The sequence below is a fragment of the Monomorium pharaonis genome, chromosome 4 (assembly GCF_013373865.1).
Source record: "Monomorium pharaonis isolate MP-MQ-018 chromosome 4, ASM1337386v2, whole genome shotgun sequence".
In the NCBI taxonomy this organism is placed as follows: Eukaryota; Metazoa; Arthropoda; class Insecta; order Hymenoptera; family Formicidae; genus Monomorium; species Monomorium pharaonis.
The window spans coordinates 28,545,441-29,041,084 of record NC_050470.1 but is presented as its reverse complement, the minus strand read 5'-3'; the positions used below and the strand labels follow the sequence as shown (position 1 = coordinate 29,041,084).

Sequence of the window (495,644 nt, the reverse complement as noted above, 5' to 3'; positions counted from 1 at the left end):
TGTCAGTCTTGAATTACAATCCGCTCAGTCCTACTGTCCACGTAGTGGACAAGTAAGCTCTCGAAACGTGACACCGCTGCTGCATTGCCAGCAAAAAGCAGCCGAGAAAAAAATACGACAGCGGAGTTAATCTCCGATCTACAATCTGTCGTCTTCATTATCAAGATAATGGCATATGTATGTATTATTAAATATATATATATACGCAAAAAGTTATTTTAAATTACTTCGTGCCATTTCAAATTTCAGTTATGTGACTTGAATACACGATTCAGGATGATTTTCAGTGACACAGTTTTCGAGTTACATTAAGAATCTCAGTCCATCTAATTATATCATATCCATATAATTATATCGTAAGAGTGATTATAATAAAACTGTAATATTTTTTGTTTATAATAAAGTTGTGTGAATTATTCAAATATGAATCGAATCGAATCAAGTAAAATTCGATTTAACTCGATTTGAATTACTAATTTGAAACCAAAATATTCGAAAATTTTAAATCTAAGAATTCCAAATATAAATCACATGTATTGATAATCTTATAAAATCACATTTTTTTTGTATTATACATATAATTAATATTAATTTTTTTACACAGAAATCTTTATTTATTATCTATATATTTAAAATTTATTCGTAATTCAACAGTAATTATGTTCTTAATTAAAAGTTATTTCAATAATTCAATTCAATTTAATTTGTTTCGATTCGATTCGATTTGCTCCGGTGTCAAAAAATCTTAATTAACACATCTCTCATCTTTATATAATAAATTAGAATTTTATGAAAAAGAGAAAACACAGTTAAAATTAACAAAATGTTAACTTAAGAAACTGTTTTAAATATGATTCTTTAATATTTACAAAGTAGTAAAAGATAAGCGTGGATGTTTATCATTAAATGGAACACAAGGAATATACCGACATTAAATTATTAATTTGAGAGGCTTCTCAATATTAAACAGGGACTGGCATCGATCATTTGAATTGACGTCGACAAGATAGCGACAAGCGTCACATGCGATTTTTAAGAATACCAAGTGCGATCGGGTGTCCATGAAGTAACGGTATCGGAGATAGAGCAGAGACGGCACGCAGCCCCAACCCAGGCCCCCAACCCACCTAACGCATCGTTCTCCATTCCAGTCAGCCTAGTTCCTCGTCAACTTGTACGAGTGCGTAGGCATCCGAGTGGCCAAGGGGGGTCATTGGAGAACAAGGTCAATCGGTCTGGAGATGAAAACCAGACGGATTGGACTCCCGATGCTGAGAAAAGAGTGGGCCAAAATGAACAATTGCTCGCGTGTAAGCGACTTTCGCACTTGGTCTCACTATTGATGAAAGATTTCATTAATCGAACATTTATTGCTTTAATTATCATGAGCGCCGTAACACACATAAGTTGCTAGTTTTTTTTTCTGAAAGACAAATCAAGTAACGACAAATGCAAAATCATTTGAGAAAAGGATTACTCATCAGTTGTTTCTCTTGCAAAACAATATTACGAAAAAAATTGATTACTATAGATTATCTTTATGTACACATGAATATTCATTAAGTGTTGATAAAGAAACGAAGTTCAACAAACTTGGGAAACCTTGACTGTTGACCAATTCACGACACGTTAACGCATTTTATGCACTGAGCTGTCCGACGGAGTTTCGAATGCGGGACTGTACTCAGCTTTACATAATTTATCGTCGGTGGAAAAGCATGTTAATTCAACAATCAACGGTAACAAACATGACCGCAAAAATAATTCAATAATTCAGGATCAACTTGCAAACCACAAATTGTCTCAAGGCATCTTGTATTCGGTCGTTTATATGCAACGCTACAAAAACTTGATATTTTATTCTTATTCAAAATACATTTTTGAAATTTTCCTCAATAACTTTCAACTGTCAATATATAAAATGACATACAAAAAATAAAATTGTCACATATATAATTATGCGTTAAATTAAGAAAAAAACTTACAACACTTTTGCTAAAATCACGAGAATTTATTTAAATGAACACAATTACGTGACAAAATTTATGTTTTAATAAGGATTTCTATGTAAAATACATTTTTTATAAAATGGCAAATAAATTGGCAGTGTCAGCGAATATTTAGAAATCGGAATAATGTCTCAAACAACACAAATTAAAATTGTACCATATTATTTAGAACTTTGCGTTCTATGGAAGAACATTTGTATTGAGGAGTATCAATGATCAGTTAAACACACTAACGCGAGTTCAAGGTTGCTTTGCTTGCCTTTCCGCGACAATTCCGCTAGCCTTTCTATGGCCTTTACATCTGTACTGCGAGAAAATTAATCGGAATAATTAATCGAAGGATGAGAATGAGCATCAACGCTCGATGCGCGACTTTCACCGAAGTTATTGTGTGCGGCTGATTCATTGGCACCGTTTCTACAGCAGGAAGAGCCTGCTCCGGCGCGCGAAAGAACAAAGAATTAATCCTGTTTTATTTTGCCTTGTAAATAAAAAAAAGTTTTCTATATATATACATATTGTAATGTGTTTTGCCATGAGAGTCGATTAAATTAATCAGAATTGCGCTTTCTCACCATGGGCGATACGCCAGGCTCAAATGTCAGCGGCGAGTATATGGGAGCGATTATGTTTATCCCGCGATTGTTCCACCGTTCCATTCTGCAGCATCATTCCTGGATAATAGAAGAGGCGGGCACCATTATCCGCGAAATGATTATTGCAAAGCCACGAGACGGAAATACGACGTTGCGTCGGGCAACAAAGCCAACATTACGCCATTTCACGTTCTCCGCTCGCACAAGACTTCTTCTAATAAACCAAGTTTAAGTGTGCAACCTCGACGAACGGTAATGTGCGATATGCGTTTGTTGTTCGAGGCTAAACGTGCATGAACATCGAAAATGCGCACGTTTGAAACGCGCGCGGGCTTCAGGATTTATCATGAATTATCTACCCGGGGGGCCCCGTTAGGACGTCGAAAGATCGATCCGAAGAAACTGGAAGGTATCCCGAACGTTCAACGCTCGCCGTTACTCATATATCTTCTCCGTGTTAGACAATGCATTCCTTAGCGCACGATTCATAAACGCCTCGCGTCTCCGCTCGATTCCTCTCGCACGACGTCGCGACGTTTTTCGCACGAGGGCCGCGGGCTCCCTAATTAATAATGTGACGGGATAATGAAGAAAGCACGGCGAATTGCGAAGGGAAAGTGCGCTACATATTCGTGTCTCACCTTCGAGTCCCACGAGCTCTTCCGCTTGTGCTCCATCGCGACGGTCATTTTTTTTCCTCCTGTCCTGCGATCCAGGCTTTTCGCGCCTGTCAGCGCTCTCCAGAACTTGGCGCTCGAGGAGTCACGAGGATCATCGCGGATTTCTTTTTTTGTCACAAACGTGTATCAATAGATGATACGCGATCACGCAAAGACTATTTCATTGTCGGTTTCGTTTTTTTTTTTTTTTTTAAGAAGCCTGGATATCGGTAAATGCATCTCCTGCACGCCTTCCGCTTTCCGCTTCGAAGATATTGAACGTCCCGTTCGCTGTAAGAAGGAATACTTCGTCAGTAAAGAGATTCGTATAAATTATTCTCTAGGAAGTCGGGGTTTACGGCTTGAGTTTTTTTATTTTTTAATAATGCAAAACCGATCATTGTATTGTCTGGCGAGAGCGCGTAAATAACACGATCGATCGTTTACCGCTGTTGAAACTTCCGTTCAGCATGGAGTGCTGTTTCTTGGCATTTCTTAGGAAAGTCTATATTTATCGTTGTATATTATCCTCTTTTATTGAAACTAATATTCATTATTTAAAAATCGTAATTAAAATTTAATAGCAGTTTAAAATTTTATTGAAAAAGTGTAATGTAAAACAGATTTTATACACAAAAAAGTAGAACACCGAAAGAAAAGTATTTGCCTATAATTGCATGGTAAATAATTATAGTTAGGAATTCTATTTTTACTGGTATACTGCTATAATACTAGTAACAATAATGTTGAAGTTCTACCAACTATGAACAAAATTTTATTACAAATTATAATAATTTTAAGTATGTAAAATATTAAAATGTGGATAAAAATAAAAATTAATATTTTTAAGTAATAAATGCAATTACAATTATAGAGAGCACAAAATATTTAAAAAATGTTCATTAACTGTTTATATAATAATAACTAGTATTTAATTGGTATAATTAAACAACGATAAATATATATAGTTGACATCAAACAATAATTATAAATTATGTGTCACAGAAAAATTAAATTGTGATAATTGCAATTATTTCTTCCTTTTAGTAATTCTTCTTTCAAATTATTGTATATTATATTATAAAAGAAAATAAATTTTCTTTATAAAATTTTGCTCTCCTTCGTTGATAATAATAATAAAAAAATACAAGTAATTAGATAATTCTCTGTATTGTCATAATATTTTGACTTTTTAAAATGGGAGCTCTTTCTTGTAGAATAAAATTCGCCACTTAATATGTAATCTAAGTAATCTTACAATCAAATAATTAATAAAAAAAGAAGCTAAATGTATAAGTTAAACACACAAAAATTGATACACCTTCATGTATTAAAACATTCTTATTAAAATTATCTAATGCAATATTTGTATAACGGTTTAGAAACATGTTTAACATATACTAGATTTATCTTATAAGATCTGTGAACGCGTTGAGAGAAGCACGAATCGTTTAATCTTATCTGCTTCTTGCTAACATTAGTCTCAGTTTTAATTATCCTTTCATAATTAAAGAAACGCCTTTACACGTAATTCACATGTATCGTATCATTCTTAGATCCAAACATAGAACACATCAGATAAGCGATATGCGGCAAATATGCAATTTTTATAGTTTATCAATATATCAACAATTAATTTTCATATCATATAACTATGTATCAATAATTAGATTTTAAATTGATCGTGTCACACATAAAATACATTTATAATACAAAAATTTGGATATTTGTACCTAATTCCTCGAACGTACGGATGAAAATTTCCAATTAATGGCGTTTGTCACAAGTAAAAAAAAAATAGATTTCGTCGAAATCACCTCACTGAAAACTGCCAATGCACCACCTTCGAATCACGCGTGTCACAGAAAAGAAAAACAAACTCTCGGAGATCGGCGGCTGCGGCGAAAAGCGCACTCGAGGAAAGGAGGCGACTGAGCGAACGCGCGGTGAACGAGACGTTCACCACCTCGGTCAGGCGAGTACTTCGATCGTCGAGAGGCAGACAATTTCTCCAAGCCCCGGCCCGGCCAAGGGATTGTCCTGGACGAGGAGAGACTGCCTGGAGAACGGCGGCGGCGGCGGCAGCGGCCTGCCTGCCTGCAGCCTGCCTTCTCGCTCCTCGTGGATGCACTTTCACGTCATTACCGGTTCTCCACGGGCGCCTGTGCGCACGAGGACACAGTTACGGACTACTCCGGAGCAAGGACGTTTATTCCGCATCCTCCCTGTCCCTTCTTGCCCTTCCGTCTTTACTTGCAGCTGCTTTTAACTTCCGACTTTGCTCGCCTCTTCTTCGTTTTCCTTTTCTTCTCTATTCCTTCCTCTGTTGCATATGAGTTTTATTTTGATCGTAATTTTTAATTCCGTTTCTTTTTTCTCTTCCCAATTATAGGGTCTAATTATCTTTCAATCTTTACACAAAAAGAGCAGTTTGATAAAATATGTAAAAATGTAGTTTACAGATGCATCATGAAAGACATTTTAGCATGATGAGGAACATACTATAAAAAGTTTCTAGCAACTAGTTTTGAGCATCCTATAATTATTTCAATAGTCTAACAAATGTTATTTTTAAATCTGCATTTAGCTATAAATTTTTAAGCACTTCAGCAGAACCGTTCTTTCCATGTAGGATTACGTTTGTGCCTTTCTTCGAACCTCCGCTATTTGTTTCTTTTGTTGAGATACTTATGTTGAGATCTGTTATATCTTCTTTGTTATCTTTTCTTTTCTCTTCGTTGTCGTCTTTCCCGCTATCTTTTGCATGACTTTACACACCGCTGCTAATTATGCTGTGGCTATTACTAGCGACAATACATACTGTTCGATGTGTCGGAAGCACGTAACGGCAAATCTCGTGCAGGTGCCTGAGACATTTAAAAGAGACAGCCACGCGCGGTGTCGCAAGTAAAATGAACCTTTTGATCGGACGTGAAGTTTACGGTAATTTACTCCCACGATATCTCAAGTTGGGCACGTTGTGGAATTGTTCTGGAGTGGCGTAGTGGATGCACTTTCACATCATTATCGTCGGTGTCTCTGTCGGCGTATATGTGCAGATATGAGTATTTAAGCAAGATACCATTTCAGATCTCTTAATGGGACTACAAATGAAATTAATTCCGTCAATATTATCGCGTGTGTAAAACCCCTCATCGCTGAATTATATTCCTCTTTGCTTTCTGAATACTGATATCAGTTTATTAAATAAAAAGTTTCCTATAAAAATTTAATATAAGAAATATAGAAGAAATAATTTGCTCTGCTTGAAAAGAGAACAAGTTTTATTAAATAGAGATATTTTTCGAGACATTGCATACATCGAATACTTTATTAGCACAAGTCACTTTATTCAAGGGTAACGAGACAGGTTTTGGAATCAGTGCGATAAAATTAATATGCTAAATTAATGTTTTTCGTCATAAATTCTATGTCGATAGAACATTAAATTATGTGTAACAAAAAGGAATAAGATATTTTTCACTTTCTTATAAAGAATATAATCGAATCGATTACTTTTACACGATTGCATTATTTGATAAATTATGATTTTAATGAACTATTATCAAATGGTAAAACTCACTATACATAATCTGCAATTGTAATAAAAAATTTTAAGAAAACTGCTTGTAATTTTATACGTGCATTTTTAATCTTATAAAAATAATTAAAAAATCATGTATATATAATTTTTGAAGAATTGTATATACATGCATACATATTAAAACACACATATATATGTCAAGATATATAGCACATATAAGAATAATAACACAATAATAAAAATATGAAAAAAATACAATATTAAAAAATAATTTATTCAAACTATATCTTACCTAAAGGTATAATCATAAGAAATTTTGTAAATATAAATATTAAAATTACTCATGCGCATATTTATATGTATGGCTTTTATGATATGTAATATTTATAATGCTGATAATATTTTAAAAATTATGTGTAGACAGGACTGATATATCTGACGTTTCTATATCGTTTCGATTTCATGTTCAAACATATCTGCCGATTGCTCTGACTCTATTACGAAAGCAACGGTAATCCGTGCGTTTCTAATGAAACGCAAATATGAGTATACTCGTAAATAGAAATCACGACAAACCCCTTACTTAGATAAGAATTCAACCGTAAAGATTACATTTTACTGTTATAAAACTTTATTCTCTTCGAGCAGTATTTGCTCCAAAAAATCTACAGGTAATCGATTATTCTCATCAACGAATTAGAGTAAAATTGACGTATAGAACAATAGATAGATATATTAGATACACAGGATATAGAATTTTTTTCAATAAATTTTTTGTCATTTTTATTGTAATATTATTTTACTGTAATTCTCTTAATGTGTTAAATTACTACAATTATAGAAGCTACTAATATTGTACATTCTGACTATAAATAATTAACAATACATTAATCAATCACATATTATTGCCATACTAAATTTATAATTATAATTTATTAATTATAGAATTAGTATTTCTAATTATATAATCAATAATATACAACATACTATAAACTCTTATTTAAAAAATTTTATCGTTAGTAAGAGATATTTGTCACAAAACTGACAGTCTTCACACTATCTATAGTTGTCAGAAAATTTTTGTCGCGTTTTAAAAAGTATCAAAGCAAGTTTTAAGCAAGGCCCTACCATGGTTATTTTAAGTTACGAAAATATATCGAGACAACAAAGAATGTGGAAAGACGAGTTGAAAGAAGCTAAAGAAACATAAAAGACATCACGATAACAGACTTACCTGTACGCGAAACGGAGACTTAATTCCCAAATCCAGCAGAATCCTCACGTTTCACTCACCAAATCGCGATTTTTATTCTTCAGAAATAAAATTTTCTTTTTACAGAATTCGGTCATTCTGTTCGGGAAAATTCATGTCGATCGGTCTCTCCACATGCGAAACGCTGCCTTCGCTCGGGCAAAAGGACTACCCTCGACTGACAGCTGCCCGGAAGTGGCCGCTCTGACAAGCAGACCGATTCTTAACGCGCCTTCCGTACTCGAAGAAACACGGCTCCCCGAGGGACAAGCCTCCTTTCCTCGTGTTGCGTTAAGAAACAACCGTTAACGCGGGATACGCGGGTCTTCGAGGCTGCGGTGTACAATCCGTGCGAGAGTCGACCAGCGATTGATGACCCGACGGCGCCGTACGTGGCACCCTTCTCCGACCAGAAGAGAAGTGAAGAGAAGAAAACGAAGACGATCTCGCGACAAATTGTGCGTGTCGACGTCGTGTAACGTCTTACCACAGCGTACGCTCTCGCCAAGACTGGCAAGTGAAAGTCTCGCTGAAATTATTCTCCTATAGCATATTAATATCAAAGTGGACGATCTTTAATGTCCACATACGGTTGATGACCGTATCTTATAATTTGCGAAACATTCATTTATAAGTAGTTTCAATACTTCCTTAAAGTGTGAATACTTCTTGTGTTTAAAAAATATAAAATTTAAAATTCATTTAGATTACTTGACAAACTATAAGAAATTTTGTAACACAAAGTTATATAATTATTGCATAATTATACGTAACTTTACATTATATAAAATTGTCATGCATTTCATATAATTATACTGTAACCAACATCTACCGAAGATGATAGCGATCTCTATTGTTAACTGGTGCAATTGGTGGTAAACCTACTATAAAAATATTGGTCGCTTAATTGTTCGGTTTATTTGTATAGACAATTAAAAGATACATATACATGTGTGTACGAATTACATGTGTCTTCCTTAATTCTAATACATCGATATAATGTTTATATGCTCGAGTGAATGATCATATTAGGCGATTACATACAGGCGATACATTTTCTTGGGTCGATATGGATTAGCGAATGTTGCACTTTCCGTTTGATAAAACGAACGTGAACTATAGGAAGATGTTAACTATAGCGTGATTAACCGATCTTTTATATTCGAAGGCGACTTCTCGCGGACCGAAAGAAGGTCGGGACACGATAATCACTAATCAGTATTATTTTCGTAAACATAGAAAAAAATAAATCGAGCGTAATACGGGATTTGAAGATCACGTAACACGTAAAAGGTGATGGAAGACAGTTGCCGCAAAAAAGAGGAGAGACAATTACGTAAATAAGAGATACGGCAATTGTTTTCCATTTTTTTTTCTATCCGACCTTTACTAATGAAAGATTGGATACGCTCGCTCCACTTTTATCATGTCTGATTACTTGATTTCAAAGATGAGATGATCTTGTAAATGCAATAAAACTTCGATTTCGCGAGTGTCATTCATTTAATTATTAAGATACGTTCGTATATCTTCTCTTTTTTTTAACATCTTAATGTACTAATGTAACTTAATCATCTAGTGTATCTTAAGGTACACTATTCAAATACAGTCGAACGTCCGGGACACCAAGCACTAGATAGTTACTTGGCACGTCATCCACCCAACAACAATCAACGTTCGGCATTAATGCCATTTTTTGTCATAATCAATTTAAAAAATTTAAATTACTAAAAAGTCAGAAAGAAAGAGAAAGATGAAGAGAGAGATAGCAGGAACATTTTTATTTTGTGTGTATTTATACACGTCATCATATATAAAATAAAGTAAAAATTAATATAAAAATGAAAAATAAGAAAAGGAAGTTGAAGATAAATGGGATAAATGGTTTGGTCCGGACGAGTCTAGAATGCGGACATTCAACTGTAGCGCTCGGATCAAAACTCTACTATGAAAGTATGTTTAATACTTTAAAATAATGCTCCTGCTTTTTAAGTTCTTTTGCTGTCTCGAGATCGATAATGGCACGGATTCAGAGATCAGTGTCATACCAGGCCGCGACCTGGTTGTTATCTTGTGGCGGTGCAGGAAGCTCTTCCAAGTGATCAAAACTCAAATCACCATCGTGAGCCACATCCATAGTGTCCATTGCGCCATACGTCGATCCACCACCTATCTCTAACCCTTGCATCGAATCTACTGGTATCTGGTCATAACCTGTTGCAAGGAAAAACAATCTTATACGAAGTCCATCGCTCACGTGTGTGTAATTACATCGATAAACGTTACACACTGCACACAAAGTGCAGAAATTTCATTAATTAATGAAGCATAACTTGCGAAGTTAACTTTGGCAGTCTTTTAATTTTATGAAATAAGGAGTTCGCTATGTGCTTCAAAGTGATTACATCTCTTTTATTATTTGATCAATGTATAGGAGAAACTTGGGTCTAATTAACTATAGAGAAAAGTAGACAAGAATTTATATTAAAAAGAAAATAATAGAGATAAGTACAACACTACCGCTCTGTTGCCCAACATATTTCGACACACAGGTGCACATTCTTCGAGAACTATGATCATCGAAAAATCATATAAGCACAGTAAATTTTTTTGTCTTACATTTTTTGATTTTAAATTACTATGAAGTTATCTGAGTATTTAATATTTATTTAGATAATAAGTATAGAACTTATTCAATATATTCTCGCAATTCATTTTCGTTTATCTGTCTTATTTCTCTATTATTCTCTATTATTTTGCATATCACAATTTGTTTAAAAAATAAATTAGTAAAGTATTAAATAAACCTATCTTGTTATTAAATATGATTAGTTAACCCAATGTATCTAGCAACAGATATAACTCTTGGCTTTTTCGAGAAAATGATAAAATCTGAAAGTGATAAAATCTGTTTTATCTGCAAAAATTTTAAATTAAAAAGTTGATCAATTAGTCCCAACCTTTCCTATAATTATTTTATAATTACAATTGTATTTTAAAATTTTATTTAACACATTTATTTATTAATTTATAATACATTATTTATCAGAAATCTTTGTCAAGTTGCAAGATAAAAAATATATAAACTAAGAAAAATTAAACTTTTTTAATTTTAATTCTTATGGACGAAATAAGCGATAACCATAATAACCATATAATATTGAAGCTTGGTGTCACATGCCACTCTGTGATAAGACACAGAAAAAAAGTGTTAAACATTACTAACATTTACAATTACGTTTTAAAAAAATTGATAATGAATATATATATATATATATATATATATATATATATATATATATATATATATACACAATACTCCCCTTTGGAGAATAAAACTGTAAGAAATTTTTTATTTAGTTACTTACAAACATCATCCTCCTATACGACTCCTTCATCATAAAGCGCGTATCATATATAGCAAAAATAAATAATAGTAGTATTTGCATAGTAAAAGTATTTGCATACAAAACAATGCTAACATGCATAGGTAAAATAGCTTGAAATTACAGTATTTTTTACGTATACATTAAGTGATGTGTTTGTAATTACAAAATGAGATAATTTGAGATGTAATATTAATGAAATTAAATAGTTCGTAAATGCCTTTGAAGTTTGTTAATATCTTTTGAATTTCACTAAAAGTTACAAAATATTTCCTATTTATATAATTAAAATGTTTTTTACTAATTGTGTCATATTATTTACAGAACTGATAAGTGCAATTAGAAAATACGAAAATATGTTTGCCAAGAAAAAAATATTAAGAAATAGTTGCGTTTTTCTCAGTTTATGCACGTTTTTAGAAATTCTCATATTTATTATTGTGAAAATAAAATTATTAGATTATTTTGTGTAACAAGCTTGTGCAACAGTAACAAACGTGTTGATAAATCTTAAAATTTCTATATATAACATGGAACATGCAAAAAAACTGACAATCAATTAGATCAAATACATCAAACAATCAGATAATGAAAACCAGAAAAATACATAAAGACCAAATGTCACCTATGTTACTGCGAGAAACTGTCGATAGCCTGTATTTTAATTTAAGTCCATGGGTTAAGCTGCTGTTAAAATAATATACGATTAAATGCATTATTTCATATTAGAGGTAATGTCAAAGAGAGTGGTAAATTCATTAAATTTCCTCGTATTTACAATGCAAGACAGAATTGACTTGTGAGGTTGCATTATCGCGTATACAATCATCCCATCATAGTCATTATACGCCATATGCAATTTGTCATGACGATTATATACAAAAAACACATTTTATACAGAATGAGATTCGTATTCTATGACCATTTATAGCTCCGTCTACCCTCGATTGAGTAGTCGATTGTTCAGAAGCAGCATTCAATGAATAAAATGGCTAAAATATAAGTTACCTTGTGGTTGATAACCCCGACCGCCATGGCTGCTGTGTACACTAGGAGGTCCTTGGCCATACATACCATCATAACCTTGCTCAGGGCCAAGCATGTCCTGAAGATTAGGTAGCTGAGGTCAACACAAAGCATATCTTCTAAGGGCGGGCGTGTCATGACACCTCAAAATATGGCAAGATTCGCGCTATACTTGATAAGTTTTGTATGATAAAAACGACCAATGAGGGATTGCATGAGTATATAATAACATGAATAATAAAATAATAAAAATAAAGAGACACAATTTTCGAAGTAAACATCAGAAGGGGCAAAACGCATTCCCATGCATATTGTAATCTTGCAAACTATTAATTAGGCAATTAAACTAATAAGGAAAGATTTAGATATGTACCTCACAAATTTTGGAAAATTCAATATTAAGATATATTTCATATTGTAAAAATAATATGTGACATTCAAATGCCAATATCCAAGATTGAAGTTACAAAAATTTTTTCTTCTTTATTGTTCAAGACTAATAATATATCTTTTTTTCTTCAATATTTTTTAATCTGGTGTTTTTAATTTGTTTTATAACTCTACAAAACACAAATTTTTAAAAATTTATACCTATAATTTATTTTTAAAAAATTAAATTAAATTAATATGAAAAGATGAAACACACTAAATTATTTCTTAAATATACATATAATAGTATTTAATAAAATTTGCGAATTTTTAAGAGAATTAACATTTAGGTTACTGCTAAATTGATTCTGTAAAATTTTGATCATTCACTGTGATATGTGTTATGCATGCAGTTATTTCAAACTTAAAAATCTTGTAACTTTAATTCTTTGATCCGTTGACACCTGAATACCGTTGAACCTAACCTAACCTGAATGTAACATATTACTTTTACGATATCGAACTTTTCAAAATCTCTCCGTGAAAGAACATATCTGGATCTCTCCTTGTAAAATCGTAACTAACTCGTAACTTCGCGATTTATTGCTCCTTTAGGTGTACGACCGTCTTTTTTAATCTCTCAATGTTTTTAAGTATTGATGTAAATATGTCACGGAAATTGAACTTCAAACATTAAATTGTATGTTATAAAGCTTAAGCACATAAAATTTAAAATTTAGTTTACAAATGAATTATAAATATATTAAAATTTTGCGTGAGAGAAGCAAACATTTCAAAACTGCTCGCTTATAACTTGTTAAGCAATGTAATATTGTATGAAATTAGTTTTTACATTATATACCCGCCATTTCCGCAAAAATAATAATAATAAAAGTCTAAAGCGTAAAAACTGTGTGTGATGAATGATAAAAACTAAACGTTATATAGCACGCAAATGAGTATTGTGGTTGACTTAGTAGTGCAATAATTGGAATAAGAGATAAACGTTGTACATAGCTTATAAACAGCTGTCTAAAATTAATTTTACATAGGGAAACGTATTTGTAACGTATAAATACCTGGTCTTTTATAATTAGAGAGGGGGAGTGTCTCTATAATCAATAAGAGCTATTATCATAACGTGGCATAATTTACCGAACACAATGTAACCCTAGGAATGTTTTAAAAAAACTTCTAACCTACAATTTCCATTTATGTCACATTACATTACAAACCTGACTCCTGGCAAATACTTGGAAAAAGTCAATTATAATAAAGCAAAGCTACGACATAAAACTGAAACTTGCTATGTTACATAGTGTTTGCTAGTAAATCTATTTCGCCACGGCACGACATAAAATGACGTGCACGCAAGGTGTTTATTCTCTACAATACCTGAAGATCTGGGGCCATGCTGAAATCGGCGTTGTTCCATAAGTTTGTATCCTCACGGAATAAGGAATTTGTTAGTTCCATGGACAGTCTTTTTTTGTACTCTTGGGGCTTATCCTCGCTCATGCGGAATAACACCGCTGCTGCATATGTGGCAACACCTTCATTTCGAGAGTGTAGCAGTTCCGTTAAAGGAGCGGTAGCGCCCTCCTGTTCTATTATTTCAGCTCCTTCTTTGTCAGCTGCTAGTTCACAAAGCACACCAGCTGCCACACGCTGAATGTTTTCAATTTCGTTAAATAGTAGCTGCAAATGGAAAAAAACAAAATCATTATTAATTAATCATTAAATAAAATAAATATAAACATACAATATAAAATTTGACTATTTTCTTAAATTGATTTAATATAAGATAATTTAAGAAATTTAGAAAAAAGTTTATAAACACTTTCGTAAAAATTATAATACATACTTGTACAAAAATTGGAATAACATTCTGTGATCGAATTATTGCCCTATTATGGGACTCTCTTGCGAGGATGTGAAGAGCACCTACTGAGCCTTCTACTATTTCTTCCATGCGTACACCATCTGCATATGCACCTGATGTTTGTTGACTTCCAGTACTTGCGACAGATGATCGTTGCTACAAATAAAAAATATCATCCAATGTATGCAAAAATTATAATAATCATCAATCATATTTATTTTATATTTTTGGTTATCCTTAAACCTATATACTAGGCATTGAAAATTGAGAATTGCGAAATAAAAATTAGAATTTCATTGATTTATAATCCAATAATTTCAATTTTTGTTTTGATTGATTAATTCTAATCTTCAATCTACAATGTATAGTCTGATATAGGAAACAGGAGGCTTTAAATAGCATATAAACGAGGTTGGGAACTAACGAGTTACTTGTAACAAAGTTACAGTTACAGTTACTTTTTTTGGTAACTAATAACTTAACTTCGTTACTTTTCTCCATCTGTAATTGTAACTCAACGCAGTTACATTTTTTTGGTAACTAATAACTATTTTGATAGTTACTTTAATAGTTACTTTTTTTAGAATATGCGCTAAAATTTTTAATCAACAAACGGAAGTCGACTTTACACAAGAGGAATTGTATCAATTCTTAAAATCAAATAATTCCAGTATTAATATGCTAAATAATTACACTGCAATTAAGAAACTTTTTATTAAATATAACACAGGCATTAAAACAAAATTACAATTGTTAATAAATTATTAAATACTTTGACATTATATATGTACCTTTCCATATAAAATGAGATCAACATCTTTTGCAAAAATCAATACAGAAAACTAATTTTCGAAAATCTTTTGTTCGAGTAAGATACTTCACAATGTACAAAAAAAAGTTACAATTGTTAATAAATTATTAAATACTTTGACATTACATGTATCTTTCTATATAAAATAAGATCAACATTTTTTGGAACTTTATATACATTAATTAATTAACTATTATTGCTAGTTATAAAATAATATTGTGACATATGCATGCACACGTACGCGTGCACATATAGAAATTAATAAATTTAAAAAATAACCAAATAAAAAATAATCAATAGAGAAAACTAACTTTCGAAAATCTTTCGTTTGAGTAAAATACTCCACAGTGTACACACGCACGGATGCACGCACTTCTCCTCCCCCCCTCTCTCTCTCCCGGTCCCTCCCAATCTCTCCCGTCTCTCCCGATCCCTCCCCGTCTCTCCCGGTCCCTCCCCGTCTCTCCCGATCTCTCCCCGTCACTCCCGGTCTCTCCCCGTCTCTCTCGGTCTCTCCCCGTCTCTCCTGGTCTCTCCCCGTCTCTACTCGTCTCTCCCGGTCTCTCCCGGTTTCTCCTCGTCTCTCCCCGTCTCTCTCTATCTCTACCCGTCTCTCCCGGTCTTTTCCCATCTCTCCCTATCTCTCCCGGTCCCTCCCCGTCTCTCCCGATCTCTCCCGATCCCTTCCCGTCTCTCCCGGTTTTTCCCCGTCTCACCCCGTCTCTTCCGGTCTCTCCCCGTCTCTTCCGGTATAGATAACCATTTATACAAATTTGACAGCTGTCAAAATTCAATCGCAATTATTACTCTCGCAACACGAAGTAAGCGCAATGAGAGTACCAATCGGCATCGCGGAAAAGCGACAACAATACTTCGAGAGATGCAAGTATCGATGCCATGCCCTTTTTTAGAAAGTTTATACAAATTTGACAGCTGTCAAAATTCAATCGCAATTATTACTCTCGCAACACGAAGTAAGCGCAATGAGAGTACCAATCGGCATCGCGGAAAAGCGACAACAATACTTCGAGAGATGCAAGTATCGATGCCATGCCCTTTTTTAGAAAGGAAAAGGATAATGGCTCATACTTACTCGTTGAGTATCCTGGAAAGCACGCATCAACAATCTTACGAGATGATGTATCGCGCCATGATCTCGCAATGGGATGTGATTAGAAGGACAGAGAGCTAAGTTGCGGATTAATCCAATAACCGCCTTCACCAATGGCCAGCGCGACGGTGGGTGTAGTAATTTAACTATTACTTGAATACCGTAATTTAATCGAACCGAATTCTGTGCCATTTCTGCTTCGCCATGACGCGAAGTCAAGTGACGTAAAGCGCACACCGCCGGTTCGGTTATTTCCTCTCGATCACCAGCATTGATGATCGTACGAACGAGAGCTTCGACACCACCAAAATTACATACTGCAACCTGAATAAAATTGAAAGATTAAAGCCTAAACCACATACACATGTGAATACAAATGTATCACAAACAAATGTTTTATCTCAATATACCTTGTTGCGTTGATTATTACAGGTTAAATTCGACAAAATCCCAGCGGCACATGTAACCACATTTACATCTGCTGATCCGAGTACCAATACGAGACTCTGCAGCAAATTATCGAGTCCGTCGACTTTTGTGCCAGCATCTGATAAATTACGTAACGTCCACAAACAGTTCTGCACTAATCGTTGACTCGGATTTGCAAGATGCATGGCGAGTGCCTGCATTCCACCAGCCTCAACAATTGCGGGTTTATTACTTGGACAAACAGATAATACTGCAAGCAACACAAATGGTCAATTAATAAACACAAACTTTTATTATATAATTGTAAAGAATTATGTTAAGATAAATTAGGGACTGTAGCGATCGTGACACAGTGAGTTGTGTATCTACTTTCTGTGTCAGTGACCCGGGTTCAAACTCCAATCAGAATCATCTAATTTTTATTCGATTGCTACTTGTCGAAAGGCAATAGTAAATCACCAAGAGTATCTTGCCTAAGAAAATCCCTCTATTATAAACCGTTCAGAACCGGCATTAAATTGTAAGTTCCGTATGTCTGTGTAAACTATAGAAAACGCACATCACAGAAATACGCTAAGAAATCGCTTACGATCGTTACAATCATGGCATTAGAAAAAGAAATTAGGAACTAATTACCCTTCAATACTCTCGAAGTGGTCCATAATAGTTTTTCGTACTCGTAAGAGCGCATAATGCGCACGAGCTCAATAGGGCCTTGAGAAGCAAGTATAATTAACTTGCTCTCCTGATTGCCGTATGCTAGAATCTGTAAGCAATCAGTGACAATGGCCAGAAACTTGACGTTATTTCGTTGAAGCAGGGCAACCATCTTTTGCAAACCTCCAGCAAGCCGCACGGCCATTTTAGAGCCGTCCTGGTGAAGCAATAAGTTATGCAACGTTGTTATTGCATAAAAAAGAACTGATTCCACCGGAGAACTCAGCAATTTAACGAGTGCCGGGATGCCGCCGCTCTTGAAAATCGCTAGCAAACCTTGCCGGTGATGCGATAAATTGTGCAAGGTACCAACGGCAGCCTTTGTCGATTCTAGATCGTCGCTATTTGAGATCGCGCGCACCAAGGCAGCTACCATTTGTGAGCTGTTCATAATGGCATGGCGAGAGGCTTCCTTTTTGGATAATTGATGCACCATCATGGCTGCCTGAGATACGACGACCTGATCCTCGTCGTTCAATAATTTGATTAATTCTGGAATCGCGCGCGTAGCGAGATCAGCATCGTCTTGATAATTGATCAAGTTAACGACGGCATGTTTCAGCATCTGGCTCGGCTCGGCCAATCTCTGTACGGCGGTGGGCTGTGCGGGATCAAATTGTGTAGAAGGTATCTCCACACCTTCCTCCAATGTTTCAGGAAACATGGCAGCACGCACACGCTGTGATCGGGTGTGACTCAGTTGCTGACTCATCTCTGAAAGATGTCATTCCCAATCATAATATATAATATCTAATTTTTGCAACAATAACGTTACATCCTACGACAGTAATCTCACCATCTACTTGATCCTGTGTAAAACCCTGTGCAAATCCTTGGTCCAGATCAAACATGAGTTGATCCCCTTCCATCTCCTCATCTTCCTTGCCGGACAGAGATGGTGCTTGAGTGACAGCACCAGAATGGATGCCTGAGTCATTCATGTAGGAGTTCTGCTGCCACATCAGGGTCTGTTCCTTGGCGGACCCCATAGGCAAGTCGCCCGGGCCCTGATAGTTACCCTGGGACACTATAATCCAAATAAATATAAGTTACCTATCGCTGTAAGTACTTTCTGACTCACATATAATGCATCATTTATCCTTGATGTTAAAATATTTAACAATTGTAAACAATAGAGATTAAGATAAGAGATCCTGAATCGTACAAACGTGACTTACTTGGCCTGGATTGATTCGTCGACATTGGGTAACTCATGATTCCGGTGGTAGAAATTTATCCCCGCACCTGAAATAAGCAAAAGCCGGCCATCAATCTCTGTAGATGCACCTGTTTCGCGAAGAGTCACTTTCAACGTCGTCTCCGAGACGTTTCTTTTTTTTTCAATTGCGCGAAAGGAAAGCAAAGCGACGGTAAACGATATTCGACTATTCTCCGAGAGACCGAGTAAACATTACATTCATCATGTTTACGCAGCTCAGCGACCGCGTACGTCCCAGATTCCTTGAACGAGCTACGAGAGGGAGAAAGAGAATCGGAGTAAAGCGAGACAAATCGCTCTGGAGCTCGTTAAAATGTTCACTTGCGCGACGCTATCTACAACGACGATACAGCGGCAGGTCAGTGCATCCCGCTGCGACGGGGAAAGATGCTCCCGCACGGAATGTGGGCGCGATCGAAGGATCCCTTTCTCCCTCCCTCCACTTCTCTCTCTCTCTTTCTCTCCCTTCGTTCTACTCTCCCCTCCTTTTTCTCTCTCTCTGTCTCGCTCTCTCGCGCGTCGCACAGCTTCAGCAGGCTTGTGGGAGTTCGCGATCGAATATGCGTCGTGTCGTCGTGCCGTTGCACCCGCGCGTCGTCGGGTGTAGTCGCGGGGGACGAGGGTGCCGCGACGGCGGAATCCAGGGTAGGACGTAGGAGGAGGCCGCGCATATCGGCCGCGTGACATAACGAGGAGAGGATTCCTCGCGAATGCGATGTGTCACCGTTTCCTAACAATCAGCGGCGAGAAAGGCCACGCAAGGAGGAAGGGAGAAGTGGAAAGAAAGACGCGAGGGAGGAAGAGGCGAAGGGAAAGGCAACTCTGGCATGCGTGTATGCGTGTATGCACACGCGCGCGCATACACGTACGTGCACGACGGAGAGAGAGAAATCATTGTGTCGAGATAAAAGGGATTTCTTTTCTTTCGTTTCGCCCAAACCGGAAAGGACCCACGTCGCCGAAATGTCGGACGTGCTCGACGCGCATGTTCGCAAGTAGCGATCGACTCGGGAGCCTGCGGACGACGGATTCCCTTTGACGCGCCGCTCCGTCGATACGAGATGTCAAGAGTCACGGATCGAAAATAGAGCGAATAGATTCGTCGGGGCGAAGGAATTAAACGGCACTGGCGATCTTTCGGTCCTTCGTGCTCGCCGCCGAGAGGCAGCGACGTTCGCAACGTGCGTGCAGCCTCTCCGTTTTTCTTTCTCGGGCGAGGAGGGAAGGGGGAAGTAACTGGAGTAGCGGCGAATTCCGAGACGCTCTCCGGCCGGAAGCACCATCGCGGATCGTATCTGTACGCGCGCGTATGTGTGCGTGCGAGAGTAACAGGCACCTCTCGACACACCCAATGTAAACACACATATATATACACACATACTCGCAAACGCTGCTCGTTGCCAGCGGAACGGAGACGACGGGCGCGATGACGCGCCGCGGAGCGGACGGCCGACGACCGGGCACTTTACTTACGTGCTACGCGACTATCCGCGTCCTCCGACTTTCCGCGAATTCCAGCACGTTCAGCACGCGACTACGACGATCCCGGACGGCCCGCGATTCTCGCGACAGGCGAGCGGCAGCCACCTCCTCGATGTCGTCCTCGTCCTCGTTGTCGTGTCGTCGTTGCTGTTGTTACCGTTCGACACCACTGTTCGCGCACTAGCGTGTTTCCGTTACCACGAACTGGCACACCTCACTCGCACGATGCCTCAACAACGATTTCACCATCCAAAGATGGCGGAAAGCGACGCGCATCGAGTAACACGAACGCCACCTGCCGCCCGCGCCAGCCTGCTGAATTGTTACAGGCCGATATGGATAGGGCTGGGATAGAACGAATGGAGCGAGAGATGGATTTCCTTCTTTCTCTCTCTCGCGCTCGCTCGCCCTTCTTTTCCTTTTTCTCCCTCTCGCCTTTCCTTTCATCTTGGCCGGATGGGGCATCGAACCGCCACCTCTTTGTAGCGTTCCGCTTTGGTTTACTCCGAGCGAAGGCGGCGTCGTTCCCGGAAGGACTGATGACGATTTCTGACGATGAAAAAGATCCGGACGAAGAAACGAGCGGAAGGAAACTCGTTTGACTAATTCTAACACCAAATGTGCAAGAAATCAAATGCAGAAATCAATTATTTTTAGTGTTAAATTATTAAATTTAATTATAATTGCATTGATTGAATTTAATATTAAAATGTTGCTTTTAATGCAAAAAGATTTGAATTAATTGATTGATATCTCTGAAACAAAAATTAAGTTGATTGAAAGAAAATCTATTTTTCTTTTTCTTTCACTGCAAGGTACTATATTTTTTAATATTTTTTAACATAAAATTGACAAAACTCGAGACATTTTTATTAATCTCATGACTCAATATTTATTAAATACATTTTTTTACATCGAAATATATATTTTATTGAGCGTGAAATGGTTAAACATGTGCAGCTTAGCGCTGCCCCTGAAACTTGCAACCCGACAAACAGCGGTGTATTGAGGAAAATAGATTAGGCGCAAAGACGGAACGTTGATAAAAGAATAAGTAACTTCTGTTTTCTTCGAAAATTAAAATTTTAAACGCTTTTTATAACAAAATATAATAACTGTTATAATCCACGTTGTGTATTATTTGTCTTTGTTTAAGATTCGATAAACGTCAAAGATGAAATAATGCTTAAAAAGTACTGTAAGCAAACGTAGACGAAAAATGAGAAAACAGTTTTAATTTATACAAATTTATTACTAACCTACATTTATCGTCAAGTTTTATATTGTAATTTGTCAAAACAAAACATGGATTAAAATGTCTCAATTTGAAAATTTAAACAGTACAGGAGTAATTAAAAATAAAATTATTTACCAATTTATTATATGTTTAGTATCGTTAGGTATTTGAACCTTCTTTATTTCAATCTATCATTTTTTTACACTGTACACATATAATACATGTATAAAACTATACAAATATATTAATTTTATATATGCGTATTAGAGTAAAATAATATATACGCACGTTATAATATTTTATATTTAAAATAATTTAAAATTATTTAAAATAATTATTGTCCGTTTAATCAAATTCAAACTTACAAATTATTTTTATAATGAAGCAGATTAAGTGACTTTAACGCTAAAAGGAAAATACGTTTTTGTGATTGTGCATATAAACTGTACAAAATTCGTCGTTTTTCAACTTTATCTAATAAAAATTTAATTATTATTTAAACATTAATTACATTAGCAGATAGATCGATAATAGATAATAACGCGAGACCTTCGATCGGGAGGGAAACCGAGATCGAAACGTGCGCGCAGTTCGGCAGCAATTTTTTAATGGTTCCGTGGGTATTTGTCCGGAATCGCGCGCGCGCGCGACTCGAAAATTCCTGATCGAGACCGGCGAGTAAATCGTGCCAGATCGGACAGCCAGAATGCGCACAAAATAACAGACACTGGAGTGCAAAGTAAAATATACTGGCCGTTTGGCGGGAACACCATTCGTTATCGGCTGCGCCCACGCCGATTAATTTTCGGATGCGTGATGGCGGTAGCGTTCCTTCCGTTTCGAGCGGTGATGATACATTTTATGTCTGCGCTGATATTGAGCTGGATAACTGAAAAAAAGTGGAAAAATTTTCTTCGACGGCCGCGAAATACCGATGAAATACAATCGCGAGGCGCGCGATAAATCCGCGCGGATCCGTCGCCGCAATTAATGATAAATATCGATTAAGTTTCTTTCATTTTATTTTATTCATAAAAAAAAAAAGAGCGAATTCGCCGATCGGGAGATGCGCCGGATCAAGCGTCGCGTTTTTAATTATTCCGGGAATGAAGGGAAAGGGGAAGGAGAGGGGGAGGAGAGGGTCGACAATCGATCCCCCCCTCGCATCACCGTTTTATATACGATCCTGTTTTTGTCGCTCTGTCGACGGAATATGTATCGTCGCTTCCGAAGCTCATAAAATACTGTGAAAGCGACGTTTTATTCCAACGCTTTATCACAATCCGAATGCAGATGGAAGATAATAAACTTAAACTTTATTTCGGATCGGTAATACGCATTCGGCGTGCATCGACATCGGGCCCGAATGCCGCGCGCCGCCGCGTTGGCTCGCCCCGTATAAAATATACACGGCTCGTAATTACGTGAGGTAACGGTAATCCGCCGCGTGAGCGTTAGGCAAATATTTATCATGAAGATGCGCCATTGATCGGCGATAAACCGGCCGGTTTACGGGCCGCCTGTTTATCGCGCGCGAAGGATCGACCTCTTTCCCTCCGCCTTTCTCTCCCTTCATCCCCCTCCACTCGCCGCGCGCGTATATTTTCGCGCGCGGGCGGAAAAGTGTTTGATCGGGGACGGGGATTCGGCGCGCGGCGGACGTAATTATATACCTGTTAACGAATGAAATATCACCGAGTCGAGGAAAAGACACTTTCTGATTTATGAGCGGGGTCTTATTTGAGAGGGTGGAACTTTGCGCGGCGCCCCGATAAGTGTCGCCGATAATATGCTAATAATGATTTGTGGTGATGGAGACTTCCGCGTTAATCTACGTAAACGCCAACGAAGTCGATCCGCACTGGGAATTTAGAGTGTTCCAACGTCGACGGCGGGAAAGGGGAGGAGAAGGAGGGGAGGGGGAGGGGATGAAAAATATCGCGGCGTTCCTCGCGCCGAATTGAAGTGGATCGTTAATCATCGACGTACGATGCCGTACGTCCGTGTGTCTCGCACGACGATCTTTGAATCCTCGAAGAGACCAAATTCCGCGTTTACGTTACATTATTCCTACATTTTCTCACGTTTCAATCTTTATCCGCGCATACCTTCCTATTTCTTCATATATCTCTTTGCCGTTGCTCGCCATTTTTCGATTTTAAATGTGTTTGTGCATTGTGTCGGATTACTTGAAGAGATTCCCACAAGAAAGCTACTAAACCAGTCCCTCTTCTTTCTAATGGTTCCTCAAAAATATTAATTAAACTTTGCGATCTTGTCCTCCTACATATTATACGTACAGAGGAAAATTACCTTTATACAATGAACATATGAAGATAAACAATTAATTCAACATTAGGTATTTCTTCAACAATAATTAATAAAAAACATATCGCATATACATAGAAATAAATATCTAGAAAGGCATCCTTTCCTTCATTATAAATAAGTCGAGTTTCGATAGATCGATACGAGAGAAAATTTTCTGCTCGGCATTATGCAAATAAATTATTGGAACATTCGTTCGACCGGATTGAATTCTCCCGGTAAAAATTTGCCGTACGAGAAGAGGGGGAGGCGGGGGAAACAGGGGAGGGGGAGGGAGGAATTATGCAGCGTGTCAGACAAAAGGAAACCACGCTTTCGTCTGAAGGAGATGCTCCGCGGTAAGTACAATATATTGAACAGGCGAGCACTTTTACGATGATTCACGTCGGGAGTGGGAATGCACGCACGTTCTTTTTTTTTTTAATACGAACCGCCTATTTATGCACGCGCCATTCCGCCGCGCCGTATCTTCTCTCGTAGATTTCATTTATTTACGAGCCTAAGGGTGAGAAGGGGGAGATGAGGACGATCTAGCCCACGCCTCGCCCATATCGAGCGCGCTGCTCTCTTTATTCAGATTGGTTCAAAGTCGCGCATTGCCTACTTTAAATTCGGTACGGTGACACGGGGCAAAATCATCGCGGTCGTTTATTACCGCGAGCTTTGCCAGCTGCGTGTTCGCGCGCACCTTTCGCGTCGGAGGACATCCCGATAATAATATCGTCGAAAAGACGTGACAATGAAAATGCATATCGTTTGCGCTTCGCGCTTGCACGGCCCGTGCACCGCGATGCCGCGCTACGTTTCGTTTCGAAGAATTTAGAAATTAAGAAGGTATTCTAGTCTGGCGCACCGAGAAATACTTCGTTTTTCTAAAATCCGTTTTTTTTACAGAAGAGCTAAGCAGCTAAGGCGATGTCATCTACGTGTCTAAAATATGTAAGACGTAGGAATGAAAGTTATGCTTTTCAATGCATCTCGTTTCCAGGTCCTGCATAACAATGTCTGCTATTGTAGAAAACAATGATGACCCTATATGGGTCCCAAAAGTTTGTCTCTGCATTGGAAAGTTAACTTTCACTTCTACGTTTTATTTTAAGTACCTTCTAAATTTCTTAGAATGGAAATACTGCTACTACAATTTTCCGAGTAATTCCACTCCAATAAGAGTTAAAATTTACTCTAATAGAGTAAATTTTTTATTCCAATAAGAGTTATTTTTCGAGTGATTTTTCACTCCAATTAAGAGTAAAAATTCACTCTATTAGAGTTCTAAATTTTAGATTGGAGACGCGGATCAATCACGTGAAATTCTCCAAAACTCTTTATTTTTTTTTCGCAAATGAGATATCTGCTCGGGGCCAACATTTCTCGAATGCCGAACAATCCTGCGTGACAAAGACCCGCGTCGGGTAGAACGGCCAGGTCGGCATCGCTGTGTGATAGATGCCTGCTCAACAGTGCGTCTCCCTCCATTTTACGCAGGGCGCATTGTTGACACGATCGTTTATGTCCGCATAAATTCTCATTTGAGACTCGATAATAAAGTAGACACGCGAGGTGGACGAACACGCGTTGCTCGATTCGGACGAACGCGAGCTAATCCATAGATCACTGCAGAGCGCGGAATGAGAAATCAAGATCGGAAAGATCTCTGGGATCTGAGATCTTTCTAAGATCTTTTTCGTATAATGAAACCTTTGTGTGTCCATTATTAAATTCATATTCTTACAATATTAATGAGAACACATTTAACAGAAGAAAAGATATGAGGAGAATGTAATTATGTTTATTACCCTTATCGTACATACCTCATGAAAATTTCGTAATGCACATCCCAACAACAAATAAGATCTGATTGAATTCGGATTTAAATCTGTAATAATAAAAGGAAAAATTGAGTCACATATGTTGATAATTAAAAAAAAAGTTACACTTAAAGTGAAATTTATATCTCATATAATCAATCCTAAATAATTTCTTTACATATATAACCTTTTCGTTGTCTATGTCTTAAAATTCAATGGTAATTGTATGTTGTTAATTAAAAGTTATGTTTTAACGATTTTATTCGGATAAAATTTTATTGATTTAATTCGATTTAGCGTCTTGTTTTGCACATTTTTACAATTCACAATAAGTTTTATAATTTTCGCAAGTTCGAGTTTCGATCGTGCAAAAAATGCAACTGAATTATAACCAGTCGTTTCATCCGCACGAACAAAAACAGAAGTGGCTGTCACATATTTATCGAATTGAAATTTAAATTTGTGAAACTTTATCGCTTTCAATACTATGAGCTTCACCTCGGTAGGATGCTGCTCGTTTGTTTCAGCACTCGGTTAATTATCTTTACGGGCTTTGAGAGAAAAGCCCTTCGCGCAACTTGCTGGACCGGGAGCGTAGCGAGAGAGAGACGCTCATTTTTGTGGCAAGTCCAGGATGCGGATAGGTGAAAATGACCACTGGCCTCCCGTGGGACGAGGAGGACGAAGGGGCCGGGAGGGATCGAGCGACCAACAGTAGTCGTATCGTCTGGCGCGCTTGATGGAGTAGTCTCGCGGCTAATGTCGAGCGAGGGTGAGTACAGGCCACGACGTGGACGACGAACGACGCCTGATTCATCACCTCGCCCGGTAGACGCCGGGCGCGCTCACGCTACTCCCAAGACGCAGACAAATCAACGTACATTCGGAAATCGGAAGAGGAAGCGTGCGCGCGGCAGGACCGACTGCCGTCAGGATCGATTGTAACTGGCGCTCCCGCGGGAAAGAATCTGACTGCTCGCTGTATCCTTGAAGAGGATCGCTGACCTCAAGTCCGTCGACGACGGATTTGTAACACTACTTTTCGAACTAGCATGCTTTCCTCGAACTTTAAGATGTACGTTTGTCAAACATGGTCGTACCTTCTTTTTTTTCTTGAGCTTATAAACGAGTAATTTGTCTCTTTAAAAGGAAAAGTAATTTTCGCAGTACTTAATTTGCTTACTTCTCTTCTGGGCAATTCACATTTAAAATCTTGTGTACGTGCATTACCTTCATTGTCTTTATAATAAAACGTAGAAGCATTAAAGTAATATAAATAATTAATTAATTAATTTTTTCGTAATTCTTAAAAGAACGAGTTTTAAAAATTGTTTTGTGACTCAGTTTAAGTGTTTGGGAAACCTTATATTTTATAAATAAAAATATAATTTCTCTCTCAAAAGAAATAAACGAGAGAAAATGCATGGATTTTGGATTTTGAACACTGCTGACTGATAATAAATTTAGAGAGTAGAGATTAGAATGTTATAACTTGAGTTGCTAGAACAGAGAGAAACCGAGATAGAATATTTAGCGGACAGAATTTGTATGTATTCAGCGTTAGGTAGAGTGAGGTTTAACCATAAGTATAGTCTAGTCTTGTGGCTAGTCCGGTCTAGTCTAGCGATTTGCGTGCGTTTTTAACTGTATTGGAGAGAATTATGTATTATGATGTATTATATTATGGTGTGTAATGGAATTGAATTGTTGTACATACATTATAACTTCTATAGGAAACAATAAAGATTATTATTATCATTTCTCTCTCTCTCTCTCTCTCTCTCTCTCTCTCTCTCTCTCTCTCTCGATTTGATTATAGTTGCTTTTACAGATATATAAATATTACGCGAGATAGTGTCAAAACAGTTATAAATTAACTGGCATCGGGTAAATAAATACGGATGCTTGTACAATATAAAATGAGACTTTTGTCCGATTATACGATTTCTCAAATAATTTTAATGTCTGCTCTCTGTTTCTACAAACGAGAGCCAGATAGAAGCGCATTTCGCTGCGCCACGATAAACCACGGTATCATACGCGCGATCAGATGTAGACACGTTTACATGAGGGAATCGGGAGCTACCTCGGAATCAGATTGAAGTAGCCGGCGCACCGCGCAGTTGCGATCAGAGCACAGAGATCGCCGTGCGGCCAATTAAACGCGAATGATTACGGCAGCGATCGTGTTCCCGCCTCGATGACAATCAGACCGGTTGTATCTGTGCTAAGTATTGGAGTGTGTATTATGGTCCATTATCCGCAATCACAGGAAGTACGGCATCTTCCTTGGATCGTACCGGATACATTCTTTCGGGTACCATTTGTAGATCTTGCGCCTCTTGCAGCAGCAAGACGTCGCCATGATCATCGCCGAATAGATGAGAAAAAATTTTCAACGAAGGTCACCGAGATCACTTCACTCGGCATGTCGATCAGACAATTTTGTGCGACACACCTGCGCTTATCCGCCATGCTTTCTGCAAGACCATGCGAAATCCTCGCGGTGTGTGGGTGCGAGCTGACAGCTCCTATCGCGTTTGTGGCATGGGTAGATTATTGAAGATCCTGAAATGGTATCGAACAAGACTTTACCTTACATACGGAGTGAAATGATAAGAAAGAACGGTTTCTTTAAGTCTTCGCAAAAGTTGCACGCAAGCACCACCAATGGCGCGAAAGCTGTACGTTACATTGGCAAAAAATATTTAGTATTTGTGACTATTATTATAATTGTATGCTATATACATTTTTTAATAATATTTGACGATTTTAATAGTATTTTGTATATTATTAATAAATTAAGAATAATTTATTTACATATTTCACAAATTTCTTTTCCTTTCTTTTTCCTTTCCTTTAAAATTTCTGTAGACGCTTCCAACTTTTACTTAAAAAAACTTTAATGTTCTTTTCTATAATATCTATTTAATATAATGTTTAATCAAATATCAATTTAGTTAATAACTTTTTGTGTGGATTTTAAATAAATTTATTAAACAAAATTAAATTGTGTTATTTAAATTATGTACCTATTTTATAAATTATAATTTAAAGTTCAGATTTGATTCTGTTAACGATATAAAACAGTAAACAATAATACAGTTACACAAAATTATATCAAGGTTTACAATAATGTTATGTTTATCCATCTTCCTATTTCGACATGAACATATCAACAGTCTACATTCAAGCACATAAGAGGCTACATCATCGATCAATAAGAATATAAAGTATAAGAATCTTCTTCTCATAAATTACGAATATACAAGGTAATACGTATGCAATAATGTAAAATAGTATCTTTAATTACAATGAATTAAATATCTCAAGTTTACGCAAGATGAATGATAGCTATATCATTAAGCATTATTTAATATATTATTTTTACAAATTATATAAAGTTTACTATCGTGTAGCGCTTGAGTCTCAAAAAGAAATATTCAACAAATATTTTATCAAAACTTTTACTACTAGTAAATATGTTCTATCGAAATAACGATAATGTAATAAATAAAAAAAAAACAAAACCCGAAAACTGATTTAGATTTAGAGAAATATATATGCAAACTTTTAGTAAACATTATATAATTTGTATATTGTATTATATATAAAGTTCTTATTTTTGCTGAATGTTGAATTATATTGCATTAAACATTGCAGACACTTCACTACCTTAGATCCAAACCATCATAGTCAATAGTGTGTCTAAGAAAAAAGACTTGGAACACAAAACGCAAACGATGAGAAATTCATATTATCTGGAGAAATATAATCCGCTTTCTAGAAACTTTAGTAACATTATGATATATTTAAATCTAGTATATGTGAATCTATCAAATAATATGCTCACCAGTCTGCCAAAAGCATTTGGAAGCTTACCTCATCTTCGGCAACTCGATCTGTCAAACAATAGTCTCGGAATTTACAAACAAACCAAATGGCCATGGGTCGAGCAAATTGCCATTCAAAAGACTTTACTTATCTTAGAAATAGCCTGTAATTCAGTAAGTAACGTTCAGTTATTAAGATATAAAAACAATTAATTTTATAATATAATAAAATATGTATTTAACGTAACTATATTATTAATAATTCATAATTTTTTAATACATATAGTTGAACGCATTGCCTCGGAGTATCGGTGAATTAAGTGCTTTAAGGGTATTGAATGTTTCCCATAACATGTTGAGATATTTGCCACACAGCATTGGAAATATACAAAATCTTGAAATTTTGGATCTATCATGTAACATATTATTCTGTTTACCAATAACTTTCCAATTCTTAGGCAATTTGGTATATCTAGACGTTTCAATGAATCCATTTCATTCAATCCAAGTCAAGAAAAATGATACCCAGATTAAGAAATCGATGAGAAGTCTTGTTGATTTATCAGCTAACAGTGTGCTGCAATACGGGTTTGTTGTTTCTTGATTTGTCATATAAAGTGTTCCTTCTCGTACATTATTTTTCATGATATTTTTTTGTTTAAATGAAAAACGAGTTTATCCTAATAAAAATATTACAACTATTTATTTTAAACAAATGCAGAAAAATGTTTCGGAAAACATTAAAAATAATACAAATGCATATAACACAAATACAAAACTACATTTGCTTTTTCGTATATTGTGTAATGTGGTTATTGCCATATAAGTGCATTCATTTACACAGGTCAATCCGCACATGTTGTACACGATATTTTTTGTTACCTGTGCGTCGAAGTGTGGTCCTTGTAGTCAAAGTGTGAATTAACAGGATTACTTTGGACGCACATATAATAAAAAATAATTTGTATTTTACAAAAAATTTAATTTATAAGAATGTATTGTGTTTTATATTAAGCTTAAACTTATAAAAATTTTAAAAATTAAAAAGTTACTGTAACGATAACTTTTTTCAATCTTTATACAAATAAAAATTAAATCTTAATTAATCTCAAAAACTATAGTGGAAGAAAAAAAATGCACGATAAATGGAACAAATTACATTATTTGTAACTCAATAATAAATTGTAATAAATTAAAACAATATTTTTTATAATATAAATTAAAACAATATTTTTTTAGAATTCTATACGATAAAATATTACCTCATACATTGATCGAATACTTGAAAGAAGCAAAAAGTTGTTTTTTTTGTCATCTTAAAAATATGAATTATTTACCTAGATATTGGTTTGGATCCATTGATGTATTAAATGATAATGTAGAGTATTCTCCGGAAGAAATGTTGCCATTTGAATTTTATGTATGTTCGTATGATTTATCCAGATTTTCAGCAAGAGAATAATATTCAAGTTCCTAATATACAACATAATACATTAACTATATAATTTGGCAATATATATATTGTATATAAAATTATGTTGGCACATATACACATTGTATATAAATATATAATTTTTTAATTAATAAATAATTACATTTAAATTTAAACATAAAACTGAATTTATATTGACAATGAACAATCTGTTTTTCTTGTATATAAGCAAATTAACATTTACAAAAAATGTGATACACTAATATCCGACACATAATTAGAAATGTAAGTATCTGACTGATGTAAGTATTCTTTATGACATTTCATATTTATCTTTTAACATAATTATTTTGTAAATAAAACAAAATTGATTTGTAATTTTTTATTTGTGAATGGTCATTTTAATATTCAACGCACACATAGCATTAAAAATTTAATTTTAATTAACCATTAAAAAGAAAGTATTGTATTATTATATTCATATCATATACTTGTATTATATACATATTATATGTATATGTATAGTGTTTTACAGTTGTATGTAATATTGTATACTATATCATAATGGAGCCGTATAAATCATTAAATTTAGTCTTATTACGTAGAATCAGATTGTGCGATTAATAGAAACCCATGTAAATTTTAGTTTCTTTTACATAATACGAGCTTGCTACAAAAAAGTGGCAACATCAACTAACTGGCGTTAATTGTCAGAAAAATTGATGTAAACGTAGTCTACATTATTACAACAATAAAATTATAGTAATTATTGACTCTTTATTTTTTAATATCTATTTTCGAATTGCTTAAAGAATATATTAGAAAATTTTTATGAGAAATCTCAGGTACATAAATTAAGGAAATACAAACTTAAAGGTTTACGAAAATCGGCATTTTCTATGCGTCAATATTCAATACTCCATATATAATTTAATTTTTCTCACAAAAATTATATTATATATGGATACAATTATGTATAGTTAAATCTATACCAAAAAAACTAAAAGTATTATCAATTAAATAGAATTTTTACATGTTCTTGCATTCTCTCATTTATAATATTTTATAAATGTTTATCCCTCTAAAATCCACATATTTAAAAAAAACTGTGATAAAAGTCACATAATCATTTATATATATTTAACAAATGACTAATTTTGCTAATAACAATAAAAATAAGTCTTATTATCAACGTTTATTTTGAATAAAGTTTATAGTTTAAAGTGTTGATCTTCATGTTTGAAACTTGACTTTATACACGACCTAATACTCAGCAATACATGATAATAAAAGTATACGGCAGTAGCTCTGAGGCTTGTGACAAAACATCATCTTCATCAATTTCTTTGGAGACTATTACAACGTTGGAAAGATAAAATATTTACAGGAAGTATATTTTCTTTCTGCCACTACTGTATACATTTCTAAATATTACAAGTTTAAAATAATTTTATCATATGTAAATTTATAAATATAAATTTTTTAAATATAGATGAAAAATAGATTTAAAAGGTTTAGTCTAGAAGAAATTAGTAACAAAGAAGATCATTTTAGAAAAAAACGTCGAATTTTGGAAGGCAAAATTGAAATAACGGAAGAATCTCGTCATAAAAAAGAAATAAAAGCAATGGAAGAATTATTTTATTGTCTTACAAAGGCAACTTACAATTTATTCGTTAGAAAATTCAATAACATTACAAGATGGCTATATCTAACAAATTTAAACTTATCAAATAACGGTATTAAAGATTTGCCAATAGAACTGGGCACTTTACCTTTTATAAAAATTCTTAATTTGTCACACAACCGTATTGGAATTTCCTATCGATATAGATGGCTATGGATAAACCAAACTGAGATTAGGAATAGTTTGCATATTCTTAATATAAGTAATAATTTAGTAAGTTATAGTGTAATTTAATTATTAAAATATTATTAAGCACTAATTAAAACAAAATTGCATTGTATATCTAAACTATATATGTATTGTAATTTATACGTAAAAATGATTAACAATTAAAAACATTTTGTTATTATTAATAATTTATTCATTATTTATAGATAACCAAATTACCATATTATATCGTAAAATTAAAGGCTTTGATATTATTGAAAGCTACCCATAATATGTTAAAATGCCTACCAGAAAGCATTGCAAATATGAAAAGTCTTATAATTTTGGATGTATCATATAACTCGTTATTGTGTTTGCCATCGACGATGTTACATCTAAACTTGCAACTTTTAGATATTTCAATGAATCCATGTTTAACCGCAGATTATAGAATGTTTAAATATCAGCCTCTAAGCCTTGCTGAATTGTCAGTTTCAATATTGCATCGATTTAGGTTTGTCACTTCTAATATTTCATCTATGTATACATATATGTATTTGTATGACAGATTTACAAATGCATTTATATATATACGTTTATATATATATGTACACACACACACACACACGTTTGTCTGTAATGTCTGTATGGCGCGCATGTGTGTGTATGTGTGCTATTTCTTATTACGTACAAAACTTTTTAATCAAATCATAATTTCTTTTTCAAATAAATAGCTTTAACATCAATAATTTTAAAGTTATAAATAAAAGCTGAAAACCTTTCCTTAAACTAAATTTCAAGAAGTAATAGAATTGCAAATCAAATGTAAAATAGCTAATGATAGATATTTAAAGAGATACTTGAAATTTTCAATGTAATGTATAAAAAAAATCTTTTTTATACATTAAATATTAAAATATTTCTGAAAATTTTCTTTGATCACAAAAAACAATATTAAAAAATTTGTTTAAAAGTTCTAGGAAAAAGTTAACGACAAATGGAACTCATTATACTATAACTTTATAACTTTATAAAATACCTCAACTGTTGTTGCTCAATTACGTGTAATAAACAAAATTAATATTTTTGTAGCATTGCATATTTAAGTATCCTGCCAAATACACTGATTGAATATATAGATATTATAAGACGTTGCAGTATTCCTTCCAGAGTTTGCTATATAAGCTACGTTGTTCCCATAGCTAATCTAAGAAAATTTAAACTAGCTGGCCATGTGTCTAAGAATACGTTAGAAGGAGTACGTTCATATGTGCAATTGGAATATATCAGACGCTTCCCTCCCTAATTTCTGGTAAGAAATAATTTCATAATAAATCGGATATATGTTGTAATTTCAAGAAACCTGATGTTAGATATTAATGTAACAGAAAAACATACCATATTATCAGGATTGCAAGTCAATAATGTATAACATCAATAAATGTAATAACATAATTCTACAAAATCTCTGTCAATATTATTAGTACATAATAATTCTTTTACTAATAACCATGTTATGTTTAAATTTAAACATAGTGTTTAGCATTACGCAATTTACAAGAATACTGACAATAAATAAATTTGTTTTATCTTGTGTATTAAGAAAATTAACATTCACAAAAAATTTAATACGTAAAATAATATTTGACAATAGTAGAATTGCAAATATATCCGATTTTTTTCTATAACATGTAATTAAATATAATATAATCAAATAATATATTATAATAAGTATAACATATGACAATATTTTTTACAGAAACGATAATGAATAATATAATACAATACAAGGGTCTGTAGAACTTTGCTTTTTTCACATCAAGTTCATGAGAAAAATTTAATTAAAACGTCCCAAAAACGCATCTTTTGAAAATTTGTAGCTGATAAACCTGGATATGATAAAGATTTCAAAAATGGTTCAAATTCTTGTACTTTATTGTGAAAATGTCGAATTTTTTAGAACCAGCATTATCAAACTTCTGTCACGTTTTTGTTTTTAGGAGTAAATATAATAATATGTATATATAATCTTTTAAGTAAATTTTTTATAAAGTTTGTTGTATATAATATGCGATAAAAGTATATACATATACATTACATGTAATAAGTATATGACAAGTATATGACAATATTGTAAGATTGCAATTTTTACGGTTATAAAACAAGTAATTTTTTGTAATTTTTGTCCCTTGCATCTAAATCTGGAAGTACGATTGTTGTCTATTATGTCCGGTCTACAAGTAAAATTGTAAAATTTTTAAACTAGTTTTTTAAATATGTACACGTAAGGTTATACAATACAAGAAAATTAATGTAAGTAACTTTGTCAATATTCTGTAATTCTAAATAATAAATATTTTTCGCTTACGTTATTGTAACAAATGCAAAAATATTAAATTTTAAGTATTAATCTCATGTTATCTCTTTTCTAATGGACAAAAATAGGTTTAATTTTTCTTTTCTGTCACTTTTATTATAAAATATATTATTATACATGAATATGACGATAGATCATCGTATTGTACGCTTTGATATGACTAAGTAAAGTGAAATAATATTATATTAGAAAAAATAAAAAATACTATTTATTTAAATATAATCTTTACACAAGCTTATCTGATCTTAATAATGACTGAATTAATCAAAATTTAACTAGGCTCAAGACAGTTAAGATTAAGTTGTATATTACAAATGGTTTTTATTTTTCTTTTAATAGTTATACTAAGATATAATATAAAAATAATATAAAATATATAAATATCAATACGTAATTAAATATAATATAGCCAAACGTTGTAATAAATTGTACGTATTATAACAGATTATATTTGTTTTTGGAAAATAAGAATATACAGTTGTAAATTTATTACAAAAATTTAGGCTTTGAAATCATAATTCAAGATTAAACATTTGCAATAATATATTTTTTAATAATAAAAAATGCAGACCGACATGTAAAAATACAATTAATTAAAGGTTTTATTCAATTATTGCTGGATCTTGTGTTAATATTCTTGTGAAAGAAAGTATTATTAAATATAGTTATAATTATGAAGCAATTATATGATATAAAAATTCAATTATTAAACTACTTCACATCTCAAGACTTGCTTCGACTAAGTTTCTTAACATAAGTACGACCATTCTGACAACTATCGCATCAATTTCGCATTCCCTACCACATTATTCTTTTTGATATTCCTCGTCACGTTTCAGACTTTAGCTCACAATTTCCTCAGCGGTGCATGAAACCTAACTGTCGCTTGAATGCTTGGCACGCGGTAAAGAAATCGTCATTGCCATCGGGACTTCGCACGTCTCCCGACGTGTCGATTATCGCGCGTAGAGAAATCGGCGAGTCATCGCCGTCCTCGCGCGCCGTCATCCTGCCGTACGAGTCCGAGAGATCGGCCGGTCGACACGTTCAAGGTGTGTGTCGAGGGGAAAGATACTGCGGGACACGGTCATCACTGATGAGCCAACCCACACCGAGCGCGCGACAGCGACAAACAGGACGGCACCGGGACGGTACGGGACGGGACGGGACGGGACAAGACAGGACCGTCTCTCGCTCGGTATCAGGACTGTAAATCCAGGATTTTATTCGCCCGGTATCGAGGTTTATAGTGTCCTCAGTCGGCCGCGGCCGTGTGCGCCGTACCCCTTTGCGTACGTGTGCCTGAGTTATGTCCAACCATCGTGCGGCAAGACGTTTGCATATCTCCGCTCCTCGACACTCGATGTTGGCCGGAGAGGGTGAGGGGCGCGCAGGAAAGCCTCCCCCTGCTTCCTCTTCCCCTGTCCTCTCTTTCCCGCCCCCGTTCGCTGCCACCTCTTGTCCGTTGAATCGTCGTCGATTTCTCGGCTCGGTCCATCATCCTCCGCCTCTCTGTCCGCGAAACGAGATCTTCGTGAAAAACGCGCGGTTTATTCTGACCTCCCCCCGCGGACATCACCCTCCTCTCCTCCTTACCATACCTCTCGGGTCTCCTTCGTCCTGTCGAGTATTAACCGGCTGTCCGGTGAATTGAATTTATCGGACGGTCCCGCTTTATCGAACGCCCCCACTTAACGTCTCGCTTAATTAGACACCGGTCGCACCGGTGTGCTTAATGACGTAGAGGACTCCCGGTGACGCCGGGTCGACCGTGGTCTCATCGACGAAGACTCGAGAGATCAGCGATCGCAGTTTTCACCATTCGAAATGCAAAAAATGCAACGGTCGTCCTCGTTAATTCCCGTTAATTTAACGATCTCGGGTTCGAGCGATCTCTCGTCTCTTTCTAGAACTAGAGATAAAAGTAAACATGAAAATGACATGGAGAAAATGTAGGGTGAGACGCCAAATCGAAGGAAAAGCGAGCGAATTGTCTCCAAGTACATGAAAAATATCGAATAAAGCACATTTTTTTTCATATTACATTAGGATTTTACTTGTTTCATCACGTCGCTTTTATTCACTCTCGTACGTGGCTTACGCGCGCAAAATCGCGCGGGAAGCTCATTACGTGTTAGATGAACATTTAACGTGTCCGCATTTATTGACTGCCTTCGAAACTAGTTTGACCATTTGACGTAGACGTTTTCCTGCCGTATAATCTCCGTGGGAACGGCGTCCCGCGGCAGAAAGAATGAGACGCCAACTCGCCAACAGCTGTACGTTCTCGCGGAGTGTTTTACGATACGCCGCGGCGAGGTGTCAGAAAAATAATACGGATTGCCCGTAAATATCGCCGAACGGCGCGGCGCGGCGGGACTGGCGGTATCAAGGAATGAATTCCAGGCTGCGGAGGCGGAAATCGTTACCGCGGCTCGCGACGCAAGTGACTCGACGATCCTCCATCCTTCGATCTCCCGCTCATCTCTCGGTGATAAGGCGAGCCGTGCCGCGGCGGAAATACCCGGCGCAACTTCTTACAACTTCTCGTTAGAGTCATCTGGTCGCGCTACCGACATAAACACATTAAACTCACCGCTACGTTTTACGATATAATTCCAGAGCTGCAGCGGATTCGAGCGATTCCAGCTCGTCGCATAGGCGTCAGCCTCTATGACGCGATCTCGTTGATTTCTCAACTAATTCGCGAAACGTCACACACAGGTCGGATTTAAATAATTAACACAGATTCAGGTTAGTTTAAAATCAAGAAACATGTATCTCTCTAACTTGTATTTAATGCAAGAACACTTAATTGCGTTAACTTATGTACAATGCTTTTGCAGTATTAATTCACGGTCTTTTTAGATTAGATATTTTGTTGTAATTATTAAAAAAAAATTCCATTCCCTCAATTTTATATTTTAAAGATCTTTTAACAAAAATTTTTGTAACAAAATAATAATATACTAAGAAAAAAGAAATGCTATCGCGCCGCGCTCTCATGACTTTCGTGATTCGGCAGAGAGAGTTCGATTCACATTTAATTTTCTCTTAGTTCCTGTTCTCTTTTTGTTAAAGTGCGGTTTACCTCGGCGTGAATGACGTACCGAAAGACCTTTAAAGATCCTCGTTGTCTATTTCCACGCCCATGACTGAACACTCGAGGGCAACTGTACAATCGACTGAGGATCCGATCAGCGACGTGTGTGTGCTCAAGGGGGCGGAAGGGAGAATCCAGGGCGAGCGCGCTCGTAAATATCGGATTGCTCGGCCGCGATTGAAAGTGGATCCGCGCGATTTCCCGGCCCTTTGCCGAGCGGATCGGCCGGAGGATAAACTCCTCGAATTGCGCCCTCAACTTCGACGATACGACGTGGTTTCACGTGGTCGACGATGGAATAATCGGTAGCGCGTCCACGGTTTTTTTTTTTTTAATGAAATGGACCGATAACGCTTGGACGCGCCTCGTCGTCGGCGAAATCGTCGGGACGCATCACGCGGCAATCGGGGAACGATAATTTTCGCGTTACGCCACGGCGATCGGCCGGTGGCGCCGGCGATTCCCAGGGAATTCTCTTCGTTCACGAGAAACAGCGAGTCCTGCCGATAATCAGGGGCGATCGCAATGGTATTAAAATTATGAACACGCGCACATGTGCGCCACGCTGATTCTTTTAATCGTCCTTGCAGTTTGATGCTCCATTACGACTCTGAGAAGTACCGCGATAGCCGGCAATAAAAAAAAATGCGCGAACATGTTTCCGAAGAGAGTGCAGATTAACGAGTGGTGCGCGGTTCCGCCAGAAATGCAGCTGTATATTAAAATAATAGTTTAACAAGACCCCCTATAGAAGAGATTTTTAATTTTTATTAGCGAATCACTCGCGTAAGCTCATTTCTCACTCTTTCAGGACGGGATTTAAAATTCGTAAACGAATTTCAATGTCTGATTGAGAACATAATTAACTATAAATTTACATACACAGATTGTTATTCAAACATTTAAATGCTGTAGTTTGAATTCTTGTAAAAATTAAATACAGATTAATAAATAATCAAATGTTTATAAAACTACTAATTTTCAGCCGTTGTAAACACACACAAAATGTATACCTAGGAAACATTAATAAATTAATAAATAACAACTGTACATTGCAGTTATACGACTGCTTATAAATCTGAAGAAGTAATAAATTAATCGCTAACAATAAAACATAGATATTTCAACGAGAAAAAAAAACGTACCTTTCAGAGAAAATTCCATTTATCGGTTGTCTCGCGTACTACAGTTTACTTATTTAGATTGTCACTTTGTCATACCGCGGAATTGATATCTCAACGAGTTTGATATTGATGTTTAATAATTCGCGAAAGCCCGTCTCGGTTCTTTAATCTTCAGCCCTTCATCGCTATTCGTATTTTTCTCAGGCTCCGCCGGCGGGTATATTGAGAATTCGTGAATCGATAATAGTCTGGCAGGGCCTATATGCATCGCACAACTCGGCTGACCAATAACGACAGCGATAACGACGCGGATAAAGAGAGTCGAGGCTCGGGCTTATGTGAGAATCACGCGCGTTGCGTGTCTAGAATTGCTCACCGTACCTCAAGGAAGGAAGGGTCGATGATCAACTGCCTCGTTGCCAATTAATACATCGAAATGGCCCGTGATAAATCGCAGTCACGTGTATACGCGGTGCGTGTAAAGTATGGGTACCTAGAAAGAAATTAATCCCATATAGCTGTGGCCGGTGAGAAAGAGTTTCCTAACATTATGAAGGCAAACGACGACGACGACGACGCCGAGTCACAGACGACTCGGGGCGCAGGAAAAAGACGGAGGGTTTATCACGCGGAAGGATAACGAACATCGCGCTCGCCGATAATTATTACGCTAACTTCGACTGGTAACAATAAATTATCGCGACGGGCTCGGCGATTGATTGCGCGCCGTTAATTACTCGAACGCCAGTAAATATCGGTTGCACGACGATAAATTATCGGAGATTAGTAGCGAGTGCTTCACCGTTCTTCCTGTTCTCTCTCTCTCTTTCTCTCCCGCCACGATACGGCTTCGCGCTCGCAAATCGCATCTCTATCGCATCTAGGATCCTTCTTCGCCCCGTCTGGTCGCGTTTTCGTTCCGAGAGTCTTTTCCGAAAGCCGCGCAAAAAATCGACGACGTTTCTGGCCGCGGCACGCGACGCCGCGCGTCGCGACGGAGGCTGAATGATCGGCGTATCGGCGAGTGCGTCCCGGCCGAAGGAAACGAGACTTATAGAAATAAATTCAATTGCAAGAATAATTATCGTCGCTTATCCGCGTATAAAGTAGGATATCCTACGGCAGGCCTCGTGACAGGTACCAATTACCTTCATAAATGAGAAGCATTCAATTCAATTTTCATAAATAAGGGCTATTCAAATGAGCGGGGCGAGGCGGGGAGAGCGGCGGTGGAAAGAGGAAGAAGACGCAGAAGAAGAAGAAGAAGAAGAGGCAGCTGCAAAAGAAGAAGAAGAAGAAGAAATGAAGGTGGAGAACGATGACGCGCGCGGGGGAAGGGAGAATCGGTCCCGAAGACGAAGGTGAAGAAGGGCGGGGGAGAGAGGAGGCCGGGAGGCTGGGCAGGGAGTTTTGGTGGCGGGGAAGTGATCTAAGCGATGCGACAGCGGGGAGTAAGCTGGATATATTGCCGCCTGAGAGCGCGCTGTTTTCAACCAATTATTTCTACTTGTGGTTGCATGACGGGTACGGGCATGGCCGCGGCGGGGTAGGTCGGGGGCGGCCAGCGTACGAGAAAGAGGCGAGTTAATGCCATAAATACATCAGCGTTATGGATGCCAGCAATTATATGAGCCCCGGCGAGGTGGAGCGCCTCTCTTTCTCTCTCTCTCTCTCTCTCTTTTGGTGCGTACGCACATAGATACACATGCGCGTATATATACAGCGATGTATCTATATAGAAATATATGTATGTACATATGTCGGTATACATATAGAATATATAGATGTATAAATGTACGAGACAACATGTGTGTGCATGACATGATCCTTCGGCCCTGGATCCCTCGGTCTCACCTTGGTCGCGCGGACTGGTCCGGTTCTCACGTTTAGATCGAATCCATTGCCGATCGCGTACAATTGTGCGTATACGCGCGACAGCGAAAACGCCGGCGACACGACGTGACTTATGTTGACCGTCGCGCATCGAGAGATATTGTCCCCGACGTTGCTAAACGATTCATTTACATGAAAGGTGACGTACAAATGCGAAAAACGACGCGATCGCGCTGAAGGCGTTTCGCGCATTTTCTCCGAACTCGGATTTATTATTTATTATTGCAGCCGATGAATTCGGCTCTTTCTTCGAAGTGAAATTAATGTCCCCCGCGCGGAGCTCCGCGTTAAATTATATTTATCCGTGAGGATCGCCAGCGTAATGTTGCATTCGCAGCAAGAGTCCATTCATTTCTCTGCAGCTGAAATTTATCACTCCGGGAGAACAAATTTTTGCGCATTCTTTCAAATTAATATAAATACGAATTTTTAATTATGCGCCAATATTTAATGTCGCACAAATTTCGACGGGGAATAATCTTAATCGCTCGCGTAAATCTGTCCTTCGCTGTATTTTTCGCTGGCAATACATATTCTTTCTTATTTCATTTTTATATACTCGTATATTGTACGTTTTATATGAGTGTCCTGGAAACTGTTTGACGTTGGAAACGGGAAAGATACCGGAATCGAATGCGAGGTCGCGACGAATTCGAGAAATCATGGGGATTGCTTGATAGCCTCGGATTACCTCGCGGATTCATGATTACAATATCGAGGGTGCTTCGGCGACGTGTTCGGCCCGGACCGACGGGGGCGAATTTAAGGCCGTCCGTAGGCGGGCAAATTATTTCGACGACGATGTTGCGAGCGCGAGTCTCGCACCTTGGGGACGTCAGATCTCGAAACGTTCTCGGTCCAGCGGTGCGCGCAGATAAGGCGGTTGGCGTCGCGACCGCGGACGAATATGAATCGTCGACTTTATTCGCGGCACAAATCAGAAGATTATTTTCTCTCTCCTTTCCTCCTCCTCTTCCTCCCTACGGAACGGAGTCGGGGTCTTCGTGCCTGCTGCTCCGCGGTCTTGTGAAATTGAATCGTTGCCCCGTAGCCTTAAATTATACGTCGTCGCCGACACCCACGCGCGTTACCCTAGTCCGGTATATTCACGCGCCGGCCTCAAGTCGCGCGAGATCGTCTGCAAAGAGGAGGAAGAAGGGAAGCGATGGAGGAGGAGAAGAACTCCGCACCCCGCGCTTTCCAGATTAAAACGTTTGTTTCGACGGGATTGCCCCTAGCTGCGATCCCTTTTATTACTTTATCCCGGTGACTTTGCGCTTACGTCTCGCTCCTGTTCGCGCGTCTTTGACACGAGCGTACGTGCCCTCCTTCGTTCTCAGGACACCTCCAGGAGTGGCTCGATGTGTCCTTCAGTTCCACCATACTTCACGTTCTACGTCAATGTAAGAACGTCGATTTATTTCAGCTGTGCCTCATTTTGAAATATATTATCTCACATCATATTTTTTTAATTTTTAGTACAAAAGAAATTACAGCAATTAATAAATTACTATCTGGAATTCTTTGTACCTGAAAGTCAGTAATGTTCCTCTTTACATCACAGTCACTTGTATTTACCACTTTCTTTTATGTAATATAAATGTGTAAATGCATTACACATTATTTACGTAAGTAACAGTGATGCTTTGATACAGAATATTTAATCATTAGAACTAGACATTATACAAAGAGGTAGTCATAAATATATCATTATCATTTCTTTTAAAAAGGAGTAAAATATTACTACAACATTGTAATAACTTTCATGTTACATAAGATACTGAAAAACCTATAGTTATTATAGAGTGAACACATAACTGTGTCGACTAGGACAGTAATTCTCTCTTGTTAAAAGAATTATCTTCACTTTTTCTTACCCTTTGTCTTTTCCACAGTTAATTACTCAGCAAACATGGTCGATTTATCGTGAGTTTCTTGTCATTAATTACACCATTTATCAAAATGTTATTGAAATGTAAAAATAACGTCAAAGTGTCACGTACCGATGATGTTTAAATTCGTTTGAAAAAACGTTATTTTTTAAAATAAATATATGAGTTACAAATAAATAAATTTATACGACAAAATTATGAACAAAAAAGTACTTGGACAAAAATTTTACTACATTCCTAAATAATTATCCTTTCTAAAAACTGACATTTCCTGATAATTCATGAACATTTAATGTTAATAGGTATATATGATAATTGATCAGCTTGAATAACTGATCTTATTAAGAAAAAAGATATTTTTTTATAAATATAAACTTAAATGTCCAATTTTTACAGATCATTACATATATGGGAAAAGCTTTTCAGTTAATCATTTGAATACATAACATTAAATATATGTTGATAAAATATGACTAGAATCTTCTATCTCTTACATAATTATACAAGCCATGTAGTGATATAATTTATGCAATTTATGTTACTACATTTCGCACTTGAGACGATATATATATATATATATATATATATATATAAACGTAAATAATAAACGTAATAATTAAGATTATGTTGAAAGCACGTGAAAAAGACGAACATTGTGGATTATTTGACGTCAGTTGCCACAAAAACGTGTACTTCTGACGTCGTTAATAATACGTCATCACGTTTGCCGGATACATGTGCATTATAATTTTCAGGTAATCAGAAATAATTAATGACATCGCCCGGGATAATATCACGGTCTGGATTTAAATCGTGTAAACCGATTTAGGTAAACCAACAACCCCCTCGCGTGCGCGAGTGATTGCGAAAATGACGGCGTGCGACGGTAACGGGGGTTCTCCCGCGAAAACGTCCTTCGTCCTTCGTGTACGCGGCGGCGATAACTCAGCCATTATCTCGCGGGATCTTCCTCCATCGCGGTGCCGTCGCCGCCGCGGCGCGCCATCGTGGCTCGCCGCGCTCTCTTGCCGGGGCGTCTCATCAGTCAATCCCCGGCAGAAGTATCGCGGCCCGACGGGCATAAATTCGCGTCTCTCTCTTGCGCGCGTGAAACCCGGCGAGAGGGCCGTTGTGCGCGCGCGAGATTCACGTGCGAGGAGCCCATATTTCTGGACCCCGTCCATCGGCGCTGTGCCTCCATCCGCGGAGGCGATTGGCCGTAGCCGCGGGTGTTCTGCTCCCCCTTTGTTCCCTTTCCCGTTCTTCTTTACCCGGGCCCGTTTCTCTCCTTCTTCGCCCCCGCCCCTCCGTCCTTTGCCGTTCAGGATGGGCCCCCCTACGCCATGCCGCCGCCGCCGCCGCCGCCTTCCGAGATCTCTCTTTTAATTCTCGGCTGCTCAATTAAATCAGGCCCGGGCTCTTTCGTTCTACTTCTCTTCTCCGCTCTGACTTCTTTCTCTTCTCGCTCTCTCTCTCTCTCTTTTTTCTCTCTTGTTCTCGCGAGCTTGATTTCTCGAACCTTCGTTTTTATCGGCATTATCTCCAAGACGTTCTTGCGACTCTTCATGCATCCCGCTGCACGGTAGTCTCTCTTTTTCTCTCTCTTTCTCTGTGGCCTGTGTTGAGGGGCTACTATAAACCGCCCTCTTGCTAGATCCACGATTCCGTGGAAACGATTCCGTGGCCTCGTCGATAAGTGCTCTCCAATTAGTGCGAAAACATTTCTTCGCATTACCTCGCTCGCCGCGGCTGCACGGGGGCCACGACGACGGGGTAACGACGGGCGGAGGATCGCGATAACGATCTCGGGAACGAGGATTTCGTGACCCTGGCTGACTCCCGCGAAGCGCACTCCTTGTTTCTGGTCATGGTAGCCGAATAGGTAGCCATCGGTGTACTTGTGTCTCGAAGTATGTTTTCGTTCTGTGGCGTTCTGCCTGTTTGCGCGTTTATCAGAATTCTCCAATTCATTACCTTTGCTTCGAAATCAGTGAATATTAAAAAAATTGTCGAACGTTTACGTTCATCGTGAACTACGAGGTCTTGATAAATCGGGGGTGGGAGGCACATCGCACCGGCGCGAGGCGTGACGATCGCAAACACGCCTGCAAATCGTTCACCCCCTCGGAACAATTTCCGTTGCGGGATTCACAAGCGCGAAACGGCATTTACGATCAACATTCAGGACGTACGGTTGACGGTGCATGTACCCGTAAATCGCGCGAGAGAATGTCCATCGAGCTAGCACGGGAGGACGGCACCGGCTATTAGGGCCATCGCCGGCATGCTAAATGACATCGGTGGAGAGCGCTTAGTCGGGCTAAGGACGACATAAAGTTGCGTGTACGAAAATGAATGTTTGCTGGAATTTATTATTGCCGGGCCCGGCTCGTAACTCAAAGGTAGGCTGGCGTTATCTTCATCAGGGGCTGCACCGGCCCCGGCCCCGGCCGGAGCGCCGCGTGAGCCCTCGCGAGAGACGCTCGCAGCATCATTCGTATTAGGAACATTCGCGCACACTCTCGCGCGCACTCCCGCGCGAATATCCCCGCGCCCGGGTATTAGTCTGCGTAAGCGTTCGCATATATCTGTGGCTGATGCGTGTCCGTCCAACATCGTAGCTCCCGCCTGTAATAATGTTCCTCGAAGACGAAGACGTTGCCGCGCACCCTGCCCGAATCCTGAGAGACTATGCGAGACCGATAGCGACAGACACGCCGAATCACTTTGAATCACTATCTCGACCCTCTCTTCTGAATACTACTTATTCGAAATAAAAAAATCTGAAGATCTTGAATGCATTAAAAATATCGATAATCTTGGTACTTCGAAAATATATTCTTGTTTTTCTGTGTCAATATTTTAGATAAATATATTTTAATTTTAAGAATTTTGAAGGTTCTTTGCTTTTGCCTAATGTTTCAAATACTTTTAACGCGTGAAAGATCTGAAAGCATATTTTCTGGAGTTTCAAGGTACTCAAAACTTTTAAATTTTGTACATCTAGTTTTAAATAGTATTGAAATCTTTATATAACTTAATGTTTAAAATACTTAAAGTATTAAAAAAAAATTATATAATATTAAACAAGAATATACGTTGTTTTCTTCAAATGTTTGTTTAGTATTTATTTTTCTCATTCCTTTCTGTGTTGAGATTTGATGTACACGTTTAAAATATGAATAATTTATAAAATAGTGTTAGAAGATAGTTTCTTTTAATGAAAACAGCAACGAAGGCGCGGGACGGAAATCGGTGCGCGAAAATATGCGCCGTTAAATTATGGAAGCGTCTTGCCTATCCGACTCCTGATGTGTCGAGAAATACTTTTCCACAGGTATTCGGGATCTGTCGATAAGCGGAAAAGATGCAAGTGGATGTGGCAGCCGCTTCGCAGAAGTGTTCTCAATATTTACGTCGCCGTTCGATCGGCCGTCAGGAGCAGGTAAGGCCAGTTGAAAATAAGAGCAGCGGAAGGCAAACTGACATGGGAGTTATCCGCGGTGGAAGCGGAACAGACGCATCAGAGGAACAGGCCACAAGTTGGTCGACTTTCATTGAGATGGCGCCAACGGTGCAACGGGGGTTTGATCCGGGTGAATTTTCCCTTTTCGAGCTATAGCACCCTATTTCCCATCGCATCTCCTCTTCCATGAGTGTCTCATTTGAATCTCCGATGAATTTTAGATTTTCCGCAATATCGTCTATCCAGAGAAACATTTTTTTCGGTGAAAGACGTGTAAACTATAAAACCACACTAAATATCATAGAAAATTGAAGAGAAAAGGGAGGGATCAAGAATTTGAAGGGTGCGATTTATATTCAAAAGAGATAGAACAAATACTGAGAAGATCTTCACTTGAGGAGAAGGACAATACATATCTGTGAATTAATAAAAAATTTTCGAACATTATGGACGTTGAATAAATCGTTTAGTCACAATCTAGACATAAAGACAGGAAAAAGACATAACATAAAAATGATATATTGTTTGGGAGCACAGTAGAATTCCTGATCATCGACGTAAGGTCCTACTTTTTTCATGAAAATTGTGATTTATGTCTTTATTTACGATCTACGCCGAGATTACAATGGCCAGATTGAAGGACAGCGAAAATCCCAGACATCGAGGAATCTTGACGAAATAGATATCCACTATATCTTTTGGTGAATAAGCGCAGTAACAAGTAGACGCAGGCAGAAGGTCGCCTCTTCGAACAATGGGGACGAGCTTCCATATGGAAGTGGCGCGATACCAGAACGAGCGAAGAGATAGGACCCAGAGGAGGAAGATGCGTCGAATAAGAAGAAGAAGAAAAAGAAGAAGAAGTAGAATAGAAGGAGGAGGAGGAGAGAAGACGATGGAAGAATAGGCAGTAACAGACGAGAGGCAGACGAGCTTGAGGAAGGCGAGAGCGAGGCACGGCAGCAAGGGACAGCAGGTGCTTTGTCACCGCGCGAGTAAATCCGGCCAGTTCTGGTGCCCCTCTACGTAGCACTTTGCGAGTCGCGCGGCAATCCTCGCCAGCCCTCCACACGCGCGCGCGCTTTTGTACCGATGACGTCATTGAAATATGGTTGGTCCTTTCTCGACGGTGGGAGCGGGAGGCGCGAGTACAGGTTGGGAAAGGGCGAAGGGAAGGATGCGAAGACGCCACGGGAGGAAGGATCCCGCGTGCGGGGCCCGCGCGCCGAGCCGTACAGGTCTGCTTATGCGCGGGCCTACGGCCGGGGGAGAGTGCAGGAAGAGGAGAAGCGTTTTTGTTTCCTGGTGACATTTATTTGGGCGCTGGGGAACGTCGGGGTCCGCGCTTTGCATAAGTCAGGTGTAGCTGTGTGTGAGTGCGGGCACCGTGATATAAATCCTGGCGCGAGGAGACTGCCCAGTGGCTACCTCTTCCACCACCTCCGCGTCTCTTCTTCGTTGCTCCGGTGTACTTTCCTAATCTTTTTCTCTCTTTCTCTCTCCCATCTCGTATCTTCTCGCGCGCTCTCGTTCTCCTCTTTCTTTCTCTCTGTGCCTTCTCCTTTCGTTCTCCCCGTGTCTTCTCGTCTCATGTCCTTACCGCGGGATTCTCGAGCACAGTATGGTGCACCCTGTTCTGCATATAATGTACCAGACCACTGTTTTTCGCCCGATGCCCCCTTTATCCCTGTCCCCCCCGACTGACTGGACTGGCACATGCACTGGCCGGCGCAACGTTGATGATCCACGAAAGGATCATTACCGCGCCAACGAACCTCGAGCTTCCGAAGGTGCATGATTAGCTGCCAGATGAAGAGGACACGTTCAATTGATGATACAGAAAATGAAACAAAATTCAACAAACTGATCAAATCCCGGCAGAATAATTGACCAAGACTCATTAATATAAATAACATCACCATTAATATAAATAAACGTGAAATTGATTATTTATTTGTTTATAATATTTTTGCACATTATTTCAATCATATGCAAGATCTCAGGTTTTAGTTCGCCGGCAATTAACCGCGGATATTCGCTGAATTACCATAATACTATAATTCATGTTAAAAAATTAAAAACATTAAAATAAATTAATGTCTAAAACACACAAATTAGTTTTTTGAGCAGACGTTAATTACATCACTGGATTGTCCCGGTCAAGGAGCGTCGCCGGGATGCATCGAGGTCGTAAAGATTTTTCAACGAGATCGACTGCAAAGACCGAATCGCGGTAATCTTAAATCGATATCTCGGGGTGTTCGATAGATTTACCGAGAAACTTGGAGCGCACATATAATCCAATCGTAACCAGCCGTTGGTTGATGCCGTGCCTCATCGTAACGAACGGTCGCCGCGCTACCGTTGCACTCTACGTAATACGTTTCAGATAAGCTGAGAATGCAGTAACTCTCGCGTGGTAATAATTTTAACAGACGGAAAGGAAAAAGCCATGCCGTATTCGAGTTTTTCAAGCGCCGCCGCCGCCGCCGCCGCCGCCGCCGTTAAGCGATCGACGATGGTTGTCGAGGGTGCGGTGTTGAGGCGTTCGCGAATAACGAATAAAACGAATAAACGTAGGTAATTAAACCTGTTACTTGAATGCCACAGAGCGCACATTAAATCACTATTTGTTCACGCGTGAATACATGTTTGTAGAGAGCCAGGTGTATTCAGTGAATTAAAAAAAAAAAAAAAAAGGATCGAAGTTAGATAAATACTGACGGTGTATCAGCGTGAACAAATATATCTTAGAGTCCAACAAACATCCTTAAGCAAAAGGATAATTTATAAAGTTGCGGGGCAAAGACTTGCCAGCAAGAATGCGAACGCGTTTATCTCTTCCAATCTTCCGAGAAACATTTATATGCAATTTTTCAGGCCCATGCGGATACGTTCGATTATACGTTCACGGTGAGCACTAAATCGACTTCATCGATGTGCAATGAGCTTACCCTGGTCAGTTCGTACATTTCTTTAATGAGGTCAAATTGACACAGAAACGCGCGTGTCTTGCATGTTATTCGATGGAATATCGATTGCAGAGGGGTGATAAAAAAATAGAGAGAGAGAGAGAGAGAGAGAGAGAAGGAAAGAAAAATGAAGAGGGGCGCGATAGAGAGGCGCCTGGCTCTCGGAAAGAAAAAAAAAGAGGAACGCGACGACGGCACTTTCGGTCGCGAATAATTCAGACGGGGGAGTCGTTTAAACGTCCGGGCACGTCGCTCGACAGGTGTAGGCATCGATTAGCATAAGGTAACGACGCCAGCGAACACGTAAACACGTCCCGGCCAGAGCGATCGATGGATCACGATCGCGCCGATGTTTCCGGCGATCGTGATTAAAGCGAGTCTTTAGAGTGTGCTCGACGTAACGGATCGTCCGTTCGTCGGACGAAAGGAGCGAGCTCCTTGAGGGATAAACGAATCTCTCCCGTCCTGAATACTCCCGGTATCCCTCCGCAGCGCATTTCTTTCACCTGTGCGAGGAGCACGGATGACCTTCGGCTGTGATTAATCCGAGGCGAGCAGAAACACGTGGCTCGCATATACGTCGACCTACCGAGCAGGTTCAAGGCTCTCCTTTCGGAGGCCGATCGACGGATTTTGGGGGAAATTGCGATTCGACTCGCCGAAATTCGCGAAGCGATCGTTCAATCGCGATTATTAATCCACGTTGCCGCATCCTTTCGCTCTTTACGTCACGTCCCCGCAGTTCGCAACGGGAATAACGTTCGAGGAGGAGGCGAATGAAATTTCAGCTTCGACATGGTTGACCGCACGCTGGTAAAACTCCACACGGGACGCACACTTGTCGAAATTGGTTCTCGTGTGACAGATTCAACCCTCGCGGTGCCGTCCCTTAAACCGCAACCAACCTCGGGCGATCATATTGGATTTATGCGCTGCTCGGTATAATGGCCCATTACCGGCGTGCATTGTAATGATCGGATCGCCCGATGCTAATGGGGACAGCTGGATTTTTCTTTCTCATTCTTTCCGTTTTCTACGATCGTGTAGCATCGCGTGAAACTGTGCGACCTCGCTACCGAGTATGCCGCGCGTGTAAGCTCCACGGCAGGGCGATCCTTATAAGGGCTGTCACCGCGGTTGCCCGGGATAGGATAATAAGGTACTACCTCTTTGCTCCTTGGGCTCCCGGACAACGGGCGGTGGCTGTCCCGATCGTGACCGTCCTGTCACGAGGCAACGCACGAGCCCTAGAGAGAGCCTCTTCCTTTTTCCCCTTTCGGGGCTTTTCAACACAGAGCGCTCGCGTGCGTATCCTTGATGCTCCCGACGCCCTCGACGGCTAACCAAGAAAGATGGACGCCTCTCGGAACTTATGCCGCGCTCTCGTCCTTGACAAATCGAAGATATGAGGGAAGAAAACCGGGCACGTGTTCGCATACACCCTGTTGGTTTGTAAACGCGCGCATCCATGTAGCCCGATCGTAGGATGCATTCAAGGGATTATATCGCTTTGTAAAAGCGCCGGAGATACACTTGATATCGCTATATTAATTTCAAAATAATTTGTTCTTTCAAGACGTGCTAGTTTTATCGTGTCTCCCGAGTTAAGCGCGATACAAATTGCATCGTTATGATTATTAATCAGGAACTAGGTACTCGCTTCTTACGAAAGCGTTTCTACGAAACTGATAAAGTGATTATGTGCAGCACAAAGTTCCCAGATATTTAATTGATGCCTTAGTTCGCTCGCACGTGATCGACTACGGTAGTAAAAAAGATATGAAAAACTGGTTTCGAGGAAAATTAATATATACAAGTCGACCTTCTTTTAAATAAAATATAGGCGGCGATATATCCTCCTTCGTGCTGTGGAGAAAGAAACGTTTTTTTTTTTCATAAAAATCAATTTTTAGAGGCAAGTCACCGCCTGATGTTAATATATACCGCCAGGAAAGACAGAGTTGTCTCGTCATGGAAATGCCAGTAATTATCACAACGTATATTAAATTAAAATTATTATAAATAAATTATAAACCTTATTTCAAGGTAAAGTACGATAATGTCTTGAAATAAATTAGTTGTATTGTCCTATGAATAAGATATTAAAATTTCTATAAAAAATTTCAAAAACTCAAATTTTTTTTTTTAGAAATAAGACATAAAATTTCTACAAAGAATTCCAAGAACTGGACAATTTTATCTGTTCGTATATATTTTGTATTTTAATATGTTTTAATATAATTTTGTAGTAATAATTTTGTATCTTTGCTGTTATTCTAAAAAACGTTTAATTCAAGAATCTTTAGTGTATGATAAGTGCCTGGTCCAAGGTATGACAAAGCACCGATAGTCCCGAGAGCGGCCTAATCCCGCACGTTTACACACGTATAGGCGAGCAAGCATCGAAGTTCACGAGGATTGAACGTATCGGGGCCCCGCAGATTGTATCGGGCGAGCGAGTTTACGTAGAAATCCGCGTTCTATCGGAGAAGAGCGACTGGCCGAGCCGCTCTGGACCTACCTAACTTTACCGTTCTCCAGGAGTCGGACCTCTTGAGTCTGCTAGTATCGCGCTACGAATCGTCTCTCCCTGGATCTTTTGCCGCATACATTATCGCTTGGCCCGCGGCAAAAGCCCTCGCCAGAGGATCGAGGAAATAATTTTGGTTACAATTCTAAGTGGAGACACTTCGATCCGGAAAAAAATCAATTTGACTACCAAATTGTCCTCGTGTAATGTATGTCGAAAAATGTAAATTATTCATCAAAAATTAAATATTTAGAGAACATTTTCTGAATTGAGAAATATTGCTACCAAATTGATACAAAATGTGAATGCACGAGTTGCAATTAATTAAGTCGATTCCCTTTCATAAAAAATGTACTAATTTATAAGTTTTATATTACTTTTAATGCAGGAGAAAGAAATAATATTTTTAAACATGCTTAGAGCGCTGAGTTGGAATTTGCCGTTAGGAAAATTCCATCAGATCAAATTTTTTTAAGAAATAATCTTTTTTATATCTCAAAACCAAACCTGATAAAAATATATATTTTGATTCAAGCAGATTGGTGCTCTCCGTGTCAAAAATTACTCTAAAAAAAATTTGTTTTTGCACAAAACCTTTGTAAACTAATGATATTAAGAGCTTGTCATTATTAAATGTTTTATTATTTATTATATAATATTGGCTTGTAAAAATTTTTATTTTTTATGCATATATGTACGTTACATCGACTGTCATGAATCTTCCGGAGGTAGAACATTTGTGTTATAATTCTTTTTTAAATATAAATTCTACCATTTTATTAAAGGGAGAGGAGACAGGTACATTCGTTCTCGAATGACGATAATACGATCTTTACTACCATCGACGCGGTGACTCCAACAGCCGCATGCGTCACGCGCAAACCGCACTCGCGCGCGCTCGGGATTGTGGAGCTTATCCGAAACGATGACATTTATGGGCCCGCACGGCGTTTGCATTGGAACGAGCTGATCGGTTCATAAAGCATCCCGGCCGCGATTCCCTGATAGCCACAAATCAACTCAACTGGACCGTTTGGGCCCAGTGTTTCAACGATCAGCGATGCAGGGAGGATGTGCCCGTCGGAATGTACCTATGGGTCCGTGCTACCGCACCAAGACGGACACAAGTGGACCAAGACGAAACCGAGAGAGAAAGAGAGAGAGAGAGGGGAAAAGGGAGAGGGGAAGCAAACTCACACATATTCACGTCGGTTAGGAGCCGCAATCGGTGAAGGAGCAACACCGTACCTTCGTCTTCTTCGTGGTCTCTCTCGCAATGGACACGGTGTGATACACGTAACGCGACGCCCTTAAATCACTGCGGGGCCCAAACCTTCTCCCTGCCTCCGCATCCCTCCCCGCGCCCTCGCCCCGACTTTCGGGGAAGGTTGGCCCGGAGTAAAAAAAGATGGATTTATAAGGGGCCGCGAACCGGCCTGGCGTTTCGGGGATTCTTCTCGTTTGCGATTCGGGGACGTATCGCCCTCGAACTGCGCCTTATGCCTCTCCCTGGGAGCGTCCTATCGATCCGAGGATTATGCGTGATCTCGGGTAAGAGTCTGAGAGCCAAATGCCGCGAAGTGTCAGACCGGTCGTTTTTAAGAAGACGCATGGATCGCAGATGCATCAGTCCTTTCCCCTTTAAATTTATCAACACGCGCGCATCCAAGGAACTTATCCCTTGTACAAGCTATAAGCTCTGGAATATTTCCTCTCTTTTGTTATAAATCAAATACAAGAATTTCGAAATACAAGAAAGCCATTCTTTACTTGTCAAAATCAATTTATTTTATTCTTCCTTCTGTTTATATGTGTATATCATAAAATGTGTATTTCTAACAATATATATACACGTTAAAAAAATTTTTTAACGTATATTTAAAGAAGATTAGTACATTGATCTTGCAGTGAGAAATTGACTGCGAATAATTTAGACGGTCTGCGTTTAATAATCATTCGCACCGGGATGCGTGACGCAATTAATGCATTCCGCATGTTGTAAGACATACCTGCACGTGGTTACCCCGCAATCCTGCGAACTCCTGTATGCGCGCGCGCGCGCGCTCCGGAGAGGGAGACTATATTGCGCGGTCTTGATATTTACGATTGAAACAAATCGAATGTTATCAAGCATTCCGGGCCGACGATAAAGAATACAGAACAGACGCGGAGGCATTCGAAACTCCTGGGGGAGACATCATCGGGGAATATTCGCCTTGCTGGCGTCTCGCGCGTTAACCCCAAGTCATATTCGCGTCACGCCGTCATACATCGCGCCGTTGACGATTATTGGGTGACAACAAACATGTTATTACACACCCTCTAAAAATTTACGAGAATTATCGTCCGTCCCACGTCGGCGCACGCGAGGTACACGTGTACATTTCGAGACGGGGCGTTTTCGTGACGCAGGTCATTTCGTACAAAAATAAAGCGACGTGTTGTAACAGAGCAAAACGACGAAATAAATTATTGTGCTCAAAATTTAATGCAAATTGTTACAAGTTCTATTTGTTGCTTGCCATTCTCCGCCGTGTATTGGTTTAAAACCTTAACATTTTTATTCTCTCATCTCTTGAGTTCTCTTTTTCTTTTATCTTCTTTTCTCTCTCGTTCTGCTTCCTTTGCTCTCTTAATTTATAATTTGTTTATAATTATTTTATTAAATTTTTAAGAAAAATTCTGTTCGCTGATATAATAGGAGCGAAATTTAAAAAAATTTGATATATAAACAGAGAAAGGGATAAAATAAATTAATTTTGACAAGTAAAAATGGCATGCTTTTTTGTATGTCGAAACTATCAAATCTGATTTTGATCTTTAAAATTTTTATTTTTTATTGGGCAATTGATTTAAAATTAGCATATAAAACTATTACAAAAACGTATGTTAATGAAAATGTGAAACCATAGTAGAATAAATAGTATTAACTAAAAATTGAATGCAAACGACATAAATTAATAAGTGAAACAGGTTTTATTTAATCAAAGTAGATCTCGTGCTTAAGAATTCTCCTTGCGCGAATCTAATAATTTCAATAGTAAAATATTATAACAAAATATAAAATATTTTGCAAGCAGCTGGGAATTAAAATCGGTCTATCTATTTTATTCGTCACCTTTTGTAGATATTTGCATATAAACTGAAAGTACAATTTTTGTGTCACCATGAAAACATTCACAGAAGAAATAAAAAAATATAACAAATTAAATCGTTTTATTTGTATCAATCGAATTAACTCGATGTAAGCACTAATTAGAATCGCATCTCGAAGAAAGTATAGCACACAATATTTTGGGTGCTTACTGCCATGTAATCGAGATCGACAGGCGGTTCATACGAAATCGATCGACGGTGATTTTCCGCGATCTTTCCGCTCAAGATTCGACACGCGACGTTCGCCGCGACGAGAACGTTCAACCGGCACTCGATAACTCACGATTAGCGTAACACGCTCGGAACAAGATATCGTCGCCGCACGGGAGCGCGAAGCAAAAAATCCGGCTATTTCGGATGCGTGGACGCGCTCCTAAATCCTCGCGCGAGCGGTTAAACGAGCAGCAGAGGCCCGAGGAAGAGGTGAAAGAGAAAGAGAGGGACGGACGGTGGTGTGCACGGATCGCGGTTTTTCAATCGGGTTTCGGCGCGTCCTTTAATTCGTCGTGGATAACCCCTCATCCCTCCGTCTCACGCATGGGCACACGCACACGCGCGGCGCGTTGCTGCATTTGCATTCTCGGCGTAAGAGGCAAACTCACGCACGACAAGTAGACAGCAGGCATCGAATGTTTAATTCAAGATACGCGGGAGAAGGCTCGTTGCGTGAGAATGAGAGAGGAGTCACGAGTGCGTGAGTATGCGAGCGCGCGGGAGAGATAGAGAGAAAGAGAAAGGGAGAGAGAGACAAGTCGAGCGAGCGTAGGGTAGCAATTGATGGGACAGGGTGGCGCGTTTGTTGAGCTAATTACTGTAAGGCGAGGCGCTTACTCGCGCCGCTACATACAAACGGCATTAAAGGTGGTGGTCATCAATCCTCGGTAGGGCCCCTTCGCCCGCCTGGCGAGAGTCGACCCCCCTCCCCCTCCTCCTTCCCCTCGTGCCGCTCTGCTGCGGAGGCACTCCGCTCCTCTCGCGACCGCTTTAGCCGCGACATTAAGGATCGACGACCGAATCGATGAGCATTCGCGGAGTCCCGATATGATCCGATCGCTAAATCGCTCTGGCGAATGACCGCTTCGAGATCCGTAACTACGAGATTATTAAAAGCTGGCATATATAGCAGCCCAGTACCCCAATTTTTGTGGAACGTAATATTATACGGCCGTAAAGATAAGCGCGATACTTAAGGAGCGACTCTCGTTCAACGATACGCCGATCCATCCTCCTCCGGTATCCGAATCTGATCGGAATCGAGGAAAAAAGAAAATATTAAAAAGTCCATCATAATTAATTTGCCGCACGATACGAGCGATACCGAGACGGTAATCATTACGTTTGCGCGGATCTGAATATCTCTCGCGTTATATTTGATTCGATAAATGACTCTCGCAGGACGTGTATGGCGTCCTTTTAATTAACCGGATTCTACGATGCCTTCGTGCAATCCCTTCCGAGGGAAGTAGGCATCGATATTTTTGACGCCGCGCGGTAATTAATATCGTCGCTTAATTGTATAAACCGCAATAGGGAAGGATGCGCATTTACTTTGCATTTGTTTAGCGTCAAGATGGATTATTATTGGCGTTACGATCCGATGGGTATGCATCGCCTGTACGGGATTACAAATGATGTAATATTAATTGGTCGAGATCCGCATTGGTCGAGTCTGTCGATTTCTATCCGCGCTACATGCGCTAGATTGAACGAATTAATAATATCCCTCCGTCTCTAATTAACCGGTTTTCTTTCTCCGGCTTGATTCGAAATCAAATTTAATTATCGCCTTACACCCGTGTGTCCTAAAGTAAAAGAACGTAAACATATCAACAAGTATGTAACACAATGCCACGCATCGTTGGCGAAACTCAGTAACAGAATCACTGCAACTGAGAATTCATTTATCCTTCTAAACCCAAAACGCGAAAAATCGACTGTCTGACCGCTCGACAAACAACTCATCGAGTTTCGCCGAGATCGAGGGGAGATCGCGAGCGCTCCTTGCGTGCCTCCCGCCTCGGACAAACGTATCATCAGCGGCGATTCATTGCGTCTCCGCCTCCCGAGCTCCAAAATGTCGGGCGATAATTTTCTAGGTCCGTCTCGGAAGGACTTTATTAACCGCTGCCGTTACCGTCGTCGGCGCTCCCCGTCGGGGGGAAACACGAAAACTGATGCGTACGTCATCGGCTGGTTGGTGCGGGGAAGACCCGATTCTCCGCAACGCGAGAGGGTGTCATCGGTCGCGGTATAAACAACAGGTGCGACCGATAATTAAGACACGGCATTTCGACACCCGCTGTCGTGACACGCGAGGTCGCGTGGAAGCGCAAGAGAGAGAATATCGTCCTGGACCACGACGGAATTCCAAGTCTCACGGGGGAAGGGAAGTGATGGTGCGAGGACCGGAGAAAATAATGAAAAAAAAAAGGGAGAGACGCGCGGAAGAATCGCGCCATGTGCGAGGGCTCCGCGACGGCGGCGGGTAGAAGGTATTGCGTGGATTCATCTGGATAAAACCGCGGCGCGATCAATCACCCCGGTGATTAACTGCGCTACCCACGGAATCGAACCCGCCCGTAATTTATGGCGGTTTTTCTAGATAAGATATAAGGGACGTGTCGAGGTGTGTGACACAGGTGTTCATGTAGGAAGTGCGCTCGTTATTGAAATAACGCGCTCGTTGTATCCCCATGATATAAGTGACTTCTACGCGCGTATATATATATCTCTATGTGTATCTCGAACGCTTGACGAGATCGTAATGGAAGCGAGTCGTTTAATTTCTCCTCGTGGTGCAGATAAACATCAAGTCGGGTCCGTCCTTTGCGTCAAGCGAGTCATTTCCCCGGTAAAAACATATTTATTACCATCTTTTAACATGCAAATATTAACGTTAATGATTTTCAGATTAAAGCCACTAAGATTTCATCTTGCATAATAATTACATTACTTTATATTCAATTTCATGGGATAAAATTTTCGATTCCGTAATCGCAACTCGCTGTCTCGACTCTGCACCTATAGCTCGTTCTTTTAGTTCTTGAATTAGATGTTTTATCAATATTTATGATGTTTCGAATTAAATGTAATATCGTCTGGCTACATATATCCTCTCAAAAAAATCAAATTCGCGTAAGAAAAAAAAAGGATTAATTTTTACGATCGGTAGCGACAAGGACGGGCTTAACTATCGCGCGCGCACGAGTGCTCGGATGAGCGCTATTGTGAATGCGCGGCTCCTATGCCATCGATATAACTTTCCAAGTGTAATTGAGAGAATAAAGTCCGCGAAATTTCGCGAGCCGCGACGCTGGCTCGTGGATCGTAAAGAGGATGAGCATGTCCCGGCGTAACCTGAGGCTGCGAAGGGGCTGCAGTAACGCGACGAGGACACGTCGGGAAATGAAAACGAGGGGCGTCCCGGTGCCGGCACGACGTTCTACCAACCCCACGGGGAGCCGGCACGTTATATCTTCATTAAGCAGTATACCTAACCGTCCTGTCGCGCGACTTCTTAGCACTTCGCAGCCCGCGCTAATTTTACGTTAACTTCTTCTTTCTACATATCGGTTTCTCCGTTCCCCGTGACGTAGTCACATAAAGACGCTGGAAGGACGAGCAGGCGGTGAATTGTCCTTAACTCCGACAACACGGCGCGTATCTCTGTTTGACATTTTTTCCCTTATTTCGTAATAATAATAAATAAGAATAGTTCTTAGAATATCTCTCTCACATTTCTCGAAGAGATATATTTTGGAGGAATTATAGAATTTAAGAAGAATTTTATGTTATAAGCAATTTTTTAATAATTTTTAAAAATAAATTCCTAAATAAAATGTTAATATTTATATTTCATTATTAGCCAGTATTTAACATATCTGTATATCGTCATTTTTGTTTCCTTAAAAGTTGATTCAGTTTGTAAAAATCTGTAAATTTAATTGATAACTTTTTAAATTATACCGTAAATGCATGGAAAGAACAATTTTGCTAAAGTATTTAAAAATTTAACTGTAGATACACAGTTATGAAAATAATTTTATTAGTTTATCAAAATAAGTATCTAAAATGTTTAAGCTGATAACTGGAATTTTTTGGAGCGTTCATTCATGCTTGAGTGCCCCATATAATTATTCTGATAATCCAACAACATTATTTTGTGTCTAGTTAAAGTTTCAGATACTTCAGCAAAACCGCTCTTTCCGTGGTTATCAGAAAATTTCCGGTATAAAAACCAGATTTTAGTTTCCCTTTCAGACATAAATCTTTTTCGAGATAGGACCTCTCTAGTGCGACCGAGCGAAGTGTCACTCAGCCTCCGGTTTTCATTAAACCGGACAGCCCTAACGACCTCCTTTCGGTAGCGAGGGAACCGACAGCGCATGCAAGAGCAGCCTCCTTAGGATTTAATCGCAACCCTTTGTCCACCGAGTAACGCCCGCGAGTCTCAGGATTGTGTCGATATACCATTCGGGGTCCTCTACGGCGGTAGAGCGTTGCGGAGGAAATTCCAGGTCCCCGAATCGCCGTAAGATCGGGACGCATCGTTATGGGTCCGCGCGCTTCTGTGCCCCTCTTTCTTCCTCTCGCTCGCTCGCTCGCGGGGCGGTATCAGGCCGGTCCAGAAGGAGGACGCGGTCGTAAATATTCGGGCGCCAAATAATGCCGGTTCCGAGCGAGAGCAAGCGACCACGACTGCCGGCCGACCCGTAATGAAGGACATCCTCGTTAATTAGTCAATAAATTATCCTTCGCGCTCACGACGCACCCGTGGTCCGGTCTACCCGCTCCTCGCTCGCTCGCCACCGCGTCTCCTCTCGTCTCCTCTTTTCGGAGATCGCTCGAGAGGGCCGCATACTTTACGACACCTATCTCGCGCGACAGCGCGATGCATTTCTCACAATCAGCGGCCCCCGAAAGACGGAAAACGCACGTCTCGTAGGACTATCGACGAGGTGGTCCACGTGTCGCTCGGATCGCCGGAATGCATCCTCCCTGATAGCGAGATGACGGTCGATCACGAAAATAGATCCTCGGGGACGAGTTTGCGCGAACCCGTTCCGACGAAAGCGTCGAAGTAACAGTGAGACGTTATAAGAGAAACAGTCCGTGTGATCAATCGCGATTATATGTCAGGTTCAACAACCGAATTGACTTCACGTTGTTTCCTTAGATTTACGAAGGGAATCGGTAGGACGGGTAAGCCGGATCGTGCAATTATCATCGAATTCTCGTGCTGATTGTAGCGAATGCGTGTTCGCATCTCTCGGTAGAAGCACACGCGTGCTGCACCATGCACGCAGGTTGACGGGCCAGCGAAATCCTCTCGTAATGTCCCGCACGGTATAATGTCGTGCACCAAGCATAAAGATCCGATCCTATACGTGTCCGAGTTACATACCATGCCACGTGACCGTACATCACTTTAACTACTTCCTGGCTCGGTACAATTCTGCCGGCTCACGCGGCCGCGAAGAACGGTGCTCATCTCTTCCGAGAAAACCTGGCGTGAAGACTCGGCCCGAGCTGCACGCTGGGCCGACGACGGCTTAGGAGAAACTCGGATAGAATAACGTATCTCGAGTTATCTCGATAATTATTAATGTCGAGCAGTAGATATATTATTTTCATGATATCACATAATAAATTTTAGGGAATTTTTACGTGACGCAGAATGATCTCTTCCTTTTACTACACGGAGAAAACCAAATAAGTCTAGATCTAGATTTAAAATTGTTTTCTTTTAAACAGGTCCTTAGAATATTAATTAAAGGTTACAACTTTGTTCTCATAACTATTTATATGTCCAGAGGAAAATTATCATTCTTATACAATAATCTATTTAAAGATAACAAGTTCCTGAAATTCCTGAAATTAATTTTTTTTAACTTGTTTGGCTTTTATAACAAAACCTTAAATTATGTTGATGGTTTAACAAAATGGTTTGACAAAATTTTCCAACTAAATTAAAATTTTGTCAGTTCAAGAATTTATGCATTTAAGTTAAATATACAAATTTCAATTCAAGAATTTATATAATTAATGGAAATATATAAATACTTGAATAGACAAAATTTAATTTAGTTGGAAACTTTAGTTAAATTAACAACATTGTTTTCTCAGTGCATGTAAATGCTACGTACAAATCACATTGATTTTATAAAAGCGCAAAAATTGAACAAGTGTCTTTCTCATACCTTTCTGATTAATTGGGTCTGAAAATGTTATTCGTGTAGTTGTTCGCGTCATTTGGCGTCGGAAAGTCTTCGGCGTGGGCTTCCAGCAGGTGAGCACGAAGTTCCTTGGCGAAGTTCGTGCAGAACGGATCCGCCTCCTTTCCTTTACTCTTCTCGCAGAATTCGCACTCGTAGATCGTCTCACCCGGGTGCAAGTTCGTCGATAGGATGTGCTTCCGGAGATTCTCCTGCAAACACAAGAATTATCCATGACCATAAACAATTAACTCGACCAGCGTCTCGTAACGGAGGGGCTGCTGATAATCGATAAAAGTTCCGGCGCTTCTAGCGGCCGCGTAATTAATAGCCAATCAATGTAATCGATATCCCCATATTCTAACGGCTTTTATTAAACGAATCGAGCGCGTTTTACGAGCACGCTGCTCGATCGTTTTACGCGGTGTCTCTGCGATCCCCATCGAGTTTTATCGAACGAGTCTACCTGCCTTTCGGTCGTCGCAATTAAAATTTCATATGAACCCGTCGAATTTATGCACGCGCGCGTTTATACACATATATACACAAAGGGATCTTTCAGCGCCGATTTCGAGCGGCGATCGGCGGCCCTCACGCCGAGTCGAGGCACGAATCGAGTTCGCATTTGTTGGATACATCTGGACGAGACTTCAGCGATGTGCGGCGGAATCGGTTCGCTGCAGAACCGGACGCGCACGTTCGTCGGCTACGTTGGCGCGTTTAAAAGGCGCTCTACCCTCTCCGGGCTAAGTAGCCGGCCGTAGTCGTAAACATCTTCCTACCAGGCGGGCTTATACGAGCCGCTGATGGCAACGCGCGGCAACATCAAATTTAATTTCCCATAAGTAAATCTTCCCGCGGGCACCGCGCAGATTAAGGCTCTTTCACACCGCCGTGGGCGGTCGCGCGCTGCTGTCTGTCGCACAAATCTGACGTGAAACCGAGATTTCGTCTTAGGCCCCGTCGATCGATTCCGGATTACTGCGAGTTTAATTTCCCCGTGTGTCGGGGAACCGCGGCGCTACCGTGGGCGCACGGAAGGATGTACAACGCGCATTTACGACCGTCGGGAGTGGACGGTGACTTTACGAGGCTAATAATTTTCGGGTACCCGCAGAAGCAGCAAGAAGACGTTAGAGAAAGATGTTAGGGGCGGGAGAAGATATTAGAAGAAATGTATTCCGCTTTAATGTATTGGCGGAAGACCTGGCGGAGAATATCTGATAGCTGAATATCTGACGTTCCGAACGTTTTTACCATTGCGTGTTAAAGTCAGAATTTATCGAGCGTTGAACGATATAAGTGGATTTCTATTTCAAACGTAAATTGCGTAACGAAAAATATAATTCTATGTCTTTCTGAAACATTTTGCAGCCTGATAAATTCGCATTTGATGTAAACTACATCCAAGCGCCGCGTATGCTTTAACTACTCTCTCGCAGCTCTTTTAAGTTACCGCCGATATTAATTCTCTTCCAGGAGGGAAGGAAACGTGGTTAACTGCAATACTGTAACATAAATCATTATTTGATTTGATGAACAAGAATCGTCGAGAGCAGTGTCAAGGGCGAGCCAATTGCATCCTGGACTGTACAGAGGTCGTAAAAATTATGGAAAAAGAAAGAAAGAGAAAGAAAAAAAGAGAGGAAAAAATAAGATCTTGACACACAAATCAATGTATCATTGAACGTCCACTTCGATTCGTTCACCTTCTTCTTTCCTCTCCCGCAGAATATTTTATGATTATTAAATAAAAACGCGAGCCAATAATAAAACGGTAATGTCGGCCTGTAATTGCTTATCAGCCCGAGTCGCGGAATGTTACATGACGGAAGGCACAAAAATGTATCTACATCTTGCAGACGAGCAGGGAATGCGCGAGTGACGTAAAACGTCGAATCGTAAAAGCTCTAGTCGTTTCACTTAAATGTGGTAAATTATAATTAAACAGGTTCGAAGAAATTAAATTAATTAAACTGAAAGAAAAAACGTTACTTTACTTAAACGACCAAAACAAAAATAACTATTCCGCAAAATAAAAATTATCATAAACGTTGCATGAATAAGTGCAATCATTCTCATCACATCTGCAGCATGAAATACATTCAAATATCTTTTTCCTACATTCGTTCACTAATCAACGTTAATCATCACATCACAAATTTATAATATTATTTTAATAATTTTTTATCGCGAGATTTGACATGTTACATCATCTGAATATTCGTTTACCGCGGGTCACAGTCTATCGATGAAGTGGGAAGCGACTTTTCGACAACTCTCGGCGACCAATGTGAGAAAGAAGACGCAAGTTCCGGATTCGGTGTTAACCGGTGTCGGCTTCAGAAGAGTTTACCACCCTCGACGAAAGTTGTCCAAGTGCCGGCGGCGAGCCGATGGCGGGGGCGAGGAAACCGACTTCGCGAGGCGAGGGCGGAAGCGCCGGTCGGCAAAAAGCGGCGTCTAACCGTCCGAGGTAAATCATAGCGCGAGGGGAAGCGAGAAGGAAGAGAAAGGAAACCGACGCGCGTAATCTCGTCGACGTAGAGCCTCGTGCTCCTCTAACGTGGAAGTGTTTCCTCGTTAAATCGTTTCGCGCGCCTCTCGCACGTTCCTTCCTTATTTAAGTGTCATGCAAATAGCTATCACCGGGTCCGATACTATTCGCAGTCAGAACGCATCCCTCCCGACAGATTACTTTTTCCCGTCGTGGATCACGCGAATGTCGTCGGTGATTTGTCGATGCTTTAAAATAGATAGCCAAAACGACACCGATTTCACGTCAGAATATATCAGAATGTATATATATTTACTATGTATTACTAGTATTATATTTAGATACTTGGGCTGAATAAGCTTACTTAATTTTATTTTTTACAAACTTTATTTAATAGACTTATAATCTTAATTTTATTTTTTTACTATTTAAAATAAATGAATTCAATTTCCGAAACCTTATATCACAATATTTTTAAATAATATTACAGTATATTTTATTTTCGAAAAATCTTTGAAATTTTTTGCAGCTTATACATATATTGGATTACATTTGAAACAACTAGTTTTTTTACAAACCGAATCGATATCTTTTCTCTTTGTGAGAGATTAAATTTCTTAATTGATATTATAGAATATAATAATACACACGGTGGTAAAAAGATATAATTAGCACTGCAGAAAAAAAGCAATAACGAATAGATTTAATATAACTTTTCACTTTTTAGATTTTCGTGCTTAATAACATTTTCATATCAATTATTAAATACAAATACATTTTTCAAAAGTTTCATAAACTTCTTATATCTTTCTATTGTTATTCACATATCGGTCTACTCTACTGCCCTACTTATTATTAATGTGATTCTTTGAAAAGAAGATTGCTGCTAACATTAGAGTACAAATAAAAATACCTTAATATAATTACATTTTAAAGATAAAAAATACTATAATCAAATTTGTATGAAAATTAAATCTAAACAAACACCAATTAACTTGCAAATTTTTAATTCGAAATCTTATTATCGTAACATTTTTTTAAATATTCAATTTTATTTTGCTGATTGTTCAGCAATGGGGGCAGTGACAAGTACAATTCTATCTACAGGTGAAATTTCTTTGTCATTTCGCACGAACTGCCGATCGATGCATTCGCGAATGGGAATGAGAATCACTGGAATGAGTTTATGTCGCTATATCAAAAAGACACGGAGACCTCGTATGCGAGTCGCATCCCGACTCAAGCATCAAAGGGCATTAGCATACCGGCCGCGCGGTATGACTGGGCCGTGCGTGCGTGTGGGCATCCAGTGGGCACAATTAACTCGTTATCTTATCGCGCCTCGGCGGCGGCAGAGGCGGCGGCGCGGTCCAAACGTTAAGGTTGTACTCTGCTTAATTTACGCCACGGAGCCCCGGCACCGGCGGGACAAAAATTGGACCGCGTCGGGATCGCGGGGCGCGAGTCAACCACCGAGAAAGAGAGGGAGAGAGAGAGAGAGAGAGAAAGAGAGAAGAGGATGGGAGAGAAAGAGAGAGAGAAAGAGTCGCTACCGCGACGTTAAGGCGAGCGAAGACTTTGAACCCCGATGACGACCGTGTCGTGCGAGGACGCGTGTGCGTGTGCGTGCGGTAGGTCTCCCGGGAACCCATGCAAACGCACGTCACATAACGTACGAGCAAACGCACTCCGCTACTGGTTTTAGTCGTACAGCGAATACCGCGAATGTGTTTCGTGACCTTCATCTCTCTGTGGAGTATCTACGGCTAGATTGAAAAATCTGATCTCGAATTAGAACGCAGAGTCTAACAATGAGATAAAGCTCGTACTTCTCTGCTCTCTTTCTCTCGCGCGCGTGCGATGATTTAAAAAATTGTCTAAACTTACATATCGATGACGTAAGAAAGTATTTGACAGACTCACCAAGGTGTTACTGGCGTAGGGGCAGTGTCGACACTTGTACGGCTTGGCGCCGGTGTGCAGTCGCACGTGTCTCCGCAGGTTCGAGCCGAGTTTCGTCTTAAAGTTGCAGCCCTTGTAAGTGCAGAAGTGAATCTGGACCCTTTCGTTGTTCGCGGAGTCCTCGTGCCTTATCCTGTGCCTAGAGGGGAATTGAAACGGAGAGCCAATGTCAGTGGTAATCGGCGATCGTAAAGTCTTCCGGCGTACACGCGCGATTTTCACGGAGGCGATGATCGTTACGCGTTCCTTTCCGCTAATTAGATCCACTCGATGCTGAACCACTGGCGTACGCGTAATTAAAGCATAATGATACATATTTACGTATCCGATATGCACGATTATTGCCGTTAAATGAAAATTTCCCATTGGAATTAAACGGACGCGAAATTTATTGGGGCCGATCGAAGCGTTTTATGAAAGTCTGATTAACGCCCGTGCGCTAATACCGGTCAACGCGGCTATTAACGCCAGATAAACATTCTACGGTCGAGGTGAGGTCGATACCGGATATCTAATCACGGAAATATATCTGCTGAGGCATCATACCGGTGTCGCGCGTAAAGTAGCCGTTACCGCGATAGCCGCCGAGAGGAGGAGATACGAGTTCGTCATCGCAAGAGGAGAGCCAGGTGAGCGAGAAAGAGGCAGAAGCAATACCTTCTCCCGGAATGTATTTCAGTGGATAAATATTATCGATATCAGCCGATTTGCAATAAATCTGCCGGCCATACCTTAAAATCAACGTTTGTAACTAACGATTAATTGAGCTCGTAAGAGTGATCAATGGTCCATATATATGTATATTATATATATACATCCTGTGTTGAGCAAGACGTCGATTCAAGAATGTAGGAATTTAGTGGCGTGGTAAAAGAGAGTATAACGGAATGTCGCGGAACCAGAAATTGAAGTTCACGCATGATACATTCGGATTTCAATTCAAGCATGGACGAGGATCGCAAAAAGCGGAGGTGAAATAATTCATTTACGTGCGCTGCTAAAAAAGAGAACAAAAGGACGTAGTTAATTTATTTATTAAGTCCTTGCGAATCCCGTGCGTTCTGCAACACCTGAACCGAAGGTATCTTTATACAACCAGGACACGACAGCATGCTGAAATATGTATATTTTTTTTTCACTGCGAAATAGGGACACGAGATCGCATCAGAAGTGTGTCCTCCACACCATTCCAACCCCTTTCTCCTCCTCCCCCGTGCTTCACGGAGTAGTTCATCGTCGCAGTCGCGGCCCGATGATTATGAACGATGCGATATGCGTGCGCGATATTACGAGGGAGCCGTTGGCCGCGGGTACGTATACATCAGGTTCGAAATGCGTGACACGTTTAATTAAAATCCCGCGTGATTTACTCCGCCAGGCTCATGCGGCAGGGAGGAACGGGGCGAGAAAGGGAGAAAAAAGAGAGAGAGAGAGAGAGAGAGAGAGAGGAGGGCGAAAGAGGAAACGAGAAGAGAACGAACGAGAGGAGAGCCGATTCCGAGTGGACGTACGCGGAAGAGGAGCGTCGGCGGAGGAGAGTCCGCGCGACACACTCTGCGGCTGCGTTGAGTTCGACTCACGTAGTAAGTACTCAATTCACGATGAAATATCGCGGCCATGCGCGGACGATCATAACGGGTTGCCCGCACTTAACCGGCTGCCGCACGCAACTTCCGCTTTCGCGGTCCTCTCCACCTCGATCTTTCTCTCGCCGCCGTGTTATTCCTCCTCTCTCGTTCGTTCTCTCCCGACCTCTCCTCTCCCTATCCCTACGCGACATTCGTATTTCTTCGAGAGCCGTCTCGCGGAGCGGGGAAAAAAAGCGCGATGTCAAACGAAGAGAAATTTATTAGGGGCGCTTCCCACGCCACAATAGCCTCAATAAGGCTTAATTTAAATACGATAGCTATTCCTTTCTCTCTTTCTCTCTCTCTCTTTCTTTCTCTCTTAATTTTATGATCCGTTATTAGAGAAGTAATAATCGGTTACATGATTATTATATTATATAATCGAGAAAAAGAGGTCCCAATTAAAATACAATTTGAAAAAAATAGATCAAATGATTCAATAAGGCTACAGTTTGTTTCGCTCCAACAAAGAAATTACGTCTGAAAGCAATTTGCTGTGCTATTGAAACAAATATGATTAGTTTTAATTGCTAATTTACACCTAAACTTTATTTTTAACATAAAAAATTAGCTGTTTATGTACCATGGCTATAGATCTGCTGAATCAATAAAGTTCTTAATTTTAATAATTTTTTTCATATTAATGAATACGTAATAAGTCTATTATATCACTCATCTTCAACTTTAATTGGCGAATTGATTTGAGAATCTTGTTTTTCTTTTAATTGGATGAAACACGTAATGTTACATTAGCATTTTTATTTCTAATAAAGAGATAACTTCAGAACAGCACAAAAAAACGTAATAACAGAAGAATGAATTCATCGGTCACCTTTTTATATAAGGAAAAGCCGTTTTATAAAAGTATCTAAAAATTTAGCTAGATAGGAAAGTAATTTTGTTATATAGATATTTTAATGATCTATTAAAATAATAAATTATGAGGGACATTCAAACATAATAAACAATGTTGCAAAAAGTTTTGATATTCCATCAGCTTGAGCATCTTACATAATTGTTTTAAAGACCTAATCAAATTATTTTCAGATGTATGTAGCTAAATTTTTAAATATCAAAATTATTTTTTTTACATATTAACGAATCGTCTGCATCAATTTGATTTAACAAGATTAAAACGACAAAAGGTAAATATAGAAACGTTATAATTATAAGACATTTATATTCATTTTAATTACTCCGTTCGGTTAATATTCTGCACACTTCATCTCTTAAAAAATTTCTCCGTGTATATATGGCATGGTAAAGCTGAATAAGGATGAAAATATTTGGCGTCCGAATGAATCATTGAGCCGCGAATTAATTCAGATACAGATACCCGTCGCCTGGGCCCTAAAATAACCGGAGAATAAATCTAGGAGGTAGAGAGATAAAAAGCAGTACGAAAATTGCCGTCGTATCGAGGCCATGCGCCGCGCTCACGGAGATGTAATCGGATTTTCGATAAATTACTCTTCGAATTATATCCTCCCCATTGTCTCTATCAATAATCCGCGAAGATTGATTCTTTCCACTGTCCGCGTCCTCTCGCAATTACGTATGCGAGGCGGCGCGCGACGCGAGTACTTGCGTCCTCGCAATTAATTCTCCGCTTCCTCGAAGGCATCGATCATACATACGCGAGCCGTGAGCCGCGCGCGATTAATGGCGCAAGAATGCGTCGTTCTCTCGACGGGGACCTCGATTAAAATTAATGTCAATAATATCGGCAGTCCGAGAAGTCGTGCCGCCAGCCCTCCCTGCGAGAGACGGGGCCGTGTGGATCGCACGCGAGCTGAATTGTTAAAAAGACCCCGCGCATCTCCCGATATGCTCCCACCTTCCCTCAGTTGTGAGAACTAACGAGTTCAAGTATATCGAGCGAATCCGTAACATTTCGACGTAACAGTCGTTACACCGCTGACGTTGCATTCGACAATTCGTGGCGATGAGAATGCTACGGGCGCATTCGACATTTCTGCCGCGGGGTTAATAGCTGTGTGACTTATCCTTCGTGATCTTGGCGATTTATTATTTACGAAAACGTGTCTCCCGGTTTTTACAGTACTGAAATCTGTGACTTTCAATGCGTGTCTAAAACATTTTTAACCTTTAAATAGATAGGCTTGGATACTTTGTGGGCATAATTTTCTTAATATTGTATAATTTTTAGGTGCGCGCAACAAACGTTTATTGATTTTTATTACATTTCCATTATTGAACTCTTAAAGTTCATTATTTTTTAATTTCGTATAAATTTAAGTATATAAATATAATATATTAATAGATCATCTACTTAAAGATTAAAACTATGAAATGTAATCCATCTGATATAGTTTATTAATTGCAATGGAAGCAATAAATTTGTAATCCGGCACATCTCGCTTACCTGCGCAGCTGCGTCTTCGTTTTAGCGGCGTAGGAGCAATCGGGACATGAGTACTGCTTCTCGATGTTGTCGTGTACCAGCCTTCGATGGGTCTTCAGCTCGGTTGCGGTACGAAGAATCGTTGGACAACCCGGAAGGCCGCACTTGTACTTCTTACCGGCGTGTCGCAGCATGTGCTGTCGAAGGGCATGCCTGCGATACATAACATGCATTACTGCAGAAGATATTGTTTTTGATAAGGTATTATATACTGATTTTCCAAGATACGTTGTAGCAATAAAAAATAAATAAAAATGGGCATCACATATTCGCTGTATATGATAATAAAATTAATAAAATTTTTGTTTTGCTCTTATGTCATGTTTCCATTAATGTGATTTGAAATGTGTATCGTTAATAAGTCGACCAAGTACGCACGACTCGTGTCGCCGTACGAGATTCGCGCGATTTTTTTAAATACCTATCGACCGGCGTGGCGTGTCGCGAATAATGATTTCGCAGTGGCGGAGAGAACGCCCCTTCGTGTTTTCGTTAAATTCAACCCATAATAAGACAGCACAATGGTCGCGCGTGTGCTCGGCACGGTGACCATCGGCCGGGTTCGCACGATCCGATCGCAGCTGTTGCGTCTTATATCAGCCCGCTGCTGGAGCGGCGAAACGGAGCGGAGAGCAGCAGAGCGGCACGCATCGCACTTTAAATAGTTTCTGCCAGGAGGTGACGATCTATACGGTTAGTGAACTTGCCGTGTTGCGCTAAGTGAGTCAACAAGACGTATTGAGGCCGGATCTCTAGGTTCTGTACGCGTTTGCCGCGTGCCTCGTCCGCCGCGCGGAATTCCCCATCCTTTAACCGCAAGAGTGAGATACGAGTGCAATACAGCCGCTTTATAATTAGATGGAAACGAACATTCCGCTTCCCCCGCGTCGTTCCTGAGCAACTTGAATTAGCGGAAGCCGGGCGAGCTCGTGAATGCGATAAACACGTGGCGGCACTTTTAATTAACGGCCAACCCGGCGATCGCCGCAGCGTACGTATGCGTCAATCCGCTTGTGACGCACTTTTAAATCTAACGCATGTCATTAAAACAAATTATCGCTATGTCCCACATCGCACAAATAAACCCGCGCGGAGTAAAAGAAGATTTCATGTATACATACTTTCCCGACAAGACCGGCAACACAATAATTTTCTTATTTCAAAAGCAATAAATTTGTTGCTAGAATGTTAAAAAATTTCGCTGAATACAGATTTAAAACTAATTTTGGTAAACTATTAAAATAATTAGGACGCTTAATTGATTGCTAGAAAGTCAAAATTTTATGCAGTATTTATTTCGATGATACTATACCTAAATTTTTAAAACAAGAAACAAGATCAAGTACCATTTCTCGACCGAAATGATTCTTGATGTCAAATAATATTTTTATATCAATTATTAAATATATTTTTCAGTTTTACTTTTTAAATACTTTAAGAAAACCGTTCTTTCCGTATTTTTTTGTTCGTATAATATGCTTCAGAGTTATTTAAAAATGTATTATCTTGAATGGACCGCACCGTAACATTATGTGCATTCCATCAAGGAAAGACATCGAATAAAAAGTAGTGTGTATCGTCGTAAAAATCGACAGCAAATATTCGAACGTGGCGCTCATTAGTTGCAATCTATCTCAGAACATGAATTATTACATAGCAGACGCGGATTTTTTGGGGTGGCAGTTCGACGATATCATAGCAAGGCTCGAAGTTGGAGAACGAAAAAGACTGAGAGAAAGGAAAGGAAATGAGAAAAAGAGAGGATAAAGTGAGAACGAGGCGGCCGGAGAAGAGAGAAGAAAACGAAGCTGTCGAAGAAACTGGGCCGTCCTAGAGAAAGCCGGTCTATCCAATCGGCTACGCAAGTGTAACGCCGACTTTTACAATGTCAGGAATATACACGCCCTCGCACGAGCCCGCGGACGCGTCCGCAGGTGTGCACCTGCGAGCCAGGTAGTCGCGCCTGCCTGTCTTGGACCCGGGGATACCCGTGGTGCCTGTTGCGCGGGAACGAACAGGTATCCGCCGCCGTGTTTTCGCATGCGCTTACGCGTTTCGCTTGCGTGCGGACCAGAGGCGACAGCCAGATAAAGATAAGGGTTACGGAGGCGTATGATCTTACTTTGTCATATCGGATTTCGGGCCTCTCTAACGAAGACGACACGCGCGCGTCTTCCGATCGTCGTGGCGTGTTACTGTAAAATGCGTGATACCCAACAAAATTATTTAAAAAAAAAAAAATTTACAAAAGACGCCGAGTATATGCGTTCCTCTAAAAAAAACTTATAACAAATTCAAGTAATATCTGTAATTTTTTAAGTAATATATATTTCATCGATACAAAAAGTAACAAAAGAATTACCAGAGTCGGTGCGGTACTTTTTGCGCTAATTAGTACAAAAATATAACGTTTAAAGACAAGCCGAAACGTCTGTTAATTTTATTATGCAATTATAATTTCACGCAACATGTTTTTGTATCAATCAGCGCAAAAAGTACTGCGCCCTTTAATTATGCGCTTCTTTCCGCCTTCTTGTTTCGCTCAACGGTTTTTTTTTTTGTAAAACCGTCACGTCGAGAAGAAGTTGAATGTCGAGCCAAATGTCTAATCGCGTCGCGATGTTACTTACGACGGGATTTTGAAATGAAAAGATGATGAAAACGCGAAACACATAACCATAATGTAGGAGCAAGGAGATTTACGCAACTTTTTTCTCTCGTTTTGTTAAATCCATTTCACAGGGGAGAAGTAAATCAAGCCCGAAGACGTAACAACGGGAATTGTTTATGGAGTCATCGGCGATATTCTGTACAACGATAAAAAATTCAATAACAGAAGGATTAAAGATTGACCATGCATATATAATGTAGATGCAGGTAAACAAATTCACGGTAAAGATGAGTGGATAGACTCTCACATTTCCTTGCTCGTGTGACGTTTCCTTAAAATATATTCTGCGGAAATGTTAAATCCTTTCCAACGCTAAGCTGTTTGGCATCATAATGTATAGGAGTTTATGTTCCGATGGATTAAGCATTTTCGGCTCCTTTGACTATAAGGATATTTTGATCCTCCATTACATCTTTTATCATGTACGATCCCGCAGCTCCCCTCCTCTCTCTCTTAGTCTTCGTTTTTTATTCGCTGGCTGGTATTTATTATTACGATATTTCAATTGGCGATGTAAATAAAATGTAAAGCAGAATCCCCTTTTAACAATTTATTAAGCACATAAGATGTACCACTGCACCGGAGATAGTGTGCAGCGATTTCTGTGTAAAAAGTTCTGATTAAAAACTGTAAGGTAATGTAAAGTGGCGAATGGGAAATCAGTGATTTCTCTTACACTTCAGATATATGCCTAATTAAATGCAAGCTTAAAATTGAATTTAATTGCAAGTTCAAAAACCGCCAATTAGTATATTCGTTCATAGCACTTGAACTATCAGGTGGAAAATGCTGATGTACATGTTTCATTTCGTGCGGTGCTCGTGAGGCAGATACATAATTTAGTTAGCCATGGAAGCGGACGTTCCTTGTTCACAGCGCATCATGCACCACGGAAATAATAAAATCCTCGTTACAATAAAATCAAAGAGATTACTCGGCACTCGCGGGCCGTTTCCTTGATAGAAATTAATGACAGGCGTGACTGTATCAGAGTTACCTACGTACGGTGAATCGGTTCAAGGCCCGCTTCATGAACGTCGTAATTGCCGTGAATTATGACAGCCGTGCATATCCGAAGACAAGACTTTTCCGCCGGATTGAAGCCGGCGATAAAAGTGACAGCAGCGCGTAAAGCAGTATTTTCTCACATCGCGCCGTGGCGCCTTGAGAAATATTCCTCTCGCAGTAAGGAGAAACGCGAACAACGCAGAATCCAACTTGGCGTACGAGGCGCGCGAGAAGAAACTCATTCATTAATTGACGCGCTGTCGATTCCGTTGAACGAACTTCTAAGTGATGTAAGAAAAATTTTTTATTCCCGGTACTTAAACGTTTGAGATAAGCTATTCCCCCTTAAAGAAACAGGCTTATAATTTTTATTAAGATAGCTGCACTTGTATTATTAACAGACATATTAAAAATTCATATATAGTAATGTAATTGTTCGGTGACATAATTCTTAACAAATATTGTCATTTATAGAAAAAAATCACGGAAAAAATAGATTGAATACACGCGAGTGTATTTCATATTTATAAGGAGATTGATAATTCAGTAAAGAAATTACGTTTAAAAGTAATTATCAGTATGATCATTGAACAATTCTTTGCTATGATAAAAAATGTTAATGTATAAATTTTCTTCATTATAGCAGCAAAAATAAGCGGCATCTTAGATAAGATGTTTCATTAACAATTTTAATCTATATCATATTATAATATAATCCGATTGAGTTTCGCGCATAAAGTTGTTTTACTATATGAATAAATTTACGGTGCTGTTACAGCAAATATGATTAGTTATAATCGTTTTTATTTAGCTATAAAACTTTACAACTTTAATACAGAAAAACTGGTTGTCCATACATTATAGATCTACACTGGAGTTTCTAGTGTTGTGTCATAACAAATTTTTCTTAAACAATTTTATTGCTACTGCAATATCTAAAAATGTAGCTAGCTATTAAAAATAATTATGCAGGACACTCAAGCAAAATGATTGCGCTGCGAATAATATTTACATTCTAGCAATCAGCTTAAATGTCCAATACAATTATTTTAGTGTAGTGTAAAGAGTCAATCTCATATGAGAATCCATTCAAGGTCTATCCAAAAGTTCGCGATCGCCATTCACAAGGACTGATCCTGCTCGGCGTTTGAATTATGAGAGATCGTCGAGAAATTCTACGCGCGCGAAGCCTGGCGACCCCATGGCTGGAATTCTGATAGAACAATATTAATATCGGCGAAAGAGAGAGAGAGTGAAGAGGAGGAGGCGAGAGGGGGAAGAGGTGGAGGATGCCGGGGCCTAACTCGGCGTTTTTCGGCCGGGAATGTCGCAGGCGTGACAAGAGGTCGTTAAGAGGAGCTCCTCGGTCGCTCCTCGATTGGCCAAGCGGATGCGGTCACCGGCGGATGATTTAGCGCGACGTCCGCCGTCATCTCCCGTGAAATACGTACCGAGGCGTCGCCGGCGGCGGCCTAGGGCCGACCGCCATCTGAAAGTCTAATTCGCGTCGCCGATGACGCGCGGGAACGTTTCCCCGGCTCGGGGAACTCGGGGGAGAAACTCGTCCTGCGGGAGGCAGCCGCGATTTCCGGACGGCCTCGCGAACCACCGGCGGCGTCGCCGTCGCCGCCTCCTCCTTCAGGGTCACGCGATCCCTTCGGAGGAGTTCGAGCGCTACGGCCGTTAACGGCCTGACGACTTTATAGCGCTCCGCGCGAGCGTTTTTAACGCTTTTTATTCCGCCCAGGTCCCGCGGCAGTAAAAGTGACGACGGGCGAAGCTAAGGTTTCACTTTACCTCGCGCGCTCGTTGATCGGCATTTTGTAGCCGCGCGTAACAAGCCGCACACAACGTTGTTACGAGATCGCCGTGTCCTTCTCCGAAGTGCGGGCTAATAGCCTCGGCCGATTTATGAGGTGGACGCACCGTCAAATATCCAGATAAACAATACCCGTGACACGACTTAATCTTCTTTGTAAAGTAAAAACGTTACTTTTATCGCCCGGTACGTCCGGTATATCAAATAAAAATTTAGATTTTCGTACGCGGAAAGGAATATGCCGAAGTGCCAATTGATTTCGTTTAAACTGCAGCATTCATTACAAGTATCGCATATAATCAATTAGCATAAGTGACTAAACGTTAATTAACAATATACCTAATTAAATTCTTCGATCAGATTGGCATATTCATCTTATTTGTCAAAATCTGATTTTCCGCAATACCGAAACATATATCGCGCGCGCGTCATTCGCGAGGAATCCAACGAGCCGACGAGCTTCCCTTCCTAATTACAAGAGTCGTGTAACCGGTTTATCATCTCATATCAGAAATTAGCTCGAACAAATCTAATATATATACGCTCGCGTTGCAACCACTCGCCGAGGGCACGTAAGTAACTATGATGCCCCGTGCAAAAAACCAAGTAACATTTACGGTTTCGAATAAACGGCAATAATTTTACAATCTTCGCTCCGTCTACGTCGGTAATTCAGCTTTATGATCGCGGAACCTCATAAGGCGATTAAGATCTTCGCTCGTCGGCATCCGCACGGTACCCTACACAAGGTCTACGCAGGGACGAACGATGTCTATCCGGACCCTGAAGACAACTAATTTTTCAGAATATTATTTATGCTTCAGATATAGGATGCAAATGCCTGCAGAAATTTCTTTATAAGATTGTCGATAAGAAAATGGATAAGATTTATTATCTTTTAATTTAAGCAACACATTAAGCTTAAAAAAAATTGATAAATTAATCTGAAAGATTTAGTTAAAACGATTAAATTGAAGACTATTTTTTTATATGAATTAATATAGATTGTAGATTATACTCACAATTCGCTTGTTTATTGGATTTTTTCACATACACGTTTTATTATAAAAGTAAATGCTAAACTCTAGAATATGTATGTGTTAGATATATGTAGAATATATATTAACTAAACATTTAATTGAAATTATTTCATTAAAAAATAATTATCATCTAGGCTTTATTACTATTATCAAATTCTTTTCCTTCCAATACACTCTCGCGTTATATTTATTTCTTGTTTTTCTATATCATAGATATAATCTACGTCCAGTCTCATGTAAGGAAAATAATCTTTAGCGTAATTTTTAGTTTAATACTTCAGCTTATTTTGCTATGCAGATTTGCTCCCGCGTCTACGCAACTGCTAGCGATTTTCTTTTTTAATTTCCAAAGCTGGACACAACCGCGTCGTGCAACTCGCAAATAAACTCCGACTTCTTGCTCAAAGTAACGGCGATATTAGCATCACCCCCTCGATTCCTCCCGGAAAATTATGAGTAACACACGAGACCGCGCCGCACCAGTCGGCGAGTCACCGATCTGGAAACGTGTAATTAAACAGGAAAGTGTTGATCCTCGTGAGAGTGTGAGAGCGTTTAACGGTCACATCCTTAAGCCAGCGGATCGAAGAGTATAAAAATCGTGACGTTCCTTTATTCAGGTAAACCGCGAAGCTGCGCGGTGTTACTTCCGTCTCTAGTAATAAATATAAATCGATGGAAGGATTGATCGATGCAGTACAAAAAAATATACGAAATAAAGAGAGGAGAGGAGAAAAAAAAGAGAACAAATCAAAGGAGAAAGAGAACCACGCGGCTCGTAATGCCGAGGTGAAAATTCGTGTAATTAAAATCAAGTAGCCAAGTATAGCAGCCTCGGTATATTGGCTCGCCTTCGGTCGGAGCTGATCGGCCGGGGCTGTGCAGTAAACGCGGGCATATACGCCGCGCGAGGAAAGATACAGTCAGACGGGATATAGTGACGTATAAGTTAATATAGCTCTCGCCGATCGCTCTGGGATGGGAATGGCAGAGAGCCGCGGCTCCGAAGCGATCGTGTACTACGCGCGCGCGCGGAGGAGGGAAGCGGATGGGAGCGAGCGAGCACGGGCATTAATTAAAAAGGTTGCGCATTAAAATGATTTGTTTTAATTGGCTGAACGCGCTGAGGTATTTATGGCCTCGCGGTCCTTCGCTCGGTCTGTCGGTCTGCGGCCTCTACACAACGACCGCGTCGACTTCTCTTCTTCTCCTGCCTCGGCCCCCCTTTTTCCTCCACCCGCCCCTTTGCGGCCCTTCCTATGTACCTTTCTGTGCTCCCCCCCCCTCTCTCTCTCTCTCTCTCTTTCTCCGCGCCCTAGTCCCCTCCGCCCCTGACCTCTTCGATTATCTCGAAATCGGACGATCGTTCATCCGGACCGACGCGAGAGCTAAAAGGTGATTCTCTTCTTGGCGCGCGGAGAACCGAGGGCGATTCATAAATATCCGGCCACGACAAGTGGATCTTTATTACCGCGGATGATTTATGCATGACTTCGCCGTATTGTTCGACTTCGATTCGTGTGTCACTGACGTATCTTCGCGCTTAGAACGAGCGCCGTCGCGCGTTTTTTCGCCTTCGGCCTCGTCCGCAATTCCGCCGCGCCGCCGCGCCAGTCGAGCCGGGGAATGCCCGGACGAAACTCGAATGACGAGGTGTATAAATCGAAATTCTTAAGAACGGACGAGGTTGATTAGTGTCCTCGGAGTGGTACACACGCGTCTCCTCGAGAGAACACATTTTTGTGATATATGTATTATCGGGATATTAATTTTTTTGATCCCTCGACTTTCTAAAGAATATCGGTTGATCGCAGATTCAGAAGACAGATGATGCAATTACGAACCAGCTCTTTCATCGTAATATTTCACCCTTTTTTAGGCTTTTAAACTTTATGCAAATCTTTAAGTTTCATTGTTCTCCCGTTGACAGTTAAATTACAAAAAGTATAAGGTTTATTTTTGCACTGTATAAGTTGAATCAAATTATCCTGCAATATTATTTAGATCCTGAAATTGATAAATTTCCTAAAATATAGATAAATAAAATAGGGGACAAGAAACAGAAACATAGTATGAGCGAATGTGGGTTATTATTGCCAGGAATTTTACTTGATTACGTACAATAAGAGAACAAAGATAAAAATATAAATAATGATAATAAAAACGAAACAGGGAAAGAGAGAAAGAAGCCACGTGTACGCTCGCAGTCGTAATTCGCGCGCAACGTATTATAATCCCCCTCCGTAACGAGAAAGCCGGGGGAAAAAAAGAGCATCGATGGAATCTAATGAGCAAGGAGGCAGAATCCCGATGGCTCCACGTCGAGCTCGTACTTCGCCATGATCAAGATCAGCCCTCGACGAGAAGATACGTGAGATACGACAGAGAGAAGCGTGGAGACGAGAGGGGGGGGGGAAGAAGGGAAAGATGACGGCGGAGAAGAGAGACAAATGCAGGTGCAACCTGCACCGGTGCAGGACGGACGTATGGACGTACGAGCGGACGAAGGTGGGATTGAGTTATGACAGCGTTTGCTCCAGGGGGCCGGCTCTGGACCCGGCGAAGCGGATATTCTTCTTATTCTTTATTTCTTCGTCTGCGCGGCCCCGCCGTAGGAACCGTCGGCCATGCATCACCTTCGGTTCACTCCGGTCCGGCCTCCTCTTCGGCATCGTTGCACGACCACACCGCCATCACGGCCCATCACGATCCCACCTCAGCCATCGTCCTGGCTGGAATCGTCGATTCCACCCACCTTAGCAGGTCGAGAGAGTGCTCGGCCAGCTCCAAGTATTTACGTTTCGTGTATCGTCCGTCTCGCCTTCTCCCTCTCCTCCCCCTCTTCCTCCTTGGCCTCCGCCTTCTCACTCGTATCTTTTTCTTCCTCTTGATTTTCTTCTTTTTCTTCTCTTCGCCGTTGTCGTCCTTTATAGTCGAATCAAACGACCCGGACGACTCTCTTCGTTAATTGCATCTCAAGTGACGCTCCACGAGGTCCTGAACTTCGGCATCTCTTTCTTTCGAAAACCTCGGCGACAGCACCGCGACAATGTTTCTTTCCGATATCTTAAGACTTGGGAGATAAGAAAAAGCTCCAAGTGTCAAATATAAAATCTCAAGGAAAGATTACTTTCTTTCATAAAATACGTTTACTTGAACAAAGTGTAGATGTTATATAAATATATACGTTATATGTTGTTTTTTGTAGATCATAAATGTCAGCTAACGTATGTATCATCTGCAATAAATGTCTTTCGAAATATGGCACTCAGAATCTGTCTTTTATGTTAAATCTTTATTTCTTCTTTGCCTCAAGCTCATCTTTAAACTTGACCGTGAAATTTGAGATATTTTTATAGTAGTTACATCGCTACGAGCCTGCTTGGCTTTTTAAAAATTCGCCGATATCGAAATCTTGACTTGAATATATTTTCTACCGAGAGTTTATCCAGCACGTTGTTTTCGTCACCGTCGCTGCCATCGCAGAACCGGTTTAATCAATGATTCACGAGTATTACTGAAATTGTTTTTATGCATTGTATATATATATATATATATATATATATATATATTTCACATGGTAAAATCAAACTGGAAACAGTTCAGCTTACTATCACGCGATCAATTATCACGGTTTTGGAATTTAGATATAAATAAGTTATTAGAAAATTTATATAAAAAGATGCGGATAAAAAATTATACATTCAAGAAAATATATATTCAATAATAAATTGGACATTACACCGTATGAATAATACAAGACATAAGAGAAAATGCCAAACCAATTTCTCGGTCTCGAAATGCATTTCGGTGTTGATAATATTTTCATATCCATTATTAAATATATATTTCAGTTCTATAAATTGCGTACCGATGTGATTGTAGGACTTAATAAAACGTTAAAAAATGCAAAATGTTATATTTGTTTTTAAGAATCGATAAAAATTTCACATTTGAATATTTTTCAGAAGCAAATGAGCATGATTGGCTCTAACTGAATCTCTATCGTCTCGTAAGAATGAACGCTGGTCGTACAGTTGTAATCGCAAAAACTATCTGCAAAAATGCCCCGGGAAACTCCACGTCGCGGAGAATACGGGTAACGATCCTCTAATCGGGCACAATCACAAATCACAATAAACCCGTGTCGTCCGCGGCGCGCATGCTATTCCCCACGTGAAAGTAGGTTTCATTAGCGCACACGTGACCGCGCGTCGGAATAACTCGGAATTAACGCGGGTCTCCCAATCAAAGACGGCACCGGCCGGAAGCAAACAAAACGGAACTTCGTTTCCCGGCGATACCCCGGGGGAGCGGTTGGTTAGCTGCCCAGGCATTGGCGCGCTGATGCTGAAAGTCGAGGCGAGAGAGTGTCTCTCCCTTTCTCCCTCCCTCCCCCGCGTTCCCTCTCTTTCTCGCTTCTCGGTCTCGCCGCGTCAGGAAGATTAGGGGGTTGCGCGGGTGGCATAGCCTGGTGTAGAGACGCAGGCGGAACGTAAGGGGGGTGAAACGTAGGGGTGGTTAACGCTTCGCAGTCGGGGCTCAGAATAAACAACAATATTATAACGCGAGCTTAATTGCGCCAGAGGGCTCGGTAACGGGCGCATAAATCGGAGCAGCAAGCGCGCGCTCGCGCGCGCGACCACCCTCCGAACTACCCTTATCCTGTCCTTCTCTCTCTCTCTCTCTCTCTCTCTTTCTCTCGTTGTCCCTTGACAACCGTCTCTTTCTCTTTCTCTTCTTGTCCGTTGCCGTGTCCCCGGGACACGTAGCAGTCCTCCACGAACCGCCTCAGCGAAGTAGAGGATTCATTTACAATAAACATGTCCCCCGCTAATTTCGTCGGCGGAAAAGGAGGAATCTCTGGAACAGAGGAGCACCTTAAGTACGATATACGCTGACGTTTCCCGCTGCCCCGCTCCGAAAGGAGGATCGTCTTCGTGAAAGCTGAATCCCGATCCAGCCCTCGCGATTCTCGTCCCCGAGGCTATCGATGACGGCTACCGATTTAATATATGTTCGCGGTTAATCCCTGTCTGCATTTTTGTTTTTGACGCTTTCAAGATTCACGGTTCGCGTGTTATTTTATTTTTCCATTGTGACATGTTGATAGCCCATTTCTTTAAAGTCCCCTGTGACGACAAGAAAGAGAAATAAGCAGCAAAAATTTAAATAATATTTTTTCTATAATCGTACACACATACGCAAGAAAATATGAATTATTTCTTTTACAAAACTTTCTCACTTTTGTTAAAAAAATACACGTTTAAAAACAAAAGTCTTACATCACAAATACTAAATTATCAGGAAATGGGAATTTTATCTTGTATCTACATATTTGTGTAATAAACTCCCTGCATTTTATATATTTACATAATTTATTGTACATTAGCCCTTGCAACGTATATTCTTACGAAAAGTTTTCGACGGTAAGCCGCGTTTCGTAACCATCCTCGTGCACCACCCACAAGTGCGGATTCCGCGACGAAGTGTCGCAGCGGTGGCCGAAAAATTTGGACGCGCGAGGAAAGCCGGCGTTACGATGCTTGTGGCTTGGCGGCGTTTCAGCCGACCGTGAATAAATGTACGAACACGTACGAGAGGAGGAGGCTGAAAAGGAAAGGTTAAAAAAAACGAGGAGACCTAGCGGCGAGCTAAAATGATACGAAGTGCAAGAAGGTTCACACACACATTACTGTTTTCGGAGAGTTTCGATTATGCGCGTAATCTCAACATTTATAACTTCACTTTAATCGTGTTTGCAATGTAATCTAATACAATATATGTAAGACATAAATAAAATAAATAAAAGTCTACGAGAAAACGTTTTCACATAAACGTACACGGGAAAAATGTTACTTGGCTGAGGTATCTAAAAAAATTAATTAGATATAGGGAAATAATTATGTTGGAACTATCAACTCTCTCAAATCTGTATATTATTAAATTTTTAGGACGATATAAATGAGATAAGAACCGACATGAAAATGTCAAACATAAATAGAAGAAAAGCCAATATCGATCTTGTAGCAGTCGGCAACTAAATTTTTAATAAAATTTTTTTAGTAAAAACGTTTCTGCGTATTTCCGAAAAAATATTCCGCCAATGGCAAAAGCGAGAGTTTCCGAAGATACAGAAATAAAGTTCAGCTAAAAAAAAAAAAAAAACGGGTAACGATGTAGAATTAATTTGATAAATCTATTCGGTCACCGTGATGAGAAAAAGTGTGACGATAAATGTAATGAAACTAATAATATAAATTAATCGTAGTTAAAGATTTCAGCGTTAAAAACGATATTCCTAACGATACGCGATCGTTCTGTGCACTAATTATTTTTCTACATTACGCAAAAGCGAGCTCCTCACTTACGCCGCCAGTACGTCGACCGATAAAAAACGGCATTCTGAATTTACGTGCCAGCGCTATTTTATCCCAGCATCCCGAAATATTTTCGATTGCGCGCTCTTTTTACGATTCCCCAGGAGCCTCCGTACCCATTGTGCCCAATGGATAATCCAGCGACGGAAAGAAAGATAAAGAGCTGGGTACAGCGATGCAGTTAGAGGCCCGGGGAAGAAGGGAGGCGAATGAACGGAGAAGAGAAAGAGATAAAGGAAAAGGGGGAGGGGAAAGAGAGAGAGAGAGCAAAAGAGCAAAGGGAGGGGGATGTCGCACCAGTCGAGCAGAGAGAAGGGCCACGCTAGAAGGAAGAGAACGCGACGGAGAAAGGGTAGAGAGGGCGAAAAGAGAACAGAAAGAGGAGGCGGAAGAGGCGAGGGGGAGGGGAGGAAGGAGATAGAGGGTGAGGGCTAGGACGGTTAGCGGCCGGCGCGGCTATATGTACGCGTCCTCGACCGCAGGCCTGTTTTATTTTATGAATCGCAATATTTCACGCGACAACTGGACTCGCGGGGCGCGGCCACCACTAAACTGTCTGCATACGGCCGTGTGCTTACCGCGTGCGCCCCACACACACGTACACACACCTCTAAACGACGCACGCACCACCACCATGACGTTGCACCGCGTCGCGTCGCGTCGCGTCGCGTCGCATCGCGGCCGTCGCCGCCGCGTCGCCACCGCATCGGCGGGGATGGCACACGCGCGCGACGTCGACTGCTCGAACAATGTAAAAGTCTGAAAAGACGTCGGAAGAGAGTCGGGACGTCACTTCAGGCCTGGACCTAATTCATATAAAACTCACCTTTGTCGTAGAAGATAATAGTTGGATAGGGTAACTCCACATATTAAAGCAAATAAACTGTATAGAAATACAAGTTTTTTATTGTGTACTACTATATATGAAAAATTTAGAATGCAAAATATATATGTATCTCACGAAATAATCATTAAGTTTTTATACTTCCTACAGAAAAAGAATAATCATTTTTCTTTTGCAACAAATAAAAATTGTCTTTTCGAGTCATTATTAGCATTAGAGCGAGAGAATCGATGAGAATTTCGGTTACGTCTGACATCGACAAAATACATGCGCAAACAAGTATGCGTCGCGACGCACAATGCGTGGGCGCGCTTGCGAGAGACGGTCGATGCATTTGAATGCGACGAATGCGGCGCAACAGCATCTCATTGTTTCGGCGCGGGAAGAGAGAAGCTCACAAAGATCTCCTCTTCCCGTCTTTCTCTCCCTTTCCACGCGAATTCTCGAGTAAGCCTCCCTTCACCGGAACGGTCGCGCACGAGCGGTCCTGTGGGATGCGTCGACGTGTCTACTGGGTGATCCGTAAAGACGACACCGCGCTTCGTTAATTTTCTTGGCGAAAGCTGACGCTTTTTTTTTCTCTACTGCCCTCCTCTCTCAAAACGTATATTGAAAAATTTAAATTACATAATTATTAATGTAAAATTTACGAACAAAATATTAGATAACCAAGAACAAACAGAATGTAATTAATTGTTGCAAAATGATTGAGCGTAGCGAAATTACCGTGCGGTCAAATTACCAAACGCGAATCAAGCATCATAATTATAAAAGCACAAAGATTAAACTTGAAATGTTAATTAAAAATTACAAAAACTGCAATGATCTCTTTATACAAAAAAAAATCTCAATCGAAAAAGAATTGTTTTCCATTTATCGAAGGGATCTGCGAAAGGAGATGCAACACGTTAAACGCACGTTTAAAGGCTTCGCGCCCGTAAAGAATTCGCGACCACGTCGAAGGAGAGAGAACGCGCTCCGCCGCGTCGTATTTCTTTTTCGACGCCGGTATCGGGACCGTCGTCGAACGGGACGTCAACGAACGGCGGAGGTAACGCCAATCTCACCTAGTATGCCTATCTACGAGCCGATGTTTACTTGGACCAGGTAGGTACGGAGAGGAGGTGGACGCACACGCCATTACTGCTACGGGAGATAAAAGATACGCGCGCACCACGCCGCGGTCCATATATGTAAATACCTCTGGGGATCTCGCGTACTACACGTCGTGAGGGCCGTGAGTAAGAGAGGGTTGCCGGAGAGGTTGCGCGGGACCGGGAGGAACGGGGGAGGATCCTGCGGGCCCTGTCTCGGACCGAGGGTCGGGGTGGCGGGACACCGGGGGTGGACGAAGGAGCGAAACGTACGGTGAGTAGCTCTCTCGCGTATGTAACATACTATCTTGAATATGCGCATACATCGCGGGCCGACCGCGTATTCCGAGAATCGGTTATGCGATCGGTTAGGTTACGCGGGAGCTGCCTGTCTCTCTGCGCGTAATTACCTTCTTTCTTTCTTTCTAGATTCTCTTCCCCCTCCCCCCTCTTCTTTCCCTACGATTCGCCACCCGTAGGGCACCCGATTATGGTGTTCCTTTTCTACCGTCACCCTCCCCTGCTTCCCTGCCGCGTGAGGACCGCGCGGACTCCGCCATCGTCACGTTCGCCCCGGCTCCTTTAATACCCCCCCCCCCCTCCTACCCGTTCTGCCTCCCGCGCTGCGCTCGTCCTCGCATGCAGCAGCAGCTACGCGAGCACGCGTCTTGTTCTACAGGTAACGAACCTGGCCTCCCCCGAGAAGGCAGGGAATATCGCGTTATCGTCGAACCAGAAACGCCGAAACGATCGATCGCCAAGCACCGGACGTTCCATCGCGAATTAATTAGATTATTCGGAGCGGTCACGTCGGTTCGCGACACGAAGATGTGAATGAATAACAATTAAGTCGTCCGTGTTCAGATTGTTGAGCGGCGAAATGGAAATTTTGATCGAGAAGAAAAGCTGTTTTACTTGAAGAAAGCTGAAGGAAAAATTCAGGACCTAATTGTGACGTTTAAAAAATACGATCGTAAATCATTGCAAAGTACACACGCATAAGAAAATCTTGCACGGGTTTGCTATTTTGTATTTTCGAACGGCATCATTAATTTTCCATGCCAGGCAACTTGTCGGACAAGTTGCCGAACCAAACACTTTATCGATAACCCCGACACATATTCCCGCTCAGTAGGATTGCCATTTTGTCTGTTTCTGCCGCGCGAGATGGGATAAGTTTGATCGGCAGTGCATTAATAACTCTGCGAGAGAGGTGCGAAACGGCGGACTTCGTCTTTCAATTCCAAAATCGGATAAATCCCGCGTTTAATCGCCGCGGTAAAATCGAAGGCACGATCGGTTTTTGCATTCCGTTTAGATTGCCTTTAATTAAATTTTTTTAAATTACTGTTTATCACCAGTTAATTTGACATTTCTCTTCTGATAAACAGAATATTTCGTCGTTACAATCGACGTTTCTCTTGCTACCGCCGTTTATTATTTTAATAAAAACCCGAGCAGCACTTATATGTGAAACTGTCTTAAGAGTATATTCCTTTCAAATCTTTTCTTGCTGCTTCTTTTCCACTTCTTGCTCCGAGAGGAAATAAATCGTGCGGTTAGTAGCTCTCGCACGTATGACATACTATCTTGAATATGCGCATCCGTAAGATGCATGCGTATATTCTAGGAATCGCTTAATGCGCGATCTGTCGCTGTGCAAGCTCGTCTCCTCGTAATTGGTTTCTTCCTTTATTTTCTTCCCCTCTAAACCTCCGCTCGATTCATTACAATTCTTTTTTGCCCGCCGCATACCGCAGCGCTGACCTGACCGATATGACTCGCGGGCTTCCGACTTTACGTGCGTATTTTTGCGCATCACGAAAAACCTCGTTTGCCACGCGATAAAATCTCGCCACTTTCTTTGAAATTCAAAAAGGCTTACGGAAAGCGCATCACAAAGATATCGTAATTTTTTTTCATATATTAAATGTAAAATTTTTTCGATCGCAAAGAAAATCTGTACACTAGAGAACTTTTGTATTTTTGTTAAAACCTTGTTAAAATTTTTGTGTAAAATTTATAACACATGGAAATGTTACGTGAATTTAGCATAACTTAATGTGATTATGGACAATGAAACAAATAAACAAGAAAAATGTATATTTCGAGACGACATAAAAATAAAATAGTTTTGACATGTAAATTCCAGAAGACGAATGAATAAAATGCCTGCGTCTCTCTATATAATACTTTAATTTCAATATTTTAATTTTACTAAAAAAAATATGTTTCTACAATTTATTTACAAATTGATGTGGTACATTTTGAAACAATCGGCCCTTTATGTATTAAATTTTCATATAATATTAATGTAGCGGTTATTTTGAAGTGTTAAATAAACTTTTAAAATAACCATGAGAAATTTATTTAACTAATCATATTTTTAATAAACAAATAATGCGACATAACATTGTAAAACAAATATTCTACTCAGCTGTAGCAAGATGGAAATAAAAATGCAAAAAAAATTAATCACTGAAGTTCCTGATGAAATTTTCGCGTAGACGAGGAATTAGGACATGTCTTAACGGTAAAGATTAAGCCGCAAAGGAGACTTCTTAGTTGTCACCTGTACAAGGTTTTTCTCTCGCGCCATCACAACGCATTTCCACGTAGTCTCCCCCTTTACTAACGCGGCGCGTTATTCTTCCACGAACACGCCTCATCTTGCAGCTAACGAACGAGCTTGCCAACTAGCCCTCGCAGGAGATGACACATATACTCCTTCCTGGCCGGCCCTTTTCTATTACAAGACGAAGTGGAAGCGACAAGAAGAGGCGGGGAGAGTTCTAATCAAGGTGGCTTGCTGGAACTTCTAACTCCTTTCGCTCGGAACGAGATGTCGGGTTCCAGGTACGTCGATCTCGCGTACCGCGCTACAGTAAGCTAAGCTCCGAGGAAGATTATAGGGTGTCTGCATAGAGATGGTCTGAGTTTGTCGCGGAGGTGATGAGAGCCTCTCAGCAGAGTGATTTTCAGAGATAAGCCCGAGAGAGAGAGAGAGAGAGAGAGAGAGAGAGAGAAAGCAGAATCGTAAAATTTGTCGATTAAATAATTTGAAGACTCGTCGAAACTTTACTAGTTCCGACTTTCTTAAGGTATACCACGATGTTAATCGCAGTCTCCGCAGTGATACACTCACGATTATGATATTTTACGTTAAAATTAGCATTTCAGTTTCATAGTACTTTATGTTATAGAATTTCGAAGTAGGGCAATTTAACAATCCAGAATTCGCCAATTTTCCTAAGTGCGATAAACGCGGGGTGGAGGGGAGGGGGCGACGAGGAAAACTTTGCCGGAGGACGAATCAGCGTCAGTCAGATGAGGAGGAAACAGGAAAAAGGTAGCAGCACGGAACGACGACGGAGCGTGCACTAAAGGGTGTCCCGAACGACGCCGGTCAAACGTAATCCCTCGGAATGGCCGGAATCGTGGCATTAAGCGAAACCCTCGTGGTTCGTGGCTGCATGTCTCTGCGAGACTTCTGGCCGTTCGGCTTCGGGGACGACTTCGGGGGTGTGAGAATAGGACGGTGGCTGGATGTTGAATAGGCGCCGTTACAGAAGGTAATGCGTGTACGGTAGAGAGAACTCTGAGGAGGCGGCGAGGAAAGGAGGGAGGAACAGGAGAACTGAGGCGGCAGCGAAGCCAAGGTGTTAACATTTGCTTTATAGCGGCCGCTCTACAGCCGGGCGATGGTTTAATACTTGTGTGTCGTACGGCACACACAAACACCACCGCGGAGCGACCGCCGCGGAGGCGCGCTCACCTGGCGTGCGTATTAAAGGGACACGGAGTATACGTCCGTCGTAACGCGAGACCGTTAAATATCGAAATGATCCGCGCTCAGGCGGCCGCGCACGTGCGTTATTCTTCGCTTATTGGTAGTTGCAATAGAGATTGCGCACCGTTGAATGAATAAAAGAGATAATGCGTTATTTTTTGCTTAATATAACATAGAAATGCAAGAACAGTTCTACAAGTTTACATAGTCTTTCAGTATTCATTAAAAACAATAAGCCATTAATAATTTATTAATTTACTGTGGAGGAACCAATTTTTTTTATAGTAGAATTTTCTAACCACAATTTTATTTATATGGAAATATAGAAAAGAATATTTTTATTATTTTATATTTTATTATTTATATTATATGCACATTTCTCAATGTGTCAGAAATGGTGTAATAAAATATTAAAGCTTATCGACTCGCTGATATCTGTGTATTTTAATTTTATGACATCTCGTGTTAACGCGCGCGAACGCGTATAGACACCGGCGCTCCCATATGTCGGCATTGCAGAAATATACGATGTGTACCACAGCGCTATATAATGGAGGCCCGTTAAATAGCGAAATGACCGGCGGGTTCATATACATTGCTATGAGATGTTAATACGACACCCGTTGTCGGGCCAACGAGCGCGTTCCTTCTAACCCGCGTGTTTGTTTCTCTCGCAACGCCTCGCGACTCTCGTCTCGCTTCTTTTCTCTCGTAGCGTTTTCGATCCGCTCTGCCTGGTCTCCTCCGCATTGGGCCATGCTCCTTCATTTTATAGTTATGCAGCGAGGACACTTTTACTACGACCGCGCGAACATTTCGCGGTTCCGGCTCGCGGCGGGCGCTTTTATTGCCCGAGGGCGTTTTTACTCCCGAATACGCTATTCCTTATTTATTATGGAACGGTCACGCTGCGGGAAAAATAGCGTATGACGCGTCGAATGGTGAGCAAGTCGAAAAGTCGAAGGTAGCAACATTTTAAAGACTAAATTTATTTCAATCGTCAATTCAAAACGACTTAAATCATTTTGCTATAAACCTCGGTGAAAAAATCATTTTCAGCGCTGTCATGCAGTCATCGGATCAAAAAAGTAATATAGTTCTTTGATAAAAAAAACTTACAAAAAGCAGCCTTTCAGGAGCCTTTTTATTTTTATCTTTCCAAGTCCATTGGAAATAGCTAATATATATTAAATACTCTACATAGTATTTCAATGTAAAGTTGATAAAAAAATTCGATATCAAATTAAATCATCGCGCGCTGTCTATTTGTTGATTTTTCATCTACTAAAAATTTATGCTTTAACCATTTGTCCTTTTAAAAATAGACAAATATCTAGATTTCCAATGTCTGAATGAAATTAATGTCTATAGTATATATATTTATGAAAGAAAGTTTTTGGAACAGAAAAACGCAAGTGTGTTATTCATAAAATAAATAGTTATAATAATTAACAATTGCTACTTACTTTGTGTAGAAGCCTTTATCGCAATGCAAACAGATAAAGTTCCGTCGACGGCCAGTTTCGTCCAGAGATTTCGACGAATTGTTGCACATCTTCTGATGAATAATGAGATGCGATCTTCTCACGAACGAGACTGAACATTTTACGCAAGAAAAGGGCTTCTCTCCTGTATGCTGCCTAATGTGATTCCGTAGCGACGTCTTCTGGAAAGCCTTCCCACAAATCGGGCATCTATATTTCGGCAACATCTTGCTTGCTCCCGCTTCCGTTTCTTGAACGGCACCGACGTGCAAGGCTTCGTGAAAAATCAGTTCGGCTTTGGAATCCGTTGAGAAGATGCAATCCCTGCATTTCCACTTTTTGTCCTGACTTTCTGCTTCACTCGCGCTCGATTTATCGTTATTTTTGAGACAATTACCCTCTCGCGTGTGTCTGGTGACGTCTTGTGACAGGGCAAAAAGCATGCCGCATCGAGGACATCTAATCGAAAACAAATAAATCATTGCAACTACGTGAGAAATCTCCAATATTATAAATTATGCAAAAAATTTGTAAGTTAACAAACTTTTCAATGTTCAAACAGAAACTTGGAATATTTTAAAATTATATTTTAAAATTATGTCAAAAGATATAACCAGAAAAACGATTATTTTTATTCTGTAAATGGAAGAAGATAATATATTACATGCGACTGTTATGTATTAAATTATTATGCACAAAAAAGTTATAAATTTTTTACTTAATTTTTCAGAGGCTCTTTTATTATAGTTATTGTTTCGATTCGTAAATTTCGAGGCATCCTGTAACATCAATAATTTATTGTCGCAGAAAATTACAAATCACCTGTGGCAAATTTCCGGATGACAAAGAAGGAGATGGCTCTTGTGCGCCGCGAGATTCGGGTGCTTCTGGTCGCAATGAGGGCACTCCCGCACTGTCTCCAGCAGGCCTTCCTCGCTCTTGCGTGCCTTCACGGCTTCCTTGTGACTAGGAGTCCTCCGATGCAGAACCGCTTCTTGGGCGGTGATAAAGTTCAACGAGCAGAAGGAGCAGAAGTACGGCGCCGGTTGCGCGGCCGTCACGACCTCGCCACCCTTCTCTTTGTCCTTGGCGATGTGATTGGTCAGCTGATGACGCTGAAGCGCGACCAGGGACCGGAGGACTTGGGGGCACCGATCGCACTTGATACGCTGCTGATACACGTCCGAAGCGGTATGACTCGCGGCGTGACCGGTCTCTTTGGCGTGCAATCGCAGCTGGAAGTTGTATCGGAATTGCCGATCGCAACTGCCGCAGGATAACGTACGTTGACGACTAATTACCACCGGCACGGAGCCCTTCATCATCGATACTACGTCACGATGACTCGTACTCAGGAGGTGAGACTCCATTGTCGCGTTGTCCGCGCAACAGAAGTTGCACGGAGTGCATCGGCAACTGCCACCGATCTGAGAGGCAAGAAAGAGAGAGAGAGAGAGAAATAAAAAGAGAGATGAATCGCTCTGTGCAACCGAATGTCCGGGTATACGAGTCAATTAAGTCATCGATTTTATTCTCATCAATTTGATGTTCGTTGAATAGTGACTCGTCGACAGGTGCAAGAATCGTACGTTACGCATGATTACGCATAATACGTGCAATACATAAAAAAACCCGGATACACCGATTTTAATCTCGACCTGAAAAATCCTTGGCCACTCACCTGTTCTACGGTCTTGGAGTGAAGCTCGGAACGCCAATGAAGCAGGAACGTCTCCTCGGTGTTGCAGTAAAAACGACAAGAGGCGCATTGGAAGGGACTCTGCCGTACCACGTTCGCTATGTGCTCCAGAAGGAAACGGCGTACGCTTGGATTGCGAGGATTCACGAGGACACCTGACACACGGCAATGGTAATGGGAGAGCAAATGTTTACCCATTTGAGGCCTCCTCACGCGCGTGCGGCACATCTCGCAGAGAAGAATCTCCTTCTCCCTCCGACGCACGCCTTTCTTAACTTTCTTCTGCTCGGGCTCTTCTTTCGTCCTCTGATAACAACAGCGTGACTTAACCGGACAGTTTGCATTAGAGATTTAAAGAGATTCCCTTCGTTGCGCCACGTGCGGAGAGTTGCTATTTATATTTATTTAAAATATGTTTTCACTTCTGTGTGATTTCTAAAGAGTTAATGTCACGCCATATTCTTGGGACACAGGTTCTCATAGAAGATTAGATAGAATTTTCTCCAGTTTCTCTGAGTTTCAAGTATATAAAAAGGTACACAGAGTTGCAACTGGTCTTTCTCTTCCAACCGCAATTTCATCAAAAATTTTTTTTTCATTGTATTAGTTAAAAAAAATTTTTTTTAATAAAAATATAATTAGATCGTCTAATGTTAATCTTCATTTGTGGAAGATTAGAATAATTATATTTTTACCTATATTTTATAAATAAGCTAGCACAAAATAAAAATGTTGACTTTAATCATGCGTTAACAGGTTACTGAAGAGACTATTACCGTTTCGAGCGAAGTTTGCCTACGAGTGGACACTCTTCTGGACACTCTCGTCGCGTGCGAATTTATTCCACGGCGTAGGTGGAGGCCGCCGTCGAGCTCCCTAATGCTCCTTCTGGCGTGCAAATCAGAGAGCAGATGCCTGTTGTAGACCAATCGTGAGGCGAGCTTCCTACCGCAAGGATTGCACCAATATCCCGACTCGATATCCGTTCGTGCACCCGGTACCCATTTCCCTCGCGTGTGTCCCGGTGGCGGCTGTCCGGATGTGTTCTTGCTTTCGTACTCCTCGACCTTCTGTAACGGTCGATGTCTCTTTGTCTAACAAATTGTCATCGCTCGCGCGAGGTCGTGTAGACGCCCGCAGAATCACATTGCATATCAAACTCAGGACAACCCGAATTAATGTTTAAAAAAAAATTTGCGCGTTGACTTTCGTTATTCATTTCACTATCATTTCATATGCGTTTTTTTTTCTGTAATTTTATTTAAATTATTATTTCAAGACACGCACACAAAACTGTCATTAAGGTGTCAAAGCCAAAATGCTTGTTTCCGATCTACTTTATAATATAATAAATTATAATAAGAAATATCTCGTATCTTTGAAATAAATATTTCTTCTTACTCTCTCTTGCGATGTCTCCGCGGGGCGCCATTTGCCGCCGGTATACGTCGGCGGAGGATGTTGCTGATGATCATCGTCGGGCTCGGCGTCCTCCTCATGCATATGCGGCATGTCCTGCGGCAAATCGTCGAGGCCGGGCTTCCACTTTCCACCGGTGTGATCTCGCGGCGGACCCTCTCGATTTTCGCCGTCATCCGAATCCGAATAGGAATCCTCCCCCAATTCCTCCTCCAGCATGTCGTCCTCGGAGTCATCGTACTCAAAGTCGTATCTCGCCAGCTCCTTGTTCGCGCTATTCCCTAAAGAAAGGTCGGCGAGGATGGGGTCGTCCAGCCAGCTCTGCTGATTCTCATGTCTCTTCCGTTCGAGAGTGGTCTGCTTCAGGGACTGGATGCACAGATCGGGCGGCTCGTCCAGATCGCTGACGGCGGGTAACATACTGTGAAGTTTATCCTTCGCGCCGGGCTCGTCACCGTCCACCTGACCTTTCTGGTCCTTCTTTCTCTTGTCATCCTTCTTGAATTTTCGACTGTTATCCAATAAAGTCGGCGCGCGTCGAGCGTTGCTCTGTAATTCCAGCGAGCTGAAGAACGCGTCCGCGTTTAGAATCTCGGGATAGGACACTGTCGTTGGCGTCGAGGGTGGCTCGTGGGCGATCTCGATTTTGACGTCGGACGGTCGGCAGCCCGAACGACGATGCCGCACATAATTGTCGAGACCGTGGATTGTCAAATTACACTTGATGCAGAAGTGCGTGTCGTCGTCCTCTTCGAAACCCTCCATTGGTCAAGCTTAAACGAAACTGCTCGACAAAAAAACAGAAATACACTCTCTCGTGGTTTATAATTTCAAGACAACTATCCTTTTCTTGCACATTATTATTGAGATCGACTTTGTGACGCGGCAAAACGTGAACTGGGACTTTAAAACGCTATTGTTGTAAACATCAGTCAACGCAGAAACACGTCGCTATCTCTAACAAAGTCTAATAAATAAAACTGTAAACAGTTTTAAATTAATTTTTCTTTCGTATTTCTTCACTATATGTTATACATAAATAGAATTATATATTTTTAAGAATATCGACTATGTAAATATAAATTAATATTTGTTATAAATACAAATATATTTATATAATATATTTGTACAATGGATTAGAAATGCATAATGAAAAAAAATATCTAAAAATAGTATTTAAAAAATTAATTAAAAAATATATATTAAATGTGAGTTTTGTGATACTTTTACAAATTTTTTTTAAAGAAATACAATTTGCTACAAGTATTCAAATCTATTTTATATTTTGCTGGTCAACAGTTGCCGTTAAGAATACACGTACATCACGTGTTTTAAATTAATTTTGTTACATATACAAGTTTTTATTCTACGATATAGAAGAGGGCATAATACAAGCAGGAAAAATACACGTAAAGCGGTGCTTCTCATCACTTCATCTCGTTTTTCCTAATTCGACAGCAGGAATTCATTTGCTCGCGGTTTCGAGCGCGTGCACCGCCGCGAGGTGAATGCGAGATCCGTTTATCCGTCATACCCCGATCACACGTCACGCAGCAACCGCGTCATGGACAGTTCGCTGAAGACAATCGCGTTAGCGAACCGCAGTGGGCAAATTGAAGGTCCGATATTCGCGCAGCAGAAGGGAAACAAGTTGACGCTTCGTACGGGCCGGGGGCAGGAAGATCGGTCGATGCCGCTTGGCCGTTATTCGGACGACGACACTTCGCCTCCCAGTCCTGGCCGCCCCTCTGCATCCCCCGCCGGTCCCCCTTTCCGCCGCGTTCCCCCTTTACCGCCGTGCAGCCCGTGCGCGTCCTCCGCATCACCCCCGCCCTTGTTGCGCCCTTTCTGTTTCCCCTTTCCAAAGTCTGCAAACCGGCAGCGACCTCGTGGCTCCGTCTCTCGTCTTATTAAGCGGAGAAAACTAGCGAATGAAATTTCCATCCGGCTCCGAAACACGCTCGTCGGTGTCGTCCCGTTTCCTCCACCCTATTTCCCTCTCTCCCTCCCCTCGCTCGCCCTTCCTTCTTTCTTTCTTTCTTTCTTTCTTTCTCTCTGTCGGTCAACTAATATCCCGGATCCCAGTTTCGTTGTCGTTCGTAGTTTACTTTTGACGTGACCGAAATTCGATTTGCATATAATCGAGAAGTTGCAAAAATGTTTCCGTTACGATGTAACCAACTTAGCGCCCGGGTTAACCGCTCTCGATCGGATGTCAGGTATCACGCGTGGCCGCATAGCAAAAGGGATCCGAACGCGCGCCCTTCGTGGATTATTCCCATGTTGCCGATATACCTTTAAAGAGTGAACTTCGGATCAAATTCCACGGAGAATTTTTTGCAATTCGTTCCTCCGATATCAGACTCTTTGTAACGGAAGTTGTTGAAGCAAGACAAGGTATTGTAATTTTATTATTTGCAGTATAGCCGTATAATATTCAATAATTTTTCTGTAGATATTCCAAGATACTTGTTGGTATTCTACATAACTTTAATACACCATGCATAGCGTTCCATAACCATATTTTAAAAAATACATATGTATAATATTATTTTCATCAATATACAGCCTACGTATATCGTTTCTCTCTCGTACGATTTGCTAATAAAATAAAAAATTGTTTCAAAACTTGAATTAATTTCTCAAACACAATTAATTTTCATTAGAAATCTTTAATTAAAATATGCAATGACAATAGATCCCAGTTCGTTAAAGATAGCCTGCCCTATCCTTTAGTAATAATAATAACGACAGACGTCCCGTATATATTTGCGGTAATCACATAACTAATGGATCGAGCGGTTCTGGGGCCGACTATAAGCAAAACTAACTCGATAAATCAAAATAAACAGGTCTTAATAAGAGACGCGAATAGCAGGACGGATTAGAGATCCCTCGAAACCTAGACAATTCCGCGCAAATCCGTCGTGTCACGTATGTAACACGTGTACGACATTAATAAGGAGGACAATTGCTATGAATATCGCGGATAAACCGGACGAACGAACGAACGGATTCGCGCCGAGATTTACGAGTATTTGCCGAAAAAACAAGGACGGCCGTTAATTGGACGATGCCCACGCGAACGTTACCGAAGCATCGATACGTCAATGTAATATCCATGGTCGAGGCACCTCCGCTGCTGCTCGTTGTCGCCGTTGATCGAGGATCATCGATGATTAATTTCTAATTACCGATCGCGGCGCGGAAAAAGGATGCGCACCTGCTGCCAATGAGATAACGTGTAAACGCGAGATTGCCCCTCGAAACGATCTCACGTGATCTGATCACGTGAGAAGAAAGATGGAAAAACGCGAGAAATAAATAATACTTGTTGATGGAATTTAATTTGTCGCCGCGTGATTCTACATCAATTTATCGTAATAGCGTTTATTACAGATGTTACTTTCTGTCTCTCTTTCTCTCCTTTTTTTGTGCCAAAAAAACTTGCATATATAACATGCAAGTTTTTTGCAGCTGCGTTTACTTTAATCCATAACCTTTATCTCCTAAAACTTTTATTTCTATATGTAGGGGTAGATATAGAAGAAATAATAAATATATGTAAATAATTTTGCACATCCGACATTATGGATATAAATAAACGTAATAAAAAATTTGATATAATACGTAAAATTAAAAGTGCCATTGTAAAAAACTAATTATTTCATAAAATAATGTATGATATATTTTTGTGTAGTATTTAACAATGATTCGCTAAAGTAAAAAAACAGATAATCTCCGTGGGGAACGGCATCTACCGTGCCTTCGATCATCACTAATCTGGCCGGAGTGATCGAGGGTCCCGCACCCTCTCTCGCTCTTAATGTCCGCTATAATTAACAATAATCAGATCCCTCGGACACGAATGCGCCGGCCCCGCACAACCCCGTCACCGAAATCGAAGTCCGAATGGAGCGAGCGGAGGACAACGACGGCAACGGCGAAGACGACGGAGAGAAGGATCCTTGCGGGACTCGTCGAACGAAATTAGACGATCCCGATCCGAAGCCGTAAGCGACCACGGTCTCCATTCCCGTAGACTCTCTTAACCTCCTTTTCATCGCTCTCCTCCTCTCATCCCGGCTCAAGAACGATGAGATCCGCCGAGTGATCGTACGAAATCGACCGAATCTCCCTAACGTAATTCTACTCGACTTGTTTGTATCTGCAAGAGGAACGGAGGCGATCGGTGCTCTCTACCTCCAATTACAATTTCCGGCGAGCCATTTATTGTCCCGTTTCGATCTTTCGCCGTTAGGACCGGAGCTCGATCGGAATAACATGCGAGGATGGATTCTTTTCAATTTCTGACTTCGTCGCATAACATCTCCTCTCCCCTCTCCTCCAATTTACATTCAATCATCGCGTGTATCTCTGTATAAAGAAATTAAATTCCACGTTCTTTTTACGTAACGAACAGTCAAAAGTCATTGATGTCAACACAGTTGTGCCGATTTAATTTTATATAAAGTGATAACACAATTTTTCATTAATAATCTTTGTAAAACTTGGGCATATGTCTCACGTAAGCGATAACAGTATAAGATAAAGAGTATAAATGTAAATTTCTGAGTTTGTTTCCAGCCGCGGTGCTGAAAAAGAAGCGATCTTGGACAAAGGCCCACAAAAGCGAACTTGTTATCGGGCGAACGGGTAGAGCTGTCCGAGAGCTGGTTACGCCGCAAGTACCATTCAATGTTTCGTACGTTCGCTAAGAAGTGGCGAGTACACCCTTTCGACTTCGGCCGTCCGAGGCATACCAACTAGGTGACCCTACGTAGGGTCAACAGAGGACCCGGAAACCGTAGCAAGGTGAGCTCGCCGTATGCGAGCGTCCGGTAGACAGGGGGGGGTGAGGGAGGGGGAGAGGGAGGAAGGGGCCTGCTTGCCCGAGAAGGGAGATGGACCGGAGGTAGACGCAGGGGGATGCAAGGTCCGGGGAATATTGAGCCGCTCCGTTAATGTTTATAACGACGTTAGACGTTGGTGTCCCCGACGCGCGTGTGTAGGTGCCACGGGATAGGTAGAGAGGTGGCTTCGGCCACCCTTCGCCGTAGCCGCTGTCTCTTTTTCTCTCCAGGTCCACCGCTCTCGCTCTCCGATGCCGTGTCTCTCTTTCTCTCTCCCTGTCTCTTTCTCTTTCTCCTCCTCGCAACGGTGGCGGCGGTGGCGGCAGCAGCAGTGGCAGCGCCGGCAGCAGGACAGGAACTGACATAAGCGCGCGAGTGTGTATGTAGAGCACGTACTCGGGGGCTCTCCAGTTCGACGGAGTAGGTAGAGGGTAGGTGGTCGTGGGGACCCCTGCGTCGGTGAAGGCGGACGGGGGGTGGTTGAAGGTGGCGGAGGAAGAGAAGAGAGTGGGCTGCATTCTAGCAATGGGATGAGGGAGCCTCTGTCTAATCGATGCCGCGGCGGTGCGCGCTCGCCCCGCTGGCTATTACGCACCTTAATGTCCTTTTCCCTCGACCCCCTCCCCCGCCCTTCCTCCTTCACCGCCCGCCGTTCCCGTCCGGCCAGCCACCCCCTCGACGGCCCTCGCGTCGTCCTCCTCCTTCGACGCCGCGCCGCGCGCCACCCGCCGCTATGCCGCCGCCGTCGACGCTCCTTCTCGCTTCCTCACCCTTATTCCGCAGCTTCTCACGGCCACCGCCGTCCTTTTCCCGCCCGCTGCTTTCCTTTCGTTCTCTCCGGCACCGAGAGAGAGGCGGCCATGACACGTGTCAATCTACCGCAGACGCCCGATCGATACCGACGGACCTCGGCTTCTCTTTCACTCACTCACTCACTCTTTCTCTCTCTCTCTCTCTCACTCTTTCTCTCGTCACTCCTCCGTCTCTTCCTTCGGCGTACTGCCGACAACTACCACCCCCTTCCCCCTTTATCACCTCCCGGTAGCCGCCGCGCACCCTGCAACGAACCTTCTACGAATGCTGGCGCTGTATGCTAGGCTAGCACTCAACGTCTGACCTGCTGTCTCCATCGGGATCCTCTCTATTCGGATACCGAAGAAGCTTCGAATTCAGTCCAAATGTTTTCGAGTTTGACCAATCGGGACGAGATCTCGGTCGTCTAGATCTACGTCGCTTGGGATCTAAATGGGAGGATGTGTTTTGTAGCTCGAGGGTGAAAAGAGGTCTTCTCTTACGTGGAGACATTTGCCCCTTTAAGGACATTATTTAAAGACGTTCGATTCGGCAGCGCGTAGCAAGGAATGCGACTTCCGCTGACAGATTTAATGTGATTACCCGAAGGACACCAGATTCTAAGTTAAAAGGATGTTAGGCGGTCAGTAACTTTGCGGAACAAACTTCTTGCGTGGCAAGAACTTTCTCGTAAAGTGTACGATTATTCATAACGGCTGAAAGAAAAGAGCCGTACGAAACAAGCATTTTCTGAAATGCGTGTGTTTTCGAGAGATCCATAGTTTCGATGGAAAAAGTTGTCTATTTTATTTCGTACATGCGATTAAACAAAAAAGAGAGAGACGTAAGACAATCAATAATAAGATTAACATTTTATATATACATGTATACATATAAGCATTATATGATAAATTCGAAAGATAAATTTATTATAATCGAAACATTTAAATAAGCAGTAATAGAAATTTTTTACAGCTAAAAGAAGTAAATTTTCATACATATAATTTATTTTTTCTTGCTAGATATTCCAAATATTATAGATATGTGTGTATAAATGACGTTTTAATTTATTTTCAAAAAGTGAGATATATTCATAAAAAATATATTAAATTATATTTATTTCGATATTCAATTGTATATAAATATATAATATGTTTTCGTAGTTATTATCTCAAAGCAATAACACTATGTCAAGTTTCGTATGTGCGCGTTGGTTAAAAATAGCTACAGTTATAATGGACAATCTAGTGACTGTAATCAATGTCACAAAGTAATAGTGACTAGATTGCCCGTCCGCAACCCCCGTGAAAAAAATGGAGCGCGCGATCTGGACCACCCTCGCAATTCAGAAACGACCTCTCGATCGAGTCGTAAAACTTTTATTTCCATCTAACAAACGCGTAACGTTTATTTATAATGGCACAGAAAGAAAAAGACTATTTCAACTATTCGAAAAAGAAAGAGAGAGAGAAAGAGAAAAAAATCAGTATGTATCCAATTAAGAAATATATACTACTAGTGTCTACACGTACAATAAATATAATATCTCTCATTATATTTCTCATTACAGATTTAAGAAATTATTTTTAAAAACAGAGAAGAGAGTTTATTTAAATCCCAAGAATTAAATAGATAAAATTTAGTTTTACATGTAAAGTGTATTGTAAGAAGTTGTTAGAACTAAAAAAATAGAAAAATTAATAACACGCAGTAATTAAATATACGCATCAGTGTTACTTTTACTGCGTAAATTAATTCTTATAGCTCACTTAAATTGCCACCTCACTATCATAATTAAGTGGTGTGAAATTAATTTTTCTTTGATATCGAAGTGTTCCCCTTGCACAAGTAGCAGGATTAATTGCGTTAAGAGAATGTCGACGTGCATGAACGAATTACAGTGCGATAACGTTCCTTACAAAAGTGGGGAGATAAATTAACGTCTTCCATCCACACCAACAGTCCGCTTGCGTTTCTGGTACTTTACACTCGCCAAGTTCACAATATTATCGCTCGCACCACTATGAAAAATTGTACCATGTCGCGTGTACGAGTGCGGATAGAGTCCGCGCTGCAACCGTAACTTTTTAATACGGACAAAAATGTCATTGCGCAGACTGAAACGTAATGAAACATAAGAATAAAATATGCGAAATGATAAGTAATTATAAAAATCCGAGACTAATGCTCTTGATACTCTTTGGATTCCTTTAGATTCACTAAGGGACTACAGATAGAAATTTTGTTTACACATCATGAGAAATTGAGCGAAATTGCATTCTTTAAATAGAAAAATTCCTTATTAATCAAAATTTTTGTTTTTCAAAGATAATATCCCTAGAAAGTTTATGAAGATAAAGTGTAATATCTTTGATTAAACAGCAGTAATTAATTTTACTTCCCACAAAATTGTAATAGTACTTGAAGCAAATGTAATACGTAATCGTGCTAATTATTTATTTCGAAAAGTAGTTATATATAATCTTTTGACACTGTACTAATCGTACACGCTCTTCTTTATGTAATCATTTCTAGCTATTCAATTTTGAATAATCAATGCGGCCAGTACATTGAAATATCTATCTCAATTTTTCATTAGATCGAGACAGTGAGTGTCTTGTAGTAAACTTTATAGTTCATCTTTTCTCCTGTGTTTGATATCAATGCCCCTCGGGACGTATATTAATATCTAATTGCCTTTCTGACGCACATGACTGAATGTAATTCATATGGAGGTCTCGTAGTTATCGTTAAAAGTTACGCGATAGACGAGCTCTATCAGCGATCTAAAAAAAGGAAAAAAAAAAAACGACGAGTCGTAACGAACGCGGACCGTGGGGGGTTCATCTGCGACTTCTCCACGTCGAAACATCGTGGCAATTATTTTCAAACAGGCCGCCTCCGGTCAGTCAATCTTCTCATCCAGTACCCGAAGGTATTCTAATCGCCGGCTCGATCGCTCCGGCTATTTTTGAGACTACGCGAAGGTTACTTTGTTGGAAATGCGACCTCCCATCCCGTCCCATCTCTCGCTGCTGCCTGCCCCCCCTCTTCCCCTTCCCTTTCGCTCGAACCCGACGAACCTTTCTATTCTACCTCGCCCTTCTCGCTTACCGACTTTCCTTTCGACGCTCGAGAAACGAGTGCGGGATAATTCATGGAGGTCTCGGGGAAAAGGAGGAATTTGGTGGAATAGAGAAGAAGATGGAGCGAAAGGAAAGAGAGAGGAATCATGACGCTTTCTTCGCACGACACGTCGCCGCACAGAAGAAGAAGAAGAAGTCGTCCTCTCGTCCTTTACCCCCTTTGCCAAATTTGCGCGCTGGTCCGAAAATTGCATCTTCGGTGAGTAACGCGATTCTAACGAATTTCTCTATCATCTCTCAAAATATACGCGTCTTCTCTTCTGATAAAAAATCGAAAAGAAATACGACAATGAGAAGAAGCGAGAGGAGAGAGGAGGAAACTGGAGGCGCGATAAAGAAAAAAATTAAATGTAAACGCCTGTAACTCTCGCGCGGGAGAGTTGCAATTCGATTCGGCAACAAAAACGCGGAGTATTTAGCCGGACGGCAATCGACGTCTGTAAACTATTTCGTATACGCGATTTTTTCAGCCGAATTTATGGCCGCGAGAAGCGAAATGTCGATAGTAGATCTATTTTCAAGCGTGCCGTGCGCGCACGTATACGTCGTGCGGCGTTATCCGCGATCACGCGTATAACAGACACAATCGCGCACGCATACAAGCGGGGGATCCCCGTCGCCCACGCAAACGTCAGTTCGCTGTTCGCCGGGCGATTCTTATTGCGCCGCCGCGTTAGGATTTTTCAAACAAATCAGAGGAATTTGTCGGACGTGCCGAATATAAAAAAAAAAGTTCCGTAGCGTCGACATAAATATCGCAATAAGCGATGCAGATGCCGTTTGCGCGCGTGCAATCTTGTTCCCCTGACTTTCTCTCACATTCCCGCTGCTACTAAAAATTTCTTACTCTCTTTAAGTTTAATTTATATATATATATATATATATTATATGTATAATTATTTATATATAAAAGGAAATATAAATTGGAAATTAAATATTAACAAATATCATTTTCGTAATTATTGCATCGATGTCTTGCCTTTCTATTACTTCTCTACGTCTCTGAAAATGTTTCCGGTATAATTTGAATGAAATAATCCAGTGCACAGATAGAAAAGTATGATATTTGCGACTATAATTGTGTAGTAAAATAATTACAGTCAGGAATGTCATTTTTATAATAATTATTACTATAATATTAGTAATAATAACCAGTATGTGTACAATTTTTTCATAATCGGCATCACTTTAAGTATACGGTTATTAATACTGATATTATAGCAATAATTACTAAAAAAAAAACGTTATTTCTAACTATAATTATTTTACTATGCAATTACAGTTACAAATACAACTACATTTTTCTATCAGTATGTGAAAATAGTAAAAGCACCCGACGATTCGCACAAATCTCGAGCAAAGGATTACAAAAGAGCAAGATTGACTAGATAGAATATATAAAAGTTTCCGTCAGTAAATAATGAAACCGAACGCCAGGTATCGCACCGGCGGCGTTACATCGGGATTATTGATATCTTCCCATCGCTATCTGACAGACTGACAGCTCGGACTGACGGCAAACACACGCGCGCGCGCGCGCCCACGCGGATTGCGACGCGCGCGGGGACCGACGACGAAGATTCAGGAGGATTGTCGCGACACTGTAAGATCGGCGCTACCGTCGCGTGTACAGCGGACAGCTCTGGGTGGGGACTTTATTTTACGAGGTGCACTTATTTCGGCCCCGCGGGGGTCTCGCTGTAGACCGGCAAGTAGACACGCGCGCGTACACACATACGTACGGGCGGCGCAAACGTGAATCTACGCGCGCGACGGACTTATGTGCTGACCCATATTGTCATTGCATAACGGGCTCGCCTTTCGAAATATTCGCAAGTTTAGTGCCTCCGGGTGCGTCTACCGACATCGGCAGCGGTCGTAAAAGGAACCCCCGCAGTCAACGGCGGGAGACGCAGACGCGTCTATTGCGTCGGGCATATACACACACAAGATGATGCGCGCGTTTTCTCGCCGCTCGTCACGGTGTTGTAGAAAAGCGCGAGAAAAAGTTGGTTTATTTTCTCGTTGTTGGAAAATTGCCTATATATCTGGAGAAATTTCCTCCGGGTTTAAATTGGGCTACAGAATATCCCGTTTAACTTAAAAATTATCTGTTCGTAGAGATTCTATACGCGTTTCAAGTCCTTATCATCGATAATTAAATACATGAGAAATTCTGTTTTTAAGGGGACACGCGGCAGCAATATTTAAAAAGAAATGAAACGCATAATCGTGACATTAGCTGTTTTCCTTGGGGAACACGGTCATATCGTTTTCCGACCCGTACTGACCGTGTACAATGCTCCGAGTTGCACTGGTTGGATAAAGTTTACCGTTGGTAAGACGGTCGGAAGAAATATTAGCCTGGACGGAACCTTTCGCACAGAGGAAAGTTATCGTGAAGTTATGAGAACCGTCAAACATACAAGTTAATGATTTATTGAGGAATTTATTTCATGAATCTAAGGTGACTGCGAGATACGTACTTTCTTCGGCAAGCGGACGTTGTTGTCGGCACACTCGAGCTAGCCTTTCACCTCTTTCAGCCAAATATCGCGAATGCGGTATTGCGAATGAATCTTACATTGCAACGCTCACATAAGAACAGCGATTCACGTATGCTCGCGATACTTTTACGGTGCGTTTTATAAACTGCCCTTCCATATTAAAAACCAAACTAATGGGAATCGTGCTTGTTTCAGATTTTTGTCAATGGCACAAACAAAGTTAGCAAGGTTAAAAGTTTAAGATTTTTAAAATAAATTAAAATTGTTTTTCCTAAGGGATTTTTTTTAAGTTAAAAATTTAACTAAATTATTTAATTTAAATGTTAGACATTACAAATTTTAAAAATATGCTATATAATATGTAACGGACAGTTTAACTCGATTATTTATTACTTAATATATTGATCACGTTGAGCTACCATTTAGAAAATTCTCGGGAGTAAACAAGTGAAATTTTTTTGTATTTGTCCATGTGCATTTATGATCTCTAAATAGTGGCTTCGTTTTTCTCGTAAATTTTGGCAAATATTTGATTAAATTCAACATATAGACGGAATACGGTTTCTAGAAAGAACAAACGAATTCAGATTGCAGCCATTATCCAAAATCATGTATATAATAAACGATTTCGTGAACGTTGTTGGCATCGAATTGTCTTGATGCGCGCAAAAAAGGGCGCAATCTTTTCGACTTTTCCATGAAAACGATGCGATTATTGTCCAAATAAAAAATGTGCTCCTTACAATATCTAATCTTTTGTCATAATTTCGTAAAAGTCATCAAGATGCAAATCTTTAATGATACAAAATATTGAAAAACTTAGACATTAACAAATCTAATTAAAACATAAGTCTCAAAATTAATATACGCAATTACGTAAATAAAAGTCCAAAATTAATTAAATTTTATATAAGAATAGATGTCTTTTCGTTCAGACAATCTCCTATTTTTACTAAATTCAAATAAAAGTGTGGATATTAGATAACTCCGTTAAGACTAACATATTTAATATTTAGCAGTCATTCAAAATCAGTAAAAAAAGTAATAAATCTCGTAAAATTATTACCTAATATAAATACGTAAATAATCGTACATAATAACTTCATTATATAATATTTTTCTTTTTTATTTACGACAAAATAATTGTATTTACTAAGAAACATGTTAATTATAAATCTTTATATACATAACTAATTTTTTATTTTTAATTGAGGAATAGTTAGATCATATATATGATAAAAAATAATTCTTTATAATAAAAATAATTATAATTGTCAAGCTATGATTAAAATTACAAATAATGGCTGAAAATTATCCATGTCATCTATATTTTTATTGCAAAATGTTTGTATTATACCTATCCTGTCGACATATTCATCGATACGTGCTTCAAAGAAAAAAAAACTAGCATTGCATTACGGAAAAATGCTGTCTCCCTTTGAAACGTTTCTGCCCCCGTGAAAATGAGAGCCAGACGCCATAATCATAAACCAAGGTGCATCTGCATGCGCGCTAACGAAAAGCCCATAAGTACGGCTATACCCTCGCGCGAATCCAGCAGGAAGTACGGCAGGAAACAAAAAGGATGAAAAAAAAAAAAGAAAAAACCGCCGGCTAGCCTCGTTAATATCCGATTCGCAGAGCAAACTCGCCGAAACGACAGACGACTGCCGGTAAATTGGGCGTCGGTGCACTTTTAATTGACAGGAATGTTTAGCGGTAATGAACGCGTGCCGGATGGAAGGAGCGAGGGATAAGCCGGGGGGAGCGTATGCCGACGATAGCAGTAGTGGCGTCAACGACAACGACGACGACGACGACGACGACGACGACGATGACGACGACGACGACAGGAAAGAAACAGCGCAGCGCCAGGACCACGACTAGATAGAGACACGGCGGCAGGAGCATAAACATCCTCGGTCCTTGGTGGCGGCGGTGGCAGCGGCGGGGGTGCAGCGCGCACGTTCCGCACTGTGGGCGTCGCCGTTCGATTCCTACCACGACGGCAAGGGTGTTCTATGACGCTATAGATCATGCGGACTCCGCCTGGTAGGCGGAGACTGTCCGCCAGTTGGTACGGTTCACCCCGCAACGCCGCCAGTGTTGCCAGCGCCTCCATCGGTGCCCGCCAAAACGACCTCTCAAATCGAAACAGTATGGATCACTGAATTTTTTAAAAATAATATTTTTGGAGACTTTGTCGTTGAGAGAAATTCAAGAAGAATTGGACGAATCACCGAGTCAAGGAAGTGATAAAACAAAAGAGTTGTTTAGAAATGAAGAGTAAAGATTCTCAAGAAATTCCCCATTAAGACAATGTGTTGCATAAAACATATGCATTGCATTCTATTTCTTTTTCAAGTAATGGATTTTTATATAATAACATATCAATGTGATGTACAACAATTTAAATATAACATTTATATGTTATATTTAAATGGTTTATTGAGTGATAGTCGTGAATAAATATATTAAAATTATAAAATACGATACTCTTGCAAATTATACAACACCGTTCCTGAAAGTATTAGCTGCTAACGGAAAGTAAATTGTGAAAACTTTAGCGATTCCAAGTAAGACGTAAATATCGAAAAATTGTACTATATTAGAAAATATATTATTATATTTGAGGAAACAGAAAAGAGAAAAGAAATAATTTTTCAATTATTAAAAAAATGTTTAACATCGTTACACGTTTACTAACTTTTTATATTTATGCAAACGCAATTTTTTAAGTCCAGCATATTAAAAATTATTTATAAATATAATTCCATACAGCACATCTCTCAAAAAGCTTTCTGAAAGACGTTTGACAGAAGATATCTTTCTGAAAGATGTGTGCTACGTGGGATACATTGTAAAATAGAAGCAAATTTTAATAAAAAAAGCATTCAGCAAAACTCAGCTATAGATAATACAATTAAATTTTAACTCAGCTCTGTTTTCAAATGTTTTGCATTTACTAAGACACGTATTTTTAAATTAATATTTAATTCATTATTAAACGATATCCATCAATATCAAACTTTCAACAATATTGAATTAAATTAACGTTAACTTGTTCTACATTCTACAGATGTATTTATGAAGCACAACATATTTTGGAACAGATATAAATGTTATTACTTATCTACCATGAAAATAGCATCCAGCACGCACAGAATCTTTAGATCTAATAAATTTTATCGCTTTCTACAATTACTGTGCGTTTTGAGGTTAGATCTCGGAATATTCAGTACCACGCTCGACAGCCTTGCCTCTCGGCCTGCCCGCGAATTGCCCACTTAATTCCCTAACTAACAATGCCGTTCGTGTACTCACCTCGACCAGCGGTAGACTCCTACACGGTTTTTCACGTGAAAATCTCGAGAAACTCCTAGGTGTGACTCCGCGTCGCCGTAGTGCCGTAGTCAATCGTGCAGCAGCGCCTCTCATCGGCCGGACTCGGAACCACCACGGCTACAGCCGCGACGCGTCTTCTTTCTTCCTCTTCCCACCTCGCGCACCTCCCTCGTGGAGCAACATAGTCCCGGACCCCGCCTCCTTTTCCGACCTCCCCGTGCGCGCGAGCGTGCTCGGCAATCCCATAGATCTAGGAGCTGGGGGGCCCTCGCGATGCATTTGGCTCCTTTTTTTCGTTCAGTGTCTCGCGCAGCTCTCGTCCGAAACTCCGAAAAGTCTCGCGGCGCGGGCGACAGGTCGCGCGTGAGCGGGGAAAACGAGGGGGGAAAATCGCATCGGAATCGGCCGCGACGCGCGGAGCGTCGGCGGGACGCGCGGGCTCGCCACGTCGCGTCGCGGCCACGTTGCAGCGGGCAGCGTCGAGCGTGCATTCGCGGACGAGAGTGGCTGGCCTTTGCGCCGTCTCGCTGGCGCGGCGAGACCGTCGCGACGCGCGCGTAGGTTATGGGTGAATCGAGGAGAGACGACAACGACGACAAGACGCACGCCTTCTCCTCCCCCCTCCCACGAGTCTCTCGCTCATTCACTCGGTACGTACACACGCGCGCACCTACACTCGCGTGTCCCTTTCCCGGCCTCCTCGCGGATCACCCGGTTCGCGGGCCGCGGACGCGGACGCGAACGCGAACGCGGCGGAGAGAAAGAGACGAGGTGGGCGACGGTGAGAAGAGAGGCGGGAAGGAGAGGTCGAGAGATGGCGCGCGCGAGCGCGCGCGCGCTCGCGAGTGTGTGAGGGGGACCAGCGGAGTAGCGGAGGCAGCAAGGAAGAGCGAGGAAAACGAGAACGTTGGGCGTTGGAGGAGGGAAAGAGGACTGCCGCCGCCGCCGCTGCCGCTGCTACTACTACAACTACTACTCCTGGAGTCCCCCCCACCACGCGGCCTGCCGCCGCGACGCCAGTCCGTAGTCAGTCAGCGCTGGACCGCCGCCCGCTCGATTTCGCGATCCACGAACGACGGTAGCCTCTAACCTCCGCCTCCTCCCCGCTTCTTTTCCGTCTACCGCGTTCCGGTTCACTCTCTCTCTCTCTCTCTCTCGCTCTTTCGCGCGTCACTCTCTTTCTCCTTCTCTCTCTTTATTCGTTCCGCTCTCTGTTGCCGTGTTTTCAACCTCTTTATCTAATACACGTGTACTCTCTCGCTTGTTTCATTGCCGACTATCCGATTATCTCTTTGTTTCCGCTTTGTTTTTCTGGTCCTTACGTACGCGGGGCGTCGTGCGCATCGTAGAGAGATTATCGCGCGATTATCGGAATTCTCCTACCTTCCACACCCCCTCCCTCTCCACATTCTACCTTCGTCGGATCTTCCTCGATCCCGATAGCGGTCGTCCGAAACGACGTGCGTCGCGTGAGAAACAGTGTGAATACGCGACGACCGATCGGGATAGAGTGACGAGTGACACTGATGATGATTGCTTGCAGAGAAGAGTGGTGAACCAGGAGTTGGTTGGTGTACGAGTACAGATTCCCGGTCCGGTTCCGCGCGTTCGCCAATCATCACCGCGTTTCCAAGTGGCGGAGAATGTAGTGACGATAGTCGGGGGAAGGGAGTAATCGATCAATCGATCCAGCCGTCGATATGTCGGTCGGCTCCAAAATGGCGACGGAGTGACGGAACTTTCGCGCGCTTCATTTTTTCTCGCTCCCGGCCACGCTCCGAGCGTTCGACCTGGCCTCCTGGCCCTGGCCCCACACCCCCCTCGCGACCGGTGAACGCGTCCACGCGTAGAGTCGGGTGCACGTGCGAAACCTCCGTAGAATGACGGCGACCGCGGGGATCGCGTTACCGACGACGACGAGCGTCCCGTCGTCGGCGACCACGATGAGGTAGTGAGATCGTCCTGGGACCACGTGTCGGGCCGGTGCCGGCGACCGCGAGTGCGTTGAGAACGGAAGAGGACGCAGAAGACTCGTCCCAGGTTGGTGACATTGTTCCCCCGCGGGGAGGGGAAGGATATCTCTCTCTCTCTCTCTCTCTCTGTCTTGGTTGGAGCCACCGCCGTCTTGGACCGCTCGATTTTTCGACGACCAACGACGAGATCGCGAGGTCGTGGACGAAGAGAGGAGAAGAACTGGAGGTCGCACGGATAATCGAGCACTCCCGAAGGACGCAGATGCCCCGAAGGAAACAGCACGCACCGCAACGCATGAAATGTGAGTCGATAACACAGAGATTTTTCTATTTCCTTCTTTTATTTTTTTCGCAAAATCGAGAAACCTGCCGAGCTCCCTCATCCGGAGCCGAATTCACAGGTTAGCCATCCGCGGCGCGTTTCACCGTCGTTGATTCGTCGAGGCCACGTGGAAGCACACCACGTGGAATGCGCCGTGATTTCGGGAGTAATCGCGGGGGAGGAATTCCACGGGCGCGCGTGGATCGTCCCGCGTTTATTACGTCACGCACACACGACGTGACTGATTGTCTCTTCCTTCGCGTTTTGACGTACGCGCTGCGAAAATTCGAGCGACGCGTGAGATCGCAAGCACGACGATTGAATCGTCGTACGACGATCGTCATTAGGCGCCCGTAACGTCACGCGTCGGTCGTCGGGATAAGATTCCCGACGCGCCCACCAGCGATTTACTGCATTTTCCACCGGGCGCATGTTTACGGATTAATTAAAAGGAGGAAAACGTCCCGGGCGATCGTAAGGCGAGCCTCCATAAAGTCGTAGAATGTCTTTTACTACCAGTTTAGCGTTCACGCGTGTCCCGCCGCCGGAGTTCCTAAGTTACGTCGCTGTCGGTGGACGGCGGGATATTATTAAACGAGGAACTTTTAACGCGAGGATTAAAGAAATAGAAAATGTCTGTTTTTCTTTGAAAGCGGCCGTGCGTCTTCTGCTGCGCGCGGAAAGTTTCAGCACGTTTTACTGAAGCAATTTACGTCCGAAAGAAAAAAATTTTTTTTTTCTTTCGATAAAATTTCCTTGAATTTTGCTGGTGAAAAATATAGCGACCGTTGCCAACGCGGTAAATAAAAATCGGATGGAGCACTATTTTGTTGAAAACGGACGTCGCCCGTGTAGCGTCGATTGCTTCGGTAATTTTAGTATGTAGGAGATGATATGTGACGCATAAAGTATGTGAATTAGTGAGGCCAGACTTTTTAAGGATATTTTTAAAATAGAGAACATCGACAAATGAAGATTTGACGGGTAGTTTTTTTATGTTACAGTTATACATTGGATATAAAATGTGTGTGCTTTTAGAAAATTTCATTTCTAAATATACACAATGCTTAATAATCAATATAATAATTGTGCCATTTTGATATTAAATAAATACACATTTTTTTAGATAAATAGAGAGAAAAGGAAAAAAGATGTTTTATTTTTAGGGAAAAATTATATTCTAAATCTTACCTATAATTTTTAATAAAGTTTATAAATTACAAAGCATTTTAAGTACTGACTAAGTATATTTTGATTTCTACATTTTTATTATATATCTTTTAAAATTCTCTGCTTATTTATTGATTACAAAATCATGATTTTAATATTGTCTATCAAGATAATTCAATATATTGAATTAATTTTCTGTATGCACGTGTGATCGATTACGTAATCACGTCCGTTAAAAGATTTAAAAATATGTTTGCGAAACATGCAATAAAATAAAAATTAAAGTTATATAAGAATTTTTATATCAACATAACTTCTCTTGAAAGATAATTTAGTATCATTAATATATAGGCGATATAAAACATACATTTTCCGCAAGTAGGAATATACTGAATAATTTATAGTACACATTCTTTACTTCTTTCTCTACAAAAGTATTTTTAAAAGCATGTCTTTCTCTCTTAATAAAATTGAAAAATATCAGAGCACCGTTAGCAGTTATAATATTTTTTCACGTTGACATCATCCTGCGAAAAAAGAAGCAACGCGTGAGACGTTTCCAGTAATTTACCTTACACATCTATATCAGAACGTTAATCCGATTAATCTCTTTTCGATTTAAACAACCGTATCGTCGCACAATTAATATGCGCGCGTGTACAAATTGCATCTATACGTCCGTTTGAAAAGTTAAAGCGTTTGAAAACTGAATCCACGCGGGTGAGAGTTAAGAAAGTTCTTCCCCGTGCCGGCGCGCGAATTTCTATTACGCCGGGGAAGAGTTGAAATCCATCTATCCTCACCTCCGTTGAGTAAAGGTCGAAGATGGGCCGAAGGCGTGCAGCACGCCATTTCGTCGAATCTCCCGACAGATGGGCAGAGCGGTGCGGCGCGGCGCGGCGGCGTTCGTTCAGGCCGGGGACGATTTGTGCGTTTGAGGCCGTGACGCGCGCCATGCTGCCTTTCCCACGTGGGGAGTCATGAGGCGTAAACAAACTCGCCCCCGGTGGCGGTGGGACGCCATCTTGGTTGAAGTTCTGCCCGGAAACATTTACAATTCACTCAACTTACCTTACCGAAACTCGGCCAAGCGCCGATAAATCTCGTGCGCGGGCGCGGCGCGCATATACCCCCGCGACCGGCGGCGGCGGCGGCGATGCTGGGAGCCGCGTACCATAAATTCGCGGCAGTCCGCGGAGTTTCACTGACGTGCGTGCTACGGGTTTTTCACCTTCGGGTTTCCGACACCTTCGACAGGCTCCACCGAGAAACCACCGAGGCGATTCCCGATTCCCGACCGTTTTCTTCCCTACATGTAAACGTTACGATTAGTTACCGGAAACTGTTCTTTCCGCCAAGATCTATTATTCGCCTAGTTACCCAGCCGGTTTACCATGATTTAGAAAGGAAGAATAATTTACTCCAATTTGCATCATACATTTTATTGGCTTATAATTTAATTCTTAATTGTATTTTTATTTATATATATTACACTATTACCATATTAATAACTAAATATAATAACTGAACTAATGATTACTAAATAATTATTTTAATCGTACATTTAATTGAAATTGTTTTATCAAAGCTTAATTAATATCTAGACTTGTTTGTCATTATTAATTTTTTTTCAATGTAAGAATGTATACCAACGTATTGGTAATACGATTTTAACATGATAAATAAAATAGAGAATGATATTTATTAAATTATTCCGATGAAGGAATCATTAAAAAAGTCAGAAGATTCGTACATTTATATGAATACATGAATTTATTAGGATTTAAAGTATTTGCGAAATCAAAAAACATACCATTTTTATTCCATATCCGTACGTTCTAGATATAATTTCTAATTCTCACGTATCTTTCTATTAATTACAACAAAAAGGGATATATCTTTTCGAAAACCAGATAAACTTTCTCAGTTATCTAATAACTTTCCAAGTAATTTATGCAATTGCAACAAAGATGCATTTTTATATGCACTTATATATTTTTTTAACTCTAAATAGATGCCAATCAACAACAGCTTATCTGAACCGGAAACAAATGCGAAAGTTTTTAACCATGCGAAACGATGAAGCCGTCAGCGAAAGTAGACGTGTATAGGTTAAAAAAAATAACAAAATATAGCCCGGCGAGCTATGACGCAGCTAATTTCTCCGTTTAATTTACGACGTTCCGGTGAAAGGATCCGTAAAACACGCTGATTCCTACAAATCGATCTGCCGGGTATCGATCGCGCGATCATGCTGCGCTCTTGATAGGCCCAGGGATCTAATTAGCAGTATATTATGGAGAAACGATCATCATTCGATCGTATTTTTGTCATTTAGATTTATTCTATTTCGTGCAAAGCATTCGCAGTACATCGAGAACCGTACAAACGGTAAAATCTTGTTGAAAATGAAGATGAAAATAAACTATTATTTATCTAACAATTTTACATCGCCATTATTGTATACTCTACATATGAGAAAGAGAGAGAGAGAGAGAGAGAGAGAGAGAGAGAAATATGTCGAAAATATTTATAATTTAAATTTAAATGATTTTTTAAAATAAATTTTTATAATATGTTTCACCGAATAATAATTGTTATTTAAAAGATCATGCGCATTGTCAAATTATGCAAAATAGTTTAATCTGTAGAAAGTACGTGTTTCTGAAAATTAGATGATTCGATACATTGTATTTTTTATAATAAAGTCGATTTTTAAATACCATTTTCCAAACCGCTTGCCACACAGATCCTGACGAAGAAGGCCAGGTTATATACACAACGTTTACTAACATTCGCATTCGATGCAACAGGTGCAGCCTCGATGCATCCTTCGGGCCTCCATGCCCGAAATTTGCATTACCAGTATTTCGCCGCGTCTTCACGTCGGCTTGTTGCTTAAAAAAAAATCGACATTCCGTCGATCACCGAAAAAACGGGACAGAAAGATGAGAATGCATTTGTTAAGAAATTCTATTTTCTCTGAGGAATCTTATTCTCCCTCTCTCTCTCTCTCTTTCTATCGAGTGACGTTAAAAGTCTCGATTTCGGACTTTCCAAAATCGCTGGAGTAATAAATTTTGCAAATTCTTCGAATATATTAAATTAATTTTAAAAAATGCGTTCTCGTGCACATACACACACACACGCGCACACACACACATTCCTCTCGAATATTTATTCTTGGAAAGAATTACACAGTCGAAAACAGCGATCACGACGTTCTCACCACGATGATGCTTATCGTGAACGACGAAATGGGGATAACCAAATGAAAATGATTGATTCGCCGACAGACGTGTCTCATTTATTCAATACCAAAGTCTTCGGACTCAAATTATATTTAGCGTCGTTATCATGCTCCTCTCGCCTTCTGTCTTTCTCCCTCACTCTGTTGCTCGCGCAGGGGAAAAATCGATTTTTGACCGTTCCTGAAAAAGCAACACTGTATTAGATTTAAAAGACCTACGAGACATATCGATCCGCGTGGAACGAACCACTGTGAAATCTTGTCCGCGGTTCAGACTCAAAGTTCACGTCTCTTCCTTTGCAATTTTAATGAGACGCATTCCTGTTTCTGACTCACATGATACGAATAAACTAGATATTTTCAAATTAATACTTCACTCATCACGTCCTTGATTGGACACTGCCTGACGACTTTTCATTATGAGTCTCTGAAATTTGGAAATCCTATGCAAATTTTACGAAAGCTGCTGACACGTTTTAAGTTATAATTATTGCTTTTTTATGTGTCTTAAAATTTATTTAACTCCGTTGCAATTTTATTTAATTTTAAAATACGATTATAGTTTTCTTATTAAAAAAAAAACTTATATTAAAGTATTAACTAAATTGTTTATTTCTTACATTTGTATGTTTTATGTCCCAGTCACGTTATAAGCATTGTGCATTATATAATTTTGATTTCGCTATAACTTAGATACAAATTTAAACACAGGAGAATAATGACAGTTTTATATATGTGTGGTAAAATGCTACATTGGCTTTTATGGCTATATTTTAAGCAAATGTTACTAAACTAAGATTAATTCCACCTATAAACTCATGCGGACACAAATCATTCGATATTACAGCGGTATGTAACATACGCAATAACGTATCGTAATAGATGTGCCGTAAAAATCAAACCAGTAAGTTGAGAATATCTCCCAATAATTGGTCATTCTCATAGAATTTCTATTGAACGAAATACATTATTATCTCATTATCTACTAAAATTTTACATTAATCCTTATATAATAATATTACAAAAAGTTTCTGAGGAAGATATTTTATCATATGAAACCAATTTTCAACTTAATGAATAGAATTATTTATTTACTTCAGCTAAAGTGCCGAGAGGTTTACAAATAATTCTTAACCACGCTCGTAATTCCCGACTTAATGAGTAATAAACAAATGTCTGCAGAAATACCAAGGAGGCAAAAACTATGGCATGTATTTCTGTCTAGTCAAGTGATTTACATATGTTAACCAAATGATTGCACTTGAAGCGTTCGCGCACAAAGGACGATAAAAATAAATGTCCGTGTCGCCGATTCACGGCAACGTTCCCGAAAATTTCCGCGCCAGGAAATTACCAGAGGGCGCGGGGAGGATCCTCTCGCGAAAAAGTTTTTAACGGAAAGTTTTTCCTAGGTTGATTCGCGGAAAACGCGCAGTTTTCTACATTGCGTTTACCTGAAGCGAGACCCGTGTCGTTAAAGTTTCATGATAGAGCCCGGTCGTTGAAACGCGTCGGATCGTGCAATGCCTGTTTCGTTCTGAGAAGAAATTCCACTAGCGATCCTTGAAGAAAAAAATCGATGACCCATGACGAATCCTATTGCGCAAAACTTTCACCTTAGACACAGTGTCGACGTATTTTTAGCCCTAAGTTATGGACCACCCTTGTACAGCTATAATAAATCCTTCGATCCAATGAAAAAGCATCGCTCCGTCATACGAGTTTCTTTGCGTGACCCAGATAGGAATGATTTAGGACAAAACCAAAAAATAAAATCTTTTCTTTTGTAAGAAACAAACTGTTTTGACTAGAACATCTGAAAAATCTACATCAGGGTCTCTCAAACCTAACGCGACTCATTTTGAACGGCAAATATCAGCAATTTATCTAGTTTTAGGGGATATGAAAAAGGAGAGGAGGAAAGAGAGAGAGAGAGAGAGAGAGAGAGAGAGAGAGAGAGAGAGAGAGAACATTTATTATGTTATTTTGTATTTCTTCTACTTTTTAATTTTTATTGTATACAATTTTATATAAATTTATTTCTCTTTCTAACACATAAATGAAATATGAAGAACGCGCTTATTTCTTACTGTTGATAAGACTTTTAATATCACATCGATGTAAATCATTTTCATGTAAAAGGCGTTTGATAATTGTATAATAGTTTAGTTTAAATTTGGTTTTAATTTCTTTCACTGCTGAAAACTTTTTTACGATTCACTTTGAAAATTGTTGGTCTGCAAATATTAAATATAAATAATTCTTATACATATAACAGATATACAAATCACTGTTAATATTTTTAATTGAATATCACACAATCAATATGTTTGAAAAAAAGTGCAATTTTATCTATTTTATTAATTTATTTTGCTCAAATTATGTTTACATATTATATGACAGTAATAATTAAAGAATAAGTTTTCTCCATGGATTACTGCAGTAATCTTTATATAGTTCTGATACATTTAATTTTTTTAAATGAAAACTTGATATAAAAAATAATATAATGAATGTAATTTTTAAAAAAGAATAACCTATTTAGATTTTATTGACAAAATAATTGAAAATCTATAATATAATAAGTAATGTTCTGACATAATTTTTTCTTCACACTGCACATTTCAGGCAAATTTGAGTGTTGCGATGCTGGATATGGATATCTACAAAAATGTTTTTATATGTGAAACCAGTCTGTGGTAAAAATAAGTTATGTTTCAACAAGGGAGTTAAGTGTAATTAAGGTTAACGTGTATTTATCCACTTTGCAGCAGATGAAAGCTAAACAGACGGCCCCTATACGTTCCAGATATGATCAATTTTATAATATTTTCTGTGTAATTGAACGTCAGCATTAATTGTATGAAAGTCGATGGACACGTCTAATGTGATCTTCATAAAATAATCTCGCGCAATTTAATTATGACTGTCGCGTGTTTAATGTACTCGCTAAAGTGCCTTTTTTTATTAAAATTTTGTGACCAAGTAGATACGGCAGCCAAAAGTTGAAAATCATATTGATAAGAGTAGCATGTGCGTGCGCGATGCCTTATTAAATTTTATGAAAACATTCAAATGCTAATGTTTTGAATTTCTTTACAAGGGGCATAAATTAAGATTACTGTGAAATAGATATACATAAACTTAATGATCGTGCTTAATATTACACAGTAATAGATACTCGTAAAGTGTATCACCGTATGAAAGAATTTTATATACAATAAAGCGAGTGAATAATCTCCATGGGATAATGAGTTGATGCGTAATAATTCTAGATAAAACTGGACGCGGCAATGGACCGAGGAACGAAATAATTTTTTGCGGGCGATAAATGCCGTTAGATGCGCTTCGGTTACCGTTGCAATCATGCAACTTTTGTACGCGCTGGCAGAAGCTGGTTCTCCGGGAGATTTTTGCGGAACAGAAACGATGACGAATGGAAGAGCTATCGTTCGGCGGATATATTAAAGACGTATCTGCGTGTGAAACGGTTCGACGCTTAGATTTCCGCGTTATTCCCATAGATCAAGCGCGGAGTCAGCTTTCTAATCGGCTCCCATTATTTCCGGTGATCATGATTTACACGCAATGCCGCATCGACGGGCGAGTACACCGAATGCAGTGTATCCCGAGATAAATGAGAGACTTCGCTCAAGAAGCCCCTCGTGTGTTTTTCACTTTGCAATCTTCGGCCCGCGACGATATCTCGCGACTATAACATTTGAGTTCGCTCGGCGTATGCAAATGGTAAGTATGATCGATGACGGCCACTAAAGGATTCATGCGGCAGAAACAGACACACTTTACAATTTTCATTGCGCCGTCATACAGAGTCGGGTCATCTGGTACGTGTGTACTTAAGTCGCGCGTCGGTTACGAACTTATGAGGAGCAATTGTGAGATCAATGTGTTTCAAAAATCGCATTTGTAACACCATTTATAAACTATACCCGGACCAATTACATTCGAGAAAGCTGGGGCATCAAACATTTTCCACTATTAGGTATTTAAAGCGCGGTGCAATGTTTCTTTTTACTCTAGCCAGAACTGGACAACACATTTCTATTCGATCGATCGTTCATATATTGAAATGAAAAAAAAAAATAAAAAAAAAGAATTACAAATAGGTGAAAGGTTTTCGGAATTGTTCCCCTCGCGTTAAAAAACTGTTTGAGACTGTGAAAGAATGTTTCGAGTATATAACGTTTGCGCGAGGGAAAAATTTTCCGATCCCGATGCCGGTCCTCGCGCGAGTTAAAAGCATCGTCGCCCTTTTGCGACGCCGTGACGACGTCACGACGTTGTAATCGACGGCTGTATCGCGGACTGTGTTCGTCGTCGATATATCCGAGTTCGAGACGAGTCATTTAACGGCGCGACTCTTCTCGTCACGCGTCTCGCAAGGGGATGGAGAGGGGAGAGGAGGGGGAGGCACGTGCGCTTCTCGCACCCTATTTTCGAGACTCGTAAAATCCGCCATTCTTGTATCCGACCGATCCGTCTCCCGATTTACACTGCCACGTCGCCCGTCACCACTAGCTGCCGTTGACGACGCTGACGCCGCGCGCCTCTCCGCCGCCTATCTCCTGCTGTTCCTCTTTCCCTCCTTCCCATCCCGGCCCTCTCTCTTTCTCTCTCTCTCTCTTTCCTTCTCTTTCTTTCGCTTTAAGCGGCTCCAATAAATTAGCCGTAGAAAAAGACGGCCGCGTGACAGATGCCCGATGGCTGCCATAAAGGAGCTGCTGGCGACGCGCTCGCGGGTGGTGGTGGTGCTGGCGAGCGCACATCAAAGCGCATCCGCGCGGCCTCATGCCGATCCGTACCGGCACGGCGTATCCGTAGTTTTATGTTTACCGAGTGATTTGTTGCCCCTCGCCGTTCGGCTGACGAGTGCGTCGCGAGAGGCGCGGCGCTCGTCGTCAGGAGGGAACACGCCGAAATAATAAATGCGCCGTTCTTATAATAGAGGAAGGCGCGGCTTTCGAATTCCTTTTTTTTCAATAAACACGATAAATCAGGCTAAATAATATCGGCGGCTCTCGAAGTTACGTTCAACCCGTCGTTGGGAACGTTCGAGTTGAAGCCTGGTCGACTCGACGAATGACGCTCTTCTATGTCGAATGGTTTCTCTATGTTATTCATATATTTTCTGTCAAATTAACGATAAGAAAAGAATTGAGATCTTAGAGTACTATAGTTTATTACTTATACGCTGAGAAAATGTTCTGATTATGCCAACAAGACGCATATACGAAATAAAGTTCTTGGTTATCATGATTTGATTTGATATTTTTTTTGTAGCTAGAAAGTTCAATAAATTCAAGTATAAAAATTTGGTTTGTAATTTTTATTAGGGCTATAAAAGTTCTAGTTATATTCGCTAGATGTTTTTACTACCAATTATCCTCATTTAATCAAATACAAATTTAGTATCATACTATCAAGATTTTCGTTATATTTATATTAGAATTATAATAGAAATGAATTAGTTCATCTATAATAATTTATAGAATTATCAAATAAATGATTAATTTCTTGATTAATTAATTATTTTTTTTAACAAACACATACACTCTCTAAATCGAAATCAGTACATTATTCATTAACGACAGTGAATAACCTGATTTCAGTGCTATACATATAACTATACATCAATAAGTGATATATGATTGTTTTTCAGTGACAGTACATCGATAGTACATTTTGTCAGCGAGAGTCCTCTCTTTCTTAATTAAATATTGAAACAATAAAAACAATGAATTTACTCGATGATCATTTATAAGTATAACGCAGCAAATCAGTAAAATTTTACTGATTCAGATTGAAAAGGCTGATTAAATCTTTCAAATTTCCAATTAATTTTCTTTCTAATGCTTAATTAGCAAGACGTTTGTTCGCGGCGTTAAATTTCTTGCACTTCGAGAAGCAGAGTGTTAGATTTTACGTTAATGCTGCCCGACCGGACGCGGTTTAACTTAAGGCAGATCGCGCGAGAGCGAGGATTTAAGTATAGCTTGCGCTTTCCTGGTGATTTTAATTGACTGTAAGTAAGAAATGGAATAGCACCGCGGCACGACGACCGACGACGGGGACACGGGGTGAGGTCGGAATCCGCGTCGTGCCGCGCGCGCTCGACGCCAAAGTGGCGGTGACGCTTGTGGATATCGACGCCGAAACGTCGGTCTGTTATTATCACGCATTATGCATTGTGAGAACGCATAAATAATGTATCAGGATCGCCAGAGGTGCTACATTGTCGCGCCAAATATATGTTTCCCAACACGCGTACGCAACAGCTTCGACGCATCAAATGTGTCAAAATTACAACACCAACCGACGGATATACATTCTTATAAAATGCATTGTTTATTTCCGAATTTATAATTAGATTAATTTTTAAGCGCATTGCCTTAATGAAAAACATCGGTTTCCTTCTGCGCAATCTTGTATCGAGTTCCTTTTAATAAGGCAATGCATTACCTTCTCGATCGCCATCGGCTCGAAAGATCCGCGCCGCGAGCCAACCGCGCGATACACGTTGAAAGCAAACGTTATCCGCTCCTTCGGGCTTCAGGCTGCGAAACGACTGCGTTGATCACCGGACGAGAATGCGCCGACGAGGTGCTCTCTCGCGTAAGAGTTGACAGGCCGCGCCACTCGAAAACGAACCACCGTTCGAGCACGCCGGCGGAGGCACGCTTAAGTGACTTTCGGTGTTTGGCCTTTGCACGCGGCGAGAGCCTTTTGCCTTCGCGACAAGTCCCGCGGCGCAGCCGGCTGCGGAAGAAGTAGATGGAAGGAAGGTGATGGTGGTACGTTGGTTTTCTCTCTCTCTCTCTCTTTCTCTCTCTCTCTCTCTCTGCCCGAGTGCTCTTTCCCTCCCTCTCTCCCGTCCGCGTGCCACCCTCCGCGCGCGCCGCGCACCACGTATAATTCAACGCTACCAGCAGATAGCTAAATCACAACGACAAACCGGCGGTAAATGCGCGAAACGAAACTCCGCCGTCCGTAGGATATACCACCACCGCGGGCTAGAAAGCGACCGGCCCGCGCGTCTCGTGTTTATTATTCCGCCGGAGTTTGGACAGAATTTAAAGAGCTTGGATTTAAAGCCTCGAAAGAAGGATTTAAGATTTAAAAATAGCGCGCCGGGGAGACTCGGTGCACGGGAAATACTTTCCAGTTACGTGTAGGAAGGGTTTAAGACGTTTCTCCGAACGTCACCACTAATACAATGCAATGAACACTAGTAGAATAAACAAGTTATCAGGTGTTTTATGTAACACGTTTTTATGTTTATATCTTATTTTATATTTATTGTGTGTTTAATTGAGAAAATTGATTCTAAAATTTTAATTTCTGTTTCCAACTAATATTCCTCTACTGTGTGCAAGATCCTTTATGTCTTAAACCTTCCTAACTTGGGAAATACTGTGTGAAATGTAGTGTCATCTAGTAGTCGCTTGCAGCGTGCGAGGGAAGACTCAACAGTCAAAGTCCGTCGAAGAGTGCCGCGTGGAGTGTCCGGTTGGACAGGTAGCGTCGTATCCTCTGACAAAGTTTTTCTGCCAAACTAGACAGAGTTCTCGGCAGTATCTCGCAATAGAAAACGACGAAAAATGAAAACTTGCCATTTTAAGTAGAAAATATTAAAACAATTAAAAGATGCCGCGAAAATGCAGTTGCGCGAATCTTGAGAATTTAAAGATGCATTATATACGAAATTACACATCTCGGTAAGAAAAAAAGTGAGAAACGGGAAGTTTTATGAGAAAGATGCCATCAAGTTTGCGTGATTAAAATACCACGCCGCCACGTAATGCGCGAGACAGGGCTCGTTCAGGGGAGGTTTAGGGGGTGACGGAAAGGAGCACGACTAAGAGCGCGGTGGTGGGAAGAGCGAAGGCGCGGAGGGGTTGGTCAGTCACGCGGGGGTAGCAGGAGGCGACGGAGATGAGGGAGGAGGCGGCGGCCAGTCGCCGCACGTCGGTGGCTTCCGCGAGATGAACTTTACAGACGGGTAGACGCATGGTCAGCACGCACGCACACCGCCACCAACACGATAAGTCGCCGCGTATCCGACAAAGCGGGGATCCTGGGCACTCTCCCCTTTACCCCGGATGTACACCTGCTGAGGTGATCGCGTTTGACATTCGCCCCAAAACCTTGCACGTCCAGCGACTTCCAACTTTCGCGTTAATGCACGCGACGTCGACGAGAAAGTTGGATTTTTTTCGTGTTGATTTTCTGCTTTGATGAAAGATATTTTAGAAGGGACAATTGGAACTTCGCGTCTATGTTATTTTAGGGGTGAATGAGAACTTGCGAGACTCGCACTCGAAAGTTCAGGGGTTTTTTACTTATATTGTGTGCGTCTTGTTTATGTAATATTATATTTATAAATAAAGTAGTATACTTAATATTGAAATATGATATTACTTCTAGTCAATAATTATGACGAAAACGAACTTTTTATTCTATCCAGGGAGAATTAAGTTTCAATTAATGTAACTTGTTTATTTTGTCTTTTTTAAATGAATAAAATTAACTTTCACGAAGATTCCATATGAATATATATATACATATGAAAATTATGAAAATTTTAATGAGCTTTTAAACGCATTAAGCGAAAAGGAGAATCCTTTGATCCGCAGATGTGAACGTGACATGTAATAGTAAGCTTTAGCAGGAAGCAACATAGGAGGCTTGAGACTGAAGAAGAGCTTACTTCCAAAACGTTTTAAATCCATACTTAAAAAAAATCGGAGACGTTACATGTTACAAAGCTTTCTCCAGCATACTTTTTAACCATTTCAAACACAAAGCAGTCTTACTCGATCTCCATTCCTCAAAAAACTAAAACAATGATACGTTCCTTTTTCAATTCGTACTGTATATTTACCGAGTCTGTTGAATAATTAAAGGTTGATAAGAGAGACGAATAATGTCGAAAGTCCTCGTCAAACACTATCATCGATGTCTTCTTGCTAGAAAAAGAGATCCACCTACCCTTACACCGGCGGAATAGCATTTTCATCGAGAAAGAGGGTGAGTCCGAGGGAGAACGGAAGAGAGGGAGAAGGAACGCATAGGGCCAAAACCCGTAAACGTGAACCCCTACGGAGAGTCCGAGGGGTGAAATGCCTCGCGCGTAAAGTACTCCCCATGCACGCACGCACACAGACGCGCTGTCACGTATAAGGTGTGTTTGAGAATTTTCAAAGAGGATTATAAAAAAACAATGGTTAAGTTTAATCAAATTTTTTTTATACTTTAATGATGATTTTGATAAAATATATTTGGAACATTAACGTCTTTGTTGAAAGCGAAAAGAAATAGTTTTAATTTGTAATGAAACCAGGTAATTGTACAATATACACAAAACAAAACAAAATTATTAAATATATTTATCATTATAGATTTTTTAATGTGACAAAGTCTTTCTAATGTTATCGAAAATTTGTGTCCATTGACTTAAGAGAGAACCTCAAAGAAATTTTAGATATTTAAACTTTTTTAAACTTTTTCAAAATTAAATAATTTTCATTGACTTCTTCTAGATATTTACTTTATTAATTCTTGACCGTGCGAGTGAGATACCGCGAGGAGAAAATTAAAAGATTAGAGACATTTTTTACAAATATGCAGCAAAAAGTAAGTAAAATTATGCAGGGGCTGAGACGAATAAACAAGCGGAACGCGTTTGGCACTATCGGTAGGCCATGTCCATCCGTATTTTATCTCGTCCGAGGGAAGTCGGCGCAACTTTTCCGACACCTTGTACACGCGCGCGTGCACGACATGCGTGTCGCAGGAACATCGACGGCACGGCCGCGGCGACGGCGGCGGCGGCGGCGACCGAGCTGTTCGGCCGCGTATACGTACAATCTAGATACTGTTTCGCGGCGAGAGGAGGCCCCGAAGGGGAAGTAAGCAGTATCTCTCGCATGCCCCTCCGTCTCACCGCCACCCTTCTACGGGAGCGACCTACCATCCCGCCGGCTCGCTTCTCCAGAAGCCGTTAGGCGAAAGAGGGGCGCCACGCGGGGGTGCGGGAAGACGAGAGGGGGAGCCTTCTCCGTCCGTCCGTCTCGTCTCGACTCGTCTCGCGTGACGGCCTCGTCAGCCGTCAGCCAAGCTCCGTCCGGATCGATACGCCTGCCACCCTTACGACCCCAACTTCCTCCACCTTCTACTGCGAAAAGCAATGCACCTACCGCCCCCCGCGCCCGCTCCCGCCACCTCCAACCCCGCGCCCTTCGCCTCCGCGTCTCCCGCACCGACGCTCTCTCACCTCCTCCGCGCGCGAGAGCCTTCTCTCCCTCGCCCTCCTGTTCTTCCTTCTCTCGCTCTGGCTGCTGCCTCCTGCCAGCGCGCGCTGAGTCTAGTTGAGTCGAGTTGAGCCACCGGCCGGGTCAGAAGACGTCTGCTGCCCGGGCGAGCGACAGCTACCCCCCTTTCCCCCCCGGGGACCGTCCCCTCCTTCGCCGTCCCGAACCCCCCCGGGTTCGGCCACCCAAACACCCCCATTTTACCACCCTCTCCTCTTCCTCGTCCACCTTCGACCAACCGAGCACCTACCGCCTTCACCCCCGCAACCCCCCGCGGCCGTCCTCCACGACTCCATTCTACCGCGACGTGCCGCGAGATGGACAGCCTCGCCTCCACGTCGAATCCGCACTACACACGTACACCTACACACCTACACACACACATACACACACACACACACAAAAACGCGCACATACACAGGATGAAGGCATACACGCGTATATGCGCGGATACATTCGCGCGTGTATCGCGGACTCCGTCTCGTATTCCGTTTCGGTGTTGGTGAACCGCTACCGACGTTCTCTACGACCACCTTCCTCCTTCCCACTCCCCCTCACCTCCTCCCCGTTTACCCCTCGTCGTTTCCCTTCCTACGAACGCGCGTATCTCGAGTCCGCACTTTTCGCGAGTACTCCCTCGGTATCGAGCGGACTCTCTCTTTCTCTCTTTTTCTCTCTTCGGCGCAACGTTGCCGGAAACCATCGCCGCGTCATCGGTGCCGCAGCCCGGATGGACAATGGGTTCAATGGACTATTACGGTCGTCTACTTTTCGTGGACCGAGACGCGCCACGTTTCTTCGCGTTTGCCCTTTTTTTTAAGGGCTCGCGTAAATGCGCGGCTCACAACTCGCCGTCCTTTCGCGAGCGCAGGAGCCAACGATCGAGAATATCTGGTTTATTTTTTTTCTTACGTTCGCCGTCGCCTTCTATTGCTTTTGCACCTACTGGGTTTGCCAGTGGAAATTGGATACGATCACAGAGATCGCGAGAAAGTGCGCGTACACCTATGCTTACGCAATATTTTCTCGATATTTAAATTTAGCTATTTAAATTTTGACTAACTGCTCTGTTAATTGCAATTTTCATACAGGAATTTGTTTGAAAGAATATAAAATTTTATCTTCCGTAAAGAAATATTTCTCATTAAGAAGTGGACTTATTATGTCTTTTAATTAAAAGTTAAATGTGATACGTGTACTTGTCGAAAGGTGAATAGAGAAATAAGAAACGCCTTTGTACAATTAGCGTAAACGCAACTCGGAATCCTATATCTCAGGCTAGGATCTTATTTAAAGTAAAAATTTAAATCGTACAATATTATTACTTTAACCGCACATGTAAATTGCCGCTACGTTGCTCGCGTATTAAATATGTATCTCAATTAAAGTCTTTGCTTTCGATCAGTACTTAATAGAGTAACGTTTAACGATCGTGAACCTCCTACGCTTCTTTCCTTCCCTTTAATACCAAGCGTATGAAGATTTCATAAAGTACGGCTGGTAATGAAAGTATTAAATTCACATTTGCAACCGAGACTACTTTTGATGTGCCGGAATATTATAATTCTTCATTAAACGTGCGCTTCCGCGTTTTTATTACGCGGTATCATTTATGCTCGGTGAACCACTATTATTTCCAGATACGATCTATTTCCATACCTCTACTTGCGCTAATGTTTAAGTAATGCTCGAGGCGCACCGCGAATATAACTCGACAATGGAGGGGATAAGTTAAAGGTGGGGAAGGGAGCGGGCGGTAAATTCTTTCTTTATCGTCACGATCGTTGAGGAAAAATGTGGCGAGGCGGCATATGGGTCAAAAGAATAGGTGTAACGACCGAAAGAAGAGACGGAGGCTGGTTGATTGAGAGCACTCTAATGTTCACGTATAATAGAAAACGCACGCCGGCGATAATTGTTATTCCGCTCTGTAAGTAATACATCGGAGCACAACATTGCCTTCATTTACGTCGAGCATTTACATAAGCATTTACGTCGCTAAATAAAATCGTAAACATGTCGAATGTATATAAAATGTGTACATCGCGCACAATGCAGTTATATTTTGATATGTCTATAAGCCTTTACCTTCGCTGAATAAAATTATAAACACGCAATGTATCGCGCGTCCGCGAAATGGTGTTTTATATTCATTTTATGTACCATAAACAGTAGGATTGATTGTCCGATATGTCCGACAGGGAAGACAAATAAAACACCGGCAAAGTTCATTTCAATGCCTCGTGATTTCAAAGCGGGGAAATGGTTGGATGGAAAATATTTGCGAAAATGTAAAAGTGAATAGACTTTCCGCGATCCGTGCATTAAGCAAATGCGATTATTACCGCGAGCTCATAATCGCGCCGGCGTATTTCTCGAGACAATGTATGCGACGATGCCGGTCAGCCTCCTCGCCAGAAGTAATTAAAATTATTCCAACTTTTCCCCTCTCTCCTTCTCTTTCCTTTTTTCTTTCTTTTGCTCTTGTAATATTGAAACCGCATCGTTAGGAGGCACGATTTCCTACCTTCGATTTCTTTCCTGTCGAGCACCTCTTCTGTGCAAAGACAAAGATCCCTGATAATGAATCATTAGTAGTCGAGAGTCAATCGAAGATTAATTAATCGTTCGGATTCGAGAGCCAATTAAAGTTTCCTCGACAACAAACCCAGCCGGTCGTCGCAGCTACTGGACGGTATAATGCGCCGCCGTATAGATTCCCGCTTGTGTTTCTCACTTCATTCCTTCGTTTCCGGTTCGCGTTCGCGCGAATTCATAATGACGCCGGGCTTAATGCCGGCAATTAAGATCCTTCGATCTCCAACTCTCAACATCTCCGGCGAAGATTTGCGTTTATGGTCTGTGCATCAATGCAAAATGCTTTTCATTTTTATCGGATTTTCTGTCGGCGCGTAATTCGCGATTTATTAAATACGTCAATTACATCGCGAATAAACTGGTCGATAATTTTGTAATGCGCGATGTGTACTTGCCGAACTAACTGTCTCTCTCTCTCTCTTTAATTATTTAATATCGATTATTATAGCAGTGTACGATCGAGCCCCGCGGGCGGAGGATAACGCGCATTCTGCCAAACTTGCCAAGCTCGTGCTTCGTTTCTCACGCAGGAACGGGATTAAGGATTTGCCTTGCCGATCGCTTTGCCAGGCGTGCGAAATGTAGGCAGCGATAATAAAAAAAAAAAAAATTACACGACGACGAATTCAACCGACAATGAAATTTGGCCGTGCGAACTCCGAGAAGAGAGAAAGAGAGAACGCGACGCGACGAAGCGAGACGGCGAGAGAAACGATCACGCGGACGGACGATTCACGCGCGGCTTGAAAAGAGAGAAGCGGCGCGAAGAGTGGAGAACATATTTGGCACGCTGACAGTTCGGCGCACTTGTCGCTCTTCCTGCCAGAGAGCAAGGTGGCGGCGGCGGCGGCGGCGGCGGCGAGGGAAAGAGGTAGATCGCGAACGGGGTGCAGCGGGACCGGGGATGGCGCGGACATGGCACGGCCGGCGATTGACAGTGACGCGGGGTGACGTTGCGCGCTTAGCCAGCGCACGTGTAAGCGTGTCCGAAGCGTGTAACGATGACGGTCGCGCAGACACCGCCAATCAATCAGCTCATTACACCAATTCAATCGACGTCGTCGCCGTCGCCGTCGCCGTCGCCGTCGCCGTTGCCGTCGTAGTAGTCGTCGACCGCTCGATAATCGTCGTGTCGCGCTTGTCTCTTCTCGTACTCCCCCTCCACCCCCTCCGGTGATCCTCCTCGATGCCTTTCGGCCTCGAATTTGTCACACCGACAATTCAAGCGAGAATCACATGAATCGGCACTCACAATCAGCTCTTCACGCAAATATTATGTATATTGTCCATATGCGATTTATTCTTTTCAGAATTTATTGTTCATCGTAATGAAGGAGAAAGAAATCAATCGTTGGCTACTTGGATTTCGCATTTTTTGGTCTTTGAACATTAATAGAAAACATTCCTATTCCAGTCTCGATTCAAGCGCATCCTCTGATCGTTCATACAAAAGCGTACGCGTATCTTGATGCAGGAGAGAGAAAGAAAGAGAAAGGAAAGAGTGACGTGCGAGCGCCGATTTTTGCCCGGTAATCGGCAGCAGCTCGTTCACTCGGCGGTATTCCAAAAGTTGAGCAACCAAGTCCCGCCGAGATTAATAGCGCACCCAGTCTTGAGATATAACCGATCGATCTGCGTTCCACGCCGACGCTCACGTCTAAATCTAATATTGTTTAAAAGTACCACACCACAGCGCGGCGCAGCAATAAATACCTATCGCCCGCGTTCGGTAATTAATAACCGTACCGTCCGCATTCAAAAGCCACCGAGTGCCGTACAGGTTCGAAACACGGTCGAAACCGGGGAGAGGTCAGCCGGAACGCCCGTGTGATCCTCCGTAGCTGGGTATCCACTTCTTCCCTCTCTCTCTCTCTCTCTCTCTCTCTGTCTCTCCTTTTTTTTCCTTTCCCCGCCATGACATACGCTGAAAATTATTGCCGTCGTCCGCGCTGTCCCGTCGCCCTCCTACCCCGGCTTCGCCAACCCTCCCTCCCGCGTGGTCCCCCTCCCTCTCTTCACCGACCTTCTTGCGCCCCGTGGACGAGTCGGAGGCGATCCCGGCCTCCCGCGATACGGCACTGACGCCATCGTAGAGATGGGTGCCAGAGCTATCTAAGGGGTGATTTCTAATTTATGAGACTGGGGCGATGTGATGAACAGACGTCATAAAGCATGTCGCGCCCCGCGTCTGCAGCCTGCCATACGCCCTCTCTCCCTCCCTCCGGCCACCCCTCTGGCCTCCCCTGTCTCCTGACGCCAACGGTGTTCCTCGCCCTCGACCATCCCTGTTATCGCTGCGCCTCCGAGCTCAACCCCCGCTCCCCCTCGGTCCCCCGGACCCCCGCCGGCCCTCTTCCACCTTCCAGCGAAACCTTCCTTCCAACGACACCCCCGTCCCGTGATTTGTGGCCTCTCGAATTCTCCTCGCGAGCTCTTCTCCTTCGCGAAACTTGAATTCCCTCTCTCCACCGTTTCTCGCCTCTTCCGCCGTTCGCCTCTCTTCGTCAACGTTTACGATCGGACGTCCATCCGGGGAGACTCGACCGAATCCTTCCCATCGAATGAATTCTTTTTTTCTTTTTGCCACGGATGAACAAGCCGTAGATTCTCTTCTAAGCGGTGAGATTTCGGGGGATAGCTTCGTGATTTTTGTATGCGATCAATCAAGTTATAGATATAATATCTACCTCTTTCTCTAAGGTGAATGTTAATCTTGAACATTAATCTATAATTAAATTGACAATCAATTTAATAATAATGATGCTCTATTATCAATGATGCCAATAAGAATCCATCCCTCTTCAAAAATCATAAAGAATTTGTGTTGCAAAAAGTAAATTAAAAAATTAAAATATTTTTACAAAGAAGAGATTTTAACAGATGAAATACATCTGTTAAGATCTCTTACAAATATGTAAGAGAAAAGTTTTTAAATATAATATTAGTACGAAAATAAAACATGTCAAACGGACTCGAACAGAACAGGAGGTTAACACGTCAGTTTAATATAAAATTTATCAAAGTGACACAATATTTTTAGTAGGTATACTATAATTTACAGATAACATTTTGCAAAAATAGTATCTTTGCTTTTATTATTAATCACAAAATTTCTTGTTATTACAATATTTAGTTGAAAAGAGCTAAATGTTTGCAGCTATAAACATTCCTCTTTAGAGAAAAGAAAAAGGAAATTGTGCGATAATTCCGTATTAACTCGATTAATACCTAATTGTTCGTTAGACTTAATTAAGTTTTCTTTATATAAAAATAACTTGGCTAGGATTATTTGATTCAGATTGCATTTGCAACTGGCATTTGCGATGAGTGCCCAAAAAAGTATCCTGTGCCAGATACTTTTTTATGTCTCGTTGCAGAAGCTTCTATTTTTCAGAAATAGCACCTTTTCAGTAAGCGTCAGACGTCGCGCCAATTTTCACCTTAATTTCCTGTTGGTACCGCGAAACGGGATATATTTGCTGGATGACCTTAATACCCGCGTCTGGATATACCGGTGTATCATCGCGCCTGTCCATCACAATTGACCTGTGATCAAGTGCTACTCAATCTTGTATATCAATAAAATCAGTGGAAGATCTTACAGACATTTCTTTCCAGATATTGCGGTATAACTATTTTTCCTCGCGCTCGAAAGAGGTTGAAACGGATACGAGTATATTAAATCATCTGCACACGATATTATTATTTAAAAGAGCACGGCGTCGCGAACATTTATAAAATATAAATACCAAATGCTTGACTCGCTAGATAGAGGATATTTATAATAATTCTACAATGTAACAGACATTACTACTAAAATAAAAACACCAAGTAGACAGGTACATCATATTATAACATTTTAAGCTATTGATAATTGGGTTTAATTATTAAAACAAAAGTTAGGTACTTTTTAAATTAATTTTTAAATTAACATGAAGGGGATACAGATGTAAAATGTAATGTTATATAAATGCAATGTTGTATTCGATATATTTTTTGTATATATTTAACATATGTTACCATACTTTTTTTATTTATTTGCATTAGCATGTTCTCGGTATTCTTCAAATTTATCTGTGATAAATTTATATTTATAGTTAGTATAGAAAGCTAAATCTATCGCAGACAAAATCGTACAGCAGTCCTATTATTGTGAAAGGTTGCATGCATTATTTCGCGAACGATCATTGCTGACTGCCATCTAGACAGACCGCCAATAATACTCGTTCTTGATTAACAACTAACGCGGAGCCAATTTGAGAAAAATCGAAGCCAGACGCAGCAACAAGATATAAGCAGTAAATTGTCATAGTTTTAGATCAAACTAAAATCTATAATATTATTTGCTATATTGTTTCTTAACATCGAAAAACATAATTGGAAGAAAAATATTATAAGATATTTTTTATCTTAAATACAACAATTATTTAATGATGTATTTCCTATTCTTCAAAACTTTACATCTATCAGTGTGAACATATTTTCACAGTCTTTCTCTTTCTCTTTCTCTTTCTCTTTGAAAAATAAGAGTATGTATTAAAATTTTTGTACTTAAGGTTCTTATATTGTTCAGTTTCTGTATTTTAAAGAATGTGCCGTCTGCATTCATCGATCTCTCGGCGAAAATAGAGATGCACACACACAATAAAATTGTACACATAGTATAGTGCAGACACGTAGTCTAAGACACACGTAACGTACGTAGCTATTTTTTTTTTAAATAAAAAGTGCTGAAACTGCAGTCTCATCGAAGAAAAATGTACAGTTAATATTTTGCCACATTTTTTCTTCACATAACATATGCATGTGTTATACCGTTTGCAGCTACATAAAAAATTCATTGTAATTTCTGACAGAAAATTTTTGAAAACGCGGGATATATTTACACAAGACATAAGTATACGACCCTAAATCGTATGCGACCAGCAGAGACCTCTTGAATAGTGAATAAATATGAAACACGTTCTTTTTGATTCAATTCTTAAGATGAATAATTTCAAGTATGCATTGCATTCGCATATTAAAGTATGCAAAAGCTGTTTGTCGTGGCAGCGCGAATGATTTAATGATGACTATCCTTGTAGTTCACGCTCAATTACTCACGCCCACGTATCGCGTACACCCGAGACCTATTTCACGATCAATCCGTACGAGGACGCGAATCGATGAACGGCGCCGACAAGTCGAAGAAGAAACGGAAACGGGACGTAAGCGCGGTGCGCGGTGCGCGCCGGCCACGTCTAATGTAAGTCACGGCGCCGCACCTGGCGCGACTTTATGCCCGCGAAAATCTGCCGAGTAATCGACTCTAACATGGCCGTAACATCGTGCAAATTGTCGTGCTATACCGCGCGCCGTTGCCGGCCACTCGAGACGCGATGAAACGATCACGATCAGATCGGGCGGGCGGGCAGGCAGATAGGCAGGCAGGCAGGCAAGGAGGCAGGTATCATCCGAAGCAGGTAGTTGTCGGCACGACGGTGGGGTAAGGGAAGTACTGGAAGATGTTCCCGGGGAGGGTGAGGAAACGGTTTGAAACGTGCGGCGCGGCCCACGGAACCTTTGTGAAAAATCGTGTTATAACCCTAATTTAATTTTATGGCCGGCATTACGGCGGATTGTGTTGTATATCGGGGCCTGGGCATAATGGCCGTATATGGCCGCGTATAATAATGGTGAAAGAGCGAGCGAGAAAGCAGAAGTAGAAGGGAGCGCGCGAATGGAGCGGGAAGAGAGAAAGAAAGAGCGAGAGTGGCGACGAGAAAGGGGGTAGGTAAGGGGGCTAATAATCAGTTGTAACGCGAACCGTCGTAAACCGCAAAACAACGAGAATCGAAAGAGGGTGTAGAAAAGAGAGAAAAAGGAAACGTGCGACTGGACAGCGGCGGCGGCGGCGGCGGCTGCTGCTGCGCCGGGGGTAAGGGGGATTGTGTGTTTATATTTAAGGGGTTGGTGGAGGAGACAGTATCATTATCTCGAAAATAGACGAAGGACGGTAAGACTTTTTCGAGACACCTCGTTCCCCGGGACCACGTTTTGACTCGCGGGTCCTCCCCGATAGCCACGTCGAACGTGACCACCACTTGGCGCCACCAATCGTAAAGCTCTCTCCCGCCAATCAAGTTCCTCGACTCGTCCTGTCCGGCAAGCTGACTCTTCCATCTCTTTTTCTCGTATAAATTATAATTACGCACTCTGAACACGGGGCTCGAATAAGTAGACCACTTTTTTCTATCTCCCTCCTTTATCTCCGCGCGCGCAATAAGCTACCTAACTTTCTTCCTCCTGATGTTGCATCTCTTTTTTGAGTCTTCACCTCGCGTAAACAGCCTATTCTGTATCTCTTTTATCATTCTATTTGTCAAATCGCTAATAATTTGTTGTTAAATTTTTATTATCATTATTATTACACGTTGTCATTTACTCGACTCAATGAAAAGATGAAAATTTAATTTAAGGAGAAATTTAAATTTTGTGAGACCAATTAAATGACATTTGTAATATTGTGTAAAGAAAGTGAAAAGAGCGCGTCTATATTTATTACCACGCAATCTCTTTCAATTCGTCTTTTTCTGCATCGGCCATCATATCATCGTCACATCCTTCTACATTTATTTCCATCATTATTTTTACATTTTATAGCCAGCATTCTATGGCGCGAAACGTTAATCTGTATTTTTCGAATTTAATTTGTTTTTATACCCAAAGAGACACTGAGGGCACTTAAGATCCGGAATACATGTGATAAATTTTATGCTTTACTCTCTGCTCCCTCTGTCGCAACGCGAGAAGGCGACCAGCACGTTCTTGCGAACTCTCGATTTCCAGCACATTGATCGCGGCGACCGTGAAAACGGCCGATAAACTTGCCGTCGCAACTTTGGATTTTAATATGTACATGGCGTAAAATTATTAACAAATAAATATAAAAATAAGTAAGCTATAAAAAACTAATATAAAATGAAGGGATTAAAGTAACTAATATTCTTTATTACACACGTTTTTTTGTAGATAAGTTAACTGAGTGAAATTAGATGTTACGTGTAATTAAAATGTTTCTGATTCTTTTTTTTTTACTTATGTTTCCGCGACAAATACATATTAAAAGAATTATCAATTTCATATAACATGGAAATATTTTAAAATTATGCTAGATAGAATTATTATGTTATTAAATTTGATGATGACCTATATTCTATGTATATCTAATATATACATATACCATATATTTTCACAGATCCATCGCCCCAAATTAAAATAGAAGATAATTTGCCGCCCATCACATTGTAATATTATATTGATTTATTAATATTAACAGATCATCTATAAAATGCAAATGTATTCAATTACGTTTGAGCAGTGCTTAAAATAATTAATATTTTGCAAATAATTGTTTTGTGTATATAATAATTATAAGTGATTAGTTTCGCACAAGTAACAAATAAAATAACAAGTATATTAACTCGGTGGCTGGGTTTGCCAACGCCCGGTGTCTTTCAAAGGCTTCCTTTCCCTCTCTTGTCGTTGCTTCTTCTTTGTGGCATTAAGAGGATGCCAAAGTCGTTAGTTTCACTGACCGGACAACGATGTTAAACACAGCGATTTACGAAACGATAATACATTAATACTACTACATCAATATCGTATGCATGTAGATGCACAAGTTTTCAAACATACTAATTTTTCGTATTAGGTATCGATGCGAAGAACTCAGCATTATTTTTCGCGTAAACCTCAAATTATTTTTGTGTTATAAAACTGCAAAATTTTTATATAAAGTAAATATTAACACACATTGACAGCTGTAGACGTCATATTGGAGTATTAAGAGTAGGAAAAGAAGAATTTCTTAAATCTCTTTTTCATTCTCAGCATAAAATTGATTTAAATTACACGGTGCCTATATCTTAATTGTAGAAAAAGATTTTTTAATCTGTAAATGTAATTGGATAATCGAATGTGTTGAAAACAACCGCGTTTGATCGGTGAAACAGGATAACTTTAACACTCTCTTAACGCTCATTCGCGAAAACACAGTTAATTATGATCGCGCTCATACTAATTACATCAGAGTACGACGAATTGTTACCAACGTTAATCGTGCACGACGCGCGATTTTAGTGCATCACAACAGACTAATGACGCCAAAAATGTACGGTCGCAGGAAGATATCTACTTGACACCCGCGACGTCTCGCAAATTAGCGCAATGAATGAGCAACAAACGATTTTAATATCAAACATCAAATTTATACTGCCTAATCAGAAAATAGGCATAGATATGTATTAGGAAATATTTACCAATTAAAACTTTAATTTTAATTTCTCTTTAAAATGGACAAATTACGTGAAATATCTGATTCGATAAAGCCGATAAAGAATGGTATAAGTTACTATTTACGGCCATTAGGTAATTGGTGCTTTGAATAATTTATTAATCAAATACTTTCGATAATTTCAATAACTGCTAATTCTAAAAATAATTGAAAGAATATGAGCAATATTGTACGCCGTTAGAGACAAGCGCCGCATGTACCTGCTGTTTGTCAATTCTTTATCGATGAAATATTTAAAGAATCTAGACCAAGCTAGATTGATTCTTTTTTTTCCTTAAAATTTCCTGGCACCAGTCTGTTAACTTGCGAGTCTATTTGGCATATGACGCACATTCACGGGCGAACGCATGAGCGAGTGCTTTTTCCCTGAACTGACCTACCGAAAAGGATGGGGTGTATTCATCGATGTAAAAAATTTAGGCTTATTCGTACTCACGGCACCGTCCACTCTCATTAAATTAAATTTATTCATTCATGTTTGTTCGCGCTTTTTACTTACAATTAATCTATGAATCTACTTTATAAAACAAATTTATACTGAATGGACTTTTTTCTTCGCGTTTTATATTAATTTTCATGAATAAAGTATCGCGCTATTGAATTTAATACGTTTATTTAACAGTTTAATTGAAAAAATATAATTTAGCGATAAAATATTACATAAATTAATTTATTAACATTAATACTTTCCTTCAATTTTTGATGAAAGAAATTAAACGTGATTTTAATTTATCAAGAAATGTGATCTTAATCAATGACAAAAATTAGATTAAAAATGCAATGATATAATTTCTTGATTTATTAAAATCACACAATTTAACTTCTTTTGAAATGATAAAAATCTTTGAAAAAAAATTATATTAATTGCAATTTTTGATTATGTAAAATAAAAATTAACTTTATTCTTTAAAATGTGGATTTAATTCTTTTAAAATAGAATAATTAATTTGACTATTTAAGTATTCAATTCGCGAACTCAAATCTGCAGTTTTCCTTTGGAAAAGGATTGCATAATTTTACGTAATACTGGATTAGAATGTATCTATGAAACAAATGATCTATGTTGATTACCAACATCTTTGGGAAGCTTTCGCCGATGACCTTCCAGCAGTGGTCCAGCCTTTTATCGAGAGAAGGAAACCGTATTGCCACGAAATTACTATAATACGTCGTTCGTATCGGCGTCGGGACAAGAGAACCGCGTATATTCCGTTATTATTGATCGGCTCGAAACGATATTAAAGTGGCTAAGGGGACCACTCTCTATGTTTACGCCGGTTCATCCGAAAAACCATGAAATTACTGATAATCGGCGTAAGCGGCCGCCATGCGGCAACGACGCGCCTTCGACAATAACCCCTAGCGCTATAATCACCCATCTCCCCCTCCCCCATCCTATTGACCACATAATTCTATATATGCGCGAATGTTCACTTCCTGCCCTTCTCTGGTCTTTTAATTCTGCTCTCTGATACAGTCGGACTCCTCCTGATTGTTCATTTTTTACGTTTGTGCTTGAAACATACGTTTCTAAAATCTTCGTAGCAATACGACATTGACGTGTAATTTCCTCGTTTGTAATTGCATTGATTTTGCATTAATAGGATTTTTTTCCGATTTTCGAAATTTGATTATAAACCGTATGTGACATGACAGAATATATTCTCTCTCTATTTACGATACACGTTTTTATTAAAAAAAAAAAAAAAAAAATGTTATCACGCATAATTGCAATATTGAGTTTTTTGTTTATTGTTAATATTATTATATTAATGTAATTTTCGTTTTTATATCATCGCGGCGCTTTTTTGCCTCCCTTATACCGGATTCAATATTGTGTATCCATGAGAAGAATCGCCGGATGTACATATATAAATAAAAAAAAATGAATCGTGTCACACTTTTCGAGAAATATTTTTATATTTTCTTGGTGTATTAAAATTATATATATTTTCTTAGCTTACATTAAAATCAAATAACAAAATTATTTAATCATGATTAACGTAATTTCGATATAATGATACTGAGTTTATTACCAGATCAGAAAGACATCTGTCTTTTTATTTATAAGAACAGAAATGTGAAATATTAAAACACTTTTCTTCATATGTAGCACAATATTTCGAAAATCGCAAAAAAATAAAGAGCAGCTTTTACTTTGCAAACGATACGGATAAATACATTACAGTACAATCAGAATTTCTAAGTTTAACTGAGAAAAAAAAGTTGTTTTGCTACTTCGTACAGAAAGCAGCATCACATCACGCTTCGGATCCTTACTCGTAGGCCTTTTTTCCTCGATCACGAGGGAGCGACTCGGGGAGAATAAGATGAGAGAGGGGAAAAAAGTGGCGCGAACGCCACGAGAGAGGAGGGCAAGAAGGATACATCTCGTGCGTGTACACGCGTATTCCCGCGAGCGAACAAGGCGGCAGGGTCAGGCCGGGTGTAGGCAGGAGTTCGACTTCGGCTGCCGGCCGCCGTAAAAACGTCAATTAAAGTGTTTTATTTGATCCTTCGTTAGAACGTTGAAATGGAATTTTGATTTATAGCTGCACCGCTCCATCTCTCTCTCATTCTCTCCCTCTCGTCTTCTCCCTCTGCTCCGCTGGTGCTGCGTATATATGAGAGCGGAGAGTGCGTCCGCGCGCATACGCGTAAATAAAATAAATAGGAGGCTATAATTAGTTGGCGGGTACCGGCCGGCCACTCTGGCCGCGATCGGTATACACGACCGGTTTTGTGAGCTCGGTTAAGTTCGACAAACAAATTCCACGACTCGTTTTACGCCGATCCTCAGAAAATTTGGACCGGCGAGCGAGAGAACCTCGAACCTCGCCTGACACTCGACCCGCCGCGGCGGCATCGAGCCGAATCTTAGAACCTGTGCTCTCCCTTGAGTTAGTCGAGCCGATTATTTCTCTTAAGCAAAAGTTGCGAGCGTAACAGAATCTCTGCAGATTTCTCTCGTTCGAAAGCGGCAACGATAGACGGATGATTAGGAATACATTTAAGATATTAATTACAGAAGACAGCGTTATTAATCAATGAGTTTTACATTTTATGCTATAATGTATAGGTAATGAAAGTGACCTAAATTCTAAAGTTTTTCAACTGCAACTTTAATAATATTTATGCACATATTAATTATTCCAGACGTAATTTCAAATGATTAAATAAAGATTTAAATACAGATAATTATCGAAGAATACACATTTAAAGTTTTCTAATAAATACTAATACACAGCATACACATACATTAATCGAAAAATAACGTTTTACTTTACGTTTTATTTCTTCAAATCCTCGATGTCCTATTTTCAAATTTAATTCCTCAACGCTCTTTAATTTTTAATGTAAAATAAATAATTCCGTTATACATTGTAGCAGTAAACCTTCCGAAGTCAACAAATCACTCTTAATTCACATAGATTTTGGCGTTTAAATTTAAATCTCTAATTGTAAGATAAATTATGCACACAAGTATCTGCCATAATTTTATATTGCACGATGTTTACATATTATTGCATAAACTTTCCAGCAGCCGTTGCGGAGAAGTTCTCAACAACGAGGACGGGAAAGAGAAATTTCGCGAATATCGATTATCGCGTAAAGGACAAGGCGCGCGCGGCAACGAAATCGATCGTCCTGCGTAAATTTTGCATCACCGAGAGGCGTCCTGTGGAATTCTTGCGCGCACCGATCGATTTATTATCGCGCGAAACGGCGTGTATTCAGGAGGCCGGCGGAATAACACGCGCGGCGCGAGCGAATGACCGAGTTAAGTGAAGAAGAGTCGCACCAGCCGTCCCGCCAGCCGGCCGTCCGAATGTTATTGTTTATTGTGGCCGAACGACAGCTTGATTTATCATGCGAGCCGGTCACATCCATGTGTGAAATAGTGGCATAATCCCGTTGATTTGTGGCGACCATTGTTCGCATCGGCACTCCGCTGAAGGTATTTTTTTCTCGTCGTTTTTTTTATACCGGTTGTTGTTGTCCTTTTTGCTTTATTTCGGATTATTGTCTCTTTCGCGTCGTTCCGATGATTTCCGTTTTTTTTTTTTTTCGCTCGTCGCTTCGTCGCGCGAGACGCGTTTAAAGGTCGCATTAAATTGAATGCGGTCGGTCGCGACTGAAATTTCGACCCCGCCAGACAAGATCTCTCTTTCTCATTGTCAATCAAACAGACACCGTATGCGATCGGAAATTTTTGCTGGATTGAAATTAACGAAGTCTCCTTTTCTGTTAAATTTACGTATAAGGAAACTCTTTGTCCTGTTTGCTGCAAACGTATATTGCTTGGGAGAAATAGTGTACGATGACGAATGTCCGTTTCTTTCTCTTTCTCTCTCTCTTTTTTTTTTGCAAGACATTTAATGTCTTTGAATATAAATTATCAGAATCGTCACTCTGTGCATTGATAAACACAGTGTTATGTCGAATCATCGCTAAATATCATCTTGATCTCAGACCTTTGAAACACAAAATGTCAGCACCGCTATAAAGAGTGCTCACGTCGACTTTCTTAAATTGATAACACTTGATCAAAAGCTTTCTAGAAACTAAGAGAAACGAATAAAGGAGACAGAATAAAAGAATTATTAATTTTTAGATCACTTTTGCAAATAAAATTTTTATAAACTGAATTTCTCTCTTTTGTTTTTCAATAATTTCTGTTCTTTTTTTTTCGCTTTCTCACTCTCCCGGCTATAAGTGCTATTTTTACTTTCACGATATACCTTAAATTTATTGGGAAATGAGAACTTTGGTAATGTATTGAGTAACGATATTTTCAAATTTGTTTGAAATATAAATCTTATTGAAAACACTTCACTAGTTATCTCTCATGTGCGAAAGAGGAGATGGTCTAGCCGATTTGGGCACGGTAGATTGACGGCGCTGGAAATTTCGGAGAACCGCGAGATAAGTTGATCGAAGCGCGCGGAGGCCTGATTCCGTCGTTTTACGAGGTGCTAAACGTAAGAGCGTTTTGCCGCCGACAGCGGCGGCGGCGACTTCCTGATGGTTTTTGCCATCGGCGATTTTCCTGCGATTTCTTTTTCGCCCGGCATTCGCGCGTCGGCATTCCCAGGCGCCGCGGCCGCGGTGGCGCTGCTTAATTTCCCAATTAGCATTCGGCGCACTGATAAATTGACGGGATAACGTGATAATGATAGAGCGACGTCGAATGAAAGGAAGTGCGCCGTTATTTCTCCGATGATAGATGCCGGACATTATCGCCGCCGAGATCTCTGCCGAGAATTTTTCCCTGATAACGTGAAGCGCGTATGTCGCGCACGAGGTGCGTTTTCGAGGCATTTATGACGCGTGTCGAGATCGATTCGACAATTATGACGTCTCTCCCGCCAGCCACCGTGCTTTCAGCCGTTATTTTTGCCAGCTGCTGGTTTTCACCGGCTCTGCGCGCGTTCCTTTCTTTTTTGCGTGCGGGAATGCGACCGGCACGCGGAAAATAATATGCAAGAAAGATCGCTCGCGATTAACGCTTTCACGGCCGAGGAAGCCGGGGAGTTTTACAAAGATAACGTGTCCGGTTTCACGATGACGTGAGGGGGAGTCAATAAACGTGGCGAGTGTAGGCGTAGCATACGAAACTAATTTATTGCGCGAAAGATATATAATCATCGCTTATTTATCACTGCGTGTTTGAACGCTTCTTTTTACGATGCCGAAAATGTTGAAACTCCGCGCGCGAGATATGGCGCGTGGAAAAAAAAAAAGATCCGCCACGCAATAATATTTCTCGCGTTCGCGCGCTCAGGACGTCGGCGATTATTTGCGGAGAGATGTACCGGAAGCTAAAAAAAATCCATAACATTTTTATAACACATTGTGAGCCGGTGATGTGATTGAGACGCGCCACAGCAAAACGTAAGTGCCAAAGTTGTTTCGAATTTATTGTATGAATGGGTTGTAAGTGCTGTGTTCAATCACATAGTAGTATACCTGACGTAAAATGCTTTCACAAAAATATACCTTTTTGCTAACAATTTTTGCGAGACCGACTGCTCGTACTTTTAGTTATTACGATAATTTTTTGTAGAAGCCAACAAAATATTAAAAAAAAAAAATAAACGTTACTTTTTCTGAATAATCAGGGAAGAAGTAACACGTTTTGCTCTGGCACGTCTTAATTGAATTCTCTTTAGATATCAACAAGATTCGACAGTAAAGCAATTGTTTTAAGTAACAATCGACGTCCTTCGAGTATACTAGTGAAATCGCGCGTGCAATGGACGGCGAGCCGAAAAAGCCTGGACGGCAGGCAACTCCGCGGGTCTCCCAGAGCCTCTCGGTAAATATCTTGTTCTCTCGTAGGTAAGTAGCCGCGTGGCCATCAATAAGCCGACCTACTATGCCTCTTACGCGGACGAGTATTATGGCGCGAAACGGCGGGCGGTCCCTTCCGTTTGACGAGAGCCATTCATCCTCATCCACCTACGACGATACCTACACATCCGGGCGGCGGTAACACGCGCGCGCGCACGCGTGTTCTTCCATTGTGCATCCATCTATCACGTGTCAGAAGTAACGCGGCTTAGGTAGGTCGATCGGGGCCGAAGGTAGAGGCCCCCGTATACATATATGTATATATATGTATATATATATATATATATATCCTCGAAGAGCAAAGTCGCACTGGCAAACTCGTCGATCAGACCTGTCGCTAAATGCGCGAGGAAACACTCGCGGGTAAGCAAATGCGAGTAAACAACGGTAGATTTATGACAGCTGCCGAAGTACGATCTCGCGATTAGATTGGCCCCTTGACAGCTCCTCTGTCGAATTGAAGATATTATTTTTATTTAGGACAAAAACGGCGCGTACGTTTATGTCGGATTTACAAGATGATCGAGACGTTGAAATATTTTTAAGAGATAACCGTGCAATTGAATAATTTATGAGCACATGGATATGTTATTACCATATTATTAAGATTGTGATTATTTAATATTTGTGGACATTATAAATTATCAAAGAAAAATATATGAAATATCTTTCTATAAGGTTTCTAGATAATTAAAGAGACGTGATTTTTGTACGTATAATTTATAAAAATAAGATATTAATTAATTAAAGATCAATTCTGATAAACCTCTGTTTCATATGATTTCAATTTTTGTTCGGTATTTACGTCCAATTTGTGTCTCTGCAAAACGTAGCAAAACGCGTAACATCGTTACATTGCATTAACGGGACATTCGACCTTAGCTCCCGGCGCTGTCCCTGACGCGGAAGGGCCTCTAGTGGCAGGAAACTCAGGGCCCTTTGGCGATGACCTGCCAACGGCTCGCGCATTAGCTCGACAGATAGCGGTGCCTAATCGGGCCTCATAAATTACCAAATTAATATCCCGCGTTGCCGACGCCAGGCTATCCGTCAGGTGTCAGCCACGGTGCAGATAGCAGCCGCCTCCACCTACCGCTCTCCGTCTCCCTGTACCATCCTCTAACGTCATCTTCCGCGCTTGTTACTGACGGACGGACATTCTCTTAACGAACGCCCGCGTAGAGAACGACGTGACGACGCCGCGAGAAGTGCGAAAATAATCTTGACCGATGACGGAGCTAACCGATCACGATTAAACATACTCGTCGAAAGAATTGTATGTATTTTATTATGTAAATATTAAAAAATTTATCCTTAACGGAGAGAATGAAGAATCGGAATAATCTTGGAAATTGTTAATGGACATTAACATTGGGAGAAAAATTTAAAATCAGCTTCGTAACTTTTCTGACTGCATGGTTAACAGGGTCAAGCAAAAGTGATTGCAATCTCTAATTAAAATTTGCCAAAATAATTGTACATCTGTGTGCGACTGGCATTAATGATAATCCCATTTTTCTCAGCTTCTTAGAAAATTAATTTATGATATTGAAATTGTAAGACGTTTAGAACGAGCGGAGTATACACTTGAGGAAAATGGCTCATATCGGCGAGTGGCGAGCTCACGTCACATTGGCTCGAAATTAACGGCGGGAGGTATAGCTCCGTGCCGGACCGCGAGGGGCTTAAAGGTTTCTATCAATCTTAAGTTGCCGACGACAGGCCATCCGTCCAAAGCCAGCAACACACTGAAGTAGCCATCTCTCCATCCACTGCTTTCTATACCACGCTCCAACGTCATCTTCCGCCTCTGCTGGTGACGCGCTTCGAAGTTCCCCGAGAGCTGTCTCTCTGTCTCTCTCTCTCTCTCTCTCCCTCCGCTACACGCATATTACGGGATACCGCGATGCATGAAAGCTCCGCCGAAGTTGCGCGGTGGAAAAAAAAAAAAGAAAAAGAGCGAAAAGAGAAAGAAAAATCACCCGGCTCTCACCACCGTTTCCGATGCATCGCGCGGCCCGACATGCGAAAGATGACGGACAAATTACTCTTTCATTAATGACTCGACCTAATACTCGAGATATACTCGAGGGGCGAGCGCGGCATTAACAAAAGGTGCTTAAAGGCGCCCGTCAATCTCGAGTCGCGAACATCCGAACATCCATCAGCTTTCAGGCACACGCTGCGGTTTCTACGTATCAGAGAGCTGTTGCCTCCTCCCTACGAGCGCGCGCTCTCACATTTTCTACGGCCAGATCAATATCCACACGGTGCAACAATATACTCAATCATATCTTTTCTCATACATCCTCGTATCGGTGATTTAGTTTCGAATATCAGTATCTCAAGAAAAACTTGACCGATTATAAATTAATCCATCAGCGCTATATATCTACCTGCACGTATATTGCTTTTGTCATCGATATCGAGCAGCATCTCTCTCTCTCTCTCGCGCGCGCGCGCCGCGCTCCCTAATTTAACACCACTAAACGATTTCAATCTTATTCCACGTGTCTGCGACACGAATAAATGCAATAAAAAGATAATATTTTCGCCTGGAGAGAACGCGAGTCTGTCTTTGCTGACGATCATATACATATTTTTTTAACCGCGGTCTTCCTCTCGACTCGACATTCAAGCTACATAGGTATCCGTTCGCCCTGCGCGGCGAATGAAAGGTGCTTAAAGCATCAGCCCTGAGTTACGATTGATAGAAAAAGCATCGCGGGCGACCAGGAAAGACACTCGCTCATGTACGTAGCGAACCGACGCGAGGGGACCACCCAGGGTGTCCCGGTGTCCTACACAAACTAACGGCGCTCGCAGGTATGCGAGCGAGAATACGCTGTGTGTCTCGTCAGCTCGCGTCCACTCCCGCTCGCTCCTTCCGCCTCCTGCGTCGTTATCCGTTCCGTTCGAGTCGCCCACGCATCAGCCACGTATAAAGCACGCATAGTGGCGAAGCGCGATAGAAAGTGTACCTGTAATTCCGCAGGTCATTACGTCGCTACTCCATGACGTTTGGGATATTAGATGTAGCTGCGGGGCAAATCTTCGAGCAGGACAGTTGTAACGTAACTTGTTGCGACTTGCACCGCATTTGATACCGTAGTTAGGTTTCGAGAGTTAGGAATTAACATTATTGCATCGCGACGAAAAGGTTTATCGTTTAGTTTGAAGCTCTATATTGAAGTAGAATCGCGCTCAATTGAAAAAGTATATTTTGAGTAATTGTCTCAACTGTGTGCGATTTTTTATGTCACTTGCGACAATGACGATGTAAATTAACGATTAATTTTGTATATACAAGTTAATGGAAAGATGCAGGCCATATTCGAATTACAGCTGTCGTTATCGCCAGTGACATTTTTAAATTATTCAAAGTCCTATATACGTCTTTATAGATCGTTGACTAAATTAATATAATGACGTAATAATCATCTAACTCCGACATCCATGTTTCTGAATGATAATAATACTAAATTTTGTGATCGATCGATAATTTCATAACGCGATGAATTTAACAGCTGACGCGAAGCTATCTTTTGCGAGAACTATTTATGCATTTATAGAGGAAAAGGTAGGCCACACTTAAAATTATGTTATATTTAACGCTGGCTCTTGCAAAAGGTTTTTAACTTATTTTCGGCGTAAGAAGGTTGTGCCATGACAGGCGCGATTTTATTGTTCATAATAATTTACGCTTCTTTGTTGCGAGGCATATGTCAAAGCGTCTTCGTATAATATTCAGTGTCAAGTTTAACGTAATTTAAAGTGCGTCTTCTTTTCCATCGATCCAATTTACACGACTTAATTAATCTGAATAATTATGTCGGCGCTGTTCAAATATTCTTCAACGATGATCGGCTGTAACGTGTCGACGATACCCAAATAAAAGAGCACACGCGAGTCGACAACGGCTCTCTCCTACTCCGTTTTGAAAATACCCACGCCTAACTTCGACCTCTCGCGTGAGACGCGACCGTATTATACCGACGGAGGTGGCCGTGACGGAGTGGCGAGGAGGTAGCCAAAGTAGGTGGGAAGCCAAGTTGGTAGAGAACGAACCGAAGACACGGGTCGACGCGCGAGGAGAGGAGAAGATGCGCCACGAAAGAAGGGGCAAGAACCGCTTACGAATTACGCGACGGGCAGCCCAGCTACACAAACCGGCTCCGGGCTACCTCTATGCGACACGGCTGCCAATTAGCGGACTGACATCGACCTGACTGACCACCGTGCACTGCCGACCAGTCGTTTCTTCGACTCCGAGGTTTCGCCTTCTACCAGCACCGTCACACCATCGTCGTCATCATCACCATCGTCCCTTTTTTTTTCTTCTTCTTCTCTTCCTCTCCTCCATCGCCAGGCGCAGTTTTGTTTTTCGTTGCTCCGTTTTCGCGTCCCTTTCAAACTTTCCTGTCTCTTACGTCTTCTTCGTCACCGCGCTGACGAGAGTGCGCGATCGTCAAGGTGTCGCGGCGCCTGTAGGACCGAGGCTTTTTACGTGCGTGCCCGTCGGACGGACGTGCGCGGCATCGTAATGCAGGGCCCAGATTTCGGGGCCCGGACTTTCCGCCCGGACGGTACGGCGGCCGACGTGACTGGACAATGGACTGACGCGCGCGCACTCGGAATAAATCTCTCTAAGCGGTTTCGGCTATTAGAGTGATGCCCCGCGTCAGTAGCGAAACGTATAGAGGCTCATTTTTCATTTTTCTGATGCATTCGGTCTAGAGTAATATATGGACGGGTAATAATCCTCCCAATTTGAGCTTGCGGCTGCGAAGCAGCAAAAAATATATGCGGAATCTTCCGTTTCTTCCGTTTTTTAATTCGGCACATACTTTCGATGCGAGAGTGCATGCGTCGCTATAATTTCGTAAAATTTGCGATGCTCTAGTCAACTTACATACCTTGGATGCTCATTACAGCCTTAAAAATATATACGCATGTATATTTATATATATTCTTTAAATTCGCCAATTAATGCGGCCTAAGTTGTGCTTGCGCCGAAAGTTGCAAAGTAAACATTTTAGAACTTTAGGCCGAAGTTGTTCCCTTAAAATATTTTCTTTTAAATGCGCGCAAAATGCAAATCTCGGGTTGCCCGCTTGAATAAATTACAGTGCGCGTCTCCAGGAATTGCAGGGCTTATACGAGAAGAATTCAATTAAAAGTCACCCTTCAGTCCACTCTCTCCGCCGAATCAACGAGAGGTCCGATCGGCCTGGAATAATCAGCGCGCCGTGGCGTAATTATCGGCCCGCGTGCACCGCGCACGAAAACGCAATTAAAAAAAAAAAAAAAAAAAAAAAAACGATTGCGCGCCTAATAAATTGTTTCCGGCACGCAGAGGGGAGGAGGAGGGGGAGAGGAGAGAGCACGGCTGAAATCCGCGATATCGTTAGATGCGACGCGATATCGGAAGCCCGGATCGACGTGTTCCACGGCGAAAGCGCGACACCTCCGGCCGGCAAGAATGGTAATGAAGAAGATACAATCGGGCCACGGCGATTGTGCCGATTTCCGTCCAATCGATTCGGCCGGTCCACCTCCGTAATCGCAGAAGAAGCCACTTTATGAATATTAACGATCCGACGGTTTCGCGAGGACCCGATAATTGTTTTTTCGTGAGGTATTTACGTGAGGTATTTACGCGATTCGATCGCGCTGTAAAGAGCGGAGGGGGTGGGGAGGGGAGTGCACAATGGGCATAAATAAGCTTAATTCGCACGAGGGTCGCGTTCGCGCCTCCGGCGTCGCGCCGCGCACCTTCCAGGAACGGCCGTCGAGACGCGGTTAAGTAATTGACCGTTACATATGTAATTTACAGTGCGCGTATACCGCGGATACACACACACACACACACACACGACTTTGGACGCGGCGAGGAACCCCGGAACGCGCGGCGGCACGTTTAAACTGTTGGATCGATGCCGCTCTCAACGGCGGAGGTGTATGGGGGCTCGGCTCGATCGTGCGTCGATATACGCGCGGCGTACACATCGCAGTAATTATTACGTACGTCAGCCGGCATTATTCGCGGCTTTCTAAAAGGCCCCCCCCGATAAAAATTTCGTGCGTCATAGCCGTTGCTTCTTTCTTCCCCCTCTCTTCCTTTTTTCTCTCTTTCTCGTTCCTCTCCCGCTCCGCATCGACGTCAATTTTTTCTCTCCCCTCCCTCCCTCCCTCCCTCCCCTTTCAAGGGTTTCTTTTTTTCGATGCTCGATGCAGCTGCACGCTTTTCAGTGGTGGACTCGCGTCACGTCGCATTACGGAATGATATTTGCTAATTGAGCACGAAGATAAAACGACAACAGCGGCCGGCTAATAACCGGGCCCGTCTCTCCCGCCTGTTTTTCTCTCTTTCGCGACTCCCGCGGGAACGAATAATCATACCGTTGAACCACGTCGCACCTAGCCGCGACACTCCGGGATACCGTGGAGCTAACCGTCCTCGACTATCTCCGCGTTTTATCGGTTCGTTTCCTCGTGATACACTCGCCTTCCTGACCAGCAGCTCCATGCATGAAAAACGCGCCGCGGTCCACGCGCTCGCAAAAGATACGAGAAACACAAAAATTCTCGGCACACGAGAAAGTCTATTTCCATCTATTTGCATCATCGCTTCCTCCTCCGACACATCGGAACGCTTTGCTAACAATGACGTCTATGTAAAAAGGCACGTCCACTTGTATCGCTCGAATCTTCGTCCCGAAGGCAGAATTTTATTTCTGCGCGGATGATTAGTTTGCAGACCGCACGTGCTGCGAAGGCACTGCGGCGAGGCACGCGATATATATCGTATGAATCTATAAATTATTGACTTAAATGGGTCACGGATCGAACAAGACACCGAGTGTCTGCGTTAGAAACGAGTAAGCTCGCATAGAGCGATCAAGGCGGAAGTCAACACGCGCGCGCGCGCGCGTCGTTATCGCCGCGTCGTTTTTAGTCCCGGCGTGCTTGTCTTTACATGCCGATTAATTATAATCGCCCCTTTCAGATATACGTGAAAAACGTGATGAGCGACTGATCGTTCGAGCGACTATATCGCCCTCCAGCGATATCACCAACGCTCATCTAGTTTATAAGTGAGAAATATCAATGATTCAAAAAGGCGAAAGTTCAAAACGGAAAATGGAACAAAAAATATTTATATGCTAGATGCAGCGAACAGCTTATTAATAAAAATTGTTTACTAAAACAGTTCCTTACCAACGGATTGTTAAAACATTGGAATTCGATGTTACTTTCTTTTCGAATTAGAGTATACGTCGCCGTATGAATAATTCGCAATGAGAATTGTATCTAAAAATATTTCATAAAAATATTTGGAATTTTCTCCTCGTGTTTAAAACCTGAGAAATGTCACGCCAGCGACATTTAACTCAGAAAACGTGTCACGCGAGTCACAATGCAAAATGTACAGTTTTAACCGGTTTAAACTTTCAGGATGCATTACGAATACGTCAATCGCGCGACGGTGGAATTAATGCCGTTTTACTTAACTATACCCGCGTCCATACTGAAACAGACAGGCGCCGAGACTCGGTACGGTCCTGGGACGGTAATAAAAATGAGAGGAGCGCGAGAGAAGCGTGTTGCTCGATCTGACGGCTGATGGAGACGTCTTCGTTCCAGACAGACGCCTCGGACGCTCGCGACGTTTGATCGACAGTTTCTTTCCTCCTTTCGCATGCGTCGCGCCCGATCAAGTTCTCTACTCTTCCACCTCTCTCCTTCCTTTTCTCTCTCTCTCTCTTTCTCTCTCGTCCCACTTTCATCTTCCTTGTCCTCTCCAGCACCTTCTCATCTCCTTCTCGCACAATCTCCAGCCTCTTCCGAAGGAGGTACTTCGCGCCCCGCCGTCGTCATTCGTGTTTTTGTCGGGGCGCCTATAAATAGGTTTACCGCGCAGCGCCTTTGGACCAGCCGGGGCCAGCTTCCTCGCGTCACACGGTCGTCATAAGATCCAAGGTCGCGTCACCGACGGACCCGAGATCACCCTTTGTCTCGAGCCTCGCGCAGACCGCGCTCCAAGGAGCCTGGATAACCGCGTGACATTAATGCAATCGTTGGGTCTGATTTGCGAACCCTCCGCGGGCATAATTTGGATTTTCCGCTCTGCAGAACTTTAATTCTCCACCGCGTGTAGAGTCGCGTAAGCCCCGCGGATTTACATACATTTATTTAATTAACTTTTCAAATTTTTTTTTTCCGTACGCACGTTAATTCGACATTGAATGATGCAAGTGCATTATGATGCGGTAACGACCTGGACCGTTTTGGCAAATGAAACTTTGATTTGCTGAACGTCAGGTGAGATATTTTTGATTAGTTACGTGTATATATAACTTCCGAGTGAAGTTTGTGGAGTCTCTCTTTTTCTCTCTTTCTCTCTCTCTCTCTCTCTCTCTCTCTCTCTCTCTCTCTCTCTCTCTCTCGTTGTCTCTTTCTCTCTGAGCTGATATTTTGATTTGAACTTTACTAAAATTGGACAATAGTGAGAGCACTTTTCAACAGCTGTATTAAATTTATAAAAAGAAATACACCCTCGCAGTTTCTAAAATTTTCTTTTGTTTGCAAGACATAAGAAGGCGATTCATTTCACACGTCTGGCATTTTACTGAAATGCCTGCAAAATAGATTCTATGCCGTTGGCAATTAACTGCACGTTATATTTGCTGTCATTATCTGTTTATTAAGTCTGATTAATAATTATTACAATTTATTGCGCTTTACTACACCGTTTGATTCATAAATTTTATGAATCTTGCTATAACTGGTATATTAAAGTGTATTATTAAGAATGATCGTTTTCTCGCCGCTTATTTGTTCTGTTTAGCTTGCTTTTACCACTGTTATATGCATACGATAGAAATCGCGCGTAAAACGACAGATTGCAAAAGAGCTCAGCGTATTCCACTTAAGAAAGAAGTCTAACATTGCACTCGTGTGATCAACTTTCTACTTTATTATCATGTCGAAATACCTACCTGCGATTTATTAGTATTTTAATAAACGTCTAAGAGCAATATAGCTTCTTATCAAATGTAACATAATTATGTCGTTAAATCTGGCGAAACACGTTTGAGGATTCAAAAGTGGGACGGAAAATGTACGAGCGATTCACTCTCGCGCGAGGTATAATACGTTTTATGACGGCGTCATCGGCGAATGGCGAAAAATATGCCCGACGAGAACGACGGCAGTTTTGCGGAGCGCGGGTCTTAAACACGTCGGTGTTATTAAGAATTCACTTCCCTAAATTTCTCGCTCTCCGACGAAATGACGCCGTGCTCCTATCCCGCGATGCCCCTAACCGTCTCAATGCCACGCCGTCGTCTTTCAACCTGTCGTGAAACGGGAACATTGATGCTGCCTCCTGTTTCATTCAAAATCCTTCCACGGGAGGGATAGAGAAGAACCCCTTCTCCCCCCCCCCCTCTCCCGCTATCTTTCCCCGCTGTCTCAGAAAATCCGGAATGCCCGATAATCATCGGTAAATCACTCGGCTCTCTTTCTCTCTCTCTCTCTCTCTCTCTCCGTGCGTCAGAATCATCCGCGTCCCTACCTGTGCGCGTCCAGAACGTGGGTCAATCTTTATGGCGGACATAACTCGCCTGATTTCACTGAAGATTATCTTGTTATTTATTGGAAAGGTGGGACACACGATGTCCGCGGCTGCCCGAGAAACCTCCTCTTCATCGTTCCCCCTCCTTTACCTTCTCTTCATCGTTCGCTTATTTGTGTCTCAAATTCGTGCGTTTCAGCGACAGGTAGAAGCCGATCGCGGATGATTCACGGATGACGCGGTGAGCTGTGTGAGCAAAGGCCACCGCGGCGCGGCGGCTTTCACACTCGGCCGGCGGGGAAACCTCGCGTTCGCTCCAGTTTGTCATAATTATTTTCAACCGCGCGTAAATTTCGGCGGAGCGAAATTTATCGCGGCTAAGACGCGGAACGTCATGCGAGCCTGTTCGAATTTCCAAGAAACTCGATTCGACATCTCTTGCAGATATAACATCGCTCAACGCACGAACCGGAAGGTATCAATGATATAAGTCGAAAAGGCATACGTAACGTTTCCATAATTTTGCACGCACTTTTATAATTGCTATTAAGCAGCTTTATAAAAATATTTGTGTTGAAAAGTAACAAATATTATTTATATATATATATATATATATATAGAAATTAACATAAAAAAATATAACGTTCTAATATAATTTGGAAACAGAAGCATGTATTTGCTCAGTGAAATTAACATTATCTTCGATTTTATATTTTAGTTAATAAATTGCATTATTTTTAGCACTAAGGAATGTTAAATACCAAGTTATCACAAAGCATTCGAGTAACGCAATCATAATACATTAAATTAGCATTCGGATATGTTGACAAGGATAGACTTATGATAAATATGAAATGTTTTCTACCGTGTACCTCATTGCTGAGATGTGTTTTAAAAGTCCAAGTGGTTCGGTCAAGTTCAATCCCGATAATGCGAATCATCGCGAGACAAAGATTTCGCGAAATCATCGCGGCCGATCGATATTCATCGTCTTCGGAACATCGTCTCGAGAAACGGCCGCGCCGCGCCGATGCGCCTCGCATACGTACGACAGCCTCCCGTTTATACTTAGGTAAACACCAGGCGTTAATTCTCATAACGGAAACTTCCTAAACGCGAAGTTACGCATGCAGTTCTACAGGCCGCGCAGGAGCAGTAGGGGGATGAACGGGACGAGGCACGGGCAGGGGAGGGGGGGAGAACAACGAGGGTGGCTTTCGCGTGTTATACGTGCCTAAGGCGCCGTTGTTATCTTGGGGCGAGGGGAGAAGGAAGAAGGCTCGGGGATGAGGGGATGCGCGGAGGGATGGACGAGAGAGAACGGAGAATGCAGGCTGCACAACTTGATAATAATAAACTGAAAAAGGAGCAAAGGGCGTTATTTTAAAAGGGAAATGCAGCGCCGCATTTTTATGTCTTCGCCAGAACTTTTCATCTCCCGTGCCTGCGCTAAAAGGTATCGCGCGCGGGGGTGGTCGGAGGGTGCGAGACGGGAGGCGAGAGAGAGAGAGAGAGAGAGAGGGGCGACGCGGTAACGGCCAGCCGGCTCGTGGAAGACAAGATGAAGAGGAGGATGTAGGAGAGACAAGGCGGAGGGACGAGGGGAGGGCCAGGGGGGAGGGGGCGTCAGGGGAGGCTAAAACGCGGAATGAAACGGCAGACTGCCGCTGATGAAATTCATAATTTAGATCCAATGCGCTCTCTGTACCTCGTTTAGAATACACTGCTATTTATAGACGAAATTTTCCTTCAGTGCGATCTCCCGTCCCGCCCGTCCATCCCCGTGAAAGAACGCGAAGCCATCCCTCGTCTCTGGTATCCTTCCCCTCTCTTTACAAGATTTCCTTAGACAGAGGACTCCGCGCGTAGATCTGAAAGTCGTATTGCGAAGAAGATGGATGTTCGTCGATTGATCGACATATGACTGCGAATTATCGAGGTGTCTGAATACGTTAGAAAAGACATGAAGGAGAGGAAAGGGAGGGAGGCGTGATCTTTCTTTTGAAGAAATCCGAGAGTTGGTAAACGGTAAATAAATCGCGGGATTAGTTACTAGAATTTGAATCAGACGGAATTGAGCGAACAATAAACTTTTACGGTACGATTGCTCACGCGATAAACTATATAATTTACAAGATCAAATATGTAGATGCGTCCGCTTAAACATGGCACGCAACGCTTTCGCTCTCGTCGTGGATTATTACTTAACCCCCTGGATACAGGATGTGTGCCACGAAACTTCGGCTGGTAAACAACGCGGTCATCCCCCGCGCAGGAACGAGGGCAGAAGGATGAAAATGGATGCGACGAGCGTCGCAGTTTGCAAATATAAAAGGGAAGACAAAGATAGTCCCTCAGCTTAAATTGCATCTACAATATTTTTTAAAAAATTTTAAAGGCATTACAAATATATTCTCGCACCTTTTAAGGAGGCATTTGACTCGTATCATTAATTCTTATTAAGACTCCAAAATTTAATGAATTTATACATAAAAAACCAAGGATCGGAAACACTCCAAGTTTTTCCGAGTTGCTAAACTCGTACCGATAAACTTTTTCGATCTCTGCAGGTAGATTTGCAGATTTAATACGAGAAAATCGCGCGTAAAGGGCGCACACGCCGCTCCTCGAAGGGCCGCGATGTAGCGGCGCCGGGGGAACCGGGGCGGCCGGCCCTAATCGGCACGATCGACACGATATCGCGGGTAGAGAGAAAGAGGAAAAGTAATTGGACACATTGGCGGTCGCGAGTAGGTATACTCGAATACTCGGCGACGTGCTCGGCGAACGCATGACGGGCGTAGGTACCCGGGCCATAATGCACGCTAAATAGGTGGATAGCGGGGCCGTACGTTAGCCGCGAAACGTCATATTACTCCAACGGCTGTGACGGCTGGGTGGCACGCATCTTGAGGCACTGCCCCTTCCGTTTATCGTCCGCTGTCGCGTTTCGCCCGGCAGTTACCCCGGCCCCTAATAGGATGTAATATTATACGGAGAGTCACGTCCACTCGAATCCGCGGGCTTTAACGGTGACTGGGCACGAAACGGCCTATACGTCCGACGTCGACCGGCTATCCGGCTCTCCGGCTCTGTGGCCCCCATGCCATGCCGCGTGCAAATGTGTGTGTGTGTTGAGGGAGGGAGGGAGGGAGGGAGGGAGAGCCCTCTCCTCGAGTCCGCGTCGATACCGTGACTGAGAGGAGTCAAGATGAAAATTACGAATCGCCGCCTCGGCGCGGCCGATTAGATTTTTGCGGGCCGGTCTGATGGCTGGGGAAGGGCGGGGAGGGGTGCGTGGATGATTGCGAAGCCGCGTCGAAGATGAGATGGCAGGTGTCGCGTCGACGGCTATCTCTCCGTCGTCGCGGCTTTGTTCCGTCGGCTTGACTCGAACGTGAGGGAATTAATTCCACATTATTTCAAAATCGATATTTTTATTTCAAAAACGCGTTGCTTGCTTTACCGCAGGATTAGAATTCTCACGTAATTGTATTTAATAAATTGCGGTTTCGTACGGTTTCATAACAGAGATGTGGACAGTTCCAAAAATACTATGTTTTTTGCATAAAATGATTTCAAACAAAACTGCCCAAATTATTCGGGAAAACTCGGCGCATCGTTATTCAAGATAATTCGATACATTCTTTAAAAGAACAAGTTTTATCAGTTTTCAAGTGATCTTTTGAAAAAATGGAATAAAAAAACAAACAAAAAGAGCACGCGACTGTAAAACGCACAGATATACGCGCGCGCTCGTATTTGCACGAAGCGGCGTGTTTTTTGTTTCTCCACTCCGGGGCTGTATTTTCTCGCCGGAACATTTAGTTGCAATTGCCGGAGTTCAGTTACAATCGGTTAAAATGTTGATTCACGTTAGACGACCGATGCGAATGCTGCGAGAGCGCCGCTTAACGGGCTGCCGCGCCGCTCCCCATGAAAAATCATAACGGCCCGCGGTCGCGTTCGCGGACGCTCACACCGCACACGCGTGCCGGCGCATTAATTGGTTGCGTTCTCGCAGTGCCGAACGGAATCCCGAAAGCAATCGATACGTGGCCCTACGCACCTACGGGCGATTACCGGGCCGGCCGGTCGGCGGACAGCGCGGCCTCCGGAGCAGGGGAGGAAGGGAGCGAGGAGGAAACAGGAGGGATGGAACGGAGGCATTGTAAATTGACCGTAATTGTGTTCAATGTTACGCGCGTACACGGACGGATCAAAGTCAATTGCTCGAAGTGACGCTGCTCAAGAAGCACAGCCAATTGACACTGCGTATACTCGTGCGATCGTCGCGAAAGATCCGCGCGCTCGGGCACTACAGCGGGAAAGGGCATTTTGCACAAGAAGTTGGGTAAGAAAAATAGAGCGACAACATTCGATTGAGTTAGCCTTCCTCTCTGTATTTAGTATATCTTTGTGAGATATTTATAGCACGCACTTCATGGCCTTTCGATTGACTCGATCTTTCTTTCTGTATTTAGTATTATCCCTGTATGATAGCGTATTGCCTTTCAAATGTAGGCGAGAAAAGTGATACGAAAAATGTCGTTTTGAAAATTTCAATCATTTTTGCGTGAAGAGAGAATGGGGCGTTTAGAGCTTACAAACTATTATCCTTGAAACTGCGTATCATGAAATTATATGTTTCTTGTACATCAATTGATTTATTTATAATTTACAAAATATTTTACATTTTATGTTAAAATATCTTGTAAACGGATGGAGTAAAGTGTAAAATAAACTATTGATTTTATAACTCTACCTTTATATTTATATTTTTATATGCAAAATAATTTTGCTACGTAGAAAAATCATATAATTTTATTTTTTACATTTCAATAATCTTCATATAATCTTAACAAATTTTTTTAAAACTTATTTTACGATTATTTATCTTCTTTTACACACACAGACCATATAACTTTTATCATTTAAACAGATTTTCTGTTACGATGCGTAGTTTTAAGAACAATAGTTTGTAACATACTTAAATGCCTCATTCTATATAATATTACACTGTTAAATAATCAACAAAATAGTATTTTATTATTTTTACCTTCTAGATAGATGTGTGCCAAAATTTATTATTATTTTAACATAAAACACGTGTTAAAAAAAACAACCTCAGTTTTTCCCAGTTTATATTAATATGCGCAGTAAATAATAAAGTAAATTTTAGTTAAATTTAATACATTTGTTGAGTTAATTTAATTCTATTTTAGTTACATTAGTGACATATTAATAACGAACCTATAATAATGATTGACTCAAATTGGATAGGTATTTCGACATTACGAATTTTACAATGCATTGAGATTCAAAGATATATATATATATATATATATATATATATATATATATATATATATAGTGTATATAAATATAACGATTGCGTTTCAAAATTCATTGCCATACCGTGAAAATCTATACGTAACGTCAACTATAGATTTCCAATACTGGCAATCGGGACACAGCCAATATATGAAAAAAATATGACAACTTTTTTTAATCAGTTTGTCGCTTTATTTATTATCGCAGTTACATTACGATGGTAATGCAAACTCAATGGGATATTCTTACGTAATTAACATGTTTAGCATCGGAAAAAAACAGACTTGAAACCTTCGCGAGTTTAAAGAGACATGACAGCTCAATTGATTGATCATCGGTTGAGTATATCGACCGATTGTATATAACTCCGAGCGCTGATTAGGCAACTCACTCCATACATCGGATCATATTAAATAGCAATTGGTCTCACGAATATCACTTGCTTATCGATCGATAAATAATCAACGAAAATAGAATGTCATTTCCTATTACATGGTATTAATTTCCGGTTGTTTCTTGTGGAGTTGAATGTAGACGTTATTTATAATAAAATCTTTCCGAGACTCAACGCGACGATATATCCCGTAGCCATCGATAACCATCGCTTGTCGCGGAAGTGATAGGACACTTCTTAACGCGAGTGTCGGTCGTGAATGCGGCGCGCCGGGAGATAATCCGTGAAACAAGTCGAGTCGGCGAGTATAGCCGCGATGAGTGCATACAATAAAGCGTCGAATGCCGGATCGGCTGACGTTTCAAGCCTGTGGCTGGAGGAGAGAATCCCAGAATCGCTTCGTCTGAGCCTCGAGAAAGGCGAGACGACGCGTCGATCAAACGCGGCTCGTCGCGGTCGTATCGGCCGCATTGAAAGCCACCTTTTTTTTCCCCCCGGTAGTCAGCTTACCGATCATTAGGAAGCCTGAGTGTCAAGGTGTCCGGCTTGTCACGGGTGTACGCTTGTCCATACGTTCGACCGATATCGGCGCGCTTACATTGCTCGTAAAGTGAACATGAGATTTGCGGCGCGCCACCGGAAGATGAACTCGGTCCCGATGATAGCGCGTCGTTGCAGCGGGAAACTGGTTTGAGTGAGGGCACTTGACTGCGAAAGCTAGCGGATCGACTAATTACCGGTGATATTACATAGTAGACAGGCGGATATTTTTGCGGCTGCGGACTGAAATTTAACCCTTCCTAAACGATACTCCCTGGTCATGTTGTGACAAGTATTAAAACTCGATTGTTAATCGATTTGTTGTGCCATCCGTATCATATTTTGGAAGGGGCGGGCGCGTGGGTGGGAGACAATTCTTTTGACAGTTTAAAATTGGTATCTATCTGCGCGTGAAGCCTATTGGCTGTTTACTGACGACGAAACGCAAACACGCGCCACGAATATCCATAGAAATTAAAAACTGACGTGAACAGTAGAAGGCGATTTTAATTGTCATCAACAGCACGCAAGGTATTTCAATATTCAAAAGTTAAAAGTGATCGCATTTTTTTTGCGAGTGATTATTTGGAAAATGCAAAAAGGGATTCGGTGAAGTGGTGTCACTGTTTACTTGCATAAATCGTATCGTGGTTTAACATGAATAAAACACTTCATTTCAATTTCACATACACACGCAAAAAGAAATTTACCAAATTTGTCTTTAACAAATAAATGTAATCCGATATATATATAAAATATATAAGCTGTTTTTAGAAAGTGGCGATAAACTTAAAAGAGTGATAGATTTGGTCAAACTAAACAACTTTTGTTCAGCTTAATCGAACATCGTAAGGCGCCGAGCGTCAGTTGTTAGCTTTGTTGAATGCTATTTAATTTTTCTGTAAGGTCAACTAAATTCTTCTACACTTAGCTCAAAATTTCAATTCAAGTACTTTATTTTATTTTAGTTAAATATATGTAAATTTTTGAAGTAAAAAATTTGAAAAACGTGCAGATAAAAAGTTATTGACTTTTTTCATTCTAATCTAATCTTACAGAAATTAAACAGCAAGGTTACTGACGTCCAACGTCTTAAGGAGTTTATTAACACAAATTGTTCAGTTTGACTATACATCTGCTGCCCTTTTAAGTTTGTCTTTCCATAAATATCCTGTACGTAAAACAAAATAACAAATATATCTTAAAAATTACGCTCCGAGTACAAGTACCGTATGGAATACATTATTTCGACATATTTTGGTTTATGAGAGTTAAATTAGCAGTTGCTGCGAGCGCAAGGTGCCCGGTATATTACACTTCCAGGAATCGACGTGCCACCCACATGTCCGTTAGACCATTTCCGGATAACGAGGCTGTAACCAAAGCTTCCGCCGGTTTTCGCGAGAATGAATGCTGTGCCACGTCTAACGGTCGCGCGATCGAATTCTCAGGAACGAGTGACAGAAAGAGAGACGAAGGAAGAGAGATAGAGAAAAGGAAAATTGTAGGAACGCGAAAGAAATACGCGAATTCTCGCGCGTCTCGTACGCGGCGCGGATCGCGCGGAATAAATTAACATGTAAATTTCGCGCGCCAAACACGCCCATCGCATTAGGTTCCTCGCAAGTGTTGCGGTTAGACGCGATTGACCTTCCTCGTCGATGTGTGCGCGCACCGAGAATTACCCTTTCGTCAGACGAACTATCAATCTTGCGGTAAGACACCGATAGGTCGCCATTGCGATTAAAACCGCTCGCTTCGGCGCGCCTCGCCTCGGCGATTGATATGAAAAAAAAAATCACTTGGCACCTTGTATGAGTCGTGCTTGCACGATCCGCGGGGAGAGTGCCATTACTAACGAACCGGTAACCGGCGATTAAGCAGCGGCGCAAGAGATCGCGGTGCAATCTGGGACGGGCGTATTATAACTCAATTATTCACTCGGCGATAATGAGCCGCTGACAGTGGTGCGGTCACGCGCTCGATCTGTTAATCCGCGAGAGATGCAGTTTTTATATCTGTTTTCGTCGCGCGATGATGATTAAAGCGGGACCGTTCGCGCGCGCGCGCGCGCGCGAGCCGGACAATGCGCAGCCGGAAATATTTTCGTACGTGCTGGAAACGGGGATATATTGAATGCGATGTACGAGCCGGCCCGTTGTAACGTACAACCGACGCCGCGGCATATATGCGATTCGATAATATCATTTTTTTTTATCGCCGCGTCCGGCGGACGAAAAATTGCGACGTAAATATCGGAACATAAGACATTCCGATGAAACACCGCGCGATTGATTTCGCGCGAAGATAGGTTGTCCTCGCGCCGCACGGATCTTATTGCGATTGGGTTAACGCGAGTTTTCCGGACGATTTCTCCCTAGGTGCGGCGCGAATGCCGAAGTGCGAGATGCCCGATAGGACGCTTCTCACAGAAGAGCGCCGGGAAGATGAAGACTTCGAAACGTTGCATTGTGATCGCACGGGGGGATAATTGCAATCGCATGACTTCCATGTATAAATCTACCTGCACGTCGAATCGCGCAACGTTGTATGCCACGTGTTAACATCACGCATCGCCCGCGATTCCAATCTTTCCCCTCGATCGAAATGGACTTGATCGGCCTGAATCACAGTGCTCCGAAGTTAGAATCGCAACCGCGCGATTTCCTGCAGATTGAATCGCGTCGATTTTCTCATTGCGCCTAAGCCTTGCCCCCGCTCGAAACTCGCAACGGCGTTTCGCGTGCTCGCGCGCGCTTCCTGCAACGTCCCCCCCTCCCCTCTCCCGCGATATTTTCCTAATAAGCTGTGTTTAACTTGTGTCAATTAAGAACCTCCTGGCAAACATACTTTCCATAATATATCCCGTGCGGTATATCCGCGCGCAAATTACGTTTACACGTTACATCTGCCTCTCTAAATCTCGTGCGATACCGTCGTTTAGACGTGGATCGCGTAGCCTTTCCGTTCCCGTGCATTTCACGGCGGTTAATCATCGCGCGCGGCATAGTCTTTTTTTTTTCCCAATGCAACCTGCTAATTGCTGTTTTTCTCAGCTCCGCGATCGGGGATCCGTAAGTGGTGGGACGCGCACGCGGCGTGATGGCAGAGGAAAAAACTGAGTAGGTTTTACCCACGATAAATCTCGCGACTAGGTATAGGAGACGTATCTCGGTAGGTCGAACGACAATATCCGCCGTAGCGTCCCTTCCGCTGCTTTCTTTTCACCCTCTCTCTCTCTCTTTCTCTCTCTCTCTCTCTCTCTCTCTCTCTCTCTCTCTCTCTCTCTCTCTCTCGCCCGCGCGATTACGTCGCTTCTTCGTCGCAAGGGAGGAGCGGCGGGTTCTCGAACGAAAACGAGGAGGTACATACCTCGACGCGCCACGACGAGGAGGAAGAAGAAGAAGAAGAAGAAGCCTACGAAGTGAGATTCGGAGAAAAGAGAGCAGCTCGAGAGCGGCAGAAAGGGTTGTGGAGATTGGGCAGGCGATAACGCTCATAATGAAAGGCATTCATTCCACCGCGAGCCCGACGGTGAGCTTGAGTGACGTGGTTGCAGACAGCTGCCTAAACCTGATCGGTCCGTACGTACGTCCATCCGTCCATCCGTCCGCTGCTGCTCCGTCCGCTGTTCATTCTCTCTCTCTCTCTCTCTCTCTCTCTCTCTCTCTCTCTCTCTCTCTCTTTCTCCTCTCACACGTGATTTCTTTTATGATATCGTATAACCGGCCGGACCGGCGTGGCGCGCGTTCCGATCGGACCCGGAGACAATCTTCGTGTGGTGCACGCACTTTGCTAGCGTGCAGCTGGTCCGATCCACCGAGAGAGAATGTTTACCGATGCGCGTGATAGAAATAACCTTGTATAATTCGACACGACGGGGCCAATTCCACCAAATAAGCGTCAGGATAGATCGCCGGATTTCTGTTTGTTTTCGCGCGGCAGCGGAAATCGGCGCCGCGACACCGCGCGCGCGGTAATTTTTCGCGGCGCGCTGGCGCTCGCCTGACAGTCCCCATTCAAAACGAGGTACACAGTGGCTCGAAATTAATTAATGGTCTGAATTCTCGCAGCGATACACACGGGAAATATTAAAAATAATATTTCACCGGGAGGAACCGGCAGCGAACGGGTTGATACACGAGATTTTTGGCTAGCAATGACATGTATATAGGATGTGTTCGCGAGAGAAAGAGAGAAAGAGAGGGTGGGGGAAGAGAGAGACACAGAAAGCGTCAACGTGTAATGTCCATTAATGTCTTTTGAGATCGATAATGCAATTTTGCCGCACCGGTTTACCGCACTCTCTCTCTATCTGTCATATCCGCGAGAATTATATAGTAACTTTCATCGATGGCATCGAACGCATTGGAAGCCAACGCATGAGGAACGCTTGAGATTTCATCAGGCAACGATATCTCCTAATGTTATTGTTACATCCTTCAATGGAGTCGTAATTGCTATCGTAAAGATTACAACAGGAATTAATAGTGTTATGGAGTTTATAGATTCTTGTTAATTATTTAAGATATAATTATATATACGTAGTTAATTGCAGATAAGTTATAAAGGTGATGAGTTTCATAGATTAAGTTCATAAATATAAAGCAATTTTTGATGATCATTATTATCAGGGTTGTTACTGATAAGAATAAAGCTTATACCTGACAATCTGCATCATAACCATAATGCTGAAACGTGTACTTTATGATTCTGCTTTATACGTGTAAATTTGACTGTTTCTTACTAATTTCTCTTACTAATAATTTTTTACTCTAACGTGAACAAAAGAGACAAAGAGAATAATAATGCTTAATCTACGTAGAAGTTTGTTAGCCTATAAGCGTCAAAATTGACAGTGTAAGTGTATGCTTATATTTTAACTTTGATTGAACCAAGCCTATAAATTTATTAACATGAAATAGATATGTAATACAAGTTGTTTGTATTATCTATTTGTGTTATCTATTTAATGCGGATTTTCAATCTACTAGAAATTTAAAATCAGTAATCTGTTTTATTGCTAAATATAGCGTAGTCAATCAACCAGATAGATATCAAAACAGCTCCAGTAGAAATTAATAGCTAACATTTCTTATTAGCTCTTTTATCATTAATGATAACCAAATACATGAAAACATTCTGGTACACTTTGACTGCTATATCTGATTTGCATCAAAAATCGCTTTATAATTAAAATCATTTCAACGTGCCTAATATCAGGAAATGAAGTTCAAATAGAAAAAATTAGAAAGTAGTTACCGGTTTTTTTTCTCTTTGGATTCAACGATCTTCTCTTTTATCCGTTAATTGTCTTCCGTCTCTTTCTAGTTGATCTTTCGTGCTTTATGTTCGATCTTTTCTAGGTCTATGTCTAACAATAAGCGTGTGTTGTAACTGGACTCATACTGTGTTTAGGATTTATGGACTTGAAATTGAAATGTTAGTATTTATGCCTCTTGCTATTTAAACTCCTAATTTCACAGATGTTTTTCCGTAACATATACGACACTTGTTTTCAGGGACGAGAGTCGATCGTTTCACAATTAAAAGTTTTTGACATGTATTATTTTCTATTTAAAAAATTTATGTTATTATTAATATTATAAGATACGATTATTTTTATATGGATAAAAAGTATATATAATAAGTACATAAAAATATCTAACCCTTATACAAATGTAATACTAGACAGTATTAAATTGGCATTAACTCATGTTTGTTTTAAGTATTAAAAGAACTATTGTTAGTATCTTTAAAGCTCAAAATAACTTATAATTACTGGCTAATTCAATACTGTATTATATTTGTATAAGAAAATAATGTATAAAAGTATTATTTTATAATTGTAAAAATTCATATAAAAATTTATTTGAATATAATATAATAAAACACAATATTTTCCGCATTATCCACGAGAGATTATGAATGACACACGTCAAATATTTTTGAGGACCTTAGGCTATAGTAATCTTGTCCTTGAATCGCATGTTAAGAGAAAAACGGCTATAAAGTAAGAAACGTCAATGTACACTAATACTTCAAACTTAAAAAGCTGTAAATTTTAAACAACACTGTAAATCAAGTCCCTTCTTGGCAAAAAATTGAAATAAATTTTCGAGGACTACAACGGAAATTTTCAATTTTTGCTAGTTTCTTTGAAAGCTTTGAAATTCTCTCCAAATGAAGAAGCATCTTGGTTTTCTATGATATTTTAACCGAACGCAAGAAAAATCTTGTAGCGGTAGACGCCAAAACTTTCTATTATCGCCAATTGCGAGGCGACAAAAAAGTAACGTTTCGAATTTGACGTGTCATTCGCTGTCAAATTTAACTCGTTGAAAGGGCGAGTTTCGTATGCTTGCTGAATTAATGATAGGATACCAGATCTCGCACGAGAGATGACAGTACAGCCGTCACTTAATACACACCTGCTTCCAGTTCCTAGGTGCATCTATGTATTCCTGTGAGCACCAACACGCAGATACACACACACACACACACACACACACACACACAAACGACGCAGGTCGCTCTCACTCTCGTTCGCTGTTTATGTCGGTTATAAAACGTTTTACGATATTTTCATCGGGATATCCTTTTCCTCTCTCGGATACTTTCTCCGGCGTAAACGTGGCGGCCTTCTCACGCCGTCGACTTAATAATTAAAACCGACCTCGAAAAACACGGATTAGCATACATCATCGTGTTTGGTGATACGACCTGCTGCCCCATAAATATATATGCTATTATCATATTGTACTCGTCTAAGAAAAATATTTTATGAGTGATGACGAGGCGACGGTGATCCTGAGCAAATCTTTTGTCTTCAGTTAAATTAATTCCATTAATATGCAACTATGAAATATAATATCGTGACAATTCGGAGTATCTGATAAAAAAATAAACATATATAATGAGTGAAATAACGAGAAATATCACTTTCGAGCGACATGATTCCGATAGCGCGACTCATAAAACATATAATGCAAACGTCTCCTAACGTTAATTCGATGGTAATTGCGAGATACGCTTTGTACAACTACTTGCGACAAGACAAATGTCTCGCTTTCTCTCTCTCTTTCTCTCTCTCTCTCTCGCCGCGCAGCGACCGTGATTTAACCGCGCCGCATTATTCCGTATAAGCAGCGGTGGTTTTTGAGAGACAAGAGTTTCTCCCGCGCTGCTACGATGACGATTCCGTCATCGCGACATTTAGTTAACCCACCCACGACGTGCAACTCGTTTCTCATACCTATAATAAGTGGCGGGCGATAAATCTCTCGGCTCCCCTGGACTTTGGCTCACCTCCTCGAAGTATTATGCGCGCGCGCGCCCGCGCTCCGAACAGCCACCGTGTAGGATTCCCGTAAGAAAACGAACGGGAGAGCATCTCCTTCGCGTCTTCTCGCGGTGAATGCGGTCGGCGCGATCTAAACCGGATGATCGAAACGTAACGTGACTGTCGCACGGAGCAGGAAGCCTCCTCGGCAATACGAAGGCCAATGAGCTTGGAATAATGCGTAACGCGCGCCTTCTCTCTCTCGCGCGCACGGCCTCGTTACACCTGTCCAACAGGCTTTTCCAGCCCCGTAAGTTAAAAGGGTTGCGTGAACCCGGTCGAGTCTCGCAATGGATAATCTTATGTACCTATCTTGCCCCGGCACTCGCGCGGGCACTCGTTTTATTCGCGCGTTAATATCGGCCTAGCGGTAAGACGGACGTAAGGAGGAAACCCGGAGTTGCAATAAATCGCCCGGCGAGCTCGGCTCGGAGCGAAAACAATAAGAAGACTCCCGAAGATAATGCAAGAAAAATACGATTTATGGCATTCAATTAAAATAGTTACATGTCTACTCGTGTCGGACTGACTGTTAATCTAATTACGCAGCCGCGAGATACGTGTTTTTATAAGGCGTTAAGTTTCTATATCAATATATACAAGTAACGCACGTCATCGCGAAATCATCTCCGGCAGATTATCCGAGCGTCCCGTGTAATTATCCCCAAATTCAAAGCCCGATGGGGGTTTTTCTCGATGTTTCCCCGGGACGTTTCGCGGTCGTTTCGTAGTCGGCGCCAGGTGGATTGACAATGCCGTCCATTGACATTGAGCTCCATTCACGTGTTAACTAACGCAAACTCGCGTGCCACGTAATCCCGGCTGGCTATAAAGAGGATACTAAAGGTCCGTCGGACCGGAGATAGAGAGAGAGAGAGAGGGAGTGCCGTGTAAATTTGCGAGGTTAACGCTACCGTGTTACCTCAATGGACAATAACCTTGACTGGTGATATCAGAGGTCGCCATTACAACGTCTTACGACGGGACTCCTTTCTCTCTCTCTCTCTCTCTCTCTCTCTGTCGTTCGCTAACAACCGGGCACCGCTGGAAATGTTCCAGTGACTTTTCCTCTCTCTCTCCTACGGCGTGTCTCGGTTTCCATCAGGCATCTCGCTTCCTCCTGCGGGTTCCTTCCTTCCACGGCGTCTTCTCCTCGCTGACTTCTTCGAACCTGAGCGTGACGCTGACAGAATTACGCTCGGGCCCCGCTTCTGCTCTCCGTCGCGTAGCGAAGAGCCGAACCCCTCGGTCCTCTATGGCTCGCCATAAATATCGACGGTGACGTTTGGGGAGAAAAAAGAAACTGGCGGCTGGGAACTGTAGATGACCTCCGTCTATGAAACGGCAGTCAGCCATGGCGGACTAACTACCGTTCGTTCTTCCCGAAGCCGGACCGGGTCCCGTCCATTACACGCGTCAGAGGATCGTGGTCACCAGATGAATTTATTTATCCGCAGCGCGATATTGCTGCCGGAGTGATCTTGTACCTTTTCATGTGGTATCTTGGATACGCTCGCTGCGGTATACTGAAAGTATATCTTAGTCTTTTTACGATAATAAAATATTCTAATATTCTCTTTCGAGTGAAAATACTTTTCTATACCGAAATCTTTTTTTATTTTTATTTTTGATAGCAAGTACAATCTGACGACAAAGATTTCATAAAAAGTGAAACAGGATGTACAGTTAAATAAAAATTGATGATTTTTTACTACTTGCATAATTTAAAATTTTATGTGGTTACAATTTTGATTACAAAGGATAGTTTATTTTTTATACATATCGCTCGCGAAGAGATAGGCCGTCATCGTGACATTCCAGCGTACAGTGCAAGAAGTATTCAGCCTTATTTCGGTTCGATTGAAGTGTAGCTTCGACATGGCGCCAGAAGAACTCTGTCGCGCTCGTGACACTTTCGGCGAGAAGCATTGAGGCGCTCGAAAGGTTAAACGCCGGCCAAGCCCGACGTTCCTTGCATTTGTCCGATGTATCCACGGTGACGAGATAAACGATAAGCAGCACCATTGCGAACTTCGAGCTGTGATCGATAGCAGAAAGAGTTATACGTGACGACGACGACGACGACGACGACGAAGGGGGTTACACGAGCGAGGTCGCCTCTTAATGATTCGGAGAATCAGCATGACGAGGCTGTGTTCTCCGTTCGGTGCATCATACACGTGCCCCGATAAACGATGCCGATTTAGGATGCGTTCCAAGACGTGCTGGCAGTACTGAAAAGATTTAGTATACATAAAACGATCTATAACAAGGTTTTCAATTTTTATATGGGTGGCAAGCCATTTTTTTAATAAACATCCACGATTCATTTATCTTAAGGGATGTAAAAAAAGGAAAATGATAATAATTAGATTATTTATATCATTTTATTTATGTTACACTCTTGCTTCTTTAAGGTTTTTATTGTATGAATATAAATTTATAAATGTTATTTTACGAATATCTTTTGTGTGTGTATATGAGGTGAAAAAATGCGCTTATCTCTTAATGTTCAAGATAGCTTTGACATTAACATCAATACAAATCATCTTCATATACAAAGAATTTGATAATATTAATTTATTTTAAAATTTTTGATTTTGTGATTTTCTCGCTGAAAATTTTTTGTTTACCAAAAATTGGCTTGTCATCCGTACTTTGAGAATTCGTGAAAAGGGATAAAATTTTATTGTCAGTACATTTTAAAACACCTTTATGACCATCCATAAAAAATTCGGAAAATCCTTTTTGCAAACTGGTTCAATATCAGTTTGACAATTTTCTAAGTTCGTGATTCGATCGAACTTTTTATACATTGACAATGTTAAAGAAAATTTTTTCAAAAAAAGATTTCATAAGAGGAAAAATAAGTTATAGCTTTTTATTATATATGTTAAATTAAAATTATACATTATTATTTTATTTTAGTGTATTACTTAGGAAATCCATCATAATGCATAAGGTAAAAATAAGAATATCTAATAGTTTTATTACTAACTGCACATTTTTTACATTTCTATTAAAATCTTAAAATAACTCGGATATATTGCAAGAACATTATTAATTTTCACATATTGACATTTACGATGTATAATATTGTCGATTTGATCCTAATACTACATTTCAAGCTGTACGAACGATTATTAGAGTGAAGTGTTTTTACACCGTTTTTATATCGTTAGACGTGGCATAACGAATTCTCCATATGAAGTAGGATGAATAAAAATCGTCCTTGGATCGCCTTCAATGCGACATAAATTCTATGCCGCATAAATCCTGGTAAACGCGTTGCCTGTTTTTATCATCGCGTTTAAGATCATAATTCATACTGTCCTAATTAGACTTTTCCTCCGTCCGTCCAAAGAGACAGATTCCCGCGACGGCGTGACTCTGCGATAAGGTCGCGTTGTAAATTACAATGTTCCGATTATCGAGTGACGCATTAACGTATTGATGCTTCGATTTTTTATTATGCTTGAGCAAAACAACATTGTGAAGATAGAGTTACGATTTTTCAGTAGAGACATTAATCCGGGTGTTAATGCTAAGTCACTTGAACAAACAATGTTACATTAGTCCAATAACACGTAAATAATATATATTACACAACAATATAATGACTCTTTCTTTTTTCTCTTCTCTCGCGTTTTTACTTATTCGCTTATTCGTCCATAGGAGAATGTCGCTCGATTTGATCGTGGTCTCCCGCATGGCGACTCCAGGTCGGTAGGCCTACACGCGGATACATTGTCGCTTCGGTATCGTCGCTGAATAAGCGACAATTTGTATGACAATTCCTCGATGGTCTGGTGCATTGTGCCGGCATGTGAAAGTATGGACGTAGGCACGTTGTATCCCACTGCGGCGGTTCCTACTCTCCGCCGGTTCTTTCTCTCCTCGTCATCGGGGACCACGAGTGAGTGGGTGAGAAGAGGCTGTTGTTGGACGAGGCATCGGAGTAAGACGGAAAGAAAGAGCGAGATGGCGAGGAGGCTTGCGATAGGAGGGCGGAACGGAGAGACGGAGGAGTTCTCGGAGAGAGATCACGATCCATGGAGCAACAGCAAAGGTCGATCCGTGCTGCACGGTGCGGCACGAAGTCGCGCCACGGCGACGACGACAACGACGACGACGACGACGACGACGAGGACGAGGACGAGGACGACGACAGTAGGACGAACGTTTATTAGAAACGGAGGAAGCGTCTCTGTGACAAATGGCATGGTTTCATTGTTGTGCGCCGGGACCCCCGGGCCCGCACGGCAACCGGGGGCCCCTCGCGCGACGTCGTAAATCTGACCGCCACTGACGGACAGAAATCAGAACGGACGGCCGCGCGCGGGTTTTCACGGTTGGCGCGCGAGCGAAAGGAGCGAGCCGGCGGCTAGAGTTACGCCGACACCGGCCAAATATTTACGAGCTAGGTGCAATTGGGAGAGAAATCCGTGCGCCCGACATCTGGGATCCGATGCCCCGGCTATGTGGCCCGTGGTTGTAAAAATTTGACGGATCTCTTTCTCTCTCTCTCTCTCTCTCTCTCTCTCTCTCTCTCTGTCTCGTCGGCGAGACCCGCCGGGTGAAATATGTTTACAGAGTATCACTGTTTTTTCAATCCGTGTGCGGGACGCTTGTGAACGAAATTATGCTCGCTCTCTCTGTGACTCGGACCGAATGCTCGGAAGGAAGGAACGCTGTAAAAGTCTTTAGGAGGTCCATCGTAAAGATCTTTAGAGGTAAACGGTAGACGCCTCGGCATTGTTCCGGAAGGTATTATCCTAAACACAGGTATCGCGAAATTTCCATCAACCCAAAATTTGACGGTGCAGGCACAGGAAAACGGGCTTTGACACCATGCTCACACCACGAAACCATTGACAATTGCGGCTTTCCTATGTGCGTACCGTCGAAAATTGAGCGTCCCTTCATTACGAAATTATTACCCATGTCAATTTCCATTTTCTGTCTTCGCAACTAACTAAAGCGAGTTCGGTTCAGTACTCGTTTTCAAATTCAAGAATATGTTTGAGTAATCTAGAAGGTGAAGAAGTGTAGAAGTACAACGGGGCACTACCAGCCGATGGGAATTAACTTCTACAAATCATTCCCAATCCGTGCTTTCGAGCCGAAAGGTTAACATCAATTGCCGGCGGCTTCGGTGAAAAAGTCGAATATCAATTTCCTCCTGCTGCGAGAGGAGGACGATGACTAACAGAAACCCGGGAGTAATCGAAGAGATAGAGTAGGGACGATAGAAGCAAAAGACGAAGAGAATGGAAGGTGTCTTATTGTTGGGAGTAGAGCGGGATAGGAGGGTGGAGAGAAAGAGGGAGGAGGAGGAGGAGGAGGAGGAGGAGAGGAGGTGGAGGAAGGGACACCGGTAGTGGCGAGTAGGAAAGCGTCAGGAGCGTGGCGGAAGAAAGGGGGAGTTCGTTAAGCGGCGATCGACCGCGGGTCTGTCAATCGGTTCGAGGGCCCGGAGAAACGAGGGGAGCCCAAGATGGCCGACCGGCAGCGTGTACACGGGGCCCCTGCTTCGCCAGCATCAGCGACTTAGCATAAATCACTCCCGCTCCGCTCCGCTCTCCCGCTTGCTCGCGCGAGAGCCTGTGCCCGCTCGTTCTCTCGGCTAACAGCCTACAGAAATGCGACCGCGCCGCAAATGCGGGTCTGTCTCTTTGCGTCTACGTGGCTCGTTCCGCGGCTATGATCGCATTTTGCGGCTTGTTGCGGTCGCGGGGGCACGCGATGCTGCATGCGCGTCGATCCTTACGCCTCTTGCGATGCAACGCAACTCGCTTGGACGGCAATAATTAATTTTCCTTATTAATTAAATCAAGCATTTGCTTCTGTAGGCTGGATCGATCTAATTGAACGGTGGACCCCGACAGTCATCGTTGCTATAAGAAAAATTCTATTACAGCTTATCCTCTTTATTTCTTTTTATTACGATCGATCATTTATGTTGCCTTCGCCGATAAATTAATACAATATGTTTTGAAATAAGTTGAATTAATGATTAAGGTATGTGTAAAAGTCGACGTATTCCGCTTTTGCGAAATACTAATTATTTTCTTCCTGCCATCGGATCTGCATGTACGTCATTCGCTGTGATACCAACTTTCGCAAAAAGTTGAAAGCAGCGGAGCGTACTTTATTGCAGGTTTTAGTGTCGAGTTCTCCAAGTTCGCATGAGCGATGTACGTACCAATAACGTACGCGATGCTAGTGATAGCAACATGCGCATATTATCCGCGCAATAGCCGCGGCGATCATGATTGCACAAGTATCGACGCTAGACTAAAAAGACAAAGAGAGGGGATAAACGTGCCAAGAGAGAGAGAGAGAGAGAAAGACAGCGAGAGAAAAAGACCGAGAGTGAAAAAGTGAGCAAACCAGTCGGTCAATCAATCACGGGAATTGATCTCGGTGGCAAGTGCAGTCACGATCAGCCAACCTGAAATATGTCGGACTTAAGAATTGATTTCGTAGAACGTGCACAGTCCGTCGTGGTTCTCTCTCTTTCTCTCTCTCCCTCCCCCCTTTCTCCCTTTCCTTCTCCCTTCTCGGTCCGTCCTCTTCCCCACCCTTCTCTTGGATTCTGCAATGCCGTTGACACGCACGATCACTCGAAGGAGTTAGACGACGACGAGATGTGGAAGCGAAGAAGAAGGGTGATCGCGATTTTTCCTTCTTCCTTCGCGCTGGTGAAATACTTCCTCCGGCGACTAGCTCGCTTCGCATGGCTCCGATATTACGACTGCAGGAAATTCAGGGGGGGGGGAGGGAGAGGGCGATGCGAGCAGAGGGGAGAAGATGGTGAAAGAGAAAGAGAGAAGGAGGTGGAAAGAAGAAGGGACGGGACGAAGAAAGAGCGAGCGAGAATCGCGAGGAGGGTTGGGCGAACAGAGCAAACGGACAGGTCGCTTATTTATGGCGACCATACTTCAGATATATGAACTGGTTCCCGTCGAAAGTTCGGGACGCCGCGTCTTTCCAGTTCAAAATGTATAGAGAGGTGTCCCGCCGCTCGCCTTCAAACGGGGAAGATTTGCGAGGGGTCACCCTCCTCGCGCGCGCGCTATCATACGAGCTTAATTCCGTCTTCCTACTGTGTCGTGCGAGGCGAACGCCGGCACTCGACGCTACTACCGGTTTTATGGCGGAACGATGGGACAGCCGAACGCCGTGAATATTTGATTACCGTAACCCCGCACCTCTCCCTCCCTCCCTCCCTCTCTCTCTCTCTCTCTTTCTCTCTCTCCATTTCTCGTCGGTCCACCGCGCAGTGACTCGAGCATTACTCGAGGCGTTATTGTTGTGCCACGATTTCTTCTTGCCACGTGAGAGCAGCATGAATTTGAATGGCTCTTTAAATATGATATATGTAGTATGTTGTGTTTTTAAAGGAGAGAGAGAGAGAGAGAGAGAGAGAGAGAGAGAGAGAGAGAGAGAGAGAAGGGAAGAAATAGAGGGAGACGTATCTTGGCAAATTTGGAGCCGGTTCTTTAACGAAGACTTGACAAAAGGCCTCGCGTTGCGAAAGTAACTGTCATCAGATATTAACAAGTACTGCCGAATAGAATTCCAAAAGTAATAGTAGAATTGTGCTTCTTAATAAATCTGTAAATAAACGAAAATAATTACGTTACTCCAATTTAATTAAAAGTAATCATTTCTATAAGTCTGCGATGATATACAAAGTATTTTGTACATACGCGTGATCCAAGCTGCGAACAGAACGCGATGCAGTTTGACCATTACTCTTACGTGTCAACGATCACGCAAATTCGCACGTACGACAAATCGCGCGCCGTTTCCAATCGCCCTCCCCTTCCTCATTTCCCCTTCGTTGGGATCAGCGAATCTCCGCGGGATCAGAGCGGCCAGGAATCGACCCCTTTGTCCTGAGTATCCCTCGTGTGCAGCACGACGTCGGTTAATTTATATTTATCCTCTTCTTCGGTATATACGCAGGATCCTGCAGGCCGTTTCCGATATTCGAGCGGCGTTTACGCGCTCGGGGGAGAAGGAGTAGAAAGAGGGGGAGAAGTGGCCGCGAAAAGGGGCGAGACGACGATGCGGGGTGAGGATGCAAGGGAAGAGAGAGAGAAAGAGAGAGAGAGAGAAAGAGAAAGACGAGCGATGGAGTAGATAAATAGATGGATGGGCAATATTATAACTCACCGGCTGTCATCCTGTACGGCCGAGTCAGGCTGCTAATCAGACCCCGGCGCGCACTCGCCCCTCGACCGACCCTTCACGAAAAATGGATTTATTGCCGTTCGCCTCGACTTCGGCACGCTATCGAGTTCTCTGATCCATAGAATGTAACCATCGTCGTACTATTCGCGTCGGATCCTCCCTCCGGGCCGAGTCTCTTTCTCGGGCCCTCCTATCCTCCCGACCTCGGCCTGCCGAAAATCGAAAACCGCCTCCCGAAGCTCTTTCGACTTCAACGTGGTGGAAAACGTTTGGAATCTCGATGCCAAATTTTTCCATCTTTAAGAGTGAAGAATATGACGAGTTTATCAAGGTATCGCAAACATTTAAGAGGAAGCAGCTTTGGAAGTTCAGTCATATATCTGACCTGTTGTCATAAGATCTTTATATGTATACATAAGATGTAGGTTTTGAGAGCTTCTACTTGTGTTTTTCCTAACAAAATTGCAACTTGATATGAATTTGTAGCATAAAATAAACTTCCGATATCCTAATAATTAGTTTCACGCCTGAGTATATTATTAATACACGTATATTTCTGTTATGTAATATGTACTACAAATTACACATAAATTTTTATAATAGCGCAAAAAAGATCTCTTGTTACATAGCGATTACACATTAATGTGAAAAAAGTTTTATCATATAAGGCTCGTTTATTTTTGTTTTATTTCTTTCTTTATTTTTCTTTCGGAACTTTTGCGATATTCTCTTTATGATTATATGTTTTTACAATATAAACTCTCACTGCCTAAACGATTAATCATGCCCATCGTTCTAAATCACTCATTTCTCGAAGCGCATTCCCTTACAAATCAGAAAACTATTGTTCTCTCATCCACGTGCATCATGTCGCGTCGCGTTGCGCTCGCGGATGCACTGTTACTCGACGCGTAACGCACCGTTCTCTTCTTTCCGCCATCCTTCAGCCAGGCCTCTCATCTCGTGCCTGACTTATGTGCACGTGGGTGTACTCCGGTTTCCACGAGAACGCGCCGCTTTCACCGCGGTCGATGACGACGAGAGGGTTGGATCGCCTGGTAGAAGGAAGGCGAAGTAAGGGACGGGAGAGGGGAGAACAGCCGCGGAACGACAGGAGGAAGAATAGTGCGGTGCGGAGGGCGGCGGGACGGAAGGACGGAGTAAGGGGTCAAGTGAGGACCAATGCATCAAGCAAACCGTGACACTCGCCTCCGCATGGCGTGCATAGATCATGCCGACCTCGTCGGTGCGCGACAGGAATGGCCCCGGCGGAGGGGGTAGGGACGATCTAAGCCGCGCGGAAAGAGAAAGAGAGGAAGAAAGACGGACGGGGATACTCCGCGTCTCTCGGCTCTCTCTCTCTCTCTCGTCCCCCACTCGGGCCTTCGATCACCCTTCCGTCTTTCTCTTTCCCGTCGCGAGACTGCGGCGGGAGAGCACAGATGTACGAGCCGAACGAGATAGACGCGAAGAAGAGGGCAGACGTGCCTGCGAGAGACCTCCGGTACGCGAGCGTGTGTGAGTGCGCGCGAGCGTTTTTTCAACGAGATTTATTACCGAACTCCTAATGCTCCGGGACAAGGGGTAGGGACTGGCGTTTTCCGCTTCCACCTACTCCTCCCGTCGCCGCCGCCGCCGTCGTCGCCGCCGCCGCCGTCGCCGTCGCCGTCGCCGTCGACGACGTCGTCGTCGCCGTGTCGACAGTACGACAGTACTTCGTACCTTCTCGCCGCGCCTCCGTTCGTCTCCGTAGATCGCGCTTAATCCCCAGCTGCCACGCTATTACGAGTTGATTTACATTCTCGCGCTAACAAGGGTTGAAATGGGGACCGGAGAATGAATTCGCTCCATGGCTCCCCTAACCCCTCGATAGGCCGTCGATACCGGCGAACCGGACGGTCCCGGATGACAAAGTCGAGTCGACGGTTTTTTCTTTTTTTTTTTTTTCGAAAAATTTTTTGGTAGCTTTCCGCCGTTGTCGGTTAACCGCTGTCCTGTCAAGTGAGAAACTCAAGTGGGATCGTGCGAAACAATTCGAACCGGCGTGACGGCGAGCCTTCGATTGTCTAATTCGTCATGCAAAAATTACGCCGTAATGCAGCTGTGGTACCGTTAGATCTCGAAAGCGGCGCGGAAATCGTATATAGGCTCGGGTTACGCCGTAGCAATAAATGTCCGCGCTAGGAAATTTACGACTACAAACGGCGTCATAAGCGCGAAATAAATCATTATTAAGTAAATCGTATTACTGTTTGTAAATTCTACTCTTAACCAGCCTAACTTTAATGAGATCATTATAAAGGGATTACGTAATCAGGACGCGGCGCGGCGTTTTACGCGTCGGGGGACGTAACCGCGCGGGGGAAGACCGAGATATTCGATCAACGTTCGACCGACTAGATAAAAATCCGAAGCGGAGAAACACGAGGCTGCACTTTGTGCGGCTAAATGTTATGGGAAGCGGGAAGTCGGTTAAGTAGAAGCCGCTGCATCACTGTCAGCCGGGGGAACGTTCCTACTGAATCATTTTACATGCGAGATATCAAAGAGCAAACCGCGCAACGAACGCGAAATATATTTGTTACGTAAATGATGTAGCATGTTTGTTTGTAAGCTTAATGATTTCGGAATGTGTTTAACCCTCTGCATAATTTTTTCTACTGAGCATGTTTTGCTGAATTTTAGTACATGGAGGTTTTTGAGATTTTTATTTGTAAAAATTTGAAGTAAAAAAGGATTTAAATGTCTGCCAAATTAAAAATTAATTTCTTACGAATAATATTATTTATGCAAGCGTTTTTTAGGTTTTTTATTTCAAATGTGAGGAGGACTAGACATTATCTCAGAAATTGTGTCAAAAGGTACTAATTCCGAGCACTACGTTAACAGATGCACGAAACTATAAATGATAAGACATAGCTTTTAATCTCAAGAATTTGAAATATAAATGTATCGCAAAAATATAAGATTTTTATTAAATAGAAGTAAAAAATTAAAGAGGTAAAAGAACAATACAAGATATGTAATTGTGTCTTTATGTAATTATGTGTTTAATTTGAACAAATTTAATATTAACAAATAGACGTTTCGGTCTGTCATCAGACCATTTTCCATATTTGCCAGAACAGTCGACAATGAATTGTTCGTATTAAACATATCTTAATTAATCTTGTCTTGCTCTTTCGCTTCTTTATTTTTTTTATACGATTGTGAATCGTTAGAGCCATTCACAACTTGGATTTTAAATACAAGTAATTTGTCAAACAGAATCTTGCAAAGAGCCAAATTTGAATTTTAATAATAAATTTTACATACATATAGGATAGGAAAATAGAATGACTGACAGGAATAGATAGAAAATGAGTTTGAAGGAAATAAAGAATCAGTAGTAAATATGAGTAGTAAAGCGGAAAAATAAGTATATATTTATGTTGTTTACATACTTGTACAAGAAAAGAACATAATGCTGTCAAATACATATATATTACGTAAATTAATTGTATAATACAAAACTGCGAAGAATTTGTGAGTTATATGTGGTCCACTATGCAATAAGAATTGGAGAAAAACGTACACACACTGTAGCAAAACTTCTCTACCAACTTTATGAAGAGAAAGGAATTTTTCAATAGATACACTATTTTACAATAACCTTTAACGAATAATCCAAATAAAAATTAAAGCATTTGAAAACAGAAATTAAAGTTCGTAAAAGAGAAAATAAATTTTTTTATCGGATTTTCACAAGTGTAATAATAGTTTTAGGGTTATTATTAACATTTATTGGAATTATTATTAACACCGCAAGTCAGATAAAAAACATTCCATCACATTAATACAATTATTTTCATCTTACCTCATAATTCTCGCTAAACATTCTTGCCTCGAGTTATCCAAACTTTTGCGAACGAATTATCACGTCACGCACCCGCTGCTTTTTCTCACCTACCCCTTTCACTTCGCGATCGCGACGCGACGCGGGGTCTCTGCGCCGAGATACCGAATATCTTCCGAATAATCTTCGGAAGGCACGTCGAACGCGTGTCGTTCCGAAGAAATCGCGGACACGTTGGACGTACAGAAAGACGCAAACGGTCGAGACGGATCGGAGCAGAAAGATTCGAAGAGTTGGAGAAGAGAAAGAGAGAGAAAGAGGGAGGGAGAGAGATAGAGAGAGAGAGAGAGGGGGGTGGAAGAGAGAGAGAAAAAAAGGAATTAGCCTCGAGACACATCGCCACAGAAGACGAAAAGGGCGACCCGTGCGAGGAAGAAAGACTCTCGGGAACTCCGAAGAGTGGGATGGGGGCGTGGGTGGAATCGGCGATGGTAGGGTTGGGAGAAACACGGCGCCCCGCTAGAACTCCGATCTCCCCGGCGATGGTGGGGACGGTTCAGGGCCGCGGGGAGGGAAGTGGCGGCATCGCGGGTAGGGGCAGACAACGCTGGCGATGGAGGGGGCAGAGGAGGGGAAGATGACCGCGGAGCCGTCAGTGCGCCACGTGCTGCCGTCGCGGGTGGGTCTTCGCTTTCGCGTTCTCCTCGTCGTTCCGTCCGCGGGCCCATGCAGCAGCACGCTGTCGTCGCAGTGATACCGTGATACACACCTCCTCTCGTCGCTGTCTCAATAGCTCGATACCGAGAAAGCTCGCCCATTCGTCGTCAATTAACACACAATCGCCGGGGGGAAACGCGGGTGCTTTGTGACGAGATGCGCGTCTACGCGCGGTGACGGATCACGGCCGTCGTCGACAGCGAGGGTGCAAACGTTCCGATTCACTTCCGGTAGAAGCAGTGACCACACTCAGGACCCCCCCGCTCGCGAGAGAAAGAGAGAGAGAGAGAGGGAGATAGAGAAAAAGTTTAGTGAATGGTGAGAGCTGTTATCCCATACTCCGGTTCGTTGTTCCTCAGCCTCCCCCTGCGTGTTTACGAATCGCGCGAGGCTCGTCGTGCGCTGGCTGGCGATGACGTCGTGGTGATATGGTGCATCCGAGAGTCCTGCACTCGAGACGCGTGCTCGTCCCGATGCTCGCCGTCCCAACGTCGCCGCGTCGCTCCTGCCGCCGTGACTGTTGGCTGACGAGGAGGATCGGCGCTGCGCTATCGGCGGTGACGACACCTCACCGGGACCAACGTATCCTGCTCGGTGGAGCCACTACTTCGTGGTGAGTGTGCTGTGTGATTCATGCGTTTCCGGTGCAAGACCCGGCGTTTGTTCGCTCACGTTGTTGTTGGGCCGAGGAAGCAGGCTCGTAATAACGAGTTGGAAGTTGGTTCCTCTCACGTTGGAATGTGCTCGAAAGTGAAAAGAGAGCGATACGTCGCGAGGTTCAACGTGTTGCTACTCCGAAATACCAATAGGCTAGAGAGTGTGAGTTGTGTGAGTCGGGAGGCCTCAAGGTTTATTACCTTGTCCCGGAGCGCGACGTCTCTCGATATGGTGTTTATTTGCGTGAATGATTCCACCGGAATAAATAGAGAGTGCACAGGCAGTTTCTGCTCCGAGACCACATATGTCTTAAACTCTCCAGTTCGATCTCAACTGGAGGATCGTTCAAGTGTCACGCGTCTCAAAAAAAAAAAAAAAAAAGAAAACTACAATTTGAGAAATGCAGTTTCCCTTTTCGTCACCGTTGCGTTAATCCCGACGGTCGCCGCGTTGAACGAATGAATCAGAAAATCCACCCTGGTATGATCTCGCGAATGTTCGCGCGTAAACACAATTCTCGGGAAAGTATCCTCCGAGTCTCGCCTGTCCCGGAGAAAAATTTCGCGGGAGGTGCGACGCGGTCGGAGTCGCGCAAAAAAAAAAGGAAAGAAAGAAAGAAGAGGGAAAGAAGAAGGATTACCGGCGCGGGTTCGCGCGCGAGCGCGTGGCTTGCATAAACAAAAGTGCAGTGCGCGCAGCAGGTGGCGGGAAATCGCGTACGATAATCCTCCGTGCATCCGTCGCCCGCGAGGAGAGAGAAAGCGCTTCGCGCGCGCGATCGCTGCTTTTCCACCCCCTTTCGTAGAGAAAATTAACGTCGCGCCGCGTTAACCTCGATCAGGCGCATCAAAGCGCAGCCGGCGGAATTAAATTCGCGCGCGAGATTCTATTCTCGCCGTGTCCTCGCGCCGCGAGATACGGATTTTGTCACGCGCGCGCCGTTCGTACCTCCTCGTTTCTTTTTGTCTCTGTCCAGTATGTGTACTTACGCACGCACGCACGCACACACACACACATTCTCTTTCCGTCTCCTCCTCTTTCCATATATCGTTATCTCCGATTCCGGAATATCTTACGAGCTGTCAGGATAAAAACGCCACGATTTCCTATATCGCGAGTGACACATATTAAAGCGTTCAGACCTTGTAAAATGTGATATTATATCGATGTGATATGATGTGCAATATGAGATTATCGACACGTACTCGACGGGCTAATTTCGATTTGGGTCGAATTTTGATTGGTAAAATGTCAGTATATGACTAGACGTCACGTGCGTCATAATGTATGCGACGATTAGAATGAGAATAGCGAATGCTATATTTGCTGTCAAGCTTATTTCAAACCGTGTCAGGATCGATATTACAAGATTAAGTGGTGTTTCCATTATTTAAAACCAAATTATTTATAATTTAATTACACGTTATAATAATTGTACTAATCTTGTTTTTATATTAAAGAATACTGTCTCGCCTAGAATATTACATTTTTATGTATGATAAGCACAACGTAGGCAAAATAGAAATTTGCTATCTAATTTTTTGCTGCGTGCATCGCATTCTCGCAAAAAAATAACACATTAAAATTTTACGAGTTTTGTATTATGTGCAGATTATGTTCAAAGTAGATTAGCCTTTTATTGGGAAAAATAATATAAGTTGAATTTACATAAGAAAAATGAAAAAATCAAAAGAAGAAAAATAATAAATAGAAGTATTCTTTGGATCTAACGTAAGACTGTACAAAAATTAATATTTACATTACCTTTGTACATGCAGAAAAATATCCATTTTACGGTTAAGAGAATTATTTAATTTATTATTTTTTGTTTTAGTAAGTAACAGTCATTTTTAACAAAAATATTTTCTTGATAACTGTCTTAAAATTTACCCATTACAAATTATTGAAAAATCCATTATTATGTATTCAAAGAATCATATTTTGTCAAAGAATATTATAAAACTTTATCAAAAAAAAGTCATCAGAATAATAAGCAAATCAAATTCTTGTTTTAATCTAAATTTCTCTTGATTGAAATATTAAATATATCTAGAGTTATTAAAATACATTTTGAATTTTAATTTGATGAAATAAGTCATTTTTAATTAATTAATTTAATTTAAGTAACATTTTTGTACAGTACGTGGTCGTATTCTCCCATGTGTGTACACAGAAGTTTATTTTAAGAAAAGAAAAAATTGAAATTAATCGCTTTCTTAGCACTAAAGTGGTACTTTTTCTGTACTTTGTATACAAAAGTACCACTTTAGTTCCAAGTTCTGTACACGCGAAAGTAGTGGTACTTTATATGGTTAATTCAAAGTTAACATATGTTTAATACTACTAATAATTAATTAATGGAAATAATTAATTAATTTAACACTCATTTTTTGTCTCTTCTAAACAATTTTATATTTTCGACTTGTGTCACTTTTCTTACGGGAGTGCGTTCTGAATGACAGATAACATGTATATTTGCTTGAATGTCTCTTTTTATGTGAAAAATAACATTGGTTTGTAAAATTTATTTACTACAAGTTTTACGTTTTTAAGAGGCGTATTTACATGTCAATTTTATCAAAACTTATCTAATCTTTTAATGTTATTACAAATTTTTTAATTTTTCTCGTGAAAGTATGTATGCATATAACAATCACACAGAAGTAATGATTCTCTATAATAATGAAACTATATTTAATTATAATTAATTATAATTACTGCTGATCGATTTCGAGTTTATCTTTAATTTGATCGAGTCTTTTCATCTTTAATTGTTTTTATTCTCTATTTGTGCCATCGTAATGCGGAGCACGTTAGGGGGAAAGAGAAAAAGAGACGGAAAGAGATATGGAGTGTGTACGAACGTGTCTATGTGTCGTGCTGCGTGTGGTTTACCCCATATCCGCGCTAATTGTCAGTTCATCAATATCATGCCTGAAAAATGCATTTTTGAGCGAGCGCACGTCCGGAGGGGGGGGAGGGGAGCGCGAAGCGTCGAGTGGACGCCTCCACCCTTTCGCCACCCGGCAGGCCGGAGGGCCGGGGAGGCAGGGGAGGCGGGATGGGTTGGGCCGCTTCTTGACACGCTTTCCATCTTCGGTCTGATGGATGCGGTAAACGCTGGCGTTGACAGTGCGTTTTAATTGCGAGGTCCGCGTTACTGAAGCCATCCGAAGTGGGTCTCGGCTGACGGGATTGAAAGCGCGCGTCATCATCGCGACGAGAGATTTTTTCCGCCGCGCGAACGGTGCAGTACCGCGCGGCGCAGCGACCGGTGCAGCGATGGATCTACGATCACCTCAATCCATACCGCCAGGAGGACGTTAGACCTCCGCGCGGCCTTCGGTTTCGGGGCCAACGGCCCGACCCGATTTTTTTCTCTTCTCCCTCTTCCCTCTTCTTCCTTTTCTTTAACGGCGGTATTTACTTTGCGCGCGCGGAAGTCCGAGCGCGGCGAGAGGAACACGGCGACGCCGTCGATGTCTTTATCGTTAACCTTATTTCGGGTCGAGAGAGCCCACGACGCAATTAACGGGATGCAACGAGTCGAATAAGGCGCGGGTAGCGCGCGCGATCCGCGGAGAGAGAGCCGGTCTGTCAATCTTCCTGCTCCAATCCTCGGAGAAGTGGTGCATTAACACGCCGAGCCGCTCGTGCGCGCGCTACCACACGATGATTCGCAGTTATTCGCGCTGATACCCAACACGTTATGCCTCTTCCTCCGGTGCCGATAGTAATCCCGAACTGTCGCCTCGAATCGAAATGCTTTACTTTTATTATTGCACTGTCCGACGATCGATATAAATGAGACGTCCGTCTCGGAGCAATTACTGCAGTTACGTAACTTGCAAAGATTTGATTACGGTTTTGCTTTACTCCCGTATTGTCGCTTTCCCTCTCGTAATTATAGAGCACTTTGTACATTAAAGGGTGCATTATGATTTCAAGAAAATGCAAAGCGAAAAGGGAGAGAGAGAGAGAGAAAGAGACGAGGGGAAGAAGAGTAACTTCCGTTTGCGTACGTGTTATTTTAACTATTGTGGTTGCGCTGGTGCTTGACGTTCAGATGTAAACGCGAATTAGTTTATTATTTTAATCCCCGACAGGCAGGGGAAAGAATTCTTCGGGATTGCGTAGAGGAGAGATGTGTTGGCATATTTGTATTAATATAAATATTGTTTGTTGTATGCACGAGATGCGCGTGAGACAGGCTGTGTGTGTGTATGTATGCGTGTGTGTGGTGCTTACGCACACATATCACATATTTAGCAATTCACAGGAATTGCTTCGAGAGCCTGTCTCGAGATAAGACTCTCGTTTGACTGACGTTTAACGCACGTCTCGATTTTCTGATTTGTCACCTGTGTGTCCGCATAAAATTACATTAACGCCATGGGAAATTGCTTAACGTCAAATATCCTTAAGACTTTAGAGTAATGAAATTGTTGAAATCGCGATTGAGACAAAGATGTGGAAAGGACGGTGATGAATTCTCTGCCTTTGCTACTCCGTGAGAGCTACGAAAAAAAAAAAAAAATGGCAGAAATACTTGACGCGCGTTCACTATTTCTCACGTTTCTCCATTCCTCTTACGCTGACTCGCTTTTTGCACTGGCTCGTTGTAAACATTCTGCGTCACAGCACGCGCACACGTGGTAGTGACGGTCACCGGATATTTACGAGACAATCCGATGGGTGACAAACGTCGTACGGGAGAGATAAATTCCCTCGCGTGTCTTTCGTCATTAATTAAATAACAACTTTTTAACGGGCGCACGCTTTAAAATGATTAACCAGCTTTGTTCGCGGTCGGATATATCGGGAGTCGACTCCCGGCGATATTAGAACAACCGCGCGATTACGTACAAACGCGTGTATATAACATATATACTAAATATATGCACTTGTAAATCCACTCTCCGTCTGTCATATGACTTAAAATTCGTTGACTTGCAATGAAGCGGACATGATGTCACCGGACAGCAATTAAATCCGCCGTGTCATCGTGAGACGCTCCCGACATACGTATGACGAGTCATTACGGATTCATGGGAATCAAAGCATCCTCGTCATAAATATTGTTTATTGCATCTCGCTGATCGTCGAATTAATTCATGAAATCATTAATGTATTATTATCGACGTCATCCAGACGACGTCGCTTTCGCGACTTCGCCGACAGTCGCGATCGAGCCGACTCCGAAACGTCCGTGGGCTCGAATCTGAGATACAGACGTAAGAGCGGAAATGTCGGAGTCGCAAAAAAACCCAGATTAATAGGCAAAAATTGATCGATTGATTTTTCGACGCGCAATCAAACTTTTTCTCACTCAAGGCTGTTTTTTTTTTTTCGCTTCCCTCCCTCTTACCATTGTCTTTCGAACGACTTGCGTCGCCTTGGCCCGTTCGTGGATCCCGACAAATCGCCGTCTAATCGCGGCACGGCGATCGGCTCGCGTGCGGAATGCGCAATGAAAATTTGTCGTCGCCGTCGTAAATCCACGTCCGCGCGCGTAGCCGCTCGTCGGCTCCGCGGCGAGTCGCGCGTTGCATCACGTTCGTCGTCCGCGCGTCCGCGATAGGGAGTGCTACGGCTCCGTTGATTTATGAGTCAGTTTCGTAAGCGTAATGACGAGGAGGATTGAGATTCCGCTTTTACGTGTCGGCGGATAACGCCGGATCGAAGGTAATTATCGCGCGCGCGCGCGTCTTTTTATTTCTCTCGCCGCGAGACAGGCTCCTACGAGATGCCGTCGTCGGCGTTATAATTTAACGCGCAAACGACCGATAATAATATCGCGACTAAGGAAAGTGTCTATTCCGTTGTCACAGCTCGCCTATTCTCCGTCGCCTTGCTCGAATCGCGATCAGGACAATTGTTATTCGCAGTTTTTTTTTTATCGATTTGTACTGCGAATTTCATTTATCCGCTTTTTAAATAATTTTTTGAACACTACATAAGATCTTTATGAATTAATTTTATTTACGTTACACGTAAATATTTTATATACGTAATTACGTGTACGTAATTATTAATTTATCCCTTAGATCTTTATTGGATTAAACGTAGAGCATTCACCGTAGGCAGTGAAATCCGATCAGACAGATCTACCTCTCGCGTATAAATCGGTAGGTAAGTGTGGTGTACCTGATTCGATCAATCTGGATTGACAGATCTATTCTGGCACGCTTGACGTAACAGATCTGATCTGTCCTGAATCTAAAAAGGGGTACCCTCTGATTTTTAAGGACACGGCTCGCGCGTCAGAGGAGAGGAGAGTGCAGGAAGGACGAAGAACACATATGTACGCGTACATGGTGTATATACGTATATAGGAGGATCAGAGCGAGCACCTTCCTGTCCCCTTCTCTTGTAGCTATTTGCTTGTCAACTCGTCTATCCATCCATGAAGACCCGTCAGGATACTCGAGCTTGTTCCCCTTATTCCTCGTGAACGGATTAATAATAGAATCGTTGTATAAGCTCACCTGCCAATGTCGCCGGGTTAAAAGGTCCCTTTGATGTTCGCCCGCAGGATTTCGCGACGCAAATGAAGGATGCTCTCCCTCTTCCCCCCCTTCTCCCCCCGCGCTCCCGGCCGACACGGTATCACGAAACGCTAATGAGATACGCGTGCCAACGCGAGTACGGGTGAGTTAATAGATATCGTTAAAATCGTTCATCGCAGAAGCGTGAAAAAATGTATGCGTCGTGCCTAAATTGCAGGTCAATTATCGGACGCGCCTCACTTGTACTCATTAAAGTCGCGTTAACATCGTGTACAGTCATGAATATTTTACGTGTATAAACAGACGCTCGTCCCAAAATTTTACACGCCGAGATACTTCGTCCGCTACGTTAATACGCGTGGTCTTTAAAAGTTTGTGAAATTTTTATTGTTACATTTAATGCTCGTATTTATTAAAAAATATATAATTATACAGTCATACAAGAATTTTTACACACGTATACATATTAATGTGCACATAGCCTTACATACACATAATTGTATCATATGACCTACGATAAACGTTTTTTATATATTTTATTTTATTAATATGTTTTATCATAAAATATATTGCATTAAATTTTTTCAGACATCTATGATGAAAAAAACTTCAATTTGAATATGTTAATATTTAATTAACTCACGTCGTATCTTTGATTTTTCTCTATAGTTGTGTGTGCTTGCCATTTAATTTCTCCGAGTCTCCTCGCGGTGCATCATTAGCTCGGAACAGTTTCCAATCGTTTCTTTTTTTCCCCTCCCTTCCCTTACCGTATCGATGAGCTCTCCGGCGGTATTCGTTAGTATGGGCGTGCAGCTCCTAGATAGCTAATGCGAAATGCAAAAGGGAGTAGTTTCGTCGTGTGTACGTATGTGAGTGCGCACCCGACACGTGTAGACACGCGTCTAACGAGGACGCGAGAACGCGCAAACAGGCTTCGCTTGCATCTTTGTATATGTGTGTGCGCGTGCGAACACAAACCGTTGTATACACACGCTCAAGAAAAACATCCACACATAGGTGCGCGCGCGCACGCATATATACACACACACACACATACACAGACATACGCACATACATGTCAATAGCACACCCCCGCGATCCAGTACCGCCTATTGAAGTCCGCGATGACGGGGCCCGTCTGTCAGCAGATCAAAGCTGAAGTAAGCTCTCTTTGTGATGCTTTGCCGGGTTGGTATTTAATTATGTATGAGATCGATATTCGGGCCTTCGGGGCTCGTTGTCCCCCTCTTTCGTTCAACTTTCTCTCTCTCTCTCTCTCTCTCTTTCTCTCTCTCTCTCTCTCTCTCTCTCTCTCTCTCTTTCTCTTTCTCTTTCTCTCTATCTCTGTCGCTTTCGCTCGCGATCTCTTCTTTCCGCTCTTCGCTTCCCGTCCGCTTTCCTCATCTTCTCAGTTCGTTTGGTCTGGCGACTAAATTCGAAGTTCGACCAAGCAAATCTGTGTACTTAATACTTCTTTATTAAATAATAAAGGCATGGAGGGGAAAGGACGTTCACTCTTTACGGGGATATGTGGAATTTAAATTAGCACGACTGCCGATAGATAGTGTTACCCGTATTGGCAAAACCTGCACTCTGGAAAATGGCATTATCGTTTGATGTATTTTAAATTCCACTTTTTGATGTATACACACAGAAATCTCGTCTGCTTTTATCGTCGGTAAAGGATGTTCGAGTCCGTTTGTTGTTATATTCAAGCAGGCTTCTACGAAGTTTTATCGAGAATTGTGATTTCCGGAAGTATGATAACAGCGACAGATTTGTTTTACTCGGCGTCCCATCTTCTTTTCTCTCCCGTTTGGTCCTCTTTCTTCCAGAAAAATACAGAATTGGGTGAAGTAAGAATAAGTCATTTTTTTTCCCTAACAGGTACTTTTTCCATCAATTAGCTTTATTTCGTAGGAAACTCGCGATACTTCGGGTAGAACAAATATGAAGGAAAAATGAAAAGTGAGAAGAGAGAGAGAAAGAGAGAGAGAGAGAGAAAGAGATCGGGTTTCTCGATAAAGTTAATTAGCACTCGCATTCGCAACTGTTTGCGCGTTGCAGTTCAAAGTGCCGACTTTGTTGTGGGCATACTTTGCGCATGCGTTCGCGTCCCGCATTTAATCGTAAAGATCCTCGTAAGCGCCGGAAGAATATCCGTCGAAAGGAAAGCATGCAAGAGCGGCTCCTCTCTCTGCGAAGGGAGACGAGATTATTGTCAAAGTAGACGAACGAGACTGCCGCGTCGCGACGCGTTTTGAAGAGCACGCGCGCGTCTTTCGCCCATGTGTACGTATCTTCAAGGTGCATCTCTTTTTGCTAATAAGCATAATGAAAGGTCCTGATGATGATACGAGTTTTCTTTGATAGTCCCGCGCTCAGCAGCGTCCGCTGCATTTAATTAAAGAAACATATAATACTCGCCCGTCGCCGCCGTCGCGTTTTTAAAATTGAAAGAAGTTGGACTCGACGTTTTCCGATCATGAATTTTCCAAGTTGGATTCGCTGAAATGTTCTTATCACGCGTAATTGACCGCTGCCGAGAAGCGAACGAGCCGTTTCGCGTGTCGACGCTCGAGGAAGCGAATTCGAAACGCGAAGAAAAGCAAAAACAAGAGAAATATTAGGCAGCCGCTAATCTCGCGGTCGCTCGCGCGCCTCTGTCGTCCGCCACCCTCATCCCTTTCACCGTCCACCCTCCGTTTACCGCGCGCTTTTTCTGAACGAGCGAATCCATTTCGCTCGATTTCCATTTTTCACGCACCGATTGCGCGTGTGTGCAATCGCGGCCGCGCGACGAATGGCCGCGAAAGGTTATCGCTGCACTTTCGAATTACGATCAATGTGTACCTTTCGATCTGACGACTCTGTTTTCGCCGCCGCGCTCCAGCGCCGGATGACAAGTGCAGTCGACTCGTGACTCTCGCCGCGATAATCTGAACAAAATGGTAGCGGGAACGGAGAGAAAGAGGAGGTGGTAGGTAGAGAGGGAGGGCGGGCTAATAAAACGCTCTCGATTTACACGCGGTTCTCTCGCCCACGCCGCAGTCCGATTTTTCGCAGTGTTACCTCCCACCCCTTCACTCCGCTCGATCTTCCATCCACCCCGAGATAATCGAACGTCATGTATTAATTCCGCTTTAATTTTTAAGCCCCGCATTAATCTTTTATCCGCATATTGGCGAAAAAAAAAATTAATTTAAATTCTATCTGTTGTTCGATACGTAATTTTTGTTTAATCTCTTTTTTTTATTTCAGATTCTTTATCATATGACTAAACTAATCATCGCGGATCCTCTTTATACGCCTGCAATTTCAGCGGAAAGACCCAGTCGTAATCGAAACATTTGTATTTACGCGTGTTTCATTTCTCCTCTATAATTCCAGAGATTAATAATTTTCGTTGCGGTGCGTGCGCCTCTCCCTCTCTCTCTCTCTCCCTCTCTCTCTCTCTCTCTCTCTCTCTCTCTCTCTCTCTCTCTCTCTCTCTCCCCTATGATCGTGATAAATAACATTGTGACGTTTCATTGCAAATCTCGTTGTTTTACGCGCGTTTTGCCATTGTCGTCGGAGGGAAGGACGGAGGGGAGGGGTGCGATGTTGCACCGAAGTTCTGTTGTTTTCCATTTCATACGGCCCGTTCGTTCAGAGCACCCTCGGTCGGCGTTTCAGAGAGATCGTGAACGCGAGCCCGATCTAAACGGAAAAGCAAACGCTAGAGGCGTGCTGATGATGTAGACACACGCGGCGAACGAGGCATAACGCGGTCAGGACGGGGTCGGAGTAGCAGGCGGCAAGCGCGGCGTTTTGATCATTCGCACAGAAAATTGTATTTTCGAAATCAATTAATATCCGTGCGAGTAATAATACACTGGCTAATGATTGCGCAACCGTACACACACAACCGCGCGCGAACACGTACGCACCAGAGACCCGAGCCGGCCTCGACGTCCACTTCCCCTCCCCTCCCCTTTCCCCTCCCGCCACTCCCCCCCCCCCTTTTGCCACCCTTCCGCCCTCCGGTGAGTACCCCGCGGTGACCCCCGGGCTACTTCCAACTGGGTACCGCGCGCCGTGACTGTGATGCGCCCGCACCGGCCAAAGTGCATTTGACAATTTTTAATTATCGATAACGAGCCCGACCGCACGACGGTACGCTCGGGCTGAAAAACAATGCGTCGACGGCTAACTGAAAAACCACCCCCTCCCCCTCCCCTTTCCCCCCCGCGCCACTCGCGTCTGCTTCTCCCTGTCGCTGATAATTCAATATTAATTCTATTACTTGCCGATGAACGCGCCAAATTCCCGTGTAACTTAACGGCGTTTAATTTTTATCCGTCCCCGGTGGTTCGCTTCGTTTAGCCCGGGACGGGATGCACGATGCGTCAACCGTGTTCACCTGTGCAGTTGGATTCATGCGACGCGCGGTGAATTTCTGCGGCGAATAATGAACAGCGGCGCACACACGGGGAGGATTGTATTTTCCCGCACTTATGTATATTTTAATGCATTTTTGATGACACGGTGCGCGACGCAGTAAGCGAATAAAAAATTCTTTATTTGCCAGCAATTGGCAATCAGCAAACTTTAGATTATAAAGTGTCCGCGTTGCGTGCCGTTATGTGCGTACGAATAAATGTGTGGCGCATTTACAATGGACGCACGCGCCGTGAAAGAAAAACACGGTCTCTTTGGTAGATTAATTAATAAGTAATCACCCCGTGGTAATTATGCGACATTGGCAGTGCGTCAACAACGACGTGCATTCTTATTTTGCGCTTTTGATTAGCGTATAAAGGGTCCGCTTTAATTATTTCTCGCATTGTGCGCAGTAACGCAGCCGTGTAAACAAATAAAATGACCGAAGAAAAAGTTGTACGTGGTGATATAATCCAGCGCGTAATATTATAATCATATAGGTCACGTTTACATACGTGGGAGTCGCTTTATTTTATTCGAGCTTCTCTACGAGAATAAATTGCAGATATCGTGTCCGTCACTGAAATGCGCGTCGTATTTTTTTTTTGTACTTGATAAGACCCGGTGACGGTATCTAAGAGTGATTCAAACGAGTGTCGCTTACCACTCAATGGTGATATCAGTTCAATGAATAATTTTCCAAGATATTGTAGATTTTTCTCCGATATTATTCAACCACCGCGTGCTTCAATGACAGACCGTAATTATGCATAGATGCCTTTTGTCTTTTGATGTGGACCAAAGATCTCTTCTTTTTGCTGAAATCATACTAGCAAAAATGCTGCTCTTCGATCTTTACATGAAAACAGAGATATTGTATTCTCAGAGAGTTTTCCTCGATATTATCTCGCATAGAAATTTATCTTAATCAGGTTCTAGCAAGGTTGACCTTATTCCTCATCAAGTTCAAATCAATCATGTAACGTAACTTAGTAGTCGAATTCTGATCCAGATATCCTTGTTATTTATATCGAGTTGAATTATTAAATTTGCAATTTATTATTAAATTTTAAGATATTAACAGAAGAAAATAACTTGGGTACATTGATTAAATGCGTATTTTATTGTTACAGGATATGCCTAATTAAGATATGTTTTAAACATTACAAAATTAATTAATAAATGAAAGAATTATTCGAATTAATAGAATTATTTTTTCTGAAGCATAAAGTCAAGAAATAAAGCTTTAAGAAATATTTAAAGATGAGTTATGCATTTTCTAATATAAAAATGTCATTTTTAATTATTTTTAAATATTATTAAATTTTATTTTTAGTCATTTACTTTTTTTAATAAAATGATTACTTATTATTTAATTAAACATTTTAAAAAATTGTTATTATTATTTAACAACTTGTTTGAAATTATCAAAACTAATTCTAGTGTCCTAAGACACAATTTACGATATGTATTATTACGATTGTAAACTATTGCGCAACATTAGTTCTTGAATTTTCTCACAAAGTTATATATTTTTATTACAAGTCCGTAATACTACTCGATTTTTATCAGCGAAGGTTAACAGCGATACGTTCGATTAACAAACGGCGCGCTACGAAGCGACAAATCGTATTTGCGTTCTCTTCTTACTTGCGGGTCCGGAAGTTACGCGAAATTCCGTGGAAATCGGCGCGCCTTGCGAACACTTGATGCAGGGTAGCTGCAGCGTACCGGGGCGCCACATCGATCAAAGGAGCCGCCAAGTTGACGGGCTCTTCTCGTAACTTACGCGCTACACGAGTATCTGCATGCAACTGGCGCCTACAGTTGGGTTTCCGCCCGTTTTCTCCACTTCTCTCCCCCCTCTCTTTCTCTTTCTCTTTCTCTCTCTCTCTCTCTCTCTCTCCCTTTCTCGTCATGCTTTTGGTAACTAAAAAATTGCAGTCCCTTTCTCTAGGACTCGGGTACATTTGCCTCTCGTATGTCGTGCTCTCGCAACCGCCATCCTAGACACTGGTACGTAACTTTACGTAACGCAATTTGACGCCGAGGTCCCTCTCTTGTTATTTCGACGTAACCGCTTTATTTTTTTGACGTCCTGCCGCGTTGAAATCGTTGCCAGGCTCCGAAACGCACAGGATTTGAAAGTAAGTGAGAAATATTCAACGTATACGTATGTGGGATGCGACAAAACGTCGCGACTGTGCGTCCATCAAAGAAACTGTCGATTTCTCGTGTTCGCGCAACTGCAAGCGTTTACAGCCTTACTTCGACTAATTCACGGATAGGACCGCGGTCGACGGTCATTACGGCGATTTGTCATAGCTCTTTTTCGCTCAATGCGCTGACGTAAGCGTGCGCGCTCGGTCGAACGACTTTCTTCGTCGCAGCTCTCCCAGTCGTCCGCGAGTGAAAAGTTGCGAGTAAAAGGGCAGGTCGCTCGAACAAGATTCACCATCATGTTTCGTCCGTATTACGAACATGTGTGTTATCGTTATGGGTGGGAATTACCAGTGGAATTACGAGTACAGCTTAGGCTATCAGTTTGATTTTCTGGTTTCTCGCGTCATGTCGTGGCGCGCGACTGCAACTTTTCGCGAGCCGCATCGCTCGAAATTTTAAACTGGCTGGCTTTAAATGCTCCCGGGAGGAATTATTACGTTCGTCGTAATAATTCCGCGGATCGCGAGACCACCGCCTGACACACTTCGCCCTCGCAACGGACGATAAATCCACGACCCGCCTCCGCGCGCGCGCGCGCGCGGTAGGAAAAATTTCTCCGTGAATCACTCACTAGATTATTCACATCACTGCCTTCCAGATTTCGCATGACAGAAGTGTTTCGCTATGCGAGAGCCGGGGAATTGCTCTGCCAACGCAACGCTGCCCGCGTCTCCACGGTGACTCTGTCATAAATCATTTCCCCTCCCCCCCCCCCCTCGCGTTGATCCGCGCTCATACGTGGATACTTTCCGCGCGTAATTTCATCATTTGACAGATCCGTCCGACCAGTCGGAAGCGACGTGACGTTTTTCAAAAAATGGCGCGCCTTAAAATCGCAATCGATCGATCCTTTCAACTGGACGCCGATCGACGACACGCGCGGTCGCTTTCGCGAAACGGCATTGTCCGCGCGCGCTAGCGAACGTACACGTAATATCGATGAGTCACGGCGCGCAGATTCCGATCCAGTTCCGTGTGTTACACGTAGCGTCTTCTAGGTATAACGTAATCGGCTAAGCGTGCCTGGATTCTGTAATTGGTGTAAGAACAAAATTGCCGAGTAACGCTGGCGATCGATTGTGATGCGTCAATAAAAAAAGAAAAATAGAATGCATATGCACGTACATAAATAACCCAACGGAAACAATACACGCGAATAAACGAAGGAAATATTAACGCTGTCCGTCGACGTAAATGCAAGGCATGAATACATATCGCAAAAATTTACATTTGATATCTAGATGCTACGCCATATAAACTGTTTTGCATCTCAACGTGTGTCTATATGATGACTCAATCTTGAGACGTAGATAGTATCCACCTGTTCCTTATACGGAACGGATAGATGTGATACACGGCCTATGCGTTCATTGCGCACCGCGCGCGATAAGTGGCCTCTACACTATTGATGGAATGTTGCGCGACGTACGATGAATTATAACGTCGGCATAAAATCGACGTTTATCTCCGACATTGTTACACGTAATAATCGCATGACGAAATACATACTTCAATGTGTAAGGCGTGTACGTAACATTCATGGAAACTTAACCGAGTCGAGAGAGATCGATAATCTCGGGAATACGCAATTAATGTATACCCACAAGATTCTCACATTCGATGATGATTCAATTGATCACGGAGGCGTGAAACGCTCTCCGGACCATCGCGAAGTATACGCTCGATACCCGCCGATTTATCGGTCGATTATTGACGGCAGCGCTAACGATCGCTGAAAGATCAACCGGCTCTCGAACGACGACTATCCTGTGCAACCGCCGATATGGTAATTCCGTCCATAAAACGTCGCCGAGACGTTGCGCCGGGTCCATTCACGCTTTACCCCGCGGTGATCGCGCGCAATAGCGCGCGGCTACACGCACCTCGCACGCGTAGCGCGGGGAAGCCGCGCTGATAACACCGCGGATAATAATTGCGCGCATTATGTCAACGCGGTGCCGGCAGCCCATAGCGCATGGATCTATCCCTCTGTCTTTCTCGCTTGCTCGCTCTCTCTATCCACGATGGACGGAGAAACTAGGTTCTCACAGCGACGTGGCGAAATGTCTCGGGTCGGTACGTACAGTACTAGCCAAAATTAGAAATCACTTGCCAAAATGACGAAACACGGTACCATATTGAATTACATGTATTTAGCATTAACGGAAATGAATGAATTCAGATTCAATCTCGTCGTCTCGTTTCTTTTCAAATCGTTTAGAAGGTTGAAAAGCGCTTATATCGGAACGATTTAGACAAAAAAAATTTATATTTTTTATATTCTTTGGGGGATTGCAAGATAATAGAATGATTGAACTGACGCTCCTTTAATATAAGAACATATTGTACCAAGCATTATTTCAAGCTGTCAAAATTTTAATAACAACAAACTTGAATTAGTTTTCACTTGAGTGAAAAAAAGGGTTCATCTGCGTTCCACAATTGACGTCGCAAAAATCCGAATTGTAGAGGATCCCTTCCCATGTACGATCTTTGATTTTCGGTCGACTTGACGAGCGTTGCGGCAGCTACCGCCTCGACGGGATCATACCTCCATCCGCGCACGTGTGTAGCCTAGTACGTGCCCACACACGCGTAACGGTACCGAAGAGCCGCGTGTGTAAACCGGTGAATCACTACACAGCGATGCAGCCACGAAGCGACGGGACGCGACGCGTCGCGACGCGATACGATACGATGGAACTTGTGTTATAGGAAGTTCCGTGGCGGGAGGCGGCGGAGACGCGTAACGGAGCCAGCTGCCTTCCGAGGACGTGAATCTCGCCTGAATGCGACGTCGATGACGATGACGGCGACAACGACAACGTTGTCTGGGTGGAGCTGACGACGCCACGAGGCGGTTGCCCTTACGATTGCAAGACAGGTTGTAATGGGGCGGGAGAGAGGGAGGGAGGGGACACCCGTGGGTTTAGGGAGAAACGCGCGAAACGCGTGTGAGCGTGGGTGCGTGCCGCCTCTCTGCGCTCGACATTAAGTTATGTCTCTCTCTCTCTCTCTCTCTCTCTTTCTCTCTGGGCTTTCGTCGATTCTAATCGATCGCGCGTGCTTCACGATCAAATAGGATGTACGCTATTTGTATTGTAAACTGAGCCCGGCGATGATGTAACTTCCGTTTCGGAGTATTTGCTCGTTTCTTTAGGCTCTTTGATTATTGCTGACGCATTTAACGCGTGAAAAAGTATCGATTCTTTGTCAGTTTGCATTTTCTATACTTTTTTCTACAGTTTCTTTTTATCGTTTAACAGATGTTTCTTTTACAAATTAAGCCTTTAAAAAAATGTAGAAAAGATGATATGTGTTATAAATTTTATTAAGATATAAACTGTCAAGGTTTTTTAAAAGAATATGTTACAAAACTTAAATGGTCAGATTGTATTAATTTTTCATAATTATGTGACATTCGAAATTACAAGTACAATTGACATTTTTGAAAACTTATATAATACAAATCTAAAGAGCATAATACCGAAGGCTATTGTTTTTAATTATATCTAACAATGACAAAAATAATTTCTCTCTTCAGTAAATTGTATAAGAACACACAAAGAGAGATTTCACGTATAATTTTAGATAATCAAATCTTGATATTAGGGAGCAAAATAATGCAGTTCTAGATATGGCTTTAGAACAAAATCACTTGGGGGCCCTTATCGGTCGGCACAGTGCATTAAATACAAAAATGTCACCCTGTATATTTCTGACTCGTTCTATTACGTAGTCGAACGAAAACGCCGGTCTGGCTTGATTGATTGGTTACTTTGGTGTTTGCTCTGGTTCGCCGGCACCAGGCGAGTCAGCTTCGAATTGTCACGTCGATCGATTATTTTTGACAAGGTTGATTGATAGGCGGGCAGGATCGATCGATTGACGAACATTGTACAACGCGCGGACCTCGCCCCCGTTATTGCGTCGCCGATAATAATTCCAGGTGATATTATTGTCACCTTCAGCTCGCCTTTCCCACATAAAACAGCAACTGATGGTAGAGAGAGAGAGAGAGAGATAGAGAGAGAGAGACGGTCGTGCGCTGCACAATGCAATCGTATGCAATATAATTACCAACATTAAATTATTATCTAATGTTTCGACGAATAATCGTCGTGCGTGTTTTAATTAAACGAGTTATTCGCTTTTTCTTTTGTGCGTCATTTCGACAGCTAGCATATTTTTATACTCTTCTAAATAGGAAGAAATTGTTTTCTGTTCTTACTGCGGCAACTGAAGTAATCAAACTACAACGTGACTGAAATCAAGTTTAAAAACATAATATTGTAGCTTAACAGCTCTTATAATTACATATATGTTGTAATTTGAAACGGGGACAAAAAGAATTTTCTTTCATTGAGAAAGGACCGTAACAGAGGAACCGCTAAAAAATAAGCCTGAAGTAATTTATCGCGATGAAATAAAACGCTCAAAAAATTTCCTCGGTGTAATGTAACAGCGTATTTGAAAATGGAGATGTGCCAATCGTTCTCATTGTCAGTCGGATTTTTATTTCACGTTAAGCAAACGTGATCCGAGCTGCTAGCGCATTTCATCACGTACTAAGCGGCCCCGTATAAATTAATCACCTACAATTAAGATGATCGCCGCGTTCTGCTGAAGTATTAAAAGAACTAACACTCGCAGCGTCTATAAATCTTCATCGCGTTGCGGCACAACGACGCTTTTGTCTCGAATTTTTTTTTTTTCCGAAACGACGAGTTCTCGGGAGAGATTGCTCGAGTTTACGCTCCGCGCGACTCCGACGATCGACTCATCGACCGTGTAACCCAATTCCTCTAACGACGGAAGAGAGAGAGAGAAAGAGAGAGAAAGGGAAAGAGAGAGAGAGAGAGGGAGATCCCGCCGACGTCTTGAGGCCTCGTCACGAGGTGCCATTCGTCATAATTTTATCGATTACCCCGTCGGATAGTCGACGCAGCGACCGACCGACCGACCGGTCTATGCATCGGACCGGTATGATCGATTCCGCGTCGACTTGGCGAGTACGATTCCAATTAACCCGCTTCCACGCATCGGCGATCAGATACGATCCGTGGATTTCATAATTTCGAGTGTAACCGACGTGCGCGCGACTATCAATAATTGTAATCGATCTCGGCGTGGTTATTTTGACGTATCCCCGAGAGAGACAGAGAGAGAGAGAGAGAGAGAGAGAGAGAAAGGCGGCTGTAAATTTTCCACGCGATTTTCCTAGGATAATGGCGTAGGAGGAAACGTCTGCTTGCGCGAGGCCGCATCTGCGATGCGCGGATACAATGACAACGAGTCTGAGAAACTGCATAGTTATTATTACTTTCCAGTGGGCCTTATTTTCTATGCAGATTTGCGGTTGTCATCGGGCGCGAATGATTTATCATTTCATTGTGCATTCCCACCAGTGTAAATTACTTGCATAATGCTATTTATCACGTCAGTAAACCGTCGTCGATGACGGCGGTTTTTACCAATGGCATATCCGCAGAGAAATCCTCCCCCTCTCCCTTCCTCGGCGTATCCGCTAAACAATCGAGTTGCCAAGTGAGTGGCAAAAATGCTCCCCATTTTCTCGTAATTTAGATCGTCGCCAGAGGCAGTCGGGGGCCGCCTAAATCATTCCTTCTCGCCGACCCCGGCGGCAAGACCGTTAACTACCGGCCGCTTCTAACGATCGATGATTGCTCGACATTGATATAACGGGTCGCGGATGGAAAGATCGTCCACGACGACGCACTGATAATAACAACAATAAAAGCAGTCGTCGGCCACGGCAGTCGACGATTGGCGGTTTCGAAGGGAGGAATGGTGAGAGAGCGAAAAGGAGGGAAAAGAGGGAGGGAGGGAGGGAGGGCATCGTGTCTCCTCCCGGAGGCGCATTTCTCATTAATATAAACGTCGTCGTATATTACATGCCACCTATTCTTTCATCCTGTTCGGAACTCGTTCGGCGCAACCGATCGCATCGAGATGATCGGCTGCTCGCTCGCATCTCATTCGCTTCGAAGAGAAGACAGAGAGATAGAGAGAGAGAGAGAGAGATGAGACTCGCGCGGGTCTCCGTTCGCTCTCCTTCGCTGCCAGCCGGGCAGTCAATCCGAACCGCAGAATTCATTAATAACGCGATCACCGGACCGGCCGTATATCGCACGTTGTATTGCATCGCTGCTGCGCGGCTGATGGCAGCTGATGAAGTGTGGCCGCGCAGTAACCGTGCATCTGCATGTAAGAGCCGGATTGATGCGCGCGCGCGCGCGCACGATCGAAGGACGAAGGTTCGGTGCGATCGTCGCCACCCGCTTGCCGGGTGATCTCGCGCTAATTATTTCTGATTTAACGCTACGTGCGTGCGGTGGAAGCAGGTGCCCGCGTTAACTTGAGAAATATCTCCCCCCCTCCCTTGCGCGTTGCACAAAAACTTCACGTAGCTTTCGAGAGCGAGAGAAAGAAAGGAAACCCCGGATACCGCGTACGATCGATTCCGATAATACTTGCGGAGTCGTTAAGGCACTCGCGAGTTTAGCGATTATTACACTTTTAGCATTAGATGGTCGCGACCGGACATAGTCGAAGAAAGATTTCGTTAAAATAACATGAAGAAATGGCCTGAGAATCTTTCACTGTCCACGTGAGTCGCAGTCGTTTAGATATCAATTTTTTAGTTAAACGTCTCGTTGTGCTGAAATTAATACGTCGTATCGTAACATCCGCGTCTAATTAGAATTCACATGACGTTTAAAAGCTGCATCCGCGCGTCGCTTTCGAAATACGCGCGGTGTTTCGTAACGGGCCAAGTCCGCGGGACGACGCGCGCGCGCGCGCGCGAGAGGAAAAGAGAAAAGGAAAAGGAAGAAAAAAGAAGACGCAAGGTGCAGCATGCGCGAATCCGAGTTTCGCGCGTGCAGATTCGCGAAGGAGGGAAGAAGAAGAAGTAGTAGTAGAAGAAGAAGAAGAAGAAGCAGCAGCAGCGATCTCGCGCCATCGAGTACCTGTCGATACGCATTATGAAAGTTTCAAGAGCTAAGAGAGCGCGCGGCGGCTCTTTCGCGTTTAGCTACGCGCGGCGGATATAAAAAGACCTCTTTGCCGATGCATTACATAATGCGCGCGCCCGTTCATAACCGTCGCCGCTTAAGTATGAATGGAGGAGAAGCCTATGCCCGCTCTCGCGCCCACTTCTCCATACGTATCGGCCGTATACGCCGGCGTCGCAGCCGAGCGCCGATCTTGACCTGCCTCAAATCATGTAAATCCTAATCCGCCTGCACGTACAATACGTACACGCGCGCACGCGCGCACACGCACGAGCGGGCGCCGGTAGCCCTCGAGCGTGCGCCCGCGAGAGGGCGTATTTTCAATAATTAAAATATTAATGAGTAACATCGACACACACCTGCCGCGCCTGGCCGCCAGTTAATTATTGATAGCCGATCCGCGTATTACTTCGCGTTAACAATTAACGATGTACAACCGGGAAAACAATTTATTTGCACGCGGACCTCATGAAAAATTCATCCGGCGCCAATAATCCCGCGCCCGTGATCGAGCGCCGCGCAAGCCCCGATTTTTGTCTGAATTCAGGTCTGAATTTATTATCGCGCGTACTTACGCCGCATAAATGTTGTATCGTGTCCGGCGCATTATTTATGCCGTTATTTTAAGTTCGATAACTTGACCAGAACGACAAATACGTTTCGAAATGTATTACATGGATTTCATATTATATATTTTATATTGTAAGACTATTTACAATATATGTATAATGAACTAGATCTTTAAATATGCCTGCTTTTTCTATTTTTTTTTTTACCAATATTTACGCGTTCTATCAATAATTATATAAAAGATGGATTTTTTAGTATTAAAAATATCAAAATTGATTATTTCTAGATACATTATCCATTTTATTACTGGATATGGCATGTCTAATCAAATTTTGACATAATCATATAAAGACAAATTTCTCATATGATTATATACATTATATAAGAAAAATTGATTCGAATTGTAAAATTCATTTTTAAAAATTTTTTGTCCTAGAACATTTTACAATACATGTTAATTTTTATTAAACAGTTTTAAAATTACTTTTATATACATTTCAAAAATTCTTATTTTGTGTGTGCGTGTTTTATTTATAATATTCGATAGATTATCGTGTCCTAAATTTATCACACATGATAAGATTTGTAGCAAATTTTACAGTAAAATATTCTCCAACAAATTCTCCCCGTGTAGATTAGTCCATTTTTAAAGTTATAGAAATGTCAATTTTTGAAAAAAATGACATTTGCATACATGGGGTTATTTTAGAGTTAAATAATGTGTGTAAAAAGTATTTCAAATTTGAGAAGCTGTCTTTGACGACTTAATCGCTCAGTCAAAAATGTAACGTGAAATTCTGTAACAATGCGCGCTCTTCTCTCTGTGACGAAGAAGGTGGGCGACCTGTTTAGCTTGCGAAAAAAATGTCTAAGAGGCTCAGGTGTAAGCATTCTACGGTACAGCGTCCGGCTTGAGAGATCGAGTTGCCTGATGTCTTCTCAAATACCTAGGGAAACTTAAAACGGCTAAGACGTCGACTTGTGTCCCCGATGTTGCAGCCTTTCCCATATAAGCACGCTATTTTGTTTCTCCTTCATTTGCAAATTTTCAAAGAGACCTTTTACGCGGCCACGTCAAGATCTCATTTCCAGTTATGATCGATGAGCTTTTCTTATTTTTTTATATGGTCATCAACAGGTCGATGTACCGATAAAATTACTATACATAGAAGTCGTGTTTGTATTCCTTCCTTCTGACATTCCTTTTAAAATCGACAAGAATAAAGGAATGTTATTAGGTAATTAAGGTAATTAGCGCCTAATGAACTTTATGCTCATAAGTAAGCAATTCTACCGACGATTGACGCATGTTATTACTGTTTTATTCTTGCACCGCGGGAGGATTCTCGAAAGCGACTCGCTCCGAAGAAGCGGAATCGAAGATATGATCGATCTTGCTACATAGATGAATCACTGGAGTGTGACTTTGCAACAAGATGACGAGAGACCTCATCTGTGGAAGGTCATAAGCAATTCGGACTTTTCCTTTTTTTTGCGCTAATTTAACTCTCCACTAGTTTCTTGATATTAAATATACAGTACCGTATCGCGGTGAAGATAAATGAGACTATGGAAATACTTCTTTCGTATATTTCGTATATTTTTATTTACTTTATAAATTTATAATTTCAATAATTTCAATTTTAGAATACTACTACGAATGATACTGAATTTTCACACACATACACATTCAGAGTAGTGTTAATTTAAGAAAAGTATGATTTAAAATTTAAAAACTTTCGAAGTAAAATCAGTAATAAACATAAAAAATTCTCCAATATACACACATAAAATTCTTATACACATTCTTGCATTCTGTTCTTTTATTATGTATACAAACAAAATGTTTAACAAACAAAAAAACAAAAATTCGCTGAATTAATCAATCAATCTGATGCACCTAAAAGCATCATGATACAAAGAAATCTTGACTTTAACTTCTTGACTTTGGTCTCTTCATCGATGAATGCGATAGCGTTATCTAAATAAAATGAGGAGACGAGTTTGCCGCAGATACGCGTTATCTCCGTGTTATCGTAACATGATTCACACGCGGATTTTTTATTAAAAAAAGTCACTTCCGCCATACAAACCTGCCTGTCCCGTAATGAGTTCTGTTTCTACGAGCGATTTCTTCATAAGTCGGAGTAATCTTCGGATTAGTATACACGCGCGCGAGTTTAATAGCGACTGACTGGCGTGTATGAGCCGCGGCAGCCTTTTGCCGTTAATGCCTAACAGAATTCATTACTCGTTAAACATGCGGCGCATCGCGAATTACTGTCGCGCCGTCGGCGTCGCACTAAGGACGCCGCTTCTCTTTTTTTCTTCCTTTCTTTCGCCAGGCGAACGCCTGGAAACGCCGACGCGAAATTGCGATAGATATTATACTCGACCTCGTCAAGATACCTTGGCGTTCGGAACTGAACAACAGTCAATGGCCTATCGACGGAAGCTGTCGGGCGAGCGGTCGCCCAAGTGTCGAAACGTAAAATGTCGCCTGAAAAAAGCCCCTGGAGGGCCTTTCGTACTGCCCACTCGTAAGAGAATCCGCTATTATATTTGAATAGACGATTGCATAAACTATGCGTACAAGGCGGACAGCTGTAAATGATTTAACGGTAAATGAGCGTTCCGCGAATGCACTTGCGCATAATTATGAGTACGTGCTTCTCATCTTTACCGTGTACGACATTTTATTCATTGACAATGCGAACGACTAATATGTGTGAATAATGCACGTTGACACGTTCAGACGTGTACAAGATTGCGTTCGGATATTCATTTGCAGCACGAAAAATCTGAAAGTGTATTCTAAATAGATTTTCTGCGCTGATAGTGAGTATCGGAACGGTAGTTGATAACAGTAAATAATTGTTTTAATTCTGAGATAAAGATATTAAACTTGAATTACTTTGGAAATTTGAGACTCGTGATTTCGAGACACAAAATCTTGCATATTTCATTTCTTTTATTTTGAAAGGATTCTAATTTGAAATTTTAGGTATTAAAGTGCTTAGCATTTATTTACCTTATAGATAGATTATATTATTTATTTTATTTACTCAGCTGACGCGTGTAAATTATTGCAAGGCGGGCACCTGCAAATTGCAAGTCGCGATCTTCCATGCAGATAAATGACGATCTGCTCTCGAAGAAGAAGATCGTCATCGCGACGTAAGCTCGTTGTCTTTGACGAAGTAAAAGTTTCTTGATTTATGAACGTGATTTCCACTCTGAAGAGAGTCTCGCCCTGACGGCTCAGTGACCAGCCAAGGTCTTGACGTCCCTGTGGTTCTACAGGATTGACAGCTGCAGAGAGTCATCCTCTACGTCGTCATCGTCATCGTGGATACGACGATGATTGGCCGAACGTACATTTGTTCCATGACGCAGCAGGGGTGATCACAAGGTTCGCGTAGTCATACGGATGTCTGTTTGCGTGGTTGTATTTGTGAAGGGCCGATAGGGGCGGCACTATGCATCAACCACCGTCTCCCTTTGTCGTCGTATTTGACTCGGAAAAGAAAGAAGGAAAAGACTATAAATAACCTTCCAAATTCTTGCCGAAAAATCCATTCGGCTACAGTTTCTCGACTTTCTTTTCTATCATAGAAAAATTCGTTTAGAAATGCAAGAATACATTTTGGAGAAAGGTACAGGATGAAGTTCCACTGAATATTTGCGACGTGTGTCTGCATGGTTCCTGACGTTTCTCGCAAGTGTTCTTGATGCCAAGTTTCTTGATTCTGAAAATACAATTTTTTTTTCAAAATCGCATTTATTATCGCATATTAAGCGCATCAGATGTTACTATTCATGGTCATTCGCAGGTGTCGCGTACCGCAAAGGTTTACTTTTCCGGAATCGCTCAGTCTCAATGAATAAATCGTGACAAACCTTGCCGGCATCGGCTGATCGTCTCAGGAAATGAAGTTTGCGCATAGCGACGCGTGTGTACCTTATACCTGAAGCGTTGCTTCGTCACTGGCCTTTGGACCCGCCGATGCGCAAGAGGGAAAGAAAGAGAGCGCCCGAGGAGGAGTATCCGCAACGGCAGGAATAATAAATAATAAAGGTATAGGTAGGGAGATTGATGGCTGCACCATGACTGACGTTCCATCCATCACCTCTTCGCTCTCCTCACGAAGGATTGACCGGGTACCTCCGTTGCTCGTCCCCCTCGTCTCCTTACTTCTTTCTTCCTCTTCAGTCTCCTCTTCGACTCGTCGCCGCGCCGCTCTACCTCGCTATTATCGCGCTCGTTCTTATTACCCAGGCTATCCCTGCCCAGCTTGTCCGAAGAAAGACTACCTACCGCGATTTTAACTTTCCTCGAGTTCGAGCTGGAACGATGACTACGCCATTTCCGAATCCTCTTATTTGACGTCCACCTATTAAGGACCCTCTAGGAGCGCCGACATTATGATTCCTAATTCCCAGGAGTTTCAGGAGGATCCGTTTTTATTATCCATCGTTCTCGTGATCCTACCTGCCAATATCTACCTGACGCCGACGTAGGAATCAAACCGCCGCGATATCTCGCGCGATATCGAGCGGGCGTTAAATAAATTTCTTCTTAAAAGAGAAGTAGAGGTTTAATCACGATTATATCGCCCTCCCCATCACCCGGCACTGCTATGTTTTATTTCGAGGAACAGGACGCGCCTCATCTACGTCAGCTTCCAGTTAAGAGAACCTTGACGTTTTCGATTCCCGATATTTTGCGCCGCTCATCTCCGCGCGACCCTTCATTAAGCGGCTATCTGTCCACTTTAAAGCACCCCGAACGTCACCGGCACTCATACCAGGAGGCTTGCGCAAGGTACCCGGGGAAGATTCCGGCGCGATTCCCGTCGGGGTGGATCGGCCACCGGCCGACTAATCCATCCCCTTCGGCGTATGGTGAGTGGCCTGGACGGATCAATCGGAAGGCCGGTATAAGTTTCCGCCGTTGTGGTTTGGCGGTACCGAGGTTAGCTGTCGTGGTCAGTTTCGAATTGCGGCGATGTCAGTGACAGCTGTGCTCGAGGGCCACGTATTGAACTCACGTCCAGTTACGCTCCTTTATACCTACTTACCTTGCTCTCTCCTCTGTCCTTCTCTTTACCTCTCTTCCTCCCTTTCTCCCTCTATCACCTCCTCTTCCTCTTTTAGCCTCTCGCTCTCTCATCCCAATTGCCCCTTCTCGCGAGCTACTCGTATCTCCCTTCCTTCTTCTCCCCTTTCTCTCACTCGGTTCCTTCCATCTCGATTTCTTCGCCTCGTCCGATCTCTCGTCGGGAGGCTCCGCCGTGGCCACAACCGACCAGTCAAATAATCGTCCACGTAATGGGACACGCGCACAGAATCGAGCCAACCGATAATAATAAGGTCGAGGACGGCCTATCCAAGCCCATCTACGGCGATTAGGACGTACCACGAGACTCTGCAATCACCAGGACGCGCCAGACATCTTATCCCCCTCCCCCTTTCTCCTTTATCTTCTCCGCCTCGTCGACTCTACGCGCGACGATTAGGTATCGTTCTGATCAGTGACCACAAGGAGGAACCTACTCGCACGTGTTATTAGCAGCACTTTCGGCCGGTTCTACTCCGAAGTAATGATCGTGAGATCATAGATTATACTCGATCCAGCATACGTGATTTTGGGGTAATTATTACGGGGGACCTGCTGCTGAAATTTTTACGCGTCTGGAAACATAACGCTCTTTTAGTTTAGAAATTACGAAAAACTCTTGCATATAAAAAATATCGTAAAATATATAGACATATTTCTAAATCGTAGATAATTTGTTCAACTCAATATTAACTATTATATCTATGTAAAAACAAACAAATTAATTTGATATTTCTCATGACATGTACCAATGTCCACGTTGTATTTATTAAAGATCATTTCTGTGCTACTTACGATAAAAAATGATGAAGGGAAAATATAAAGAGTCATATATAGTTCTTTCAATTTCCTTTTAGTTTGGGGTAAATAGAAATTTCGGTTTCTACTGCGTGATAGACGAAGGCGGCTACTCGTTACTCGCGACCCTCGAGAAGTGCTTGACTTTTGAGAGGAGAAGAAGGACGATAATGGTCTTAACCCTCGGTGCTCTTACCCCGTAGAAGCTCCTTGACCCAAGAAGATACGTACCTTACTCTCGAAATCGTGAAAGGATCTTTCAGGCACTCGATCTGCGCCACGACGGGATCCTTGAAAAGGTGGGTTCGGCTTCTTTAATTAGCGTTCTCGCCCTCTCACGGGATGATACTCTCTCCCTCCTAAAGGGGTATCTCAGAGTCGAGGAAACCCCGGAAAGTACAAGAAGGCCTTCTTTCCCAGCTGGCGCACGTTCTTGGTTGCCATCGTGAGGAATAGGAAGAAAAGGATAGTCGCCGCGCCGCGCCGAGAGGAGGAGGGCTACGAAGAGGTGCATGTCGGAGGGCTGTTTTACTTCCCAATTACTCGAAACACTCGGCTATCGGTGCTAGTATTAAAGGGGCTTCCTTCCTCCTGCGTCTTTACGTATCTTTCTCGCGTACGCACGCGCTACCGCTTTCTACCTATCCCCCTTTCTTCCTCTTTCTTTCTGCAGAGATCCTCGGTAATACCTTGAAGAAAATTCCCCGCTTGTCTGACGTGAACCTTTCACACGGGCGTGTGCGTGTGCGCACTCGTCGTCGACCATAGACACCGTAGAAGTCGGGATAACGACGGCGGAAGACGCGAGCGCGATATTACACGAGGGGAGGGGGGGGGGGTCGACGATGCTCCAGGATTGGTACCGTCGACGGTCGTTACGCGGAACAGCGGGACGGGAGGGTGAAGCGTCGGGACGCTTCGGGACGGCTACCTAGGGACGCTTCAGCACAACGAGCGCCTTATCTTCGCTACACCTTCACCAGGGAAACGCCGGACCTATCTGGCCCGGTTACTACTTCGTTCTCTCGCCCACTCATCCCCGCTTCCTGTTTCGTTCTACGTAGCGGCTCAGAATATCCGCTATCCAAATAAACTAACTCGCGCGAATATAATTATCAGCCGGTGCTTATGTTTCTCGTCTTTCCTCCCAACGACTGATTCGAATTTTCTTTTGCGTTTTCGCTGTCATAATAGGGAGAAGAATTATTGCAATTAAATGGTTAAATTATTGTAATTTATGAGACGTACGAATAATTCGGCAAAACAATACTCTAAAATTTTTCTCTTTATTTTAGAAAACGGAAAAGTTTACAAGTTTGCTGTTTTTTTTTTCTTTTTATATTTAGTAATAGAATTTCTCTTTTACCGATTGCCTTTCTGACGCTCGATGATTAATATAGAGATTATTAATTGCATCAAATTACCTACGTTCGTGTTTCACCTGCTGACCGTCTGGCTTCTTCGTTTCGATATCCGAACTTTTTCTGGCTGTATGCTTGAATTAGCATACGCGATCACGGGCTTCTTCCTCGATTATCTTGTTTGAAATATTTCCAAGAGGAAACCCTTCCTCTGCCCCCTCCCTAGAGCGAGATGTATAATGATGAGATCTACAAACCGTCTATATACGTACGTTGAACTGGTACACCTAATAATATGCAGACGTGTTTATCATTAATGTCAAATTAAACATATCCCCAATTAAGATTTATAAATTAGATATGCAATAATCGTAGCTCGATATACGTTAAGAGAGTCAACCCGATGGCAGATACGTATTATTAACTCGAGTCACATTTTACCAAGAGACACATTGGTCAATCATCAATTCCGCTTCGGTCATTCCATCAATGTTTAATATAGCCGCCTTCCCTATTCTCTCCGTTGTAACTCGAGCTAGCATAAATTGCAACGTTTCTGTATCCGTATCTGACATGCAACTTGATTCCTGCGAAACCTTTATAAATCGTGCTAAACTCTACGAGAAGGAATGTCCACATATCACTTACTATATTACCCGAAAACTTAAGTAACCTTAGAAATCTGATCCGCGCTCCCGGGCCAAGTCTATAGCTCGCGTTGTATCAAGCCAATTCATCGTGATACAATCGTCTTGTCCGATCCATAACGAAACCTACGTTTGTCGGAGAGTTAATCTACCTTGTTGGTGTTGCTGCACGAGATATGAGAAGATACTTGTCCCTCCGTCGGTTCCGCCCAGGCCACTGCCCTCCGCGCGTATCAAGCGTCAGTTCTAGTCAGCTTAAAGCACGAGCTGAGACGAGTAGCGTTTGATACTTTGTTTTATGCATCCAAGCGCGATGAGCGACGACGACGGTGGCGCGTCATTCTTTGCGATGAAGCGAAGGAGGACAGTCACGACAACGTCTGACAGAAGAAAGAGAAAGGGAAAGAGAAAGAGAGAGAGAGAGAGAGAGAACGTGACGATTTATAATCGGTGACGAATGGGCGCGATCGCGAAGAGTCCTCGTCTCTTGCCGGGCGTTTTATAAATGTCGCGCTGCAATAAAGACGCTGGATGGATTAGCCGCGGGCTTGGCGTGCCGAGGCAGCGGTTTCTATTCTGGTGGATTGAAACCAGGCACGCGCGTCCAATGAATCAATCGGATGCCATCCGCCGCCCCGAGTCCCCCTCACCTCCTCTTTCCTGCATCCCGCGTCTTTGATCTGTCGGACACCCTTAACGCGACGCTGCGGAGTTCGCGACACTGAATCTGAATCTACGGGTGCTCTTTCTCGCCACTCCTTCTTCATTATTTTCGAGATCGCTTAACGCCCGATAGCTTCGAGAAGCATCGCGAACGCCGAGCGTTCCGCTATTTTGAGTCCATTCCACACCCTCCCTCTCGCTCTCTTGCTTTCATTTTCGAGCTTTATTGGAGACGACTCGCGTTGCAATTCTTTACGTTTTGCATTTCTTTTATTCTCGCGCAAAAAAATTTAAAGTTTGAAATTTCGGTAAAAATAACGGAGATACGCTTCATCGTGATTTAGGGGGTTTATACAGGAGGCTAATGGAAATTTAAGATTTAGTATTGTTTATATAATTCTTACAAATATTCTCTCTCTCTCTCTCTCTTATTTATATGTCTTAAGATTCTTCAAAATTACACATCATAGTGTAAGAGTAACTATTTATTTTGGACATATCCTTTTAATATGTTCGTGAATATTTTTGCAGCTTTTGGATATCGTCCCAGACTCCGAGAAGTTGGTGTGCTCTCCTATCGAGTTTCGCGTTTTTGCTCGAGTAAACGCGAGCAATCAAATTTTACGGCCGGAAAGACTGTCGAAGATTCCGAAAAGAGACCTCGATTAGCGGCGACCGATTATCACCGTCTCCGTTAGGGCACGCTCACACTTTATTATCATCATTAGCCGCGAAACTTGGAATCGTGCGCGGCGTCTCTCGCACGAGTCCTATACCCTACTGCAGCACCTCGGACCAGTTGTTCACGTCTCTCTTGGAGCTCGGTCCGTTGTTCTTTTTCTCCAAGCAACGCGGTGTGACGCGAACACGGCGCGTATCCCCAATGCTCTCGGAATTCACGTACGCGTCATAAATAGTGCCCTTACTCGCACTCCGCCGTCTTCCGGTCTTTCTCTCCTTCGGCTTCTCGCGCGCGGCGGACCGACGTTTTCCAATATTCCGAACTGCACTGATTCCATCTGGGGTCCCTCCGAATCGTCTCCTACGTCGCTGTTTTCCTCCTCCCCCTCCTCCCCTACGTCGCTTCGTCGAGTCTCATGTATCGATCGTCGCGTGTATATGAGTTCTTTTTATGTTTTCAGGCTGCCTTACCGGTGCCGCGGATCGCGAATATTACGCAGATGTGACGATAATAAGTAACGCGATGGTATTTCCGGAGCATCTAAGCGATGCTGATATCCCCGATGAATGCCGATCTTTTATTAAACTGTTCACAACCTTTATTTATTATCTCAACGAATCTATAACAAAATAAAACTCTTCATAACGTCGATAGTCGATATAGGCCGTGGCATAATCGTGAATTATTTCTTTGCGACTTCGCCAATTTCTACGCTTGCCAATTTCCGATGTACCTTCGTTCAAGTAGCCCCTCCTCTCATCCTCAGTTTTACGCCGATCTTATGCCGTGATTTATCAAAACTTGCAATAATATCTGCTTATAATAAACCACGCTGGTTTTCGCCAGTTCTCCGAACAGGCAGACCTAATTCTCGCATCGAGATCTGCATATTCTCGTTTGCAGTGAATTATTCTTCAACGTTAAACGTGACAGCGGAGTCGGCGCTTTCGAGAAGAGAACCACTCGAGATATCCCTCCGTCATACGAATCCATGCCGTTGAATGGAATTGGCGCCAAGCACATTTTACGAGCGTGCGCGCGCAAGTCGGCATGGGACTGTTGTGCGTCGACCTTTACCTAACAACCCTCCCGCATCGTAGCCACCTCGCTTCCTCCTCGCTGCAACCACCGCGGCAGCCGCCCCCGTCGCCAACCCTGACCTGATTTATGAGATTCTGGAAGCGTCTACTCCACCGACGCGCGTATTCGGTCTCTCTCTCTTTCTCCCTTCCTCCCTGTGTTCTCTCACCCCTCTCGCCGCTCGCTCTCTCTCTCTCTCTCTCTCTCTCTCTCTCTCTCTCTCTCTCTCTCTCTCTCTCTGTCTCTCTTTCTCACCCTCGACCCTTCTTCCCCTTCTGCCATCGTAACGTAGACAGCTGGCTAGTGTTTCCACGGATGCACGTACACGGAGACGCTCTCTCGCACGTGGAAACGGAGCAAGTGGAATTCTCGCTGCGTTTCGTTCATTTCCGTTCCTTTGTCCGCGCATTCGCGAAAAGCAAGGACTTATTTCGCGTTTCGCGATATGTATCGAGGACGGCGTCCTAATTAAATAGCCCGCCGACGGGCTTTCGATTGCGCGTGCTAGATACGATTGTCTTATCGAGTCGCGTTTAGTTAAAGTGTACCGGGGGCGCACGCAGTTGCCTCTCAGAGCCGGAAGCTGTGTGCGTTCTTCCTCTTTGCCACTTCCCTCGCTTGTTTACAAAGTGTCGTCACTCCCTCCCCCTCTTCTCTCTCTCTCTCTCCCTCTCGGTCGTTTCGACACTCTCGGAAAACACGTTGCATTGATACTGGAATTGCGAGACGTTTTTAGAACGCCGCTGCAGTATTAACGTAATGCAATTTGCAAACTTTAGAAAACGCAGCACTCATTGTTCGACGTTTGACGGGACCGCGCACATAATCTACTTCACATTCGCAAAAACATTCGCGTCTTCGCAGCGCGCAAACTTCGATCCGCCCGACGTTAGTTTTTTGACGCAATTAAAGCGACGTCGGGTCCGAATGGACTTTTCATCGCGAAAGATTAAAACTTGCTCTTTCGCCTTCGATGGCGTCATTCATCGAGCAAGGCGAAATTCCGCGACGGCGAAAAATCCAATTTTTAGAACAATTCCCTTCGCGCGCACGGGCACAGTGACGTTTAGTCAGGAATCTCTTCGTCAACAAGTAAATTTTCTTTACCCCGGGAAGAAAAAAAATTCGAGCGAGGGTTGGGTGTCACACAAAAGCCGAGTGATTTGTGACGTTCGCCATTCTTTTGACCGTGCGGCGAAGGTTCGCCCTCTCTACAACCTCCCTTCCCCGCTCGCCCCTTCCCTTCTCCGCCGTCTTGCTCGTAGATATGGCCGAGTAATATACGAGCCCTGCATCTGTTCCCCGAGTGACGCAACGTCCCGCCATAGATCACACCCAGGCTTTTAGAGAGTGAAGGCTGTTAAGGAGAGTGCGAGAGAGAGAGAGAGAGAGTGAGAGAGAGAGAACGGCGGGGGAAAGGAGATAGGACGAGACGCCACGCGAAGAGAAGAAAGAGAGAGCGAGAGCGAGATTGAGGGAGGAAGAGGGAGGGAAAGAGTGACAGGGTGACGTACTGTTACTGTTAAACTCGCCTGCACGTAAAGAAGAGCATGAGCAGGAGTGCGGCTGCCTCTCCAGCGTGTCGTGGCGCACGATGGGGCTGAGGGGGGTGAGACAGAAGTGGTTGCTGGTGGAAGACCATGGAAGGTGGACGGAGACGTCGGTGTTGTTGTAAAAGGGACGTAGCAGGCTTGGATCGTGGATCAGGGAGACGAATGTAGTGTGTTCCTAAAAAACGTGCACTTAGTTGGGAGTCATTAATGTGATCGTACTAACGATCGTATTTTAAATTGATCGCTCCGATGCGATGGAGAAAAATGTTAAAACGCTTCGCCGATCCGAAGCGCTACCTATCTCAAAATATATGACGGAATCGTCAAAATGTTCGATTTAATGTTCGAGTTGAGTTTCCACTAAGCACATTTAAAATTTGATTCTAGAGATGTATAATTGCAAAAGGAGAAAGTAGAGAGAAATATGAGATACCTGAGTGTGTTACGTTTTTAACATTAAAGATCATCTACGTGTAACTATAAAATTATTATCGTCGCGTACGTACAAGGAATTTCATATCTGCTTCATATTTCCTATCAAGATATTCCTTTTACATTTTTAGAATTTAATTATTTACGCGCTCTTAATTTACGAGCTAACAGTAAATTATCAACGCAGGGCCATTTTCATATATCGAAAAGATCATTAAGACATATGGTTAAATAAAAGTCTTTTAAATGTCAAGATCGGTCCCGTAATCAGATCGAAGGTTCGTTAACTCAACATCGTTGAAAGCGAAGTGGGAAAACTCGCTTGTTACATAACGAGCACATAATCCAGAGGAGGCAAGTAGCTCGATTCGCAACTCACCGTTCAAAGAATATTACGGTAAATCGGTATATGTATATCGGTCGAGCGATATATTGCCCGAATATGGGTTAAGAAATTTTCTTGGCTCGCGCGAAGGGTCGAGAATGGGCGCGCAGAGGGTGGCAAGGGTTTTTGGATGAAGGAACTCAACGGCAGAGGAGGACGGGATGTAGGAGGGATGGAAAACTGAAGCAGGGCGACGGCGGTACGATACAGTACGCCCCTGGCGCACCGACGTAGAAACCATTGAGGCGAGATATACGAGCGAGAGTTTGTTTGCGCTTATGGCCTACGTCTGGAAAAGGGAAGGTTGGTAGAACGGAGAGACGGGGAGAGGGAGAGTTGGCGTTTTATCGGGGCACCCTTATGCCTATTATGCCTTCGCGCCCCGCTTCGTCACGCCGCGCAGAAATCCCGCTACCCCGCACTCCCTTTCACCGTTCCTCGCGTTTGGCAACCTCTCCCCCGCCCCTCTCCCCCCAGTTGGCTGGGTGACGCGGCGTGCGAATTAAAACGCCTCATAAATATCTGAAACAAAGGCGGCCGCTTTCGAGGGCGTACGCCGGAAAGATATACGGCTGGTTACGATGGTCGGTACTGGGTAGTTAAGGGATGCGGCGAGAGGGAGGGGGTGGAGGAGGAGGGGGTTGAGCTGCGACGCGGGACGCGATCCTAGGTTTGGCACCCTTCGTAAAAACCCGAGTAGGGTGGCTCTTCGCCTCCTGGAGAATCACGAAAGCGTCGCGTCGCGATTGGGAAACTCGCCATGAAAAAGCGTGGATTTTCTTAGAAGCTATCAACGTTTGTCGGACGATATATCAGCCATTCGATATCAGCTGTTCTAAAAGTTGCATGTTCTTTTTTTCACGTTGTGTTATAATAGGAGTTAAAGTAAAAAAGAAAACGAGGAGGGAGAAAATACGATATTAAAGTGTCGATAGTTTTTAAATAATAATTGCCGGAAAAATTCAAAAATTCCGAGAAAGCACGCTTCAATTTGAAACTTGTGATTTCAACTTTATGCATTGTGAAAAAAAATCAAAGGAACGTAGAATAAGTTATGACGATACAAGGTGAATTGTCAGTCTTATCCTTCGAACTGACATAATTGACAGGAAATAGTATTTTTTTCGATCAATAGTCTGAACCCAGGGAGACAGAAGTATTGGAAGACAAGAGATTTATTGATATTGCATATGTTTGTGCATTTTGATTTGACGAAAAACATATATTTCTGCAATTTCTGCGTCCTGGGTAACGGGACGCTGTAAAAATGATTGACTTATAGCCGGCCTACCATGGTTTCGTATTGTTTTGGTTTCCTTACCCGTAAAACCGTTTCCCGTTTCTTCTTTCCTTTCTTCCTTTTTATTCTGATTTTACAAAAGAATTTTTTAGAAGTTTGGACATTTTACGTTAATGTGTAACTCATAAAGTAAGTAGCTATCTAAGAGTCATGTAGGAATCTGATTATTCGATCATTGAGAGACGTTGCGTAAATTTGCTAAGAAATATGGCTCAAACGAGGTTTTCACTGTTTTATCTTGTTCTCTTTCAGGTAAGTAGTGGTCTCCGATCGTTTGAAAAGCGAGCGGCTCGGAGCCGCCGCACCGGACGGGAGATATGCGCAGCAAGCAGCAACCCAGGCCTTCTTTCCGATGGCCGCAGCAGCGCGGTGATAACCTTACCGGTAAATATCCATATGTAACATTTCACGCACGCACGTAAACACGCACGAACGCACGCACGCACGCACGTATTTTATTCTTTATTTTGCATCCTGCACTTCTCACGTCCCGACGAGATACCGCTTCTCTTCGCGTAGCGGTATTACCGCTCGTCGCTCGGGAAAGAAGCGAGATTGATCGGCGATTAAAGCCGATCTAAGCCGCGCTTGTAACCACTTGAAGACATTAGTTTGGACGGTTCGTCGGAAAACACGGTTTCACGATTTATAGCATTATTTTAAAATTAACTTTTTTCTTCTGCCATTTTCCTTTGATGCACTGTAGTGTTTAGTGTTTCAAGTGAAGTATACATGTATCTGAATCGTGTTTGTTCATTCCATTCCGAATATCTGTGTAGACCCGATTGGATATTCACTTTCAAAGTAAAAAATGATAACCTAATGGCGGAATCCAGATATCGAATGATCTCGGAAATCATGGATGAGCCCGCGTAATGCTGGAATACCGGAAAGCATATACGTGTTACGACTCATTAATCGATTATCGTCGACGGACCGGTCTAGCCGTAAATTGGATATTTACGACGTATAAGCGAATGGTTATAAGCGAATAACAGAGCAAAAGCGATCGGTAACGTGCGGTAAGGATCGATAAGCGCGACCAAGTGTTATAAACGACATTCTGGCAAGTAGATATCGACTGAGGTTTGCTCGTATGTCCTTCGACCAGACTATCCTTCACGATTATGATGTTCTTAAGTAACGTTCGACTCTTACCTTGAAAGAACTCGGTAAATCATGATTTCTGTCTTTCATTTTCCTCTCGATTTATGTCTCCGACATCAGAGCTCAGTGTCGTTTCTTAGAAACGACGCGTGGCATTTATTCCCACATTCCCGACCAATAAGTATGTGATTAATTAATATCGATTATGTTGAAAAAGCCAACTAAGTTGAAAATCACAATACAAGTATTAAAGATATATGGCGCGCGGCTCTCAAATTGTTTACATGGCTTTCAACTTGGATTCGCATTGCACGAAACGACATCTCATCATACGGCGGTCATTACATTCCGTTACGAATGCTAAAAGTCAAAAGTCAACTAAGCCGCACGATTCAACAAATTTACATCTGCGATTTATTCTTTGATGCTGCTACATTAAGAGACAACGGTTTGCACCTTTCTGCCGATTCCTCTGAATGATGATAATGATATAGACACGACGTAAAACTTACAATCGCGATCCTCTTGTCATGTTACACCACCTTGGCATACAGGTCTACGTTACGTGATTATAAAGTGTTAGTAGTGTCTAAAAAGAACACCGGTGCAGCTGCTACGTTCGATCGTATGATAGATATCTGCTAACATATCCTGCCTATCTTCTTTTTATATTAATCGTGTGAGCCCAAATATAACGGAAGATTTACTCTTTTTTTCTTTCCTGTATATTTTACAATATAAAAGTAATTAAGAAGATAAGAAATCTTGTTACGTGACATGATGCAATGAACGGATTTTATCGTAAACAAATATATAAAGTCAGGATACATCATAAATATTATTAAATGTCATAAAAATTTTATTTGGATATAATTTTCTCACAAAAATAAAGTAGAAATAGAATAGGAATATAATAGATCAATATCTTAATAAACTTATGAAGGAAACGATAATACACATAACGTACATATACAAATACAGATATACATAAATATGCATACATATATAGAGTGTTACAAGACAGTTAAGTAATTATTATATCTAAGATGCAAACAGGTAGCAAGTGGCGGTTGTATCTATTATAGATTAACATGTCTAGTATAAGAAATATACGAATCAAAGTGTCTTGACAAATTATATTTTATTTTTTGGAATTCGAATGAAATCGTTGGAATATACCTTTTAATTAACGTCATAATCATATTGTTTTGTTGTCAATGCTGAAAAATTTCATAGACGTTAACTCGTCCCTTTTTTACACTCACCGATTCAATTTCTATTGTTTTTTTTTGCACGTACATTTTTGTAATTCATTTTTGTAATCGTAAATGTAGGTTTACACCTTTCATTGGCAATTTATGTCATGATATGAGAATTGACCAGTCAAACAGAATCGAACGATTAACAAATCAAATTAAATTCGGAAAATTAGCTCGAATGCGAGTAGTTATGGGAGTTGAAGAACTGGGCAAACACACACACACACACGCACACACACACACACACACACACACACACACACACACACACAGAGCAACTGGTTGGACTCTTTTCACTTGCAGATTCGTTTTAATTCGTACGCGATTCGATGCTGCGCGAAAGTCGTTGGGTTTTACTGCGCCAGAATTCCTACGATGGGAAAGTAATTAGCGAGACAGGAGAAACTAATAAATCGAACGATAAATCGAAAGCGGTATTGTGTAACCGACCGCTCAAAGGTAGAGACAATCCCAACTGAGCAACTGGTTGACTCGTCTCACTTGCAAATCCAACGTGACGCCGTGCCGTAACTCATTACGTCGCTTGAATGTCGCCTCGAAATGGAACCGCAAAGCGATAACCGAACGACTTTTCTTGATCTGTCTGAAACGCGTAATCAGCTCCGATTTCTCGGATCGCAGACCTTGCCGGAAATCCGCGTGTTATTGTGAGCTGGTTACAGCCGCTGCATATTCATATATGTTAAGTACTTTCGAGTTTAATTAAATCTTCATAGGAAAAACTAATATTTTACATTAAATATTAAATATTAAACATATCAATGAGTTTTTTAAAAATCACCTCACGGTCTACATCGGATTTTAGTGATGTTATTAAATTTAATTTTAATTTTTCTTAGCTTTTTTATTTATTATATATTAACTTTCTGTTAAAATATTAGTAAAGTTTGTTTTATTTATTAAAATATTTTATTATATTTATTTTATTTTTGATATGTAGCATATTTTCATATTTGTGATGTTAGTAATGATGTTGTTTCAAATATATTATGCTCTTGTGGTTGTTAATAAATTTTAGGCAACTATTATTACTTGTATTTGAAGTATGCAATAGCGAAGCAAAAACAAACGCCTATTTTGCTCTAAATCCATTACCGAGACATTCTCTGTCTCGTGTCATTCCTCTATCTCGTCTAATTAATTACTTATAATGTGACATTGTATGATAAATAAATTTCGCGTCTGTAATAAATTTATGTTGAGAGCTTGCGTGATGAAATACAAGTATATTACACATTGTCCACGTGCAGGCCACCTTTCTTTGTACTTTTTAAAAAGAAATTTTGGCGTCAAGTAAGGAAAGATGATAGTAAGGAGGGACGTAGTTTTTTTTTAAATTCTATTTATAAGAGATACATATCTATAAGACATATTTCATTCGCAATAAAGAATTCGGCGGTGCATACTTTTCGCTTTACGGTCAACTATGTTGCATTTGGTGTGTTTGTTGCTGACTCCGCAGAAGTTCGACGTCTTTGGACGTCGCCAGATTCGAAGAGATTTAGTTGCAACAGTGTCTTCGAAAGTTGGTCGACTTCCTTTGCCGGATATAATCTCGACTAATGTACCTCGTAGTTGGACTCTTTGTAAATGCAGCTCACGAAGAAATTCTCCGCGGACGAACTTCGTAAAGGGATTCTCTCCGCAGTCGCTTTTGAAAAGGATGTCCGCCGTATATAGATAGATTTTCGCTCGAAAATATCTCGTTGTCTTTGGTCCGCGGTGGCAATCGGACAGCGGCGGCGGCGGAGGATATAACCGAGGAAATATTTACGTGTCGTCGGAAGTTCGCAGGCAATTAAGGATAAATCGCGTCCCTAATGGAATTTCCGTGATGCGGACCGTGCATTAATTGAAACTCACCAATTCAAGAATAAACGATAATGATCGCGCGTAAGACACTGTGGTTATTGCGCAATACATTTGCGGCATACTTAATTCTGGAAATGAAGTAAGTTTCTTTATTCCCTCGCCAAGTAAAACAACATCTGCGCGAAATTATTTTTGCAAGAATATATATGTTTTTGAAAGTAACAGCTTTTAACTTTCTCCGAATCGAATTACAACTCGTGATATTATTCTTGCCGCGATGTGTTCCTCTCGTTGTCTTTTTATTTTGCTCTTTCTCGCGCAGCCTGATGTTGTAATTATTTGGCGCGCTTCTGAGGAACGGCTTTTAAGGAACGCGTCGAACGCGACTGACTTATTTAGAATAATAATAAGCGAAATAGGTATTAAAATGAAACGCCGAGGAATTTATGAGGCCTCCTTCGGATCACACGCGGCTTCCCGGCGCGTACGCATTTAATGGTTAATAATTTCACGGAGGGACTCGCCGTCGTAAAAATCCGCGGCAGAGAAAATTAACGCGTTTTAATCAACGAAATACATCAGGAGGAGGCACTTGGAAAGGCCGCTCGTGCGTCTCACGGTCGAGATACAACCGTCTCGTCGGCGACGGCAATAAATTTCGCGCGAAACGCCGTCATCCGTATAGCCGCTCCGATAAAAGTTACAAGGACACGATCGGCCGGTTCGGTAACAGCGCCGATCTCGGTCCAGGTACATCAGGTGACCCCGGCCGCGTTCTAGCGGTAACGATGCAGATGCACCTATCTGGCAGGTATCGTGCGGGCACGCTTCGCGTAGGTACGATGTATGCAACGGCTCTCCGTGAAAATTAGTGGCGCAGGTCAGGATTTATTGCCGCATGTGCTCTCGCCCGGCTCTCATCGCCTGGAAAAAAAAAATATATATATATACGGCAGCCGTGTTCATCGCTCGATTATGGTACATTTACCGAGCGCAAAAATTCCTCTTTGCTATCGCGCCGCGACCGATTGGGGTTATCAGTCATCAGCTTGAACTACCAGAGTACCACGAGTCATTTTCCTGTGGCTTTTCGCGGGAAAGATGTACGAGCCTCCGCAATACTTGGTGAAAAACTGTTTTATTTTTATCCAACGTTTTTCAAAAATCGTAATAGTTTTAAACTTTTTGTATGTACAATGTATTATGTAATTAACAATTGCACGAGTGGACTCGTAGACTGATCATAAATATCTCTTGTGCAACAAACAAAAATATTTCGGAACTTTATAACACTTCTAATCGTATTGTTGCAAAGTGTGAGATGTTTAATATTGCATTTCACGACAGGCTTATGTACACACGTATCATCATTTAATGTCAGATCTTTATTTAGCAGTTAGAAAAATACAATTTTTGTCATATTGCATTGAAATAAAGATAAATTAATATGAAACTGCAGCTAAGGTTTTCTCGGGAAATCGCTGTCAATCTAGTACGATAATTTATATTTCCGTTGATGTAAATCTTTCTACTTGACAGCTGCGGGCCCAGTGTAAGCATATCCAAGTGGTGCAGCCGCGCTTTCACTTTACAGAAGGCCCATTAATTCTAATTTCGCGTCATTGATGGTGATTTTACTCCTCGCCGTTTCATATTTTTCACGAATGCCAGTCTCAACCAGCCTACATTTTACCACCAGCTTATCATCAACATATTAACATTTTATCTCGATCAATAAATTCGCTAAACATACACATGACTTTTTCGCTGAAACTATAATTCCGTCTGCTACGAGTCGTAATGTTTGATTCTGTACAATTCAAAGAATACTAAATGGATCTGTGCTATCAAAACTCGTGACTCTAATCTCGCACTATTCGACAATCATCATTAATTGAAATGTAGAAGTAATTTATTATATCTCCCTCTCGCGTATCTGTAAAGGCATTTAATATTAGGAAGGAATAAGAAAGAATCAGATTAATAATTGGAAGATGAGAAGTATTATCGAGCACGAGTTCGTAATGAGATCGAAAGCGGGAAAAAGTATGAGACCGCGTGCGTGCGTGCGACACACGGAAGACAACCTTCCCGTGTCACCCTCCGCCGACGATCGTCTCGCTGGGCGATAACCCGCGGACGACGTGACAAGTGAAATTCTGTATCCACGGGAGCCGGGGAATATCGGCGCACGTCTAAATGAACCGTTGTGCCTTCTGCTTTGATTTCAAAGAGGACCCCTAACAGCCGAGGAATATTCATTTAAATATCTGTCAATACTCGGGAGCGACGCGGCCCGCCGCCCATCCTGGGGATGGACTTATGTGCCCCGATGCGGCTCCCCCGTGCACGTGCACAAGCGCACACGCGACGCCCGACGTCTGATCTCCGTGTCGCAGGTATTCCCGATCCACTTTTATACAAACTGACTGCGCTGGCACCCCTCGATTCACCGTCTACGTCACTCGAGTTTCCCTCCAAGTTTTTACGTGTACAGGCGGGGCAAGCTTTCAATTGCATCCGCAAAGTACATGTTATTGACCGCGTAATAATACCTTGTAGGAAAGTAAAATGTGGCAATTTGGTGCGAGGAAGGTCTACACGAAACAGCTTTATAGATTACATGAACGTTTAAGTACGGGATGTTATCGATTCGCTTTTATATTTTTAGATTAAATTTTCGATATAATTGAGGACTCTCTTGTAAATCTTTAAATTCAGTAAATTAAAAATCGAAAAGAAAATATTAAAAAATTCTTGTAAAAATTTTTGTATTGTATTTTTAACATGTTTGAATGTTAATTCAACATCATGTGATTGCATATTAAATTAATATTCAACATTTTCTCAGTGTTAAAATAACGTAATTTATGGGTAAATAAACGAATACAAAAAAAGTAGTAGTTTTTGAACGTAAATTTTTTAGATAAAGGAATCAAATTTACGCGTTGTCAACGTATTATGAATGTTAATTTTATTGAAGAAATATATTTTCATAATTTGTTTCTGAATTATGTCGAAGTGTCACATTCTTCATGTTAATTTTTTACATAATATTTGTTATTCTTTAATATATCCATTTTTGTCACATTAACACAAAATGTTGAGTGAATTGTTTTTTACTAGCTATATCAGCTGGACATAGCTGATTTTATTGTCGTGATTTAATAGGTACATTTCCTTATCCGGCTGCTTTTTTATTTCCAGCGACATGTGATCATCGTCATCATTAGATAGATAATAAGTACAGATAGATATTATTTTGTACGTGAACTATTATTATCTTATAGTAGTAGCAAGATATTCGATCAAATATGTCATATACATAGATCATATTGCGTGCTTGAACTTCATGTTTTGCTCCACATATTTTACAATGCAAAACTATGGTCGTTAATACGTCATGCTAAAGATGGAATCTCGTTTCGGAGATACCCGGCATTAATCATCATTTCATATTTAAAGGTTGTCGATTTGTTTGTTTAAGAAGGGAATACCCGCGTGTGTTGAGCTTACCGCCCGCGGCCTACACAAGGTAGCAATTACAATTCCCGTTGATTAACACGTAGCAATTTTTCGGTTGTAAAGTACATCGTTCCGCCGTCAATGGCATTCCGAGGCAGGAAGAAATTGTCGGTTTAAATCTGTACGCGCGAATGGATAGATACTAAAACCGGGCGGTGGAGAGAGGAAGAGGCGGCGAAGATGGTGCGAAGTGACTGGGTGAAAAGGTGATTTCGCACGACAGGAAGCAGCTTCTTGGCGGGTAGGTGGGTGGACCAGGATGGTTAGCGTCCTGGCCTAGAGGTGAATGCGAAACCGGGTGGGAGAGGAGGGGGTGGGGGGTCGGCCAGGAGCACTTTGCGTGCGTCATTTAAGAGAAGCTTAATGCCGCCGTAAAACGCGCTAACGGCCGACTCTCGTCGACTACCGCCGTCTTCTTCCAGGGGCCGTTGTTTCTTCTGAACCCCGAAGCGGCGTGCTCGCGATCGCATTTATCGTACTTTCAAACTGGTTGTCCTTACTCGACCGAATGACGCAGGGGGAGGGATCGTCGCAGAGACGACGCTCATCGACGTAGCGTTACTTCATCGTTACTGTCGCCCGCGCGGAGTTTCGACGTGCGTATAAAGAAGGGGGGACATGTAATTTTACATATCGCGCAACGCAAATGAGAGTAAATAAAAAAATATTTATACAATATCGATCTTTCATCTGTAATTGAATAATGGCAGGTCAGCGTTATTTTCTATATACAGACACTCGTACGATCATCGATCTATTATTAGATCGCGTCTGCAATCGATCGAGAACTTGTTCAATTACCGCGTAATAATATTTATTTAACTGTTTGTAATATGTCTTTTGAGGCACCGAACAAGCTTATAAAGCGGCTCGTGTATATCGTGCAATTCGCGCTCTTATCGCGTATACACATAACTAGATTTTTACTGAAATGTATGTATTCAGAATTTTTACTGCAACACTTAAAGTGCTGCTTTACATAATCATTATAATACGATTAACGATGATTGGTCGGCTGTCTCTCGTCGTAATTTGTGCGTACCCGTTTTCTTTCTCTACAACTACCTTTCTCATTGGCTTTCTGTGTTTTATGGTCGTCATAAAGTGTCGCATGAATTTTTATTATTATTACCGGCCAAGAAAACGATCCTCTTTTCGCGCGGCAACATTCGTCGTTTGCCGCGTGACATCTTCGATTATAACATAGAAAGTCGAATCTCGTTAGCTGTCGTTGATGATATAGCATGACTATATGTCAGCATGGACGCACGCAAAAAAAAAAAGATCCGCAATCCGCCGTGTAGATTACTATATCCAGAGTCGCATATGCAGTTATATTGCAATCCTTTTCTCATTGCTCAATCTTCACAACGTCAAACGACCCGATTTCATTATTGATGCTATACGACTACTCGATCGCGTTATAATTGCGTTTTTATTACTGATATTACATGGGTTTTTACTCGGCGCATGGTTTCTTCTTTTTCTGTTGTCCTAGGAATTATATTAACTTGTTATGAAGCTGCGTGTATCGCAAGTTGTTTGTTGAAACTGGAGTGTACAGTCTACAGATTAGGGAGAGACAGGCTTATAGATTAGATGTAGAAAGAAAATTTCTACGTGACGATCAAAGCGACATGAAAAATATGTATCTTCGCAAAATGGTGCGTCTAACGATGCGCCAAGGCAACGTCGGCTAAGAGATGAAGCGGCAAGCAGTGATACGGCACGATTTCGGAAGGAAAGCGGCAGAAAAGAGGAGGAGACAGGATTCTCCTCCTCTCCCCCCTCCCCCGAAGGTTGACATCCAGGCGGCGTGTTACAAACCCTCGTTACAGCTCCTGGCTCCGCTAGCCAGCAAGCATTTTAATCCGGCCGACATCGTTCCGCCCGCGCGCCGAATAATCAGCCCAGAAATTCGTCGCAAGCGCGGGCAGCGGGCGAATTGGCGCAAAACGCAACAAAAGAACGAGATATTAGTCGTCCGCGGCAGCGGCTGCGGCTGCGGCTGCTAGTCGTCGACGACGGTTTGCGGTCCGATTCGTCCGGGGGTTTGCTCCGACGGAGGGAAAGCCATTGCGACGGTTCGGGCTGACGGGGAGGGCGGAGGGGGGTGGTCTCGCATCCGCGCTCTCCTCGGCTTGAACGCGTAATTAGGCCGCGCGTCCAAGGAACTGGCTGTCCTCGTGCCGTAATGCCGGCGATCGCTTAGACCCGATCGCGATCTCCCTCACGGCGGCTGATTGATTAACAACGTCATCTCCCGGCTCGGCGCGACAGTGATATATCGTTCATTTATTTGAACGTAATGATCTTGTGTTTAATGCGAAATCACACAATGTCCGTGAGCGACACGCTCCTATTGCTTAATATGCGCATCGGGAATTAGTCTTCGGTGGAAATTAATGCGCGAACGATTTGTAAGTAACATCCAAAGCGCCGCGCCAGGTTCATCGCCAGGTGTCCACGCGTACTTATTTATGCGAACTGAAACTTGGAGCGCATCGTCGCGATCACGCGCGCGCGACCGCCGCGATGCGTGCTCCTGTCGATCTTAATGGTGGCTGCTGCCAACCTGACGAGGTAGAGCCCACCGTCGTAGAATTACGTAAGGCGGAATTGCTTGGTTAATAACGCGAGAAAAACTAAATATCGAAACGATTAACCACAGAGGCGAGGCGAGGTGCCGTGCCGCCACGCTTGAGCGAGCGTGCAACGCGCGATGGGAAAATCGCGATTTATGCCGGCGAGCGCAAAAATCGGCCGAACGACTTTTCGCGCACGATTGATTCTCTCATCCCGCGGATACGACGAAACGTTAATAATGCGCGATGTGTCGAAAGTTCAGGATAATTATCGTTTCCATTATTACCAGGAAACGTAGCGGAAAATATTTTGTATTTATGTTAAAACCGGTCCCTGTTAAATATTTTGTGTTGAATTTTTAATGTAATATAATTATGTTATTTGAGTATTTTGTGTTAAATTGATATTCAACGTTTCTTAGTGTTGAAATAACACAATTTATGAATAAAAAAATGAATAATATCAAAAAAATGTAGTTTCAAAACACAGAATTTTAAGATCAATGAATAAAACGCAGCACATATTATAAATGTTAATTTTGCTAAGAAAATGTTGCCAAATTAAAATTTTAATTTTTTACATAACATTTAAATTACTTCCTAACATGTTTATCTTGTGTTAAATTGATACAAAAGTTTGAGTGTACATTTGACACATATGCGATATACGTTAAGCTCAACACAAATTTTTCAACTGTTTAGTTTTCGCGCGGCGACTTAATCTTATCTGTCTAACGCGATTTTTCCGATTTTATAAGTATAAATAACACGATTTTCTCTCGCGTTATTGTGAAGATTCCCGCGCGATTATTATATAGGCCTGGTCTACAATATCTGGAGTAAGAAGTAAGAGTAAGGTAATTTCTTTCTGCGCTGTGATTGACCGAGCGTTAAGAAAAGCAGGAGTAGGAGTAAGACGAAATGAAAATAATTTATTTCGCTTAGGCCAGCTTTGTTACACTGGATTAACCCTTTTACGCCTAGTCCTACTTCTTACTCCATGCTTACTCCAGCTATCGTAGACCAGGCCTTACTGTATGCGCAAAATTCGTGCGCGAGGGAGAACTCGAGAGCCATGTGCGGTGCGATGACGGATGCAATATCGAACGAAATATCCCAATGATTTCATGGGGCGCTCGATAATATCCCGAGCACACTTTTTACTCCTCGCCGAGTAAGTATGTACGATTGTAAGTGCCGACAACTCGTGTGCATACGCATCGACAGAACATTCACTTATCATCGCTTCATCTGACACGATGCAAGCGCTCGAGCGAGCAGAGCATATAGCCAAGCAGAATCGGTTGCCGCCACTCGAAAAGCCAATGCTGCTGCACTCCCTGACGGACTGGCAAGGCCACATTCGTACGTACGTCGCGCGCTGCAAGATTGGGAAATTTATCGAGGACACTTTCATCATCGTCGTTTTCTTCGACACAAGAGAAAGCAAAAGATCCTCGTCGTCGGCGACTTATGCAGAAGAGACGTCGGATCGCGCCGCGTGAAATACATTCCCGCGCGAGGTAGACCGTCGATAAAGGACGATTTTAAGAGGAGGATAGGCTGGTCCACCACGTGTGCATTATTGATAATCTCGCATTTGCGTCTATCGCGATTACACCTTTTCATCTCGTTCGCGAGATTTTATGTAACGTCGAATGCAATTACTCGGCCTCCGCGGGGTTGATGACGCGGCGTTGGCTTTCAGAGAGAAGGACTTCCAACGAAACCCGTGAGTTTTAATCTCTCCGAGGCGTCCGCGGGAAACCGATTGCTTATTTTAATCGTTCTCTTAAACGGCAGGGTTCTGGAAACATTTTTGATACGCCGCCGCGCGCGCGAGGAACGTGTAATCTCTCTCTCGCTGCGTGCGTCGTACCGGGGCCAGGAAGTGTGCGCACACGTCTGCGTTCTATATAGATAAAAACGAAGAAGAGAAAGAGAGAGAGAGAGAGAGAGAGAGAGAGAGAGAGAGAGGATTTCCTCGTGGTGGACTCGGGAGAGAACGGCGGGATGCTTGTCGAGCGCGGCTGGTTGCGCGCATCACGGTAGTGGACGCGTATATCAGCATCGCGTCTTCAACGTCACGACGTTCCAACTCGGCCTTGTCAGTCCATCCGCCGCATCCGACGGCTGCTCCTTGAGTGGCAGCGATTCATTCCGCTCTCTTATACCGCTCGCTCCGCTCTTCGCGCGACGTGACAGGCGATGTGAACGCGCGCGCGCGCGCGCGCGCCGGGAGAGGAGGAGATGCACGTGCAATATGTGTGTGACTAGTTATATCTCTCTGCGTGCGTCACACGTGAAACGGCACGGCCGGTCGACGTCGTCGATGAATTTCGGGGTGACAGCACGCAACTTCGCGCGTTCCTCGGCTCTAAATTAGCGCGCGATGGCGGATACGTTGCATCGATTTACATTCCTCGGCCCACGTCCAGACCGCGTCACTTCGGCGCTGCACCACGGCGATGAAACAATGCCTCCTTGAGTGGCGTTGATGCATTCTGCCGTTCTGCGCCCCCCTGGCAGACTAAACAAGTCAAAGTGTATCTTCCTATGTATCTTTCCTCGATCAGGCTAATAGGTGTTGCTTAATCGTTTGTCGCTGAAATAGTACGGCACAATAAATGTTTAAAACGATTTATATTCATGGCTCACATCCAATCAGGTTGTGCTTTTTTATCTCCCGTGGTTTTATAATTTTTATGAAAAGATTTAATTGTGGAATATTTTGCATTCATTGTATATATACGTATCTACATATTTGTCATTATTATACAGATTAAATTGATGTTTTTATAAAATCTGTCAAGTTTTTTAAATCATATCACCATCAATTTTGTTTCAATTGATATTAATGCAAGATTGATAAGTAATAATAGCAAAAATAATCATTAATATCAATCAAAATATGTCAATTGTAAAAATAAATGCAAGCCAGTTTTATTTTATTTTGATTTTACATTATCCTTATTTTTATATTATTGTTGATTATTATTGATTATTTGTTTTTTCGATAAATTGTTTAAAAAATAAGTTAATGGTTTCTTGTATTTTTAATTCATACTTTCAAAAAAGATTTAAAAGATCTAGGTATAATTTAAGCGACTACTTATCTAAATCGTGTCTTTTGCAGCATGTTACGAAAAGATTTATAAAAATAATTAATTTATATTAGTTCAATATTGTAATAATAGATACGTGAAACATCAAGTTTAAATTTCCAACATTTATTTGCGTACAAATCAATGTCAATCAAGAAATATAACATTTACTACTGCATTTTAGAATAAATAAATTTCTATAAATAAGATTTCTTTGTTTCTGCTCAAGAAATGAAGATCGATCTTCAAAATTAGCATTTAATAAAAAATCCTTAAGTGTGGTACGTATTTGCAGTAACTCCTTTATAATATTGTTCTTCATGTAAATGGTTAATTTTTGTTATTAGTGAATGAACTGTGTGTTAACTGTAGAGAGATAAACAAGTAACATTTATTACTGCGTTCCAACGAGAGTTGGTTTCTACAAATGAGATCTCTTTGTTTTTGCTAAAGAGATGAACGATCGATCTTCAAAGTTAGCAATGTGTACAAGCACATATTTTCTACATTTCGTGTCTTAGTGGCTTCGGATCAGAGATCATCCAATGAAAGATCTATCTATTTGCCTCCCGACCCGTCTTGCGTGTCCCGCACACATTGCCCATGCACCATACCCTTTTGCCGCTAGCTTAATTATAATACCGTGATATTTATTGCCAGACGTATCGTTTATTTCTGTCGACGGTCGTAGGAGGACCGGGTGAACATGGCGATCGCGTGAAAGCGATGGCACGAGCTTCGTGGATCAGCCAATGAGCGTATCCTTGCATTCACGATCGCGCACGTGTATCTATTTCTAAAAGGTCGTCACTTTGTGTCGATATACTACTGACGTATCCGTCAATAGCTCTGATCAGTTTGAAATTCTCAAAAATTTCCAGGCTTTCTTTTGTTATTGATTCCAGCGCGCAATATAGGAATTTCGTAGACGTGAGAGTTCTGGTCAGTAACAATAGTATAATCTTGTAAAAAAAAATCGTTGAAGACGCTACAAGAAATTTTTTTAGATCTCAAACTTTTCTTAAAAGTTCTTATGTTTAGGTGCGATAAAAATAAAATTTGATTTAAAAGAAAAGATACAACTTTCTCTACAGTGCAACGTTCATAATTTTTGAACGTATGCCCACGCGTTATTCATGAGTAATCGTATTTCCATTTATATATTTGCATTATCTACAAGTTTAATTCATGCTCACGCAATCGTCGTGACACAAGTCAATTTTATAAAACGTGTTTTAAGGAAATAGCTGCAAAATAAATATTGCCGATGAATGATCTTTTCGAAGGAGAGGTTCTCTTTTTGAGAATCGTGGCAGGCAGTTAAGCGCGACGTTAATTAGGATAAAAACAGAATTATGTTCTTCGATGATGGGTTTATACGATACACACGTGGTAAGTTCCTTCAGACCGAGGATCTTAAATTGTATATGGTTGGTTCATTACATTAGCAATGTGATTTCCGTGTGTACATGTGCGTTTATTACATGCGCTTTATTACGTATCTCTACGTGTTTATTACACGCGGTATATCGTTCTATGATGCACTCTACGGAACACGTCTTCCTAAAGTTTAACAAATTTTTCCGCTTATTTCGCATCAAATTAGAACCTTGTTACCTCGATACATGAGATATCATTACCTCTCTGTAAGCCGTACATTTATTTATCTTTATATTAATTTCACTCATAATATATAGTTTGGATTTTCTTGCTCAGCGAATTCGATATTCTTGCAAAATTAATTAACTCTTCAAATCAATTAACAATTTTACAAATATCAATACCTTTAGGACAAGTTCAAGTTGAATGATTAACGACGCCGTGATCAATAAACATTCCCGTCTGTGTTTATGCATTATTCTATATAATTTACACCTTGTCAATTCTTGTCCAGCGAACGTGATCGACAACTCTCGATGGCGTCCGGCGACGCTCGTTCTTGAAGAAACCCGACGATCGCTCTTATAAACTCGTTACCGAGGATCGCTATATTGTCTTGAAGGAGAGGATATTTAGAGAAGGCGATTGGCGACGAGTCGTCGAGAGAGGCGCGGAGACGACTTGAGGCGGTTGAGCGATGCCGGGTCGTTCCGGCGGGCGCCCGGGTTAATAACGGACCACACTCTTCTCTTCAGAAGAGAAGAGGGAGAAAAATTCATCGGTGTTTCAGGGCCGTTTACGGCGAGGGTTCTCCACGCGGGACTGGACGCGGGAGAAAGCGAAAGATAGTTTCGGCGTTTTACCAATTTTGGCATTAAAGGGACTAGGCGCGTTTCATACATTGTGCAAGTGCGAGAAAATGGACGATTGTTCTTTTTTTTTTTTTTATGAAACTATTCAACTGTGATTCCCCCGCGCGAAGATTGCAAAATCTGCATGTACCTTCGTTACCTTTCGTACGAATTCATCCGTGAGGGAGTCATATTGAGGAAGACGGCGCGATCGCAATGCCCGGCATGCGACCACGATGCACTCGCGTGTCCTGGCTGAATTTATGCGAGGCCTCGTGATAAGGACGGCTCGGATAATACGGTCCTCCTCCGTCTGCCAGCGGGCGTCCCACCCTCATTTTTAATTCCCCACGGGACAGCCGATTTCGTTAGATCTTATCGCCGCCCCGGTGATTCCAGGTGAGCCCACTGAAAAGAAGCTCACAATGGGATTCCCCGCGCTTGCCGCCGAAAGTGCGCAGGTGGTAACCTCGCGCCGGAGGACTCACGGCATTTGTCCTTGTAAGGCGGCGAGAGTTATCGAATCCACGCTAATGTCGGGAGGTGACGCGAGCCTCTGCACCGCCGCTCTTTCTCCCTCTGCTTTTTTTTTTCTTCCCCTCCAAGTCATAAACCATCGCTTTCAAACCTCGACAGCGTGCGGCGCGGGTCATCGTACTCGACCCTGATTCTATAAATAATAAGCTTATCAAGCTGCAAAGCTTCGCGTTAATATTACAAATGAGAGACTTACGTCGTAGACGTCAGACTAACATCATGTCCGCGTGGAGATGGAAAGGAGGGCCTCAACGTCTATCATTATTATAGAGTTAAGCGCATAATGGTTTACGGTGTTTTATATTAATACTGCGGGGAGAGGATCGAATGTAGGTAACCGAACTCGCTGTTGCCCGCCGCTGCGATCGAGTTCCCCAAAGAATTACTATCTCTCGCGTCAGTCGTGAATCATCTCGCGAAACGTAACGCGAACGTAATTGCACTTGCCACGCGACGCACAGTTCTTTCATTCTAGTTGTAATTAGGAAAATTGCGACAGTATCACCCTGGCCCGTACGCCGCGACGCGACTCTTCCTTGGCGAGCGTTATGCGCCCGGTATGAATTATTTCGAATATATGCGACACGTCTGGCTGCGCACGTCTGTCGCGATCAATCGGCAAATCGAGTGAGAAAGAAACAGCGGATCGAAGAGGAGACGCTCTCTCGCGCGCCTTCGCTCCTTTACGTGTCGCGTCGCGGTCGCGTCGCAATTAACATCGTCCTCGTCGCGACGACCTCGATCCGTCCCGTTGCACCTGGCTTTCGTCTCGCGCCGAAGCAGCAGACGACGAGCGTGTGACGAGACTGGAATTAATATTCGGAAACGGCCACTCGCCGGGCGGCGGGGTCGCGTAGCCTCCCTGTCTCTCGTTACCGCATCGCGGTATAATTCTTGACTCGAGTTATCTTATTTCCTGCCGGTGCGTCGCTTCCTCTCTCTCCCCTACCCTCTCGTAACTTACACGTGGCACGCTGCGGAAAACGGAGAACCGAGCCAAGGTGGCCTGACGCGCCAACGTGCAAAATCGTCTCGCGGCGAGGTCGCCGTTCGTCAGCGGCGTCGCTGTTTTATTTGGCTAAATTTTGCTAACGTACTAACGAGCGCTGCACGACGGAGATCTATCGGATTTTCCACTGTGCACGTCACATCCACGTCTTTCTCTCATAGCGCGCGGCCGCTCGTGTTTTTAGCAAGCGCAAGCGTGGCGGATCCTCCCATCGCGGGCAAATCCCGATCTCGCTCGTCAGAGACGCGACAGCGTCGGAGCGAAAGGTTTCTTCCAGGATTGCGATCCAGGTCTCCGATTTCGTTCTTTCCTCTCTGCCGCCTCTTTGCCTCCTCTTCCCGGCCGCGTATTCTTTTTCAATTTCTGAAAAGGAGGGAAAAAAAGGCGATACGTACGTACATACGTACGGTACGGTCGGGGAAGAACAATAAATGTTACGGGTCGTGCGTTGCGGAACCAGCGCCGGCGATAAATCACGTTAGCCGCGTGCTTAAATCAACGTCTAAATTCTCTTTTAAGTCACACGCGGTACGTTTTATAAAAGAGCATTATTGATCGCCTCCTCTTTGTAACTCATGTACACGTCGCCCTGAGATACGTGCGTTACGTACTTTCTCCATTTCTTATCTCCTCTTTATCAGTGCATCTGCCTCTCATTACTATTCCACGAGCATTCATTATTATCCCGTCGCTCCTATTTACATTTCGTGTATATACGCACTCTATCTCGCTCCCGCGGATCACGTGCCGCAAAGTCAGTTACTTAATCCGCGTTTAATCTTCTCGGTTTAGAGCGGCGCGGCACAAAGAGCTTTAAAATTGGCGCCGTCTCTTGGCGGAAAGCGATTCTTACAAAATTTCCACTTCTTACTCGATACGAGGATTACGATGTTGATTCCTGAAGATTATTACGACGTTACGATATATCAGGCAGAGTAGCGAGCAGCAAGTGTAAGTGACGTAAGCTGTAGATGTTAATCTTATTTTCAGGCCAGGTTCGAGTCCGCTTGCGTCAAAGTTGTTAATGGATCGCGTCATAAATATTAAAATTCTTAACTAAGATGCACAATGTTCCGTTTTTATATCCAAAAAAATTTCACATATTTTAAATAGTATGGCATACATTAGGCTAATCGAGATTGAAAAACGTCTTGAATTATTTTGCCAAAATTTGCGTGTTTTTATTGCGCCGCTCGAGGAACCGACCGACGGACACACATCGTCCGTAAAAATGGGCGGCATTTAATACAAGCCGCGGTGTGTCTTGCATTAGCAGGAGGTGCGGAGAGACGAGCGGAGGAGACGAGAAGAAGGAAAAGGAACGGCGGGAAGACGTGAGGGCTGAGGGCGAAGTGGACCGTTCGTCCTGTCCATCACGTTGCCAGCGTCAGATTATCGTTCTGACACTTTCCGAGTTACTCGCGCCGCGCCCGTCTCCCGACTATTCCCTGGTAGAATCGCTGCCGCTTCTTCTACCTCGTCATCTTCTCTCTGTCCACCGCGAGAGACGGACTTTCAACCAACGTCCGACCACTTGAACAAAACTCGGAAGCGGGGGAAGAAGGAGAGAGAAAGAAAGAGAAAGAGAGAGAGAGAGAGAGAAGGTGGTGGAGGAAGGAAGAGGAGGAGAGCGGTAGGGGCACGTTTGAAGTCCGGTCTACCCGTTTGACCGGTGTCGATCAAATTTCCGAGGGCGAGATCATTCAAGGCCGCCGTCGACAAGAGATCGAGACAAAGCCCCCTCTTCATGGCTCACCATCTCTGAACGCGCGGCCCTTTTTTTTTTTTTTTTTAATTTCTTTTCCTTCTTGTCTCGTCCGCCCGTCCCCGCGTCTCATCCGTCTCAGGAGCGCCCGCGCTAATTCCAAAGTCGAGCCGAAAGGGAATCCGCTCGAAGGGCGCGACGCAAACCGGGAGCTCGCGGATCACGGCGCGCTTCGTGTTGCCGGGGAAGAAGCGAAGGGGAGACGCGCGGAAGGGGGCACACCTTGTGTGCACGGCTTGTCCGATACGCGATATCCGATCCGTCCGGCACGAATGCGCGCATTGTCATAATTATATATAACGAAAGAAATATCGGATATACATTCATCGGGCGTGCTGATAAATTTTTAATTGAAAATCGTACGCACGGCCAGGAATTTAAAACGAAATCTATTTTCACGTATGCGCTCCCGCTCGCGCGCGCGTCTGCCTTTTGGCGTGCTGCTGCCGCCGCTACTGCTGCTGCAGTAAAAGCACGGGAAAGAGGAGAAATTTAATTCTGTCGGTTTATCGGTTGTCGATACATTTTTCGAGACGCATTAAAAGGCACTAGCTGCACAAGCCCGACGAATTATTCGCGATGAGCAACCGTCTCATCGTTGCGAGAGAGAGGTCGGATACGCGGCAGCACGCGTGTGACCCCAGCCACGCGCGTCATTCAATTAATAATTCAATCATCGTTCTCGATTGGATTACCTTTTGGGTGGAAAAAATAAAAAAAGAGAGGGGCGAAGGGGGAAGGGGACCGGCAGAGTGTGACGCCCGGAGCGAAACGCAGTGAGAGGCTGTCATTACGCGCAATGGCCCATGCATTTATCAAATTATTTCGGTTTTGTATCGACCTATCGATCGGGGGGAAAAAAATTTATCGACGATGAAATTCCGGGATTTGCACGACGCATCGGTAATACGGAGTCTGTATGTCGTCCATCAAAGCCTTTGAATCATTCAACAGAAAGATCGTGTAGTATTGTTGCATGGATGATCCGTTCAGTTGGGAAATCCGCCAGGGAAAAAAATTTCATACAGTTGCAATTAACGAAACGCTCGCCAGCGAATTTATGTATTACTGAGATGATTTCTCCTCTTTTCACGTATTTGCGATCATTGGGGGGACGGGAGAGGGTAGTTTTTTTCGAAACGTAACTGTACGTACGGTCTCCATTCCGCGAGTTAATTCGAATCTGACCAGTTTCCTTTTTTTTTTTGTTTCAGGTAAGAAAACTTTTTGCGCTTTTTGCGATAGCCACTTGTAAGACGCGGCTCGTACGGAATCGTGAGTAGCACACCAAAAGAATCGCAGACACTGTCCGTCGCTACTAATTATTGACCACTAACCGATGCAGGGGCGTGCTCGTTACGCGCTTATTATTAGGTAACGCGAAAGTGTTACGCAAACCAGAAGCATCCGTCCCGCGTATTAAAATGCAAACACTACGTTCAGTATGGACGGTTTAATGCCCCGTTCGGTTTGAGCGCGTTGGCCAGGTAATTAAATTGAATGAAATTACGAACGATTAATGGCCCGGACACGCTGCCGTGATTCATGCGCGAAATCACGAAGTCCCTAACAAAAAGTATTCCGAGCGATGTCATTTGATTCTCCAACGATTACGCAATTGCTCATAATAAAATGAAAAATCTCATCGTGCTTCATCGTATCTTATATACACTCACACTCGCAAGATTTTTTGAATAGGCTATATCTCTTAACACAATTATCTAAAATTATTTTTCTATCTCGTATTCTATATGTATTACTTCGTATATCTATTACTACTAGAATTTGAAAATTTTTTTTATATTCTTTATGTATTATTTCACGTTCTAATCTGCGATACTGACAAATATTAATATAAATATGTATAACACATACACAATATTAATATGATATTATGTAAAGTAGGAATCCATGTAATAAGCAAAAGCTTTCCGATCTGTGTGATTCGTGAGCATTTAGTACGTAGATGGAAAACACGCAAGGCTGCATTATATTTTTGTAATATATATATCGCAAAATTATAATTACATTGCACGAGGCACGAGGCGTTTCGCTCCTACCCGAGGTGCACCATTATCGCGAAATACTGCAGATGCATCTACATACACGGTTGCATTCCTGGACATTAGCATTGCCACGTAGCGTGCACGTACACGTGACGTAGCCGTAGTGTGTAGGTTAATGCTGGTACTCGTGAGAGTGGTGCGACATCCCCCTGATGAAGTTGAGCCGCGACGTGTAATAAGGGTCGCGAAAGGCGAGGTGGGGGCGGACGAGCCGACGGACGGACGCTGGTAAAAGGTGGGGCTGGATGAAGTCAGGGACGGATCGGTCCTTGCGGCTGCTTCCGGAAAAATGTGCATTTCCCCGAGATATGTGTCTCATGTCATTCTTCTGTCTCTACTTCAAATCCATTTCGAAAATCCGAATCGTAAATAACTTTGACACACCGTCTCTTCTCAGATGCGTATCTAGAAAGTTAATAAACGACGTTTATTGAACGTAATGAGATAAATAGGAATAACTCTCTACTTCCTATCCTTATTATCTCGCAGCAGTTGAGGAACGCATATCGGATCTTCGAATTCGCAAACATGCGAGATGCACCTGAGCCCGAGGAAGACCCTACGTCCCTGAATGAGGTTGACACGCGGGGTGGACCTGTCGAGGAGGAGGGTTGAGGCTGGAAGCGGACGTGACACGGCCGTCTTGTGACCCATACCCTACCACCGACACCACTCCTTCCCCGTCGCCTCCTGACCCCTTCTCGCTGACGTCCACCCCCGGTCCACATGCCACGACGGCGACCGACCGCCGCTAGAGTCCAGCTCTATTGTTGTTATTATTAAAGGGGGTTGTCGGGGGCGGGAGGGAGCTGCCGGTCGGGTGAGAGGGACGATGACGGAAAGGAAGGCGGCGTCTGCAGGTGACAGATGAAACAGCCGACCTCTCACTCGCTCCCATTTCAGATCTCGGTCGTTCTCTCTTCGCCTCCGTCGAATATACTCGCGCGCGCGCGCGTGCACATACATTCGCACGCCGGCATACACACATACACATACACACGCCCGCGTGCACGCAACCGAGGACGGGGCTTTCTCTCTTTCGTTACTGCAAACTCACGTTCACCCTTCACGTACCACACCCCTTGCCATGTCGAACCTTGGGATCGTCGTCGTCCAGCTTTCTTCAAACTGTCGGACTGAAGCGTTTCGACACTGTCTTCGACGGATGCTTTAATCGATCCTTTAAGCAATCACTTTGAACTCTTTCTCCCTTTCTCTCTCTTTCTCTCTCTCTCTCTCTCTCCCTCTTTCTCCCTCTTTCTACCTCGCCTCTCGTCTGCTTTTTCCTCCTCTCTTTCCATTCGCTCTTGTTCTTTTCTCCTCGCCGGGACAATGCGCCACTTTTGTTGTGCCTTTAGACTTGCCTCGGAAAATTCTTTCTTCACTTTTGCAGCGAGGAACTATAAACACTTATCTGGACCGTGCTTTTAATAAGAACGATTGAAACGTAATACGCGTTGTCATATTAATTTTGTATGAACTCGTTTTCGATATAATTAGAAAATATATACCGAATCCATTTATAACCGAAATGTAGGATACGATATTTGTAATAAATAAGCGCGCTATCCCGATTAGATCTTACAAATAAGAGCGTGTTATGGAATCTCATTATCAATCCGCCAGCGAGGGCAATTCGATAGCGCACGTCTTACATACAACAAGCCTTTCATCGACAAGCGTGATCTTAGGATAAACCGTGCCAAGCTCGCTTTCAAACCCCGGCACCGTTCATCCATTTGAGGTTTACGTCTATATTACGTACCTCGATTGTGCGTTACGGAGATTAGCGCGAACTCTGCCGCGTTACATATAGGATATTCAGTATCTGCTCCCGTCTGCGAATGTACGTCCTTCGTTACGGATGACTGGCAGAGAAGTGATTCTGACGTCCATTGAGACGCCAGTCGGGAATCACGTGCGCGTATTGGCTCGACATCCTCGCAACCGCCGAGAGCTGAAGTTAGTTCGCGTTTTGTCCGCATTTATGTGATCGAGGCAGTCAGTCGCGCGTCAATTTGCCGCCACCGAGTTCTCCGCGCTTTCCTCTTTCACATCTCTCCTCTCTCCTCTATCCCTCTCTCTCTCTCTCTCTCTCACACACACACATTCTTTCTGTCTTCCTCGATCCCATTGGCGTTCTGTTCGCGCCGTTGTCGTCGTCGGTGTCCGTTGTTCGGTCGAATCCGGAGAAACACGAAGAACCGGAGAGAAGACAGGACAAGATAGGGAGACTTCGCACTCCAGCGAGATTAGTTTTATCGCGGTTCGCGCCCTTCCCTTCCCTTCCCTTTCCTTCCCTCGGACGATCCGCTGAAGTGGACACTCCGGAAAACGCGAGGAATGCATGTCTCCCGTCTGCCCGGTGAAGGAGGGACAGCGTAGTTACATACGTACGTCCTCCAGGCCGAATTCCCTCCTCTGACTTTTCCCCGCTTTACTCTCGAATAACTCGGCGTCACCACCGGCATCGCCACCCTCGTAATCACACCGGTCGCGCTTCAACGTCTCTCGCCTTCTCCTTCTCCCTTCTGCTCAACGTCGTACGAGCCGAGTCTCCCGGGAGATCCACCGGAAACAAAACCAATAAACCGCCGCAGAACGATATTCTGAAGTCCCGTGGAAGGACTGACTCCTTTCCGAAGTCCAATGGCTCGTGTCATGGTTCCCTCCCGCCGCGTTGACACCTCGCCGTCCTTCCCACTCCAGGATCTTGCTCCCGCGCGGAGTTCAAGACAAAATCCTCCTGCCCGAGTGGATGGTTCCACTCGCTGAATATGCAATGAAGCTTACGGGTGCGGTTTCATTCGTTCGTCTGTCCGTCAGCTTGCCCGCGTGATGCACCTACTCTCTTTCTAGGAACGTTTTCAGGAAGCAACAGATACTCTCATTCATCGATCCTTTCGGAAAACATTATGTTTTCTTCTGAAACCTGCGTCAAACTCTCATATGAATTTCATCATGGTCTTGTGCATTTGTCTTTACACACTTTTACACACTTTTACATAATTGTTACATTATCGAATAATGTTTGCTTTTGTTACTGTATTATAAAAGAATTTCTAATTAGACGTTTAACAAGGAAGAAAAAAATTTTAATAAATCTCTTTCTTGTAATACTCATGAAAACTTTCTCGCTGCTTAACATTTTTTAGAAATTAATTTTTATTTAAATTTAATTATTTAATAAGCGAGAGTAGCTCTGGTTATAAATCTAATATCACCATTACGATTATCAATTATAAACTACGTGTTGACATTACAAATAGTATATAACGATCTTAATACATTTCGTTCTAACGACTTCGTTTTGGCGGACTGTAGCTTCGGCTGTTAATCAGTCTCTACAATGCGGCTTGATGCGGCGGTTCCCGAGCGACCGAGTGCGCACAATGGTTCTTTGGAAGCAATCTAGGTTGGGTCTTGCAAAGCCATCAGCCGATTTTCGAGGGTCCGTCCATGTCCACCCGTCCGTCCGAGGAGACGTCGGTGGACGCCCAGGCGTCGTCGCCGCTCACGGCATTGATCTGTCGGACGGCAGTCTTGATATCGACGGTGGGGAGGGTCCGGAAAGGCGGCTAGGAGGGTGCCTACTCCTACAGACCGCCACCTCCCCCCCCCCCCCCCGTTCCCCTTCGGACGACGCAAGTGTAGGTGTATTGTGTGCACTACGGCTCTCACTTCCATACCTATCAAGCTCTCGATCCGCGAGAGGGGGCAGGACGTCTGGAGTGGTTGAAGTAGGGGTGGGTGGTGAAGGTGAGCATTGAAAAGGACAGGTCGGGAGGAGAGGGTGGAGGACGTTCGTGTCCAGTCGTCATGCCGAGAGACAGCTCGTCACCCCGCGTCCGAGAGACTGATTACATCTCCTCCCGCTCTTGCCCTTCTCTCTTCTTCTTCTTCTTCCTCTCTACCCTTCCCTCCTCCTCCATCGGAACACTCGTCTTTCCATTCGCCGTCTCCGTTCTGTGCCGATGCTCCCACAGCGCGAGAGAAGAGACGTTAATCGAAGCAAATTGAACACACCGCGGTTTTGAACGCTCAATTAAGTTCCCCCTTGACGTTTCCACCCTTTTGCGAGGTGAACTACACGCGCACCCTGCATTTCAATGTAGTTCATTGTAGCGTGCATAGACATGTAAACGTACCGTGTAAAATTTTGAAATTTTGTGAGCGTCCGAAATAAACGGATTTCTGTGATAGGCTGCTTTAATTTTTCTCGATAGATAGTTTTTTTTTTCGAGACTCATGAAATTAAACATCCTTCCCGGAAAAAAAAGTAACGACCGATAAACCGGCTGTTAATGACAGCCTTGGGTTTATGGTTTCCGACGAAATTCTACGAGCCCGACGAGAGATCGTCATTATCCAACAAATTGTAAATGGGGCCACTTGTTTTTGCAAAACTTGTGTACGCAAACACCGCGGTTGAATTAAGTTTCGAATTTTGCTTCATTATCTATAATTATGAATAACCGCAATTCAGAACGTTGTCCGAACGAACGAAGGAGTTTATTACGAGTCCTGTAAAGATCAACGAACGAAATCTACGAACGCGTCGATTATCAATTGCGAGAAAAATACTGACATTGTTACAATTGCCCGTGCTTTTTCGTTATTATTCTTCAAAGACGTTATTTACGTCAAAAAGGTTTTCAGAAATAAGAACAAAAGGAATGAGATGGAAGGAACGAGCAGAAGACAACTCGTTGCGTACACGAACGAAGGGACCGCTTGAAGAAGAGGGGTTCTGAAGTTTGGGTTAGGTTAGTCGGCTGACCCGGTTGACAATCGATTGACGGCTGTCGCCAAGACCTCCACCCTTGCCTCTTTCTGTTTCGACGACCCCTTCCGACCGTGTTGAACCCATCACCCTCCTTCGCGCAGAACCTGTCTACTGCGACAGGTTGAATAAGTTCCGCTAATTATCCTCCTTGGGAACAGGAAATCGAGCCGTCCGACAATTAGCCACGTTCCATATTTCATACCACTAATTTCTAATTTATTTTTATTTTTACTCGTTCCACCCTATTGACTCGATGGCCACGTGGGCTGGAGAGCGCGTACTGACATATGGTAAGCAGATGATGTCCAACTGATGTTGACGATTATTAATATGTCCATCACTCATAAACGTTAGGACAGTAACGGCGTCGCGAAAGAGAGTGTCTTTCACGAAACAACATGCATCCGGTTGTCGCAACGGAATCTTCTCATCGTGGTTCTCATCGCGGTTCTGAAATCATGGATTGTAGTTCCGTTAATATTCAAAGGAAAGATTTTTTTTTCTCTTTCTGTTGTGGCGAGTACGAATACAATCCATTTCCCTCGTTTTGTCTGTGATTCTGAATTTAATTAAGGAGTTGCCAATGGTCGCCGATAAATTGTCGAAGTGCGAGCGGCTTGATGACGAGGGTGGCGAAGATGGGAAGACAGTCTCGAAGTAGCGCCGCGAGGTGTAAAGCAAGACCGCGGCGCGGGGTGAGTGCGTTGAACGAGAAAATGTACAACGAACGACCGTTCCCTCGTAGTAGTGAAGCGAGGCGGATGCATAATACGAAAAGCCGGCACGAATACAAGCCTGCACTCGCGGATACACACATGCAACTTCCACCGTGGGCCTCTCGTCCTCGGGAAGGTTTGCGGAGGTGGTGGGGTGAGTGTGTAGCGGGCTGCGCTGGATATTATTTGCCGAGGACAGTGACAAACGCCCGTCAACGTCACTTCCACTCGCACCCTCAGCTTCCCACCACTACCATCGCCCGCCGCCGCTGCCGCTCCGTCGCCCGCGTACCCTCCTTCGTTACTGCTGCCTACCTCCTCCTCCTCCTCCTCCTTCACTCCCACCTCCGTCGTTCCTCTCAGGAGCCAGAAACGTGACGAGCATATCTAGCTCTGGACCAACTCGTCATCTCTGCCAGCCATCAGAAGGCGCCTCTGGTGACTGCGATGGCACCACTACTACGGCAGCAACGACACTATCACCAACACTTCTATCGAAGCTGACTCTCGCGTTCGCGCTACGTGTATGTGAAATCGAAGAAGGTGAGAGGCGATGTGGAGAGGCGCGGGTAGAAGGTCGGTGTGGTAGGAGGAGGAGAAGGAGGAGGAGAAGAAGGAAGAGAAGGAGGAGGAGGAGGAGGAGGAGGCTTGACGTATCGCGGCCTCACGTCATCCCGTCTTACTCGACGCTGTCCGTCAGAACTTCTGCTGCACGGAGAATATACGAGCGCTTCTTCACGATTTTGCCCCCCGTGAAAAATCGTTATTGCTCGAGTCCTCCAAGATGACGACCCTCCCGGAGCGGTTCCTGCGCTCGAATTTTCGGACAATCTTCTTCTACTTATCGCTTTATCAAACGATCTGCGTCAACCTGTTCTCAACCATCTATCTGATTGCTCCTTCGCTCTTTCTCGTTGTGACAGCATATGAACAACTTTGCTTTTTTGAAAGATAAATTTTATTAGGTCATTGACATTCATTATATAAAAATGGTTATTCTTTGATTTTCTGTCCATCTGTAAGTGTTTATAATTTATTACCACGTATAATTTATTAAAGTTGCAATTACTAATAATTACAGTTAATTATATATTTTTCATAATACGAATTGTCTATTTTCTTTATTCGAATGCCAATCATCAATTTCTTAATGGACAACTCATTGCGACAAATTTTAACACACTTCAATTTGATTGACCTATATGTAATATGACATTTTCTATTGGTTAACTTATATTTTAACATGTCGATTGATTTTTACTTATTGTTATGAATGCATATGTTAAAAAGAGTTGAAATATCAACTTTATGATATTTTTGTAAATAATAAATCTTGGTAAGTGAATAATAAATATATGAATAATCTCAATTCTTATAGACGTTATATTCTTTTGATTTCAATTTTATTAATTATAAAAACTATTGTTATGTATCGTCTATATGTTTATCCAAAGTTATTTGTAAAATTATTACTTATAAAATATTATTGTAATTACATAATTTTGTTAATTTTTGTACATTAAATTTTTCGTATTGCATTCTTGATATATAAATTCAAACCTCTGTGGAATTAGTATCTTATTTTTCATTTATTGATATAGTAAATATAAAGAGCTTCTCTCTCTAAAAGAAAAAAGAACTTTTGTATTTCGATAAGAGTTCTGACGATTAAATAAACTATTGGTATGGGCAAAGATAAATTTTAACATATTTTTGTTTTTTAAATATTTTGTTTTTCCTTACGGTAGAGTAATTCCTTACTCGTGGGATATATCAACAAATGTTAATCGCGTAGAAGAAGTCGCAGGTGTTCGTGTGCGCCTTTAACCACGTTAGACCCGCATCGCTCATTATCTTACCTTCGACACAGGCAAGTAATATCGTATTCCAGTAAACTGGAAGTATAATATAACTAGACGAATGCTCTAGTTGGCCACGCGAAGAGAGTGGGGTTGGTTACGCAGAAGGGTGCACGCTTCGGTACACGAGACACACAGGCCAGGGGGGTGGCGGACGGGGGTCGAAGGGGGGCGCAAAGGGGGGAGGAGGAGGAGGAGGAGGTAGGATCGTACGGAGGGGGAAGGAGTCAGGGGCGTGTAGGTAGTCATTATGTGGAGGGAGGTGACGTCACTGACGGTGACGGATGGCTACACGTCAGGCAAGTATAAACCCCATGGTACCCAATAAATTATTGCAACTATAAATTACTTCTGTGCTCACGATATAATGCTACGGCTACTGCGGCGGACGTTGTGTGCGTAGGACGTCGTACGTGCGGGCGTGTGTATGTGCATGCGTGTGTGCGTACGTTATGTGGATTTGCGTGCTCGGTCCTCTGTGTATGTACGGTCGTGACGATACTCACCGGTAGGGCGAGCAAACAAAGGTGGTACGATGCCAGACTAACTAGGCTCGGTATGGGCATAGGTAACCCCATATACAGGACTTTCTTTCTTTCCCCCCTTGGTGCTCTCTTTCACCGTCCCTCTCTCTCTCTCTCTCTCTCTCTCTCTCTCTATCTCTCTTTTCATCCCTCCCTCCCTCTCCCCCTCGCTTCCCTCGATCCCTTTCGTGCGGTACGCGCGCAAACGGGCTCCTCGATTTACGAACGTTTCTGACCACCATATCCTGCTGCACCGACGTTTTTATTCGCGTTATGGGAATATACGCTAAGCCGACGAAAGCGAGAAGTCCGCGGGATTTACGGGAGCGTTCGCGCGCAAAAAGCTTTTTCCGCGATATCGATGATTCTGGACGGAACGTTTCGTTGCCAAGGAAACAGGCGAAAATAGCGGCGTGATTATTTAAAGATATAGCGACATTCCAAATCATGGCGCGAAATGTGGTCTAAAATGTGGTTATTCAGTAATAGCTCTTTGATTAAGCCGATTGACCTGTTTGCCACGTAATTAACGTCTTTATTTCCAATGAAACAATCGATTTCTTTACTCGAAATTAAATTGTCGGATTAATGTTTTAGTATCAGTTGCTTACCATTATATTTAGGTGACCGAATTATAAGGTTCTTAACGTCTGCAATTCTCAAAATAATGTATTTCAAGTAGATGATAAACTCGGATTTTGCTTTATATGTATATAGCGGTGTACTTTTGGAGTTTAGAGAGTGCATTCCTAGATTCTTCTGGACGGAATCGTTTTTCGCGCGTTTCCAGAAGCGATCGGGGCCCCCGTCGCGATGGAAACCACCGGGGTAACATAATCCCGATACGTAATAAATATCGCCACGTCGGTCTCGTTCGACAGTATTGGTGCGTCTGTCTCTCATCTGGATGCCTTTGGGGGCCAGGAAAAGGGGCAGAGCGGGATTCGGCGGGGTCCGGGGGGTAGATATTATGGGCGAGCGAGTGAGTTATACGCCTTGCCGCATGTGTGTCGCATAAATCTGTTCCTCAGTCCCGGCCCCCTTACGACTACGCTGGAACTGCTCTGGCTTCGAGCGACGGAGGACTGAGTGACTGACTGACTGCCACCTCCTCTCCACCTCCTGGCCATCACCTCCTTTCGCGTATTTCCCTCAACGAACTCTACTCCTCTAACTTTCCCTGACATTTCCAACTGCACATACTGCCGAATGCCTGGTGCACTGAGGGTTGGGGTGCACGCAGTTCGTTTAGTTTAAAATACGTGTTACACGGTGCGCCGGTAACGGTGTTTGGCTAACAGGAAAAATGCGGTAATATGCATCTTTCGTACTCTTCACATTTACCTGTACATTCCCAGCGGAAGAATGTTCACATAATTATTGTAGAAAAGTAGATACTAATAGCGCGCGGATGAAGCGTTCAAAATTGGAAATATACACGGGTTAATATCATAATATAAATATCATATTACTCTATATAAACTTCTGTACAAATCTTACTACAATCTGTACAATTAAATCGTAAATTAGATCGACATCTTATTTCTGCTGAAATCTTATTTCTATTTAGGAAATACAAGTCTGAACTGACACAATTAAATTTGGTGGCTCGTAATGAAAGTGTATAATGCCAACGAGCTGATGACGAGTTTTGTAATAAAACGCCGCGGCATTTTAAACTCCTCGTCGTTTGAACCGTGATTCATCGCACGGGCCATCAGGATGATAGTCGGTAGTGCTTCGTAAATCGCGGTCCGCGGCATATTAGTAGGACTATATTTAGGCGGCTGTCCACCGATGAAGTGGCACCACCCTAAGTCTTCCGCGGCGGCAGGATGGTGACTTATGGACTCCGAGGGACACGCGGGACGCGGTGTAAATAATTCTAGCTCTCGTATGATTGTGGAAAGCAGATCGTGCAGAAAAGCGGAGTGCAGGGTACGCGCGCGACGATGCCAAAAGTTAAAGGGGCGTCGTAACTTTAAAGTATCCAGTTTACGTACGAGTGACATCCGCGCTCTCCGGCCGCGCTACGAAGGCGACGTCGGGTGCTCGACGTTCTCGAGAGGATGACAAAGGTACAATGCGCTCCCTGTACGCAACGATGATATTCCATTCGAACGAGAGTCGTTTGCGCCACGCACTAAGAAGACTAAAAATAATCGCTGTCGTTATTAGAAACGCGCGCGTACAAAATGCCGGCCTGGGTTACGAGATACTAAGTGCGAGTTAAGGCGCGAGTTATTTGCGTTGGGGAATCGAAGCTTGTCGTTGGACGTGAATTAACTGAGGTCGGCCGCGTGAGAGAGAGGAAGATTGAGAGACGCACCTGCCGTCCGCATCACCCATCCGTTATTCGAACGACACGAACGCTTCTCTAATTTCCATTCACACTAATCCGTAACGGAGCTGCAGCGGCGCGAGGAATCTCAGGAAATTTATGTGTATAAAGTATATATAACGAGAATGCGCGTGCGTTAATTAACAATTCGCCTTGATCATCCGGCTTTGATTGTCGGAGGCGATAAGAGCGGCGGCAATCAGACGGTACGGACGGCGGATCCCAAAATCCCAACCGCGCTGACAGCACAACGCCAAGGACTCTCCCTTCCCTCAGATTCGACGCACACAGTCATGAGAAAACGCTGAAACAACATCTGCCTCCGCGCGCTTTCGTTTACGTCGTAATACGAAATCACTCGCCGCGCTTCCGAGCGAGTCCGGCGAGTCCAGGCGAGACGAACGCGAGAGCGACGTTTGCGGGAAGGAGCGAAGCTAAGGAGAACGCGAGAGACGAGAAGACGAACGGGCGCAATGGAGAGAGAGAGCGGGGAGGGGAAGATCGAGAGGCGCACCTGTCCTTCTGTACATCAGCCGTCCGTCATCCGGGCGACAGATCGACTCTGTCGGTGCGCCGCCGCCGCCGCCGCCGCCGCCGTCGTTCTCCACCTTCTCCGGCCGAGCACTCGCGGCGAAGTACCACGTGGCATCGCACTTATTTACGTTGACACAATATTTATTAGGACGGATCGGTGAGTCGGCCGTTCGCTCATTCGCGCGGCTCGCCAGCCTATTTCGGGACCGCCTTCCCTCTTTCTCGCTCGCTCGTTTCGACGATGGCGACGGCGACGACGACGGAGTAGCCGGCTGTTTCTTCACGGCAGACACATCCACTCTTCTTTGGGATTAAGACGCGAACTGGTCACGCGCCTTATTTTCTTCCTGCCCGTTAAGAAGATCGCGCGCCGGATGCGCCGCTCGCTCGCTCGCTCGCTCGCTCGTTCGCCAATTGCATCTCCCGTTGAACGTTCGTCACGGAAGTTTTTATTTCGGGCCGTGATGGCGATCGGACAGGCACATTCGTTGATCTACATACGTCTTACACTTTCCAACTGCGCGATCGCCGCATTTCGATGTCTCTTCGAGCGAAAATAAAGCAATATCCTCCGCGTGAATTTTTGTTGCTCCGCGTACCGCTATCGTTTACTTGCGCAAATAAAAATTTGTATCAGTAATTATCTAAATTAAAAGCAAATGTTTTTAATGCCTTCAAAAGTGATTTACAATCTCGTTAAAATTGTTCTATCTATTGGAATAGATTAATATCGAGGAAGGCCGAACATAATTTAAACGTTTTGCAGTTTCGCCAGCGGCATGTGTCTTCCATATGCGAACTCGCTCGATTTTAACAGTCGGTGATTAAGTTCATACGATGCTAGCGTCGATCTCACGCTTCCTCTTTCTCTCCTTTTGCAAATCGACAAATCGCACAATTTACTTGAGAGTTGACTCTTTGTACTTGCCGCGGTGCTACCCGGAAAGAAGTAGATATTTGTGGTTCGCGCGGTCGCGACGCCACTTCGCGAGAGGATATGACAGGGGCTGTGTAAACGCGGCGATAACCGGACGGATCGACACCAGCTGCTCTATGTTTGTTGCCGGTTCTATAAATAGGCCAGTCGGCCCTTTCTCCTCCTCGCGCTCGCGTTCCGCGCTCGCCGCCCCGCCACCTTCGTCGCTCTTTCTCTTCCTCGCGATGCTTGAAAGATGTTACTTCGCTGACAATTATTGTTGTCACGGCCTCCGCTCCGGCAGTCGGTAACAGGACTGACACTTCGAAAGGCAGCGTGACGGAAAGCACGAGAAAGAGCGGCGGAGGGCGAGAAGGCGCCGAGGGAAGGCACGGCAGAGAGGGAGAGACAGAGAGAAAGAGCGAGAGAGGAAGAGGCAGCGAGGGTGACGAACGAGGGGGGAGGAGAAGAGTGACGGATATCGTGATGAAGGCGTCCTCCTGTCACCTTCCTCCCGCCCCCCCCCCCCGTTCTTCGCGGCACCCTCCCTGCTGCACCGTGCACTTGCACGGCTTCTCTCTTCGGGCCACGTCCGGTTCAAGACGCGCGCCGCCGGAATTGGCCCGCGAAGGGCCACCGGCCGAAAGAAAGAATCGAATCCATGTCAGATCTCGTTTCTCATAGCATCTCTGATCTCTCCCAACAGTTGCGCCGATTTTCTTTATTTGCGAGAATGATTTAATCAAATTGTCGTCTCGTTGTGACGACCAAAAACAAAAAATTTATTTTGTAAACTGATTTTACAGCACGCGACAATCTATCCGTAACTTTTATGCGCCTGTCCTTACGCACGTAAGGCGTAAGCTGACAAAAATTAATCCTCCGAATCATCTCATCCGTGATACCGAAAACCGGGGATATTTCGAGCTTGGAAAAATCAGTTAATTTCCGGTCTCGGTGATGATACATCACCGATAAGCCGCGCGACGCTGCGGGATAAAGAGAGAAATAAGCGCGTCGCGTGATCCTCGCCAGTTTGGGATATTAATCGCGCTCCTCACCGATCCCAACTTTCGCCTAATGCAAAACGCCGTGGGGACGGATGCTACTAACGAAGAGCGAAACGAGTTCGCGGATTTCGCCTTCCTGAGCAGCGGGAGCAGCGACGCATCGATCATCACTGTCGCCTGTTGCGCGATTGGACGGACGGACGGACGGGACGGACGGTCGGTCGGTCTTACCGGACGTGCACACCGTCCATCCATCATTCAGTCGTCGTACCTGCATCAACGGACGCATCTTCGGCGCCTCCGTGTGCGCGCGAGCATTAATACCATTCCACGAAGAACGCGCGAGACGATTAGCCCGATCGGTCTGTTATATTTCGGGCCGCGTCGTAAATTATTTCGCGCGGCCGCATTAAATTTATCGCGACGATGCTCGAGACCAGTTTCGAGACGTACGAGTGCCACTTAACCGGCGACTTTTATTTGCGATCGAAACGCGATTGACGTGAGACCGAGCAGAGACTTTTCGTTCCCTTTAAATCAGCCAGCGCGTTCTGAAATTTCGGGGATTGATTTTACGCTCCGACTTCATTATAAATACATTTTTCACGAATAAGCGCGAGACGATATATTCATCACATTTGATCCGTCGGGTCGAATGGCGTGATATGTCAGGCGTAAAAATACGAGATCATAAAACGTTTAGCTGTACGGACCTCGTCCGCTTTTACCCCGTCTATATTTGAGTGTGACAAAATTTTGGAAACTCGAGGAATATATACTTGGCTGATTTTCATGTTAAGTATTTTCATTAATCGTCTTGTTTTGCAAGCGTTTGTAGCGAGATAATTTGCGTCACCGTTTGTCAGACTCTTCATGTAATGGCAGATCAACAAATGTATCTTCGAATTCTTCGAGGGATCAACAATGCACGAACAGCGCATCTTTCAGTGTCAGTTATTTTCGCAAATTATGCCACAGTTCCAAAAATAATCGGCGGACGCGACTATTCGCATTACGTGTAATTTGCGGGTACCTTTAATTGTTACACGGGAGAGAAAAGGAGGAGGCGGAGTGGAAAAGACAGGAGGAGCCGCCACAGAGATTAACGTCTCCGAAGAGACGAGGAGGAGGAAACGTAGACTGACAACGTCGAAAAATATCTCTTACCAAGCAGGTTATTCGCCGTGTGTCAGGGGGGTCTTCTCCACGCACGCGCATGATACACACTACGCAAAGACTGTCACTAAAATATGAACGTTAATAACTCGTACACGCGTTCGAGCAGCGAGCGGCGCGCCTTGCCAAAACGCCAACCTTTTTTTCACGAGACACAGCTCTTGCGTCGCCGGACCCCCCCCTGTCCATCACTCACCGTCAAGTCCAAATGTCTTTGCTCGGTTATACCCCGCCGCCGCTCGTTTGAATCCCCTCCCCTTCGCCGGATCACTCATCATCCCGGATCTCCGCGGATATATCTACGTTTCTAACGCGCTACTGCGACGTTGGCGCGACGTCTAATCGCGCGCGGACAATCCGCGTCCACGCCAGAACGAATTAATACACGAATCGAGCCGCTCACCCTCGTCTCATGCACGCGCAAATTGGATTAGCGCGCGCCGAGAGAGCAAAACGTGTGTTGAAGGAATGGGTTTTAGTCTGTGGAATTTCGGGTGAATTGCGCGTAGCGATGAGACGGCTTTATTCGTATGATTTATATTAATTTTTCCATAACGTTAGGAGATAAAATTAACCCCGAGTAGAATTAAAATTAATATATTTGCTCAGAACAAATTATCTATTTATGTAGGAGATTAGATTTCATCGATATAATCCTTAACATCAAGTTTATTTGCATATTAAAGTAAATTAATGATTGTGTGATATATTCGCTAGCTTTCTCGTTAAGAGTAAATTATGGAGCCTTGTAATGATAGAAGAATTGATTATAACTGCTGGTTGTTTTATAATCTGAGATAAATTAGTACTTGTTTTAAATATTATTTGTATTATATTTAAAAAAACATTAATTTAATCTATATAGCAATTAGTGTTAAATACACAAAACGTGTAATAAATAGCGATCTTTAATTTATCACTCTATATAGATTTAATTTAACCAGAAATATTTAGTCCTTTCATATAATTTTATGTAATATGATGTAATATAATACGTCTTTTAAAATTGAGAATGAAACTGATTATTTTCCGTCAATTTTTGAACGTATTCTTTTGAGGCCATTCTTCCGGAAAACGATTTGTCACTCTTAGACGTACGAAGGCGGAACGAGTCGCCGAGATGAAATGCGGTAAGCCTTACAAATGGCAGAACGAAAAATAAGGTGCTAAGACAAGGATCCTTTAGTGCATGTTCATAAATTGCGGCTGTGAGTAAGGCGTAAATTTTAACGTTCATAGGCATCCGCGTTAGTGTCAGCTTGTGTACTTTAGTGATTTACGTGCAATCAACGCGCTAAATCAGTTAGGTTTACTTGTAATTATGCACGCCGAACGTTCATCCAGAAGAAAGAAAATTTATAACGCAAGATATCTGTTTAATTGTTTATAAGAAATCTGATATACGGAACGGCAGCTTTAAAAGTAACGTAAGATAGCTGAGAATTGTTTATGTAAATATAGTATACAGATACGACTCTTCGCGATTAAAGTCGCAATTAGAAAGAAAATTATATTGATGCAAAATTGAAACGTTACAATATATCGTATCGCATCTTTGCTCCAAAACACAATTAAAAAACATCATTTTCAAGTCATTAGTCGAATCATGAATGAGTTACGTAAACATTCTCCTATTAATCATTATACTTGCTAATCATCGGTTGATTTCAGATCTATTTTTAAACAATTGATTTTTTATTTAATAATGTATATAAACTTAAAATATTTATTAATGCACTTGACATACATTTTTTTAAAAAGGTCTTCTTGATGTTACGTTTTGAAGTGTAACGCACAGAAAAAATTCTTCAAAAAATACTTTACATATATATATTTACATCGATTCAATATACTAGGCATTCGTAATCAACTGTGTGGGAGCTACTACGTACATGAGCCATCTACCGGCCTTTACTTTGTTTCTCATTGTCAGACAGGCCGTCGGTGGATACCAGTAATTACATAACCACCGTGTTAGAATGTAGAGCTGCGTACACATCAGAAAAGATCTTCGCGAGAGCCGCCCGGCTTCACGGTGCACGAAGTTAATTTCTCGTCTCTTCCACGTCGGGACGACGGCCGAGCGAAGTTGCCGGGACGCCTTCCGAGACGGATCTTTGATAAGTAGTACTACTCGCGCACGGTTATCTCGGCGAATATCCCGAGGAGGCCCGGATCTTTCTCTCTCTTTCTCTTCCTATCTTTTTCACTCACTCACTCCCTCGCGGCAGCAATGACGCCACGCCAGGGCAAGTAACCGGGTCGAACTTTAGCAACGTCCTGGCAATAAAACAGTACATAATAACAAGCCGGCGGCTGCGGCGGCAGGGAAGGAACAAAAGGAGAACCCGGAGGAGGACAGGAGAGGAGATGAATTTCTGATGCGAGAACCGTCGGAAGGCTGGCGGGGAGAGTGACAGGAGGCAGACGAAGAGACGAACGGATGGACAGGCAGACAGACGGACGAACGGACGGGCGGACAGAAGGACGAAGAGGGACGGCGAGAAGAGGGAGGCCTCGCATTGTGATTCTCTCGCGGTCTGCCAGAGAGTGACTGACGGGTGAATCCGTTTTCTCCTTCCTCCGCACCTCTTCCTTTCTCCCTCGCGCGTGCCTTCTGTCCTTCTTTCCGTGTCTCTTTCGTTTTCCCTCTTCCCCCTCCCCCCTCACGTACAGCCAGCGATTCCTCCTTCTCTCTCGAAGCAACCGACTTTGAAAGCCTCATACTCAATCCGTATTCGAGAGATACAAGACGTTGATTTACGACTTCCTCGAGTGATGATCCAGATTTTTCAGATCGATCAGGAGGGTCGCGCTCCAAACCCAGAAGAATATCACTCTTGTTTCGAGAGTTTGAGGATAAAGACGATTATATGATATTCTTAGAATAACATATACTTGAAATGTCGTACAAATGAAACGAATAATAGTTACTGTAATAGAAATGGAACTATATGAGCTGGTATATACCGGCTGGTATCATCTTCCTTAGTGTAATATTTATGCATGAAATAATTGAAAACTATTATACTATATATATATTTGAATCTTAATTTATTAACTCAGCACACTTAAATATATCGTCAAAAGTGGGATAAAATTATTTGATATTATATGAATGACAAAAATTAAGTTTTTAATTTAAAAGGGAAAAATTTACATCCTTTACAAAATTAAACCACCAACATTTATTCGTTTTCAATATCACTTTGAGAAGATGCATTAAGAAACATCTGAGGAATTAGATCAATGCACTTGGTATTGGGGACCACAAACAGACTTCTTTAACATTCGATGCCTTCAGACTCGTCCTACTATCTTTTCTTTTTTTTTTTTTCATTTTAGCCCTCGATCTTAAGTCCCTTGAATGTCAGGTGGTCAGATTCGTGACTCACTTAGGTGTTCTTTAGGACGACGTGAACAGAACAAGACGACAGGCTCCAACCGAAGACGGAGTACCTTCCTACCGTTGTCTACCTGACTGATTGACTGATGAGGCGACTGTTATCCTAAGTCAACACTCACTCCATCAGTCTGTCGAATTTCCCCTTCCACTACGAACCATTGCTGCGTTCCTCCACTTTTACTCGCGTCATCGTAAACGATGTTCCCTGGTCAGATCCTACATCTATATGTATAATTCTTGAGATGACCTATCGAAAGAAATTGCTGATGACATTGATGACCCGCGTCCGTTAGAAACGCAAGTAGAAAAGCGCGATTAGGATTCGAATAATGCATAGAACAATGATGTTAAAATTACCAAAATTATTTTAAGAAACAGTTTGTAACACGAGAACATTTCATTTAGAATTCCATTTTGGAATGAATACAATTTCGAAAAACGCGAATTTTCCTCCATGAAATTTTATTCTACGCGGACACTCTTACAGAATTTTACTTCAGGCTCATCCGGAAATGTATTTTTTAATCGGGTGAAACTTTGAGTCAATCTATCACATACGCATTAAACTTGTACAGGAATGGCTGCGTAGAGACCATCGGTTAACAGTTTAAAAAGCGATCGAGACGGATGCATTGCCACGCTGTGGAAGTCCATTGGAAACGGAATCCGCATAGAGCGTGCTCTCCTTCAATTTTCCACGGATATTCCGAAGTCGCGGCACTTGGACACGCCTCGTTCAATCTCGCGCGATCGACAAGGGCTGTGAAAACCCCGAATCCGCGTCGCCCGATTGCTTTTCCCTGCTGCCGTCGCCTTCTCTACGTGTACTCGAAATCTTTCCCGTTCTTCTCTCTCTCTCTCTCTCTCTCTCTTTCTCGCGCGTCCGCCCTCCAGCTACCCTTTCAAGTTACCCCCGCCTTGAAATACCGAGCTCGAAGATCTTGAATTTCCGGGGCCGGTGTTTCTGCTGCGAAATTGTCGTGCCGCCTCGTAACAAAATCGCACGGGCTGCCGCGAATATTACGCGCCGCAATCTAGCGGAGCTCCGTTCGCGCTTTTCATTTCGTTCGACCGAGCGCTACGAAATCTGACGTCTATAGGACGCCTGCCTATGCGCGACTTCGACTGGTATCCGTTGATTCGACTGGCGCTCGTCATGAACCAAAGCTAGTCGCAGACAATAGTCTATAAACGAAAATCTCCGTAGCTTCGATTGTCGTTTTCCGACGGTTAGTAATCATTCACCGAACTATTCTTGCACCGTAATTTATTAAGGTACGACTTGCCGCGCGGCTCATCTTATGTGATACGATATTTTTCGGCATTTCGACAAAAATGATCAAGCTATAACGTGTGTTATCGCTTGACACACCTGATCCCGAGAAACGTACTTATCAATCTCGCGTATAACAATATTATCCATACGGTGGAATAAGGAACAAGGCTGAAGAGGCTACAACTGAGCGCGACGATAATTTACCACGGCGGGGTTGAAAACATCGCGCAACCGAGTGATTATTTATCGTAGAGACCGATCGTGAGGACTTTATCACCTTGTTGGCGATCATTCCAGCACTATATCGCGTGCGCGCGCTCTCACCGGATGATAGCAGGTTACACTCCGCATGTGCACCGCGCACATAAACTGTTAAATTAAAGTCGATCCTTTCGTTGATCCACACCGATAGGCTCTCTCCCATTAATAGCTCGTAATTTACTATTGACGACCGTGGCGTAATAGCTAATTAACATTTGCGAGATTAACACTTTCGCATATAATTTTATCAGTGATATCAGCATATCTCGATCGAATGAAAAACATTTGCGCGTGAACGTCGCGCGAGAGAATTTTATGCTTGAGTAATGGCAGTATTTTTGAGAAAATTTGGAATTATGTCATTATCTAGACAGTTTTATTATCTGTCATCTTTGAAATTCTTAATGTATTTTTCAATTCTTGTTATAATATGCGACATTACATTATTTGTATGCATCCAAAAATGATTGATATTTTTCTTTTAAACTGCAATATTAATGCAATTAACTAAGGACGACCTAGTTGTTCCATTTTCTTTACAATGCACGTTGAAAGTTTCGCATATAGAGTTTGGGATTTATCAGCAATTAGCAACTGCCGATCGTCCACGCGAATAGCGAACGTGACTAGTTCAGTTGTTCGACTTACGACTAGATCGTCCTTACAACTAGCGCAGGATAGCTAACCAATACTAGTTAGCCCTTGAGTACATCACCAACACATGTACGCCAACATATGCAGGTGTCTGCTATCTATATCGGTAACTCGTGCGCAGGTTCGTTGTGAGGGCAGGCGAGGAGAGACACGACAAAGGGGTGAGAGGAGAGATGGGGAGTGCACAGCGACACACATTTGTAAAAGAAAGAAGAGAGAGCACGCTAGAGGAAAAGAGAGGGAGAGAAAGAGAGAGAATGAGAGAAAAATCAAGCAGAGATTGTAACGGGCTTGAAAGCGGATGCTTCGCCGATAAGACTAATTATTGTTCTGGACCAAGAGTCGTAGGCGGACTATTGGTGCAGAACCATCGCCATCGTAGATAACGCGACTCGCTCTCGGCATAGCACAAGACCGCTAATACACTTGCGCTTCTTTTCTAACGTGCAGCGGTTTGGTCGAGTCAAGGACAAGAGGAGCCGGATATCGGTCGGTAGCATCTTGCCGAGTGTCAAGACTCGGCCGCTTTTAAGCTCGGTACGCCACGCTTCTCGTTCCCGAGGCGTATCTTACCGGCGCGGCGGGTTGCGTCCGGGATGTGTGCAACCCGGTGCGGTCCTTGTTAGCAGCCTGCCAATAGCCCCGCACGAACTGCGCTCGTGCGAGCATTTGCATCCTACTGAGCCCGACGTCGACATCCGATCGATCCCGATCGCCGATGGAATACTTTCGAGTCGCGAAACCCGTGGTGACCCTTGTCATTACGACTTGGTACTCTACTAAATTATCGAAGTCTCATGACTCTGGAATACAACAAACAACATCGTTTGAATATATTTTATTTTTTTTAAAAGACTTAAGCGCTGGTTACATTGATTCAATCAATAATCTAATGGATTTTTATGAAGATTTTTTTTAATGTAATCGTTGCGTGTGTGTAAGGTAATCAAGTTTATCAAAGTTACCTGTTACTTTCGGAAACGGAATAACGCTCGTTGAAGTCTCTGGCTGAAGACGAAGATAGAACGCGGTCTGACGATCACGATTGAAATTTCGAAATAATATCTCTTCAAATTGTCGAACAAGAGACAAGCCACAGTGTGTAGGAACGGATAAAAGTAGCGGCACGCAAATATTAGATTCCATGGATCTACGATCGAGGGCTCGAAGGGGGGCCCCGGAAGGGTAGAAGATGAACCATGCTCTTAGCGGGCGGGGCTGCCTGCCGGTGGTCCGCCCGCTCGGTTCCTTCTTGTATTCCCCTCTTCGATACGCGCCTGGATTCAAGCGATCCTCTGAAAGGTCCTCCTTTTATCTCCTTTCGTCGCCCCGTCGTTCTCTCCGTAGTCGTGCACCTTCTCGCCGTCCTACGGCTGGTCCCAACCGGATCGGCCGGCCAGTCGCTTCCATCGAATGGTCCGCGCCGGGGCAACGAGAGAATCGCTCCCGGTAGAGAGACAATGGACAATGGGGACATAAATCTGCGTAATTAGTTGCTGATGCACCCGCGGATCAATGTGCGATCTCCTTTCTCTCCCTCTTCCGTGGCCTGTCCGCGAACAAACGATCGTTTGGTTGGTCACTCACGGCAAAGTAGGACGGTGCTCCTGGTTGTCCCCACCCTCTATGAGGGGAGGTGTGCTGACCACCTTCCGCTCTCGCCCTGCTCTCGCGCTTGGCTTGGCGATTGCACGCGACCGAGGACACGGCACTCCCTTCTTCAGAGAGGCTGTGCCGGGAGCAAGATGGCGACTAGAAGAGTTCCACGGAATCAAGTATTCATGTCCGAATCTGTCAAATGTAGCTTACTTTCGTTGGCTGTCAGGCAAAATAGACGATAGTAATTTAATGAGACATTCTAATTCATACGTAATGTCTGAATCCTGAGTAATACGTTGTTCGAGTTTATCAGATACGATGTAGGATTTTCGAAAATGTACGCAATGTAATTTTCCCCCGCAAATATTTGTTGATCTTAGATCAGGTCGTGTTCTCTGCGCAAAGCGACAGTTCCACTGTTCATTACCAGGGGTTCAAAGGGAAACGATTTGATTAAAACTCATAATGCAGATGATGGAACTCCTTGTCCCCCACACAATACCTTGTCGTCGTCGACGTCGACGTATCCGACATAGCTCGCATTTTCTCTTTCTTCCTCTCCCTCTTAGGCGTCGTCGTCGTCGTCGTCGTCGTCGCCGTCGCCGTCGCTGTCGTCGCGAAAGGCTGATAAATGAACCGATAGTGCCATTGTGTTACTCGCCATCTAAACCTTTATATCACTCCTAGGTACTTAGCTTCGTCATTTCTCAGTATCTCCACTCCTAGGTCGTACGTTCTTCTCTGCTCTTCTATCAAGATACGGCGGGTGACAGAAGGATTTGATTCGCGTCCTACATCAGCGATCTCCGGGCAGAAAAGACGATACACGAAATGTCATTAACTGTTATGTATTTGTGTCCGATTTTTTTGACTTCTAAATTGCTCTGAAATGCATGAGTATATCTTGTAATACAAGTTCACTTGCTCGTCACGCGGAATTATACTGACAGGGCGCATTTTCCTCTTTGTAACGACACAATCATGTATCGTATTCTTCACATCTTATTTAACAAATGTAATAGAAAATTCGCTGATGGGTCAATGAGATATCTAGATTGCCAATGCAACATAACTATTTCTATATTATTCTATAGTATATTTATACAAGTGACAAAAAGCATGAAGCACTCGTCGTTTAATACATTTAATAAAAATGTAACTGCACGTTAATGGAAAGCCCTTCCTTTTTACAATTGATTACACAGAGAGAAGGATTTCTTCAAATTTAACAAACAGTTTTGTTCGACTATTTCAAAGCATATATTTCTTTGGTTTTAATAAATTTTATCCAGATTTCTTTAGATTTAATAAAATCTAAAGAAACAAAGAAATCTTATTTAGAAACAAAGAAATACATTCTTTGGAATAGTCGAACAAAACGGTTTATTAAATTTTAAGAAATCTTTCTCTCTGCATACGATTGATATCTTTTCTCTCTGTATACGATCTAATCTACTAATCCGCTGCTTCATTGATTTGTTTCAGGGGAGGACGGCGTCGAAGGTTCTGCGCCCGGTACGGACCTCCAAGGCGAGGAGGGCGATTGCGTCGACGAGGATGGGCCCATTAGCCCTAGCGAGAGGGGCTGCGCGCCCGCTGCAAAAGAGGACGAGGATGCCGAGGGAACGGATGAAGAGGACGATGAGGAGGCATCGCCACCTACACCCCCGCCTTCGGCCACCTCGAGGTTAAACCCGACTATCCTGCGAGACACGGGACCTCCGGACAGGTAAATTTTGCATCTGTATAATTTTTTTATTTAATCGATGTTCCATTTATATACTGCTCTCTGTCTTAATGATTACTGAATAAAAAACGATCACGAAAGTGCGCTAAAAGAAACACACTTCTTTTTAGAAAAAACTGGCAAACGTTGGTAGAAATAATTATTGAGACCTGAAAGACTTGATTAGAAGCTAAAAGTCAAGAAGAAGCTAAAAAAATCTATCAATATACAGTAATGGTTAAAAATATTATTCGTACAAGCTTAAACGTGTTGTCAAACGGGTAGTAACAACTTCTATTCGTACTTTCTCAGTAGCAATTCATATCCATATCAACTTTCTTCGGCCTTCCTTATTACATTTGTCAGTAGCCGTGCGTGTCCCCGTACACTTGTGTCTGCATGTACGTGTCTCTGCGTGCCGATACGCGGGTGTACGTTCGCCAAGAAAAGGGACGTTAAACGACATTACCCGCGTGCACGAGGCAGTGGCCCGTGCAAATCAGCTGCGGATATTCGCGCGAGTGACGCCTCGCTCGGCGCAAATCACCTACGGCGGTTGTAGAACCGACGCGTAATGGCGGGCATAAAGTCGGAGAGAAGCGGTACCTAAATTTCGCTCGACGTTGCGTCTACCGCGCGACTCATTAGTCGGTGCTTTATCCGGTGCGCGGAGGCTCCTCCGTAATAAAGCGTCTAAATCATCGCGCGAGCCGCGCTGACGCGACACCGCGAAGCTTTTTGATGTTCGCCGTCGTCGGGCGCTCCTCGTGTGTACACGAGGCACGTTGGTTGTTTAAGAGAGCAACAAATCGTCACGGAGCCGCTCTCGTAAATACGCGTATGCGCGAGTCGAGGTAAGCGCGTCGGTCGGCGAGGGTTAAGTGGTAATGGAACGAGGACGGGGAGGACGGGGCGAGGCCCAGATAGGGATAAATAAGCTGGTGTCGGAGTTGATATCGGTGTCTGCCGCGCGCGACGTCACACGGCTAATAGAGATAGGCACGTGTTACACATCGTCCCACACCGACGATGCCCCACTAGCAGGCGCTGCCGCCTGCCTAACCGGGGGCGGCAGTGGCGCTCCCATTCCCCCCCGTACACCCGCGCCGTCCCGCCAGCCCCCAAAAACTTCCCCTGCATGCGTGGCAGCGATCCCCTTTCATCTCGCGGCACGCATTCGGCATTCAGTCAGGAGCAGTCAGTTACGAGCGAGCCGTCGACAGGCCTGGAACGTCGCCGCGCCGCGTCGCGCCGCGCGCATCGCGCCGAACCTCGCACGACGATCCATCACAACGACTGTATACTGCGAAGCTCTAATCGTTCCGGCCACGTGCTTCCCTTCCGACAGTCGATCCTAGCGCGCGTTGATGACGCTACGACAGGTATCGATCGCTCCTGCACACTCGGCACACCTCGACCAATCCGCGCGGTTTTTGTCGCGCGAGCCGGATGACTAACGTTCATCGTCGGAGCGTGCAATTAATCGTAATTTGTCTATGGTTTAGAGCCCCGTTACTTTGTCACGAGCGTCACGTCGCGGCCGTGCGCTGGTGCGCAAGAGGCGAGGAGTACTCATATGGCCGACGTAAACGCGCGCGAGTATTCTAAGACCGATGAATAACTCATCGCGCGGTAAAGTGTGTTTTCGTTTTCTATATCGATAATAATCCGTCATATTCTGTTGTAATGTCCGTCGCGTAACACTACGTAGGTACAAGGTACGTTTACGTGTCGGGCGCATCTCGCGTGCATACGCGCCAGCAACGACAGACGTTTTCATGCGTGAATTATCCATCGCTGTTATACCATCCACGTTGCAACACGCCAACGTCTCTAGGCTCTATTTATCACGCGAGCTTTTTTCCGTTTACCTCTCCCGATGATTCCGGGTATCCGTCGTTTCCATCAGTACGGCGAAAGCTGTTTGCGTAGTAATTTCTATGGCGGACGCTTATGAAATATTAACGTCACGGCGTCACCTGCGTTATGCAGCGCGGCGGCGTGCTCGCGGATCGGTTACAAGAAAATTATCGCGCGATTATCATGATTAATGACCATTGCCCGACTGCGAACGTTTCGTTATTTTTACGCCAAGTTTCGATAAGATTCGTTTCATCCATCATTATAGCCACTTGAAATCTTAGAGAAATCTCGAAGAGTACGCTCACCCGTACTCCAAAATTACAGCGCTCGGTGTTATTTTACAATTTCAGGGAGCCAATGAGTCCGCGCTGTCCTTCGAGAGATTCTCGGGAATCATCCGGTCCGGCGACCGGAAGTCCCCCACCACCTGCTACCAGGAGCAGCGCGAGTCCAGTCAGTCCAAGTAGTATCGTGCCTCTACCCCTTGGAACTCACTCCCTGCTACCATCCCACCCTGCAGCGGTCATGGCGGCGTATCTGCAACAGACCCATCAGCGTCTCCTCCTCGGCCACTCGCCTTTATCGCGTGGTTCGGTGTCGCCGCTGGTCTCTTCCTCGTGTTCGCCACCAGCCGCCACCCCCGGTCTCTTAGTATCGCCTACCAGCGTCGGGGAGATCTCGCCGTCGGCGACACCCCTGCCAGCTGTACTGGACTTCAGCACGAGGAAAACGTCTTCGACCGAGGAGGACGAGGAAGAACAGATATTAAATCTCAGCAAACCACCTACGCCGTCTTCCTCGACGGAAACGAACAATGGTCCGCTGGATCTTTCGGTATCCAGCAGGAAGCGACCTGGACCGGAAGACTCGCCGCCACCGCCACCGCGCAAGTCATCGAGACTGGCTTCCACGACAAGCTCTACGAGCCATCAGGAAACACCACCGGGAGTCACGTCCGGTTTCGGTAGACCGCCCGTGGTGTCTCCCTGGACGTCTCCGGTGGTGGCCTCGCACTTTCCGTACTTCGCCGCAGCGGTAGCGGCAGCGGCTACTAGTCAGCAGCAGCTTTCGCCGAAGAGCACCAGTGGAGTAGTAGATCATCATCAACTTTGGAATGGGAAAATGAAACCGCCAGCCGCGTTGGACAAGCCGTATCAACCTAGCGAAGCTACAAAGGCACTCGAGAAAATGAGTGAACTGAGCAAGTTGGGTGGCGAGGATCTCTTCAGGTCGTCTTCCGGAGGAGGTGGTGCTGGGACAGGTGCCAACGCACCGGCGACGACGTCCAGTAGTCGCCATAGCGCCTGGCAATCTCACTGGTTGAATAAAGGTGCCGATCAAGCGAAGGATGTTCTGAAATGCGTATGGTGCAAACAAAGTTTCCCGACTTTGGCCGCAATGACGACGCACATGAAGGAGGCAAAGCACTGCGGCGTAAACATGCCGGTACCACCGCCAACGCAAGGAATTCATTCCCAGCAAACGACGATGCCAACCATACCACCGCCTCAACAGCCGCATCAACCGCAAACATCCACCGGCAATACTGGCAGTAACAATTCGGCCACACCTAGCAGCAAACAAAGTCCATCCGATTTGAATCTACTGATCAAGGAAACGATGCCACTGCCGCGAAAGCTTGTGCGAGGCCAGGATGTCTGGTTAGGCAAGGGAGCTGAACAAACGCGGCAGATTTTAAAGTGCATGTGGTGCGGACAGAGCTTCCGCTCCCTAGCCGAGATGACCTCGCATATGCAGCAAACGCAACATTACACGAATATTATCTCTCAGGAGCAGATAATATCCTGGAAATCATCAGACGAGAGCAAGAGCGGTAACGCAACCGGTACTGCAGGAGGTGGCGGAAATGTCGCCGGTGGTGGGGGCGGCACAGTACAACCAGGCGGAGGAGGATCCGGACCTCACGGAAACAATGGTGGACCCGGTGCTGGTGCCACGAGCAGTCACGTTAGCGCTGTACTGACCTGCAAGGTTTGCGATCAAGCGTTCAGCTCCCTAAAGGAATTGAGCAATCATATGGTAAAGAATTCGCATTACAAGGAACATATAATGCGCTCGATTACCGAAAGCGGTGGACGTCGGCGACAAACGCGCGAGAAACGGAAAAAGTCACTGCCCGTGAGAAAGTTGCTGGAACTAGAACGCGCGCAGAACGAATTTAAAAATGGCGACGCTGCCGCCGGTTTGACTCACAGCCTCGGCAAGCACGCCGGTAGAATCACATGCGAGAAATGCGGCGAAAAGATAGAAACCCCGCTTTTCGTTGAACACATACGTCAATGTATCGGCGCGGGCACGGTGGGCGCCAATCAGCGAAATTTCCTGAAGAACGCGCTCATGTCCAATCATTTGCCCGCGACGTTGCCGCCCAACGAAAGCGGACGTAAGAGCGTCAATGAGGAAACGTCTTCGATATCTTCGAGGCACCATCGGTCTCCCTCTTCGGCTAGCGACGCAACAACGCCGGGAAAAGATACTCCTACACCGAACGCTAATGAAACTACCGCTCCGATAGGTACCTCACCGTCGGTTTTGAACGCGATAGAGAAGCTCATCGAAAAGAGTTTCGATTCTCGCGTGAGGCACGGTACGCCCGGTTTGCATCACGCTCAACCCGGCGCGCCGATAGGTACGAGCATCCTCAAGCGTTTGGGTATCGACGAGAGTGTAGATTATACGAAACCTCTGGTCGATCCGCAAACAATGAGTCTACTTCGATCTTATCAGCAGCAGCAGCATCAGCAGCAACACTTTAACGCAAACGCCGCGACGAGAAGGGAGCGAAGCGGTAGCGAGTCCAGTTCGATATCGGAACGAGGAAGTGGCAGGACGGATACCATGACACCGGAGAGACGTATGGACCTGTCTAACGCGAGTCACGAAAGACACTCGGGTTCCATGCCTTCTCATCATCATCGCGCCACACCTGAGAAACAAGCCGCCCCGTTACCTAGTCGCCATCATCAACCTACGGAGGAATCCGGAGACGAGGAATCGTCTACCGTAGTGGTGAAGAAAGAGCCGAGGGATGAGGAGACAGAGGAGCGAGGTACGAACGAGGAAGAGCAACAGCAATCGACGAGGGAGGTCTTCGTGAAGAAGGAAATAGTAGACGATTGCAGAGACGAGGAGGATCAGAGTTCCTACAATCACCGACGAAGCAGCCTCCATGAGACGCCGGAGGACGGACGAGAGGTTATGTCACCTCGCATGAATCCACCCACGCCCCGACCGACTAGCCAAGTGGAACAGGTCGCACGTAGTCCCTGCAGGAACAGCACAAGCAGTCCTACCAGCAGCGACCGATCGGTCACACCGCGAGGTACACCTGACACTAAGGCATCCAGTAGTCTCGGAGCGCTGTCCTCCATGTTCGACAGCTTATCCGGCGGTGGCGGTGGTAGCGGCGGTAACAACGTCGACTCGCAAGGACGTAAAACAAGCAGCCATCCTCTCGCGGCGTTACAGAAATTATGCGATAAGACGGAAACGCGAGGTTCTGGCGCCAGCGGTACCTCAAGATCCGGAGGTAGTTCCGCAACTAGCACCATCGGTTCCGGCAGCAGTAACACGGTAGGGGTGACCGGTCCAGGACCTGGGCCAACACCAGGTGCCATCTTGGCTTTCAGCTGGGCCTGCAATGACGCCGTAGTTACCGCGGATTCAATAATGAAGTGTGCATTCTGCGATACACCCTTCATTTCGAAAGGCGCGTACAGGCATCATCTCTCCAAAATGCACTTTGTCAAGGACGGCGTCATTCCGGATCCATTAACCATCGGCAGATCGGCGGCAGCAGCCGCGGCCGCGGCCGCCGCGGCGGTTTCCCAGGGCACTTCCGGCGGGCCGAGTCGCAACTCCACGTCGCCGCCGACGTCGCAGCGCAACAAGTCGCCGCCGCTTCCGCAGGCGAACGGCAGCCCGTCGCAGTCAGCGGCCTCACCCCTCGAGGAGAGCCCGCACTCCAAATTTCTCAAGTATACGGAGCTGGCAAAGCAATTGTCCAGCAAGTACGTATAGTCCGAGCCCCGTAAGTAGCGGTGCCACTTGTACATAAGTGTATCTATACTGTAACGACTGTAAAACTAGCGATGTGAAAATTTTCATCCTCTTCCCCCGCGAACACCGCCGCGCCGAACGACGTCGTCGCGCATCCGACGTCTTCGGATTTATGCTTAAAGAGAGGCTGTGTCGTTTGGCTACCTCGATAACGGAAAAGAAATTCTATGATAAAAACTCGTACAATTACAAAATTATTGATATAATTCCACATTATCATCTATGCATTTGAAACAAATCCTGTTACATGTATTCTTATTGCTGTAAGAAATGAATTGAATCGTAATATTCGTAATTTTTATCTATTTTCTTGTAATCATACGATATATATTTCTAACTCGAAGATTAAAGTCAATATAAATTTATTTAGATTTTGACGCTATAAAAATAAAGAATAATTTTTTTATTTACATAAGCAATAAAAATTTTTTTAGATGCTTGTAGCATGAAAATTGAATTCATCACAATTATATCTTCCAACCTTAATCTGTGATGAATTTACATATACTTGCTCAATAAAAAATACATACAATATAACATAAATAATAATTGTATGTATACGTTGACAAATATAATTCATTGGATTGAAAAACGAATCATCGAAAATCGAAAAAGTAACTAATTACGTTTCTTACTTAAAAAAAGTAACTAACGGTAATAACGTTAAAGGTAATGCATTATTTCTCAATCCTGCTCATTGCTACAAGGATTCATTTTCAACTAGTATTTTAAAATATCAATTAATAATTAGAATCATATTCATTATTGCTCAAAAATTTGAAGCATTTCATGTAGTTTTTGAATAAAATTATTTATTATATAAAATATAATTCTTTACAGATGCAATTACTTTACTGAAAAATAATATAAATTTTAAAAACTTTTATATACTATTCTCTTTTTGAAAGTACCATTAATTCGACATATGCTGTTTTAAACCCTTCATATATAAAATAACGTCCCCTGAATTTAATTTAATTTAAATCGTCAAATCCAAAATTGCTTATCTTTCCACGACAAAGCAGTTCAATGAATTTTATTTTTTAACATAAAATATATATTTTTTGTTTTAATCTCTATTTAAATAATATGTGCTTATAAATATGTCAATATTTTTAATAAAAGTATTGTATCTGTAAAGAGAGAAAATGTAATTTATTTTTAAAATTGACAAAATGCTTCAAACTTTTAAGCAACAATATACTTCTAATATTGTTTTTAAAATTAAAGAAAATTTATTACTATTAAAAGTAAAAAAAATAATTATAAATATAAATAAATAAATAAATAAATAATTACATGGAAAAAAATATCTTAATTACTTATTAGTTCTTTTGCGTGCACAAACAAAAGATAGAAACTGAAGTTGATGCTCCGAGATGATGCTGAAGGACTCTATATAATACTTGTTGAGAATTAAATATTAAGCCTCGCCACAGCACTCTTTCAGCTTAAATGTGGATATCTCCGTCGAAAAGACTTCGCCGTTACGACGATATTATTATAGTAAGAAATTTCGTTCACTCGCAGAATAAATGCAAACACGATGCGAAATTTCATTTTTGGCGATCGTTTTAGTCCATCATTGAGAACGCATTTTACCATTCCTGGGTTAGCACGAATAGCGTGCGTCAGACCCTTCAAAAAAACTCTACATTGGAGAGGGGCCTCAAATTCTGTTTTATATACACCTCTCTCATTATTTCTTTTATACCGATCCCTCTTTTCTTCTCCCATTTACTATATTTTTTAATCGTTACGAGAAGATTATGCTCTAGAGTAGATCTGCGCGTAATCGTTTGGAATGTTTCCTTCTCGCTGTAGAATCATGTGCAACATGGGAAACGTCGCGAGAGAAATTTTCTGCTTTTCGCAGAATTTTCCCTCGATCGGAATCGCTATGGGAATATGAGTCCAAGGCAGGACGCGCATAACTTTGTACAATCGACATTTCCGTGTCGTTAAGACTTTCTCGCAGCACGTTTCGCCTTCCGTTTTTCCGTATCACTTTCCTTCCATCGGTATGGGAATTAAAGAATTGTACCAGTGACTCTTACTTTCTTTCGTGCCCAAGGAACGTGAGAGGGTGTGACGAAGATTTAGGTGTTGAACGAGCGTTAATTAAATTGTGATGCCACCATATCTCGCGGCACTGCTGAGTCACGGGGCTCGGCACGCGGCCAAGTTTGTGATTTTATAAATACTTAAGGACGTTTACGACGTGAGATGAGCAAGATCGCGACGAGACAAAGGAAACAGTAAAAATTGATTAGAGCGGAGAGAAATGGATAGATAAAGAACGAGAAAGAAACGAGAGAGGGGTGGAGAACGAGAAAAGGAGAGGAAGCTTACCTATCATCTGTCGTAAGATCGTCAGCATGTATACCTCTAGATCGTAAGGCCGTAGTTTATTAGCGCATAGGATAGGCTAGGGTTCGACCCTGTATAGGAATCTCTTTGTTGATACTTATTACTACGAAAAAAAAAGAAACCGGTGAGTTTGCTCGCGGGGACGGACGAGAGTCGCCTCGGAGAGCATTACGACTGCTACGAATCGAAGGTGTGTGGAGATACACGAGCGAGTGTAAAAGCGACAAGAGCCGAAGGGTGCGGAGACGCGGTGCAATAGCGAGCCTCGCGATTAATTGAATAAGTACACGCGAGTCGAATGCATGCTGAAACACTGAGCGAGAGCGAGCGAATGAAAGAAAGAGTGACAAAAGAGAAGAGGAGAGAATGAGAGGAAGAGAGAAAGGGAAAGAGTGCATGGAAGAGAGAATGGTCGTCGAAGAACGCATATTTTTTCGACGTAAATGCGTACGTGTAGATCATTGTAAATTTTCTTTATTCAAATAATATTTATTACGCCATGAGCGGGCCAACGCGTCATTTTACGTGTAAAATATTGTCATTATTATCACTCGAATTACGCGACTACTGTGTATATTGATTATATAATTATGATTATCATATTACGATGATGCGTGGCGTCGTGGTGAGTGTAGTGATAATGTGAAGTATAGGGCGCGAGTTTAAATCGGACGAAAATATGAATGACAAGAGCAAGAGAGAATGAGAGAATGAGTGTGTGTGTGTGTGTGTGTGTGTGTGTGTGTGTGTGTGTGTGTGTGTGTGTGTGTTTGTGTGTTTAAGAGGCATGAGGAATAAAAAGATAGAGTGACAGTCCGAGAACGCGAAAGAATACTTCCGAGAGATTGAGAGACTAGAAACAGACCGGGGAAAGATGGAGCAGCTGCGCGCGGCCTTCAACAACGAAGGCCGGAAAAGAACGGAACATAACTTGTATACGTATTTCTTGTAAACTCTAATTCTTCCATCGCGGACTTTAAAAAGTATTTATCGACATAATAATAATATTAATATTATTATATTGTAATTATATACGACTGCTGAGAGTGTGATGAACGTAACGCGAGACGTTTACGTGGCTGCGACCAACACGACATACATGTATACCTAACGACACACACACGTACAACATGCGCGCACGCAACACGTACACACGTGGAAACACGCGTATACACTGTCGCAGTAACACTCGAGGAAAGGAACAGCCAGCCGTGCGAATGATACGCTCGAAACGTACCTACCTACTTACAAACACGCAACCACAAAGATATGCATCATGTATACGCGACTCTTGAAACCATTTTACCAGATTTGTCATTATTTAATTATTTCGGTTGTATTTTAAAATGCAATTAAAGCTCAAATAAATATATATGTTATAAACTAAGAATGTATGGTTGTTTCGTGTATTCACTTTCTACCTGTTGTTGTCTTACCCGAGAGCAATATCCATCGAAGCAAAGGGTATAATAACGTCGAGTAGCAATAATTTTCTAAAAGGTATTCACTGTAAACGATATCATATCTTTTCGAATATTTTTTGCGGAGATGAGCCGCTATTAATTATCTTATAAATTCTATAAATATAACTTTTTATTTCGTTATATATAGCCATTAATTTGAATTCGTGCTACGCCTCTTTGGAAATTAAGGGAACGAGTCACAGGTAAGCTCTCCGGTTGAGAAATCGAGAAAACAACTATCGAAAGGTGTCCCGAGCGACTTGTAACCGTCCGTTGACGACTGAAGGTTTACATATTTCAGGAAACCGGCGCCGTCGAGTCACGATTAATTCTCATTAATATGAACAGTGTACAGAGGTAAGTGCCGATTCGACACAATTTGTCACCACAGTGTATCTCTAAGTAAACGGCTGACAGTTCGATCATTAAGTGTCTAACTAATAACGCGGATTCGTGCTTATCGACGCGCGATCGTTAAGCGTGAAACTACTTTTCGCTTTCCTTCGACAGATGCCTGCATTAATTAGAAATACCGGTATCCGTCTGCATTCGCTTCGCGCGTAGCTTATCGCCTCGCCTTTTCGACGCGATGGCACTCAAATTTACGTCTGCGAACGTCACAGAAAATGAGACACCGAGAGATAAAGGGAGAGAAAAGGAAGGAGAGAGAGAGAAAGAGTTTTTAATACAGCGGACAAGTCCGAAGTCCGCGTGCACGCTCGCTAATTCGGTGCCATACAATACCGCATCGAATGTATCCGCATCAGTATCAAACTCACCCCCGCGTATGTTAGCCGCAAAGAATAGACATGGTCGGCGGATAAACTAGATAAACCGGTGACTCTGTATACTACATTACGAGCGTACGATTTCGCTTATCAGCCGGGAGACGTTTCGCGAGATATCATCTCCCTCAAGGCCGCCGCTCGCCTCCTCGGACCCTTCGTTGAATCCAACGAATTTCCCCTCCTCCCCGATCATCTCACTCGTCCGCCCCGTGCTTTTTCCCCTCACCTCACCCACACCGGTTGGATTCGCGCATAGTCTTTACCTCTTCCTTTTTTTTTTCGCCATTTGCGGTGCATAATGATGACTTCGAGTCGCCGGATGGTGGTCGCCCAGCCAGCAAATCACGGTGAAGGTCGGTCCGCTGAAGGAGCCGAAGGTAGAACAGCGACAGAGGGGGACACCGCGAGAGATAGGGGGCAAGGAAGTGGGAGGGAAGGTGCGCAGAGGAGAGGAGCTGCAGAAACCGGTCGGCCACTACTCGTCCTCTTCATAAGAGATACGCCGCATGCCGCAGATACGCGGATACTTTTATTTTAACCGTAATGCGCTAATGAATTGATACAGCGCCGAGCGGCTGCCCCCCTCTCCTCCCTCGTGCCACCGTTCTTTACTTCGCTCGCTTCCTCCGCAAGGGAGGATCAGCGGCGTTGTGATGCCGTCGCGGGAACGATCTCTCCGAGCTACTCCGGATTCGACTAACGAACGATTAATATCGGAATGAAGCGATCCCTTAAGTGTACAGGGCATTTTCAGGCCGTTTACTGAATGCGTTTAATGCAAATGCCGACCTAACATAATTTTTAGGATAAATCTCGAGATAAATTTTAACTGTTCAATTTAACGTAAAAAGATACGTATGATGTAAAGAGATAAGTAAAGAAGCAAAAGAGAAAATAAAGCAATACGTAATACATAAGATTTTATACGACCTACGATAAAGCTTCAAAATATCGAAATAAAGTTACGATCTTCGGCAAAAAAAAAAAAGTTGAATGTGTGATAATTTTATAATTTACGTTGGATGAACTAAAACGCACATAAAATCCGTGAAATACACGTGATGGGTGTAACCCATAAAGTTGAACATTTAATTTTACGATTCAGAGACATTTCATATTCTTATTTAACCATACAAAATTTATACGATACGTAATGTTATATTGCAAATTGCTTTGTCATTAATGTTCGTAAAACCAGGTAAGAAGTTCGCGATTAAAGAGAAACGAAATACATTTCGTCCAAATTTTCGAAGGTAAAGCCCGTCGCGAGCTCAATAGCGAGGGAAACCGTAAAGGGGGATTTGTGAAGGACGAAAAAGGGAGCCGATGAGGCCAGTGAAATCCGAGAGGAGGTCGGGGCGCAAGATGGATGGATAACGGTAACGATAAAGAATTTAAATCTTGCTCTATCTTAGTGGGCGCCCAATAAATCCTCGACTAAGACTTGATTCCATGAGTCGGGGGCCATTAAAGCCGGTCGCGCGAGCGCCGCCCGATCGCCGGAAGTCGCCTGTTACGCATGGTCAACGTCGCGTAATTACTCGAGCATAATGATCGAACGAAATTCGTCGATCCGAATGATCTCACGCGAGCGCAACTAAAACGTTGCGTCCGATAATGCGCTCCCGGCGGAAAGAACGACGGTTATCGTCGCGCGCGCAATTGCACGCGAGAATACCCGCACGATATATACTGTAACAAAAACCGTCGATCGAGCGTACACGCTCTTGGTAATCGCCAGTGCATTCAATTCGAATCGGTGTATCGCCTCTGATTTCCCTATCTAAATCGCCGGGTGCATCAGCCGGCGCATCAATTGGGCGACGTTATCGTAAACATAGAACGTACATATACGCCCGATCGGCGCTCGGTTTCGATCGACCATTCGAATAATAATTACGAAGCGACCGACCTCTTTGGTTTCCGCAGAGGGGGGGAGAGAGGAAAGGAAGGGGGGGATAAGTCGACGATTCAGGACGAAAGCGATCAAGTTCCGCGCGCGCATAAGGTGAAGGAAAAGGATGAAAAGAAACGAGAGACAGAGTAAAAGAGTGTAAGACAGGAAGAAGAGAAGAGAGGGATAGGAGGGAGGGTGGGAGGATAACTGATGAAGAGAAAGAGAGAGAGAGAGAGAGAGAGAGAAGGAAGGAGAAAAGAAGGCTTACGGACCTCACCTACCTATTGCCCGGGGCTGGTAATGAATTCGTCTAATGGGTCGTAAAGAATGCGATCTTATGGAGCGGAGAGAATAAAATAAAACATCGCCGGAGAGGCTACCGATTCTCGAACGGCCCTTAAACTAACCCTCGTCTTAAAGAAACGAGCCCTCATTCCTCCCAACGGTATTTAAACGCTACCGTCGATACACACATCTCCGCCGTCGATGAGGACCGCTGTAATAATGGAAAAGAAACTCTCTGCCGCTGACGAGCGAAATCTTGGGAGCAATGTCGATAGTAGGTGGAATACGTAGAAAGTAGCGATATCGCCTCAATCTTGCCTGCGTAGATTGCGGAAACGCATGTGTGCTTTCGTTTTCATAATAGATTTTTCAGCGCGAGTGACTGTAATAAACGGGCACTTATAGATACGAGAAGTGATCTCCCTTCGCGTGAGGATCCCCTAAGAGCTTGCTATATATAAAATTATCCCGCATGAGAATCGGTGTCGGATATCAGAAGACCGTCGAGGATATCGAAATCGGTAATTCTTCGAGCGATTGGCTCGCCGATGAACTCGCGTTGGTCGCAGAAGAGTCCCCTCCTTCCTTCCTCCTCTCTCGCCGAAGTCTGGATTCGTTCTTCCTTTTACCGACGTCCTCGACCATCCTCCGCTGCGCGATCTCCCGCCACCCCCCCCCCCTCCTCCTCGCCGTCTCGTCCTCGTAGCGCAATCCGCGTCCGCGTAAGCGCAGTTCGTCTTGAACACATCCCGACGTTTCCGTTCTTTATGTGCACCACGCCAAGAGCTATGGGGATCCCTAGTTACTATCTATACCGTCGGTGTGACTTCTCTTTCCCTCGCTCTTCTCTCCTCCCTTTCTCCCCGCGTGTTCACAGGTACCACTACCGTTGCCGATTCCTGTGTCCCTTTCCGCCAGCGATGGGTATATATGGGTACCGGATATCTATCGAAATCCACGAGACCTCTCCTCGGCCCTCTACCCCGTTCACCATCTCGTATACAGACAGAGACACATACATACACGCGCGCGCGCTTACACATGTACAGACATACGCATGCTTTCTTTCTCTCTCGCTCACTCTCTCTCTCTCTCTCTCCCTCCATCGTAGTCGATGATTCCTCTCTGAGCATTCGCGCAGTTCGAAAGCGAGAGCAGAGGCATTAGAGAGCCACCAAAAACCAGGAGAGATCCGACGATAGCCCAAGATTTGTAGCGGTCGCGGCCGGCCGATAACCAGCGCGCTGGTTGTCCGTGTGCGAAGGACTATTCGTTCCATACCCACTTCATGCCCGACCACATCGATGACATCGAGGCTTAATCCTCGCCTAGTGGTCATCCTATAATACGTAGTTATGTCGCAGGGGAATCGACGACTATCTGCAGCCGCTCGTGCGCCCAGCTCGGATCTCCTGGCCCTTGCGAATGTCGCTGATGGTACGTTTTGTGCGCGTACGAGGACTATATTTCAGGAATAGGAAAAAATGGGACGCTCAGAAAAGATATATTGTAGAAGAATAATTTTTTTTGCGTATATTTATGTTTAATTTTTTATTTACTATTTATTTAAATGTCACAAAGAGAAAAGTAAATCTTTGTAATGAAATTAACACGACTCCTCTATATCTTTTCATTTTTTCACAAAAGTTTGCATAGACCCTTTTGTTTTAGTCCGTTTAGAGGTGTATGTCACCTTAATCAAAATTTGTCCTGGCTTTGAATAACAATTTTTTAGAATTGCCAAGGTGCATTCGAATTTTTCCGATATACTTAAGAAAATTAAATAATTCCTACAAAAAAATTGATATTGTATTACATGTGACGAAAATTTACGAGGACATCGCGGAAGTCGTTTATTCGTCCCGTCTATACAGGGAGCAGCACGTCGAAGTCAACCACAAAAGTCGATACCACAAAATTCACGGAAGGCGCTGGCCGCCGATCCGATTTCAAGGATGGCGGAGGAAAGAAGAGACCCAGGTGTTTTTTCGACGGGTACGTCCTTCGAGGTGGCTGCGCGCAAGGATTTTAATCCTGTTACTACGTGACTCCGGCGGTGGATGATGAAGATGTCAGTTGGCCGAGAACGCGTGGGAGAGCCAGCTGGATATGCCGCGCCTGGCCGGTGGGTGTTCGCACTCTCGTCGTGCGTTCTGTGCACCAAGTTTCTACCCGTCTTCTCACTCTTTCTTCTTCCCTGTCCTCTCGCTGCTGTCCCCTCTTTTCTCTCCCTCTTTCTTTCTCCCCTTCGTTTCTATCTCTCGGTTCTCTGCCTTTTTTTTTGTTTCTTCGTTCCCCCCTCGTCTCGTTCCAATTTAGTTTCGTAAGATACGCGCGATCTGTACATCTACTTTACGACGGTCGCACGTGCATACTAAGAGGGCGCCCGCAAAAAGAAGTTGCGCTTAAGGGTAAGGCGCGCCTGATCAGGTAAGCTACTATCTGAGTAAGACGCGACTGCCTCGTTACATTTGTTCTTCACTTTACACAGGCCTCGTGTACCGTGAACAACAGGCTTAAGTTCACGTCGCAATAATAAAAATTCTCCAACGACGCACACGCCGCGGAATCGTGCGTGGCATTTGCATTTCAGATTAGCGAATTTTATGTCCCCGGCCGTTGCGGCTGCCTCTTCGTCATATGCAGAATTCGAGTCGCGATCGATCGACCGATTTGGCCCACAGTTTCGTCAGAGTAAGTCGCGAGAAAAAAAATCGCGTTGCCGAGAATACGCCATCCATGGAAACCAATCAGTAAAACCAAAAAGTGACGTAGCTAAAACAAAAACGTTATTTTTGAGTTAGTATTATAATTGAATTAGATAAATATTATATCTTATAGTTTCAAAAAATCAAATTAACAAAATTTTTCATCTTTTTTTTTTTAGAAACTCATTTCGTCATCAAAAGTCAAGCTGTTAAATATCGAGAGAGATTTATAATCGAACAGAATAAGAAACATACATCATTTTTTAGAATAAAAAAAATCATAACGAAGGAAGCCCTCTGTTTGGGACAAACGATAAAATTGTTTTCGAATGATCGCGCCGGTCAACAAGAGAAGAAAAAAAAAAAGAAAAAATACAAGAGATTTCGTGGGCAATGATTAACGATGCTTTACGCCTGTCGGTGCGTCGCTTCGTCAGATATTCGGGTTAGGATAACATCGTAAAATACCTCGACGTAAGCACAGCAACACCGCACGACGAGCACTTTGCGCGATATCCGCGTGAGCTACGCGCTTTCTACATCAACCGTGAGATCGAAAATCGCGGCGGGATTGCTGTAAATAAATAGCTGGCTGACGACCTCACAACTCCTCTTCGTTAAACATTTGCGTTGGCACTGGCGCAGAATTCATCGCGAATGCCTCGTCGAACTTATAAGAAACGTGATAAAATAAACGGCGCGTGTAACAGAGGGGCAACGTTACGATTTCCAATCACTATGTGCTATGAAATTTTATAACACAACCATTAAAAGGTTCTATTGTTCTTACATTAATATCTGCATAAATCGCATATTCGATAATATGCATAAATCGCATTTTCTCTTGTCGTGCTTTATTAAAAAATCTTACTACACAACGGCAGATTGAGAAACCTATATATTTATATATTGCAGATGATAAAAATAATGTGAAATTAAGATAATTAGCTGCTAAAAATATTTTTTGTTAAGAAAAATTTTAATTTGCAAAGCACTCCTATCAAACTAACTCCTAGACACAAGTCTAAGTTTCTTAATTAAATATATTGCACAACAAAACATCTTGGAAAATATAGATTCTTTAATTTTAGTGTTTAAAAATCCTTATTTTATGTTTAACATATTTCTCTCTCACAGTTTATAATTATAGATTAAAATAAATCTTATGTCAAAAAATGCACCTACGAGTTAAATGATTATGTATTCATAAACACTGCTAATGTAGTGCAGAATATTGCAATATAAGCAAAAGTCAACAGCGTCGCTGAATATAATAATCGCCAGAAGCGAATATGCGTACATATGTGTATCGCATAAGATTACTGCTTTATGGAGCTGAAACTTGTGATCCTGTCGAAAGGACATAGACCTTACCTTTCGTGGCGCTCGCAAGAAAATCCGAAGTAAAATTCACCGAGTATATTAATTACGCCGAGATGTAATTTATATTCGCGCGAATATACTCCGTACACGCGCGGCGCAACTGAAAAACCCCTTATAATAAACCTGATCTGAAATGATTAAAGCGGTACGTTAAATCTCACCTAAGAAAACACACAGAACTGGATCTAGACATTTTGCGGAGGTGGGCGATAAATACATCTCGATTCTTTTTCGTGCACCCTCATCTAACTACATACAAGCGCGCATAAAGTAAGAGAGCTCTCGAGAGCGCAATCGATGACTCGTGCTAACGATCTCCTTCTGGGGAAAGGGGAAAACGGGCCGTGGTCAAGATCCAACAGCGTACGTCACGCACGCGGAGGAGGAAGAGGAGGAGATCCAAATGGAAGAGCGAAACGGGTTAAACAAAGACGTCAAAGCTGAAGCGAGATGCAGATCCGCCATCCGTTTTCGACGATCGAGGCTCGCCCTGGCAAGCATACATCATCTGACTCATCTCTCTCTTTCCCATTCTCTCTCTCTCTCTCTCTCTCTCTCTCTCTCTCTCTCTCTCTCTCTCTCTCTCGCTCTCTCTCTCTCTCTCTCTTTTCCGACTTCCTAACAGATTTGATCCGAAAAGTGCGCGAGGGGAGAGCTGCGTCTCTTCCGACACAACTCCCGCGCGCGGCGTTGAGGTCGTACATCGAAACTGGTGCAATCTTACCACGAAGGTCGTCACGTTCGCGACGACCTCATTATAAGAGACCGTTCGTCGCAGCGGGCGGACGAGGGGGCTGGAAGGGGGCGAGAATCTGTCAGGGCTGCCGCACTCGGGCACAGATTTACAAGGCTGACGCTGTTTTACGACCCCACAAAGTGCCGCTCGCTCGCTGAGCACCCGCGCATTACATACAGACGTACACGTACGTGTAACGTCGCCTTTCGTCCGCGCGTGTGTGCACGCATATGCGTACGCGAGGGGGCACGTTCGCGACCGCGTATTCGTACGAGCGCGGGCTTATAAACACGTCATTCTATCGCCCCGCCGGTTCCATTATTCAGAACTTTACAATGCCGTAGCCGCGTCGCGTCTAATAAGGTTCGGTCGCGAATTACGGATTTTCTCGGGCGATTTGCGTCGGTTTTCCTCAGCCTTCGGCGCTGTGACGTCGGACAAAAATCTTCCTAGACGCGCTGCAAGTGCCCCGTTCAACTACCGACCGAATTATAATCCAATACCTGCAGACCGCGGGGGATTCTAGAAAAACAACACGCCGCGCTCTGGCCTGCTGCAATCGAAATTATAGATAGGCCGTGTCATACTCGGGCGCGCGCACGAATAATTCACGAGACAGAATTACGCGGGCTTGTTGTAAACAGTAATTTATATTTTGCGAAAATAGATTTTCGCGTGACGCTGTTTGTGAAACGCAAGTTGTGATCCGGCGTAATAAATCGCGAGCGTTTAAACGCGACATATTTTGCGATTATTCGCAAATTCGTACGTCCATTGCGAATTGCGTATTGGCAAATTTATTTTATTATATGGACGCAGTTAAATGATAAGCCGAACATCCATTATAATGAGCCCGTTACCTGGCTCGCCTTTGACGTCAAATTTTTCACGAATTATCTTCCACCGTAGTCATCGTGACAAATAACACGGTTGATCGCGAAAGAGCCGCATGATTTACGGCCTGGGAGCACAGCGGCAATCTTTGTAGTCATCTGAAATAACATCTCTCATAATCAAGCAGCTTCTGATTACCGAGCATGTTTTATCGAGCTCGCCTACTTACGAACTTAGGCGATAAGCTAATGTCGAGTCTTAACGATCACTTACGCGTATCATGTAATTCTCTTTCACGAATCAAACGCCCGTTTCCCGTGCCGGGGGAAACCGGCGATCAATGTCCACCACTCCACGCTGGGCCCGATCTTATTCTTCCCTTTACACGCGCTAGAGTTCACATAAAATTAATCTCCACGATATATTATAAGTTATGCTATATGCTTGCGTAATAAATAACACTCCTTTATTTATTACGGGGTACGCGCATCCTCTCCGGGGAGAGACCTCCGCTTGCGCTTAAGCCGAACGAACGAAATCGAGGCTCATTTAGATGTACAATCTCGACGCACTTAATTCACGGATTTGCTCGTCCGCGCCGAGTATCCAGTTTTCGCGAGTGCGGTAACCCTTAACGAACGCGTCCGATGACAAGTGTACGTCGAGATAGCGTCGGGAAAGCCGCACAAACTGTAAATGTAAATTACTTCCGGCAAGCGTCTATATCCCTTTTTCTTACCACGAGTTACGTCCCCGTAGAGCGATGTTCACACGGTCAAAAGTTATCAATCCTCTGGAGGCGCGCTGCGATTTTTGCACGCACGGCCGGCCCTCGGAGGAATATAGAGCTGGCTTTGTGGATTCGTTATCAAGAGAAGGAGACAGAGGTCCCTGTCGAGCCCGCAGGTGTCAGGACGGTGTTTTATTGCGGTGTAATCGAGCCGACGGAGAGACGCCGGAAACGGTCGCAGATAGTCGACGGCGCAGGAAGCAGTTATGGGACCTCACACGACGCGACTGTCGAATGTGTCTGTGCCGTGGTTTTCTATCACGTTGACAACGTTACGCCATGAAGTCTCACGTGTCACTTTACGACGCCTAATGTTCCTTTAATGACGAATAGGTTGCAATCACGTCGCTCGACTGAAGGTAAGGGGGGAGGGGAACAAGGTGTGATGTATGAACACGCAGAGAAATATCGGAACGCGTTAATAATTTAGGGGAATTAATATTTTTACATAAGGGAAATGACTGAAGAGAGATCATTTTGATTTCCGTATCCGAGAAGAGATACGGCCGAAGGCGTTTGGCGGTAAACAAAATAAACAAAGTAACACTCGATATTTATGACCATACGTTATCGTTATAAAATCTATGAAGACGATGTTTACTCGGTTTACCTTACCATCGTGGCCGTGGCCGGTAACGATTTCTCGGAGGCAAGGAAATCAAGTCAGGGCAAACGAACATCCATCCGACGTGCTTAAGTTATTACTCGATAACTTGTTTATATGCGTACCGATGCGGGGACGCGGGGGAGGCTCGTACGGATACCGCACTTTACTTTAATCGATACACACGCACACGCTCGATATTAATCCGATCGATTAAATCAATTACGGGAAACGCTACTGGATTTAGTGCTAGACCCGAACGCCCGACGGGACAAGTTGTTCGAATAAATTAACTAGATATAATCGTCGGACCGTTAGCCGTAGGCGTATAAATAATATCGACAATATTCTCTCTTCTACGAGCGCGCCATATGATAAAGAGCGCGTCCTCTGTGGCATTAGGTGCACTTTGTGCACCATATAATTTCGAATATTCTCTAGCGTAACGCGAACGTTTGGCGCGAGGCAATTAATATCGATGCAAACTAACGAACATCTGAAGTTTTATAATCAGTATTCAACAGTAGACAAGGATATGCCGGAAAATAATCCAATATCTAGGACCTTTGCACCTGAAACATTATTTAAAATTTCTCTTGAAATTTTTTACACGTTTGACTCCTCTCGTGCCTTGTATCTTTCAGATAGGTACACAGTCAATATAAATTGTATATTCGTGGAAAATAAAATAAATCTGTGTGTGCGTAATCCATATTTTTTTTAATTTAAATAAATATTATACAATATATCTAAAAAATTAAATATTTTAATACTCTGTTGTTCGAGTTTCCGAGTTTTAAACTGCCAGTTTTAAAAGCCAGAATTTAGAGAAGAAAAGAAAAATAAAAACCGGTAATATTTTCATAACTAGATCTGAAGTGTCTCTTAATAAATTTAACAATTGTTTTCGCGCTTTTATGACAAATAGTCGCACGATATGTCGTAATGCATGGAAAAAATGACTTACTCCATCAAGGAAACTGAAAAGCAAGGGAAACGAACATCCTGGCGAGTCAGCAACAACTAACTGGAGAAGCACGATAGTACAACGGGAACGGTTATATACACGTAAGAGAGAAAGAGAGAAAGAACGCGAGGGAGGCCACTATTTCGCAGTTTCTTATAAATATTCATTCCCCCTTGCCGATGAATCAGGGGGGGGCCCCGAGCCTCACACTCCAGGCGGTAAGTCGCGTTAAGAGCGCTAACGAGCGACCCTTCCAACCGAGCGGGAGAGAGAGAGAGAGAGAGAGAGAGAGAGAGAGAAATAGATAGAATTTCGCTTTTCCCGCTCTCTTCCTCGTTGCTCCTCGTGAAGGGAGGAAGAGGCAACGAGAGCGCGAGGGGGAGAGAAAGCAGAGCTTGAGAGGAAGGGATGAAGGAGTAAGATGGTCCACCCGCGCCTCCCCCTCGAGCAATTCTACGCGGCGCGCTGAGTTGTGCGAATTTGTTTAATTAGAAGTTAGGCCGGCGATACATTAGCAATGTAAATACCCCCTTCGCCTCCTCCTCTTTCTCCTTCACCACTACCATCACCACCACCACCACCATGACCTCCCTCATCTTGCTCTCAACTCGTCCGCCAATCTCCTTCTTTGTCGACTACGGGACCGACAAATCTCACTCACCCCCCGGCAAGGACGAGTCGGCGTTTCGTCTGCTGCCGCGGACACACCATGATTTAACGTTTCTGTTTTGACTCCGCTCTACGTTGATTCCGCGTACGTTAGCGTGTGTATGTGTGTACGTGTCGAGAGCAACGGGCGCAGTCGCCAACTGACTGTAGCTACGTACGGAACCGTTATTATAATAATGATTTATGACGTTTATATCGTCTTAGTGATATAAATTCAAAGTTTGTTGCGACCGACGGCTCTCCGACACTGGCACCGGTATACGTGTGCGCGTGCTAGTGCATGTCCGGCACCACGTTTCACGTGTATACTCTACGTGTGTACGTTTAGCGCTTGGGGTACCTCGTATGTAGCGCCGTACGTGCCGAAGCGCGGCCGGCAATCGAAGGCTCTGGAGGATCCAAGCTCGAATGTGTTAGAAACTTGGATGCTGAGCGTACGAGATAGCCTGTACAACAAACCGTAGTCGACACGATATATCGCGAGGGCGAACAATGGACAAGAATGTTCGCCGTTAATTTCGTGAAACCGTTTCGTCGAAACTTCGGAAAATGAATTTTATCAAATATAATTTTGAAAAATACACAATCATCTTTTATTCTCTTTTACTTCCCCTCTTTACCTGCGAAAACTTTACTATTTCTGATTTGAACTATCGTAATTGCAACAAAATCGTCTTTATTATATATATAAAGAATCGTTATATTATAAATATCTCTCTGCTCTTACTCACGAGTGACGTGCGCGAAATATCGTTAGTCCCTGTAGTTTTTAGCTTTAGCAGTAAAAAGATGAATAATTCATTAATTAGCTAGATAATTGCGGCTATTAGTCAGGACTACATTAAATTAAGCTCCTGCTAAGTTGAGAGCCGCGGAGTCATGGATGTGCGGAAGGAGCAGTGGCATCACTACTCCGGCCGAGCGTCATCTAATTATGTTTTACGCGGGACAGTGTAATAACTTCCAAGGCAGCCTCCGCTTGCGTTTCTTGCCCGGCCGACGCGGTGGGCTCATGCACGCGATGAGACTTTCCTCGGCGACTCGAAGGCGAAGCAAAGTGCCACGGCATGGTCCTCGGAGGCGATCCACTTTTTGCAAAAGCGTCTATCCGCAAAGAACAACGGTGTAACCGTTCACGGCGACCAATTTCCTTTTTCCTCGTGTCTCATTCGGAAGAAAATATCCCATGGCATAACTAAGATTGCGCGCGCGCGCGCGTGCGCACACACACAGCACAAAAGCTCCCCTGTTAAATTTAATCGTCGTTCTTGCAGTAAATTGCAGTAAAAGTCAATCGACTGTATCCCAGAGACAAATTTGATTTATTCCGATTTTTCTTACGACTGTCACGACGCTAAGATTATGTGTTTATTACAGTATTTCGTATATCTCTACATGTTATTATAAGCCACTCATTTTTACTGGATTATCACGGATTAAAGATTCGAGAAAGAGAGTGACAAAAGTTTTCGCATGCGTGACCCTTCTTAGGATTAAGCGTACATTATAACCACGTAGGAGCAAGTTTGTACTTGGGTAAACGAGCGCGATTAAGCATGCGCGGGGATAATTTGGAAAAAAGCTCGGAGCACGAAGCGTGAACATGTTAGCTGTTGTGACGGGACACGTCGTGCTGCAGCAGCCACCAATTATGCTAAACACCTTCCTATCCTAAAGCAGAAATATCCTTATGTCGAAAGTGGTTTCCTGTGTCTGAGAACTGGTTCTCGGAGTTACATCTCGATATTCGAGCTCTTTCGAACATACCTCGATATCTTTCTTATCCTCGTAAAATCAGGATATGTGTGACTGTGGTTAGTTGTTGCACTACTGCATCCCGAGCTCATCATCGGAGTAGTACGCAATAAAGGATGGGATCAACGATACAATTATACAAAATATGAACTTTGTAAAATCCACTTAAAAGCATTTGGCATATGTGACTATTATAATTAAACTAACTAAATTAAATATTAAAATAATTATGATTAGGAACTCCATTTTTATAATTATGACTACAATATTATTATTATTACTAGTTGCAATTTTTAATATTATAATAGTAATAACTACATAAAAATGTGAGGCGCCTAAATATAATTATTTTATAGTAACAAATACTGAACACTTTTCTTAGTTTATTTGTATGATACAATAACAACGTTAGTCTATATACGAATAATCAATTTGATAATTGCGCTGCAAAATACATCTTAAAATAATTAAAAGCTCTAAAGAGAGAGAGACAGAAAAAGAAAAGAGAGTTGCGATGTAATAATCGATTAACAATTATAATAATGAATGGTTTCAACATAATCCGCACGCACGCGCGAACTCGATATTTCGACGTACGTGATCAATCCTTTGCACGTCTGATTTTCCCATCGATTCGGACACGTTTTACGATGAACAGCAAGCCTCCGGCTGTAAAATAACAACTACGTCGAAATATTGCGGACTCGTCACGGACGCTGCGCTAGATGGGATGTCTGTACGCGCGTCCTGTCGTCGCGCTAGACAGGACATTAAGGAACATTAATATTTTGGCCGGTGGAGTACATTGGCAACCGCCCAAATGTCCTGACGGCGCCTCGGCGCTGATCAGGTGCCGGCAGATTACGGAGGGCGACGCAATCATCCGTGCGTCGACTGTCGATGTTGCGTTTATTACGTCGGCGGAAGGACGTGAACAGCGCGAAAGAAAACTAATCGCGGTGCAGGAAGAGTCGAAAAAGGACGAGGAGATTGGCGGCGGCGGCGACGACGACGACGGCGTCGGCGGCGAGTCTTCCCCTCATTGGTCTGCCCGAGATTAACACTCATAACTCATTCGGGACACGGAGTCGTGCGTCACTCCTAGCTATGCTATAATTGCCGACATAAATCAATCGCCCGATGAGATCATAAACCCGGGGCGATACAGTGCGCCAACAGATCCATATAACGCCAAGTGCAGGGCTGCATGTTAAATGTCAATTGATGTCGGCCTGACGTATCGGATTATGCTGCAAATGCCGCTGCGAGATGACGCGCGATGAACAGACGATGAAAATTCGGCGCCGACGCTTTCCGAAGGGCGCCTCCTCGTTCCTCCGTCGGCGCCCTTAATTTTTTTTAAAACGCCTCCTGAAATAAATGCCGGCGAGATTCATACATAAAAATGAGTATAATGCACACCGTTGCCCGCGTTACTACAAATACAAAGCGCGATGTAAACGCACTTGATATACTCGAGTATACCGCGTCGAAATTTTGTTCGTTTAAGCGTTTCACTTTTTTCTTTTTTTTTCGATCGTCGCGCGCGATCGGTGAAGTAACAGCTTCGCATGTCGTTTGGCAGAGTATCTTAACGCCGACGCTAACCGCTCATCACGCGTCCTCATATTTCACCTAATGCACCGTCATCTTCCATTCGCCGGGCTTGCACCTCGCCATCAACAAACTCGGTCGGCCGTTATTATCGTAAAAAGCCAATACGCACCTACGCTACGTACACAACGACGGGGCGAGGTGAGAGAGATCTTACTCGACGCGATTCAGCGAAGCGATGCAGGTAAATAACTCCTGTACATTACGCCGGTCGCTCAATGGGAGATGATTGGCCCAATTACAGGCAGCGTAGCAGAAAATGAGGGCTTCTCTACGTGGTCCTACACACCCGAGGATACCACCGCTATCAACCGCCATTGGCGGAGGTGGTTCTCGCCGGTTTCCTCGACTGCGAGTCCCTCGCGATCGAGTCCTGATGGGGTCGTCCGGGTTCGCCTTCGATGACCAAGCGATGATTGCTCACGTCACTTCCCCGTTTACGATAAGATCGCACCTTATAGGTCAAACCCACCCACTGATCCTCGCGCTCTTTCTCCCCCCCCCCTTCTCCCTCTCTCTCTCTCTCTTTTCTTTCTCTCTTCCTTCATCTGCTTCTTTCCCTCTTCTTCGTCATCTTTCTCCAGGTTCAAGACTTGTATTCGCGCGGGAACATGTGGCGATCGCGCAGCCTCCAGGGAATTCAATAACTGTAGATCATCTCGATCACGAGTTAACGCCATGCCGCGCGCGCACAGTCGTTTTACGAGCGCCTCGATATCTCTCTCGTATACGTATGTATACACGAGCAAGGGCCTCTCCATCTCTCCCAGGTGAAACGAACGATCGCTCATTCCCCGCTGATTGGGATTCCGAAAATTACGATGCCGTGCCGCGATCATCTCTTAAGATCTCCTCGCGGAATCTCATCGTAAAGGTCGGAGAAAAGTGCCTGGGATTAAGCGTGACAAATGTACGCGGCGGACGATTACGTTGTTTAACTAAGCCCCGGCACGGAGAGGGAAACCTCATTGTAAAAAGTACTGGTCGATGTATCAATAACGTTGTACATAGAATCATGTGGATACTGATATTTACTAGTATCGACTTGATACAATGTTGCCTTCTACGCCTACCTACCGTACTAATTGGCTCCTCGCCAATTTGCCCCCCTTCACGTTTCGACTGAATATTGCATCGCAATATATAGCGATACCGAACGAGATAAAACTTTCAATTAATAAGCAGAAGGAATGTCTCCACTAGACACGAACTTTCCACGTACATTCTAACATTCAACGAGAATTTTTTGTTTGACGTCAGAATAAATTTCAGAATCTAACATGATTAAATCTTTTGTTGTTGAATATTTTAATTATTCGAGGAAATACACATTTATCAAAAATGTAAAAACAGTTTATTTGTCACAATAAAAATGCAATAATTAATATAATTGCGTTTTTCTTCGGTCTCGTAGAGTCGAGATCGCCAATATGATATCTATAGTTTTTACTTCTTGCGTGTAATCGCATATGAATCAAACGTTATATAATATAATGATTCGATTGGAAAAGCCTAGCCGAAGAACGAGTAAAGTCTTTTATTATTTCTCCCCTCAGTAGCTCGCCTTGCGTTCGCTCACTATACCTTCGACCCTGGAATCTCTCAGCGCAGCGGCTGCGTGGCCCGACTTCTCGCGAGGTCTAAATATTGAGACGGTGTTTATTTAGCGGGGAGATATATGATATGACGCGGACAATATAATGCATTGTATTCAAATACAGGGAGCTCGCGAGTCGTGACCGGGAGCAACCGCAGCGAGAGAAGCGGCCTCTCCACCATCACCATCACCTGCACCAGCACCACCACACTATTACCATCGCCGGCGTCGTCGCCGTCAAGTCGTCCCGACCTCTCTGCTCGCGCGTCTCCGCGTTACTCCACCCATATAAATAATATCCCGCGGTCGGGATTCTTTTCAGGATTAGACTCGCGGCCCGCACGTACGAACAAACGCGGCCAGCAGCCCCGTCATCGTCGTTCTCCTCCTCCTCCTCCTCCTCCTCGTCGTCGATTCGCAAGGGCGCGCGTATGTGTATCGCGCTCGTGGAGCGATCGAGCGTACAGGGGCCGTATACACGGCGGATAATGGCGGGCAAGAGAGCGAGGGACGTACCTGCGACTACGTACCTGCGTGACAGAGAGTCCGCGCGTACGTTACCGGTTTATCTGTGGTCCATATCAAATGCGACCGAGGTCCTTCGACTAGCGCACAGCATTGCACGTAACGCTCCTTCGGGTCTCCCCTGTTCACCCCTTCGCCATCGGTACCTATCTTCCCGTCCCGCGACAGAGAAGAAATCCTTTCGTTCGAGTCTCCCTACTACCGACCCTCTCGCATAATGTATCCACAAGCGAATCCTTTTTCAATCGGCGGTCTAACCGCGCAGGGAAATCCTCGTGCGAACGCGTCGCAAATGTCCCGATCTTGAGGAACGGCACGAACAGAGAAATCGAAATTGTGCAATCTGCTTTACGTATAAAACACGTGATATATAGATAAGATAATAACGTTGATCTTTATTTCTTCATTTATACCAATATTTTATATTAGTTAAATTATAATTTTCCTGTTTGAGGAAAAATAATGCCTGCCAACATCATTACTATTAATGATATGCGTAAGATCGAAATGTATTTAGAATGCCGCCTAAGCCTAAGCACAAAAGAAAATGTTTAGGGGGGAGGGGAGGAGGGGGACGTCACAATCGAAACGTTATCTACGATCCGAAGATGACAGGGACGAAACGTCGGTGGTCTTTCTGAACGGTTGGGTGGGCCGACCGCATCACGACTCGCACGCATTGCATCACGATTAGTATGCGCGCGGGCACACGGCGGCGATGAGGATGACGAGGTCTTCCGTGGCGACGACGTGAGTCGCGTGGCCCGCCCTGCCTGCTGCCTCTTCTCATTTTCGAGTTCCCGACGGGATAAATATGTAATGTCCGTTTCCTGATTCGTCGGCGTGCTGATGTCCGTTACCGGACGCTTCTTGGAGGTCGGCGTGACAAACAGGCTTTGCCGGATGTCATAAACTCCGGATGGTTATCAATGCCACCTTGCACCAATGTCCTTTTGTGGGCCACGCGTTTTTACGCGTGACGATGAAGAGTCTCGCCGCATCCTGTAACTACTTCGTTCGTTTCCAAGGATTTTGTTTTTTAAACATCACATTTACAATGTCGTAAATAAGTGCTGATCTAACAACGAGGGCCTGGACATTCTCGCAATTTTATTGACGACAGTAGCGTAAACGACGTTTGGAAACCTGGAACGTTGCTTTAATTCATTAAGACCGAGATACGTAGTTTGGCGGGCGAGACCAATCGATCGGCGACATTCCGTCCGTGCTTCGCGTCTTCTCGAAAAATCCTGAAATCTGCCGAGTGCTCAGTCGCAGCGGCAACTTCTCGGCCACTCATCCTCGTAAGTTTCTGGAGGTGACGGGTGGTCGTAAGAGGAAGATGGCGTCCGACAAGACGTAATATCGTTCCCATCGTCGACTCACTCAGCGTCGTCCATCCCGCGCGTCGTTCTCCGCCGCCGGCCCTCCGGCCTTTCCCTCCCCCTTCCGCCACCTCATATATCTTTTGTTTCTCGATAGTTTCACGGAGCAGTTTGTTATTGCCCGATGTAGACTAGGTATGTATGTACGTGCGCGAAACAGACGGGGCGAGCCAGGGGAGAGGATGAACGAGGAAACGCGCGAGAGATTAGGCGGCGAAAAGAGGAAAAACGAAGGCGGGAGAAAGGCGGAACGCGGAAAGAAAGGAGGCGAGTGTACTGACACAGGCCGGCAGAGCTCTACCGGGCTGCTCAAACTAACAAACTCGAGCTATATCTCGAACTCGAGGGAACGAACGGAGGGAAGGGGGGGGGGAGGGGGATGATGAGGCGGCGCGGCGACGCGCGCGGGGCGCTGGCGCTCGTAGAACGAGAGAAACGGAGAATTCAGGACAAAGTTTCGTCATTGCGAAATGACACGAGTGGTCTTTATAGCGGCAACGCCGGCTGAGAGAGACGCCATCGTCCTGTCGGCGTCCTCCTCTTTCTTTCCCGGTGTATTGACAAAAGTGTCGGTCGGCCTCTCCGCCTCTCTCGTAGTTTCGTCGCGCCATTCCCCGATATTACCGCCCCGTCGTCGAGGACCTCGGCGCGGGGGTAGGACGAAGGTGATTGCGACGAAATCATTGCGAGGAATAGAAGAGGTGCCGCAGTTGGGAACTCATAAGACGTAAAACCGCCTTACCGATGTAGGAGACGACGACGACGACGACAACGGCGGCGGCTGCTGCGAAGAAGGACGTCAGCAGCTCCTCTCTAATCGAGGAGGGTGGAAAAAAGAGGGAGGAAGAACGCGCGCAGCGAGACTTCGCCGCGTTCGGAGAAATTCCCGGCGAATCGCGGGAATTATCACATTGCTGTCGCGAGGATCTACGTCGATCGAAACATCCAGTTATTTCTTACGCACTCTGGACCGACGAGACAAACAAGTTTTCGCTTCGTGATTAGTTTTTCGATAGATGTAATTTATTGGATGTAATTGTTTTGACTCCTCGTTTAAGATAAAGTGTACTTCTTTTGATTTATATGTACAAATATATTGAACTTCAAAAAAAAATTGTCTTGTCATAAGTTAATATTGATAAATATATTAAGGTAATTCATATATTATTGGAAAGATGACTTCAAGAGCTATCTATAAAAAGAAGTTAATGCCATTTCAGTTATTTATAATGTTATTTTGTATTAGCAAGAGATGAATCAAAAAAGAATATTTCATAAGAAATTGTTTCACAACACCTGTATAATTTAAACAACTTTGCAGATTAACCACTTCATAATGACGTGAGGTCCGGACTAATTTTAATTTGAAAAGGACTCAAAGTAAGAGTCGAAACGTTTTAATTGTCAATCAATAAAGTTGGCCAAACTTAGATCGAATTAACCAACACTAAGATTTCAATTTATTTACTGGCAAAGTACAATCTTTTATGAAAAAAAAAAGAATATTTACATACAACTAGAGTATATGAATTGTGGAAAGAAATAAAAATGTTATAGATACTGTACAAAATATCAGAAATTCTTCAAATTTATCACAAACATTTTTTACATTTATCATTTTTATTCTTTTCTAAAATTCGTACATTTTTTAAAAACTTTTTCTTATACATTCTTGAAAAATCACCATTCCAGTATGTAATTTGCTGTAATGTCTGCTGATGTTGACGCATTGCAATAAGAGCAACGTCAAAAAAAAAAAAGACCAAGACTTCTGCACTAACCCAACAGATATAAATCTTATTACATTTGCACCTGCGTATACACAACTGACGGCAACGTTTAATGGGATCTTCACATAAATTTTTCGATCTGCGTTCAGGATATTGGACGTTAAATACGATCATTTAACTTTCCACGATAACGCGTCAAATATATAATTTTTGTATTAGGAAAATAAAATTCAAGATCAAACGGCCGCATGTAAACGTTGTAGGGAGCTACGTTAGCTTTATCTCTGAAATTTTGCACTTACTAAAACAAATTGCACGCTAATGTCCGCGAGCACTCAGCGGCGAAATTGGATCAATTAATATCGTTAATTCGCAATGCACTTTGGCGGCTTCGTCTCGCGATGATAATGATAAGTAGGGAATGAAACGCGGAAGGGCCGGCGACGCGGTGCTGGCGGCTTCGCCAAAAAGAGCACAAGCGTCCAATCGCAATCTATCAGAAGAGGCTAGTGACACTTTCGATCGGGTGTCAGCCAACTTCTCTCCCATCACTTTGACGCTCATCTGCTCGCCCTCGTCCCGTCCCGTCTCGCCACGGACCTCTTCGTCCCTCGGGTCCGTGGAGTCTGCGCTAGTCAACTCTACGATGATAAAGCAAATAGATAATGTCCGAACTTTAATTAAAACCGGACGGCTGAGTGACATATTTGATTACCCGAGAATTTAATTAATCGCCTCGCGGACCTACTCCGGCGCGACAGGGGCGCGCGGAAGCGCGCGGGGGGAAGGGACGACGAGTTAGCCAATAAGTCGTGGATTTGTATTGCAAAATTATCATCTCCTCGTTGCCTCTTTCTTTTTTCCTTTCTTTCGTTCCCGCGCGTCCATCCTCGCTCCTGGAACGGGCCGGTACGGCTAACGAGAGGCTAATTAGTCGTGTGAAATTACTCGCATTCACGGTTGCGATAAGCACCAACACTCGCGCGCGCACGCACGACGCGGCGCGGCCCACTGAAAATGGCATATCATTTCTTTTACGCTCATCCCGTTTTCCCGACCCTCTCGATCGGGTATGGGAAGCTACTTTAGATTATCATTTTTATTGTTATTATTCCCTGCGCTGTCGGCGCGGAAGAGCCGAGCTGCCGAGCATGTTGTTGACAATATGCAGTTACTTTATATTTAATTAATGGCTGATGCTTTCCAACCGGTATCAAGGCTGAACCTTCATCGAGAAACAAACCCGACAACATAAAACGACAAGGTACGGAAGAGGAGTAAAAAAAAAAGGGGGAAACGAAGAAACGGCTAAGATAATTACTGTCTCGTACGATTCGACGATACGTACGTGATAAAGCGAATTTTTAATAACGCTATCAGACGCGTCCGTTCATGCTCCAGCTGTGCGGTAATTATAGAAACGCATAACGCGCGGCAAAAGTCGCCTCATCCCGCATCTTCCATTCTCAACTGTGTCTGCACACGTCAATTTCTATTTCGCGGAACAGCGAAACGCGGGTATCTCTACGACGCTTAATGAAATTAATGAAAATATTTCTCGTCCAAACCGTTCGCGGTGTAACTATAACAATTTCAAAATTTCGATTAAAATAGACGTTACACTCCGCGTACCCGGAAGATTAATAATGTCTGGATTAATATCATTTCTGCCTCTCCGCGGACGCCGCGTGGCGGGAAGGGAGGGATTGGCTGCGTGCGCGACGGCGATCATGAATTTTATGGCTCACTGTCGATTTCGCGCGGGGAAATCTCAAGGTTACGAGAGAAGCAGGAGGGGAGAAGATCGTTCTCCGTGCTCCGTAAGGTCACGCGTGCTGTATGCTCCTAACGGCCGTTGCCGCGCGCACGCCCGTGAGTGACTCACGGGCGTGCACGGAGCCGCTATAAAGCCTCCCGGGTGCCGCGGGACCCTCCGGCGGTCGTTAAAGGAGAAAGAAGCTACGCTCACGTGTCTAATAGATTTCGCGGCGTTATTATTTCATTGCGCATGCAGCACGCGAGCCGGCCAATAATGTCTAGCCTTTAGCTCCGGGCTGAATCGACCGTTCGGCGAGTGGTCGTCGAACGAATTGGATTGCGCAGATTCCGGCAGCTCGTTTTCTATCTACATTCTACCTCGAAATGTGCGGAGACGCGTCTGTGTCTCGAGAGCTTCCTCCTCGGCAGTGTAGATCACCCGATTAGAAAATTACTCGCTCCGTGGCGAATCTACGGCGTGTGCTTAATTGCGAAATATTGGCACTGCGGCACTTTAATTGATGGAATTTTTTTTCAATAAGAACTTTGTATATTTACATGTTTCGGAATCACGTATGGAGAGAGAATTGGAAATAAATTTAAAAAGTATATTGTTATGATTAAAGTATAACTGTGACTAGTCACGCTTCTTCTTCTTTTTTTTTTTTTGCAAATCCTTAATCCCTGCGTGTAACTCATCTCCTTAGTAATTTCCATAAGGGAGAGCGAGAACATATTTTAACGTATCTTTTTCTTTCGCACGTGCACAATGCTACCGCGCTACCTCAGTTCGACGTAGACAAATTGACGCATTACTCGCATCGGGTGCTCGGGGCCTCGCGGCGAGGAGATCAGCCGGACCCCTAAATTAACGCGGATCCGCGTTATTCCATCGAGGCGCCGCCGTCAAAGCGAATCGCGGCGCTGGATCGTTAGCCGCGGCACGACACGCCGGTGATTTACATTAATGATTCGCCGGGACAGGTAGGAAGAAGCAGGCGAAAGGGTTACGAGGCGTCGTTTCGCGTGGTGCATTACGCACTCCGACGTGGAAAGGCCTCCGCGCGAGCGCGGCCAGGTAGGTCGGTCGGCCGGTCAGCTAATCACGTGAAATAATTACGTTTTGTTTTGGCAGCGGCGGCTGCAGACGTTGGTGGTCGCCGCGGTGGCTGATAGACATCGGCCTGTCACGCGAGGGACGTCTGCGCGCTCACGCGCGCGTTAAGACGCACGTCCGTCGGACGACGAGTGTCGGGAAGAGCGACCGGAGGGAAAAGGTGGGCAAAAAAAGGGCAGAGACCAAGGGAGGGAAAGGGCACTCGAGTATCGGGGGACGCCTCGGCGAGGAGGGGACGGCGAGGGGGGGAGGCTGAAAAAGGCGAACTCTCTTTGGCCGCGGAGTTCTTGCGGCGAGCGCCACACAAGGAGAGGCCGAGGTAAATCCCCATCAGCGCTCGTCACGCCGACTCAAAATACCGGCGCTCGCAATATTCATGACCGTATCGTCCACAGGCGAGAAGACCACGGCCGCGCGTCCCGACTGTGAAGTTCCCGCTCGTTCTCGTGACATGCGCGACGAAAAGATACACATGTTATAATGTATTTTGATCGTTTTTTGTACAATACGATGTTTGCCATTGCGTGAAAGAATTACTTGTACAAATGCCGTCCTGATCGATGTTAACGAAGATGCTAATAAAGTTAATTGAACGACATAGATCAATTAAAGTCAGATTTAGTTCGAAGTCGCGTTTGATCGTCAAATCCATAATCTTAAGCAATAATCACAGTGATCTCCCGCGACGTTTCGTGACCTCGTTTCTCCCGAGTTCGCGCCGTTCGGTCGAGGGAGAAAGGGCGGGAAAGCAGAAGGTGATAGACGCACGAGCAAAAATCAGACGTAGGACGGAAGAAGACGAAGAAGGAGAAGGATCGCCGTCAGGCTTTCAGCGCCGGGCTTCGCCAGGGCGTGCTGATCGTAAATATCGCGTGGCGCATCAGATATTTCGGAGGGAGCGACCGAGAGTTATGGCGGCCAGTCGGCCAGACGAAGCGCACAGAGTCATAGGGTAGAGGGGGGGGAAGGAGAAAGATACGGTGGGAATGAGCAAGGGGGGAGGGGGAGGAGAGAAGCAGAGAGAAAGAGGGAGAGATCTACTCTATCGTAGTACGGCGGTAAGAGCGATGGCAGGAAGGAGAGAAAGAGACACGCGGGACGAAGAAGGACGATGGCAGCTTCGGTATAGCATAACTTCAGGTATATCCAGTGCCAGTAAATTATACGCAAAGTGTACGCGGGGGCCCTCTCCACCCCGCCCCGGAGCGGCATCGACCCCCCTCCCTCCCTCCTCCCCCGTCCCAGTCACCATCCTTTTCGCCCTTCTCCACCTTCTCCTCGCCGCTTCCCACCCTCGACACCCCAGAGGCCGCGCCTGCCTCACGTACATCATTATGATTGATCGCTTCACCTTACTTTGTAATTAAAACTAGTTGCCATTGTGCCCAGCTCCGTGTGCTCGTTCGCCCGCTTCGTCTCTCTCTCTCTCTCTCTCTCTCTCTCTCTCTCTCTCTCTCTCTCTCTCTCTCTCTCTCTCTCTCTCTCTCTCTCTCTCTCTCTCTCTCTCTCTCTCTCTCTCTCTCGTCCACATTTACATACACACCGGCGAACCGGGAGCAACGGTGGCAGTGTGCGCCCACCACCAGCTATCGTACAACCAGCCAGCCAGCCAGCCAGAGCAGCGACAGCAGCGAACCAGCAACGTCGTCGGTCCTTCGTCGTCATGAGGAACAGAAGCGGGAACGGGGAACGTCGCATCGCTCGCTGCCACGACGGCACCGCGAGGCTAACAGTTATCGTGGTGCGGACCCCCACCGACGAGATCCTCGACGATCCTGTCGCACCCCCCTTTCACCCCCCTTCCCCCTTGCCGCTGCACAACCGGAGCGTGATAGCTCGCCGTTCCTGAGTCCTCTCCGCTTACCCCCGTCATCTACCCTACTCACTTCCCCCCCAGTCCGGACCAAGTCACCACCGCCACAATCCGGTGAGCGCACCCCTGTCTCTTCCCGGGAGCCATGCGTCATAGTTATCTATGCTTTTTGCAACGGAGACTGATTTAGAGCCGTCTAAGGACCCCGGGCCCTACGAAAATTAAATAATTGCTAATTTATGGCGTGGATCGAGCAAAGCTCACACCCCGAGACACCGGCTCGTCCCGCGCGTACAACGCGACGCGCGATTCCTCCGTGCAACGGTTTTCGGTTTCCAGAAAACAAACGCGGAAGGGACGCGGCGCCCAGCAAACAAGAGGGAAGAGAGACGCGGTCGGAGGAGGGGAGGAGGCAGGGATGCAAGAAGAGCGAATTCGATCCTCGGGTTTAATTGTTTCGAGCAATTAGTCAAGAAGCTGTATAGGAGAGGCACGCGACTCTCTTCCGCAATTAGACTTGAAGATGTTGGAAAAAAAATTCCGTCTCCTGATGTTTGACATTAACAGTCTACATGACAGATACGAATCTTCAAGAACGCGAAAACTGTTTTTTCTTTTCCTTTCTATTTGTCAAAATCACATAAAAGCAATAACATTTTGTGCCGTTAAAAATTTCTAACGACTTCTCGCACAAAATCGCCCGAACTTATTCGTGCATTGAAAAAAACTGAACGTTAAAATTCGCAGTGACGCGTGGCGACGACGGCGGGAAAGATGAAACGTTGTTCGATCGTCGTCGCCTCGATGCGATGGCGAGTTCCGTGTGTCTCGTCGCGCTATAAAATTAGATTCAAAACCGTTTAATAAAAGATGACTGGAGAAGGCCACGAGCAACAAAACGTTTGCTGGCGTGCTAGCGTGCAGCGGAGCCACGACGAATTAACGGGCGCGTAATTATGAAGCGCGACGCCGAGAGATCGCAAGATTCGTCAAACGACGTGGAATGCCAGACGCATGTTGACGCTCCTCCGCGCTCGCGCTCCACGGTATGCAAATTAATGGTGACGCGCTTTAATTCGGCAATAAATAGGGGTCACCCTTGCAGCGGCCATCAGACCATCGCTTACCCTGCTCCTTTTTGTCTTGCAACATGGGAAAGCTTCAGATTTATTTGACGCGTTTCGACAATATTTATAGGTCCGGTTCGCCCTGGCCGTGCACATGCGACGTCGGCGCGACTTAACGAAACCTCTCTTTTCTGTTTTCGTCCCTCTCTTTCTCAATTTCTCCTCGCTTTCCTCTTTCATCCTGCCCGTTGTACTCCATCATAGTCTTTCCGCCTCTCACTCCCTTTTCTTCTCTTTTTCTCTCCCTCTCATCTGCCACGGAGTCTGCCACGAGAACATGGTTTAAGTGTCTCCTGCGGTAACCCAGTTATGTTTCTGCATCGAGTCTTGTTTCACTGTAACGCGCCATAATCCCTTTTTAATTTTTCGCGACTACTAGCGGAGGATTACAACTGTAAGAAACATACGCAAAGATCAAGTATTTTATTTTATTTTTAAACCAAGACAAATTATATTTTATGAAATAAATATTTTAGAGATATTACCAACGTATGTTTATTTACAAGCAGTACAGTTTTACTTTGCCGAAGATAACGCAAAGACATATTCAATTCGCAATGCCTCTATTAGACGAACCGATCATACCTGAGTAGTCGGCTAATCCGCAGAGAAAGAAAGATTAAAAAAAAGCTATGAAATTTATCGCTCAAAAGAAAAGGGGGCCACGGATATAAATCTCAGGTATTATAATGGGATCTGTCTATTATTAAAGAATGAGTGATTTAAGGGAGGGGTGGAGCTCTCGACTAAGCTGCACTGTCGAAGTGGGTGGGTAGAGAAAGGATCGTGAATTTGATCGGCAATTCAAGCGTCTATCCCTCTCCTTCTCTTCGATACTTCGTTACCAACATGTTACAACCCTGTTTCCATTCGATTGCTATATGCATTCTACGTATATTACCGTATATAAATGCAACAAGACGTCGCAGATTTATCTCTGTTTCACTGTCACAATTATCTTAATCAAGCCTATAATTTATTCATATTTATTTATCAGTTACGTAAATTAATATATTGTTAGTATAATTAAATAATTTCTTTCTAAACATATGTACTTTGATGATATTAATTCTTTCATTTCTGTAGGAATTAAAAGTATACTATTGTTACACACACCCCCCTCACACACACGCGCGCGCGCGCGCGCACGCACACACGGTTTTACCCCCGTGTTAGATTCGCACTAATTCTGTAAACAACGTTGCATGGATATATTCCATTACTAGCATGTATACATTAAATTATGCGTCCTTTCCGCGGACACCTGATGGTGCTGTTAATAGGGGTTAATTATTTTGTATTTATCGCTATCCAATTATTCTTCGTTAAGTACCACTCAGGTTCCCTTCCTTCGAGCAGCTTTGCGGAAGTTGGATCGTGCCTGTTGGAACGACGACCGTTCGAAACCGCCCTAACGTATAATTCCCAGTTACCAGGGAAGTATCTTATCTGTCTTCGGTAAGATAGTACCGGAAACTACGTACCCTCACCCGACAGTAATTCCAGAACGTCGTAGGCACGTAGAACAGCGAGCTGCAAGAGTCCTATCGATCTTAATATCGATCCTTAGACATTTCTTACGATAGTGCATTACTGTTAGGTGCTCCCACAACTCGCTGACCGATCATTGCCAAATAAAATAAAATATATTAGTATACGAGGAAATCTCAATGGTATTAAATTATTTTCTGGCGAATTTCAGCGGGATTTTAAAAAATTTTAAACAAATTATGAATCTCGTGTTTTCTACCACTTTCAACTCAATGTGCCCTGTTGACATATAAGTATAAAACAAAAATGTAACTACTATCATATTTTTATCGCAATACCATAAAGCGTCGCGTGATTATTACATATTTTGAATTTAATCCGCGTCCATTCAAATGTATGATTGCCAAGCTGTAGTTTCATCTACTGTATAAAGTTACATTTCCGTAATGTGTGCTATCAATTATACAAGTGTGTTGCCGATAATTTGACATAGATTCAATTTCACATTTTTTTTTCTATATTTATAAAAATATGAAAATTAATAACAGTCATTTCATTAACAAGGATCTGTGCACGAAGTGCATTTAGCGGGTTTGCGAGTTTTACAGGCGTCTTTGACGCGAGAAAAGTAAGAGGAAAGGTAAAGACTCGCCCTCCGGCGAATTTCAACGTATCGCGATACCGCAACGACTGCACGAAAGGCAGCACCTTCTTGGCCATGTTGGTGCGTCCATCCATCGGTCCGTGAGTCCCGCCAGGATATTTACGACTGACCGACTCATTGGCGCTGCGAGTTGAGCGAACGGTCGCCACAAATCACGCGAGAAAGCCGGCCTTTCTCTACTCTGGGAAACGCCTGGCATTTTTCTCTGCCGGGGATAACTTTGACTTATTGGTGACAACGGGGAAGAGAGACAGAATGAGAAAGTTAGGGCGCGAGCGAGAAGTGAAAGGAGACGGGAGACGTGGTATACCGTCGCCCCAATGGAAAAAAGACGCGTGTGAGAGTGAAGAGCGAGATGAGAGGAAGACAGACAGCGACAGAGAGAAAGAGAGAGGTAGAGGGAGAGAGCAACGGTGCGGAGAAGTGTTGGGAGAAACGATCCCTTGGGGGTGGAAGCCAAGCGGGAGAGGTGTACAGCTGGGGGGGAGAGAGAGAGAGAGAGAGAGAGAGAGCATCATGGGGAGGGTAGCGCGCGTCTGAATGTCAGCTGCTGCCAATAAATAATGTCGTACATTGACGTACGGCCGGCAACTAATCATCCATCGTGCGGCCAAATCAGCTGGTGATTTTTCACGCGTCACGGCGCGCCGCGCGTGTGAATCGCGCCGCGGGATTACACGCGCCGCGTGCAATCGCTCTCCTTCGGAGGCTATAGTGCGTTTGAAAAAGCACATAATGCCGAGCTCCCGTCAGACACGCGTGCGAAGCGGTACTCTTACATCGCGGAGATTTCGATCCACGCGATTAATTGTCCTACTTTCGTCCTACAGAATCAGTCGCGAAACTTACCACTTTAAATCTTATGTAAAATGTTGTAACGCCAGGCAATGTTACAAAAGATACGTGTGCGTATTTCTCGAGGGAAGAGTTCAATTTAAAATTGAAGTAGAATAAGGTCATCAAGGTATCGGTCTTTAGAACGTACACCGAGAGTTCGGCCAAATAAAGCACCAGGGCTCGTATCCGCGTTCGTTCCTTCCGCGTTGAGAAAAGTTTCGACGTAGGGACGTAAATTTTCCCCGATTTCAACGCCGCAATGATGTTTGGAGATCGGGCTCGCGATATCGGTCGGCGGGCGACTGGTCACGAGACGATACGCGGAGAATCGTTTCTGGGGTTCGGCGATGCTCGCTGGTTGGATGTCGCTGTCGCATAAATCACGGGCGGTATCTTCTGGCGCGGCGGTTCGCTCATCACGCCGAAGTTCTTGTCGCGCCTTAATAACGCTCGGGCGTCTCACCCGCGCCTCCGCTCTCTCGCTCTATCTCTCTGTCTCTCTCACTGATTCTCCACCACCCTGGCCTTTCCCCCCCTTTTGTCCCCTCCCGCTTCTCATCGTCGTTGGAGCGTACCTTTCGTCCTTCTCTCGAAACCGACCGACTCGCTTCTCCCGCCTGCGAGACGGCACCGACCGCGCGGCACGACTCCACGCTTCGCTACAAATCCTGATTATATTCTGCAAGTGACGTTATACCGTAAGGGTGCGATGGCGTGTTGAAGTCTGGTTTTTGTTTCCCTCCGTGTCGTTCCCTACCACCCGCGCCTTACCCCACCAACGCCCGGTCTCCTCTTCACCCTTCCACGTCAACCGCAACCGACCTCCTCCTAGTCCCTCCGCGATGGTAGTAGCGTTGCTCTTCCAGCGGCGTCTCTCCACCGTCGCTGCCGCCTCCTCCTCCTCCTCCTCCTTCTCCTCCTCCTCTTTCTCCCGGTTTTACCTTCCAGCTTCGACATCCTCATCCTCGTCCCTCTTCCTCCCTTCTCTATACGCCGCGGCGGCAGCAACTACCCTCACGAAACCGGATGGAGGCTCCTCTCATCTTTACCCGGGCGACTGACAGCCTGGACCGCGTAAATCAATTTTCAATTACGGCTCTGGGATACGTATAGGAGGCAGGCAAGCAAGGCAAGGCAGGTTGGTGGTCGGTTGGGTAGGTGCCCGTGCAGTCGACCGAGGAAGAGGAAAGTCGACGGACGAAGAGGGAGTCTGCCGCCTCTCTGTATAAAGCACGTACTACGGGGGAGAGAGGTAGACGGTACGAAGAAGCAGAGGGTTAGAGAGGGAAGGACGAGGCTGGAAGAGTCGGTGGAAAGAAGAGGGTGAGAGAAAACGAGATAAAGAGAACGAGAGAGAGAGAGAGAGAGAGAGAGAGAGAGAGAAACAAGATGAGAGAATAAGGGAAGGAGAAAGAGGGAGAAAGAGGAAGAAAGGGAGAGAGAAAACCGACGCGGCTCGGTGGGTACGTACGTATTATTATACTTCGCTACAGTCATATTTATAAATCAGCGATATAGCACGACGAGCGGAGACGTGGAGGGATGGAATTTATAGCTTCGTTCTCTTTCCTCCACTGCCAGTTTCTGCCCCTCTTGACTGGCGACCTACCCCCCTTTGCCTCCTTCAACCTCCGCTCATTCTACGAGCTACCCCTTCCGATACCCCCTCCTCCCGCGTCACCCCTGTACGCTACTCTCGTCTCCCGTTGTCCTTCTTTCTCGCGCGTTCTCTCTTACCCTCCTTATTCCGCGACTCCCTCGCTCTCGGTAGCCTCTCTCAGCGGAGAGTGCGCGGGCATACAAACTGCCAAGCCGGTACGTATGAGCTTAGGTCGACATTTTCCCTCCTCTCTTTGGCAATAAATCTGCGAGTCTTTTGAGCCGACGGCACGGTCCGGAGAAAGAGAGAGAGAGAGAGATGAGAAGGGGTGAAGATCGGGGAGGATTTCCAGAGCGCGGCTCGCCGCTCTTGGGGTGCCAGAGGTCGCCCTCTTGTTCTCTCTCTCTCTCTCTCTCTCTCTCTCTCTCTCTCTCTCTCTCTCTCTCTCTCTCTCTCGATCCTCACGGACGGGCACTCTCCCTCTCTCGCGTCACGGGAATGTATATAATTAGCAGCATTGTACTTCCTCGGACAGATTTACGGGTCGTATCGCTACCGCGGCTGCATGCATAAGCGCGTTAAATAAGTATTTATCCGCCCCGTGGGGTACGGCGATGCCCGAGGTATCCGCCTGATGGATTTGCCGCTCGAACGCCCGAAACTGCATTAAACGCGTCCCTACTAACCGCGAGCCGCCCCCTCCGCCCTTCTTCTGTCCGTGCCTTTCCTCAACTGGATGGGAGGGGAGCGGGAAGAGCGGCGGGATGAAAGGGGAGAGATGCAAAAGTCGAGACACAAGTTTACGTTAATGTCTACCGCCCGTGTGGAACGGGATCACGGCCGTATATATCGTCGCGGAAATTCGATTTTAAAAACTCAGTTACTCTCGACGTGGATTGCCAAGGACCATTCGTTGCGCTTCTCGGTTAGTCGCCCGCGGAGGGAATACGCCGTCTGCGTATCGAGACAAATACTACGTTACCGTGGGCGAACGACGAATCGCGAAGTGCAGCGGAACATTCCGCGTTACGACGGGAACGTTTACATATTTATAACGCCGAACCGAGTGGCGTTCCGCAACATGCATAAATTATGCAAATGCGCCAAATGAACATCCGCGAATAAAGCGCGGCCGAGCAAAATAGAAAAAAAAAAAGAAACGAAAAGGAACCCGTATCGACCGTCGTAAGGCGATGAAAGCCGAACGTAGGGGTGGAGAAGGAAGCAAGTGACGTGGCACGGAGGACGCGAAAGAAAGTAGTAAAAAAAAAAGGAAAAAAGAGGGGAAAAGGAAAGATTAGGATTTCGATGGTGCAATAGCATACGAAGGGCACTGCCGACGTGCGTCAGAGGGACGTAAAAAAAAAAAAAAAATTCTATAACGCCGAAAAAAAGCGCGAGACGAAGATGGACACCCGCCTCTCGGAAGCCGGCCACGTCACCACCGTCCGGTGACGGTTCGCAGTTTGCAGCATCGGGCACGGCAGCCTGCTGCCCCGGCTACGCTACCATCGACGCCCGATCGAACCATTTATCACCCGTGAGAGCGAGAACGCGCCGTTGTCGCGCGCGCGTGCAGTCAGCGCGTATAACGCGGTCGGGCCACACACAACGGACGAACGGACGAATGAGCGAGCGCGCGAGAGCGCACTTCCAGCCACTCGGCGAACGGTCCAGTCGTGGATATAATGCGCGCACACACACACACACATACGCTTGTACGCGTGTGAGTGTGTGCCGCCGCCGCCCCACACGGCCGGGACTTCCGTCAAGTTTCAAAGGGTTGACGGATGATCGCCACGGGACGGAAAGACGACGAGTCCGGATCCATCATATTTTCTACGTCCCACCGTTGGTCTACCCTTCCCTGTCCACTGGTGTGATCAAGCGCGAACCCAGCTACCGCGTACGCTGCCAGAGCCCGCACCGGATCCAGGCTTTTCCAGGAATTATCTTTAAGCGCGTAGGGACGCAGAGCTGTTCTCTTTTATCTGCGCGAAAATTCGCTTTACGGTATTAAATAGTAATATTCATTCGGAATATCGCGTTTACTGTGCACATTCTGTAATTAAGAATTAAAGCGCTGTTAATCTAACAGACTGATCTCAATTTGGACGGAAAAAAATTATCTTCGAAGGAAAAAATAAATTCTATTTAGACTTTGTTGTATCTCTCACTCAAATTTCACGTACTGGTTATAAGTTTAATGAAAAAGCTTAAAAAGAAATTTAATGAAAAAAATTAATAAAAAAGAAAATAAATTTAATTATCTAAAGAAATTATGCAATTTACGTTATTTCTATAATGCAGTTAAATTCAATGCAATCAATATAAATGTAACTTGAGGATTATCTTAACAATAATATTTTTAAGACATTTTTTTGCGATAAGAGAAAACATACACGTTAGAAAATTTTATTCAGGAGGTAAAATATTTCTATAAATTAGAGAATCGAACACAGATTGGATGCACCTATGTAACTTTGCGCGAAATGTTGTATTTGCTAATTAATCTAATTAATTAGGAGGAACGATTGTTCATCGTTATTTAATTAACTAATCAATTCCAGTAGTGCCCTGACTGAATCGGGAAACCATAATGATGCTATAACCAAGCTCGCCAAAGGTACAATTATTATGTGTTCAATAATAATAGTTACTGTATTATTTTGAAATCGATAATCGATTGTGGCAAAGGGAAAAATCAGCTACCTATGAGGCATCTTTAAAATGACAAAATAATTGTTTAGCAAATAATTCCTTGATTTATATGTGTATAACAACACCTGTTACACCCCCGCGTGCTCGCCTTTTTCGAAGAACCCGAATAAGATAACCGTATTCTCTTAACCGTACTTTCGAATTACATGCATGCGAGCAGCTTTGGCCGCAAAGTTGGACTCTTGTTAAGACATAAATGCTCTTTCCCGGTCAGCGCACGATGTCCCGGAAATGATTTTCCGAATTGGCGGCGTTCCAGAATCGGTAACCCGGCAATAGGCATCCTCTCAGGATCTACTAGTGAATTCGCAGCTCCGCGCCGGCAATATATTATACCTTTATCGGCGTAAATTGCGATGATCGATTCTATTTTCGGAGCTCGGGAACTATTAAAACGGCCAACCGATATATTAGCTCGTCGCGGAAACGCGGGCGAAAATAAATTAAAGAAAAAAGTGACGTCGTGTGTATACTCAGGAAATGTAGCGCGATGAAAGTGCATCGCGCGTTCGCGGCAGATCGGGCTTTATGTCGTAGTTTAGTGGCTACCGGAAATGGAACAGTCGATCGTGCCCGTCCGCAACATTCCGCCCGGACAGCGCGTCGACTCCGGATCAATCTCATAATTTTGGCGACAAAGTCGGGAACGCGAAGGAGATACAAGGAAGCGCGCAACGGTGGTGGCGGCTGTGGTGGTGGTGGTGGTAGTGGTGGCGGCGGCGGCGATGGAACGAGAGAAAGAGCTGATAGGGTAGATACATCGCGGGATAACGGCGACTATCGAGGAGAGCATAGCGTATTTCCACCGTCCTCCCTCCCCTTTCCTCGTCCAGCGAGGGGAGGAGAGAGGGTTCGGGGATTCCATCGGTTTGTCTCATTTCCGGGATCCAATCTCTCGGCTCGGTGCCGGGCCAACCTGCAGCCTCGCCATCCACGAACCGCTCGCTCGTACAATCCTATCCCCCGCCGCCACCGGCACACTGCAACCCCCCGACCCCTTTCCCTCCGATAGCGACCGGGGGCTGCCGGCACGCCGCCACCCAACGGCACTTTAGAACTGCTCCCTAACCCTCTCTCTCTCTCTCCCCCCGTGTGTATAGGTATTCTCTGCTCGAGATACGTTCTATCCTTTACCCCAAGCCTAATGTGCGCGCTGGAATCGGGCTGGAAGGGAGAAGGAGAAACGGCGGAGAGACGGTGAATGAGGGAGAGGGAAAGAGAGGTGACTTTATCTCGTGGCGCCCAACAAGGGCGACTCTCGCGTTTCAGGACGAGCGCCAAGTGTATCGCCGCAAGTTTATGCGAGCCGAACTGCAACGGGTCGAGCTGGATCTGCGCGAAGGACGGAGGACGAGTCGGAGAGGAGAACGCGGGAAGGAAGAATGAGAGAAAGCGAGAGAGAGGGGGGGGGGAGGGAGTGAGTCGAGTCGATCCAAGTCGACTAGAGTCGAGTCGAGTCGGGTCGAGTCAGGCTCCATCCCAGTTGTCGTGCGAGGGAAACTTTGTCCATTTTCATCCCGTGGGGATCCGTCCACCGACGCTATCTCCGCCGGCGCTCGAGAATTTTGCGCGCGATCGTGACGAAGACAACGACGTCGAAGGATAATTCCGCGTCGTAAAGAACCGCGGCACCGACGCCCGGCGCCGTCGTCGCCAGAAAGCCTTCGAAATAATGAACGCGACGGCCAAATAGACGAAATGGCCGAGTGAAGAATCCCGAGAGAGAAAGTATCAAAATATAATAGATTCCTACTCGAGACTCCAGGACCAAGAGATTACAAAGAGAGATAGTTGCGCTGAAAGATGAGAAGTGGCTGATGATTACTCTGCCAGCGGCTAACGTTCGTAGGTTCTTGCGGTACATGTTTTTAAAATCGCAAACGGGAGACATCCGTCTAAAATAATTTGACATTTGACAGCTAAACAGTCATATAATTTTCTTGGGATAAAATTAATGAACAGTCCCTAAATAAAAATATGAATTACGAGACGCAGGATCTGCCAATGATAATTGTAATAACGGTGATTCCGTCAATTTAGCGTGTTAAAAAGTACCCATTATCATTTGCTGTTATTATTTCAATGTTTCTTTCCAATTTGTTGACGGTGATATGACGTGTTAATAATTTACAACAATAAGTTCGTAATAATACCCGGGATGGAGCCGGGTATTTATTTATTCAATCATTTTTTTTTCCGCAAGTTTTTGTGAGCTCGTCATGATACGCAAATGTCAGCAGGCAAGTAGCGGATTCAATGGACCGGCAGCTCCGTTAAAATCGATGAATTACGAGACAACGCATTAGTGCAGTCCGCACGATACTAATCAGCGAAATTTCCGTGCGATAAATAAACGAATGAAAACGCGTAACCAGATACGCGCGCGGTAATGTCGATGCGATGGAAACGCTGGCCCTCGTAAATCGACAGATTTTTCAGTAAAAAGGGAAAAACAAATAAATGAACAAAGAACGAAAATCAAAACCTGGGACACCCCGGTAACGATTGCGCCGGGATATGTATATGAGGCCGGCGGCTTATTGGTGGTTTGGAGGTGAATTCGCTCGTAAATATGTATGTGTAATATTGATTCGACATAGACGCATAAAGATAGACTAAAGTGGATTTGAGCATGGAATCGTAATTTCTGCAAATATTATGTTTGCATTCGGCGCTGCCCGCGCGGGTCCAGCAAAAATCATTTTTTAATCTGCATCGGAATTTCATAATAATTTTACATACGCATTTCCGATAATTTTTCACCATATTCATTGTACGTTTGTCGTCCTCCTATCGGACAGAGAGACTAGATAAGATAGATAGCTTTCTACTTTCCTATTCAAATTGCGTGTAAATTACCGAAGACGTAAAAGATTAACTTGGATGAACAAGTGAAACGATTAAGGATTAATGATTGAAAATAAAAATAAATTTGATATATATAGTCGTATAATAAATTTTTTAAAATATTATCACATTGTTCCGAAATGCCTGTCTTAAAAGATGTAATTTGTAATTGATGACCAGGAAGACGTTGACGTGCAACGAAAACGCAATCGCGACATCAACATCCTGGGCGACTAAAGAGAGACAAAGATTTATCGCCAGAAATGAGAAGAAGGGATAAGATCCAGCCGGGTAAATGAAGAGTCGCAAGCAAGGCGTCAGTTTGAGAGACCCTCTCGCGTTGTTATTTCTAAAACATCAACCGCGGCTGATAGTCAGAGGATAGAGGAGATCCGAGTAATGAAGACGCAAATGCGATCACGGTGGGAGATTTTCGAGGGCCGAAGAGACAAGAGAGGTTGGAGCCGGAGAAGGACAGGCGAAAGGATCAAGTGACGAAGAAACGGGGGAAGGGGAGTTGGGGGGGGATACGAGCAAGGAGGTCGTCGCACAGCTGGCACGCCGAATGTAATGTAACGAGGCGCTGCCCTTATCTCTTTGCTATTATCTCCGCTCGTTTTCATCGCTCTGGCTATGGCCAACGCGCGCGGCGCGTCTCCTGGCTGGGAGATATACAAAAGTATTATGTAGGCACTTACGGTATCGCACGGTGGGACGGGTGCACAACAATACAAGCTGGAATACCGTCCCGTCATCCAACGGTGCGACGGTGCGAGAACCGCTCGTGCGTGACCACGAGGCACCGCTTGCTTCTCCAATGGGAGAATCGAGTCGCACGACTGTCCGTCTCGTCTCTCCTCTGTCTCTTCCATGTCTCCCGTGTGTTTCGTGACTGCGCCCTGACGCGGGAGAGCCTTGGGCTTGGGATCTCCGGCACGGATATATGACGAATGCGAAAAGAACTTATTGTCCCGTCGTGCCCGGTTCAGCCCCCGACGTTGTCCGTCTCGCGGGCCACGCGAGCACGTCAGGGAAGATGCACGTCGCTTCCGGGAGCGACACGAACCACATCGCGACATGCCGTGGCAGGTCTACCGCGACCCGCGGTGCCTTTTACATGATGCCCGTATACGCGAATAGTTTATAATAGGAGATTCCGAGTATTTGTTGCGGTTAAACCTAATCGATTGGAGGAAACCCGAGGAGGAAATAATACCTTCGCGGAACCAATTATGGTTTCACTTCGTACGCTATTACGTGTTTATTACCTTCTACTTTAACTATATACTTCTCTTATGTGTCTAATCTTAGTACAATCGTACAAAAATTTCTTATCCGATAAAGTTTCGTTATGGACATAATTGAAATTACGTTTCTTGATAATAATACCAATTAATGTTAATTTTTTAATTTCATAATAGTTATGAAAAGAGCAGAAAGGATTCCATTTAAAATATTCATAAACGCGAAGGCGGAAGATAATTATCTCGTTCAAAGATAATTATCAACATTTTATATTATTATTTACCATTATAGAGTTAACATTGTATGCACATCGCCGCAAGTGGCAAATAAAATAATGACATTTGTGTAAATGAATATGACGTCTCAATGATAAATCATTCAAACAAACTTACTTTGGATATCGTTGACCTTTGGTCATCGTTTGCAAGGAAAGAGCCTATTTGCCAGCCTTGCAATGTTATTGCCATTGAACGACGGGTTACCTATGGTCCTTCACGATTGTTCTCCGAAATGAAACGTATTGATTACCCGTGCTCAATGAACAGCGGGCTCTCGTATCAGCCGATGCATCTGCCTCACTTGGTTCCTTTCTTCTTCATTCGATGACGACGATGACTCGTCATCTTCTGACAGAAAAAAGTAGATGCGAAGGAAGAGTGGGCGGGAGAGGGGGGGGAGGGTAGGGGAGAATGATATCCTCGTCTCGATGGCCCGTCCGCCCTTGATGTCGCCGCGATGAACGGAACGATCGACGGGGAATAATCATGCACCGATGATCTTGAATGCCTCCGATGACAATGAGGCGTCGACCCGACTCGATCACAACTCGTTTATGTCCGCATTATCGATTTCAGAAAGGTCGACAAAAGATTCTTAATTATGATACCGTCGTAGATACGCGTCGTAAACATCACGCTATCATTGCTTCACCATCTCTACTCGCGATAATTGCGGGGATGTACAAGTTGTGGAAAATAATTCCGAGTTAGAATCTATTCCTCCGATTTTTATGTGAGGCTTTAATACCAAAATAAATATACATATTGTGACAAACGAATTAAAATTATTTCTTTGTATGAGATTTTTCTTTACGTTAAAAAAAAGGAGGCATTAAGACAGATTGAAATCTTTTAAATTATTACAGCTGCGCGTGCGTCCAATCAGAATCTTTATATGCACGAACGGTGGCGGACGAGCGAAAAAGAGTTAATTCGTCAGGCACTTCGTGTTTTAGCGGAATGCGGCAACTGGATCGAATAGACGAATCGCGGGGCTATTAGAGCGTCTGCCGTGAGGACGGGCTGAGGGATTGCTTCGACAGAGCGATTACAGTGGTCGACGTGTTCGAATGGAAAAAAAGGGGGAGAAAGAAAGAAAAAAAAATCTGCGATACCAAACAACGGGTCGAGTCTACGTAGAGAGGCTGCCGGTGGGGTCGCGTTTTTCCGGGGTGAACTAATAGACTCCCGCCCGCTCGCTGAACTCCGCGTGCACCCTCTCTCACCCACTCTTCCTCTTCCTCTCTCTCCTTCCCTCGCTTTTCCTGCCTCCCTTGCGCTCACGCTCTCAAATAAAAGTTTGCCGTGACCCACCACCACGACACCTGTTGAACCGTTGGCCAGAGCTGGTTTTCCGGCCAAAAAAATCGGCAATTAGCGTATGAAGCCTGTCCATCAAGGCCGGCTGAAAAAGAGTTACGACGACAAAGGATAAAAGAGGGAGAGTGCGGCAGGCGCGAGAGCGAGAAAGGAAGGAGCGCGTCGGAAGGACGAAGCGCGAGACTGAATGCCGTTCATCGGGACCCGATCGCTCGTTTCACGTTGACGCGTGTCCCATAAGTCAAAAAAAAATATTTGACGGCGAAGAGAGTGGACCGTACGTATAAATTTGCTTCGCATGATATTTACGTGCTATCCCGTTTATGCGTGAATGAAGAATGATATTACGAGCTTGATAATTCATCGCGAACCGCTGTATAATCCTTAACGGTGCGCTGCTCGGCGAAATACCTTGACATCGAGAACACGGAAAAACGCGAACAAAAAAAAAAGCGGAACAATAACCGGAATACGTAAATAAATTGTAAAACCAGCCGAAGATAAATCGCTGGAAAAGGGGAAAACACGATCGAGCGAACTATCGAAAGTAATACAAGTACGATAAGCGTCACAAGGGGGATTATCGCGCGAACTTGTAGGCAAAATAAAAAAAAAAAAACCTCCGGCTTGTAAGGGTTTATAAATCGTGGTTAAACAGAATCGCGCGGGAGGGAGATAACAGCCGGCAGTTTGCGAAGCTGCAACGACGCGGTATATTCGACGAGCAGTAAATTCGCGAGCGTCCGCAATTTGGCGCGATCTATAGACATCGCTATCTGCATAAGGGACACTGCAGTCTGATTATGCATTCGGCCGGCGCGTAAGAGCGAGTGGAAGGGAAGAGTCGGACGGTGATTGACGGTTGACAGGATTGACTGACGGGCAGACGCGACCCAAAGGGTTGACGAATGGCTCTCGGTAGCCAAGCGAGCTTTCTAGCCGCAACTCGGTCCAGCGGTCCGCAGGAAATGCATCACGATCCGCGTCAGGTGCATGTCGATCTCCCATTGTACACACCGGCCGTGTCGTTATCTGTTTATCGCAAGTGTCCACGCTGGATCACGCAATTCCCAACCATTTCGCGTTTACCCGCAACGCGCAGATACAGAAGCGCGCGATACTTGTTCCGTGTTTATTTTACTGACCGATTGCGCGGTAACCAAAACAATACGGCGTATGGAGCACAATAAAACGATCTATCGAACGAGCTGATCGTCTACCGTGAAAAAAATGTTTGAAAAATATCTGAATGTTACGCGCTCCCGATGTTTGTAGGCATTTTTTCAGTTCAAAAAGAATCCCGAGTTCTTGAATGAAAATGATATAAATATGAATAATCAATTCGTCAATTAATTATTCAAACGTTATAGATTTTTTAACATTATAGAATTAAAGATTTAATAAATACAGATATTCGTTATTAACTCAGAAAACAGGAAAATAAAAAAATAATTGTCCCAAATTTTTTTTAATGGCAGCAGTTTTTCCGCAGCGATATAGTTTCTACTTCGCGAGTGATACTCGAGACGATTATACGTGCCGGAATTACAAGTAGTATCGATCTTTCGGTCGAATGGTCTTCGACGTACGAATATCTATTCGCCGAGCAACGTGAGAGAACCAATCGTCGTACGTTCGCAGCCTCGACGGCGATTCGCCAAGAACGGAGGTCGAAATGGAAATTTACGAGGCAGATTCCAGGATAAATGCTGCAGCGTACCGAACAGCTTTTAGGGCAATGGGTCGTGCGTTCTTTCGGAGTGGGAATCGGTCGTGCCCGCATTTTACGATTAACGTAGTGTTCTTTCGACTCCTTCGATGCGTTCCTTTCACGGACTCTATGGTAGCCAGACTATACCACTACATATCGCGCAAAATAAGTACATATGTACCCTTCGTTTTTCCGCCACCGCCGCAATTTCAGGACACCACCGCGCAAAGGTCAAATGTCGTGCGTGATCGATGGAACGAGCCGTTTAGCAGAATGCCATATTATTTCGTCACGTCGGAGAACAGAAGCTTCCGTATTTCATTCCCCGATTGCGTCGTAACTTTGCTTGTTTTCCAGTTAAACCATCGACACCGTTACACATAGTAAGATAAATGCTCGATCTAAATCAGCAACCAAAATGCGGGACCATGTACCATATTTAATATGTTGCGCGATAAAATATACGGTAAATTCCATTAGACAAATTTTACGTTTTTAGGTAAAACTCTTATATTATAAGATAAAATCAATATTAGAAAATTATATAAAATTTGATATTATACGTGTTTGCATAATTAAATATTTCACATCTTTATTTAATTTTTATGTTCAAGTTTTTATGTTCACGTTGTATCATAGCACATAATATATTATAAGGCCTAATTAAAGAACTAAAATTAAACAATAAGTAAGTGACAAAAATGATATTTTTATAATTGCAACAAAAACGTTTTAGTTTTTAGGTTGCGTTTTAATTCTAAAATATCATAATTTTCTTATATTAATATTAGCTGTGGCTGAAAATTCACTCGAGAAAATAAAAAATTTACTTACATTTATAAAACATTTTGAACACTTTATTTTATAAATAGAAAATGTTAAAATATAATAACTAAAATAACGTATTTAATATTAAGAAATCTTTTTAATCATTATTATCAAATGTTACTTTACGTTATTAAAATTTTAATAATGAAATCTGCATCACAACTGCAATTAGCACTTGAGTGGAAAATCAGGGTTAAATTTCTCAACACGTTCAATCAATAAAAAGTATCTTTGCAAGTGTAAAAAGAAAACTTGAAATACGACTTTACAATTCTGAGTGTCACGTTTGGCACTCATTTGATTCGCATTCTTCAATCGTCATCGTGTCTTATGTGCCGTACGCCTTTTCGAAGAATCATAAGACGCCGCAATGCCTCGCGAAGGCTCGTCCAAAGAAACGGCGCGTTCACGTCCCGCGTACGTGTTTACCCGTGCGTGTGCACAACGAGCGACAGCGAAGGATCCATCCACCCCTTCCGCGACCCTTTCGTATTTCCCAACCACCCCCAGGACCTGCGGCGCACCGGAAGGCGAGGGACGCGGCAGGGCCGCACGGGGCGGTATGTTTATTGCTCGAAGCTATCTCTTCTGGCGAGGGTGGCTGCCGCGTCACACGGGGTCATTTTCATAATTCGGCCGTTCGTATTCTCCGCGACCGCGCGGCCCGAATCGAACAACAGCGCGCGGCGGAGGCCGCGAGAACGCTTCTCGTTCTCGAAGTCTCTCTCTCTCTCTCTCTCTCTCTCTCTCTTTCATCTCTTCCTCTTACTCTTCTCCTACAACCATCTCCTTACCCTTCGCCTCCATCTTTTCAGACCTTTGCCTTTCTTTCTCTCTTTCTCTAGGTTGACTGCCTATCCTTTCCCCTACTTCTCCCTTCGACACCCACGAACCTCCCCCTGTCGTTATCTAGTGCCGTCTTCATGCAACACCTTTCTTCTTCTTCTTCCTAACTTTTTGTCCTTTTTCCCTGCGCGTTTCCACAGCCCACCCTGCACTTCTCCTATCTTCTGCCTGAATTCTTTCCCCTCTCTCGTATCACTGCAATTGTCCTCGGTCTCCCTGCGTAGCGGGTCTCGGTATTGACGCGACACCTTTCTTCCGCGGCTACCATCCTTTTCCCCTCTTTCTAAACTCGCGAACCTTTACACTTCTCTCATCTCCATCTCTCCCTTTCCTTACCTGTTCGTACGTTGATGTTGCGGTAGCAAGCTTGGGGTTCTCGATATACAATCGAGTTTGCGACGCGGACATCTCTTTCCGTCCGGTTCGTTTGCGTGACCGGGAAGGAGCGAAAAGGAAACGAAATGGGCGAGATGAGGACTGGCTCTCAGCATGGCGTCAGTGTCACCGCTGATCCATTGCTCCCCGTATACCGGATCGATGCGGACCAATCAACCGCTACCAGTCGACCATGTCGTGTCCCCGATGACCGGAAGAAGAAACGCCTCTTCAGTTCCTCGAGCGCGGAAGTTTTGTCTTCGAGCCCTCCGATATTTGACGCTTTCGGACGCGACTTGTTTCACGTTTTACGACACAAGTTGGATGATTTACGCCGCCGACGTCTATATTTTGGATCAGACTCTTTTTCCTTATTTCTCCCACTTTCGTCGATACCGGAGATAACAGGAAAGAATTAAGCGCGGCATGCAATAAGTTCGAAGTTTCGAGGACGTATATGTTAGAAATATCTGCCGTACTTAGGAAGTTTCTTTGTTTTCGTCGGCGGAAAACCTGTTTGGAATTCGATACAGCAGCCGAATACTTTATGTCTTTCGAGCGATGCCTTTAACCCGCGGTGTATCACGTCATGAATTTCCTCTCGTGAAAGGACTTCATAAAATGCTGAGGAATTCGTTTTAACCGGCTGTTTGTTACCTTGTCGAGCAGCCGGAATATTTATAATTCTATTATGAAAGATATAATCGACATAAAGGAATATCGCCTTTGGAATATCAAATAATCCTTGATTTCCAATAAAGCGAATTCAGACGCATACATACGTATTCTTTTTCGTGTTTCGATCTCGTCGCACAAGATCGGCTAGATAATTCGGGATTACGGTGCATTTCAGTGAAGATAATAACATAAGTAATGGAGATTGTTCCGAAACTAATTGAGATATGCACTTTGCTACGTTACCACGATCAAAGTCCTTGTAACACTTTGCGATCGGAGGCGAGAAATACGATCTTTACTTGAACTGCCAGCCAGCCGCTTTTATTCTCACGCGCGCGCGCTCGCGCGCGCAACGGTGAAACGCGATTAATGAAACTAATGCAATAATGATTATCCTTTTTACATGCGAAACGGCAAGAGATATGTAATACGTATTTTCATACGTCGCGCGATGATAATATTTTGAACGGTCTAAGTGGGCAGCTCGCGTAAAAAGCATCCGGCGCGTGCATCGCTTATCGCCAAGTCGATAAACAATCCCGTCGCGATGTGTAATCCCGAGCTTTTTATTTCTCACCGACGACGCGGAGAAAACCTGCAACGCCTCTGAGTCATACGCGTGGCGAGTTTATCCGCGTTCGCGCGCGCTCTCTGTATGACGTACCGGGACGGTGCTTAGCAGGTGCGACGTGAGATACGACGTTGTCGTAAGTAACGACTCTGAGCTTGCGCTGAGAAGAAGTTAACGGTCGCGCGAGTCGGACCGGCCGACCTTCGTTGACAATCTCTTCGAAGAGAGTCCGCGAGTCTACCGGGCACCATCGCGGAGGAGTCTTGCGCGGAGATATCGTTTAGAAGAATACAAATCCATTTGTTATACGTGTCGAGGCAGTCCGTAAACTGTATAATGCAATTTCATCGTAGTCATCGCTCAATGGTCCGTTAATTTCCTCGTGTGTCGCATTTGAGATGTATTTGCGCGTACGCACGCACTTTGTTTTAATCTACAAATTGATGTTCATTGATGTTAAAAATTTAAGAGCTCTAATAAAGATTGATTTTTTTTAAACTTGATTTGCCTATTTATTTCAAAAGACCCTGTGCATTCCCTGTGACAGTCTCTAATGCGTATTGGGAGCGACATCCGATATGACGCAGACGTCCCAAGTTACAAGAGTTCGCGACTTAAAAGAGAAGGCGAAAGAGAAGGGCGATAGAGACGGAATGAGAAGAGCGCGAAAGACCCTAGCGCTATATTAACCCTAATGGCTCGCGTGGATATAAAGCACATCCCGCGCATATACTAACTCGTTATTATTGCCGCATAAATAACGCGATAATCCTGCCGTGGCGATGGAAGTACGAGGGTTCGGCTGAAGCGGCCACGGAAGCTGCCTTCATAGCAACCCCCTGTCAGCGAACCAGCCAGTAGGAACGAAGGATTTTGCAGAATGATACTCGACTCTCTCTCTCTCTCTCTTTCTCTCACTCGGAAAGGCTGACTAGCTTAACGAACTTCAGTATTACGCGTTATGATCTTCACCTGTGTTCCGACGCACGTATACGCGAGCTATATGCATTAAACGCACTTTCAGGATTCTCTTCAAGTCGGAGACAAAGTGCAACAACAACCGCCATATTAGTCTCTATGCTGATTATAGTCTTGACTATCTTTTCTTAACGAGAAATCGTAATTTGTTCAATTATTTGTAGCGTAAGACGTTTCGATTATTTTGCAAGTTTCGCATTAAAAAATGTCTTTCTCGAAGGAACAAAGTACGCGCGGGAATAATCGATAACTGACGCATGTTGTAACCGATAAAGCCGGAGTTATCAATATCCAAAGAATTAAAAATGTTCTAGAGTGCTTTTGTTCGAATAATTATGGCGACGAAATTCACGATTGCACATCGGGGAGAAAGTCGGGTGCCGCGCTTTAAGCTTTCGCGGCGTTTTCTTGATATCGCCACAATAAAAGGCAAGTCGGACGTTGGAGCAAAGACAGCGAGCAAATGGGAAGGAAGCAGGTAGGGAGAAGGAAGGAAACGAGAAAGACGCGAAGAGAGATGGAGAGAGAAAGACGCTTCGTCGGGGGATGCTGGAGGGTTTGTTGGAGGCTCTCTGCCTTAGCTGGCAGGGCGTGCGTCAATAAGCGTCCATCAGCCGTAATGGCAGTGAGCGCCACCTCGGATGCATTTAGATGGCTGTTTAGCCCCGGTTGTCTCGGTGTGGCCTGAAATCTCCTCCCCCGCAACCCCCCTCGCCGCTGCCAGTCGAGTCTCGACTGTTGTACAACCCCGTAAGATCCAACGCCGTCGCCACCACTCAGCCACCATCTTTTGTAGCCGGAGCTACCGGGCGCACCCGAGTAATTAGACAGTCCGGTACCATTTCACCGGTCCTTTTAATTAATTTGTATAAATTCTCGAGTAGAGTCGCCATTCTGCAACCCGGCCTACTTGCGTTTCTTACGGCGAGAGCCTCGCCTTTGACGTCGACCGACGGAACGTTTTGCCTTGAATTAGCGGAATTTGCAAAATGAAGAAGAAATCGTCACAGCTTTCTCTCTAGATGATTGTAATAAAAACGATAAAGTTATCTAGATATTTAACTACTTAATTCAAACTTGCTAAGAAATGTTATTCGTTCATATAATAATTTTAGCAATTTCAACACATCTAATTAAGCACCTAACAGTTTTAGGCGACGTGAACAATTTTAATAGAAAAAAAGATATCTCATACACGCTCTTAAAATTCAGAATTTAAATTCATTTTTAACGTCAAAACTCATGCGAGCTAAAGTTTATAGCGCAGTTCATATAGCGTTCCGCATTCGTATTGCCGTTCGCGCGCTTATTTGGCACCTCCCCGACTTTTTTCGCTTCTATTTACAACCCGCGGTTTTATGTCGACGAACAGAACCGAACGGAGCGATCATTCCATCCGCCTCCGTAATCTAGCATCGTTCCAAGTACGACAAATACGACAATCCACGCCTGCCTGCCTGCCTGCCTGCCATGGGGAACGAACTCAGCCCGCTATCTGGGTCCTTGTATATACCAGCGTGTTTTGAATGGTTCTCTTTTTCGTTCATATGTCAACGTGCTGTATATCGTCGAACCCGATGGAACGTCCAGGCCGCCGCAATCGTCTTCCCTGCCTACACTCACAATCAGAATGGTCGTAAAGTAGATATCGCGAACCGCCGAAAAACCGTCCCGAAAACGAGAATTCGGCCCCGCCGCCCGCCGGCCCCGGTGCGGTATACGCTCTCTCGCAGACGCGGTATATGCAAAAAAGCAGTCGGCCGAGAGGGCTGCAGGATCGCCGCCGAGCTCGGACTCGAGGATTAAGGACATTATTAACGGGCGTACCGTGGACCGACATACTTACGTCCGCTCGGAATGCCTCGCGATAAATACAACGGTGGCTGCCGAGCGACGGGCGAGGGGCCTGCCGCGAGGGGAGGAACAGAGAGGGGGGGAAGGGGGGTTGGCGTTTAAATAAAATCAGCATTTTATGTTACGAGGGCCGTTCTTCGATCGAGGCGGAGCACGCCCGCGTACACGGGCTACGCCAGCCGCAGCAGCGGCCGTCCGTCTGTCCAGCCCGGGACGACGAGTTTAATGGTAATGATCCCTAGTCTCAACTTAATGGTATTTACATTTACTAGAAGTCAACGGCCGATTTGGAAAGAGAGAGAAAGAGAGAGAAAGGGAGCAGATGAAAACACAATTATAAATCACGTCGGACAGAAGAGGCAGTCACGGCTCGTGAGGAGGGAATGAGAACCGGCGACGAGTGAGAGACGTCGTTGTTCCTGCTTTTTCTTTTATCTCTCGTCCCTCTTCTCTCCCCCCCCCCCCTCCCCCTTTCAGCTCTGCTTCGACGAGGAAGAAGGAGAACGCGCCGGGATAAGGGCCCGGGCTAATGAATGCTGACGCGTTGCACCGATCCCGCAGTCACCAAAAAGAAATTCGCCGGCTCCGCGGGCCGCGTGTGTATACCGCGCCGAGGCTCGATCGCCGGTGTAACTCGAAGTAAATGTGAGTCGTAACGTATGCCGTTGACGTGGCCGCCCTGTTGGACGGCCGCGCCGACACTAAACAATCTGATGGACCACGATATCCTGCCACCGACGCGTCATCGGGACGAATCTACCGCGAGCTCGGCGAAAATCGCCCTCTTAGGAGACAGAGTCGTCGTGTTCGTAGATTAGCGCGTGTCTGATATTTTTAGACCTGTTGACGGCTCGCGATTAAGTAGGAATTTAATGAACGGTGTAAACAAGTTCCCTGGTTTGACAGCCGCTGAATAGACTATTCAAGATAACGACGAGTGGCGAGATAATATGCCGGAGAAATCGAGAGCTTCTCTCACGAGCTAATTTAGAATTATCGCGACTGCTGGCGGAGCATTCATAAAGTACTCGTGGAAAGAGGAAAGGACGGTGTCCCTATCGAAGGACACCAGACTTTTCTAGTTTCCCCCGTGCATCAGGACCCCCCTCCCTACCATCGGAAGGAGACGCGGTAAAATTTTCATCCTCCAACCTCGATATCGATACTCGAAATATACAAGCGTGTGTAGTCGACCACGCCATAGCTACGAAATATTAGACAAGAGGTTCGCGGCTTGGGAAGGTATCGGATGGGCAGTGCCCGGGCTGGATACAACAAAGTTGTGGCTGCAGCGATGATTTAGTCCCGGCCTTAATGGAGCTATAAATACTAGCTTTTCGATAGCGGAGGATGAGAATGCCCGGGTCCCGTCCTGTACGATACTCGGCAGGACCGTAGGGTCTGGATTTTGCGTCGCGGTTACTTCGCAGATTAGGAAGTAGCCTAACGGCGATCTCGAAATTCGCAAACGATTATCTATCTCGCGAGGTAACTTCGCATATGTGTTGTATTTCTCAGCGATTTTGCGAATAAACTGTAATCGGTCGACGGTACTCCGCTTTCCTATCTTTGGCTTCCATCAAATTACAAAATTATCGAAATTTAATTCTTACAATATTGACATTAAAAATTCTTGTACTAAAATAATACAGTTTATAGGTAAGTAAAAAAAATAATAGTTTTCGTACGTAATTTTTAAGATCTGTAAATAAAATATCTATATATTATTATTATATCTTATTAAATACTTAATGTTAATTTTTATTAAAAATATATGCTTCCACAATTTATTTTTAATTCAATTAATTTGTGTTACTTTCTGACAACTATCTTATGTTAAATTAACAGAAAAATTTAGATAAATCGTTTGGGGCGTGCTAAATTTAACAAAAAATTGTTTATGTACAGCAGGAAACAATATAATATTAATAATAAGTTTCAAGTTTTTTAACTTATATCTTTCATTTAATTAATTTGCTTTAATTATGTTTAATAATAAAATTACGTTTAAATTTATATAATATGATTAACTTAAATTTAATTTTACTTAATCATATTATATAATTGCAGAAGGTTCTGATTTTAATAATTAACTTTAAAATAAAATTGATTTCGCATTGTAAGTTTAGAAAAGTAGATCAGTCGTGATTCGATAGGACATTTTTTATCGTAAATGGCGTTCGCAACCATTTGAAAAGATCCTGCAAGCGAAGCTTGGCTGCCTCGTCAAGCGCAAACATTTTGCACTTATCTCAGCGGCCGTAAATATTGCTCATAGAATATTACGGGGCCATAGATCTCACCCTGTGTCATCCTCACCCTCACGCGGTGGCGGTATTCGAGCCTTTATCGAATAAACGACCTGCATAATCACCATCCCTTCTTTCTCGCAATCGCTCTTCTTCTCATCGATCTCCTTCCCGCGCTCTTCTCTTCATTTATTCGCAATATCGCGCGCACGCAGCCTCCCGATAGAAATCCGAATATTAATTTTGTATCGCTACAGATCTAAAGTTTTGTAAAGTTTACAAGGTACATTTTATGCCTGCTAAATGTGTTCCATTAAACGAGAAAAGTACTATGTCTCTAGGCCAAAAAATTACAATTTTCAACATCAAAATTGCATACCTGATGCAAATTTTAAGATTTCGTAATTATAACGACATCGCAATTGACTAATTTCCAACTTATCAGACGTCTAAAATTTTTTAATACAAGATGAATCTTTTGTAGTAGAAAAAGGATAGAAGAAATAAGTGATAGGGGGTGGTGAACATGCACACACACACAAACATACACAAACATATACAGAGGAGTAATTAATGGAAAGATTAAAAAGTCGAGGAAGCCGAGTACCGGAGTCTTCGAGTACACAGCGCCCGGATAGTCGTATCCCGCGTATAGCAACGGGATGCGTGTGTATGTGTATATGTGTGCGCGTATATCTACGAGAGAGTAAAGGCGAGGAAAGATGCTGCACGGTAATTAATGGCGGAGCGAGTTTGTCACAAATCACGTGACTCGTCCTATAACTCACCGAGCATACCGTACATTTAAATAGAGCCCGATAGACCGAGACTACCTTCGTGATACCACGGAGTACGCGTCTATTCCTACGACATCAAAAACGACATGTTTGATGAACAGCGGGATTCGGCCTTATATCAAGTTTATATAACTCTTGCGCAACCTTTCTGGCGCTACCGCAAGCAAAGAATATTCATGTCTTCTTGTCGTCTCGTAAACACAGAAATAGTTCCTGTCTTGTACGCATTTTATATTCTTTCTTTCAAAATTACAACTTTGCCGTTATAATGATACAACGGTAAAACAAAACTGTCGCGCATTTCCGTTTAAAAGGACATTCATCGTGATACAAAGATACTTCTTAAAGAAAAAAAGAAAAAGAATCTTTCATTTTTATTTCAATTTCTTAATCCATTCCATATCGCTATATCGGAATAAGCTAATCTCGTCAAATGATATTGCGAACGGCTCCGCGCCGTTCTTTTACGTTTATCTATAACCCTTGGTACGCCGTGTAGAACCGCACTGGGAATAAAAGCCTTAATATACGTGGAGTAAAACGTGGAGTTCTGCCCACAGACGGCTAACGACAAAATTCCTCATCGACAGTTCAGCGATTCCGAAGTCGGCGGTAAATAATCGCCGCCCATACGAGCGCGTAACATGCCGATATCCGCCTCGAGGCTGGCCCGTGAATTTACAATAATGGAAATTACACGGTCGAGTACTTTGCATAAATTTCTCGCGGGACTGCGAGGGTTACTTTTGACAATGTAAGATATTGGCCGCGATAAGTACGACTTACCCGTGATTGCGGCGCACTGTGAGGCAACGCGACATGAAACGTCCCTGATTACGAACTAAGGACCACCGAGACACTTCATATTTTAGATCCGCGGGATGTTGGCGCGCTGTTTAGATACGGGGTTCGCCCATCGCCGCGAGAGATAACGCGTACATATTGATATTGAATATATTTCGTGGGTTAGATACCACTACGATATTAGTGTTTATTGCTACCGGTATCCCCCGGAACCTGTTCGGCCCTTTTACCGCGCGGATCGTGAATTAACCATTCCCTAAGCAGAAAGAACGACGAGGATCCTGAACGACGGCAATGGGTTTCGAAGCGATCGATTAAAAGGATGTGTTTATGGCGCGAGAGATACCTGTACGCGTACCAGGAATGACGATGATTCCCGTGAAAGTGGTGCTCGATAATCCCTTGGGAAAGGTATTCAAAAGGCTGCTGCTATTTGTCATCTCAAACAATGACATAACACTAAACGTAACGAGTTTGGTTTCAAAGAGCTGCGACATTAGAGGAATTTAATTCATTCTATATAAATGGAATCTCGGCGGCGCAATCCGGTTTGAAGAGTACGACGAATTGAGTTACTGTGCGAGAGAGGGAGGGAGGGGGGAGAAAAAAAAGAATGCAACGCAAACGCAACGGTAGGACTCTCGCGACTGCTCTCGGCTACTTGTCGCCTGTACGGCCATTGTAGCCGGACCGCGCATAATACAGCCATACCATGGCGATAAATCGACTTGGCACGAAAGTGATTGTAATAGAACTTACAGGAAACAGCTGTTACAATGCACGTCGTTAGGTAGTACCGTCGCTTTACGATCGCTGCGAGTTAAATAGTTTGTTATTCTTAGACTACAAGCCGGAGTAATAAACAACAGCGATAATTGTGATAAAATCTACTTTATCGCTCGCATTAAAGGTACACGGTAATACCGCGATTACAACTTACACACGCGCGCGCTTATCTTTGATCTGGGACTGAATCATTTAAGACAACCTAGGATGTGGACCTACGAGTTTAAGCGATAGGACGAATCTCTGAGAGGCCGGCAATGACACGCGCTTCAAATTTATCGCCGAATCGAATTAAATTTCTTCGAGTCTAGATATTTTCCGGAAAAAAAAAAGATCTTTATTCGTTCATTTTCTGTCTGCGTTTATCTGCCGCATGAACGATTTAAAATTTAATATTATTCTAAAAAGTGCCATATCAACATTACGTTTGATGCAAATATTAAATTGTGAACTCGAATTAAATCATTGCAGCAAAGTCATCGTCGATGTCAATCCCTGCTGCGAGGAGCTCGCGATAAGCTCGGCTTATTCCGTTACTCCACAGGTCTTCGTGCTCGATGAGGCGTTCGCGAGCACATATTTTCGGCGTCAGGCATGATAACCTCTATAGACAATAGAGGGATAAGTCTAAGTGAAAGAGAAAGAGAGAAAGAGAGATGCGCTCCGCAGGCAGGCGGACAGCAGATAACGCGGTACCGCCCGACACACATCCATCTCGCGCGGTCTGTAATTATCCACGTCCATGCGAAATAATATACGAGTGTAAGGGAGAAAGAACGAACGCTGTACGTACGCGCGAGAATCGCGCCGCAAAGTCTTATACTTCAGGTGAAGGCGTTCGCTATGATCCTCCCTACGCGGTGGAGAATCACATAAATCCAGAGAGGCGGTAGCCTTCCCCTGCTTCGATCTCTTCCTATTATCTTCCCTTGCCGTGGAAAACATTCTACTGTAACCATCGGCTCGCGCTCCTTCCTCTGTTTTGAAGATATTAGGATTCTGCCGCAATTTCCTGACAAATGTAGCGTGCGTCGGAAAATTTTACGCGATTCATTTAACTGCGCGAGGAAAAAAATCTTTATTATATCTTTTGCGAACGTTTACGCGAGAATAATTAAAATATTTACGGTCGATTCTAAATTAGCCCGCTCACAAAAGTAAAGCTAACGTTTCAATTAGATTTGACATTTTGCCTACAGAGTAACGAAGTTTTACTGAATCTACGATAAGAACGTTTTTGTTGAAATATTCGAAGATTTAGCTATAAATACAGATCTGGAAATAATTTTGTTGAACAATTCAAATAATTATGAAGAACGCTTAAACATAACAGGTAATTATTTTTGCTATTGATAGCTTAACAAAATTATTTTTAGATTTTTCAATGCTTTAACAAAGCTTATTCTTTCCGTGTAGGCTAAGATTCTTTATTTTCGTATCTATTAATCAACTGTACATAACAAATATAATCCAAAATAATATAAAGCAACAAATAAAAATTAACTTTAATGGCTCGGAGCTATCCCAAGATTAAAAAAAAAATTGACTAAAAAGCTATATTAAAACAGTATGCATCATAGTAATCAATACTCTCTGACGTCACAGCAATTTGCATCCATTCGATCACTTCAGTCATCTCATCGAGGATACGTCCGCTGTATCACGGCGCGCAAAGCTATGGTAATTCCAACAATTACGGATTTTCCTGATGATTGTCATCGTTAATTTCCCAACGACAGAGAGTAACGCGTCGTTATCGTTCTATCTAATGTACCGGGTGAGCGGAGAACCGTTTCCAGGACTAACGGCAATGTCGCCGGTCCTTAAAAATCGCGGAGAATCCAGGGGACCTCCGCATCCTCCCTCCCCCCTCTACAGGAGGGAGAGCAGAACGGGTAGAAGGCGAGTACTCGGACGGCCTCGATCAACGATCAATCGTGAAACGGCCGCGATTATTTCACGTCAGTTTAATTAGCACGCGGCGCCGGTGCGCCCGATAAAACTCAACGGAGAGAAGCAGCTAGGCGCACTTATCTCACGGGAATCTGATTTATGGCGAGTGACCATCGCGCACACGCGAACGCGCCGCGCGTACACGCGCGTGCATCTCTACGTGGACGTGACAACGGAGCGCGAGTGTCGACCTGCTCGTGCGTGTAGAGCGGGGGAGGAGGGGGTCATTGGCGCATTATAAGCAGCACATATAAGCGATGAGAATAGAGGGTTCGGGGGAAGGAGGAAAGGAAGGACAGTCAAAGAATGAGGAGAGTGAGAGAGACAGTACTCCGGTTATGGGACACCGTCACCGATCGAAGGGTAGTGCCGGAGGATCAGAGGGAGGAGGGGACAGGTGAGGCCTCCGGTCGCTGACCTGTCACCTCGTCCGCGTCACCTTTGCCATGAGTCGGAAGACTCATTCTCGACTTCGTATTCCGCGTTAGCTCGCGCTCGACCGTCCGTACGCGGCATCGATAAAGCATCGCTACAGTTCGAACGTCATGAGTTCGCGGAGTTGGATAATAAGAGGACGATCGACAAAGGAAGGCAAACGCTCGCGAGGCGATCGAGGCCATTCGTGAGCGAGCGCCGCATTGACGGCCGGGGCTCTCTCGTTGAGAGAATGATCACGGCGACGTCCGTGCGGATAAAGAGCCTTTCAGAAATAAGTAATCTTGATCGTCAGTCTATCATTTATCAATGCGACGTCTCGCGGCTATATCTCGCGCAACAATGGCCGTAACTTGCCTCGCGATTACGTTTCTAAACTAAATCGTTATAGCGTCTTGCAATAGTGTCTCGTTATTACTGTTCGCAGCAAACTTTCAACAGAGACGATCAAGAAATAAAATGATCTCTAAATGACGATGTAAATAAATCATGATAGTATTTATGTCATAAATTTGTTCTGTTAAGCTAAAGATTATAGTCTTACGTGGTTATAAACGTTTTTACCTTTTTATGCGGTCGATGTCGTATTACATCTCAGGATAACTATTTCACTTACATTATTTTACTTTAATGGTAGCTGCCTGCTTATCACCACGTGACGCGGATCGAACACACATTTGTGGTCTCGGAATTCTTCGCATCCTCGTCCTATCATCTCCCTGCTCGCGCCATCTCTTAGGCCGCCTGTAAACTAAAAGGGATCCTTCGCGATATAAAGAGAGAAATACATATCTGTACGTGGTCGCGCGATACGATTTCTTCGCTCAACCGTCATTGAGATTCGAAGGACGCGCGGTCATCATGCCGTCGGCCGTTGAGGCACAATCTTGGCACAATCATCAGGAAGCAATAAAAAGAGAGCGGCGCATTATTGCGCGGGGCCCGATCGCTTCCCAAGACTCACGATGAATGATTTATGTCCCGCATGTGTGTTTCGTCATTAACTGTCACATCTCGGGAAACTGGCCAGAGCCTCCCGGTCGATCCCACGTCGCCGATAACGCACGCGTGCAAGCGCGCGGTATCTCGTTACACAATGACATTTGACGCGTACAAACCGCGAGCGATAAAATTAGCATTTGACAAGGCAGCATTGCTTAACGAATGATTAATTCGCCTACGTGATATTGCGCTCCCTCCCTCTCACTCTCTCGGCAACCGCGCCGCCATTCCTCCCCCGTCTAAGCGCGTGTCGCCGCCACGCCACCCATTCCTAGATTGCATTCGCCGGATACGACGCACAATCAAATCCGTTCCAATATTACGCGACAAACTGGTTTTCGCAGCTGAGCCGACGACAGACTCCTACGATCCGCGCCATACAGTCGGCGATTGTTTGTACTCGATTTCTACGCTGTGTAATGGCCGCGGTCCGCCAGGTCTCGACCCTGTCCACTTACGCTCCCATTGTTGTAATGCACAAATGTGCGGGTCGTGATCTCGGCGCCCCCCTCCCCCCTCCCATCGTGCGGATTGTCCCCCTCGCAGGTTCTTCGAAGGATTAGGGTCAGCGATCAGCCACTTGTTGCCCGTAATTTTTTTCCACCTTACAGAATCGCGACTAGGCCCGCTATTCACGCACGACTGACTTCGTGCTTCCTTACTACGGTTTATTATATCTTGATAATACACGAATTCTTAATTTGCATTTTTCCTTATTAAAATTTCTCTTGTACGTTACAAATGAACGAGAATAGAAATCAATAAATGTAGTATTTTATAATTTCAAATTACTTTGATAAATTTGTCATTTTGTGTCGCACAAGTGCTTCGATTATTATAATGCATTTACTAAAGAGATGTATCCTCGTATTTTCTACTAACTACTTCAACGTCTCTATTAATGTTCTCTGTAGAATTTTGCTTGATTTAATTACATGCAGTTACGCATTTAGCCGCGCATTCTTATACAATCTCCATCTAAAAATTCTTATTCATGTTCTTGGCCGGGACTTAGCTACACACTCGCGAGGAATTTTTTTCTGTTAGTCTAATGCAACGTCAGCCTGCTTGACGTAATAAAGTGATCTATCCACCTCGATCCCCCCAGGGGATGAAACGACCACCGTGGAAGAAGATCGAGGAAGATCGTGCCAGGCCATGTACCGGAGTCTTTCGCTCGCTCTCTTCTTACGTCAAGCCCCTCTTTCTCGCCCCTCTCGCTTTCTCTCTCCCTTTCTCTCTCGCTGACTGAGACGTCAACCCCCACCCTTCGACCTCTCGGCACGTAACCTTCCTACCTACTGCATCTACCAAACTACCGATCCTCCAGAAAGAAGAGGGAAGGCAATTTGTCGGTTCGGACGATGCGTATCTTACGCAGCGCCTCCGTCTATGGTCTACGTAATGTGCTCTCATCTTTCATCCTCATACGCCTTTTCAGTCGAACTGTGAATGAAAATAATCGCGCGTCGCGGCGGACGACTTCTATCGCTGGAAGAGCATCAAGCTTCCGAGATGCTTGAATCTATCTTGTCATCTTAGTGTCTCGATGTCTATCAGGAACGCGAAAGAGTAACGAAATTTACACGTAAAATATTGCTGAATCTTTGCAAATTCATAATTGCTGGAAAATATATAATTAAAAAGACTAAAATATAAATCTGAATAATCAATAGAGAATCTCTTTCCCTCTCTCTCCTTCTCGTTCGCATGTGCGCGCGAAATATTTGCCTGTTACAAATTAAATTTATGTCTTCAATTTAATGCCTTGAGCAAAAAGAAAGTTATAAATACAGTTAGATAACCGATAGAGATTGTTAACGTGATACTATGCAAAAGATGGACGCACACAGGTCTTAATTATGTAATAAATCCTTTTTACTGTCGCTAGATAAAAATATCGTTTCGATAACGGAAGACTGTGAATGAAATCATTGAACAGGAAAACTCTTTGACTTGAAGATCGCAGATAACGCAGAGAGACTTGAAGAACTTACGAATCAAGATTGCAACGCGAGTGTCGTTACCAATAGCAATGACTATGAAAGCGGAGGTTAGACGTAGCGATGCGCCGTTCTCCACGGCGGCGGCGTGTTAATCCTCGACTATATTCGCGTCACGACGACGGAGCGGACAACCCGGAGGGATCTACTCGAGTGAGTTCTCCATTGAGCGATCCCGGCGCGGCGCGACGCGACGCGACGCGGCGTCTCGAGGTTCGCACCGAGGGGCCTTGAATCTACCGGCAGTGATTTGCCAAAAAAGAAGAGGCCTTCTCAGCGCGCGCTGAGAGAAGACAAGGGGCAGGGAGAGGAAGGGAAAAAGGGAAGAAGACGAGTAGGAAGAAACGACGCTTGTCAAACGCGACCGCGGACACCGGTGCGCCGCGGATATAATAAAGATGGCGATATAGGAGTCATAATGTAGTGGTGTGCTTGCGATGCACCGGTGCACCGTCGCGCATTCCGACGCTCCCACGAGAGAGAGAGAGAGAGAGACAGAGAAGAGGAGAGGAAAGACGAGGCTCGAGCGAGACAAGACGGGGGGGAAGCGGCGGGGCGGTGTCGGAGAAGGCAGCGTCGTCCTCGTCAGCCTCTCACTCACGCGCTCGGGGCCCCGAGACAAGCCCTTACTAATGGAGGAAATAAATTTCGGATTAAATCGTAGCCCGGCTACTTTATAAGGCTGCTTGCTCTCGCCCGGATGGCGAGGTGAGGTGCATGTGTGACGCCATGGGCCCCTCCTGACATCCATGGACGGTCCACCATGTTCGTCGAACGACGGCCACCCGCCCCCTCTTTCCCCGCCCTCTCCTTCTTTCTCTCTCTCTCTCTCTCTCTTTCTCTCTCCCTCTGTTTCCTTCTTTACTCTCCTTTTCACCCTTCACCATGGCTATGGCTTCGTCGTGTCCGCGTGTCTTTCCCTTCTCTCCTTCGTTTCTCTACTCTCGCGTCTTCCGATCCTCCGTCTGTTGCCGTCTCCCCTTCCCCCTCCCTCTCCCTGTGCGCACGTAGATGAACGATCAACGTCCATGTGAAATGGAATACTCGCGTGTTGCTCCTGAACACGTGTACGTGCGCGATAATACGAAAGAGAGTGTAGCGGAAAAAGGAAGAGATGGTAGAAGAAGAGGAGGTGAAGTAGGAGGAGATGTAAGACGAAGGAGGTAGGATACAGAAGGGGGGAAAGTGGTTAGTGGGGGAGGATGACGGGACGGAGGAGGGGGGGGGGAGGGAGGAGGGGCAGGAGGGACCACGCTGCGCTGTCCTCCATAAATCTATCAGCCGCGGTTGTATAAATACGACTCAATGAGGCGGCCGTGAATCACCCTGACGTGCTTCATAAGTCCCGGGAGTTTATTAAACCGGCGGGCATTTCTCATGTCGGGGGATAAGATCAATACGGCCGCGCGCGGCCACGGTTGCCCCTAACCTCCGCGGGATCCCTCCCTCGTCCCTCAACGTCTCCCACTTCCCCTCCCCCTCCCCAAACTTGTCCAGTCTCACGGACCTAAATAATAAGGTAAATAATAGGAAATAATCGCCGGCTATCGCGTGAGCACGCCGCGGGACTCTCTGCCTCTCCGACGTGCTGGTAACGCTCACTTTGTTCAGAGACGCGACCGGACTAGGGGGCACGTTTCTCACAGTCTCTCCCCCCCCCCCTACCGGGGGGGCTATTCCTCCTTCTGCATTACCGTGTCGCGATTGCATTAAACTCGCAGCAACGCGCGCGATTGTTTCAGGAGTAACGCGTTTTGTTCACTTTAAAGTCTCGTTTTGAAGGTGGCGACCTAGGAATTCGGCCTGACAGCGTAAGCCGAGCGAGCGGACGCGAGAGCCGAGAGCGAGCCGCGCAATTCCAAACGCATAAATCCCAATTGACGCGCGCCTCAGTAACGAGGATATAACGTACAAGCATTCTTCGAAAGACGTCCAGTCTTACTGGCGACGCCAGAAGTTCCTACAGCGCTTACAACGTTTTTTTTTTTTCTTGCAAAACTCTGTAAAAGTTTGTATATACAGTCGCGGGAATACGCGAAATCCGAAACAATTAAAAAGACACAATTCTATTCATCTTTAAGTTTCGATCCACATATTTTGAATTATATTTATGGGACGCTTTTTCTCGGATTTCACTCTTTTGTTAAATACATGGTCAAACGTAGAAACGCGATTAGTCCCTCTTAAGAAATGTAAAATTACACGCGTCTATTCGCAGTATGACTCTATTTTTGCGCGACTCGCGCGAGATGCACAGATATTTCTAATTGCTACGTAGCGTTACCGGAGATTGAACGGCTTAAGGCGGGTTGCGTAGAGAGACAAATGGCCAATGGAAGACTCAGGAAAACAAGAGGCGGCTATGTAGGTGATGGCGCGGGTCGGAAACTATATTCCTTACCCGGAATTGAGGGTTTAATTCGAATCGCTGCACGAAATCGCGCCCTCCTTTCGATGGTAACGCGGTCTTTAATTAGAGACCGATAAATTCTGACTCGGTAACCTCCCCTTTCTTCGGGATGTCAGCCTCTTTCTCTTTTCTATTTCTTTCCGTTCCCCAAGACGCAAGAGTGTGTGTGTGTGTGTGTGTGTATGTGTCCAGTCGGTTGACCGTGGAGCTGAGAAAGCGTGACGGCGGCTCACCTCCGATTTCCCACTTGTGTCCTTTTTTCCCGATAATTTTGATCACGAACGGCGAAACAGCAAACGTGCTTTGCCCTCGTTCATTCGCATTCACATAATATAGATGCGTTCGTTGTGGGCGTCGCGCGCTGCACGCCCGTATACAGTTGTTTCGGCGTCCGATTATCTACTCGGCAGCATCGGCAAAGTTGTGATTTAGTATTTTCCACGCCGTTAATTTATTGCCAAGCCTACCACGTTACGGTTAAACATAGTTCATTACCGCGAGCTGTAATTAAAGCATATAATAACGAGTCGTAACCCTCGAGGCCTCCGCTCTTGTAAATCTTATGGCCGACAACCCCGCTCGCTCGCTCGCCAGCCCTCACCTCGAGCGCCCTACTTTGAGATCCGCGAAGAAGGTGGGAAGACTAGTCTAGCGAGTCAAAAAGAAAGAAAGAAAGAGAGAGGGGAAAGAAGAAAACGCAGAGAAAGGGAGAGAAGAATCGCAAAAAAAAAACTCGAGCAAAAAAGCGCGAAGGAGGAAGTTGGCTCGTTGAAAGCGAGGAAATAAATTAATGAACTCCTAATCAAAATGATCGTTCTATTTGCCCTTTGTTCTTTTACTTACTTATGTGACGTGTTGAAGTTTCTGAACGTCGAGTAATCGCGCGTGTCGCTCGCGTTATTCATTTTAATCCCATTCTAACGGTATACAAAGTAATAATATTATAACAAGAAGCAAATTAATTTCAAGCGAATTACGCAGGATTAAACAAAAGAAATACCAGTACACAATTTATTAGCTCATATTTAAATTTCTAAACCTTACTATAAATCGTCTCGTGAGAAAGAAGGAAACAGTTTCATCTATACTCTCATAGAAATCTGAAACAGTCGTAAAAATTTTATCATCTATAATGTCGCGAATTCTCTTCTAATCGCCGCTTCTAATCGCGAAATTCTGACGAAAAAGGGAATTTATACTACGAAGAATTTAATTCTGCCTCCTTCAATAAGTGGCATAACTTCGTCACGATCGATTCGGTGTTCTCCATTTATCTGCAGGACGAAGAATGAGATTATCGGTCGCATAAACGAGGAGGACATGTAAACGTGCGATCGTCCTGGATACGCATCAACGCAACGCCGCCACGCCGTGCAGGGAGATGCAGAAAATCGCTAGTTGGCGATTTACCTCCGTCCTCTGGGGCTTTAACGCGATTCGTGCTATCCATGGATGAACACGCTGCGACGTGTTGGCACGAAAGGCGGGGGGGGGGGGATGTCTGGGATGGTGGCTGAGTTCGGAAGGAGGATGAGGAGTAGATGGAGGTTGAATGTTTCTTCTAGGAGCCCGCCGCGCGATTTATGGAGCGAAGTGACGGGAGGTGTTTATTGTGCAGCATCTGTTACGTTACTCTGGCTCTGCAGACCCTCCCCCCCCCCTCACGCTCTTCCCGGCCCTACTCTCCCTCTTGCTGCCACTCTTTCTCGCTCTCCTACCCTTCCGCTGGCAGCTTTCTTTCTCTTTCCGCCGTTCACTCGCTCGCTCGCTCGGTCGCTCGTTCGCTCGTTCGTTCGTTCGTTCGTTCGTTCGTTCTCCAAGCTCTCACAGGTTCACGCCAGCCCGCCGTCATACATACAACAGACGCCCTCGATTTATAGTTTTGAATTAGATGGAAGTAAAGGAAAGGTCGCTGGTTGCCGTTGCGTAAATTTCAACAACGCCGAGTTTTCGACCTCTCGTCTCTCCCCCCTGCCCGCTCGCCGCCGTTGGGATTTCCGCACTTTCGATCCGCCGCACGAATTCGCGCGACAATTGAAAAAGCTAATTGTCTTTGCTTAATTAAAATCCAGTCGTTATCTCGCGAATGCATTTAATCATGCGTATCGCGCGCGGGCGTACCGCTGCCGCCGCGTTAAAATTTCGCTCGTGCGGTTTTGCAGATGCAGCCCCCTTGATAAAAACATAATTATGAAACGTAGGAAGGATACGCGCGCGGCGTACCGCGGCGACCGTCTTCCGACCGACAGCGACCGCACCGAGCGGCAAAGGTGTAAATCTGCCCCGGAGTAGCGACGTAGGAAAACAAGTTGTCACCGCCGGCTTCCACCTCCTTTATCTCGACAGCGGACGAGTTTTTACATCTGGACGTGCGAATGTGTCGCCGTATCGAGATTAGCGGCAACGTCGTCGGGCGAGAGTGAAGACTTCTTAGCTACTTGGACTTTCGATACATCAAACATCGGCCTTCTTTTCGTACCGAACGAGCGACGCGTAAAACTTGGTACGGACAACGTTGTGCTTGTTGTCCCCAATTTTAGCCAAGAGGAATTATCGAACGCTAAATCCGATGGCAGCCGTTGAAGATTTATGTCGAAGACGTGAATCAATCACGGATTGAAAACAAAAGATTGCGACATTTTTATTGCGAACGCGACATAATTTATGTCGTTTTTAATTTATAAGTGTAATTACAATACGCAGTCGATCTTTAAGCAAAAACCAAACAAGTTGATTTTTTTCTTCAAAGTCTACATCAAATTATTTTCTGTCAGTAACGTCGCCTCTTGAACAATTTTGTAAAAATCAAACAGAAAACGAGAGATATAAATAGGTAGTAAATATAATATTTGTGACAACAAACGAGTTCATAGAAAAAAAAAAAAAAAAAAAAAAATAGAGATATATAAAAATATTTTCACGCGGCAACCGTTTCAATGGTACGCAATATGCACCACTTGACACGAGTACTACATTGTTCCATTACAGTTTTATCATGTTGCGATACCATCCATTTACGTTAACACTTAGCGTTATAAAAATTAATTATATCGATGTTACAGCCGATTGAGCACGTTTCGAGGGTTAAATCGGTTATAGGATTATATCTCGCGCCTACCGTATATAAATACACACGACTGATCTTCTATTTCTATCGTTGTCAACAATTGCACCGCGATAAAAAATGTTATTCACTTGTCGACGTAGACGCGACGAATTTGGCCGAATGCTATAATTAGCGGTTTCACGCTGATAATTGACCGTCCGAGCGGGAGCATTCAAACGAGATCTTAATGTAAGGCGAACAAGGGTGAACCACCTGGTGAGAGAAACCGCTCGCGTATCTCGCCGTCTGCGTTGCACTTTTGCGAAACGCTAATTGGTCGTCAAGAAACGCGAGAGGACATTGCAGGAAGGCACGTCGCGACGGCGTCGAGCTAAGCTCAGCTGAGCCGAGCCGAGCCGCGCGAGACGAGCGTTTTCGTCGACCGTTCATTAACGTGAGAAAGGGTAATGCGGATTGACATCAGGGACGCATGCCGTGCGAGTTACGTGGACATCGCGATCCCGCGGGGCCATAAACGCATCGTAGTCGGGACGCATTTAAAGCGCATCGGCGGCACGGATGCCGGGCCACCTTCTTGGCCGTCCGATGGATTTCAACGGCGATAATATCCTGTCATCGTATAACCGTTTTCAGCATCCGCGAATACGTTGCGCTGGTTTAATCGAGCCGCTCAGAAGGATCCCCATAAACGCGCGGGGTTACGTCAACGATGTTCTCTTTGTGATGATGCAAATAGGACCGCCGATCTAGCCGAATATCGGAGAATTGCATCTCGTAGATTATAGCTTCTGTACTTGGACAGAATAAGAAGAGAGAGCATTCGAACTGATTAGAAATTTTACCTTTCAGAGTGATAATTATATCGACGAATTTAGAAACACGAAATCCAATAATAATTCAATAATGGCATCGCACATATATCATACATAAAATATTTCATGTAATTAAGCCCTGTGAATGTGTGTTATTCCTATTATTATATTGTACAAATGTTATTCTTACACAGAGAAAATTTTATAGTAAAAATTACTATGTACGATAGTTTAAATACTATGGTAATTTGACGAAGAACATGGTAAAAATGTTCACAATTCCTTGATCCGCGCTTATTTACCATAGCAATTTTTACTATAAATTTTTCTCCGTGTACTTTTTTCTCAAGACGAAATACTTTTTTTTTTTTTTTTTTCAAAAACTTACCTGTATCTGATTTCATCGATTATTAAACCGTTGAATCAATCGGTACCTTTAAAGTACCGATACATCGCTCGCAAACGGCGAAGTGAACTGAAGGGAAACGCCTGATCGCCGCCAGGCCCGCGATGGCGTCCGGCACTTCGGAATCGGAAGCAGCGAGATCGCTCGGGTCGCCGGGTCCTCTTTGCAGCCTCGCGGCGGCGTCAAGTGCAGGCGGCGGCATGACGTCAGCCGCGCGACAGTCAACAAAGACCGGCGCGAGAACTACCGTCGTCGTGTCGGGGAGCCGGTGGAGGAGAGGACGAGAGTCCGCGCGTCGAAGTCCGCGCGTTGTCGTCGTACGAGCCGCGCGCGCGTAAGCGTATACGCACGTACGAGCGGAGCGCGTTCGCGGCGTAGAACGGCGACGACGGCGAGGAGGGACGAGGAGCGCGAGAGGCCACGGGGAGGGGTACGAGGGGGTCGACTTGCCAGGGAGAGACGTGTCACTCACTCACTCCGTGTCACTTACACAAACAGACGTACATCACGGGCAGGCAGGCAGCTAGCTACGTGTTCCCTTTTATGTTCCCACACGCGCGCTCGCATAAACCTGTCAGTCTTGTGTCACGTGCAGCGCAGTCATTCACTGTCGCCGGCAGCGCACCGGCACTCACGACCGTCCTGCTGCCGGCGGTTGAGAGCAAACCTCTTGCCCCCCCCCTTTCCCCTCCCCTTTCTTCCTTCCCTTTGCCCCTTGCTCCGATAAATAAGAGTATGGCGTAAGAAGTGTGTTCCTAGGAATACTGACGAAGTTCGAGCGACTAGAACGTGACGATCACGGGCGCACTAGAAAGTAAGATTTCGTAGGGCCTCGTTGTTCGAATGGTTTACTACTGATAAGTGGTGCGAAGTACTAATCTAATTCACTAACTTCTATTTTTGTGTATCTGATAGCAATGATTACATTGTATTTTGCTGTATCAACGTGTAGTTGATAAATGTATTACCAACAAATAAATATGTTAATATCATAAGTCTATTCTTATTTCTACCAATTTTTTGTTTCTTATTTTTATAACTTTTTTACACATTTGTCATTACTTTTAATTTCTTTAATATTTAAATAATTAAACCGAAAATAAAAATCTGACAAAACTTATCATAATTTAATCTAAAATTCTAAAACTCGTAATTTTGATAATTTGCCTCTGGCTCTAGTGTTAAATGATGACAAATAACGATATATAGTTACATAACGCGACAAACTGTGTTACGCCAACGGTAAATTGAGCGGAGGGAGCTACTTCGAACGGACTAAAGAATTTAAATAAAAACCGAAAAGACGCACACAAGTTGTCACGCTAAAAAATAATAATCTTTATGTTTAGTCGTATCGATTTAAGATTTTCTCCCGTTAGGCGAACTAGTTCTGATACGATTAGAACTATGTTTACAGGGAGTTGACTGCAGGCGGCAATAAATTCACATTGAATCCAGTTTAACTGGTTGACAGACGTACGTAATCGTATCGTTTAAATCTAGCAATGTATTTATTAGCGTTATTACAATTCCCATGGAAACATAGTATAAGTCAGAATCGGTATCAGCATAATTTACTACACATCTGCAAATGACAATTTAACATTTCCTTCAAATCAGCATAACGGCCAGCGCGATTATTTGCGAACGTTATTAGCCGCACCCACGACAGATTGCGCAATTTTGCCACAACAGGCCGACAGCTTTACGAGCTCACTTAGATTATCACGAGCGAAGAAAAAAAAATTAAGTGACGCAAGATTGCCTGTCGATCAATCGAGAATTAAATAATGAAGCGCGCGGAGAGTGTTCCGTAGAAAAGAATCGCAAATGATACGTAAAAGGCCGAGACCGCGCGCGAAGAATAGCGATGGAGCCATCGGGAGCAGCAGACGAAGGGGAGAGGAGCCCTGATAATTTCGCCACGTAAGTCAGATCGCGGATTATACGTATATCAAGCTCGTCCGTCCACGGGCGAGCGAGCGAGCGAGCGGCGCGGAGCCCTCGAGGTTTTATGAGATATGAAAATGAGGACGGCCGTAATAAAAGTGATGTAGGAGGCTCCTCAGAGTCGTTCCTGAAGGCGCCACGAGTCACTCGTCAGGTTTATGCGGAGACGTCCATCATCCCCGTGACGTACTTCATTGCCTCCTGGGCAAACTCCGGCTCGCTCCCCCCGTCCCACCTCCGCCCTGCTCTGCCACCGCCCTTCCGCGAAACGGTCTCGCACGATCCCGCCCGCTCTCGGATCTCCCCCGGACTTTTCTCTTTTTGATAGATTCCAGTTCCGTTTTATACGAGAGACTCCCTCTCGTGACTTTTTCCCTTTGCGAAATCTACGACCGCGCGCCAAAAGCGCTCGCCGCAATGTTCGCGCGTCGTAACGTCTCTCGTCCGTCGCGTTGCGTCATCACGGAGATGGAATTACCCCGGAGATTTTCTTCCGAGTGTCACGCGAGTTTCGCGTTCCTCGGGAGAATAACTTGCCGAACAAACGCTTTTCACTTTTTCATTTACTCACGGAGTACGTATGGATTCCGAGTCTAATCTGCGAAAAACCGCGTTCGATCAACGGAACGTGAAATGAGAGTCAAAGAGCGCATCTGGAGTTAAGCGAATAACGTTGTATGCGTGTTCCGTGCTCTCGGAAGTCGCGGAACACGGTAGATCGGACTCACGTTGCAACAACGTCCACCCTCGGATGAAGCCCGGGGCCGAATCCCCAGTGATCTACGATTTTATTCGCCGATATACCATTCGGCCTTATCTTAAGGTGAAAACCCCTTTTTTTTTATCCCGGGCCAGCGGTCCAGACCACCTTGAACGACAGGATCTCGATGGTATCCGCCGCGAGTCGACAATCGTAAATACGCGTTATCGACGACGGGTTATGAACGTATCTCCGACCGCGAAAAAAGGGGGAGGGGGAGGAGGAGGAGGGGAGGTTACGTACGATCGCGTTGTATCGATAAACCAACGTGAAACGAGTCCGTGGCAACAAATTAACGGGGCCGCTGCCGTAACATTGATTCGCGATCCACGAGTGACTCATGGCTGACTATAATTACGCGGGGGTACCTGGCGGCTCCGAGTGTATTAATCGTAAATTCGCGCGACTTACGAGCGTTTGACGGCGCGCGCGATCGGGCCGTTTCTCTCTCTCTCTCTTTCTCTCCCGGGGCGTAGGTGGGAATGTATTTTTACGAGCTCCTCGCGGGCCTCGTCCGGAGAAATGTCGCCTCGAAACTAACCGAGGCGATTCGACGATCGTAATTCAGCATCGAACTGTGACATTTTGCAAATCTGCATCGATAGGCTGGCGGCTGTTTGTCGTGTCCGCGCGCTAAGTTACGACTTTATTCGACTGCGAACGGCGACGACGACGACGACGACGGCGACGACGACTCGAGGAATCCGTACCCGCGCCCGAGTGAGGTCGTCGTACTTTATGGATCGCGCGTTCACGGATACCGACGCGCCATCAGCCGCGATTTCGCCGACTGACGGCTATAATTCTGACTGATCTACGTCCTCGACACGCCACGACGTATCAAGGACTCCGGTTGAGCGTTCCGTCTTTTCTTTTTCTTCTTTTTTTTTTACGATCACGAGCGCCGATAATTTGAATACAGTATCGCGCCGAGAGATCAGTGGCGACGCGAACTCAAAGTCCGGCTAGCGCGAAATTAGCATTTACGATCCGCGAATAAACATCGGAATGTTAAATTGTCGCAGCTTTCGGACGTCGATTGCCAAATGCCCGAGAGTCAGACAGTAAAAATAGATGGAAGGAGAAAGCAGAAATCCGTCCGAGATCCGTATCTCATTCTGCTTAATTGAAAATTTACAATATCTGTCTAGTTAAATGTTATGAAAACGAATAAATTATATTATATTTTGCGGAAAAGGCGGACTCTTAAAGATGCCTCTAAGCATTGACATCTAGCTGGTAATTGTGTTTCAAGACTGACGAAATTGGCGCGCACAGTTTATACGAGCTGAGAATATTAAGTTAATAAAAAAAATTACATTCAGATCGAAATAGACAATTTTAACTTTATGTTTAAAACATTTACCGGCCAAATAATTAACTCATTATTATTAAATAAATTATACTTTTGTATTTTTTTAGAAAAAACACAAGTTAGATTTTCGTCAAACTGCATTTGGTAAAGGCAGGTTCATTGATTAATCATCGTTTTTAACATAATGGTTGTATCTTTTATAGAGGATAAAAATCTTGTCTTGAAATAAAAAGTCGTTTATTAAAATGGACATGCGTTTGTTACGCATTACTACACTACTCAATCATGAGCTTTGGCTTGCTCTTTCTTAACCAGCTGTGCCGTTTCTGTAAATAGCGAATTCGATTCTCGCGAGGGTAGAAATCGAATTTTTACACGTCTCGTTGGCATCCCTTCCGCTTCTCGACCCCGGCGCGGGACGACCCTTCGTTTTTCTCGCCGCGGCAACATGGAAAAGTGAAATATTCCCGTGTAAGACACGATCCTCGAACGTACGCGAACACAAGGGAGTGCAAAGGAGCATCTAACGTGGCGAGGGAGAGAGGGAGAGAGGGAGAAAGCGTGTCGGGGACAAACTCGGTTACGAAGAGGATTCTCGGCTGCGGGAAGGAGGCAGCAAGGAAGAGCAGGAGAGATGCCGGGGAAGAAACGTGGGCGCAGATAAATCGGTTTTGCCGCCGTGAGAGGCGGCTCGCGCGAACGTGTCTCCATTAAGGCAGGCAGAACTCGCGTTGATCTCTCGGCGAGAGCCCGTTCCCGCAGCTTTCCCGTCCCGGTCCCGGTGTGGATGAGGCCTTAAGCGAAGCAGGAAAGAAAGAGAGCAAAACTGTTCTCGCAGGAGTGGACGCACGAGGTGACCGTTTGATGGACAGCCGAGGCACTGACCCGAGGAAGTTCTTGTTCCTCTCCCTCTCTCTCTTTGCCTTTTTCCTTCTCTCTAGCTCCACACTTCTTCTCTCTATACTCGCCTCCCCCTTCCTACGATTTCATTGCAGAGCTATCCCGCTGAACATGATTGCTTTAAAGCGTACCGAAAGATTTCGAATGGAAATTGTTTTAATGTTCGACCACATGACATCCCAACAGCGATCTCGGGATCTTCTCGACACTATTTTTGCTTTGTGTGTGTATTATTTGCTATTTGTAATTTATATTATTATTGTTATCGTAATGTGTCAAAATAAATTTTATTGTTAACTCTGAGTATGCGATAATTTTATGGTTCTTTTTAAATATATAATAGATCGTTCCGTTTTTATTTTTCACTTTCTTTTCTAAAACGTAAAAATGTTTCATTTTAAAGCATTTTTTCAAAGAACAAAAATATTGTGCATTTTCCTACACTTCTAAATGTCCGTTAATTTTTGTGTCACGTTTTAGAAATAGAAATTTAAAAAATTGACTGAAACATAATTTCTCCAAAAAATTCAAACCGTTGTCAATTTCAATTTTTGCATGTATATAAAATATATATATGTTTACGTCTGAAGTAGAATTAGTGAGAAATGTTGATTAATGAACATCGCAAGTTTGACAACATATAAAAATATTATTGTAGAATGTAGATGACAATCGTCACACAAAAATATTATTTATTCAAAACGCAACTGTACCTTTTGCTACAAAAGCAACGTATATAAAGGTTTGTTTTCAAGAAATGTTACATTCATCATTTTTTCCATGTCGTATAGAACGCATTTCACAAATTTTCAATTTCTCTATCGCTAGACTCGCAAACTCGTTTTCGGGGGGGTCTTTGGCCTGCTTCTAGCAGTTCATATAAAACGAATGAATAGCAATTCGTGCGAACGATAGCAATTGGATTCGATAAAAGTCTTGGTCGGGCGCCTATGCATGATAACGGCGACGAGGCGTCGCCGTGGTCGGGTATATCATCAGGGAGAGACGAATCATGACACACTTAGTGGACCCGCGTCTTCCGACACGGTGGCCCCGAGGAGATCTCCGCTCGGAGACGTTCACCGACAGAAGAGGACACGAGGAAGAGGAGGAGGAGGAAAAGAAGGAGGAAGGAGAAGAGGGACGGGTGCGAGCGCTATTTTTGCACGGGCGCTAAGAAGTCATCCCTCGTCTCCCCACGGCTGCTGTCGCGTTACTTCTTTGCGAGGAGCGAAACCCGTTGCTCCTCGACAGGTGACAGCCCGAAATACGACAGTTCGATGTGGTCACTTGTCTCTCAGTCGTGTCGCGTCGCGAAATAAAACGTTCTCCCCTGCAGGGGAGCGGTGGTAGGAGTGGAAGAACGAGAGGATGAAAAGGCGAGGGTAGAGAAGCGAGGAAGAGAAGGAGGTGGATGAGGAGGAGGAGGAGGAGGAGGAGGAGGAGGAAGAGGGCTCGCAGTGGGATGCCGCGGATGCTCTCGCATCGACTACCTTCCCGCGCTTCATCGTATCGGAGTCTGTTCCCGCCCGATTCTTCCCTCCTTGTTCGCCCGACGCTGCGTTCCCTCCGCTCCCTCCTCTTCCTCCCGCTTCTTTATCTCTCTTTACGGACTTATTCCGTCTTTCCCTCGCCGCGCCCGATATATTTACCGCCTCGTGTCGCCGAGTGGATCTTGTTTGTATCACACCGCTACTTCGCCCGCTTGCCGTTCGCCCTCCAAAACTGTCTCGCTGCTACGATTTATGTTTCCTCCGACCCGGCGGCGGATTGATCCCTTTTTGTTGTCGGATGTATACGTGTGCGGCGGCGGCGGCGGCGGTGGCGGCGGCGCCTCCTTCACTCTCCCAGCCTCTCTTCTTCCCCTTCCCCTTCCGCACCCCGCACGCGCGAACTGCACAGATCTCTCCCGCACACGACTGACTGTACCAACTCGTCACACAGTCGACGGCCTCCCAAGTCCCCATGCCTCGCCATACCTTCTTCCGAGACTTCTTTTCAGCGGTGTTCCGTCACCCTTTCCTCTCCCCCTACGCTCGCTCTTTTCTCCCTTTGAGACGGCGCTTTATAGACTCGTGACTTCCGTATCGCGTGCGAGAGATTTACGCGCGGGCGCTCCTGGACGAATGACTGAGCGTTACGACGACTTCTCTCGGTGGCCGAAAGCTTTTACGTCGACGACCGTGGTGGGCAAATAATTAACAAGTTTATTTTTTATACGCGCGGCTCTAACGCAGAGAATAAATGATTATTTCACTTTTATCGCGCTCGTCAAAAGTATCTCTCGCTTTCCAAAATTCATCGAAATATCGGAGATTCTTCGCAAGAACTTTAATATGCAATATATAATAGTATTAGTCACTAAGTACAATAATCGCTCGCGGTGGTTTTATCTGACGCGCGTCTCGACAAGAACCGAGAATTAATTACGCGCGACGGTGGTCCGCCGTCGTAATTCCGATTACCGTGTTTTTCCGGCGTCGCGCAATTTTCACGGTCGCGTACCGCGCACGCCTGGTTGTACACGGGTCTGTAAACTTTTTTTTTTCCCCCCAGCCCCCAGTGTCACGCGACCGAGACGAGAGCGCACGAATCCGACAAAACCACCTTAAGGCCGGCCGCGAGCCGAGAAACGGCGGCGAAGAGCGGAAGAGGGAGAGAACGAGGGTGAAGAGGAACGGAGGGAGGAGAAGGGAGGCGAAGGAGCGTTGCGAGTCGCATTTGTAAATGCGGCACGTTCGGCTTTTAAACCTATCTGCATGACACGCAGGCAGGCCTGCACTTTCGAGTTACGATCTCGCGCACGGGATTTCGATAAATGCTAAACGTGAACACGTGAGCTTTCTCGTCGGGGCCCGGCACTTTATTGCCCAGCGCCGAAGTGACTCTCTCTCCCCCTTGCAAACAACCACCGACACCACACAGCCCACACCACACCATCACCATCGCCATCGTCGTCGTCGTCGTCGTCGTCGTCCGTTGCGCCTGCACACGCGCGAGATGCATAAAATACACGCGTATGCGTCACACGTATACGCACATAACGGAGAGACGCAAAGAGACGGGACGACGATATCCTTCTCTAGCGCGTGCGAATGCGCAGAGGCAAACGCGGCCCGTGGAATTTTTCAGGCTGACTGACGAGGCGAGATCCTTGTTACTCGAGTGCCATTGCAAGGTTCAGGGTGTATACGTGCCCTTCCGCGAACCCACGTCCACCTCGACACACGCGCGCGCCGCGCCGCGCCGCGCCTTGTTGTCGGCTGCACCTGCATCTGCGCCCACGGACACGTACCCGCTTTGTTTTGATCTACGTCGACGAGGCGTTCCGGTATCCACGTTTATATTCATATTCGATCTTCTCGCTTCGAGACGCTCGCGCCCGCGCGTTTAATAAAATATCAGGAGCACACGAGCGTTTTCAAGTTTTATCGATTAACCGTTGGAGCTTGATAGTTATTTGCGTCAACAACATTTGAAGTATAGGACGATGTTACATCATGTCTTTTTTTTTTCGATCAATTTAATTTCTTTTGTGACACTTATGTGACATTAATAATTCTTTTTTAATAAGATACGCAATGTCACGAGTGTCGCTTGCAATAACAGCAGAAACGCTATTTTCGAGCATCGCAACGTCATCGGATAAAAAGTAAGCATAAATAATGTATCCGGATGAAAGGTACGCTTTCACGGCACGTCATCATTCTAATTTCAGCGTCGCGATAAATAAAGACTTCTCGATTACCACTCGTACCTCTGTCATCGCGGATACGAGCGCTCTCGCGGCCATCACGAGCTTCTGTCCCTTTGCCACATACCTTGACAACGACAGAATTACTGTTGTGTAACGTCATAAATGTCGAGGGTCTCGGAACAAGACGCGTTCCCGGGTATGCGAAAAAGACGAAAGGGACACGTTGGACATGAGAGTGGCGGGGAGGCAGAGCGGGGATGGGAAAGGAGGGAGGAGAAAGAGCGGGAAATGCGGACCAAGTGGCAATAACTGTCCGGGACTGCATCTGCTCAGAAGTCATTTGCAAACATCGTGAACGACGTAAATCAATCGCGGGCGCAGTTGTCACGAGTTTTCGCGCGCCGCGGGCAGATTAATCCTCGCTTTGATACGCAACCTTTCGGAGAACGATGTGAATACCGCCTCTCTGAAAACGCTCTTGATTCCGTTCGCTTTTGACCGAACTGTTGCTTGTAAATTAATTCACAGTCTTCCTGTCAGAGATACAGTCTCCGATTGTACAGTTATATTTTCTACCTGTACGAGATAAATATACGAACGGTTATACATATCTCTTTAGCGCAATGAAACTTGTAACAAATTTCCCATTGCAGTTATGTAAATTTGTCAAAATAGATGGACCTTTCTGGCTAACGTATACATATATTTTTTTGACATTTTGAAATATAAATATCGTAGACGATTTTGTATACTTGCTTCTATTATTAATCTGCTTAAAAAAAAAAAAACTTTAAAAAAGATTCTATACATCTCATAAGAAAAATATTTTCGTTTAAGCATTTGAAGCACGAATAAGATATTTCAAGATATAAAGATAGATTCCTCCTATTGTTTTGAAACGATGTAGAATATTTTTCCATCATATACAAAATACGTATATTGCAACATAATCGAATATTCTGAGTGAGGCGGGCAACTTTGACGAGTCGACTTGACACGCGAGCCAAAGCGAACAAATGAATCCGATCGGAAAGCAATTCCCGAACAGGAAGGGGGGGGGGGATGGCGGGCCGGGCTGCTGGAAATGCATCGGCGAGATAAAGAGAAGATTTAATTTTCTTCAAGAGCATATCGATTCCGTCTATGCCGGGACCAATGACCTTGGGACACATATCCATGGCCAGTGAAAGAGAACTATTGTGAAGAGCCAGGAAGCTTTATTATAGTACACCGTTTTCGCGGGGCATTCCGTCGCTGACGTGCACGACCCGATGGCGATCCAATTTATGATAATGAATCCCGGAATTTATGGCCGTCTTATAATAGAGATATATATACGCGATGGTGCGAGATGGAGCCCGATGTAAATTTAGAAATTTCGCCTCCGCGTGCCTGCGGTCCATCCGTCCATCCGTGCGTCCATTAAGTCTCCGCTCCTTTCCTTCGATGGATGGGTGCAACGCCACGGCGGCTGACGTCAGCGTTGCATTCGCTTCGACAAATTTGCGCCTCGCATTCCGCCGTACAAGGTCGCCCCCGAAGAAAGCGCGCGCGTCTACGCCACGTAAGACGATAGCTCGTAAAAGCGTCTGATACCGTGATATATTTTATCCCGAGAAATTATTATTAAACACCACATGTCGGGACGGATGCGCGCCTCGTGGCGCGCGGCGAGAACTTTCGCCGTTCAGCGGCTCACGCGAGAGCAGAAGCGACTATCAATAAAAATACGATTTATTTCGCGCACGAATTAACCGGCCTTATTAACCTTCTTGCTCCGCGTTTTTCGTACCCATCGCTGGAGCGTCACTTGTCTGTTAATTTAACCCTGTAATTTGTGCCGTGATTTACGACACGATAATATCTGTAAGACGTGAGATTTTATTTAGATTAAGAGACTGTGCACGCGCGTGCAAAAACAATTGCACTTGGACCGCCTCAACTGCATCCCGGCATATTGTCCGCCTGGAAAGTGAAACTTCCACAAACTTCCGCGCTCTCGGCGCAAAGTGCACGTATGTAAAAACTTGAACACTTGAGCATTGACAAATGTAATTTACCTATGTATACCAAAGTTACGCAAGTTACAATTGTAAATTACGCAAATACATCAAGTATAAATCATTTTCCGTCTTGTTTTTTCTTAATGCCTAAGCCTTTTCTTCGCTCGAAAATGGAAGTGCAAAAAAAGGAAAGCATGAACAAGTCATTAATTCTGAACGACAGCACGTCTGGTTCGGTTGAAAAACTTCGCCAGCGGTACACGTTCAGGCGTTGCCCAGGTATTTCCTCTACGTGATCGACGCCGACGATGCCACCGCTATAAAAGGCGACTATGCCGGCCGGCGTTCTCTTTCAGATCGTTCGCGTCGGGCCATCGATATTTAGAGGACGCTCCCGCGGCGGCCTCTTTATCCGATAGCAGTAAAATCGTATTCCAAACCGACCGTAAAGCTGGAGGACATCGTCGAGTTCGAGAATGCGGGGGCGGCGAACGGACGGTACATGGGAGAGGGGTAGACGGCGTATACTCGGTTTGCAAGACACGTCGCAGAGTTGACCCAACCCCTTCCTCACCCCCGTCGGTCAGCTCACTCTCTCTCTCTCTCTCTCTCTCGTCGTGTACGTACTCTCCGTCTAGTCCCATTGTCTCTCTTTCTCCTTCTTTCTCACGCGCGCGCGAGCACGATCTACCTTTCTCTCGCGCTCTCTCTCTCTCGTCCTCTCTGCAGCGACGACCCCTCAGGGCTGCCCGTTACTTTAGCATCAACAACAATCTCCACCAGCGAGCGCCGTTATTCCGTTAGTGTCTTAGTGGCAGCGGAACCGGCGGCACCAATACACCGGTAGACGGGGTTGTCAGTGGTGTGTGCGCGTAGAGTTCGAGTGGACTCTCTCCTCCTCCTCCTCCTCCTTCTTCGTCGTCCATCCCGTCGTTTCTCCGTCCCTCTTTTCCCGTGGGCGCTCGCCCGCTACTCGTCTTCCTCCTCTTTGTCGCTCACCCCTTTCCCACCGACGACCGGCCTTTCTGTCTTGCTCGGCCACGGTCCACTCTCCGGCCAGTAATTAAACAGCCACGAGGCGGGCAAATTGAATCAGTCGAAGAGACAAGGGAGCGTCGACGCAGAGGTGACGGCCAACTAGCCGCAACTATGGTGTCTATAGTGAAGGGGCCATCGCGGCGTTCTCGCGTGGGTATAGGTGCGAGGCCGAAGCCGAACCGAATGAGGGACAAAATGCGGGGACAGAGGTGAAGGAGGGGGACCGCCTGGCTTACAGGGGCTAGGTGGACGGATACATCCTGGTCTGGAAGCCAACCACCCTACCGAGAGCCCGGGGGAGAGTTCGGGCTATGGACCGCCGCCCATCGCGTCGTCCTTCCACCGACGTCGTTGCCTGACGATGTTGCATTAACTCCCCGTCCTCTCTAAGTGCTAAGTTTACCCCAAGATTGCATAATGCCCGGTCTACGTGTAGACGAGCGTGTCGGCGATATTCACGAACGAGGAGATGTTCGATTACGCGCGCGTGTGCGTAAAACGCGCCCCATTCCGTGGCGGGCTGTCGACGTTGCGGCGGCCGCCAGTTTGATAGGCTCGCGCGTCAAAATGATACGCTACAAAATGATGGATCGTTATTGATAACGGCCAGCTCGCTCCTCCCCCCCTTCCCCCTGGGAGGCAAGTTTCTTGCTCCGACGTGCAGGACGTGGAACATACTTCGTAACCGTGGCGGTAAAACGGAGACGAAAAATCTAAGCTGAAAGTCTTCTCTCTTTTTCGCCAAGGAACGTAATAATACGATTACACGTGCGCAAGGTCGTATTTTGCTTCTAATTAGCTGCTGCCAATTAATTCTACTTAACTACGACAACTAGGAATCATTACCGTTTACATCACTATTTAAAATAAATATGCCAATGTTGCAACGTGGCTTTTTATAAAAACGATCATACGTAACATTGAAAAAAGCTTAATCGGAGTCTTAAACGGAAGTTAAGTCATACTAAAGTTTTACTTCCGGAAAAATGGTGTGCGCGAGGAAGAATCTAAATACCGAGCGAGCTCCATAACCGCGGCGAGGCGCCATTCCCCAGGATTCATCGAAGGCACCCTTCGTTACGACCACGGTGGTATAATGAAAATATAACAGTTCCTATGCCGCGGAGTTCGTCTGGCAGCCTTCTGGCGCATCAACCTGACACATAAACTCTTATTATGCTATACGTTACCGGGCGGGGGCGCTAATGGAGCCACAAGTCAGCCGGGTATCGTGGCGAGCACCTTGCCGCTGCACCCGTCTACTTATTTTATATTTAAGCGCCGTAAAGAAGGAGCTACTTACCGGACGAAAGGGATATTTAATAATAAATTTTCGCGCGCCGACTCCGGCCATCACGAGCACCGGCGTCGAGCGTTTACCGACAACGACGAACGACGACCTTGATCCTAATTTTCCCTACGCCGCCCCATAGTTGCGTCCTGCGTAAATGGAGATAATCGGCGGTGGTCGTATATAGTACGCGCGCGCGCGCGCGGATAAAAGTCTCCTCGTCTCGTGCTCGACGCAATTCAAGTTTTTTTCGAGGCGAGCGAACGGTTGCGGGCAATGGCAGCAATAACAGTATAAATATTTCAACACTCACGCGCGGTTACCCTATCCCCCCGGCAAATGAGCGTCTCGCGCGCACACATACACGCATTCACGGCTCGAATCAAGTCCGCCGAGGGGAAAAATTCGACGGGTCTCGTCGTCCCTCGTCGTCGATCGGGCCGCGACCGTCGGCGATTTTAACCTCGTCGTCGAGCTCGCACGCGCGAGCGAGCGTTCGAGCGCGCGCACGCGTGAAATCGATAATCGCGAACGAAAACGTATCCATAAATTCCGCGACGCGGCCCGTGTACGGCTGTATGAAAATTACAAAGCTATTAATTATGACCGCGATAAATTAAGCAGCCGTGGGGCCATTATAGAGCGCGAGCCCCGGTGAATTGTTGGTAAACTTGGTCCAAGTACGCAACACGGGCGTTGGTAGTGCTCTCTCGGCCCAACGCGGCTCACCAGGCATATAATAATGGTTGGTTAGAATGCTAATATATGTCCGGACGGCGGTGGCACCGGGGGACCTTGCATCATCGGAGGACCCAACTGGGCACTCGCCCGCTCCTGGCCGGACACCGTATAATCTACACCCCGAGACGTTATTACTCCCCGAGACACTAAAACCGCGTCGATGTAGCGGGGGTAACGCCGCCACCGGGGCGAACCTCGCCCCGCTGTCGAAGGACCGAAGCTGTTGGCTCCTTCCGACCACCTTGGCGCCACGACCACCTTCGAAGCACTCTCCAACTCCCGTGAGGCTAATTGCTGAGAACCCGAATCCGACTACTAGCTCATAGATTCGCCTCCACGCTCACCGAACGGCCAGGCAGGCAAACTCGAGAGAAATTGCGCCGGCGAATTTATAGCGAATGTGATATAAGTAGAGAGGACGACCGAGCGAGCTTTTTCCCTGATTGTTGGCGCTCGATACCGTAACCGATGACCAGCAGTCGCATTTCAAAGAGCGGCCCTTAAATCTCGGCCCCTTGATCCGTGGATCCGCCGTAGATACGTGTTCCTGAGCTTGATCGCCTCGAGGTCGAAACTTACTTGGCCAGTAGTAGTGGCGGACACCGGACAGACATTTGGAGCTGGCATGAGACTCGGCCGGTAGATATGGCGAGCGGAAGGTTGTAGAGGGGGGGTTGCAGAGAGACGGGGAGGAATGACGGGTCTCGGGCAAGAAGGAGATTTCCTTGCTGTCCCGTCCACATGCTCGATTCAGTTCACCGTCGAGTGGCGAAGTAAGGAAGTGTAGGTTGCGGTGGTGGTCGAGAGGGCCGACACAATGCCCACCCTGCCGGGGGCCACGTCAGCTCGAGAGCACTGACCAGGACCTGGCTTTGTACCCGAAGATGTTCTAAGAAGGACTCGCAAACAACCGACATCTCGTCGAGCTTCTTCGTCGTGTACATGCGACGTACGGCGTCTCCTCCCTAATAACTGACGCCCCTATCAAATCGCAGAAATTAATTAATCTGCACGCGTATGTATGTATATCAAAAATTCTATTGTTAAACTTTCTTTTCAATTACACTTAATCGCGAGATGTATTCTAATTTAAAATAAAATTATTTTACGTCACTTTGCTACACGTTCGCTAATTCTACTCTTGTATTCTATTCTCCGTATCTGAATGCGGAAAACGCTTATCGTTTAAAGCTGACTTCGTGCTGTATTGGGCGAGACGCTCACCCGAAATACATGTTGCGTGCAGGGGCGAGACGGTACCAGGCATACCGGCTTTACACGGGGGACGACAGGACGCATAATATAACGGACGTGCATAAATCCACGTGCCAGTCAACAATGTACATAAATACTAGCCCCTTGTAACGTGGTCTCTGCGGGAGGATAGCCGGAGCGGGCGGAGGAAGAGGGAGACTTGGTGCCAGGGGTGGTTGCCGGCTCGCCGGAGGGACGGTTTAGGGGAGAGTTGAGGTCGCGGCGGAGACTCGTGCAACAACTATGTGGTGTCGCAGTTCCTCACTCCGGGGGGACAGCCCTGTGGTTATGCTCGTCAGTGCGCGCGCGTTGCCGGGAAATGCCTCGAAGCGTTCGCCTCGGCCGGCCCGGGATGTATCGAATGAAATTTCGAGTAGGTCGATCGAGAGGCGACTCGTAACGTCGACTTCTCATGGGACGTATAAACTTCGATAATTCTCGGCGCGCTGTTATCCCGGACTCGTTGCAAAGTAATAACGACGAAGGTTCCGCGGTACTTTCCAAAGAAGCAATAAGGGAAGGGCCGTTTAAGTAACAGAGTAACCGAGAGAGAGAGAGAGAGAGAGAGAGAGAGAGACGAAAAGAAGGATAGGGAAAGCAGGGGATAAGAGAGAAAAATAAGAGAGGCGGAAAGAGAAGGGAAAAATTCCGAGGATCTTGTCGTACTCTCCGAAGGTGCGCCCGCGTTCGTAAATACATATATACGTTTCAATCTCCGGCGTAATCCCGGACGGGCGACGGTATTAGAAAAGTTTTTCCTGCTACTACATCACAACGCTTGCTTAGCCGGCTTACGCGTGCCCTGCACTGTGTTCCCGCTACGTTCCTCCTCGCAGCCGCGTTACTCGAAGTGAAACGAGGCGGACCAACGGTCCGCCGCCGATCGCCGACGAAAAATCAGGAACTACGGGCGATGTCGATACGTAACTCCGGATTTTTCGTATACGGATGCTTCCGCGGTCGGACGACGCTATCTTCCCTCCCGCCACCCAGAGGCCAGGAGGTAAAGGGCACCAGGGACCGGGACACCAGTTTCGCAATCTTATCCGGCCAGTACTGTCCCGTTATCCCCTCCCCCCCCCTCCCCTCCTGTGTGTATACTAGCTAGAGCAGATACGGAATGACCTACCCTTTCCATCTGCGTTCCCTTCGCTATCTCTCGCCGTCCTTCGTCAACCACCCTCTCTTCCTCGCTCTCGCGCCAACTCTTTCCGTAGGATTCGTCCCGTCCGCGTTGCTCGGGTGTGTCCCGCCGATTTCACCCCGTGAACACCATCCTCGTAAATACTTGAGCCGATACCCGAGGATATCGGCTAATATTCTAAGAGACGCCGTATCGTGGTCGCCGTCCGCGCCCCTACCGCGACGCTGGACCACCCCTCTCGTCTCGTCCCTCCACCCTCGCCGGCCGGATCGACCGCCACCGCCGACAACGACTGTACAATATTTATATTATCCCAACAGGACACTCTCGGGTAACACGGACATGATTGCAATCCCGTTCATATATCTTCAGCTATACGGCCGCGCGCGACTCTACACCACGCTGGGGACATATCAAAACCGGCGGCCACCTTGCAACGGGAGCATGGACGACGATGCCATCATAATATTTTCAGATAAACCTACGATTCCGTCTCTTTCCTATCCTTCTCGTTTTCGCGGTCGTCCACGGCTGACTCCAATACGCCGCTATGTTTCGCTCCTGGACGACGCGTAATGCCTTCCGAGCAAATTGATTGAGCACTGCTTGAAGCTTCTCCCCGGGAATTTCTTGTTCCGCCCTATATCGCGGTGCCTTCCAATATAAACAGGAAGAAACGGGCCGAGCAATATTTACACTTGATGTAATATTGCAAACGGCTAGCAGAAGTTGTGAGAAAGAAATGTTCATGATAGAGAGAAAATTTAATGCTCTATGTAATCTCAGAGTGCATATATATATATATATATATATATATATTTATTAATAGTATGAATTTTCTTTGTCTAATGCAGAATGTGATAAATTTAATATTTCAATATTATTCTCTCAAGATTAAATTTAAAACGAAAAATAGATAATATAGAGGTCGAAGATCATAAGTGAGAATTTTCATTACGCCCAACACAAAGAAATAAAAAAGTGAGAAAGTAAAAATAAATGCTCGATATTTATACATTAGAAAAAATATCGGAAATCGTAACTGAACGTTAAAACTAATCCAACGTGAATGCTTCAAGGATCGGTATCAATGAGGAAGCAGAGAGAGACTGGTTTTCAATTGATGGGAGGCCAAGTCGACAACGAAGAATACCTTCGCGTTAGCGAGATCGCCGAGAAAGGGGTGAGAGATCGGGCGGAGAAAAGGGGTAGTAAATGAGGCGGAGCCAATCGTTTCATTGCATCAATAGTCGTAGCGAAGTTATACCAACTTTCTTGATAAATCCCGCTTACTTTGCGCCATAACATAACTTTACAGAATCGGAACCACGGCCATGGAAGAATTGCGATTTGTAACTTTAGATGAGGTCTCCCGCCACCGACCGCCTCTTCCTCCCCTCCTCTCCTTCCGCCTCGACTGTATTACCCCGTTCCGCCCGTATCGGCGTGCTATCCTGGTACAGGAATTTTCCTACGAGCGTTCCTTCCGTTCGCCGGATTTCGACGGAAAGTCCTCCGGAATCTCTCTCGGTTACGATCGTCTTAACTCCTCGATCTCCTACGCCGCGCGCCGTCTAACGGGTTCACAGTCTGTAGACAAATGCGGGGCGAGTACATACGGAGGGAGGGTGGGAGAAGAAACATAAACTTCTAGAGTACGGGAGCGTGTCCTTCTGACGATTGTATAGATGATTTGCATACAATGCATCTTGAATCGATACGGAATTGTACAGGTATTTCGCGAAGGACAGCTTTGACTTGAATCATTAAATATCGAAATCCGCATTTCTCGCGTGAACAAATGAAAGAACGAATTGTCTAAAACTGTATTCCGCAATTAAGACTGATTTCGTTTGTATTAGAAAATACAAATGACAAATTCAACTCTGTGATTGCTTTGGTTTCGATGTAAATCCACGTAATCTTTAAATATAAAATAAAATAAAATAAAGAAAAGATTATGAAAGATTAATTCTCTTTGCGCGAATTTATGCAACATGTATTTTACTTCTCTGTGCAAAATTAAGTACTAATATTAAATAAAGACGTTTATTGCACGCTCTATTAACTTTGCATTTAAATTTGCTTTTAGCGCGACGGCGCAAGAGAACCTTTCTACTTTCGATTGTTCCATCTAAAAGAATGTCCATATTCGTAGATCAGGTAACGTTAAGTCGGATTAAAATTAGCTCGGCAGAACGAGATGTCCCCTTGCTGACAGGCGTGCACACGCTGGACCGGCGCTGATCTTTCTGGAATTCCGTTTTACGGATTTCCGTCCCGTGACGTTCGCTACCGCGAAGAGGGCTTTTGGCAAATTGGCATTCTTCTTTCGCTTGGGACGACGTTGGATGCAAGCGGGCGGGTTTGACGCTCGCCAGTTCCTTTGAGCGCGAGATCGGGGGTATCCGAGTGAAGTGATCTCCGGCTGCCACGGTCGGCCCTATCCCGTCTGTCTCGCTTCTTCTTGCGCTTGCACGACGCTCCTCTCCGTCCCTCTTTACCGCCTATCCCTCTCTCGTCTCGCTCAGGCGGGCTCTTCTAGCAACGTTCACGGTGGCATTGTACGCGACTAATTAGTCGAAGCGCGAGATCGAGGAGTGAACGGCTTTAATTAACATTCCTGGCTCGCTCACCGCCGCCACCTTCTCGGAAGGGCAAATTGAAGGCTGTAAATGTCGAGAGAATCGCTCGAACCGAGGCGATGGCCCTCCGCACCCTACGCTCACCCCGAAATTAGACTTTCCGTCCCCGGATTTGAACGCAGGCTCTAATTTTTTGTTTGATAGTTAAACCGGGAGAGAGTGAGAGGGAGATCTTTTTCGCAAAGTTGTCGAGATATCGTATTACCCTTAGAACTGTTTCGAATAGCCGCCGTTGTGTCATCATTTGACACCGTATATTAAAGGGAATGACTTTACAAATGTTGATATGAACGAAATATTTTCTTATAGCTCTTAATTTATAACCGAGTTAAAATTTTAATGTGCACTACAATAATATAATAAAAAATTCTTACAAAAAAAGAAGTTGTTAATGTTATAATTTAATGAATATCTAAAAGACATTTTATTCATCGAGAAACACTATTTTTGTTTGTATAAACTTAATAAAAAAATTTTTTTTTAATTATTATTCAATTTATTTGTGTCTATCTTATACATTCGTATCGCGTATCAGTATTAATGAAAATAATGCATTTTTTAATGTTGAACTAGATCGTAAGGTAAATGTCAGATGTGCGCTTAAGTCATATTTAACATCGGAAGAAGGGGGAGGGAAGGGAGTTATGTTATCGAGGTGGATCGTGCACGTTGTGCAATTTCGATCATTAATCGCCGTCGATGGATCGCGTCGAATGCGGAAGGTTAATTTTCCGCGAATAATTGGGATCTGGTTGATCGATCTAACCCCCCTCCGGGAAGGTGGCGAAACGGCGTCTAAGTCATCCCATTCGTCTTCGGTAAGATACTCGGCAGAGGAGATCATCGATTCCGGTAGCGGGGCTAAGGAAAATTAAATGATGCAGACCCCCGTTGAAGGAGAGTTATTTGTCACGGTCGTTGAGGGAGTCCTCCCGCTTCCTTCTGCGAGCCAGAGGGTGGAAGTAGTTCTCGCTCTTACCTCAACCTTACCTCGTCCCTTTTCCTACGTTGCTGAGAATCCCGCTGTTTAACCTAACCGAACCGCTATTTGTAACGAGTCTATTACATTGAATGCGAAACGAGAGCGCGAACTTCGACCGGAATTCGTCGCCGAGTTACCGAACAAGTCGGGGTGAGTCTTTTATTTGCCGTCTACGCCTGTGCCGGAAAAGGACTTTCGTAGTAAATTAATCTCTCGCATCTCAATTTCATCATTTATTTCAATAGCATCATAACATTAATATTCCTAATAAAAAACTGTCTTATATAACAGGAATGCCACGTTTTCAGTTTATTCGAAATAATACTGTATCAGTGTAAAAAGAAAAAAGCGTATAAAAAACGTATGTAATCCTTCACATACACAATTGCAATTACTTCTCACTCACGACATAATGTGAATTAACTCGTTATTCACAACTATTGATTAGAAATTATTTGAGAATTTGTAGAAAACAGAATTTGTTTGATGCTTCTTATTCGATGCTCTTTCTAAATTTAAGCTGTCATATTTTTATGAGAAGGATCAATTTAACTCCCACGTTTTTTGATAAGCAATTGATACATAATAAATTTCTTTCTTTCTTTAATGACTGATTCTTTCTCTTTGTTTCAGGCTTTCGCAGTCAATGTTGCTCAAGTACAACAATATGGTGATCGAGTACGATATACAGTTGCGTGTTGGAAAATTCGACAATAAAAATCCAGCGAAAACCAATGCGGAATCAAGCGCGGTTTTACGATAATGTCGATGTCGCGGGGTGACGATCGAGAGGGGCAGCTGCGGATACGCAAAAGTGGAGCGCCCGACGTGGCAGCACATCGATAAACAACGCTGCATCGTATCCCTGTTCTCTCCTCTCCTGCTCGATCCCTCTTCCCCTCCTATCTGACGCGAATATAAATTCACAACACTTGCAAATAACTGCCGCGCGTTGCAGGATCGACGCGACGAACCCTCCGAGCAGGCGCTATCTTCTCCTCTTTTCGCTTTATGTTCGCATGACCAGACATCGAGTGGCCTTTTATTAGCAATGTTCAGTTTCGGATTAATGCATGTTAATTTTATTACACTTGCTTATTACATTTGCTTACATTTTTACATACTGCCCATACAACAAAATATATCACAGAGATATCTATATGTCAGAATATCTGTTGCACAGCATTGTCAAGATATCTTGAAAATATTTCTGAGATATCCTCAGGATATTAAAAAGTCATGATAAGTTTGTCTCAAATGTGATATTTGATTTTTATGTTTAATCTTATCTTTAATTCTTATATTTAAGATGATCTGAAGTTTATCGTAAGATATGTTAAATAAATTATCTTATTGGTTGCAAAATATATTTCAAAATAAACATGAAGCAAATTTAAATAAAATAACTGTAATACCAATCATATAATACGCAAATATTCCAGGGATATCCTTTAACAGACAATACGTGATATGAAGTAACGATGTCCTGCAGAATTTTATAAATATCTAAGATATCTTAAAATTGATTTAAAATTGTAAACACAAAGATATCTGATTATATCTCGGATATATTTTGCTGTGTAGGTGGTAAAGTGAAATTTTCTAAAAAAGACTTTATCAAATTATTATATAAATTTAGTATTCTATTTGAAAAAATATTGAAAAGATGTACGATGTAAACATGCTAATGGCGTTAATGCACTCGTGCAAATATACATGTAATAATTTTAATACATATTCAACTTAGCGCTATCAAAATACATCGATATTTGTTTTTCATGCGACGCCAATGAATCTCCCAAGTATCATCAAGCGCCGGAAGAATTATTAACCATGGGCCGCTCTTCATTCCGCGACGTTACGACATTAACAGTTTTCGTTCTCCCGGCTTTCCACCCTCCCTCGCACAACATCACGCTCCTCGCCCGGCATTCCACCCCTATATCTCCTTTCTCTTTCTCCGTAGGGGGCACAGAGCGGCGAGTCGAAACCGGGGCGCGTGGGAAGAGAGGGGGGGGGGGTGAGTCTGCCCGTCCCGACCCCCGCGCGATAACTTTTTCCTTCTCCGCTTGTACCGTGCTCGAATTTATGCCGGACGGAGAATTAATGCGTGACAGATTTGTAGTTATTACGAGGAGGAGGCGGAGGCGGGATGGAAAGAGTAGGAAGACGAGTGGCCTGGCCTCACTCAGCCCGAGGGAACGAACGGCGGCGAGCGAGACGGAGAAACAAGAAACCGAAGACGGAGAGGGACAACGATAAGGGATGGTAGCGAGGGAGCGACCGGGGGGAAGGGGAGCGAAGGGGTCGACGGGAGGAGATGCAGAGAGTGAGACGGACAAAGAGGGCGGCGGAGGCGCACGAAGGTTTCGCAGGGCATCGGAGGCATGGCCGGGCAAGGCAGTGAGGCATTCGGGCAGCGATGGCGGCGGAAGTGAGCCCATTACTTATTATAACTGCCTGGCGAGCGAGCGAAGCGAGCGAGGAGCGCCTGTCAGGCATCCATCATCGCGACGAATGGCCTCGCTGCCAATAACATCCGCCGTCATCGCCAACTTTTCGCGGCCTTGCCTGCTGCTTGCCTCGCGCTGCCGCTGCTGCCGTCGTTTACCACCCCCCCAACCCCCATCACTTCTACCCTCTTCATAGTCGCCGCCGCCGCCGCCGCCGCTGCCTCCGCTGCTTGTTTGTATTAATTTCCTTGTGGAAGTAACATCGAGCGAGAGGATTCCTGCCATTGACGCGGAGTGAAAGTCAGAGAGAGATCTCACCGTCTATTTCCGCGAGGTTTTCTTAATGGAAAAGCCGGTGTGTGATCAATGTTAATCACACGCGACGCGAATACAATACGTTTTTGTTATGCAAAAGTGTCATTCATGTCATACAACTTAAAATTTTATAGTAAAACAATCGAGATATAAATAATAATTTCTTAATTATTGATTAAAAATTATACTAGTCATCTTTACTGACGTTTGACATTTAATTTGATTAGAAATAAAATAATTTAACACGCAATAACTTTATAAATCAATTCCCGGTCTGAATTAAAACAAATTAAGGAAATTAATTTCAGAAATAAGTTTCGTTTATACAATTAATTATATCTTTTACAAGAGGAGAAAAATGAGAGAGAAGGCGAGAGAATATTGATAATAACGTGTCTTTATCAACGGCGAAACAGTTTCACGAAGGAATAGCGATATAGACGACGAACGAGCGACGCTATACGTATATTGGAAACAATATGTTGGCTACGCTTCATCCCGAAGAAATAATTCAAAAGGCGATCACGATTAAGAGGATAAGGCGCGCTCGCAAGACGCGGGCACGATCCTTGCCTCGTAATCGATGGTTTTAAACGAGCAATGGCTATCGCGCGACTCGTCTTTGATACGTAGCGGCGTAACGAGTACTGGCCTTCGGCGCTTCGCGAAGTAATGTAGGTATCGAGTGTTATGAGCGGAGGTATACGTAACACGTAAAGTAATACCTTTATCCCGGGCACACGCGCGCGCGCACGTCTGTGTGCGCCATTGCGTACGTATGTATTATACGCCACGTAGTATAGGAAGTCGCTTTATGTCAGAGATCGATACTCATAAAATGTTTCGGCACGGTTAGGTGCTCCTTCTTGCCCTTCCTGCCCCCTACCCCATCGGGGGCCGATCCTCCTTCTTCCTCCTTTTCGCTTCACTGTCTCTATCTATTCATCTGCCTTCCCCTTTTCCTATCCTTTCGGTATCTTCAACGGAGAGAGGGCCGTATCGCCGACGTATTTACGATCGTCGTAAGCCTCGATCGTAAGGTTCGCCGTGGATGTCGATATCGAGCCTGCTCTCTCTTTCTCTCTCTCTCTCTCTCTCTCCCTCTCTCTCTCCTCCCATCTCCTTTCTTCGTGCGCCCTTTCCGCCGTTCCTCTCCATTCTTTCTATCCTATCGTGGTCGTTTCTGATCGTTGCGCGTAGAGAGAATCCAAAGCCGCGCGATAATTCCCGGTTTTCAGATATTTGTCATTGATTGTTTCTTTACCCGTATGCTTGTGTTTTTATTACATGTTTTGCGTGTTATTTCGATATTTCTTATGTGTGGAAAATATTTAATTTTATTCGGGTTTATCGTTCAGAAATTGCAATAATATTGATTTATGCTTAATTATCGTGATGTGTGACGCGTAATTTCAACACTGTAAACATATTCCAAAAGATGAGATTTTTAACTTTAATGTTTCCAAGCTTAAAAATTAATTGTTCCAGACATATTAATGTAACAAATTATATTTAATTCTACTAAATAATATTCCACGCGTAGTTTGACGTGGTCCATTGCAGCATGTTTTGGGGGGGAACCATAGGAACACGGATGATCCAGCAACGCATATCCACCGCTGGTCAGTTAGGCTGGGCATATGGCAGGTCGTATCTATGTAGCCAGGCAGACAGCTGGAGTGACTCATGGCGGATTACAGTGATTGCTTGTTTATGGTCATTAACATCCTCGTGGTCCCATAACTACCCCGCATGGCGTCCCATCCCATCAGCGGGCCCCCACCGTACGTGCTAGACTATATGCTTACGTATATGTGTACGCAGGTACGTCGGATGCAGCCTGTACACCGGCACGTGCATATGTACGTTAAAGAGGAAGAGAGACGGAAAGAGAAGGAGAGACAGAGAGAAAACGAGGATGCAGATCGACGTTTGAAGTAATTTGAATAATAATAAAGTTTCCATGATCTGCGCGATAGCCTCCAAAGGAATAATTGCTGCGTTTCAAAATTATGGAAAATACTTGGAATCTTCTTAAAATACATTAAAAGACGCCCATAGAACACAAGAACTTTGTAGTGTGTATATAATTAATATTATATTAGAATCGTGTTGTAATATCTAATATGGCATTCAAGTGTGCAAATTTTGATAGATAGTAATCTTGATAGACACTTTTTTTCTATTCTTATTAAGATGAACCTACTAAACCATCTTTTATGAAAATGCGAAACGATTATAACGAAAAGACAAATTTCTAGACAACAGATAAATTCAGCAGCAGCGCGTGGATGAACTTTACGACGAACTCGTCCCGGTACATAAATCATGTCTATCGCGCGCATGTTTTATAAAACAACGAATATACGTATGGAGATGGTGACAGTTACTGAAAAATGCACGTCGGTGCGAATGAAGCAGATGGATTTCGCCAATTTGCCACGGGGTACTGACCGCGCAACTGTCTTACAAAAACGACGGACGATTTGTTCCGCGGTGAATCGGGGGAAAAAAAAAAGGAACGATATTTCGACGCCTCGCGAGAGGAGGGTGTCGCGCTGCGTTTCCGGCAATTCGCCGCGAGACATAGATCGTGTGGGCGCGGACCGCATTCGGGGTGCAATTGCGATCGGCCGGCGAGTCCGCGCGCGCGAGCGGCGTGTTTAGCACGGGCTGATTGATGGAAACGGGTCCTCCTAGAGCAACTGCTGCCCACCAACGGCAATTATACCCGCTACACGCATTGTATCGTCCCCGACACATAGATCGCCCGTGCTCGTTCGGCTCGGCTCGGTGGCCAGTAACACTAATACGACCCTGGGACGCGTAACTCGCGCCACCCCGCAACACCGACATCGGCCATCGATACCGTCAACCGACGCCCGCCACCGCCGTCGCCACCGCCGCCGCCACTGCCCTGCTGCCACCCCTTGATTGCCTCATTGGATCGCATTATGTCGGCGCCATTATCATAATTCAAGGATTTTTTACGGACGTCCCGCAAAGCACGGGCTTTGGCTCGAAGCCCGATTGCCCGCAGAGAGACACGCATCGATCGATTGGACTCGGCGCGAGCCGATATCTATCTTTCAACTTTCGACTGTACACCTGTCTTCTTAAGGTGATTTAATTAACTGATTTCACGCAGATGTATACAGTTAATAATTACATGAAGCAAAACTGTACGAATATTTATATGGAATAAAGGCTACAAGATTTAACAATGCAAACGTGTGTCTTCCTTTCCTTTTCTCTCGAACAGGTTAATCCGACGATACGGAGAGAGCATAACATCGTTACGATAAGCTTCGTAAATCAAGAATAAAATCAGATAAAAAGGGGATACATTCTTTCGAGAACATCAGATAAGAAATGCCGGAGCAAAAACGCGGGAGCATATCGTAAAACGGAGGGGGCAGCGTCGCGCGACGAATATAAGGGCGCCTCTAATAAAACATAACTACCAAGGAGTCTCGCGGTCCGTACGACGTTATGGATCGGGACGTCGACCTCGGTATTCCGCGACGTCAACCGTAGATTCACATAGATGGGCGTAAACACATATACACGCGCACACGTGCAGACGCGAGGGGTAACGCGGTATAATATGATAATAACGCCCACCACGCGGGTAGATAGGTATAATTGTCGAGCATAACTCAGGGCGGAGCGACCTGGACGTCGGTGATGTACGCCTTGGTAAAGCAGCCCCGGGACTACGGCGCACCGGACTCCCACGGGTTACGACGCGGCACCGGAGGGGAAATGGGGGTTGCTTGGCCTGGGAGGGGAGGAGGTTGCAGCTTTCCTTAATTTATTGATATAATCAGCTCAGCTTTGTTAAACACGCATAATAAGGCTGCCAGAGGGATGGCGTGAATAATCCGGCGACGCGCCCGATGAAAGTAATCTTAATTGGTCTACGAACGCGCGCGTCACGCGGAGCCACGGCGTTACGTCTAAGCTAACGGCGGGTGCGCGAGGATCCGCGAGGAGACGATGGGGCTTTGCTTTTAACTTGAATTAAACCCCACGCCAATTACGCTCGGTTTGCGCTAACGATACCCGGCACCGCGCCGCGCCGCGCCGCGTCGCGCCGTTTGCATCGGATGGATTTGGAGTACGCGATTTTCCGCATCGCGGAGCCCGCCACTCGATTTTGTAATGCAAGCGGTAAACTTGCACCGTGAGGGCGAAGAGGAGTGTTGTCGCTAGGGCAATCTATTATCGCCGTTGCGCATTATTATGTCATCTGATGTGTGCGCTGATACGTAAAACATTTTTAGTAGTCGTGGTATAAACCGTTATTGTAAGATTATGTGTGTTTCAAACAATATGTTGCAAACAATGTTCTTATCACAAAGCTGTTACGATAAAAGGGTTTAACACAATTGCGTTATACTTATCGTCAAATGTACTCTTACAGTATTAATTAATAATCATTAATTTAATGTTTGATGTTTTTATCGAGACATACAAGTATCCTAAAGATCCGTAAATCCTTAATTTATGTCGCGGAACATCGTGGACAATGTTACTAGGTCAACGTTTATCATCGCGAAACAAAATTATGAGATAGTATCGTAAAGGCAATTTACGGCTTTTCAGGCAAGAGAGCGAAACTCGGCGGATATTGCGCGGCGGTGCCGGACAAACGATGCGGGTAACGACGCGACGAGCCAAAAACCGAAATAACGTACGGGCTTGTCGAAGTGCGAGGTGATGCGGAGCGTCGAAACATCAATCTTGCCAACTTTTTCGAGAACTCCGCACGCGGCGCCGATGATGCGCGGTGACAGGCCGCAGAGGTTTAGGAAACGATCGCGGACGGTGAATGCGTCCGGGTGCGACGCCGATGGCACCACCGAGAGTACACGTGGGACGAGGTGGAGGTAATCACTTGGTGATGTAGTTCCTGCGAAGAGCGGATGGAGAGAGTCGTGATGAGAGAGAGAGAGAGAGAGAGAGAAAGATAGAGAGAGAGGGTGAGTGCGGGCGGGAGAGACCGAGGGGTTGAAACGGTATACGGTCTGCATCGCGGTGCACACGACCACCGGTACACACACACACACACACACACACAATAGTGCCGCACCGAGTGCGAGTATTAGAGCGATTGACTGCCGGACGTAACCCGTACGTGCCGGCCGGTAACACGTGTAACATACTGCCGCCATGTATCTCCCTCTACCCCGTTCACGTGTTTATGTGGAACCAGGGTCGGTCGCCATCGCACACATCGCTCGAAAGACGAGCCGCATTTTTGCCCTCCCACAAATCGTCACCGGGCCGCCGCTATTGCAGCTAGGGAGGAAGTGAAATTATAGTACTTTCAGGCCCGACACGTTATCTCGTATGTATATGTATGCATGAAGATTATTTTGATTATTATCGAGGAATTTTAGGTAGCTTGTTACAAATGTTAGGCAGATTGTTACAAACGTGATACTAATCTTCTCAGTTGTCGATTATTTAATATAATTATTTAATACAATTACTTTTTATAAAAATTTGCTCCAATTTTTATTAGATATACATTATTTTATGGTATATTATAACATATTGTAGTACATTATTTAATTTTCTAATTACAAAACGTAACAAATATATATATATATTAAATTAAATTCAATTGAAAGATGATTGTGTTGTTGGAAAATAGAGTAAACCTTAATCTTATTATATTTTTAAGTATACAGGTCATTTTTAAGTATCCAAACTTGAAAAAAAAATTTTAATTTAACTGTATTCTTTTTTAACTTATTTGCAAATATTTCATTTGGAAGAAATATTTCATTTTCGTGAGCGATTAAAACAAAGATTTTATTTGTATATAATTTTAGTATTTTCGTAAATAAGCTTTTTGAAAAATAAAATAAATTAAAACCTTATTTGGTTTTCAGACATGTTAATTATAGATTTGCAATCTTTGTAATCTTTAGAAAATCTTAAACGGATTGGCAATGCATTAAAAGTCAGATGAAACTCGAGTATGAAGTTTACCGATCAAACCGTGAAATTTCTGACTGGACGTCTGACTCGAAGTGGCTTAATCCCCTCGCGAACTTCGCGCGACTCTCTCTTAAAAGTCGTACGTCGAATGTCTAAGTAATAAAGGCACGCAAGTTCGATCGTTAACACGATCTAAAATTCCACTGGAGGGGAGTTGCCAAAGTTGGTGAATTTACAACGTTTCTATGGAAAGTAGCCAATGTAAAAGATATTTGCGGGACTCTCCCCTTCACGAGTCGCCACCTCGTGTCTCTCCGGGCGATATCTCCCTATCGGACTACCCTCGTCACATTCTTTTCCCATAAAAGCGTAGGAGTGTCTCTTCGCGCGCGCACGCTCGCCGATTCGACGCGAATTTCAGCGTCACTGCGCGCCCGAGCGAGCTTGCTAATTACCGCCGGTATAACAACGCTTCGTCCGCTCCGATAAAAAGTAATGATTCATTTCGCGCAAACGCTCGTCGGTTTATCTGTTTCTGGCGTTGGCGGAGGAATCGTTCTTGCAACTAAACAGCAGCAGCGCGCCGTACGGCAGGGAAGATTTACGTGACGCGGTGCCGGGAGAGAGAAGATATCAGACACAGGGAGGGAAGTGTCTGGCTCGTTTCTCCGTACACTTTTTCGGTATCCCTTACCTCCCCGTCTCTTCCTTTTCTCCTCACCCCCGCTTCCTCCGCAGCCTGACCGGCTCGCGGGAGAGATGGCGAACGCGGGATCGGGATCCTGCAGACGAGTTAACGCCGCCGGAGAACGCAAGAAAACCCGGCGAACGAATGGTAGTCGGCCAAGATCCGCCGAGTTCGGCTCTCGAGTGAATAATTAAATTACGCGAGCGAGAGATCGCGCGACTGCCTGCAGTGAGAGGGGGGCGACCCTCGGGCGGGCTGGGGGCCAGGTGGCGAGAAGGGCGAGGGAGGCAGGCTCAAAGTTGAAATTTCACGCGCCATTGTTCGATCCCGCCGAAGGAATAGGAGTTAGAAGCATTTAGGGAGCGGCAAGCAGGCACGAGGCTGTGAATTACGGTCGAAGATACGGCGAGACGTGGCGTAGAGGCGAAGGGATGCCGTGGATCGGCGGCGTCGGCGGCGAGGGAGACGATAGAGAGAGGGCGGTCGGGGGCTGAGACTTTAATTCCAGGCTACATCTACACAGGGTAACGGAGCCACGCTTCTTCGGCCTAAACGACTTCGATTTCGACTCCGCGCGGCGAAACGAGATTAATCGCATCCCTTTTGTTCTTCTCACGGCCGTGGCATACGACGCGACAAAGTTTTACTTGATTGAACTCCCGACGTACCATACGTTTAACGATTACCGATTTAATTTCTTTCTACCTCTTAATCGCATATTTACGCGCATCCTCGATGTAAATTTCTCATTATATGTCGGGATCCGCGCCCCGCGCGTGGACTCGCCTATCCCTTTTGGCAATGCAAATGCAATTCACCGTACGGTGGTGCGTACGCGACGAAGAAACGTCCGAGGTGAAAGACTGCGCGGAGCGGTCGGTAGCGCTGTAAGGGAGCAAAGAGTGGACGGAACGGAAAGGAGAAAGAAGAAGGAGAAGAAGGGGGAGGAGGGGGGGGAAGAAGAGGGACCCGCATTCTCGGAGATTATCGTGCTCGCCATCAGCGTATCACGGCGTCAGAGGACAAGATTTATATGTAGAGTTTATTGTCGCTGAGTCCGCCCTACTGCGTTTTATGGATGTTTTTCGAAGGAGCGCTGCCGCCCGCGTGATCTATCGCGGCACCCTCGCTCTTCCACCCTCTCCTTCTCACTCTGTCACCGAGCTCTTCTCGCTCTCACTCTCTCTCTTTTCCGCCTTCCTTCCCTGTCGTTCTCTCTGCCTTCTTCTCGTTCCCTCCCCCGCTCTGATTCGGTACACGAGGGTGGCGCTGAGGGAGACAGAGGGATTCCTAATGAACGCTACGACGGAATCTCCTCTCTCTTTCCCCCCCTCTCTCTCTCTTTCTCTCACCTCACCTCACTCCGGTTATCTCTCCCTTTCTCTCTTTCACTTTTTACCACGCTGTGCCTCCACACTCTCTTTCGCTCTCTGACTCGTTTCTGTAGTCAGCGCCACGTCGTTCGCCCCACACATTAACGCGAGATTTATACCGCAGAATCCTGGACGATATCGCATTTACATTTTTGTCGCATCACTATAAACCACCTACCTACGTTAAACTACCCCGTCTCCCTCTGCCACCCTCCCTCCCTCCCGCCACCGGAGGCGACCGGGGCACGAGCAGTATTTCATGATCGAGCGAGCTTTGTTTCGTAACGCGCGCGATTTCGCGGAGGTTGCGCGGGTTGATTCGTTGTTTCGCTCGCTTCGGCTGTCTACGAGCGATTTCCATTGCGAAAAATGTGACCGTGCGCGCCATGTTTCTCGGGGTAGTTACTTGGCGTTTTAATGGCTCGACACTTTATTATCGAAGCTTTAAATTACCACTGAGTCACGCGCATCGTCATACGACGCGCATCAGCACTCTCTATTAAACAACTTAATTACAATTAACTGTAATATGTGCGGTATTATTTTGAATGGCACTATAACGCCATTCAGAGGGTAAAATATTTTAGCAATTCAAAAAATACTATTATAAAATATAAATCTCACAGAAATAAATTATATTTTTATAAAAAATACTCCTACTTACAAAGTTCTTGTTGCATTAAAATAAACGTGTTGCTGTTATTAATTCTAATTTTCCTCTTTATTTCTTATGATATATCTTTTAAAGATATAAAAGCGTAAATTAATTGTGTTTTTAAAGATAAGTAAAAATGGACCTTGTTCGGACATCTTACACAGATACATTACTTTTGAAATAATTAAATGCTGTCGACATAAATAGCAAAACTATTATCCTCGTAAAAAAAATTATATTAAATATAAATTTAAAGAATTTTTTTCTACTTATGTCTCTTCTCTGTACATGTACATCTAATACCCTTCTAATTTGTAAAATTGTCTTTTGACATGCATCGGCACTACCGTTTCCGCATGCGACGTGTTAATCTCGCGTCGACTACGCCGTTTTGAGATCTCGTCGATAATCGACTCGGCGTCGGCGGTTAAGACAAGATGGATTTGTCACGCATCGCTGTCGTTTAGTCGATAAAGTGACGAGAGTCAGCCGGCGGTACAAGGTGCTAACTAGACAGAGCGGCACTCAATTATTACCGTCAGACCTCGTGTAGTTTAACTCATCCACCCCATTCCGGCGAGCCCTCCTCCCCACCTGCCCTCAACTAAACACTTTACGAGCAGCTTGCCTACACGTCGCGCGCGATCAGTGTCGTCCTTGCAACGCCTCTTATCGAAAATGGCAGCCCGTTAACGGCGTACACGTAGTCAGGTGCCGCGCGCTCTCTCTCTCCCTCTCGCGCACCCGCGTGTGCATAGGTGCCGACTAAGGCATCGCTTCTACGACGCGTCGTCGCGAGGATATGGCGAGGATATCGACCATAGACGACGGAATGGCGATTAACGCGCGAAACGCACCGACGACTCGCTCGAAAGAACGTCACCAGCTACTAATTCTTACTGCTTGACCGATGAAAGAGGGGGCAGGGATAAGAGAACGACTACGCCGACGTGTGTGCTAAATTATTATTATTATTATTATTACGCGACACATATGGAAATAAATTCGTTATTTAAACTATAAAAAAATCACTTGCATATATTATACTTTTATCGTGTGTCGCTGAAACGAGAGAATGATGGAATTGATATCAGTAATAATATACAAAAACAAATGTCTTATGTTACGTTATTACAGTTATTCATCTGACGAGAAATCCGCTGCGAGAAACAAAGTAAAGAGAAAAAATTCAACTTACATTTTTGAATCTACGATTTTATTTTCCACATGCTATGATTAGAAACATGACCGCGTGCGAGATTGCGCATCCGCGGCGGGCGTTCCGTTGCCGCCGAAGGAAATTCCTGAACGAGAGAACCGTAAGAATCTGTCGAACTACTTGGTAGTCATTCTCTTCGGCTGTATATCCCATTCTTCCCTCGGTAAGCACGCGCAGGGACACGAATGTATCTCCAGCATTTCTCGCGTGGTAGGTGGCACAATGCGAAACAAATTTGTTGCCAGCACGCTGGATGATGTAACGCCGCGAAGATTTCTCTAAGGAATTCGCAGCAATGCTTGCATTCGTCGATTCGTATGGGAAGAGGAGTAGTCTCTCCACACCCCGGCGGAAGTCTCCCGATACGCGCCGTTCATCGCGGGATCATGCAAGGAAAATTGGATGTGGAACTCCCGTCGAGATCGGTTCGAACCTTCCTCCGGAATTTCATCGGTTATACAGGAAGATCCCCGTAACTCATGCTTTTTATCGGAAGTTTAACTCGATAAGCTAATGGAAACTCTGTCGGTGCTTTGAAAAATATGACGAATAACAGATCGAGAATGCAGACGCGTGAGATGCTTATCTTTTCCTCTTTCAGTCTTAAAAATTCTACATCACTTCCGTAAATTAACATTGAAAAGATCAGGAGTAAAAATGTACTTTTCGAATGTGTTTATTGTAAAAGATAAAAAAGTACCTTGTGTTCATTTTAAGAATTTCAAATCCCAACTTCAAACACTTCTTAATTTTGTGCGTTTTCTTGAATAAAATTGGTACTCAATATTGTAACAAATCATCTAAAACACTGTAATCATCAATATCATTTTGATTCTTCAACAAGACACTTTTAAAATATTGTAGAAATTTTTACCATCAAAACGATATTAGCAACACTAACGCTATTATGTTAGATGTCTTTATCTTAAACTTGATGAATCAAAAACAAATCAGCAAGACAATTTTGATAGCTCAAAATAATTATTTTCAGATCTATGTTAAAAAGAATAAAGTATTTAATATTTAAAAACCATTTTATCGGTAATTGTCAAGTACGATATCGAACATATTTTATGAAATAATGGACGCTCTAGAATTTCAAAAATTAGAAGAGGATTAAGAATATTTTGTAGTTACATATGTTTAAACTAATTTCATTGATAAGCAGACTTATTATTAAGACGGTGTATTGTTTTAATATTATATTTGTATTAATGTTAATCTCTCATAATTTATATTATACATATTTTTTTATAATTCACTTTCAATTTAAAAGTTTCTCTTTTGAATAAAACGATACCAATTTCTGAATAAATATTTTATTGCAGATTACAAAGAAAATTTACGTAAATCAATTTTTATTAATCTCACGATTTAAAAAAATGTATAATATTTGATATATTAAAACAATACAAAAATTCTCAATACTTGTATACGGTGATGAGGTACAGCAATACTATTTGAACTGCCATTTCGGCAGAAAAATTGCTAATTCGAGGTATTCGTATACGCTTTTCGCATATCCGGTCTGGCGCGGACTGGAAAGCATGGACGAAGTGAAGCTCACCGAAACACGTACGGCAATTACAGTGGCCATCCTGGAAAATAGAGGGTCTCTATCCCACGATTGTTATCTACACGTGTTGTTTATTGATTGTCTCGTTGTCTCGAGGCAACCGGCAACGTACGTCGTAGGACCAAAAGCACGGCTGGCGGTAATTGCCACCGAGCGAAGAGGCGTAACAGAATGTACGCTGCGCGCGTGTTTTCGAAGAATTAAATTTCAGAAGGGATTAAATTTAAATGTATAGAGAGCGGGGTAAGGTAAAAGGATTTCCTTCGTAAATATCGCGAATCCGACATAGCTCGTATTTGTGCATACGTATCAAGTTCTGGTGCAAATATCAGTACGAATTATTAAGTAATACCTAATCTCGTATAAATGTGTCCCAATACTACAAAGAATTTGTTCACAACTATTTAAATCTTAAATAAATGTATGTACGATTGCATACATTTATAGCATTTTGAATTTTTGTGTTACTGCAATGAAACATCTATGATTAGATTATGGTCTATTATTGTCAAATTTATTATGATAATTACTCATGAAGCTATTGCATTATATACTATTTTATAGTAAATTATATTACATTTATCAAGTACAAGAGAGAGGACTAGAAGTGAAAATACACTTTTAAAATAATTTGTTGCAAAAAGGGTAGTCTTTTATATATCAAATTCTAAGCATTAACTTCGGAGACTTTTTAAACGGAAACTGAACAATTTTGATAACAAAATAAATTATTGTATAACAATTTTAATATCAAACTTTTCATTTAATATTTTAATAACAAACAAAAGATTTATTTACGTTATTATTTCAAAATACGAAGTCAAAACTTAGGATATTTCACGATGAACAGCAGGATATGCTTCTGAACATTAATCAAATACGTGCGCATTCTAATTGCAATCAATATAGACAAAGAAATGTTATCGGCTAATAGCCGCTACTTACATACAAAGTAGTAATAAAATATTTCCATCTAAAAACACGTGTGTGAAGTTCTCACGTCTAGCCTTCAAATTTCAAGTTTTCCGGGCAAAATAATTGTTAAAAAAATGTTTTAATTAATTATATCACCGGAACTTTTTAGAAAATTATTGTACGCGTCCGTATCTATATGGGAACTGCGTTAAAAGAAATAGAACTATCGATATTCGACCAGCATCTCATGTCTAGACCTATAAATACAAGTTTTCCATCAAGATAGTTGTTAAAAAATACTTTCTAAATTTTTTTAATTAATTAATTTTGTCTATCTGAGATGCCAGTTACACCAAATCCTTGTGCGCAGACGTATAAGAATATATACGTATGTTTTGTAATAAAAAATTTTTTTAAAATTAATTTAATCATCAGAACTATTGATAGGACGTCTCTAAACGATAGAACTCTATAGATTTAGTCTTCTCTGTGGTCGTATATTCGAAATACGGTGAGATGCTATTATGTGATTTTGGAAGTTAGCATCTCATTTATAAAAATTTAATCAAAATAAGTAATTCAACGGAACTATTGTTGAAACCTATCAAGAACTGTAGAACTATACTGGATGCAAGTAATTCTGCAAGTATTTTTATGAGATGCTAAACTTTGAGATGCTAACTTCACACACGTTCTAAAAACCACTATATATCCTTATGATATTATTCCAGATAATTATGAATCTCTTAATATACTTCCTCGATATAGTACTCAAAGTATTGCCAAAAAGATCTTTGAGTTTGTTCTGACTGAACTGATAGGCCAGCCTTTTTCAATTGTGCTACAATCATCTGTCCTAAGAGCACCCGTTTGTGATACTACACTGGATTATTTTAATCACGAATTGAATATTAAAACTTTGGTCTCAAGATCGTTCCTTTTTTTTAAGAGTAATAAATTAATACTAGTAATAACAACAAAAGTAGCCAAACAACGGCAAAATCGATAAGACAAGCGCGGGTTTCATCTTTCTCCCTTTTTTTTGTCACCACGCGCAGCGTTAATATCAACTTGCGTCTGCGAGAGTAACATAGAATTTGTACTGATTCCGAAAACGTGTCAATTTTTTAAACAAAAGCACACTTTCAATGTTAGTTGATACAACTGTATTTCGCAGCAAATGTATTTTATATTAAAGAGTCAACTTTTAGCAACTTTTAGCAGAAAAATTCTACCAACGTTTAGCTGATATTTCCAAATCATTTCTCTCTGTGTACAAGAATCGACGTTCGTACATATAATAAGGATTAAATAAAAATTATTATAAACTTTGACATGTGAAATTTGTTTACAAGGATATTTGATGGGCAAAGTTGAGCGATGCAGAAACACGAGATTCAAATTGATCAAAGAATAGCTAAAGTCTTTTTTCTATCAAAAAAATGTAGGTTTGTATAAGCATATATATTGCAAGAGATCAATTGATGCGAATGAGTGAAAATTCTAAAAGCTCAGCTCTATGGATCAGGAGACAAATGGAACCGTTATTCAGAGCTCAATTCCAAGTAGAGATTAAGACCGTGGGTATCGACTACGCGCTTACAATTCCTCGAAGGAAGAAGCAAGCGAGTTGTCTTCAAACTGGGACTCGTAGATCATCGCAAGAAAGCCCGTTTATCGGACGATGGCGCCACTTCGGGGGATGTGGGAGATGTTCGAGGGCTGGGACAGACGGCGGGGAAAACGGTCTCTTCCACGGCTACCGAGCAATGAAGCCTGTCAACCGGATGATGAACGTCAGGGACGTAAACCTGACGGGTGATTCCGGTCGTCTTCGACGAACGGCCGACGCGGCGAACACGGACCCGTACATCACTTTTATTGCTACCCAGGCTCTCGTGATCCCTTGCACTGTACGCTCACTGCGGATTGGACGGTGAAGATTTTGCCGCCTATCTCTGCCCGACCGACGTTCGACGTAGTAATCACAAGCGGTCAGTAGCATAGGAACGTGTTACGGCAGCCGTATCGGAAAATCCCGACGAGGATTCAGCGTTCTCTGGATGTTTCAGACATCGTATTTTGCGCGAGTTATCATTTCGATATATGATAAGAAAAATATCAAGCTCTGAAAAATTTTAACTTCATACACACAAAAATTTACATCTCTATACATTTTTTATTTTATTTTAAAAAAAAAGTAATTATCTCAGTGTAATAGGGACTTTATTTTAAATATTACCATATTTACTTCTATTTAACATTATTTATGTTTAAAATAACAATCTTATGCATAGTTTAATGCATTAAAAATCATTTTGCAAGATTAAGATATGACTTTCTTTAACAAAGACATAACATTTTTGTAATCACCAAATAAATCGGCGGACAATTAAAATTCGTCTTAAAACTTATAATGCATGACGTTAATCTGTACGACAATTTCTTACGTCAGGAGAGAGAACGAGCCTCGAAACGAAGTGAATCGAGCGCGAAAATAAACAGAGCTATTCAATTTCTGCCGCGCGCTATCAAGCAAATTCTCGCGTCTCTCGTTTCCCCCTTTCACGACATCAACGAGCGACGCTCGAGCAGTAACAGCGAATAATAAATTATCAACGTATTCCGCTTCCACTACCCCCTCAACTCACCTCCCCCCCCCCCCCCGTCATCGCCGGCGCCCTTTCTCGCTCCACGTCGAAGTTCCACGTGCACCACTATGCGCATCAACGTAATTGCTCGCATATTATAATTTATATCGGGCCCTGAATGAGGACTATTTGGATGTGAACAATCGGCACGCCGACAATGCGAGACCTTAAATCATAATTTGGTTAATGTGGAATGTAATGTCGATGTTGGCGCGAGCGTATCTCCACCTGCGGATAGAGAGTGGGAGAGATAGGTTTCTCTCTCTCTCTCTTTCTCTCTCTTTCGTACACTTACCCAACCGCTCACTCGTTCATACGCAAGCACATACACGCGTACTCTATGCGAGGGATTATAAATCGCGGGCCAATGAGTGGCTTCCATTCGTTATCACTGCCGTTGGCACGCCAGTTAGGTGGGCACCTACGTAACGCCATCGTGTTTGCCGATGTTTTACGCCCGAAATATCGCGCTTTCGGCACCAACAACGTTTTCGACTATTATAATGCTCCTCATCGACGAGAAAACCAAGCCGAGGAAAAGACGCGTGAATGTCGAAACTAGAGAAAGTGACTTATGACCTTAAATTCAATTTACATATAATTTGTGACTATTGCTGTCGCTTCTATATTCATTAAACATATTGATTTAGAAAGTTCTGGCAACATATCTCTGTTTTCGAATACTGAAATCTTTTTATATATATAATAAATAAAATATACTGTCAAATAATTGAAAAAGTACCAATAGAATGAAAGATTCTGATTAACGACATGTTAAACTGATCAAAAATTTTTACATATTATTTTTACATATTATGTTTTATTCAGCAGACGCACTCAAAAAATATTAGTTTTCTGCAATGTAGGGAGAATAAAGAAAATCTAAAAATGCCATATCGTAGTCACACTTACATCGTTTATTCCGGATTCAATGGCAAATGTAAATTCGCCAGGTCTAAGCTGGCCTCAAGTTGTTGCATCGTGCTATGAAAGTACCGCTTTTGAGCCTTTTTCCTTAAAAAGCTCCTAGACCGATCTGCAGATAATGGAGTTAGGCGGATGGATAAGGGCACGGGCGATTCTTTCTTATGATCACCGTATTATCGGCAATGTTGATCAAAATAAAGAAATTTGATGACTAGCTTAGACTTTTATGTTGTGTCGCGTGAATTTTAAACTATTTCGAATAATATCCCCCTTTTCGATATTTTAGAGACGAAATCGTGTCCGATGATACAATGTTATGGAATTTCTCGATTGTACGTCTCCCAGGCTCGCGCTCGTCTGCAAAATGCGATCGATAAAATAACGACGTTAGCTCGATGCTACCTCGTCAGGCTCTGGTGTCGAGACGAGTGAGAGGGTTGAGTGACGGCCCCGTCGGATTCGATGTAACAACCCTTCGACGTCGATACGACGGTCTCGATAAGGCGGAGAAACGAAGCCGTGCGGAAAGAGAAAAAAAATAATTATTTCCGAACGGGCGCGGAATATGTTAACAGTAGTAAAGACGCGCGCGAAGTCAGCCCTTGCTCATATCAACAGAAAATGAAAAGCGCATCGGATCCTTATTTCTATACCCGATGATAATATCTAAAATATTTTTTAATGACATTTTAATTACATTTAGCGATGACATTTATTTCTTGTATTCGTGCGATTGTACATACTCGCGGGAACAACGTCCGGTGAGTGAAGCGTCATACTGTATTTGTCAGTATTTTTATATACTACACACTGTATACAATTGCAAGAAAACTAGAAGTTATCGTCACATTAAGAGGATCTAACGAGTGATTTTAAATAGACGCGACACTATTCGCACAATTGCAACCCGGTTTTACATTCCCCAAGTGCGTTCTGTAATGTATGTTCCCCATGATCGTTGTAACGACGGCAAAATAGAAGCTGCACGAGTCGCGAAAACGTACGATAACTATGCGCGTCCCGAAAATTAAATTCGTATTGCGGCACGACGCATCCCTCCCTATTTTCCGAAACGAGTCTGCGCAGTTCTATCTGCTAGATAGCCGGGCATCTTTAAGTCTCCTTCTACTTTATACGACCGTTATCGTGGTAGCCTATCTCCTGGATGGACCTTTCGCACCCCCGAATGACTTGGCCGCACATATGCAATGAACTCCCTTTTACTTCTCGTGAATTTGTTGGGGTTGGCGATAATGGTGACCCTCTTCCACGCGGGGGTGTAGGACGGTTGAGAATGAAAGAGAGAAAAAGATGCGAGATCAGCTCGAGAATCTGACTACATTCATGCGCAAGAAGGAGGGGAAGGGAGGTAGGGAGAACTGAGATTCGATGTTGCGTGAAATATAATACCTACTTTACGACGGAAATACCAATTCCATCGACGCGATCGGAGATCCAACGTGGAGCGATTAAGTTGAACGAGCTTCCCGGTGGAGGCTTTCTTTTACCGGAACAATCCTTTCCGAATCAGTGTTGCATACGTTTATGCATAAATGCAAAAATGGTTTTTTTTTTCATGATTATTTTATATTACTGACATTTATATATTGCAATCAATAAATTGCATTTAACAGAATTTGTATATTCGTGAAGTGATACGCGTTTCGATTTCCTTACGTCGAGTTTATTCGGCGTGATCGAGACGCTAACCGGAAGTCGCGGTCCGTGATTCGTTCCGGACGGCGTACTCTTATCGATGGCGGCGTAACCGGGATGGTAGTCAGGGGCACGGAAGTATCGTATTCGTCTCCCGTTGGATGATGTCATAGTCGAGCACAGGGTAGCCAGATAATAATTATAAGTTACGAACTTGCCGGGGTCGGCGTTTCGTGGGTTATAGCACAGAGGCAGCTCCCGGTGGCACGCGGGGCTAGCGAGCGGAGATGGTGTGAGTCCTGGTTGCGGCTCGGCGAGCGGACACTATCGCGTTACGATGTTGCATTAATCTGCAGCAAGCAAGTATCGGCAGCCGCCGGCCCCTGGGTGGTTGCGGGTCGCTTCTGGGGGTACGGAAGAGGACGATACTGCGCCAGAGGATGGCCCGGCAGACGGGATAGCTAACCTACATGCTTCCTAAATATATTGTCGGTATAACACACCGGGACGAGAGGAGAGAAGGGAGAGACGTTAGGGGGAGAGCGGTAAGGGACGCGGGTCCAAGAGGCAGCAGCTCCGGCAAGAGCGGTGTATCGTCTCTCCCTACACTCGTTCCGCTCGTGTATACTGCAACGGAGCGAGGGAAACGAAGCGAGCGAGCGAACCGGAGGAAAGTGCCGCGACAAACGAGAGAGAGAGAGAGAGAGAGAGAGGGAGAGAGAGGAAGGGAGGGACGGAGGAACGGACGCTCCTGTCCATGATGTGGGTGTGTAATGGCATGTGTAGTGGTCGAGGGCGAGACAGGGTTGCTGGGACAGCAGTACGTCCCCGAGGCCCAAGCACACCGCACGGAGGGCGCACACGTGTACACATGTGAGTACGCGCGCACGTGCAAGGGTTGGTGTATACTATATGATTCTCATCCACATATATCCCGACGTCGCACTTAATGCCGCCTGCGAAATGAGTAGAACCGGAGAGAGGGAGAGAAATGAAAGACAAAGAGGGGGAGAGAAAGAGAGAGAGAGAGAAGGAGAAAGAACGTGCGAGGAGAGGGAGACGCTCGATTGTGCACGTCCGGTGAGGAAGAGAGACAGCAATGCGGCACAAGTCACTTAGATAACTGGTATCGTACGTGAGAGCGTATCGTTACTCGAGCGAGGACCAGAGAGACACGTCCTTGTGTATCGAGCCGCAACGCGATGTCGCGGCGATCCCTGAAGCGAACCTAATGCGCAATCGCTCATTTTGTGCTCGCATACGGGATTCTTAAAGATGATATAAATTCAATATAAATAACACGGGATTAACTTCACATTTAATATAATAGTATTTTTGAAATTTACAAGTTGCAAATTAAACAATTTACAAATTACAATTTACGCATTAAAAAGGTAATTAAAATATACAAATAATCTTGATTAATGTTTAGAAAAGAATTACTTTTCGACAACAAATTATGGTGCATAACACAACTTCAAATTTTGCTAAAATATTTTTTAACTCAATTAAATTATAAAGAAATTAAACTACTACATATTAAAATCAAGATTTTTATATGTAATAGTATTTTTCACAAAAATTATTTTTAGTCCCAAGACTATACACTATATGTGTGTATATACGATTGATATTAAGTTTCTCAATATGATATATCATTCGAATGCAACATTATCTTTTTACATGATTTTCACAAAGATTTATTTTCTCAACAAGGCGAAGGTTTTACATAGTAAGCGATTCGATGCATAATACGCGTACTTAAATCTCATTCTATTTTGAGATACTCGTGCACGCGCATATTTCATTCTTCTTCGCGAATATCGTGCATCATGATCAAAGCGAAAAGAACGAAGAAATCCAAACGACACGGAGAGAGGAGAACGCGAAAAAGGAAGAAAAGCGTAAAGGGAAAGAGCCGCTCGACTGTCTCGCCGTGGTTATTCCGGCTTTTTGATATCGGTCGGGTTTCGCCGCGGCAGTATCGAGCTAACAATTAATTATTGGCGGCGCTTCAGAGGGCTGCCGGCAGCCGTAGTTAAACATTACGCGTTCCATATCTTACTGTGCTATCTAATCCCCCCGGGGGCTCGAGCGCTACTGCAGTAATCTCGTTTAATTGCCGGCTGTAGACGCGAGAGTCCCGTTCAATTAGTTTTTCAAATAAACATTAGTTTCCTTAACACGCGGCGCCATAACGTGCCGGAGGATGAGAAGGACGAGGAGGAGGTGGCGGTAGGTGGAAGAGGAGACGGCGCGATCGAGGGATGACGTGAGGGAAAGAGAGAGACGGGGACGAAAGAGGGAGCAGGTGAGAGAAAGAGGGGCGTAGATATGGTGCAGTCGGAAGGCAGTCGGTGGAGGTGACGGGTCTGTAGAGCAGAAGGGATGTGGCGAGTGTGGGAGGGGAGGAACACCGATGGAGGAGAACGGCGGTGTCGCGTCCGCGGGGTAAGTAATTAACGACACATTTATACGATATCGCCCACGGGCGAGGGTGAGACGAGGCGAGGCGAGGCGAGGTGAGGTGAGGCGAGGCGAGGCGAGACGAGGCAAGAAGAGGTGAGGTGAGGTGAAGTGAGGTGAGGCGAAGCGAAGCGAGAGCCCAGGATCCCGTCCGTATGAAGTGCCCCGCTAATAGGAAGCTATGCGCTCGTCGATAGATACCTAGCTCCAACCGATAACCGGCTACTCCGCTTGCTAATACGAACGAGGGAAAGAACTCCGCGGCTCTATTCTATTGCGTCCGCGCAAAACTTTTCGACAATTTTTGACGATGGTGCGTTGAGGTAACGGAAGCCAACTCGCACATCGCCATCCAATCAATTCTGATTCGCGAGTCTAGATCTACATCCTCCATTCAGACGAGTTCTCTCTTTTTCTCTTTCTCTCTCTGAAGAAATTTGCAGAAGATATTTTATTAAGATAAGATTGCCAAAAGACTTGATTACCGCGAATTCGAATACTTTCTCAGCGGAGTCTCGTGTCCCTCACCGATTCATGAAAATTGACACTGATATATACATATGTCTGTGTAAATGTGTAGAAAATCGAGATAACCGGCAGACTTTTTCTACGGAAATCAAGAAAAGAACATTGAGGAAAATTGAATATTTTCTTATTGGATATTTTTACAATGAATATATTTAAAATACTAAAGCGGCAAGTTTTCGCGTATTCCTCTTTCGATCATCTTCTCAAGAAACAAAGACCTACCAACCAAGAGAGATCACATTTCTTAGGCCGCCGTGGCGTTGCCCAGAAAACTCCACAATTACGCAATGATTACGAGGAACGCGGGGGAGAAACGTTAACGGCGAATGAGCGGTTAATACCACTTTTGTCGTCGCGCAAAACGCAACGGCTGCCCGTGCGGCTGGTTATGGTGATGCGGATTATTCACTAATATGATTTACGACGTATTACCCCGACGAGCTAGCGCGCGACTCACAATGCGCACATAATGTGTGGCATAATTTATTAATTTTACTAATGGCTCCTGCCCATTATTATTGATTTCGGGCCGCGCCTCGTTCGGACGGGCGCTGATTTATCCCGGTCGTTATCGCCCCCATGTTAAATCGTCCGCGAACCAGGAGCCGCGAGAGCACAATGCGACGGCGCGCGAGCTTTTTCTTTCCCCAGAACACGCAGTACCGCGATGCAAACACCGCGTCCCGGTGCTATGTGTGTCGTTGCGAGAGCGCGGGAATCTTCCCCGCTGAGATTTACAGTCGACGCAGCGTATTAGCGAACCCGATAAAGTGACTGAAATCTATATTCTCGATTGCGCACTCGATTTGTAACTCAAGTCGACTTGTATACTATTTAATGCGTTTTTTTTTATAATATGCGGATTTCAAAGATTTTACTTTTTTTAGATGTGTAAGTCGCTTATCGATTTATTTTATTGAAACGTTTGTATTTGAAAAAACAAATAAACAGAGTCCAGTTCGGAAGAAATTTTGACCAAGTACACATTTTGTATCTCCAAATCCTTTTATTTGAGAAACAAAAAAAATCAACTTAAATTGTGTAACTTTGTTCATTTGTATTTTCAACGCTTTAATTTTTCCTGATAAAATATTACCTCTAATGTTTCCTCTAATATTTCATATTTTCCTGTGCTACTAACCTTTTTTACTGATTACAATTCTATTTTAGATTCAACAATAAATGCCATCCGTTAGGTGGGTACATAAGGGGAATGAAATAGACTTCCCTTTACACTTGTTAGCGAGCTACTTGCGAAAAAGTGGCGGGATAGTCGAACGGGGGATGTGGCACCGGTATTATCGGTTCCGAATCGGATCAGCGATGGTGACGACGAGTAGAGGAGCGTATGGACGTCCTAAACGCAGACACCGCGTTGTCCGAACGACCACACCGACACGATATTAAAACATTAAAATAATATATTGTCCCGCCCGAATCACGTTATAGCCGGAACCTGCGCGGAGCGGGGATGTGGCTGCGCTTGACACACTCCTCCGCGCCGGTATAGCCTCGTTCCCTCGTCCTTCTCGCCCCACCCGAACACAATGTCCTTCTGGTCATATAGCTTTCGTTCACGAAGAGAGCACACATAGGCGTAGTACAACCCCCGTAGTTGCGTCGTCGCACGTCGGGGACTTTCAGCGGCTTTCGCGGCAATGGCCACTGCTGCCATCTGGAGCCACGAACACGGGGATGGATATAGATAATTCCGCACTCTCGCGTGCAGAGCACAGACACACACACACACACACACACACACACACGTACACACACGCACTCGCTCACACGAGGGATCGCGAAACGAAAGAGTGGAGGAAGGACAACGATCCTCGGGAGGGCGCAGGAGGAGACAAACCCAATATCTGCGTCCGTCTGTTTGTCCTGCTCTTCGCCGGATTCGACGCCAATCTTACTCCACGACGCTGTTATTGCACGATCCGTGTCTCCTCGCTCACCACAATAACGTTTTTATTAAATAATAAACATGTATATATGGGTACCCTGGTGGTTATCCTCCAGGCACGCGGGGAAGAATCTTCAATTGCAGAAGATCTTAGAACCTCGGTTCGCAGAATAAAAATAATGGACCATGTTTTCTGCGAAGGTGGATGAAAATCATGAAACTGTTAGCTTTCGCCACCATAAATTATATGTCGTCTGTAATCGTGTGAGAAATACTAAAATCTTAAACAAGCGTGCCGACGATTCTTTTGCACGCTATTACTTAACACATCATTGTATTTATGAAGCACCATTAATAATGATAACTGATTTGAGCCATAACTAGAACATTTTCGTGAAGCAGGATCTCGATATCGAATGATTCTAAAACCATATGAATCATTTAAGAAACATTTTTTATTAAATTGAAATGATAAAAGAATTTAGAATCAGAAAATATACACATTGCTTTTTATGAATCGTGTACTTTTTATAATTAAATATCTTTTTTTTAAGATGCAACATTTGCAGAACTTTCAGAATTAATCAAACTAGAATTTTTACAACTAGAGCTTTTTCAAGTCTGGAAAAGTAAGAGATTTTTTACTCTCCTACGTTATTTTTCACATTTGTTTTATTATATGAAGAAATAGCCGCGGCTTAACAATGAAGTATATAGAGAGAACAGGAAGGGATCCCGATCGTAGGACATTCGTTTATATCGCAATAATACACAGAATGCGCGCGCGTGAAAGCTTCATCGGAGCGGGTCCGCGGCGAGACGTTACGTTACGTTACGCGACAAAGAAAGAGCCAGCATGCGGCGTAATTCAATGCTGTCGCACGGAGATGGGAAGCGTGCGGTTTGAGACAATGCCTCGCTGCTCAGAAGCGGATACCGTGCAATAGACTGGTCGCCGTGGATCGGATATACAGTAACAAGGGAATTACATTACTCTTACTCGATGAACCTTTGACGATTCCGTTTGAAGTGCCGCGAAGGTACACCCGCCGTTACCGTACGGTGGTGTCACCCCCGACTTCGCGTCGCATAGGAGGGTGAGCTTTCACAGAGGGATTACACGAACCTCTTGACTATGGGAACTCCAGCCACGTAAACCGCAAGCCGGACAGCTATTATTAGCGAGATACCTTGTTCGCGGACTTCCAGTGAGCCGTATGTTGTTGAATAATTAGAACGTCGAGCGAGTACGACTTCTCGCGCCACTCCTAAACAGACGTCATCTCTTTTCTCCTCGGGTCGCAAAAGAGGTATGCTGCTTACCCTAATTGTTCGCGGAACGGATTTTTCGCCGACCAAGAGACACTTCTCGACCGGAGAAGACGGAAAACGCAACGGCACCTCTCTTTTTTTCCTTTCTCTCTCTCTCTCTCTCTCTCTCTCTCTTTTCTTTCCTCCGTAACTTTTCTCCGATTTCCTTCGTTTCTCCCAAGCAGCTCGCCGCATAATTACGCATAATATCTCGTAATTGATGAACACGTACATAATGACTTCTTGTTCGCGGTACGCGAGCTCGCGTAGCGCAACGGCGGAGTAAAAGAAAGAAAGGAAGGAAGGAAAGGAGATCGGAGAGGGAAGGAAACCGAAGCGCGCTTTGATCTCCGATTTCGATTATACGGAGCGCGACGATACCGATAAGATCCGCGTATGTGCACGGAGACTGTCTGCTCTTTAATTCCCATGTCACGCTCGTTGAATTAATAATACGGTAATGCGAGATCAAAAGTATTTTGAGCCCTCAAGGCGAATGGTCTCGACCTTTGATTTACCCGTAATACGTGAGCGCGCTCGCGTGCGCGCGCGCGCGCGCACGGCGGCGCACCGGTGAAATCCTGCGGAACGTTCTTCGACCCTTTGACGTCAAAAAGTATTCTTTCCCGCCGCTCCCGCGTCCGCTTTCCTTTTGGTCGCCATTTCCTCCGCGCAAAAATTTCATCAGACTGCCAATAACCGCCGCTTGGTAGCGCCATTCGAAGACTGACGATTAATTATCACAAAGCGACGCGTGTTTGATGTCGGAGGAAATGTTGGTGTGGCCCGATTGATCGGTTAATTTAAAGGGACGGTAAGGAGAGGGAGGAGGGAAACGCGGAGAGGGTAGGCCCTCGGGGGTTTGAGGTAGAAAGGGGGAAGACCACGGTTCGAGGCAAAGCACAGAGTGGCTCTGTTGTGCTGCCTTTCGTTCGCCTCGACACTCCGACAGCTCTTTCATCTGCGGATGATTACGTACTACTCCTCTCGTCGGTCTAAACAACCCCCCCCCCCGTCTCGTCCCCGTCTCTCGTCCCGTCTCGCGCGTTCCATTCCACGACGCTTGGAAATTACTTATCCCGTTGGAAAATAATTAACGCGTTCTTACGATCGGCGTTCGACGCCGATCGAAAGGTGATGACTGCGCGGTTGCCTATTCTCTCGCCGACGTGATAAACGCGCTTAATCGCGCACGACGCGTCGTGACGCTTGGCGGCGATACCGCTGATGTGCGATTAGCTTAATCACACACCGAGCAGCCATTACCGGGCGCGATCGTGGGGATGTAAACCGGATGTAATAAAGTTTCTCCGTTCGTTCTAGAAACGTCAGGGCCGCGCTATATTAAGAGCTAACGAAATTCGGGATAGCATGCCTCACGATTCGCGTTCATTAACGGGACACAAATGCGACTTTGTGGACGATTAATTATCCGGCGCGAGCGCGCGCCACCATCATCCGTGTGTAACTCGGCTGTTTCGCGCACAGCCCGTTTTTCACCACTCGTCGCCGGCTCGTGTAGGCGTCGGCGAAACAGCGTCTTCCGTCTCATGCCAAGCTCTCCCCGTCGTCCTTAACATTAACGTCACGGCGTTTCTCGACGGAGTCACAATTATGCACCGGCGGAAATAACATTTACTTAGTCGAGTCCCCGCCCGAGTATTGTGGACCTGACACATATCACCTCAGCCGCGTAACTTCTCTCGGTTGCGTCGCCTTGCGACGGCAGCTTAAACTTGACTTGAACTCTTGCCGGTGCCGCCGCGCCGCCTCGCGTCGCGTCGCTCCGCTGGAGGGACGCAACGTGTTGCATGATGTATCGGGGTACCGCGCGGAACAATCTCGGAAATGAGGATCGGATTCATTACACGTGGAGCGAGAGTGGCTGGTGTCACCCGCGGCCGGTCTGCCGCGGTAGATTTTCCTCGCCGAGAAGGCGACGCGACGTGACGCTCGCGTCTTTACTTGTCAACCGGTTCCAGTCGCGAGCGTGAGTGTAAATCGCCCTTTCGTTGCCCTCTCACGTCCCTCCGGCTAACGGGAACATTAGTACGTACGTACGTACGTACGTCGAATCGGAACGAGCGGAGTTGCAATATGCAGGAGCGCCAATGTTTCAGCTGTCACTCATTATTCTATTGCGACTGCAGCGATTTTTAGAAGCGTATAAATATACACGCGACCCGTTTTCCCTCGCGACCTATCCGTCGCGAAAAGAACCGGCTGAGTTGATTCAATTCGTAATACGACCTACTTTGCGATATCTCAAAAGTTATTCCTCAAGTACGTCGATCGTTGGTCAATATTTATTGCATTTACGATCGATTTTAGAAGCGCAAGGTATAAGCCAGCTTGTTACTCCTATTTCAAACGCTTATCTTTTGATTAGATTGGTTGCATATTTACATCACTCTTTCAGTTTTTGAGTGATAAGTGAATGACGCATATTACACAATTTTCAAGAATAATATCATAGATTTATTAATATACTAAATTTTCGAGGATAATCGATAATTATGTTTTCAATTCATCAAAAATTCACATTTTTAGAATTCATAATCTTCATTTATATTTTATATCTTCTACGTTCAAAGACAGCAACAAATAATAATTAAAAATAGATAATTGTATATCATTCTAAAATATTTAATTCTGAAGGATGTATCGACTCTACAATCTCAACAAAAAATGGCATATATTGAGAACATAACGATTTTGGTACTTTCAACATGTATTTGGATGCTATAAAGTCACTATTAATCCGTAACATTTATAGCTTCAACCGCATAAAATTAATGAGATGTTTATTATAAATTTCAGTAAGATTTTACATACTTTTTATGCATATTCTTAGTTTTATTGTTATTTAAATATTCTATCTATATAAATATTATAAGATTTCTCATTTTGTAATTTCTAAATACTTTAAACTTTTTCAGATTTTATAAGATTTTATCAAAAATTATAGAATGATAAGTCTTAGGATATTTCAAAATTCATATATAGAGAATACATACTTTTTTAACATTTCTAAAAAGTGTTCCAATTTATATAAGAAATCCAAGAAATATTTTCTAAAAAGTTATAAAATTATCAGAATATTTCAGAAATTCTGAAAAACTACAAAATCGTGTAAAAAAATTATGAGAAAAATTTTGCCAATTAAGTGAAATGCGAATCGTACAATTTATTTATATTTTTTAACACCTTTTAAAAATATGCTATTATAATTACATATTAAAACATTTTAATTTAGTCTCTGCCACATTGAGTTAACCTTTATATACTACTTTGGATATAATTTTGCCTTTCGAGGCAACAAAATCTATTTACTTTTGACGTTTTATCATATTTTATAACTTGTCATAAAATTAATCAATACCAAATATTTTTTTAAGAATAGGTGGCATATATTTGGCAAAAGTGGTACTAATTGAAAAAGAAAAGCATTATTATTTTATGTTTGATACATTTCAAATACTTCATTTTTTATAGTACAATCTTTTATTAGTATTGTACAATTTTACAATATAAAATGTCTTTAATTTTGTTATTTTTGTATTACAAACATTTTTTGACAACTTTTTTATTTTATTCAGATTTACAATTTTTATTTTCTCTTAAATTGGGTTTAATTCAATCATAAATATTGAATATTTAAAAGTTAATTATATCGCACAAAGTTTAATGTTAATTTTGTGTAAAAAATAGAATCACCTTTCCTCACCAACCCACGTGTCGTCGTACAGATGGCGAACAGGTGCGGCGGTTTAAAAAGTGTCGTCGTTACAAAACCAAACCGTCATTCATGCAACCACGAGACGCGGCGACGAGGTGTGTATCGGCCGTACGCGGGTCTCGCGCACTCTGAAACGCGGTGTCGGCTTAATTTACGATCGTCTGGGTCCTGAGTCTCCGGGCGCCATCTTTTCGTTCTCTTACATAAAAATCAGGAAACTGCTCGCGGCCGAGACCGGCCGCAAATCATCGTCTGTCATCCCGCGGAACGAATAGCCGCGCGGAATGGCGGCGTAGCTGCCTCCGTCGCGACGCGACGCGACGCGTGCGGAGCGTACACGACGACGAATCTACATCATTCTGTCGGGCCAATGGACCGAAAGATGCCGCCGGAGTCTTACCCCGTCGTCGTGGAATATCCTCCCGCGGATCGGCGTGCGTTTGCCGGGGGTTTCTGCGACGTCAAAACCTGCCCCGGCGACGTTTTCCCTCCCCGTCCAGGAGAGGAAAAACACGAAAATTACGTCAACCGTCGACGGGGATCGAGAGGCAACGACCTGGGATGGAGGGACCACGGCACTCCGGATGGCCGATTTGAAATTCCAAACTTTCCTGATAACGTTTCCTATCTAAGTAGATACGCGGCGGCGACCGTATCGCCGATCGTCGTCGTTTTGCTGATCTTTCCTTCTCTTCCTCGTCGGTCCGCCATAGCGGACGGAGAGCGCCGAATGAAATTGTCGTTACTTCGTCAAGAGCTCGAGTAACGAGCGTAACGACTCTCCGATGAAATATACTCATCGCAGGAAGTTCTTATACCGCGGATACGGACAAAGCGCACGCGTGCCTTTGTTCGTGGCAAAGTTCTCCCGATGACGAGCGAGAGTTCCGGGCGTTTCGGGATATATATGTATACCACGGTCGCAAACGCGAGGAGGAATCGGCGAATACCGTGTAATCCTGAATCGCGATTTGCTGTATGAGTCTCTATCAAAATCGCGCGGCGACATGGCTGACCGAAGTAACGCGAACGATGATGAAACGTTGGCCGCTCTCTCTCTGCCGTAAAAATTATATGTACATCCATTTACATTTGTTTCCGTAAGTGATTCGACTTCGACGTAGGGCGGATGAATGACCGTCAACAAATTACGTCGGAATAAATTTTTGTAGCTTTATCGTGGCAGTTTATTAAAATAAATCGCTGGAATGAAATATGACAATAGATATGAAGCGGAAATAAATGATTGACGATGACCGAATCGCGAAAAATGGAACGGACTTTGCGGAAATAAAATAATGCGTGATTGAAAGCGCAAATGGATGAGATAAATCAGAAAATAAATAGCCATGATAAAAGTAGAATGAACGGTAATACGCATTAAAGCTTGCGAGCGATCGATGAACGTGATAAAGCCACGTAAAAATGAAATAATGTACAATAATTGCGAATATGTATGTGCGGAATAAAATAAGCACTCGCTGTAAACTTTGCGCGGCCGTGCGGTTTATTGTTATTAAAGTACGCCCCGCAGCCTCGCTGAAAGACTGCAACGAAATTTGATAAAACGCGCTGCACATAATCGGATAAATCGGAATGTAAAACCTCGTGCAGAAACGATGCAGGCGCGATACGCAAATAATTTCGGCTACGCGCAGCCGGAAGTGCAGTCGAAAGAAATGAAAGGAGCTGGGACAAGCGCGTTTCACTCGGTGTTGCTCGAACTTTGCATGTACTTTTCATTCCACGGGAACGTGGACGGGCGGCGCGCCGTCAACGGGAGAATAGGCAACGAGTTACTAATTTATTTATCCTCTCTCGCTCGAACTCTCGCCGAGAGGCAAGACAGGAGGGAGGGAGTGAGGGAGGAGAGGGGAAAAAAGGTCGCTCCTTCGCGTCCGTCCGGACTGAAACGAAATTGCAGCGCGCCTACCGCGCGCGCATTTCCTTTGACAGGAAAAACGGATTGAAAGTACTCGCAAGTTTATTTGCGCAGTTATTGTCGGCGCTGCGACTACGCCGCGGGTTCAATTAGCGAAATAAACTTTTAAGCGGCGCTTCCTTTGACACCGACGGCTCTCATCCTTCCCGTGGCCATTGTTTACGCGTCTTTTGTTTGACTCCACGGAAATTATGAGGGCGCTCATGATTTAAAGGCAAGGAGAGACCTCGTCGAAAATCCTCATGAAAGACGACTCGAGGAACCGTCCCTCTCGTGAAGCGACGAATTCTCCTCCCTCCATCTGCCTCTGTCTATCCCCAGTCCATGGCGACTCGGCTTTGTGCTTAATCGCAATTCTTTTACGGGTAAATGCCTTCTGTTCGTCTTGGCAGTCGTTAAAGCGGATTCAATCAATGGACGGTCGTAACAAATAATCAGACTAAATTAAATGGACCTTCGACGAAAGTAGATGCGAAATAGAGCGAAGAATTTCAGAATAGCTGGCAAGAGTTGTCCCACGACTGACAATTTATTTTTTGCATCCACAGTTAAAGAATAGCGAATAGAAACTAAACTACTACGACACTACGTCATATTGAATTTAATTAATTACAAAAAATAATAGGACTTTTTTTCTATCGCTGTTTCTGTCAAGTCATACGCATCTTACAGTTAATGTTTAAATGCAGCTAGTTTTAAAAGATGATGCACATTTAAAATAAAGTTCCACTCTTAAGAAAAGAACGCATTTTAACAGTCTAAAGCTCCTACAAAAAAATTTTTGTTTAAAATTTATTACTAAATTAATGATAATCAGAGAATAACATTCACTAACAAAAAATAATTTTTTCCTTCTAGTTATTTTACTTATTTGTTTCTACATGTTTGTCTTTAATATAAGAAAGATTTTTTTTATCGTACACAAGTTTACATAACTTTTTTAACGAGGAAACATTTATGAAACATTTATATATGATAATCTTATAATTTATACTAATCACAAGTCTGCAGTCCGAATGTGGACTACAATCCATCATTTGGTGACCCCTATCTCTGGATAATGCAAAACAAACTCAATAGCCTCTAGACGATCGATAATGTTATGCAATATTTAAATATTGAACGTTTGAGCGTTGCTTTGAAAACATATCTTGAGTTGTCTTATTCGTTTCGATCAATATTTTTACATCACGTTTGATTTGGGCAGCCTCGTTTTACGAGAGATTAAAGTGAAATCTACGAATTAGCTTAGATATAAGAGCAACGGAGACTGCACGGTTACGCGGACGACAAAGAGACCAGGGAATGTGGAGGAGGAGTATGAGGAGAGACTCGCGGATCCTACGGACGGAAGTTTCCTCTTCAAATTAACCAGCTCGAGAGACGCTACGTAAACCGAGATTATTATAATCTCTCCAAGGCCTGACTGCGGTAGCATTAAACACGAAGAGACGCGCCCTTTGTTTCTTGGCACACGCATGTATATATATGTACATGTGCTCGCAAAACGGGGGAGGGAGGGGGAGGAATACGAGGGGACAAAGAAGCAGGGAGCAGAGAGAGGCTAAAGAGCTCCGGTATACCGTTTCCTTACCTCTTTGCTCCGGAGCGAAGTTTGCTAGCGACTTTCCGATGCGTTCGCCCCTCGGTAATGAAATCAAGAAACAGATTAGCTTTAAGGTTTGCGATAATGGCGCAAGGAAAGAATCGCCATTTGCCAAGATCCCACCCAAATCCGGTCGTGAACAAGGAATTGCATGCAAAAATGTCCTGTCTTTCGTTCGTCGGGGGCCCGTTATTGGCTCGGTTACAAAAACGAGCTCGCAAATAAATTCGATTACAACCGCGAGCCGACGGTAAAACGAGGATAAAAACGTCGGTGCACGGAACGTCGTTGCCGCCGTGCCGCCTCGACGCCGATGATATCAGTCTATTAGCCGAGCTGACAATACCGAGTAGCGTAATAACCGATAATGCATTATTAGGTACTCTAATAACCACCGGCCGTTCTGATTCAAAGTCCAACAGCAAATTTGCTCAAACGTATCAGCAATTACGCCGGTTCGAAATCGCGCCGCTACGATCCGTCGGAGCGACGGGATCGTCGGTCCCTTTCGGCGCGACGGCGCAAATTGTTTCTTTGCTTTAATCGAAGAACCAGCACACCGCTGCCGCGGCCGCGGGTCGTTAATCGTCAGCAGCAACACCGAACCTGAGCTACAACTATAAATCGCGCGCGGCAACTACTTTACGTTTGTTTCCATAAAATGCAACGGCCGCACAAGCGCCCCGGCGTTTCCCCATCGCACTTAATCCCGGGGTATTTATTCGCATAATAATAATAGTAACGCCGTTGGAGCGTTTTCAAGAATTATAGCTGTCCTTGCCTCCCACGATAAATGAGTCCAGAGGATTAGCTAAACAGTGGCTCAAAAATGTTATTATATAGCGGCATGAATATTCATCAACCGGCGAACTCAGCGGCTCGCTTTTAAAACGTTTCAACCCCGTTTCAACCCCGTTTCCTCTTGTTCCGCGGCGGAATCGCTTTGACACAGCTGAGTCAGTTTAAGTACTTGAATAGAAGTGATTATCTCCTGAGAGTCGCCTTATCCGTATGCTTAATTTTGATTACCCGCTGAATGATGTGGATAAAAAAGGCGTTTTCGTTTGCTGCACGCTCTCCGCGCGGAATCTCTAGGTCATATTCCGCGATGATCGATTTTCAAGATACGCTTTAAATATCCTTCCTCGGAATATATATATTATTGAGGCTCATTGAGACTGACATAATTTTTAACAATATATTATCTATGTGATCGTTTTGCGACGTACTTCTAAAATATTTCACGATAAAAGATTTCGAAAATAATGCAAAAATAATATTTGCTTATTTCTAAACACACATAGTAGATTCTTATACTGATGCTAAATAATTATTATCCTATTTCTCTCTATGTGACAATTTAAAAAAAAAAATGCATTTTTAAACAAGTTTAAAATTTTTGTTAACATCGTTTTAAAAGAAAAATGAAAATACTATTACCCTGAAATGAAAAAAATATTACTTCGTTAAATTAACTATTGGACTTTATAAGAATTAGAGCACATTCGATTTCGAGTCACGGAATAGCGCAATAAGCATTTTGAACTTAACACTAGCTAGAAATGGGCTGCGTGTCCAAGAGATTGATCTCTTCATGTAGAACAGGACCGCAGTAATTGGTAGAATGAATCTCGAGGTAAGAAAGATGGCCAATAAGGAAGGGCACGTAGGAGGCGTGTCTCGCGTCCGTGGATTACGCTATGAATTGATATCTTACTTTGATAAAAGGCCAATCGCGCCGCGATATCACAAAAATTTGAGATTGCGATTAAATCCACGATTGCAATATTGACGGGTTTCACGTGAGATGTAAAGTAAATGCTGGGATTCCTCAGTTTACCATTAGGCGCATGACGGAAATATAAGTAAAGAAAATATCGGAGAGTGACACTTAATCCTACCGTATTTTCTTAAAAAAATGGCAAATGAGAGATTATGCCGCATTCACGTTACGTTCCTAATCTCGTGATGTATGGCGCGACTACTTTACTCGACAATTTATGCGGCGGCATAAACTTGTTAATAAACGCTTTCGAGACAGATCTTAAGGTAAAACGTAATGTGCGTGCGCGCAAGCATAATGGCATTGTGCAACTGCACGAGGCCTGGCATTGTAAAATTCTTTAAGACCCCGTCGATCGTGACGTATAAATCATTCGTCGGAGAAAAAAAAAAGGAAATATCGGACGAGGGTATCGCCGCGCGGACTAGATCTCATTAAAGTTTTCGCATAAATCCACACTGAGGACAAATTGAAATTCTCAGTTGCGCAGATAAGCGCGGCTTAAGAGTCACGCGTACACGACGCGAGACGTTCGCGCGATACGATTGCAACGTATGTAACACACGCGTGCGTGGCCGTTCAATCACGAGGTGCGTGCCCGCGATAATATACGCATAATGCCGCGGCGATATTTTCGCGCCGCTCAGGAAGAGAATGCATAACACCAATGCTGCACCGGTGTTAAATCATATAGGCAAACGCTCGCGCGCGCGTAAACGCGCGCTCGCTCACGGCGACTGTGAAATATTGAAAATGGTGATTAATTAAAAGGTACACTCGTTAAGCGGGATTACACGTGCGATTGATATTTTTGCCGGGACCCCGTTCGTGTAATCGCGTTAACGTGGCCGCCGAATTTAATTTGCTTTCCGTTCGATGCGCGCCCTCCCGTTCGTGGTCGTCGCGCGCGCGCTCGCGCGCGCGGATTGATTCGGACTGAATAATAAGCGGGTACAGGTCCGAGGAAAGTGCAGTAATTAGCGCCTCCATACACGACTGCAGCAGGACTCCGGGTTCCCTTCTCTCGCGTGCTGGCACGCACTGTCACTGACGAGAGGAGAACCTGGCCGAACGTGTTTGGCCGCAAATTGGTTTGGACGGAAGACACACCGGGAGAAAGCCGGTCTTGAGAAAGCATCGTCCTCTGCTGTTTCTTTAAACCCGATAAGCCGATTCGGAAGATAACCAGACGAAGAAATTTGCATGTACGCCGCCAGGCACTGATAATCACAGATAAACTCAATATTCTATGATCTTTATGTAGGGTTTACCTCTCATCACTCACAGTTTATCGAGGGGGAAATGTCTGAATTGTTTGCGACAAGTACGCGAGACGATCTTAATAAGTTTTATTTACGCGATTACAATTGCTGTCTATCGTTAATCGTTGCTTCTGTCGTTCGCAAGATGAAATAAGGATCACAATCTTGTACGCTGTTAAGTCGAAATCGGAATACGTAGTCGAGATAGTGCCGGTTTTGCTGACAATAGAGCGACGCATGCCTTTCGCAAGAGAAAGTCGATTGACACCCGCCACGGAATTGGGAGAAAGAAGGTAAACATTGACTGGCAAACGCGGCGGCTGGTCCGAGCACTTCGATAACGCGATAAGGTAAGGTTAAACCCATGTTTGGCGGGCAGGTTATAGGTTAAACGGTGAGCTAGGGGGTGCAACAGGTCGCGTGAACTTGGGTGAATTTTCTGTTCCAGGGCGCGCTGTCTGGCACCCCCTTCGCCCCCTTCGCCACGCCATCATTAGTCAATGTCGACGCTTGTAGCACGTGGAGCTCCGCAGAATGCAACATCTGCCTGATATCCCTCTGTATCTCTCGTACAAATCCGTGCCGCGATTCTACCACAAGGTCAACGACGCCGCCCCCTTCTCTCTTTTGTTTTATGAATATGCAAAAAAAAGTTTTCGAATTAAGCTATATTTTTGGTGACAATTAGCGTACGGTATACTCTGTCGCGCATTTGTACTGGAAGATTGAAACGAATTAGGAAAGTTGTACATGGCTGATGGATATACTTATTATGGCTACAATAATTTTCGCCAGCGAAATTTTCCTATTTAGATTGAAGTAAGAAAGTTCCAACACATTAAAACGGCAGAATCAATTCTTTGAACTTCTAAGTACTTTTTGAATCACTAAGATGACATTTTTATCAACTTTTAATGAATATTGTTAAAACAAATGGTGAAAGGTCGGGTCAAACTTTTATTGATTCAAATTAATTCTTTCTTTAACGTATATACAAGATATGGGAAATTATTTCTCTGTTTCCAATATCAGTGTGATATTACTGTGTAAAAAACATGTAAGCAAAAATAAACAAATTCGAGAATAACATACGTTACTGGTGTGAAGAATTTCACAAACCTGTTTTTCCCGCATTAATTATATTAAAAAACTGTAATATTATTTACATAAGCGGTACTATTACCGACAAAAAATACTTCAGTTAAATATTCATAAAACTTGATTTCTGTTTTATAAACCAAATTAAAAACATACATCAGAATAATTAAATATATTATTAATAATATATCAATTAAACTATATGCGGATTTCGGAAAATAAATATAGTTTTCAGCATGTACATAATCTTTTTGTACTAGAAGAATAATGAATAGATCAATTTTCTTTTCCACGCTATCGTAATCGTTACTGTTCCCGTAAGGTATGATAAATTCCATCGTTATACGAATCTAAGAAATTAAACGTGGCAAGCACCAAGAGTCAAGTAACAGACGAGTGCGGCACAGACAACACGGGGATGAAGGTGGGACGGGCAGAAGGGTTACCACCCGCAGAATTTAGCCAGCCCTCGCTCGGTCGAAGAACAAAGCTTGATTTATTGTAATGAGTTTGCAGGAGTTAAGAGGTCTGCCCCCTGCCCCCAACCTCGCCTCGATATTCAGACTCGTGCGGTTTGATGGGGATCCTCGGATCAACCCCCGTCATAAACCCTTCTTAGCGGCGGCCACCGTCGTAACCCCCTCTGAAATATGCATGAACCCCCTGCATACTGATTGCGTTATTTGTATCACCTACGAGAAGTCGCCGCGAAATCGCGTCTGCACTTGGCTCGCATGATCCCCGCATGAAAGCCGCGAAGTTGCTTCTCTTTCGACCATCGATCGGCTCACAAAGGACCGGATTCTCCTCGAAGGCGCCGAAGCTACCCCGTGTCGTAACCATATCGTTACTCAAGACATCGCCGAAGACGCGTTTTTTCGCAACGCCGTACAGGTTCAAGCGTTCGCGAGAGGTTCTCTCTCAGATAAGATGCTTTGAAAAGCCAGCCGTTCTTTGCAACGTTATAATACTTGCGATAAGAGGTTGACGTTGAGCGATAAGATTTCTTCCTGATATTGACAATATTTTATTCTTCAATTTGCAGCGCGGTAGAATTGTATAAATTTCGCAAAATTACGAATCACCGTGACGTCAACTTTAATATCTCTCTTCAGCATGTAATTATAACGATCAAATCGTCGGGCGTTCGCTCGTGTCAAGAAACGATGTCGCGTTCCATCACTGTCGAACGGCGAACATCAATCGGTCTTTTCGTCGTTTCACAAACACAAGATACGTCTTCGAGTACCACATCGGTGCGACGACACGATGATCGATGATCGCCATCGACAACTCGCGCGCAAAAACAAAAAAAAATTTAAGTCGCTCTCGTATTTCCGATCGTTATTCGCAAGTATCGTCCATCGTAACAATAGTATATGCGCAACGATATAAGCGCATTGTATATACAACATTATTACATATTTGGATCTCTTAAGCTTTGTATTTATTAATGAAGTTATTCTCATGTCGAATAATAATTTTGATATCGTATTTTAATTATGATTAAAAATTTACGTAAAATTATCTCATTTTAAAAAAATATCTGTATATGCGAGAACAATTTAGACAAGAGAAAATTATTTATCTGAAATTAAAATATCACAAAACACCATTTCATGATAATTCCCGTCTTTTTTCCTCTTTGTCATTCGTTCGAAATAAAAATGAATAGCATTCAAAGTATTAAAAAATTTATACCCGTAGGAATAGAAGGAATGATTAGAAACAGCTCCTACACGTTATCACGTCATATTTCTCTTCCGCCCATAGCATAAAAATGTATCATCTACGTAATACAGTTTCTACCGTTGTCACGAAACGACGGGCTTTTCACTGGCCGAAATCGATCATTCGACAACAGAGGGTGGCAACGCGGCGCGCATTTTGCAAACGACGAAAACCGTAAAAAATGGCATGCGATTTGGCAGGCGAGGCCGCTCGGCCGCTCGTCGGAACGCATCGATTCCCTGCCGAAAACGCTGAATTCATTGGGAATTGACGGGGGAGCCATAACTCGCGTCTCGGTTTGACATTAATGCCTCCCCTACTTCGTGCCTCGCAGATAGGCAAGGGGGTTAAGCTCACTGCGACATATTTATGGAGAGGGCGAGATGCTATCAGGCACGAGGACTCCGGGTTCGCCCGATCGCGCGGCTGCGGAGCCCGCCCTTCCTACAATCTACTTCGCAATTATCGGGCCCGACGTTAATATTTGACCCAGACCATCGCCCCGGCGCGCTACCTCGATTTTGGAAGGAACATCGCCCAATCCTCTCCGCTCTTCCCCTCTCCACACGCACACAACCCTATCTTCCGTCACGCTCATCTCTATGGATCGCAACGTCGTGTCTCTAGTCGTGCGCTTAGGGAAGTTCAATATTTGCGGTCGATGTAAGGACACGAAGGGTCGTAAAATATTTCGAGCGGTCAAACGTGACAAGTACTACATGTTAATTAATTAATAACAATCAGAACTTAGCGCTCTGATAAATATATTAAAATGGAGAAAGACACAAAATTTCTTTTGACAGACCTAAGACTTAAAACGATCCGAGTTAAGTGTAAATTAAATTCTAAAATCCCGCGGAAAAAAAATAATAACGCTGAAACATCGACTCGATTAAGAGTGTCACAGTTTTCCTTTCGCGCTATCTAAATTATTTCCCTTATCGCCTATCACGAGACGCTTCCCGATGTTATTTCATCCTCGAGTGCGCCACAAACAGCGCGAAGATCGACGCGCCGCTTCGACTTAAGGGGCTGCTCCATCGACCTCGCGGCATCACCCGAGCTTAGGTTTCGTGGAAAGGTGGCGGGTGCTTTCTCTCGCGAGATGAGAAAAAGACGGGGAGGAACGATAGTAGAAGCGGCGTCATGAGCCAGTATAATTAAGGTAGAAGAGATCCGAGCGAGAGGCAAGAGTCTAAGGGTAGGTAGGTAGGTAGGAGAAAGAGATGGCGGCAGAGAGAGAGAGAGAGAGAAAGAGAAGGAGAGAGAGAAGTGCCCTAGATCACCGGACGTCTAGCAGCGGAGCTGTGAGCGCAGATAAGGACCGCCACGGCGACGGCCAAGATGGACGGCCGACCGGTCTCAGCACTAGCCGGGCTCTCTCCGCTCCGCTACCACGTCGCTACCAAGCGAGCATCTCCTCCGCCTGCCGCCCCCTGGTCCCTAGAAGCTTCCTGGGGATCCTTATTTATACGCCGTCGGCCCAGACTAACGCCCATTGTCCCATTTCACCCCCGAGGTAATCTGCCGGACGCAAATCTAAGGCCCTGATCCTGCGGGCTACCACGAAAATCTATGACGCCTTTAATTTACACGCACACCACACCCCCGTCGTCCTCTTGCCGCCACCGCATTCTGCCTCGAGTCGCGACAAGTGGGGCCCTGGCCCGGTCCCTTATGTGCGGTGTCGAAGACTAACGAAGACCCTCTCGAGCGAGACGAGCCCCGTCCTTGACCGACCAGCCATAGTAATCATTCCGGTCAGGGAGAAGGATCACTTCGATGCGCCAGTTTAAGAATTGATGACGATAGCGCTGCATGCCTAATTCTTTCGGATTAAATAAACATACGTGTAATTGAAACATGTATTTCATATTTACTAAAAAGCTAATTGCTAATCTTTCATAATGGAAAGGCTAATAATTATTTAAAAATGCAAAAAAAAATATATAGCAAATTATAGAGAGAGAGAGAAAGATTGAATCAACGCAAAATATATTATTAAAGCTATGAAAAATGACTTAAGCGACGCTACAGGAACGTGGCTTTTGTTTAACATCCCTCATATATACTAATCGGCGACAGACAAAACGAAGGCACATCTGTATTCGGATTAGCATCGAGCGTATCGGTAGATATTTACGAGCCTGACAGGACCAGGAGGCCAAGTACCACGGAGGGATGCCAGTGTCTCTCCCTTCGCGGAACTTGAGGAGCTTTTGCGGCGCGAAATGAATGGCGAACGACGACGGTCCTACCGGCCACTCGGCCGGCCGACCGTCCATGTTTTCACATATAAAACTGCCCTTGACCCTTCACCCGTATAATGAGCCACCGGCGATCCATTATTCATAGGATGCGTCTTGTCTTTCTGCTCCGAATCTACGCTCGTAAGTTCCCCGTTACATCGGCCGCCGCCGCCGCCGCCGCGATTTATTTTTCGGCCGAAGGCGAAAGGCGCGTGGAGGGATCGGCAGAGCGCGAAGAGGACAACCAGTCGCGGAGGGTAACGCGTGGAAGGAGCGGCGACACGCGGTGCGTCGACCTGCCTCGCTACCGGCTGCTGGAGGACGGTACCGGTATCCATTGTATGTACGAGATAGTTTTCGTACGGCGTGCCGGTATTTATCGCTGCCTGAGCTTTATCTTGTTATTCATATAATCATATTATGACTTGTTAAATTATGATATTTGCACTATATACATGTATGCTGAAATAATTATATAAAAATATATAACTATGTATTATTTGAATATCGCATACGCAATTGAATAAAAATGGAATACTCTTCTAGTAAAATTAAGCAACGCAGATTGTCTTGTACATCATTTGATTAACAAGCGCAGCAAAAGAATTTAATATATATATATACATATCGATATACATGAGCCTAAATATTTATATTTACTCTTCAGAATTTGTATTCCACATACGTGTTCTTATTACGCACGATAAGACCTCTCGAGAAGTTGGAAAATATTTTCGCTCGACTCGAGGCGAGAGTACTTCTTAATATAGAAAACATATAAAAGCGCAGGGCGCGTTTGCTCGTTAAGACTCGCTGAGGGAGGACGAGCAGTTAGAGGATGCCGAGGCATGCGATACGAAATTTTGATACGTGCTGCGCATTCCGCCTCTATCTCATGCGCCCTCATTGCGCCGACAAAATCGCGTAAACGCGTGCTGTCTGTAGGCGGTTAGCGTAGAGACGCAGTCGGCAGTCAGAGGCTACGGGGGTGATGGCGGGTAGGGAGGTGGCCGTATCGCATGCAAATATACCGGGGAAACCTCGAAACTTAGCGCTGGCTAATTACAATCTTGACTTCACCCCTGAGCTTCATAACGGGTTACGGCGCCCGCCATGCCTGCCTTACCAACTTTTTGGCTTATTGTCCTTACGTACTGGCCACGAGGGATACCTAATCCACTCCCCGAGTACACACCCGACGAAGGCCGCGATTCTAAACCAGACTTTTGTTCGGTAGCTACTTTCTGCCCCGTGCATAATTCGTAATTCGCACGACCTCTCTTTCCCCCCTCTCTTTCGCTAATCCCGTTCCAACGACACGAAATTCACTGCAGATTCTTGACTAATTTTAAATTCGCCGTTATCTTAAAGCCCCGAAAAAAAGAGACGTTACTTTATGACCTTTGTCAATGAAAATACCCTTTAATTTGATTTTATGAATATCTGTAACGTGAAAAGAAACAATTGTATTAAAGATCGCAATTATAAATCTAATTTGGTTACTGGTTTTAATTTAATCTTTGATTTCTTAGTTTTTTGTGAATATAAAATTTAAAAACACTTTTGTTTGCATTTAGTTTTATAGAAGATATCAAATATATAATAAATATCTTTTTGATACGAGCGAAGCACGCGCAGTTGTTTGGATTTTCTTGGAGAGAATTCATGCTACTCCGCGGAAGGTAGTGATGTTCTTGGTTCGAGTCGGATTCGGGGCTTTCGTGAAATCCATGGAAGAAGTTTCCACGGTGGCGCTTGCGCGACTTCGAGTAGCTTCTGTCCAAGAGAAGACGAGACAGGAGGCTGACGGAACAGGCGGTCCACTTAAAATCGATACCGGAGTGCAGCCGTCTCCGTGGGGTGCAATTCCCATGCAAATGAATTGCACCGACACTGGCTCTGCGCAGCGAGAGGGATTGATTTTTCCAAAGTCTCGTGGCACTGCGTCGTGAACTCTGTCCGGTAAATAAGATTTTGCTAGACCAGAAATGGATATATTTCGAGTTCACAACGAGTTCATAACGAAATCACTAAATACTTTTTAATGCAAAATCTGAAAGTGTAGTAACATATTTTTTCAAAATTTATATCTTAAATGTTGCAAAATAGTATACAATTATTGTAAATAATTAATAATCTAAAAGAAAGAGTATTATTTTTCACAATTAAGAGTTTATAACAAAATCAACCAAGTCTATTTTTGAAAAAATTTGGGTTATAGCGCTAAATCATCCTTTATCAATAATGCCACATTGGGAACACTTATTTTAATAAGAATAAAATGGAAAACAAGAAATATAAATAGGTAATAAATATAAATTTTTCACAAGAATTATACAAGTCCAAAGATTGTTAAATTTCTCTCTCTTGAATGGAACCTCAAAATATTAATCAAAACTTTATTCTTATACTCATTATATATTTAGAGAAAAATTATCATATTTATGGCAAAAAGGTATCTGTATAAAAGAATGTTTTTGTCAAGAGCAATTTGTAAAAGTTTATAAGTAAATAGAAAAGAACTTTTTTTTTCAAATTAAAAGTACGATTCATAAAGAATCGTACCGTGAGAATTGCAGAGCTTATGAGTAAGATACTAAATACATTCATTAATGGATATGTAGAAATATTTTAGGAAACACGAGCGGAAAAAAAATGCAGAATTAATCTTACATCAGAATTAATTACAGTAGTGAACCGTTAGAACAGAATACGTTGTCCAATTAAGTATCGCTCATCAACATTACTTAGATTCAGGATTTCTAATCGGAATATCGCGCACAGCGGATGCAAGAAACTTGTCGTCTCACGTCACCTTCATTATTTGAAAGATAGCATATTTACGACGCTTTCCGGGTAATCAATATCCCTGACAAGGTGTGTAAATATCTTTAAACTTGATCTCTGAAAACGATCTCGCTATTACTATTAACGAACGACCGTATCTCACGCATGCATTACTGTATGTATAAATGTAAAGGCGAACTCGGGTCTTATTTTAGATATATGAAATGTCTAATTAAGAACATGAATATATGTATATAGATAATACAACACGATATTTTTAATGCAAAATAATTTTTTGAGAAAGCCTGCTCGTACAATTGGTTAAAAGATGAAGATCCCCAGGACTTCTAATAAGTAAACGTATTAGATTTTTGTTTACAAAGATGTCTAATATCACAAATGGATGTCTAATGTCGTGGAAACTCGTGGACTTCTTCTCTAGCGCAGACTGAGGCTTTAACACTATCATTGGATACGTAAAATGTATCAACCAAAATTCATTAAATACGTGCATGTCGAAATGCAAAGCAATCTGTATCAACAACGATCATTTAATGGATAAATAGTACAAGGCGTCGGTAATAATTAACCGCCGTATCACGAGCGGCCTGTACGTGTGCATAAACGCCACACGTGGGCACATGTTTACGCGGATTCACTGCACGACGAGGGTCGCTTATGGTGCCCGTCGCGTCGTTTCGCACCTCTCGGCGCATCAAGAGGGAAGAGAGGCGGATCGCCATTATTATTCCGAGTGATGATTATACGCGCAACCACGGCTGTACTAATTATCCGGGTCATGATGGATCGCTTCCGTACGGAAGGCATGCACCCGAACAATACTTAGTTATTTCCATTAAGGGTCCGATGCGGAGATCGTAACACCGACGCGTAACAATAATTAATCACTCGCGTATTAGCGGCCAAGGTTCGTTTAAGCCGGGACAAGCGTTTCGAGATTAGGTGAGCGCAACCGACGCCTGCCTCGGAACTGGACTTCCGGCTCTCGACACTTGGCTGCCGCGCGATTACTCGGGGCTTTCCAGGGAAAAGAGTAGAAAGATCTATGCGCGCGACCGATATCTCCTGAACATGCACGCGACACGAACACCACGTCTCACTGTGCGATTAAAAATTTATCTTTAACCGTATCGTTGATTTTACCTCGTTAATTGTGTATCTCGTTTACCTCCACCAAGTAAATTTATTTAAAATGATAATAAATTCGTCTTTAACAGATACATAATCTATTTATAGAAATATATAATCGAAAAAGGAAATTTGCGCGTGTGTGTTGCGTGAGAGAGAGAGAGAGAAAGGTCGTGTAATCACTGCAGCGCAGTGAAAAATACAATAATGCCTTCTCTGTAATTCGCTGTGTAATGTTCAAGTAATGCATAATAAAATTTCGATTAATAGGGGACAATGAAAAATCTATATCTCTTAATCAAGTTTGCCGTGCAGGTGCTCCTAAAAAAATACACGCAATAGAAAATATGAACATTTTCCCTGAATCGTTCGCGAGCGGGACATAATATAATTCCATTATGTAATTTCGCATGTTGCATTATTCCTACCGCATGCACGATGTTAACTGAATGTTCCGTGTCAATGTGTTTACAATGCCCACGGCTATAGTTACAATGTAAATGCTCTGTCCAGAATGTATACTGTTTCGCGATTCACATTCGAGAACATCTCACTGAGCGAACGCACCCTTCCAACCGAATCACGTTTGCTGTTAATTACTGCATTTATAGCGAATGCGTAATTTATATTATAGCACGTGTCCGATAAATCTTTAGGTGTCTGGCGTCACCTCGTGTTATGCTAAAACCGTGCCCGTGGCATTAAAAAAAAAAGGTAAGTAGTCCGATCCTAATAATAAAACGTGTGAGGGCAATTAACAGACGGAGATAAGATAGGACTGTTGCGAAGCGAAAACTCGAATAAAGGTCTGAGCATATTACCAGCTCAGCTTGCACAGTCCGAATGCATTTAGCCTTTAGCTACTAGGAATCTTGTACTTGCATTTGCTAATACGATCCATTCAGTAGACTGCCGAATAAAAGCAACGTTATTTGTACATAACGTTATATGTGTAAATAAAATAGATTCTGCTGTTACTGAAGGAATTCCGTTTCAGGCATAAACTGCAGTTAGTTTAAATATGTATAATGTATATATTGTTTGTGAACTAGATACTTTATATAAATTGTAACTTTTGAATGGAACGCATATTGTTATGTATACGTTATTGCAAAAGTTAGCAGTCAATTTTATCCCAAAGTGTATTATTCAGATTAAAAATATAAATCTCTTATTTAAACTAATAATTTTTAGCAGCAATTTTACACTCTGCTTTAGTAATATATAAGTCTTTGGTAATTGTAATTAGTGTATGACGTTAATCGAATTTCTAATTTTCGTCTAATTGAGGCCATCAATCGGCGATCAATACACGAAGTGAAATGATGCACGAGTTTCTATCGTGGCGCGTAATTTCTCGCAATCTAGTTTAACGTTCCTAGGAAAATAGAGAAATGCAATTTCACGTCCGCGGAAGAAAATTATGACCACGTTATTGTTATTTCTCCCGGTAGCAAGGGCCGAGATCAAGGCGCATAAATCAGTCACCGCGACATCGCGGAGCAAGACACATGTCGCGCGCTAATGCAAGATAGCTTAGCCAAGTAAACACCACGAAATTCTAAGAAGAGCATAGTTACGTCACTGTAATGTCTTCTCCTATTATCTTTGCAAATTATTCCTATCGTTCCGACACTATGCCGGTACACGAAGATTGATTTGAAATATTAATTAGCGGCTTCGTGCCTTAAAAGTTTCCATTGACCAAGAAATCGAATACTATTTATATAACAGGATAATTAGCATGAAAAATTATGCATGCTAAAATAAGTTAACACATAGCCTGAACGTTAAATATTAGATTGGTTTATATTAAACTAACTTTGAAAATATATTCACTCTTGGCGATAGCGTACAATTAAAACGATCGAGCCCATAATTAGTTTTTGGGTAACGTGAGTCCCAGTTATCCCCGAAGCAGCGTGGCTAAAGTTCCGGCTTATAATCATTCAGTAACAAAAAAAAAAGAGGATTCGTATATCTTTCGATCTTCGCGGTCCTCCTAATTTATAGACGGACCAGTTCTCGGATCCATAAATCGAACGGCAGGCTCGTACGTGTGGGACGGGCGAGAGAAGGGCGAAAGAAAAGAGGAGGGGACAAGCGAAACGACGTTTTTACGACGAGCTCGCCTGCGTAAACGAGCGAATCGAACTTCTTCCTCGCCTCCGCTTTGATCTGTCATCCCCCGTCGTCGTGCGATGAGACGAGCTCGCCGTCAACATCAACCGGCCGACGTGCGGGCTCCGTCGGGCCAATTTATGATAATGAATCCGGAGATTTATCGCCGGCTTCTCGCTACGACGAGATATTAAGCGGAGCCAGCGCAAAATTAGAATTGGCGCAAGCGAGTCACGTCGCCGCTCTCGCTCTCTCGTTTCTGCGGCGTCGTCGCCTTCGCGACGACATCTTCGTTACATTCGCCGAATATTCATCAGACGATTCGCGGGCCGCGATTAGCTTGAATCAGTTTCGTGATACGCGCGCCAAGTGTTCGCGAAATACGTTGCGAAATTCGTATGTTTCGGAAAAAGAAGCTACAAATTTGATACGTCAAGTTGGGACGTATATTAAATATATTTTTACGAGCTTGATGTCAATGCGAAATAAACCTGATACTAAATCAAAACAAGAAAACAATAAATAGGCTATTAAAATATTCTTAAAAAGTCATATATTAAATTTTTCTCGCGTAGTTTTGTGTATATTTAAAAGATGCATAAATCTCGAATTTACATTATATTTAAACGACACGTGAGTCTGCTAATTTGCACTAAACCTACTAAAAGATGCGATTATTTATATTAACATTTTTTACAGACGACAAGTTGATTATTATCAGCCCAAGAGGTTTCTGTGTACGCTTCATTCTGCGCTTCGATCGATCGGGGGGAGTTAATATTTCTTACGTTTCTATGTACATGCAATAATTGAAACTACCTAATTGACCGACCGGAATGACCGCGCCGGAACGAGCTGGACGAGTCGTTAGACGTAAATGAAGAAACAGTAAGAAGCAGCGATGCACATGTATGCGCGCGCGCGCCGCGTGCGAGTCGCGGCCGAAATTTTCTTGCGCGCCGCGCGCAAGGCGGAAGAGCAGCGCGACGGCAATGCATTAACCGAACCGTCGTACCGTGAGTTCGGCTCTACGCTAATGAAACGTAGCAGAAATATCTCGGTCGTTTAATTAGAAGCAATAAACGGAAGGAGTTCAATTGCCTGGTGTATCCGTACAAGCTCACCATTCCCGAGTCGTTTCACCCGTCTAGAGCGAATACTACTCGGATCTTCCGTCGACCTTCCTCACGATTCACCCTCGACCCCTTCCCCTCCCCTCACCGTAAGGTGCCTCACACCATTACCGGTGGTAAGACCACCTTGGTACTTCTCCTTTTCTGCCTATACGCGCGCTTCCAGCTTTTCCCTCACTCTCTCGTTCCTGCTTTTATCCTCCGCCTTTTTCCTTCGCCTTCTTTTCGACTTTTGAGCGTTCACACGCAGACTCCTCTATAATTCCGATACCACTCCCAATATTTAATGTCCGGTTTCTTCCTTTACCGCGAAACACCTCGACAAGGACGGCTGGTCCCTAAAGGGGGGAAGGGGGAGGGGGAGAAGGAACGACTGGCAAAGAGCGCAGAATGAGCCCTAGGCTCTGGCGACGTTCGATAAGTACGCGCTACCGCGATTAAGCTTTCATGAGTGTCGGCCGAGATCGTGGAGAGAGTGCCGTTCATCTGATATGCACAGACAACTGTGTGACGAGACTCCGTTACAGGACCCCAAAGACCCGCAACCGCTTCGTTCACCTCAGAAGGGAAAAGCGGTCTTACTATGCGTTAGACGACCGCAGAACCCGAATACCTTGTCGACGCGCGCCTCGCAGACTCGGCCGGCTCTATCGGAGATAAATTATCACTCGTGGGAATATTATTTCGTCGGGCAACGTATCCGTCCGCCGTTGATTGGATTTTTATGGACGCGCGCCGCCTCGCGCTGGCCTCGTTACCAGTAAAATGGAAAGTCGACATTCTTCCCATCGAGATATGTCGCTTTAATGAAAAAGAACGGCTGCTATATCTTGATCGTACTACATTCCGCGTTAATACCAATTTGTAAGACTAATGAAAAGTACTAGAATCCCGCGTCAGCGATCGTTATCAACTTTTTATGTTAGTTATGATTTAAAAAAAAAAAACATAAAAGTAACGAGATTAATATTTTATTAGGAAAACTCAAGAGCACTCTGTCTATGGCGGGTAACGTGCGCTGAGAGATGTTATTAAAATAAAAGGCTTTGCGCATCGATTTGAAATCAGATGCGACGTCGTTTCGACGGATAGACACAGTTGAAACGAGAGATGAAACACGGTGTCAAAAAGCGAGAGATCGTGACGAACGTAGTGCATAATCAAATAACGGAGCAACGTGCAGTTTTATGGCCTGGCCGGAGGTGTGTGTATCGCGCGACGTGCGCCGTTATACGACGCTCGAAATACATGCGATGTATACGAAAATGCGAGTTTAATAAAAGAACGAATGTCACGGTTACACGCGACGGGTTAACGACTGAATTAACACACCCCGCGGCCGAAAAAAAAAACTGACAGCTGCGTCACTCTTTGACGTGGCAAATGATAGATCGAGAGAGAGAAAGAGAAACGTAGATAACATAGAAACAACAGTCCTAAAAAATAAATCTGATAATTTGAATCTGTGCAAAAATTATTCAGCACTTAATTCTTACAGAATTAATAAAAAGAGTAGATTACATTTGTATAATTTCAATGTGTCGTCTAATTTAGAAGATGGGAATTTTTACAAAAGTGGCGGACGACGCTGTTACTAATAATATTCGCATAATACACATCTATAGCGCAAAATAAAAGCTTCCCTGCATTATTAAGGATTAATAACATTAGCTGCTGCACCCAGTCCTCTTTCTCGTTCACGCATACGCAAGAGCAGAGACGTTTGTCGGACACGTCCTCTCGCCGTTTTTGTACGCGCGCGCGCGGGTCGGTTTTTAGTCCGCGCCGCGAAGATGGCAGAGTGGCATAACGGCGATAGTCTGGCCGGCACATTAGCAGCAGGTTTAATTACAAGGCCGAAGTGGTGGCAGCAATAGTGGCGGCAGCTTGGAACGGCGTGCTCGCGAATACTCGTTCCGGTATACCATATTGATTCCCCCCCCCCCCCGAGATTGTCCGGCCGCGGAAGAGGGAGGGAGGGGGGGAGAAAAGAGCGGAAAAGCTAGTCCTCTCTCGAGTATGTGAACTGACAACTGAGGGGATTGCGAGAGGGTGCGAGGGTTTGCGTTTGGCTCACGAGACACGTTCATTGTCTCCGCTCTCCTCGCAGCCATCCTTTTCCCTCGCGATCGTCAACTACATCACGTTCCGCCGTTGTTGGATAGCGGCCTCAAACCGATGCCAAACGGCCGTGGGGTCAAACAGCGAGTTAAACGGTGGGGAAAAATTAAGAAATTGCCAGGATTATTTCGCGTGCTTCGTTATACAGTTTCTTCAGTGTCATCTGAAAATTCTTCGCTCGGCATAATTGGATCGCGTAAACTTCATAAACGGTCGACTGAATTCATCGTTCAAAATGGAAACGAACGTGAATTTAGATTTAATTCCTGGGTACTAATATATATATATATATATATATATACATATATATACGAACGTTACAAGCCGAGCGTGTCGATGAATAAATAACGACTCAGCAAACCTCTTCGACAATCGAAGCACCCGTACCGCCAGGATGGAAGTTTTATTGTCAACGATCGCGGGTATCGAAGTGAATGAGCCCGGAATAAAAGGAGTCATTCGACTCTCGGAGGGGTGGCGGAGCGACGAGGGTCGGGCGGAGAAAGGTAGCGCGCCCTCTGTCTCTGTTAATGCATCGCCTCCGGAATGGCCGATTAATTCCAACTACGGGAAGGAAGCGACTATAACTCGTCTCCGAGGAAGCATTCTTAATCCGCGCACTCTTTATTCTCGGGCTTCGCTCTTGTACCCTCCGTCCCGACCTACCCCTCCCGCCGATCCCCCATCGGGGAAGAAATCTCTTACCCTCGTAGCGGAGACCGCGTGCACGTTCCTCCGGTGCTCCACGAACAGCCAGAATACTGCCACCGGCAATACACACGTTGTTTCCTTGTCGAAGAAGGCCCGTTACTTTGTGGCGACTTGCTACAGTTTTTAGAATATATCGCGAAGTAAGTCTATCGAAGATGAAAACACTTGCGCTCATCCATGCTTATCCGATCATTCTTGAAGCGTTTCTTCATGGTTCTATTCGAGTAAATCATTTTGTATTCATATACCATAACATTCTTCCGCGCGCGCGATTCGGCACTACGACTTCTCTTAGCGGCGGCCATTACGGAGTGACGTTTGCCTCGGATCGCTGACGGGCGCGATCTACGGCGAAATCAATCGAACAGAGCCGAACGCATCCGGCGTTACTACGCGGTCGGCGCGGTCGATACAAAAATCAAAGAACGCGAGACGGAGTTCACAACAGATATATTATATAAATTACAAACAAAAAAGGTAGATCAGTAACAGAAATAGGGAAATTAATAAAATGTAATTAGTTCCGTTTTAGAAATACTTGTATTATTTGAGAATTATTTTTCCTAATGTTATAATGTTGTAATGTAAATTGTCGCGTCTCTGTACAAAAGATCAGAAATCTATTCGAAACATATCAGAGTTAATTGATTAGTGATCATTCACGAAGATCACGATTTTTAGTCGTAATGGCTTCGAGAGAAAGAAAAATTTAAAAATATCAAATATTGTTTTGATAAAACAATAATAGCTTATATAAAATAATCGAAAAATAAGAAATGAGAAATATTTAGTTTTCGGTTAATTCAGAGATTAAATATATCATTGTATTGTATTAGCAGATATGTAATCGATGCTTTTTTTTCCAGTGATCAGCACTTCACTTGACACAAGGTCGCCGCGCTATCATCTTCATGGCAAAATTATGGAGCGGTGAATCATAATGTTTTATTATCCCTCAAATTGCGACATCCGATAATTACTGCACTATCATTTTCCGTACACAAGTAAAACGCTATCGTTATTTGAATACCTAATAATTACGATTTCACGCAATCAATTAATCCTTGTGATTATCGAATGTTATACGTATTATGGTGACGATTATTCACCGATATTTTTCTCTTATTTGAAAGAATTAAAGCAATAGGAAAAAATAATTCAAAGTTATTGTTTTATATAATATATATTTACTTAATTGGTAATTATTTATTTAATAATGCTTAAATTAAAATGTTACGTTTCTTCACCGATTTCAATGCAAATTGATGATTATTTTTCACTAATTGACGTGCGAAGTAATATACGAATCGCCGATTCGGGTAATTTAAGTATCGAAAAACCATGTTTTGTCGACGGTTATTAATAATATGCATATTTCGAGAGATATAGTACTCGAAATGTACTGTACATGCTATATTAAATTTCGAGTATATATATTTTTGGATAATCCGTTATAACTTAATTCGAGTTTTTTAATTGCACCGTATCGCATGATATGAGAATGAAATAGTCAACGCCATTTAGGAATTTTTTTGTCATTAATGAAACACCATGGATGAGAAAAGAATCAATTTTAAGCCACATCGCGACACATTTAACAAATACGTATTATAACTATTAATTACTGCATTTTAAATTTGCCAAGTATAAATTTGTATATTTCGTTGATTTATTAAAGAGCTTTCGCCTTAAGACTCATTCAATACATTAATCTGGAAAATATTATGGATATCAAACGCTAAACCTAACTCTTCATATATGATTATATTTTTCTCGTATTATTATTTCGTTATGGTGCAATAAAATGCGCATCGTATTTGATTAACACTGGGAGCGCCGTGCAAAGTTTCACGATATCATCGTATTAGGTGATTAGTGCGTGCGCGTAATTAACTGTGTTTTTGTGGATAAGTATTGTTTACGCTATGTATGCGCTAGTCGCTTGTGTGTTTGTGTAAGTGTAAGTGGACGCGTATTTTTTGTTTTCCTGGTTTATGCCGTCCAAAACGCACTACACGTGCTAATGAGATAAATTGATAATAGACTTCTTGATTTTATTCTTAAATTAACAGTTTTATTAACCCTGCGCGCAATATCTTGGATACGCGTTCAGGCTATAATGCATCGCCGTTTTATAAAATTTAATGTAAGATTTATCAATCAAATATAAATTTAAAAAAATTGTTTTAAAAAATATAAAAATATTGCGCCTAATGCAAAATTAAATTTGATGGTTTGTGTCTTATAATGCACATGCTGAAAAGTTCTCGAGCTACACTACGCAATACACGTGTCAGAACTTGTTGCTAAAGACAGGAACACAGACTTTTGCATAACGCATAACGCATAACACGTAGTACATATTGTAATGCACGACAACGGACAAACTTATGCATAATTTAAATTTATATTATAAAAAATATTATAAAAAATATCAAACAATTTTATATTATATAAACGTATAACAATTTTAATTAAACAAGATTAATTAAGAAACAAATAGTCGAAACAGTCATATCTGAAATGATAGAGTGCGTTCAGCAAATCAGTAAAACGCCCATGCTTTGCTTGCATAACGCATAAGAATTCATCCTTACGAATTTTTCGACTCCTTATGCATTATGTTTTGTGCCTTATGCAAGATCCGCAGAATGAGAGATAGGGATCGAAGTAAAGGCCTCTGATTAGCTGATTTTCTTATGCGTTATACAAGTCTATACTGCGATACTCAACCGCGGACAACAAACATCTAAGCTGGTATTCATAGATCGATCTTAAGTTCAAGATTCTTAAGTCTAGCCACGAGCAAACTTATGACTTTACTTAACCAATGAAATAATAGTATTGACGTCTCAAGATCGTACTTAAGATGATCTTGAATATAAGATCGGACTATGAATTCCGTCTCTTAGTTCTCATCGCGCTGTGGGATGCGCAAACGACAAAAAACACGCGTAGCGTGCACGTACACCGCCGCCGTTGAAAGCATCGGCTTTCATTTCAATTCAGAATATATTATAGAAAATATTTTTTTAATTACAATAAAATAGTAAATTTATCATTTACTAAAGCTTGGAAAACGTACACTCAAAAAAAAGATCTTGAAACTTCAACAAAAATTATGTGTGTAAAAATTAGCTGAGATAGATAAATAATAAGCAAATACTGTGATATGTACAGAAGCAGAATTTTTTAATTCTATACGTGACAGCCAAAATTCTAGCAGATACAAAAATAAGCGCTACATTTTGGTTATAATATCAAAAAATCCATCTATCAGCAAAAAAATTTTTTGTGTGTACGCTTTAGAAAATGATACGATATTACAAAATATATTTTATAATTTAATGTATATAATGTATATAATGTATATAATACTCTTATATGAAAATGTTGAATAAACTAATTTGTACAAAAAAATGTATTATTTTCTTATAATTTATTTGTTATTTTTTAACACATCTACTTTATGTTAAATTTGATGTTAAATTAACACAAAAATTTGAATGAATACATTGGAATATGTAAAATGTGTTAAATTTAACACAAAATTTTTTTACTCTATAGACTAATGCTATACATCATAGATGAAACTTAAACCTAAGACTCATGTTGAGGTAAGTAAAAAAAAAAAAGAGAAAAAACTAAAATTAGACAGATGCTTGGTCGCAAATTAAACTTATAACTACGCAAAGTACTTGTCTTTATATGGAAAAAGATGCGCGTAGATGCGTAATAAAACACTTATAAATACCGTTAGTTGTACGAACAGTAACAGTACGAACGATATTATTTCTATTAAAATACGCTTCTCTAGTGTAATCCAAGATAATGGTAGAATGTTATCCTTTTTCAGAGGCATCAGTTGCTCCATGCGTATTAAATTTTCTTTTCCACTTATGCATTGCTGGCAATGATGGAGATACTCTCGTGATTAACGTCGCCAAAAGATGTTGTCGTAACTACTCGACATGCTGCCATCGCGAGAGCCAATTTGTAGCTTTATCTTTTAATGATAGCTCAGAAGAGGACGTTAACGGACCGCCTATCAAGAAATGCCCAGATGATACCGGTGTGAGAAGATGTGAATTCAAAACAGCCTCGATTTGAATCAGCAGGGTCTCCAATTCCTCGTGCCTCAATTTAGCATTTTTAGTCACGCGGAAAGGATGACCCTTGCCATTCTTTACTGCAGCCTCCGTGATGAGATGGTATCTAGGATGTATAAAGGCCCCCAGTAGCCATGTCAAGATGGACAGAAATAAAATAAAAGAAATATATATGTAAAATTAAAATAAGTTAATCGTCAGGGCTAATGTACCTGAATAGATTTCGCGGACCGGGGTTGGCTCGCTTCGGTGGCGGGAATCACATCCGCTTCTCCCACGTTGCATGTCCACGAGGCCAACTCCAAACCCCGGCTAATCCATAGCATTGGCTACTTTATTCATTCGCGCCGGCCTGGTGCGTGTGTGACTCCCACTCAGGCTGGTACTGTGAGGAGATGCAACAATCGCAATCTCTTTCTCTTTTTCGACCTATTCGTGATCGTCATACGACAGGTTTCCATCAATCAAACGACGAGTAGCAGTCTCTTTAGATTTTCCCAGATTCCTCAATTTGACTTGATTGACAGCTGTACGATGAAACATCCTGCGCTGTTACTGTGTTTTAAAATAATTGTTCACAAGCCTGCGCTTTTGGTAAATTTGGTAAAGCTTTAGATGATGATACATGCTGTATATCCCGTCTGGTATAAATCTTCCATCTGCCAAATCACTGCCAAACAACTAGCCGTGAAATATAATTGAAGGCTTTATATGTTGTCGGATTCGAGATAATTTATCCAAAGTTGAGTCTCGGAAAGGTTGATTGAGTTCAAATTGATGAAATGTTTTTTATTTTGTTCGATAGTACTTGGAAATGACTAATAAAAATTTTATAATTTTAAATATTTTTTTGTTTTTTTACGTAGTATATCGTACAATTAATTATAGATTTAATTTAACAATATAAAATAAGAATAACAGAAAATATAATTTATTAATACTTATATTGTTGTAAATATGTAATATAGTAATTTTATAATTTATAATTAATTTTGAGTCACGCAATTAAACTAAAAGAGAAATCGTTATAATAAATATAAATTTATAATAAGGTTTTCAGGGCCGCTGATTACAAATCTAATATCAAAATTTGAAAAATTTTTGGAAAATCATTGAATTACGTAAAAATTATGAATATTGCTAGTAATTATTTGTTCATAACAAAATCAAAAATTTGAGGAAATTGAGAGCAAATTCTGAATCAGCGACCTCAAAAACACAAAAAAACATGAAAAAAACTAGTGTAAAAAATATAGTGTATCATATATGGTACACTATAATCCCTAGCAGCACAAAACATTAGCGCAATATTGAGAAGTAATGTAAAGGCAAATTCCCAATATTGGTCTAATAATGTAAAGTAGACGCTTCACCTTATTTAGCTTATTATTATTAATTCAATATTGATTCAACATTGGGCCAATGTTGAACCAATCAATTTTTCATTTGACATTAATTGCATTCTAATTTAGAATATTTTATGACCAATATTGGTGTTACATTCGAAAAACATTGGCTACTGCATTCCCAATATAACCAATGCTTAGCCAATATTAGCCAATGTATTGTGCTACTAGAGAACTCAAAGAGTTAAGAAAATGAATTATTGTATAACATAAATTTAATATATAAACGTAAGATATTAAATTATATTATTTCAAAATACGAAGTCAAAACTTAGGATATTTCACAATAAACAGCAGGATATGAACGCTTTCTGAGCAATAATCAAATACGTGCGCATTCAAATTAAACAATCAATATAGAAAAAGAAATGTTATCGGCTAATAAACGCTACTTGCACACAGAGTAGTAATAATCTTCCAGCTAAAAGCCATATTCTTATAATATTATTCCAGATAATTATGAATCTTTTAATATACTTCCTCGATATAGTACGTGAAATATATTGCCACAAACGTTCTTGAGTTTATTCTGATCACTGTATTGATAGGCTAACAACCTCTTTCAATTGTGTTAAAAGCACCTGTCCTAAGAGCACCCGTTTGTGGTACTATACTGAATTATTTTAATCACGAATTAAATATTAAAACATTTAAATTCTTAATGGAACACTGCATGTATATATTTGATTCTAGCAGTGAATGTTTTTTACTATAGCTGCGCTACTTTCAATAATAAGTTGAAAGTTGAACAGCAACGACACTTAGCTATCTTTATTTTAAGGACACATCTGAGCTGCTACGACTATATTTTCGTTGACTAATCCTTTCTCTGTGTAAACTTGTTCATATCATGCAAAACAAAATGCAACGACAGTAAATGTCCATTAGCAGTACCACGACATATATGCATTTGCAAACCTCGTATGTCACGTGCCTAAGAATATTTACCCGCCGAATGTCCCAACTCGATTCATCGAATTTCCGCGCGCGCCATTTCCGTTCTCATCGGACGTAGACCGGGTCGAAGCATCGCCCGTCCGGCCGTAGATCCTCGAACGCGCGATCGTTTAACTGTCCCCTTTCGTAGTCTCGTTCTGTAATTAGTGAAAGTAGGCAGGGAAGAGAAAAAAACTAGAAAAAGGCGGCGCGGGAGCGCACGAGGGGTGATGGTTGTTAGGTGGCGGAGGAGGTGGCGGCTGGAGGTGGTAGGTCGGCGGTAGAAGGGTAGCCATAAAAGTTTATGCTCTCCATATGTTGTAATATAGTCGGTAGCAAGCGGCAGGGCGCGGGGGATCGGTAAAATATGCGGGCAATAAGTATGGATTGTTATTAACACGGGGCGCGCGGTGTCCGCCGCGTTTCTGAATCCATTACCTCCGCATGGCGGCTGAAATACCGGCCGATATATCCGACCTGGTGTGTACATCGCCGCGCCGATGGCGGGGAGAAAGAGAGAAAGAGAGAAAGAGGGAAAAGGAGAATGAGCGGTGGTTGAGGTGAGGGAGGGAGGAGGGAGAGGGAGAGAGGGCGAGAGAGGATCCGGAGAGCGTATGAATGGATTAGCAGCTACGCGGCGGGCGCGGTGTGGTTGAAATTACGATCGGATTTCACGTACCGTACACCCAAACCGTATACGTACGTACGTACGTACGTATGTCCTAGAGGTGAGATACGAAAAAAAAAGAGAGAGGAAGAGGGGCCGCGGAGTATTTTCATTTCCGGCCGGGGCTTATTAAACGTTACGCGTATACGCGATGTGACCTCCCCTCGTTACGATCGAGGACCGATACCCTCTACGCGTACATCCATTCGTGCGTGCTGCCACCCTCTCTTGTCTCGACGCATTCAATCAATCAGATGGTTATAAAAATTTATCTTCGTCCGCCACTAGTGCAAAATTGCTAAAAACTTTTTTAACTGTGACGTCTTCAAACGAATGACACTTATCAGATTTAATTTTTGTGATAATAAATATCTTATTAGAAATATCAATTTTTTTAAAAATAATAATTGTAGACATAATATTTTCCAATTATCACGCCGATTTTTAATTGAGGAGCCTTTTCGAAGTTTTGCCGCCTTTCTCGCGACAACAATCTTCAAGAACGTAATCCTTCGCTCGCGGGCCCTCCCTTTCTGGACTCTTAAAATGAGAAGACAAATAATCGCGGTGGAACGAGTGCGGCAGGCGACTGATGGGTCTGGCGTGGTTCTAACTAGACGCAATCAAGCGAGGAGCCGGAGTTTGCGGCCGGTTACGAGAGGTGGAGAGGAATGAAGACTAACAGCGCGTCGCTCGGAGGCTAACCAGAAGTAATGTTACCTCGGATCAATCTCCCTGGACCGGAATCCAAAGCCGGGGCCAAAACCTCTACCTATCCCTGCGGACAAGTTGGATCTCCCACGTCTCAACGAATCCCGATTTCTGCGTAGAAAACGTACCTTGTTAACGCCATAACATCTGAATCCTGTTCCTCTAACTCTATTTATTCTCCTACATTTCCAATGACGCTCGTATTAAATTTACCGAAAGGTAAAAGAGTTTTGCATTTTACAACCTCGTCGCTGAAGTATTCTTGACGTATCCGATAGATTATAAATTTTAGATACTATTGTCCTATTTTTCATTTTATTAATATTCCTTCATCAATACTTCACTATCAAATTCGTTCTATAAATGCAAGATCAACTTCTTCGAAGTAGCTTAGATAAGAAGTAATAATTAATTTGGGAATTTGATTATCGCGAATGCAGGTAACATTCCGCGAATACTTGGGTCGCAACTTAGAATTTTCACCAGCAAAGAAGATGAACGAAAGATGGGATAGAGAAAAGAAAGAACGAGAGAGAGAGAGAGAGAGAGGCTACAAGCGGATTAGAAAGATTTCGTTGGGGGATTTCTGTCGGGGATGGCTGCTGCTGGCGTTGGATTCTTTTATTCTAAGTGTGAATTCCTCGCTCACGGAATTTTCCCGCCCTCCCCCGCTTTCCACGTACACGCGCAAGTGTACACACACGCGCGCGCGCGCGCGCGCACATGGACGAGCGTGTGCACGTGTACGCGCACGTGTACGTGCGCTTGTCAGCGACGACGGAGCCGGAAACGGCGTGTCGGATGAGACGGAGTTAACTCAGGTTGATTTACCCCGGCGGTGGCGCGGCGCTCCAGACACGTAGCGCCAGATTTAGTGAGACGTCGTGACGCCACGACGGATACATAGATATCTTCCAGGAGCGTACACCTTCACCCTTGCACCGTCCAGGCGCTGTCTGCCGCGACGCGAACCCCGCTCTTTCTCTCTTCCTTCCTCCCTCCTCGGTCGTCCTTGCGCCGTCCTCCCTTTCCTCCCCCTTACGTTCTTCCCGCAAACGGGAAGTAGCCCGCTCACATAAATTAAGAGGACGACATCTCGAGAGCGGTTCAGGAGCGCGAGTAATAGCAGAAGAAAGAGAGGAGGAAAAAGAGAGACGTATACATAGAAGATGATGGGAAAAAGAACAACAGATATCGCGTGTTTAACAATGTTCAATGACTCCGAAAGATTTGTAACAATCCATTTCCGTAATGCTGTTTTGAAAGTTAGAAAAATAATAGGTGTAAATGTGTATGTGTATGTATTATAAATAATCGTAAATATAAAAGAATCGTGTCAGGCAAACATTCATCTATCAAAATTTATCAAACGTTGATTAATAAATTTTTATTAAAATCCTCAAATATTTATTCCATTAATACCTCCAATCGGATAACACATTGTTCCCGATTATTCTTTTCCTAATATCAAATTGTGCCTGAAATCAACCGTCAGCCACTCATTTTTCCCGATTTCGCGCAGCACGAAATAAACGACAACCTGTATTTAATATTGTTGGGGCGCGTTCGATCGGTCGGTCAGAGCGAATAGATGTGGGATGCGGTGTGTGTATGTACGCATTGAAGGCACACGTTGGCATAATAATAAAGGTTCGGCCCATTGCGATCACCTGTTCATTCCGAAGCGTATAGCGGACGCGCGGCGCGGTGCCGCGCGACGCGGTCGGATCGTCGGGGTATTTATCGCTATCCGAAATACATTCATTTTCATTTCGGACATTACGCGCAGGTGGAGGAGAGGGTGACTGGCGCGGGGTGGTGATCGGCACGGGGATCCGAGGCGGGAGACACCACCGGCAGCGGCAGGGTATTACCAAGAGCCAATGATATAGTGACTATTACCGTCACTACATACCCGAGCACAGAGTGATGGCGGGTGACTGCGTGCCTCGATAGCGCTAAGCCTCGGGGCAGTAAAATACATTGGTCCGGCGGCTGTGATCCGGCCGTATCAATGCTGCTCGGCCGTTATGTGTGACCCGCCACCCTCCTCCTCCCCCCCCCCCGCAATGTTTCCCTCTCCCATTCGAACTCTCCCGCGTTCACCGTCGCCACCCTCTTTCGGACCGTCCACCCTACGGCCCTGCACGATGCCTCAATACGACCGCGTTATTCGGTATGTCACCTCGTGATGCATCGGCGTGCCATTTCTAGAACAAGACGGAAGTTAGCGGGAGAAAAAGAAGAAAAAGAGATAACTAGTGTTACGAGAGAAATAATGGATTTTATCAGCGTTCAACACAATTTTCGCCTATGATGATAACCTCGGTGAAAGTCATATTCGTTCCTTCGCATCAGATGAAGAACTTCTTTTCAGTGGAAAAGACAATGCTATGGGCAGACAGTGGCGCCTAGGGGTAATAACCAAGTTTAGAACTAATCAGACATTATATAATCTTATCAGACAAATATATACATTATACATATTTGATTTGTCACATCATATTTTAATTAATAAATTATTATAACCAGTTAATAATAATTAAGATTTTAATTTTGTATTTCATTACTTGAACTTTGTTAACATGTGTAACAGATATAAAGGTAAAGATAACTCGAGAGCACAAAAATATATTTGTAGTGATGTATGTCGTGATAAGATTTAAACTTAAAATTATAATTTATTGGAATTTTGTGAAAATGTAAAAAAGAAAATATGAATTGTAGCTATTATCAAACTGGTCATCTTTTTGTATAAAAAATTGCTTCAACGCACTACTAAAATAATAGTATCACTTTCCTATTAATATAAGATTTGATATAATTTGTTTTTTTTTTAAATAAACTAATCTTTCTAATTTCCAAAAATCAAATTCTAGTTGCAACATTTTTTTGTTGGTACGAGATGTGGCAAGATGCCGTATCGAAAAGGCGAGTAAAATCATCAGGTTCCGGCTGTACGAGGCAGCTGACAGCGATGTGACGGCTCGCTGCGGTACGTGCGGACGGGAAAGCGTAAATGCGGACGGGCTAAAAAGAACGAGGGTGGTTGGCACCATCCATCGAAACGTCTGGGACTCGATTCGCGGGATCACCGTTAAGACACCGCAGGGAGAACGTGCGGCTGACTGAGCGCTGCCGCCCGCGCCGGTAAGAAAAATTAATCGTATTCTTCTCCGGGCAAATCCAGGCCCCTTTATCCGTGGCAGCGCGAATACCCTATCGTTTGTCAGGAATAGTGAATTAATGATGATTGCTACTCGGCTCAAGCCGAATGAGTCCCACGCTCGTCTCACCTCCCCCCCTCTTACCGTCATCTCGCGGCCGCCCCTTCGCGCCCACTGTACGCAGCCCCGCTCATTTACTTTAATGCAATCATTAACGGGACGCGGCTACATCGTTCTTCCTACTTTTTCTCCCCGGTCGCTGAAACGTGTTTCCATTTTTCCGCACGCGCTCCAGCCTGTAACGTGCAAGAAACGCGCGAGCTTTCGTGAGGGGACCTAATGCGTGATCCGACCAATCTTCTAATAACAGATCTGGTTGCTTTGATGAGACTATTAATTCGCAGGCTATTCATGTTTATCCTATTCTATCCTCCTCTCCTGAACATTTGAGAAAACTATTAATTTATTATTAGCGTCTAAGCTCGAGTCACACGATCTCGAGAACATTATTAGCTCTTGTATCCGGTTTATAGTTAGCATGCTGTATAACCGTCCTCTTTGTACAATATCAAAAAAATATCAAAAACTGATGTTTAAAGAAAAATTTATGATAGAAAATCTTGTAATTATCTTAAATTATCTTAAATATTTTCTGCAGTTAATTTAAATTATATTGTAATTATTATATAGATTACTTTTCACAGTTATTATATAGAATAACAGTAGTGTAAATAATTTATTCTTGGTAAAATGTTAACTTGTGAAAATTCCTGGTGAAAATATTCAACGTGTCTGTTGATCGTAACAGTCTAGTTGAACTTAAATTGAGCTACGCATGCTTCCGAACCGACTGCTGCTTATCTAGTGGCGTTTGCCTAAGGATAATGGACCTGACAAGCATAATTTCGCGTACCCTCGTGCCTCGACCGCTGTCATAAGCGTACTCGACGGTATTAAGTCGGGTGTTAAGGCGCGGAGAGAGAGAGAGAGGGGGAGAGAAAGAGAGAGAGAGAGAGAGAGAGAGAGAGAGAGAGAGAGAGAGAGAGAGAAAGAGAGAGAGAGAGAGTTCACCCAGCGTGGACGGCTCAAAGGTTTCCCTTCCGTTTCTCGGTGGTCCAGTACGCGCGATTAGATCGTCAACTGCGGGATAATTAAGGAAGACGGTCGGACGAAAATCCCCTTCTCGCCCTTGCAATGCCGCCCCGCCGGTCGCATGCATATTTAACGAGTTGGCGAGGCCGCGGGCGTGGAAGACGCTCTTCTTCCTTTAGCTCCCGTGGCGCACCGGACTATTCCTCCGTCCTCCGGAAATTGCTGAAGTTTCTCACCTAAAAGCAGCAAGAAGAAGACCGAAAGACCGCGGCAACGGCCGAGCAGAGACATCCTCTGGACGACTAAAATCAAACTACCGTGCCTCGTTACGCAACGCCACGCTTTGTGCAACTCACTGAAACGGCTGTGGGAAGTTAAGAAAGGAAATAAAGCTCGCGGGCGTAAGATCAATCGGTTATGTTACATTGAGATCGCGAATCTAGGAATAGTATACAACTTAAACTGCATCAATAGAAACTGTACATTTTATTTTGAAACTGTTTAATCATTGAGCGTTACGTAAGTTGTGTGTTTTTTTTTTAAGAAAGTTTTGTACAATAAAATAAGAATATATATAAATTTATAAAATATCTTTCTTTTTGCTTTAAGTAAACATATTTTGCGCTAATACATATGATTACGTTATTTGTGATAAAATAAATCTCAAAAAGTTTTGTTTGATGTATAATATCCAAAATTGTGTGTATAAATGTCCAAGTTTAATATAGCTATGCGTACAAATAGCAGAAAGGTCGTAAACGATGCGCAGCGCATTACGAGCAAAACCGGACACAATTATATTGATATATCAATACCAGACGGGAGTAGGATCAAAAGTGGTGTGCGATAAGCAATTATTAACTATACTCGGTAACAGCGATTAAGCCCTTTCCGCATCAGACGAGTAAAAGCTTTCTGTTATTGACACAGTCGCGCGTCATCGCGCAAACGATGATTATTTGTTTCGACTGCGGCGACGAATGCATTTGTCAGCGCGTGCTTCGTGAAACCACGCATTTGCCTCAAGGGCGTCATCGTTCACAGGGACCCCGTCCCGTGTTACGTGGCTCCCTTGAACGAGAGAGGGCGAGAGAGCGGGAACGCGCGCGCGCCCGCAGGAAGAAGGAGAGACGCCGAGCGTTGTTCGCATCCGAGCCGGTAGGTAGGTAGTAGGTAGACACCCACACCAGGATGAAACCACTTCATCGCCGTTTAAGGCAGATAAGCAGCAGCTATCCGTAACCTCTCTTCAGCCGCGAGAAGGCCGGGCTACCTCGGAGGCGTTGGAAACCCGAAGTGAAAATTTGCGAGACGTTTAATACACGCTGCTGGAAATAATTGCTTCGTCCTTTTAGAATTTTATTTCTCATGTGCGACGGCGTACATTCTCTCGGTTAAAGAATTCATATTAAACAATATATATCAAATAACTTTTTAAGAATTAAGGTAAATGTATTTATCCCCCTATTGTACAAGAAAACGCAAATTTTATTTAATATAAATTTGAAAAATAACATTTTCTTTGAGAACAATTTACAATATATGAAAAATACTTAGACACATATATTTTTTATATAATAAATAATAAGAATTATATCATTTTTCTGTAATCATTATCACGAAATTATCGTGTGTTTTAAAATTATGACATTATTGAGTTTTAAAAATTGTCAAGAGATGATTTTAGTTTTTATGTCATAATAGACTCCAACTTACGAAATCTAATTGATTAGAAGAATTAATTTTGTAATCTCCCTTCGCTTTAAAATTAACAAGTTCAATAGAATCAATTACTAATATAAGAAAGATTACAGATAATAATTAAATAAATATGCAAGAAATATTTAATTACACGATTAAATTCTTATACGTATGTTGGATTGTTTGATTCAATTCATAATGTTCAAATTTAGATTTTTTAAATAATCTTGATATTTTTCAAGCTCCAAACGTAATTGCTCACGTGTAAACGGATGAAATAACATAGGCTATTCCAAGAGTCATAAATATATGCGATCGTGTAACGGAACTGACAGTGAAGCTTCCGTCCACAAGAAATGGCCGTAAAGCGGGCGGCAAAAACGCGACAGCGCAGAAAACATTGAAGGAACTAGGAAGTGACTGCTAATTGCCGTGCAGCTGCAATGCTATCTGCACTCCCTATTTGTCGGGTCGACCCGTCGAGCTTATTTTATCGTCATAAAAAACTTGTGGAACTTGGGCTGTGTGCGATATTCATCTATCGCACTCACTTCCGGTTCTCTTATCAACGTGTTTATCCCAAGGAGTATAATTTTAGAATTATTAAAAATCTCGAGTGACGTCACTTATTCTTCGTCACACGAGACGTAAGAAACGTAATCTAAATAAAAAATCTAAATAAACCTATTCATCGTCCATTTATAAGCTTCAAGCAATTGATAAATTCTGAAATAAACGCTCTCTTCTCACAATTCGTTCTTTTATATTACTACCGTGAGAAAAACGCAAAACGATTTGCGCGCACGTCCGTATCCAAACGGAAGTCCACGACTTGGGGTGCAGTTTCGAGTGGAATCTACGACGAGTCTATCCATTGTTCCGCGTATCGGCGACCGGCGCATGATCAATGTTCGTGAACTATTCGGCGCGATCTGCACGTTGGAGGACTTATGCTGATGTCGACCGTTCGTTCTCCAGTGCAGACGCGGCCGCGGAAGCACCACTCCTCGAACAATCGCTCTAAGATTCTATGCCCCGCGGAATGGCCGTTAATTTATACCGAATTACGAGCGGAGCCCCTATTATCGAGTGCGGCATGTGAATCGAAAGTTTGGCGCCTGTCGAACTTCGACGAGTTCCTGATCCCTGTTCCGGCCTTACTAACTCGCGCATTGTCCCGCGATCGTCATTATTTAGCATCGAACCTGCATTTCATCGCGCATGGCGTCGAGTGCGATATTAATGCGCGGCTCTATCCGAGTCCGTGAATATTAAATGTAAATACAAATGAGATACGAATGAGAATTCTCGATGATAGCGTACATTGGCATTAAGCACAGCTTTTCCTTGTCTACGTTCAGGCATGAGAGAATTTCTACTTTTATTCGAAGAATAACGTACTTAACGAAATGTAATTAATGTAATAGTAATAAACTTTTACTATTTTCCTATGTTCGTGCAATAGAGTTAAATAAGTTTAGGGTCTCCATTAAGCCAACGCGCAGATAAAATTGCTTGTAAACTTTCATACCGCTTTGATAAAGCGTCCTGAATTAGATTAAGAAAATATATATCAATATACGTGGCATGGACGATGTATATCAATATACAAATGTACCGCATGCAATCAATCGAAGAGCGCTCGCCACTGTAATTAATACTCGTCCGCGTAGAAATTCATTTTTCGCACGTTTGTCCAATCTCGAGATAAATTATCCCTTCCAAAACGGCAAACCGATCGCTTCCATACGCTTAGCGATCCTCGCATAATCTCCGCCGATCCGTTATTCCGTTGTAATAAACAGGCTACCGTTAATAGGACGGCGGGTGGCACGCAGGCCGCGTGGGAGTGCGAGGCTCGCACATTCGTAGTGCCGCCGCCGCCGCCGCCGAGCTGGTAAAATAGTAACAGCAGATGGTACAGCAGGGATGAAACCGGCGTGAGGTGCCGGAGGGTGCGAAGAGGGGGTTGGGTTACGCGGGGAGAATTGGCGGCTGGCTCGGTGGCGAGGCGAAGCAAGTTGTATCTCACAGATCTGTCGCGTGATTAAGCTTATTAAACGCTTAACTCACGGTGGGCTGGTTCTGCTCTCTGTCTCACCCCCTTTGCCCCGCGTTTCGTTTGCCCCGGCGTCTCTCGCACCGCAAGCTCATCCCCCTCGATGCCCTCGTCCCCATCTCCGTTCCTCCCGCCGTCCGCCGCCGTAGTTTTGCAGAACTCGCGGGGATGAAGGGGGAAGGAAGGAGGCGCGATGGGTGCAAGGATGATAGAAACTAGGAGAGGAGGACCCGACTCCCTCGACGGGCGAGGAGGTCGAGGGAAAGGCAAGACTGCCAGCAGCCCTGCACACCAAATCATTGTTATTACGGAATATTACGCGGCTGTATCAGCCGTGCAGACTCCGTGGCCAATAAAGTGCGGTTACGTCCCTAATATGGTGAATCTCAATTTTCAGCGCCCGCTCGGTGAGGCGCCGAAGGTAGTACTGCATCCTCCTATCGCGGAAGGAGAGATCATCGGAGGTACGCGGGGGGGGGGGGGTAAGATGACGGAAGGGTGGACACAGGCAAGCAAAAGAGACTGGAATGGCGCGAGAGTGCAGACGCAGATTGAGCTGCGGCCGGGCGCAAACCACAATGCTCGTTGCGAAATTAATCCGCGCGGTTCGTTATTACAGCAGTTTACATCGGCCGCGCTTTTGTTGCTGAGCGCATCGAAACACACCAAACAATTCTTCTTTGTTAATGGCGTCTGTTTACGATATAAAACTGTTTGTCCGCGATAATGGCCGTCGCAATGCGTACCGATAATTATTTCGAATTACGAAATCGCGGAATGGGCTTTTACATGGAATTACGGAACGCAATCATTCTCGCGTGCATGAACGTCGATCGTGGGATGGCCGCGTTCCGATTATTTTGCCGGCCGATTCATTGCACCGACCACTAATGGGGAAACAAAATCGCACCTTTGATTACAATGGAGTCCGGTTAATGCGCACGCACGGCCAAGAGTTTTGTTGTGCTCCAACGATGAGAAAAATATGGCCAATTAAACCGCATCTGATATGTAAGTGACAAACGGGAAACGTAGGTACAAATAAATTAACACTGAGATATACGCTTCGGTGCACTCTGAATAAAAGCTCGCGAGGATAATATAGTATCAAGGGGACATACGTGATTACGACGAGTTGCAAGGATGAAAAATAAGGATGCGATAATACAAGGAGAAAACGTGATTGAGATACGTCAATTTTCGTCTCGAATCTTTGCTCCTCGACTTGCGCAGCGGTAAAAACTCTACGTAGCATTTTCAACAAGGACGCGTACCAGATTTGCACCAAGATAATCTCCCGTTTTACGCTTTACAATTCCCGTTTCCTGATTCGCATATCACGACACGACGTTCGCACGGATGTAGCCGTTCCTCTCGTTACGAAGGTCGGACGTGACCCAGCCATCGTAAAATTCGGCCGCCACAGCAGTGCCGGATTTTCTGCGGAATATAACGCCGATTAGCCGTGCCGTCGCTCGATAAAATAATTTATCGAATATATTTCAATTTCACGCGTATTATGCCGCCCCGAAAGAGTAATTCAATGGAAAATATAAATATTCATTTGCGGGGATTTAAAGCGAACCATTCCGCTCTGTCTCCCCCCCCCCCCGCCCCCCTCCCGCCTGCCTCCCCCGCGACTCACCGCGCTCTCTTTCTCTCACTGCTCATCCACTCTCCACTGACCACTCCCCGGCCTCAACCTCCTCTTCCTCCCCCCGCCTTCTCTCTTTTATCCCACTCTCACTCACTGATCATCCCTCTTTCGAACAACCGATGATTTATACCGGCAAAATAATAATTTAATTTCACCGCAGTTGGGCACGATACAAAATTGCACGACAAAAATAATAAATAAATTTTGCGCTGGCCGCTGATGTCGATTTCAGCCCGCTACCGCACCCATACCGTCCCTCTTTCGCGGCTCCCGCCGCTCACTCACACCTGTGCGCACCGGTCACAGAGCATTTTTATACACGCCTTGTTTTTTTTATTGCCAAAAATACCCGTAGGGTACCGACGGCCCGGTGTGAATGTGCGCGGGTCAGTGTCGATTACACGGATACGCAAGTTAGTAATACATTCCGTCTATACAATGGCAAGCTCGAAAGCTCACTATGTCGTGTAAAACGCAAAACCGCGGTTTCCCAAATAAACTCGGCCGAATAAACTCGCATTTTTTCCCGCGTTGCAAAGGAAGCTGACGCGCCCGCGAATTTTGAATTGGCGTTAAAAGAGTTGCATCATAGATCGCACGGTTTTCTGAACACAGGACCATTTGATTTAATTAACGAAGAACTTGTAATTTACACGTCTGGCTCGATAAATTTATGAGCATTAGATTACACCGCGAAGATGGTATGTAATATTAAATAGCACTTGCGTACTGTATATCTTCGTAATAGGAATTATCATTAAATTTTAAGTCGACATAGCTTTCGAAACGTTTTCAAAAGTATAATTAAATTTAAGAAACAAACAATGAGTAAGCAAAACGTAATATTTAAAAGTAGAATATTGACAAATGGAAATGGATAAAACATAGGTCTTAAACGGAACGTTAAGCGTATATATACTCAACTGGAAACAGATGATGAGAGTATCAAGCCCTGTAAACAAATTCCGGATAATATTCCGGATAAGCGAAATTCCGACGATTCTTCGCAAGCGTAAGTGGTCTTCGGCATCGAGACGAGCGGCACCGTAGAATGTCCCCATGTGCGTGAAATGGTTTTGCGGGGCCCGGTACGATGTACTATCCACGGGTGCAGCGCTAATGGTCGCTGAACAAACATTCATTACAGGCCCCCCCCTAGCATGAGGCAGGAGGCGACGGCGATGGCGACGATGCCGACGATAGCAACGGTGCCGCTCGCTGATGGTGGTAGTGGTGGCAATATTGTTATCTTAGATTTATAGATGTAACGGATGGCGGACACTACCCGCTGTGTGCGAGGACGGGCTCGGACATTAAACGCGGTACCGTCATAGCGGCCCTTCCAAGCGGCCGTTTTACCACCCTTTGAAAAGCGACCATCTCCGCAGAAAACCGTCGCACACGCGGTGCCGGATTCTACGAACATCACCGAAAAGTCGAATTCAGAATCTCGTTTTCAGCCGGCCAGTTTTCAGCAGAGGCGCAAGTGATGCGCCGTTTGATCGATCTATCCGCGAGAGATGGAAAATTGTTGTGTAAATATTTTACCCAATTTAGAAATACATAATATGAATTATATCCCATTGTTCTTTTAATTTCCCATTGTTCCTTATTATCCCATTGTTCCTTATTATGTTACATAATAAGAGTCATTCATAATCGAATTATCGAAAGTATCGTCAAGTAGTCATACGTAGAAATAGTCATACTTCAGAGAATAGAAATTACGTGAATCGAGAGAACTCACACATCCAGAATCCAACGCCCCACCGTCAGTAACAATAAAAGCGCATGTGATTCCCAACCCAATGCCCGAGGGGTACGCTTTCTCGGCGTCTTCGTCTCCTCGATGGAGAACACCGGCTCGTCGACGACCGGCCGGACGACCCCGAAGCCGCGGTATCTGAGACACTTGACGCCATTAGCGGCTCCAAACTGCTCCTCGCGCAGTTAAAGTGATTTGCGACTATCCGTAGCCAGAAACCAGCTCTCCGCCCCCTCGTTCGCTCGCCCCCTGCCTCGTCCCGTCGCGCTCATGCAGATCCTCGCCTTTCTCCCTTTTGCCGCCGACGACCCGGCTCGTCGCTCTTCCTTCTACACCGTCGCGTCGTCGCGCGGCTTCCACTGGCGAACCCTGAACCGCACCAGCAGCCACCTCCTCGCCGCCCTTCCAGGATTACCGGGGAGACCAATTATTATTCCCACGGCGAACAATGGCACGACGACTCGAAAACGACGCTTCCGCCTCGAAATATCGGTTCCCTCTTTCGCCGGGGCGCTTTGTCCGCGCGCGCGGCGAGTATTCTCGCCTGCCCCCTTTGCATTTTTCGGCGATAAATATGCGCGCGCGACGTCGAGAATCCGCGCGCGCGGCCGCGGGAGCGATATCTCTCAGGAGCGCAAACAGAAAACTCTTAGTGGCCGCCGTCGTGTTCCGGGTCCATAATGCCGTTGAAATACGGCTTCGCCCTCTGTTGGGAACGTGATCGATAAAATCGAAACCGCGCGCGCGACGCGCGAAGGAGACCGATACCCTTTGCGAATCGCGATATCGTCCCTTCTCATCGCCTGACCCGACGGTATTTCCGCGACCTGCTCCATCGCCACTTTTATTAACCCTTTTTAATGCATATTAACTAGTCTCGAGCTCAGCAAAAATTAATGGAAGAATTACAGTGGGCCGAGGGTCGCGAGCAGCCGCGGAGGCGGAGGGGAGGATCGGAACGACCCCCGGGCGCGCAGGAGAACGCATTCGGGAATATCACCGTTAGCACTTCCTATTAGCGGGGTTCTTCATTGCTGCGGCCGGCCGCCGCAGCCCTCTCGCAAACGATATCGTATAAACGTGTCGTTAATTACTTACACCGCGCCCGCGAGAGCTTTCCACCCTCTCCTGCGCGAAGCGCTTCCCCTCGTTTCCCCTCCCTTCCCTAGCCACGAGCTTCTTGCCACCTCTCGCGTCACAGTACGGCGTTTACGACGCGCTAAAGAAACAAACGTTTATTAGGACAAAAAAAATCCCCCGGCAATTGCGCGCCGACGACGTTCCTTTCTCGTACGAGCGCGCGCGCCCCGCCTATTACTTCGGTGCCAGTTAAGGGGGATTATTCCCGCGAATGGTCGAACAGGAAGATGCCCAAACCGCGATGTCATTTCGCCTGATTCTCCGTAAAATCCAGGCCGGTTTCCTCCAGTCAGACAGAAACGAGAGATTCGCCGTTCAATAACGCTCGATCGTGCGGGCTCGGTGGTTTATATTATACGATACGTGCGCCTCCCTCGATCGATTTTTCGTGTTATTTCGACGCGACAGCCGAGGACCGGCTACTCGATCGGTCGACATAATTGGAACAGGCATAAGTGTATGTTTATTGCGCCGGTTCGTAAAATTATGTAGTTTAATTTGACAAATTGGCGATTATGATTAATGAACATCGGCCGCTAGTTAACGGGACGGCACCCGTCTCCCGTTTCGTTCGTTATCATCCTGCCAACCAATTATCCGAAATTTGACGATGTGGACGGCGGTTGTCGTCTGCGTGTCGCGATAGCGGTCGCCCGGCGTGACTCCGATCGGAGTGCCGCCCAAAAGAATAAATATCGTCGATGATAATTACTCGTGTAATGTACGCACGAGAAAATGAGTAAGGTTCAACGTGATAAACGTGTTATTCGAGATTGCAAATTCTCATAAATAAATGTATATGTTATGTAATGTAATGTAAAATGTATTCCAGAATAAAACAAAGTTCAAACATTCAGAAGACTTCTTATTGCATAATTCCCAATTTCCTTCAAGATTGTATATGATTAAATAAATAAGTATATCTTATAAGTTTTATTTACAATAAAAATGCATGTTAATTTATTTAAACCTTATTACACAGAAAGAAAACTTTCTTCAGATTTAATATAATTTATCAAAAACAAAGAATATATGCTTGGGAATAGTCGAACAAAACTATTTGAAGAAACAAATACGATTATTTATTAATAAACACCGTTGGACTCAATAAAATAATACTTTTTTCAGTCAATAAAGATAATATTTCATATAACATTATGTTGTTTGAAAAAAATAAATAAGTAAATCCAAACAAATCGAGTAAAAATATTCAAAAATCTCTTCTCGTTATATATATATGCATTTTTATTAAAAATTCCAATTCAAAATAATTTAGATATTTTTCATACATCATTTTTAAAGCACAGACATTTATAAAATTATCACTCTGACCTTACAAGAGATCATAAGTGGCCAATCGAGCATGGCCATCAGTTTTTTACCGATGGATGAGCGAGCTTCCGCAAAACGAGGTGACAAATGAAAGGAGCCTTAATGCGGAAAACCGCGTTTTTAGTATGATGCGTTTAAGAGTACCTACACGAATCACCGGTACTATGTTCCGCATAGCGAGTCGACGTGATTGATAGTGGTTTGATTCAGTCAACGGAGTCCGCGAGCACGCCCGCATTTTCCGGCTGATGTGCGGATCATTTATCATCGCCGGCGAGGATCCCGAGGAGACCGCTCTTTTTCTTTCGCGCTTTTCCCTTAACTTTCAGGTCGCGTTCTCATTGCGACATTAAGCGGTCCATCGTTGACAGGTTAACCACTGATCTCAAAAAATGACAAAAAATGACCAAAAGAAAAAAAGCATTCCGTCATACCTAGCGAACCGAAAGTATGTTTTACGCTCATGTCCTATTTTTAGAATCACCATGAAGAATCGCCGAGTCCGATACCGATTTCGGGACGCCCCGCATGGCCGGACTGCGGAATCGTGGAAAAGTGTAGCATAGCCGCACTAAAATTTCAGCTAAATAACTACGCGTGACGCAGGGCGCTTAAGCGCCAAAATGAACGGGCGCTATTAACGATTAAAAACAAAAAAGGGGCAGCGACAGAACGAAAAGGGAGAAAGGAGCAACAAGGAAACGGTAGAAAAAGGCGAAATATGAGCGCAGTTAATAACACTTTGCGGGAAATAATACTGCGAGAAAGGCCGCTTACCGTGACAAATAACGGCTCTCTCTCTCTCTCTCTCTCTCTTCCTCTCTCTCCTTTCTTCTCTCCTCCTCTCCCTGCATACTCTCACTGCCCGCGCCTTCACCCCTTTGTTGCCCCTTGTGTGGCATACACCCCCTATCCCTTCTCCATTCACACCCCGGTTCTGCGAATCGTTTACATTCCCCATGCATTTTTCCGCGACCCTCCATGTGCACGCACTCGAGATGCGTAAACGCAGCTGATCAATTCCAGCACTCGAATCAATGGACATGCCAGAGAAGAAGAATCAGGCTGTTGTCATAGGTACCATACCTCGTTTAAATTGATACGATCATCTGTTGAGAATGTATCATGACACAAACGCTTTATACGCGTCTTTCCGCATTCTTTTATTATATATCGTTTAGACGAAAACGTAGCGGTTAAATTATTTTTCTCCCACAAACGCGGAATTAAACGTAATTTTAACATGTACATATGGAGAGAACGGTTTAGAGAACAGTTTTTTTAGTTGGATACAAATCTGAAAATAATTTTGTTATACTGTTAAAATAATTAGATGCTCAAACTGGTTGCTACAATATCAAATTTTTTTGCAACATTACTCATCACGCTTGAACCTCATTTATGTACAATTATTTTTTGGCTACGTACAGATGACAATTTGCGAGACAGGATATGTATCGGATTAATTAAAACGCACGACCAAAAGAGAAAATAAGTTGTCTACGAAAGTTTAAATATAATAGTGCGCGGCGCAACCTGTTGAAAGATCAATTTGTTGAATTAAACTTGACAAGTTACTGAAGTTTCTAAAATAAATATCATAATGTTTTGCTTTATAGATAGAACGTATAAATATATTTTATATTAAAACAGGTTCTATTTAGTCCGTGAAAACTTCTAAAAATGAGAGGACACAACTTCCGCATCGTTGCTTTCGTTGAGAAATTATTCAAAAGTTGAAGATATCGATACGTCTTATAGTAAAGAAAAAGAAATTTATATATATAATGTACTGCGTTGTCATTTCCGAACAATTTCTGAAAAATCCTAAATACATTATTCTGAAAATAGAACTTGGCAAGATGTCATTTTTGCTATCATTCGTCCTCAGCGTCGCAGTGACGTACATGGGCGCCTTAATTTATAACTCGCGCTAATTAAAAAGATCTATAGCGTCCTCCTTTCCGAACAGCGCTTATCGGTATCATTTAGATTTTCCGGACCTTTCTCCTCGAGCAAACGGCCATTTCCTCGTCCCTATCGCCGCGTCTGGCATCCCTGTGAGGTCATAGAGAGGGTCGCGTTTAAGCTTCGGAAGGAGAAAAGCCTCGAAAGAAACAGGACTGGACGACGTTCGCCCCTTCGACCACCGTGGATCAGAGTCGGTCCCCTCTTTCCCCCCTACGCACCCTTACGGCGCGCATCGACGAAAAGACCCATAAAACCAAGTGAGGTGGAATAACAATAAACTATCCTTATAAATCTTGGCCGGGGACACCGGCTGGGTTTCGATAGCGCGACCGATTATCTTGGGAAATGCGTTTTCTCTCGCGGAATAGAAACTCGCTACAAGATTATGGCTGACGAAAGGGAGAGAAATGGGCTTAAACGAACGGCAGGCTTGATTTGCTTAACGTTTACGAGTCGTTAGAATGGCTTATAAATCTCTCGCGTAACTTCTCTGCTATGAATGGGGACAAAGAGCGGCATCTTTTATCGCAATAAAACTGATTACGTTGTACATTCATAAAGTTTTCTTTGCCCAGCATAAAATTTAGATAAAAAAATTACGTCAAATTATTTTTTTTACGCGTGATACACACGAGAAACGTTTTTAATAGAATTTTAGCACAATGCATATTACACTTCGATTCTGCAAGAATGTGTTGTGTAATCATGAAAGCAATTTAAAAAATTATCTATTTTAAATTTGCTGTATTATTATAAATCTGATACATTGTTTTTCTTGGGATTGAAAAATCATTTTTATTATATCCTTATAAATACCCAAATATCCGTATAATTCATTGATCCAATAACATAAAAAGACAACTAGTGCGCGGGAAAAAGTTTGCTTGTTTGGCATCCCCGTTTCTCATCACGAGTTATGGTCGCCCGGACGAGCGAATCGCACGACAGACCCGCGTGCTTGATTTCCATCTGTTGGCCGAACCCGGCGGTTCTGCGGAGGGAAATAAAATAATCGACGTCGCGTCAGTTTCGATCGAGTCGGCCCCGCGCCATCCCATCCGCCCATCGAGAGCCGCCGCTGCCGCCACCCCTCGCGAATAGTTCGGAGGTATAATATGCGGTGCTCACGGTGATTTATAGGCGCGTGATATTTCGATACAATGGCAGCAGCGGTGGCGGCGGCGATGGTGGTGGGATCCGCGGGAAGGGATGGAAGGAGAGGATCGCGGCAGAAATGGAAGACTGAGAGGACAGAGGGGGAGGGGGAGGAGAGAAAGAGAGAGGGTAGCTTCGGGTTGAGAGGTTACCAATGTGTGTCGAGCTTGCAAAATGAATGCCCGCGTTTCTTGCCCCGTGGACTCTATCACGTTGCTACCATACACGCCCCGCCTGCTGCTTGGCTGCTGGCAGAGGGAACGGGGGTCCGGGCAGGAGGAGGCTCTCACTTATCTCGCGGTCCGTAAATAATAAAAATATAGACATTACGCGACCGTATATCAAAGCGGTCGCGTTCGGTTCACTTTGCGTTTAAGATAAATTCGCCCGCCGCGGCGCGATTCTATACCACCGAAAAGCGAGTCTCCCCGAGGAGTGAATTAGATGCGGGGGGGGGGGGGAGAAGTTGGAAGGAGGTTGTGCGAAGGTCGTGTAAAAAAAAACGTAAACCGCCACGGCGAGGGTCACGACGATATCCATTCTTGTCTCGTCGCGCTTCCCTCGCGATAATGCTCCGCCTCGTTTACGCGCGTCCGATTGAATCGAGACTCCACAAGTTAATTTGCACGACGGGGTCAAATTGACGGGGTCGACGGCGACGCGTCGATATTACTTGGCCGGTCGTTTTATCGGCCTAACAATAACCCGTTAATCTGTCTCTCTGTGTCTTGCAGCCGGACAGTTCCTATAACCTAGATGCAACAACTCGCGCGAGACGTAGCTACAAAGAACTCAATTATTGGGCCGAGCGACGCGGGTCCGATGAAATTGTCAAGATCAGGAAAAAAGGACGACGTCGGCAGCGCGCGCGGTCTATATATCGGGCCTTGAAGAATCGCCATGGACTTTTTTTAACGTTACGTCAACCAAAAGACCGACGTCGTATCTGATACAAATAATTCTTTATCGACTTCCGTGAGATGCAGCCTATATCCGCATGCCATGACCGCGGACATCCATAGAAGAGTTGCGACTTTCTATAGAAATGAACGATCGGTATTATATATTTTCCTTTTAAGACTCCTAAATGCTGCAATTTATTCTACGTACAATTATATGGATTATTAACAACGGCATTGTATGACAAGTTTACGAGCGATATAGGAAATTTTAAAAGAAAGTAAAAATATATATGTACGGAAAGAACGGTTTTGCTCAAGTGTTAAAAAATTTTACCGTATATGGATACAGATCCGAAAATAATTTTGTTGAGCCATCAAAATAATTGTGTGGAACACTCAAATTAATTGATAGAATATCAAAACTTTTTGCAACCTTACTCATCATGCTTGAGTGCCCTATGTATTTATTTTGCTAAAAGAGATTTAAGAAAATTATTTTTAATATAGAGCTATAAATTTTCAGATACTTAAGTAAAACTTTTTTTTTATATATCGTATAGAAGAGTAAAAATATAGACGAACTGAAAGAATGGAATATACATTACATATTATAGGAATACTGTTTGGTCAGCAGAAATAGATACGAACGTAGATGTCATTAATTCGGAGGCATCTTATTTTCTGTTTGCCGCACCATAGTACATCAAGATAAATGGAAAAGCTAAATATCCCAGGCAGATCTAATCTAAGCCAGATAAAGACGGACAGTTTCTTCTGTTCGAGAGACCAAGGGCGGTAAGAAGGGAGGGAGGGAGAAGGGTAACTGGGCACGCGCGAGAGCGCGGCGTCTTCTTATTTTACTTCTGGATGGAGGTCAATCGGGGGGAGATGTCGCGTCGTGCGCGTCGCGACGTGCGAGCGGCAAAGGCATCGGCAGTCCGCAGCCGCTTTATAAACTATTCCTGTTGTCTCCTTGGGTATTATTCCGACTACTGATTTATCGGCGCCATTAATTAACGGGCGCGCCTTTATTCGTACGAAAGGGACGCACCTATTGCTCACCGGTTAGACGCCAATTCAGTGCCATTGTTCTTGCGTCGTTCACACACACACACACACACACACACACATACACGTACACGTCCGTGGACACATACGGATCACGGACGCGCATAGATACGCGCGCACACGCGTAGGGGAGCCGGAGGGAACGCGCGCGAGCGCGACGATAATTTTTCCGAGTGAAATAAAGTCAGGAAAAGCGCAAGCATCGGTGGAGAACGTCCCCCCGATAGGGTGGAAGAGAACGAAGGGAAGAATGGGAGAAGTCCGAAGTGGGCGGGCTCGCAAACGCCGTGAGAAATATTTTTCCACCCGCGAAACAGCCTTTGCCTCCGTCCTCGTCGCCCTCTCCCTCCCCCCTCCCTCCTCCTGTTCCTCGGCTTGCCTAGGCGTGTGGACACTCCTTTTGAAATAATGCTTCGGATATGGCGACGATACGAATAAATCGCCGTGCCAAGACTACGTGGAAAGGGTAGGAGAGACGGCGAGCACAGCGGCGCAACGGGACGTGGCGAGACAAAAGGAGGACGAAGGAGTCGAGGAATCGCTTTTAAATCGATAATCGCGCGTGGACATGTGCACGCAGTCACCCCTTCTACGAGTTCGGCCATGCACAAAAAAGTTTCTGCGTGCAAACGCCGAAACAAACGTCGCATTTCACATTTCAGAGTGTAGTATATTGACGTGTGACAACGAACGTCTGCCCGACCACTTCCGGCGAGGATCGAAAGGCTCGCACCCCTTTCCGACTTCTGGCACGAAAACGGCTAGATTGACCTCCGACTGAACCGTAATGATTTTTCCGTCTCCCTTCCAGCTCCTCCAGCGTGGCCGTTTCACCGGGGAAGAAGAACACTCGCAGCCGGCTAATTAAATATGGATGGCGATATCCAGCTGGAGAGAGAGCCGACGGGGAGCGAGCGGCGTTAACCCTTTTCGCGGCAATTAGCACGGGAGCCTCGTTTACTCCTGTTCACGAGGCGGAAGCCGGCTGGATTATTTCATCCCACGTAATATCGCGTTGTAATGTTCGTTGCCGGGTGTTTGAAATTGTTTGCCCCGGCGCCTTCTTCAGCGGCGGTCGCTCGTTTGCCGTGTCCTACAACGCGCAGACGTTTATCATTTCCTCTTCCTTCTTTCTGTTACCGATCGCACGTCTTTCGGACGTTGTGCAAACCTTACGATAATCAAAGATAATTTAAGTTTAACGGCTACAGTGAAAACCATGATTTTCATGGTTTGCAACTGCAGTTGCGATTACTAGAAATAATAAAATATTCAATTCAATTAACGTAAGATTTATATAATTTTATATTCTTCAAATGTAATTCAACCAAGTTCTTTATTTGTCGCGATCAAATAAAACCACAATTAGTTTTTTGATTCGCGTTATTGCGGTAGGAAAATCGACTTCTAAAAAGTTGGAAAAAAAATATACGCTTCTAAAATTTAATTCGATTAATCTGTACAGCTTACAGTGAAAGTCAATTAATAGCGCTTCTAAATTACGAGGCAGTTTACAAAACGGAATGAGTTAGCGGAATTGTCTTGATAGGATTTATCTCTTTGCATGTTAACACGCGGGTTTAAACACAGTAATGTATAATCGGTTCTGTCGCGTGTGTGTATTCGACGCGAGGAAGTATCACCGGCGTTCGGCTCCCGCGCGGACGTTTTATAGAAAATTATTGGTGAGCGCCAACGGGCAATATATATATGTATACATATATATTTTTTATTGTTTTATCTCTCGCGCGCGCGCCGAGTCGCACGTAAACTTTGGGCGATGGAACTGTATTCTGTCTCTCCGCTTGTCCATCAGCTTTCTGTCAAAGGTACATACACGGGCGCGGTATCGGCCGATATAATGATAGTTCACTGAAATTTTCCGCGCATTATTCGAGACGTAACACATGCTCGTTGTAGCGCGTAATTCGTCCGGACCGGTGGTTGACAGGTGACAGGTCTGACGCGGGCCAGCACGTGACATCTGTCAAGTGTGAATGTTTCGAGCGCTGACGGGCGCGTGCTGAACGCCGGGTGACGTTGTTATCGCGTCGACAGTGCCGAACGACCTAATGAGGTTCGATGGAGAGCGGGAAAAAAGGAGGAAACAAATAAATCCACAGTGATAAGGCAAAATCGAGCGGCGCGATGAGAGCTGGCCGACCCGGATTTTCAGAGCGATATTTCCGCCATGCGCTACGTCGACCGTTCAAGTGTGACCCAATCAGCGCAAAACGAATAAATTTTGTGATCACGAGGCAGAGGCAAATATTTCACGACGCGCGACATTAGATATCACAGAATATATTCAATTTTTATTGACTCCTTCAATTCTACAGAAATCTTTGTGTACGAGTTATTTCGAATCGATTAAATGCTTTTTCAGATTTTAAAATAAAGTTGAATTTTTATCGTCAAATATTGATTAAATTACACGAGGAGAACAGTTTTGCTGAAGTATTTGAAAATTTAACTAGATACAGATCTAAAAATAACACTGTTGGACTATTAAAATAATTTAAATCATTATTGATCGAACGCAGCGTTGAAAAAAGCAACGCAATAGCGGCGCTCGTTCGACCGCTGTTTCCGCATTAAAAAAATTGGCAAAGTGGAAGTACAAATCATCGAGCGACTACCGGTCATTCGGAAATGTTGGAGTAGCCGAAAGAGGATGGGGACGGACGAGTGGGGCCGAACAGGGACGGGGGATGGTGAGCATTTGCAGTAACAAAATGCGAAGCGCTGCACGCGTTAATTCCCGTCCATAAAAGCCATCGACAAATCAAACCTTCGACATGATTCACTACCGGCATAAATACAACTAGATCAGCGTGTGTACGAGAAACGTGGTATGAGCGATGGGTCGACAGGCGTTTGCATCCCCTACCCCCAGCCGCCACCCCCCTCGCATTGCAGTTGCAGTCGCAGTCGCCGCCGCCGTCGCCGCCAGCGAAGCGAACCTCAAACAACGTGGCAACCGGTGTGGAAATTTGACCGTGATAAACTAATTTGGTTCTAGCGTCTGGCCAGATTTTCCAATTTATTTTTCTTAGCCAAGCGCTAGAAAAAATTTAACTCGCGTGTATTTCGTAGGTACATTTTGTCCAGCGACTGTCTACATTAACTCCCTCCCACTGGATGCGACCTTGACGTGGTAGAAAGGTTCGGTACCCCAAGAGTCTGAAAGCCTAACGACGGAAAAGCCAACTGCTCTTTCCTGAAGTGAGCTAACGTGAGAACGACAAGAATTCCTGATTTGCTCGAGAACCAGTCATCAATAATCACTGATCAATGATATTGATAACTTACTTGTTATTTTAGCTAATGTTATTTTATAAAAATAAATATTGGAAAAATTATTATAACGCTTCATGATATTTGTCATTTGTTATTATAATAAAAACTTAGTACATGTGCGACTAGTATTTTATGAAAAAGATTTTAAACATCGGAAGATATCTTATGATGTGTAAGAAGCATTTGTTACGACTGTTACAGGATGATCAATAGATAATTTCACGGCAGAAGTTCCACGATATAGCGGGATAATGTCGGAAGACACCACAGTCTTTCTTGCGTTTAAAGTACGTGCTTTCGAGAACGTTTACTCGCCACAGCGCGCGCCCGAATGTCTCTAAAATATATTGCATTATCGCCATCCTGTTTATGCACGCTTTTAAGGACGCGCGCTTTTAAGCGCGTTTTAATTCACGCGCAAGCTTTGAGAAAGCGTTGGTAACGCCCTCAATTGAAATCGTTAAGCTCCCCGCGTTCCTAATTCAAACAAGCGGATAAGGAAGGTACGTGGGCCGCGATAGCATCGACAATGTGGAGCGTAATTATTCGGGAAAGATGGCACTTTGCTCGGCATTTTGTCGCCTTGGACCCCTAATGGCCGGTGGTTGATAACAAGGTTTACGGGCCAGACAGCGCTGTCCACTGAGAGATGTTGACAGCGGCTTTCAACCTTCCTACACCGAGGCTAGCTCAATCCGATCACGAGGAACACGCTGGAATTACTTGACTTTACGAAGCCTGCCCATGCAAATCCGCACGTCGGTCCACGGAATCAAAAGTATTAGCTTGATACATTAACAAGAATTTCCTCGCTGTAGAATGAGACAGTTTTAGGCACATTTGTTGTAAGTATTCCACGAAAAGATTATGTAGTTACAACAAAAATACAATGTTTACAATCAGCTAAATATTGCATTTTATTTTATACATTTGTGAGCTGTACAGTTAGAGATAATAAATATTACACAATAATTCTATTATCAAATATGTATTAATATAATCAGTAAGGTACTTTACTGTACATGCCTTTTAACGTTAAATGCTATAAAAAATTTTTAATTTATTTTTCCGAATATTTCGTCGATAATCCAACTAACAAGCACGTTAAAAACATTTGTTTCATAATTCGTGAAAAATTCAACAAAATAGAATTAATATTCGCACGATACACGCACGTGATGACGTTTCCAGTTATTGATTGTAATTCTCTCGATAGTCGTACAAATTATGACCCTACATTTTCGGTAAAATGAGGAATAATCGGAATAAAATGATGATCGGATTAATAATGGTCAGCTTATATATAAATTCTTTAAACAAAATATGTATTATATCGCATTGCCAAACGGCTTAGTAAATTTTTCAACAAGCCGATTTGATCTCGCAAAAAGCGTAGTTGCTGTGATTAAAAATTAATTTAGTTCCTTTATAATAATCCTTTAATATTAAACTTCATTGTGTAATTTTGCTTCAAGTGTAAAAGTTTCCATAAAAAATGTCCTCTACTTCACACACTTATCATCTGACATCAGATGTTTCATATTTTTTGAACATTAACAAAACCCTTAGATAAAAAATTAGAAAATGTTTTTCTGTTTCGATAAAAGCTTAAATATTTATCAATTTATAATAATAAAAAAATATATTTTTATCACGTAAGATTAACCAAAAATATTGGAACAATTACAGAGGTAAAATAAATTACTTAATCTCATCGGGATGGCGATCGGGGACGTAAAAATGCACGGGAGCATTCTAGAATTGTTAATACATGTACCGAGCGTATGCAGAAAGCAGCTAGCCACTGAACCGGAAGGAAGAATAGGTGCATTCATGGAAAGTTTAAGGAGTAACGTAGGCGTTTGCAGCCGACTAGTTTTGCGGGCAGGAAAATTAGAATGTGTCCCGGTTATTACGGGCGGCCGCGAAGAATTAGCATACAGTAGCGCGCGCGTATACGTGGTCAGACGTGTTGCACGACACAAGAAGAAGGCTTTCGCGTTAATCCCCGGTGTGGCACTAAATGAGGTGGTGGATTTGTTGGAAAGAGCTTATACTTACTCGAGGGGCAAAGAGAACACGCAGGAACCGCGGGAAATATGACTAAAAGGAGGAGGGAGGAAGAAAGAGAGAGAGAGAGAAAGAGAGAGAGAGAGCGGCAGTGTGGCTTCTGCTTGTGAAACTCCAAAGCTCGTATCCACACGTGGGCTAAACAACAATGAGATGATCCTGCCGGGATTACGCGATCCGACGAGGCAGAGGCCTGTGGTATCGTTGTTACTGCTTTTCCGGTGTTATGATATCCAGCGCATGGTTTAACAATCCCGTGTCTGGCGAGACGTTTCGGTGGCGATCGCGTTGGGAAACTATGGGCTACTGTTTCGGGCATTAGAATCTCACCTATCTAAATTTGAGTGGCCAAAATGTTCGGAGACAAACCCGATAGTGATAAAATGCGAATACTATTAATATGTGATATTTGTCCGATAATTGATAGCATAAAGGATAATATGTAAAAGTTTTTAATATTTTTAATATAACATCTAATCTTTATCCTAAATTTATATTGAATATCGTATAAAAAAGTAAAATTAATAATATTAAAAAATTTTGATATAACATTAACAGAGATAGATTTGACAAATTTTTCAATTATATAAACATCGACTTCTTTCTAAGAAATTATTTTCTATAATACTCTACGTCCATTATTTTCAATTAAGTCTTTCAATTAATGATAAAGAACGCAAGTTCCAAGTATACGTACGTAAACATGGTTCTGTTTTACAGTCAGAATCGCGTCAGTGAAACAGTTAGTTGAACGAACCGTTACGAAACGTTTCCGCGATTTCGAGGTGAAGCCGCACGCATGACCGAGCGGCTGGTGGAGGCGCCGGGCGATTTAGTAGTCGACGTTATACCGGTAATAGATACAGAGGGAGACAGAGAGACGGAGAGAGAGCAGGAGAGGATGGGAAGGTAGGACAGAGAGAACGGAGCCGAGCGTGGAGGTAGGTACACAGTGAGAGAGCCGGGTGGTGACGTTGACTAATGATGGTGGTGAGAGAACACACTCCAGTCTAACCCGACCTGTTGCACCCCCAATAAACCCCGTCAAACGACGTGCCGCTAAATAGAATCGCGCCGCGTCTTTCAACCCCCTGACTGATTCACCCTGACATTCTGGAACGCGAATCTGCATTTCGAAACTGGGGCAGAAGATACTCTCTCGCGAGCTGATTAAAATTTGGGTCGCATCCTTCTCTCACGACGTTGAATCTGCCTTACTGATATAGAAAACATTCTTAAATGCTTATTCAGATAAATCTTACATGGAAGAAAGATTTTGCTCGAGTATCTAAAAATTCTGTTAAGTGCAGATGCAGATCTGAAAATAACTATTTTTGGACCATTAAAATAATTATGAAAGGCACTCGGTCACGATAAGCAATGCTGCAAAAAGCTTTTACATTCTAGCAAATAGCTTAAAAGTTACTACTTAATTATTTTGATGGTTTTAATTATTTTACAAAATTATTTTCAGATCTGTATTCAGCTCAATTTTTTAGATACTTCAATAAAACTATTCCTTCTGTATACGCATTTTTCAACGTCTGTTTACTAAAGGAATATGAGTGTGAAACATCTTAGTTTGAAAATACGCACACAAATAAACTTCGTTTTCTTCATTTGCATCTGTTTTGCTTGGTTCAAAACTTAATTGTTATAATATTTACTTATTATACTCATAGATTACAGATTAAAGAGAAAAAGTGAATAAGATCATTCATCTACAGATATTCACTTATTAAAATTAGCAACCGATAATACCACCTTAGATATATATTAAATAAATAAAAAAATTAAACTAAATTTTAATTATATAAAATATACTTATCAATTTAGTAAAATAAATTAAATATTTGTCAAATAAAGTAAATCTAGTAAAAATTACCTAAAAAAATAAGATCTAGATGTCAAAGTCTCATGCTGTATTTATAAAGTAATAATTTAGAGTAAAAAAATATTTAATTTTTAATATAAGAAATAAATACTAATTTAATATATAATCAATTCTATAAGCAGTTTGATTATTCTACCATCAATTCTTTCAAACTTTAAATCATCCATTAAATTGATACACTAACTAAGATAAAATTTATAGATATAATAAACTTTAAATAATTAAAATCTACAAAGTGAATAACCAATCAGCTATTATAAAGAGTATTTTGATAATAAACACAATTATGAGTCTCAATTATTACAACTTTTTAAATGTATGCATGTATCCTATTTGGAGCGAGTGTAAGATTCACACAAAGCACTGAAAACTTCACAGTATTCTTGTAAGCATAATCACAAATCGCCTAACCACAAATAAATCTACTCATACGTACACAAAACCGATTGTGGAAAGCAGTTCGTTTGTCGTTTCGATTTGTTTCTAGAGAAGCTACCTTCTAAGCAGACGAATCCTGTGTATGGAAGGGCCCCCTCCTCCCTCTCGCTTACGCATTCCCTGCCATCGTAGGAAGCATCCGGCTAAATTGAAAGTTCCGTCTGAGAGGGAAATACATTTGTAAATGAAACAGGAGTCGCGAGCGTATGCCAGCGGAAGCCTGCGGCTATTCAATCTAACCAGGGCACAAAGCTAATAGAAATCCTACGTCTTTCGCATAAAGGAAACCATGAAATAAAATCGAATGTGAATCCTCTTGCGCGGATTACCAATAACTTGAGCGCTCGCTCGCGAGATTAGCGGAATCAACTAAACCCGCGCGATCGTACGTTTGCCAATCGAAATATTGCCGACTGTATGAAAACAGATTTTGGAATGTTAGCCTTTGTTTGATACTATTCCTCTCCAAAAGAGAAAGAGAGCGTGAGAAAGAGAGAGAAAGAGAGAGAGAGAGCAAAATAATGAAGAACTTTATTAAAACTATGAAAGTTTCTGTAAGCTATTTATTGGTTTGATTGTACGGATTACCAAAAATCGAAATAGAGTTCGTAGGTTATAAAACTAAATATGAATTACACATACACACAATGTATACTTTAAAGTTAATTTACTACTCATATTTTTTCTTACATTAATATACTCTGAGGGAAAATTTACTAAAATTACTTCATAAGAGATTGCTTTATTGTCACACACAATTAATGTCTCTCAAGTCTCCTCCTCTCAGGTTTCTTTCTTGCACACATACGTAAACGCATACAACAACCGAAGTACAGTTAATTACGATCGCGCGCGCACTAATCACCAGAATAAAATAATCGCGAGACACTTTGCACGGCACTCTCGATGTTAATCGTGTACAACGTGCTCTGCATTAGAACGAAAGAATTACACGATATAAATATAAAGAAGTTATAGTCATTCGCTTGACATCTGCGACTTTCGCAAATTAACATCATGAATGTCGTGCAAAGCTGCGATACTATCATAATTAACTGTGTTTTCGTTAATAAGTGTTACAAAGAAGCAGCAACAGAGGAACAGGAGAAAAGAGAGTCTATTGCAACATTGTACGATGGCGGAGCAACCATAGAGAAAATAATTTATTTGTTATTTCATGCATGTAATATATAACATTATTTTTTATATATTAACTTCTTCAGAGGTACTAGCAATATGTGTACCAATGTTTACTTTAATATTGTTGACAAAGAAAAAAAACGTTAATAGCAAATAAACATTTACCATAGTATTTTTAATTATTTTCATTCTTTTCATTTTTGTTCAATTACTACTTGTTTAATTGAATTTAAATCTGTTTTAGATTTTGTTCGGTTACTATTTGTTAAATTGCATTGATAAAATATAACTAAATAAAATCACTAAACTGAATTATTTTTAAAAAAATTATTCCTGAAGAGATTAAATATTTTAAATATTGCTATAATTTCAATATATTTGTTTTTTACAGTTCAATGAGAACTTCGCTGCTGCATATCGCGTCGATGAGTGACATATTATCTTCTATTTTAATTTTTAAAGCAATGGATCCGGAAGAATTTGGTTACACATATGCAATGTAAGATGTGTGTAAAGTTAATAACATAAAAATATTACAAACAAATCAAACATTTTCTAGATTAATTGTCTTAAAATGGGCTAAGATACCTGAATTACTACTAAAAAAATATTTAGTCTTAAATGCAATTATTGCGAAATTTATTGTGCAAATTCAGTCCGAGTTTCTTAAATGCGCAGATGTTAAATTATAAATATGTTACTTAAAATTCGTAGAACATTTTGTAGATTTATTTCGGCGATAGCACTATTACGCGCCACAATTCCCATCTCCGTATCTCGATTCGGCGAAAGTCCCGAAGTCGCGGAATATCCGTCTAAGTTCGTGCGGAGAAATTTCGAGAGCTAGAAACACACGGATTCCGCGCGCGATCCTCCTGGCGATCTTCTCGACGAGATCGATCGAGAATTCTTTTAGCGTGAGAGCTCGCCCGTTTCAGGAGGAATTAAGGTTAAGATTTAATTTCTGATTAGGCGGCGTCGTGCTCTCCCGCGGGAGCAATCTCGCTTGGCCATTGTGACTGACAGAAACGCGCGATTCCACGAGATGGAAGGACCGACCGGCATACGAATCGCCTGCTTTAACCACTTCCAGCTAGCATTTCGACTAATAACGACTAACCCTCTAGCAGCATTCTACCTATAATGGTATGCGCTAGCGCGAATCTCCCATTTCCTTGTATATACATATACATATAGATACGTAACGAAGGCACGGATTTCCTATCCGTTGAAGAAGCAGCTTCTTATCGTATAGCCGTCTGCACCTTCTCGCCGGAGCGATTTTGCGGTACGAATGACGACAATACGAAGCTTATCGCGCTTTTAGTGGAAGAGAGGAGGCAAAGTTTCATATTATCGCGAAAATGAATGAAGAATATGTCACGCAATCAAAAGAGTAAATTAAAAAATTTACTTAGATTTTTAAAATAGCATACATATGAATAAAATGTAGCTCAAGCAAATTTATTATATTACGGATTGAATTTAGAAATACGTGCCGATTAAAATTTGAATGTTATTTGTAAAATAGCAGATATGAATTGCATAAGAAATAAGAAATGCAAAAAATAAATCCTTAAAATTATATATATCTTAATCTAAAATTAATTTTGTCTTCTTTGTTTACCCTCGAAAGATTCACAATCAACGTCGATGTTACGAGACTTTTGGCGGCAGATGCGCAAGTGTTCGACGGAAGCGGACCAAAAGTCCAGCAGGGCGCGGATAATATCGCGCGATGTGCGGTCGAGGAAACACGCTGCGCGGAATTAAGATTCCGAGGAGGACGAGTCTCCGGGATCTCGGTATTAGACTAACGCGGGCTTAAGTCCTCAAGATAATTTACCGTTCAAACGTTAACCGGGCACGGGTTGGCTCCTCCGGTCGGATGCGCGGGCGGATGAGAGAGGATAGAAGAAGAGGAAAGACGAAATGAGAAAGAGAGGGTGAGTGAGAGAAACGGAGGAAGGGTAGGGAGAGAAGAAAGGAGAGTAACGTTCTCCTGGGCCTGACAACGCCACGACGACTCCCGGCTCCCGAGCTTTTTACCCTCGCTGCCGGTGACACATTTCTTGATTTTCAGAACAATGGCGCCATGCGGCAAGGAGGGTGTGTAAGACCGCGTGGTAAACAAGGTAGTACACGTACCTGGCAAGTAAGTACATGAAGCCGACCGGCGGCGTGGCGGCGTGGCGATTCGAAATGCGCATCGCGTACCGTAACGCCGTTCCCCCGGCGCTCGTAGAATCGAACACGAGGTGGCCTCGCGAAAATTCGCGGAGAAAAGCACGGCGGAGGAATGCCTCGTGCAGGGACCCGGCTACCGGAGGACGACCTTTTTAAGAACTGCGCGAGCGAAAGGATCTCCAGGGCGACTCCGGTATTCCCTTTACGTTTCCCGTATCTAGATCGGGACCCTTCTCTCTTTGAATACGAATCGGGAAAATGACGTCCGGGGAGTATCGAAGTCATCGAGGGACGGGGGAATATTTATCGATGTTATTTGGATTCGGACGATGGCAGCCCGTAACGGTAATGCTGTACCTGTGTGGAGAACGTGCGTTTGCTATTACCGGGGTTCCCTTTGACTCCCTTTGGGAAACGGTATGTCTTTCTCATTGGCAATTGTCGGCGTCAGTGAGGTGGAATTCTAATGGTGTGGATTTTAATTAGATTAGAGTTAATTAGATTGTTGCGTTATATTCTGCGTTCATGTAAGCGCAATTAAATTTCGCACAATTAATTGTTTAGGTATGAATCAGGTAGAAATGTCTTTTTGGGGAGCCAATGGACTCGTTAATAACCAACCAATTACATTTGCTCCTAATTTTCCGAATGTATAATTAACAGCCGATTACACTCGCAGCGAAATCAGAAATCGAACAATGCCCGACACTACTTAAGATTCGAACATGCGATATCAAGGACGAGGAGTGCCACGTCCTTCGCGCAAGATCCAGACGAAGCCGACAATGCGATCCGTGCGCTCGATATCGTCGTTTTATCTCAGAATTGACGAGTTCTACGCGGATAATAAGAGAAAGGTGAACGAATAAGAGAACGAGAGAGAGAGAGAGAGAGAGAGCGAAAGAAAAAGAGAGAGAGAGACAGAGAGCGAGAGAGAAAGAGAAACTGAAGGACGTGGTATTAGTGAGGAAGAAAGGGAAGAAAGAGCGACAGACGTCTCGTTCTGGCCAGACGGTGGACGGAACCATTCGCAAGAGATTCCTGCAAGCGAAGGGATGAACTAGCACCGGATGATTATTTCGTGGATCTCCGGGATTGAATCCGCGTTGGAGGGTGCTTGAGGGTGCGTCCAGGCCTTCGAGAATGAGAGTCCGTCGGCTCGGCTTTTCATCCGGTACGACCTTCCAGCACCGACTGCGACCGCCACTCCCGGCAAACGGGGGAGGGGTTGTCACGAGCCAGCCCGATGCCGCCGACGCCTCCTCCCCTCCTGTCCCTTCCTCTTCCTCCTCTTCCTCCTCCTTCTCGCCGCCACCCCCGAAGAAGCTCTTTATCTAACCGCGAATAATCGGACAATTTTCCACGTCACCGCGCTCGCTCGTCTTGCGACGAGCACTCCCCGTGTCTGCTGCTTTTCCTTCCCTCCCCCTCAAAGCTTTTGCGAGGAGGCAAAAGGGAATCGGGGATAGCGAGAGATTGTCATGGCACTCGTTGTGAATCACGGATCCCGTGAGCTCACGGCCGCTCGAAAAGCCATCAGTCTTGTGTCCGTAAATAAAAGCATATGACAAGTGTCTCAATCGTCGTCGGACGATATCCGTATATCAGATCATGGATATTCAGCATAATTTAAAAAGTTTTAATGCTGTTTTCATTTAAAATATTATTATTGTATCTACTATAATTAATAAAGTGCAATATCATAGAATTTGCAGAACAAGATTTTAATTTAATCCATTTTACTCCTTTACTTTCTAATAGAATCTATGTCTCTATAATCGTAAGTATATATCTTCACAAACTTTTTCTTATACAAATGAAGCTTTCCTTGTAGAAATGACGGCATTAGAGCAAACCGCGTTAAAGGTACGCGATATAAATCGAACGGGCAAAGTTCGCGGATGCACATTTGCATCCGACCAAATTCGCGATCCGATTCGCTCGATACACGCCTCCAGGAGACACCGAAAAAGTTCACGGCGGTATCGTCGGTCGGTGGGGTGGTTTCACGAGAGACCGGCGTCGAGTTCCGCTGAAAACTGCGTGGCAAGTCCGTCAATTATGAAGGGACCTTTAATAATGAAAGTAGCGGAAGGAGTTCCCTCGGGCGGCATCACCATCTTTCATGCTTACTGCTTAACAACCAAGCGTCTGCAGGCACCGTTTTGCCTGCCGCGGTATCAACCCCCTTCCCTTGACACTTTCAGCTCACATCGACCCTTTCTTTGTGTTAATTCCCATCCCTCCGTTGTTGGGACATCAGGTGCTCGGTAATTTGTATCGCCGTAAATCTGTTTCCGCAAAATAATGTCAACACATCTCTATCCATTGAACAAAAAAAGAGATCCCCATATCAGAAAATAAGAACCTGGCTGATCTACCAATATCATAAATAAAAACATAAAATCTTTTTTCTAATAGTACGCTATTAATTATAACATGGAATAATAAAAAAAACAAGCCCTGCTAATAAACCAAGCAAAAATTGTATATTTCTAGCATTAACTTTTATTAAATATCAAAACACACAGCAGTGGAATGTATCATGCATTTCAATAGCCGGATTATGACACAATTATCTCCAGTATGGCACAAAGATTCTTTAATAACGTCCGACGCTGCTCGCAGCACCCTCCCCAACTTTTTTCCGCCGAGGCGAGCGCTCTCCTTTTATGAAAAATGAAAATCACAGTCGTCAGGGAAATATTCGCAAATGTACAAACACGGGTGCCGTGCACGATGGCCGGCATGGACCTTTTCTCCGACTGCCTGTTTTCGTAAATTCTCGTTTAATGTTCCCTTCAGCGACGACACTCGAGACAGCCACGCGGAATGCGCGGCTTCTGCGGCGTCATCGTGGGGTAAACTCCAGGCATCTGTCCCATGCGACCCACGAGAAATTTACCGTGCGTAAAAAAGGGGAAAGGCCTACAAAAGATCCGCTGGAGTACGTCCGCGAAGAAAGCCATGCAGTTAAAGGCAGACACAGGGTGTCCAGCATACTTAGCAAAAAAAAATTTCCTGACTTTTCCTTAAATTTTCCAGAATCTACAAATTTTCCCTGGCTTTTCAGTATTTATGTTTAAAAGCATATTCATAATACACATATTAATTAATATTTGCTTAACTCAATATGATTTTTTCAATATATTAACTAATAAATATATTTAATACCTCTGCATTTGGAATTCTATTAAAAAAATTTACGGACAGAAACTCATGATTTTGAGTGGAGTGACATAAAGATTCTAGATGCGCGGAAAGAAACTTCAATAAAAGATTAATATCAGAGATGATACACATTAAAAGATTAAACAACAAATTGAATTACCAAACAGAATATTTAGACCACACTTACAATAAAATAATCAATATGACAAATTCTCAACACAGTTTTAAAAAAGACTATATACATGTAAATAACACGTAACAGAGAGGATGATAAGACAACTTGATCAGTTTACCGTCAGATACATACGGAACAATATCAAAAAATATAGCATTGAACAAGCTTAAATCATTAAAATATTCTGGTTTAGTCCTAGAGAACAAATTGATTAAAAAATTTACATAAGACGTATAAAATTTTGACAATACACCATGATAATGTACACACTGAAGGCGGCTAAAACCCTATAACCAAAACGTATGTATATTGGAGATGTTTTAAGGAAATAAATTGAAGATAAAATAATAAACACAGCCCACTAACTACCGCGCCGAATTTCTGTTGGCCTCGTTTCACCAATTATCTTGAAATTTAAAGGATTCCTTCACACATACCAACGAAATCGCAAAAATAAGAAATATTCCAGTAAAATCTGCTCGCTTCCAGTTTCACATAACAAGAACGGTCAATTCCTCCGCGAATATAAACGCGTAGCGGAAAGGGGGAAGCCGTGGAACGTTTAATTATTTGCGCTATCGCACCAAAGACGAACGATAATCAGATATCGGCAGGGAGCGTCGCGCGCGAATAACTCCGCTTGTGCAAACTCACCCCGTGAGTGTTCGCCCATCCCCGCGCGTCCACGGTTGCTTCGTTGGTTCGGTATATATGTATGCGTATATATATGTATTATATATATATCAAGTCAATAATTAACACCAGTTACAACTTGTGGGAATAGTAACGGCGTTTATGCTCCCGGGGACGTCGTATTTCAGGGAAATGTGCTCGTGCCGTCGCGCTGTACCGGTCCGTAGGAGCACCACGAGGATTTGTCGCTTAGCGGAGAAGAGGGAGGAGAGAGGTGGTGGCAGAAGAGGGTGCGAGTTCGAGGCGTAGGTGGTTATTCGGGAGCACGAAGAGGCAACGGGATGTCTCCCTCTCCCCCTTCTCCTATCTCTTTCTCTCTCACTAACTCTCCGAGTACGGTGGTACGGGGTAGAGCGGCATGGGACGAAAGGGGTAAAGTGGCGCGAAACGCTTCTGCCACGGTTAGGTCGCCGGTACCAGATGAACAGATACGGGAATATGGGCGGTGGAAATATAGATTTAGGCTAGAGGCGACCGCCGATGTTCTCCTCATCCTTCCCTCTTCGTTCGCGTTATATCTCGCAGTCTCTCTCTCTCTCTCTCTTTCGCGTTCTACGTTCGAATGTTCTCCGTTTACACTGCGAGAAGCTCGTACACGCGCGCGCACGCGCCTTTTCGTCTCTCGGCGTGTGAGCAAGTGCACGTGTGCGCGTGTGTACGTATACGCGTGCAGATAGCGAATCCGTGGTCTCGACCGCCTAAGTCCTCAGGTTTACGGCGATTACGGATTCGCAGGCGATCTTACACCCTCGCGCGCGACTCGACGTTGGTTGTTCGTATGTTTGGCTTGAGTTTCGGGTTTGCGCGCCGCTACGATTTCCGAGGCAATGGAGGAAGGGGCGGAAGAGGATGGCAGGGAGGGAATGGGGTGCGGTAGGTGGCAGTGGGAGCTGGAGGTGATTTACTGCCGGCTTACGGGGGGGAGGGGTGTGAGACGATGCCACGACGCTGGATCGCCTATGAACGGGTTAATGGAGCGAGCGGGCCGCGGCACCCAACGAGCATGGCTAACGAAGAGGGCCTCCTCCTCTCCTCGAATCCCCTCGCCTGGCGCTCGACCCGCGCTTCTCCGTCTTCTTGGTTAACTCGCACCCTCACTGCCGACGGCCGCTCCTAATCACTAATGATAACAATATTACCGGCGAAAACCGAGCTAAGACCGGGCCGGGACGTCAGAGACTGATTTAGTGCTACCCTCAGGAACACCGATCGCGCGCCGCGCCGCGTCTCGCACACCATCGTGAATAACCGACACCGTTAATCGACCAAGTTTATCAGTGCGGCGTTAGCGTCTGTTGAATTGTTACCTGTTACAATTGTAGCTAGAAAAACATTTTTAAAAAACAATAAGTTGTCTTAATTTTAGAGAGAAACGAAATAAATTTATGACAAACACATGATAGCGTTTAAGTTTTACAAGTAAATATAGTAAAGTAAACGTGCGTACATTTCAGTAAAATTTCATTAAAAAAGAATTTTTGTATCCCCATAAAGTTAAAAATGCCCCCTATAAAGGGGTAAAGCTGAAATACCTGCTTGCCCGCTCGGTGCCGATATGCACGGTCCAATTTTGATCACGCGGTAGCACGTTTACAAACGCGTGGAAATAAAAAGGGCAAAAATACAAAACAAAGAAAACGTTATTTCAAAATCGATTTAAAAGAGGCTTTCTTGCAAATGCCGATAGACAAAGACTCGCAACATTTGCTCACAATCAATACACCATAAGAGTCTATTTAGATGTTTGTTTATAATGTACGGTATCGGTTCAGGCCCGGGATTTTTTAAAGAACAATCGAGAATATTTTGAAAGATATCGAAGGTGTAGCGATTGTAGCAGATGACGTAGTTGTTACTGGAAACGACAATGAAAATTTACGAAATTTAAATCAAGTGTTAACACGATTGGAAGAATGTACATTAAAATCATTGCAGATACTTTGTCTAGATTACCGATAAATTATGTAGAAACAAATAACGAAATTTTGGAACCGAAATTAAAATATACTTATCTACATTATGTTGTTCAAAGCAAAATAGCTTGTCTAAATTATAAAGCAGTAGAAACAAGAAATAAAATTTTGTTACTTATAAAGCGTATGGTAATAAATGGGTGGCCGAAACATAAAATTAATACTTGGTCGGACGAATTGAAACCATATGTGTTAAGACTCAATGAAATCACAATTGAAAAAAAAAGTTTAATGTGGAGATAAAGAGTAATAATTCCAAGCAAGTTACATATAGTTACTGATTCGGGAAATCAATTCAAAAGCGCAGAATGCCAAAAATTTTTCAAAAACTTGAGAATTAAACATATTTACGCAACACCAAGACACGCAGCCACTAATGGAGCCACGGAAAACTTTGTAAAAATCTTTAAAAGAAAATTAAAAACTATTGTGGAGGGCGTACCAACGGCGATCCAAAGATTCTTATTTTATTATAGAATGACAAAACATGCGATAACAAACAAAATGCCATCAAAATTATTAAATGGTTGTAAATTTCGGACATGTTTAAACATACTACGCCCAGACAGTAGAAAAATCGTCGAATTAAAGCAATACGACCAAATAAGAAATTTTAGAGAAAAGTAAAATTCAGTCAGAGCAAAGTGGTAATGGCTAGAGATTTTTGAAAGCGGAGGGAGACATAAGCGATAACATCACCAATTGCAAAAATGGAAAGAAACCATCAGTAAAAGTGACAGTGGATATCAAAGTGAAAAAGTACAAAAGCAATACGAAAATACAAACGCGGAAAAGAAAACTAAACCGAACATTGTGCGAAAATCTATTCGAACCAAAAAACCAATTGAACGTTACATATTTAAAAAAATATCGAATTATTTTTGCATTTTTCTAAGAATAAAAAATAATAAATTTACAAATTTACAAAAAACTTAATAATTGTGTTTCGTAGAGTTGATTTATCTGAATGTGTTAATGCTTACATATGTATACAGATACACGAAAGTGGCACAGATTCTCTCTTGATTCAATTGACTCATATAAAACTTTCGTGATCAAACTTTTTATAGCCAAATATAATTGGGTCATAACTTGTCAATAGAAAAGTTGACATTTTTGTTAGTTCTCGTATAACGAGTTAACGCTCGTGATGCGTTGCTTTGGCACGCTGGGATAATTAACGAAGTTTGAAGACAATTATATTTATGACCATCTCCGCCATTTATCGTTTTACCGTGATGATATAGTCGGTCTTATCTCGACCTTGCGATCGAGCGTATTGCCCCAGTTTTTAACATGTCGCTTGATACACAAGACCGCCGATTTAGCCGACTAAAGAGGGATTGGAGTCGTAAAAGGGTTTTAGGCTGCTGGAGACGTTACACCACGCTGTTAGGTAGGGATGAAACAGTTTGTGCTAAATCAGAGCGCTGGTCGTTAGAGAAGATATAGAGGCTAATTAAAATAAATCTTAGAAAGGAGTAATTATACGTGTATTAGCTGGCCCCGGTAGAGCGGAGGTGATGGACGACGCAGCAGCAGATGTACCCAAACGGCTCTTCATTCCTACATTTTCCTTATTGCTGGACGGACACGTTGCACCCACTGTGTTCTGTCCGACCGTCTCCCCTTGCGCCTATCCCCCGGATTAACCTCTGTGTCTCGCAAACGGCACAAACAGGCAACCGACCTGTGCGCGAGAATCGCGCGAAATTATTTCTGCCAAAATCAATTCGTCGAAATATCCTCCGCCCGTTGCCTTTTGAGCTCACGGACAATTAGAGTTTAGCCCGCAAGCCCAATTAGTGCCTGATCAAAGTAACATTTATCCACGGCTCTTTACTTCTGTTCTCATTAAGCTCATCAGTGCATCGGATGGGCACGTGTTCATGGCGCGATATTAATTTACCTTTGAAAGCTATCGAACAGGCGCGATTCGCAAATTCGAGCGACGACTCGCCAAAATTCCCAATAAAATAACCCAACTTCGACCGCCACCCCCATTCGACCCCGCCACCCTCCCTCGGGCCACCCGACGCGTCGTCCAGTACGGCCAATCCCGCCTACCTCTGTGTCCCTCTCCCTCTGTGCCAGGAATCAGTGAACTCATTATTACGATAAACTCGTATACATATTTATCGCGATGCATTATTACTCTTTCGCCGACGGTCCAGCGCGGTCATCGATTGTGAATTTCATTTGGCGACTTAATGTACCGAATAGTAATGCCGCGCCGTGGTACTTTTCATTAACGCGCACGCTGTTTACGGCAATAAGCCCAATTAAAAGCGTTGTCGACGTAAACGTTAAATCAGCGGCGTTATCGCGATGTGCGAACTCAAGCGGCGAAATATCGTTCTGCACTTCTTTGTCGATGGAAAGAGAGAAAACGAGAAAGAGAGAAAGAGAAGATTCGCCAAATAAGATGCATAAATGCAAAAGTGGATGTAGAGTAGAGTATAGTTCAATAGCTTGAACTTTCGTGTCGATTTAACAAACGTAAGTTAATCCTTTGCTCTTGTAAGTCGTAACATAACAATTTTTGTCGAGATGTTTTTTGTTTGTCACATGAAGAAAAGAATATGTACATTTAAAAAGAGATAGTATCCAAATTATAAGTATCACATAAACTTTGCAGGTAAATATATAAAAGAGGTATATGTATTTTTCCGTATAAAGATTTAAAACCATTTTGTTTCTTCAGTAGTTTTTACATTTCGATATGAAGTAGCTCCGATAAATAGCTTCAAACACGATACTGTGCTAGCCGCAGCTATCGTTCGTACTTATATTCGAGTTTGCGCTACGAAGTTTACATTATCTTTTATTTATTGCATCAGTGATACAATATGGGTTGTGCTTCTTCCCGGTGTTTATCGAAATAATGCTTTAGCTTGCGTTCGGTCCGGTCAGCACCAGCTGTAGCGCTCATTGCCTCTAATATCAATAAATTTGCAGGTGCGTTGCGTAAATGGCTAGGCACAGTGCGTGCATCAGTACAAACGAGTTTAATTTGGCCGAAAACATATGCGTGATACATAGTCCTCCCTAATGCGATAAAGATTGGCTTCCTAACGGCCCCGATCAAAACGCGGGTTAAGTTACGACTGGTCGTGATTTGTCACAAATTCACGATTTAATAACAATAACATATCTTATAATAAGCTATAAAATTAACGCGCGTCACCTGAAGCATTATTTTGCTTTGCTCCCGTTTTGATGGCGATCCAAATGCATTGATATCCCTTTGAGTTGATACAATATCCATATTATCATCATTATTATTATTAGTATTTACGTCACTCAGAGAACTGCTGTTGTCATACTGTTTCGTAACATTCATAATTTATTAAACAAGTTGTGACACACTGTATCATCGATATTTGTCGAAGAGCGAAACAGCTTAAAAGCCTGGGCGCTCTGGGTATATTTCACATTACATTCTTTTTACTCCTGCATAGTGATTTGTTTATACAGAATGCTACATATTTGTTATATTTGAATACTTTAAACGTTTCAATTTTTGATAAATGATTTAAAAAACGATTATTTATATTTTCAGTTAATTATCGAAAAAATACAGGGAATAAATATAAATGTAGAGAACAAATTGACTTAATTAGAATAGAAACAACAGATATAATTATTTGTACTACCGTGCACCATCATGCATTCTGCACACAACATCGTTTACGACAAGTTGACATTGTGCCGGAAGCCCACACTCGCTCTCATCTCGGCGGTTTCGACACTCCGCAAAAGGAACTCTCCTAATCGCGATCAGGCTTGACTCGGTCTCTCTACGAACTCTCGTCTCTGTCGTCGCGTTTCGTGAACGTAACGGTGAACATGTCGTGGCGTTAATGTCAATACGATGACGCGTGTGTGCTGCACGAGCGAGCGGCCAGGACACGTGCGTCGAATGGCCGGCGAGCAGCTCGGCGCAGGCGGGCATTAATGCCCGCCGGACAAACGAGAGAGGAGAGGCAAAGGGGTCAGAGCGAACGAGCGAGGGTAGGTACAGTTGCGCGGGGGCGGCGGATGTAAAGAGGAGAAAGATAGACCAGCAAGGTTGGGGGGCGCGAGCGAGAAAGAGCGAAGGGGATGCGTGGAGGCGCGCGGGGGACGTTATTGTTATCTTAGATTTATAGTCATAACGGATGGTACTACCTCGCTAGCCAGCAACCCCGAGCGGTCTTATAATCACCCTCCTCCTACACCTCTTCCACTCACGCCCTCCCTCGTCTCCCGCATCCTCGACTATCCAGCCGACCTCGTCCGCCTCCCCCTTCCCGGAGTCGAGCTCGCCCTCGCGTAGCTCCAGCCGCAGTTTAAGTGATTTGCGACGCGGTGGAGCCGCCATGCAGATCCTTTTGCCTGTAGCCACCCTCCCCCTGCGCGCTTCTGTCCACCGAACGCCGCCACCTCCGACGACCCTCCGCAGAGAGCGATGCCGCGGGTAAAACGTGCACGGCTAACCATTCCCTCCCCCTTCTCGTGCTCGCTGCCCCCGCGAGGGATTAAGTTCGCCGCGGCACAAGGGGAGGCGAACGGTGTCCGTCGCTGGGCTGCCCCCAAATTATTATACATTGAGCAATAACGCGAAAGTAGTCGCCCGGTTTCGCGGGTGTCGTCCAGATGAACGAGTTCTCGCCCGGCGCGGCCACCAAGTTCCGTGGATTGCAAACGCTCGGCCCGTCCTTGCCAGAGCCTCCCCCGTGAATTCGAACAGGATTGGATGTAACGTCCCCTTACTCGCTTCGCCCGTAACGATACCGTCGTAAATTGTCGCGTGAATCTCACCAGGATAATCTCGTATCGCTCATATAAAGATCACTCTGATCGTTAATCCCTTTGTACCCAGCACTATCCATGACGCACATTTTCTCATTAAATGAGCAAATCGATAGTTTAAAAATTATTTTTTTATTTTACAGATACGTTTTGAGTTTTACTTAAACCTTACAATATTACTCTAAAAGGCTTGAATTGGTTAAGAAAGATAAATTCAAATAAATCTGATTAAGAAAAAGCATACTTTTTATAAATGTCAATTGACTTTGTGGAAAATATTTTCACGAATAAGATTTGTGATTAATATCTTTGTTAATAAAAATGAACAAAGTTCATCAATATTAAAAATATCAGATTTATGAATTTTATATTTTTCAAATGACACATAAAACACAATATAATATAAGATAATAAAATTTGTATTAACCACTTGCATTTAAAATTAAACTTTTAAAATTAAACTTTTAAATAGACATAAACTAATTCGATCTCAAATCTTTTTTAATAAAATGTAATTTTGTTCTTGCGTATAAACGTTTGCTGTGTTTGCTCAAAATAAATAATAAATAATCACGTGCAAAACGTCCGATCGCGTATTCAAGTTCAACGAACGATAATGAACTCAACAACACCGATCATTTCCGTGTTAGGAAGCCATTTAGCAGTTTAAACCCTCAGGGCGCACAAGCGACGAAGGGAAGAGAGAGCGTTTCACTTGGAAATTCCGATATTTCGGGGCGAGGGTGACGTAGAAAGCTGGGGTGCAGGGACGCGATCCCTAGAATGAACTGTTGTGACGAGCACGTAGGTCTGCGGATGGAGCCAATCAAGGAACCTCGCAGTCAGCGGGTTTAACCCGTGCCGTCGGTTGTTACCCTGACTCCAACCGTCTGCTCCGTGACTCTTCGATCTCGAGGAAAAAGCGACCACCGGAACTCAAGGGCGCCCGTTGTCACGCTTCGCCAGAAAGATACGAAGAATTAAAAGTAAACTGCAAGGTGGTGCAACTTCTGAGTTAGTTTTCTCAAGTCCTTAATTACGCTCGCGGAGAAAATATAAGAGCGATTAATATTTAATTGCATTTCATTAACATTATCGTAAATGTTTGCACATATATAATTAACTTGTACAATTTTATCTATATATTGAATTCTATAAGTGGAAACTAAATAAACATAAATGTATGATTTTTAAATGTAATAGAACATAAAACAATAGCGCTTTTAAACTGATGGTGCAACTTCTTTCTCATGTTTTGAGACAAAACCAAACTTATTTAAAGAATGTTAGAATTTTTAAATATGATATCAGGTTGCATTTAAATAAAATTAAAATCTTATACATATTTTTATGTACTTATATATAACAAATATATTTTCAATTTAAATAAATTATTCAATTTTAGTCGTGCAATAAAATTACTCAAATTTATATTTATCATATTTATGTTTACTTTGTATTTATTAAAAATTTATAGAAGCATTAAAAAATGTTAGAGAAAATAATAAATGTTTTCTTTTCGCGAATTCATTCAAATCGTTCCTTTTTACTCGAGAAACGAGTAATATGAAAGAAACCACGTCGAAGGCAGGATGTCGATCAAATTTCCTTCACTCGGAATGTCCAGTAGTTCGACAAAGGAACCTCTAGTTCGGAAGAAACGAGCGCAAGCAGAATGGCTGAACGACTCTTCCCCGCTTCAACCCGCCACCCCGGGATCTTTCGCGTCTCCGGGAGAAAGAAAGTAACCGCGAACGCGCGCGCTCCTTAGGAACAGCAAAGAAAATCGCAGTAGCAAGCGTGTGGGCGAGAGAGGAGTAGGCGGAGGGAGAGGTTTGGGTCTGGGGGGTGCTTGGACCGAGACGCGACGACCCGGTTAGGACGATAAGGGATCCCGTGGAGCTTGATGGAATTCCATAGATCCACGTCGGCGTCGAGACAGAGTCGGCTAAGCAGCCATTTAAATGCAACCGATGTGTCTCGGGGAGCTATTACATCTGATGGACGGTTATTGACGCGCACTGGCTTATACCGAGCAGCAGCGGCAGCACCAACCCCCCCCCGTCTCTCCAAACCCCTCTGGTCACCCCGTGTCTAGGCGAACCGCGCGCGTGAGAGAGAGAGAGAGAGAGAGAGAGAGAGAGAGAGAGAGAGAGAGAGAGAGAGAGAGAGAGAGAGAGAGAGAGAGAGAGAGAGAGAGAGAGAGAGAGAGAGAGAGAGAGAGAGAGAGAGAGAGAGAGAGAGAGAGAGAGAGAGAGAGAGAGAGAGAGAGAGAGAGAGACAGAGACGGAGAGAAGAAACGAACGAGCAGAACAGAGAAGAGAGAAAGATAGGGCACCAACCAACCCCCACGGGGGCTGAGTTCAGCTCACCGTGCAAGCGTCCAACCGTCAGTGTATGTGTCCGCTTTGTGGTGGGCGGCGGGGGTGAAAACGAGAACGTGGGTGGTGAACCGCCGCGACACATCGTCAACTGTCCGATGAAAACTGTTGTTGCGCGAGGGCGAATGTCGACCGATCTCCAGGAATACGAACGATCGAATTATCGTCCTTGTCCTCGTCTTCGTCTTCGTCTTACGATCTTGGGTCAAAAGCCCATCGTAATCTCGCGTTCTTAAGAGAAGACGTCAACATTTTCGTATTTTTTTCAATCCATTTCTACGCAAATAATTCGCCGACTCTGATCATGATATAAAATAAATTATATTATCCAGACAGTTGTTATACAATTGATTTGACCTTCCATAAAAATTTAACATTGGTATCAAAATTATATGGATAATTATTAATTGTGCGATACTTAAAAATGAGCCACGCATTTGTTCAATCTAATTTGTTTAGCAAGATACAAATGTGTTATCGTTGCAAAGTAAATGTAGCAGAAGCAGGATTCTTTTCACGACGATTATATATATATCGAAGGTAAGAGCGTGCAAAGAGCTGTCACTCGACGACCAGTTCGATCAAAGAATACAAACTGCCATATTATCAGCTATATTCGAGCACTCTTCAAGCCCCTTTAAAAGAAAGGGGCGCCTGCTTCCACTTTATCGATATCTATTCCCTCTAGAGATTCCAAAATTCCTTCGCCTAAACTTTTATTTCGAAATATCGTAAATCCAAAGCCATAGCTAGTCCTTATGAATTAAATATGCGTTTTAATTTTTTGATATCTTATAAATTTAATACGAGAGATTCAGATTTAGTGATTCAATCGAATAATTGAACCGCCGAATCAATGTCGCAAGTTTGTAGTAGCGATTGCAATATTAGTGCGTTACGTAAGTCGCCTATCAAACTCTTTTCGCTCCTCCCGGCAAAAATAGGTTCCACTGAAATCTCTTCTGGCCGTACAACATCGTGGTGAATCGTTGTCGCAACTGTTACGAAATCGCAATCGCCCGATGTCGAGAAGACCCGGGGTTGGCCAAGGAATACGAATGATCGAATTACCAGACCGAGACTCACATCTCATGAAAAGGCAAGGAAAATCCTCTGCACCGCCGTCTGGAATCGTCCAAATGAAAGTTCAATATTTTATCTATTTTACTACACCCCCGCGAATTTCTTCTATCAAATTAATTACGTACATTAACTAATTTCGTTCATAATTTGTTTTTTAACAATAATTAATAAAAAACTTTTAATCTTAATTTACTTAATGATGAGAAAGTTCTCGCACGAAATTTAGTTTTTCTACGTCTATTTTTTGGTATTTTTTGAAATTTTCTAAGATCAGCGTATATTCTAATTATTTTCCGATTTGAATCTCTCTCGAATTTCTCACGAGCACCTAACAAAGCTACAGTCAAAAGAAGACGAGAGATAAAGGTAATGAGATGCGGCGGAATTAATTAAAAGATGTTGGCATAAGTAGACATTAAAAGCGCTACTAAGGAGCACTCCCATAACGATCGTATGTGCAAAGGGAAGGCATAAATTGAAACTCGTATATACACGTGTACGCCTTTTAGCGATTTGTCGCCGAGACTGTAAACTCATGCGGATGTCGTGCTCGCGGAAGAGCCGGCGCGGTCGCATTACGTACAGCCCTGTTTACCCCGACTTTGCGAATTTATGTCTCGTTACGGAACGTCATTCCCAGTAGAAACGATAAAATAAATTCGAAGAGAGGAGATCCTTGCAGATTGCCGCTCGTGCGTCCACAGAGTTCGCCGAAGTCCCTCGCAAATCTGCCGAGCGTACCTCGCGCATTCGAGCTGCTCCACGAGGAGGAGGGAACAGAGGAAACGGGGGCAGGGGTAGACGCGCGCGAGGGAAAGACGGGGCGCGAGACGGGGGAGGGAGAGGGAGCGACTGGAAGGAGAGAGAATTTATTTGAATATCTCGGGTAATCTCGGGTACGAAGCATGCACTGCCGGAGTGATATCTAGTCCTCATGCAACGGAGATGCGGCGCGGGTACGGTAAGGACGGAAGATGGAGGGAGAGACTCTCTTTATATTTATTAGAAATTAGCCTGGTACTTGCATTCATTGCGGCTGCGTGTATCCACGGCGCGGTGCGCTTATGCTTCGGTTTACCGGCGAACGTATACGACACGGGGATATGTTTCGGGGGATCTTTACTGCGCGATGCCCGGCACAAAGAGAGCACGACGAGAGCTCCCCTTCGCTTCCTTTTATACGAGCGTCGCGGTAACGCGGCATCGAGGATCGACCCGTATCGTTAAGGAGCCCGTAAGTGGCCTCGAAATCGGCGAATCGTCGGACGATTTTCGCATTAATCCGTATTATTGAACGGTAGTCAGATTTGATTACGAGGAACGGAAGAGGCGGGAGACTTAATCGCATTTGATTTTAATCGTGATTTGCTTTTAATTTGCTACTTTTTCAATGTCTACACCCGAGAGTCACGTACACGAATCATTTTACATAAAACGATTATAGATTATCTCCAAGGTTTTTTTTTTCGTAGAATGTAAATTAAATTAAGATACAAATATATCTACATTTAAGATTCATTCAATTTTAACATAACAAAAGATGAAAAATACAATTTTAATCTTTTATCGTACTTTTATCATACTATTAACTTTTACATTGTCTTGTTTAATCATTATATTCTCGTGATAAAACCTGTCTTGTCAGTTCCTCTCAATCGACTTGGAAAACGTTAAAAATTTACATGGCAATCGAGTACCTTCTTTAAAGTTGAGAAAAAGAGGCGTGATCACACCGATGCAAATCGTTGAGTGATTGATTTCGCGGATGCTGATATACATCTTGAAGAAAATCATAAAGCGCACGAAAACGATAAAAAATTTAGGAATAGAGGGAGAAGAAATTGTCAGTCCTCGGACGAAGTGGCGTACCTGCCAGACAAGTATCCGGCAAGGGAAGAAGATCGACGGTGCGCGAATTCTCACGACGTGGACAAAGTCGGTCGATGGGCAGCTCGGCGAGGTGAGTCCCTGGTGGATCGACAGGCGTCCATCAAAGTGGTCGGCGGGACGTAAGGCTGGAGGAAGGGGGCGGAGTAAGAAAGCGAAATAACGGTGAAGAAGAGACAGAGAAAATGAGAGGAAACCTGACGAGCTGCCTCGGTCTCTTTTCTCCTTTCTCACCCCTGGGGGACCGGTCCACAGCGGGCGAAGGTGTAGAACGCGAGAAAGAGAGAGAGAGAGAGAGAGAGGGAGAGAGAGAGAGAGAAAGAATCAAATCGGACATACTCGAGGGTAGGAGAAAGTGAGCGAGACGGACGGAAGGAAGTAAAGCGAGACACGGAGACGAAGACTACGAAGGAGAAGGAGCGAAGCGGTGGAGGCAGCAGCATAGCAGCTTCTATCACGTCGGGCGAACGGGCGGACAGCTCGGAGGCGATTTGTCTTTCATTTCGGGCTAATTTATTGCGCCCAGGCAGCTCTCTTTCTCCCTTTCCCTTCGCCCTCTTTCTTCTACGGTCGAAAGCCCCCTCTCCCCCTCGGTTCCCTTCCGTGCCCCTCTGCGCCTCTTCGTCTCTCTAGCGCTATTCTCGACTCCGCACCATTCAGCCACGCCCCACCCAACTAATGTCCCACATAAAACTTGGTATCAGCGATCCTCAAACGGGGATTTACAATCCCTTCAAGCGCCGCTGTCACGATAAATCCTCCGGGGCGACGTCGATATATCTCGCGCGCGAATACTTCTGTCCCTAATGGATACCCCCTTGGTACATACAACCCGACGAGCCCGGAGTCGAAACCAGTCCGGAACCTCTCCGTATATCCGAGCGACTGCAACCACCCCCTCCCCCCCTAGGGTCCTCCGGTCATTCCCCGCCGTCGTTCTCCGTCCTATCCATCGAGATTCGACGGATGGATGCGGTCTAACGATCCTACCTTTTCTCTCGTTTCAACATTTCTTCCCCGCCGTGACGCAATACACGCGCAACGTCGCGTTTCTGGCAATGTATCAAGCAACACAACGCGACCTACTTCGATATTATTTATCTATTATATGCGAAACTTACGAGGATGAAATTCTGCTTCGCTGAGAACTTTGATTTACATCAATGCTATTAATAACGAACCGAGGTAGTCAATGTCATGTTGAAAAATTATTATTCATCTTGGATATGAATGAAAGTAAGAATTAATTCTCACGAAATAATTTTTTCGGCCCGCGTTCATCAATTAACCTGTGCCATAAAAATTATGTGTGCGTGAGTATAACTGAAATAATTTTCACTTATGTACATGAAATAATTTCACTTGCATGCGTTAGCAATCAATGCAGCTTTATAATTCTCTTTGCTTTAAAAATATATTTTAAAAAACCTTTTTTTTTTTATTCCTATTTCTCAATGAGTAAATTAAATAACGTGTAAAAAATGGCTTGCATAATTAATTGCTTTATAATTAATCATATTTCTTGATAGACAGAAATTTTCCTTGACAGATAAATAGAGTCCAAGAGACTCTTGTGCATTGATAGAAATAAATAATACTTTTGGTACGTTTCATCTGTTAATGCTCACGTCCGACTATCTGCCCGTAGGCAAGACGTCGTTTCTTTGAATTAAAGATCGGGCAATTAAATCCACCTTGCACCGCCCAACTTGAATACGCGGATGGGAACGCACACGACGCACTCGAGCGATCTCATTCTGAAAGTGGTAACGCGCAAGTAAGGAAGATATCGTACGTTATCGCCATTTGCGCGATGGGATATCGCGAGTACGGAGGAAAAAGAAATGAACGCGCGCGCGGAAAGACCTACGCGGAAAACGCATTATCTCTGGTTATAACGCTGCCCTATTAGAATATCGTCGACAGTTAATAAGGGTAAGAGCGCGGCGTTCGCGCAATTAAGAGCGGTAATAAGCGCCTTAAGACCAATAAGATGTTTCCTAATGGAAACTAGCTAACAACACGCTGGTCCAATTACCCGCGCGCACATTAAAATACGTGTAAAGAAGCGGCCCGATGCGACCGGGCGAGTCTTAACGCCGCGCATATGACCACCGATCGTACCTCGATCTACGATTACGAGGTCCCAACCTCGGCCGACGTCCCGTGCGTTTCCCCCTTCGTTGCCGCGCGTTCACGCGATCCTCAAGGTATATCTTGAATTCACGCGTAAGCACCTCTAATCCTATGACGATAATGTTCGTCTATGGGTTCCCGATTCGCTTAACGAGTAAATACCTTTGTCGACCGGACCGGAAAGTCGCGTAGAATCTATGCGAGTTTGCTGCGGGTTTCGTTTTCCCTCTCTTTCTCTTTTCCATACTAAACAAAACGACTCGGCTTCTTTTCTTCTCTTACTCTGTCGTCGAACGACGGTGGTATGAATATGGAGCAGCGTTGCTTCTCGTAATGCCACCCCGTTGTTTCGCAGCCGCGTTCTTAACCGATGCAGGTGGTGGCGAGACGACGAGGGTAGACGATGAGGGGTCGCAGCACGGAGAGGGTGGTCGAGCAGCGGAGGGCGTACGGCGGTTGGCACGGTGGCGAACGTAGAGAGAAGGAGAGAGAGAGAGAGAGAGAAAAGGAGAGACAGCGGGACGAGAGAGAGTGAGCTCGTGGCTTCTTGTCGGAGGCTTTCGGCATAAGTCCTCGTTATGATTCAACACGCCTTAAGCCGGTCTTCACGGGCCGCGGCTACCCTCTGCCCGTCGCCACCGTTGCTCCCTCCCTCTCGCTACTCCGCTAATTCCCCCGCAAGTTCCGCATCCTCCTCGTGTCTATTCCCAAAGCACGACGTCAAGGAATATTACGCGCTTTACCGTTTATACTAAAGGCAATGCGCCTCGTGTACATTCCGGCCGCGACGTAGCGAGGATCACGGAGTTAACGGGGAACATTTCGCGAATGCCGTCGGCATTAACTTATCGCACGAATTGTAATGCGGGATCGCGGTAGACTGGCCGCGATTCTCCATGTCTGCCATCGAGAACATCAGGTTATCGACACTCGCTGCAAAGATCACAGTAGGATGATTTCCATTCTACACTCTATTCCCATAGTGTCTAAAATATACTAACTATTCAAATGATTGAAATATCGATTTGAAAGAGAACACAAAAGTAAAAATGTTTTAATTAAATGATTTAAAAATATGTATATCACATTGATTCTTATTTCGTTTTTTTTTTCACTAAATATGTGATTTTTTTTCACTAAAAAGTATAAGACATTAACATAAAAATATAATAATTATAAACACAAGAAATAATTATTTCCCAATTACTAAACTCTTCTCTCTCTCTCTCTCTCTCTCTCTCTCTCTCTCTCTCTCTCTCTCTCTCTCTCTCTCTGTATAAATAAGTTAAAGAAAAATGCATTTATTGTTATATATTTAATGATCCATTTAATGTATGCAACTGGTATGCATGTTTTTAATTTAAGGATAAAATATTTATTATTATTATTAATTAAATTTTTATATAATAATTAAAATATATATATTTTATCATAAAATAAAATACAAATTTTCAATGTTTGTTTTCGTAAATATTTTGTTTTACATTACAAATAACTATTAACACTTTAATGAAGAAGAGAGGGAGGGAAGAGAAGAGAAAGAAGAGATTTATGTGTCGAGAATACAAGTGTGCAATGGTTTAACCGTCACAACCGTATAAATTTACATCTAGCTAGAACTTTATAAAAATCGCAGGTGTGGACGGATGTTGAAAAAGTTTAGACAACCAGAACGTTTGTGAGAGATGTATAAATTTGAGAACATGTAACATTTTTATATGCCCGTCTGAATAACGTTTTTTTATTAGGCCACATTTTAATCTCTCGCAAGTGTCTAACATTTTGGTGATACTTTCATTATTTAATTAATCAAATTTAAGTTTAAACTGTCAAAAAAAAATGTTAAAAACAAGTTCATATATTGCGCTTAACAACAAAATTGTTCATTTCTGTATTATTAGATTAGATTAAGAGATGCTCAGATTTATATATATATATATATATATATATAAATCTTTTATAAATTGGTTGCTTGAAAGTTATCTTTGCTAGATCGGGAGTAACTACCGTTTTTCACCGTATCGCAGCAAAAATGTATCAGTCGCGACTGCTGCAAATAAAACCGAATTGGATCTCTCAACGGCTTCTCAGCAAATTTCCGAGAAGAACGATTTTCACGCTTTAGTGCACGATTCCAGCGAAACCACTTATCTGATTGAGTCTCGCTTTTGTGAGAGTCTTTACCTCGTTAGTTGCCATTGGTCGAGCCGTTCGGACGCTATATAGAAATTTTGATACGTACAACATCGTGCGCAGGCTAAGCAATATTATACGGCATATGGAAAATGTAAACGGCATAATATTATCTTTTATTTTTACATTTTATTACTGATGATTAAAAGTACTATATAATATCATCATTATTCCCGCATCATTATTTTATCCCGTGATATTTTAACGAGCGCTTTTATTAAAAACGTCAAGATTTATTTTATTTTATACATCACTGGAAACGTTATAAACGTGAAAAAACACGTATAATTCTGAACAGAACGATTTTTCAATCGTTTGAACGCGCGCGCACGCATACACACGCACGGTTAAGTTTTATCGTGAACACAAAAGCTCGACCGAATATTAATTTAATCGATCGCGGAATCATGCGTGGCATAATCGCTGTGACCAAAAACTCGATATCCCGAGTTGCAAACGTATGGTAGGCGATAGCCGCCCTTCTTCCGTCCTTTGGCAGAGCGTAATAGGCGCAGGGCGCCTAACGAAGCGTGCGGTGTTGGTCACCGGTTTCCCCGGTCACCCCTTCGCGCACAGGCTGCGCCGGTAGCGGCCGTAACAATTATTAACCTGATTGTAATTGCACCTGATCATATACGCGGAATAACGCAGGGGATGGTGTGTGTTGCGGAGAGAGAAAACGGATGCGCCGCCGATAGAGAATATACCGATGAATTCGGGACCATTGGATAGAGGGATGAAGCAAGAAAGATAGAAAAAGGAGAGAGAGAGAGAGAGAGAGAGAGGGGGGGGGGCGTAGAAACAGTCATTGTATCGAAGGGTTGGCATTTGTGAGGCTACGTTTAATCCTGTCGCGGATTCGGGTCTCGGGATTTGGACACTGGGATGTACATTAAAGAGAGAAAGAGAGGGGTGAAAGAGAGAGAAGGAGAAAGAGAGCGTGCAAAGTGAGAGAGAGGATAACGCGTGAGGGAGCGGAGAGGACTCAGGTTGAGAGAGAACGAGACGGATAGCGGGACGAACTGGGAGCTCGCGTGCAACAAATCAATTCACCCTCTCGCTCGTTCGCTCGCACACGCCGCGAATAGGCCCGAGCCAACGCGCGTTAGCACGCGATGCGCCCGCAGTCTGTGTTGCACCGCACTCGCTCGCAGTTACACTCGCGGTCCGAACGTTGCGGCGCGAGTGAGCTAGCGTTGTTTTACCGTAAGGGGTTAATTGCATTGCCAATAACAGATAATGCAACAATCAATGATTTAGGGGAGGGGAGGAGGGAAAGGGCAAGGGGGATGGACGCACAGCGCGAAGAGGCCGCCGGGGAGGTGGGGAGGTAGGAGAGGGTACCCTGTCGCCCTCCCACTTCATCGGTTAGGTAGTCCGGCATTGCCTATACGTGCAATGATGTTTGCAACGGCGCCTCCACCCTCTAATTTAAACAGTCCCAGCAGGCTCGCGGCAGATTATCCTAACAATAATTGGTCGCGCTTCCTAAACCGTCCGGGTGTCGAGCACGCAGCTGGAGAACGCGCGATTAGGCGGTGAGAAAATTGGGCGCGGAATAGCTGCGTGACAATCCGAAATTCGAAAACCGAAGAAGCGGTTGCTTTAGCGAGCGAGAGAGAGAGAGAGAGAGAGAGAGAGAGAGAGAGAGAGAGAGAGAGAGAGAGAGAGAAACATTTGTATTATATAATTTATACCGAAATTTAGCGGCTCTAATCTATACGATTACTAACGTAGCAACATGGGAGTAATATTCACTCTCTGCTTGTTTCTAATCATCAAAAATTGATTAATCAGTTTAATCATTAGTTCAATCGCTATAAAGCATCTCTATAGCAATCTTTTTTAAAAATAGGTGCTAAGAAATTTTCCTAACTTCAGACGAAATTGATTTTACATTAAGTTAACGGATTTATGAAAAAATTATATTAAAATTTATCAAAATAACGACTGAAAAACTGTTGCAGATGATTATGACATAAATTTTATATTTAAATTGGTTGTGCTCTAAAATGTATGAGTAAATTAATAATATAGAAATGACTGTTGTTGAATTAATTTATTCACGGAATCGCGATGATTTATCCATGCATCTCGGAAACAAAACATCAAAAATTAAGACGTTTGCCAACAGCAAAGAAAGATCCTTGCAAGATACATCTACCTTGTTCCCCTTTTTTAAAATTTGCGCGACCTCGCGCCCGCGTTTTCGCGACACAACTGACTCGCTCCTCGTCAGGCAACTCATATGTGACGCTAAGTATTAATCACCATATTAGCAATATCAGTAGTACATCTTTAATACATCTCTCATTTCTCGTTTTTGGAAATATTATCAATTTTATGTGTATGTAGAAAATGTCAGATTAAACAGTCTGTAAACGAAATGCAGCACAATATAAATAGAATATTTCAGGGTGTCCATACTTAGCAAAATAAATTTTCTGACTTCCCTGAATTTTCCAGGATCTAGAATTAATTTTTCCTTAACTTTCTAGCATTTAAAAATCAAATTTAACAACAAGATGCACAAACAGATTTTTGGCACACCCTGAATTCCCCTTTATCACCAACTATTGCGGATATAATAATGCGTGACTTTGAAAATGAAATCCTAAGCTCATTGTGTCTGAGTAATACTACAGAAATAACTGATTTGATTTTATAGTATTGTCTTAAAGACATAAGAATACGAGTGGATTTTTCATCATGAATGTTGGGAACGACATTGAGAAGAGTAAGTTGATAACAAAAGTTATTTTCTAATGTCATCAATAAAGTAAGAAAAATCCTAAATTCATTGTCATACTGACTCTATCAATTTACTTCAGACATATTGATGATACTTTACTGGCAATTTCCAAGAATAAACTTAATAAATTTTTGAATACTTTTAACACAAAAAATGATAGACTAAAATTCACACTTAAAATTGGAGGCAACAGTATAAATTTTTTAAACGTAACTTTAATAATAAAAGACAATCTAATTTTATTTAATTTATTTTAAAAGCCAACTTATTCAGGCAGATATCTCAGCCTCTGCTCACACCACTCAATAGTTTATAAAAAAAGGAGTAATAGGTTGCTCGACATATTACAATCACATCCAAAATTCCATAAAAAATATATATAAGAATTAGTCGGAACCTTACCAGATAACGGATATCCATTAAAATATATCTTTAACATAACTAACAATAGAATGAAATATTACATACACAAAATGTAAAGCAATAATGTAAAATTCCAGAAAAATTGTAAAAATCCATGACTTTTCCCTGATATTTCCTGATTTATAAAATTCCCTGACAAATCCCGGTTTTCCAGATTTCCATGACCGCTGGACACCCTGATATTTAATATTGTTAAAAATAGTTTCATTAGTTTAAAAAAAAATTGTTAAATATTTTCATATAAAAATTAAATTACAATTTTTATTAACTTTTCCGTTCTAAAAGACAATTACAATTTAGTCAAGATTTAAGTCATATACATGTGTATACACAGAGAAGGCAATTTTACTGCAGTATTTAAAAATTTAGCTGGATACAGAAAATAATTTTTGTTAAACTATCAAAATAATTATGTAGGATACTCGAGCATAATACTAATGTAAAGTTTTGACATTCCAATAATCAGTTTAAATGTTCATTATATTTTGTTTAATGGCCACATAATTATTTTCAGATCAGTAAAATTACTCTTTTCTCTTTGTGCACCTGTGCAGTTTTGAAACCCTCCGTATAAAAATAATGTGAGAACGAAACACGAGATTAATCTGGTTGTGAATTTATTAACAAAGGCAACGACGTTAATTCTTTCCTACGTATCTATGTCACATATTTTTCTGGCGCAAAACTGGGTGACAAGGGAAAGGGAATATGAGGAATCCCCCTTGTCCGCGACGTTATCTGTAGACAGTACGATATAGATATTGACCAACGTTACCGGTAGTTCTCCATAAAATACAAGATCGAAATCACGGCGCACACATGGAAAGTGGTACTACAGTAATGCCGGAAAATATCCGCGTTTTATTAGGTCGATCGACCGGGGATAATCGGCGACAATCAAGTTTCACGGCGGTGATTGGCCGCGCATAGTCCGATGCCAAATGCAGCTGCATATGCATGACGCAATCTCATATCCACATCCGCATCCCCGTGTGGTAGAGGCAGCACATGGCGAGGAGACGCGCGATAGATAGAAAAGGGGAGAAGAGGGAGAGCGGCCGAGGGGGGTTGCATTGGGTACGCGGACGGGAAAGGGAGAGGGGGGGTGGCTTCGATTCCCACCGCGGTGTGTCATTACTCGTCATTATCCACCTATCAAATCGCTCAGCAATAACTATCTGACCGTTGCTGTTACACACTCCCAGGTCTCTCTCTCTCCGTACCGCTGTTCCCTCATCCCCCTCCCCCTGCCTACCTCGCTCACCCTGCACCATGAGCCTGGCTTACCAGCAATCAAAGCGTCTCCATTTCTGAACCACTACTGGATGACTGCGTTGGCAACCACTGTTCAAGGCTGATCACCGAAATTCCACATCCAGTGATCCGCTCGAACGAAAATGTGGCACGATACTAATGCCTGATTAATTTCTGTCGGATTAATAATGTGCGACCGTCCGTTTAGCCCCGTTCGTTTTACCAGCGAGCGTTTAATAACTCTATGCGCTCTTCTTGCCCGACATTGATTGTCCGAACAGTAGTTTGCAATTTGAACCGGTTTCGCGTACGTATGTTTCTTTTATGTGACATCTAAGCGTATTTACGGGAAATATTCATTTTTATACCAAAAATAAACATTAAAGTTTTAGTATTAAAAGGGATAATAATAGATTACATTTTGCATATATTATCAAAAAAATTTTAATTTGTAAGAATCACATTGTTATATACTTTCGGTTTAATTACTCTAATAGAGAAACTGGTGTACAGTTTGGAAAAATTTTGCAATAAGATTATATATGCAGAAGCAATCCTTTTTCATTCTGGCGTTCGAGGTTCAGTAAATTTCGCTCCGCATCGTTTTATACATTTCGTTAGTACATAAATTAACGACTGTGTGCGGCCGGTACGTTTCCACGAACCGGTGGAAGCGCGGAAAATTAATACCGGTAGCGCGGTAACTGTGCAGCCGCACTTGAAAACGAACTGAAACAGCCGTAAAAACGTCTCGATGAACGTTTCCCGGTTTCCTAAAAAAAAAAAGTGGCTTGCGACGACACGCTGTGCTTTTTTTGCGATGTTAGCTGTAACTCGAGGAAGTCCTAACATGCATTTTGTCGCCATTTATGCTGGCAATGAGATTTGCAGTCGCATACCATAATAAAAGTTGTTTTAAAAGAATTACAGTTTACTGTGTGATCAAAGAAATGCAGATAGACAAATCTGGTTAACAGATAAGCTACAGATTAATAAATCTAAATAATTTTTAATAAATAAAAAACAATAAAAATTATAAAAGTGTTGCTAAACATAGTTGGACTGCATTTTCTTTTATCTTCAGTAATAATCTTAATCTTTTGGCAATATTTCCATAAAATAATTTCCAAAAAAATAATTCTCTTTTAAATTCGTTCGAAATATGAAATGATAAAATTATTTAAATTATTGTGCAACTTTTTTATAACGTCATGTTTTAATATTTTTAATTATTATATAACGCAATTCGAATGATACATATTTAATTAAATATTAAAGTATCCAGCATACTTAACAAAAAAAAATTTCTCTGAATTTTCCCTGAATTTTCCAGGATCTAGAATTAATTTTTCCCTGCTCTTTTAGTATTTATTTTTATTTGTTGTCTCTATCAAACACATTAAAGTAAAATAATACGATAATAAAATTCTGAATTACTGAACACATCTATAAATAAATTGATTTTAGCAAAAAGCAAAAGATTACCGCATCAAAAATCGGGAGAAAATTTATGTAAAACAATGATAAAAAATTCTATAAAAATTGTAAGAATTGTAAAAATCCATGACTTTTCCCTGATATTTTCAGATTTATAAAATCTGAAATCCCCTGACAATTTCCGGCTTTTCAGATTTCCGTGACTGCTGGACACCCTGAGTATTACTTTTATACATTTGTTTTAATTTTACGATTTTTACCAAAATCATGTATTTACGATTCATTCTTCAATCATCTATTTTATAACGGCAGTTGATTTGTCTCAGGACGAAGACGAATCCTAAATTCAATATCATCGATGGACTTCTTAGAAATGCGCAAGTAAAATCGCGAAAGAGAGTAAAGACCGAGGTTTCTGGACGTAGGTGCGCGCCCGGATGTTATTGGCAGCAGAGTGGAGCCATTAGTTGCAATGATGGATGCCTGACAGGAATGCCAGCGTCCTACCCTAGCGGCAGTTATAGTAAGTAATGGCTTCACTCTGTGCCCTGAGAAAGCCTCCGCCGCCGTACCACCACCCCCTCGCGCCGCCCCCGGCTCACCGCCCAGTAATAACAACAAATCTTGCCTATATTAATTCCCTGACGGACATAACTCTCAGTATATGGACGGTAACTCGGGAAAAATTGCGCGATGAAAACGTCGCCCCGACGAAATACGGGGTCTCGTATTACGCACGCACTTAGAACAACCAGTCACCCCGTCGCGCGCGTTCGCCCCCGTGCACCCTCTCGCTATACCAGGGAAAATGTCGCCCCGACGCCCGCCAGTAGACATTAACCTTCCAGTGCTTGCGTAAAAGACGATGTCATTTAATATTATATTTAGAGAGAGTATAGCTGTATACATATTATATTGTTCACAAGAGTTATTTAAATTTAGCTGTGGACCGCTGCGAACTGAAATGGCGCGATTGCTGATAAGTACATATTTTAGTAATTTGTTTGCCCGCGTCGTTATCTTACATATTATATTACGATAGATAGTTAAAAGATTTTGTTGCTCGCATAGTTGCGGTTTTATAAGTACAGGAAATAACTACAGGGAATTCGAATTCCTTAAAAAACGAAGAATATTCGAGATGCGCTAATAAGGTCGTCGAAACTGCGGACGTCCGAAACGGAGTTTTGCGGAGAAGGTGGTTGCCGTGCGTCGGCTACGGGAGAATTCCTGACACAGATCGCGATCGACGGCCATAGCTATTCGATACTTATTCGAGTGGTACCAGATACAATTTTACAATACGAATTGCTCCTTGGCGCGGATTTTTTTAGCAAAGTAAAGGTCAATTTTAAATAAGACATAATTTCCATTAAACCAATCTGCGAGGAGACCGTTGACGGTGAGACGCGTCCGGAAATATTTACAATCAATATGCAAAAAGTAAGCGCGATAGATGTGTCTCTCCCGGTCTCTCCCCGTCTCTCCCGGTCTCTCCCGGTCTCTCCCCGTCTCTCCCGGTCTCTCCTCGTCTCTTCCCGTCTCTCCCGGTCTCTCCCCGTCTCTCCTCGTCTCTCCCGTCTCTCCCGGTCTCTCCCGATCTCTCCAGGTCTCTACCCGTCTCTACCCGTCTCTACCCGTCTCTCCCGCTCTCTCCCATGTGTCTAATATACAAGATGTGAAACATAATCGTATTATAACGAACTTAGTTGAAAGTTACCAGCCGAATAAAATGCAGGAAATCGATATGAAAATAACAATTATATTAAAAGACGATAAGAACGACAATAAGAAATTATTAACGCGTAGATAGACTAATGGGAGAGGCAGGGTATAGTTCGTCAGTACGAATTTCTTCGAGTTCCGTTTGACTTATGTAACTCTCCGCAGTTTTCCAAAGATTCGTCAACAAAGTCTTTAAAAATCTAATGAAACAAAAGATCGTCTTAATCTATATAGATAACTTAATTGTTCTATAAAAAACGAGCGCGATGGCCTGAGAAACCTTGAAATTGTTTTAAAAGTTTCTTACAGTGAAGGTTACAATTTCTTATGTACGAAAAAAAACTTAGTGTCACGTATCGCGAAGTCGAGAAAAGCTTTCCAAGTGTGCATTTACTTTCGTGAGTGATTAGCGGAACGACGGTATCTGTTGACATAAGGCTACACCACGTCGAGCTGAATCAGGGCTGCTCAGGGCAAACTCGTCCGTCCTGAGGAGAGTCGGTTGGTTTGTTTTATATACGCTGAGTCGCTGTCTGCCAGCCACGTAGCAACATTTACATGCTACGGACGACCGTAAGTACACGGAGGAACGTGTAGCGTACACTTCCGCAGCATGTATGCTAATCGTTGAAATTTACTATCGTCGTTTATGAGATAGGGGCTCGGTAATTTAGGTACGAAGGCGTAAAAGTAATTAAAAATGTGTGGTATCGGTCTACCTTGATATTTCAGCTGTGATATTTTAGAATGTATGCTACGTAATGAATGTCGGATGATACGCTTGATAAGGTGAATTTCTTCTTTAATTAAAACTACCGTTAAAAGAGACTCTAATTTTAGGCTGTTATCATAATTGATCATAACATATTTAATAAATGTTTTCTACAAAAATGATAATTTATATTTAAGAAATCAGTATATACACACGTTTATTTTTATTGCAAATGACTGATTTCTTGCTCATCATCATTGATTTCATGCACATCATTTTATCGTTGCGAAGAAAATTTGCACAGAGACACCGCGAAATTTGAGAAGGAGGGTGAAAGATAGGGGTGAAACTGGCGAGATCGCGAATCTCTCGCGATGATGGCACTCAGACTTGCCGTGAAGAGTCAGCAGTCGTTATCGAGGCGCAAAAGAGGAAAGCAATACCTGTTGCATACGTCAGTGATTCCTCTTCTAGCACGAAAACTTTGAATATTGAGGAAAGCCTCGTTATACTTGGCGAAGCTATTTTTTTTACTCGAGAAAACCTGCTGGAAGATTTATTTTCCGAGTTATCTAAACTTTACGTTGTTATTTTAAATCTTGAATTGTAAATTATTTTAAAAATTATCCTATATTGCTATATTTTAAAATATTTCTAGCATTATCCCACATTTGTATCTTTACTTAAAAGATTTAAAGCCTTTATTTTTTGTTGTTGTATAGATAGATGTAAAGAGTAACTTGAATGATTAATAATATGATTTAACTAAATAACTAAAAAATTCTAAATAAATTCTAAATTGCTGGATATACAAAAATATAAAAACAGTGTTGCAGATAGTACGTCGATATATTATTTCAACAAATTATCGGAATAATATTCTAATAATTATCTATACTTCGATATTATATTTTTATTAATTTTATCCATGCCGTAATACTAGCGTGAGATGCAAATTGTAAATAAAAATAAAAATTCTCTAGCCCCGCATGTAATTTTAAATAAATGTATTTATTAGAAAATTCGATAGAAAAATATATGGAAAAATTTTATGCGTATGTATCTTGAAACATGGGTAGGGAAGGAGTGGAATAGGAGCTAAGAGCGGCGGGCGCCGTCGAAGCAACGGTTATCTCGGCAATTAATATGATTGAGGAGACATCTCTCACGTCTACGTAATATCTAGCAATGGCCCAAGTTCTGATTGCTTTCCCCGTTCCACCTACGCTTTGCCTTGCTATCTCCAGTGCCATAACCCTTGCGCGCTTCCTCGCTCCTTCCACGGTGTCCCGAGTTAACGAAGCTGAGTTACGACGCGGCGGATGCTCTAGTCACGAGGTCACGGCTTTTTAACCTAGTTTCTAGCGCCATCCATCCCGAAAGAATAACTTATTTTCATCGTCCTCCCGATTTTTAACAACTTTGGATATTATTACTGTCTAAAAGTTGTACAAGAAGTAGTTGATGTTATCGATATTGCTAGATAATGTATAATTTTTTATAAAAAAATTACCGTTTGATTGATGAAGATTATATTAACGTGACATGGTAATAAATTTAGCAGATTTAAGTTAACTGACATTAATAGATGGCCAGATTAGTTAATTTATTTTTATTGTTTAGTCAACTAGATTCTATTTGATTTTAATGAGCGTTTAGCAGATTGGTCCCTGGACTAGTAATAAGATATTAAAATATCTTATTAAGATACCTTTGGTTGTCTTCAAGTAAAAAGGTCAGGACGATATCACATGGATCTTATAAAAAGAGAACTTTGCTAGGAACCTTCAGGCAGAGATCGGTACTTAACAGAAACTTTTGGTGTAAATGTTCTCGAGATATAGAAACTGATCGCAAACAATGGTACATTTCGAGATATCACGCAGGATTTTGTTCAACAATTCTTCGGGGACCTTGCCGCTCGCTAAGTCGTGCAATCCAAAGGAACGATTTCCGCGTCGCTGATCTCGCGCAGAATTTCAAGAAGAGCAGGGCGGAATTTTCGTATGAAAGAGCTGTGTCGAAACGAAGACCGCGGGCCTTTCTCTCCCCGAAGAGAGAAGTTTTCTCTAAGACTTCAAGCAAGAACAAAAACCGTCTCTCTTCCAAGACGATTTGCTTTCTGCGGAAATAATGACATGTCGCGTCACGTTAAATCAAACGTTCGACAATCACGAAGTCCTAAAGCGCAAGAATTTCGATATGGCAGCAAAAACTTTGGAACTGACTACAAACTTGGAGTAATAGAAACATCAAAAGCATACCGAAAATTATCTCCGAGAAAGAGCTAAGTATCGCGCGTAGCCAGAATTGAACTCTCGTGCTAGCGAGGATACTTAAACGGGGGAAGTTCGAGCGGTTCAGGTCGACGGCGATGAGGGGTTTTGTATATTGCGCTCGCGAGAGAGGTACGAGAAAAGCCGGGGGGAGATCGAGACGACCGAGGGTAGGTGGAAAGGCGCGCGCGGGCATGGGAAAAGGGGATGGAGCGCGGGGGGAGGAGGAGGAGGGGATGGGAGAGGAGAACGACGACCATCACACTCAAAGCGGTACGTGACACACCGGCTATGGTTCTTATCTACCGGCCCCGTTTTCCGTCCCCGCGGTGCCACGGATTCCACGGGTTTCTCGTGATAATCCGAACATTCCGTCCTCCCTCCACGTTTGCGAGCCGACCTCTCCCGCCTCCCGTCTCTCTGCCTCCTCTGTGTCGCTTCCTGCGGCATCTCTTTCCTCCGCCGCCGTCGCCGCCGCCGCCGCCGCCGCCTCCTCTGTTCTCACCGCTCCTCTACGCGCACCACCACCCCCATCGCTACCTAGCAGCCAGCCTCCGGGCGTCGGCTTGTATACCTTATAACCGGTATGTGACGTTATAATCGCGGGCGTGTGCCCTCTCTCTCTCTCTCTCGCGCGCGCGCATACAAACGCATGGATGTCGAACGTGTGCGCGTGTATCATTCGCCGAGGGTTTCGTCGCGTCGTGTGCCGCACCGCGCCGTCTCCTCGACCGTAACGTTACGTTGTCGCGTGCGCGCGCGAGCGAAACCGCGCGTACAACACAACGTCTGCGGCGGAGGAACCGCGCCGCAGTTTGCGCGACTGCGTCACGGTCGGCTCGTAAACTCGGCAGCTCGAAATCAAACGGCTCACCCTCGTCGAGCACGTTGACTCGCGTACTCCTATAACGCCCGCGGGGGTCGACGATGCCACGTGCGTGATAAGTTCACTCGAGGGGTGGATGATACGTGCGGGTAGGAGGCCGCATTCCTCTCGATCGAAACCGATCGTCCTTGCCGCGAGAGTTTCTTATCCCGCGAACGAACCGCCTATCGTCATCGCCGTCGCCACGGCTGAACGACGGCGAGCAATATTTACAGGCGCAAAAATGGTCCACATACTGGACATCCCGTATTTTCAATTTCATAAAATATCTACAATTTTTATATAATTGGAAAGCTTAATTTTGTTAGAATGCGCGTAGGTTTATCGTCTACATAAAACAATATGTCTGTAATAAATTGTTTGTTAACCGGCGATTCTGGAAAATGTATAGTACCGATCTATCAAAAGTCCCACATCGTTACGCGGTGATGTTAACAATTCACAAACGGTTAGTGCATCCGCATCCTTTTGTCACCGAGCGCACAGCCATGTTTTACAACCGAGTGTGCCATTGCCGGGCGAAACCGCGACGGTATCCGTGCCGGGTAAAAAATTCAGATCCGACGTGCCGATTCTGCATCAATTATCAGGCGAGTTTTCGAAAATTTCAGGCCGGTGTCCCGTCGCGATTTTTACAAACAAGAAATTGCTTTTTCCGGATTCCACGGAAATTCCCTTGACGCCGATCGTTGGGACGCCCACGGCCTCAACTTGTCGCGAAATTTCAAGTTGCTTATCCAATGCGGCGCGACGTAGGGCAATTCGGAAACTCGCGTATCTTTCTCGAACGCCACGCGTCCTTGGTTGGATTTCCAAAGTTACCCTCGAGCAATTCATTAGTAATATTTCGGAATTAGAATAGTCCATGTATGAACAGAAAAAAAATGAAAAAAAAAATGTAATATAGCCAATAACATATGTGATTGCGGGCTGCCAACTACATAAAATACGCAATACAATAATATTTGCTATTAATGCAAGTCCAATGTTAATACTGCAATAACATGTATTATTGTATTGAGTATATCTGTAATTGGCAGCACGCAATAACATATCTTATTGAATATATTACTTTTTTTTTCAGTGTGTAATTCTAAAGACAAATATTTCTATGCTGAGAAAAATGTTAATATGACTAAAATTTTTGACTAAATCTTTTAACTTAATTTATTAATTATAAATTTCTTCAGTTCAAGTATTCATGCATTTAATTGAAATAAATAAAATACTTGAACTTTATTTCTAGTGTTTGCATATTTAATTGAAATACATAAATACTTGAAGAAATTTAATCAATCATGAAAAATTTAGTCAAATTAATTTTTTTGTATACATATGAATTTATACTTATAAATACATATTTTTCTTCAATTTTTTAACATATCTTAGTGGTTCTTTTAATTTCGAAATATCGTATCAAATATTTCGAGATAAATATGTGTAGGAAATTAAACGTTTAATGTCAGAATTTTATAATAAGAATACTGTAACAGTAAACATCAATTCAATTTTATGCAGTGCATTATTTATGTAACAGATAGGGAGAAAATTGTACTTTTAATGCGTTGAAATTGTTTTAGATAACTGTTTCTCTCGAGATCGGTTTCAAATAAAGAATTACCTTTCTTCTAAGAAAAAAAAACTTTGATAAGAAATATAGAGAATTGTGTAAACAACTTTTGCTCGAAAAATGTCTTTGTTTTAAACTGTTATATTTATATTCGAAACTTGTTCACTATACATTTATTTGTATTATGCATTTATATTTAGAATCTACTTAATGATTCTCAACGATATCGATCCTTGTATTATCGATAAGATCACTTAGAAATATTTTTGTCGATTCAAAGACGGTCCTCTGTTTGCCGCATTAAGGCGAAATGGCCGATAAATTCTGCTCGGTTTTCTACGTCGTCCAAAGGAGAGAGAACGATCGCGTTCGAAAGAAGAATCGATTGTATACGAGAATGGGAGCGAATGTGGGTCGGAACTATGCATATCTCCTTCGCGACCGCAACATTTCTTAGATCGTTCAATTCTGCTGCCCGACAGGGAACGAGAGCGAGAGAGAGAGAGAGAGAGAGAGAGAGAGAGAGAAACGAAGAAAGAGAAGAGAGAGAAAGGGTTGGAACGTAATGTGGTTTGTCGGACTTGCTAGGGTGCCCTCGTAAGGACGCACGCGAATCGTTTCGGGGCGACGAACGCAAAGATCGAGTGGCGCAAAGTCGTTGCCGTTAAAGATGCCGAGGATAACGACGGACTCTTAACGACAGGGCAGGCCGCGTGACCAAAACTCCATCAGTTATAATTAATGAATTAACAAAAGGTCACTATAGTTGCAATAATGACTTATTTTTAAAGAGATATCTAAGAATCACCAACAAATTCTTAAAAAAGAAAGATGTAATATTTAAAATAGAAGAAATGCTTTCCGACAAAACCTATGTTACACATAATAAAGATCCTACAAAAAAACTAACAAACGATTTACGCTCGTTGTTAGTATAACACCGAGCTATACTATAACACCGTTAACCAGGTGGAAACAAAAAGAATACATAAAAAATAGAACTTTGGTAACACGACCGCCAAAACAAAAGTCAACAAGTAAGAAAATACATTCTTTCTTTGCCAATCTTTTTACCTGGTTCTCCATTCAGGCACTGTTTTTAGCACTATGCCGATACAAAAGAAATACGGGTGTTGCACTGGTTAAAATACAAAAAAAATTATTGCTGATTAACGTACTTTGTCTCTCGGGGCGAGCGTTTCTCTCTGCCTCTCGCCACCATCACGTTCCTTCTGAAAACTAAAATTACTCGCCTAGTCAAAAACAGAAATGAGAGGCATATTTTATCCTACATATACATATATGTAAAACCATATTAATTTTAATTGACAATCATTTTGTGATTAGCAACCCAGAGTTAATATTTCTTATAAGCCGATTATTGTAAATATCGCAAGTTGATTTATTATTGACGTCAACCATGTGAACTAAAGCTGAATATATACGAGAGCACATTTGCTATGATGTGCCTGTCTATGCAACGCAAAATGTGAAATATCGCGCATAAGTGAAGCCATTCGATGTCGAAAAAATTCGAGCAGACCCCATCTCATAGAATCAATTGCGAAACACGCTGCAAAGCGTGAGATGGTCGACGAAATGATCTGGCCTGATAATCCTGGATAGTTAACGCGGGCGCGGACAACGCGAACTTTCGCAACTGCGTGACCTCTCCATCGCGCATCGGCGAAAGCACCGCTGAACAAATATGGAGTGACCGCCGTTACCGGCGGATGGAGGCGCGGTTTTAACACGGCTCGTGCATTTCCCTAATGATTTACAAGCATTATTGGGTATTAATTTCAATCTACGCGAGAGCGAGGGATAGAATGGCGCGTGACGCTGCCCCTGCACGCGAACAGAGAGCGAAAGAGGACAACGAGGAGAGAGGAGAGATCCCGGGGGGGAGGAGGGACGACGGTGGGGATCCACCGGGGGAGGACAGGTCGACGCCGCACGTCGCGGGCTACAAATCAACCGTTCTGAACAAATTATGAATGATATATTCGTTGCGCCCGCTTGATATATGCATATCTCCCGTCGGTGCCTCCAAGCCGCAGTCGCGGCACTGCAGCTTCGGAAAATCCGACCGTACTTTGCATACAAACGCGAGCGCGCCCGGCCGCGCGCGCATTAAAAAACCATAACCCGCCGAATAAGCGCCTTCTCGACGCGACGTGTCCGATTCGATGCGTTTCATTCGTGAAAATCAGCGTCGCGCGATCGCAGACGCGCGCATCGACCGCTCGGACGTTTAGCTCTTCGATTCGCGGTTTCGTAGCACCTCGTAGCCGCGTTATTTTTTCATCGCTCGCTTTCGCATGTTCGTCGCGTATTGTTTCAACGAAGAAGAGTACCGCGAACTGAAAAGTGCGTTTGATTTACTACGCTTCAGCATCCCACTGCGCGTGCACGGGGAAAAAAAATGTTTTTCGCGCAACATGCACGGGAGAGGGAGAGCAAGAGGAAACAGATTTTTTTTTTTTTCCGAGACCCGTCGATATGTCATATTAATGTGAAATAATTTTTTCGAATTTCGCAATATTTATAGAGAGCCTGAAATCTTATTTATATACCATAAACAAACTGTACTTTTTACCAAATATATTTTTTGCGAGCAGAACCAATCGATTTATGGTTTGCACGCGCTTACCTGCTTTTGTAATATCACTTTTCACCTTATTAAAAATTGTGATTTTAATATCCTTTACAGAGATAATGTAATATTTATTATTGTTAATATTTTACTTATATTTGAAGTTTTATTTAAATTATGCAATATAAATTTTAATTGTCTATATTTCACATGATACTCTTTGTAATAACACTCCGTCTCTAATTTTAAAAATATACGAGATTTAACTTCTGGAAAACAGAGTAAAAATATTTTGAGATATATAAGGTACAAAGTGTTTTTCAGCACATTTAAACAAATTATCCCAAGTTTCGATTTTTGAAATCATCTCTCCATCTTAATTTTTTTTTCATCTCTTAGATTAATATGTCAATTTCAGATACGAGTATTATTCATAATTGCCTCTCAAATATGAGAAAAAAAGGTGGAGGGAGGGAGAGGGAGAGAGAGAGAGAGAGAGAGAGAGAGAGAGAGAGAGAGAAATTTATAATCCCTTTTAAATGCCTCGCTGGAGGCGGGCTTTCAAGAATTATGTTAAGTGCTTTGACGCATTGTCCCCGTTGGTACAGAATTACTAGGCTTTTATACGCGTACGGCTTTATAACGCGACCGTTACAGCATTAAAATGTTTATTTACGCTAGCGTAGCTTACATAGCCCCGTTAATGGGTTTGCGCATTTCCAAATCACATCGCCATATCCGCGGCACCGATGTGTTTTTCTGTATTCGGAAACATTACGAGACCGACAAAGTGGAAATGTTCGGGGTAGCGCCGCCGGCGGCGTATACCGCGCCGAATTTGTACATAACGCGCGCAATAACTTGCCGCTATAAAAGCCATCGACAAATCAAATTTTGACGTGATTCACTGGCCGGCATAAATTCCAGGATCCAGCCAGAAGAGACGGCGGTGACACGGACATGTGTTCGTCCTCTCGTTCTCTCTTTCTCGCCCTCTTTCACTCTCTCTCTTTTTCGGTTTATCTCCCTCCACCCCCCCCCCCTCTCTGTCTCTCTTTCTCTGTCGCACCCCATTTCCCTCTCTTCCTCTTTTCTCCCTCGCACTCGTGACGCGCGGCTATTTATCGTTTTATACACCCGACGGGCAAGTTTTGCTGCCATTGCACGCGCGCACCGTCCGCGATTATCTCGTCCGCGCGTCGATGCGGACTTTTTTCTTCGCTAATTAGGACGAATGCGGGCTCGCGTTTCCATCACAGTTGTTTATTTCTCTTTCGCTCTCGTTCTCTCTCTCTCTCTCTCTCTCTTTCTCGCTCGCTCTCTTTCTCTTTCTCTCTCTCTCTTTCTCCCCCCCTTTACTGTTTCCCTCTGCGCTTCTGATAATTAAAAACCAACGACTTCTGAAGGTAAGAAGCCCCTTAGCAATCGCCGTGCCTTCGTCTTGTCCCTTCGTCCGTTTCTTGTACTTGCACCCGCGGCAAAATTTGCAATTCGAGATACTATGCTTGAGAACTAAGAAGGAACCAGCCTTAAGTCGCGATGCGCGTACAAAGGCTCGCATTGGCTCTTTGAGTAAGGCTCATCCGAGAGAATAATGAACAGGCGGCAGAAATATTTTACCCGATGTGCGGGATAATCAAGGCATTTCTGCATTTCCCACAATTTCACAGGCCGGCACTATGACACAGATGTCATTTTCTGTGCGATAATTAAAAAAATTATGTACATCACCAGTCAATTACGTATTACAGATTATCTTTGTTACTATAAGATATAACTCAAATTGCATCAGGAATAATGCTGCATTTGTAAAAAATGCTCTTAAAATAGAAATAAAATTGTTGTAAAGTTATAAAGTTGAAATTGTAATTAGATTTCACTTTACGCCGAATAATTTAATGAATTTTGAAAATGAACGATTATTTAATCATACATCATACATCTCTAATGTACAAAATTGTTTAGATTTCAGAAACGGTTGACTTTTCGACTTGTACTATTTATAATAATAGTTACATATAATGATAATTATGTATTTCTGTGAGAACGGAATTGTACGCGGCTAAAGATAAACGTCACACGACTAAAACCTCGTCTATACCGTCCAGGAACATTTCCGAGGAGTCATAATAGCGGAAGTCTCGAATCCTGTCCCTCAGAAATCCCGAGCGTAGGTATCGAGGCGTACGGGCGACGGGCTTTATTCGGGATTTCCTGAAGTCTACGTGGGGGCGAAGGTGCAGGGCTCAGCCTTGCATGTGGAGAAACGCGAACGCGAGCTGGCGCGTGTACGTGCGCCCTTGTCCGCGTGTGTATGCGCGCGTGATAGTATCGGTGTTCCAGCGGCGCTTGGGAGTACCTAATCTCGCGCTTCCTAATGGTAAACCGGGGGTGCTTGCAGGGTTGCTTAGGCGCTTGGCGCGCTCTCTCAAACCGAGTATATTACACTTACTACTGCAGAAGTGATACCGAGCCAATGGGCAAATACAAGTAAATCAAGATTGCCAGTGATTTGTGGCGGCCAGAGTGCCCCGGTGAGTTCGGGCCGTGAGTTTCGTCGCTCCCTGATACCGGAAACGGCCGTTTCAACCACCAGATAAAGGTGCTTTTACTGGGAGCGTCGATGACTACGACTACGACTACGACAGTGACGATGACGATGGTAACGAAATAATGATAACCTCGCTGGTATTTACCGTGTCAGTTGAGCATATCAGACTTTTGAATACAAATGGTGGTAGAGAGCAAATATATACGGGAAAAATATATGGCAATTACTTGTTTTATAAAATTACAAATTATGTGGACACTAACTTTTGAACATTTTTCATCAAATAACATGACAATAAAAACATAATGTTAATGATTTTCAAGTTAAGTATTATTTTACTTTGTATTATTTGTATATGTATATTTAATATTTTCTGGAGTTTAATGAGAGATCAACTTCAATGTAACCAATTGTATATTGTACGAATAAATATTTCCTGATCTTAAATATTTCATAAATGACAAAGGAAAGAAATACTTTAAAATTCCAATAAAATTAAAGTATAACAATTAACTATTACACTCAACTAATATCCGATATTTTTTGGATAAACATTTTTAGACTTAATTAAAGATTAATTCACATACATAAATATTACTGCGGTATCTTTTTTAAGCTTAAATGTTTTTCGAAATAGATGATCTAGCTGAGCTATTCCCTGATGAATAAGAAGAAGGTTCATCTAAGAACGATTTATCCGACAGCATCCGATGCGCCCTTTCTTTCATCTGGATGCAAGTCTAAAAGTTCGACGAGGAGACGCGCGTACGTGCAACAGGTGGCCCATAAAGCGTGCACGTCCGTTTATCAAGGACGAACGAGTGCATTCGTATTGACTGATGGGTGTTAAGGTCCATTGTAACGGTGATGTGATCTGTACGTATCAGCCCTAAACTTGAGCGACAGGAGTGGAAATTACTCGTGCTGTTTCTCACATGATGAAATCTCATGAAATCGATTGACTTGTAACGGCACGCACTTGTACATATGTTACTCGTATTCTAAATTCTAGTAAAAATGCACAATATTTTAAACTATCTTAAAAATCATTACGTTTGATATTAAATCATTTCACGATTTATGAAATCGCATCTGCGTTAAAATTCTGACGCGTAAAATATGGAGTTTTAATAATTACAGCTTGCATTTGATTACCTAATTTAACTAATAAAAATAGGTGCGGAGCAATGTCGTGTGTGAAATACGTAAAATTTGAATATCGTGAAGTGCATCGCATTTTTAAATAATTTTTATATGCCCTCGGCAAAGATGATCAAAACGATATGCTGCAGAAGGAAAAAAGGGATACCCGGAAGCAAAAACGACCAAAAACTTTAATTTATGTTACTTGTAATTATATATATCAAGGACAAATTGATGCAATAAGATTTAGGTGTGATATTAGATAAAGACTGACGTTAAAATAAATAGAATAGCAATGCAAAGGTACAGATAAATAAAAGGATGTGGATAAGTTAAATATTGTAAACCAAATCCCCTTCTTGGCTGTATAACTAAAGTAAATAAAAAAATATCTATATGTATATACAAAGGCAAGTCAATAATTTGTTACATTATTAACAATTGTATAGATATTATTTTTATCAAATTAACAGATGTAAAAAATATTAAATATAACTAGATAGTTAATACTCAAGATTAATTAGTATTCATATAGAATTTTTATCTGACAAAACTATAGACTTCTTTGCAAAATCGTAAAAATAATCTTGCACACGAATAGCACGAGATATTACGAAAGAAGTGTCGCCAAAAAGAGCTATTGTCGTCGAAATACCTCGTGGCAATAAAGCTGCGAAGATCGCAGATCGGACGGTTGCGCGCGACTGGCCGCCGCGTCGGGAGGAAGGAAAACTTTTATTAGCGAAGTGTCTCATTAGGTGGATTTCATACCGGTGTTTGGGGGAAAGGTAGATGCGCCTTAAGGAGAGAAGGCGGAGGGAAAGAGGGGGGGAGAGAGACGCGGAATCTGAGGAGGATACACCTCGGCGAATTCGCAGACATGGTGGGCCCACCGAGGCTCTGCATCACGGCCCCTCGCGGCTTGCCCCACGACGATAGTAAAAACTTTTACAGTCCTTATAATTATGGGTAATTCGCGGTAATTAACGAGGCTGGACGGAGTCACGCCGGCAATTTTCTGAGTAATATTTCTGCGACGATAATATCGCGCTTCCCTACGCCACACCGACGCGGTTGCCCTGGCGCCCCTCACATCGCTCCCCGCCGTGAATATCAGGATTAAGAGTCCTGCCGTTACGTTCTTCAGGGATTTCCCGATCGAAGAGGACGTCGCTTGGAAGTTTCCCCTCTGTGTCGATGAAAATTGCGGACGGCGACGCGCGCTAAATTTCCAGGGCGAAAGTTACCTTTCTGGCGATTTCGATTCGAATTTTCGGTATTCCTTGTCATCGAGATTGTAAAAAAATGTCAAAGAATAAAATAATAATTTAATATAAATGTTTAGTAGACATATTACCATACATACATCATACGCAAGTAACAACTGCACTGTTAAATTGTAAAGAGACAAGTTTAAACCAATTACTCGGATTAAATAATATTTAGTTATTTTTAACTATCATGTGTATTAAAATTTATTATTTTAACATAAAACATGTAGTTTAAAAAAACGACTATATTTATTTAACCAATTTCTGTAGTCAAATACCGAAAAGAACCCTGAAATATATTTAAAATCTTCGAGTTCAAAAGATTTTTTAACAAGAAAAAATAATTATTCAAAAATAATTATTTTTCGACTATTTACTAGTCCGTTAATAAAACTTACTTATCAATCATTAAATAATAATAAATATGTTGGACTACGCTAAAAACATTTTATTAAATTCGAACAGTTATTCCGAAAACAAAGTATAAGATTTAAAACATAAACTTTCTTAAAATCAGAAATAAGATAAAGATCGATTAAGTCGCATTATAAAGTTTTCTTATGTAAAAAAGGGGGGGGACTAATTAAAAAAAAAATTGCAGCTGTACCTCTATTAACACCTCAATTGGGGCGCCCAATGAAAGTCATTTAATGATTGCAGTGATCGAAGTAATAGACGAAAGACTTGAAATTCTTCGTAGTAAAATAAGCTCAGAAAAATTAATGTTTGTTACCCAAAATTGCGAGCGGAAGGCAAAATTGACACTTCTTATGTTATTAACAAAGTCTCCTAAACGAGCCAATAAATATAGAAAAGCATTCTCACTCTTTGACAAAACACATAGCTACAAAACAATTAACTTGAGAAGGACCAAATCGCATAGTCGAAACGTCGGAATAATAAAGAAACTTAGCCAGTTAGTCGACTACATAATTGCTTTCCTTTGAAACCAATTAACGCCTTTAAAAGCATTGTCCATGTTTGTTGAAGCTGGACTTTCTCGCAAACAGTAAGAGATAATCAAAAATTGTAATAAGAAGCTTTACCTGTGTTATTATATCATACAAAAGAAAAAAAAGAGAAATTATCCTATACAAAAATCTTATCAAGTGACAGCTTCTGTGCTGAAATTAATCTACAAAACTTATTAGACCATATAGTCACACGTCTTTTAATATATTTAAGAAGTTATCCAGACATTAAACAAAGACGAGAAAAAGTTTAACTTTGATTTGCAAATGGAAATGTGATGTATCGCAGCAAATACAATACAAAGATGTGAAAATAAAGCTCATTCTGATGCATTTGCAATATTTTCCAAAGTTCGTTTGTCCCGTTACAATTGACTTATTTTTTTTTATCTTTAGTATCTCTTACAATCTGTCCATCATAGGACATACATTTACTAATTAGTATGATCGTTAGGGGCCTGAAGAATTTTGTTCACTAACAAAATTCAGTTAACTTTCGATATTAAATGTCAGTCAACAGACTTATATATAATAAAAAAAATTATTTGGCAGAATCCAACACCTTCACCACGATATTGTCGACCAATCCGAATTCGATTTGTTAAAAAAACTGCTTACAAAGGAAGAAATCAGTTATATACACAGAATAAAATAAAGTCATTAAAAGCCAGATGAAAGTTCTGGCTCTTTGAGCCATCTTGAAATTAAAAGGCTGATGAGCCTGAGAACTTTAAAGAGTTGTTAGCTCATGTATCCGTATGAAATTTAATGAATTCAAAAAATACAACTGTAAAATTTCTCTATCTCAAATTCTTAAAATAATTTTTTTTTAAAAAAGAAAGTGATTCCATTGACAAATTCTCCCAATGTGATATAGTTTACAAAATAAATTGCAATGATTGTGAAAGCTCTTATGTTGGCCAAACAAAGAGGAAATTAATGAATAAAAAAACACGAACAAAATGTAAAAAAATATATATATTCTCAAGTGTTCTCGTGAGTCATTGTATGGAAGAGGATCACAATATAAATTGGAACAAAGTTCAGGTGTTAATTGAACCTTATTATTAGAAAAAATTAACATCCAGAATGATTTACATAAAAAAAAACAAAAGAAGGAACTGAATAAACACGATACCTCTTTCTGATGCATATCTTTCCATCTTAGATCGTCTCCCCACTCCTTAAAACTGATTTATCTCCTGTCAATCCAATCAGCAAAAGTTATTTCATCCCCACACAGTTTCACAGCTCACAAAGATCAAGTACTTCGATATTCTCGACATTCACTTAACCACGCATGTTAAAAGATTGTGTATCACTTAATCGTAGAGTTACATATATAAACTTTTTAGTTTCTCAGGTAATAACTGCACATAGAATTTAATAGTAGGACATCTGTATATATATCTTTTATCACTTAAAATTGTCTAAAATTTAAACTTCAACTACAGAATATTTTTATGACTGGTTGAATTAACTGTCTTGGTGTTCGACTATTATCTGAAGACAAAAAGTTTCTGTAAGTTTTAATTTCTAATTTGTAATGTTCAGTTACACGTTAATTTATTTATAGCATTCTCGATGTCAACTTTATCTGTACATACGTCTTGCAACACAATCTTTTTGTCTTATTCAGTAAAAGAGATCTGAAACAAAACTCATTGACATTGAACACAAGAGGCCGACATAGTGACTGAAAAGAATTTAAATGTTCAAAATGATTTCTTACCTACACATTTAAGCTTTTATGTAAACAACAATAGCTTAAATCGATATGGAAAAAATCCGTCCATAATGAATTATAACAAGCGAACTAAAAAAGAAGTTGTTCTCGTAATTTTTAATACATTGGAAATGACCACATTCATGGTCTGTATGTTAGATGTGTGATTGTCTTTGCTTATATTATTCATTAAAACTGTTAGCGCACACAACATCTTACGAGGTTTACGAGCCCTGTTTTTTTTCTCTAAGTTATTTTTATATTATTCGCATGTTCTATTTATCTCCTTCATTTTATATATTTCATGAAAAAAAGAGATGGAATTATAACTTCACTAACATTATGAATCGAATGTGCTCAACATCAAAATATCGATGATATAATATATATTACGTTGAAGGATGAGTTTTGAAACGACGATAATAAATAGATTACAGACCATGCGCCCATAGTCGTAAATGCAATTATCACCAAATTGCCTGTATAACTGAGTTACATCACTTTATCCTGTATGGCTTTAAATAATATCTCAAAATTTTCTCTGGCGCACACATACAGACATTATAGAATTATTTTTAAATTGTTTTAAAATTATTTTGGTTACACACAGACATTCAATTTTAAATACAACTCGTGGCAAGCATTGAAATTGGCATAATTTTAATAAAATTAAATAATTTTAATGAATTTAAGCTAAAATATACACAACGAAAAAATAACTTTTTGTCCGTGATATTAGAATCGTGACAAAGCCAACACATAACACGTATTTCTCTGTATCTGTTTCAAAAATGCAATTTATCAAAATTTAGTGAAATCATAAGATGAGGGATATTGAAAGGACAGATCAGTGAGATTAGTTTTCAGTTCCTGCAAGCTAAGTTGTGTATGCTTATAGTGGGAGTATGATCTATAAGACAAAGGCAGAGTAAACACAAAAGCAGATACAAACGCGAGCCTCGCGGCGTCAGTCTTTGGTGCCTGACATCTCGTCTACAAAGGCTAGGGACGTCAATTAATTAGTTGAGTAGCTTCAACTCCTGTTTCAAACCGGAGGGAATAAGAAAATTCGGGCTTCACAAACTCTCTCTTCTTCCTCCCTCTCTCTCTTCTCTTTCTCTAGTTTCGACTTATCAACGAGATTTCTGACGAAGTGTAAATATCTATTCTTATTTATTCTATGTTAACTTTTTCCGCGCCGAATCTATTTTACATGATTTGTATCATATAATATAATAATAAACGTGTATGTTTTGTGTGTTGTTTATTTTGTTATATTTTTGTTAAAGTTTTATTGAATAAATATTTATTGAAATATTTTTACCTTATTCTATATTGCAATTTAGATTTTTTTCTATAATAATATTTTTGGGAATTTTGAAATAATTATGCAATTTGTTTTTTCACAAATATAACAGTCATGTCTCGCACGGAAGGCAATACCACGACACTGAAGAAACGTGTTAATACGATTGCTATACGATTACCACCAAAGAAATCTAAAATAAAAAAAATTGCAAGCTTACAAACTAACACTTTTACTTTAATTTAAAAAAAAAAAAAAAAAAAAAAAAAACACACACACATTTTGTGAAAATAAAATAAAATTGTGTTACACAGCGAATGCGTATAAATTTCAGAGGGCATACTATTTTTATCGTAACATCAAATTACAAATCGCAGTATCGTGGCATGCCGGTAGAATAGAGAAGCAAGTGAAAGGAGGATAAAAGTAGAGGAGTCAAAGACGGGGATGGATCAAGTGCGCTTCGAGAATTGCGGGAACGACAGATACGGTTATCGTCCTGCAATACAATCAGCGAAGTTTCCACGGATGGCAAGCAATAAAGCTTTATGTATATTACAAGGTCCATGCAACGATACTGCTCGTACGTGAGCCTTTCATCAAAGCGTTTCTCTTCGCTCGATCTTTTTTTAGACAAGGAGAAAGAACTTTGCCGAGCAAAATGGATTGAATAAAGCTACAACGTATGTTTCTCTCCTGTGTATGGGAACTCCAAAAAACTCTCCAATACATTCTCGCATATCGACGCGAATAAACTATTCACCGGTATTGATGGACGCTAGAGACGGCAACTCAATTTTTAATGTAAATGTCCTATTTTAGGCATATGGAACACATTATTTGTATTTTATACTCAGTCCCACGGTTAGAAATATCTGGACCTCGTTATAGTTTCGTTGCGGAAAGTATTCTGCGTAAATGCGGCGTTCAAAATCGCATGGCCAATTGAAATCACGAGGGAATACAGATTTGCTATTTATACGGTCCGTCAACAGCGTGTCCGATTTGACGATTCTGCCGTGGCGGGTAAAAAAAAAAGGCCGGCCGACACGCTGGCTCGCGTTAAAAATGCAAATTCGCCGGCGTAAACGAGGCACGCTAATTTTACAAAAAGCTCATCCCCACCGCTCGGCCTGAAGGCTGCCGACAGAATAACTCATACGGCCAGTAGCGGCACCAGCAGGACAGTCACTGTTGGCGAGTGTCTGTGGCGAAATGAACGTTTTAATTCCCCTCCATAAAAGCCAACGACAAATCAAACGACTTTGACATGATTAACTGGCGGGCATAAATATCGGTATCAATGCACGTGCACGTGCAATGACGCGTCGCGCCATGTCCGCGATTGTCTCTCTCTTCCTCTCTCTCTCTCTCTCTCTCTCTCTCTCTCTCTCCCCGGCGCGTCCCCGTTCCCGCCCTCCTGCACAACCCTTCTCGCCCTCTTGCCGCCCTCGCATTTGCCCTTTCCCTCTGGCTCGATGCGCTGCGACGCATTTTCTCCTTTTCGTGCCTCGTCGAGCAAAAAACAACACCGCACACCGGCGCGCCGCGCGCAGATGCCTGGATATTAAATATACAATGAATTAGCGTGCACGCTGCCTGCCATTAAGAGGAAAAGAGAAAGAAGAAAAAAAAATACAAGAAGTGGAAGAGGAGGAGAATGTATGCACGCGGCCAGAGTGCGCGAGATCCAATGCAAGGGCGATTGTATGCAAATGAGGGCCGTGAGTTCGATCAGGGCCCGACGTTTCCACTTCGAGAAGGGGTACGTACTACCGTACCATTTGGCTATATTTCCCCGCCTCGTGCTTTTTTATGCGCCTGGTTATTCCAGCCACGCCGTGCAAATGCGAGAAGAGAATGCAGTTCGTGTGACAGAGGTAATAGGTTGCGAGTAACACAGTTAATTGGCGCCTCGCGAAAAAATACGCGTTCCTTTAACGTCTTCCGTATTTTTGTCACGCGATATCTCGTGGTATTGATTGCGAATATATCAACCCTGTGAATGAACTAAATTGTAAAACCAATTATTATTAATAAATTTGGCACATAAATATGAATAGCAAACTTGTATTTCTCGAAATCCGAAAAATATCCATTGATTCTTTCGTTAAAACTTTCTTATTAGATTTATTATTATGGTCCCCTTATGATATTAATTAATACGGTTCTTTATTTAATTCAACAATTATTTTTTGTACAGTTCGATAGTTAATTTAGAAATTTTTAAGAAAAGTTCCCTCCAGCCATTCGTCAGAAAACAATCATTGTTCTTCTAAAATTTATGATATAAAGGACTTTTTTAATATTCTACAGAACTTGTGCTTCAATTAGTCTAAACATTCAATTAAAGTTGATACTGAAGAACGATCATCACATATATATGTATGTATGCAAAACAATTATTAAGTAGCTTTTCGTCAATAAATACAAAAGCAGCGTATACTAGCTGAAAATTTTACAATTCAAATTGTCAATTAATGTTTACTGCATATGATGCTTCTTTATTTTCGCGCACTTGGAGGAGCATCAGCTGCATCGTCGCGACATCTTGGTACATGGTTCAGAAACCGTGTAACACAAGGATACGATCGATAGTATCACTTGCTAAATGTAATATGAGATTAAATTTAATTATTAATGTTCGACAGATATGATTAGAAAATATTATTGATTTTCCTGCATTCATGAAAACTGTGACCTGACCTGATTCAAAATAGACAGAATTAAAAAATAAATGTAAGAACGAAATGTTTTGCACACAAACACTAGAGTTTTCGTTTGTTTTACTTTGTAAACGAGAAAAAAGAAAAACGCGTAAGATATGTCTCCCTTTTATAACTGCGTATCTAGTTAATTGCGCATTCTTAAACGTCATGTAAGGGTCGGAAATTTAAGAGGATCCTTGGGAAGTTTAAAAAGTTTCCGGTGGGTGTACGTAAGAAACTAGGTTACTGCAACAGGTGGGTACTAAAGTAAATATACGCACATTACGTCCACTTCTTAGGAATGCATCTTTATGCAAGTTGATCCTTTTGATGATTAATAATTAATTTGTAACGCGTAATGCTTCAACGAACAATATATTGTAAGAAATGACTGTACCAACTGGAACAATCGCAAATTAATTTTCAAAAATTACAAAATCTGGATACATATTTTTCTAAACACATTTTTTGGTACGTAATGAATTTCTTTAATTTTATTTTTTAATAAAACTTTAGCAATTTATTAAATATCTGTATTTATTTTTTTAAACTAAGGAATCAAGCATCAATTTTTTTGTTATAACATTTTATTATAACAAGCCTCAATAATTTCTTGACAATTAAAATTATATATATATATATATATATATATATATATATATATATATATATATATGAAAGTATATAAAAGAGAAACTTTTGAAAAATTAAGTTTCACAAATAATAAATGTTTTTATTTAATTTCAAATATGAAATTTGTTATTTAAATAATTGTAACTTAAATCTAAATCATTAAAAGATTTACAAGTTGATTAAATTTATGTATTTGGAAAAAAAATAGAATCCCCGTTCGAACTTCAGCGAGAAACAATCGCCGAATCGATAAATGGAGGGAAGCGCAATAACTCTGGAACATTTTGCGATTTATATCACACTGCATAAATTATATAAATGTGCGATATATCACTGATTAGATCAGACCCATCATGCATAAAGAGTCAGGAGTCGTCTTTCGCGCGGAAAGTTGTTTAATAGAAAGGCACTATCGCGATGGAATAAGGACGATTATGCAAAACTTTGGGATCCGTTCAACGAGCGTAATTCGAAGACATAAATTAACCAGGCGAGGCATTATCAACTTGTATTGTTACAATTTATGACTGCTAATTAAAGGGTTTAGGGGGAGAATCGCCGTTTTGATTTGCACGCTTCTGCCACCCTATGGAGCGGGCGAACTTTAAACGACAAACGGGTCTCATTAAGATATGAAGCGGACCGAAGCACGGCTTCCACGATTCGTCTCGTACTCGCGTCATGCGCGCACACGAACACGTACACACACGAAAACAGAACACGTGCACGCAGTCATAGAGAGGAAGGAGAAGAGATCAATCATTAATCATTTCAAATCGGTCGTTAGACCTCGCTTCGTTGCAACCACGTGTACCTACCGTCATCGCAGAATATCAGTCGTAAATTAATGAAAGAATGATTGGCAAAAACGACGAGATTAGTTCGCTCAGGGATTAAACGGACGACGGGGAGGAAAGGATTTCGAATTAACCGGACGACTTTTTAACGCACGCTTGTATATGCGAACGCCGATCGATGTGAAATATACGCGCAGCCGAGAGATGCCGGGATATAAATACAAGACGGCGATAAAGTACCGGGGAACAATTGATTGTTATTCTTCGCGGGCGGCAAATACGTCAGGTGGGAAAATGAGCGTGGTCGCGAGCTAATCAAGAGCCGCGCGTATCGAATTTGTCGGAACGCGAAGGCGTCGAAACGGCTTGAAGCGCGGTCGCCATGCCGATCGTTCATCACGCATTCGTTGCGTATTGTATCGCGCGACAATCACGCATATAATTCACTCGCGCTGGACGCGAAATTACGCCGCGACAACGCGTTTGTTCGACCGATAGCCTATCCAAGGCATTGACGGCTACGAGACGTTGATACACTTGATTTAAGCCAGCCCCGGATGACACGGCCATTCATCAAATGTTCCACCGGTGCAAATGACTCGCATTTAATCTCTCGCAGCCAACACAAAACGAGATAACTTTCCTGTCCTTTTTTTTTTTAATTTCACGCTTATTTGACGGAGAATTGTTAGAAATAATCTTGACATAATAATTTAATACAATATGCTATTTTTTATATAAATATTATTACGATTAACGTAGAGCAGGTATGCAATAGCAACAGAATTTTATGTCAAAAACTTCAAATAGAGCAAAAATTTTTTACGTGAAGTTACGTGTCACAAGAGATTTGGCTTTTTCTAAACAACGCATTTATTTATCAAACGTGTATGCGAAACAAATATAAATGTATGATATTTATTTAGCAAATTTTGCTTTTGTGTCATATCCAATTGTGGAATTATCACATTGATATGAATTATTACATTGTCATACGCGTCATATGATCTATACGATGCATTACCTATCTCGACTTGACAAGTATTGGGCGAGTGGTCGCATTTAGATATGCACTGTAAGCTGCTAATGCACCAGATAAACATTCAACAAATGTTTAGAGACGGTTTGCCGAATATTGCAACGCGAATCAAATAATTTGCATTCGATAAATGCGAGTGTCCTGATGCTGATGTATTGTTACATACAGTTATCAATACTGATCAATATTTGGCAATTGAACGCGTCGTTTGGATGTAATAAATATGTTATGAAGATATTCGGCGTGCAAATTCATAAATAAAGGCCCAAATGGACATAACGTATATAAATATTTTAAGACATTTAATAATTAATACTATATTGACATATACGTTAACTCTTACAATATGAAATTTCTAAGCACTTATCTATTGCACTTAATGGAAAATTCACTGTATTTGTTGTTTCTTTCACCTATAACGGTTTTTAAAATGTTCAGAAAGGTTGTTTGCATTACAATAAATGGTGTAGCAAAAGAATAAACACAAAGCAAAGTAACGTCGAGTGAATAGCGTGCAAATGTTGCAATTCCGATGAATTCGTGAAACGCTACTTCGATTCAGCAACGTTTCAACGATTGCCTTAATTAAAGTCAAATTATGCAGGGAAACGTACCTACTAACGAACAGTGTCGACACGAATGCGCATTCGAAGGAACCGGATCCGGCATTTCAGTGATCAGAAAAATGCTTATTACAAACCGTCATCATAAACGTATAATCCTCTTTTAATTTTTTTTGTGAATATAATGATTTCAATCAACATGCAACAAGCATCAAAATCTTTTTTGTATTAAAAATGATTGTAATTATACAAAATAATATTCTTAATTAATTACACGCTTGAAATATTTTATACACATTACACAATAATTCGATTACTGCTGAGTACTAAAAAAAAAATCATAGCCATGAAGTTGTTATTTCTTTGACAGTAGATTCGTCTTCATCACTAAAAGTGATCAGTCTTCTTAGCTTAGCCTCGTTAATTAGAGACAGTCGGTACAGTCACGACAATTTTCGTGTCGATAAATCTATCGGGGCCGTGAGTATTTCCGACTTCGACCGGGAAGAAAAGAAGAATCACTAGCTGCCGTGAATCAAAACGACAGCTACAAAAGGCCAAGACAAAGTGCCTTCTCGCCGTGAGAGAACCAAATTCGCGTGCGAATCGCGCGGATGTTCCCGTCGACGTCTCCGATGAGAAAGCAGGGCAGAGAAGGGGAGTGGGTTGAGTAGACAAGAGAAAGAGAGAGAAAGAGAGAAATAGAGAATACGAGTGAGATAAAGAGAATCGCGAAAGAGATCCGCGGCAGGGAGAGGGGCGAGAGGCGAGAGAGCGAAATGGCTCTCGACTGCCGCTACCAGACAAAGAAGCCCGTCAAGCACGATGATGGACGCCTTCATGAACGACCCTACGGAGCCCCGTACATCACTTTTATTACCGCCGTCCTCATTTTCATATTTCATATTTACATTTCTAGACCGCCGTAAATCAGCGAATTTATGGGTAATTAGGCCTTTGTGCCGTGTGGAAGCCCACACCGAATCCGCTGAGGGCTCGGGGCTTATCGAACGATACGGAGAGCCGCCACCGGCGGCTTATATCGCGTGGGGAGAGCGGGCTTTTTCCTTTCGCACCCCCTCGGCATCGCCGACAGCATCGGCTTGCCTCGGATCGTTTCTTACCACCGTGGAGAAACGAACGAAAATGACTTTTCCCGACGAGTTTCCGCATGGGGCACTCGCCCTCGTACTCTTCCTGCCTTTCCAAAGAGATTTCCGAAGTTTGCGCAGGGAAGGAGGGAGGGGGGGGCAGGTTAGGATCCCAAAGTTTCCGCGAGTAATAAAAATCTAGGGCAGATTGGAAGGATTGTTCAATTTTATTTATCGCAATGTCCGCCGTGGAATGTATGTGTTAAAACTTTTACATTCTCTTCGTTAAGGCGTTTTCGTATCGCGGTTGGCGCGACGTCGCGTGATGTATCTTGAGGAACCACTCGCGGCGAATTGATCGTGTGTATGAATTAGATTCGTTAAATTTTATTCGCCGAATTCGCTTGACAAAGCAGTGCCTCTACATTTAAATAGAAAAATTTGCGATATAATCTGATTTAATGTGTAAAATAAGTTTAAAAAATTTATAAACTAGATAGATCTCTTTTTCATGATAATTTAATGTTAAATAAATCGAATATGAATTGGTCTATAGAAACTATTAATTTTCTTATTATATTATCATTCATACAAGAATACATTCATTAATATTTATTATTTTTTACAAAGAAGATTTAGCGAAAAGATTCTCGTTGAAAACCGTAAAATTATAATTTAAGAAGCACTGTAAAACTGCACAATTGCGACGATGGCTCTCGCAACGATGACGGGAAGTTCTCGCATCGTTGTAGCGAACCGGATAAAACTAGGAGGAACAGCCGAAGGAAGGGAACTTTGCCATTTCGTTGTAAGCCGTCATTAACAGATACTTAGGATGCAAGAGAAGGGAGGACACGATGTACTCGCACCTGCGTGCACCATTAAAACGCACTATTAAATATTAACGGAGACCTTTATGAGGCTCGTAATACGCTCAACGGCTCGTAGCTCGCTGCTAACGTCAGTACCTTCTCCTCGAGCAACGCTGAGGAACTCGAAATAGCTCCCGTTCATCGACGTGAACTTCCGACACCTTCCTTAAAGCGTCACGGGATCCGGTTCGTTATTGCAAATACGTAAAATAAGTAACGATCCGTGACAATTAATGTTTTAGTCTCGGCCGTTGATTATTCAAAGTAAAACGTTACGTGCTATCGAAAATACATTTTCCACAAATCAGAAAATTTACAAAGAACGTTTTACTAGTAGTAGTATCTAACAATTTAGTTGAATATAGATCTGAAAATAATTTTGTTAGACGCTACTAAAATAATTGAACTTTCAAATCGATGCTTCATGTTAAAATTTTTTTACAACACGCTCATCTTGATATTAATTACTATTTTGGTCCAATAAAATTATCTTCAGATCTGTACCAGCTAAATTTTTAAATAATAGATGATAATAGATAAGATAATAGATGATATTTTTCAAATCTTTTTGCGTCCAATTCTAATTTATTATTTATTATTTTTATATATGCACATAGCATGTGGAGAATCATTCTCATTTACATGAATTTAACTGAGTACCATTTTAGGATTGATTATCGAATGTTTAAAAATAATTGGACAATTAAAAGTATGTATGTTTTATTTTAAAGAATCTTATCAATTTCTGTTAAATACTTAAAAAGAAAGCAAAGTTCGGAAATTGAAAAACAATATCTAAGATTGCTAATTTAGTTTTTTAATCAATCTGCGCTTTAATCACTGATTATTTTATTATTTATACGCAGAAATGTAAGTCATAAACAAAAATGTCGTCGACGTTTAATTAAACTCCAAAATATTTAATAATTATATTAATATGATTGCACGAAAACGAGAAGAAATACGACAGATATTAGAATAATTTTTTAGAGCAATATTAAGTGTAAAAAATATATTTAATTATATTAAAATATTTAGAATACTTTAATACTGCGACAACTTTCATGTTACTATAATATAAAATACCATTTAAATTTAATACCATAAAGTGAATCAAATCTGTTAAAGAATCAAACCTATTAATAAAAGCTACTATATCAGTGACATGACTTTATCGATCAAGATTTCATTGGCAATTGTTATGAGTTTAATGATCCAGTTTCTAACAATGCTTCCCCAATTTAATTTACTCACGATGTCGCAAACGTGTTACTCACCGTCAAGTCATACGTGAAAAGAATTCTAATAAATCAACTGTGATATATCTGTATAACTTGGATATATCAGTTTATCATATAATTATGGTTCACGCTGACGATGAAACGCCAGTCCATGTTTGTAGTTCGTTCAAGAAAGATGCAGGGCGCTCGCTGTTTTCGTAGGTTGTTGATTTTAGCATTAGCGCTTTTATTAGATAATTGGTTCGTCACGAACATTAATGCACATCCGCAGCTTATAATCATTGGATAAGACCACACTAACATCACCGAAATCGATGAAAACAGAAAATATCACTCCCGGGATGATTAGCTATAGACGTGAGTAAAGAAGTGAAGTTTCTTTTCGATTACGCCTGAAGAAAAGGCTGTTTGGAAAATGCCCCCCATAAAGATAATTAAAAAATACCCTGATATTCCAGAAATATAATATTTATATTTGCAGTTGATTCATGGTCTCAATACGATAATCCTGAGAAGGTACAGAACGAGAAGGAGATATATATCGGTCATTGAAATCGAGAAAAACCATTACGACGAATGAAACTTTACTATGGCCTAATGGTATCGTGAATTATTACGTTCATTCATCCATAGGTACGCCGTTTTTGCAATTCTAAATCAAAACAGCGACAAACATACAATTAAAATAAGGTCACAAATGATGGAAACGTTTCCATTCAAATAGATATATTTAAGAATTGCAGTATATTATTACTTTAGACATAAGTCAGTATAGCCATTGGTTTTTTCAAAATAGTTAGAGCAACAAAATCTGCAACAAAGCGACCTAATTAATTAGACACCTAAGAGTACTAAATATTTATGGAAGTTTTTTTTTCGATTGCTGTATCACTTTTATAGACTAATTTATTTATCCATTTCAGCTAATGAACCGACGAAATTTATTTGTACTGGAGGATGC

The 495,644-nt window shown here is 43.1% G+C and overlaps 5 protein-coding genes, 4 long non-coding RNA genes and 1 pseudogene across 21 annotated transcripts; 3 read left to right on the top strand and 7 right to left on the bottom strand.

Annotated features, from left to right (window-relative positions):
• Positions 1–3,460: 3,460 nt before the first annotated feature.
• Positions 3,461–5,283, bottom strand: LOC118645420. The gene is made up of 2 exons (XR_004963111.1): positions 4,998–5,283; positions 3,461–3,555 (listed from the first exon to the last, which is right to left on the bottom strand). It is a non-coding gene; the product is annotated as an uncharacterized LOC118645420 (long non-coding RNA).
• Positions 5,284–8,953: 3,670 nt separating this feature from the next.
• Positions 8,954–20,778, bottom strand: LOC105835473 (armadillo segment polarity protein). Of its 6 annotated transcripts, none has more exons than XM_012678782.3 (10): positions 20,484–20,778; positions 18,970–19,036; positions 18,588–18,818; positions 17,711–18,505; positions 17,056–17,324; positions 16,628–16,969; positions 14,706–14,879; positions 14,237–14,539; positions 12,455–12,566; positions 8,954–10,274 (listed from the first exon to the last, which is right to left on the bottom strand). In XM_012678782.3, the coding sequence occupies exons 2-10, from the start codon at positions 19,004–19,006 to the stop codon at positions 10,090–10,092; spliced, it is 2,448 nt and encodes an 815-aa protein (XP_012534236.1). In that variant the 5' UTR covers positions 19,007–19,036; positions 20,484–20,778; the 3' UTR covers positions 8,954–10,089. The 6 variants fall into 6 exon arrangements, with proteins under 6 accessions (XP_012534236.1, XP_012534239.1, XP_012534238.1 ...); XM_012678785.3 differs by having other exon boundaries at positions 12,455–12,551; positions 20,484–20,777; XM_012678784.3 differs by lacking the exon at positions 20,484–20,778 and adding an exon at positions 20,392–20,413.
• Positions 20,779–21,358: 580 nt separating this feature from the next.
• LOC105835475 (zinc finger protein 808) lies at positions 21,359–108,189 on the bottom strand. Of its 3 annotated transcripts, XR_004963071.1 has the most exons (12): positions 108,075–108,189; positions 93,435–94,236; positions 92,810–93,103; positions 92,016–92,339; positions 91,157–91,761; positions 90,317–90,793; positions 70,166–70,357; positions 66,113–66,290; positions 61,678–61,904; positions 27,952–28,433; positions 25,869–25,933; positions 21,359–22,618 (listed from the first exon to the last, which is right to left on the bottom strand). XR_004963071.1 is itself a non-coding variant. In XM_028189130.2 (10 exons), exons 2-9 carry the CDS (start codon positions 94,215–94,217, stop codon positions 61,686–61,688), a joined length of 3,072 nt encoding a protein of 1,023 aa, XP_028044931.1. In that variant the 5' UTR covers positions 94,218–94,236; positions 108,075–108,189; the 3' UTR covers positions 21,359–25,933; positions 61,678–61,685. The 3 variants fall into 3 exon arrangements, 1 of the variants encoding a protein (XP_028044931.1); XR_001138981.3 differs by lacking the exon at positions 27,952–28,433; XM_028189130.2 differs by lacking the exon at positions 27,952–28,433 and having other exon boundaries at positions 21,359–25,933.
• Positions 25,933–29,375, top strand: LOC118645320 (annotated as a pseudogene).
• Positions 28,703–35,342, top strand: LOC114253955 (leucine-rich repeat protein lrrA-like). Its single transcript, XM_036286271.1, has 7 exons — positions 28,703–29,872; positions 29,985–30,286; positions 30,938–31,157; positions 32,623–33,006; positions 33,192–33,478; positions 34,057–34,276; positions 34,724–35,342. Exons 1-6 carry the CDS (start codon positions 29,609–29,611, stop codon positions 34,268–34,270), a joined length of 1,671 nt encoding a protein of 556 aa, XP_036142164.1. The 5' UTR covers positions 28,703–29,608; the 3' UTR covers positions 34,271–34,276; positions 34,724–35,342.
• A 466-nt stretch (positions 108,190–108,655) lies between the features above and the next one.
• On the top strand, positions 108,656–267,321 carry LOC105836853 (protein tiptop). Of its 6 annotated transcripts, none has more exons than XM_036286193.1 (5): positions 108,656–108,745; positions 109,639–110,370; positions 214,066–214,197; positions 257,378–257,621; positions 259,832–267,321. In XM_036286193.1, the coding sequence occupies exons 3-5, from the start codon at positions 214,131–214,133 to the stop codon at positions 263,520–263,522; spliced, it is 4,002 nt and encodes a 1,333-aa protein (XP_036142086.1). In that variant the 5' UTR covers positions 108,656–108,745; positions 109,639–110,370; positions 214,066–214,130; the 3' UTR covers positions 263,523–267,321. The 6 variants fall into 6 exon arrangements, with proteins under 6 accessions (XP_036142086.1, XP_036142087.1, XP_036142084.1 ...); XM_036286192.1 differs by lacking the exon at positions 108,656–108,745 and adding an exon at positions 109,106–109,173; XM_036286191.1 differs by lacking the exon at positions 108,656–108,745 and having other exon boundaries at positions 108,762–110,370.
• On the bottom strand, positions 215,762–257,171 carry LOC114253923. The gene is made up of 2 exons (XR_003625350.2): positions 248,688–257,171; positions 215,762–218,936 (listed from the first exon to the last, which is right to left on the bottom strand). It is a non-coding gene; the product is annotated as an uncharacterized LOC114253923 (long non-coding RNA).
• A 139,428-nt stretch (positions 267,322–406,749) lies between the features above and the next one.
• On the bottom strand, positions 406,750–407,439 carry LOC118645388. Its single transcript, XM_036286270.1, has 2 exons — positions 407,345–407,439; positions 406,750–407,002 (listed from the first exon to the last, which is right to left on the bottom strand). The coding sequence occupies exons 1-2, from the start codon at positions 407,437–407,439 to the stop codon at positions 406,750–406,752; spliced, it is 348 nt and encodes a 115-aa protein (XP_036142163.1).
• Positions 407,440–483,667: 76,228 nt separating this feature from the next.
• On the bottom strand, positions 483,668–487,246 carry LOC118645246. The gene is made up of 2 exons (XR_004963015.1): positions 484,440–487,246; positions 483,668–484,356 (listed from the first exon to the last, which is right to left on the bottom strand). It is a non-coding gene; the product is annotated as an uncharacterized LOC118645246 (long non-coding RNA).
• A 5,942-nt stretch (positions 487,247–493,188) lies between these two features.
• On the bottom strand, positions 493,189–493,610 carry LOC118645258. The gene is made up of 2 exons (XR_004963026.1): positions 493,539–493,610; positions 493,189–493,461 (listed from the first exon to the last, which is right to left on the bottom strand). It is a non-coding gene; the product is annotated as an uncharacterized LOC118645258 (long non-coding RNA).
• Between the last annotated feature and the right edge of the window lie 2,034 nt (positions 493,611–495,644).

What these genes read in the sequence shown, in the direction of transcription:
- LOC105835475 (XM_028189130.2), bottom strand. Translation starts at nt 94,217, where the DNA reads ATGGAGGGTTTCGAAGAGGACGACGACACGCACTTCTGCATCAAGTGT. An exon ending in CGGAGACATCGCAAGAGAGA is followed by an intron (nt 93,104 to 93,434) that starts GTAAGAAGAAAT and finishes CGACCGTTACAG; the next exon opens with AAGGTCGAGGAGTACGAAAG. An exon ending in GGCAAACTTCGCTCGAAACG is followed by an intron (nt 92,340 to 92,809) that starts GTAATAGTCTCT and finishes TGTTGTTATCAG; the next exon opens with AGGACGAAAGAAGAGCCCGA.
- LOC118645388 (XM_036286270.1), bottom strand. Translation starts at nt 407,439, where the DNA reads ATGTTTCATCGTACAGCTGTCAATCAAGTCAAATTGAGGAATCTGGGA. An exon ending in TTGATTGATGGAAACCTGTC is followed by an intron (nt 407,003 to 407,344) that starts GTATGACGATCA and finishes TATACATCCTAG; the next exon opens with ATACCATCTCATCACGGAGG.
- LOC105836853 (XM_036286193.1), top strand. Translation starts at nt 214,131, where the DNA reads ATGCGCAGCAAGCAGCAACCCAGGCCTTCTTTCCGATGGCCGCAGCAG. An exon ending in GCGCGGTGATAACCTTACCG is followed by an intron (nt 214,198 to 257,377) that starts GTAAATATCCAT and finishes GATTTGTTTCAG; the next exon opens with GGGAGGACGGCGTCGAAGGT. An exon ending in GACACGGGACCTCCGGACAG is followed by an intron (nt 257,622 to 259,831) that starts GTAAATTTTGCA and finishes TTACAATTTCAG; the next exon opens with GGAGCCAATGAGTCCGCGCT.
- LOC105835473 (XM_012678782.3), bottom strand. Translation starts at nt 19,006, where the DNA reads ATGAGTTACCCAATGTCGACGAATCAATCCAGGCCAA. An exon ending in TACACAGGATCAAGTAGATG is followed by an intron (nt 18,506 to 18,587) that starts GTGAGATTACTG and finishes GACATCTTTCAG; the next exon opens with AGATGAGTCAGCAACTGAGT. An exon ending in TCGGGGTTATCAACCACAAG is followed by an intron (nt 10,275 to 12,454) that starts GTAACTTATATT and finishes TCCTTGCAACAG; the next exon opens with GTTATGACCAGATACCAGTA.
- LOC114253955 (XM_036286271.1), top strand. Translation starts at nt 29,609, where the DNA reads ATGAGAAATTCATATTATCTGGAGAAATATAATCCGCTTTCTAGAAAC. An exon ending in TAGAAATAGCCTGTAATTCA is followed by an intron (nt 29,873 to 29,984) that starts GTAAGTAACGTT and finishes TAATACATATAG; the next exon opens with TTGAACGCATTGCCTCGGAG. An exon ending in AGATTAGGAATAGTTTGCAT is followed by an intron (nt 33,007 to 33,191) that starts ATTCTTAATATA and finishes CATTATTTATAG; the next exon opens with ATAACCAAATTACCATATTA.